Below are 576,716 nucleotides of genomic sequence, written 5' to 3'. Positions count from 1 at the left end.
AGCTGACAAAACATTAATCATTTTATCACTGAGTTGACCACTCAGTTCAATTTGTTTGATACAGTATAATTGCCTTATGTGTATGGTTATTGTATAATCTTAATTTAGCATAACACCTGCATTTGAATGAACAATGATCATTTACATAATGCTATTAAAAGAAAGACAATTAAACCCATTTCTCTGCAATATAGATTTGATACATTTCTAAATTATTCTGCTCGCAATGAATTTTACACAGCAAGTGTCAAACATAACTTAAAGTAGATGAGAATGTTATGATGTTTCTTTTATGTAGTATGTGATTGGTTACTTCAATTGGAACCAAGTGTAAAACCTTAGGCTACTTCTGTGATCACAGAATGAGGAAAAGACAGTTGGCCGATCAAACACATTTCTATCACAGAGCAAATGTAACTTGTCCTATCACGGACCACGTGACACCCATTTAATTTCTCTGTGGAGACCTCTGTACAAATACTCAACAATCCACAAAGAACTCTGTGGGGATTTACTCTGTCAGATAGGCCTAGAAATGTTATAAGTGCTTAAGAGCTTTACAGTTTAAGTTTACTTTGTACTCAGGGCAAATCTTTCATCAGATTCCCACCAATTTGGTCTGATAAAAACCATACTTTCCTTGTTGTTTCTAGATAAATTTCTAGAGATTCTGTCGGTTGTTATTGTGAGAACATTATCACAAATACCTAACTCCCTTTTGGTTGATGTGGCAAACCATGGTTGTGAAAGATCCTACGCTACTATGAAAGAATAGAACTCCAGGAACTCTTGCAACATCTATATTCAATAATGCCATCAAACTAGATTATATTTTTTTAACTTATTACTTAAAGGTTTTAGGTTCATTACTAAAGAGAAGGGAAGGGAGTGAACTTCCGTTACGGACATAGGTTTTGGCAATCCAATAATAATGAGACAAAAATAAATGGGCAGCTCAGGGAAGAGAAAAAGATAAAACAGTCAAGTCGCAGTCTCAAAAAGAGCATTAATCTGCATGCTGTTGATAAAAAATCTGATAATGATGAGAGTGATCCTGGAATGAGTAGCCCTGAGATTTACAATGTGAAAACTAACAATAGACAAGCATTATGACTTACACCAGAAGTGAATAGCAAATTAATTAAAATGAAATTGGACTTTGATTTGGCTGTTTTAATCATTACACAAAATAACTTGAGCAGCGTTTAAAAGATACTGAACTGAAGCCTACAAATATGCAAATAAGACCTAATGCTGGAGAAAGGATAAACTCCTGTGGGAATGACAACCAACATGCCACATTTGGCTTGTATGTGGTAAAGACAGGAGGGTAAGCATTATGGGAACACAATTGGCTGAGACAACGACAGCTTGATTGGAGAACCATTCACCACTTTCATGCCACATCCCCTGCAAAAGAGTCAACTGAAAGCAAATTAAGAAACGTACTGGATGATGCCACAGCAATGTTCAAGGATGGCACTGGAAAACACAAACATATCAAGAGTAAAATAATGCCAAAGGAAAATGCCACACCCAAGTTTTACAAAGCCTGTCTAGTTTCATATACCATCCGTGATGAAGTAGTCAGTGAGCTAGGTCATATGGAGGCTAATGAAATTCTTTCCAAAGTTGTGTGGAAACCATGGGCAATGCCAGTGGGTCCAGTAGCCAAGAATAATGGGTCTGTTAGGCTCTGTGGTGTTATTAAGGTAATCATCAACCCAGTAATACCCTCTGCCTATGATAGAGGATATCTTTGCAAACCTTTCTGGAGGGAAATATTTCAGCAAAGTGTTCTTAGCTGAGGCCTAACTACAGATGGAGATGAAAGAAGGGATATGGTCTAGGCGCAGGTCAGTGCAACCTAGGCAGAAAAATGGTTCAGCACAGCCAAGAAGGGCCAAAAGGACTGTTTTTGTGCTGTAATGTTCTATGGTCCCAAGAGTCCAAAGTGTTTATCACCATAAACACTCACTATAGTAGGCATCACTATATTATAATATCACTATAATAGGCTTACTTTTAGAGTAGCATCTGCACCTTCACTCTAGCAGAAAGCTATGAACAAGGTGCTGCAAGCCTGCCCAGGCACTCAGTGTTACCGGGATGATATTGCTGTTACCATCAAGGATGACAAGGAACATCTCCAGAATCTCAAGACAGTGTCAATATGATTAGAAGATTATGAATTTAGCCAAGCATCACTTACTGTGGTCATACCATTGATGTACAAGAATTACAGGAGTGAGCTGTGAAAATTTAAAGAGTGGTGGATGACCAAAGGCAAAGGACATGTCACAGTTGTGGTACTTTTTAGGATTCATCAATTACTATAACAGGTTCCTGCCAAACCTGGCTACTGTGCTCCATCCCTTGAATTCATTACTACAGATTGGGAAGAAATGACAATGAACAAAATAGTGTGAGGTGGCTTTCAAAAAGATAAAGGAAATGGTGACATCAGACACTGTACTCACACATTATGTTCCACATCGTCCAGTGAAGCTTGCCTGTGATGTCTCTCCTTATGGTATAGGTACAGTCATGTAGCCTATAAAGAGTATTGGAAGAGAACACCCCATAGTCTTTGCGTCGTATTCCCTTACTGCTGCAGAGAAAAAATTCACATAGATTGATAGAGAGGCCTTGAGTCTGTTTTGGGGTGTAAAACATTTCAGCCAGTACTTGTATAGGAGAGGGTTTACCGTCATAACTTATCATTAACTACTAGTGTCCATCTTCAATCCACAGAAGGGTGTTCCACTAACAACAGTAGCATGAATGCAGAGATGAGCTCAGTTTCTTAGAGGACGCAATTACACGATCAAAATCAAGAGGACATCTAACCATGGAGTACAAATGATGGATTGTCCCATTTATCTAGGAGAAGGAAATACCTAAAAAGTTTACAAAAGAACACTCCACTTGAAGTATTCTCCCTAATTCAACTCAAAAATCTCCTTATTATGGTAGAGATTATCCACAGGGAAACAGGAAAAGACTCCACTGTGTCAGAACTATATGGCAAATCAAAGTAGCTGGAATGTGCAGCAGAAATTCCAGTTCTCCCATTTTCCCAGCGCCAGAATGAGCCTGTTCTTGACAGATTCTCTTACGTGTGGATTGAGAGTTGTACCGTTGAAGCTGAAGGATAAAGTGTTGGAAGAACTACATGCTGGTCATCTAGGCTTGGTCAAAATGATAGCATTGCTCAAAGCTTTATCTGGTGGCCTGGGATAGATCACAGATCGAGCAGCTTGCTCCAGGTGTTCGGGGTGCCAACATGTTCAGAAGAAAGGAACGCCGAGCTGTCAGAACCACTTCCTGCAATTTCCAAATCAACTCCCAAAACCACCATGGGCAAGGACCCAGGATATGAGACTGTTTCACAGCCACAAGACTCACCTGTCAAACAGAGTGACCCCCTTTCTCAGGAAAGACGCTATCCCACAGAAGTAAGAAATCCTCCACAGCGATTAAATCTTTAGGCCTGAATAGGACAATTTAAAATTTACTGTGCTGTGGATGTCTGTATAGTAGTTGAATTATTATAGTAATATAAGTTAAGATGCATTCTATATTGAATTGGATTTTACAACAAAGTAGGGAGGAGTGCTGTGTATAAAATATTTCAGTAACATTTGAGTAATATAGTAAGTACATTGATTGACTAAGCATTCTTGCTCCTTTAAGTAATTAATTACAGGTTTTATGTAAAAGTAAGCGAATGGCATACGTCATCATGCCACCATGTTGGATGTGCACGCTTCACTTAAAGTAAGAAGAACGTTTACACACATCTCTTGGGCTCCCTTGTTTTGCTTTCATTTAGTTTTATGTTTTGGAGGTACAAAATATAACAGAGGGGAAAAAGCAGTTCCTGAAACATTGAGTGTGCATCTTCAGGCTCCAATACCTCCTCCTTGATGTTAGCAATGAGAAGATGTCATGTCCTGAGTGATAGGGGTCTTTAATGATGATGGCTACTTTTTTGAGGCTTTGCCTTTTATGGGGTTCCTGAATACTGGGGAGGTAAGTGCCCATGATGGAGCTGGCTGAGTTTATATCTTCCTGCAGATTTTTCTGATCCTGTGCCATGGCCCCTTCATACCGGATGGTGATGCAACCATTTAGAATGCTCTCCATGGTACATCTGTAGAAATTGACGAGTGTTCTTGGTGACATTCCAATTCTCCTCGAACTCCTGATGAAATATAGCTGCAGTCATGCCTCCTTTGTAATTGCATCAATATGTTGGGCCCAGGGTAGATCCTCCAAGATGGTGACTCACAGGAACTTGAAACTGCTCACCCTTTCCACTGCTGAATCCTCAATGTGGACTGGGCTGTGTTCCCTTGACTTCCCAAAAGCAAGGAGATTATGGCCCACCAATACAAAAGCAAAAAGATTATATCTAACTGTATAAAGCATTGATCAGACCTCAAATGAAGCACTGCTAATGGAAAAATGTGACAGCAATGGAGATGATGCAGAGGAGGTTCACCAGTTTGTCACCTAGGATGGAACATTTCAGTTCTGAGGAAGAAAATGAAGAAGCTATGTCTGTTTGCCCTGCACCATCTCTTTAAAGTACCTGTTTGTAATTTCACTTGGTGCCGGAATGAAATTAGTTAAAATCCAGGCAAATCCCTTTTAGGTAGTCCTGGTCTGGTCTCAGACTGAGCCTGTTGCCTGCTTCTGTCCTGGACCCAGCATCGAGGAGACCATGAGGACTTAGGTCCAATATAATCTGGAGCCTGGGGACAGGCTGACAGTTTTGGAACCATGACAGGAGATGGATTTGAATCCTTACTTTTAATCTTTCACTGCAGCTTCCACAGCATCTAACCAGGTCATCAAGTGAAATGAATAATGTTACCATCTTCTGTTCCATTTATAGAGTGGTGACCTGGATGAATGACAGGAAGATTGGCATTCTGTAGCATCTTTCATTCAATATAGGCACTTTCTTGTACAAGACAGGGTCATTGGTAATCCAAAATCTTGGCAAACACCTGCAGCTCATGTCTAGATACCAAACATTGCAGGTCCTATTTGATAGCGAAGAGAGGATGAATGAACGGAACACCGGTAAAACAGTTTGTCTGTTCCTGGATAGCGATGACCTTTTTGCATGATGTTGGACATGCACTCATTGAGGCAAATGTAATAACTTATTCTGGTTAGCAGGCCATTTTTAAGTATGCCTCCTGCTGCTCTCAATGTGCCCTCTATACTCCTCATTGAATCAAGGTTGAATGCTTGGTTTTATTGTGATGGCTGAATGAGCACTGAGGTTATGGTGTGTGTGGAGCATATTTCTGCTTTTGCTGATGGCCCAAGGCATCTCATGGATGCCCAGTTTTAAACTGTCACATCTATTCTACATAAAACGCTGATTTTGATGGATATTGTGCTGATAAAGTCATTTATATTGTGTGGGAGTTATTTGAATTAGTATCAACAAATCTCCTGGCAGGAACACAATGTTATTATTCAGATGATCATTTCTTTTATGAGGGAATCTTGTATGTGGACTGGGGAATGGTGAAATCTTGTTCTCAGTATGGCACGGAATAACAAGATGAAGAAGCAGGATTGAATGTAGTGCCACTGATTGCACATTGAAATTGAGGCGACTGCCCTGGGCAATATTATGCCAGTTGATAATGAATATAAAACTGCGGGGAAAAAAAACTATGTCCCTCAGGGAAGAAGGCCTTTCTACTCTTGACATTGAATATGACTGATTTTTAACTCTACCAAGCTATGCTGTGACATGAAATATTATTAGAATATCATCCAATACCTGTACATTGTCTAGAAAATTTAGCTTCGAAAGTGGATATTATCATTCATACTGCTGCCTGTACAGATCAACTTATGTGCATATTCTTTTGCTGTCTTGCTAAATCACACTAAAACTTAGTCTGTAAAGGAAAATTTGCCAGTGGGTTTTCAAGTGTCTGATAGCATTTTAGGAAAGATCTTTCTGAAAGAAATATTCTTATAGGCCTATAAAAAAGGAAAAATTAAGATGGTTATGGGAGACTTCAGTGTGCAGGTAGACTGGGGAAAATAGGTTGGCACTAGATTGCAAAACAATGAATTTCTAGAATGACTACAAGATGTCAATTTAGAGCAGCTTGTGGTTGAACACTAGAGAAAAAGCAATTCTGGATTTTTGCAATGAACCAGATTTGATTAGGGAGCTTAAGATAAAGGAACCTTTAGGAGGCAGTGACCATAATATGATAAAATTCACCCTAGTTTGAGAGGGAACCGCTGAAATCAGATGCATCGGTATTGTAGTTGAGGAAAGGTAATGAAGGTGGTATGAGAGAGGACCTGGTCAAAGTTGGTTGGAAGGGGAAACGAGCAAGGATAATGGTGGAGCAGCAATGGAAAAAGTTCCTAGGAGTAATTCAAAAGGTGCAGGAACAATCATCCCAAAGATGAAACATTCTAAATGGAGGATGAGACAACCATGGGTGACAAGGAATCTAATAAAAGAGAGCATCAAAGCAAAAGAAAGCTCATACAATATTGTAATTATTAGTGGGAAGCTAAAGGATTGGGAAGCACTTAAAAACCAGAAGAAGGCAATGAGAAAATGACGGAAAAGAAGAAATATGAAGGTAAGCATATCGAAAAGAAAGTACTTTTTCAGATACATAATGAATAAAAAAGAGGCAAGAGTGGATATCAGACTGCTGGAAAATGATTCTAGAGACGTAGCAATCGGGAACAAAGAAATGACAGATGAACTGAATAAATATTTTGCATCAGACTTCATCAGCTGTATGCCAGAAATACGTTTGTACATGAATGTCAGGGCATTAAAGTGAGTGTAGTCACTATTACTAAGGAGAAGATCCTTGGGAAGCTGGAAGGTCTGAAGGCAGATAAGTCACCTACCCCAGACTTCTGAAAGAGGTAGCTGAAAATCTTGAGAGGCTATTAGTCGTGAACTTTTAGAGTCATGCAGCATTCTAACAGCATCCTACCAATGAACCTCCCATTAGCCAAGTACACCTATGTAACCAATGAAACCTACCGACACATACATCTTTGAAATGTGAAAGGAAACCGGAGCACCCGGAGGAAACCCATACAATCCCTGGAAGAATGTACAAACTCCTTTCAGTCAATGGCAGGAATTGAACCTGGGTAGCCAATGCTGTGAAACCATTAAGTTAACTGCAACGTTACCATGCTATCTCAATCCATGCGCAGAACCCCTTCTCTTTTCCCTTTCTTGATTCTTGATCTTTCAAGAATCAGTACAGTCAGGAATGGTTCCAGATGACTGGAAAGTTACAAATATCACTCCACTCTTTAAGAAGAGTAGGAGGCCATTTAGCTTAATCTAAGTGGCTGGTAAAATTTTAGAGTAAGATTATTAAGCATGAGGTCTCAGGATAGTTGGAAGCACATGATACCATGGGCTCCTGCCTCATTTAGCAGCCTCATGTAAGGACATTTTCAAAGGCCTTTTGAAAATCCAATTAAACAACAATCACTGACTCTCCTTTGTCAATCCTGCTTGTTACTTCCTCGAGGAACTCCGAAGGAAATAAAAGGCAAAGTCAGTATTGTTTCCTTACTTGCCAAATCTGTTGCAATTCTTTGAGGAATTAACAAGCAGGATAGACAAAGGATTGTCAGTGGCTGTATATTAATTGGATTTTCAGAAGGCCTTTGACGATGTGTTGTACATGAAGCTGATAAACAAAATAAGAACCCATGGTATTACAGGAAAGATACTATTATGGACAGAAGATTGGCTGACTGGCAGAAGGCAAAGAGTGGGAATAAATGTAATCTTTTCTGTCTAGCTACTGGGGATGAAAGGCTCTGGGCCTGTATTTGCTGGAGTTTAGAAGATTGAGGAGGGATCTCACTGAAACCTACCGAATGCACTGGACAGCAATTTTTTTTCAAAGCTCTTTCTTCCACAGAAGTTATTCTTGGTTCTGATCGACCACTTGAACCTGAACGTAAATGTAATTTCAGACTACTTGTATAATGTAGGAATGTGGAGAAGCAAGAAATTAACTTTTATTGCTAGGGCTACAGGGCAGACTTTAAACTAGTAAGATGGGGGGGGGGCGGGAATCAATTTGAGGAAACTATGGGAGAGGAGGTTAGTTCACCAGTAGACCAAGTAAATAGACTGTGTGTGAGGGAGGAAAGGCAGGTGATGGAGAAGGGATGCGCTCAACCCAAAGATGAGGGGAGAAGAAAGAAAAGGATAATAAATTTGAATGCATTGTTAGGGATGAAAAGAGAGGAGGAGGTGGAGAGTATCTTAAATGTATCTATTTTAATGCTAGGAGCATTGTAAGAAAGGTGGATGAGAAAGCGTGGATTGCTACCTGGAATTATGATGTTGTAGCTATTAATGAAACATGGTTGCAGGAAGGGTGTGATTGGCAACTAAATATTCCTGGATTTAGTTGCTTCAGGTGCGATAGAGTAGGAGGGGCCAGAGGAGGAGGTGTTGCATTGCTTGTCTGAGAAAATCTTATGGCGGTGCTTTGGAAGGATAGATTAGAGAGCTCCTCTAGGGAGACTATTTGGGTGGAATTGAGGAATGGGAAAGGTGTAGTGACACTGATAGGAGTGTTTTATAGGCCACCTAATGGGGAGGGTGAGTTGGAAGAGCAAATGTGTAAGGAGATAGCAGATATTTGTAGTAAACACAAGGTGGTGATTGTGGGAGATATTAATTTTCCACACGTAGATTGTGGTGGATAATTGTTTTTCGGGATGGAGGCCAGTGACTAGCGGGGTGCCTCAGGGATCTGTTTTGGGCCCAATGTTGTTTGTAATATACATAAATGATCTAGATGATAGGGTGGTAAATTGGATTAGTAAGTATGCTGATGATACTAAGGTAGGAGGTGTTGTGGATAATGAGGTGGGTTTTCAAAGCTTACAGGGAGATTTATGTCGGTTAGAAGAATGGGCTGAACGTTGGCAGATGGAGTTTAATGCTGAGAAGTGTGAGGTTCTACATTTTGGCAGGAATAATCCAAATAGAACATGCAGGGTAAATGGTAGGGCATTGAGGAATGCAGTGGAACAGAGAGATCTAGGAATAACAGTGCATAGTTCCCTGAAGGTGGAGTCTCATGTAGATAGGGTGGTGAAGAAGGCTTTTGGGATGCTGGCCTTTATAAATCACAGCATTGAGTACAGAAGTTGGGATGTAATGTTAAAATTGTACAAGGCATTGGTAAGGCCAAATTTGGAATATTGTGTACAGTTCTGGTCACCGAATTATAGGAAAGATATCAATAAATTAGAGAGAGTGCAGAGACGATTTACTAGGATGTTACCTGGGTTTCAGCACTTAAGTTACAGAGAAAGGTTGAACAAGTTAGGTCTCTATTCATTGGAGCGTAGAAGGTTGAGGGGGGATTTGATCGAGGTATTTAAAATTTTGAGAGGTGATAGATAGAGTTGACGTGAATAGGCTGTTTCCATTGAGAGTAGGGAAGATTCGAATGAGAGGACATGATTTGAGAGTTAGGGGGCAGAAGTTTAAGGGAAACACGAGGGGGTATTTCTTTACTCAGAGAGTGATAGCTGTGTGGAATGAGCTTCCTGTAGAAGTAGTAGAGGCCAGTTCAGTTGTGTCATTTAAGGTAAAATTGGATAGGTATATGGACAGGAAAGGAGTGGAGCGTTATGGGCCGAGTGTGGGTAGGTGGGACTAGGTGAGATTAAGAGTTCGGCATGGACTAGGAGGGCCGAGATGGCCTGTTTCCGTGCTGTGATTGTTATATGGTTATATGTTATATGGAATATAATGTGTTTAAATATGTAACCGTGCTGATGCTTTGCAATAGTTCAACTAAGCTAACAATGTTTTGTTGATGGTTTTCGTTTGTGCTCAGTGTCAGAGGATTCTCATTTAAGTGTCCAATAATAATCAGCCAGCATTAACGGATTCCATCTGCCCTGATACTGTTTCTCCGTGACCGCAATGTCCTGGTGAAGCCTCTTACCATGCTGGTCATTGACAGCCTATGCCATGTGTGTAGAGCATGCGCTTCAACGTGGTCGCAAACCGTTATACATGTGAATGCAATGCATAGAATGACATGTGCACACTGCGTTTAGAGCCCTTCTAAAACCATGCAGCAACTGCTCTGCATAAGCATGCTCAGGCATACCTGGACAAGATAAAAAACATTTCAGCTTGCGTTATGGGCAACATTTTATTAACTTGATTATAAGTTGAAATAACAAAAATAGGCAATTTTAAAGAATAGTGCATACCAGGGAAATTTCGTGGCAATTTTCATGATCAGCAGCCCAAAATCCGTAAGATACACCCACTGGTATTCAAGAACAAAATCTTTGTTGTCCAGTGATATTGAAATGTGTGGCCTGGATAGAGTAGACATGGAGAGGGTGTTCCCAGCAGAGGAAGTGTCTAAGATCAGAGGGCACATCTGAGAGTAAAAGGACGTCCCTCTAGAACAGAGATGAGAAAGAATTCCTTTAGTCTGAAGGTGGTGAATCTGTGGAATTTGGCATCTTTAAAGTGGAGGTGATAAGTTCTTGATTCGTGAGATGTGAAATGTTGCTGGGAGAAAGCAGGAGAGTTGTGTTGAAAGTGAAAAATAAATCAGTTATGATTGAAGGGTGGAATAGAATAAATGGCCTATCTTTCTTCTACATCTTATGGTCTTATGGTCAATGAGTTCCTTTGGGTGATAACAGTGTTTTGATCCTGATACCATTAAGATAAATTTGATAGCCCAGTCAACACCAATTGGCTTCAATTTACGATCAAAGGTATACTGCAATGTGATATGATTTCAAATAGTAGCAACTGTACAAGTCAATTGATTAAAACCAAAAGATTGTCTCAGTGTGACTGCAAAATACTGAAAACTGGTTCAAGACTAGACAGCAAGAAAAGCAGGAAAAACAAATATAGAAAATGCATTTAGAAGTACAGAAATGATTTACATTAATGAGCTATGAAATGTTCCTTGTAACTGGAAGCTGGAGTGCTTAGTTTTCTGGCTGGCAATAAAAGTGATCCTGCTAACAGTTAACAGCTTCACAAATGTTATTGCACAGTAAAATGGCACTCAACATATCAAAATCCTTTGCAGGAATTATATTTATCTTACATAGCAAAGCAAAATTATATTTTATAAAATAACTGAGCACCCTTGAAATCTTAGGGACAAGATTTATGTTTTTATTTATTGCGATTTAGAAATTCTTCAGTGCATATAAAAAATATAGAAACCAGCTCCGGAGAAAGCACAGTGTGAGCTTCCACGACATGTAATGCTTTGTACAACAGGAGGTTACTTCTGAATGAAATATCAGGAACTGAGGAATCATCTTGCTCTGAAATACACATACAGAGAGAGGTTCCACTTGATCCTATAGGTTTATCAGCATATTTGCTGAAGATGACAAGACCTGTGTAAAAGTTGGTGTAATTCTAAATTCAAGGTACTTTCAGCTCAAGATGAGTCTCCTTGATCTTTTGCACATTCTTTAAAAAATCCATTGCATTAGATGTCAGCACCTCCCGTCATATTGACCATGCTCCCAGAATGAATTAATCATTATTGAAAGTAGCAATCAATTCCACTTATTTGCAGGCTTAATCTAAAAATATGTTGGAAGGACATGAATGAACAAGTTTTAAACTTTCTAATAAACTGTTTTAAACTCACTAATAAACCGTCTACTGAACTCAAGTCTAACCAAAAATGAGTTTGTATATTTCAATGTCACTTTGAGGATTTAAATTGATGTTTTCTCTTTGTAAGGCATTATTTTCAGTGGCAGGTCTTAGACCTCAAAAAAACACCTACAGAGAGGGTATGCTGAAGGTGCAGCGAAGGTAGTGAATACCCTCAAATATAGTCGTAATGGTATGTCAATCAATGAAATTTTAAAATTAAGTTAGAAGCACGGACATACTTCTCAATCAAATTTGTAGTCTTTTTAAAATGAAAAATAACATTGCAGAAACAACATGGGAAAATAATTCTGTCAAAATAATTCTGCTGTTATTTATTACTACTGGAAAGCAAGTCAGAACATAGAAGAGGTAAGAAAAGGTAACAGGATGTGGCACATTTATCTTGCACAATGTGTTCCATTGGCCACTTGCAGTTTAGTCTCCTTACACCTAAGCAGCTGTTTTGTGTAAAGACCTGTAATGAACAATATATGACTATTGGCGCAAATCACATGCCACAGCAACAGCCTTATTACCGGTGTTCTACAAGCTGTGCAATTATGTTGTACAAATCTCAAAACCTGCTGCTTAATGCACCAACTGGGAATTATTGGGATATTGAAGGGGGACAAAGTGTTTCTAGCTATTTTAGCACCACAGCTCTCTTGTAAGGCTGACACAAGTTCATTCCTGTCAATACCTGCTGCTAGTGGCTGGTGAAAGCACATTTTTCCTGACGATGTATTTCCTAATTAGCTGTGACACAAGTTTTTGAGGGCAGAAATGTTCAATAACTAATCTGCAGCAAGATTTGCTGAAAGCCAGTTCTGCACCAAATGGTGAATTCACTCTGAGTAACATATTGAACATAATTAGATCTTCAATTCTGAGTTGTTTTAGCCATTTCCACTTCATTTTCTACTGCATGCAGAGTTTAAATTTTGTTTTCTATTTTCAATGTGGCTCTTTCTTAAGGTAGCCTTAACAAGACTTTCACCATGGTGTTTTGGTTGCATTCTCTGTATTCAAGGTCATTGTTATATTGAAGCAGTAGAATGGTTCGCCTCTGTACTCTTCTTGCTGCTGTCATGGGAATTGCAAACTCGGGTACCAAAATTACAAGCTGCTTCTTGTGGTCGGTAGCTATTCTTAATTATTATCCCAGCAAATATTAAATGAATCTTATTGAATATTAAATCATCACTGTCTCACTCATCATCTGAACCAGGGTGTGTCATGCATCAGCAAAAGCAGCCCATGCCATTTTGTGAAATGGCTAAACATTTCTCAAAGTCAATTACAACAAAAACAACTCACTTCTATGGCTTTACTCATACATGCTGCAGACTATTCATTAATCATCCTTGATTGTTCAAGTTCATCTTACATTAATACTCAAAAATTTTGACAGGTGTACTGTGGAGAACATTCTCACTGGCTGCATCACTGTCTGGTACGGAGGCAGGCTGGGGCTACTTACAGGATCGGAGTACTGTAAGCTACCGAGGTTTGTAAACTTACTCAGCTGCATTCTGAGTATCCAGGACATCTTCAAGGAGTGATACCGCAAAAACGCGGTGTCCATCATTAAGGACATCCATCACCCAGGACATGCCCTGTTGTCGTTGTTACCATCAGGAAGGAGGTACAGAAGCATGAGCCCTCAATGATTCAGAAACAGCTTCTTGCCCTCTGCCATCCGATTTCTGAATGGGCATTGAAGCCATGAACACTACCTCACTACTTTTTTAATTTTCATTTTTATACAACTCATTTAATTTAACTATATATAAATATAAAAACTAAATATATATATATAATTTAACTATATGTATATTTATACATACTTCCTGTAATTCACAGGTTCTTTCTCTGTTATTATGCATTGCATTGTACTGTTGCCGTAAAGTCAACAATTTCCATGACATGGTGTTACTAAACTTGATTCCAATTCTGCTGCTGATGAAGAAGTGGAATCAGCGAAGTTTCAGAGTCAGGTTGAAATATTGCATATTACTGAAGCATCCTTAGAAATGAAAACCTGTGAAGTTTTTGAGTGTTTTGCTTTTTCCATGAATGGATGTCACTCATTTTCATCTTCTCGCCATTCTAAATAAAGCATTCTTTCTGCGCAAAGGCATTTTTGCTTTTGTTAAGCATGACACTGTGTTGATGAAGTCTTTGAAACATTTCCTCAAGTGTCTGTCTCCACAATGTCAACAGTAGTTAGAGTGTCATTTTTACTGCACAAGCATTGTGACACATTTTGCAGAATATCATCGAGTCGTTTGAAATATTTTAGGTGCTGACTCTAACCTACACAGTAGCTTGGTTTACAGATACAGACTGCTGGGAGTTCTGATTGTCAGGTAGTGTTGACATTCTTCAGCTGCATAAAGTTAGACGTAAGTTTTGAACAACTAGAATGCTGAAGGTACTTGCCATTGCTAACATTGTGGATACATCCTAAGATAAGATTAGGGGTTATTGCTTATCATATTAATATCACTTTAGTCCCTTCATGGAGCTGATTAGTTAATTGTTGGTGATTATGAAATGATTTGGTTGAAATATAGGTGGTTGGAATAATGAATTTGCTGATGGCATGAAAATTGATGGAGATGTGGATAGAATGAATAGTTGTCAAAGTATACAGCAGGGTGCGGGTGATGCACCATCAATAACTCACACTGAGACGTAAGGCGAGATATCGGCTTTTATTGACTGGAAGAAGGAACCAGGAGTGAGTGTCCATCATACTATGTCCTGGAGACTGAGGCCGAGCGTCAGGCCTCAGATCGCCTTTATACAGGGGCCTGTGGGAGGAGCCACAGGAGCAGTCAGCAGGGGACGTGTCCAGACAGGCACATAGTTCACCACAGCGGGACAGTTGGAAACCTGGGTGGGAGAAATGCAAAAGGACTTTCATCCAGACAAGTGTGAGGTGATACATTTTTGGAGTCAGATGGATGAGGAAAGGGGATATACCATACGGTGCAACAGGCTCAAGCACATACAGTATATATAGCTGGGGTGCCTATGCACAGCATTGTATTTGTCTGCGTGGAGGGGAGAGTGAATTTGTAAATCTGGCAATAGCAAATGATGCTGGGAATGGTGAGGGTGGAGAAGGTTTGCTGGGGTGGGGGGGGGGGGGGTTACGTAAGTGCAGACACTCCCTGCACGGGGACCCGAGGCAAGGTAATTTGTTTCCAAGCAATTGGCTTATTGATCATTACAGAATGTCTCTCTGGTGCTTCCTGCTTCCTCTCCTCTCCCTTCTCCTTTTACTAACCATGATTCCCTCTCCCTGCCCCTTTCTTCTCTCAGTTCACAATAGAAACCCATATCAGAATCAGGTTTATCATCACTCACAAATGTCATGATTTTTTTTTTGCAGCAGCAGTACAGTACAATACATAAAATTACTAAAGTACTGTGCAAAAGTTATATATATATGTATCTAAGACTTTTGCACAGTACTGCATACTGTACAGTAAATCAAAAGATCCATAAAAACATTGATATATTGATGGATCTTGGAGTGCAAGTCCATAGTTCCCTGAAAGCAGTAACATAATTGAATAGGGCAGTAATGAAGGCATATCACTGTCATATTTGTCTTTATCAGTTGAACATTAAGTTGTCAAGGCATGTTGCATCTATTGAACACCTCAGCTCAGAGTATTGTGTGCAGTTCCAGTCACCACACGAGGAAATGTGGAGAATTTGTAGAGGATGCAGAAGAGGCTCACTAGAGCATTGCCTGGATTGGAATGTTTTAGATTAAGGAGGGGATGGACAAACTTAGATTAATTTATTTGGAGTGCAGGAGACTGAGGGATGACCTGACACAAGTATACAAAATTATTGGAGGCATAAAGATGTTAGGTAGTCAGAATCTTTTTACCAGGGTGGAGAAAATGCCAAATACTAGCAGGCATAAATCAAGGTGAGTAAAAATCAAGGTGAATAACAATAGAGTAAAAACTAGTGGGAAGCTAGAGGCTTGTGAAGCTTTTAAAATACAACAGAAAGCAATTATAAAAAGCAGAAAGGAGAGAAAAGATGAAGGTGATCTAGTCAATGACATAAAAGAGGATATTGAACATTTGTTCATATATATGCCCAAAGGCTGCTTTATTAGGTACACCTGTACACCTGCTTGTTATTACAAATATTTAATCAACCAATCATGTGGCAGCAACTCAATGCGTAAAAGCATGCAGGCATGATTAAGAAGTTTAGTTGTTGTTCAGATCAAGCATCAGAATGAGGAAGACATATGATATAACTGATTTTGACCATGGAATGATTGTTGGTGCCAGATGGGGTGACTTGAGTATCTCAGAAACTGTTGATCTTCCTAAATTTTAACACACAACAGTCTCTGGAGCTTATAGGGAATGGTGCAATAAACAAAAAAATTCTGTGAGTGGCAGTTCTGTGGGCTCAAGTGTGGCTTTGTTAATGAGAGAGATCAGAGGAGAAGGGCCAGATTGGTTCAAGCTGTCAAGAAGGTGACAGTAACTCCAACAACCACATATTACAACAGTGGTATGCAGAAGAACATCTCTGAACATAAACAACATGTCAAACCTTGAAGTGGATGAGTTATACAGCAGAAGCCTACACTGGGTTCTACTCCTGTACTTAATAAAGTGGCCACAGAGTTTTTATCCTTAATGGTGGGTAGTCTGGTGCCAGTGAGGCATTGAGCAGTTTTAACTACCCATTGCAGAGACCTCCTTTTCACATTATATGTCAATGATTTGGGTGATGGAATTGATGGCTTTGTGGCCACATTTGCAGATGATATGAAGATAAGTGGAGGGGCAGGTAAGTGTTGAGGAAGCAGGATGTCTGCAGACTGACCTAGGCAGATTGGGAGAATGGGCAAAGAAGTGGCAGATGGAGTATAGTCTAGGTAAGCATATGGTCATGTGATTTGTTAGAAGAAATAAAGATGTAGACTATTTTCTAAATGGGGAGAAAATTCAAAAATCAGAGGTGCAAAGTGACTTGAAAGTGCTTTGTGCAGGAATTTCTAAAGGTTTACTTGCAGGTTGAATTAGTGGTAAGGAGAGCGAATGCAATGTGAGGATTCATTTCGAGAGGTCTAGAATATAAAAGCAAGAATGTAATGCTGAGGCTTTATAGGGCATTGGTCAGACCACATTTGGAATATTGTGAACAGTTTTGATGGCCCTGGGCCTGTACTTGCTGGAGTTCAGAAGAATAAGAAGGGACAATATTAAAACCTACCACACTTTGAAAGGCCTAGACAGAGTGGATATGGAATGGATGCTTCCAATAGCAGAAGAGTCTCTGAAAAGAAGAACATCCCTTTAGAACATAGATGGGGAGGAATTACTCTAGCCAGAGGGTGTTGAATCTGTGGGATTCATTGACAGAAGTTTGTGGACAGCAGGTCACTGGGTATCTTTAAAGCAGAGGTTGATAGGTTCTTGAATAGAAATCACTCGCATGTTACAGCAAGAGGGCAACAGAATGGGGCTGAGAAAGAAAATAAATCAGTCACAACTGAATGGCAGAGCAGGCTTGATGGGCGTAGTTCTGCTCCTATGTCTAATGAAAATGTTCAATGGAGATTTGTGATGTATTTTTTTATGTAAGGTGGGAGGTGCCTGGTATGTGCTGCCAGGGAGGTGGGAGAAGCACATATAGCATTCTAACCAGTTAAGAGGAATTTAGGCAGGAGCATGAACAGGCAGAGAATGGGGGGAGGGGGGTACGGACCATGGCAGACAGGTGGGATCCATTAAAATGACATCATTGTTGGTGTAGACACGACAGGCCAGAGGGCCTTTTCCTGTGATGTACTCTTCTCTGTCCACTTGTAGGTACCAACACAGCGGTAGAATAATTATCACCAGTCACACTGTTCCACTTTTACCAATACTCCATGCCGCAGATGCATAATTCACTTTCCTTCTCCCTGAGCTTTAAGTGCAAAGGACATTGGTTGCACTTATAGCAGATTTCTTAATCATTTACTTTATTGTGCAATTTGATGCTGGTTCTTCAGATCTTAAACATCTCATCACCTTGATCCAGATGTTCGCTTAAACATTCACACAGAATGTTTTATTTCCAATTAATAACTCCTTCAACTAGTCTCATCCTTACAGAGCTGGCCTGTTGAACACAATGAAACACGATCATCTTGCCTTTTGCCTGATATAGTGAAGTACTTATTTGAAAGTGGCACGCACGAAACACTGGAGGAAATGAACAAGTCAGGCAGCATCTACGGAGAGGGATGAAGAGCTGATGTTTTCGGCCAAGATTCATCGGCGCTTTATTCCTCTCCATAGATGCTGCCTGACCTGTTGAGTTCTTCCAGTTCTTTTGTGTGTATCATTCTGGATTTCCAGTGTCTGCAACATTTCTCATATTTGAATTGTCCTAACATCCTCAATCTCACGAAAGTTTATTCTCACATTTAATGTATCAATGACAAATGTTTCCTTTCTAATCTTTTGGCTACACTTGTCCCTCCTCATGATGGGACTTTCAATGGATATGTTAATATCCACATCATTATCTTGATTTTTAATATTTGAAATTACTGCATGTTATCACCACTAGCAACTAATTCTGCAATTTAAAATAATCCCCTGAATGTTCTTAAGGTCTACTTTTTGTGGTTTAGTTTTAATTGTTCCTCTTCCACTGGGACAGTGGTTGATTGCCTTTCTTAAAGACATGCTGTAGTCTGTTTAGACTGCTGTACAGTTGCTATGTGCCATTGCTCTCTACAGTTGAAATATCTTGCTGCTCTGGACTACTAATCTTGTGTTCAATGATCTCCTGTGCAAATGAAGAATTTCTCACCAGAACCAGTTTTACCACCATTTATATTCACAAATCAGGGATTCTATGTCAGTGCTTCCACTCTTGTTTTGCCATTGGCCTCTGCAATTTTTAGAGGCTATTTCTATAGATTTGACTGGCTTTCATATCTATTCCAACATTAAGTTTTGAGTGTTAAGCAAATTGGACTGGATGCGCTCATTTATTAGTCACACAGAAACTAAACCTGCAGCTTGCTCCAAAAGTACAGCATAATTGCAATACCATACCGTCAGAATAACAAATCAATCATGAACCATCTCATTTGACCTCTGCTTACAGGTTCTCCAATAATAATTTGCCACCATCTCTGAAAGTGGGTGAAACAACATTTTAGCTTCCCTACTATGTTAAGTGGAGTGTCCGTAAGTATCAGGCATTGTTTCTACCATCGAGCCCGCCCTGCCTCCCATTTCTGTAATATTACTCATATGAACAATATTATTTACATCTTTTTGATAGACAAATTGAAAGGCACCAGCAGCTTTCAACATAGAACAGGGAGTTGGCCTTCTCTTTAGATTCAGTTCAGATCAGCTGGAGTGAGTATTTGCAGGCATTCTTAACTTCCTACTTCAGACTGAGGTTTCCACCTGCTTTGAGAAGACAAGGATCATCTCAGTGCCCAAGAAATACAAGGCAGCTTGGCTTAATGGCTTCCTCCTGCTGGCTCTGACATCCACCATGATGAAGCGCTTCAAGAAGTTGGTCAGCGTAGGTGTTAACTTCAGCATCCTCCTGCAACTTGCCTATCATTGAAATAGGTCTGTGGAAGATGCCATCTCTGGCCCTACATTTATCGTAATTCGAAGCAAACTCATCTCCAAACATCTAGATCTGGAACTTAACATGCCCCTTTGCAAATGGATCCTTGACTTCCTGACCAACAGACCACAGTCAGAAAGGGTAGACAGCAACACCTGCACCATGACCATTCTCAGCTCCCTACTCTACTCCCAATATACTCTTGACTTTGTGTACAGATTCTGCTCTAACTCCATCTACAAGTTCTCAGATGATACCCCCACAGTGGACTGCATCTCAAATAACATTGAGTTGGAGTACAGAAAGAGGAAAGAGAGAACTGGTCATTGACTTCAAGAAAGGAGGCTTTGAACATGCCCCTGCATACATCAATAGTGTTGAGGATGAGAGGGTTGAGAACTCAAGTTCCCAGGAGTGAATAATTTGTATTGGTCCAACTATGTTGACACCACAGCCAAGAAATGTCACTAATGTCTCCACTTTCTCAGGAGGCTCAAGAAGTTTTATATGTCCCTTTTGACCCTGACTACTTTTACAATATGACATAGAAAGCTGACATCACAGTTTGGTGTGGCAACTACTCTACCCATGATTGCAAAAAACTGTAGAGAGTTATGGGCATGGCTCAGCACATTTCAGAAACAGGCCTCCCTTCCATGGACTCTGTCTACAGTTCTCACTGCCTTTGTAAAGAAGTCGGCATAATCAACGATCTTACCAACCCCAGACATTCTGACTTTCCCTAGCTCCCATCAAATAAAAGACACAAAACTCTGAAATCATGTACCGTTAAGCTCAAGGGCAGCTTCTATACCACTGTTAAAAGACTATTGTATGGTTTCCTAGTACAACCTTAACATTACAATTTACCTTTCTGTGACATTGAGCAACACACACAGTCCTGATTAAGGGTCTTAGCCCAATATATCAAATGGTTATTTTCCTCCATAGAACTGCCTGACCTGCCAAGTTACCCCAGCAATTTGTGTGTGTCCCACATTCCTCTGTTATGACCTTGCACCTTGTTATCTACCTGTATCTAACATCCTCTGTAAAGGTAATTCTTTATTCTGCACTCAGTTATTGCTCTACCTTGTAATATTTCAATGTGGTTTTGCAATGATTGATCTTTATGGACAGTAAAGCAAGAAACATTTCACACTGCGTCTCAGTATATGTGATGATAAGAAACCAATTTACCAGTAGAGTACAGGAACAGGCCTTTGGCCCATGATGCTGTGCTGAACTAATTAAGCTAATGATGCTTAATTAAGCATCCCTTTTGCCTGCACTTGGTCTATATTACTCCAATCTCTGTATGTTCACGTGCCTATTTAAGTACCTTTGCAGTGCATTTCTGGTACCACCACATTCTGTGTAAAAAAGACTTGCCCTGCACATGTCCTTGAGCTTGCCCCCCTTACCTTAAATGCACACTATCTACTATTAAGCATTTTGATCCTGAGGTGATGATACCGCTTATCTATCTATGCCTTTCATGATTTTATGAACTTCTATCAGGTCTACCCTCAGACCCCACTCTAGTTTGTCCAACATTTTCTCAAAGTACTTGTTCTCTCATCCATGCAACTACCTGGTAAACCTCTTCTGCACCCTCTCTGAAGCCTCCACATCCTCCCTACAGTGGAGTGACTAGAAATGATACAATTCTTCAGATGCAGCTGAAGCAGGGTTTTATAAAGCAGTAGCGTAACTTCCTAACTTTTGAACTCAATGCCTTGTTTAATATAATGCATGCCACATGCCTTCTTTATCACCCTGTCAACTTGTGAAATATTAGCAAACTTTGTCAACCAGACGTGTTGACTGGATGGTTGAACAGTGAAGATGAGCTCAAGCAGATTTATTTGTGGAGTTGTTCATTGGTTCCTTTGATCAATGGATTCTTTTTACTAAGAGTTCTGCAACCAGTCAGGGTATGGTGGAGTTGCATTCCAGTACATGCAGCCTGTATTCTGTCTTCTATCATGCATATTGAGCAGAGAATTAAGACCATAAGATCGTAAGACAATGAGATATAGGAGCAGAAGTAGGCTATTTGATCCATCGTGTCTGCTCCACCATTTAATCATGGACTAATCCAATTCTTCCAGTCATCCCCACTCCCCGGCCTTCTCCCCATACCCTTTGATGCCCTGGCTAATTGAAAACCTATCTATCTCTGCCTTAAATATACCCAATGACTTGACATCCACGGCCACTCATGACAATAAATTCTACGGACTTACCAACCTCTGGCTAAAGTAGTTTCTCCCCATCTCTGTTCTTAATGGATGTCCTTCAATCCTGCAGTCATGCCCTCTTGTCCTAGACTTTCCTACCACAGGAAATAACTTTGCCATATCTAATCTGTTCAGGCCTTTTAACATTCAGAGTGTTTCTATGAGATCCCTCCTCATTCTCCTGAACTCCAGGGAATACAGCCCAAGAGCTGCCAGACGTTCCTCATGCAGTAACCCTTTCATTCCTGGAATCTTTCTTGTGAATCTCCTCTGAACCCCCTCCAATGTCAGGAAATCCTTTCTAAAATAAGAAGCCCAAAACTGCACACAATACTCCAAGTGTGGTCTCATGAGTGCCTTATAGAGCCTCAACATCACATCCCTGCTCTTATATTCTAAACCTCTAGAAATGAATGCCAACATTGCATTCGCCTTCTTTACAATAGACTCAACCTTTAGATATCCTGTACAAAGACTCTCAAGCCCCTTTGCATCTCCACATTTTGAATTCTCTCCCTAACTAAATAATAGTCTGCCAGTTTATTTCTTCCACCAAAGTGCATGATCATACACTTTCCAACATTGTATTTCATTTGCCACTTCTTTGCCCATTCCCTTAAACTATCTAACAGGCTCTCTGTTTCCACAACACTACCCGCTCCTCCACCTATCCTTGTATCAGTAGCAAAGTTAGCTACAAATCCAGTAATCCCATAGTCCAAATCATTGACATACATCGTAAAAAGCAGTGGTCCCAACACCGTCCCCTGTGGAACTCCACTGGTAACCGCAGCCAGCCAGAATAGGATCCCTTTGTTCACACTTTCTGTTTTCTGCCAATCAGCCAATGATCCACCCTATCTAGTAACTCCCTTGTAATTCCATGGGCTCTTATTTTGCTAAGCAGCCTCATGTGCGGCACCTTGTCAAAGGCATTCTGAAAATCCAAGTACACTACATCCACTGCATCTCCTTTGTCTACCCTGCTTGTAATTTCCTCAAAAAATTGCAGTAAGATAGTCAGGGAGGGTTTTCCTTTCAGGAAACCATGCTGGCTTTGGCCTATCTTGTCATGTGCCTCCAGGTACTCTGTAATCTCATCCCTAACAATCGATTCCAACAACTTCCCAACCATTGATCTCAGGATAACAGGTTTATGGTTTCTTTTCTGCTGCCTTCTACCCTTCTTAAATAGTAGAGTAACATTTGCAATTTTCTAGTCATCCGGTACAATGCCAGAACCTATCGATTCTTGAAAAATCATGGTTAATGCCTCCGCAATTTCTCCAGCTACTTCCTTCAGAACCTAAGGGTGCATTCCATCAGATCCAGGAGATATATCCACCCTGGGATATTAAGATTTCTGAGCACCTTCTCAGTCGTAATTTTCACTGCACATACCTCACTTCTCTGACACTCTTGAATGTCCCGTATACTGCAGATGTCTTCCACTGCGAAGACTGATGCAAAATATGCATTCAGTTCCTCTTCCACCTCTGTATCTCTCATTACAATATCTCCAGCATCATTTTCTATTGGTCCTATATCTACCCTTGACTCTATTTTACCCTTTATATACTTAAAAAAAGCTTTTAGTATCTTCTTTGATATTAGTCACCAGCTTCCTTTCGTAATTCATCGTGACAATATCCCAGTTATAGAGCCAGGCTGTTCCAGAACAGTTATTACACAACCTGACAAATGTATACCTGCCCATAAGATGGAAAAACCCAATCCACTTAATACCTGCTTCCTAATTCTATTCACAGTTACCACCAAGCTGATAGTAATTGATTGTTGTTAACTTGCCAACAATCCATATCATGATGTTCAGTTTGTCTTTGGCCCAAGCTTCTCAAGGCCAAATAACATTAGTGTCTTCATTCAAACAATAATCATGACTAGCATTAGGTACCAGGATCAAATACAAACTGTATCAGGCCCAAGAGCTCAGGCTATTGTTCCTTAACTCATTTCTGAAGAGATGAATTCCAGAACTCAGGTGAAAGTAAATACCTTTGATAATGCATTGGATCATGCTAGCCGGTGGTTTTATGATCGCCAGTTGACGTCACTGCCATGAGTCAGCTTGATCTTAACTTCAGTGCATTACTATGTGAGTGTCAGCATTACACAGAAGGTTTGATGCTGGCCCACCACCTCTTTGCCCTGAAGTTAAGCAGCAAGGTAAGGGGCTGAGTGTTAGGCTGAGTTGTGACGCATGATACACTTAGTATCTGATTGTGAAGCATCAAACTAGTCATGATTATTATTTTAAACCCTTTCAAATGTAAATAAGTATATTTGATTATCGGAGTTAAAGCAGGTCAAAATTCAAAGTTCAAAGTAAATTTATTATCAAAGTACACACATGTCACCATATATAACCCTTAGATTCTCTTATGGGCATAACTCAACAAATCCATAACAGGATCAATGAAAGACCATACTAACTTGGGCATTCAACCAGTGTTCAAAAGAAAACAAGCAGGGCAAGTACAAAAGGAAAGAAATAATAATAATAATATTAATAAATAAATTGCAATAAATATCAAGAACATGAGACGGCAAGTCATTGTAAGTGAATCCTTAGGTTGTTGGAACATTTCAAAGATGTGGCAGGTGAAGTTATCTGAAGTTATCCCCTCTGATTCAAGGGCCTGGTTGAGGGGTAGTAACTGTTTCTGAACCTGGTGGTGTAAGTCCTGAGGCTTCTGTACTTCTTCCTGATGGCAGCAGTGAGAAGAGAACACGTCCTATGTGGTGGAGGACCCTGATAATGGATGCTGCTTTCCTGCGACAACACCATGTAGGTGCGCTCTATGCCAGGGAGGCATCATCCATGATGGGCTGAGACATATCCAGTACTTTTTGTAGAAGTTTCCATTCAAAAGCATTTGTGTTTCCATACCAGGCTGTGATGCAGCCAGTCAATATATTCTCGACCACACATCTATAGAAGTTTTTCAAAGTTTTAGATGTCATGCCTAAGCTTTGTAAACTCATAAGAACATAGAGGCACTGCCACGCTTTCTTCAGGATTGCACTTATTTGCTGGGCAGAGGACAGATCCTCCAAAATGATAACACCAAGGAATTTAAAGTTGCTGATCTTCAAATGAGGACTGGCTCATGGATCTCTGGTTTCCTCCTCCTGAAGTCAATAATCAGCTCTTTGTTCTTGCTGACATTGGGTAAGAGGTTGTTGTTGTGGCACCACTCAGCCCAGTTTTCTTTCTCCCTTCTACATGCTGATGCATTACGATCTCTAATTTGACCTAAAAGGCCTTTGACACATTCAAGGCTTCAAAAGGCTCTCTAGGTATTCTGCAATGGGACATTCAATAATGTCGCAAAAGCCCAGTTGTCACTTGTGATCATTCAGCATCATGTAAGACAATCATGGTAGTGAGATCTTGGGAGTCTCTAATCCTGAATGGCCAGAAAACATTAGCAAGGAGCTAATTCAAGACACGGACTAATTTAGACAAGACCCAACCCAAGATAGCATTTGCTTTCACAGCACCTGATAAAGCCGAACTCAATGAGAATTAGCAATGCCCTTATAGGTGAAGTCATACCATGCACAAAAGAAGATTCAATTCTACCTGAAAATTAAATGGTTCACAATAAAAGTTCCATGTCAAATAATATTCATTCCATGCAAGTACCATGGAATGGCCACCTCCAACAGAAAAGAATCTAACTACACTCCATATCAGGAGTGTGCTAGCATTTATTTTGAAAAATATGACTCCAACAACACATTATGAACTCAACAAGTTTCAGGATAAAGCAGTTACTTTGCTTCCAATTCCTCACCCCATTCACTCCCTGTAGTATCATGATACCACTGCCGCAGAGTACAAAATATATTGCAGTAATTTGCAAAATATTCCTTGACAGTGCCCCCCAAGCATGCAAACTTTTTCATCCTGATTGCTGCAGGTTGTGTTACCAACTGCAAGTACTCCTGCCAGAAACACAATAATCTGACTTGGAAATACATATTTTATTATTGTTGGAACTCCTTACCCCTACTCTCTAGTTCCCACCAGTAAGGGGGAATTTTGCTGCAAAGGGGACTGTAGCACCAGAGGCTGCACACCACTGTACTCTTAAGAGCAATCAAGAATTGACACCAGTTACTTGTCCTGCCAGTGAGACTCACAGTGAATAAAAAAGATGCCAGTGAATAAGAAAGTTGCTATATAATTAAGTCTGCCTCTGTACCATGGGCTTTTGCTGGTCTTTCCACTATCAATGTTCTACCTGTTTGATGATGTTCATGTTTGCTGACATGAAGTTCCAAACTCAAATGAAGATCTTAAGCCCCATCTGATATAGATAGAGAGATTATACTGTAGCTACTTAATCTTCAAAGACTCGTTTATCCTCCATGCACATTTAGCTGCCAATAGTCACTATTTGAGCTACCAAGGAGGAGGGATTTCCAACTAACAAAGTAGTTTAAACACATTTCATTTATTTTAGTGATAATATTTAAATCCAGACACATTTAAAGCTCTCAGAGGATTTCTATCTTATAAAAATCTTCACAGTTACAAACAGTTTGCGAAACACAAAGGATTTCCAAAACACAGGTACAATTCCTATAAACTAAAAAGACATACCCATGAGTGCAGACGAATCAGTCAACAGTTGCAGAAATCCAAGGCAGAGGAATGTAGTTCATCCCACGTTTCTCGATGTTCCTGGACTATTCTTAAAAAAGTCTGGACTGCTCCCTACGTTTATATTGTTATTTTGCCACTGTATGACATCACACATATGATATTTTTTTCCAGATACCTTTAAACACAAGTGGTCTAAAAGCTTGTGGAGACAGAATTCCCAGGTACACATGATTAATGATGAAACTGAATACCTAAGTACACAGCAAACCTTGCAACGATTAACATTTGATATACTAAGTGATAATATCAATCTTGCCTGCAAGCTTCTTTGAACTAAACAACTTAGACAGTGTTGTCTAGTTTGAAACAAGTCCAATTAAGTAACTCCATTGTCTTACACTACATCTCTTTATCAGTTACCCCAGGTGCTATAGGTCAGCAGTCTGCTTCATGGACAGTGCTGGTTTGCAAAACTGTCCTTTTAACTTCAAACTGACTATTGCTTGTCATTTACATTAAGAACTGAAGACTGGCTCCGGTTTACAACAAGAAGCTAAACAAGAATATTGGTCGGATGTTTACTTTACTCAAAAACAACACTTCAATCTCTGGAAGTGTCAGCTGCTAGTGTTTAGAAAGCTGAGCTTGGCAAAGAAAGAAAGGTCCCCCCCCAGCCCTGGATAGTGAACATCCATCACACCTGTTCCTGCTTCTAATATCGTGAAGGCTTCCTTCTTCTTCGAACGGAAGCACTGGGAGAAGGTGTACAAATACACCCACCTCTAAAGGCTTCAGTTTCAACTCTCCTTTTGCCACCTGCTTCTGAAGAAAGCTATTACTTCTTTGTTATAAAGTGCTGTTCAGCAACACGACGATTTATTACCTAACGAGTGCAGCATGAGAGAGGAACAGCATATTTGTAGAAGAATGGGATATAGTTGCTAAAGTTACGGGGAATGTAGTTTGCAAATGAATGAAGAAACATGCATTGACATGGTTGAATTCTAACCACTGCTGTTTTTGTGCATAAACAGAAAGTGACTTTTGTTTGAAAAGAACTCCTGCAGCAGTGAAGAAGAAGAATGTGGAATGGAATTAGGATAAAACCATCTGTACAGAACAGAATAAGATACTTCTTGTCTCAATTATATATATACACACTCACAAGTAATGCAGTTTTATTTCCAAAAATGAATTAAAACAGTATTACATGCATATATGGAGATGAGGAAAGTATCACATTGTTGCTGTTTTGATGAGGTCACAAAACCTCTCTTTGCACAAAACTCCAGGTCATAGAGTAACGATGCATAAACTGTCCATCTCATTACAGGATCGGTGCAGGGATGATCTGCTGCAGGGTGCTGAATCTGTGGAATTCATTGCCACGATGGCTGTGGAGGACAAGTCATTGGTAATGTTTATTGAATTGAATGGAATCGACTTTTTTTTCTTATGTCTTTCACCTACATGAGAAGTAAAAATCTTTATGTTATGTTTCTGTCTAAGTGTGCAATGTGTAATTTATAGTAATTTATAACAAATAGTATGTACAACAGGACGGTCAATATAACATAGAAAGACAGTTGTGTCAGCATGAATTAATCAGTCTGATGGCCTGGTGGAAGAAACTGTCCCGGAGCCTGTTGGTATGCTGTGGTATCATTTCCTGGATGGTAGCAGCTGGAACAGTTTGTGGTTGGGGTGACACAGGTCCCCAGTGATCCTTTGGGCCCATTATACACACTTGTCTTTGCAAATGTCCTGAATAGTGGGAAGTTCACATCTGCAGGTGTGCTGGGCTGTCCGCACCACTCTCTGCAGAATCCTGTGATTAAGGGAGGTATAGTTCCCATACTAGGCAGTGAGGATGCTCTCAATCATGCTCCTATAGAAAGGATCTGGGGGCCTGTACAAAACTTCTTCAACCGTCTGAGGTGAAAGAGGCGCTGTTGTGCCTTTTTCACCACACAGCTGGTACGTACAGATCAAGTGAGATTCTTCGTTATGTTAATGCTGATGAACTTAAAGCTGTTCACCTTCTCAACCCCAGATCCATTGATGTCAAAAGGGGCCGTAACCAGCTCCTTAGGTTTTTTGACATTGAAAGAGAGATCGTTTTCTTGACCCCACTGTGTCAAGATGATGACTTCTTCTTTGTAGGCTGCCTCATTATTATTTGAGAGTGGAGGTTGACAGGTGCTTGATTAGTAAGGACATCAAAGGTTACGGGGAGAAGGCAGAAGAATGGGGTTGAGAGGGATAATAAATCAGCCATGATGGAATGGCAGAGCAGATCTAGGAGGTTGAAAGGTCTAATTCTCTCCTATGTCTTATGATTTGGATCTCTGAGACATATTTAGTGATGAAACCTGCCTCAATTGCCATGTCTCCTTGACTCTATCAGCACCTTCATCATTATGTCATTGAAACATGCAGTTCTAAACAGTGATGGTCTGCTGCTCATCAAGAGGAGTATTAGCAGGATTCCCTCTTCCTAGATTACACTAGTCACACAGAAATTAGAATAAATCAAAATAGGAAAATATGTTTGCGATAATCCTGTGTTGAGTGATCAGCCAGAAATGCCTTTCTTAATGCAGTTTATTCTGTCTTGTTAGAAGAAATAAAATAAGCAAGTTATTTATTTTAAGCACTTAGTTCTAAGGCAGAAATCCCTTCCTTCGGATTAAATGACTGCCTACTGAAGATACCCAAATTTCTGGAAAACCATTAGTGTTTTGTCAATAGGGCTTAGGTGCCAAAATCAGCTGAGCTTTCTCAATGTCAGAATATTTACGTCACCCATCAAATGCTCAAGAAATACGAAATCTCGTCTCCACAAAGGAAATTTCGCACCATGCTTTTTAATTTATTAATTTTGTTTCCAAGCAACTTAAATTTCAAGTAATTGTATTAGGTGTATTTTGCTGATTATTATCACAATGTTGCATAAGCGTATCATTATATTGATGACTATTGATGCCTATTAATTCACTTAAACTCAGTGGCCACTTTATTAGGTACACCTGCTCATTAATGCAACTATCTAATCACCTAATCATGTGGCAGCAACTCAGTGCAGTCATGGAGACATGGTGAAGAGGTCCAGTTGTTGTTCAGACCAAACCTCAGAGTGGGGAATGTCGAAGTGACTTTGGCCATGGAATGATTGTTGGTGTTGATGGGGTGGTTTGAGTATTTCAGAAACTGCTAAACTCCTTGGATTTTTATGCACAATGGTATCTACAGTTTACAGTGATTGGTGCAAGTATCCAGTGAAAATGCCTTGTTAATGACAGAACTCGGGGGAGAATGGTCAAGTTGACAGAATCAGAATCAGTTTTATTATCATGACGTGAAACTTAGCAGCTAGCAGTTCAATGCAGTACATAATCTAGAAGAAAACAAATTAATAAATAAAATAAAAAAATAATAAATAAACAAGTAAATCAATTACAGTATATATATACTGAATAAATTAAAAATTGCAAGAGCAGAAATACTGTATATTAAAAAAAGTGAGGTAGTGTCCAAGGATTCAATGTCCGTTTAGGAATCGGATGGCAGAGGGGAAGAAGCTGATCCTGAATCACTGAGTGTGTGCCTTCAGGCTTCTGTATCCCCTACCTGATGGTAACAGTGAGAAAGGGGCAAGCCGTGGGTGCCTGGAGGTCCTTAATAATGGACGCTGCCTTTCTGAGACACCACTCCCTGAAGATGTCCTGGGTTCTTTGCAGGCTAGTACGCAAGATGGAGCTGACTAGATTTACAACCATCTGCAGCTTCTTTCAGTCCTGTGTCGTAGCCCCTCCATACCAGACAGTGATGCAGCCTGTTCGAATGCTCTCCACGGTACAATTTTTTGAGTGTATTTGTTGACATGCCAAATCTCTTCAAACTCCTAATGAAGTAGAGCTGCTGTCTTGCCTTCCTTACAACTACATCGATATGTTGGGGCCAGGAGGGCGATGGTATCTCAAATAGCCATGCATTACAACAGTGGTGTGCTGAAGAGCATCTTTGAGTGCACAACACATCGAATCTTGAAGTGGATGGGCTATAGCAGCAGCAGACCACGAACATACACTCAGCTGCCACTTTAATAGGTAGAGGAGATGCAAAATAAGGCGGCCTCTGAGTGTATATCTATCTTTAGCTTTAAAATTACTTTGCTGCAGCATTCAAAAGCACAGAGATTTAATTAAGGGCCAAGATACAGCAATGACTCCATGTGAAATTTTCACCAGCCCCCAGAGGCACAGAAACTGCTAAATTATCTCTCAGTCAGTAAAAGATAATCTCTGGAGCTAAAACCTCTCTACAGTGTAGTGTGTATCTTTGACACCTCTCACTTCCTTTGCAAGTCAAATAAGCAATGACGGGATTGTTGTGGTAGATCATGCAGTTAACCAAATGTAGGCGGTGTGAGGATTCTCAATCTAAGCTTTAATCGTTGCACAGAAGGAGACAAGCAACATACAGGATAAACCTTTGTAACTAAAAGATAAAAGTATTTAGTCCAATTTGTATTAGCAACTGCAACTTGGTCAACTCGCACTGCTAAAGACACCAGCCAAAATAATAATCAACATTCCCATTTATGTTGCAGCTTGCAGTTTTGAGGGCAGTGAAGTAAAAAACATCAATATTAAACGAAGTCGCACATAAACACATCAGAAGAATAGCTAATCTCATTATTACTGGAAATTGTAGTTTGTGTTATTTGAAGAAAAGCACTCCACAGTGGAGGAGGGGTTGCATTCAGAAACCTTTCTATGGGTGATTTTCCACTTGGGCAATGCAATCAGTTAATGGGATAAAAACCAGATCTATTCTGTGATACTTTGGAGTCCAGTCACAGTTCAGCGACTAAAATTTAGCACTAGCCTTTCACTCTAACTATGAGAAGCCCTGTTTACAAACCAATCGCAAGAGCCAGCTGCTGCCAGGACGAAGGGCCTCAGCTTGAAACCTTGACTGTTTATTCATTTCCATAGATGTTCCCTGACCTGCCGAGTCCCTCCAATGTTTTGTATGCGTTACTCTGGATTTCCATTATATGCTGAACCTCCTATGTTTGCTGACACTTACTGTTGTGCAGTGACGATGCAAAACAGTTCGTTGGGCTGTGCGGGCTGCTTTTTTCAGGGTTAGGTCTCTACCAGTTTTAGAGTCTGTAAGAGTAAGCCTGCAAATTGCAAGGAATTCCAGCAAATGTACAATATGGAGCAAGCTAATATCAAAACTCCATGTTAAAGCTTCCTTACATCCTTTCTTATCCAAATCCAGCAGAATTACACTCTGTTCTTTTCTGCCTAACTCCCCCTTAACTGGGAATGTTATTCTCTTCCTGCAGATGCACCCTGACCTATTGAAAATTTCCAGGATTTTCAATTTTTATTTTAGATTTCCAACATCTGCAGACCTTACGATTTTTTTTGTACACTATTTACTTCACTTATTCTCTGTGGCAGAGTTTCACATTTTCTCCAACCTCACTTTATTGAGAAATGACAAGGCATGTCAGTAGTAGTTGTTGGCTTTAGTACCCCCAGGTTTCCTGAAGGATTTTGTACGATATAAGTGGCAGACTGCAGGCTGGTCATAAGAGCAAAGAGCAAGAATAAAGACTGTTTAGATGACTCTCGACAAAGGTAGGGCAAATGGCAACTGTGGTGCAATGTGAATTTTTGTTCTTTTTCCTTTCCTTCGAGAGGCATGAACATTGTAGACTGATCAGCGTCTCTGGACAGTATTGCAGGCATTTTCAGGGTGATAGACTGAAATCCCTCTTTAAGGAGCTCAGAAGTTGCTTTCACTACTGCATGTAGTTCTGTCACTGATTGTAAGACCGGTTTGTTCTAATTGCTGGACGCCAGACTGGAATAGGGGCCAGGAGTTCAGGGGAGACCTGCTGTATATCAAAAGCCTGCATCTGGCCATTCTGGTGGCATGACTTTGGCATGTACCCCAGGTTGAGGGCATTGTGCAAACTGCCTGGTTATAAAACCTAGCGTTTTCTTTATGAGATACCAAACTATTTGAACATGAAGGGAATAATGTTATTTGTGGTTCTGGTATTGGTCAGGTTTCTTTCTGGAGACTCTACTGACGTATGTCTGCAGGTCATCATCACTTGCACCATAGACTTCTGGAAGGGTAAGACGAAGGAGTACATAGAGGGATCAGAAGTGGAGAGAGTGAGCAGTTTCAAGTTCCTGGGTGTCAAGATCTCTGAGGATCTAACCCGGTCTCAACACATCGATGCAGTTATGAAGAAGGCAAGATAGTGGCTATACATTATTAGGAATTTGAAGAGATTTGGTATGTCAACAAATACGCTCAAAAACTTCTATAGCTGTACCATGGAGAGCATTCTGACAGACTGCATCACTGTCTGGTATGGGGGGGGGGGGGGGGCGCTATTGCACAGGACCAAAAGAAGCCGCAGAGGGTTGTAAATTTAGTCAGCTCCATCTTGGATACTAGCCTACAAAATACCCAGGACATCTTCAAGGAGCGGTGCCTCAGAAAGTCAGCGTCTGTTATTAATGTCCTCCAGCACCCAGGACATGCCTTTTACTCATTGTTACCATCAGGAAGGAGGTAAAGAAGCCTGACGGTGCACACTCAGCGATTCAGGAACAGCTTCTTCCCCTCTGCCATCTGATTCCTAAATGGACACCACCTCACTTTTTAAAAAATATATATTATTTCTGTTTTTTGCACAATGTTTAATCTATTAAATATATTGATACTGTACAAAAGTATACTGAATAAGAATTACTTATTTATCATTATTAGTTTTTCTTCTATTTTACGTATTGCATTGAACTGCTACTGCTGAGTTAACAAATTTCACGTCACATGCCGGTGATAATAAACCTACTTCTGATTAAGCCTGCAGAGGTTGTCTCTACACAACCTGTTGCCCTCTCTCCAATGAGGAGGAAGTCATCCTCCCCTCTCTTTGCTTAGAGACTATCGTCCCCCTTCCTTGATTCAATAGAACACTGCGAGGTGGCTGATTTCAGAAATGAGCAGGAATAATTTCAGGAAGGAGGGGAAGAGTACAAGCAGGCCAGGTGAGAGAAAAGGTGGCTGGGTTTGGGAGGGGATATGATGTGTAAAGCTGAAAGATGATACGTGGAAGAGGTAGTGCCAGTCCCCACGGAGAATCTGGGATTCCAGTCCCTTTGCTTCTTCTTTGGCTGTACTTGAGATCATTCGATCATTGAAGATTTATCCTACTGACCAGATCCTTCTCCCCCCTCACCTCAGTTTCTTCGACTGATGTGGCCTGCTCATTGAAGTTTTCTCTCCTCCTCACTGCCATGCAGGATTCCTAGAGGGATAACTACTAAAAGCTCAATTTCTTTTTCAGAGAGGGCTCTTTTACCTTTTACTTTGGAAAACAAGTTAGTAGAGCTACTGCCCTACTATGCCAGAGACCCTGGTTCAATTCTGACCCCAGGTGCTGTCCGTGTGGAGTTCGCTTGTTCTTCCTCTGTCTCACATCCCAAACATGTGTAAGTTAGTAGGTTAATCGGCCACTGTAAATAGGGGTAATCAATGAGACTAAAAACAAGTTTAATGTAGGATTGGTTTAGATAAGTAGCTGGTGGTCATCATGAACTTGATGGGCCAGTTTTCTGTGTTATGTGACTCCTTGAGTTTTCTCCAAAGAAACAACCTCTGACCCCAGTCACATATCACTGAGGGTCTGTTTAAATGGAACAGACAGGGTCTTCTTCCTTTTATTAGGGTCAAGATTAGCTCTTTGTGCTTGCTGGATGGAAGTATCCCAGATTGATAGGGTTCAAATTGGTATTGCACGAAGAATGAGGTCAGCTATTCTGTGTTCTGCATACTTCCAACACACTCACATCATGTCACCCATTTCTGAGGGCACAATAATGGCTGTTGTTCATCAATCTCAAGCTAAACAGATGGGTGCTATTCAAAGTTTAGGGCAAAGAAATGGGAGGAAATGCATTTTAGGAAGAGGACTGAGGACAGGAAATGCCCACTTAGTCACCTAAAATTAGAAGTGCAAGGGTAGAGAACCTGATGGGCCTCAGGAACTGTCCTCACTGTACACAATGGCTGTAGTTTCACAAGTGCAAATCGCCAGAAGTAAGGGATAGTAATTTGATTAGATTTCTTGTGTAAGACAAAACTGACTATCAAATCTTCCATTTTTATATATCTGTCATTTTTGATATCTGTACAGCTCACATAAATAAGCAAAATAAAGGACAGGAGTTACATTCATGCATTACAAACAAAATCTAGGTTATGTTACAGGCAGCTTGGATCTTGAATAGGCCATTTTACCCTTTCAGCTGTAGTGTATGCAGTGCAGTCACAGATAACAATGATCTGTATTTTATATTGACATGTTATGGTCTGTTTTACGTTGACTCGTGATTTAGTACAGAGCCCATTATTTTTATACTGTCCAATGCTCTGAAGTAATGCCTTTGTGGAACAATATTATCAACTTTGAAGGGCTATTGTTCACTCTGCAACAGAACAAACCCAGGGATTCGTTTCAACTTCTATTTAAAAATCAATCATAATAACCTGAAGCAATGATCAACCTGAATAGCAAGTAGATTGTGGTGGTTTGTGAGAATGGAATTCTTCTGACCAAGATATCCACAGTCAAGTATAGTAGTGCATACTGATTGTGCACTCTTAGGGTAATATACAATTGCCTAGAAATTTGAGTTTACTATTTTTTGCTGTGCTTATAACCATTCCTTGTAGCTACTGCCCTGTCAAGTGATTAGGAGATGGAATGAAATTCCAATTAAGTAAAAAAAATGGTCAAGGTGTTGGTCAATGTCCCCTCTAATTTGTAATGACTAGTATGTGCAAAAATCTTGAGCTGTGCAATTTTTTGCCCAATGACAACAACATGTGCGCACTGAACAGTACAAATAAGCCAGTTGTAAAATCTACAGACAAATCATTGCAAACATCACGTTGTCAATACAGCCTGCATCAGAAACCAGAAATGTGATTGTGTATGATCATGAAACTAAATATGCCAACAAAGTAGAGGGTGACAACCTTTTGTGTGCAGTTTACATTCCTGTGTGTGCTAGTAGCAAGAGATGCGTGCACGCACACGTGCACATACACCTTAAAGGAAGTATTGATGGTATTAACCCTGAGGCTTTACCATCATGGATCCTTGATTTCAAATGACTTCAGAGATTGTTGCCATTTTTTCTTTGCCTGGTAACTGCTGAGAAGCTAGCTGCTGCCAGTAAAGGCAGGATTTTCTAGAGGCCACCCATTTTAATTCCACTTCCCATTCCCATTCCAATATGTCTATCCATGGCCTCCTCCACTGCCATGATGAGGCCACACTTAGGTTGGAGGAGCACCTTATATTCCATTTGGATAGCCTCTGACCTGATGGTATGAATGTCGATTTCTCAAACTTCCGGTAATGCCTCCTACACCACCCCCCCCATCATTTCCCATCTACTTGCTCATGTTTTCTCCTTGCCCACCCATCACTTCCCTCTGATGCTCCTCCCCTTCTTTTTCTTTCTTCCATGAACTTCAGTCTCTTTCACCAATCACCTTCCCAGCTCTTGCTTTATCCCTCCTCCTCCAAGTTTCATCTACCACCTGGTGTTTCTCTCTCCCCTGCCTCCACCTTTTAAATCTATTCTTCAGCTTTTATTTTTCCAGTCCTGCTGAAGGGTTTTGGCCCGAAACATCAACTGTATTTTTTTCTATAGATGTTGTCTTGCCTGCTGAGCTCTTCCAGCATTTTGTGTGGGTTGCTTGGATTTCCTGCATCTGCAGATTTTCTCCTGGTGGTGCTGGGAAGCAAGTTGGCTTTTACAGAATATTCTCAGTGGTAACCATGAAGTAACACAGTAGATAGCTGCCAGCAAGGGTGGGGTAAAAGGGAGAGGGTATACGTGCTGGCAGCCTCTCCAACATGATAATTTGGTCTTACCTACCTGAGAACATCCCAAAGTCACTGCAAGCCTTGGGCTGATCAAGGTCTGTTGATTGTGATGAGAGACACACAAGTGATTTACTTAAAAGATGCTGTGATCAGTGACTAACTAACATAACACTGGCATTGTAACATAACATAACATCTACAGTGGTGCCAGAATGTTTGTGAACACTGTAGTATTTTCTCTATTTCTGCATAAATATGACCTAAAATGTGATCAGATCTTCATGTAAGTCCTAAAACTAATTAAAGAGAACCTAATTAAATAAATAAAACAAAACACATTATACTTGTTCATTTATTTATTGAGGAAAATAGTCCAATATTACATGTATTTGCTGGAAACAATATGTGAGCTTCGGGGGTAATGCTTTCTACAAAAGTTATCTGGAGTCAGATGTTCCAATCAATGAGATGAGATTGGAGATATGGGTTGTAGAGGTGCCCTGCCTTATGAAAAAGACACACAAAGTCAGGATAATGACGGAGCCTGTCTTCTGAAGAAAGATCTCTTTATGCGCACTGTGCCTCAATCGGAACAACTTTCAGAGGACCTTAGAAGAACTGTAGAGATGCATGAAGCTGAAAAAGGCTACAAAAGCATTTCTAAAGACCTGTGTTCATCAGTCCACAGAAAGAGAAATTGTCTATAAATGAAAGCAATTCAGTACTGTTGCTACTCTCCCTAGGAGTAGGCATCCTGCAAAAATTATGCCAAGCACAATATGTAATTGAGGGAGGTGAAAAAGAAAACAAGGATAACAGCAAAAGATCTGCAGGTTTCTCTAGAACTTGCTAAAGTCTCTGTTCATGTGTTCACTATATGAAAAACACTGAACAAGAATGATGCTCATGAAAGGACACCATGGAGGAAACCACTGCTTTCCCAAAAAAACAGTGCTACATGTCTCAAGTTTGTAAAAGACCACCTGGATGTTCTACAATGCTTCTAGACAATGTATTGTGGACAGATAAGACAAAAGTTGAGCTTTTTGGCAGAAATGCACTTTGCTATGTTTGGTGGAAAAAGGGCACTGCACACCAACACTACAACCTCATCCTAACTATGAAGCATGGTGGAAGGAACATCATGGTTTGGGGCTGCTTTGCTGCCTCAGGGCCTGGAAAGCTTGCAATTGTTGAGGGAATAATGAATTCAAAATTGTATCAAGAAATTTTACATGAGAATGTCATTGTAGCAGTCCAAGACTTGAAGTTTAATAGAAGTTGGATAATGCAACAAGACAATGATCCAAAAGACAAGAGCAAATCATAACAGTATGGTTTAAAAAGAAGAAAATATGTAGTTTGGAATGGGTAGGTCAAAGTCCTGACAATCCTATAGAAATAATTGTGGAAGGACCTGAAGCAAGCAGTTCATGCAAGGAAGCCCACCAACAGTTGAAGCAGTTTTGTAAGGAGGAATGACCTAAAATTCCTCCAAGCCGATATACAGGACTTTTTTTTTTTTGAAAACTTTTTTTTATTGTGTTTTTAAATGATTACAGAGTAAAGTATGGAAAAAAATGTATATAACCCTTCCCCCCTCTCCTTAACCCCTCCCGCCTAACTTCCCTATAGAAAAAAAAAGAAAAAGAAAGAAAGAGTGCCTGGTTGTTGGAAGATCTCCACATGCTCCATGGAGTTCATAATAACTTTAGTATATATATTTATTTCTTTCCCCAAGTAACCAATTGTTTCATCTTCAGAGCACCCATATATTTAGTCCTGTCTTTTGTAAATAAGGACACCAAATTTTCAGTAATGTTTCATATTTATCTCTTAAATTATAAGTAATTTTTTCTAATGGAATACAGCCATAAATTTCTTTCTTCCCACAATCTATACGATATACAGGACTGATCCACAGTTATTGGAAATGTTTGGTTGACGTTATTGCTGTGCAAGAGGGTCACACCAGTTACTGAAAGCAAAGGTTCATATACTGTTTTCCAACAAATACCTGTAATATTCAAACATTTTTCTCAATAAATAAATTAACAAGTATAGTTGTTTTTATGTTATTTATTTAATTGGGTTTTCTTTATCTAATTTTAGGACTTATGTGAAGATCTGATCACATTTTAGGTCATATTTATGCAGAAACAGAGAAAATTCTACAGGGTTCACAAACTTTCTACCAACTTTATACATAAAACGTTGCTGTGGAAAAGCAGCATCCATCATCAAAGATCCTCATCACCCAGGCATGCTCTTCTCTCTTTTCTCGCTGCTGCCATTAGGTAGAAGTTACAGGTGCCTGAGGACTTGCACCACCAGATTCAAGAACAGTTACTACCCCTCAATCATCAGGTTCTTGAACAAAAGGGGATAACTACACTCATTTAGGGACTCTTTTATCTTTTTATTTCATGCTCATTATTTATTGCTATTTATTTATTATCTGCATTTACAGTTTATAGATCCTGTTTACAGCTACTGTTTCATATATTTGCTAAGTATGCCTGCAAAAAAGAATCTCAGGTTTGTATGTGGTTGTGGTGATATCATGTGCAATGATGTGCCAGTACATGATTGGACAGAGCACTGAGCATGTGCGGGTTTGCCAGAATCTTCCAGCATGTGGCTGGGTTAAGACGTGTTTGTTTATTACTGTAAATAAAAGTTCTCTAATTCTTCCAGAATATGATTCTTTACTGTTAACCCATGGTACCTTTAAACAGAAGTAACATAACATGGTGTCAGAAGTGGTTCTGGAAAAATAATATGGGAGAATTGAGAATTGAAGATAATTGAAAAAAATAAAAAAGTTCAAACTGTAAATGGTAAAATGGAAAGTTTACAACCCCCCCCCCCAGAATTTCAGCTGACTGACAATGTAGCCGAGTATTAGAGGATATTCAAACAACAGATTATCAGCAATCGATTATGAAGAAAAATCGGATAAAACCAAAGCTGCGCTTTTGCTCCATGTAATTGGGAATGACACAGTAGAGGTATATAATAATTTTGTCTTTGAAGATGGTGATAGTTTCAATCTAAAGTCGATAATGGGCAGATTTGAAGTATTTTGTATACCTCAGCGTAACTTAATGTATGAGTGATATAAATTCTTCACATGTGGGCAGAGAGCTGCTGATGCAATTGATCAGTATGCTACTGAGTTAAGAAAGCATAGTAGAACATGTGGGGTTGGAATGCTCACAGACTCACTCATTAAAGATAGGCCTGCTTGTGGCATTTGAGATAATGTTCTGACAGAAAGGATGTTGAGAGAGCAGGATTTAAATTTTGAAAAAGCTTTGGCACTTTGCAAATCTTCTGAGACCGTGATGTTGCAGGCTGAAGAGCTTTTTGTTGAAAACTGCAATGTAAACGTTGTAAAAAAGCATGAATACATCAAGAAATATAATAATATGTCAACGAAACTGACAGAGAGCAAGACGACATTGGAAAGAAAAAAGTCATGTGATGGCTGTGTGCAGGAACATCGTCCAAATCAGTGTCCCGCATACAGCAAAATTTGCAATGGCTGCAATAAGATTAATCATTTTTCATGCTGTAGTAAAAGTAGAAAGAAGGAAAATAAAATGAAACAGGTAAATGCTGTGCGTGAGGAATTTTATATAGATGAGCTTTGTAAAAATAAACAAAGTAAGAATGACTGGACTATTCCGTTGCAAGTGAATCAAAACAAAATTCTGTTTAAACTTGATACTAGAGTACAAGCAAATGTTCTTGCAGAATCTGAGTTTGATGCTTTAAAGCCAGGACCAAAGTTACATCAGACAAATATAAAAGTGACTGGGTATTCAGGTGCGGACATTCCAGTTAAAGAAACATGCGTGGCAAAAATATTGTGCATACGCTTTCATTTGTGGTTGTGCCAAAAATGTACAGTCAATTCTGGGTTTATCTGCCTGTGAAAGACATAATTTGGTGAAAAGAATTTTAGTCCTGGATGGTGACAGAGTCAGAATATAGTGACTTGATGAAAGGCTATGAAGACTTGTTTAAAGGGCTTGGTAGTCTTTCAGGAGAGAACTCCATTAAAATTGATAATACAGAGCAACCCGTAATACATCCATGCAGAAAAGTACCTTTTGCATTACGTCAGCAACTGAAAACAGAACTAGACAGAACGGAAAGGCTAGGACTCATAAAAAAAATTGATGAACCAACTGAATAGGTCAATTCGCTTGTCATTGTTGATAAGAAAAATGGAAAAATGAGGATCTGTTTAGATCCAAGAGACTTGAATCGGGCCATTAAAAGAGAGCAGTTCAAATTGCCCACTCGTGAAGAAATTATGTCACAGTTTGCTAATGCAGAGTATTTTAGTCAATTAGATGCATCCTCCGGATTCTGGCAACTCAAATTACATGAACTGAGTTCAAAATTGCGGACCTTTAACACCCCTTTTGCCAGATACTGTTTTCTTAAGCTTCCTTTAGGAATTGCATCAGCTCCTGAAGTGTACCATAAAACCATTCACATGTTGTACGAGCACATTGAGGGCGTAGATACATCCATGGATGATATTATTATTTGGGGATCGGCTAAACAGACTAGTGTTCGGCATTGTCTAGAAGGGCCAAGATGGCCTGTTTTCGTGCTGTAATGGTTATATGGTTATAAACAAGAGCATGATGCCAGGCTCAGACAAGACTTAGAGGCAACACGCAAGGCTAACCTGAAATTGAAGAAAAAATGTCAGCTAGGAGTGACTGAACCTACATTTGTGGGTGATATCATCAGCAAAGAGGATGTGCATCCTGATCCATTGACGGTTTCTGCTATTGAGAACATGCCAAGACCGCAATGTAAAAAGGATGTTGAGAGGTTTATGGGAATGGTTAACAATATGGAAAAATTTATACCCAATCGCTCAGAACAGCTTGCTCCATTGAGGCAACTAACAGAAAAGAGAAATGAATGGAGCTGGAACCATGAACAGGAGAAAGCATGGCAAAATCTCAAGAAAGTACTCATGTAATTTCAACCTATGTTGATATTTTATGATGCTAAGAGACCCATCAAAATCTCATATAATGCATCTTAAGTGGGCTTAGGGGCAGTATTACTCCAAAGACATGATCAGGAATGGGTACCAGTGGCATATGCATCTCATTCATTATCTGATCCAGAAACAAGATATGCCCAAATTGAAAAAGAATTGCTCAGTATTATGCTTGTGTAAGGGGTTTCTTCTTATGTTACTGTGTATGATAATCAAAATGGCTTCTTAGTTATGTTAAAAGTAAAAATGCTTCTTTGTTATCTTAACTGGTGAGACAGTGCTTTCTCTCACAGCTTGTTTGGGTTATAATTACTGATAACAAGAATTGTATTCATTTGTTAACCAATTGGGATAGATGTTATTCTTTCTTGTGGGTCTGTAAGCTAGAGTTGTGTGAGCTTTTGGGAAGTTGGAGGGGAGATCGCGAGGAAGGCAGACGGTGCTGGATGCGCTCTGGTCGACCACTGAGTTTGGTCCCAGGCGGCGGGTCAAGGAGGTTGGAGAAGATCGAATGGTGGACCGAAGACTTCGATGATTGAGCTCCAACGGCTGTGCACAAATTGACTGAAGTTTTGGCACCTTTTTTTGCTTTTCTTTCATATGTATTGTATCGCTATTAATTACCTAGTTCTAGTAAGATTTATAAAGTGCAATTTGTAAAATGTACATTGTGTGCTGGCTGATGATTGATGTTTGAGGCTGTATCAGGTGTCATTGCACAGCAACTGACGCAACCGTGAGACAAGTTTGGGCAGGGGACGGGCTCTCCCCTAGATGTGTGCGAGCCAATATAGATGAGCGTTACATTTGCTTGTGAGAGATTTCATCAGTTTGTGTCAGAGCAATCTATTGATGTTGAAACCGATCATGAGCCATTGATTGCATTGTTTAACAAACCTTTAAGTGACTGTCCTTTACTTACTCAGTGAATGATGATCAAATTGTAAAGGTATGCGTTAAATGTGTCATAGACACCTGGAAAATTCATGTACACGGCTGACACACTTTCCAGAGCTGTGGATCCAACAACAAAATACAATCACAGGAATGTTATTGATGTTCAGGTATTCATTGGTATGGTCATAGAAACTGTACCTGTTTCTCCCAAGAAGATGGAACTGCTGCGTCTTAAGACAGAGAAGGACAAAGTTCTTAATCAGGTAATACAAGTGGTGTTGGATGGATGGTCAGATATAGGCATGACTCAGTAGTACAAGATTATTGGAACCACAGATCAGAACTGTCTGTTGTGGATGGGATATTGTACAAAGGTAGTGGAATTGTTATACCTAAAAGTCTCCATAAAGAAATGTTTGATAAAATTCATGAAGGCCACTTAGACATTGATAAATGTAAGAGAAGAGCACGGGAAGTGATGGTTTGGCCCAGGATGAATCAAGAGATTGCAGAATTGGTGTCTTCTTGTCAAATATGCCTTAAATACCAACTTAGCAGCCCTAAGGAGCCACTGCATCCACATCTGAATCCTCATAGACCTTATCAGAAGGTAAGCATTGATCTTTTTATAACTAACAACAAAGACTATCTATTAATACCAGTTTACTACTCACTGTATCCTGAAGTGTGTTTTCTGGGCAGAACAACTGCAAAAAATGTAACTATATACATGAAGTCAGTTTTTTCAAGACATGGTGTACCTGATGCAGCTTTCACAGACAATGGTCCACAATTCAGTAGTGAATGAATGAAATATTTTGCTCGTGAATGAGGCTTTGTTCATACAATATCTAGTCTATTTTTCCCTCAGTCTAATAGATTAGTTGAGAAAACTGGTAGGAATTGTCAAGAAACTGATGCACAAAGCAAAAGATTGTGGAAGTGATTTTTATAAAGCCTTGTTAGCCTATTGTAGTAATCCACTTGAATGTGGATTTTCGCCTGCTCAGCTCTTGATGGGATGATGTTTGAGATCTAATCTGCCAATGGATGAGAGCCTTCTGAGAACAGAGGGAGATGAACAAGTGAAAAGATGGAAAGATGAACACAAAGCAAAGCAGAAAATATACTTTGACAGATGTTCTCGTCCATTCCCTGAACTGCATTAGGGAGATGAAGTGAGAATACAAGACAAAGTGAACATGGACACAGAAAGCTACCGTACTTGAAGAAGTACAACCCAGATCATACATGGTCCAAACAGAGGAGGGAGCAGTGGTGAGAAAAAATCACAAAGACCTCAAGAAAGAGCCAACTTCAGAGATTCAGTTAATCGATGTTGATGAGACAAAACATGCAAATAATAACAAGGAAACACAAGATCTGTATGTACCGCTTAGGAGGTCTACCTGTGTTCGTAAATCCACAGAGAGACTGATAGAGACTTGATGATTTATGTATTTGCTTTGTTTAATGTTGTTCACTGTTTTTCTTTTTAAGGAAAAGAAGATGTAGTGATATCTCATGCAACAATGTGCCAGTACATGATTGGACAGAGCACTGAGCATGCGTGGGATTACCAGAACGTTCCAGCACATGGCTGGGTTAAGACGTGTTTGTTTATTATTGCAAGTAAAAGTTCTCTAATTCTTCCAGAATTTGTTTCTTTACTGTTAACTCACGGTACATTTAATCAGAAGTAACGTAACAGTGGTGACAAGTATGTTCTCTGATAATAAATTTTACTTCAGTTTATTTTGCAAATAAATCAGAAGATGCTACATGCAGGACATAGAATTGACTGTCATGGTCCTTTAATTGTTGTCTCTTTCTCAATCTTTGCACGAGAATTAAAAAGTCATGGAATGCCCACAAAACTCCATTTTCCATTGGCAATAGAATAAAGCTGCCTGGTGACCAAAGACACAATTAGCTCCATGACTGGTGCCAAGCAGATGTCAGCTGAACTGAAAAGACCTGTGACCTGATGTGCCCAGAACAAATTCCTGACAAGCACTAACTTATCGGGAAATGTTCACTAAAAGTGCTTTAATATCCATAGAGAAACATATGCACGCGTTTTTTTAGACAATGCCAACTTGCTCTGTATCTGATGACATTTATATAGTTGGAAGCCTACAAGTCAACTGTATTTATTGAACACATGATTAAATCTGTCTGAAGCTTACATCAGCTGTTTGCAGAATTATCCACAGGAAGCAGTTGGTTGGTGAAGGAACTGGGCAACTTCTATCAGCTTTTAATGAACACTCAAGATTAGATTTCTACCAAATAAGTGCTTTGTTGCTGAACCATTTTGCATTACAATGGATCAGCAGCAAAGAAACAAAACTCTTAATGAAGGATCTAATGTTTAATTCTGCCTTGCAAATACAAGATGGGTTATATTATATGGCAGGTTGATACAGACAACACAGGATCCTGATGTACATAAAAGTAATGGCAAAAGTAGATATCATTGAAAGCATGATGGTTGGATTAATGATTGCTTTTGGACATCTTAACCTGAAGAATGATTTAAAAGTCATCATATAAAGCAAGAAGAGGTTCTCTAAATAATACAAGAGAGTAGAAACTTCCATTATCTGAAAGTAAAAAATATTTTACATCAAGACAGCAAAATTTAAAGATTATGCAGAAATAGTTATCAAGATTAATTAGCTTCTTGGAGATTCATGCTACTCTTTCAAAATTACTTTATCAGTATTGAGAATTTCCTTGAACTTCATTTGTAAATGGATAATTTCAACATAATTTCTCTATTGCATGCTACTTTGTGGGCGGCAGCTCTCCTGGAACACCATGGTGACTACCCAGCTGTCAGCTCTTTAAACTCAAATTTTCAGTAATGTAGAATTAATAATGTGCATAACGTCCATTTAGTCTCAATTTGTCAAAACCTCTGTCAAAATAGCAGATCGGGAAAGGTCATTGAGATCCATTAGCCATTAGTCCGTTGTTATTGGTGGGTATCTCTACACTTAATGAATGTTAATATGGGTTTCTCTGGATCTAAAATGCAAGAACAGCCAACTGCATGCCAAGCCACATTATACAACCATTCCAGCAAATGCTTTATGTCACAATTAATAATCACGATCACCAATTTGTTTTAAAAATTTGGATCCATTCACCGTGGTCGAAGATGAACAAATATATCAACAACCGATTCTCACACATATCAAAGAGACAGATCAGTGTTAAATTAAAAAGCTGTTGTTTGCACCTATCTTAAATTTGAAGAAATAATAGAAAATATTTTACATATTTATTATACATCCTTTATACATCATAGAAATTGCTTAGTTTTGCATAAAAGAAAATATTTGAAAGATAAAATATTATGTTTTCCATATTTTATTTTGCAGTGCTTGTCTACTCCTCTGAAGCTTTTGATGTCGTTGAGGTAGATTAGAGATATGGGAGCCCTCTATATGATGAAATATTTAAGGAAATAAAAGATTTATTCATCAAAAAGTCTTTGTAATTCTCTGGAGAAGGATAAGATTAGATGTGTGGTATTAGCCGGTCTGCCAATTGGCATGAGGTACATTAAGTACAGCCTCAGTATTTGAAGTTCCTTCATAATAAGTGTCTGGGCAGTAAATGGGTTTATGATGTAACAATGTAGAGTTTTAGGTGTGGATATATACATATTTTTTAAACAGTTTTCGAAGCAGGGAGGCTGCAAGGGCTAGGTCAGTCAAAGAGAATGGGTAAAGAAGTGACAAATGGAATACAGTGCAGGGAGGTGTATGGTCATGCACTTTGGTAGAAGGAATAAAAACAGACTATTTTCTAAACGGGGATGCTTCTGCAGCTGTTTGTGTGTAGGAGGGGGAGTGGGGGCTTTAGGTTTCTGATGTTGCTATCATTCATTCTTTGGTGCTTCTTGTTTCATGGATGTCTCTGTGAAAAGTAAAAATTTCAAGTTGTATACTGTATGCATTCTCTGATATTAAGTCGAACCATTTGAAATCCAAGGTGCAAAGGGACTTGGGAGTCCTTGTGCAGGATTCCCTAAAGATTAATTTGCAGGTTGAGTCAGTGGTGAGGAAAGCAAATTCATTTTGAGAGGACTAGAATATAGAAGCAAGGATGCAATACCGAGGTCTTATAAGGTAATGGTGAGGCCTCACTTGGGCTATTGTGAGCAGTTGGGCCCCTTATTTAAGAAAGGATGTGTTGACATTGGAGAGGGTTCAGAGGAGTTTCACAAGAACGATTACTGGAATAAAAGGCTTATTGTATGTGGAGCGATTGATGGCTCTGGGCTTTTACTCACTGGAATTTAGAAGAATGCAGGGGAATCTCATTGAAATCTATAAAATGTTGAAAGACCTAGACAGAGTGGATGTGCAGAGGATGTTTCCTAAGGTCTGAAAGTCTAGGACCAGCTGCCACAGCCTCAGAATAAAGGGACATCCATTTAGAACAGAGATTAGAATGAATTTCTTTAGCCAGAGGGTGGTTAATCTATGGAATTTGTTGCCATGGGTGGCTGTAGAGGCCAGGTTGTTGGGTGTATTTAAGGTGGAGTAGATAGGGCATGAAAGGCTACTGGAAGGGGACAGGAGAATGGGGTTGAGAGGGAGATCAATCAGCTGTGACAAATTGCCAGAGCATTCTATGGGCCGAATGGCTTAATTGTGCTTTTATGCCTTATGGTCTTATGGTCCAAGTTTTAGGATATAATTACTTTGATATTTGGCGTAAATGTGGTTGAATTTATGTGAAGTCACATAGCATAGGTGTAAGGTTAAGCGTACCCAACCAAAGGCTCTTTGGGCCTGCATAATTTTGAAGTCCAAATTCAATGGGCATTTCAGTTCATGCAGTTGTAATTCTTGCTAGCTGGTTTGTTCTGTTTGTATACTGTGCTCTGAGGGTCATTCAGGGTTTGTCTTAGGAATGATCTTTTCTCTATTTCCCAGACCAGGGTCTCAAAGTTGGACCACGCAGCACTATCCTTTCTGACTATGATTGGTGCCAATGTATATCTAGTTGTTATTGTAAATACATGTACTTATTCCTCATAAAACACGGATAACTTTGCAAACAGTTTAGCCTGTGCACATCTCGTGTGCACACTAGCACTTTATATCAAAGAATGAAGAGTCAGGACCTAGCAAGTGCATGCAGGTCTATCACAATCCCCTTAAACACGCAAGACTCATTTTCTGTTCACATGCCTATCTTTGCTTCTTTTGCCAATGACTGACACTTGGTGTAATTTACAGTGGACAGCTAACCTACCCACACATGTCTATGATGTGGGAGGAAAGCCCACTCTGTTACAGTAAGGAGTGAAACTCCACACAGTCCAAGCTGAGGTAGAAATGAAATTAGGTCGTAGGTTCTGGTGCTGTGAGGTAACATTGCTAACTGCTGTGTCGCTGTGCCACCTAGGGTAGTACATAGAATTGACAGTTGGTAACCTTATTCCTTGTAAAATTGTGATTTAGTTTGAGGCCTGCAAGACCAGGCTGTATCGGTCTATTCAGATCACAGCTACTCTGCACAGCTCTGATCACCACATTCCTGGAAGTAAATGATTGAACCCTGAAGGCTAAGAGCTGATTTACAAGATTGTTACCAGACTGAAGATTCTTTGTTGGAAGGAAAATTAAGGTCAGCCGGGGTAGGCGTTCTTTTAAACGTGTAAGACTGAGAGTAAGTTTAACAGAGCAGTTCTGTGTGGAGCCTTGCATAGTTTTACTTTACTGTTAGTTCCTCTAGTATGCCTACCTGTGTCTCCATTGTATGCAATCCTAATTGATGGACAATTTACAGTATCTCTGATGAAAGGGTCACATCTCTACCATTCAGGCAATTCTCTCTTCTGAGTGGAGGCACAGGAGCCTTATGTCCCACAGTGCAAGGTTCAGGAGCAGTTATTACCCCTTTCAACCATCAGACTCCTCAAACCAGTGTGGATAACTTCACTCACCTCTACAGTGAACGACTTCACAATCTATCGACTCACTTTCAAGGACTCTATAAAACATTTCTCGGCATCATTTATTATTTATTTATTATAATTATTATTACTTGTATTTATAATTGCACAGTTTATCTTCTTTTGAACATTGGTTGTTTGTCTGTCTTTGTGTGTAGTTTTTCTTTGTATCTACCATGAAAGCATGAAAGAAACAGTGACATATGAACATTGTAATAAATTTAAGTTGAACTTTGAACACACAGTCTTCTTTCAGATCTAAGTGGGAATTGGAAAATTGATTTAATGAATATTTGTGCACTTGCCTTAACATTGAGGATTTTTTGTATAATACCAGCTATCTCACTGCTCTGATAATGAAATTATCTTTTAGCTCTAATGGATAACAAGCTTCACTTCTGTGTTTCACTTCTTTTTCATAAGACAATGTTACTGAACTTCTGGTCATTTTATTTGGATATTTGTGTCCTTCATTGAATTGAAACAGTAAAATAATTCTCTGGTCCTGGTCAACAGTAGGCTTCACACTCAGAATGGGAAATAAATGCATGCAGTGAGTAACTAGTGAGGATGGTCTTCCCAGCAAAAAATAATGAAACTTTGTAATTCCGGCTAAAACAATCATAACCTCCTTAAGTATCTGAGGATAATTTTTTTCCCAATTTGGTGTGCGTGTGTGTGTGACATATTCACAACAGAAGTCTCAAGGTTATTATCTATGAACAGACAAACGACTGCATCAAAGGCATTGCTAGAAGCAAATTTTAAGCCATACAGTCGTTGGTGTTGTAATGTACCAAAAAGAACTCGATACTAAGCTTTTAATTGCACAATTGTATGCTTTTTTTTCCTGGATTTTAGCTGACCACCATGGTTTTGTGTAATTGTTGATGAACTGAATTCAACAAAGTGAGAAAATTGGTTGAAAGCTTGATACAAGATTGAATCACACTAAAAAAAAGACTGGATTCAGTAACCTTTTTATTCTTTTTTGCTCCTCTGATAGCTAAACTTTTGTGTTCACTGGCTGCAGCTAAATTTCATCTATTCACAGTCCTAAATAAATCACTTCATTCACCATTTACCTTCACTAAACTTGACAGTATGTTGATGAATCTGCTGAACATGTTCTCAAGAATGCAAATACTTTTTTTCTCCATGCCAGTGGCACTCAGAATGTTAAACTGCATGCAGAAACAATGACGAATCCACTTTAGCATCTTATGCATAGTTGCCTGGAATACTTCTGTGTTGAGTTTTCTCAATATGATAATGTGGTATATGGGTATAATCCCCTGTGAGCGTCAAATGTCAGGCACCTGACATAGACATAGGAACAGAATGAGGCCATTAAGCCCATCGAGTCTGCTCCTCCAATCCATCATGGCTGATCCCGGATCCCACTGAACCCCATACACCTGCCTTCGCACCATATCCTTTAATGCCCTGACCAATCAGGAAATGATCAACTTCCGCTTTAAGTATACCATGGACAGCCTCCACCACAGTCTGTGCACAGCATTCCATAGATTCACTACTCTCTTTCTAAAAAAATTCCTCCTTACCTCTGTTCTGAAAGGTCACCTCTCAATTTTGAAGCTGTGCCCTCTAATTCCGGATACCCCCACCATTGGAAATATCCTCTCCACATTCACTTTATCTAGTCCTTTCAACATTCAGTAGGTTTCAATGAGGTCTTCATCTTTCTTCAATTCCATTAACCTAGTATTGGAGTGAGGCAGACTGAAATTAGTGGAGAAATTTGTCTTGTCTATTTTCGATGCATAAATGTGGAGATGTAACCAGAAGATATCGTTGGTTATCTACTGCATGTCTCTATTAAAGTTCACTTTAAAATTTTGTATTCTTTTTAATGAAGAACCACATTGTATTCTTTTTTTTTTTAATAATTTTTTATTGCATTTTTAAATGATTACAAAGTATGAAAAGACAGGATTAAATATATAGATGCTTTTAAGATGAAACAATTGGTTATTAGGGGAAAGAAATAAATATACATATTAAAATTATTACGAACTCCATGGAGCATGTGGAGATCTTCCAACCATTGTATTCTTTTTTATGTGGTTGTGTCAATGTTCAAATCAGTATCTTGGTTATTATCGGTAATATTGAATTTGCAGTTTTTTGATTAATAATTTCACGTGACAGATATGTTGGCACAAATATGCTCTTCACACTTTCTTCAAAGTTACGTTAATTTCTTTTCTGTGAATCTCTGTTGCAACTACTTTCCTTCTGTTGGGATACTGCATGACAGCCATTCTTTACGCTTCTCTGTTTAGAGCTGTGTATAGAGGCTACATGACCTTGCTTTCAACAATTGAAACATCTTTCTGCTCTGAACGGATGCACTTATCTTAAGGGCTTCCCACTGCAATTGTAGTGCAGCTTTCTGTCAGAACCACTTTTCACTCCAATCATTCTCAAGAGATACACACTTGATGTCAGAGCTCACAGCATTGTTCCAACGATTGATTCATATGTCACATTTATGCTCAAATTCTGCACTGGCTTTAATTCTGTCACATTTTTACAGTCCATTTCTACAGGTGTAACTATAAACTGTTATCTTTGCCATGTCTAATAGATTGGACTGGATATGTTCATCAGTAAGTCTACTCACAAACTCATGTCACAGCCCATGATCCTAGAACGTACTGAAGCTGAAATACAGCACCAATTTTTTTTCCGGATGGTATCTTTTAGGATGATTGACTTCTCTTTTTCAAACTTATATTTCCCCACAATCTGTAAGATGATTAGTTTTAAATGGCATTGCAAATTTTTCTGTTCCTTTGCTAAATGGGACACCGATTGTCCCATTAGCTGCAAAAAATTTGCTAACATTGCATAAGTATCTAACCCTTTTTCTACTTAACTTCATTTTGAGCAGATTTCCTTTAGCTTCTGCTTCAATGATATCATCCGAATGCTTCCTACTCTATGGTGTGTGAATGGAAGAGTTCTTGTGCTTTATCATGGCTACTGAGAGTTTCATTGTCTCTTGTCTGACACTGGGTTGCCACTTTTTACAAGCAGTTATTTTGACTTATCTTTTCATCTCTTTTCAAACAACCTTATTGTTTATTCTCAAGCTCAAGTTTCATGTTTGGCATAACTCACTTACTCATGTGGCTCTTAGACTCACCCTACCAATGCTGTCATGTACTCAGTTAAGGTGCTCAGTTATTGCATTATTTCTACCTGTGACTGTGGATTCCTTGGTCTCTCATTCTTGTTCTCAGCGTAAAGCATGAATACTTGATGGGTACCTGATCTCTAACAAAGTCCATTACAAAGCCATACGCGTGAAACACGAGGAACTCATCAAGGTGTGTGTTGTATATTCAAAGGCTCTGCACAGAGTTTGCCGGGGATTTTCAACACATTTTATGACAGGCAGAACGTGGCTAATCTCATGAAACAATAATTAAAGGGATGAAAGTAATAATTATTCTTCAGAAATCAATATCATATATTACAAGGCAACAGGGAACAAATGATTGTAGTTTTAGTATTAAGTAATCCAGGCTTAAACTGCAACCAGCAGGGATCCTCTCTCCAGTATATAGAAATTGTGTGCAACTACTCATAAAGTTGCACTATCAACAGAAAGCATCCAGGAAATTTGCACAATGCTTCTGCTGCAATAGACTACTTTTTGTTATTAATATTTTTGATATAAATGGGAATGTGGATAATGGTGGGAGGTAAGGTGCAAAGGGGCTGTTTTGGAACAAGAACTACTGCCTATACACTGCGAGAAAGAGAGGAGATCCTTCTAATTAACAGAAAGATGTGGAGATAAGACTGGTCCTGAGTTCTGTTGTGAAATATTGGGAAGTCAATTCTGATCCTGCACAGGGCTTTTCATGGGGCCTGGAGCTCTCCCTTACCACCTGGATGGAGCTGGCTACCAGCTTCATGGTGGCAAGGATTTGCTCCAGATGCTATTCAAAACCCTGTGCACAACTGGAACTGGCATGTTTTTACTCCACCTTTCACATAAGCTCTCAGTGGTGGCCCAATGTGACAACCAGGTTACTTTGCATGCTCAATGGCCTTCCATTTGTAGGATACACAGGCAAGATCTTCTTGAGTTTAGTCTTTTTTTTAGTCTTCTGGAGAACAACTCAGAGGTCGATGCATTTGGACCATGCTTATCCCTTATTCTAACAAGTAGATTCTATATCTAATCTATTGTGTTATATTATGTGGAGTGTTAAGAGATGATGGTTGCAGCAGTTAGACTGAATGATTTGGCTTACTCAGCAATGTCCTGACACCAGGGCCTGGACAGGAGGGAATTCTTGGTTATCACAAAAGGGAAGGGGACAAGGCTAATGTGATGATGAAGACAGTGGGGAAAGAAGAGGGGCCTGACTATACCACCTATATCTTGCTGGTAAGCAGGGATTCTGGAATGAGGGGAAAGTAGGATGAAGGAAGGGTTATCTTCAGTGATCCTTGTGCCTACACTGGCCATAGTCCCTGTAATTATCACCAGCACTTTCTCTTCATGGCCACTGAGTCAATAGACATAGGCTTACCTTCTGCCAGGCTGCTGCTGCCACTAGCACTGATTGTGTTTCTCTTTCTCCTGCAAAAGAGAGGCAAGTGTGTCAGTGGTGCTTTGTATTGAATGTGTGTGATATGCTTGCCATGGTTGAATAAATAGAAGTGTGCATGTGATGCAGAATGTGCACTTGGAGCTTGGAGCATGTGTGAGGGTGAGCTGGTGCTTATGAGTATTAAACACGAATACTGACTGATAAGAATTGTGACTAGATGAATGACAGGAATGTATTGCTTCATGAGTGATGGTGATGTTGGGAGATGGCATTTACTCATGTCTTCACTGAAGCTGAGTGTACAGGTAGAATTATTAAATTATAGCTACAATTGTATCACATTCTGTCCACTGCACTCTGACATTGAACTCATCAGTAACCAGCTCCCTCTACTATTTCACCATTGGTCTGCACAACTTTGTGCATGACTTAACATCAAAAACTTCTAAGTTCAATGGACCAGGACCAGCTGAGAAAATGGGTGGAAAGATGGCAGATGGAATTTAATGTAGCCAAGGTTGAGATATTGTACTTTGGGTGGACAAACCAGCTTATGACTTACACAGCGAATGATTGGGCACTGAGATGTGGGTAGAATAAAGGGACCTGGAATACAGATCCATAGTTTCCTGAAAGTGGCATCAAAGGCAAATAGGCTCATAAAGAGAGCTTTTGGCACACTGGTGAATTAGAGCATTGAGTATAGGAGTAGGTATATTATATTGAAGTTGTATAAGATGCTGCTGAAGCAGAACTTGGAGTATTGTGTGTAGTTCCAGTGATCTACCTACAGGAAAGATATCAATAAGTTTAAAAGAGTGCTGAGAAAATTTACAAGGATGTTGCCAGGGCTTGAAGAACTGAGTTATAGGGAAAGGTTGAACAGTTTAGAACTTTATTCATTGAAGTGCAGTGAATGAGGGGTGATCTAATTGATGAATACAAAATTATTAGGGGTGTAGATACACTAAATGCATGTGGGCTTTCTCCCCCCAGGGTAGGTGAGACTGAAACTAGCGGTCATAGTTTTAGGGTGAAAGGTGAAATATTTAAGGGCAATTTGAGGGGGGAAGTAATTCATTCAGAGGGTGGCATGAGTGTTGAACGAGCTTCCAGCAGAAGTGGTAGATGCAAGTTCAATTGCTACATTTAAGAGAAGCTTAGGTAGGTACATGAGTGAGAGAGGTAAGGAGGGCTATAATCCAAGTGCAGGTAGATGAGTCAAGGCAGAAACCCTGGCTGGAAAGGACTAGATGGGCCAAAGGTTCTGTTTCTGAGCTGTAGTCCTTTATGGCTCTCCGATTCTACTCCAGAAACTTCTCAAGCTGTCTAAACAAGTTTCCAATTAATTCAGCCATGGATGCAATGGACAACCCAACACCAACCCGAAAATCCATAGCCTAAAGATGCAGAGACATAACCTGTATCTGTACTAGCTAGCTACTTAAGAAATTGAGTCACACTTTGTATTAATTAATCAGTGTGATTATCATGGGTGGGATGCTATGTTTTCCATAATGTGGCAGAGCACATAGTGAATCAGTAGGGTTTAATTATACACCGTGATCTATGTACATTTATCCAGGATAACCCAGGCAACATAACCCCTCAGAGTTTATTATTATGGTATATGAATGCAAGCGTCAATTAAAAGAACCATTTTATGTGTTCTGCAATGTTATGAAGCCATCAGTAGAAGAGGAGCAATTTTCCTTAAAAATTATTACTGCTATTCCTTTTTCTCAATTTCTCCATCTCTGCTGCAGCTTTTCTCAATTCCAGAACATCTGAGATGTCCTCCTTCTGTAAAAGGTAGGGATCTCTTCCTCTATCATTGATGCTGTCCTCACCCATAACTGCTCTATTCCCCGGACATCAATCATTTCCTCATCCTCCTGTTATCATATTAGGAATGGATAGAGCATTGGCTGATTGGCGGGATGCAAAGAGTGAGAACAAAGGTAGCCTTTTTTGATTGGCTGCTGGTGACTAGTAGTGTTCCATTGGGGTCAGCGTTGGGTCCAGTGTTTTACATTGTATGTCAGTGACTTGGGTGACGGAAGTGATGGCTTTCTGGCCAAATTTGCAGATAATAGGACAATAGGTGGAGCGGCAGGTAGTGCTGAGGAAGCAGGAAGGCTTTAGAAGGACTTAGAGAGATTAGGAGAATGGGCAAAGAAGTTGCAGATGGAATCCATTTGCTACCAGGTTCAGATATGGCCCAAGTGCAGAGTGAGAGACACTGAAGCAGATTGATAGTTCACAGACTTTAATACGAACAGTATTAAAGGGAAATAAAACAATAAACGCTAGGCCAAACAGCCATTAACTAAAGCTCTCAAAAAGGAAATGAAGCCTACACTGCGGCTGAAAAGAACAACTAAACATTAAACAAATACTGCTAATCTTCAGAGTCAGTTGACTTGAAAGTCCGATATCTCATAGAAGGCTAAATGCAAAGTGGCAGCGAAGTGTTGCTGTGCTCTGTCCAAGTCTCAACAAGCACTACAACGACAAGCATGGAATTAAATACTATCACGATTAGATAATAATTAGTGGTCACATGCAAATTCACAAGCGCAATTGCCCCATCTGCTGTGCTGCCATATCCGTGGTTGTGACAGGGCCTCCCTCTCTAGGCGCAGCCCCTGAGGCACCACAGACCCGTGTCCACTAGAAGTCCCAGGTCAGCGACTTGTCCAAAATGTCCTTCGTTGGGATCCAAGTACATTCTTCTGGGCCATACCCTTCCCAGTCCACAAGGTATTGGACCTTACCACGGACCCAGTGAGATGCCAGGAGGCGCCGCACAGTATAGACAAGGGAACCATCTACCAGTCAGGGAGGAGGGGGAGGTGAGGTGACTGGGGCCAGGGGAGAGGTAGTAACTGACTTGAGCACTGGGTGGATCTTCAGTGATGCTGGTAAAAGCACTCTATAGGACACCTTGTTTTTTTTTATTAATTTTTTATGTTTCTACAATGTGACAAAACAAAAAAAAACAGTAAAAAAAAAGAGGTTTAAACAGTGCAAAACAAATGTATCAAATATACAGTCATAACAATTAAGAAAAAGCACCCATAGTAGAATCGTAAAAAGTTAGTTACCACCCCACCCTCCCACTACCCAACTCCAAGCCAACCTTATGATATATAGAAAAGTTAATCAGAACTTTTATCACCACAGAGCTGTATTTATAAAAAGGTATATGGTCTACTGCCTGAGCTATTATATAGCTACATGTCAAAAAAACCTGTAAATCTTAAACGAAGCTGGAAGTAAGAGATTTAAATGCAAAAGAAAAAAGGAGGGATAGATCTTCCCCTGAAAGTCGAGAACCGGAAATTGGCACCACACTATGTGGGACCGTTTGTAGTGGAAAAGGCTGTCAACAAAGTGTGATCGAGACTTGCTGTTACCAGGTTCGGATATGGCCCAAGTGCGGAGTGAGAAACACTGAAGCAGGTCGATAGTTCACAGTCTTTAATATGAACAGTGTTAAAGGGGAAAATAAAATAATAAACGCTAGGCTAAACAGGGCCATTAACTAAAACTCTCAAAAAGAAATCAAAGCCTACACTGCGGCTGAAAAGACCATTTAAACTTTAAACGAATACTGCTAGTCTTCAGTCAGTTGACTTGAAAGTCCGATATCTCAGGGAAGGCTGAATGCAAAACGGAGGCAAAGTGTTGCTGTGCTCTGTTCAAGTCTCGACAAGCACTTTGACGACAAGCATGGAGTTAAATACTATTGGGATTAAATAATATTTAATGGTTGCTGTATCTACTGTGCTGCCAAATCCGTGGTTGTGACACCATTGTTGAGAGGTATATTCTCATGAATTTTGGTGGAGGAATTAAGAATAGATTATTTTCTAAAAGGGAAAATCATTCGAAAATCAGATGTGCAAAGGGACTTCGAAGGTCTTGTTCACAGTTCCCTAGAAGTTAATTTACAGGTTCAGTCATGGCGAGAAAGGCAAATGGAATGTTAGCATTCATTTTGAGAGGTCTCGGGTAAATAAATGAAGATGTAATGCTGAGGATTTATAAGGTACTAGTGAAGTCTCACTTGGAGTATTGTGAGCAGTTTTGGGCCCCTTAACTAAGAAAGGATGTGCTGTCATTGGAGAGGATTCAATGAAAGTTCATGAAAATTGTTGTGGGAATGAAAGGCTTATGATATGAGGAGCATTTGATGGCTCTGGGGCGCTGCTTGCTGGAATTTAGAAGAATGGACGGTGGTATCATTGAAGCTGATTGGATGTTAAAAGGCATAGATACAGTGGATGTGGAGAGGATGTTTCCAATAGTGGGGGAGTCTAGGATCAGAGGGCACAACCTCAGAATAAAGGGACGTCCATTTAGAATGGGGATTAGGAGGAACTTCTTTAGCCAGATAATGGTGAATCTGAGGAATTTGTTGCCACAGGTGGCTGCAGAAATTGTTCATTGTGACGTCGATAAAGTCAGAGCATGAAAGGTTACAGGGAGAAGGCAGGAAAATAGGGTTGAGAGAGAAATAGATCTGCAGTAATGATATGGTGGGCAGACTTGATGTGTTGAATAGTCAAATTCTGCTCCATAATGTCTTATGGTCTTATGGAATAAAGCTCTCTTTGTCTTTACCCACCATCCCATGAGCCTTTGCATCCAGCACACCATTCTCTGCAACTTTTGCTACCTTCAATGTGATCTTACCACTAAACACATCTTCCCCAATACCCCGTCAGGGGGTCTCGGCCCGGGACATAACCGGTGCTTCTTCCTGTGGATGCTGCCTGGCCTGCTGTGTTCCGCCAGCATTTTGTGTGTTTTGTTCCCCAATACCCCACTGTTTGCTTTCCACAGGGTTTGCTCTCTCCATGATTCCCTTATCCATATATTCACCCCCACCACTCTCCCTCCTGCCACATAGCCCTTCCAGTGGGCAAGTGCTTCACTTGCCTCTACAACTCCTCCCTCACCAACAATCAGGGGCCCAAGCAGTCCTTCCTGGTGAGGCAATACTTCACCTACAAGTCTGTCATGGACTGGACCCACACGTAGATTGGGGTCTGCTTCACTGTGCACTTTCACTACATCTGTCAGGTGTAGAGGTGCTACAACAGGTGCAATTTCCTGGTGGCCATCCATTTTAGTTCCATTTCCCATTTCCATCTCAACAGTTCAGTCCATGATCACCTCTACTGCCACAATGAGGGCACTCTCAGGTTGGAGGAGCAGCACCTTATATATCCCATAGGGGTAGCCTCCAATCTGACAACATGAATATTGATTTCTCTAACTTCCAATAATTTCTCTCTTTTTTCATTTCCTATTCTGGCTCCCCTCTTACTCCTTCCCTTCTCAGCTGTCGGTCACTTTCCTATGGTGGCCCTCCTCTTTACCATTCTCCCATGGTCCACTCTTTCTCCTATCAGATTCCTTCTTTTTCAGCTCTTTACCTTTCCCACCTATCACCTCCCAGCTTCTCACTTTAAGCCCCCAACTTCCGCCTCACCAATCACCTGCCAGCTTGTGCTTATTCTCCTCCCCAATCTTCTTATACTGGATTCTCCCCACTTCCTTTCCTGTGCAGTCCTGATGAAGGGTCTTGGCCCCAAGTTTATATTTTCTCCATAGATGCTGCCAAACCTGTTGAGTTCCTCCAGTATTTTGTGTTCTGTTCACTGCTGAATGTTTTTTGACTCACCTGGCTTCAAAAGTTCAGTGATAACTACATGTTTCTGGGTTGTGCTAGATGCAGTTTGGTTTTAAACCATTACACTCATTTGGAATTTGCCACAATCACCTATCACCTTTTTTGCCATGATCATCTATCACCTTCTAGCTGGTCCTCCTTCCCCTCACACCACCTATTTATTCTGATTTCTATCTCCTTCCTTTCCAGTCCTGAAGAAGAGTGTCGCCCAAAACATTGACTGTTTATTCATTTCTATAGATGCTGCCTGACCTGCTGAGTTTGTCCAGCATTTTGTCTGTGTTGTCAAAGAGTAAATGCAGCAGCCATTTAACCAATCAACCAGCAAGTCTTTGAGATGTGGTGGGAGATTGGATCACTAGGGAAAACACAAGCAATCACAATGAGTAGGTGGAGATTTCGTATACACAGCAACAGAAGTTGGGTTTGAACTCATGTCACGGGATATTTGCATAAGCAGCACACTGCTCTGTTACCAAGCCATCCATATCATCTTAACACTTAGTTACCTCAATGCTTTATTGAAGAAGTATTTTTTGGTCAAAATTAGCATAAACAGTGAGAAATTGATTTCTTTTTTCACCTTTTACAATTGTTGGCGAATATGCCCTGCAAATGCCCATCCTTTCTGCTAAAGTCAGAGAATACATTAAATTATATTTTTTAAAAATCGCTGAAGACACTTTGTTCATTTTTGGGCTCAGAATCTTTGAATTTCACAAAACTCACAGTATTTCTCCATTCTGGGTAGGGGGATACACCAGAGCATTTGCAATTCCTCTGATTAGTGGGTTCAAATCGTTGCACCAATTATTTTTTTGTTAGTACTCTGAGCATGGTGTTCTGGAATGTGAATATCTTTATGCAGCAGGTTCTTCCTTGATTTTATTCCCATGGGAACCATTTCTAGATATATTATAGCTTCAGTATGCGTAGTTTATTATAAAAATATTTAATAAGATTAATAATTATCACATAACATCAGTATAACTCTCTTACACTCACATACACAAACTTAATAATCTTTCTAATTTCCATTTAAGTCCATTACAGCTCATTTTGTAACTCAGAAGTCTGCCTTTTGAAACAGTGGATGTTAGAACTGAAAATTCAGATTGTGGAGAATACTGATTTTCATGAAATAAATTACACAAAGTAGCTGGATTGCTCTTGGTGAAGCTTTAATAATTGCTATTCTTTCAATGAAGACATCCATGTAGTAACGACGTGAAATGCAAATTCAGGCATTTTCTGCTCCTTCAAGTTTTCAAGCAGAAACGTTAGCTACTGTATTTTTATCTTTTGCTGAATCAGTCCATTATTGCAACCAGAATGGGCAACTCAGCCTAAGGATCTGTGAAAAATCCACAATACCTATTCCACAAAAGGCTTAATTCTGGTCAAATGATAATTGCCCTTTACTTGACTTTTCTTCCCCCTCCTAGTAACCTGGAGTGAAATAAACGCCTCCATATGAGGACTCTATCAATATGCCATTCTTTTGTGGAAAGAATGAAAAACATTTTTGAAAATTTGAAGTTCAAAGTTCAAAGTAAATCTATTATCAAAGTACATATTTTTATATGACAGCCTATATTATCTTGACATTCACTTTCTTGCAGGCATTCACAGTAGAAGAAAGAACTACAATGGTATCAATGAAAAATTGCACAAAAAGACACAAACAAAAGCCAAATGTAGAACAGTACAGCACAGGAACATGGAACACCACAGCACAGGAAAAACCGTTCAAACCATGATGTCTGTGGTGTCCATGATACCAACAGGAAGAATGTCCTCTGCCTGCATATGATCCAAGTGCCTCTATTCTCCTTACTGTCTCACCAAATGGAGGGAAATTCTTGACTGAAACAATCTGATTATTGTAAGAAGGAAGAAAAATTGAGTTCTTTAAACATCAGGGGTGATCCATCAATATCAGTAACTCAGCATTAAATGATTAAAATTCCACAGGTACAGGAGAATAGGTTGGGATAGACTCATCCTGCCACCTACAACAGGCAACTGCGTTCACCCCCTTGCTTGGGGCAGGTAGAAAGGTTGATTTCATTGCTCACTCGTGTGTAGGGTGATGAAGTCCAGAGAGCAAATTCCGCACACTCAAATCCCCCAGTCAGAAGACATGAAAGTTGTTATTGGATTTAAGTGTTTTCAAAAGTATAAAACATTCAGAGATATATACTGTATAAACTGATAAAATTCAAATAAGTAATAAAAAAAATCAAAAAAGAACAAAAAGCTACCAACACACACACATAGATATAATTGAAAACATATAAAAAAAAGAGGAAATAACAACCTTCCACATTTGCTTTCTAGTTTAGAATCTTTATTTATGATCAGTAGGCTCTCAGACTCTTGGCCAGATTTGACAGCTGTGAGAGAAGATTTCACAGATAATGCTGGTGAATGCCAGCAAGATTGGATCCCACTGCTTGTGTGTAAGTCTGGGTGTATTTCTGTTCAAAGAGCTGAATGCTGGTGGTTATGTTTGGAACCACCAGTTACACTGAGCAAAATTTGGCTGATTTGATATGTTGGTCTGCTCAATTTGAATCTGAAAGATTAATATCGTTGAAAAAAATGTTCCATATTGAATATGTAAAATATTGACTTTTCCAAACTTAAAATTAATACAATGAGGTGTTAATGTACTTAGCATTCTTATGTAAATAATGAACACAGATGCAGTAGAAAAATGCCAAAAGAACATTTGATGTACTGTGGTCTAATATATCCCTGTTCTCATGAGCTACATGGTTGTTAAGTAAGGATCTCATGCAATGTCAAAACTTGCTTTAAAATACATACTGTTTCAAATAAATAATGGGATCATTCAAGGTAATATCTTGTAACAATGGTAATGGGCAGTGGTTCTGTACAGAACATGGTAGATGTGATTTAAAAACAGAAATCCTGGGCCAAATGGCATATTTGGGGCAGAACCTGTTGAGTTCTGCAACCAGATCCAGTTACAGGTCCCAATCTCATTGGAGCACCCTAGCTTTATACTGGGGAACTGCCATCCAAGTCCAGTGCCAGACCAGAGCTGGGGCAGGAGCTGAGCCAACATTGATTTAAATTTGGAAGAAAGGTCAGTGGATTAGGAAGCAATGAGGAAAGCAAGCTACCTTTTTGGCTCAGTTGTATAATTATATGTTCCAATCAGTTTCAGTTGCTTCCTTTATTTCTCTCAAAAAATATAATTTAGTGCTTTAGATGTCTCTACAGAAAGTATCTCCCTGGTCATTAATACCAGAAAGCACCTCTGCCAATCCAGAAAGCCAATTGCTTTTGTCCAAGCTGGAGACCAACCACAATCTCTAACAGCAGGGTTGCTTGTCACTGTTTCTGACTGGCAACTGGATGTTAATCTTGGCAAGCAATTAAAGCTCCCTGGCTTCATCATATCATCATCACTGAGACATCATGGTTGTTCTGTCAGAAACCTCTAAGTAGGTGGTTAAGGTAGATCTGATAGCATGTTGGGAAGACCTGATTGAGGAGGTGTTTGAGCGTAGGAAGGCCAAATCCCAGGAGCTAGTAGAGCAATGGTGGAGACAGTGGTAGAGGGCATGATGTGAGCCTATAGAAGTTGGGGTCTAGTGGTTTTGCAGGCTGCTTGCTTTGCAGATCCTGCCCTGTCCTTGGTATTATGGGGGCTGCAGAGATAAGAGCCATCAGGAGCATCACAGAGGCTGCTGAGCGAGCCTCCAGATGGCTGTGGATCAAGAGGGGTGACCTGTGGACCAGTCCTGCTGGGACACAAGCCAGGGCCTGATCAACTCTGGCTGAGACACTTGGGTGGGGGTGTCTGATGTTGAAAGACCCAAAGCACCGGATGACCCCAAGTTACATCACTGATATCATGTCCCAGCACATCCTAGGATGTATCTCGGCATCATAAATGTCAGAGAGAGGCCTAGGTGTGCACGTACTATTGCTGGTGTTTCTAGGCAGGGCTAGCCTATTGTTTCAGTCTTTGGTAATTTAGTACCAATTATGTGGTGATTGAGCTTCCTCAAAGCACAGGTTAACAGTGTATGTTCTGGCAAGTACATATTTCTGACATCTCCCCCTTTCATATATAGGTTTTCTCATTAGTATAACCATCTGTGTGGAACTAGTCACTCTATTTATCCATTTTTAGCCAACCAAGTACATGGTGTAATTGTTGCCTTTCTTAGGATTTACAGTGTCATTCATCTTCTGAAAATTCTCATAATTATTCCTCGAAAGCAACGAACTAGAGCCTCGACAAATGGCGCAGTGCCAGGAGGGAGTAATGGCATAGAACAAAAAGATTTCACACTAATGTTGAGGAGCTCCCTGTCGACATTATTAGTCCCCAGAATTTGGAGACATTGAAAATTGTGGAGAAAGCATGTCATTAAGATTAAGGTAGGATTTATGCTTTACTATATCACTGGGTACATGCACCAGGAAAGTTTCTGCTGGATTGTAATTGTCAGGCATAATCACTAAGAGCATGTCGTATTTACACAGTGTCAATCACCAGGGATGTGTAGTTATCAAAATGCAGCGTTAGCACTTGCTCATAATCAACAAAAACACAGCAACATATGCAGTTTTTGTGCCATATCCAATCGCCACGTACGTGTATCAACAAAGTATTTGTTTTGTGTCTCAACCTTCAAGAATGGGAACCTATAAAAAAAAAGCAGCATTTGTGCTGCATCACAATCATTAGATACAGGTGCCAACAAAATGCAGTTTATATGCTATTTCACTATTTCTGGGTTCATGAACCAACAGGATACTGTACTTAATGCATTATGATCACCACCGGATATACGGAGTGACAACAGAACAGAAAAAAGCTGTAAGTATGTAGAAAATCATGCAACACCTGTGAAGAAATACAGAGAGTAAACAGCTCATATTTGCGATCATATGTCAAACAAAAGATCAACAAACTGAAATATTAACCCTGAGTCCCTCTCCATAGATGCTGTGTATTTCCACTGTTTTCTGTTCTTACTTCAGGTTTACAGCATTTACCACTTTTCAAATGTAATCCAGTGTTTCTGTGTAATCATTTACAAAGTACGGGTACTAAAAACATGCAATCCCTGGGCTACTGCACAATGACCAGGCACGCATCAAAACTATGCGCAACAAGCACCAGGCTATAGAAACAGTAAATGTTGGAAATACTCAACAGGTTAGGCAGCATCATTTGCAAGAGAAACAGAGGTTTGGTGCTGCAGGGGATGGGGAAAGGAGGGTGTGGTGAAACTTTCTTAATCCCAGCTAACCTGCTGGTTGAAGATCTGGATAGACGGAGAAAAACAGTACCGCAGGTTAGTTACCATAAGACCATATGACATAGGAGCACAATTAAGCCATTCAGCCCATTGAGTCTGTTCTGCCATTCCATCACAGCCTATTTATTATCCCACTTAACCCCATTCTTCTGCCTTCTCTCCATAATCTTTGACACCCTTACTAATCCAGAAGCTTTCAACTTTAGCTTCGAATATACCCAATGCCTTGGCCTCCACAGCCATCTATAGCAATGAATTCCATAGATTTCCCACCCTCCTAACCTCTGTTCTAAAGGGACATTCTCCTATTTTGAAGCTATGCTCTGTAGTCCTAGACTCCCCCACGTTAGGAAACACTCTCTCCACATCCACTCTATGCAGTCCTTTCAATATTCAATGGGTTTCAATTAGATACTCCCTCATTCTTTTAAACTCCAGTGAGTACAGGCCCAGAGTCATCAAATGCTCCTCAAATGATAGCCTTCCATTCTCATGAACCTCCTCTGAAACCTCTCCAATACCAGCACGTTCTTTCTTAGGATCCAAAACTGCTTACAGTTACCTTTTATGAGAACTAGAAAAAAACAGAAATCAAGCACACTTTCGTGGTGACGAAAAGAAACTGAATGATGTAGACAGTGTTGCTGGTGCTGCAGAGGATGGTGGAAGTTTCGTAATCACAGCTAACTTTCCAGCCGAAGATCTGGATAGAAGGAGGATAAAAGGACAATAGAGATTTAAAAAATGCTGGAATTGCAAGATAAAGGGAATTACACTTACTCTAAATGTGTTGTGAAAGAAAATGCTAGAAATCCTTAGAAAACCAGTAGCGTTTGTGGAAAGGGAGAAATCTAGTTAACAATACAGGTGGATAAACTTTCATTAAAACTGACCAATTCAAATCCACACTGTTGTTTATCTGAAATTATAGAGTTCATTGATACAACAGTTAAAATGTTTGGTACATATAGTATATGCACAACTGAGGTTGCTATGAATAAAAAGGCTACTTTGGTTAATGTGTCTATGAGATCCATCAGGAAGGGTGTCTGACAACAGACTCTGCAATGCGTCATTAATTGGTGTTTGAAATTTGCTTCTGTAAGTAGTGTGCTTGTACTTGTTCAGGAACAAACAAGTGGCTCTTAACATAGCACCTCACCCTCATCAATAATAGTTTTCCAGGGTGACACAGTAGCCCAGTGGTTAGCACAATGCTTTACATTACAGGTGACCCAGGTTCAATTCCTGCCGCCACAAACTGTAAGGAGTTTGTACTTTCTTCAGGTGACCACATGGGTTTCCCCTGGGTGCTTCGATTCCCACCTCAGTCCAAGGATGTACTGGTTGGTAGGTTAATCGGTATTTGTAAATTGTCCTCTGATTAGGCTAGCATTAAACTGGGGGTTGCCGGGCAGCGTGGCTCAAAGCAGCGCAAGGGCTGTATCTCCATAAAACAACAAAAATATCTATGGTGAAGTAATTGGGAAGAAAAATGAAGTCATAAGTGCAGGCGTGGGCAGATGTCTTATTACATAATGGTCTCCGGAAATGACTCAGGAGTTTTCTACTTTTGTTGCTTCCGTGAAGCATTGTAAAAAGGAGCTTTATCCACGTTGCACAAAGGGTCAATGTTGTGGTGCAGCATAATGAATACACAGTGTACATGCACACTTACATCTGGAGTATCAAACATTCAATACAGACAGAGTGGCTGTTAATACCCATTCATCTAAAATTATGGGTAAGGGAAAGTTAGTTTGTAGATCATAAAGAAGAAGAAAAGTACTGAGGGATAAGTGCCAAGAAGCACAGCTGGGCAGATTTGGCTCCTAGTACCTAACATTTATATTGGCTTTATGCGGTCAAATCATCCATGGTCTCCCATCAATTTCAAAATCAGTTTGCTATTACTCACTGCTTGAGCTAAAATGTGCTGCTATTTTAGATTCCAAATTCATGCCCATTGGATGCTTTGAAGTCTTTGTAAATATTCACACTACTCCATCAGGGATCTGTGATTCACCCTGGAAACACTTGTATTATGTGACACATTGAGTAGAATATTTTCTGTTATTTTTCGTTTGCATGATTTAAAAGGCTTTCTATTAATTTTTAGTTGAATTTACTTAAAACTTGATTTCTATGCTGTAATATACGCTCAGTGGCCTCTTGATTATCTCCTTTACCTAATAAAGTGGCCACTGAGTTCATGCTATTCTGCTGCTGTAGCCAATCCACTTTAAAGTATTCTGATTTGTGTGTTCAGAGGAAATCTTCTATGTACCATGTTGTAACACAAGCTTATTTGAGGTACTGTTACTTTCCAGTTGCTTTGAACCAGTCTGGCCATTCTCCTTGGACCTCTGTCATTAACAAGGCACTTTCATTCACAGAACTGGCAATTATTAGATATTTTTGGGGGTTTTATTTCGCACCATTCTCTGTAATGCTAGAGACTGTTGTGCTTGTAAATTCCAGGAGATCAGCAGATTCTGAGATACTCAAACCGCCCCATCTGGCACCAACTATCATTCCATGGCCAAAGTCACTTTGACCACTTTTCTTCTCCATTCTGATTTTGATCAGAACAACATATGAACGTCTTGACCAGGTCGGCATACTTATATGTGTTGAGTTGCTGCCACATGACAGGCCGATTAGGTATTTGCATTAACAAGCAGGTACAGGTATATCTACTAAAGTGGCTACTGCTTGTATTTCTGTATAGCTCCTTCTCTGTACTTAAAATGCTCTTACAAACAGGAATAAGCCAATTTTTAGCCTTTGCAATTGAACTGCAGCAGATTACCAAACTCAAATATCTCAACAAATATTTTAAAGCTTTTTTTTGAAAAATCAAGATACATGCCCATTTGTACAATTGCATTGCACATTTTACATCTGGCCATATGCAGATGAGACCGAGCGCAATCTTCTGACAAATCTCAAAACGAGTATAATTCTGTTTACAATTGTCTGCTGTACAACTGATTGCCAAAAACAGAGATTCTAAGGATCTGTATCTCCCTACATCCAGATTTGGTGAGCTTTCCATTGTAGTTTGTCGGTCAGGAAGTGAAATGTTCTGCGGAAGAAAACCCTAGGACTCCATTACAGATCTGTCTTGCTAAGACTACATTAATAATCCAGTCAAGATTGATTGCTTGTCACTAAAACCTGGAAATAATGCAAGCTTGCCTGTTTTAGTTACTGGGAGGTCTTCATTGATGCCGAGAATCTTCAAATCCTGTGCTTTATATTAAACAATAATTTTGACTGCCTTTTAGAAGTCAAATCTTCCCCATTAGTTTATGCACATGCATTAGTTACTCCACAATACAAAGTTTTATCTTGGTGGATTTGAAGGGCATAATTATTCTATTTCAAATGTAGACATGGATCAGAACAAGTATACCTGAATTACTCAGTCAAGTTACTTTATTTATTAATTGATTCTACCCACAATTCTAAAACATTTTAATTTTTAAGAGAAGCATCATATTAGGTTTAATAGTCTGTGGGTAATGGTAACCTAATTTGCCAAGTGGGAATCATCTGCCTTTTTTACACCCTGCACTTTCTATATTCTCGATTTATCTCAATGGAAGTAAACTGAGGTGCAGCTGTGAGTGAGGTTGCGGACAATTAGATCCCATCACTTTCCTACTAAACCAGATTAGGTTACAATCCTGCACCCTTATCTATTAATTGGTTTCAGTACATATAATGGATTAATTAATAAAATAAGTTACTGTATAATTTACAGTGTTAATGTGTTAAAGTATCTTGAGCTGAAAAAATGTAACTTAATGTTAAGCTTTAGAGCAAAAATAATTCAAATTTTTGGCAACTTAAGAGATTTTGGTTTTTAAATCTGCATATATATTTACTGCATCAGCTAATCTATTATTTTGTGAATAAAACTACCAGAGCAACACATCATGCTTGACAGTGTAGAAGTCAGCAGAATTTGTCATTAATACATTATGCCGCAATAAATCACTGTCCATTGTTATTAGGGATAACGTAGTTCACAATTTATTTGTTATGCCTTTTTTTGCGTATGTCAGTTGCAAAAATTCTTATACTCCTGATTCTTGTGCCAAATTTAACCCAAAGGAAAATAAGGGATGGTGAGTAAATGATCAGTTATCACAATACTTCCTTCTTTACTATTTTAATTCACACCATAAGCTGGAGTGAATTCGCTGTTGCTGAATTGTTAAGGTCTGAAGTGAATCAGAAGTTAAAGAAGTAGCAGTTCGTGATCACACCAATCACAAAGCATTCTGGGATAGCTGAGAACAGACAGAACCAAGGATGTAAATAGTCCAGGCTAGCTACTTTTCTCAAGATGTTTTTTATTCAAGAAGAGAGGAGGAGTGATCCTCTGCTGATAGAAGGAAGATATATGTCATCCCTGTTCCGGAATTCTCTTTCAAAGATTATGATCACTTTACATATCACTCAGCATCCTGTCCTTACAATGGACTATTGTCTTGGGTGCCCCAGCTGTCTAATTACTGAGGTCACTCTCAGGTTGAAGGACCAACATCTCATATTCTGTCTGTAAGTTTCCAACCTGCCAACACAAACATTGATTACTTTAACTTCCGGTAATTTCTCTCACCTCCCCCGCTCTGCTTTTCCTTTCCCCATTCTGGCTCCCCTCTTGTCCCTTTTCTTTTCCTCACCTGTCCATCAGCTCCCACTGGTGCCCCTCCTCTTTCCCTTTCTGCCATGGTTCACTCTCCTCTCCTATCAGATTCCTTCATTTTCAGCCCTTTACCTTTTCCACCTCCCACTTCCCAGGTTCTCATTTCATCTCTCCTCCTCCACCCACTCAGCTTTCCTCCTCACCTGGCCTCACCTATCACCTGCCAGTTTGTACTCCTTCTCCTTCCCCCCACCTTCTTATTCTGGCTTCTTCATCCTTCCTTTCTTGCCTTGATGAAAGGTCTCGGTCCAAAACATTGATGCCGTTTAACTTGCTGAGTTCCTCCGGTACTTTGTGTGTGTTACTCTGGATTTTCAGCATCTGCAGAATCCCTTGTGTCTAATTGCCTTCTTCTGTTGGTGTACTACGGCATTAAATCTGTGGGCTTTGGGAAGAGAAAGGATCCTCTGTCAGAAATGAAACTGAGTCTGTGATATCAAAGACCTAAGCTTTAGTTCAAGTGTCGACACAGACATAACACTCCCATTCCAGAACTTGCCTGTTGCCCTTGTGTTCCAGCAGATACTTAATAGAAAATTAAAGCACAGGTTGAGTATCAGTGTAATGACATAACTAAACTGGGAGATATTTACAGCAAAATGTACCCTAAGGGTAAAGACACTATTGAATAACTAATGCAGCACATTGTAATTTAATTAAACTTCTGTCTTAGCTAATTTATTTAGCATTAGGCTTGAATCAGCATAATCAGTCTCAGATGTTCCAGAGGATCAGTAAAGTAATTGCTATATCTAGAATTTGTTTGCTTAGAAAGGGCACACAGACCTACAATTCGTCCTTATATCATCAAACTGAAAAATCCAGATTACAGAGAAGGATACAAAGCCGTAGGAAAATTAAAAAATGCTTGAAAAAGAATACAGTGAAACCTTCATAAATGTGGAAGGCATGGCTTGAATTAAAAATCCTTAGACTCATTTAAAAATCCTTCCAGAGATGAAGATATTTGGGTTTATTTTGCTTATTTCCCCCACTAGAAAACTAGTGTAATAGTGGTTATTCTTACCCTTTAGCTAACGTATAGTGCAGGGGTCGGCAACGTTTACCACTGAAAGAGCCAATATGGACCCATTTCCCACAGAAAAGAAAGCACTGGGAGCCACAAAATGAAATAACACTGCATACAACCGGTTTTTTTTGCCTTTATGCTATGTATAAACAAACTATAATGTGTTGCATTTATGAAATTGATGAACTCCTGCAGAGAAAACGAAATTACATTTCTGCATGCAACAAAAACATTTTGAACTCCGAAAAAAAGACGTTGGGTTGAAGGTTACTCCATAGTTAGCCTACCTTGGATCGAAGAATTAAAAGAATGCGCGCACTGGCGGGTGTCAGGCATTGGCAGTTGTGATGTATATTAATAGCGATTAAAAAAACACGTTGTAGCGGTGTGCTACACGCAGCGCTAAAATAAAGACTGCAGTCAAAGGTAACTTTATTCGAACTAAACAGCCTTGCTTTAAAGCCTCCCTCAACCCGTCCCCGTGGGCGCGGATGCTCCAAAAGACACGTACTCACAAACCCCCGTAGTCTATCTCCCTTAGCCGGAACGCTGGCTAATTGTGAGCCGGTTCGGATGTGCCAGGAAACGGTGTCTCCACAAAGTTTTCAAATTGTACAAGATCACCATAATCTTCAAATTTCGAATTACATTTCAAAAGCTAACAAACCACGGGGAGCCGCATGTGGCTCCGGAGCCGCAGGTTGCTGACCTCTGGTATAGTGTAAGCAAATATTAAGAGGCAGCACTGTACACACCCAGTAGAGCTGCAGGGTGACGGGATTCAATGCCTTCCCTTTTTAGCAAGTCTGCACATTCTCCCACTGACTGTTTTCTCCCTGCATCCTTTAATTCCCCTGGACACTTCATTTACCTCCTTCATCCCAAAGTTGGTCAGTTAATTGACCACTATAAATTGCCCCGAGTACGTATGTTCATGGTAGAATCTGAGGGCAGTTAATGGGAACATGGGAAGAGTAGATAACCAGGAAGATTAGCAGGACAATGAGCTGGCTGAAGTGCTGTAAGGAAACCTGATATACTTATAATGTATGTACACATAGACTGTGTAGCTGAATAGAATGGATTAAACACACATTTTAGGAGTACTTCATGTCTCTTCCTGATCTATTACATTTGTGGCAAGTCAAGCTGTCACAATAAGAACTTCCACATAAGTTACATGGTGGTAGTGATCTGACGCCTTCATGAGGTCAGCTCGGAGAGAGGAGTCAACCACCGAGGTGGAGAATTGGAATCAGACATTGGGCTGGGAACTTCCTTCTATAAAGACAATCATGAATCAGTTCACTTCACTGGCATCATCATTGGTTTCCAGGTAGCATCACTATTTGTAATCATGCATGTTATAAAAAACACATAATTTAAATAGGCAATGGGCAAGAGCCTTTAAAAACGATTAATAACAGCAGTACTAAATGCCAACTGATCCGAATTGGAACTTGTTACCACCTAACCAGATTAGGCTTTTAGGTCTTGGCAACATGATATCAAATTGCTCTCCAAAACACTGATCAAATACGTAGTCAGTGGCCACTTTATTAGGTACACCTGTACACTTGCTAGTTAAGGCAACTATCTAATCAGCCAATCACGTGGCAGCAACTCAATGCATAAAGGCATACAGACGTGGTCAAGAAGCTCAGTTATTGTTCAAACCAAACATCAGAATGGGGAAGAAAAGTGATCAAAGTGATTTTGACTGTGGAGTGATTGTTGGTGCCATATGGGGTGGTTTAAGTATCACAGAAACCATTGATCTCCTGAGATTTTCATGCACAACAGCCTCTAGAATTTGTAGAGAATGGTGCAAGAAAACCCCAAAAACTCCAGTGAACAGTAGTTCTGTGGGCAAAAACACCTAGTTAATGAGAGAGGTAGGAGGAGCATGACCAGATTGATTCAAATTATCAAAAAAGAAACTGTAACTCAAATAACCACGTATTACAACAGTGGTGTGCAGAAGAGCATCTCTGAATGTATAATGTATTGGACCTCAAAATGGATGGGCTACAGCAAAATACCACACCGAGTTCCACTCCTGTACCTAATAAAGTGGCCACTGGGTGTATATAGGGCTGATGCTTGTTAAGGCATTTGACTGGGCTTCAGATGAAAATTCAGCTGTATCTTGTGGTACACAGGTATTAGCAGGAGGAAGTAAAAGCAGAAAGTACTGTATATTTAAACTGGAGGCTTGTCTCTGTTTGAAATCGAGCAGTTCACCTTTACCTTGCTTAAGCTTACAAACTGCCACTTTCATTATGCTTCTTAAACGAGCCATTGGGGCGGCAGAAAAGGATTAAATATGAAGCTGGCAGTTGTTCTCCAGAGGTCTCAGGAGGCCAATCTTCTGCCCTGTATGTGAGGGGCCTTGAAAAAACTTTGAGCAACTAACGTACACAAGTAAGGTCCTTGGGTGCTTAGATCCATTCCCAAAGTTATGCCTTGTTGTGCCTGTTTCACCTTCCAGCCTGTATTCCTTCCACATCACACCTTCATATTCTGGCTGCTTGCCCTTTCCAGTCTTGATGAAGGGTGGCAACTCAAAATGCCAACTATTTATTCAATCCCATAGAAGCTGCTTGACCTGCTGAGTTTGTGTGTGTGTAAACACTTTGGGCACTTAAACGTCCATGACCTTATCACATCCAGCCACATCAAGATGAAAAAATACTCCACATCCCCACCCCCTTTCTCTCACCCTTATTCCCTGGAATCCTCTCCCTAATATTCTCTGCTTCTCCAATATTATCCTTAAACCTACTTCTCTAGGGAAAAAAAAACTTCTCTATTATCACTTGTTTTTGCTTCATTATGCTGTATATAGAAACACAATATTTTTTTAATAAAAAGAATACAATTTAAAGCCAACTCATTGCTTTTAATAGCATGAGTACAAATTTGGGCAACATGTATCCAGTGTTTTTTGATTTCCCTAGCACACCTTGTTGTAACCTAGCAAGAGGGGGAAACTGAAGCCAAATAAATGGAAAGCAATCCTGATCAATGAGGTCTTCCTACAGGGCAACTAGCTCACGACCTCATAAAACTATTCCAAATGACAGGGCTTTTTGCATTAGTGGTGAACTGCATTCATTCTGGAATTCTGTTTGCTGGATCATTATACATTCATTTTAGGTTGCTAATGATGCTCCCACACATTCTCTGTCAGAATCAGCAGTGCTAGAAATCATATCAATTATTCTGTGTGCACTGTGAAGCTGGTGAGTTTGTGAAGTCATGGTTTACCAGGCCTATGCTCACTGACTTTCCCCCAAGGAAAGTTTTTGTGTCTCAGTTGAGTACATCAGCGCTCAGGGATCTGGCTCATGACTGGCTCATGAGTGCCTCTCTGTGTTTATTCACTCCTGGCATTTTCCTCGACAGGAGCTCCCATATCTCCAACCTCCACCAGCCAGCAAAACAAGGACTACAGTTGTATGTAAAGAATGTTTCCTTCTAATGTTCACTAGGACTTTCATTGACCCTTGGTCAAGACGTTGGAACCTGAAAACTGATGCCACTGTGTAACAGTTCTTGAGAACAGCATGAACTACACAAACTATTCAGTTGTAAAGCCTACTATCACCTTCTTCAACGCTAATAGGGATGAGAGAGAAATGCTAGGTTTGCCAATGATACCACCTTCCTGAGAATAATTCTCAAATTCAGAAAAATTCTATATAATTCTTCAGTGAAACTGTTGATTCTGATCTAGGGATCCATTCAATTGTATCGAAGATAAAAATGTCTGAGAAGCAGGTGTTAAATCAGGAATGTGAATAAATTCAATATATACCGGTAGTTTTGTCTTTCAATTGTCTTTTAACTATTTGAAGTCTTATGCTTGTAAAGAAACAGGGTCTGAAAGACAATGCACAAAATGCCTTTTCTGTTTCAAAATGGCATGTAGTGAATGAATACACATGGATGGGGAAAGACATTTTCTGTGTAGTTAGATTAAAAAAAACTTCAGAAACATTTCACCACTAAGTCAACAATAAGCAGGGTCAGTTACAATGGAAATTTCTTTAACTGTGCCTCCTCAAAGATAGCAACCTCAGACTGTGAACATAAAATACAGAAAATAGAACAGTACAGCACAATACAGGACCTTCTGCCCACGATGTTGTGCTGACCCTTTAACCTGCTCCAAGATCAATTTAACCCTTCCCTCCCACATAGCCCTCCATTTTTCTTTCATCCCTAATGTATCTGCCTCTATCATTACCCCTGGTAGTGCATTCATAACACCTACCACTGTAAAAAAAAACTACCTCTGATAATCCCCCTACAACAACATGGCCCTTTATATTAGCCCATGTATTCCTCCCTGGGAAATAGTCTCTGGCTGTTCACACTACCTCTTATCATCTGGTACACCTCAACAAATCATATCTTGTCCTCTTTTGCTCCAAAGAAAAAAGCCATAGCTCTTTCAGACTTTCTTCATAAAATGCGATCTCTAATCCAAGCAGCATCTTGGTAAATCTCCTCCTATCCTCTCTAAAATTTCTACATTTAACCTATAATGAGGTGAGCAGGACTGAACACAATACTCCAAGTGTGGGATAACCAGAATTTTATAGTGCAGCAACACTGCCTAGTAGCTTTGAACTCAATCCCATGACTAATGAAGATCAACACACCATACACCTTAAATATACTATCAACTTGTACTGCAACTTTGAGGGTTCTTTGCACATGAACTCCAAGATGCCTCTGTACTGCTAGATGGCTAAGAATCCTGCCATTAATTCTGCCTTCTAGTTTTCAACCTTCCAAAGTGAATTACTTCTCACTTTTCTAGATTGAACTCCATCTGCCACTTACCCACCGGTGCTTCTCCAGTGACCAGTGAGGTCGTAAAGATCACTGTCAAAGGCATAGCAATCTCTTCCCTATAGATCAAGCAAACCTACCCACAAGGATATGAGTACTCCGAGTTCAGGTGTAACCCAAACCTTTTGCACAGGTCATACCTTTCCCAGAAGAGTGCCCAGTAATCCACAAATCTGAATTCATTCTACCTTACCCTTACTGGTGCGTTGCGTAGGCAGCCCTCCAGAAACTGCCACCTTTGAGCTTTCTACCTAGCTCCCTATATTCTTCCTTTAGGACCTCTTTCCTTTCCCATCCATGTTGTTGGGATGAATTTGTAAATTAACTCTGGCTGTTCACTCTCCCCGTTTAGAATTCTGTGAACCTCATCTGAGACATCTCAGACACTGGAAAGCAACACAGCATCTGGGATTCTCTCACATCCACAAAATCTGCTGCCTCTTTTCCTAACTACTGAATCCCCTACCAACACTTATTGTCTGCCATGATGAAGTCCTGATGGAGGGTCTCGGCCCAAAATGTTGACCATACTCTTTTCCGTAGATACTGCCTGACCAGCTTGAGTTCCTCCAGCACTTTGTGTGTGTTGCCCCTATCAACACTGTTCTTCTCCTCCCTTCCCTTCTGAGTCACAGAGCCAGACTCAGTGCCAGAGACCTGGTCGTTCCAGTTGTCCACTGGTAGATCATCCTCCTCTTCAGTAGTATCCAAAGCGTTATACTGGTTAATGAGGGGAATGGATACAGGGGTACTCTGCACTACGTGCCTGTTCCTTTTCCCTCTCTTGACTGTCACCGAGCTACATGCTTCCTGTAACCTAGGTGCAACAAGTTGGCTGTACCTCCTATCTGTCACCCTCTCATTCTTCTGAATGAGCCAAAGGTCATCTAACTCCCATTCCAGCTTCAGCTACAGTTCCTTAACATGATCTGTAAGAAGCTACAGCCAGCTGTGCCACTCATAGATGTAGCAATCAGATCTCCCACATAGAGCACCTGAGCACAATATGGGTCCTTCTGTCCTAAATTTTATACTGACCTTTTAGCCAATTCTAATATCAATTTGACTTTTCCTTCCTATATAAGCCTCTATGCCTTTATCATCCATGTGCTTATCAAAGAGTATCTTAAATGTCACTAATGTATTCAGCTCTATCACTACCCCTGGCTGGACATTCCACACACCCATCATTCTCTGAGAAAGAACTTACCACTGACATCGCCCAGTACTGTCCTTTAAAATTATGCCCTTTTGTCTTAGCCATTTCCACCCTGGAAAGTTGTCTCTGGCTATCCACTTGAACTATGCCTCTTATCCTCTTATACATTTCTATCAAGTTACCTTGCTTCCTTCTCTTGTAGGAGGAGCATACCACTGACCTGGGATCTATTCTCACTCTTCTAGCTAGGCAGTAATGGACAACAAAAAAAAAATCTGGCAGAAACCTCAACCTAGCCTCCTTGCCAAAGCCTCAATTCCACACAGTAACTCTGATCCATTCCAACAATGGGTGCTCTGCATACACCTTACTTTTTTATTGACTATTAACCCATGTGATGTCAATCTTCACACAAAATGCCAATAGGTTCCACTTGCTTTCTAAATTTGACACTTAAGCTGTACAAAGGGCTATTTCTGCGAGCTCAGTCTCTGCACTTTGAGGTTTTCCACTTGATCCTGTTTTAGTTTTCTTGACTAAGCTGCAAATTTTATGTGTTAATGTCACCTTTAAATTTTGGGCTAATGGCCACTAGTGATTACATTGAGACCTGTGGAAGTTCATTGGCAGCTGGAAGAATTTACTTCTCAGATCAAATAGATTCAAATTAACATGGGTTCTTGACATGCACAGGCCTGGATCTCCACACAATTCAAGCCACAGAGCTGGATTTTATGATTTATGCTTCTGTCAATCACAAAAAGAAATTTACGAAATCTGCAATAATATTTGTTAAGATACTATAAGTTAAAACTCCACATTAAATTTCTTCTCTTTATCAGCAGAGAATTAATCCTGAAGCATGCAAGAAACTAATCTAGATTCTTTGTGCTAATGCCTTTGTGCCATAACCTCATCAAGGGCATTCTGAATCTCAGCATTGAGTGTTTGCTGGATTGTATTCAGAAACAGGATGCACAAATAGAGTTTAATCTTCAGTCAGTAACATTCATTGCTTCCTGGTTAAGAATTCAGGTTCCATAGAAAACTTTTTAAGAATTAGTCTCTCTTCTGATATCAAGCAGGACGTGAAAAGACTTCATATCTGGAACTGACTTGCCTCCGTAGAGATGCCTTGCAAACTAAGATATTTCTATTTTTGACTAAAAAGCTTGGCAAAAGAGTTTATGATGGATGTAGGGATGGAAGGGTTGGGAGAACACAAATTGCTTCAACATCTGCATATAATAGGATTTAGGATTTGTTTTCCTGTATTGAAAATAGTGGTAATCTGTTTGATCGGATTCATTACAGTGAACAAAATGAGGTTTTGTTTTAACTCTTAAAGCCTATTAATGTGGTATAGAACTGACCATAAGATACAGGAGAAGAAGCAGTCCATTTGAGTCTGCTCCACCATTCAGTCATGGGCTGTTCCAATTCTTCCAGTCATCCCCACTCCCCTGCCTTCACCCTATGCCCTTTGATGCCCTGGCTAATCAAGAACCTATTTATCTCTGACTTAAATGCACCCAATGACTTGGCCTCCCCAGCCACTCGTGGCAACAGAAGTTTATCACCCTCTGACTAAAGTAACTTCTCCACATCTCTGTTCTAAGTGGATGTCCTTCAATCCTGAATTCGTGCCCTCTGGTCCTAGACTCCTCTACCATAGGAAATAACACTGCTATATCTAAACTGTTCAGGCCTTTTAATATTCAGAATGTTTCTATGAAATCCCGCTCATTCTCCTGATCTTCAGGGAATACAGTTCAAGAGCTGCCAGATGTTCCTCATACAGTAACCCTTTCATTCCTGGAATCATTCTTGTGAATCTTCACTGAACCCTTTCCAATGTCAGTATATCCAAATAAACTGATTCCTAAGCTCTGGAACCTGGATCTTAGCACTCAGATCTGCAGCTGGATCTTCAACTTCCTCACAGACAGGACCCAGGCTGTAAAAATAGGGGACAAGCTCTCCTCTACAATCACTGTGAGCACCGGTGCCCCACAAGACTGTGTACTCAGCCCTCTGCTGTACTCACTGTACACCCATGATTGTGTAGCCAAGTTTCCATCAAACTCAATATGTAAGTTTGCTGATGACACCACAATTGTAGGCCGCATCTTGGGTAATGATGAGTCTGAGTACAGAGAGGAAATTAAGAACCTTGCGGCATGGTGTGAAGACAATAACCTATCCCTCAACGTCAACAAGATGAAGGAATTGGTTGTTGACTTCAGAAGGAGTAGCGGACCGCACGACCCCATCTACATTGGTGGTGTGCAGGTGGAACAGGTCAAAAGCTTTAAGTTCCTTGGGGTGAATGTCACAAATGACCTGACTTGGTCTAACCAAGCAGAGTCCACTGCCAAGAAGGCCCGCCAGCTCCTTTACTTCTTGAGAAAGCGGAAGAAATTTGGCCTGTCCCCTAAAACCCTCACTAATTTATATAGCTGCACTGTAGAAAGCATTCTTCTAGGGTGCATCACAACCTGGTATGGAAGTTGTCCTGTCCAAGACCGGAAGAAGCTGCAGAAGATCGTGAACCTAGCCCAGCACATCACACAAACCAATCTTCCATCCTTGGACTCACTTTACGCCACATGCTGTTGGTGCAGTGCTGCCAGGATAATCAAGGATAAGTCCCACCCAACCAACACACTTTTTTTTCCCATTTCCCTCCAGGAAAAGGTTCAGGAGCATGAAGATATGTATGACCAGATTTGGGAACAGCTTCTTTCCAACTGTGATAAGACTGCTGAACAGATCCTGACCTGGATCTGGGCCGTACCTTCCAAATATCCAGACCTGACTTGCACTACCGTACTTTCCCTTTTCTGTTTTCTAATTATGATTTATAATTTAAATTTTTATTATATTTACTTTGATTTGTACTTCAGGAAGCGCGAAGCGCAGAAACAAATATCACTGTGATGATTGTACGGTCTAGTATCAATTGTTTGGTGACAATAAAGTATTTGCATTTGTATTTGTCCTTTCTAAATTAAGGAGCCCAAAACTGCACACAATACTCCAAGAGTGGTCTCGCGAATGCCTTACAGAGCCTCAACATCACATTCCTGCTCTTATATTCAATACCTCCAGAAATTAATGCAAACATTACATTCACCTTCTTCACCACTGACTCAACCTGGAATTATTTTGACTGCCATTGTATCTAGTTTTGAAGAAATGTTTTTGTAATATAGAAACTTGCAATTCGTGAAACTATTTATTGAATAAAATGTATTTAAATATTATCTTTAGTGTTGAGATACCAGCTGTCAACCAGATCTTTTCTTCTGTTGGTCAGGATCAACCACGAATATTGCCGGCCATGGATGTCTATCTATGTGAATGTAAGCTGGTACACAAGCCAGGGCAGTACGATGTGCAGAGCAAGCTGTTGCGCAAGTAACAGGCTCCTCCTCTCTATGCAGCTGATAAATCTAAAGGAATGGCAGAGACCGATACAGTTTGTATTGCCTTGGGGACTTCCAGCTCTGGACTTCTCCTTGGGGTTTACTCCTGAAGCCTTCCCCATGAGTGGGTATAGCCACAAGGCAGCAGGAGTTTGAGATTAGAGTTTTCCTTCTCCTAGATGACGTGCCAACCCCAGCTGACGAGCCCCATCTTGCTGGTTTTAGGGTGCCAGTAACCTGCCTTTGCCCCTTTCTCTGTCAATAGAAGTGATTCCACCGGGCTTAGTAGCTAAGCCACATGTAGTCTTGGCTGTCGGAGTCCATTGGGAGCGGCATTTGATGGGTTGTTGAAGCTTATCCCTACTACCTCCTGGGCTGCGACAAACTTAAGGAACTACTGGATCTGTACGTACAACTCTTTACCACTTAAACAATGTAACCCTCGAGGACACCATCAAACATTTAACACCATCAAGGACTTCTTCAAAAGGCAATGGCTCAAGAAGGAAATATCTGTCATTACAGACCGTCTTATCCAGGATATACCCTCTTCTTATTATTACCATCAGGGAGGAGGAACAGGAGCCTGAAGACACATACTCAAAATTTTAGGAAAAGTTCCTTCCTCTTCTCCATCAGATTTCTGAACAGAATATGAACCCATGAACACTACCTCAGTTTTGCTCTCTTTTGTAACACTACAGATTTTTAAAATATTTCTTATTGTGACTTATAGCAATTTTTAATGTATTGCACTCTACTCCTGCAGAAGAAATTTCACAAAATATGTCAGTGATAATAAACCTGATACTGAACTGATCAAATAAATTCAACCAAAAGATTACATTTAAGCTATATTTGTGAGAATATGAAGCACTTAAAAATATAAAAGACTTGGAAAGAAACACCAAAACTGCATTGCTGAGCATTTTAATTGGCTTTTGAAGTTAAGGGCAAATGAAACTAATGACTAACGTTTGAGATGAGATGCTGGTTGGGGCTAATGACATTGTGATCTTATGCAAATTAACTTTGTTCTAAAAGTTATGTGAAAATGCTCGATTTTTAAACATTACTTGACTGTAATCTAATTTTAACAACGATAAATACTGGTACGTATGCAGTACTCTGCAAAAGTCTTAGGCACATACAGTATATATAGCTAGGGTGCCCAAGACCTTTGCATAGTACTATAGTAATTTTGTGTATTGCATTGTACTGTTGCAAAAAAAAAGACATATGTAAGTGATGTAAACCTGATTCTGATTTGGGTCTCTATTGTGGACTGAGAGTAGGAAGGGGGCAGGGAGAGGGGAATCATGGTTGGGAAAAGGGAAAGGGAAAGGGAAGGGAGTGGGAAGCACTAGAGAGACATTTTGTAATGATAGATAAACCAGTTGTTTGGAATCAAATTACCTTGCCTGGCGTCTCAGGGCTGGGTGTCTGCACCAACCTCCACCCCACCTCTCCGACACTCCTTTTCTATCACCTGATCCACACACATCCCGTGGCGCTCTACACTCGCCATTCCCAACATCATTTGCTCCCAGCTGGTTTACAAACTCGCTGTCTTCTCCATGTTGACAAGGACAGTACTGTGAAAAGTCTTTGGCATCCTAGCTATATATATATGTGCCTAAGACTTTTGCACGGTACTGAATATTTTATGAATATGCAATATCACAAGATACAAAATCTCAACATTTCACGACGGATTTTTAAACACTTTCACATTACTCTACTGATATATGGATTAAAGCATAACATGGAAAGTCTATTTTCACAGCAGTTTCAGTGAATTCTCTTCATGACAATTAACAGCAGCTAAAAATACATTTTTATCATCCTTATGTTTACTTTCGTGTGAAGAGTGGGGATTAAGCTTCAAACCTGTGGAAATGAGGAATGCTGCTGTTCATCATCTGCCTATGATATATTCCACCTTGTTTTTTTCAGCGTTCAGCATTAGTAACAGTTTCCATTCAGTCAGGATGTATAAAAGCAGTACATAATTAAAGGCTCTCAACAGATTCCCAAGAATGCCAGGTGGATACATGCTGATGCATATGCCAGCAGTTATCAGAAATAGAAAAAAAATGAGAAGGCAAGTCTAGAAGCTCCTTGAGAGGGGAAAAAACACATTAATATGTATTCAGCACACTTCCTCATTTAAGTTGTTCAAGATCAAATACACAATTCCTCCATCCTGTACAGTATTTACCAATACAAAGGAGGGGTTGAGAAAATCTAAAAAATCTAGCTGGAATGCCCCAAATTCCAGTTGTAACAGAGGTGTGCTTAAAGGCAGGCAATTAATCAGCTTTTAGAAGGGTATTGATCATTGACCTATTAAACTAGGCCTTTGAGTCTTGGAATTAACTAATATTTTTAAATCTGACCTGGCAGAGTACTACTTGATCCTGGGGGTGTTGTTTTCCATATATACATTGAATCCAGTTTATTTGCTTGACATGGATTTTGCAATTTGACGACCTCCTCAACTCTCCTAATGTATTCTCCAGCCTTTCTGGATTTGCTCCCTGCTGATTCCCTATCAACTCTTTCGATACTCCTTTCATAAAGTTCTGTTTTCACCTAGAGCACATTGATTCACACTTGCAGACTTCCTGACAAAGCCACTTCAATCCACCCCTTCCATCTTGACTTTTCCTCTGGGGTTGGCCTGACCACTGCCTTTCCCCATTCCAATTACTCCACCAATTACCATTCTATTTGTCTTACCCAAGGACTCTGGACCACTCTCTTCCATTTCTCAATATAAAACTGTGATATGATACTAAATATCCATGCAATTAATAGTTACATAACATCTTAATTTATTTAGACACAAACAATCTAAGAGAAATCTGTTCTTGCAGGGTTCTCAACATCAAAAAAAGCCTCCTGTGTTCCCTCCCTGACTCTTAGTAATACTAGCCCACTGCTTAATTTTTGTGCTAAATCAGGAATTTATCCAACTTCCCATTTTGAAGAGTCAAGATTCATTGCACTAATTAGCAGTGTCTTCCACAATTCAGCTATTCTAAGTGCAATGAACTTACTTCTCAATTAAGGAAGGTCTGGGGGAATTTTTCTTCAAATTATGGATTTACTTAGCAAGGAGAAATAGCAACTACAGGGAATTTTGATATTTTTATTAAAAACATCTCAAATTTCTTTGCATGCTGAATGCTTTTGGTGATGAGGATCACCCGCAGGGTGTTGCTACGGTAAATTAAGTTCAGCCTAAGATAAGAATTGCTCTGATGTCTCATACTCTGGTCAGCTATGCAACACACAGGAAATCCTGGGAATATTTTAGGATTTTGATGCTCCAGGCTAACCTTCAGGCAGGGTTGACCTTGTGCCTTCACAGTTTTTTGTACAGGTTTCCCAGGATGTGAGGAGATACACCACAGAGGCAGACATCAGAGACGTCACAGAGAAGTGGGAGAGGGAGTAACACAGGGTATAGGGAGTGTGAAGTTGGAAAGGGTGGAATCAGGAGATTTGTGAGAAAATTCTCCATCAGGTGGTAGGATCCTATAGGGATAAAATGAAGTGCTACAAACATTAGGGTGTCACGGCAGCATAGTGGTTAGCACAACACTTTACACTACCAGCAACCTGGGTTCAATTCCCATCATTTCCTGAAAGGAGTTTGTACGTTCTCTCTGTGACCTCCGGGTTTCCTCTGGGTGCTCTGGTTCCCTCCCATAGTCCAAAGATGCACCTGTTGGTAGATTAATTGGTCATTGTAAATTGTCCCCTGACAATTTTGTCAATTATAGGTGGGTTGCTGGGCTGTACAGCTTATTGGGCTGAGCTCTAAATAAATAAACAAATAAACCTATTCTTTCAGACATGCCTGTTAACAGTATCACCATCAACCTGAATCACCCACCAGGCACCTATACCACAAGTAACTTACCAATTACCTTTACACCTAGTGTGTCATCGAGATCTGGGAGAAAAACGGATCATCCAACATCAGTTCACCTGGTCAAAGGGAGAATCTGCCAACTCCCTACAGAAAGGGCCAGAGTCAGAATTAAACGTAGGCTTTTGGAGCTGTGGGATGACAGCACCACTGTTCCTTAGATATGCACAATTATTACATCTACATTATTGATATCTTCCATTAAATTTAAAACTTGGATCATATTCACTTTTAATCTGATTGCAATGAGCATATAATTAGCTTTATGACCGCTTCTCAGAACTCAGTGACCAAGCTCTCCTATGGGATTTGTGTATTAAATCTTTGCATGACAGATTTTTGTAAATAAGTGGTCATAATTTACATACAGAATGCAGAGCTTCAAGGAACCTTGCAGGATGTTTGTACCAACAGTTTTCTTCTCCAGATGCCTGTGGTTACTTGATTGCTGAGCTTATTCAGAGTGGAGATTGACAGAAATGGGATCAAGAAATGTCGATTTGGTAAGAATGTGGACAAGGTTCAGGATCCACAATAATCTCATCTTCTGGCACAGCGGAGTCTACAGTTCACTCCTGCTTCTATTTCCCATATGCTGTAATGTAATATTTTATGATTACACTTCACTGGAGAACGGCACGAAGCACAAGTGATAGTGCTTATTGGCAATCAAATGCATGTTTTTATCCCTTATCTCAGCCAGTGAATCTTATTCCAATGTTTCCATGACAATCTAAGCAGATACCAGAGATTGTGCCCATATTTTTCTTTTGACTGTTCAATGAAGCAGATTCCTTTAAAACTTGGTTTTGTTGCTAAATTTTGTTGATATATATTGCAATAGATAAATTGTACACAACAGAGAAGCACATGGACCTCTCTCAGAATCTGTTTGTTCACTTGTAATTTTCTTATTAACAACAAACAATGCCCATCTTAGGATCTTCTTCCAATCGGGACACTGCTGTGGAGGAGGTTCCAACTTGGTCTGCTTGGGTTTGACTTGGTACGATTCCTCAGTAAGTAGTAGTTGCCAACAGAATAGAAGAATCCCTCTTAAAAGCTTGCTTGGGAAAACGTGAGTTCAGTCAACCAAAAATGAACCAAGTCACTTCCTGTTATTGCCTTCCCCCACTCACGCTTCCCAAGACCATGATTTGTAGAACAGCAAATCACAGGCTCAGGCCCTTCAGCCCACCATGTTGTGCTGACTTACTCAGGAGTCTCTGAAAGCAAGTCGTCAATGGTAAGCTTAGTAACGACATGCATCGGGGGGTAGTCCCAGACAGAGGCAGTATTCCAGCCTTTCATTTCCTTCTATTGGTTAATTATCCAGTCAAATGCAAGAATGCACTTCCTCGACCATGGGAAGGAGCATTTAAACTCTGGTATTCATCAAAACAACTCGGAAAAGAGAAAATTGTTGTAATACATACAAATCAGTCAAAATTTTGATAATCTTCATAACATCCTCATTGGAAGGTTAATTACTCAAAGCTCATTTCAGTGAAGTATTGATAGAACGTTGCATTTTTGGCGATATTGCTATCAAAGGAAGACTTCCCCCTCTCTGTTTATAAAGATGTTGATCTCTTTCAAGGGATTGCATTGAGTTCTTTTGTATCCCTGGCCAACGTTTCTCCCCATACAAGTGGATTAATTTCAAGTTCAAGTTCAGTTTATTTTTTTATTCAACTGTACACATGTAGACCACCAAATGGAGCCATGTTTCTCTGGACCAAGGTCCGCAACACAGTACACATAACTCACACACTTATCACACAAAGTAATATTACCACAAATAAATTAACAAATAATAAGATCCATATATCATATGTTAAAAAGTATACAGGATACCACAACTGGCACTTCATATATGATGAGACCTGAGTTGTGGCAGGAAGTTCAGTAGTCTTACAGCCTGGGGGAAGAAGCTGTTTCCCATCCTAATGCTTTGTTACCTCCTTCCTGATAGTGGGGGGGAGGTGGGAGGGGGTCAAGGAGATTGTTGGCTGGGTGGGAAGGATCATAGACAATGCTATGTGGCAGCACGCCTGATAAATATCTCTGATAGAAGAAACCCTCTGATGGGTGGAAGAGAGATCCTCTCAGCAGTCCTCAAAATACTTTGTAGGGACTTGCGAGTCCTGTACCAGATGGTAATGGAACAGGTCAGAATTCTCTCCATTGTGATCCTGTAAAAATTGATTAAAATGGGTGGTGGTGGGGGGATGGGCACCTCAATAGCCTCAATCTCCTCAGGAAATGAAGGTACTACTGTGCTTTCTTGACCAAAGGGGTGATGTTGAGAGACCAGGTGAGATCGTCTGTCATGGCACTCTGAGAAACTTGATGCTCCTAACTCTCTCCATGGAGGAGCCGTGTATGTTCAGTGAAGAGTGGCCAGCCTATGACTTCCTAAAGTCCAGAATCAAGTCATTCTAAGCACAAGTTATGTGACACCACATTCTATTGATAGTATGTCCATTTTTCCTGAAACTAACAGCTTCCTTAAAATTACCAATGATACATATACAAACCTGCAAATTAGCAAAGCGTTGACTCAGCCCAGCTGTATGTCTGTATACTTTACCAATCCATATTAGATTGGACTGTGAAAGCACTCAAACCCAGTTCACAGAACATTAGAAGCAATCTGGAATTAGCATTATGTCAGCAAGATATCATGCACTTTGTTCAAATCATTCGAATATTTGAAATGATGATGGACCAGCAAATATATTACATTCCACAATATTATACTTAATATAAAGCTGAGATCCATCTTAGGTTGTGCTGGGACACATCATCAGTGATGTAACCTGGGGACATCGGGTGTTTCAACATCAGACACTCTCGCCCAGGTGACCCAACCCGGATTGATAAGGCCCTGGTTTGGGTCCCAGCAGCGTTGGTCCACAGGTTACCCCTCTTGATCCACAGCCATCAGGGGGCTCGCTCAGCAGCCTCTGTGATGGTCCTGATGGCTCATTTCTTGCAGCCCCCATAATGCCAAGGAGAGAGTAGTTTCTACGCAGCGAGAAATGTTGCAGTGTAGGGAACCGGAGAGTTAGTTCCAGCACCAGTTTATGACCACCCCATTCAGGGAATTATGAACTTTGGAGACACTAATCACGGCATGCCACCCTTTGACAAATATAAGCTGCAGATAATTTTAGGAGTCTGGTGACTACTGGACCGAATGCTGACTATTCCAATTGTTTAGAAGGACAGGATTCTGTTCATTGTTCATTATCCTAATAAAGTGTTGCATAACTGACCAGGTCTTCACAGTGAGGGTTAGCTGGTGGCCTTCAGCTTACTATAAACATGACAGAACAGTGTAAAACACAACAACCCATAGTAGACTCTTGAGATACAATCATAGATCAAGTGCACTACCACAATAGGCACTAAATGGAAATGTGTGGAGAAGATAGCACTGGAAGGAGTGTCATTCTGAGGCCAGCATGATGCAGATATAATTGACAGGTGCACAGGAATAATATTCCTTCTTTCTCTAAGCATATTCGTACACAGCTCTGGGAGACCAAGCTATGAGCTGGAGATTAAATAGAAATATTTCACCATCAGAAACAATAGAGGTTGAAAAATAATGGCTTGGTATAAGCAATTTTACCAAAATACCTGTCAAATATGACAAACAGTTCCCACTCATACTTCTTTAAAGATAAAGGGTCAGTATTAACACAATAAAGATAGCTAACAGAGAAATATTATTGACTTAGCATTGTTTCAGCTAATTGATCTCAATCTATTTTTGATAGATCAGCAAGGGAATTGAACAATCAATGTCCGTGACTCAGACAACAGGAAGGAGTTTATTAGTGTAGACAACTGAGATGACAAGATTGCTGTGTCACCCTGATTTTTTGACTTATTTTAAAAGAAGTTCAACAAGAATAATTTCTCCCGATGGGGTTCATAGGTGAACTCACCCAGTAACATTGTTTTGAATAAAATCAACAAATGGAAGGTAACAATAGTAATGGTTGCATTAGTAATTGTATTTATGCTGAAAAATGTCCTTAATTATAAAAGGTATTGCAAATATACTTTGGTAGCTCAGCTACTTTTACTAACTGAACAAAATATTATTTGCATCACTTTTTGCAGGATGTTAATTTCTTTACGAGAATATATAGATATTTTCATGAAGTTGGTGAACAGTTTTCATTAGAGGGCAAAGCATTGGCACCTGAGGTTATTGCTGTGATGACTGTGTACACCTGAGAACAATACATCACTTGGAGGTTGAAATATTTGGCTGATAGTGCTCACAGTCCAGCTGGGCGAAACAAACCTTAAGTATGATCAGAGTAAAGGATCCAGTCATTGCCTCTATAAGCTGAAGAAAGGATTTTTTGGTGCTTTCACCATCTGCATGTACTTGAATTAAATCTGGATTATGCATACTTTAGAAAATGCTCTAGTTTACATCGCTCCTACTTGCAACTTCGCTATGTCCAAATGTTAACTGTTTCAACTGACACTTCTCATGATTTGTGTGGGAAGGCATGCACAATGAGAAATAATGCATTATTTTTATAGATAAAGCACATGCATTAGTTTGTTGGTCAATGTTGATGATTTCCATTGAAATGAGCAGACCCACCAAATGTTAGGCAGGAGGTGTACAGATTCAGGTGGAAAAGAACTTTAAAAGAGGTTTATAATGGAAACAAACCCAATATTGTCCATTTTACTCCACTGTTCCGAGCTAAGCTTCTATGCTTACACTGTTAGCTATGTACCTTCATCTGATTTTTCTCTCCTTTCTCCTTTCAGGTTGTTATATATGTACATTAAGTTCTCTTTACAAAATATTAGAAATATCATAACACATACCATTATTTTATTTTGAATCATGTAAACATTATGCACCTACACCCACAAGTTGGAAAATATCTCACCTTACTAATTTGCTTTACTTACACCCTTAGTTCCTTCTTTCTCTTTCCTTAAAATACATATGTATGTGAAAAAAAATGCTAATGTTTATTCTCAGAATATGGTGATCTGAAGGTAGGTTCACCATTTATTGGCACTGTAATCGAGGAATTGTAATAGGAATCAAGCAATTGTTCCATTATAAATGAAAATAGATACAAACAGATTTACCTTTCTCTTCTGCTTGTTGAATAGTTGAGCCGAACTTTATGAGAATCTCCTGGAGACTGTAACTGCAACTACAGCCATCCAATGTAGTTATTTACATGGTTTGATAAATGTATCACTTTGGCTCATAAGAATGAGTTTGTCTGCTTGGTCTTCCTTGAATTAAGATATTTCTTGACCTCATGTAAGTGGGGCAAACAATGCTTTATAATTTAGCATAAAATGTCTTTTCTATTTTGAATTTGTCTACACTTGCGAGGGCTAGAGCCTAATTTTGAGATAAGGAAATTTCATACTAGGGGTATGCTATCCACTTAGATTCAGTGTAAAATTAGGTTTTGTATCCCATGCTATTCCAGTATGTCCAATGGGTCTGTGAGAAATAAATTCCTTTTTGTAAAATTCCAGTATGTAAGTTTTGACCAGTAAAGACAAATTAAAATTTCATTGCAATGTTAAAAAAAACATTCGCCAGAACTAATCGTATCCCTGCTGCCTTTTCAGCAGCTCTGTTGATTTCAGAGCTATTTCAATGTATACCTTTAATATTATATTTGTAATGCAATAAACACAAGGAACTGAAGTAGAATCATTAAACCTTTATATTCTGTCTTACAATGGGGATTATTTTGTTTGTGAAAAAGCATAAAATGCAAGATGGCAAATCATCAAGACCATTTTACATCTTTCCTATTGTCTTTAAAGAATATAGGTATCAGGAGAATTTCACTACCTCCAGTTTTGCATTATGATATAAAACCAAAATTAACCCTTCAAAACTTTTTCCCATGTAAAACACACCATGATATTTAATAGTGGCAATTACTTTAGTTTCAGTTGTGGAACACCTTTCCTTCCTCAGTCCATAAGCTCACTATTTAATTGTGCCTTGAGATAGAAGATTTTCTTGTTTCTTCTGAGACCTAAATTTTATTCTCCTTTGAGTTCAGGACCTGCTGTAGGCAATGTAAGTGTGAAATTTATGGAAGTAGCAGTCAATGTTTAGTTCTCTTTCATTTCACAAGTCCAGTTGACCCATGTGTTGGTGGACTTGGAGTGAAACTCCCAGATTTGACAAAATTCCTAATGCAAAAGGAGGCTTCTTGTGGACAGTTTTTCTAAGGAAGTCATTCTCACAGCACATATAAATATTGTGCTGAATGGATAAAAATACTGCCTCCACTTCTCCCCATTTCCCCATACCAATTGAGCTTCCACTCCTTCAGACCTCTTCCTTGTCTTCCTATTTCTATGCTTCAAAATCCTCAAATCTGCACAATTTTCTAATAAATTTCCTTTTGTATAAATGCATCTATTAGTTTTCCATCTCCCACATGAAAGCAGCTATTTACAAGACTTATCAGTTGGTGTAACTTAAAGATAACCCTTTCAATTGGATTTCATTTTATGAAGACGAGAGACACCACCAGCCACATTGTTCCTTCTCCACCCCTTTCCGCAACACTCCTGCATCTTCCATGTGAGCACCTCTAAAACTGTGTCGACAAGACTGATGTCGGGCTGCTGCTCTATTTGGCAAGCCATTCCTCCATCTTTAAAATACTGACTTGACCTGCCCTTTCTTTAGATTGACATTTTTCTTAGCTAGAATAGCTTCTGGGCTACTCTCTTACTTAGCCAGCTTGGAGTCACTCAACCACCCAAGCTCACACATCCTCAGAGGCCATGGATCCATTTCATTGATGTTAAGGTGGACTTGGTCCATCCACAATTACTATTGATAGGTTAATAGCTTGTTCATGTTCCTGTACCTCTCTCTCTCTAGTTCCCTTTCTATCTCCCTGCCATTCTGTAATGGTTTTGAAGTTCACCAATACTTGGAAAGGCTAGTTAAACATACTCAATGAATACTTGGTCAAGTTTTCTGCTGCCATTATGTTTCAGCTGGTGATGAGCCATGACAGTCATTCTACCCAGTGGGTGGTTAAAATGGATTCTCTGCACATCACAGAGCCTGACTTTGAGAGATCAACAAGAGTCTGAAAGCATTCACGCTGGCCAATCTGCTCCCAGCAGAAATCTTTGGGAAAAATATTGGTGAAGGGACAGAATGTCCATCATCACTGCATTAAGGTTCTTATTGCCCTCTTTCTCTTTTGCAATTAAAGCTCGAATCCCTCATTCAGTTCTATTTTTACTTATAGGTAGTGCCACAGGAATCAATCATGTTTTATCATGTTGTACTGATTTGTGTTATCACACAGCAAACATAAATCTCATCCTGGTCTTTTTATTGATGCGACTCCACCCACTGGCCACCAATTGAATGAGTGGAGGAATGAGCTGTATAAATTCTTCAGCATTACCTTCGTAACTCACCAGCGTGAGCTCAGATCAGCTCATGTCACATGGGCCTTTTTATTCAAATCCACAAATTATCAGGGCAGACTCACTGGAAGTGTTTGTGGAGAACTGGGTGATATTGTATTATATTATATATAGAAATGCATGCCTGCTCATGATGACATGCAAGATATGATTCCAATCAACAGGCCCACCTCAGACTCAATACTCACAGAGAATGGGGTCAAACAAGGCTGTGTCATTCTCTGACCCTCTTTCTTATCTTCCTTGTTGCCAAATTTCACTACTTCCCACAAGCTCCCAACTGTATTGGATACTCTACAGAACAAATGAGAAATTGTGCAATCTTGTCACCATAACCTCTTCATCCTAGGTCACCCAAATCTCAGATGGATCTACAGCATGCAGACAACCCTTGTGGTGTTGATCTACAATTTATTGTTGACTTGTTCACTGAAGAAATAAGAGAATGATCTGTATGCAATCTCAAGATCTCATACCCTGGCTCAAAGACCAAGGATTACAGGACAGTATCAAGTGACTGTGGAGTCCAAGTCATTGGGTATATTCAAAGCGGAGGCTGGTAGGTTCTTGATAAGTAAGGGTGTCAAGAGTTACAGAGAGACGTCAGGAGACTGGGGTTGAGAGGGATAATAAATCAGGCACGATGGAGTAGTGGTGCCAACTCGATGGGCTGAATGGCCTAATTCTGCTTCTTTGTCTTATGGTCTTTTAACAGATAACAACACTCTCAAATGCTTTGAAGATGGGGACTACTTAATAAAGACATGGCAATGATAAACCAACACTATCACTGGAAAATCCTTCAAATGTACTGGCAGGAACAATGAACTAAAAGACAGTATACTTCTAATAAGATACCCTTTAAATAGGATCATGAGTGGCATCAAACTTTTGAAATAGGCAATCTGTACCAAAGATCATTGCAATAAATTTACAAGAGGGCAGAGAAAGATAGAGATAAAACATTTTGTGGCATCTTCAAAATTGAAAATCCATAACATTCTTACCAATTCCTCGGAACCCTTGGCTTAAGTTGCATAACCAAGAAGCTCTCACTGGTTTTTTTCTATCTAATTCACTCTTGCATGGGGAATGAAGTAGAGTGTGGGTGCTTTACACTTAGTAAGACTGAAGAGTGTTTACTTTGTCCATCTAGTTACATGTGTAAATGGGGAAGACATAGAATGATATGATCCTAATGCAGGACAAAGAGGTTATTATTCTAGATGGCCAAAAATATCATCAAGGAGACTGTGGGCTTATATCTATGCTGTATAATACTATGATTGTAATTCTATTATCAAATAGATTTTGGTTTAAGATGGCACTGGTGAATCTCAGCAATGTCTGGCTTGAGGCTGATGAAACAAGGAAAATACCTAAATATTTTGTTAATCTTTTTCTGGCAAACAAACATTGCAGGTAATACCTGTAATTTCCCTTTGGACTTGGAGGCAATTTGATGTGGCAGAACAGATGAGGCGAGACTGAGGGCCCATCACCAAGCCAAGGAAGACACAAAGTTCGATCAACTTAAGTGCCAGGCAGAATCGGAAAGGTTGGGTATAAGACCAAATTGAGGCATTGGGTCCAGGCCCCAGAGAGTATTGAGGTGACTGAACCAGAGTTTGGATGACGATTTAAGTGCCTGGCCATACCAAGGCATTGGGTCCGGGCCTCAGAGCGTATTAAGGCAATTGTTCTCTATGTTTGGACAACGATTAAGGTCCCAGGCTAGACTGAAAAGATCAAGATGTTGGGGCCCGAGGTAAGGGAGGTAGAAACAGGATGATTTAGCAAATTAATTTGTGGTTGAGAAACTGGTGCCAGGGGCAGGGCTTCAGGTTTTTCAATCATTAGATTCCTTCTGAGGGAGGAATGACCTGTACAAAAGTGATGGGCTGCACCTGAACCTCAGGGGGACCAATATTCATGTGGGCAGATTTGTTAGAGCTGTTGGGGAGGGTTTAAACTAATTTGGCAGGGGGTTGAGAACTGAAATGAAGGGACTCAGGATAGGACAGTAAAAAAAGCAAAGATAGCATGCAGTCAGACTGTCAGGAAGAACAGAATCTGCAGCCAGCAGGGTGAGTACCTGTGCATTAGGGATGAAGAATCAAAAAGGGAAGCAAATGTGGTATTAAAAGTGTTATAGCTCAATGCATGGAGTATAAGAAATAAAGTGGATGATCTTGTTGCACTATTACAGATTGTCAGGTACAACGTTATGGCCACTACTGAAACGTGGCTGAAGGATGGTTGCAGTTGGGAGCTGAATATCCAAGGTTGCATATTGTATCGGAGGAATAGGAGAATTGGCAGTAAAAATGGCATCAAATCAGTAGAGAGATGTAGCATAGGATCACAAGAAGTTGAATCCTTGTGGGTTGAGTTAAGAAACTGCAAGGTTAAAAGGACCCTGATGGCTATTATATACAGGCCTCCCAACAGTAGCTGGGATGAGGACCACTGATTATAGGGCAATGTTATGACAGTCATGGATGATTTCAACATGCAGGTTGTTTGGGAAAATCAGGTTGGAAATGGATCTCAAGAGAGTGAGTTTGTTGAATAGTTATGAGATGTCTTTTAGAGCAGTTTGTCATTCAGTCTACTAGAGGATCAGCTTTACTGAATTGGGTGTTATGTAATAAATTGCAGGTGATTAGGGAGCTTAAGGCAGAAGAACCCTTAGGAGGCAGAGATCACAATATCATTGAATTCAACTTGAAATCTGATAGGCAGAAAGTAAAGTCTGACATAGCAGTATTTCCGTGGGGTAAAGGAAATTACAGTGGTATGAGAGAGGAGATGGCCAAAGTAAATTGGAAGGAGATGCTGGCAGGGATGACAGCAGAGCAGCAATGGTTTGAGTTTCTAGGAAAAATGAGGAAGGTGCAGGATAGATGTATTCCAAAAACAAAGAAATACTCAAATGACAAAGTTGTACAAATGTGGCAGAGAAGGGAAGTCAAAGCTAAGGTATAAGCAAAAGAGAGGGCATACAGCAAAGCAAAAATTAGTGGGAAGACAGGATTGGGAAGATTTTAAAACCCTACAATGAGCAACTAAAAGAATCAATAGGACGGAAATGATGAAATAAGAAAGCAAACTAGCAAACAATATCAAATTGGATCAGAAAAGCTATTTCAAGCATGTAAAATAATAAAAGAGAGATGAGAGTGGATATAGGACCAGTAGAGAATGAAACCAGAGAAATAATAACCGTGGCCAAGGAGATGGCAAATGAACTAAATGATATTTTGCATCAGTTTCACTGTGGAAGACACCAGCAGTGTGCCAGATGTTGAAGGGTGTGAGGGAAGAGAAATGAGTGCAGTTACAGTTACAAGGGAGAAGGTGCTCAAAAAGCTGAAAGACCTAAGAGTCACCTGGGCCAGATGAACTGCACCCTAGGATACTGAAAAGGTCGCAGTAGATATTGTGGATGCATTAGTAACGATACTTCAAAAATCATTGGACTCTGGCATGGTGCCAGAGGACTGGAAATTTGCAAATGTCACTCCACTGTTTAAGAAAGGAAGGAGGCAGCAGAATAGGAAATTATAGATCAGTTAGTCTGATCTCAGTGATTGGGAAGATTTTGGAGTCAATTGCTAAGGATGAAGTTATGGAGTACTTGGTAACATAGGGTAAGATTGGAAAAAGTCAGCAGAAAATCTTGCCTGATGAACCTGTTGGAATTCTTTGAGAAGATTACAAATATGATAGATAAAGGGGATGTAGTAGATGTTGTATATTTGGACTTTCAGAAAACCTTTGACAAGGAGCTACGCATGAGATTGCTTACCTAGTTAAGAGCCCATGGCATTACAGGAAAATTAGCATGGTTAGAGCATTGGCTGATTGGTAGGAGGCAGCGAGTTGGAATAAAAGGATCCTTTTCTGGTTGACTGCCAGTGACTAGTGGTGTTCTGCAGGGGTTGGTGTTGGGATCACTTCTTTTTATGCTGTATATCAATGATTTGGATGATGGAAAAAATGGTTATGTTGCCAAGTTTGTGGATAATATGAAGATTGGTGGAGAGGCAAGTTGTGATGAGGAAACAGAAAGGCTGCAGAAGGTCCTAGATGGATTAGGAGTGTGGGCAAGAAAGTGGCAAATAAAATACAATGTTGGAAAATGCATGGTCATGCACTTTGGTAGTAGAAATAAATGTGCAGACTATTTTCTAAACGGGGAGAAAATCCAAAAATCTGAGATGCAAAGGGACTTGGGAGTCCTTGTGCAGAACAACCTAAAGGTTAGCTTGCATGTGGTTAGTGAGGCAAATAGCATGTTAGCATTCATTTCAAGAGGTCTAGAATACAGGGGCAGGGATGTGTTGCTGAGGCTTTATAAGGCACTGGTGAGGCCCCACATTGAGTATTGTGAATGGTTTTGGGCTCCTCATCTAAGAAAAGATGTGCTGGCATTGGAGAGGGTTCAGAGGAGGTTCATAAGGATGATTCCAGGAATGAAAGGATTTTCTTATAAGGAATTTGGGGGGGGGGGATCGCATTGAAAAAGGCCTAAAGAGAGTAGATGTGGAAAGGATATTTCCCATTGTTGGAGAGTCTATGACAAGAGGGCACAGTCTCAGGATAGAGAGGCAACCATTTTAAACAGAGATGCAGCGAAATTTCTTTAACGGGAGGGTGGTGAATTTGTGGAATTTATTACCACAGGCAGCTTTAGAGGCCAGGTCGTTGGGAATATTTAAGGCAGAGCTAGATAAGTTCTTGAATGGACACCACGTCAAAGGTTATGGGAAGACGGTTGGAGAGTGGGGCTGAGGAGTGGTAAAAATAATCAGATATGATTGAACGGCAGAGCAGACTCCATGGGCCAAATGGGCGAGTTCGGCTCCTATGCCTGATGGTCTTATATCTTTAACATTAAGGTGATCCATTCAACTAATTTTATAAGTTGCTGCTTCATATCAGTAAATATCAAAGCAACTAACCTCTAAGCATATCTTTCCCTCCATCTCTGTCCACTGTCCATAGTGATCATTTGCTATGTGACTCACTTGTACACTTATCCTTCCCCACTGATGTCCCTCCTGGCACTCCTCCCTGCAAGTGTGGCAGATGCTACCTCTGCCCCCTCATCAGCATTCAGGGTCCAAAACAGTCCTTGCAGGTGAGGCAACACTTCACCTGCGGGTCTGTTGTGGTCACCTACTGCACCTGCTACTCCCGGTGCAGCCTCCTCTACGTCGGTGGGTCCTGACGCAGACTGAGGGGCTGCTTTGTTGAGTGGCTTTCCTCTGTTTGCTGCAGAAGGCAGAATCTCCCAGTGACAATCCATTTCAATTTGACCTCCCACTCCCATTTGGACAGGTCTTCCCATGGCCTACTCTATTGCTACAATGGGGTTACGTTCAGGTTGGAGGAGCAACATCTCTCATTTCACCTTGGAAGCTCTAATCTGATGGCATGAACTCAATTTCCCTAACTTCAGGTAATTTCTCTACCCCCCCCCCCCACTCCATCCTTCACTCTGTTTCTGTTCCCCATTCAAGATACCTTCTCACTGTTTCTCTTCTTCTCATCTTCCCAACACCTCCCTGTTTCTCCACCTCCTTCCCTTTCTCTCCTGGGCCAGTGTCCTTTTCCATTAAATTCCTTCTTCTTCAGCCCTTTACTTCTCCCAGCTCTCCACTCCCAGTTTCTTACTTCACCCCCTCTTCCACCCACCCACCTCCTCCTTCTCCTCCCCAAACTCGGTCTCACATATCATCTCACATACCAGTCTGTACTCTTTCTTCTAGCCCCAGCTTTTTATTCTGGCTTCTGCTTCCTTCCTTTCCAGTCTTAATGAAGGGTCTCAGCCCAAAACCATGACTGTTTATTTCCCTCCATAGATGCTGCCTGACTTGTCAAGTTCCTCCTGCGTTGTGTGTGTGCATTGCTCAATATTTCCAGCATCTGCAGAATCTCTTGCTTGACTGTATTCGGTCTCAGCCTTAGAGTGCTGTATCTCAAAAAATGAATAAATAATCCCGCTCCATTCAGGCAGTATGAATATCACAATTATTTTTGTTGAACTTGCAATCTAAGCTAAATATTATCAATTACTGCTTTACAGATTCTTGGTTTATGTCCAAAGTCCAACTTAACTTTTGCTTGGTATCATTGGAAAACTTGGAAGATGATGTGAAAATGGTATAGGCTCAGATTAAGTGAAGCTTGGAAGCAAAATAGCACATAATCCAGAGTCGAATAAAAACTTGCTAAAACTTTTAAGTACAAATGATTGGAATATGGATAGAGATATTTTGTGCTTGCTGACTTCAGCACAAAAATATTCATTTACTAAGAACATGAGGATATTAGAAATAGGAGCAGGAATAGTCATTCAGTTCCTTCTGCCTACTCCACCAGTAAATGAAATCACATCTGATTTTTTACCTTGACATTATATTTCTGTACTAACCATATATCTCTTGATTCCTTTAATATTACGAACGTACAGTATGGTGTGATAGAGCCTCCAAAGAGGATATGATTGGGGAATTCCAAGTATTCACTATCCTTTGGGTGAATGAAGTTTTTTTTCTCATCTCAGTTTTGAATAACATTTATTCTGAGAGAGTTGTCTTTGTTTCTAGACACCCCAGGCAGGGGGAAAACATCATCCCTGCAGTTACCCTTTAGAGACCCGTATGAATTCCGAATGCTTCAATGAGATCGTCTCTTTCCTTTTAAACTCCAGTACTCAGCGAGTCGGGAAAGTCTGCTTAATCTCTACTTGTGGTACCATCTCTCATGCACTAGTATCAGTCTGGTGAATCTTTGCTGCACTCCTATTGCATGAATATCCTTTCTTAGATAAGGAGATGAAAGATAGTGTAGTTCCACTGGAGTCTATGTAATTACAACAAGGAGTCTTTACCATTATATTCAAGTTCTCTTGCAAATAAATACTATCATGCCATTTGCCTTACTAATTGATTTCTCTTGCTGGTTAAAAATCACTCACCTTCTTCTGTTCCCTATTCTGGTATCTTACTTCTTTTTACCTGCTTATTACCTCCCCCTTCCCTTTCTCCTATGGTCCAATCTTCTCATACTAACAGATTCCTTTCTCTCCAGACCTTTATTTTTCCTACCCACCTGACTTCTATCATCTAGCTATCCTTCGTCCTCTCCCTCCACCTTTTTATTCTGGCGTCTTCCCCCTTCCTTTCCAGTTCTGAAGAAGGGTTTCGGCCCACAACGGTAACTGTTCATTCATTTCCATAGATGCTGCCTCTCCTGCTGTGTTTCTCCATCATTTTGTCTGTGTTTCTAATTACTTGCTGCATTTGAATATCAGCTTCATGGTGTGTGTACGAGGATACTAAGATCCCTCTGAACATCACCAGTTTTCAATCCCTCGCTTTTTGAGGCAAGTCCTGTCTTTCTGTTTTCCTGCCAAAGTTGAAGATCTCATTCATTTCCACTTCATGTCATATTTGGCATGTTTTTATCCATTCATTTAATCTGTCTACACCCCTTGAAACCTCTCTTCACAAACAGTTATGTAACCAATATGCAATAAAAATGCTTAGTGTTACATGGAATTAAATTTATAAAGTTTGGAGAATTCTGTTTTCATTTTTATAATAATTTGTTGACTTAAAACATTGCCAATTTAAAACAAAAATCAAAAGATGACAAATTAAATCAAAGCTTACATCAGTGAAGTGTTCAACACCATGCCCAAATTTTGCGACTGAACTAACTTCATTTCTGTGACATTCCTCACTGGACTAAAAATAAAACTTCTTTCTTCTTTCTGTTTTAGGACTTGCTGCCTATTTGCATTGTTGTCACTGCCTCATAAATTAAATATACTTTTACTTAAAAGACTATAACAAAAGATTTTTGAGTTCTGGCTGTGCTGACCAGACTTGGTAATGGCATGACTGAGCAGTGGCTGTGGTCCAAACATGTTCAGTTAAACTTCCATGAGGTCGCTGACCGAATAAATTATCTCACAGGGCATTAATCAGGTCACAGTCTGTTTCCAGCACCTGCTTAAATAGCTTATTAGATTTAATCATGATATTTAACTTTAATTTTGCATCATTTATCATAGAAAGTCAAAGTGATTCCGTCAGAGCAGTGGAGTATGAAAATAATGGGCTTTCTTTCACTTAATTCATTCTCCACTGCACATGTCAAATTTTGGTTCTTTCAACTTCACAAGCATTCAGTCAAAGAAAGCTACATATGGAAACAAGGGCAGATAATCCAATTCACATGAATCTCAAAGACTGGTTTCTGGTCTGAAAGTAGCAGCTAGTAATATTCTAGTGAAGTACAGTACATGTTTCTGTATCTTTGTTTCCTATATACATTTCAACCCACAAGTCAATATATAAAAGAGACTAGTTGTTTCTCTCTCTGTTGCAATTTTATGTGAGCATATAGCACTTCTTCAATGTTTGCAATTAATCTTCTGAGAATCAGAATAATATCCTATGAATAATCCAATTTTGATGGGCAAAGTTGATTAAAAGACATGTTCAAATCTTATGCTTGTAAATGTAAAATATTTATAGTTAATTTCCCTCAGGCAACATATACTTATGTACTTAGATTTCTCTCAAGGTTCTGGTATATTTACTGAAATTACATTAATTTACAAAGCTGATCACAACAAGGTAGTTTATAATATCACTAGTATTTATGGTATGGAGTGCAGTTTAAAAGCTAGTTGTGGAGTTCTGTCTGACACTAATAAATAACTGTACAGCAAAAACACCTAGATTGAAATCTTGAACTGCTAAAATTTACCTCAAGTTACTTCATGTTAAATTTAATTTTTTACAGTCTAACACATCAAGGTATGCACTGTTTATCAATACATGCATATGAATTTAGAATTCTGATACTAATGATATAATACTATAATACAACTGACAAAAGACAGAAATAGATTAAATGAAAACATTGTTGTTTATTTTCAGTAATTAGCTGCATTTTAAACTCCATTCCAGTAATCTGCACTCTTAGTCGCAAGACATAACATAGTTTTTTTTTCTGTTTTTACCTTGAAGTGAGCAATTAGGTGTGATGTGATTGGCTCTTCAGAATCTCCCAAATGCAGAAAGGATTCAGATGTAGTGCTCTCCTTAGCTTTAATACCATTCACTTTCACTGCAAGCAGCAGCTTATGGCACAGTCCGTTCCAAATAAATGCATCAACATCAACCACTTCATTATCAATTAATCATTTCCAGTGACCATTCAGTGATCCAGCAAAAGATAGCTATTAAAGTAGAACTCGGTTAAGCTGCAAAGCTTTCTGAGCTCACTGCAGCTCACATTTCCTCGACGGCTCCTGAGGTGGAATGCTTGTCACTTCATGAACAGCAAGCTAATAAAACCCTGGCACAGGAACCACGAGCATAGGCTCAGCTTCACATTATGCACTGGGAGGAGTTTTGTCAGGTGACAACAGTTATTCAAACACTGGTGTCTATGTGTGGGAACCTTATGGGAGATGTAGTTATTTTTAAGATGCTGATTGCTCATTGATACCCTGGTACTTTGTGTAGTCTTGTGTTTCTGAAAACGATTAATTTGTTAATGCCTTGGTAGTCAAGAATAGACTCCACAGAAACACTGTTTATTATTTTTCCTTCACCAGCATTTGAAAACCTGTACTAATTCCTTTAAAATCATCATTTGATATAAAAACTCTTATGAAATATGGGATGAATTTAACTGTAGAACTTGCAGAGTGGATTGATCTGGGGAGCTAATACTGGGAAAATTGACATTATGCATAATAGTACAGTGGTAAATTACCAGATTATATCCAGAGACCCATGCTGTTGATGTAGTGGAAAAGGTTCAAACCCCAACGCTGGGGAATCTAAATTCAGTTAATTAAGATTTTTGGAATAATCTACTGGGTTATCTTTAAGGCACATTTTATAGGAAGGGATTCCACTGGCCTTGCTTGGTCTAGCTTTTATATAATTTCAGGATCCACTGTTGCACTTGAATTTTAATTGCCCTCTGAATTGGCTCAGCAGTTCATAGGGCCAATTTTGGATAGGAAGTAAATGCTGGCCTTGCTTGTGATATCCACATACAATGAATGAAAATAAAATCTGGATTCATTTCTGAAGGCTTTCCGTTTTCACTTAAAGATCATGGCATGGGAGAAATGGTTTGTCATTTTTGACTTGTTTGTCACTCAGCAGGTAGGATAGCAACTTACTGGTTTCATTTGATCAATGGGTCCATAGGTTTTCTGAAAGTGCTGAAGCTATGTCAGTCCAAATATTTTGAGAAATGAGAGCAACAACTGCCTTTGTACTTTGGAGCGAGCTCCACCATTCTGTAAGAAGATGACTGATCTTTTAAATCAATTCCATTTTTCTCCATCATTTCCATTTCCTTGCGTTCCTTCAGTATCCACAAATCAATCAACCTTGACATGAATAATTAGCCTTGCAAATAATTCCAAAGATTCATACTCCCCTGAGTAAAGAAACTCTGCCTCATCACAGACCTTTTACTTAACACCTTTATTTTAAACAGAGATTTAGAATTCCCATTGAGAGAAAGCAACACCTCACTATCTAACCTGGCTAGATTCAAGATTTAATGCTCTGATGAGAACACTTCTCATTTTTGTAAACTTCATCATTCAGTCTCTTCTGATTGGTTAGTCCTACCCTTTCCTTGGCAAGTATGGGTTTCCTTGGACAAGGATACCACATCTGCACACTTTGCAATATGCTTTAGTTAAGCCCATTTATACTTACAGCAAGATCTGTTCACTGTTCTACTCCAGTTTCTTTGCACTAAGATTAACACGGTCTTTTCTTTTCCACATTCTTCTGTAGCTGCACGTTATTTTTCAGTGAGGTACTTACCAAGATATTCTCTGGATACCAACAATCTCTAGTTTCTCAGCAGCTCAGGCAGAATTTGTGGAGAGAGATGTGGGTTAAAATTCCAGATGAGTTTATGATTCATTCCAATGGCCCTTTATCAATAACCTGAAAATTTAATCCCATTGGTTTCACCACTGATGCTGTCTGATCTTCTGAGTCACTCTCATATATCTGGCTCTATTTCAGATTTGCAACACTGGTAGATTCAAATGTCACCACTTAAGCTTCACATCTATTTCCCCTTGTTTTCGCATTCATTCATCTTCCTCAAAAAGGCAACATTTTCTCTCAGCTTTTTTTTTCCAACAACAGGTTTAACTTTGCTCCCTTCTGACCCATTGTGGTCCATTCTAAAATCCAGGAATCTCTGATGAATTGTCTATATCTAAGGCCAAACACTTTTTTTTGGAATCACCTTATCTAAAGACAGCTGGAGGGTGCAGAACTCCCTCAGAATGGCACTGAAATGTTAACCTAGATTTCTGTGCTGTAGATGGGAAGTCAGCTTAAACCATGAGCCGCAGGTGAAATTGCTAGTAGCTGGACACAGCAGAGGTAATCGTGTTTTACCCTTGGTGATCTGCATCTTCTTGGAATGTAGACAAGCCACATGAAGATATAGTGGAATGTGATCATCCAATGAATGCAGTGCATTTAAATAATTAAGATATTTGTTTAGGAATGAAGTGGATGGGAATCCTGAATGGATACTTGAGTATGAATAAAAATGGGCTCAAACACAAGGTGTAGAGCTGGAGGGGAGGATTGCTTTTTCACAGTCAGGGAATCTAATAAACAGGCCTTCAGCCCACCATCTCCATGCCAGCCTCTTTGCCCGTTTACAGTAATCCTATTTGCCTACATCTTATCCTTCAGTTTCTTGCCTATTCCAGCGCCTGTCCAAATGTCTCTTAGATGTAATTATTGCATTTGGTTTCACAACTTCCTCTGTAAGCAAATTCTGAATGTCATCCATAGTGTGAAAGGAAGCGTTCTTGTTGAATTCCATTTAAAAATGACTTCCTCTAACATTAAATCCTTGCGCTCCTGGCTTTGATACCCCGACCACAGAAAAATAGCTTCTGATTATCCACCCTGTTTATGCCTTTATTTATATACTGTACTTCCAGTAAGCAACCCGTCAGCCTCATATTCCAGAGAAAAGGAATTCCACCTATCCAAAAAGTAATATTCCCCAATCCAGGCAAAGTCCTGGCTAGTCTCTCCTGCACTCTGCATCACAGCGTTACCCTTCCTATAACATAGCAAACTGAACTGTACTGTACAATACTTCAACTTCTCAACATTTATATTCTAATCTCAAACTATGAAGGCAAGGCTTTCTTCGCCTTCTTATCTAACTTCGTTCAGGCAACAATCCACAAATCGTGAGGTTCCCTGCTGTGGCATTAGCCTCCCTCACTATGCATAACATCAACTTTTATATCATTCACAAGGTATTGGTGTTTCAGGCCAAGACCCTTTATCAGGACATGTCACAGAGTCCTGATGAAGGGTCTCAGCCCAAAACATCAAATGGTTATTCCTCTCCATAGATGCTTCCTGGCCTGCTGAGTTTTCCCAGCTCTGTGTGTGTTGCTCATGATTTCCAGCATCTTCAGAATCTCTTGTGCTTAGGATAGAGGTTAGAATTCTGCTATCCTCTCCTTTCCTGCTATCAATTTAACCACAACTTTTCTGGTAATTGTCTGTCAGCAGCTTCCCGGCTGTATTTTTGCCACTGAATGCATTTTGTCTGCAACAATTTATGTTTCAATGGAGGAGAACAGTGGAACCGTTATGGAGAATTAAAGCTAATACTTTTAGATTTTTAAATTTGTTTTATTTTAAGTGTTTAGCAACTTTATCATGTATTCCCTATTTTAGTTAATTCGTGAAACTTCATTGAAAGCTTGACTAATTTTTAATAGTTTAAAATATTTTGAGTGCATCTGAATGTCAAAATCATTTAGAAAGAAGAACAATACAATCATAGTTTTGGCACCCAGCTGAGCTGGAATGCAAGGCTTACTGCTGTGTGGTAGAGACAGTGGAAACTTTGTAACCTCCCAGAAAAACTGGAGTTTTCGAATGACTTTGCTGTAGAGAAGAATCCCCAGATAGTCGATTGCATTTTATTGGTACTGACTCATATTTCACTATGTCAAAGGAACTTATAGTTTTATTAAAGAGGATTAGAACTCACAAGGCTGAGAACCTGAGGTATGGAAATGTTGAAAACTGATTTTTTGTTCCAAACTGCTTTTGGGGAATATCACTGTATCCAGAAGCAAAATTCTGTCACAAAACATGGGCTGTCATGTACCAAACAAAGTGTTATATTTAAATTTTAATTGTATTTGTATAACAGTTGAGCACTTTGCTACTTCAGTCTTCCAGCTGTGAAGCAATGGATGTAGGCATGGTCTGTCAGAAGCTTGAGGATCAATGTCCTTCCCAAGAGTGCAGGGCTGAGGGACATCTATGCGACTGGAGATGCTGCTTTCAATGTTTTCATGAATTCATCGAAACACAGCACAAAAATCCAAATGGAGTAATACTTTTTGTTTGCAAGACAGCATGCTTAAATGACTTGCATGTTGAGATTTTTAATCTATTGGTGGAGACTGATGATGTGACAATATTACATTACTACAAAGCGAGAAACTCAGCATGCCATCATACTGTTGGCTTTCAGTTCCAAGAATTAATTGGTGGCAAAATCCAAAATGTTTTTGCAGATCAAATGTTCTCTGCTGGAATGAACTATATCTGGATAATGAAGTTCTGCATTAACAAATTCTTCTGTTCAAGATGATTGTACTGAGAGAACGTCAACACCATTCTTCAAGAAGCACTACTCTTCTCCCATTCTCAAAAAGCAATGTTTATTACCTACTTCAGTAATTGACTCCCAGATCTCCTCGATGTTAAATCAACTATTGAACTGACTGATTTTGGATTTTAATTCCAAAAAGGTTGTATTTCTTTCTCAGACTTGCTAGGATTTGACACATGACTGCTGACTGCATTGGATCCAGCTCAGGTACACTTGGTGACTAAGTCTCCATCACAGAGTAGGAGATCTGCAACCTGACTACATATCTCTCGGATCTGAAAGGCCTGACTTTGTTGCTACCTTCTGTTTGTGGGAGCTCAACATGTTGGCGGGTTGAAAATGTAAATATGCTCTTACATTTGAAATTTTACTCTTTCTGATCAGTGTGATTGTGACTCAGATGCTCTGTTCAACTCTAAAGGTCAAATGTGGCAGAAGAAAGCTCAAATAGGGTCCCAATTTTCGCTTTATTAAGAGTTCTGCATGTGTAACTTGTGATAATTTGAAGTATTTCTATACTTCAGCATAAAATGTTTTCGATTAGTTTTGAAAACTTTTGTCTCTAGACAGGTTCATTAACTATCCTGACTGACCTCTCGGCTGCTTTGTTTGAAGCTGGATGATAAGGATGAAGATTCATAATTTTGCTTAACACCATTCCATGCATAAAGTTTGCAAAGATTGTTGTAACAAGAAATAAGCTCTTTTAGTAAACCATGGCGTATATCTACTGACCTCAACTCATCTATTGCTTATTCAGTAGCTGTATATGAATATGGTGACTCACAGCAATCCATTTTGAGTAATTACCAATTGGCAGCATTAAATTTGTACTCACTTTACCAAGTTGGTACTCCCTAATTCACAAAACAACTTCACAACATATGCTGGTGATATTAAACCTGACTTTAATTCTGATGTAATCTCTGGAAAGATCCAGTGGGACATTATCATGACTGCAAAGAAGGTCCTGGTGACTTGCTCCTGGAAATTTGGCAAATGCTCTATCTGTTTATGGGTGATCTGAAGTCGCTGTCAAAACAGGATTGGTAGCTGAAGCTTGTATATTTACCTTCTTTGTATGTTCCATATGAATTCTGTCCAAACTCTTACCAGAAGTTAGAGAAATTGATGTTCATACTATCAAGTTGGAGGCCATCCAGACAGAACATTGCTCCTCCAACCTGCGAGTGATCGCATCATGGCAGCAGAGGAGTGAGATGTCGAAATGGGAAAGGGCAGAAGAATTAAGATGGTTGGCCACTGGAAAATCTGGTTTGTGTTACTCCATACTTCCAACATCTACAAATTCTCATGTTCATCATCTACAACTTACTCTTTTGAATGACTGAGTAATCTCTATACGGCCTCACCATTTCACATAGCTCAGGCAAAGCCACACTTATTGTTACCTTTCGCCCATGTTGACTTTCACAAACTCTATTTAGTTCCTTTCCAACAATGCTTTGTAACATAAAGAACTGTTCTTGGTTTATAATGGACTGGTTTTGCACTTGGTCTGTTGTGAATGTGTGCAATGTACCCTAGTATAGCAGTGGAGTTGCTTTCTAAAAAGGTATCATGCATGACTTTGAAAGGTCAACAATGAGAATATTCTTTCATTTTAGCCTGTCCTCCATTAAACCTGGTTTCCTGCTATCCATTACATTGCACTTTGCACTCCATTTGTCCAGATATCTGTAAATCTTCCATAGATCTGGTTTCCAGTTTGATGGTATTTTCTATCGACAACATCCGGTTGAGCTCACTTGAACAGCAATGTGTGTGCGAATAGACTGACGGATAATCAACTCCTTTACTCAAAATAGGAAAAATAGCACATGCTACAAATCTGAAATTGAAACAAACAAAAATGCTGGAAATACTCCACAGGTCATAGAGAGAGAGAAAAAAAGAACTAACATTTTATTAGAACGGGGAAAGAGAAAATGAATGAGTTTTAAGTTGCAGAGGGTAGAGGAGGGATGGATAGAATAATAGAAATATCTCTAAGATGGTGAGGCCAGAAATAACATGGTGATAATCTGTTGATGAAACCTTTCGATTTATCCATCAATGAGGGAAGTTTGAGGGAGAATGTAAACAAGAAAAGGGGGACATTAAAGCTTTGGTATACAGGTGAGGGCAATTAGAAATGCCTAGATGATTAGCTAGTGACAATGGTAAGATAAACTGGATAACCTATTGCAGAGCTGACCTTGATTTGAAAGTCTTTTTACACCAGTACTGCTTATCGTACAATCACATTTCTTTTTGTATGAATTTCCAAGATATGGAACCCTCCTTATTAAGTTTCAAATTACCACTGAATGTGTTATTATGCTTGTTTCAGCTTTGGACCTGCTGGCCATTGAAAGGTGACTCTTCATTCAGCAGCTGATACATAAGTCAGTAATGGTCATTGCAGCGGTAACAACTGAGTGAACCAGCCTCAATGTTCTGCTTCAGACTCACTTTTGTAGTCTAGGGCTTTGTTCCTGCTTTCTAACTGTGAGCTGCATCTACAACAGTCACTTGTGGCAGATGAAATTTTCCAGAGTGCTTTGAATCTACTTCCATCGACACAGCACTTACATGTAAGCTTGAAATGTCATGTTTTGTGTCCTCAAAAGCTTTGACTGAACTTGTTAATCTACCAGACGGATCTCTCCATGAGGCACAAAGTGAAAGGCAACAAAATTTCAATGATTAATGCTTGATGGTATAAATTGTTTAATAAAATGAAGTACTCACTAATTGTCTCACTCTGCCTATGGCTCCTTTTCCCAAAATTATAACTTCTAGTCATTTATATCGGCATTGGATTAAAGTAATCTTCTAGTTTCCGCATTTTAAGCAAAGTATTTTTGCCATGCAAGATGCAAGAAGGCTTGTTTATATGCCACATGCTCCTGGGCCAACCTCAATCAGGAGAATTACTGCTTTATGCTTGCATATCCCATGGTTTGAGCTCCTACTGTGCAATATAACTTTCTCCTTCAGCATTCAGATTATTCTTCATTTTAAATGCACATAAACATAAACATTGAAAGGTTCTTGGGATCAGTCATTAATGCTAAATTATAATAGACCCGAAATAAAAGAATCTAGTGCTTTCCTGGCATATATACACATAAACTCTTCTTAGGCTTCCAGCCTATACCTGGGTTGGATGCTCAAGAAGAGTTTATTGGACCCTAAGAACCTTCCCATTGTAGTCAGCCATGGCAGCCATGTTGATACACTCCTTTAACAATCATCTTGCAGCTAAACATTGTGAGTAGGATAGTCCAAAGACAAATCAATAGCACTATCCCACCGTCACTGTGTCTTGTGGTGTTATGCACATGTGGAGGCTTTGGATAAATGAAACATCATGAGAGTGACTGAAGGAAAAAAAACAATGAAAAATCAGTTTAGGAATGACAATTTGGTATTACCCTAAAACTTTCCAAACAAAGTTCATCAGGGTCATTCAACAATCCAGAAGAAAACTAATATCCTTATCACCAATTTGTAATGTATTCACAAAGGTATGAAAACTCAGTCAATATTTCCATCAAGGTTCTTTATTTATTGAGGTATAATGCAGAATAGGCCTGACATACTCTTCTAGCTGCTCCACCCAACCACCCCTGATTTAACCCTAGCCTATTCATGGGCCAATTTACAATGACCAATTAACCTATCAACCAGCACCAGAGGAAATCCATGCAGTCACAAGGAGAACATACAAACTTCTTATAGACAGTGGCGGCAATTGAAACCGTCACTGGTACTGTAAAACATTTTGCTAACTGCTATGCTACTGTTCCGACTCTACGCTACCGTAATAGTTTATTGGTAATTGGAAGGCTTAATGACTCACGATTCAGTCCACATAAGCACTGAAAGGTTTTTAGGGTCAGTCATTCATGCTAAGTTATAGCTGAGCCTAAGATCCACACCAATGTAGCCAGCAACAGCAGCCATGTTGATACAGTCCTTTAGCAATCATGATGTAGCAAAACGTGGTGAGTGTGATGGTCCAAAGACAAATTAATACCACTGTCCCACTACCACCATGGCTTGCTGTGTTATGAACTCTTATCAGTACATGTGGAGGCCTGGACAAATGAGAATCACTGAAGGAAAGCATAGTTTAGGTACCACAATCGGTATCCTCTAAAACAATCCAAACGAAGATCATCAGGGTCATTAAGCTCTTGATGAAAGTGACCATTTCAGACTGTCTGTAAGAGTCTTCATTGCTGTAAACTAAAGCTCTGCCTATTCACCCTTATGGATGCAAAAGGAGCCATGACACCAATTTGAAGCAGAGCAGAGAAGTTTTTCCTGTGTAAGTCGAAAAGTGTACTGATATGTCCAGAAAGGAGAATGAATGGCTCAGTATGAGGGCAAAACATTATTGTCTCATTCTTTAGAGGAATGATAGCAACCATTGTTTCTTCAAGTTAACTTATATGGGGTCTTTGTGATGTTGTGTTGAACGCTGCTATATCTTGAAATAGCATCTTTTAATGTATGTCTTTAAATTAAAGCCATAAAGTTAAATATTGGCTAATAATAGTCTTGAAGGTCTTGGAACATTATCTTGGTGGGGGGGGGGGGTAGGAAGAGGGAAAAGAGTGTCTATACATCTCAATGTTTTGAAATATTGATTTCTCCAATCTATAATTAAAATGTGCTAAGTATAAAACATGACCGTTTCCATTAATTTTAACATATAAGGCCTTGAGTTTAAATAAGAGCAAAAAGAATTAACTCGGATAAAGACATTTTATGCAAGTTTATGCTAAAGACTAAATGTAATGCAGGAAGATTGGAATTATTGAATGGAAAGTGATTGTGTTTCATCTAGTTTGTTTTTTATTATCCAGGTAGTTGGGCAATAGAGCAGTAACGAGTTGACTAATCATAGCAATCAATCAATATCAATTAGACACAACAGACTTAGACACGAGGCAAAGAAAATCCCAGTGATAGAAAACTTTGGTAACCATACGTTCACAGTCACTGGTTTCCTCCCAAACATGCAGCATTTATCATATATGAAATCTCATATCGCTCTTATAGCTCCTGGAGTAGTTTAAACATGTTTCTGATGTCCTCTAATTTCTGTGTACCTGGGTTATAAACTCTTCAGTCAATCAACAGCTCGCAACTCAACAAATATGCAATGCAATAATTTATGTCCCTGTTTGCACTTGCTAAACCTTCACTGGAAAATCCTTTTATAGCATGTGAATATAAACATATTTATACATATTAATAAAATATTTAAATATTATATGTATAATCACCTCCTTAACAGAGGTGTAAAGTGTAAAATCCAGCAGCAGGTTGGAATAAGGGAGAATTTTGTGTGTGGTGTCTACTTCACGTACTCTGTGAGATTTCTTGAACTGCCACGCGTGTATTGATGGTCTACACCAAGTTAATATGTCCTGCTACCACTTTAGCAAGGGTTTATTTTCATGAGAACTATGAACTACTGGCTGCATGCAGATACAAATCAAACACAATAATGATAGGTCAACAGTGTTGGTAATTTGGATCCACAGCTGATGTTCTTTCATTTATTCTATAGGACAGAATACAAAAATAAGTTACATTAAAGACTATCAAAAGCACAATTTAAAAAAGTCATGAATTGTTCCCTGGTTCAATGGTGAATTATTACTTAAGTGATTAAAGAAAGCTTGTGCTGGGGGCAGAGGGCAGCTTGCAGGTGTCACCACACTTCCACCATCAGCATAACAAGCTGACAACTCTCTACACCTAACCCTAACTGGGAGAAAAGGGGAGCAGCCAGATGAGGTCCATGCACGTCTTCGGAAAAACATACAAGCTCCTTTCAGGTGGTGGTGGAAGTCAAACCTCAATCGACGTTTGCTGGTGTGAACCACTACGCTACTGTTACTGCTCTTTCTTCAGGTACTTACAGAAATCCCATACGTTTTGATTGCTGTTCCAGACATTAAAAAATCTATAGTGTACAGCAGTGCTCTGACAGATAGAATGAGTATTCTTCAATCTACCACATTCCCATTAAGTATAGGTTCCTAGACCTTGGTTTATGCCATATCCTACAATCAGATAGAACTCTTCCTTCCTCTGTACCAGGGGTTTCCCAATTTTTTTAATGTCGTGTACCGAATCCATTAAGCAAAGTGTCCATAGAGCATGGGCTGGGAACCCTTGCTCTATACAATGTTGATTGGAAGTATTCAACAGATCAGTCAAAACATCTGGAGAGAAACAGAATTAATGTTTCAGGTCAAAGTTATTTCATCAGAACTCAAGCGTCTTGAATGTTGCCAGCAGCAACCACACTGTGCCTCTCCTTTATATACTGGAGCCTAGCTTTGAATAATATTAAACTCTAATGACATTGGGTCCTGTGCAATGCACAGGCATGAATTAGGTGTGTAATTAGATTGTCCCAGGCATATCTCCCTGGTCTAAGTGTTTCATGGAGCTGAACTGAACTGTGTTGAATATTACTTGGTCTTCAGTCTTTCCTAACCTCAAACACAAGACTCTGTGCCCTGTACTGTTCAAGACCAAATAATAAGAATGGCAGCCTTGACTGGAATTTCTGGTGCACCCCCATTGGTGGGCAAAATAGATTACTAATGAAAATGAGAGAGGGCTTTGGGTGATGCTGTGTTAGTGGACTGATGAGGGAGAGAACTAGAGGTAATAAAGGGCTGGGAGCCGGTGAATTATTGGGTAAGTGAAAGGGCAGTGTTGAAGAATTTGATTGACATTCAGGTAAGTACCTGCTAATTACGGGGGAGTGTTGTGAACCAGAAACATAGTCCAGTGTTGGGTCAGGTTGAAGATTAGGTAAAATGCCAATTGAGACAAGGTTATGTAAATCAGACCCCCCACAGGGGAAATTACTAGCTGATAAGGGGGGTGGATTTTGGATGTCTGCTATAATTGGATGAACAATGATGAAAATACCGTATAGTTGCAGTTCTTGAGCCAATGAGATAAAAATCAGTAGGGGATGGGCATAGTACGTATAAACTGTGATGGGGGAAGAGCGAGAAATGTCAGTAGGGGAACTTAAAAATAAAGAAGCTTGGATCAGTACTTGGAGATATGATGTGGTGGCCATTACAGAGACTTGCATGGCTCAGGGACAAGAATGGTTACTTCAAATGCCAGGTTTTAGATGTTTTGGAAAGGGCAGGGAGGGAGGCAAACGAGGAGGGGCGTGGCACAGTTGATCAGATATAATGTCACAGCTGCAGAGAAGGTGGACATCATGGAGGCATTGTCTACAGAGTCTGTGGGTGGAGGTTAGGAACAGGAAGGGGTCAATAACTCTACTGGGTGGTCTTTCTGAGGGTGGTGCCTGAAATGAGGATGCTGTCCAAGTTGCATGCCATTTTGGACAATAACTCCCATCCTCTCCATAATGTACTGGTTAGACACAGGAGTATATTCAGCCTGTGACTCATTCCACTGAGATGCAACACTGAGTGACATAGGAAGTCTTTCCTGCCTGTGGTCATCAAACTTTACAACTCCTCCCTCAGAGTGTCAGACACCCTGAGCCAATAGGCTGGTCATGGACTTATTTCCACTTGGCATGATTAACTTGTTATTATTTAATTATTTATGGTTTTATATTGTTATATTTCTACACTATTCTTGGTGTGGTGTGGTTGTAACAAAACCCAATTTCCCTCGGGATCAATAAAGTATGTCTGTCTGTCTGTTTTTATAGGCTGCCCAATAGTAACAGGGATATCGAGGAGTAGATAGGGAAACAGATCCAGGAAAGGTGGAAAGGTGGAAAGAATTGTCGTGGTGGGAGATTTTAATTTCTCAAATATTGATTGGCATCTCCCTAGAGCAAGGGGTTTAGATGGGGTGGAGTTTGTTAGGTGTGTTCAGGAAGGTTTCTTGACACATTATGTAGATAAGCTTACAAGAGGAGAGACTGTACTTGATTTGGTATTGGGAACTGAACCTAGTCAGGTGTCAGATCTCTCAGTGGGAGAGCATTTTGGAGATAGTGATCATAATTCTATCTCCTTTACAATAGCATTGGAGAGAGATAGGAACAGATAAGTTAAAAAAAGCATTTAATTGGAGTAAGGGGAATTACGAGGCTATCAGGCAGGAACTTGGAAGCTTAAATTGGGAACAGATGTTCTCAGGGAAAGCTATGGAAGAAATGTGGCAAATGTTTAGGGGGTATTTGTGTGGAGTTCTGCATAGGTACGTTCCAATGAGACAGGGAAGTTATGGTCGGGTACAGGAACCATGGTGTACAAAGGTTGTAGTAAATCTAGTCAAGAAGAAAAGAAAAGCTTACAGAAGTTTCAGAGAGCTAGGTAATGTTAGAGATCTAGAAGATTATAATGCTAATAGGAAGGAGCTTAAGAAGGAAATTAGGAGAGCCAGAAGGGGCCATGAGAAGGCCTTGGTGGTCAGGATTAAGGAAAACCCCAAGGGATTCTACAAGTATGTGAAGAGCAAGAGGATAAGATGTGAAAGAATAGGACTTATCAAGTGTGACAGTGGGATATACATATGGAACTGGAGGAAATAGTAGAGGTACTTAATGAATACCTTACTTCAGTATTCACTAGGGAAAAGGATCTTGGTGCTTGTAGTGATGACTTGCAGCGGACTGAAAAACTTGAGCATGTAGATATTAAAAAAGAGGATGTGCAGGAGCTTTGGAAAGCATCAAGTTGGATAAGTGGCTGGGACTGGACGAGACATACCCCAGGCTACAGCAGGAGGCAAGGGAGGAGATTGCTGAGCCTCTGGCGATGATCGTTGCATCATCAATGGAGACGGGGAGAAGTTCCAGAGAATTGGAGGGTCGCAGATATTGTTCCCTTATTCAAGAAAGGGAATAGAGATAGTCCAGGAAATTACAGAGAAGTGAGTCTTACTTCAGTGGTTGATAAGCTGATGGAGAAGATCCTGAGAGGCAGGATTTATGAACATTTGGAGAGGCATAATATGATTATGAATAGTCAGCATGGCTTTGTCAAGGACAGGTTGTGCCTTACAAGTCTGACTGAATTTTTTGAGGATGTGACGAAACACATTGATGAAGGAAGAGCAGTAGATGTAATTGGCATTCATAGCAAAAGGATTTGAGTACAGGAGCAGGGAGGTTCTACTGTAGTTGTACAAGGCCTTGGTGAGACCGCACCTAGAATATTGTGTGCAGTTTTGGTCCCCTAATCTGAGGAAAGACATTCTTGCCATAGAGGGAGTACAGAGAAGGTTCACCAGATTGATTCCTGGGATAGTAGGACTTTCATATGAAGAAAGACTGGATTGACTTAGGCTTATACTCACTGGAATTTAGAAGATTGAGGGGGGATCTTATTGAAACATATAAAATTCTAAAGGGATTGGACAATCTAGATGCAGGAAGATTGTTTCTGATGTTGGGGAAGTCCAGAATGAGGGGTCACAGTTTAAGGATAAAGGGGAAGCCTTTTAGGACCGAGATGAGGAGAAACTTCTTCACACAGAGAGTGGTGAATCTGTGGAATTCTCTGTCACAGGAAACAGTTGAGGCCGGTTCATTGGTTATATTTAAGAGGCAGTTAGATATGGCACTTGTGGCTAAAGGGGTCAGGGGGTATGGAGAGAAAGCAGGTACAGGGTTCTGAGTTGGATGATCAGCCATGATCATACTGAATGGTGGTGCAGGCTTGAAGGGCCAAATGGCCTACTCCTGCACCTATTTTCTATGTTATGTATATGTATTTCAGCGAGGCATTTGATAAGGTACCCCATGCAAAGCTTATTGAGAAAGTAAGGAGGTATGGGATCGAAGGGGACATTGCTTTATGGATGCAGAATTGGCTTCCCCACACAAGGCAAAGTGTGGTTGTAGACGGGTCATATTCTGCATGGAGGTCGGTGCCTCAGGGATCTGTTCTGGGACCCTTACTCTTCGTGATTTTTATAAGTGACCTGGATGAGGAAGTGGAGGGATGGGTTAGTAAGTTTGCTGATGACACAAAGGTTGGAGGTGCTGTGGATAGTGTGGAGGGCTGTCAGAGGTTACAGTGGGATATTGATAGGATGCAAACTGGGCTGAGAAGTGGCATATGGAGTTCATCCCTGATAAATGTGAAGTTGTTATTTTGGTAGGTCAAATATGATGGCAGAATATAGTATTAATGGTAAGACTTTTGCTAGTGTGGAGGATCAGAGGGATCTTGGGGTCCGAGTCCGTAGGATGCTCATAGCAGCTGCGCAGGTTGACTCTGTGGTTAAGAAGGTGTATGGTGTATTGGCCTTTATCAATCGTGGAATTGAATTTAGGAGCCGAGAGGTAATATTGCAGCTATGTAGGACCCTGGTCAGATCCCACTTGGAGTACTGTGCTCAGTTCTGGTTGCCTCACTTCTATGTGGAAACCATAGAAAGGGTGCAGAGGAGATTTACAAGGATGTTGCCTGGATTGGGGAGCATGTCTTATGAAAACAGGTTGAGTGAACTAGGCCTTTTCTTCTTGGAGCGACGGAGGATGAGAGGTGACCTGATAGAGGTGCATGGATGATGAGAGGCATTGATCATGCGGATAGTCAGAGGCTTTTTTTTCCCAAAGCTGAAGTGGCTGCCACAAGAGGGCACAGGTTTAAAGTGCATGGGAGTAGATACAGAGGAGATGTCAGGGGTAAGTTTTTTTACTCAGAGTGGTGAGTGTGTGGAATGGGTTGCTGGCAACAGTGGTGGAGGCAGATACAATAGGGTCTTTTTAAGATACTTTTGGATAGGTACATGGAGCTTAGAAAATAAGAGGGCTATGAGTAAGCCTAGTAATTTTAAGGTAGGGACATGTTCGGCCCAGATTTGTGGGCTGAAGGGCCTGTATTGTGCTGTAGGTTTTCTATGTTTCTATGATTACTTTAGGGTAATATGGTGGTGTAGTTGTTAAAATATTATATTAGTAATCCAGAAACTTGGTCTAACAATCCCGAGTTCCGAGTTCAATTTCCATTATAGAAGTTCAAATACTTTAATTCAGTTAATAATCAGGTTTTGCACGAAAAAATTATTCAGTAGTAATGAAGATATAAAAGTACTAGGTATGTTAAATAAGAAAAAAAGTCTTTTTTTTCCACTGATGTCCTACAGAGCAAAATAAAAATCTGCTATCTTTATCCATTGTGATATGTATGTGAATCCAGGCTCCAGCTTTATTGTTGACTCTTAAAACTCTTTCTGAAATGGCCTTGCAAGACAGGAGCAACAGGGACTTGTAATAAATGCTGGCTCCAGCAGTGCTTCCCACATCCTGAGAAATACATTCAAGCGAAATCCTATTGGAGTCCAGTGGTGCAATTCAAAGACCGAGTTGCTCTGGGCATGTCCAAAATAAGGTAACATATTTTGATGTCTATCTGACACAGATATCACTTCAACTGCACAAAGAATTTGCAATTTTCAGTCACATAGCACCAAACTGAACAGTTCCATGCATTCTGTTGCACTATTAACATAGATATCCCAAGGTGTGTCGCAATACAATAAACTAATAAAATTTGACATTGGACAACATTGGGAGATTTTTGGACAGAGATTTGTAAGCATGGTTATAGCAATAGGGTTTAACAATGATGATCTTAATTTCTCTGTATGTCTTCTTCTGCACATATTCCATGTGCAGTAATTTCCCCAGAATTGTCAGTCAAACTTCATGTGCAGGATTAATAATACCATAAAAGGCTAAATTAAAAGAAAGGACTTTGTAACAGAATTAATACCAGAAATGCCCTTATATTAAATATGAACTGTGCTTCATATTGGCTGCAGTACTGCAATTCTATCTGACAGAACCAGACAATAGCCAACAAGTAGAGAAATAGTAATGAAGTAAATAAGAATAGATATTATATTTATATGTGAAGGTTCCAGGAGATGAAATAGTTACCAGTAATTAATATTCCAATATACCACATGGTGACACAATTACTCAGCTGAAAAACAACTACATGCTCATTGGATGTTAGAGCATTGAAAGATAAATAAAACTTACAATCCTTCATTTGCTATATAACTGTCCATTATGGAAGTAGCAAGTGGAATTTAAAGCATTTTAGAATGTATATCTTTATGTACTAATATTTTCTGAAAACATCAAATTGTTAGAGGAGTGGATACTTAAATTGGTAATCCATGAAATTTCTGCCCATTTCCACAAAGGTTTAGGCTAAGAAAGCTCTGCTTTATATAACATAAATGTGCATATGTGGTGTACATTTTTAATGTGAAGTAGATTTACCTATTAATTATTTAGAGTGGCTCCAGCTCTAAAGCCTCTTAGTCATTGTTTTTAACTTATGTAAGAAGGACAATAACATTAAGGTTGAGTAGGGATACTTTGGTGATACTGCCAAATGTAAGAATATCAGCAACTGGGATAGGCCATTCACCCCATGGAAGGCTACATTATTTAACTGGATCATGACCAAACTTTTGTTTACTTCCTTACTCCCAACTTTATCTCAAATATCATGATTCCTTAATCTCGTTTCATATTAACACTCCATTACTAAAACCACTTCTGTTACACAGTTTGATATTGTCCTTGTTTGGTGCCAGAATTCATCCACACCCTCAATATCTCTATCCTCAGGCACAACTCCATATCTTTCTGCCAAGTATCTTTCTCATTCAAGACCTTGCTGTCCATGTCCCTCGTCACGTAATCCTACACACCTATCATCCGTATGCTAATTCTCATCAATTGCTGGAGGAACAAGTCCTTGCTTTTAAACATCATACCCTACCAAAGATTCATCCCTCCTCCAGCTCAGTCGTTCAAAGTACATTTGTCAAAGTACATATATGTCACCATATACAATCCTGAGATTTGTCTTCTTGTGGGCATACTTATTAATATAATAGAAAAATAACCGTAACAGAATCAATGAAGGACTGCGCCAACTGGGGTGTTTAACCAGCGTGCAAAAGACAAGTTCTGCAGATACAAAAAGAAGGAAATAATAATAATGAATAAACAATAAATATTGAGAACATGAGATGAAGAGTCCTTGAAAGTGTGTCCATTTTTTGTGGGAATATTTCAATAATAGGGTAAGTGAAGTAATCCCCTTTGGTTCAAGAGCCTGATAGTTGAGGGGTAGTAACTGTTCCTGAACCTGGTGGAGTGAGTCTTGAGGCTTCTATACCTTCCTTCTGATGGCAGCAGTGAGTGGAGAGCATGACCTGGGTGGTGGGGGTATCCCTGATGATGGATGCTGCTTTTCTGTTACAGTATTTCTGTAGATGTGGTCAATGGTAGGTAAGGGTTTGCCTGTGACAGAATGAGTGTTTTCCACTATTTTTTGTAAGATTTTTCATTCAAGGGCATTGGTGTTTGCATACCAGGCTGTAATATAGCCAGAAAAGCTTTACTCTTCTAATTCATGCTTTTCAATTTGTCATGAATTTAATTTCCTTCTCATTGATGGTTGTAGTTTAAGAGGCCAAGACCTCAAGCTGAGGAATTCCCTCCCTCTCTCTCTCCTCTCTTTAAAGCCCACCTGTCTCGCCATCATTTAGTCATCTATCCTAATGTTTCTTTATGTGGCTCGGTGGAGGTTTTATTTGCTGTTGGTCCTGTGAAGCTCATTGGGTTGCCATGATCCTTTAATGACACTATAATAATAAAGATTGTTAACCACCCGCTGAATTGTACCTTTATATGTTAGAGCTGAAGGCTTTTATATTTGAATCAGAGGTTTCTCCTTTTGCTGGCAGCACTTATCTGGAATGGTCATGAAATATGAACTAATTTCCATTTAAAACCTTGCACCAACTTTAACACAATTCCGGTCAAAATTCTTAGAATCAGTCATCAAAGGAGTCTGAATAGCCTGGAGCAATGCAAATTTCTGTTGACATGTTGTAGAGAGAATGGAGATTTCAGTCTAAAATATTAGACAGCTTTTGCCTTGTTTTAGTTACTGAGTCAAAAGGTTTAGCTCCTCTGTAAGACATGAGCACATAATCTAGGTTGCAGTGCTTTGATGAGACATCAAACTGAGGTATCATATCCAAAATGTATTATTCCACATAGACGTTAAAGATCCAATGGTAATTTTCAAAGAACAGCAGTATGTTCTCACAACGTCCTAGTGATAGTTCTTTCCTCAGCCAACCACAATAGAAAGAAAAAAAATAGCTAATCATTCATCCAGCTGCTTGTGGAATGCTTCTGTTCAGATATTGGCTATTATGTTTAACATCAGTCACCTATAATCAATGAAGCACATTAAGACTTTCTGAGTAGAATAATAAAGTCATAAATGCAATATCTTTTATAATATAAATGCATTTCTTACTCCATTGTTTATTGACACCATTTTTCATTAAATTTTCTAGACAGATATAAATATATATTATACCTCTTCAGCAGCACAAATGGAAAGAAGATTATAAACACAAGAACAATGATTCTGTACTTATAATATTTGTTCATGATTTATATTACTGCTATCTTTTTTACACCACTAATATGTATTCCAGTACAGTATTAGGTTAATGTCCTAATACCACTAAAGTTTAGTAGCTATACGTTTAGTTCTGTTGTCTAATTTTAACTGATCCTGCTACTTCTGTGCAGTGTGTTACTAACTTATGGGGCTATAGGAGATGCAGGTTCATAATGATAAAAGGCATTAATTATCTGGTCGGAATTTAATATTGTTATAGTTGGCTTGCATCATCAGCTAATACCTTTACATCTCATCTAACTCCTTTTCAATGACTTTCGCCCCGCTACTCCCAATGCTCTTAGTCATTGGTGCAGTTGTAGCTCTTGGTGGCTCAATCTAGAATGGGAATAAACAGCACGACCAATATGCTCAGCACGAGAATCATTTCTTATAAACAGACTATTTTCTGAAGATGTTTTATTATTATATGGTGAACTCACCAACAGCCAAGGAGTGTGGAGTTTTGTTTTCTCTATAAAGCAGACTGCAGTAGAATTGTATCTGACCCAGCCACAATTTATTACTGCTTCTGGAACAAAACGGTTAAAAATGCAAATTTCTATCATCACATGAAACCAACATGGGAGATTTCCAGTGTGCTGCGTATAAAGAAATTGTAATGCTACTAATGAAGAGCAGGTTACAAGACAAATGAGTCTTTGCAAAAATAGTCCAGCGTACTTGCTGAATTCTCAAATTATACGAGTTTATCATTAGTCTGTTTATTCTTGCTGCAAGCACAAAGACAAAGAATCTATGAATGATATTGAATTACAGAGCTTCAATAGAAAAAGTTCTCACCAGTAAAACCATGTGACATTCAAAATCCATTCTGTACACCTCGCTATACAGGAAGTCCCCTGGCCCTCTGATATCTCTTCAGTTGTAGAATGGACTGTCAGACTCACCAGATAATGTGTCACATGAATTCCTCTTGCACAGAGTTAATTTAATAGCCCTCCTGAGCTAGTACAACTGACAGGAGGCAGGAAACGAAGAAGTAACTATGCAGCAGGGACTTACACAAAAAAAAGCCTGGCTGGCAGGGCAGTAACAACCAGAGAACCAGCGCTTCCTGTCAGAATATAAAAAGGCTGCCTTTTCCAAAGCACAGCCCAGAAAGTCTCAAACTGATCCTTATGCATTTTTTGAAGACTTCAAATGGATTTTTTGAGGATTATTCTTTGCCTGTCACTGCAAACCTGGCAGCTCCAAGACTTTTTTTTTGTAAAAATGATTTTCTCTTAATTCTAAGCAGATATAATTTGTAACATTAAAAGTAGAACAAATCTGCCCATCTTCTAGGCAGAATAGGAAATGATTACTCACTGTGTAAAAATTTCAGGCTGGGCTCTCCTTATCCCAGTAAATTATCCCAGGTGTTCAGCTTGAACCTGTTCAATATTTAATCAGCTCCTTAACGATCTAAAAATAGTGAAAAAAATTGGAACCAGTTGTGTATGAAAGCACTGGTGGAAACAAAAATAATTATTACTCTATGTAGGGCATAATACTATAAAATGCAAGCTGACTGGCCACGTCTAGAATATAAATACTTAAATAAGCTTCTTAACTCATGTGAAATCAATCATGGAAAATATAATGACTATTTTTAGATGTCACTGTGTTCTCATCTCTTTATTTATGTGGCTTTTTATTTATGTGATTAATTTTATTTGAATTATTCTAGTAAATAGTATGTGCAGATAGATAGCACAAAATTAACTGGCAAACTAGGAATTTCCATCAGGTGGAACAAATTGTAAACTTTTTGATTATCACAGAATGCTCAATCCAATTAAATATTGATGGCCAAATTAGACTTCTTCATGACTGAAATATATAATAAATGGTCAAATGCAATGTTTGATTTGTTTTCCTTGGTCTCCTTTTCAATGTTTGTTGACATTTCTGTGCCAGGATCAAGATATATAGTCATACTTCTCATATTTCTGCAGAGATTAAAGTTGTAAAATTTGATGTTAGTCTTGAAATGCTGAAGGTATGAAAGCTGCTATATAAATGCAACAACTTCTTATTTTCTAAAATACATTCGTTGTGGCAAGACCAGCTCTTGTCTGTTGGCTGCTCAGTAGATTTTTTTCAGGACTTTCTGAGCACTCAGCAAACGCTGCAACAAAGACAAAAGTAACATTAATCTGACAAACTTGATTGATTTTCTGTATTTCTTGAGAGCCACAGAGGGCAGAATTGGATCTTGTTTCACCTGCTTTCCAGGCTTGGAGAAGGGGTAATAAGGTTCTAATTTCACAGACAATTCCCTGGGGTCAGAATATCCTTGGCAATATTTAATTCCTCCTCCCCACCTCCCTCATCTCACAGAGCTCACCTGAGAGCTACTGCCAGTTCGTTGTTAGAAGCAGGCGGTGCCCCAGTTTCATGCTAATGAGGTTCAATGAGAGATCAAATCTCCCACTCCAACCCCCGCCACCAGTCCATTCAACGCCATCACAGCTAGCTCCGCTCTTGAGCCAAAGAAAATTCAGAGCCGTAGGTAGACATTCAAGCAGTCCATAAGACCATAAGACATAGAAGCAGAATTAGCCCAGTCGGCACATCGAGGTTGTTCCACAATGGGTGATTTATTACCACTCCCAACCTTATTCTCCTGTCTTCTCCTCATAATCTTTGATGCACCCTTCTAATCAAGAACCTCCACTTTAATTATACCCAAAAACGGCCTCCATGGCCGCCTGTTCTTGGACAAAGCTGTTCCTAGAGTGTTAGTGCCTGTCGCTATGGTTGCATGCTACTAGATTCTTTCATGCCCAAAAAAGAGATATACACCGTACACTAATTAGGAGTGGATCAACCTATATAACGGGTGATGAATGCCTTGCTCGCTCATTTGAACTCCTAGTTTATTTCCCCATGAAAACAGCACCATGCAATTGTTTACTGTGCTTTTACAGACCGGTCAATTTTGTTAAGAGGTGGATGATATTGATTAGGTGTATAAGGTTATATAGACGCACACCCCCAACCCCAGGAATAAGCACACTCCATTAACATGTAACTGTTCTGTGCTCACATGCATAGAATTAAATAAGCAGTCTCAGTAGCATTCCTTGACATGGCAAACCTATTTGAATGTATAAGAAGGCTGAGCAGACAACTCTTTGAGGAGCCAGGGTAAATGCATGGTTTAATGATTGCCTTTAGACATTTCTCTTGTGATTGTGAGATCCTGTTGGACAGTGATAATGTAAGATACCACAGGCCTGTTACCCTCGTTCGGTGGTGTGACAGGTGGTGGGAAAGCTGCATAGCCTTGGTTGTAGCAAGGACTAAGACTCAAGCCGCGGGCTTGCCTGCTGCTGCAGTACAGGAGAGGAGATGCCAGAGGGGGTGTAGTGTGTGTGTGTATGTGTGTGTGTGTGTGTGTGTGTGTGTGTGTGTGTGTGTGTGTGTGTGTGTGTGTGTGTGTGTGTGTGTGTGTGTGTGTGTGTGTGTGTATGTGTGAGACTATTTTTTGCTCACTATTTTGATTCATGTCTTTTGTCTGTTTTGCACCTTGGTTGAGTGATAATTAAAATTGAATTTGATTTGATTTGATTGACCTGAGTCATAGACCTTGATCCAGTCATGTAGTGGAGTGGAGTTGAGGAGTAACAATATGATAATGCGAAGCTCATATTCATAACTAGACACAAAGTTTCAAGTACTGGAAGAAATGGCTGAGCAATGTTTTGCTGGTTTTAGCTCCTGTTCACCTTTACTTTGCATTTAATGTGATTTATATCAACTTCATCAGCGCATTTTTTGCATTGCAAATACTCTTGAGCCAAGTCTGTTAAAATATATTGAGAATAATGAAGCCGACATTTGGCTTTCATGCGGCATTGGGTGCCAAATAGAAGAATAACTGGCAATATCCCTTTTGACCTTTCATTATTTGCACGGAGACCTTGGCTATGAGGACAGAGCAAACAGCGTGACAAAATTTGGCTAGATTGGAAAATCAGCTGTCAAAGAACAAAGCAATTGGCAGACATAAAGGTTAGAGGTATGGGCCAGAGTGAGGCTTTATTGCTTAACACTTCTAGGTTTAAATACATTCAGCTCAAGATGTAAACAGATAATGCAAAATGAGGGGAATTGAAGCTCTCAGGATTTGGTGTCTAGGGTAATTGGATCAACAGGATGAAAGGAATTGGAAATAAAACAAGGAAAACCAGCGGGGAGGTTGAATTTTAGTGGGTGATTCAATGATGTCTAATTCTGGGATCAAGGAATGGTGATGTTCAGCTCCTACCAAGTCCCAGACCAATGCAAATCCCTCTAAACTGGATCACAGCTTCATTCACACCACCATACCTGCCTTTTTTTGGAAGGGATTTTTAAATCAGTGGGCCCACAACCAGTAACGTTTTGGTTGGTTATTGGTAATTTGTTTATTATTGTTACATGCACTGAAATAGAGTGAAAAATTTAATTTTGCAGAGCATCCATACAGAACATTTCATCACAGCAATACACCGAGTTACTACAGAATGAAAAGAAACAAGAGAATGTGAAATATAGTGTTACTGTTTCAGAGAAAATGCAATGCAGGCAGAAAACAGGGAGCACTGTACTGCTGTCACAAAATTTAAAAAAAAATCACAAGATGTAAGTCAGTGATAATAAATATAACCCTGATTCTGATTCAGTAAGTTGTGAGGCTATAACATGGTAGATTTTGAGGTCAAGCATCCATCTTATCTGGCAAGGGGTCTGTTCAGTCATCTTATAACAATGGGAGAAGAGCTGTCCTTGAGCCTGGAGTATATGTTTCAGGTTTCTCTATCTTCTCTCCAAATGGGGTGTGGGAGAAGAGAGAACATTAGGAATGGTCAGGTCTTTGATTATGTTGGCTACTTTTCCAACATTGTGTGTGTGTGTTTCAGTGGAAAACCTGGAAGTTGTGAGTTTGTGGATGAAATGGAGAATGGTGAGGTTGTTGAGAAATGGCAACGGGAATAAGATAAACTTTACATTAGTCCAAAAATGGAAAGGGCTCTGTTGGAAGGAAAAAGATGATAAGGGGATGCAGAAAGAATTTAAGCTGGAGGCAGAAAGGGTTTTAAAGGAGAAGGAGCAGTGAGAAGGTGGGTTTGTTGAGAAAGATGCATCAGCAACATCATTTGTGTATGTCTAATTATCCCTGTACCTAAATGGTCAAAGTGTGTGTGCACTTTTGAACTGCTTTCTGTGTATGTGTCCACAAATGTTCAGTTCATGGTATCCAATTGCTTTCAATCCCTTGCCATTGGAACAAAATCCATCAAATCAGTTCCAAAAGAGAAAAGATGGGAAATATGAAATGACATGAGAGAAAAAAGTTCAAAAAGGAAAAGTTAGAAAAAATTTTAAAATCTAAAATGTACTTTGTTTCTGCTTTTCAGGTACTCAGGGAAATGGAATCATAAACTAGAGGGCATAATGCTTAAGTTGAGAGGAGAAAGATTTAAATGGGAATGAGGACATGCAGAGAGGGTTGGAACTTCTTCATACAGAGGGTGGTGCACATATGGATCAAGCTGCTTGAGAAAAGGGTTGAGGTAGATACAATAACAGCAGTTACAAAGCATTTAAACAGGCACATGGATAGAAGAGGTTCAGAGAGAAATGGGCCAGATGCAAGCAAAAGAAAATAGGCCAGATTCGCATCTTGGCATGGATGAGTTGGGCTGAGGGGCCTGTTTTATGCTGTATTACTCTATGACTCTACAATCACAGACAATTCACAACTTGAAGGGATGAAACTCTTTAGGTTCAGGAATGGTATGGCAGTGCAGTAGTTAGCACAATGTGATCACACCAGTAATCCGGGTTTAATTCCGCCACTGTCTGTGAGGTGTTTGTACATTCTGCCCGTGGCCTGCATGTTTCCTCCAGGTGCTCTGGTTTCTTCCCTCGTTCCGAAGATGTATGGCTAGTAGGTTAATTGGTCTCATGGGTATAATTGGGTGGTGTAGACTCTCTGGCCCAGATGGGCCTGTTACCATGCTGTATCTCAAAGTGTGAATTAATAAAACTCCACATTCTGAGTCAGAGTGAGGTAATTGATCACCATAAGCCTTCAGTTGCTAAAAGAGTAGTTACATTGTAAGTTACTATGAATTGCTTTAGTGAAGAGGTTAGTGATTGTTTATGCGCAAAGCTGGAACTTCATGAAAATCTCAGAGCAGGATAAGAATGAGATGCCACTTTATAAACCTAACAACAGAGAACAGCAAATGGACCACTAACCAGTAAAAGTCCAATAGCCCAATCCATAGGCTATTACATCCCCACCAAAACTGTTGCCCAATTTATACTTCAATAACAGAATGCATTGTTCCCTCTGTGTTGTGTTTTCTATAAAACCTGGCTAAGAGAAGCACCATTATATCAAAAATAATGAGGTGGCTGTGAAAGCAAAGAATATCAGAAGAGTACTTGAAATATTCTGCAATGCATGAGGAGATTTGCCCTGTGGACATCATCATTGGACTTCCTAAATTTGCAAACTGTCACTTCCAGGTCAGCATCTTTGAATAAACATTGGAAAATCCTTCAAATTGTGAAAAAAGCAGTGTTGATCACTTGTCTTGCTGCTGATAAGGAAAGGGTTGAAATTATTTACCATGATTAATGATGCATCATTCATCTGCCTTTCACCTTTCGGAATTGCAGATTAGCCAGTGTTGGTGGTGTCCCATGTGGCACTCTGGGACAAGCCAGAATAGGACATGTTATAATGAGTTTGACAGCTGCTGATTAAATAAACATTAAAGATGTTTTAGAAAAGTTTCAGATATGTGGAGCAATTTTAGGGCAGAGCCAGGATTTAGAGTATTGGTTACTGTGGTTAAAGGGATAGGGCCAAGGAACATGAAAACCCTAAATATACTTGTTGTACGAACTTTAGACAGATTGTGGACAGTGATGAGACAAGATGACCAGGAGAGTAATGGTGTGTAGAAACGACGTAGAAAAGTCCCTCAAATAAGGTCGCACACACAAAATACTGGATGAACTCAGCAGGCCAGGCAGCATCGATGGAAAAGAGTGAACAGTTGACATTTCTGCTGAGTCCCTTCATCAGGAGCAGGAAGAAAACAGAATTCCAGCATCTGCAGACTTCCTCGTGCATGTGCCTCAAATGGGGTCAGCAGGATTTCACTGCCCGGAGACTCCAATGTCCTTGTGAACCATTATTTCCTGTTCAGTATGTTTACTGGTTATTGAGGAATTACTGTTTAGTTTCCAGGGTCATCTTTGAGATGTTCAGCTTGCCTCTTTCCACTATTCACAACACGTTGTCTTTTGCACACTTCTCAGCTGGCAGAGAACAAGACCAGTTTTGTTTTCAAACTCCCTTTTACATGTTGCAGATCATGTACTGCAATATTTACATTTATATTTGTGAAGATGGTGCAGATTTAAGGAATAACAATTCTAGATTAGACTATGAATTAAGGACTTGGAAAAAAATTCCAGTTGTTTCATCTGCTGATTATTATCTGGAAGTGAATCAAGACGCTGTCGGTTTTCAATGGGGGGGGATGTGTGTGTGTGTGTGTGTGTGTGTGTGTGTGTGTGTGTGTGTGTGTGTGTGTGTGTGTGTGTGTGTGTGTGTGTGTGTGTGTGTGTGTGTGTGTGTGTGTGTGTGTGTGTGTGTGCAGGGGCAGACAGGAGTTCAGTTTGTGGCACAGCCTTGAAATTCGTATGAAGTAGAGAGGACAGGGTGGAATGGATGGTTGGTTATGGAGTCAGAGAATGAAAGATGACAACCACACAAATGAGGAGGAAACTAAACGCCTTGAACAAGCATAACTTCCTCTCCTTCTAATTAATAGTCTGATGTGGATGAATCAAGCCGTGACCTCATTCAGAGGTCACTTCAGACCTGGAAGCTCAAACACTGATTTTACAAAATTCAGTAGTTTGTAAGTATTTGCATAACATTGCTTGTCAATAAGTTAAAATTAATAGTGCAGCAAGGAAAGCATTTGAACTGCAGACCGAGCCTAGATGGAGAAGATTAATTAATTGTTCCTGTGACATTGAAAGCTAAAATAGGAAATGAAATGTTGAATTTCGAATGTGAAATTGCAACATTAGGAGTGACAGCCAAGGTTTAAATTAGACTTTTTTTCTTCTATGGTAGCAAGTTATATGAAACACAAGGTAAATTAAACTTACTGATTAGTTATGTCCCACTCCTTGGAATAGAATTCTGATGTAGGGATTATTAAAGTGTTAGCTTGCACAGAACTGACAGAAGGAATGATTGATTTCAAATTGAATTACATATGATGGGTGATGTAATTTACATTAAATACAAACAAAGTTAGCCTCTGATATTTTGCTGTTAGGTTTGTAAGGCAAGCTTTTCTTTTTTTTTGAAATCTGAGTATCACTGATGAAGCTAGCATTAATTGCTTATCCTTAATTGTCCTCAGTGGCAGGACACTAATTGAACTGCTTCAGTCCTTCAGCTGAAGGTACTTTCGCAGCGCTGTTGGTGAAGGAATTAAAACATTTTGATCCAGCAATGATGAATAAATAGGGTTATACTCCTGACTCTGGGTGGTTTGGGATTTAGAAGGAAAGCTGCAGGCAGTTGTGTTCCCATGTGCCTGTATCTCTTGCCCTTTTAGATGATAGAGGTGATAGTTGGGAGCTGCTGTCAGAGTAGCTTAGGTGAGTAGCTGCTGTATATTTTGTAACTGGGACACACCTCAGTTGCTGTGTGCTGGATCTGGAGACAATGAATGTTCAGGAAGGTGTATGCGGTAGTGATCGAACAGGTTCCTTTGACCTGGATGGTGTTGAACATCTTGAACGTTGCTGGAACCTCTCGCATTCAGGTTAGTGGCAAATATTTGACCACGTTTGAGATACCTGCCTTGTAGATGGTGGATGGATTTGGCTTGTCAGGTGGTGAGTCATTCAGTGTATATCCAGTCACAGACACCTCTCTTGCAGCTAAAATATATTTGTGGGTGGTCCTGGTCAACCTAGGATGTTGAAGATGAGGTAATGCTATTAAACGCCAATGGTATGTGGCTCGACACACTCACATGGGAGATGTCATTACCGGTACTTTTGCATATATGATATTACTTGCCAGTCATCAGAATGTAACTGAGTATTGTCTTATTTTTTTGGCATGCAGGCATAGAGTTGTGAATGCATAGAGGTATATGTTGTGCAATTGTCAGTGGACATCCTCACTTCTTCACGTCTGAGTAAAACAGTTGCAATCAGCATAATTGTAAATGAATATGAAGGCCATGAAAGGAGGCCCAGTGTTGAAATTGCAGAGTCAAAAACCTGGAAATTCATGGGACCCTTTAATTTAGACAGCTTTGCGTTTAGACACTCCCATTTTATCTGTATTTTGTATGCAAGATGTGTTTCTAGATCAGAAACATCCTCGCTGTCCTGCTCTACACAGAACAGAGCACATGCAACCATAATACCTCTGGTCCACCACTGTATAACCCCCACCATATCCAATACGTAGGAAGGGGGATTGAGAGGAAGGGTCTTGGCTGGAAACATCCACTATTTGTCCATTTCCGTAGATGCTGCCTGAGTTTCTCCAGCATTTTTGTGTATGTTGCCTAGGTGATTGAGGGTGACAGTGGTCCTCTGTACTGATAGGATTGTGGGAAGGACCACTATATGGCAAACAATAAAAGTTGCATTTCTGTTCATGGCTTCCAAATTCACTGGTTGTAGACTAGGAAACTCTGGAACACAGTGGTTTGAATGATTAAATCCCTAGTGTTCATTGCATTGTTCTCCAGTTCTCTCTGGTAAATGGAGAAACATTTGTGGACCTATTAGCTGTTAATTGGCAGAGAGAGAGAGGGAGAGAGAAAGGGAGAGAGAGAGAGAGAGAGAGAGAGAGAGAGAGAGAGAGAGAGAGAGAGAGAGAGAGAGAGAGAGAGAGAGAGAGAGAGAGAGAGAGAGAGAGAGAGAGAGAGAGAGAGAAAGTTTAATTTAGACAGCTTTGCAGTTAGAGACTCCCATTTTATCTGTATTTTGTATGCAAGATGTGTTTATCTACAGATCAGAACCTTCCTCACTGTTCTTGCCCCCGTTAACTATACGAGCATAATAATACTCTGTCCTCACATTAATAGAGGCCAACAGAATTTTAGTAGATTAGTTTTTAGCAATTCTTCTTAAATACAAAGTTGCCTACCAGAAGAATATTTTATCCCAGACTGTGATCCTGAAATCTGGGGAAGTTAAAAGGATACTGAAAAATGTATATTGGTTTGTGATATTTGAATAGCCTATGTCATTATGCCTGATGTGGGATGCACACAAAAGCTGCATTCCAATCTCACAATCAATGCTCAAAGTCCAAAGTAAATTTATTATCAAAGTACATATATGTCACCATATACACGCCCTGATTCATTTTCTTGTGGGCATACACAGTAATTCCAAGAAACACAATAGAATCAATGAAAAACAGCACCCAACAGGATGGACCAACAAACAGAGTGCAAAATATAACGAACTGTGCAATTACAAAAGAAATGATAATAATCTTTGCATTTGACTTGAGTTAAAAGAGAATCCATCAAAAGCTTCCTCACAGAAAGGTTAATGCGACCATGAATGCTGAGTCCCAGAAGAATACAATGCAAAGTCAAATAAAATTTCTGAAAGAGAACAATTTTAAGTGACATGGAAAATGGAGGGGAATTGGGATTAAAAAGGTAATATTGTCCAGGCTAACAAGATGTTGGAGTTGGCGCAGTGGGGCCTATGTCACTGTTTCTTGTGTCAAATGAAATAACCTGCAGCATGTAAACTGGAGGAAGATCTGTTTTATAATTTACTAGTCCTCCACTGAGTCTATAGTAAAGGGAAGTTAAGTACCGAATTCCAAGCTGTAGTCAGTGATGTACGCATTTTTACTGTCCATATATTCCTGGGTTGAGTGAAGAGCCAATGAAATGGCACCTGTGGTTGACTTGACGTTATGGTAGGCAAATTCTGATGCAGGAGTTGATGAGTTTCAGTCATGAACTGAACACCTTGTTAATGATAATTGGAATATTATTATGTAGGCAGATATGTACTTGATCCAATTATGAAAGAGGCTAGTGTTAGGGGAAGCTCGCATTTAGATCTAATGTACACCTCTTAAATCTGGTTGGGTAGTGGATGGCTGGTAAAGACTGGTGGATGGCAGCTGATTGTCTGCAACCCTCATTGATTGGATTTCACAATAAAAGAAAGACAAAAATGGTCACCCTAAGATGGTTGAAGGAACTTTAGTGGTTCAGATGAAGCAGAGAAGATGTCCTCCGCATAGTTGGACTGAAGAAGCCTTCCCGATCCATTGCCAAGCAGCAGTACAAGGAATTTGACTTCGAGGTCAGAGGAGTCTAGGACCCTGACTTGGTGCTGCAAGTTTAAAGGTTTAACAAACATAAAGGAAGCCAGTGGAGCCACTATTAAACCTGTCTGATTTATAATGACAGCTCAAAAGTAGCACATGGCCCAACCCTCACATAGCCTTGAATGGGCAATGTTTCCGTCATTGCAGTACAAGCCAAAGCCATAGACTAACTGAGGGAAGTAGTAGTACTCGTGCCTCCAGCACACAAGCTCACACTCTGCCTCATGGCTCAGAGTAGGGACATTTAGGCACTCGAACAATCCACGCTCTAGCACATTAATTCAGATTGCCGAGGGATTGGCTGAAGGGAATGACAGAGGCTATATGAAGCACAGATTGGCTGAGTAATGCCCTGATAGAGGTTTACTGCTAATGTTGTAAGGTGTTTCATATAATGCTCTCTCTGTTGAAGCAGTGCTTGGATCACTGGTGAAGATAAGGGATGTTCAGGAGTGTGAGCCATCCAATTAGGAGAGTGGAACAGGGAGAAGGCTCCAGAGAAGGCTGGGGGAGTGGTTTTGTGATTGACAGCAGTGGTGGGTCTTTGTTTTTGTTTGGGGGGAGATGAAGAGAGAAGACATTGGAGAGAACCGGGTAATAGGATTCGATCAGTGGGGAAATGTGATTCGATGGAGCCCAGGCACAGAGGTCTGCCAGACAATAGACAATAGGTGCAGGAGTAGGCCATTCAGCCCTTCTAGCCAGCACCGCCATTCACTGTGATCATGGCTGACCATACACAATCAGTACCCTGTTCCTGCCCTCTCCCCATATCCCTTGACCCCGCTATCTATATCTAATTCTCTCTTGAATGCATCCAGAGACTTGGCCTCCACTGCCTTCTGGGGCAGAGCATTCCACATATCCACCACTCTCTGGGTGAAAAAGTTTTTCCACATTTCAGTTCTAAATGGCCTACCCCTTATCCTTAAACAGTGGCCTCTAGTTCTGGACTCACCCATCTGTGGGAACATGCTTCCTGCCTCCAGCGTGTCCAATCACTTAATAAGCTTATATGTCTCAATCAGATCCCCTCTCATCCTTCTAAATTCCAGTGTATATAAGCCTAGTCACTCCAATCTTTCAACATATGACAGTCCCGCCATTTCGGGAATTAACCTTGTGAACCTAAGCTGCACTCCCTCAATAGCAATAATGTCCTTCCTCAAATTTGGAGACCAAAACTGCACACAATACTCCAGGTGGGGTCTCACCAGGGCCCTGTACAGCTGCAGAAGGACCTCTTTACTCCTATATTCAATTCCTCTTGTTATAAAGGCCAGCATGCCATTAGCTTTCTTCACTGTCTGCTGTACCTGCATGCTTGCTTTCATTGACTGATGTACAAGAACACCTAGATCTCGTTGTGTTTCCCCTTTTCCTAACTTGACTCCATTTAGATAGTAACCTGCTTTCCTGTTCTTGCCACCAAAGTGGATAACCTCACATTTATCCACATTAAACTGCATCTGCCATACATTTGCCCACTCACCCAAACTGTCCAAGTCACCCTGCATTCTCATAACATTTTCCTGACATTTCACACTGCCACCCAGCTTTGTGTCATCAGTAAATTTGCTAATGTTTCTTTTAATCCTTTCATCTAAATCATTAATGTATATTGTAAACAGCTGAGGTCCCAGCACCGAACCTTGCGGTACTCCACTGGTCACAGCCTGCCATTCCGAAAGGGACCCGTTAATCGCTACTCTTTGTTTCCTGTCAGCCAGCCAATTTTCAATCCATGTCAGTACTCTGCCCCCAATACCATGTGCCTTAATTTTGCACACTAATCTCCTATGTGGGACTTTATCAAAAGCTTTCTGGAAGTCCAGGTACACTACATCCACTGGCTTTCCCTTGTCCATTTTCATAGTTACATCCTCAAAAAAACGCCAGAAGACTAGTCAAGCATGATTTTCCCTTCATAAATCCAAGCTGGATAAGACTATCCAATAGTCCAATTGCGGTCTTAACTATTTTTTTGCTATTCACATACCTAAAGAAGCTTTTACTATCCTCCTTTATATTCTTGGCTAGTTTACCTTCGTACCTCATTTTTTCTTGGCGTATTGCCTTTTTTGTTATCTTCTGTTTCTCTTTAAAAGCTTCCCAGTCCTCTGGTTTCCTGCTCATCTTTGCTATGTTATACTTCTTCTCTTTTATTTTTATACTGCCCTTTACTTCCCTCATCAGCCACGGCCGCCTTTTACTCCTCTTAGGATCTTTCTTCCTCTTTGGAATGAACCAATCCTGCACCTTCTGCATTATTCCCAGAAATACCTGCCATTGTTGTTCCACTGTCTTCCCTGCTAGGGTATTGTTCCATTGAACTTTGGCCAGCTCCTCCCTCATAGCTCCACAATTCCCTTTGTTCAACTGTAATATTGACACATCTGATTTTCCCTTCTCCTTCTCAAATTGTAGGTTAAAACATATCATATTATGGCCACTATCTCTTAATGGTTCCTTTACCTCCAGGTCCCTGATCAAATCCGGTTCATTGCACAACACTAAATCTAGAATTGCCTTCTCCCTGGTAGGCTCCAGTACAAGCTGTTCTAAAAATCCATCTCAGAGGCACTCCACAAACTCCCTTTCTTGGGGTTCTAATTCTCCCAGTCTACCTGCATGTTGGAATCCCCCATGACAACTGTATCATTACCTTTGTGACATGCCAATTTTAATTCTTCATTCAACTTATACCCTACATCCAGACTGCTCTTGGGGGGCCTGTCGATAACTCCCATTAGGGTCTTTCTACCCTTGGAATTTCTCAGTTCTATCCATACTGACTCTACATCCCCTGATTCTATGTCCCACCTCGCAAGGGACTGAATATCATTCCTCACCAACAGAACCACCCCACCCCCTCTGCCAGTCAGTCTGTCTTTTCGATAAGATGTATATCCTTGAATATTCATTTCCCAGGCCCTGTCCACTTGAAGCCATCTCTCTGTTATTCCCACAACATCGTACTTGCCAATTTCCTACTGAGCCTCAAGCTCATCTACTTTATTCCTTATACTGTCAGGGATTGGTGAAGATGGCTTTTGGTGGATTTGAGCTCTAATCTGTGCATGTCTGACTGTTTAATTATAATGGGCCCTTTTATTTTCTTTCTTTCTTTTCTTTACTAACTCTGGTTAAGTTAATGTTCACAAGTACACTTCTTTATAATTGTATGCAGTGTGCGATCTGTTATTTCATACTGACTGGCTCTTGCTGTGTGAATCACAGAGCATTCGCACAAACTGGGCTCTGCATGGGTGAGACATCCCAACCCCACGGATTTGGCAGGACCAAAGTCATATACTCCCTATATGTATGAAGGCGGAGAAAGGTGAGTTCTCGCTGTGGAATCCAGCGGCCGTTAGCGAGGGGCTAACGAGCCGCATTTCCAGAGACACACGGTAAAAGGGGTTTCAGCTGTCTTGTTTCAGAGTGGCAGCAGTCATGACTGTCAATCTGTCGACGGCTCTGATGATGGCTGTCAGCCAGCCCAAGTATTGCCACTCATAGTGAATTGACACGGTTCAAAGTCAGACAGCTCAGCACCAAAGCTGGGCAAGTACGCTCTTCAGGCCGTCTGCAAATTCCTGCACTGTGCGTGACAAGCCTCCATCAACCATGCTACAACCTCTGCAGGAATTCTGTATTGGACCAGGACTGAACCGAAAATCCAAACTGATCCAAGACCCAAGTACCTCGTTGTATAACTGGATTCTTGATTTTCTCATTTGCAAACCTTAGTCAGTTTGGATTGGCAACAACATCTCTTCCACAATCCTCCAGTTATTCAAGGAGGTATTATGGCCAAAGCCTTGAATCTTATTGATTAATCTGATGGGATGATAAGTACTGAATTCTGAGCTGTAGTCAGTGATGTATGTATCTTCACTGCCCATATATTCCTGGGTTGAGTGAAGAGCCAATGAAATGGCAGCTGCTGTTGACCTGATGTTATGATTGGCAAATTGGAGCGTGCCCAAGTCACTCCTGAGGTGGCATGGTATGTGGCAGCTATGCAACACTATGACAATGGCAGTGATCACTGATCAGGGTTGGATTCTCACCGCTGCCTGTAAGGTGTTCTGATGTTCTCTCCATTTACCATGTCAGTTTTCTCCAGGCACTCTAGTTACCTCCCACATTCCAAAGATGTCCGCAATAAGTTGTGGACATGCTATGTTGGTGTTGGAAGCATGATGACACTTGCCCCGCACAATTCTCACTAACTTGATTTGAAGCAAACCACACATTTCACTGTACATTTCAATGCACATGTGACAAATAAAGCTTATTTCTCCTTACCATGCATGACTAGTTTTTTAGATTTTGATTGGATGTATAAATATTGGTTGGAATAATAATTTGTTTAGTTATTTTTTTTCGTCAATAATGGTAAGGCAGATTCTGAGACAATTCATAATGGAGCGAAAGCAAGATGACAACAGTAGTTTAGCAAACAATATTGGTTGATTTATTATCATGAACTTACAGGCCAAAGTCAGTGCTTGCCGGTCAAGGATTAGTTTTCATCTCTAACTGCTCCCTGAAAGGGAGCAAGGAATCTCTTTCCACGTGTGTTCAGTGTGATCGGTGAAGGCTCTCCTTCAATGCTATTACATAGGTAGCTGGTTTGTATAAAATATGAGCAACACACATGGGTCCAAATGAGAATGGAACATGCCCAAAAAGCAAAATTTCAGATTGTGATGTTTCCTTGCAAAAGCTTCCTTAGGTGGTAGAGTTTGGAGACTTCTCGGGTCCTTTCAAAAATGCCTTCCTGAATTCCAACAACGCAGCTTGTTAACACACAGGTCAGGAAGAGAGAGAACGTTTACGGTGCTGGTTAGTCAATCTATTGGGCTGTCTCTTCCTGGATGTGGTCTTCATGTTGTTGGGTTTATACTAATCAGTTGGAGGGAATGTATTCTGTCACTGACTTGTTTTACTTCTTATACATATTGGAAAGGCTTTGGTGAGTCAGAAGGTCCTTCAAATAATATTGCTTGCTGACCAGATTCAAATTTATACCCTAGTCACATAGAATCAAGCAGGTCCTTTGGCCTACTCATGTATCCATTTACACTATTCTCACATTAATCCAATTTTATTCCCCTGATATTCCATCAACTGCACCCCCTACCCCAGAATCTACTACTCAGATTTAATCTACAATTACTTACAGTGTCTTATTAACCTATCTTTACTCTGTGGGAGGACATTGAAAAACCCAAAAGAAACCCTTGCAGTATTACACAAAGTACACTGCAGATACTCATAAAAAAGCACTATTGTTCTACTTACAGTAATTTGTGATCTATGCAAAGTTAACCTGAAAAGTTATTGACTTGAAATCTTGACTAATTTTGTTTTCACTTTGAAGATTCCACCTGATCTATTAAGTATGTGCAGCATGATTTGGTTTTTGATTTAGGCTTATTTATTTACTTTTATTTGTTCAGAGATACAGCACAGATGCCCTCACCCGCATCTCCTCCATTTCCCGCACTTCAGCCCTCACTCCATCCTCCTGTCACCACAACAGGGACCATGCCCCCCTTCTCTTCACCTATCACCCCACCAGCCTCCAGATCCAGCATAGTATCCTCCGCAACTTCCGCCACCTTCAACAGGACCCCACCACTAAGCACATCTTTCCCTCTCTACCCCTCTCTGCTTTTCGCAGGGATCGTTCCCTCTGCGACTGCCTGGTCCACATGTCCCTCCCCACAGATCTCCCACCTGGCACTTATCCCTGCAAGCGTAAATGCTACACCTCCTCTCTTACCACTATTCAAGGCCCCAATTAGTCCTTCCAGGTAAGGCAACATTTCACTTGTGAGTCTGTTGGGGTAATCTATTGCATCCAGTGCTCCCGGTGCGGCCTTCTCTACATCAGCGAGACCTGACGCAGATTGGGGGACCGCTTTGTCGAGCACCTACGCTCCGTCCGCCACAACATACAGGATCTCCCGGTTGCCACTCACTTCAACTCTCCTTCACATTCCCATTTGGATATGTCCATACGTGGCCTCCTCTACTGCCATGATGAGGCCAAACTTCGGTTGAAGGAACAACATCTCATATACCGTCTGGGTAGTCTCCAGCCCCTGGTATGAACACCGAATTCTCCAACTTGCAGTAATTCCCTCCCTCTCCCTTCCCCCATCCCACCTTCACTCTGTCTCCTAGCTGCCTAACACCTCTCATGACTCTGCCTTCTTCTACTACTCATAGTGCTTTCCCCTTAGATTCCTTCTTCACCTCTCCTGCCTATCCCCTCCCTGCTTCCCCTCCCCCACTCCTTGATCTTTCCTTTGATTGGTTTCCCACCCTCCCCCCACCTTCTTTATAGGGCCCCTGCCCCTCCTTCTTTAGTCCTGATGAAGGGTCTCGACCTGAAACGTTGACTGCTCCTTTCAACGGATGCTGCCCGACCTGCTGAGTTCATCCAGCTTGTTTGTATCCATGCAGTATTAGAAAGACATGCATATGCCACCGGTCAGTACCAGAGCTCTAGAGAGCAGCTGAGTCACTGGAGTAAGGCAACAGCTCTCCTGTCTGTGTCATTGTGGTATCCAGAGGACATGTACTTGCTAAGACTTTATATGGATGGGCATTCTGGCCAGCAGACTTCATTTATGATACTCATAAAAAAGCACTATTGTTCTACTTACAGTAATTTGTGATCTATGTAAAGTTAACCTGAAAGGTTATTGACTTGAAATGTTGACTCATTTTGTTTTCACTTTGAAGATTCCACCTGATCTATTAAGTACGTGCAGCATGATTTAGTTTTTGATTTAGGCTTATTTAGTTACTTTTATTTATTCAGAGATACAGCACAGAACAAGCCCTTCCACCCAATAAACCGCACCACTCAACAATCCACTAGCCTAGTCACAGGACAATTTACACTGACCAATTAACCTACTAATTGGACAGTGAGGCGAAACTGGAGCACCTGGACGAAACCCATGCAGTTCATGAGGAGAACGTACAAATTCCTTACAGACAGTGTCGGAATTGAACTCCAAACTCCGTACGCAGAACTGTTTAAGCTGTAAAAGTGTTTCACAAACCGCTATGCCACCATGGCTTCTCTAAGGGAAGGGGAACGTACCGTAATGATGTGGGACTTCAGTCTGATGCTAACTGTTTCTCTGGCTTTTTTTAAATAAGAAGGCAATTCTGAAGTAACTGCAAGAGGGTTTTTTTTTTAATTTTGAAACAACTCATAATGATATTTGATTGTATTAAGTGATTTATAAAATCTCTCATGCAACTGGCATTTTTTTGGTGTTTTATAATGCAGTTTGATTTTACAAATGTTACAGATTCTTAGCATGCTTTGAGAAATAAGCTGAACCAACATGTGTTGATATATTAAATGAAACTATGAAGGCCACATATGCTTGTAAACTGAGACAGAGTACAGAAAGAAAACGTTTTGTAATTGAAGTTAAATACACAAGCAACACTATCTGTTTTGGGAATGTGAGGATGTGATGAGCTGGTAGTAAATAGAATAACCTGAAAAACAATGGATAGAGCTATAGGCACAGACTGTGCAAAAGTCTTAGGCAAATGTATAGCTCGGGTACCTATGAGTTTTGTGCAGTACTGTTTTTGTCAACGTGGAGTGGAGAGCGAATTTGTAAATCTGCTGGGAGCAAAGGATGTTGGGAGTGGCGAGGGTGGAGCATTGTCATGGGGGTGTGGGACAGGAGGCAGAGAAAGAGTGCCAGGGGTGGGGTGTGGCACCGGTGCAGACACACCAGACCTGAGACACCAAGCAAGGTAATTTCATTCCAAATAATTGGTTTATTGATCATTACAGAATGTCTTCTGGTGCTTCCTGCTCTCTCACCTCTCCCTTCTCCTTTTCGCAACTATGATTTCCCTTCCTGCTCTCAATCCACCAGAGACCCATATCAGAATCAGGTATGTCACTCACATATGTCATGAAATTTGTGGTGTCTTTTGCGGCACAGTAGTGCAATACATACACTTACTACAGTAGTATGTAAAAGTCTTAAGCACCAGAAAGTCACCAGATGTTGAAAATTCAAAGCAATATGTACAAAATACTGGAAGAAATCAGCAGATCAGGTGGCATCTAAGCAAATGAATAGATAGTCAATGTTTTGATGTTACTGCCTGATCCAGCTATATACAATATATAGTATTATATGCAATATGTATTATATATGTAAAGGCCTAAGATGTTTTACACAATACTGCAATATTCCAGAATACATGATATTCAGGAAAAAATAGGGCAGTGAGAATGAGGGTAGAGTGGCATTGCTAATTAAGGAAGCTATTACAGTGATAGAGAAGAATTCTTACGGAGGTCAAGTCTAGATAGTTTTTTTTTAATAACTATCAAGTTCCTTTTTGAATACCCAACACTGTAACCCCTGCTTTCAATTTAGGGTTCCCTAAATTGAAAGCAGGGTTTACAGTGCTGGATATTCAAAAGGGAACTTGACGGTTATAAAACAAAATCTGTGGAGTGATAAGGAAAGAGAGGGGACGGTGTGATCTTGAGTAGATCTGGCCTGGACTAGGTGGGCTGAATTACTCATTTCCACCATGTAGCCTTTTATAATTTTGTATTTTGTGTTGGTGTGACAAGCATGGTGCCTTGCTCTTGGGATTCAATGAGAAACTGATGCACATCTTCACTGTGTGAGCCCAGACTGAAGGAGAAAACCTAAGTAGGCAAGACATGAAGTGTGGACGTGGTTTTCTTTCCATCACCAAAGGAGCCAAGGAATACGGGCTAATGAAGGAAAAGCATGCAGGGTTTGCTATGCTGATGTTCCACACTGGAGATGGCTCAGCTGACTCATACTGTTGCCATTCTTGTGTTCTTATATTCTTATAAACTAGGGTACACCAACTTTCTCTGTGTATTTCAGTAACATTTGCGTGAGTGGAAAGAACATGAAGAATATCCTAAAATCGTACATCCTACAATTGTCAAATCAGCATTAAATTAACAAAGATATTCAATTTATTCAGTGGATTGTTCTCTTCAGAATCAAGGTTCTAAAACCATTTCTAATTGTGAATGAAAATCCCAACAGAGCTTTGCATGACCAATAAATTGTAAGCATTTTTAATTGTGATCAAGAGAAAATCTGCAGATGCTGGAATCTGCAGATGCAGATGCTTGTTTCTTCCATTTTCAACTTTTCCTTTACTTAGAAAATAATACTGTTTTGGCTGCAACAAATAATCTGGAATGTTTCCATGAGATTTCTCCTAACTTACTCTGATCCAGTGAGAACAGCCGTTGAATTGGTGTATTTGAACCATAAAATTCAGATGTTATTTCCATGATGAGACTGTTGTACTCGGCATGAGCTTCATGCCTAATGTGATCTGGAAAAAGGCTGAACTATATGATTTCAAAGAGGAGGTGATTTTGACTCCTAGATGTAACACCACCCTTAAAGTCTGTCAGAATACAGCAATGATGTCAACTTCAGACTGCAGTGCAAGGTCTTTAGATATTTCCGGGTAGTGTTAGGTAATTGTGTCCATAAGGGTGTATGACTGCTGATAGCTGGAAACACTCCATCTCCAACAGTACCCAATCCTATGGAATGTAGGCCTTCATCTTTCATCTTTTTCCACCTCAATAAAAGCTCAGTTCCCTGTATATTTGTTCAGTTTTGATTAATGCAATATATGTATTTTGAATTAATCTATCCAAATATACATATATACATTTTTACTGTAATAGATTTATTTATTTATTACTCTATTATCATGTTTGTATCGAACTGCTAACAAATTTAACGATAATAAACCTGATTCTGATTCAGTGTTTCAATTGTTTAATTTTCAAGAGTGACTTTGTGAAAGACCAGCAGAAAAATTTCCTTTACATTCTATTTTATCTGTGGAAGTATGCATGAAACCGGTGGGGTTCAGTAACATTTCATTATTATTAAATCGTGTTTGGAATCAAAGCATTCAATTTAAGGGTGCTTTGAATCCAATGGGAATCTGGGTAAACTGGAACTTACTTAAGTTTCCTTCCCTCATCTTGCCACTGCAACTATCAAGGTGATTGGAAAATAATCTTTGATTTCTGATACTCAGTAAATCAGTTTTGAAACCTCTCTATGGTTCTGATATTCTGTAACTAACAGAGCACCCACAACTGTAATGGTCAATGAGCTCTGGCTCCACAATTGCTTTGTACAGTATCTTCATCACCGGGCAAGTCTTTTTGGAAGCCTATCCGTAACAAAAGTACAGAGGTCCTGTGATTGGTTGTGAGTGGAGTATTCTAACCTGAGGTAAAAATCATTCATAAGGAATATAAATGCATTTGTCAGCATCTCTACTAAGCAAAGATTTTGATTTCTGGAATAGATAGTTGTGAATTTTTATGTTTTTGTAGGACCTGCTGTACCTGTTGAGAACTGCGGCCCAATTAATTTCTAAGCCTGGAGTGCTGTGTTCAGGCTTAGCTTCCCAGCATGCATCACAACAAAGCAATTAGAAGAGTGCAGGGGCATGTCAATCCAATAACTTCGCAGTTACCTGCTGTACTTCTTTAGTTGTCAGCATCTTATTAATGTAATTAAACTAACTGCTGAAAAATGAAAGTTTAATATTAAAATGGATTTACCATGGGAGGCTTTAAACCTTCTCCAACCATATGACCCCTTTTCCTAAATGTGTTTGTACCATTTTTTGTTTGTGTGATGCAAAAACAATACATGCTGAATAAAATTGTCACAATTGCTAGCATTACAGGAAACCTACAAGCATGGATAGAAGATTGACTGACTGGCAGGATAAGAGGCAAAGAGTGAGAATAAAGGGGGTCTTTTCTGTCCGGCTGCTGATGACTAGTGATGTTCTGCAGGGGTTGGTGTTGGGACTGATTTTTTTCACCTTACATATCAATGATTTGGATGACAGAATTGATGGTTTTGTGGCCAAATTTGTGGAAGATACAAAAATAGGTGGAGAGGCAAGTAGAATTGAGGTAGTGGGGAACCTGCAGTAGGACTCAAACAGATTAGGAGAATGTGTCAAGAAGTGGCAGATTGAATACATTGTCAGGAAATGTCTGGCCTTTGTTCAGGATTCCCCAAGGGTTAACATGCAGGTTGACTCAGTAATAAGGAAGGCAAAAGCAATGCTAGCTTTCATTTTGAGAAGAATATCATATAAAAACAAGGATATAATGAATGCTGAGACCTATAAGGCACAGTCAGACCCACTTGGAGTATTGAGAGCAGTTTTGGGCCCCTTATCTAAAGGCTAATGTGTGTGGAGCATTTGTTGTCTCTGGGCTTGTACTTGCTGGAGTATAGAAGAATGGCAGAGATCTCATTGAAACCTTTTGAGTATTGAAAGGCCTAGATAGAGTGGCCATGGTGAAGATGTTTCCTATAGTGGGTTATAGCAGGGGTTGACAGGTTCTTGATTAGTAGGGGTATCAAAGACGATGGGGAGAAAACATGAGGAAATCTGCAGATGCTGGAAATTCAAGCAACACACACAGAATGCTGGTGGAACACAGCAGGCCAGGCAGGATCTATAGGGAGAAGCACTGTCGACGTTACGGGCCGAGACGTCGACAGCGCTTCTCCCTATAGATCCTGCCTGGCCTGCTGCGTTCCACCAGCATTTTGTGTGTGTTGCTATGCGGAGAAGGTAGGAGAATGGGGTTGAGAGGAATAATAAATCACTCTGGTCTGCTCCCTCTGGTGGAGCAGACTCAATGGGCTGAATGGTTTAATTCTCCTCCTGTGTCTTAAGGCCTAACCCACTTTAGACACATTGCTAAAGAAAACACCAAATGAAAATGTTAAATAACAGTAATTTGACTGCTATCAATTCAATGAAGAGAAATATTTCACTAACAACACCAAATAAAGCTTTATTGTTTAACTTCAATTGTTTAAGTTCAACAACTTAAAAATCCTCTTGAATACGAAACTATGCAAATTTACGCAAAGCAAAGATACATTATATTTTAAAATGCCTTTCTTTCTTCTTTTCATTCTCTGTTCACTAATTAGCCTGGGCCAGAACTGTGAACCTTCTCACTCCCATGAATATCACATCCATTGGCTGGTTCCTGTAGGATGTATTTAAACATCCGAAGCCTCAGCACCAATTATGGGTGGCTCAATGGATCAAAGCTGAAAAATAATTCATTGAGAAAAGAAGTAAGACACCTGTCATTCAATAATTAAAGCAGGGGGAAGCACACAAGAGAGAGATTACAAGGCAACAATGTAATTTAAGTAATTTTAAGCCATAGAAATAATATTTGAGTGTTTTTATAATTGATAAGTGTTCAAAGCAGAAACCTTATAGTGACCTATGAGGGGATAAATAGTTTTGTACTGCCCACGTGTAGAATTAACAAGGACCGATGGACCCAAACGTTTTCTTTCCGTTCTATAGATCTCAATGTCAAAAATAATGAGAAAGAGCTTCTCAGTTAGTGGAATGGATTTTTCTACATCTTAACATCCCTCAGCAAACTACTATGGAGGCAGTTTATAAAGGGTGTTAGAGCAAAGCCAGTTGCTCAGACTTTCCACATCTCCTGGACATTGGACGCCATCTCTTTTCTAAACCACCCCTTCCCCCAAATCACCACCACAACCACCCAGTTATTCTGAGAGGTTGTTGATACCTCTTCATAACACTGGATCAGAAAAGCGATTTAATAATGTATATTAGGAGGCATTTTATGTCACGAAGGAGAAACGTCTGGCACGTGTTTTTGATATGCTACTTTTGACAGTTACCAAACTTTTCAAAAATTTACAAGCTTGGTGAAAGCCCTGCATTGTTTCTGTATGCAACTGTGTGGCACCAGACCCTCTCAGGTGCCAGACCCCAGCAATTGCTCCAATGCAGGAAGGGAGAGCATCTACTTTATTGAATGGGATATATCAGCTAACAAGTTTCAAGCCATGTAGATATATCCAGAAACCTGCCTGCATGCTTTGAAAATGCACCACTGAAAGATTTCCCATGTGTATAAGGATAAATTGACAGGGAGAAGAGACTGTCTCATTCATGTTGAAAAACCTTGCTCTTCTCACAAGATTTTATTCTTCACCAACAGTGGATGTCATTGTAGATGCTGAGAGCCAGTGGGTTCCATCCAATTGACATATGAGTATTCTGACTAAAATGTTACACAGTTGCTGCAACTTTATCAAATGATGAAGCTGGTCATTAAAAGATAAAAACATTTCGTTGTATCCTCATAAGTGGAGCTGAAACAGCAGGAGGGAAAGGGAAATTTATTACATAACTAAAGCAAAAGCAGAAAACCAACCAAGACGTTATTCCTGTACTCACTGTCGCGACTCAGAACAGAGTTGTGTGAGACTCACAAGGTGCAGTAGTTACTTAAAAAAATTATGGTGGCCATTTCGAAGTACATTGGATTATTGGTTAATCAGGGAAGCTGCTTATTTGGGACAAATCTTAAAGAGCAAAAACATATCAAGAAAATATCCAGGGTTCCCTTTGTTTATTTGGGACAATACACCGCTTAATTGTGGCGAGAGACTGTTGCCAAACTGTTTCTAGCTGATATCAATCGTGTGCACTTTGCATAGCTGTTACGCACAACACCATGCTTTCAGTGAAGGGTTTTTAAATAGCATCAGTTCCAAGTGTCTGTGTTCACTTTTTACCACTAATCATTGGCAAGAAATAAGCAGTAAGACAATTCAGAGCTGTTTTGCTCACTACAGTTTCAAGCATTCAGGCTTGGAGATGACAAGAATGGCCAGGAGTGAAAATGAAATGATTGCACTACTTCAACAACTTAGAAACTATGAACAATTTGAAGGTATCAACAATTACCTTGAACATTACAATGAAAGTGAAGATTTGGAGGATGAACTTATCAACAACATTGTATAAAGGCAATTCATTATCTCTACGAGGTGACTGCACTGATTATGTTTATTTACAGTCAAAAGAACGTGACATGGATAAATTTCTCCATTGATAAGTATTAGGAACTAATAAATAATTTTATCGTACTGCAGTAGTATTAGCAGCGTTCTAATTTGTTCAGTATTGCATTTAAATACATAGTTCATTACTCAGTTTGTTTTTCTTACCTTTTTAACTATTACCATGAAACTTTGGCTAACTGGAGCAGCCGTTTAATTGGGCCTCGATGAACTTGTCCCTGTGTGTCCTCATTAACTGGAATCCTCTGTATTTATGACTTCCATGATAATTATGTTGAAGCTTGGAATTATATGACCCTTTTATCTCTGACATGATCGAATTACATAAATTATTTTCTGTATCAATAATCTGGCCTGGTATATAGGGTAGGAACAAACAAAACATTTCACGCTCTTATTTATGAAAGATCATCCTCTTATCAAAGGACGACTGGAATGGAATGTTTACTGTTTGTGTTTAGCCATCTAATTAAATATGGAAGCATTAGAGGCTCACCTCACTGTAAGCTCCTCAGGCTAAATATTCAATTTGCTAATATATAATAAGTGTATTATGATAATACAGACAGCAACATCTCAAATTGTGTTTTTAAAAGTATACCAGAAATTGTAACACATCATTAACCAATAATCTTCACACATCTGTATATTTAACTCCAAGATGATATTGCAAACTAAGAAATTAACTTCATGGATGGAAAGTCAGAAGTAATGGATTGAAAATGAGAAAAGTTAACCTGTAGTTGGATTATGATATGTGCTTCTCAACCATTCCTTATTAAGAAGGAAGATAGAAAACAGGAAACACAATAAGCTGGAACAGGACATGCATCATCTGTAGGAATAGAAATAATTAATGTTTCAGGTCTGGGACCATTCATCTGACCATTCTAGTCATTGGATTTTGACTGTGTCTGATTCCTGTGTCTAGTCAAGGTACCTCTGAATATTCCTTCCTATCTCACTTCTACTTTGCTATCCCAGTGCACGTACTCCATGCTTGCTTTTTGATCTAGGAGTATTGCATCTGTACATTTCCATTGCTTCTATTCTCTGCAGCTGTCACTGAATTTGGCATTTAAACCGTGGTGCTAGAAACATTCTGAAGCAAGTCAGGTCACAGTTCAAGTTCAGAGTATTAGGTCCACGTCTAGCAGATTTGGATCAAGCCACATGTGTGACAAAAATAACTGCAGGGTTAGGAAACAGGAAGGAGGCGTCATAGTGAAATCATATCTGATGAAAGAGATCAGTTGAAGTAAGGACAGCAGATTTTATGATAAAGGATGTCAGAAGTATCAGAATCAAAATCAGGTTTCAGATCATTGGCATACATTGTGAAACTTGTTTTTCAGCAGCAGTACAGTGCAATATTTAAAAATACTATAAATTATAATGAAATATATACAGTATGTAAAACAGTTAAATATGTAGTACAAAACAGAGCAAAAATAGTGAAGTAGTGTTCATGGGTTGGTTCATTGTTTATTCAGAAATCTGATGGCAGAGGGGAAGAAGCTGTTCCTAAAATGTTGAGTGTTTGTCTTCAAGCTCCTGTACCTCCTCCTTGTTGGTAGTGATAATAAAAAAAATAATGAGAAAATTATCAAAAATACATAATAAAAGACCAATAACAGATTCAAGATAATAAGTGCAGAAAATGCCAAGAAAAACCAGAAACAATCCAACACATTACAGGCTCCTGCGGCAGTTTAACTCAATCTGATTACTTACACAGGCACAAACAAATGGCAAACATCACTCACCAAAATCTCGCTTTACCATACAAACACATAAATGACACCATACCTTGCTATAAATACAAGCCCAATTCAGTTTTAGAGTCAGAGTCTTACAAATAACACTACGGCCGATCCATTATTACAGATGAGGAAATCTATAATAAACATCTGGATATAATATTACAAGATAAGCAAGCAAGAACAACTTACTTAATAGATATAGACATTCCAAACACATAATGTACAGAAGTCAATAAATGAAACACACCAGAAGAATGCTGATTTAAAAGCAGAAATAGACAGGAACATGAACAGGATATACATTGTCCCAAGTAGTAATATCTACTACTAGTATCATCCTAAAGTCACCACACAATAGCATTAAACACTTAGTCCTACACAGCAGTATTTATGTAAATCTTCAGAAAGCCACAACATTAAACACCACTAGAATAGTTTGAAAGTTCCTAGCAATTGACAAATGAGCATGCTTGGCTATGCCCATACCTCAGGCTTTAACAGCATGAGTTGACAAAAAATATAATATTAGTGATGTCCTGGCTAATAGGGTCCATGATAATTGATGCTGCATTTTTGAAGGTGTTCTTGATGCTGAGCAGGCTAGTTCCCATGATGGAGCTGACTGATTTTGCAATCCTCTGTAGCTTTTTCTGATCTTGTGTAATGGTCTCTCCATACCAGACACTGATGCAACCATTTAGAACACTCTTCACAGTACATGTATAGAGATTTGTTAGAGTCTTTGGTGACAACCCAAATATTTAAGATCACTTAAATTAGTGACACAAAATCCTGAGGTTTCAAAGCAAAATAAATTGATTTAATTTTATCAGCTGCTTTACCTCATAAATGAGAGGTGATTGATAAGTTTGTGGCCTAAGGTAGAAGAAGTCAATTTTAGAAAACCTAACTCATTTATTTTTCAACATAGTCCCATCCTACATGTACACACTTAATCCAGCGGTCATGGAGCATACGGATCCCTTATTTGTAGAAGTGGTCCTCAGCAGGGGTGACTGATAAGTTCGTGGCCTAAGGTAGAAAGAGGTGAGTTATTAACTTCAAACTTTCTGCATAATCACTCAAAGAGCTGAACTGCATGTGCATGTAATAAGAGTGTCTTGGACCTCCAGGTGGTCCACAGCAAAGCTGATTGATAAGTTCATAGCCTAAGGGAGAAGGAGATGAGTTATACAGCTCTTGTTAAATGCACGTGCAGTTCAACTCTGAGTGAAAACACAGAAAGTTTGAAGTTAATGACTCCTCTCCTTTTACCTTGGGCCACAAACTTATCAATCATATCATCCTGTGGCCCACTTCTAGAGGTCCAAGACACCAACTCCTGCAAAGAAAGGATCTTTATGCTCCACAACTGCTGGACTAAGTATGTAAATTTAGGGAAATTAAATGTGCTAGGTTTAATAAAATTGACTCCTTCTACCTTAGGCCACGAGCTTATCAATTACCACTCATATACAACATGTTAATCGCCAAAACCTATCGACTTTACTAATTCCCAGTGATTTTAGGATCAAAATAACTGATTAATAAGGGGAATAATATCTAAAAACACTAACATTATGTCTAAAAATGTATTGCTTCTTTCAATTCTCTTCCACTTCTGTCATTTTTCTTCTGTTTTTCCTTGGATTCTCTGTGATTTTTCCCCTCTATTTACATCTTAATCTCATAAGATATCTATTTTTCCTTTTTTAAAAAAAATCTATTTTGGTCAATTAGCATTCATTTACTTCACTTCTCATTTCTTCACTCACAATCTTACATAGTCTGCACATTACTCTCCTCCAATCTCCAAACCTCTATTCATTGTCCTTCTATGATTTTGACTCCTTTTGCTATGCCAAATGCTCTTTGTTCAACCAATCATCAGATTAGGAAACACTCAGTTCCAAGAAATATTTCTTAGCTTGTCCTTTAGCTTCCAGAGCATATCCGATGTTTTCACTTTTACTTGCATGGATAACAGTTCAGTTCTTTCACATGCCAATCACGTCTCTATTAAGATTATCATTAATAGCTCTGTAGTATGATTTGTAGTCTTTTTTGATTGTGTTTTACAAAGGTGTACCTAAGCAATTTGCTCACAAATGTATTGAAAAACAGCAATCCATTTTCCCATAGCTTAGTGCTTCCACACAGTAAAAGGAAATTGAATTTATAATGGTTTACTTTAAATTCAATTTGAAATGTCGACATGTAACTTTCCCCAAAGATTTTAGTGCATTTTGAAAACGTTGATTGAACATGCAGTTATTTCCTTTCTGTTACTTTTTCTGTTGACACTTCTAAAAATTTGAAAATTTGTCTGTTACTGTTGTATGTACTAAGGCACAATGAAAAACTTGGTTTTGCAAGCTGTTCATACAGATTATCTCATCGCACCACTACATTGAGGTAGTACAAGTGAAAAGCAATAACAGAATGATGAATATAGTGTTGTTACAGTTACAGAGAAAGGGCAGTGCCGGCAGACAGTAAAATGCAAGACCACGACAACATAAAGTGTGAGGTTAAGAGACCACCTTATTGCATAAAAAGTTTGTTTAATAGTCTTATAACAAAAGGTTTGAAGCTTCCCTTGAGACTGGAGGTACATGCTTTCAGGCTTTTGTATCATCTACCTACTGGTAGGGGGAGAAGAGGGTGTGTCTGGGGTAGGAGGGGATTTTGATTATGTTGGCTGCTCTTCCAAGGCCACAGGCACTGTAGACAGTCTATGGAAGGGAGGCTGGTGTCCATAATGAGTTAAGCTGTGTCCACAAGTCTCTGCAGTTCCTTGCAGTCTCGTGCAGAGTAGATGCCACAGCAAGCCATGATGTATCCAGATAGGAACCTTTCTACGGTGCATCTATAAAAGTAGTGAGGGTGAGCAGGGACATGTTGAATTTCTTTAACTTCCCAAGGAAGTAGAAGCACCAGCACACTTTCTTGGCCATGGTGTTTATGTGGTTGGACCAGGGTAGGTTATTGGTGATATTTATTTCTAGGATCTTAAAGGACTCCACGATCTTGACCTCAGCACAATTGATGCAAAAAGTGTATGTACATTACCTTGCTTCCTGAAGTCAAAGACCAGCTTTTCTATTTTTCTGATATTAAGGGAAAGGTTGTTGCCATGACATCATGTGACTAGGCAGACTATTTCCTTCCTATACTCAACTCATTGGTATTGGCAAGTATGATGTTGTGGCCACCTCTGAAACTTGGCTAAAGGATGGCTGACATTGGGAGTTGAATGTCCAAGGAGACACAATGTATCAGAAAGATAGGTTAGTAGGCAGAGGGGGTGGTGTGGCCCTGTGTATAAGAAATAGTATTAAATAATTAGAAAGGGATGACATAGGATTGGAAGGTGTAGAGTCTCTATGGGTTGAGTTAAGAAATGGCAAGGGTAAAAGGACCCTAATGGCAGTTGTATACAGGCCTCCAAACAGCAGCCAGGATGTGGATTACAAATTACAGCAGGAGATAGAAAAGGCGTGTCAGAAAGGCAATGTCATGACAATCGTTGGGGATTTTAACATGAAAATGATTTGGGAAAACTAGGCCAGAACTGGACCTCATGAGTAGAATTTGTAGAATGTCTAAGGGGTGGCTTTTTAGAACATCTTGTTCTTGAGCCCACTAGGGGATCAGCTGTGCTGGATTGTGCAATGATCCAGAGGTGACAAGAGAGCTTAAGTTTAGGGAACAGTGATCACAATATGATCGAGTTCATTTTGAAATTTGAGAAGGAGAAACTAAATTCCTAGGTGTTGGTATTTCAGTAGAATAAAGGAAATTACAATGGCATGAGAGGAGAACTGGCCAAGGTTGACTGGGAAGGGACACTAGAAGGAAGGACAGCAATGGCTGGAGTTTCTGCGAAAAATGAGGGAAATGCAAGACAGATATGTTCCAAATAAGAAGAAATTTTTGAATGGAAGAAGGACATTAACATGGCTGACAAGTGAAATCAGAGCTAAAGTAAAAGCAAAAGAGAGGGCATACAAGGAAGCCAAAGCTATTGGGAAGATAGAGGATCAGGAAGCTTTTAAAAACTTGTAGAAAGAAACTAAGAAGGTCACTAGGAAGGAAAAGATGAATTATGAAAGGAAGCTGGTGACTAATATCAAAGAAGACACTAAAAGCTTTGTTAAGTATATAACCTCTCCTCCTCCACTCTCACCCAGAACACTGACTTGCCTCAAGGCTGTGTGCTGAGCCCTCTTCTGTACTCACTTTTCACCTATGACTGTGTTCCAGTACATGGTTCTAACTCCATAATCAAGTTTGCAAATGACACCACGGTGGTTGACCTGATCAAAGAGGATGACGAGACGGCCTACGGGGATGAGATCCAGCACCTGGCCGCATGGTGTGCCAACAACAACCTGGCCCTTAACACCCAGAAGACCAAGGAGATCATTGTGGACTTCAGGCATGCTAGGAGCTACACTCACATCCCCATCTACATCAACGGAGCTGTAGTGGAGCGTGTATCAAGCTTCAAGTTCCTTGGTGTCCACATTTCCGAGGATCTCACCTGGTCCCTGAACTCCTCCATCCTGATCAAAAAGATGCAACAGCGCCTTTATTTCCTGCGGAGCATCAAGTAAGCTCACCTCTGTCCCAGGATACTGACGGACTTTTACCTCTGTACCATTGACAGCATACTCACCAAATGCATCTCAGTGTGGTATGGCAATTGTCCCGTATCGGACTGCAAAGCACTCCAGCTGGTGGTGAAAACTGCCCAGCGGATTATCGGCACCCAATTGCCCACCATCGAGAACATCTATCATAAACGCTGCCTGGGCAGGGTGAAAAGCATTATCAAGGATGCATCTCACCCTAACCATGGACTTTTTACTCTCCTCCCATCCAGTAGGCGCTACAGGAGCCTCCGCTCCCGCACCAGCAGGCACAGGAAGAGCTTCCCTGAGGCTGTGACCCTGCTGAACCTCACATCACAGTGCTAAGCAGTATTGCACCCATATTAGAACATAGAACATAGAATAGTATAGCTCATTACAGGCCCTTTGGCCCACATTGTTGTGCTGACCCTCAAACCTTGCCTCACATATAACCCCCCACCTTAAATTCCTCCATATACCTGTCTAGTAGTCTCTTAAACTTCACTAGTGTATCTGCCTCCACCACTGACTCAAGCAGTGCATTCCACACACCAACCACTCTCTGAGTGAAAAACCTTCCTCTAATATCCCCCTTGAACTTCCCTCCCCTTACCTTAAAGCCATGTCCTCTTGTACTGAGCAGTGGTGCCCTGGGGAAGAGGCACTGGCTGTCCACTCTGTCTATTCCTCTTAATATCTTGTACACCTCTATCATGTCTCCTCTCATCCTCCTTCTCCCCAAAGAGAAAAGCCCTAGCTCCCTTAATCTCTGATCATAATCCATACTCTCCAAACCAGGCAGCATCCTGGTAAATCTCCTCTGTATCCTTTCCAATGCTTCCACATTCTTCCTATAGTGAGGTGACCAGAAATGGACACGGTATTCCAAGTGTGGCCTAACTAGAGTTCTATAGAGCTGCATCATTACATCGCGTCTCTTAAACTCTATCCCTTGACTTATGAAAGCTAACACCCCATAAGCTTTCTTAACTACCCTATCTACCTGTGAGGCAACTTTCAGAGATCTGTGGACATGTACCCCCAGTCTCTCTGCTCCTCCACACTACCAAGTTTCCTGCCATTTACTTTGTACTCTGCCTTGGAGTTTGTCCTTCCAAAGTGTACCACTTCACACTTCTCTGTGTTGAACTCCATCTGCCACTTCTCAGCCTACTTCCACATCCTATCAATGTCTCTCTGCAATCTTTGACAATCCTCTACACTATATACAACACCACCAACCTTTGTGGCGTCTGCAAACTTGTCAACCCACCCTTCTACCCCCATATCCAGGTCATTAATGGAAGTCACGAAAAGTAGAGGTCCCTTGTGGGACACCACTAGTCACCACCCTCCAATCTGAATGTACTCCCTCCACCATGACCCTCTCCCTTCTGCAGGCAAGCCAATTCTGAATCCACCTGGCCAACCTTCCCTGGATCTCATGCCTTCTGACTTTCTGAATAAGCCTACCATGTGGAACCTTGTCAAATGCCTTATTAAAATCCATGTAGATCACATCTACTGCACTACTCTCATCTATATACCTGGTCACCTCCTCAAAGAACTCTACCAGGCTTGTTAGGCATGATCTGCCCTTCACAAAGCCATGTTGACTGTCCCTGATCAGACCATGATTCTCTAAATGCCCATAGGTCCTATCTCTAAGAATCTTTTCCAACAGCTTTCCCACCACAGACGTAAGGTTCACTGGTCTATAATTACCCCGCCTATCCCTACTACCTTTTTTGAACAAGGGGACAACATTCACCACCCTCCAATCCTCCGGTACCATTCCTGTGGACAACGAGGACATAAAGATCCTAGCCAGAGGCTCAGCAATCTCCTCCCTCGCCCCGTGGAGCAGCCTGGGGAATATTCCGTCAGGCCCCGGGGACTTATCTGTCCTAATGTATTTTAACAACTCCAACAACTCCTCTCTCTTAATATCAACATGCTCCAGATTATCAACCTCACTCATATTGTCCTCACTGTCATCAAGTTTCCTCTCATTGGTGAATACTGAAGAGAAGTATTCATTGAGGACCTCACTCACTTCCACAGCCTCCAGGCACATCTTTCCACTTCTATCTCTAATCAGTCCTACCTTTACTCCTGTTAACCTTTTGTCCACATAATTGAAGAATGCCTTGGGGTTTTCCTTTACCCTACTTGCCAAGGCTTTCTCATGCCCCCTTCTTGCTCTTCTCAACCCCTTCTTAAGCTCCTTTCTTGCTACCTTATATTCCTCAATAGACCCATCTGATCCTTGCTTCATAAACCCCATGTATGCTGCCTTCTTCCACTTGACTAGATTTTCCACTTCACTTGTCATCCATGGTTCCTTAACCCTACCATTTTTTTAATCTTCCTCACCAGAAGAAATTTATCCCTAACATCCTGCAAGAGATCCTTAAACATCGACCACATGTCCATAGTACATTTCCCTGCGAAAACATCATCCCAATTCACACCCGCAAGTTCCAGCCTTATAGCCTCATAATTTGCCCTTCCCCAATTAAAAATTTTCCTGTCCTCTCTGATTCTATCCTTTTCCATGATAATGCTAAAGGCCAGGGAGCGGTGATCACTGTCCCCAGATGCTCACCCATTGACAGATCTGAGACCTGACCTGGTTCGTTACCTAATACTAGATCTAGTATGGCATTCCCCCTAGACGGCCTGTCAACATACTGTGACAGGAATCCATCCTGGACACACTTAACAATCTCCGCCCCATCTAAATCCTTGGAACCAAACAAGTGCCAATCAATATTGGGGAAGTTAAAGTCACCCATGATACCAACCTTGTTATTTTTGCATCTTTCCAAAATCTGCCTCCCAATCTGCTCCTTGGTATCTCTGCTGCTACCAGGGCGCCTATAGAATATCCTCAGTAGAGTAACTGCTCCCTTCCTGTTCCTGACTTCCTGTACTTTCTCAGTACTTATATATTTGTAAGCTGTAGCACTTACTTTTTGTTCACAATTATTTTGTAAATAACACTACTCTTTGCATTTCTGGTTAGATGCTAACTGCATTTCATTGGCTTTGTATCATTCGGCACAATGACAATAAAGTTGAATCTAAACTAATGGGTAAAAGAGGGTTGAGGGTAGATATAGGACCAATAGAAAATGACACTGGAGATTTTGTAATGAGAAGTGCACAGATGGCAGAGGAACTGAGTGTGTATTTTGCATCAGTCTTCACAGTGAAAGACGTCTGCAGTACAGTATACCAGACATTCAAGAGTGTCAGGGGAAGCGAAGTATGTGGAGTGAAAATTATGACTGAGAAGGTGCTCAGGAAGTTTAATGGTCTGGAGGTGGATAAATCTCCTAGACCTGATGGAATGCACCCTCAGGTTCAGAAGGAAGTAGCTGGAGAGACTGCAGAGGTATTAGCCATGCTCGTTTAAGAATCGATAGATTCTGGTATTATACCGAATACCTGGAAAATTGAAAATGTTACTCCACTATTTAAGAAGGGTGGGAGGCAGCAGAAAGGGAACTATAGACCTGTTAGTCTGACATCAGTGGTTGTGAAGTTGTTGAAATTGATTGTTAGGGGTGAGATTATGAAATACCTGGAGGCAAATGACAAGATAGGCCAAGGCCAGCATGGTTGACTGAAAGGAAAATCCTGCCTGACTAACCTACTGCAATTTTTTGAGGAAATTACAAGCAGTGTAGTCAAAGGAGATGCAGTAGATGTGATGTATTTGGATTTTCAGAAGGCCTTTGACAAGGTGCCACACATGAGGCTGCGTAGCAAGATAAAAGCCCATGGAATTACAAGGAAGTAACTTGTAACTAGCATGGGTGGAGCATTGGCTGCTCAGCAGAAAACAGAGATTGGGAATAAAGGGAGCCTATTCTGGCTGGCTGCCAGTTACCAGTGGAGTTCCACAGGGGTCGATGTTGGGACTGCTGTTTTTTACGATGTATGTCAATGATTTGGACTATGGGATTAATGGATTTGTGGCTAACTTTGCTGATGATACAAAGATAGGTGGAGGAGCGGGTAGTGTTGAGAAAACACAGAGCCTGCAGAGAGACTTAGATAGTTTAGGGGAATGGGCAAAGAAGTGGCAAATTAAATATAATGTTGGAAAGTATATGTTCATGCACTTTAACGGAAGAAAGAAACAGACAGACTGTTATTTAGATGGGGAGAGAATTCAAACTGCAGAGGTGCAAAGGGACTTGGGAGTCCTTGTGCAAGATACTCTAAAGGTTAACCTCCAGGTTGAGTCAGTGGTGAAGAATGCAATGTTGGTATTCATTTCTAGAGGTATAGAGTACAAGAGCAGAGGTGTGATGTTGAGGCTCTATAAGGCACTCGTGAGACCACATGGAGCATTTTGTGCAGTCTTGGGCTCCTTATTTTAGAAAGGATATGCTGACATTCTGATATACTGAAAGGGTAGTGTTGGCACGTGGCCTAGTGGGAAAGGAATCAGACTAGTAACCTGAAGGTCACTGGTTCGAGCCTCAGCTGAGGCAGCATGTTTGTATCCTTGAGCAAGGCACTTAACAACACATTGCTCTGTGACAACACCGGTGCCAAGCTGCTTGGGTCCTAGTGCTCTTCCCTTGGACAACATCGGTGGCATGGAGAGGGGAAGGCCTGCAGCTTGGGCAGCTGCCAGTCTCCCATACAGCCCTGCGCCCTGGAAACTCCAGGCGCAGATCCATGGTCTCTCGAGACCGACGGATGCCACCACCACCGACATTGGAGAGGATTTGGAGAAGATTCACGAGAATGACCTACTTCTGCTCCTATATCTTATGGTTTTATCTGAGCTTCAGCCCACAACAGTGGTGTCACCTGCAAACTTGCAGATAGTTTGAACAGAATTTAGCCACATAGCTGTGAGTGCAAAGTGGGAGTTGTGGGCTGAGGAGACAGTCTTGTGGAGTTCCAGTGTTGAGGATAACCGTGGCAGAGATACTGCTGCCATTCCTTCTTGACTGCATGACTGCAGTCTGCTGGTCAGGAAATCAAGGAGGTAGTTACAAAGAGACTTGGAGTTTGTAGATCAGTTTATTTGTAATTATGCAAGGCAAAGTGATGGTCAATTAATAGTAGCATGATATAGGTATCTTTATTATCCAGGTGTTCCAGAGGGAGTATAGAGTCAGGGAGATGATGTCTGCCATGGACTGCTTTCAGGAGCCCATGAACTACAGTTGGTCTTGGGTGCCTGGGAGGCTGGAGTTAGATATGTATCATGACCAGCTCTCGAAGCACTTAATGATGGTGGATGTCAGAACCTCTGAGAGGTAGTCATTAAGGCATTTTACCTTACTTTTCTTTGGTACCAGAATGATAGTGGTCACCTTAAAGCAAGTGGAACCACATTGGACTACCCAGATCATCTCTTGTTTCCAGTTTGAGAACACACAATCTCTTTGGTATACAGTCCTCTGTACCTTGGCATACACATCTAGGTTGGCCGCCGTGTCTTTGAATAGAGATCCGACTCAAACCAGTCATGTAGAAGATCACTTTTTTCCCCCAGACTAGGATTATACCACATTCTTAACTGGATACTCACGTTTCAGCTTCTGTAAGTACACAGGAGATGGAACATCGTCTGGTGGTCGGGTTTGCCGAAGTGTGGGGAGGGGATGGATTGGTATGTGTCTTTGAATGAGAAGGGTGTTTGGGCCCCTGGTGAGACAGGAAATGTGCTGGTGGCGCACACTTGAGTTGGTCTGATTGAAGTCACTGGCTATGATGAAGCAGACCTCAAGGTATCTCGTTTCAAGGGTGTTGGCCATGGACTATAGTTCATAGAGTGCAGGCTTCATGCCTACTTGAGGTGGGTCGTAGATTGCCTTCAGGATAGCAGAATTGAATTCCTGTGCTGGCTAGCATGGGCAGCACTTCACAATCAGCTATTGCATGTCAGGTGAGCAGGAACCCGCCAGGACTGTCACATCCAAGCACCCCGAGGAGCTGATTGGGAAGAAGACCCCTCCGCCTCTTACTTGGCACAAGAACATCATATGGTCCATTTGGTGGTTTGAGAAGCCTACAGGTAGAGCCAGATAAAGCAGGTGTAAATCACATTTCAGTGGGCAAAGCCCAATATACCGCAGTTGCAACTCTGGCAGAACTGATGGACAGACAGACAGTAAAAAATATGCCATCCTGGTGAAGCAGCAACAACAGAATGCATGAAATAGAGCTAAGCGATCTCACAACCAGCCCATCAGATGAAAGCTCTGCAGAGCTGCCACATTTAGTTGTGGTTGGTGGTGGACCATTAAACAGCTAACAGGAGGAAATATATAGCCAGATCCTCAAGTTGGTATTACTGGCCCAAACACCTTTGGCTACTTAATCAATGATCTTCCTTCCATTGTAATTTCAATAGCACAAATGTTCACTGATGATTGTATAAATTTCAATTTCAGTTTGTAAATCCTGAAAGAATGAACCTGCCCATGCCTAGATGTACCTAGATCTAAGCAACAATGTGGCGTGGACTGCTGAGTTGCAGGTAATAATAGCCCAGAAAAAAAGGTTAGGCAATGATGATCTGTAACAAAAGAGAGTTTAGCCTCTAACCCTTGACATTCAATGTCACGACCAGTGGGATAACTTCACTTAACTTCATTTGTATTGAAATGTTCCTATAATCAATGGACTCACTTTCAAGGACTCTTTATTCTCAAGTTTTCAATATTCACTGATTATTTATTTATTATTATTTCTTCTTTATGTATCTGAGCAATTTGTTGTTTTCTGCACTCTGGTTGAACGCCATAGTTGGGCTGCCTTTCATAGATTCAGTTATGGTGATAATACTATAGATTTACTGGGCATGCCCACAAGTAAATGAATCTCAGGGATGTATATGGTGATATATATGTACATTGACAATAAAATTCACTTTGATCTTTGAAGTCTCCAACCATTAATGTCATACAGTCACCACAGATCAAAAACATTACTGGACCAGCCGGAAAAAATATCAACCAAAAGAGTAGATTAGAGCGAGCATGTGACTCAGCACGTGACACTCCACAGCCTTTCCACCATCACAAGGTGCGACATGAACTGCAGGTTATCCCTAGACCAAATGTAACTCTTACTTGTCCTTCGTATGGACCAAGATTTTATGTGGCATCTCCGGATCCATAATAGTGGAATAATTTCATCATTGACTCTTTAGTCCCTCCAAGGCTTTTCTATCTGCAACATTAATATGTCAGATTTGAGACACAAGAGGCCAACATATTGCTTCTGGAGCACCACATAACACAAGGAAGGAACTCAATGGGTCTGGCAGCATCTTTGGAGGGAACAGACAGTTAATCTTTCAGGTCAAGACTTTTCAAATACACTGAAAGATAGAGTGGAGATAGCTAGTATAAAAAGGAGAGAAATGCCAGTCAACCTGAAATGTCAACTGTCCATTTTCCTCCATAGATGCTGCCTGATACATTGAGTTCACTAGAGTTTTGTTCATGTCAGACTTGAGCCTTACCTTCAATAGACAATGACAGTAGTATACTCCATGGAATAGACAAACAGAGGATACTCCATGGAACTACTTTAGGAATTATGTTGTAGTTCACTGACAACGCATACAAGGGCTACATGAAGCAAGCACTCTTGCACATTCACCAATCTGACAGGCAAGCTATTGCTTATGTGGTTGCCATGGTGAAGAATGGAAATCTGACCTATTTGACGCAGAAGGGCACTACAAATTAATTCACCTTGTTTGTGTCACCTGTGGTGCCCTAGAAAGGCTGTGACATGTAGAAAACAACCATCCCCACCAAAGCCGCAAGGGATGTTCAGAATGGCCTGCTGAAAGGCCACAGATGGTGCTGCAAAAGGCATCACACTTAGAAACTGACGTAAAAAGTCATCAACCAAATATAAATACCTAAATAAAGCCATGGATTTCAACAAACAGTACAAGAACAGCCTTCTTCATGACTGTTCTCTTCCAGGAAACGAGTACTCAGGAATATTGAATTTGACAGAAACAACCCTAAAGAGATTCAGGACCTACACTTAGGCATGTTCATTTGGCCCCAGAGAGAATTTTGGACAGTGGTCAATGACCCAAGAGATCATCATATGAAATGTCGTAGCCTTTTCTTATTTTTATAAACACAAAGCAGGCTTCTGTAAGTTAAATGTCTCCCTTCTCCAACGTTACACATCACAAGGGTGATGCTTACATTCGAAATGAGTTCTTTTTGGCACTGATTTCTTTGCAGATTAACGTTTTATTGATTTTCCTTCTTGCATAAACCCAGGAGCCTGAATGTATAAATCTTATTTCTGTCAAGTAGAAATATTGTCTAAATGTTTACAGATCATACGTAAATTTGAAGCTGCATCAGGACAAAATTAAAGGCCTGTATGTGCAGCTTTTTATTTAGAATGACATCATGCTAATAAAGTATGGCATTACCCAACAGGCAGTATCTGCTAAAAAAAACATTTCCACTTAATTTATGAGAGACTCTTGTCAGGTTTAAAAGTCAGAGAAGTTCAGTGTGTTCTCTGAATTTGCAAATCCAGCTACTGTTATATTGGAGCCTCACATCTGATCTTAGAGATAAGAGCATACCAGCCATCTGTAAACACGGTCTTTACATTTGCAGTATCTGTTTGCCATTTCAACACACCAATCTTTCCACATTAGCAATATCTTACAGCTTCCTTGATTTTATGGACTGGTCAACTGTTTGCACCGTATTAGTTCCTATTCAGTCGGTACATGCGCCTCTCTGAGCCAAGTGCAAGTTTTAGCATTTGAGGAACTGATCTCAGTGAAGATATGTGTCAAGTAAAGTTGCACTATTACTATACACTTTTCAGATCCTTTCTTACTGAAGCATTGTATTCTTTCAAGTATTATTGTATTTCAAGTAGGTTGGGTCCAAGTCATTTAATCAATCACATACAGCAACAACACACAGCACAGAAATAGACAATTATGCCCCATCTCATTCATGTTGACTATTATGTCTACCTATACTTGTCCTATTTGCCTGCAGATAGGAACATAGCTGTAGAAACTCTGTCTCCTTTTTGCCATCATTGCATTGAATCAAGATTTCATTCATTTATGACTTAATATCACTGGGGTAGACACAATGGGACAACAATGGAGCTGAACATGAGATAAACAAAATTAGCTTTGTATATATGGAAAGTGGTGTCAAGCTTCTGACTGGAATACTAATGGGCACCATAGAATTAAGAGCAGAATGAACTGACTGGGAATGTGGGGGCAGATATCATTGGAAGGAATGTACTGACTAAATGTAAAATAATGTCTTGGAGAATGCAGTGAAGAGGGAACAACAGAGTGTTCTGCAAGTTGCAGAGAGAACATAGAGGGCAGCATGTTAGTACAGTGGTTAGCACAACGCTTTACAGTAGAGGGGACCTGGGTTCAATTCCTGCCGCTGACTGAGCATTTTGAATGTTCTCCCCATGCCTGCATGGGTTTCCTCCAGGTGCTCTGATTTCCTCCCACAGTCCAAAGACATAGGTTAATTGACCATTGTAAATTTTTCTGGTGATTAGGATTAAATCGGGGAATTGCTGGGTGCCGCAGCTCGTAGGGCCAGAAGGGCCAATTCGGCGATATCTCAATAAGTAAATAAATAAACAGGTTCTGTGGATGCAGATGTACATATCATTGGTCTCTTCTGATCATGATGGAAGTTGGATATTTGAGGAGACACAACGAGGATGTTGTATCAAATTCATGGATTTCTAGAAGCAAGTTAAGCATTGTGATAAACAAGCTTGTTGAGACAGCATATTACTCTCTGTAACTTTCATCATCTACAATGGGATCCTACCACTGAGAACATCTTTCCCTCCCACCTTCTCCGATTTCCACAGAGATCACTTGCAATGTGATTTCCTTCTTCACCCATCCCTCCCAGTGATCTTCTATCTTCCACTTATCCATGCAAGTGTGACAAGTGCTTCACTTGCCCCTATACCATCTCCCTCATCACCATTCAGGACCCCAAACAGTCGTTCCGGGTGAGGCAACCCTTCACCTGTGACTCTGTCAGGGTCATCCACTGTATCCGATGCTCCCACTGTGCCCTCCTCTACATCAGAGAGATCTAACATAGATTGGGGGAACTGCAGCATTGAGCAGCATTGCAAAAGGTGGGATTTCCTGGCCAACCATTTTAATTCCTCTGCCTCTTCTCATTCCGTCATGTCGGTCCATTGCCTCCTCTACAGCCACAATGAGGCTGCCACTCAGGTTGGAGGAGCAACACCAAATCTTCCATCTGGCTAGCCTCCAACTTCATGGCATGAACATTGATTTCTCTAACTTCTCCCCTCTTCCTCCCCTCTCCCTTTTCCCATTCCCCATTCTAGCTCCACTCTTATTCCACTTCTCCTCACTTGCCCATCACCTCATCTGGTGTCCTTCTTCCATCCCTTTCTCCATGGTCCACTCTCCTTTCCGATCAGATTCCTCCTTCTTCAGATCCTACATCTTCCACCTCTAACCTTAGAGCTTCTTACTTCATCTCTCCTCTCCAGCCTACCACCTTCACTTTCAGCTAGTTTCACCTATCATCTGCCAACTGGTACTCCTTCTTTCCCCCCGCACCCCCCCACCTTCCTTTCCAGTCCAGATGAAGGGTCTCAGCTTGAACTGTAGATTATTTGTTCCTCTCCATAGATGCTGCCGACCTGTTGAGTTCTCTAGCACTTTGTATGTGTTGAGCTGGATTGCATCTGCAAATCTCTTGAGTTTAAAATTATTCAGGCAAAGGAAATGAATATTTTTAAAACAATTCCTGCAGAAAAGGAGAGAGAAAATCAGGACAACATACACATTTTTTTTATATACAAGCCTAACAGTTCCTACCAGGAGCACAAAATCCAGAGTACCGTTCAGATTATCCACAAGTAAAAAAGGAAGTCCTTTGTCAAAACTGGGGCCTCAATGAGATTTGTGCATAAAATACTGTCCCTGGTGCCCAGTGCCCGAGGCTAATAAACTGCATTTTTGTAACAGAAGTCCTGCTGCATAATGGGCACTCAACATCACAATATCAATCCAGATGAATAATATAAAAATGGACTAATGCATTTCCTGTAGTAGTATTCACTATAGAGTGGCTTTATCCACATTAAAAGAGTGCTTTCTACATAGATTAAAACTGAACATAATTAACATGAATAATAACAAGGTTTCAATCTGCAATGGTGCTTAAAGCATAAAATAGTCCAAAATAATAATGGGTAGAATTCATTGAATTACATTAGACATATTGGTCCCTTATTTCAAGTGTTTATTGATCTACTTACCCTGGTCTCTATGGCTTATGAAATCTTTAATTTACTGCCGTCAAAATGCAGCAAAATGAGCTTGCTCCACGATGTTCTCTAATTTACACAAAACTATTTTCTAAACCTAATGGGCCACTTACCTTCATAATGGAATATGTAGTCTGTGTACAGCAGTGATACATGGCCCATCTATTGGCTGAATCATTTTACCTTTCATAGGGTTCTCTTGGTTGTGTTAAAAATCAGTAATAACAATTACTATTAGTACAAGAGTGATTAAAGGAGATGAATATGCTTTGAAGAGTTTCCTTGCTCTATAAGTTTTCTTAAAGTACAAAAGCAGGAGTTTTGAAATTAAGCTCTGGGAACACATATTTAAAGCACTTGATTCAGACTTCATTCTCTACAATTTCAAGAGAGCTTGATGGTTTCCAAACAAGATAGACAGCAACATAGAGTGAGTATAAAAGAGGTACTATCCTCACAAGACAATTGAGAAAAGACTTATGAGGTTATTCGGCAAGGCAACTTGCTGTTTAGTCCACTGACCCATCGAAGACCTATTCACACAAATCATATTATGAATCCTGTTTCATATTCTTCCCACATTCGCATCAACTCTCCCTGGATTTTAACTCTTACCTACACACTAGGGACAATTTAAAATGACCAATTAACCCACCAACATGCATTTGTTTAGGGTGAAGGAGAAAACTGGAGCATTCAGAGGAAATTCACACAATTAATGTGCAAAAACCACAGAGAGAGGGCTGAAGTGGGTCACCAGAAGTTACGAGGCTGCAGTGCTATTACCTCTGTCACTGTGCTGCCAGATAGATTTGGCTATAATTTATTGATAGGTGAAATATTATTCAGGATTCTGTATACTACTGGACGAAGATGACACAGTATGCAAGACAAGCTTTTCAATGTATCTTGGTATATGTGACAATAATAACTCAATACCAATACCATCCTGGCAGAACCATGGCCAGGTAAGGATAAACAATATCATGGGAGCAATTTTGCTTGTGAGCAAGGCTTCTGAGAAATGCACCAATTGTTGACTTAGCCCTAAATTGCTTATATAGCAGTGTGATGGATATTCACTGTCCAGGGCACGGGGAGCCTTTTCTTCCCCCAAGCTCAGCATTCTAACACAGCTGCAGACTCTTCCAGAGGTCAAAGCATCATTTTCGACTAAGTTAAACTTCCATCCAATATTCCTTGCTCAGTTGCTTTTCATTAAAAAGAACCAGTCTTTAGTTCTTCACATTCAGTAAATTGTAATCAGTCTGAAGTTAAAAGGACAGCTTTGCAAACAAACTGTCTAATGAGCATATGCTGGATTACTAAGCAGGGCTGGCTACTCAAGATATGCAGTGTAAGAAAATGGGGTTATGTTATTTGGACCTGCATCAAACCAGATTACATCTGCTGAGTTATTTTATTTAGGAAGCTTGCAGACCAGACTGATGCTATCATTTATCACATTAAATTGCTGATCTATCAAAGTTGGGACATTTGTGTGCGGAGAGAGTCAGCCCTCACAGCATTAGTTTTGGGATCTGTCTAGGATCTCTGTCCCCATAAGTTTTTAGACCATACATTTAAATTTCCCAATAATGTTATCTGAAAGTATGTAGTCCCCAAGTAGCAAAAAAATACAGTATAAATGTAAGAGGATAGTCAGGCTTGTTAGGAATGGACAAGGAATGATAAGAAGAATGACAGAAAGAAGGGGTGACTAGAATCTAGTCCTCTGCCTTTGATTTCTGTGATGGATAACTCATTTGTTTGCAGCTCAGTGTATGTCTTTTTAACTTATAGGGATGGGAGAAAGAGATGGGGGAGATCTTAAATGGATTTTTTACATCTGTATTTACTTGGGAGATGGATACACAGTCTATAGAAGTGAAGCAAAACAGCAGTGAGTCCTGGACTGTATACAGAATACAGAGCAGGAGGTGTTTGCTGTCTTGAGGCAAATTAGTGTGGTTAAATCCATAGGGCCTGACAAGACGTTCCTTTGGACTTTGTGGGAGGGTAGCACACAAACTGACAGGGCCTAGCAGAGATATTTAATACATACTTAGGAAAGAGTGAGGTGCTGAAGGATTGGAGGATATTTAATGTTGTTCCGTTATTTTAAAAAGGCTCTAAAAATAAGCTGGAAAGTAATAGGCTGGTGAAAGTGACATCAGTGGGTGTATTATTGGAAGCTATTCTAACGGACTGGATATTATAACTATTTGGAAAGACAAGGACAGGTTAGGGATAGTAGCATGGCTTTGTGCATAATAGGCTGTGTCTAACCAACCTTGTAGAGTTTTTCAAAGAATTTGCCAGGAAGGAAGTTGAAGGCAATGCAGTGGATGTTGTCTACATGCACTTTAGCAAGGCCTTTGTGAAGGCTCCGTATAGGAAGTTAGTCAATAAGGTTCCATTGTTTGGCATTCAGGATGAGGTAGTAAATTGGATTAGATATTGGGTTCAAGGCAGAAGCCAGAGAGTAATAGCAAATGATTGCCTCTCCTGTTGGAGGCCTGTGACAACTGGTGTGTTGCAGTGATCAGTGCTGGGTCTGTTATTGTTGTCATCTATATCAAAAATCAGAAGCTCAAAGTTCAAAGTAAGATTTATTATCAGAGTACATACAACCCTGAGATTCTTTTTCCTACAGGCGTGCTTAACAAATCTATAGAACGGTGAATGTAAACAGGGTCATTGAACAAAAACCTGTGCAAATGAAAAATATAAATACATAGCAATAAATAATGAGTATGAAATAACAAGATAACAAGTCCTTAATGTGAGACCATCAGTTGTGAGAACACAAGTAATAGAATGAGTGTAGCAATCCCCTTTTGTTAAGAGCCTGATGGTTGAAGGGTAGTAACTATTCTTAAATCTGGTGGTGGGAATCCTGAAGCACTTGTACTTTCTACCTGATGGCAACAGCGAGCAAAGAGCATGGCCTGGGTGATGAGGATCTTTGATGATGGATGCTGCTTTTCTATTCCAATGTTTCATGTAGGTGTGCTCAATGGTTGGGAAGGGTGGACCCATGATGAAATGAGCCGAATCCAGAACGTTTTGTAAGGTTTTCCTGGATGATAGTGTAGTAAACAGGATCAGCAAATCTGAGGATGACACCAAGACTGGAGGCATAACCCCAAAAAATAATTGAAAGAAAAACATGGGAAAGCCCAGGAAAACGCGTCTTAGTTTTGTTTTTATTTCAGTGTGCATATGATGTGGTGGCATGATGAAGTATGCCATTCCATACTTCTACATATAATGTGCATTGCATTATGTAAATAACAGAGAATGCTTAATCAAATGATATATGTACAATATGACTCAAAAATCATTGAAATATTAAATACTTAAGACTCTTCTCCGCTTAGCTATAAACTCTAACTTAATATAGAATGCAACTCATCGCAGGCCACCAGAAAAAGTCTCGAGCCAATGCTTTCATTTTGACCATGCCTAGATGGCTGGCATGTCCAGTAGCTCCTCCAACACTTTAGCTCTGAGCTCGGATGGTACAACAACTCTCCATTCCCACATAAGGCAACCCCTGTCAAGGGCAAGTTAATCCTGGCACTGGTAATAATGGGGGAACTGCAGTTTCTGCTGCACATTCTAGCCATTTTAGGTAGTCATGTCGATCTGAGGCAGTGTAAGGTCAATTCATTCCATATACAGCAGCCAGTTATCTTTTGTGCAGTTGAATGTGTCTATCATTCTGATGTAGCCAGCCAGTTCAGCTTTTTTAATTATAAGATTAAAATCACCCAATACTCACTATTTTATCCATAATTTGTCCATTTTCTGTCTTTTTTCAACTCGACTGTCTCTGTCCCTTCCTAATGAACTGTGATTTTTTAAAACATCTTGCTGTGCTTCAACAGGTAGGTAGTTGTTTTGGATTTGTTTAAAATGACCTCGTTACCACTGTTAGGTTTTGTAACACAAAAATGAATCAAAAGGAAAACATGGGAGAGCCCAGGAGAATGTGACTTAATTTCATTTTTATTTTAGCAAGGCTCATGCAGATGACACAGTGCTGTGATGGTGTATGCCATTCATGTACTTTTATACACACCCACAATGCATTATTGAAACAACAGAGAATGCTTAATCAAAGAATATACTTACACTATATTACTCAAATATTACTGAAATACTAAGACTATCTAAGCTTGCAGCTGGATCTGGACCAGCTGGAAAAATGGGCTGAAAAGTGGCAGTTGGAGTATAATGCAGTCATGTGTGAGGTATTACACTTTGGGAAACGAAACCAGGGTAGGGCTCTGAAGAGTGCAGTAGTCATAGAGAACACAGAGTCATAATTTCTTGAAAGTGATATCACAAGTTGATGGGGCTGTAAAGAGAGCTTTTGGCACATTGGCCTTCATAAGTCAAGGTATTGAGTACAGGAGTTGGAATGTTATGTTGAAGTTGTATGACACGTTGGTGAAATCTAATTTGGAGTATTATGTGCAGTTTTGATCATCTAACTACAGTAAAGATATTAATAAGATTAAAAGCGTTCAGAAAAACTTAACAGCAATGTTACCAGGACTTGAGGAACTGAGTTATAAGGAAAGGTTGAACAGGTTAGGAGTTTATTCCCTTGAGCATAGGAGAATGAGGGGAGATTTGATAAAGGTATACAAAATTATGAAGGGCATTGATAGGGTAAATGCAAACAGCCTTTTTCTTCTGAGGTTGGGTGGGACTAGAACCAGATGTCATGGGTTAAAAGTGAAAGATGAACTGTTTAAGGAGAACATGAGTGGGAACTTCTTCACTCAGAGGGTGTGAGAGTGTGAAATGAGCTGCCAGCTCATGATATTCAGGTTTGATTTCAAAACTTTAGAGAAATTTGGATGTGTACATGAATTGTATAGGCAGGGAGGACTATAGTCCATGTACAGGTCAATGGGACTAGGCAGATTATTAGTTCAGCATGGACTAGATGGGCTGAAGGGTCTGTTTTTGCAGTAGTGTTTGATCTGTCTATGATTCTGTGACTTTACAAATCATACTTGTGATTTGGAAGTCATTTGGTTTCAGAAATAGTTTTGTAATTTGTAAACCTTTTATAAGATAGAAATCCTCTGATATCTAAATTCATTTTAAGAATTTTATCTAAATATATTTAAACTACCTTGTTAGCTGGAAATATAAGGAAGGGGGCCCACTGCTGAAATAATGGGTATTGGCAGCTGGAGAATAAAGACGGAAGTGATCTAGCCGTTGAAGAGTACATGGCTACAATATAACCTCCTTTCAGTGGGTATACCTGTTGCTATCTATATTGGAGAGGGCTTAATAAGCTGCGTTTGAGTTGAGAAATTTGCAGCCAGCAAATCCAATACCTTCACAGTGGATTCATGAAATTGCCTCTGTGTCACAAGTAGATCGTGCAGTTCTACGTCATTTAAAATGTGTCTGTTCTAATCTCACTTCATGAAACCTCTCAGCTCTATATTATAAACACTGTATCCTCCATACATTCCTCCTAAAAGCCATGTTCAAAAAGATTAATGTATCAAGCCATGAAGGTGCCTTTGATTGATCTTAAGTGGATAGATGGAAGCTGCTGTTATAAGTAAGGAGGAAGAAAGAGATATTGGGCAGTTATGTGACTATATTATGCCATCCTGCAAATGAAGAAGCTGAATGCTCAGTCTTCAGATATTGTAATCCTTGCTATGTTACTTCTGTTTAAATGTACTATGGGTTAACAATGAAGAATCATATTCTGGAAGAATTGAAGAACTTTTATTTACAGTAATAAACAAACATGTCTTAACCGAGGCACGTGCTGGAATATTTTAGCAATCCTGCGCATGCTCACAACCTACCTTTTAAGACCTTTTTAAGATCAATTTAACACTTCCCTTTTATATGACCTTCCATTTATCTATCATCCATGTGTCTATCTAAGAGTTTCTTTAATGCCCCTAATATATCTGCCTCTGCCATCAACCCTGACAGGGCATTCCATACACCACCATTCTCTGTGTATAGAATTTACCTCAGAAACATATATAATAAATGTACTTCCATCTTTGACATTCTTTCCTCCAATCACCCTCGTATCGTGTTCCCTTTGTACCACCCATTTCTGACCTGGAAAAAGACTCTGGCTATCCACTCTATCTAGGCCTCTTATCACCTTGTACACCTCTGTCAAGTCACCTTTCATTCTTCTTCATTCAACAGAGAAAAGCCTTAACTTGCTCAATCTCTATTCCGGTAGCATCCCTGGAAGACATGCCCTCCAGTCCAGCAGCATCCTGGTAAATCTCTTCTGCATCAAATCTGAAGCTTCCACATCCTTCCTATAATGAGGTGACCAGAACTGAACACAATATTCTAAATGTGATCCAACAGGGGGTATTATAGAGATGGAACATTAACTCGTGGTTCTTGAACTCAGTCCTCCGACTGATGAAGGCCAACACACCATACATCTTCTTAACAATCCTATCAACTTGCACGACAACTTTGAAGGATCTATAGATGTGGACTCCTCTGCTCTTTCTCACCGCTAAGAGTCTTGAATTAGCCCTGTATTCAAACTTCGAATTTGACCTTCCAAAGTGAATCACTTTAGACTTTATCATTTTGAGCTCCATTTTCCACTTCTTAGCCCAGCTCTACATCCTGTCAATGTCCCATTGCAAATGACACCAATTCCCACACATTTCACATTTTCACCAACCTTCATGTCATCTGCAAACTTACTAACGCACCCTTCCACTTCCTCTTCCAAGTCATTTATGAAGATCACAAGGAGCTGAGTACCCCCAGCACAGATTCCTGCAGAACATCACTGGTCACCGACCTCCAGGCAGAAGACCCTCTATCTACTGTGACCCTCTGCCTTCTATAGGCAAGCCAATGCTATATCCACACGGCCAAATTTCCCTGGATCTCATGCTCCCTTACTTTCTAAATGAGCCTACTAGGGGGAACCTTATCAAATGCCTTACTGAGATCCATTTACACCACATACACCACTCTACCTTCATTAATGTGCTCTGTCACATCTTCAAAGAATTCAATCAGGCTTGTGAGGCATGACCTGCCCCGTACAAAGCCATGCTGACTATCCCTAATCAGACTATGCTTCTTCATCTGCTTATAAGTCCTATCTCTAAGAATCCTAACCAATAATATGCTTGCCTCTGAAGTAAGACTCATTGGTCTACTCCTGCTCCCTTCCTGAAAAAAGGAACAACATCTGACATCCTCCAATCATCTGATACTATTCCTGAGGCCAAGAAGGATGCAAAGGTCATCACCAAGGGAAAAGCAATTCTTCCCTCACTTCTTGTAGTAACCTGGGCTATATCCTGTCTGGCCTGGTGGACTTACCTATCCTATTGTTTTCCAAAGGCTCTAGAACACGTAGATAAGCCAACAGAAGAGAGGCTGTACTTGATCTGGTATTGGGAAATGAATCTGGTCAGGTGTCAGATCTCTCGAGGGGGGGGGAGAGCATTTTGGAGGTAGTGACCACAACTCATTGTGCTGGAGAGGGATAGGAGCAGACAATTTGGGAAAACATTTAATTAGGGTAGGTGGAAATGTGATGCTATTAGGCAGGAACTTGGGAGCAGATGTTCTCAGGGAAATGCATGGCAGACAGGTGGCAAATGTTCAGAAAATGTTTGCATGGTGTCCTGCATAGGTGTGTTCCATTGAGCAGGGAAAGGATGGTAGAGTTAAAGAATCATGATGTACAAAATATGTAGAAAATCTAGTTAAGAAGAAAAGAAAAGCTTATGAAAGGTACAAGAAACTAGGTACTGTTAGAACTCTAGAAAATTACAAGGTTCCTAGGAAGGAGCTTAAGAATGGAATTAGGAGAGCAGAAGGGGCCATGAGAAGGCCTTGGTGAGCAGGATTAAGGAAAACCAAAGGCATTCTACAAGTATGTGAAGAGCAAGAGGATAAACCGTGTGAGAGTAGGACCAATCAGGTGTGATAGTGGAAATGAGTGCATGGAGTTGGAGGAGGTAGCGGAGGTACTTAATGAAAACTTTGCTTCAGTATTCGCTAGGGAAAAAGTCCTTGGCAATTGTGGGGATGAGTTATAGCAGACTGAAACACTTGAGTATGTAGACATCAAGAAAGAGGATGTGCTGGAGCTTTTGAAATGCATTAAGTTAGATAAGTCACCAGGACCTGATGAGATATACCACAGGCTACAGTGGGAAGTGAGGGAGAAGATTGCTAAGCTCTTGCAATGATTTTTGCATCATCAATATAAACGGGAGAAGTAATGGAGGATTAGGGGGTTGCAAATGTTGTTCCCTTGTTCAAGAAAGAGAGTAGAGATTACCCAGAAAATTATAGACCAGTGAGTCTGACTTCAGTGGTAAGCAAGTTGTTGAGGAAGATCCAGAGAAGCAGTATTTATGAGCATTTTGCCTAATGAGCCTGGTTGAATTCTTTGAGGATGTAAGAAAACACATTGATGAAGGTAGAGTAGTGGATGTGGTGTATAAAGATTTCAGTAAGGCATTTGATAAGGTTCCTTATGCAAGACTCCTTCAGAAAGTAAGGAGGCATGAGACCCAAGGAGACCTTGCTTTGTGGATCCAGATTTGGCTTGCCCACAGAAGGCAAAGCATGGTTGTAGATGGTTCATATTCTGCATGGAGGCCGTGACCAGTGGTGTTCCATAGGGATCTGTTCTGGGACCCCCTCCTCTTTGTAATTTTTATAAGTGACCCGGATGAAGAAGTAGAAGGGTGGGTTAGTAAGTTTGCTGATGACACAAAGGTTGGAGGTGTTGTGGTTAGTCTGGAGGGCTGTCAGAGGTTACAGTGGGACATCAACAGGATGCAAAACTGGGTTGAGAAGTGGCAGATGAACTTCAACCTGGATAAATGTAAAGGTCCAATTTGAAGAACAGAATATAACTTAAGGGGTAAGGCTCTTGGCAGTGTGAAGGATCTGAGAGATCTTGGGGTCTGTGTCGATAGGACACTCAAAGCTTCTGCGCAGGTTGACAGTGATGTTAAGAAGGCATATGGTGTGTTGGCCTTCATCAACTGTGGGATTGAGTTCAAGAGGTAGGAGAGAAAGCAGGTACAGGGTTCTGAGTTGCATGATCAGCCATGATCATACTGAATGACGGTGCAGGCTTGAAGGGCCGAAAGGCCTACACCTGCACCTATTTTCTATGTTTCTATGTTTCTAAGAGCCATGAGGTAATGTTACAGCTATATAAGACCCCGCTTGGAATACTGTGTTCAGTTCTGGTCATTTCACTACAGGAAGGATGTGGATACAATAGAGAGAGAGAGTGCAGAGGAGATTGACAAGGATGTTGCCTGGATTGGAGAGCATACCTTATGAGAATATGTTGAGTGAACTCGGCCTTTTCTCCTTGGAGTGACAGAGGATGAGAGGTGACCTGATAGAGGTCTATAAGATGATGAGAGGCATTGATCATGTGGATAGCCAGTGGCTTTTTCCCAGGACCAAAATGGCTAATGGGGGGGAGGGCATAATTTTAAGGTGCTTGGAAATAGGTACAGAGGAGATGTCAAGTGTAAGTTTTTCCACACAGAGTGGTGGGTGCATGGAATGCACTGCTAGCAGTGGTGGTGGTGGAAGTAGATATAATAGGGTCTTTTAAGAGCCTCTTAGATAAGTACACAGAGCTTAGAAAAATAAAGGGCTATGCACCAGGGTAGTTCTAGGCAGTTTCTAGAACAGGTTACATGGTCGACACAACATTGTGGGCTGAAGGGCCTGTAATGTGCTGTAAATTTCTGTGTTCTATGTTCACATCCTCTTTCTTACTATCAACATGTTCAAGCAGATCTGCCTGTTCTATGCAATCCTGACCATCACAAAGACCCTCACACTGGTGAATACTGGAGCAAAGTTTTCATTGAGGACTGCCCCTACTTCCTCTGACTCCAGGCACATTTTTCATCTATTATCCTGGATCAGTCTGACCCTCATTCTGAATGTCCTCCTGTTCACACATATGTAGAATGCTTTGGGATTTTCCTTAATCCTCTTTGTCAAGGCTTTCCCATGCCCCCTTTTAGCTCTCCTAATTCCATTACACAGCGGCACAATATATTGTTAATTCATGCATCGTTGTGTCGAAGTTTGCCTTTGTGATCACACTCTTGCCTATTCTTATGCCAAAACCTACATCGATGTTACCTAAGTACGGTTAAACCTATGGCATGCATACCTAAAATGGCACACACACAAATTTTATTGGCATGCAGCGTGCAGTACTGCCCCTTGATTTTTTAAACCCCAGCCATAATAACAGATACATAATGATTATCTTTATTGCCAAATGGAGCGGGGAATGTTTCTTTTTACAACTGGAGAGCAGTGAGAAGTTTTCATAGGAAACGTCTCGTGTGGCTTAATGCCATTTAGCCAGGTGAGAAAACATGTGATCCTCTCTGACCTGCTGTGCATTATCAGTATTCGTATTTAGAAATTGTTATTTCTCTGTTGCCGTTTTAAGATTCAAATTAATAATTTTTGAGTCTGTTTTCTAAAATGCTTCATTTATTTCAATTTGCACTGTTTTAATTTTATTTATAGTGAACAATGAATACATGTAATAAGTAATGGAACTCATCCCTTTTCCTGAAAATAGCTCATAATTATTGTTGCTAATTGATTAATTAATGATAATCTCTGCTCAAAATTACAATGGCATGACAGAGAAAATTTTAGAAGGTTCTCTCCAAATTGAGCACACACTCTCTAAAGGGTTTGTCATCCATGGCCTAAACCTTAAAAATATTGAATTGGATTCACCTTGAAGATAATTTTGGATGAAGGAACAAAAGAAAATAATCTTACTTCCAGTAAAGATCGTAAATAAAATAATATTGGGAAAAAAGATTTAAAATATTATAGCAGCAAAATACTTCTGAAGCACTTTACATTCTGACAATTAAAATCTATCATGATTTGTTGATCGATCTAATAACCTTTTCACTCATAGAGTTTAACCTCTTGTTTCAACTGGATCAAAAAAAGAAAACATTATCGCGAAAGTCTGTTGTATATTATAAAGGTCCCTGGGCTTACATACTTTTGCCAGATGAGGCTTTTACCAACTACTGCAATATGTTGCCTTGTGAATTATAGAAACATTGTCGATTCCCAGTTTCTCCCCTTTGCCAGGTGGAGTGCTGCACCTGGAGCATCCAGAAGTGCATTATTGCCCGTAAAATTCCACCTGGAAAGTTTAACTCCCTAGAGTTGAGAATGTTTAAAGTCAATAGCCTTTTATAATAGCATGTATATCTCGATTTCATTGTTTTTCTTCTACTGGGCCCCTCATTTCCATATTCCTGTAGCAGAGTGAAGGTAACTGTTTACTCCAAGGCCATTGTAAAACCGAAGCTCATTTATAATCAACACAGATCTAATGAATAATATATGCAGAATGATATTGCAATTTTGTGCTAGTGAAAGCAATTTAAGTAATTATTAATAATTATGAATGCTAAATAATTATTTTAAATAGCAATAGCTAAATTTTAGCTGATTTATCAATGTACTAAAAAGAAGTAAATATATAAAGAAACATGAGCCATATAATGATGTGAACTGGCAGCTAAGTAGTCGATGTTTTGAAAGCAGTTGATTAGAATGGGTCAGCTATTATTAGGTAGGGCAGTCTGAGCTCAGCCACTATTATCAAATGTCTGGAAATGCTGCAATGTATGTGGTTCAAGTAGGCTTTGGATTACCTCATTGTCTATATTTGCAATTAAATAATTCAAATTAATTCATATGATAACATATCCAAGAACAATAATAATTCTAATGCATTAAACATACAAGCACACCCGTACTGATTAGTGAGTTAAATTTGGTTGCTGTTAATTAATTTTCAGTTTCTCCCCGCTCTTAATTATTATTTAATTAAGACACCTGCTTTTCCAGGTACTTATAAGGACTCATTAAAATTGACCTCAGAGCTCGATGACAGAGATGAAAGCAGCAAAGACAGTAAGTCCTGCATTTGCTAAGCTTTGCTTCCTGTGCACTAGCAATTAAATAACTGTTACCTGCATAAAGCCTAACTCAAATATTTTACATAAATAAATAAATTGGATTAAATCTCCAAAGGAAGAAAAGTAAATTAATGCTTTACATTTGTTGAACAATCTTACGAAGAAAACTGTAATAGAAAATAGAGCCAATTTGAATTATGAATCTATATATTTTTATTTTAATAACAATGGGGAGTCACTGCAAGAATAAGTATAAAATTAATTTTTGAGTCTTAGCAGAACTGAATTTCATTCTATTTCAGGATGCTGTGAAGATTGAAGTTACTCTTATGTGAAATGTTACAAATTATCGGCATTTTGATAGTGATAAAGCAACGTAAGAGAAGCAATGAGCTAACAGCCAAAGTAACTTGCATGTGAATGAACCAGAAATTGGGTTACCCTAATTGTTGAATCTTTGAGAGGAAAATCTCTTTGAGAAAAATAACTAGCAAAGGGAGCAGTTGTATCAAAAATATTATTTTAGCTAGATCCGTATTCCATAATTGACCCTTGTATCTTGGACACCCTGAAGACAGAGGAAAGTATCAACAATTAGACCACACTTGCGGAGAAGAGAAGCATCACCAATCAAATGATTATTAAGAACTACTATAATAAAAGGTGGACTGAAAAGAAGCTTCCAAAGGAATATACATAGAACAATTGAACAAGGAAAGAAATTAAACACCGTGCAATGAGCGATATTGGAAGAATAAAAGGTAACAACTAAGCTCTGATTTTTAACGGAACATTAGCTGCCTCATCTCAGGAATTGCTACCTGTACAACTAGGTGGTCTGAAATCTATTGCAGGGGAACAAATGATACTCACTCAAATAACACGTGAAAATGCATATGCTAATGCGGGAATTATTTTTATAAGGCTGATCTAAAACACATTTTCACTTTTTAATGTAAAGTGAGAAACACCTACCAAAATTACTGGATACAGCCCAGTCAATCCACAGGCAAAGCCCCGACCACCATTGAGAACATCTACCTGGAGCGCTACCACAAGTAATCAGTATCCGTTATCAAGAACACCCATCATCCAGGCCATGTTCTCCCTTTTTGCTGCTGCCATCAGGAAGGAGGTACAGAGGCCTTGGGTCCCACATCACCAGGTTCAGGAACAGTTATTGCCCTTCAAACATCAAGAACCAGCATGGATATCTTCACTCATCTCAACTATGCACTGATCCCACAACTTATGAACTCAATTTCAAGGATTCTACAACTCATGTTCTCAGCATTGTTTATTTATGTACTTACATTTTGTTTTGTATTTGCACAGTTTGTCTTCCTTTGCACATTGATTCTATTGTATTTCTTTGTTCTACTGTAAATGCCTGCAAGACAATAAAGGTACTATATGGTGTCATGTATGAACTTTTATAATAAATCTACTTCAGACTTTGAAACTAGATTCATTCAAAGTTAATTATGATTTTGTGGCGACCCACTTCCCAGCGCATTCGAACCGGCTCACAAATCGGCACGCACCGGCATTGAGGCCAGTCCCAAAAAGGGCGCCAAGTCTGCCTCACCAGCAAGGGGAAAAGCCCGCGCGCGGGACGGGACTGTGAATACTCGCCCCCTACAGCATTCCCACCCGGGGAGGGCGGGATCAGGAAGGCTTTAAAGCGCGGCCGCTAAGTTCGAATAAATCTTTTTTTGCAACTGCAGCTCATCGACTCTGTATCGTTATTTCAGCACTGCTTGTAGCACACAGCTACAATTGGTGACCCCGACGGGCCAAACGATATTTGAGCCGAAGATGAACGACGCCGCATCTGTTCATGCAGTTTCGTTAAAACTGCCAAGCTTCTGGACGCTGCGACCTCATCTATGGTTCCAGCAAGCAGAAGCCCAATTCCACGTTTGGCAGATAACCTCGGAGGTCACACGTTACTACTACGTGGTGAGCTCCCTCGACCAGGACACAGCTGCCCGGGTTGAGGAGTTCATACAGTCTGCCCCAGTGGACGGCAAATACACTGAATTCAAAGCCCTGCTCATAAGGACTTTCAGACTCTCACGGTGTGAGCGAGCTGCCCGCTTACTGCACCTGGATGGTTTGGGAGACAGACCGCCATCGGCTTTGATGAATGAGATGCTGTCCCTGGCTGGAGGACACAAGCCCTGCCTCATGTTTGAGCAGGCGTTCCTGGAGCAGCTGCCCAAGGATATACGCCTGCTGCTGTCCGACACAGATTTCAGCGACCCCCGGAAGGTGGCAGCCCGGGCGGACTTGCTGTGGAACGCCAAGAAGGAGAGTGGAGCGACTGTCGCACAGATCACCAGGCCACGCTCCCAGCAGCAGAGACAACTAACCCCAGAGGGAGGGGTGGGGAGCCTGACGAACAATGGTGCTTCTACCACCAGCGGTGGGGCGCAGAAGCCCGCCGCTGTAGCCCGCCCTGCAAGTTCCCAGGAAATGCCAAGGCCAGCCGCCGCTGATGGCTACGGTGGCTGGCCATCGGGATAGCCTCCTGTATGTGTGGGACAAGCGGTCGGGACGCCGCTTTTTGGTCGACACCAGAGCCGAGATCAGCATCTTACCTCCGACGAGTTATGACACTCGCAACAGGGCACCGGGTCCCACCCTGAGGGCCCCGAACAGCAGCACAGTAAGGACCTATAGCACCCGTCAGGTGCAGCTACAGTTTGGCTCCAGCCGGTTCACGTGGGACTTCACACTGGCCGCCGTAGCCCAACCGCTCCTGGGCGCGGATTTTTTGTGGGCTCACAGCCTACCGGTCGACCTGCAAGGGAAGAGACTGGTCCACGCCGAGACCTTTCAAACTTTCTCCTTGGGTGAAGCCCAGTTGCCAGCCCCACACCTAGACTCCGTCACCCTGTCAGACAATAACTTCACCAGAGTCCTGGCGGATTTCCCATCGGTTCTGGCACCGCAGTTCACAGCGGCCATGCCCCGACATGGTGTATAGCACCACATCCCGACCCAGGGACCACCCCTCCATGCCCGTGCTCGGCGGCTTCCCCCGGACAAGTTCTGACTGGCGAAGGAGGAGTTCAAGAGGATGGAGGAATTGGGGATCATCCGGCGGTCCGACAGCCCATGGGCCTCCCCCCTGCGCATGGTGCCCAGAGCAACAGGGGGCTGGAGACCATGCGGCGACTACCGCAGGCTGAACGAGGCTACAACACCGGACTGCTACCCTTTGCTGCACATTCAGGATTTTGCAGCCAACCTGCACGGCGCATGGACCTTCTCCAAGGTGGACCTCGTCTGGGGATACCATCAAATCCCAATGCATCCAGACGACCCCAAAACGGCACTCATCACCCCTTTCGGCCTTTTCGAGTTCCTCCACATGCCGTTCGGACTAAAGAATGCCTCACAGACGTTCCAGCGGTTAATGGATGCGGTGGGACGCGACCTGGACTTCATTTTCATCTATTTGGATGACATCCTCATAGCCAGCAGCAGTCGTCAGGAGCATCTGTCCCATCTCCGTCAACTCTTCGCCCGACTGAGTGAATACGGCCTGACAATCAACCCGGACAAATGCCAGTTCGGGCTCGACACCATCGACTTCCTGGGCCACAGGATTACTAAAGACGGGGCAACCCCTCTGCCTGCTAAGGTAGACACAGTCCGCCATTTCCCCCGACCCAAAACAATCAAAGTCCTTCAGGAATTCGTGGGTATGGTGAATTTCTACCACCGCTTCCTCCCTTCAGCTGCCCGAATCATGTGCCCCATGTTCGCCCTGATGTCGGGTTCGGGCAAGGACATTACCTGGGACGAGGAGTCCGCCGCCGTTTTCATTCAAACGAAGGAAGCCTTGGCAAACGCCGCGATGCTAGTGCACCCCAGAATGGACGTCCCTACCGCCCTCACAGCGGACGCATCTAACACAGCAGTTGGTGGGGTGCTGGAACAACTCACCGAGGGTCGCTGGCAACCCCTGGCGTTTTTCAGCAAACACCTGCGACCACCCGAGCTCAAATACAGTGCTTTTGACCAGGAACTGCTGGTGCTATACCTGGCAATCCGGCATTTCAGGTATTTCTTGGAAGGTAGGCCCTTCACTGCATTCACGGACCACAAACCACTTACCTTTGCGTTCACGAAGGTGTCCGATCCCTGGTCGTCCCGCCAGCAGCAACATCTGTCCTACATCTCTGAATACACAATGGGTGTCCGACATGTCTTGGGAAAGGACAATGTCGTGGTGGACGCTCTCTCTCGCCCTAACATTCATGCCCTTTCCCAAGGGGTAGACTTTGAGGCACTGGCAGAGGTGCAGCAGGCAGACGAGGAGTTCCCTAGTTACAGAACTGCAGTCTCCGGTTTGCAGCTCCAGGACCTCCCCGTAGGCCCAGGTGAGAGGACCCTACTCTGTGACGTCGCCACCGGCCAGCCCCGCACCGTTGTCCCGGCAGCCTGGTGGCGGCGCGTTTTCGACTCCATTCATAACTCAGCGCACCCCTACATCAGGACAACCGTCCGGATGGTATCCAACAGGTTCGTTTGGCATGGACTCCGCAAGCAGGTCAGTGAATGGGCCAAAACGTGCAAGCACTGCCAGATGGCCAAGGTGCAGCGGCACACCAAAGCTCTGCTGCAGCAGTTCCACCCCACCCACCGGCGTTTCGACCACATTCATGTGGATATCCTGGGCCCCCTGCCAGTGTCGCGAGGAGCACGGCACCTCCTGACTATCGTGGACCAGTTCACAAGATGGCTAGAGGCGATCCCGCTCACCGACCCCACCTCCGAGTCTTGCGCCCGGGCACTGATTGCCACCTGGGTATCTCGCTTTGGTGTACCAGCCCACATTACCTCCGACAGAGGCGCCCAGTTCACCTCCAGCCTGTGGTCAGCTATGGCCAGCCTTCTGGGGACACAGCTGCACCACACATCTGCCTACCACCCACAGTCGAACGGACTAGTGGCGCATTTCCACCGTCACCTGAAGTCGGCTCTCATGGCCCGCTTCAAAGGGCCTAACTGGGTGGATGAGCTTCCCTGGGTCCTGCTCGGAATCCGCACGGCGCCCAAAGAAGATCTGCACACATCGTCGGCCGAGTTGGTGTACGGCGCACCCCTGGTCATCCCAGGGGAGTTCATACCAGCCCCACGGGGGCAAGAGAAAGAACCCGCAGCAGTCCTGGGCAGACGACGCGAGAGGCTCGGTAACCTGGCCCCCATACCCACTTCGCAGCATGGGCAGAACTCAACCTGCATACCCAAAGACCTGCTAAACTGTAAGTTTGTTTTTGTACGACAGGGCGGACATCGGGCACTGCTACAGCAGCCCTACGAGGGGCCGTTTACAGTGATCAGAAACAACGGGTCCACATTCGTGCTGGACATTGGGGGGGAGAGAGGAGGTTTTCACAGTGGACCGACTCAAACCGGCCCATGTGGACTTGGCGCAGCTGGTCAAGATTCTGGCACTGCGGTGCAGAGGCAGACCTCCCAAACAGAGTCCGGCCCGGACTGTGGACATTGGAGGGTGTATCGCTGGTTCTGGCGGGGGGGGGGTTATGTGGCGACCCACTTCCCAGCGCACTCGAACCGGCTCACAAATCGGCGCGCGCCGGCATTGAGGCCAGTCCCAAAAAGGGCACCAAGTCTGCTTCACCAGCAAGGGGAAAAGCCCTCGCGTGGGATGAGACTGTGAATGATTTAACTACAGCATTCCCACCCGGGGAGGGCGGGATCAGGAAGGCTTTAAAGCGAGTCCACGAAGTTCGAATAAATCTTTTTTTGCAACTGCAGTTCATCGACTCCGTATCGTTATTTCAGCGCTGCGTGTAGCACACCGCTACAATTTGTAAATAAAAGCTGGGTTATTGAAATATGTGGATTAATTGAATATGGTTTTGATGTTAGAATTTAAACAAAATGTTTGATCATAGTGATATATGTGATCCAATAACAATAACAGGCCCAAACTCATAACATCTTAAGTCTGCCCCATAAGAATGGAGGTGAATTTCCACCTGTTTGATTCCTGCTTTCCCCCTTGAATCTCATTTAATCAGGGACAGGAAGCAGTGAGTTGTAGTGACTTGTCTTTTGGCCTTGTGATGTATCTCCATAGCTTGATATTAGGGTGACTACTCTTACTGATGTGTAATTGCAACCTAGACTAGTCGGGGCATGGTAGCATAGTGGTTAGCACAGAGGTCGGCAACCTGCGGCTCCGGAGCCGCATGCGGCTCTTTGATCTCTGTGATGTGGCTCCCCGTGGTTTGTTAGTTTTTGAAATGTATTTCGAAATTTGAAGATTATGGTGATCTTGTACAATCTAAAAACTTTGTGGAGACCCCATTTCCTGGCACATCCGAACCGGCTCACAATTAGCCACCGTTCCGGCTAAGGGAGATAGCCTACGGGGGTTTGTGAGTACGTGTCTTTTGGAACATCCGCGCCCACGGGGACGGGTTGAGGGAGGCTTTAAAGCAAGGCTGCTTAGTTCGAATAAAGCTACCTTTGGCTGCAGTGTCTTTATTTTAGCGCTGCGTGTAGCACACCGCTACAACGTGTTTTTTATCGCTATTAATATACATCACCACTGCCAATGCCTGACACCCGCCAGTGCGCACTTTCTTTTAATTCTTCGATCCAAGGTAGGCTAACTATGGAGTAACCTTCAACCCAACGTCTTTTTTTCGGAGTTCAAAATGTTTTTGTTGCATGCAGAAATGTAATTTCCTTTTCTCTGCAGGAGTTCATCAATTTCATAAATGCAACTCATTATAATTTGTTTATACATAGCATAAAGGCAAAAAAACCAGTTGTATGCAGTGTTATTTCATTTTAAATATCAAACGGGTTTTGTGGCTCCCAGTGTTTTCTTTTCTGTGGGAAATGGGTCCATATTGGCTCTTTCAGTGGTAAACGTTGCCGACCCCTGGGTTAGCACAACGCTTTACAGTACAGGTGACCCGGGTTCAATTCCCACCACTGCCTGTGAGGAGTTTGTACGTTCTCAGCGTGATTGCGTGGGCTCCCTCCATGTGATCTGTCTTCCTCCCACAGTCCAAAGACGTGCAGGTTGGTAGGTCAATTGGTCATTGTAAATTGCCCCTTGATTAAGCTAAGGTTAACTTGGGGGTTGAAGGACTGAAAGGGCCTATTCCACACTATATGTCAATAAGTAAATTACTTTTAATATACAGAATATAATTTCATAATTTGACAATGATATGAAATCTCAAAAAGCAATAAGCAGCAAAACAGGGATATTGTAAGCCTGGCAATGTGCCAGACGATAGGAGCCAGGCGAGCTTTGCCACATGCAAGTGTGAAAATGGTCAGTTAGTGCATGCATGATAGACAAATGATTTAACTATCATTGTCAGCAATAAATTAAGTAGTTTCTGCTTGGCCCTATTATTCTTCGGTTTGTTGCAATGATTTTAGCCACAGAAAGTTGCCAATCAGAGAGCTCACCCTCTTCGGACACTACTCAGGACACTACACAATTAATTTTAATGGTTGAATCTGGTGGGCTGATTGTGCTATCTGTTCCAATGTGCTGATAGTATATAGCAATATATAAACGTACTTTTGAAGGGAAAATAAAAATTATTATAAAGTACATGATACAAATATAAAATGGGTCCGGGACCAGAGCGGGCTGAAAGTTAGTTACATTCCGCTCCTGAGTAGCTTGAGCCTATCATTTTGTACTGTTCTGCTGAACTCCCCATCTCTGATTGGACTAAACAATAGCTCCTGTGGGCGGGGTGGGTGGGGGGGCAGATTAGAGTTTCCTTCTGCTTCTCTATATGCCTTCTTCCTATATACATGCAGGATCTTCTGACTCCAGAGGCTTTGGAATCCTCTCAGCTTCTCATCATTTTGACCTCTATCCAACATTCAGGATTCCTGCTCCCTGGCTGTGTTCAGTCAGTATTTGCAGTAAGTACTGTCCTTCCTGGAAGCCACAGGTTTTGGCCACAATGCACCTCCACTTTAAGGCTTTCTCTAATCACTGCCAGTCAGCTCTAACTCCTACTAGCCATCCACCAAAGAGGGTCTTGTGAGTAAATATGTTCAGTGTTGCTGGACATTAAATGAGAGGAAAGCTAATTTTGTGCTTAACCTGCCTGGAGTCAAAAAGATGCTGGCTACTCACATATTGCTGTCCCTGTGTTTGTTTCTCAGTGCTATACAGTTTAGTCCCCTTGTTCTAATAATATTGCCTGGTTGCTTCCCCCTTCCTCTCTTTGGATGCCCAACCGTCTCCTGCTGACGATTCAATGCCATCCCTGACTGCCGTATTCAAGAATTCATTTAAGCCATTTATCTTTTTCATCATGGAGGCCATTATTTAAGAATTGGCTTTTAACACGCTGATTCTGGTGAGCCATAGGCTCTTGCTGCTTACTTCTAAATTAAGTATTGACGTGTATTTTGCAGGATCTCTGATATTGACTGGATATTAAGTAAAGGCATGTTCCGAAATGATGAGACACGACCTTGCCCCAAGTAATGCTGCCACATGAGTACGGCCAATGTAATTTATACTCATGAATGTTTTTAACAACTGGTAAAGCCACAGGCCCTAGGGTTTGACAACTATCAAAGCTTAATGACTTTGAATTCCCACAATGTTCCTAAGATTTGGAAATATTGTAGAACTATAAATAAACAATTAAACTATGAAAATGCTATCAATAATGCCAAAGTTGAAAACTATTAAAGTATTTAAAAGACAAATAATAATTGTTTGAAGCAAGCTCAAATAGTTAACAAAAGATTATAAATTATCTTATTTTTGCCCTTCATCCAAGCACCTGAACTTCTCTTTTTAAATGAATGTGTACGCTGTTCCCAGGCCAAGCCGAACCTAGAACAGGTTCAATACATACAGTACTGTGCAAAATTCTTGGGCACCCTTGATTTTGTTATATGATTTCTGATCGTAATGTCTCCACAGAGCCATGATCTCAATATCATTGAGGCTGCCTGGGATTACGTGGAGAGACAGAAGCAAGTGAGACAGCCAAAGTCTTCAGAAGAACTGTGGCTAGTTCTGCAAGATGTTCAGAACAACTGGAAAAACTTGCCAAGGGCTTTTCTTTAATTGTACAACACTGTGCTTAAGAGAATTATTGCAGTTTTAAAGGCAAAGGGTGGTCACACCAAATGTTGATTCAATTTAACTTTTTTACTGTTTACTGTTCTTCATAGTAACATTTTAAATATTTTTCATTTCATTATTTTTGAAAGCATCTTTGATGTACAGAGTTTTTTTTTACATCTGCCTAAGGCTTTTGCACAGTACTGTAGACCTCACTGTATCACTCGTGTTAGTAAGCTCATGCTTTGCCATTCTGTGCAGTTAAGAAGTTACCAATGGAACTTGGTCAGCACACTTGGGGCTTCCATGTTTATGTAGACTTTTCTAGATGTGTATGAGATGGGGAGGTGTTCTGAATTCCAGCGTTTCATTGCTGGAACTTGACAGCAAATTTCCAACTTTTGCTCTTTCTTAACTTCACTGGCCTAGGAATCTATCCTTGGTTGGTAGAACTTAACACATTAAGGTTGGCTTGTTGTATTCTGTTTCTGAAATCCACTCAAATTAAGTCAATGGAATGAATTCTGAAGGCAGAGTAATATGTACTGACATGACTCTGCAGCACAATGGTTTCATTCTAGGTTGTTGTAATGAACAAATGAAGAGAACCCAAGTACAGGACACAGGACGGAGACTGAGTTTGGATGTTTTACACGGGCATAAACGCTGAACAGCAAGCAGGAGGGATCTTGACATGGAGCCCTGATATGGAGCCTTGACATGAAGCTTTTGACTCAGAGACTTGACACGGGTCTTGACTCAGAGAAACAGAGTCTCATAGGTAACCCTTGAAACTGGAGCTAAACTTAAAATGAACAGTTCTAAGTGGTTGGGAAATGTAGTTTACTTACAGGAAAAAAGACCAACAAAGTGGCAACTAGTGGTTATGACGTAGAGGTTCTTATACTGAGTCTTTGATGGAAACCAAGTGTGCCATCATCAAAGAGAATTGGAAGCAATTAGGGAAATTAATGATCAGGACCATTCTTCCTCTTACTGTTCTGTTGTAGGGTAATATAATTGGTGGAAACATACATAATTCACGGCTACCAGCATTGAGTTGGGGTTCACTTTAAGAGGCTGTTCTGATCAGATGATGTAGTTACATAAAGTACTTTTACTGCTCTTTGTGTTCCATGTTTGGAGTACAGTAAATGAGTTATTATGGTTTTTCTTAAACATAAAATGCCTCCGCAGTTTTTATTTGCAAGAACCTACACGATAATCTATTCTCTATCAGATGACAATCAACATACTCCCTCACCTGGGTGTGCCTGCCATCTATCCCCAATCACGGGTCTTCACGGCAGCCAGTTCATTACCAGTACACCTTTGGCTGTGGAAGGAAACTTCAAGGGAAGAAGAGACAACTCAGCATAGACAACAGCTATGGTCAGCTTCAAACCTGGATCCTTCAAGCTCTGAGGCAGTGGCTGCTGTACTTCTGTGCTGCCCTCACCTGAAGTGAGAAATTTGCTCTTTCAATTATTCCACCAACACAAATTCCTCAAGATTATTATTTGATGAGAAAAATATGCTTTAACACTTTAATACTCATTTTCAGATACATTTAATCACCTTATGATTTATCAGCATTAATTTAAAGTGATGGGCCGTAGGTAAAATTCTATTTAAAATAATTATGAATTGTCTGTTGACAAAGCTGTTATAGTTTATCATTTGTCACTGTAAAATCATTTGAAACTTCACGAATTCAGTCTGTAAATTTCCCACTGATTTCTCTTTAGCTATTGTTGGGCTTGAAAGGAAAGGTCAGAAATTTGTTACGTTGAAAGTCCATAGAAATTCTATAAGACATTGAATTACATTGTGGAGCAGTAAATCACATCACCTTAGTGAACTGTCACTGGGTTGCCAATTTGGCTACTGATAAACTGCTCATATCTCAATGCTCTCAATCTTATGGTGGTGAAGGAACGTAACAATTCTTGCAATAATCAGACCGGCAGCACTGAGGGGAAGATAGAAATGCCAGGTAATGATAAATGGATATTAATCCCTTTACTGTGCCAATGCAGAGCTCTTGCTGGGCCCCACTTTTCTTCATCTTTCTCAGTGACATTGTATAATCAAATGTGTTTTTTTTTCTTGGTCACCACTTCCATAGAAGCCTGGATGTCTCTCCTGACTCTCAAAAGGATGTAGTCAGCTGCTGTGCTAGCTTGATGCTGCTTTTGACATTGCAATGAAGACCTACTTCAGTGTTCACAAATGACACTAAATTTGCAGAGTGCAAAAGACAATAGACAATGTATGTAGGAGTAGGCCATTTGGCCCTTCGAGCCAGCACCGCCATTCAATGTGATCATGGCTGATCATCCACAATCAGTACCCCGTTCCTGCCTTCTCCACATATCCCTTGACTCCGCTGCCTTTAGGAGCTCTATCTAACTCTTTCTTGAAAGCATCCACAGAATTGGCCTCCATTGCCTTCTGAGGCAGAGCATTCCATAGATGCACAACTGTCTGGGTGAAAAATTTTTCCTCAATTCCATTCTAAATGGCCTACCCGTTATTCTTAAACTGTGGCCCCTGGTTCTGGACTCCCCCAACATCAGGAACATGTTTCCTGCCTCTAGCGTGTCCAATCCTTTAACAATCTTATGTTTCAATCAGATCCCATCTCATCCTTCTAAATTCCAGTGTATACAAGCCCAGTTGTTCCAATCTTTTAACATATGACAGTCCAGCCATCCCGGGAATTAACCTTGTGAACCTATGCTGCACTCCCTCAATAGCAAGAATGTCCTTACTCAAATTTGGAGACCAAAACTGAACACAATACTCCAGGAGTGGTCTCACTAGGGCCCTGTACAACTGCAGAAGGACCTCTTTGCTCCTATACTCAACTCCCCTTGTTATGAAGGCCAACATGCCATTAGCTTTCTTCACTGCCTGCTATACCTGCATGCTTACTTTCAGTGACTGTCCCCTTTTCCTAACTTGACACGATTTGGATAGTAATCTGCCTTCCTGTTCTTGCCACCAAAGTGGACTACCTCACATTTATCCAGATTAAACTGCATCTGCCATGCATCTGCCCACTCACTTAACCTGTCCAAGTCACCCTGCATTCTCCTAACATCTTCCTCATATTTCACACTGCCATCCAGATTTGTGTCATCTGCAAATTTGCTTATGTTACTTTTAATCCCTTCATCTAAATCATTAATGTATATTGTAAATAGCTGTGATCCCAGCACCGAACCTTGCAGTACCCCACTGGTCACAGCCTGCCATTCCGAAAGGGACCCGTTAATCCCTACTCTTTGTTTCCTGTCTGCCAACCAATTTTCTATCCATGTTAGTACCCTACCCCCAATACCATGTGCTCTAATTTTGCCCACTAATCTCCTATGTGGGATCTTATCAAAGGCTTTCTGAAAGTCCAGGTACACTACATCCACTGGCTCTCCCTTGTCCATTTTCATAATTATATCCTCAAAAAATTCCAGAAGATTAATCAAGCATGATTTACCCTTCGTTAATCCATGCTGACTCAGACCAATCCTGTTACTGCTATCCAAATGTGCTGCTATTTCATTTTTTATCATTGGTCCCAGCATCTTCCCCACCACTCATGTCAGACTAACTGGTCTATAAAGTTCACTGCTAATGCACAACTGTCTCCATGCTTCAGCTCATTATAGAATGTAGAACAGTGCAGCATAGAAACAGTTCCTTCAGTCTATGGTGTCATGTTGTATTAATTCAGCTAATAAAGTCTAGTTACATTCAACCTTTCTGCTGCCTTACCCCTCCATTCTCTGCATATTTATGTGCATATCTAAGAGGCTCTTAAATGCCTCTATTGTATTATATAATACTATAATATTCTATTGTATAATACAAACCACTGCTGGTAACAATTCCAGCCCATGATCTTTTGCTTCTTCACATCAACAGCACTCTAAATTCAAGTGTTTCGGTGCCCATTGCTTGCATTATTGGCCTGATCCTTGTCTAACATTTTGTCATTTAAACTTGATTATATAATTCACACCATTTGTTCTTCCTGTGTATTCAACAGACTAAGGCTGTGAAATTTATTTTAAAGTTACCCACTGGTACTCTGTGTTGTTATTGCGTAGTTTCTCTATGAAAACCAAATTGCATTTTGCCCAACTGAGATAAGCAATTAATTAAATGAATGAATTCTGAACTTCAGGAAGGGAAGTCAAGGGAATGCACACCAGTCCTCATTGAGGGATCAGCAGTGGAAAGGGTGAGCCGTTTCAAGTTCCTGGGTGTTAACATCTCTGACGATCCATCCGAGGACTAATATATTGATGCAATTATGAAGAAAATACCCTGACAGCTATATTTCATTAGGAGTTTTAGTAGATTTGGTATGTCACCAACAACTCTTACAAATGTCTACAGATATACTGTGGAGACCATTCTGACTGGTGGCATCACTGTCTGGTCTGAAAGGAGCCATTGCACGGAATTGGAAAAATCTGCATAAGGTTGGAAGCTCTGCCAGCTCCACCTTGGGCACTAGCCTCCACAGCATCGAGGACACCTTCAGAAGGCATGCCTCAAAATATAACCATATAACAATTACAGCACGGAAACAGGCCATCTCAGCCCTTCTAGACCGTGCTGAACGCTTACTCTCACCTAGTCCCACCTACCTGCACTCAGTCCATCCTCCATTCCTTTCCTGTCCATATATCTATCCAATTTTTTTTTTAATGACAATATCGATCCTGCCTCTACCACTTCTACTGGAAGCTCATTCAACACAGCTACCACTCTCTGAGTAAAGAAGTTCCCCTTCATGTTATCCCTAAACTTTTGCCCTTAACTCTTAACTCATGTCCTCTTGTTTGAATCTCCATACTCTCAATGGAAAAAGCCTATCCACGTCAACTCTGTCTATCCCCTTCATAATTTTAAGTACCTCTATCAAGTCCCCCTCAAACTCCTATGCTCCAAAGAATAAAGACCAAATTTGTTCAACCTCTCTCTGTAACTTAGGTGCTGAAACCCAGGTAACAGTCTAGTAAATCTCCTCTGTACTCTCTCTATTTTGTTGACATCTTTCCTATAATTCAGTGAACAGAACTGTACACAATACTCCAAATTTGGCCTCACCAATGCCTTGTACAATTTTAACATTACATCCCAACTCCGATACTCAATGCCCTGATTTATAAAGGCCAGCATACCGAATGCAAAATGGTGCCTTCCATCGTTAAGGATCCCATCACCCAGGACGTGTTCTGTTTTTATTACTACCACCAGGAAAGAAGTGCAGGAGTCTAACAACACAGTCAGTGTTTTAGGAACAACTTCCACCTCTCTGCCATCAGAAAAATGAAGGGGCAATGAACTAACCATGAATACAACCTCACTAATTTTGCTCCCTTTTGCACTACTTGTTAAATTTTGTAAGTAAATATAAACTTATACTGTACAAATATATCTTATAGTAATTTATAATATTTTTATGTATTGCACTGTAATGCTGCTGCAAAACAACAAATTTCAATGATATATGTCTGGGATATTAAACCTGATTCTGATTCTGATTCTGAAGCCTTGAAATGAACTTACTGCTGCCTGCTTTTCACTAGTAATTAAATCATCAAGTCGTTCGGCATAGAAACAGGTACTCTGGCTCATCTCTATAATGCTGACCATTATACCCATTAACACAAATTCCACTTACATTTATTAATTTCAGATCTCACTGTGCCCTGCCCAGATGCCTCTTAAATGTTATCATTCCCACCTCCACCACCTCCTCTTCCAGCTCATTTCAGATACCAACTACTCTTTGTGTGAAAAGGTTACCCTTCAGTTTCTCTTTAAGCCTTGTCTATCTCACCTTAAACATACGTCTGGTAATTTTTGACATCCATATGAAGCAAACACTGGCTACCAACCCGAATAGCTCTTATGTTTTTGTATAAGTCTATCATTTCAATCTCTTTTGCTCCTGGCTATCTCTTCAGATAGCTGAAACCTTCTGATCCTTGTAAATCTTTTCAACACCTTCTCCAGCTCAGTTACATCTTTCCTATAATGTGTTGATCCAAACTGCACACAATACTCTGTGCAGCCTAACAAATCACTTGTGCAGTCAGAGGAAGGGAAATGTTATAAAGAGGGACTTTAATTATTGCAATTCAAATTGGTATATTAATAACATCAAGTGCAGAAAAGATAAAGATTCTCTAAAATGTTCCAGGATAATTTACTGGAATACTATGGTTCTGGTCCAATGAGGAAGGAAGTATTGTTGGATCTCATTTTGGTAGGAGGTGGTTCAAGTGTACCAAGCTTAGTCGGGTAAGATTCAAGGGAAATTGATCTTAAGATTTGGGTGGTGGGGTGGGGATATATCGCCATCAAAGGAGATGTAAGGCACTTCTTTCCTCCACTAGCCTGCAGGTCACCTTTGGACAAGATATAGTGCCTGATTAGAACCTCCCACACCACCTCCCCCCTCCCCGATTAGATCATGTGAAGCCAAGGCAGCAGGTGTTAGATGGTCATATGAGCATCAGGTGCACATCACAAGCCCTGGTGATGCGACCACTGATGCCAGGCAGACAATCGCTGAAGAGTATTGATAATGGCTGGGGTCATCCATCTTGTAAAGACACTGCCCAGAAGAAGGCAATGGCAAACCACTTCCGTAGAAAAATTTGCCAAGAACAATCATGGACATGGGAAAACCACAATCACCCATGTCATATGACATAGAACATAATGAACAAACGATCATAACATATTTTGAAGATCTATTTCAATGGTATAGTGTGGATTTGCCCAAAGTTAATTGCAATCGAAAGTTAACGTACAAAACTTTAACAGATACTTAGACTGTCTCTAAGCAAGAAATGGTTCAGGTATATTTGAGATACATTCCGGCAAAACAAAGGAAGAACAAAAATCCAGAGGCCTCTGGATGATGAAAACAACAGAGGAACGTAAAGCAAGATAAGGCTGCATTGTATATAGCCAAGAGAGGGAACTAATTACAAAAGATTCAGAAGGAAAATGAAACTAATAATGAGAGATAAGGAGAGTTTGTGAGAAAAGATAAGCTACTGACATCAATTAGAATCCTAAAGTGTTATACAGTCATTTAAGCAGTAAAAAGGTAGTACAAAGACTGGGGCCCATTACTGACAAGAATGGGAAATTGCTCATGGATGTAACTTTGATAAGGTAATAGTAGGTAATTTCTACTTGTCTTCATCAGCAGAGATGATGCTTCCAAAATAATAGAGAAGGAAGACATAGTTGAGAGAATGAATATGTTAAAAGTCAAATTATTACAAACATTTGCTGTACTTAAAGTAGGTAAAGCACCAGGAATGGATGGTATGCATGCTAGGATTACGAGGGAAGTGCAGCAGGAAATTCTGACAGCATCGACTGTAATTTATTTGTATATAAGGGTGGTGCTGAAAGACTGAAGAGGAATGCTGCTCCTTTGTTCAAAGAGGAATAGAGATAATACATGCCAGTCAGTTTAATCTCAGTGATGGGAAAACTTTTTGCACCATTGATCCAGGATAAGATTAAGAGTCACCTAGAAAAATATGAATTAATTCATGGGAACTAGCATAGCTCTGTGAGGACAAAGCAGCAGAATTTTTTGATGACATAACAAATACAATTTATTTATGTAATTCAGTAAGTGATATATAACAAAATTTGATGAAGTGCCACTCAACCAGCTTGGTAAGATTGAAACATATACCATAGACAAGAAGAGAAGACAGCACAGATACAAAGTTGGGAAGTAAAAGACAGCAGAGGATTGTTGAGAATACATGTTTTTCAAACTGGAGCAAGTTTTTCCTCGGTATTTGTTTTTCAAGCGATCATAATTTCTTTAAAAATATGTATACTTGGGAGTGCAATCCAGACTAGACAAAAGATGCAAGATTGCCAGTATTCTAGACTGTGAGGAAGACAGTGATAGATTACAGCTGGCTATTAACAGACTGGTAAATGCTATTTAATGCTGAGAAATATGAGGTGATGTTTTTGGTGAGGAAATGAGGAAAACTAGTGAAATGAACATTTCATTGAAAATGGCACGGCAGATTGAGAAAAAGGGGTTTATAATGTATACCCAATCCTGGGTTTTAACAATGGAATATAAAAACAGGGAAGTTATACTGAATAAAAACACAAAATGCTGGCAGAACTCAGCAGGCCAGACAGCATCTATGGGAGGAGGTAGTGACGACGTTTCAGGCCAAAACCCTTCATCAGGAGTGAAGTAACATGGGATGGTCAAGGGGGGATAAGAAGTGGGGGGAGGGATAAAGTAGAGAGCTGGGAAGTAATAGGTTGGAGGGAAATGGGCTAGGGGGAAAGTGGAGAATTATGGGAAAGGAGAAAGAAAGGTAGGGCTGGTGGGAGATTATAGTGAGGGGGAAAAAAAGAGAGAAAGAGAACCAGACTGAAATAATAGATAGGGATGGGGGTAAGGGGGGTGCAGGGGTATCAACGGAGGTCTGTGAGTTGGATGTTCATGCCGGCAGGTAGGAGGCATCCCAGGCAGGAGATAAGGTGTTGCTCCATCAACCTGCATGTGGCCTCATCTTGACGGTAGAGGAGGCCATGGACAGACATGTCGGAGTGGGAGTGGTCTGTGGAATTGAAGTGTGTGGCCACAGGGAGTTATACTGAACCTTTATAAAATCCTGGTCCAACTTCAACTAGCATACTTTGGAGTCATATAATCATAGAGCACCTCTGCAGATAAACAGGCCTTCAGCCTTCTGCCCTGTACTGGCCTGACTTCTGCCTAGTCACCCACCTTTATATGTCTCTCACTCGTGTATCTTTACAAACTTCATTTAAATGTTGCACAATTGAACCTGCATCTACCTCTTCTCTGGCAGCTTGTTCCATACTCACTCCACCCTTTGTTCAGTTTTGGTTCTCACATTATTAAGAAGATTGTAATGTCGTTAAATCTCCTTCAAAGAGAGATAACAGTTATAAGACTAAATTAGAGAGGCTGGAACTGATTTCATTGGAGGAGATAAGGTTGAGGAGAGACTTGATAGAAGTACATAAAATAATGAAGGATCTGAATAGATAGGATACTTAGAGCCTGTTCCCTAGGGCAAAGGAGCCAGAAAATAAGGAGGATCTATTAACGCAAAGTGTGATTGGAATCTGGAATTTGCCAGTGGGGTGGAAACAACTTCTGTTCTGGCCTTTAAAAGGGAAATGGTTAAAATATGGTGGAGGATAAGAAATAGCTGGTGGTCATAAGAGTTAATTTGGTAGAGTGTAGGCATGAACATGATGGGTCGAAATCTGCAACCACACACTGCTTCTGTTAACTAAGTGTATGTCTCAGGAAATTCACATGTCTTGCTTTGGTGTATGTCTTTAGGTATATACCATCCTACAGCTATTTCCAAATTGTTTGTTTCTTTTTCTGTTTACAAGGGAGTTGCATGAGTGATTGACATTAGTATTTAGCTTACCAAAAATAAGTGAAGCCCAATTTCTAAGCGAAAATATACTTGCTGATGTGCAATGTATCTTCTTTATCTCAAAATTTTCTTTTGTGATCCAAGAATGATTCTTTTCTGCTGTATTATCCTTTTTGCTTGCCTATCTCATAGTACTTCTTGCAAGTTTACAAAACTAGAAACCAATTATCAGTTGTGTCCTCACTTTATGATGCACCCATATATTGTGATATCATGATGCTCCTCTTAAAGTAATGAGCTTTCTCCTGTCATTATTGTCTTTATTTTGAAAGTGATGCTCTCTTACACTTACACTGTCAATTCAATTTCCGAGAGATCTGAAACTGGACGGCTTCTAAATTTCATACTTTAAGTTCCTTGATAGATAGCCAGCTAGAAGCTTTATAGGACCTCTTGAATGGTGATGTGTTAATCAAATGAGAAAGCTTTATCAGTCTCCCATGCTCTTCATATGTGCTAGTGATTATTGATGACTTCGCAAGAAGATTTCACGGTTGATTATATGACTCTTCCAGTATACCCAACAACATGAATCTAAGATTTAAAAAATATATTCTCTTGCTTCCTTCCCATACTTCATGTTTCAGCCCAATGTGCAGTGATTGTTTCGATGTATTACAAATTTAATAGTGGAAGGGAGACAGATCTCTTTCTCCTCAAATACTGAACTTAAATCACCAAAGACAGCAGCAGTTTGTTCAATTGCATATTTGAGCTTTCTCCAGTAATGGGATTTCCAGGGTGGCAAAGTAGGTTAGCAAGTTCCCACTGACCATAATCTTCTAAACCGTGTTGAGCCAAATTGCATTGTTTCTTATTTCAAAGTCTCCTAGACAAATTAGTTGGAGGAGGCAAAGTATAAACCAGATTTTCACAATTTACAGCTCAACGGCATGTGGCAGTATTTCCAAACACTAATTTTAAATTTTATTTCAAAACACAAATAGTATTCAAAGTTCTGTTTGCATCTGACCCTTATTAAAACAACGTAATTAAGGCCAGACATTGTAATTATTAAACACGAGGAAATCTGCAGATGCTGGAAATTCAAACAACACACACAAAATGCTGGTGGAATGCAGCAAGCCAGGCAGCATCTATAAGGAGAAGCACTGTCGACGTTTTGGGCCGAGACCCTTCGTCAGGCAATTGTAATTATTATGCAGTTATAGTGATGCCATTATCAACACCAGGATTGTGTTCCAACACTGAAACATAAAACAAGTGAGAATCAGAATCAAGATTAATATCATCAGCAGGTGTTGTGAAATTTGTTAACTTTTCAGCAGCAAAACGATGCAATACATGATAATATTGGAAAAAGAAAATGCAAATTACAGTAAGTATATATATATGTCATCAAAGAGTTAAATAAAATAAGTAGTGCAAAAACAGAAGCATACAAAAAGTAGTGAGGTAGTGTTCATGATTTCATATCAGATGGCAGATGGAAAAATTACTCTGTGTGTGGAAGGGGCATTAATATGTGGCATAGGCATGCTGAGTGTCAGATCATAATTCTTAGAATTAATATGGTGATGAACACTGGCTTCAGCCTTGCTTCAAATGGTGATCAAACTACCTTGCAAGAATAAAGAGACAATGTAGCAAAAATCCATCACTGAAGCCACCAAACATTCTGTTAGGGATGCAGCATGCAGAAAACAATTGGAGACGTAATGGTAAGTGAAATTTTCCAGGCCAATAAACCTTATTGATTGGGTATTGATGTATTAGAATAAATACCCTCTGCGACATCTCACTTTACAACTTCCTATTGTGGTCGCTCACATATCTCATTAGGAAACCAAGAAGAGTGAGCTGTAAGAGAATTTCCTCCCGTAGTCAGTGTAAGTGAAAGGTAAGGTCATAAGAGAAGCTCCAGGGCAGCAAAGAGCAAACACTGTTATCCAAGCACAAATCCAGGCTTCAAATATATCAGCCAAGATAACCTTCTTTATCTGCTTTTATCTACTTTAAATGCTGCTCATATGTATCGGGGAGTGGGGGTGGGGAGATGGTAAATTTCTTTTCTTTACAATTTATCTGCCAGGGAAGGCAATTTACCATCTTTATCCTGATCAGCCATAAGTACAGTTTGGTCAGCTGCTTCCTCAGATTAGGGAGGTATAATAAGACCATCACTTCAAAACAAGTATCATTATTATTATATGCCGATCATGGTCTCAGGGCAGTGTCTTTACAGGACAGGTGACGCCAGCCATTATCAATAATCTTCAGAGATGGTCTGCCTGGTATCAGTGGTCACATAACTGGGGTTTGTGTTACGCACCAGCTGCTTTTACAACCACCCAGCACCTGCTCCCATGGCTTTATGTGACCCTGATTTACGTGACCTTGCCCAATGGTGACCTGCAGGCTAGCGGAGAAAAAGAACACCTTTCACCTCCTTTGGCAGAGATGTATCTCCATCCCACCACCCAAGTATGTCACAGTCAAAAGGTGGTGTGTGCAGTGTAGAGAGACCGCAGAGTGTCAGGGTACAGGAATTAGAAGGGACTCATGATCTTGAATTGGTGGGGAATGGAGGATGATCATTTATGAATGTCGGATGCAGGTCAGGCTTGCAAGTGGAAGGGGCCGACGGAAGGGAGATTGGGTAGAGGGTAGATTTGTACCCCAAAAGAGAACTGCAGCAAGGAGAAGGACAAATTGCGATTAACCAAAGTGACAGAAATGTTGATGACATAACAAATACAATTTATGTACAAAATACAGTAGAAGTAATATGAAAAATTTTAATGAAGTACCACTTAACCAACTTGGTAGAATTGAAACACACAGCATAGTCGAGAAAAGAAGACAGCACAGATACAGTTGGGAAGTAACAGTCAACAGAGGATTATAGAGAATACTGGAGAAGAATTTTCCCTAGTGTTCGGTTTTCAAGCTATCGTAGTGTTTTTAAGAATATGTGTCATTGACATAATTGGGAATGCAATCCAAGTTCTTACTTTAGAGGTGCTGATACAAAACTATTTCTCGGTGCTAGTTGCCACGAGTGGAACAATCACAGGCTATGCACATGTGAGTGAATTTTGTGCAGACATTGCCCAAATGTATATTCTATGTACAGAATAACACTGAATTTATCCATATGCACACACCAACTACGAACAAGATTGTCAATATCATAGCAGCTGCAATTTTCTTTTCCATGAATTTACATTAAGTTGTGCACTCAATCAAACACTGTTACACAATAGCACTTCTGTGCAATAGCCTGTGTATTTTCTACTTAATACTCTTCTAAATTCTATTGCTATTAAACAATCATAGTTTAGGTTGTGGTTTGATATAAAGTCATTGATTTATAACTTGCTTTATGATACAGATTGACTCTGATGAGCTCCTAATCCACCAAAATACTTGTACCCAGTTACACTTTTGCAAGGTTTCAAAGCAAATGGCACATTTTATTAATATGTACATAATTAAGATTTGTGCCATTCTTTAAGCATTGCCAAAGATAAAATACAACAATGTATTTCAGATTATATCTTATTCTGATATACTGTGGAAAAGGGGATCACCCAGCAGAGTTCTTAAAATCAGTTGCACATATAACATTGTCAGCTCTAATATAATTCCAGGAATCTTCAGCACCCTAAGGTGCTGTCATTGCTCACCCTGCATCTCTTTGCTCATGGCACTTTTCCATGGCAACTAGATATGGAATGGACTCTTCATTACTGCCTGGGTTATACATAATTCTTAATCAAATATCCATTCTCCCACATTTCAATAACTAATCTTTGCTCAATAACTAATAATTACCCTAAAAAAAGGTAAGAAATATATACAATTGTTTTCACTGTCTCAATTACTTTTTTTCTCTGGTAGTTGGTAGCAGTACCCTGGGGATAAATATGCTTTTTAATTTATAATGATTCAAGGATAATTCTGAAGGACCAGCAACCCTGCATACAACTGGAGCATTTGTTACTCTTTAGTTTGACTGGGATTGATAAAGTGCCAAAAAAAGCCAAAATTATCAAAATGTAGTTATTCGTGAACTAATTCTACATTTTTGAATCTACCTTAGTTTCAAATCTTTTGATCTGGTGGATTAATTGCACCAGCTGCTCTCTTTTTACTGTTGCCAACAGGAAGAAATTATAGCAGCCTCAGAACCCATACCACCAGGTTCAGGAACAGTTATTACCACTCAGCTATCACATTCTTGAACCAGAGGGGATAAATTCACTCACCCATCACTTAAATAATCCCACAACCTTTGGGCTCACTTTCAAAGACTCTTCATCTCATGTTCTTGATATTAATTGCTTATTTATTTATGTATTTTGGATTTGCACAGATGTTGTCTTTTACACATTGATTGTTCATCTGTCCTGTTGGGTGCAGTCCTTCACCGACTCTATTGTGTTTCTTGGATTTACTGTGGATGCCTGCAAAAAATGTATCTCAGGTTTGAATGTGGTGACACATATGTAGTTTGATAATAAATTTACTTTGAGCTCTGAGCTACCGAAACAGTTTAAGGTTAGACTTCACTATAGACTCAGTGCAGGACTAGTAAATTATAAAACAGATGTTCCTCCGGTTTACATGCTGCAGGTTATTTCATTTGACAGAAGAAACAGTAACATAGGCCCCACTGCGCCAACACCAACATCTTGTTAGCCTGGACAATATGACCTTTTTAACCCCAGTTCCCCTCCTTTTTCCATGTCACTTAAAGCCATTCTCTTTTAGAAATTTTATTTGACTTCGCATTGTATTCTTCTAGGACTCAGCATTCATAGTCACACTAACCTTTCTGGTGAGGAATATTTTGATGGATTCACTTTTAACTCAATTCAAATGCAAAGATGATGTCCCCTTGTTCTGGACTTCTTGAGCGGAGGTTAGTGTCACTGTCATTTTCTTCATTTACTTGTACTGTCACCATCTTCGCTCCCCTAGGTCTGAGGGACATAGACTTGAATTGATATGAGGGAGGAAATTAATTTTCTAGAAAAATAAAGCCTACTGTGACTGTAATATACTGCTAGCCAGCACAAGGATAACATTAGAGATGCTTGCGTGCACCTTACTTACAACATAGTGCTGGCACGAAAGATTCAGAATCAGGTTTATTCAGCATATTTCATGATATTTGTTGTTTTAAAGCAACAATACTTTGCTATATATGATGGTAAAATACTATAAATTACAATAAGTATTTATATAAAAATTAAATTTTAAAAGCAGTGCAAAAAAGGGAGGAAAAAGTAGTGAGGTAGTGTTCATGGGTTCATTGGAAATCTGATGGCAGAGGGAAAAAGCTGTTCCTGAAACACTGAATGTGTGTCTTCAGACCTCTCTACCTCCTCCCTGATGGTAGTAATAAGAAGAGAGCATGTTCTGAGTGACGGTGGGGGTGTAGTTAATGATGGGTGCCACTTCTCTGGGGCTTGTCTTTTGAAGGTGTCCTTGATGCTGGGGAGACTAGTGCCCATGGTGGAGGTAATTGAATTAACAACTTTCAGCAGCTTTGTCCTGATTCTGTGCAGTGGCCCCCTCCATACCAGGACAGTAATGCAACCAGTTAGAGTGGTCTCCATGGTAGATCTGTATTTGTGAGTGTTACCGTGACATACTAACTCTCCTCAAACTTCTAATGAAATATAGCCACTGTTGTGCCTTCTTTGTAACTGCATCAATATGTTGGGACCAGGATAGATCTTCAGAGGTGTTGACACCCAGGAAGTTAAAACCGCTCATCCTTTCCACTGCTGACCCCTCTATGAGAACTGGAGTATGTCCCCTCAGCTTCCCTTTCCTGAAGTCCTTAATCAATTGCTTGGCCTCACTGATGTTGAGTGCAAGGCTGTTGTTGCAATACTATTCAATCTGCTGGTCCATCTAGCTCCTGTATGCCTCCTCATCACCCTCCGAAATTCTTCCAGCAAATTCACCAGCAAATTTATAGATGGCTTTCGAGCTGCATCTAGCTACAGAGTGGTGGGTATAGTGTGTAGAGCAGTGGGATAAGCATGTATCCTTGAGGTGCACCAGTGTTGATCATCAGCAAGGGAGGAGGAGATGCTATTTCCGATCTGCACATCAAGGAAGTTGAGGATCCAATTGCAGAGGAAGGGACAGAGGCCCAGAGTTTGGAGCTTACATATTGAGCCTAGGCCTCGAAAAGGGGCAGCCATCATTAAGGTCCCCCCCCCCCAACCCTTTCATGTAGGACATGCTCCCTTCTTATTACTACACCCTAAAGGAAAGATTCTCACTGTATAATGCTGTTCAGATGCATTAAATCACAATGCAGTACAATGTGAATTTTGATCTATTATTATTCACTTTTGACATGTTGTCACTGCCAGCAGTCAACGTTTGAGTATCATCTGCCACCATAGAAAATAGTGCAAAGATGGATTCCTACCTAGCTGCAGTATTGTGAAGATATTTCAAGTGTTTTAGGCTGTTGATCCAGAAACAGTTGGCAACATACTGTATTTGCAAGGGAGAATCATGTTTGACTTGGGTGCTGCCAGGTGTATGTTGTAATGATCCTTCTAGGCACAAGAAGTTGTGGCTTTGCTTCTTGTTTCAGACAAGCCCTGTCAAGTTACTGTCATCCATTCTGTGCTTGGTGTATTCTGGAGCCACAGTATTGATAGCAGTGGATGGTTTAGATGGCGTATGGCACTGCAAATAAAGCCCATTGTCAAATCAAGATCCTGTGTTACTTTGCATTCCAGTCATGAAACAGGATGGGGAGAGAAGCTTTTCAGTTGGTCCGGGTCAGTGGTCATGTTAATGTTGGGGGAGTGTGGTAATGTTAGCGCCACAGAATGCCAAAAGAAATACCCAGACTTACTTTATTCAGAGCTGCTCACTGAGAAATCCAATGTTATATTCGGGGGGGGGGGGGGGGTGGGGTTATATGGGAGGCAGGGTTTGAGGGTCGGCACAACATTGTGGGCCGAAGGGCCTGTATTGTGCTGTACTATTCTATGTCTATGTCTATATTTAATTTTGATGATGACAGTACTGCCATTGGCTGAATCAAAGGTGGTAATGAGTCAGCATATATGAAGGAAATTGGTGGAGTGGTGCCTCAAAAACAACCTCTCACTCAACATCAAAAAACCAAAGAGCTGACTATCAGATACAGGAGGAAGAAGCCAGGAGTCCATTAGCCAGTTCTTATTTGGGGATCGGAGGTGGAACAGGTCAGTAGCTTTAATTTCCTTGGAGTTATCATATCATCTGCACTGGGATCAGCATATAACTGCCATCAAAAAGAAGCGCCTCTACTTTCTTAGAAGTTTGTGTGTCACCCAAAACATTGAGAAACTTCTTCAGATGTACCCAAGAGTATCCTAACTGGTTCCGTCATAGCCTGGTATGAAAACACCAATGCACAGGATTGAAAAGACTACAGAAAGTGATGGTAACACCCCAGTCCATCACAGGCAAACTCATCCCCACCACTGAGCACATTTACATTGAGCACTGGCACAAGAAAGCAGCATGCACCATCATCCAAGGCATGATTCCTTCTCTTTACTACTCAGGCAGGACATGCAGAAATATTGGGCCCCACGCCACCAGGTTCAGTAACAGCTATTACCCTACAACCATCAGGCTCCTGTATTGGCAAGCATAACTTCACTCGCCAGAACTCTGAACTGATTTTACAATATACCGGTTCACCTTCAGGGACTCTCTACACCTCATGCTCTCAGTGTTATTTTTTTCCACAATTTATCTTCTTTTTCACTTTGTTTTTTTCAAATTTATTAATTTATGAGCCAGCATTTATTGCCCATCCCTAGTTGCCCCTGAAAAGGTGGTGACCGGCTGCCTTCTTGAAATGTTGCAGTCCCTGAGGTGTAGGTACACCCACAGTGCTGTTAGGGAGGGAATTCCGATTTTGACCCAGCGACAATGAAGGAACGGCGATATGTTTCCAAGTCAGGATGGTGAGTGACTTGGAGGAGGATTTCCAAGTGGTGGTGTTCCCAGGTATCTGCCGTTCTCATCCTACGAAATGTTAGTGGTCATGGGTCTGGATGTGCTACCTTAGGAACTTTGGTGTGTTGTTGCAGTGCATTTTGTAGATAGTACACACTGCTGCAACTGTTCAGCAATGGTGGAGGGATTGGATGCTTGTGGAAGGGGTACCAATCGAGTGAGCTGCCTTGTACTGGATGGTGTCAAGCTCCTTGAGTGTTGATGGAGCTGCACTCATCCAGACGAGTGGCGAGTATTCCATTACACTCCTGACCTGAGCCTTGTAGATGGCCGACAGGCTTTCGGGAGTCAGGAGGTGAGTTACCCGCTGCAGGATTCCTAGCCTTTGACCTGCTCTGGTAGCCATTGTGCTTATATGGCTAGACTAGCTCAGTTTCCTATAAATGGTAATTCACAGGATGTTGGTAGTTGGGGATTCAGTGATGGTGATGTCACTGAATGTCAATGGATGACGGTTAGAGCCTCGCTTGTTGGCTCTAATAATGTTACTTGCCACTTGTTAGCCCAATATTGTCCAGGTCCTGCTGCATTTGGGTATGAACTGCTTCACTATCTGAGGAGTCACAAATGGTGCAGAACATTGTACAGTCATCTGCGAACATCCCTACTTCTGATCTTATGACAGAAGGAAGGTCATTGATGAAGCAGCTGAAGATGGTTGTTGCCAGGACCCTTCCCTGAGGAAGTTCTGCAGGGATGTCCTGAGCATGAATTGATTGACTTCCTACCACCACAACCATCTTCCTTTTTGTCAGGTATGATTTCAACCAGCAGAGGGTTTTCTCCCTAATTCCCATTGACTCCATTTTAGCTAGGGCACCTTGATGCCATATTCAGTCAAATGCTGCCTTGATATCGAGGGCTATCACTCTCACCTCACTTCTGGTATTTAGCTCTTTGATCCATATTTGGACCAAGGAAGTGATGAGCTCAGGAGCTGAGTGGCCTTGACAGAACCCAACCTGAGCATCGGTAAGCAGGTTATCGCAGAGTAGGTGTTGCACGATAGCGTTGCTGATGATCCCTTCCATTACTTTACTGATGATTATCAGTAGGCTGATAATTTGCTGGGCTGGACTTGCCCTGTTTCTTGTGTACAAGACATGCCTGGGCAATTTTCTACATAGTCAGGTAGATGCTGGTCTTGTAGCTGTACTGGAACAGTTTGGCTAGTGTCGTGGCAAGGCCTGGAACACAGGTCTTCAGACCTATTGCCGGGATTTTACCTGGGCCCATAGCCTTCGCAGTATCCAGTGCTTTCAATGGTTTCTTGATATCATGTGGAGGGAATCGGATTGGCTGCATACTGACACCTGGGATGCTGGGGACTTCTGGAGGAGGCCGAGCTGAATCATCTACTCGACTCTTCAGACTGAAGGTTGTTGCAAATGCCTCAGCCTTATCTTTTGTACAGGTGTGCTGGGCTCCTCTATCATTGAGGATGTTTCTTAGTCTTTGTTTATGTATAGTTTTTGTGAATTATATTGTATTTTTTTCCTGTAAGTGCCTGAAGGAAAATGTATCTCAAGGTAGCATATGGTAACATGTACTGTATTTACTTCGATGATAAATTTTACTTTGAACTTTGAACTTGGAAATGTTGGTCAAGCTCGTGGCTGAAATTAAGGTGCAGCACACCTTCTGAACATGAAAAAATAATTTCAGCTCCCTGGAGGCCTGCTGTTATCTGCTATTAAGTTTTGCTGAAGGTAGCAATGCTAAATTTCTATTCATGCAAAGAACTTACTTGTAGTTCCAAAACAACACAAATCCTGTACGGTTGCCTCAATCCTATTTGTGTGTAGTGGTTCATTTCCTGTTCCTTTCAAAATTATGTAAAATTTACAAATCCATGCCTGTGTGTAATGTGCTACACACTATCCAGGGGCTACAGATGAATTGTGATCTTTCAAAAAGCAGTACAACGCTGACATCCTTTGTGATTCTCTACAACAAGCTAGAGGCAAAGAGGCTGAGGGCCACAGGGTCCTTCACTTACACGGACGGATGAGTTCAAGCATGGTCGGTGGGCTGGCCTCTCCACCAGTGAGAACATCTACACAAGGCTGAGCCTCAGGAAGGTAGCATCCATCATTAAAGATCTTCACCATCCAAGACAGGACCTCTTCAGAGAGGAGGTACAGAAGCCTAAAGACACACTTTCAACATTTCAGTAAGAGCTTCTTCCCCTCTGCGATCAGAATTCCATGAACACTACCTCACTACTTCGCTCTCCTTTTGCACTAATTATTTATATGTTTGTGTATTTCTTATTATAACCTTATGGAGAACCTGGGCCTCTGGTCATGTAAAGCCTTCTTCAGATGGACATAAGACCGGGGTTGAAAGAATCTTAGAAGAGAAAGTGTCCTAGCCAAAGCCTGCCTCCCTCCCCCACCCACCCAATTCTTTTTATCTTGCACTTGCAACTTGCCCTTCTCTCAGTCCTTTATTTAACTAAAACTCATATTTATACTTGAAGGGACTAACAGAACCAGTAGATGTTAGAAAGCAGGAGCATACTATGAAGTAACAAGGGTTTGCATATCCCCAGCAGTATTCAACCATTTCTGAATTCTGTCATTCAGTCGACAGCTTCCAAAACCTCTTTATAAAGACTATGGATCTTAACTGTTAAGGGTGCCAGGTGCTGGTCCTTTAATGCCATCCTATTTAACAAGCACAGGCTGAAAGAAATAATTAACTGAAATCCATAATTCATATTAGACCAGGCAGCTGTGATGAAAGGAAATACATTACTTTATAATCTATCCAAGTGCAGCAGTGAGGTTTAAATTTACAACAACATTTATTTTGCAAATACCTTTCTGGTATGCAACTAAATCTTGTACAAACTCAGCAATATTTAGGTTTCATAATGTTGGAATATACAGCACTATTTAAATTAATTAGGTCACCAACTGGATAAATTAGTAATTTTAGTTCCGTGCCAGCAATTCTTTAGTGCAATGTTAAACTTGATAGCATGTGCGGAGGACTGTGAAAGTGCTTTCTGCTTTAACTGCATATTCTACAGAGTGGTAATTAGGAGATAAAATTACCAACTTTTTCCTATATTTCTTTTGAAGAATAGTCTGAGAATGACCTCACCCTGTTGAAGCTCTTCCAGTGCCTGCTTGGGATCTAGTACATCTATCAGGTGATACATTTTTAAACTCTTCTCACCACCACACAACCCACTTCACACCTCTCCCTGCCGTTCCACCACCTGTTAGTCTGCTAATCCCTCACTATCTGCTGCAGTATATTAGTGATCAGCAATAAAGACAACATACTTATCAGATAGCCATTGCTAAACACTGCTGATGACCTGTACTTCTTTCTTTTATTAAAATTACCGACATGCCCATAATTATTTACATATAATGCTGTCTCTTTGCTTTGATCTGTGTCTGTAATAATAAGTGAAAAAACTGTGTGTCCTTTCATTATAAAATAGCACGGGCACAAATAAAGGTTAGCTCATATCAAAAAGGAAAGCAAGATCATAATATTCTGAGAAGTCACATACCTCCTCGCAGATATCAAATTTTTAACTGCTCTAAGTGCAGGATATATGATTCTTAAATCATTAAAGGCCGAGTGAACCCTTTATGTCAGCACTGATACATCTCAGAAGGTATATACACAGAATCCTACAGAAGCACATTATTTAATTACATTTGTTGTGGATTGGGTGTGCCACCAAATGTGTCAGATGCTGAATCTTACATCCTGCAGCCTCAGTTCAAAATCTCATTACTGCATTCTCTCAAGAGGAAGTTGAGAGCTTCACACTGAGCTATCACTACTCCCTCTCGTACTCTTTACATGATCCATTACTGCACTTCAGACCAGTGCCTAATTAATTATGAATTGCTGAAAATTTGGCCCGAGGCACAGGATGACCATAAAGATAGAGTTTGTAAGTAAAGTTCCAGATTTACTTACAAGTGATTAGCTTAAAAATATCATTTTAAATTGTAATTGTACTAGTTCTGCAATGGAAATGCTCTCTAGATTTGGTGTATGGTGTGCAATTAAAATATAAATTGTTGCTTGTGGGCTACATCCCTCACTTGGACACATTCTTCCCATGTTGTAGCTTAGGGCTTTCTTAATTTACTCTGGTTGTGGCAGCTGTTTGCACTGTCAAATTATTAAAGGTTGCCAACTTTAAAAATATAATTGCACATTTTGACTTTCCACCACAATGGGTAAATAATTTTATTTATTCTGCAGCTTCAGATAAAGGAAAAAATGCACATATACATAAAATTAAAAATTCAAAGCAGATAATAGATGGTTAAATGAACAAAACTGGCTGCATTCAATGTGCATGATGTTTAGTAGATTTATGGCTGTATGTATAATTCCGCATTGAATGTTAAAAATCTAATTAAGGTAGTATACATTAGTCTTACATTCTCAGACACAAAAGCAGCTTGTAAATATAACATTATTGTAGTATACATTTCAGAATTTTGGTTTGATGAGTGATATTGGAATCTTTTCATAATTACATAGAATGTATAAATTGTTTCTATCTACATTGACTTGGAAATGGACTCACCATTTCATTTTGACAAGATGTTTATTCAGTGCAACCCCCAAATGCAGGATATTTTTATCATTTTCCCTTTCATTTTTGTTTTACTCTTAAGTTGTATCAGTTGACCTTGATCCCACAATTAAAAAGACCATTACTGAAATATTTAACAAGTATTGCAGTTTTTACTGAAGTTCACTAAGCAGGTGAATTTTCATGTTGCTGACAATGTATATTAGCTATTGTAGCATGGAAACGTTCAATCATTACATTCGACAAAATTAACCCAAGGCTGATCATACCTAGGATGTGCTGTCATTGGACATGGTCCAGAAGAGGTTCCCAAGAATGAAAAGATTAATGAATGAGGAGCAGTTAGATAGCTCTGGGCCTGCACTTGCTGGAGTTTAGAAGAACGAGAGGGAATCCCACTTAATCCTATCAAAGATTGAATTGTCTAGATAGAGTGGATGTGGAGAGGATGCTTCCAATCATGGTGGAGTCTAGGACCAGAGGCCACAGCCTGAGAAATGAAGGATTTCTCTTTAGAAAAGAGATGAGGAGGAATTTCTTTAGCCAGAGGTTGGTGAATCTGTGGAATTCAGTGCCACAGACAACTGTGGTGGCTAAGTTGTTGGGTATTATTTAAAACTGAGGTTGATCAGTTCTTGATTAGTAAGGATGTCAAAGGTTACAGGGAGAAGGCTGGAGAATGGTGTTGAGAGGGATAATAAATCATCCAAGATGGAATAGCAGAGCAGATCTCATGGGCCAAATGGTTTAATTCTGCTCCTGCGTCTTTTTGTCTTCTTGTCTAATACCCAGCTCAGACCATCCCCATCATTGCTGATTTACTCTTAACTAGAGTAAATGGGTGACTTCAGAGCATAAATACTAGCCTGGCTGTCTTGTATATGTGAAGACTGAGCCTCAAAGCCACGATGTTGCCTAGCATTGTTGTATTTTTACTGATATTCTATATGGGTTTGTTGACTTGTATGCATTAAGCCTTGACGACCTGCGGGGGGGGGGGGGGGGTGGTGAGGTTGTTGGCAGTGGACTTCTATTACATGATTGTGATCTTGTGTGTGCTTACTGTGTGTGACTGTGGTAATGTGTCTTTGCACTTTGACCCTGTAGTAACACTGTCTCGTTTGGCTGTCTTCATGAATATTCATACATGATTAAATGGCAACTAATCTTGAAATAATTTGAATTCCTACAGACGGACATTTCTAGATCAGTCTGCTGAACTCACCATTGAATGTATAGTTTGTTGTTGGAAGACAGTTGTGTATCACTGTGAGTTACAGTGATGGAGGTGTTAATAAACCATTGCTTCTGAACAAATGAAAATGGGAAAATATGATGGGAATTCAGCCTTCCACCTTACCGATAGATACATCCTGTGATCTAGATTTTGAAGCTTTGTTCCTCTCTGTGCTTGTTTATTCCTTTGGTTTCTTTGGTTCTGCTTGTTTTTTTCCTGGTCATAATTGTAATCTCCTGAATGCTCCATATTTTCCTTGAATATCGATAGGAGGTAAAATTACATTCATTGACAATGAACTTTGTGCAATACAATTCTTCAGAACGGACTTCTCTCTTGAACAAAGAGACCCGTATTGAACAAATATGCATAAAATTAAGGAAAGTGTGCACTCAGTGGTCACTTTATTAGGTACAGGAGTGGAACAAGGTGTGGTCTTCTGCTTTTGTAGTCCGTCCACTTCAACAAGGTTCAATGTGTTGTGCATTCAGAAATGCTCTTCTGCACACCACTGTTGTAATGCATGGTTCTTTGAGTCACTGTCGCCTTCCTGTCATCTTGAAACTGTCTGGCCATTCTCCACCAATATCTCTCACTAACATAGTGTTTTCTCCCACAGAGGTATTGATCATTGGATGTTTTTTTTTGTTTTTTGCACCATTCTCTGTAAACTCTAGAGACTTTTGTGTAAGAAAGTCCCAGGGGATCAGCAGTTTCCGAGATACTCAAACCACCTCTTCTGGCACCAACAACATTCCACAGACTCGATCACATTTCAAAGGTTTCAAGGTTTCAAAGGTACATTTAGCGCCTGAGGCACTAAATGTGCTCCGGTCACTTGTCTGAGTGCTACAGGTACCATGTAACCCAGTACTACCTGTCGCACGGTCGGGTGGTCGGCGACTAACCCAGCTCCCCCACCGGGCTTGCCTGGAGAGGAGGGTGGCTAGACACCCTGCAGGACGAAAAACAAGACCTGTCAAAGGGTGGATGAACCCTCTCGGAGGGTCAACGGCCATCTAGCAAACACGTGCCGTGAAGCTTGGAAAGGGCATCCCTTGCATCGAATCTTGGTCTGGCCATTCACTGCCACAGAACTTCCCCCAGCCATCTGGGACCCCACCATGCCGCTGGATCCGGGAGGGGATATCGAGAAGGTGGGTCTGGACCTGTGCAACCCCCTACTCACCTAAAATCCATTCACACACACGCTGTTCATTTCTGAGGAGAGGGGTATATCAAACCCCACTAACTGACTGAAAGGAACCATCATCAGAAGAAGAAGAAGCAATATCAGAGAAATGTGTACAATATGAATTCTGAAATACTTTTTCTTCACAAACATCCATGAAAACAGAGAAGTGCCCCCAAAGAATGAACGACAGTTAAATGTTAGAACCCCAAAGCTCCCCCCACATGTAAGCAGCAGCAAAGCAATGATCCCCCCTCCCCCACCAGCAGATAAAAAGCATCGGCACCCGCCACCATGCACTCAAGCATGCAGCAAAGCATCAGCAAAGACACAGACTTGCAGTATCCCAAAGACTACTCGTTCACCCAGTATTTGACATACCGCAGGCTCTTTCTCTCCCTAATAAGGGAGAAAGGGGTGTCTCTGTTTCACAGCGAGAGGGGAGACATAAAAAACAACTCACTGATTTATGATAACAGTCCATTGCGACGCTTTTTCCAAGTTCTGCGCCCAAAGAACTTGGCTCATTGAGCACACAGCCAGAGAGCTTATGTCTCCCACAGCACACCAAGTTCCTGCAGAGAACTGACCAAACTCCTGCACAAGAGCCAGAACTCTGAAGGTGAGCTAATCTCTTGGGCTGCATCCTTGGAATATTGATTAATGGCCAGTCATGAAACCCTGAGAGTGGGTCCAATTCCCGCAAAGAACCAAAGTCACCGTGTAACTCCAGGTCAGGGTCTTCAAAAGAAAATAGAGAGATTAAAGATGGAAATAGAGTTGTTTCCAAAGATGAAAGCATTAGGCGCCAGAATTCCACAATTCTGATGTTTGGTCTGAACAACTACTGAACCTCTTGACCATGTCTACAGGTTTTTATGCATTGTGTTGGCTGATTAGATATCTACATTATGAATAGGTGTATGTAATAAAGTGGCCCATGTGTATACAGTATATCACACTCAAAATGTCAAGTGCAACTGCCCAAGCTGCATTTCTAATTAGAACAATATTCTAGTTTTCTGACCACTTCCTGTGATCTTTTAAATTCCCTTCTCTTCGTCCATTCCAAAGTTATGACTGTGGACTAGCAAGCAACTTTCAACATCCTCCAGATCCTTTGGATATATCATCCCCACTCTTCAGATCTTCTCTCTCCACCCTGGTTTTGGAGATTTTTCTCCATGATCTTCAATTTCTCCATTCACCTGATTCTCTGTCTTCACTCATCATTCCTGTCCTCTGATTGGCCCAGCTTCTGATCTCCTCACACTGGGATCCTACGGTAATCCTTTCTGACTTTGTTGTTCACTTGGCATCTTGCAATTTCCCTTGGATATGGCTCTTGATTTTCTGCCACTATGTCCTTCAGTCTCCCCTCACAACACACCTAATTTCTCAAACCATCCCATCGCTATACACTGCCAGATTCCAACCCCTCCATTTCAGCTTCTGAATTTCCCCGAGCTTCAGTCTCCATCTTCATTAACAATAGTTTTTTATCTCCTCCTCCGACACCAACTGCTTGACATTTCAATCCCTCCCTTAGATCTGGGGCTATCCATTAAGAAACTTATACTGTAACCAAGGAGAGCTGCTAATTATAAATTCAATCAAATTGCTCAGTTTTTTTCCCCAGAACAAATGATCCTGTATTTAAGAGAGAATATTGTGAAATATGACCTGGAACTTGACCAAACTTTGGAACAGCAAGTTGTGAGTTTTGTATCATCAAGACAAATGCATTCAATGTAGGCATTAAATAGGATACAGTCTACTCCTTTAGGCAGAAGTAAAAATCCTTCTTCACAACTCTATATTCTCACATATAATGGCAGACTTGGTACATATTCCATGCAACTGCCCTGTTAGCATTCATTTCAAGAGTTCTAGAATACAAGAGCAGGCATGTGATGCTGAGGCTTTATAAAGCACTTATATCCAGAGATACCAGCCACATGACAGATGCATTGCCACCTGGCTGGTCGGAGGACACACCACATGCCAATCAACATTTGGTCCCTCCCAACTAATCAATGCACACCTAAATTATTGGTCACCTTAATTGGATTATCGCACCCAGCCCCATGCTATAAAAGGTGAGACTTGTGCCTGGCTCGGTCTCTCTTACAGACCATCTCATTGAAGGTAAGTGCATTGATTTATGTTTGGGAAGGTCTATCGTTTGTCCTGGTAAGGGAGCAGCAGCTATCCAAGGTCAAGGGGGATAGCTGTTGTAGTGCTTTTCCCTTGTTCTTTGTTTGTGTAACCGTACCATGTCCCCACACCGCTTCCTGTGTATTGTAGTTGCTGGTGTTGACCCAACTTCCCCTTGTAAATAAATTCCTTATTATTAAAACTGCGTGTGTCCAGGCCTCTACTGTTGAGACTCAAAGAACCAGTTATTTTTCATCACAACAGCACTAGTGAGGCCTCACCTTGAGTATTGTGAAGTGTTTTGGGGCCCTCATCTTAGAAAGGATGTGCTGTCATTGGAGAGGGTCCAGAGGAGGTTCACAAGGATGATTCCAGGAATGGAAAGGTTATCATACAAGGAACATTTGATGGCTCTGGGTCTGTACTTGCTGGAATTCAGAAGGATGGGGGTAGGGGGAATCTCATTGAAACCTTTCGAATGTTGAAAGGCCTCGACCGAGTAGTAATGGAAAGGATGTTTCCCATGGTGGGAGAGTCTCGGACAAGAGGGCACAACCTCAGGATAAAGGGGTGCCCTTTCTAAACAGATGTGAAAATATTTCTTTCGCCAAAGGGCGGTGAATTTGTGGAATGTCTTGCCACATGCATCTGTGGAATCCAGATTGTTGGGTGTATTTAAGGCAGAGATTGATAGGTTCTTGATTGGACATGGCATCAAAGATTATGGGGAGAAGGCCAGGAACTGGGGTTGAGGAGGAGATTTAAAAAAAAAAGGATCAGCCATGATTGAATGGCACTCGATGGGCCGGATGGCCTAATTCTGCTCCTATGCCTTATCATCCTATGGTCTTGTATTCCCAAAACACTGAGTGTGTGTCTTCAGGCTCCTGTACCTGCTCCTTGATGGTAGCATTGAGAAGAGGGCATGTCCTGGTGATGGAGGCCTTAATGATGGATGCCACCTTTTTGAGCTATCTCCTTTTGAAGGTGTCCTGAGCGCAGGGGAGGCTAATGGCCACGATGGAGCTGACTGAGTCTACAACTTTTGCTGTTTTTTCCCACTCGTGTGCAGAGGCCCCTCTGTCCAAATTGGTGATTCAACCAGTCAGAATGCTCTCCACACTACGCCTAATAAATAGCCCATGGCTATCTACCACAGAAAATGTTCCAACAAAATAGGTGAGACCATAGGGCTGTAAGGTATAGGAGCAGATTTAGGCCACTTGGCCCCTTGAGTCTGCTCCATCATTTAATCATGGCTGACTTTTTTTGAACACCATTTCAACCACCTTATCAATCACAAACCTAACAACGTCTGAATATTTATTAAACACTACTCTTTGATTAAAGGTTGCACCAATCTTCCATTGAATGTTCGGTATATGGAACCATCAGGACTGGTAACATCATTTATCATTGCGTGTGTTCTCTTCACATTTTAATGTAGCCAAATATCACTTCCACAGCTGAAGACTAATCTGTTTTATTAAATTCCCTGTATAAATTCAGAATGTTGGGAAGGATAATTTGATTAGGACACTCACACAACAGGGTAAGCATTACATCTGGATGCCTGGCTCAACATTTATTAGTGGAGTCTGTGCAAAATTAAATTTATTGCATGAAGGAAATATGGGAATATTAAACTCCCTGCTGCAAGATGGAAGGGTTTGTTATATTGTTTACTTTGTCTTTAGCTTTTCTTTATTAAGAAAATGCAAAGTTAAAAATCGGTTATTGTCATTATTTAAAGAGATGGGTCACCCAAACCAACAGTTCAATATCCTTCCAGGAGGGTATAGCATTCCTAAAATAGCAACTCCTTTGTGCTATAATGATAACCTCGATTATGTTCCACTACAGAACTTAAACCCATTGTCTGTATATTTTATGCCTTCTAACTGTAGGTGAGGTCCTACGCAATAAACGATCTTGGAATTAGCAAGGTGGTCCTGTCTTGCCCTATTAAATCCAAAATATTCACTGTTGCCAAAAGCCCCTTTGGCACTACCATCTGTTTCATATGGCATCGTGCCATAGTCTCCGTAATCCACAGTAAGTCACATCCTTCAACATAAAACTTACAGGTTGCAATTCAAGGTAATTCAAAGCTATCCACAAAGGAACTAAACCTTCTTCCTCTACTGCTGAAATAAATGAAGGCAATTTAGTTGGAGTCCATCTTCTAGTCAATGGAGAATATTTCTTGCCAGCTGCATCACCTTGGCTGCAAGATAAAACACTGCATTCACATTTTAGGCAGATAAATATCATTTCCAAAGCTGTTGGGAGAACATGATTTTTAGAGGAATCAGACCAAATTGAAATTGACTAAACCAAAGAGAAGGCTTTTTCAAGATCAAAAGGATTTACAAAGCCTTAAATATTGTAAATAACAAAAAAGTGAATACAGTATCAGTTTCACAATGCATCAATATTAACTCAACAAGTCTTGCCATATGACCCCCCCATACAACTTTAGGACTTGTTATCTCACAATATAACTATATTTTTGTCATTAAGGAACAAAACAAGATAACGGATTGTAGCATAAATGTTTCAAAAAAAAGTCACCCCTACAATATTTTGTATGTGCCAGTTTAGATAGGAAGTGCATTAAAAGGAAGACAAATACAGGTAATTTTACAGCTATATTCTAGATAGATAGCGATAGTGTAAAAGGAGCAGAATATCGCAAGGAAACAATGATAGAATAATTGATTGTGGGAAAACTGGGACAAATGGAATCCAATCTGGAAAATTCCCCTTGAAGCAATAAAAGATAAATTGGAGATGCTAGATTCTAGGGAGGAAATATGGACGGAAAGTGATCTAAGTGCAAAAGTTACAAAAAGATTGCTTGGAAGTTATGACATTTCATTTAAAAGGCAAATACAGTAATAATCTGTCCCTCAAAATGGCTGGAATACAAATGGACAAAAGTGATTTACTGCTAAACAGGCCACTGATTTGGACCCAGTTTGAGTTCAATCAAGTTCAAGAGTATTGTCATTCAACTGTACCCATGTACACCACCAAATAAAACAACGCTCCTCCAGACCAGAGTGCACAACACAGTACCTATAACTCACACAAAACATAAATTAATATTTCTGCAAATAAATGAACAAATAATATAATATATATCAGAAAATGGACATTTAGCTTAAGTTGCATTTACAACACAAATCAAAAAGTAAACATTATAATGCAGCTGGTGTTTCATAAATGATGAAATTCGGGTGGTGTCAGGAAGTTCAGTAGTCTCACAGACTGGGGGAAGAAACTGCTTCCCATTTTTTAAAAACTTTTTTTATTGAGTTTTCAAATAATTACAGAAATAAAAGAAAATATATGAAAAAAATATATATATGCCCTTCCCCCCCTTAACCCCTCCCCCCAACATCCCTATAGAAAAAAAGAAGGAAAGAAAGAAAAAAAAGAAAGAATGCCTGGATATTGGAAGATCCCCACATGCTCCATGGAGTTCGTAATAACTTTAGTATATATATTTATTTCTTTCCCCCAAATAACCAATTATTTCATCTTCAGAGAACCTATATATTTAATCCTGTCTTTTGTAAATAAGGGCGCCAAATTTTCAAAAATGTTTCCTATTTATCTCCTAAATTATAAGTAATTTTTTCAAGTGGAATACAGCCATAAATTTCCTTCCAACGATCTATACTTAAGTATGTATCTGATTTCCAAGTAACTGCAATAACCTTTTTGGCTACTGCCAGTGCAATTTTTATAAATTCTTTCTGATATTTATTCAATTTGGGTTTTGGTTTTATCCTTTCAATATCGCCTAGTAAGAATAATATTGGATTATGTGGAAGTTGTGTTCCAATAATTTGTTCCAATAAAACTCTTAAATTTGTCCAAAAAGGTTGAATTTTAGACCAAGTAGACCAAGACCAAGTAGAATGTAAAAAAAGTACCGATTTCTTGGTTACATTGGAAACACTGATTGGATAAATTTGGGTTTCATTTATTTATTTTTTGTGTTGTAATATATAATTGATGTAAAAAAAATTATATTGCACTAATCTTAACTGGACATTTATTGTATTTGTCATTCTATCAAGACATAGTCTTGACCAATTTGTTTCTTCAATTTTAATATTCAAGTCACTTTCCCATTTTTGTCTTGACTTATGGACTCCTTGTTTAATTGCCTGTTTTTGGATCAAGTTATACATACAAGTTTTATACATTAAAAAAGAAATTTTTTAATCTTTCCTTTTTGAATTAAAGTTTCTATTTCATTAGATTTCGGCAATAACATTGTTTGACCTAATTTTTCTCTTAAATAAGCCCTTAGTTGGAAGTAACAAAAAAGAGTGTTGTTTGATACTTTATATTTATTTGATTGATCAGATGACATTAATATACCTCCAAAACGATCTCCTATATATCTAATCCCTTTTTGAAACCAATTATATAAAAGTTGATTCTCCATTGTAAAAGGAATATTTTGAATTAAAGATCTCTTTGCTAATAAAGATTTCTTTGTCTCATCATCAACATTTATCTTATTCCACAAGTCAATCAAATGTTTTAATATAGGAGATTCTTTAGTTTCCCATATCCATTTAGATTCCCATTTATATATAAAATCTAGTGTATTTTCTCCTATTTTATCTAGTTCTATTCTAATCCATGCCAGTCTATCTTTCTCAAAAAAAGATGCAATAAATTTAAGTTGATTTGCTTTATAATAGTTAAAATTTGGAAGTTGTAACCCTCCTAGATCAAATTTCCATGTCAATTTTTCCAACAATATTCTTGACATCTTACCTTTCCAAAGAAACTTCCTCACATATTTGTTTAACTCTTGAAAAAACTTCTGGGGTAGTTGTATTGGTAGTGATTGAAATAAGTATTGTAGTCTAGGGATTATATTCATTTTTATGGTATTTACCTACTAATGTTATTGGTAATACCATCCATTTATCAAGATCTTCTTGAATTTTTTTCAGTAGTGGTAAGTAATTTAATTTTTATAAGTTCTTTATATCATTATCAACTCTTATAACTAAATATTTTATACCATTTGCCGGCCATCTAAATTGAGTTATTAATCAACATTGACTATAATCTCCTTTATTAAGAGGTAAAATTTCACTTCTATCCCAATTTATTTTATAACCTGATATTTTCCCATATTCTTCTAATCTATAGGATAATTTACGCAACGAGTGCAATGGGTTTGTTAAATAAAGCAGAAAATCATCAGCAAATAAGTTAATCTTGTATTCTTCCTGATTAACTATGAAACCCTTAATATCTGGGTCCATTCTAATTAATTCAGATAATGGTTCTATCGCCAGCACGAATAAAGCAGGTGATAATGGACAACCTTGCCTAGTTGATCTTGTTAACTGAAATGGTGTTGAAATTTGACCATTTGTCACTACTTTAGCTTTGGGATTAGTATTTAAGGTTTTAATCCATTTTATCAAAGATACTCCTAATCCATATTTTTCCAATACCTTAGATAAAAAATCCCATTCCAATCTATCAAATGCTTTTTCTGCATCTAAAGTAACTGCCACACTCATTTCCTCCCTCTTTTGCGTCAAATGAATTATACTAAATAACCAAGTTACGTTATCTGCCGATTGTCTATTTTTAATAAATCCTGTTTGATCCATATGTACTAATTTTGTTAAGTACTTAGATAATCTGTTAGATAAGATTTTTGCATTATTTTATAATCTGTGTTTAATAAAGAAATAGGTCTATATGATGCTGGCTTTAAAAGATCTCTTTTTTTTTGGCAATACTATTAAAATAGCTTTCGAAAAACATTCTGGAAGTTTATGCGTTCTTTCCGCTTGATGTATTAACTCCATAAAAGGAGGAATTAATAAATCTTTAAACTTTTTATAAAATTCAGGCGGAAAACCATCTTCTCCTGGAGATTTATTACTTTGAAGTGATCCTAGGGCTTCTTCGACCTCTTTCAATGTAAAAGGCATATCTAATCCCTTCTGTTCTTCCGTATTTAATTTTGGAAGAGTTATTTGTGATAAAAACCTTTCTATCTTGACATTATCATTTTGTGATTCTGATTTATACAACTCAAAATAAAAATTCTTAAAAGTTTCATTAATTTCTAAAGGTTTGTAAGTAATTTTATTTACTTTTGTTCGAATTGCATTTATTGTTTTAGAAGTCTGGTCTGTTTTTAACTGCCATGCAAAGACCTTATGTGATCTTTCACCTAGTTCATAACATCTGTTTAGTTCTCATAATTGTTTTTTCTGTTTGATATGTCTGGAGTGTATTATATTGTAACTTATTAATAAGTTGTCTTCGTTTTTCTTCTGTCATATTTCTTTGAGATTCTTTTTCTAATTTTGTAATCTTTTTCCAATTGATCTATTTCTATCATGTATTCCTTAATTTTAGAAGTATAACTTATTATCTGACCTCTCAAATATGCCTTCATTGCTTCCCACAATATAAATTTATCATCAACTGAATGTGAATTTGTATCTAAAAAGAACTGAATCTGCTTTTTCATAAAATCACAAATATCTTGATGTTTTAGTAATATTGAATTAAATCTCCATCTATAAATTGATTCCTCTTTATCTGTCATTATCATTGTCATTATCAAAGGAGAATGATCTAACAATATTCTCGCTTTATATTCCACATTTTTCACTCTATCTTGAATATTCGTTGATAATAGGAAAAAAATCTATCCTTGAATATGTTTTATGTCTATTTGAATAAAATGAATAATCTTTCTTTTGGATTAATTCTTCTCCATATATCAATCAAATTTAAGTCTTCCATCAATGATAGAGTTAATCTTACTATTTTTCATTTTGTGACAACCTTTGTTGATCTAAAAATTGGATCTAGACAAAAGTTAAAATCTCCACCTATTAATATTTTGTCATGTGCGTCAGCCAAATTCAAAAAGACCTTGTATAAATTTTACATAATTTTCATTTGGTGCATAAATATTCATAAGTCCATAGTTCTGGAAAAAATTTGACAATGTATAATTACATATCTTCCCGCCGAATCAATTAATACCTTTTGTATTTTAATTGGTAAATTTCTATTAACCAAAATTGCAACTCGTCTCGCCTTTAAATTAAATGAAGCTGCAATAACATTTCCAACCCAGTCTCTTTTTAATTTCTGATGTTCTATGTCTGTTAAATGTGTTTCTTGTAAAAAAAAAAGCTATATCTGTTTTCATTTTTTTAATGTATGTTAAAATTCTTTTTACCGGTCCATTAAGCCCATTAACATTAAAACTTAAAAAATTCAGTAAATTAGTCATTATTTTTAATTGTTACTCCAATCTATAATAATACCTAATCTTTCAACTTTCATGGTATCTTGGGAAATCTTTTTAAAATTCTCCACGTTGCTATGTGTGTCCCCACCGATCATCCAGGCAGAAAGATGGAAGAAAAATAGAGTATAAAGAAAAAAACAAAATACCCCCCCTACTAATGTTGTAGAAAAAAAAGAACACAACATTATCCCCCTCTGTTGTACGGGTCATGGCGATCGCTATGATTACACACATGAATCCCGCAGTAACTGATCCAAAGCTCCCCAGCACCCCCACAACATAAAAATGTGTGTGCGTGTGTGTATATATATAAAGAAAAAAAACTAGTCTCAATTAATATTTCTGAAATTTTGCTTTTCTCCCCTGTATCATCCTTAAATGTCCATCACTTCCGTTCACTATCTCTATCTTCATCTTTAATCCATTACGCTTGGAAGTCTCTATGTGTAATTAGTGAATAAATGGAAGTTTTTGTGCGAACTCCTCCGCTTCTCGATAATCGGTAAAAAATCTTCTTTTTCCCTCCTCCAAAAAAATTATCAGTGTTGCTGGGTGACACATTATAAATTTATAACCCTTTTCCCATAAGACTTTTCTCGCTGGGTTAAATTCCTTCTTTCTCTTCAAAAGGTTATAACTTTTATCAGGATAAAAAAGAACTGCCTTCCCTGCTATCATCAATGGCTCGTTTCTCTTTTTGGCACATTGGGCAGCGGCCTTCAGGATCTTTTCTTTATCTTGGACTGCTTCCCATCTTAACAGTCCTTGCCTCAGTCCTGTGGTACCTCCTGTCTGATGGTAGGTGGAAAAAGAGATGGTGGGATGGATGGGAGAAATCCTTGACAATGCTAAGGACCCTGCATATGCAGCACTCAGATGGGTGGAAGAGTGAACCCAATAATCCTCTCAGCAGTCCTCGTAATAATTTTAGGATTTTACAGCCAGGTGCCTTTCAATTCTTGTACCAGACAATGATGCAGTTGGTCAGAACACTCTCAATCCTGGGTCCTTCATTTAAGGAAGAAGACCTTGAACTTGGAGGGGCGTAGTCAACACATATCTCAACTACTCAAAGGGCTCAGCTTTTTTTAGAACAAATTGAGTACAATAAACATTTTCTGGTTAATTACTGCATTATCTATGTTCAAGAAATGTATATTTATTGTACACAATCTGTTCTAGAAAATGTGGTTAGCAGAATGCTTTACAGTCCCAGCGATCCAGGTTCAATTGCCGCCACTTTTTTTAATAAATTTTTTTATTGAATTTTCAAGTGGTTGCAGAAGGAAAAAAAAATTATGAACCCTTCCCCTTAACCCCTCCCCCCTAACATATCCCTGTAGAAAGAGGGAAAAAAGAGAAAAAGAAGGAAAGAATGCCTGGATATCGGAAGATCCCCACATGCTCCATGGAGTTCTTAATAGCTTTAGTATGTATATCTATTTCTTTCCCCAAATAACCAATCATTTTATCTTCGGAGCACCTATATATTTAATCCTATCTTTTGTAAATAAGGGCGCCAAATTTTCAGAAATATTTCATATTTATCTCTTAAATTATAAGTAATTTTTTCAAGTGGAATGCAGCTAAAAGCTTTATCTATTTTCATTTTCTTAATGTATGTTAAAATTCTTTTTCTCTTAACCGGCCCATTAAGCCCATTAACATTAAGACTTTAAAAATTCAGTAAATTAGTCATTATTTTTAACAGGGTTACTCCAGTCTATAGTAATACTTAACTTTTCAACTTTCGTAGTACCTTGGGGAATCTTTTTAAAATTCTCCGTGTTGCTATGTGTCTCTTCCCCCCCCCCCCCCCAGATTATCCAGGCAAAGAAAGAAAGATTAAAGAAAAATAAATTATAAAGAAAAAAAAACAAAATACCCCCCCTACTAATGTTGTGAATAAAAAAACACATTGCCATGACCCGTACAATGGAGGGGGGTAATCATCATGATTACACACGTGAATCCTGTAGCAATTGATCCAAAGTTCCCCCAGCTCCCCCGTAACATAAAGTATATATGAGAAAAAAATATCACTACTCTCGATTAATATCTCAAATTTTTACCTTTCTCCCCCTGTATCATATAATTAAGAATATATTTAAATATTCTTCTGTCCTTAAGCATCCATCAACTCCATTCACTGTCCCTGTCTTCATCTTTAATCCATTTCATTTTTAAATCTTTGGCTGTGGTTAGCGAATATTTGGGAGTTCTTGTGCAAATTCTTCCACATCCCGATAATCAATAAAAGATCTTTTTCCATCATCCAAAAAAATTATCAGGGTTGCCGGGTGGTGCAATATAAATTTATAACCCTTTTCCCATAAAAGATTTTTCGCTGGGTTAAATTCTTTCTTTCTATTCAAAAGGTCATAACTTGTCTCAGGATAGAAAAGAACTGTTTTCCCTTCTATCATCAATGACCCATTTCTCTTTCTGGCACATTGGGCAGCCGCCTTCAGGATCTTTTCTTTACCTTGATATCTTAAGCATTTTATCAAGATTGATCATGGGTTTTGATCAACTTGAGGTCTTGATCTTAAGGCTCTGTGAGCCCTTTCAATTTCAATTAACTGGGTTCCTTCTTTCATTTCCAAAATTTCTGGAATCCATTTTTGAAGAAAAAATTATTGGATCCTCTCCCTCTATACCTTAAGTCCAACAATCTTAATATTATTTTGTGTGCTAAAATTTTCAAGTACATCCACTTTTTCCAACAACCGTTTTCTTTCTGATGTCCAGGCAGAAATATTATCTTTCATTTTATTCACTCTATCAATGGTATCTCCCATTGTTTCTTCCAAGTTTTTAATTTTCTTGTCCATTTTGTCCTGTCTTTTCATCATTTTATCAAACATAATCTTCATATTTTATCTTTTTTATTACTTTTAATGCTTTTAATTCATGCATTATTTGCACCAAAGATTTTTTGTCTCCAATATCACCTCCAACCACTTCCTGTTGCTCTTCTTTGTTTGTCTCTTCGTCGTCTTCTGATTTATCCAGAGAATCTGATTCCACCTCATTCACTTTCACTTTCAGTTCCGATCGTAGCAGGATTTGTAGTTTGGGTTGCTCGTGTTTGTGTATGTCCCTTCCTTCACGCTTGCGCAATTCCTGTTGCTCTTTTTTTTTGGAAACGGTTGATGTTGCCGCAGTTTCCTGTTTTGTATCACCGGAGGTAAAATGCACTTGAGCCCGAGGCACTTTCATAGCAGCCAGCCTTGATTCTTTTCCAACTTGTGTTGTCTTCAAAGTAGTAGTTTTCTTCTGCTTCTGTTTAGGAGACATATCTTAAGACAATTCTGAGTAGTTTATAAGTAATTTTAAAAAAGTATTTACTAACTTTTCTTCACTTAAACATTATTTTACTGTTTTTTTTAACGGGAGAGCTGGATTTCCACGTCTCGATCCTATGTCATCATGTGATGTCTCCCCAATTGTCACCACTGTTGTAAGGAGCTTGCATGTTCTTCCTGTGACCATTTGGGTTTCCTCCAGGTGCTCGGTTTCCTCCCACTGTCCAAAGATGTACCAGTCGGTAGTTCAATTGCTCATTCTCAGCTGTCCTGTGATTAAACTGGGATTAAACTGGTGGCATAGCCTGAAGGGCCAGAAGGGCCTCACTGTATCTCAGTAAATACGTAAGATTATCATCAAATTTATTAGACCTATTAGGTAAAACTACATTTTCTGGTGGAAAAGCCCAGACTAAGGACGTGTCATATTGAAGCTATTCTCAGGGTGATGTGGAATCTTATTTCTTCATGCAATCAGTACTTCAGATCAGAAAGTCTCTTCCTCAGAAGCATTGCTGTCTTAGTCAATGGAATATTTCAAATACTTAAAAATTTTGATTGCTCAGCCAGTATGGTGTAAGATCTGCTACAATTTTTAGTTTGAAAGAAATAATTCAGAGCAGAAGTTTACATTTTCAAATATCATAACATTCTAAGCCTGGAAAGCATTACATCATAGCAGTGACAATGTGTGATGTGTTTGTCCATCTGCAGTCTCCAGTGCACTGCAACCCTCGTTTGAATTGTTGGTTCACCTTCAAGTGATTCTTCTTCAAATCCCTGAGTAATGCAACATTTTCTCTGTTACCTGTCTTAGCACTTACCTGTCCACTGACAGGGTTGGCTGCCTAACTCTAGGTTACCTTATGGGGTCGGTGCATTTTTGCCATCTTGTGCAACGTCATGTCATTTGTTTTGGAAGGGCAGTAAGGGGCCTGTTTTGGTGTTGTCGTTGTTGCTGCTTGTGTTCTGCAAACATTGTGGGCATGCTATGTCGGCACCAGAATGTGTGGACACACTTGCTGGCTGCCTCTAGCACATCCTTAGGTTGTGTTGGTTGTTGATACAAATAACACTGTTTATTACATGTCTCAACGTATATGTGATGAATCAATTAATCTCTCTCCTTCTCTGTCTCTCTCACCCTCTGTCTCTCTCACACTGTCAGTCTCTGTCTTTCACACTCCCTCTGTCACACTCCCTCTTTCTTTCTCTCCCACACACACCTTCTTGCTCACACTCACACTCTCCGTCTCACACTCCAGGACTAAACAGCAATTGAGCTGCTGGACAATAAACATGTTAAATGCTCTCAGCTATTGTCTCAGCAAAGGTGGGTTGTTATGACTGGAATCTATGGTTTCAGACTTTAATACATTTAAACATTTATAAATAATATTTTTTGGCAAGAGGACTAAATATTTGCATCTGAAAGAGGTAGTTGCACTGAGCAGGTAAAGACACAACATCATGGAAACCAGCCTCTCCTCCATGGAATTTGTCTACACTTCTCACAGCCTCGGTACAACAGCCAACATAATCAAAGACCCCACCTACCCCAGACATTCTCTGTCCTTCTCCTCCCATCAGGGAAAAAAAACATAACTCTGAGTGCAGGTACCACAAGGCTTGATGTTTATAAGGTTAGTAAATAGCTCCCATGTATGATAAAACAAACTGTTTCACAATCTTCCCTGTTATGTCCTGACATCTTATTACCTGCCTCCAGTGCACTTTCTCTTTGTTAATAACAGCTTATGCTGCCTTTTGTTATTGTTTTCTCTTAATGCACTCTTCTGATGAAATGGTCAGTATGGATGGCATGCAAAATGAAGTTTTTCTCTGTTCTCCATGTGAAATATTAAACCAATTTACAATTCTCTTCCTCTGGCAGAATGTGGGACAGAGCATCCATTTCAGGAATGTACTTCCAGTGTGTGAGTGATACGGCCCGCCCAACCTAGCTAACTCTGTGTAACTGGGCCTCAATGCTGACCATGTGGATCTGCTGAGAAAAAAAATGTTGCTGGCTTATCCTTCCAGTAAATTTGGAGGATTCTGTGGAGGCATCATTGGCTGCTTCTTTCCTGTGTCTTGAAGTACTGACCCTGAACAATTACCTCAACACAATAAGAAGCAGACGAACCAGTCACAGTTATTATGTTGCTCACTCGATGGAAATATAGCCAAAAATTTGACAACACGCAGTTCAAAAACAGCAAAACCAGTAAACTCAGCAAAGCTACAACCGATCTCCTTTATATTGGTAAGACCACACCTTGGTGTTAAAATTCCTATCTACAAATGTCTACCCAAAAGGAATGTCACCCTGATGTGGTGAGAGTGAACACATCTTCAAAGGTTACAAGAGTGATGGTAATTCAAAGGTTACAATATATTTGAAATGTCAAATATTGTTCCAAATTGCAGTCTACCAGAAAACTGTATATATCAAATGTGGATGTATATTCTGTCAGTGATTATCTTAAATAGGGTCCACACTAATAGTATTAGTTCTCCTCAATGATAGACTGATAATCTGAATTTTATGTCTGCCTATATTTCAATGTTCCCTAAATCCCTCTAAATGAAATTGTCATGTTAGCTGGTGCTTTGATAGGCTGATATGCTGTCTCATTCTGCTGAGCTACATTAATCATTTCACATTGAGCTGTTTTTATGTTAACTCTGTCCTGTCTGAGACCAGTTCTTTAGTGCAAAATCTCCACACTAGTTGTTTTCCACATGTCCAACCACATTTACACAAACCATGCATATCATTGCACAAAAGCCACCCTTCGTTTTCATAGAAACATAGAAAACCTACAGCACGATACAGGCCCTTCAGCCCACAAAGCTGTGCCAAGCATGTCCTTAGAACTACCTAGGTTTACCCATAGCCCTCTATTTTTCTAAGCTCCATGTACCTATCCAGGAGTCTCTTAAAAGACCCTATCGTTTCCACCTCCATCACCGCTGCTGGCAGCCCATTCCATGCACTCACCACTCTGCGTTTATATATAAAAAAAACTTACCACTGACATCTCCTCTGTACCTACTTCCAGGCAATTTAAATCCATGCCCTCGAGTGCTAGCCACTTCAGCCCTGGGAAAAAGCCTCTGACCATTCAGACGATCAATGCCTCTCATTATCTTGTACACCTCTATCAGGTCACCTCTCATCCTCTGTTGCTCCAAGGAGAAAAGGCCAAGTTCACTTATTCTATTCTCATAAGGCATGCTCCCCAATCCAGGCAACTTCCTTGTAAATCTCCTCTGCACCCTTTCTATGGTTTCCACATTCTTCCTGTAGTGAGATGACCAGAATTGAGCACAATACTCCAAGTGGGGTCTGACCAGGGTCCTATATAGCTGCAACATTACCTCTGGGCTCTTAAACTCAATTCCACAGTTGATGAAGGCCAAAGCACTGTATGTCTTAAGCACAGAGTCAACCTGCATAGCAGCTTTGAGTGTCCTATGGATTCAGACCCCAATATCCTTCTGATCCTCCACACTGCCAAGAGTCTTACCATTTTTTAGTCTGCTGCAAGTCATCCTTGCAATCGCCAAGATCCATTTCCATAGTGAATACTGAAGCAAAGTATTCATTAAGTACCTCTGTTATCTCCTCGGGTTCCATATACACTTTTCTACTTTCCCTCTTGATTGGTCCTATTCTCTCATGTCCTACCCTCTTACTCTCTACATACTTGTAGAAATGTCTTGGATTTTTCCTTAATTCTGTCCACCAAGGCTTTCTCATGGCCCCTTCTGGCTCTCCTAATTTCATTCTTAAACCTTCCTGCTAGCCTTATCTTCTAGATCTCTATTATTACCTAGTTTTTTGAACCTTTCGTAAGCTCTTTTCTTCTTGACTAAATTTACTACAGCCTTTGTACACCACAGTTCCTGTACCCTACCATCCTTTCCCTGTCTCATTGGAACATACCTATGTAGAACTCCACGCAAATAACCCCTGAACATTTGCTACATTTCTTCTGTACATTTCCTCGAGAACATCTGTTCCCAATTTATGCTTCCAAGTTCCTGCCTGATAGCCTCGTATTTCCCCTTAACTCCAATTAAAAGTTTCCCTAACTTATCTGTTCCTACCCCTCTCCAATGCTATGGTAAAGGAGATAAAATTGTGATCACTATCTCCAAAATGCTCTCCCACTGACAGACCTGACCAGGCTAATTTCCCAATACCAGATCAAGTACAGCCTCTCCTCTTGTAGTCTTATCTACATGTTGTGTCAGGAAACCTTCCTGAACACACCTAACAAACTCCACCCCATCTAAACTCCTCGCTGTAGGGAGATGCCAATCAATATTTGAGAAATTAAAATCTCCCACCACAACAATCCTATTATTACTACACCTTTGCAGAATTTGTTTCCCTATCTGCTCCCCGATATCCCTGTTACTATTGGGTGGTCTATTAAAAACACCCAGTAGAGTTATTGACCCCTTCCTATTCTTAACTTACCCACAGAGACTCCTTGAACAATTCCTCCATGAATTCCTCCTTTTCTGCAGCTGTGACACTATCCCTGATCAACAGTGCCACGCCCCCACATCTTTTACCTCCCTCCCTGTCCTTTCTGAAACATCTAAAGCCTGGCACTTGAAGTGGCCATTCCTACCCCTGCACCATCCAAGTCTCTAATGGCCACAACATCATAGTTCCAAGTGCTGATCCACATTCCAAGTGCATCCGCTTTGTTCATAATACTCCTCGCATTAAAATAGATGCATCTCAAACCACCACTCTGAGCGCATACCTTCTCTATCACCTGCCTATCCTCCCTTTCTCACTGTCTCTAAGCTATTTGTGAGCCAACATTTCCAACTGATCTAACCAAAATGTGGGAGACTGGTAATCTTTACTGACCTTGTCTCATTGTTCCCTTATGTGTCAAGTGATAGTTATTGAGCCATTGAATCAAATAGGCTGGAGGCAGAGCAATTGCCCATCAAGTCTATGTCAACAATTGACATTTTAAAACTAATCCTACATTAATTGCATGCTATTCTTCACACTGTCCCAACAACTCTGCCTGGTATCTACCACTACGAACTCTTTGTAGTGGTCAGTTTTAAATTCCTTGGTGTTATTGTTTCAGAGGACCTGTCCTGGAACCAGCTCATAAGTGCAATTGTGAAGAAAGCATGGCTCTGCCTCCATTTCCCTAGGAGCTTATGGAGATTTAGCTTGATATCTAAATCTTTGACTGACTTCTATAGATGTGTAGTGGAGAGAATATTGACTGATTGCATAACAGCCTACTATGGAAACATCAACACCCTTGAATGGAAGATCCTGCAAAAAGTAATGGATTTGGCCCAGTCCACCACTCCCCGCCACTGAGCACATCTACATGAAACACTATTGCAGGAGATTAGCGTCCATCGTCAGGGACCCTGTACCACCCAGGACATGCTCTCTTCTCATTGCTGCCATCAGGAAGGAAGTATAGGAGCCTCGGGACTCTCTCCAGCAGGTTCAGGAACAGTTACTCCTCTACCATCGGACTCTTGAACCGAAGGGGACCAAACTTCACCTGCGCCATCATTGAAATGTTCCCACAAAGTATGGGCTCACTTTGAAGGACAATTCATCTCATGTTCTCAATATTTATTGCTTATTTATTATTATTTATTTCTTTCTGAATTTGCAGTTTATTGTTGTCTGCAACCTAGTTGAATGCCCAAGTTTGGCGGTCCTTCATTGATTCTTTTATGGTTATTTTTCTATAGATTTATTGAGTATCCCCTGAAAAAATGAATCTCAGGGTTATAAATGGTGAGTCATATATATACACACACTTTAATAATAAGAAACACACACAAAATGCTGGAGGAACTCAGCAGGCTAGGCAGCACCTATGGAAAAGAGTACAGTTAATGCTTTGGGCCGAGACCCTTCATCAGGACTGAGAAAAAAGACGAGGAGTCTGAGTTAGAAGGGGTAGGGGAGGAAGAATCACAAGGTGGTAGGTTGAAACCAGGATGGGGAGGGAGGGGTCAAATAAAGAGCTGGGAAGTTGATTTGTGAATCAGATACAAGATTGGAGAAGGGGCTGTCTGATAGGAGAGGATAGAAGGTCATGGAAGAGGGAGGAGCACCAGAGGGAGGTGATGGGTAGGTAAGGAGATAAGGTGAGAGAGGCAATGGGGAACGGTGAACGGGTGGGGGCTATTGCTGTAAGTTTGAGGAACAATGTTCATGCCATCAGATTGGAGGCTACCCAGATGGGATATAAGATGCTGCTTCTCCAACCTGAGTGTGGCCTCATCATGACAACAGAGGAGGCCATGGGTAAACATGTCAGAATGGAAATGGGTAGTAGGATTAAAATGAATGGCGACTGGGAGATCCCACTTTTCCTGGCGGATGAAACTTAGATACTCAGCAAAGTGGTCTCCCAATTGTAAATTTACTTTGAACTTTGAATTAATTTACCGATCTGCATGTAAATGGAATGTGAAGGGAAACTGGACTACTCAGATGAAACCCATGCAATTGAAGACAAAAAATGCAAATTTCATGCTGACATCCCTGAAGATCAACACTGAAACCTGGGTTATGAGGCATGGTGGTAGCCAATGGACAAAGACATATTGGCTCCGAGTTATGCAGTGCAGATTTGCATGGTGGTAAATTGCTCTGCCATCTTCGTTTCTTCCAGTTTCTTTGTTACTCAGCACGCTGACAGGATTTCTGCAGGACAATATTTGGTAGTATCCAATTCTTGGTGTTGTGTCGCTTTATCTTGTTGTAAATCATTCAGTTAATAAATCTTCACAATTTTCATCAACCAAAAGAAATAACTGTTGGAGAAACTTGGCATCTATGGATGTAGAGGGATGATCGATGACCCTGCTTCGGGACTTGAGAGTGTGGATGGAAAATAGCCAACATAAAGGGTGTAAGAGGAAGGGGCATGAGCCTGTATGTGGAACCAAGTGAAATGGGAGATAATGAGTATAGATAAGATGGAAGGAAAGGGTGAGAGGTGGAAAGAGTTTAATGTGCAATCAGTTAAGGGAAAGACAAAGGGCAGATAGAACCAGATGAGAGAGGGGAAAGTGAGGAGGGGACTCAGTTTTCAGGTATTTGCAGGACATGAGGAGTAAAAATTGGATTTTATTCTTAAAAACACATTTAAAAAATAATTTTAGGATTTAAATTTTTAAAAAACATTTTGTTCAGAATTAATTTAAAAACAAATGCAAAACAAAATTAACTACACCCTAATTTTTTGAAATAATTTGCATTAAATACTGTATATACTTTTACTGGAAAAAGCTGATCTTAACTTTTGTTTGGTCACTGCTGGTTTTGACCTCCTCAGCAAGTGACCTCTCGTATTCCATGTGCACGGATAGAATGGCAGCATCTTGACCTGTGTGAATCTCTTATAGTTTCATATAATCCTGCAGAATTATCAATTGCAGAGTCAGTTCTTTTGTTCTCTTGTTCCTGTTTCCATGGTAGGAAGCAGGATCATTACAATGCAAAAATCTATAAAATATGGGTAATTTTAAACCAGACTCACTAATTAGTGTAAAGATTATTTTAATTAATTGCTTTGTTGTCAATGCATGATCAGGTAATAATACTGAAAGCAATTTTTTAAAGTGGGTTATTTCTGTTTTACCATAACTATCAACAGACAGAAAACACATGATCATATGTTAATCAATTTTATATGGTATGTACTATAACTGAGCTGTAGTATTACCATGGTAAGCACACTGAAAAGGTGGAACTATGAATAATAAAATATATCGCCTGGATCTGTATTCCAGGAGATAAATACATTCAAGCTTGTTAATTGTATCACCAATTTGAGCTTGATTTGATTAAGATTGTAATTTAAACCTTGAAATTACACTCCAGTTTATCTCTCCTATCTGCATACAAAAAGATTTGAGCATATCAGTCAAAATCTTAAGGATTTATTGTGAGTATAAGCCATTTTACTAATTAAATAAGAATATTATAATTTACTGAATGTCATTCCAGCTCCGTGCTATTTTCCCGCTGTCAATACTGACTTAAGCTCCACTTTCAACCAAGTTTACTATCAATGACTTACAAAGAATTAAATATAGGGTATTCCTAATGCATGGCAATATGTTGATAAAATAATATCATGACTAGAATGGGAAATTACAAATTACAACTTCTGGTCAAGATGGTGCCTGTGTGCCGTGTTGACATCTTCTGGATAGATCATGAAATCATGAATCATGAGATCATGAATCACTTCCTTTATGTCTTTCACATTTGTTTTTCATCTTAAATATGATTCTGGAACTGTTGGATCCTATGGATTTGCAGTTTGTAGATCATTGGGGTGTTTCAGTGCTTTGCAGTCTCTGAGGGGATTCTGGGAGGCAGAGGTAGCATATAGGAATCTCATTGCGAGAAAGCTGTGAGCTGATGTTCAACTCCATTTTGCCAAATCTACCTTTTCATCACTGGGGGATTGTTCTGCTGCTGGAAAGAGGAGACTGTCTCTTTATCAGTGCTGAGAACACAGCTACAGAAAGGGAGAATGTTGCCCAGTTTTTCTGCATTTTGGATGTGGACTTGGACTGTGAACTTTTTTCAGTCTTATTTTTTTTTGTATTCTGTGTTTTTTGCCTGATCTTTTTTAGTGTGTGCTGGGGAGGGGGAATTAGGTGTCAATGTGCCTGTTCCATTTTTGTTTTATTTTGTGCAGGGAAGGGGGTTTGGGGGTTGATGATCACACTGCCATTCTTTTCATTTTTGGTTTTGAGGCTATCTGGAGAAGAAAAAGTTCAAAGTTGATATAGTTTGAACCTTTGAACTGTGATATGCACATTAATAAAATGTAAAGGGAGAGAGTAATTTATCCTTAGTTGCATGTACTAAACCTGGCATTGTAGCATATGAACCCCAAAACTTTATTCCATTTGCTACTGTCACAGCATGTGTGACAAAGAACAGATTTCCCTACTTTTCTTTTTAATATGACAAGCTGAATAAATCAACAGATCAGCTTTAAATGGCCTGAGTGTAACACGGTAGCAATAGTTAGTGACATCACAGTACCAGCAACCCTAGTTCAATTCCCACCATTGTCTCCTAGGGATTTGTATGTTCCTCCTGTGACCACGTGAGCTTCCTCCCACATTCCAAAGATATACAGGTTAGTAGGTTAGTTGGTCACATAGTGCGAGCTCATTCGGCAAGAAGGGCTGTGCTGTATCTCAAAATAAAAATAAGACAAATCTAAAAAGACTCAAAAAAAACATGCAAAGGTGGCTAGGATTTAGGGCCGCTGATGTTTCTGAAAGCCTTTGTGATGTGAAAGGAAATTTAATATATTTTGGCACTGTATTTTATATCAGCCAGTAATATTTGTTATCTATCTACCTGCATATATTCTGGTAAAACACCATCCAAGGGAGGATTCTAACTTCATTGGTGCTGAATGACCTTGTAATTAAAAGTTCAATGCTTTCAATGTTGAAGATGAAAAAAAATAATTGGTTACACAGAACAGATTCACAGAAATAACACAATATGCCCTAAGGAACTTGACAGAAAATTCCCTAAGGTAACTATAGCATTGAACAAAGACTTCCAAAGATCTGGCTTAAATTCATGGGTGTTTTAATGTTTAACATTATGAGGTTTACAGTCTTGTAATTGCTATTTTGTGTCAAATCAACAGTAAGTAAGATGATTGATTTAATGGCACAATTAGTTAGGATATATACATTATCTGATTAAAAATCTATCACAGCACAAAACTCCCCTACGACTGTCATTAGACTTATTCCAAAAATATTATCAAAAAGAAGTGGCTGAAATAATCCTGCATGATCTTAGGGTAAAGATACATTAATATGTCTGTCTAAAATGGCTTTGCATCAAAATTAAGTGTAATCCAGTACTGGCGTACATTTCTTCTTCATACCAGTACATTGTGACACAAGTATCACATTAAACAGGACAGATTCAGACCAGAAACACCAGCTTAAAGCTGGGTATCTATGAGGTAGGACATCAGTAGCAGCAGAACTGTATTTCATCACACTATACTATGTCATGGTTCAGCATATCCCTCACTCTATAATCATCTAGCTAGCGGATCATCATGGTTTAATGAAGAATGGGAGAGCATGCTAAGGGCAGCAGCGGGTACACATAAAAATTGATGACAGACAGGAGAAACTTCAACACAACACTACACCCATACTAAACAGCAAAAGCTGCTTATAGCAGACAAAGAGCTCCCCCAACTAATGAATGAAATTAAAGCTTTCCAGTTCTGCCACAACCAATCAATTAAACAATGGCAACCCAAGGTGGTGCCAACCCTCAGTGTGGCTGCAACACAACTCGTGAACGGAAGGCCAAGAGTTCAGTTAATGAATAATAGTTAAATGCTAAGAACAACAGAAATCAGCATTTAATTCCTATGTCCTATCAGGGGCACAATGGACTCCAAAAAGGGCCTGAACCACCACACATCCAGCTGTTGAGCTCAAAAATTCTACGTTCTCTGGCTAACTTACCAAATTAATTGAAGGCAAAGAATTTATGAAAATCATTAAACGTAAGGGAGTATTGCTTTCAGCAGAAATGAAGCTTTCCAATGTAGATCCAACTTCTGAAATGTTGGTTAATCGATTCTCACTTTTAAGAGATATGCACTTGTAGAACATATTGCAAGAGAAGCAGTCATAATTATAACTCGAAGCAAAGCTAATCATTCAATGGGAAAGAACTTGGAGGGACAGCAATTTCTGAGGGTAAAAGGAAAATTAAAGATTAAAAATCATGTTCAAGGCTTGTTGGGGCCAGTTAAATCTGGGAAAGGAGCCAAGTCTAGCAAGGGAAAAAGTGCTGAACTTAAATTCAGAACCAGAAGGTTGGCCAGGAAAAGAGAAGATGGTCTATTGATGTACTGTAGTTTATTACTCTTCTGATTTGTAATTGGAGGCCTGCGGTGTGTGAAATAAGGGTATCTTTATTACTTAATGTTCATTTGCTAAATAAGATAGTTTAAAAATTCATATCTGGTTTAATCTCACTGAAGTGTCTTTTTTATTCACCTACTAGAACTTAGGAAAGATGTCCTGGAAAGAGACAAACAATGATATTGTCTGAGTGGATTAAAACACAGGATGGGGGGGTGGGGGGGGGAAATGATCAACTGCTTCTTTTATTGCAAGGGGTGAAATGCAAGATGAATTCAAAGTGAATCTCCAATCCATAGTGCTTGGCTGCAGAAACTTGCACTCCTTTCCTTGGGATAGTTATCGGCATTGAGGGTGACCTAATTCCACTCCATTTCTGTTGGTGGTTGATGAGATCAACGTGAAGCCCACAAACTCTGGACAGGTGAGACAGGAAGTGCTGCTTGGGGCAGGTGCGTCGACTGGATTTTCTCCAGTCCCATTACTAATCTGAATGAGCCTTGTCCATTCTCAATAGTCATAGCCCAGGTGCTGCCATTTTTCAGTGGATATACTAAAGAAACTGTAAGAGCATCCTGAAATCCTTTCCTCTGTCTGTCTGGTAACCTCTTGTTCTGATGGAGCTTGGAATACAACATCTCATTTGGGAGTCAAAATGTGTGACCTGCTTATCAGAGACAATAAGTAACATTGGGCTTTAGTGCTAGGGATGTTGGCCTGTGAGAGGATAGTGATGATAATTCACTCAGCCTGATGATATCTCTGTGCTTTGAAGTGCTGGATGTAAGTAACCTAGATCTCGAAACACACAGGAGGACAGGGATCATTGCTACCCATTCAGCTTTGAAGTTTTGAAATTAAGTCTCTCTTCTTGTTAAGTGGCCAAAGGCTATTAATGGCACATTGAAGGTGATCATTAATTCACCTATATTTCTATGCACTAAGCACGTGGAGATTAATCTTTTGTGAATAAGACAGATCACGCTGCATAGTAGTGCATTGTACTCTGCAGATGTTAAATAAGGATCACATGTTTAAGACAGAGATGAGAAGAAATGTCTTAGACCATAAGACATAGTAACAGAATGAGGCCATTCTTCCCATGGAGTCTGCTCCGCCGTTCCATCATGGCTGATCCCGGATCCTACTCAACTCCAAATCACCCGGAAGACAACAAATCTTTTCAGTTCTCTGCCCAAGGCAGGAGTAAAGATGACTTCTGTTTTAAGATAGAGGTCAGAATCTTATTTAATATTACTGGTTGATATGATGTGAATGTTTTGTGGTAGTAGTAAAGTACAAAGACACATCATGTCCTATTCTAATGCATTTTATACTCTCCACATACCCATCAAATTCCCATCCATCCCCTTACTGGAGTTCATGACAATGCTCAGTTTCCTACTAAACTGCTTGCCTTCAGGATGTGGGAGAATGTATAGATGCCACACGAATGGAACCCAAAGTCAGCATTGAACCTCTGCCACTGGAGATGTGAGGTGACAACTCTACCAGCTGTACCAACTCTGCCACCTTTGTGGTGGAACCACAGCAATGAAGTGGAGTTCCATTGGACTTTCAAATGGAGTTGCATGTAACTGCAGGCATCCTGTGAGATCTGGGCAAGGTCAGAGTTATCACTGAGTACTCCTCAATATACAAACTAGAACCATTTGTGGATCCATAATTGGCTTGATGGTTGGCAGAAGAGATTGATGGTGAAAAGTTATCATTCAGGTTCCGGATCTGTGAGAAGCGGTGTGCCACGGGGATCAGTACTGTAGTTTACAGTTTTTATTTTCATGTATTGCATTGTACTGCTGTCACAAAAACAATAACTTTCACAACATACGATGGTGATATGAAACCCGATTCTGATTCTGTTATTCCTCCAGTTTGGAAGTGAATGCACAAAACATGGTTAAAACTTTTGCAATGACACTAAAATAGGTGGTATCGTAGACAATGAAGAAAATTATCGAAAATAACACAGGATCTTCATCAGCTAGTTAGGAAGAGCAAAAGGCATTCAATCCAGATACACTTTATGAGGTACACTTGCCCGTCATGTGGTAGTCACTTAATCAGAATCAGGTTTATTATCACTGGACAACACACAGAAAATGTTTCTTCAGGCTTCTGTATCTCCTACCTGATGGTAACAGTGAGAAAAGGGCATGCCCTGGGTTCTGGAGGTCTTTAATAATGGATGCTGCCTTTCTGAGACACCGCTCCCTAAAGATGTCTTGGGTACTTTCTAGGCTGGTGCCCAAGATGGAACTGACTAGATTTACAACCTTCTGCAGCTTCTTTCGGTCCTGTGCAGTAACTCCTCCACACCAGACAGTGATGCAGCCTGTCAGAGTGCTCTCCATGGTACAACTATAGAAGCTTTTGAGTGTATTTTTGATATGCCAAGTCACTTCAAACTTCTAATAAAGTATATCCGCTGTCTTGACTTCTATATGACTACATCAATATGTTGAGACCAGGTTAGATCCTCAGAGATCTTGACACCCAGGAACTTGAAACTGCTCACTCTCTCCACTTCTGATCCCTCTGTGGGTTGGTATGTGTTCCTTTGTCTTACCCTTCCTGAAGTCCACAATCAACTCTTTCGTCTTACTGATGTTGAGTGCCAGGTTGTTGCTGCGGCACCACTTCACTAGTTGGCATATCTCACTCCTTAATGCATAAAACATGCAGCTATCATCAAGAGGTTCATTTGCTGTTCAGACCAAACATCTGAATTAATGTGATCTAAATGACTGACCATGTTGGTGCCAGAGGGTGTGATTTGAGTATCTCAGAAATTGTTGATCTTCTAGGATTTTCACATACAAGTCCATAGCGTTTACAGAGAAGGGTGTGAAAAACAAAATAAAATCCAGTCAGTGGCAGTTCTGTGGGTGAGAATGCCTTGTTATTCAGAGAGGTCAGAGGAGAATGGCCAGACTGGTTCAGGCTGACAGGAAGGCAACAGAAACTTAGGTAAACTTATGTTACAACCATGGTGTGTAGAAGAGCATCTCTGAATGCACAACACATCAAACCTTGAAGTGGATAGTCTACAGCAGTAGAAGACCATAAAGACACTCAGCAGCCAGTTTATCAGGTTTAAACAACACCTAGTAAAATTGCCATTGAGTGCCAGTGTGAGATGTTGCATTATGGCTTATACAGAGAATGGTAGGGCCTGGGGCGTGTTGTAGAACAGAGCTGTTGTAAATAACTCCAGCACACTGATTTTTATTATGTTGCTAGTGAAAGAGCAGTTTTGGGAAAAGCACCATTTTCTACCAAACGGGTTTAACCCCTTTCTTACAATTCCTTCTTGTATAGTTTCTTCTTGTTCAGTAACCTTCCATGGCCTGTGCCAGACCACACAGAGGTCTGGCACAGACAGGCAAAAGCAGTGACAATAAAAAGACTCACACCTAGGTTCAATTCATTCAAGCAGTGATAGGTTCACTATAGATTTACTAGTGCTGTAGTAAGGTCATGCAGTTAATCATTAACCTTTTTGCAACTATGTTGTTCATATTTTTTCATGGTTGGGACCTCAGAGTACAAGTGCATATGTAGTTCCCTGATGTTGGATTTACAGTAGATAGGGTGACAAAAAAAAGCCATAAGGCATTAGGAGTAGAATTAGGCCATTCGGCCCATCAATTTGGCTCCGCCATTTCATCATGGCTGATCCATTTCCTCCTTAAGTCCATTTTGCTGCCTTCTCCCTGTATCCTTTTACACCTTGACTAATCAATAAACCATCAACTTGGCTTCTTCAGCTGCCTGTGGCAATGAATTCCACAGATTCACCACCCTCTGGTGAAAGGGATTCCGCCTCATCTCCATTCTAAATGGACGGCCTTCTATTCTGAGTCTGTGCCTTCTGGTTATTCCTCACAGTGGTGACACAAAGCATCCTCTCCTCATCTAGTAGGCCTTTCAACAGTCAATAGTTTCAATGAGATCCTGCCCCCTCCCCACATTCTTCTGAATTTCAGTAAGAAACTTGCATTTCTTCCCCATTCTGATGCTTGATCTAAACAACAACTGAACCCCATGACCATGTTGCGGATGACTGACATGCTGGCCTTCACTGCTCAGAGCTTTGAGTATTGGACTTGGGTCGTTATGTTGCAGTTTTATAGGATGTTGGTGAGGCTGTATCTGGAGAATTGTATATAGCTTGGATTATTCTATTTTAGGGAAGAAATTATTGAGCTGGAAAGAGTGTTATGAAGATTTGTGCAAATTTCACAGGGCTTGAGGACCTGAGTTATAGATTGAAGCTGAGTAGGACTGTATGTATTCCTTGCAGTGTAGGACACTAAGGGATCTCTATACAGAGGTGTATATAACCATAGATAGAGTGAACACAGTCTTCTTCCCAGGGTTGGGGAATCACAAACCAGAGGGCTTAGGTTTAAAGTGGGAGGGAATAGATTTAAAAGGGACCTGAGGGACAATGTCATGCAGAGGGTGGTGCATTTATGGAAGAAGCTCCAATGAAGTGGTCGAGGCAGCTATAATAACAACTTTCAAAAGACACGTGGACAGGTCCATAGATATAAAAAAGATATAGATCAACATAGGGCAAATGGGAATAGCTGAGATGGGCATCTTAGTCAGCATGGATGATTTGGGGCAAATGGCCTGTTTTAATAAGAATTCTGTCTTATTCTACGACTCTATGATACCTACAGTACAAGGTGTACAGTAAATTTTATTATCAAAGTATGTATATTTCACCACATATAACCCTGAGATTCATTTTCATGTGGGCTTACTCAATAAATCTATAGAGTAATAACTATAACAGAATCTTTGAAAGACTACCCATTCAACCAGAGTGTAGAAGACAACCATCTGTTTAAATACAAGAAGAAGAAACAATAATATAAGTAAATAAGCAATAAATATTGATCTCTGCAATGACGTTTTCTTGAAAGTGAGTTGATTGTTTGTGGGAACATTTCAATGATAGGGCAAATAAAGTTGAATGAAATTATCCCCTTTGGTTCAAGAGCTGGATGGTTGAAGGTTAGTAACTGTTCCTGAACCTGGTGATGCAAGTCCTGAGGCTCTTGTATCTTCTTCCTGATGGCAGCAGTGAGAAGACAGCATGTCCTGGGGTGCTGGGGCCCCTGATGACAGATGCTGCTTTCCTGCAACAGTGTTTCACATAGATGTGCTCAGCGGTAGGTAATACTTCACCCGTGATGGATCCATTACTTTTCGTTGGATTTTCTGTTCAAGAGCATTGGTGTTTCCATACCAGACTGTGTTGCAGTCAGTCAATATCCTCTACACTTCACACCTATAAAAGTTTTTCAAAGCCTTAGATGTCATGCTGAATCTCTGTAAACTCCCAAGGGAGAATAGGCGATGCCCTACTTTCTTCATAATTGCATTTATGTGGTGGGGCCCAGGACAGGTCCTCCAAAATACTAACACCTAGGAATTTAAAGATATTAATCCTCTCCACCTCTTCCAATGAGGTCTGGCTCATAGATCTCTTGTTTCCTTCTCCTGTTGTCAGCTCCTTGGTCTTGCTGACATTGAGTGAGAGGTTGTTGTTATGACACCGCTCAGCCATATTTTTAATCTCTCTCCTATATGCTGATTTATCACCACCTTTGATCTGGCCTATGACAGTGGTGTCAACAGCAAACTTAAATATGACATTAGAGTTGTGTTTAGCCTCACAGTCATAAGTGTAAAGTGAGTAGAGCAAGGGACTAAACACAGAGCTTTGTAGTGCTTCTGTGATGATGCAGATCATGAAGGAGATGTTGTTAGGGTCTGCAAGTGAAGAATCTGAGGATCCAATTGCACAAGGAGGTACTAAGGCCAAAGTCTTGGAACTTATTGATCAGATTTAAGGGGAGAATGGTATTGAATGCTGAGCTGTAATTGATAAAGAGCATTCTGATGTACACACCTTTACTGTCCAGATGTTCCAGGATTGAATGAAGAGCCAATGAGATAACATTTGCTGTAGACCTATTGCTCTGGTAGGGAAATTGGAGCAGAACTAAGTCACCTCTCAGGCAAGAGTTGACATGTTTCATGACCAACCTCTCAAAACAATTTGTCACTGTGGATGTAAGTGCTACTGGGTAGTCATTGAGGCAGGTTACCATGCTTTTTCTGGTTACCAGTATAATTGAAGCCTGCTTGATGCAGGTGGGTACCGTACACTGCCAAAACAAGAGGTTAAAGATCTCAGTGAACACATCAGCGCAGGTCTTTAGCTTGTGACCAGGTACCCCATCTGGGCAGGATGCTTTCTGTAAGTTCACCCTCCTGAAGGTAGCTTGCACGTTGGCTTGAGATTCTGAAATTACAGCATCATCGAGGGAAACTGGGAGTTTATGTTGGTTGCTCCATGTCTTCACAGTAAAAGCAAAGGCACTGAACTCAACTGGAAGTGAAGCTCAGCTGTCTCCCAGGTTGGTTGATTTAATTTTATGAGGTGAAAGTATTCAAACCCTGCCACAACTGTCGAACATCCTTTGTTGACTCAAGTTTGGCCCATGATTTGACTTCACCCTTCAGATGGTTTTCCAGGATCTACCTGGACCTCTTGTAACATTCTTAGTCACCAGGCTTGAATGCCTCTGATTTGACTCCCAGCAGATTTTGTATCTCATGGTTCATCCAAGGCTTCTGATTCTGGAAGGCTGCATGATTTTGTGGGGACTCACTCATCTACAGTTGCTTTAATAAAGTCCATTGCAACCATGGTGTCTTCATTCAGATCCCTAGATGAGAGCTTGAACATGGACCCAATCCATTGACCTGAAGGAATCCCTCATCAGTTCTTCTGCATCCTGCAACTACCTCCTTACTGACCTAGTCTCATTAGCCTCTGCCTGTGTGCAGGTAGGAGAAGGACAGCCAAGTGATCCGTGTCACTGAAATGTCTGGGGATGGAACAGTAGGCATTTGTCATCTTAGTATACCAGTGGTCTAGCACGTTGGGACCCCTGGTGCTACAGGTTATATACTGATAGTAATTGGACAACAAGCCTGGTTGAAGTCTCCAACTATGATTTGAAATGTGTTGGGATGGACTATCTTTTGTTTGGAAATGGCATCATGCAGTATTGCAAGCACTTGATTATAGTTGGACGCTGGTGGTATGTAATCTGTGGTTAGGATTATGGAGAACTCCCTAGGTAAACAGAGTAGATGGCATTTGACCGGTAGGTGTTAAAGTTGTGGAAACATGAGTTTAACAGAACAGTCACATCAAAGCACTGGGAGTTTATCATAAAACACACACCTCCTTTTGCCTTTTCCGAGTCAGCAATTTGGTCCATTCTATAAATCGAGAAACCTTTGGGTCCAATCACTGTTACTGGTGCACCGCGAGAGAGCCATGTTTCAATAAAGCATGTGATAGAACAGGCTCTCATTTCTCTCTGATACTGCAGTCTTGCTCTCAGGTCCTCAATTTTGTTCTCCAATGACTGCAAGTTTGCCAACAAGATGCTGGGTAGAGGAGGCCTCGTCCTTCTGTATTTCAACCTGGTTTGTAGCACACACCCTTCCCCCACACCCTCCTTCCTTGCTTTCAGCCTTGGTAATGAACTTTAATCCTCTTAAAATGCCATGCCTGCCTCGTTAGCCAAATCCTTCAGTTGATCTTGAAATAGGAAGATAATGGAGTTGATGTAAAAGTCCATTGCTTAGAGGGAAGTTACATGCTGCAGATTGCTGTGGGATTAATTCAAAAGGGGATATATTTAAAAGAATATTTGTAACAACTGTCTGCAGTTCACTGGCGCCATTTTAAATCTCAGATGAGGTGTTTAAGATACAACTAGAAACTGGATGACTACTAGCAGTGAAAAATGAGAATAGATTGAATAACAGTGATTTATGAATATTTCAGTCACCGATAAGGGATACCAGGAAAACTTTAATAGAAACAAATAAAAAGAAAACATCTCAAAGAAAAACAACTGTCAGATTGAAGTGATTGCATCCGAAAGGGCCACAAAGAATGCAGAAAGTAAAACAAGTTTGACAAAGCCTACTGAGAGAAAGAATGGACTGAGGAGAATGTAGAACGAAATCAAAAGCAGGAGCAGAAGGCCGAAGAGGGAATTAGAAAGAAATAGAAAAGCAAAAGCTGAATGCAACATTGTCACACTGCCATTATAGTAGGAGCTGAATCAGGGATGTAGGGAAGCCCAAAGGATTCCAATAAGGACAGAACTAAGAACAGCTTATTTCCCAAATTGATATGAAACCTTTATGAAGTATTCATTGAGCAAAACTACAATGAACTCTTCAGAAGAAAATAATGAAGGCTTACAAACTATAGTTAGAGTATAAATAGCTGAAGATAAAAAGGAAAATATTCTGGGAATACTCAGTGTTAGGCATTCAGGAGTTTTGGAAGTATATGGATACAGCAGGCTTTCAGTCAAAACAGAAGCAATCTTCATGGGAAAAAAACTTCCTAAAGTAAATTGCACGCAGGAATCAGCTTGAAATTAAAAGTCAGCCTTGTAAATAAACACTTCTGTATTTTGAGTGCAAGTTACTCTAGAGATGTGGTTTGCAAAAAGACCACAAGGTGTTTCTGCATGTATCAGCCAAGCAGAAAAACATTAGAATATTAACTGTCCTACGTCAAACTGAGTATCAACACAGGCTAAGTTACACTGAATGATTCTGACTGAGATCAAGGAAGCTTTCAGACCAGCCTTATTTTGTCACTTAACACATCAAACATGATCATAGGCATATTTGCTCTATTGAAGAGAAAATAAATTATGAAGATGATGGGGATTCTTAAGCAAAGCACACAAAATGCTGGAGAAACTCAGCAGGTAAGGCGGCATCTATGGAGAGAAATAAACAGTTGAAGTTTCATGCTGAAGCCCTTCATCAGGATTGAGAAGGAAGGAGGCAGAGGTCAGAAAAAGAAGTTAGGCATTCAGCCTGAAACATTGATTGCTCAGCATAGATGCTGACTGACATGTTAAGTTCCTCCAACATTTTACGTGGTTTTCTCTATTAATTAATGTACCAATAGATTGCACCTTCACCACTCTAATTTTGGATCTCTATCTTCAGTAGCTTTTATACCATCAATGTGAATGACTTTGTCCCAGCCACAGTGCTTGAACATTCAAAGGTGACTTGCCAGTTACAGTGTCCCCTCTTCCGTATAAGGATCCCTGTGGAACCATTTGTCAGACTTAAAATGTTGACATAAGCATTATTATGGTAGCTACTGGAATTATATTCAATTGCCGGCTTTTATATTTGTTCTTAAGAGTACAACAACTTGAAGTACTTCAAATCTGAGGAAATTGTACTCAAAGAGAATATCAGGTTTAAGTCAAGTTCAGGTTTATTGTCTTAAGCATACATACCCAGAGTGAACGTGCTTTGAAAATTAGCTTTTATAAACAGCAGCAGCACACTACATTACAACCATAAGTTAATATAAACTTAGATTAACATAAATTATATATTACTCGCACCTACTTACAAAAATGTATAAAATCTTTATAACTACCAGCTTCATTATCTCTAGTGACTCACTTCATAATCACAACACTCAGTATTTCAACCCACTGTGGAGCCCCACTATACAAAGTGTGTAGAACAGTGAATTACATTTCTGGGTAGGTTTAAGTAGTTGAAAAACTCTTGTTAAAACTCTCACGATCATCACATATAAACAGCTTAGTGACCAGATCCAGGCGAGAAGACAACAGAAATATCCACGTTGTGGTTTAACCTCAGTGTCAATAAATTGAAATACAAGAACAGTTTAGAGAAACCTTGGGCTCTCTGGCCTGCAAAGATGTCTGATAAGCAATCTCATAAAATATATAAAATTTCAAACATAGATAAGTTATATCTGCAGTACAGCTTCAGGACATGCCTTAACTTTAGAACAAAGATTAATAGATTAAATGGGTTTGGAGGAATTTACTTACCCCATTGTGATTTTCACTTGAAGTGTCAAAGGAGTTGAAAGTCTGAGATCTATTCAAGACATACAGTGGGAAGAAAGTTTTATTTTATTTGCCTCTTGAATATCTTTCTTCACTGTAAGAACATCTTTTAATGATGGATTGGCTAGCTGAGCTGATCAATGAATTGGAGCAAGTAAACCTGTAAAGGAGGCTGGAGGTCTTGGGGGGGCATGGGGTTGGGGAAGAGTTGCAATGAGGATTGGGGCGAGCCTGTTTGTGTTGAAAATCTTCTCATGACAAGTTGATTTTAGAAAAACTGAAGTTTTCCCACAACTTGATTGTAGCAAATGTTCATCCCAGCCATCTGGACTTGCTATTGAGGAGAAATGTGTAATCTGTATTTACTTGTATTGAGACTTGTGCACTTGTAGCGTGTTTCTGCAAATTTCTAGCTTGTCTTGTGCCAAATGAGACTGCAAAATACTGAAATAATGTTTTGGAATGTTCTGCCTCTGTTCATTCTCAAGTTCACAAGTTATTTTCTTTAAAATATCATCAATTATTTTTTATATGTCTGCATCAAGGAGCTAACTCTCATATTCATCTTAATGGCCTCTGGCTGGCCAATGTTTATGAGACTCTGGAAAGGAAGATACTGGAGATGCACCAGTTACATTTGGACAGGTTGGAACAGAGTCTCATGTGGCAGAGTAGGAGAACTGTGGAGCAGCTTTTCAGGAAGACAAAACACTCAGAAATGGAAAATGGATTATTGTCATTGGGAATTATTATTATTATTATTATTATTATTAGAACAGGAGAACATGTGTGGTTTTACTAAAAATGATTGACCTTTGGTTCCATTGTATTCACATCCTGTGAATGAACTAGACCATCAGCAACCCTAAGTGTTACATTTGATCCCAGGGTTAACTTCAGACCGCAGATCCATGTTATCATAAAGGTGTTCACATTCTACCACCATATCATTATCCAACTCCAGCACCACTTCAGGTCAGCCACTGTTGTAATCCTTAACCGTGCCCTCTGATCACTGACAGGTCTCAGTCCATCTGTTCCCACCAAACCTAGGGTCATCTAAGTCCCTGAGGGTCTCTCACACCCATTATGAGTTTGCTGACTTGCATTCACTCCTGCTTAAACAAATGGTGAATTAAAAAATTTTGAACCTTGCTTTTCAAATATTTGCATTATTAGTGATTCTTGATGTCAGTGTGAAGTTCTTCAGCCCATTATTGTCCAAAGTATCCATTCCCTCTGTGGTTGACCTTATAATCAACCACAGATTGAGTCTTTGCATTCTGGCTGTTTTGTCTTCAGCTGCCAAAAATCTACATTCTGGGATTCTCTCCCTAAAGCTCTCCACCATTCTACCTCCCTTTCTCTGTGAAGACAGTCATCTATCTTTTTGGTACTAATGTTACTTTTTAATACTTTATGTTTTTAATATTAATTTAGTTTGTCATTTTGTGGGTAACTATATTGTTTGTTAACAACCACCTAGTATACTTGGAAGCATTTTCCTATATAAAGGTAAGATGTAAATGAAGATTTCTTGGATGCTTTATGCTGCCTGATAGGTCTGGATGATTGTTACAAATGACTGCATTATCCAAAATAATTAGCTTGCATCATCTACAAGGACAAAATATGACTATACAAAAATGTCATCTATAAATATTCCAATGACACCACTGCTGTTGGCAGAATCTTCGAGGGCGACGAGGAGGTGTACAGGAGTGGGATAGATTGGTTTGTTCAGTGATGTAACAACATTTGTAAGACCAAGGAATTGTTTGTGGACTTCAGGAAGTTGTGAGAACACACACCCGTTCTCCCAAGAGGTGAACAGTGTAAAGTCTAAGCTGTTTGAACTTCAATGAACCCATGGATACTACCTTGAGGTTCCTCTTTTGCACAATTCATTATGTTTGTAATGAATGATATGTCTTGCAGTATACAGCTGCTGCAAAACCATAAATTTCATAAGATACTGTATGTAGGTGTTAATAAATTTGATTCTGAATTATAGGTTAGCCCTGGGTTACAATAGGGTTCAGTGCCTGTGAACTGTTCGTTACCCCATTCATACATGGATCCATGGACCAATTTCCCTTACGGTAGAAGATGTCTGTAGCCCTGGAGCAGCCAAAACATTCACACCACCTGTCTCCCAAATGCTCAGTCATATGTTGGGTGTTCATAAGCTAGAGAGGACCTGTATATTTGTAAAATGCATTTTTTATTCCAACCTGTCCTTTCATCAGTGACATTTTACCCATTTTCTGTGACAGATCTAGGGATAAACTTCCCATTGCTACGTCTCTGGTGCCCGGAATTCTGATGCATCCTATGTCTAACACATTCAGTATTTCTCAGAATTACCTTTGGATCCTTTCGAGTCATTTATCTCAGCAAGAGAAGTTACTACATGGAATAGGTTGCAATTTACCACTTAATTGTGAGTGAGAGTGCTCTTACTGAAATGCTGCATATGTTTAGTAGTTATTAAGACCTTGTCCAAAATAAATAGCTTTGAAATTAAAAAATCTCTATTGTAAAAGACCATAAGACATAGGAACAGAATTAGGGCATCCAGCCCATTGAGACTGCTTCACGAAATCATCATGGCTGATCCTGGATCCCACTCGAATCCCTATACCTGCCATCTCGCCATATCCGTTGAGGCCTTGTCTGATCAGGAAACCATCAACTTCCACCTTAAGTATACTCATGGACTTGGCCCCCACTGCAGTCTGAGGCAGAGCATTCCACAGACTCACTACTATCTGGAGTTCCCCACCAACACATTCCAAAAATGTGAATGCAGCTTAATCGGCTACTTTATATCATTCTGAGTGCGTGGATGCAAATATGGGGAGAATAAAATTGATTAGGGTAGGATTAGTGCAAGTGTCTGTCTGATTCTCAGTGTGACACAGTACTGTACCTCTCTGTGACTATACAACACTATATTTCTATGACTCTAAATTCTTTGCCTTCTGTTCTTCTGTGGTGAACCTATTACTTTATTGGTTGTGGGCCAGCTAATTTGAAAATTCACCCCAAAGGGAAATAGCAGGTGAGGCCAAGCAGTTGTGAATGAAGCTGTGGTCCAGAAGTTGGAGGGACCTGCATGGGTTTGGTGCTGCATAGGGTCTGGGTGGAGAGTTGGCCGAGTTAGGCATTAGGGCTGAGAGTTATGGTTTGGAGTTGAGAAATTTTATGGATTGAGACATGTTGGTACATGGGGAATCATGAAGTGAGGTTTGGTGGGTTAATTGACGGACTCAACCTGAGGTAGGGAAATTGTGGACAGAGTGGAATTAAACCTCAGAGACTGGCCAGTGGCTGTGATTTGGAGTCTTAGGGCACAGACAGGGGAAGGAGTAAGCTGGCGAAAGATTATAGGTGAAAGAATAAATTAAAGGGAGCTTACTTGGTACAGTTCCCAGAGCTGGACTGAGGACCTACTCATGGCCTTTAAGTTGTGCCGTTGAAGAAATAGCTGTGCTATTAAGTGCCTTTTCTCCTCAAGGTTTCTAACTGAACGGTGAATGCCGTCACTAGGTCTGCTGTATGCGATAAGGAAAATGCACCTTCAGCTGGAGCGTGATTTACGACCAGAATTACCTGATGAATTTCCACAGTGCAAGGATTCATCCCAGAAATGACCGACAGTGGAGAAAAATCAAAAAATATATGTGTTAGCAAGGGAAGTGAAAGCACTGAGCATCTGAAGTGCTCGGGCACTTTAAGGTCCTATCCTTAGTGTCTTACATCTGTTCCAAAAAATTATCTATCTTAACAGAATATATTAAAACTAAGCCTAAAGGAATTCATAAAAGTAAATAACAGATTTTGGGAGCTGAAATAGATACACCCTATAATCAACTGTAGGGATTACATTGTTCATGTAAGCCAGCCTCATTACAACCACCACAGGCAGTGTGTCCACTTGATGCAGAGTGCTCATTTACATGCTGACTGTGTACACTCAGCAATAACCACACTGTTTATTGGTTTATTGCCTCAACAGGGGTCCAATTTCATGGTTGGATAGCGCCACTTAAATGCTTGCCTACACTACTTAAAGCTGGCTTGCACTTTCTAATCGTGGAGACACATTGAGGCTGCAGCTGATGTTGGCAAGTGCCCTGGGTCTGATTCTGAGCTGACAGACATACCCAAATCTTTAAAAATATATTCAGTTTTCAGGATCTGTGCATCACCAGACAAACCGAACACAAATTGCCCATCGTTAATTAAAACTGAACTAAGAAACATGCCCAGCTTTTCAAGTTGTCATTGCAGTGGAGAGAGGAGTATCTGCAGATCTTTGATGCTGAAATGGAAATTTTGGAATGGACGGAGAATAATGAAGGATGCCTGGAATGGTTTCCAGGATAACATGTTTTGTCTTATTGATTAGATCTATGCTCTAAAGTTGAGAAAGATGAGAGGCACTCCTATAGGACTTGACCAAGTAGATACACTGGATGATGCTTTGTTGGTAGAATCAAGATCACTATCTAAAAGTTAATGGTTGAGAACTCAGGACTGAGTTGAGAAGAAATTTCCTTGCCCAGGGAAGGGTGAGTTGTTGAAATTGCTCCCTAATGAAGGCAGTAGAGATTCAGATACTGAGTTTATTCAAGACAGAGATTGATAGGTTTTGGATATTAAGGGAATCTAGGGATATGCTGTTAGAGCAGAAAAGAGCAATGAGGTAAAAGATTGGCTATGATCTCACTGAACTGTGGAAATAGCTGAACGGTATAGCTCAGGTTCATTTTCATATGTCCCTAGGCCTACTGATTTGAACCTTGGTGCTCCAAGTATAATACAATTCCCTGGCCCTAACACCTGAGCCTCTAAGGCCTTGAGTACCTGACCCCATGGGCACCCTAAACCTTTATATTACATTTGACTGAACCCTAATCATCCAACCTTCAAGCCCCAGTCTTTTGACCAAAGTCTCCATCATCATCCTAGGCCCCAGTCACCCTCAAGCCTTGATCACACAAACCAGGGATAATTTGATCCAACATCAGACTGAACTCCCATCTTCTAAGAAACCATACACCATTTCCTCATTACTGACCAGTATTTGAACATCTTCCTCCCTATGACCTCTGGCCTCTCAGCCAACTCAGACCTTAAACCCAGTCCTAGTAAAATGGTGCCATTAAGTGGCCACTCTTTGCATGCAGCTTTGATGGGAATCATCAAATATTCCCATTTTGGGCTACTACAGCTAAAATCCACAGTCACAGCTATAGGTACTTCAATAAGCAGCATCATTTTAAGATGTTTTAAAAAATCTATCAATATTCAGAATCAAAGAGCCTTAGATGGCAGACTCGGATTGTGGGTACAGTTCCCCTTTCAGAAAACAGAAGCGGGGACACCATGCTGGTCTAAAGGTATGATCGAAATACAGAGGCCTTCCACTCCCAAATCTCTTAGTGGATAATGTACAGTCTCCAGAAAATAATATTGAACACTTCAGAGTAAGATTCCTATACCAACAGTACATCAGAGACTGCTGTGTATTCTGCTTTACAGAAACATGGCTCACACCCGCAAGTTTGGAAGCAGCTCTGCAGTCTGGTGGCTTCACCATTCTCCATGAAGTCAGGACAGGTCAGTCTTTTGAAGGCCGAAGAGGTGAAGTGTGTTTTATGAATAACTCATGATGATGCAGCAGAGATTCTGTCTCAGTCCTGCTCAGCTAGAACACCTAGAGGTCAAATGTTGTCCATTTTATCTGCCAAGGAATTTTTCCGCCATCATCCTGGTAGCAGTGTACATTCCACCTCAGGCTAAAGTCAGGCAGGCACTGGAGGAGCTGAGCAATGTAACAGCAGGCACAAAACTGCACACTCTGATGCCTTCCCTCTCGTTGTGTGAGATTTCAACCAAGACAGCTTGAAGAGGTCTCCAAACACCTACCACCAACTTATCTCCTGTGGAATCAGAGGAGTTAACTAATTTGACCACTGTCATATGACCATCAAGAATGCTACTGTGCCATTCTACACCTACACTTTGGAAAGTCTGATCACCTGGCTGCACTTCTACACCCAGCATTTAGGCAGAGACTGAAGACTGCAGCACCAGTCGTGAGGACCAATTAAGTGTAGTCAAGGGGAGTGCTTACAGGACTGCTTTGATCCAGTGGACTGGACAATATCCAGGAATTCATCTTTGAGTCTGAATGAACATGATGCAATTACCACCGACTTCAAGGTCTGTGAGGAAGAGTGTGTGCTGTCGAGAACAACCAGACATACCGAAACCAAGTGCCATGGATGAACCAAAAGATTCTATGCCTGCTGAGGGCTCAACCTTTGGCATTTAACACTGGTGATCCAGAACTATACAAGAAGTCCAGGTACTACTTACAGCTATTTTAAAGGCGAGAAAACAATTCCGATTGCGCTTAGAGATGGAAATGGATGCACATCAGGTCTGGCAGGATTTGCAAGCCATTACTTTCTACAAAGTGAAACCTAAAATTTTGAATGGTTGTGGTACTTCACTCCCAGATGAGATCAATGACTTTTATGCACACTTTGAAAGATAGAATAAAACTACACCTGAGTGAATCCTTGAAGTATCTGGTGACCTTATGATCTCCATCTCTGAGGTTAACAACAGAATGTCTTTCCGGATGGCGAACCCTTGCAAAGTGTCAAGCTCTGATGCTGCACCTGGTAGGGCTCTGAAGACCTGTGCCAATCGACAGGTGGAAGTGTCCAAGAACATCTTCAAACTCTCACTGCTGCAGTGTGAGATTCACACTGAGATTCAAAAGGGCAACAATCATATCAGTGCCCATTCCTACTCAATTCAAGAAAGGGGTACAGAAGCCTGAAGACACACACTCAACATTTCAAGAATATTTTCTTCCCCTTCTCCATCAGATTCCTGAATGGACAATGAAGCCATGAATGCTACCTCACTATTTTCCCTCTCTTTTTGCACTACTTATTTTATATTTCTTATTGTAATTTATCATTTTTGTTACTAGGTATTGCAATGTACTGCTTCAAAACAACTTCCATGACATGTGCCAGAGATAGTAAACCTAATTCAGGTCTCAGATTTTTTATGTGACACAGTGCCTAATGGATCAATTTATTCACCATATGTATTGACATGTATAAGGAAATGTCTGTGGTTTGTTGATCAGGACTACAACATTCAACAAAAAAAGTAACAATTACAAAGTATATTGAGACCCTCTGTTGCTTGGAGCCAACCATGGATATTGCATACTAGCTGTCTGTATGATATGCAGGGCACTACCACATGAAGAGCAGAGAACAAAGATTTAAGAATTATATAAAATACAAAGTTAGAATTTAAAGTACGTATATGGAATAAAATGCATGTAAGTATACAAACACCGGCATGTACTTACAATGTAAAAACATTATAAAAAGTGGTTTGAAATGTTTACAGTGCAGTGATGGATGATATAGATAGAGGGGATGGGGGTAACTAGAATGGTTGATTGGATTAAGTGCATGGGTGAAGAAAATGGAATGAAGATTTTTGTTTCATTCACCCTATAGTGCTCTGCAGAAGGGAGCTTTTGGAAAAGGCGGATTGCAGGACTGCAGCATGGGTTGTGTCCGCAATGATTTCCGTGCCCATTTCTTTGCCTTGCACACATACAAGTCTTACAATGACAGTAGACTACACCCAATGACCTTTTCATCTGAAGACTGTAGCCAGTGACCTTTCCTGCTGAAGGTTACTCAAACATGGTCAACACAAAGGCATCTGAGTCTTTGAGACTCAAACAGCTACTGTTAAGCTAAGTCACAGAGATGAAATGGCACAACTGATTAACTCTACAGTGAATTTCAGAGTTGATAAATCCAGAAAATAATGGCTTAAATAATATATAAATAACAGGGCAACAATTCACAGCTAAAAGCAAAGTTGTTCAGAAATTCAAATTCTGAAACAGCAGCTGCACTTGTTCAGAATGTTCAGTAGGCCAGGCAGCTTGTGTGGAACAAGAAACAGGGCATTCTGTTCTGACTCCTCATCAGAACTGGAAGAAAATTTGGAGATTAAAGAACTGTTAAACTGCAGTGAAAAGAGAGGTGGAGAGAACAAAGGAAAGTGTGTGTTAAACTAGAAACAAGAATGATCGAATGACACAAGTGATACCAGTCTGAGGTACCCACTTGCTTCAAGCAGGCTTCAGTTATACCGGTACCCATGAAGGAAGTGGCAATCTACCTTAATAACGATCATCCAGTAGTACTTATATCCACTATGATGAAGTGCTTTGAGAGGTTCAAAATTCAAAGCAAATTTATTATCAAATTAGATATATGTCACCATGTACAACTCTGAGGTTCATTTTGTTGTGTGTGTACTCAGTAAGTACAATAATCATAATAGAATCAATGAAAGACCAGAGGTGGGTGATGAAACTTCTTCCTGAGGAGTGAATCGGATCCACACCATTTTGTCATCATCACAACAGGTCAAAAGTAGATGATATTTCATTGGTTTTCCCTCATACCCTGAACATCTGGACAGTGAAGAATCATACATCAGGATGCTATATTCTCAATACTATTATCCCTTTAAAACCAAGGCTAGCCCCGATACCTCCCTGTGCAACTAGACCCTCAATTTCCTCACTTGCAGACCTCAGTCAGTTTTGATTGGCAACAACATCTCCTCCACAATCACCATCAGCACAGGTGCACCATAAGTCTGAGTACTTAGCCCTGAGATCTATCACTTTATTCTGTGAGGTTAAGTATACCTCCAACGCCATATTTAAGTTTGGTGATGACACCACTGTTGTAGGCTGCATCAAAGCTAGTGATCAGTCAGCATACAGGAGAGAGATTGAAAATGTGGCTGAATGGTACAACAGCAACCTCTCATTCAGTGTCAGCAAAACCAAAGAGCTGATTGTTGACTACAGGAGGAGAAAACCCATGAGCCAACTCTCTCCAGGGGATCAGAGGATTAGTTACTTTAAATTCTTCTATATCTGCACTCTGAGTTCTCTCTAGTCTGCAACACTCCCTAGGGTCCTATAGTGATGAAGGCTAGTGAATAATAAAATCCTTGCTTTGGAGATTATGATAAGGAGGAGACAGATGCCATGTGAAACAAGGAATGTTAGTTAGTTACTACCTAGTACACCATGGGCATTAGGGCATCAGTGAAGGTCTTCCATCTCTGTCTGTCCTTGTCTGTCTTCTCTATTGCACCACAAATGTGGTTCAGCATCCTCATTTCTGCCTCTACAGTATGGCATCAAGTTGTCTTTGGTCTCCTGCGTTTCCTCTGTCCTTCAGGGGTCCAGTGAAGTGCTGTCTTGATGATGGAGTTGGCCTCACTTCTCATCATGTGGCCAATCCATCTCCAACATTTCCTCATGATGATTGTGGCCATGTCCTCTTGGTGACATTGAAGGAGTAGGGCATGTTTGGAGATCTTCCTTGGCCAGAAAATATGGAGGATCTTCCGGAGGCTCATGACGTGGAATGACGACAGTTCCGCAAAGTCGTTCCCTGTCATGCACCAGGGTTATGACTCATGCAACAGTGTGGACAGAACACAGCTCTGGTACAGCTTCACCTTGGTGTGGATGCTGTACTTCATTGATCCCCATATGCTGCACATTGATCTGAAGTCACTTCTGGCTTTGCTGAGTCTGCACTGGATGTCATCCTTGGTCCCACCATGTTACAGAATGATGCTGCCTATGTAAGTGAATCTGTCATTGTAAGTTGACACTATATGCCTTGACAGGAGGTGGAAACTCTACACTGAGGACAAAGCTCTCAGTCTTTCTCTGGTGACTCTGAGGTCAAACCTGTCCACCAGAGGTACACAGTTGCTGAGTTTTCCGTTGCATGTGCAGGTATCTATGTGATAGTAATCTGAGGTTCTCCACTAAGTCAGGGCTTCTAAAGTAGAGAATAGAATCCACCTAATGCCTCTCTGCTTATGTTTTGTTGTTTATCTCAAAACCCAGTCAATCACTAGGTTAAACAATATCGTCAACATCTCATTGCCATGCCTGACTCCTGTCTTGACTTCAAAGCTCAAACTGCAGTCCCCAACTGCGCAGGAGAATTTAGGATGGAAACTCTGGATAAGCTGGACAACTGTGGAAGAGGTCCTTTGTGATCTGGGAATTCACCAGATCTTCTCCCTATAGATGCTATCAAAAGTATTTTCAAAGTACACAAAATTCACATACTATTGTCTCTGCCACTCTGTGTACTGTTCTATCAAGTGTGAAGATCTGGTTGATACAGACACTGCTTCTCCTGAAGCCAGCTTGCTCTTTTTTCAAGCACACATTGACAGCATCTGTAATCCATTGGACAAATGAATTTCGTGAGAATCTTGCTGGGCACTGACAGAAGTGTGATGCCAGGCCAATTGTTGTAAGCACTTAGCAATCCTTTCTTACGGATCCTAACAGTAACTCCCTTTGGCAATCTCAGGTACTTGTCCCAATTCCCAGATTATAGCAAAGGAAAGAGGAGGTAAGCATTGAATAATTGGAAAATGGAGGATACAATCCTGCAATATTTGAAGCTGTTGAATTTGGTTTTAAGAGCAGAAAGTTGTTATATCCGTTCAGGCATTGCTCCTCAAAGTTATATTAAATGTGATTGGATGCCAAAGTTCAGGTGGATTTGAAGATCAAGTTCTCATTGTGGACTGGATGCCAACACCTAATTAGTATTTGTTCTCCTTAATGTAAAGGAGGCCATATTTTGAGTTTAGGATGCAACACACTAGTGTGGAAGAAGTAAAAGTTGTATATTTTTTCAGTTTCAATCTAACATGTTTTTTTCACAATTATCAAATGATAAGTCATGAGCTTTACTTTATACAGTATATGACAGATCATTAGCCCACCCACAACTTGTTTTGAATTATTATCTGTTATAAGGGTAACTTTTGGTTAACATACATTTGCTTTTAAGGCCAATATCTGTCAGAAAAAGTCATAAAATAAGTGGGTGTTGATGTTGAACTATTCTTTTACCCACCCTTTTCTTTTCTGTGGGAACTAGAGGTAACCAGGAGTGACAGACTGTTACATTAACATTAGATTTCTAGGCAATCCAGAGCAATGAGACTGTCAGTCATTCTCACTAAAGTCTTAGCCACCAGTAAATTAACTCACATCAATTTATACACATTCATTTTGGTTAGAGAGCTTATTAACACTGGTAATTTGAATGAGGAATGACATGCCATAATAAAGTTGTAAAAATCCTGTAAGTTTCATAACGTGAGGCAAAAATAACTGTCTAAATATCAGTTCTTGAAATTGAATACAATACGCACATAATGAAGTCTATTTGTACATATGGTATATCAAGGCAACAGCAGGAGGCCTGATAAAAGAATTTATACAGTTGTGACAGCACAGGAGGCGCTCATTGGGCCCATCCAGTTTTAGTGGCTTCCTGTGGATAATCTGTCCTCTCCCACTTCCCAGCTCCTTCTGTCTGGCTCTGCAACAGTCCCTTGCTGAAATCAGTGACTAAACCTGCTGTCACCACACTCTGAGGGAGCCAATCCAGATCACAATGCCTCAGTGCTTGAAAATATTTTCCTCGCAACAGCAAGACATTTCAGGCCAGCATCCACTGATTCTTTGCCCTACTATTGATGTGAACAGATTTCTCTTTCTTTTTACCGTCTGAACCCTCATGGTTTTTAATATCTTGATGAAATCACATGAAAAGCTTTGCTCTGAAGCATGCAATCTCAGCTTTTACAAACTTAACAATACTAAAGCTGCATTCCACTAAATATTTCCTACCTCATCAATTTATTTTATTTAGTGGTCACCGGGCTTGCCTGCCCAATTGCACTATTGTGACTAATAATGACTAACTAACCCACTAACCTATACGTCTTTGGAATGTGGGAGGAAACTAGAGTACCCAGAGGAAACCCACATGGGCACGGGCGGAACGTAGAGACAGCAGCAGGAATTGATATTGACTTGCTGGTCTTATCGGAGTGTTACACTATCGTACCACCTCAACACCACCTCTAGGGGCGTCACATCCTTCTATTTGTGTATTGAACAGAATTAAATACAATACTCTGTTTCATTAAGATTCAGCATAATCTCTCCAGGTGTTCCTGACCCCTTGCTTAATGGCATTGGTCCATGGCATAAAAACAGTTGGCAACCCCTGCTATATGTTTTCTGTTCAATATTAGAACTGTACTTCATTTTGAATTCAATAGAATTGCTGATAGCACTGACTGTATTCCAAAGGTACAGGAGGTAGGCCTCTCAAACTCTTGTCTCTGCTCTGCCAATTAATAGATCTTTGATTGCCAGCTCTATGTACCGATTTATTCTTTCATTCCTTACACAATATTTTTATTAATTTACCTATAAGAATACAGAGTACAAGAAGAAAAAATATCAATACATTATGCTAATTTGCATATAATGACTCCTTACCCTATATTCATACAGATTGATTAATTTGTAACATTGAAATATAGTAATTTTATTATATTAAAAAATCTAACCCACTACCAAGATCGAAGCTGATTAGTAACGAAAAAAAGAAAAAAAAATATTAGTCATCATCTGTGCTTTAACAGCAAATCAAAGGTTTTGAAAATAATTCAGAAAAGGTCCCCACAACGTTTGAAAGTCTTGATCAGATTCAGAAATTGAACATCAAATCTTCTCTAAATTTAAACATGACATCACATCACGTAACCGTTGGACATGAGTAGGAGGGGTCGCATCTTTCCATTGAAGCAAGAGCATCCTTCTGGCCATGAGAGAAATAAAAGCCAAAATGTGCAAGTCAGATCACTCCAAAATCATATCCTTTCCTCCACCAATACCAAGTAAAGCGGTCAAAGGATTAGGCTTAAAGTTTAAGTTGAAAAGTATTGAGAAAGTTTGAAATACTTCTTTCCAATATTTTCCAAGATTCGGACATGTCCAAAACATATGAATGAGTGAAGCTTCTCCATTATTACATTTATCACAGTACGGAGATATATCTAAATAAAAATGAGATAATTTATCTTTGGTCATCTGGGCCCTATGGACCACTTTAAATTGTAGGAGAGAGTGGTGGGCACATAATGATGAAGTGGTAACCAATTTAAAAAAAATGATTCCAAGTTTCCTCAGAAACTGAAGTCTATAAAACTTGTTCCCAAAAATTATTAATTTTATCTAAAAGAACATTTCTCATTCCCAACAGCATATTATAAATATTAGATATAGATCCATTATAAAAATCTTTCAATAGGACCAACAAGCATAGCTGTTTGTTGAGTGTATTTCAGATCTCAGCAGGGCTTTAGAATTGAAAAATACCCATGAATTTCATTTCATAACAACTCAGCCATAATTTAAAAATCATGTCCCCATGTTCTGGATTCCGTAAACTTTCTTTGCATTGAACTTTACAAAACACTGGTTAAATTACACAGAGTATTGTGTTTAGATCAGGTCACCACACTATAAGACCATAAGATAAAGGAGCAGAATTAGGCTATTTGGCCCGTCAAGTGTGCGCTGGCTGATCCATTTTTCCTCTCAGCCCCGATCTCCTGCCTTCTTCCATATCCCTTCATGCCCTGACCAATCAAGAATCTGTCACCCTCTGCCTTCAATATACATACTGACTTGACCTCCACAGCTGTCTGTGGCAACAAATTCCACAGATTCACCATTCTCAGGCTGAAGAAGTTCGTCCTCAACTCCATTCTAAAAGGATGCTCCTCAATTCTGAGGCTGTGTGCTCTGGTCTGAGACTCTCCCACCATAGGATACATTCTCTCCACATCCAATCTATCAAGATGTTTCACCATTTGATAGGTTTGAATTAGGTCTCCCCTCAGTCATACCAGATACTACTCATACAAAAGGAAGTATGTGGCTGTGCTGGAAAGAGTTGTTCTCTCTGGAGTAAATGAGACTGAGGGATTACCTAATAAAATAATAAGGGATAGTTGGAATGTTTTTCCCATGGCAGGGTGATCAAAATCAAGAGAACATAGTTGGCTGGATGGCAGGAAGTAGATTAGAAGGGGATTTGAGGGAGACTTTTTTTATTTAGAGTATGGCTGGTATCTGGAGCTTACAGTCAGGGAGAGTCAGAAGCAATCATTATGTCTAAGAGACATTCAGACAGACACTTAAATAGACAAAGCATTGTCAGATACAAATATATACCAGGCAAATGGGAGTAGTGCAGAAGAGCAAAAAGATCAGCACTGAGGCAGTTGATCAACAGACCTTCTTACATGCAGTAAAACTCCATGAGCCCCACAAATCCTTAATCATGTGTAAAAACAGACAGCTCTTGGGACAGGTAGGTTATTAGTAAGAGCAAAGATTGAAGCTAGTCCGCAGAATTGAAGGAAAGGGCTGAAAGTAGCTGGAATGCTGTTCAGAAAAAAAAACATGTAGGAATCTACAAGGAATTCTAAAAAGAAAGGTATAGCAATATCACAAAGCTGTTTCATTTCTCCCTGACTAGAATTTGTGAAGTCTTTAATAACAATGAAATGCCTGCCTGCTAATCTCTACATCCTGTGGTTAATTGAAATCAGGAAAGTAATAGAAGAATTCTAAACAACATAGTTAGGACCCTGATTGGTTCAGACATTAAGGCTGCCTATCTAAATCAAAGCCTTCTAAACAACAAAATGGACCATTCTGGCAGTAGGTGAATTTTGATCTCCTGCAATCTTTTTAATGCCAAGATGAAAATTTTAAAAATCAGTGCAATGTATTTCATTATGTGAAATAACTTAAGAAGGGTTATTTCTTTTTGTATTTGATCTTTTGGTCCTGTATAATTTCCAATCAGACACCAATGCATTAACTTTATTTAAATCAGGGAAGAACAAAGATGTTGTGTCTGAAATTGAAAGGAATTGTGTTCAAACATATACTTTTAATATTTGTATAGAACATTTTAATTATTTACTTTAAAATAATGCCTGAAGATTTTTGGCTGTGACTTTCGATGATGGACTGGTCGGGGCTTCAGGATCACTTGAACAGAGTGTACTGGTTGAAAAATGATAGTACATAAACAAACAACATAAATAACATCTGCATAGCTTTAAGTGAATAAAGCATGGTCCTCTTTTCCAAATTGTGAGTTATGTCTATAGATTATGTGATAGTTCCACTGTAAGTGCAATGGAGGACCAGGAGAAGTTTGATAATTGCCATTCGCCAACTGCTTAAGGTCTGAAGTGTGGTTGAAATCTCTGATGCTTGTACTCAGAAGCAAGTGCTGTCATTGAGTTATAAAAACATAAGAAACAGAAGTAAGAGTAGGGGAATCTGATTATTTACCTTCTTGCTTTTCCCTGATTGCCCTACAGTGCAAGATATGGTTTATTTATCTCTTATTTAAATATATCCAATAACTCTGCCTCCATAGTGAAGACCTGTGCTAATCACCTGACTGGAGTGGAGTGTTCACTGAGATCTTTAACCTCTCGATTGAGCAGTCTGAGGAACCTACCTGCTTCAAGCCCACTTCAATCATATCGGTGCCCAAGAAAAATGTGGTAATATGCCTCAATGACTATCGACCAGTATTGATGAAGTGCTTTGAGAGGTTTACATGGAACATATCAACTCCTGCCTGAGGAATGACCAAGATCCACTCCAATATGCCTAGTGTCACAACAGGTCAACAGCAAATGCCACTTTATTGAATCTCTACTCAGCTCAGGAACATCTTCTCAGTGAAGATAAGTACATCAGGATGCTTTTCATTGACTACAGTTCAGCATTTAACACTATCATCCCCTCAAAGCTGATAATTAGGCTCCAAGACCTATGCCTCTATACCTCCTAGATCCTTGATTTGCTCAGTTGCAGAGCCCAGAAAGTAAGGATTGGCAACATTTCCCCCACAATCACTATCAGCACAAGGCAGTGTGCTTTGCCTCCTGTTCCACTCGCTTTGTACTTATGACTGTGAGGCCAAATACAACTCCAATGGCATATTAAAGTTTGCTGACAACAATACTGTTGTTGGCCAAAACAGGATGGTAACGAATAGGTAAATAGGAAGGAGATTGAAAATCCACACAACAAACTCTCACTTAACACCAGCAAAAAAGACTATAGGAGGCTATTGACTATAGGAGGAAATCTGTGGTCCATCAGCCATTGTTCATTAGAGGACAGGTGAAGATAGTCAGTAACTTTGTTCCTGGATGTTATCCTATCAGAGGATCCATCCTGGGACAAGCACATAAAATGCAATTTCAAAGAAAACACAGCAGCTCCTCTACTTTCTTAGAAGTTTGCACATGTTATCTAAAACTGATGCATAGTGGAGCATATCTTGCCTGGTTGTATCACAATCTGGTACGGAAACACCAGGGCCCAAGAATGGAAAAGTGATGAATGCAGGAAAAGTTCTCCACACCATTGAGCACAGCTACAAAGAGCACTGCCTCAAAAAAGCAGTGTCAACCATCAAGAACCCCCACCATCCAGGCCATGCTTTCTTCTCGCTGCTAACATCAGGAGGTAAAGGAACCTTAGGTCCCATACCACCAGGTTCAGGAACAATAATCTACAATCATCAGAATACTGAACCAGCATGGACATCTTTACTCACAACACTGATCTGGTCATTGAACACAAATTTTGGCCTCACTTTCAAGGGCCCTACAACTTATATTTTCAATTTTATTTGTCTCTCTTTCTTATTATTACTTGTTTCTTTTTCTATTTGCATAATTTGTCAATTTTTGTGTAATTTTCCGTTGATACCATTGTATTTCTTTGTTCTGCTGTGAATGCCTGCAAGAAAATAAATCTCAGGGTAGTAGTTGATGATGCACTTTGATAATAAACTAACTTTGAAATATAATTTTTTCAAAAGCAATGTTCACTCACTCAACCCAGTTATCTGAATTTTCTTCCAAGGGCCAGTGTACAACTACTTTGACTAGGAAAAAGCTAATGGAGCAAAAAGACAACTTATAGGTATGCTTTTAGAAATAAAAGTAAAAATAATAATTATCTGTATTACCCATGCCATTTGTTTGGTAGATAACATGATGAAGGTGGCAGATGGGATATTGGCCTTCATTGGTCAGGCATTGACTAGAGCTCAGCTTTATAAAATATTAGTTACAACTCAGCTGGTCACCATGGAAGGACATGATAGCACTGGAGGTGGTGCAGTGGATGTTGCCTAGAATGGACCAGTTATGAAGAGAGAGTAGCTGTGTCTGTTTTCCCTGGAGCAAAAGGGGTTAAGAGGGGGGCATGAGTGACATACTGTAATCTTGACAGATTTGGAAAAGATAGATAAGAAATATTTCTCCATATCAGAGGCCAGTGGACACAGATTTGCGATCATGGATAAGAGATTTAGAGATTTCTGAAGGGCAAGTTTTTCTTCTCAGAGTGTATCTAGAATACAGTGTCTGAAAGTGTATAATCATGCACTTTGATAGAAGGGATAATGACATAGACTGTTTCCTAAACGGGAAGAAAATTTAAAAATCTGAGGCGCAATGGGACTTGAGCTGGTAGTGAGGACGGCAAGTACAATGTTAGCATTCATTTTGAAAGGACTAGAATATAAATCAAGAATGCAATGTTGAGGCTCTATAAGACACTGGTGAGGCTGCACTTGGAGTATTGTGAGGAGATTAGCGCACCTTATCTAAGAAATAACGTGCTGACATTAGAGAGGGTTCAAAGGAAGTTCACAAAAATTATTCTGGGAATGAATGGCTTATCATATGAGAAGTATGATGGACCTCGGCCTGTACTTGTTGGAATTTAGAAGAATAAGGGGGTGGGGTATCTCATTGAAACCTACTGAATGTTGGAAGGCCTAGATAGTTTGGAAGTGAAGAGGTGGTTTGCTATAGTAAGTGAGTCTAGAACCAGAGGGCACAGCCTCAGAATAGAGGGATGTCCATTTAGAACGAAGATGAGGAGGAATTTCTTTAGCTAGAGGGTGGTGAGTCTGTGGAATTTGTTACCACAGGCAGCTGTGGAGGCTAGGTCACTAGGTGTACTTAAAGCAGAGGCTGAAAGGTTACAGGGAGAAGGCAGGAGAATGAGCTTGAGAGGGAAATTGATCACATGATGAAATGGCGGAGCATTTTCAATGGGCCAAGTGGTCTAAATCTGCTCCCTATATCTTATGGTCTTATAGTCTCCATTTAAAATGAGCAATCCCAACAGGGGAAGCATCTTCCCAGCATCTACCCTTTTAAAGCCATGGATAATCTCATGTTTCAATAAAATCATGCTCTGCTATTTGCACTAGGTAAATTTGCTCTCTGTATAAATAGCCATTCAATTTTTATTGCCAATGGGACATTCATAAGAACAAGACAAACTTAAGTGCAATTTAATGTTAGAAGCAGTATGCAGATGTAGTATTTTTATAAATAATACTTTATTAATTTTGAATTTAGAAGCTTATTCACATTGTGTTTCTAAGGGCTTTAGTTTCAAAGGACTTAAGTAACTAATATGTTTGTGTGTTGTATATACCTTGTAGACTTATACAAAGTCTAATCGAATGCTAAACCATTCTGTCACTTTTTAAAATGAGATTTTGATCACTTAATTTGAAGATATTCAAATTATATTAATGAATCATAACAACTTTCAGATTTTTATTCTTAATTTAACTCAGGAACTTTCCTAGGATTTTTATGGCTCAGGACCAATGTTGTTTGTTTGCTCTTTTTAAAATTCTACCTGATGGATATGGTTTTTACTCCTCTCAATATATTGTTATCAGTCTTAATTTATGTCCTGTTCCTTTTCAATATGTTATCTCTGATATTTTTTATCCTTCAGTTTTTGCCATTGTCAGATTTTCAGACCCCATTTAGAATGAAAGCTGGGGTGTCTAGAACTGGAATTCAGTTTCCAAATAAGTGGTCAGCCATTCAAACAGTTAAGGAGTAATTTCTTCACTCAGAAGGCAGTGAATCTTTGGAACTCTTCATCTGAAAGAGATTAATACATTCTTGGATGTGCAGAGAATCAAGAGAAGTGGAGTCTGCACAGAAAAATATCTGCTGAGGTTAAAAAGAAGTCAGCTATGTTTCTGTTCAGTGGTGGAGCTGGCACAAAGTGGGAGCAAATGGCTTAGCCCTGCTTCCGTGGCCAACATTCGTACTTTCTGATGAACTCGTTGCACCACCAGACACATGATCCCTGATACGGAAAGCAGACGGCTGGATAAGCCGAGCAGATCACGCCGGAACTGTGCAAGCCGAAGTTGTAAGTCAGTGCTTTGGATCAAGACCCAGAGGTGCAACTTGACCCACTGAGTCATTTTAGTGCTCTGTTTTACTTTTATTTTAGATTCCATTTTCTTTTGGTGCTATACACATTAGATATACTTCTTCAGGTTTTGTCATTTTCTTGCCGCCCCGTTCCTTGTTATCTCCCCAGCTTGCTGGCTCGTGACTCCCAATGGATCCATTCATGTAAACATTCCAGCTGTGATAAGTTTGCTGCCTCAGTGGCATCTAAATGTCTGAGCCAAGCCCTCTTTCCACAGTCTCTCATCTTTGTGGCATTGTCAAACTCGCCTTTTCTGAAATTTTGTGTGAATGGCATTTGGCCAGATCGGTTTTGGAAGAGCAGGAAGAAAATGACACCTTGTCAAAGCTGCTTCTATTTGAAGCTAAGCAGACAAATCCAGTCTCGTTATCTATCGGCAAAATATAATTGCAAATAGAAGCCTGGGACTTCAAGAGCCAGTTATTTCAAATTTATAATCTGGTTTATAGCAATTTATAATCCAGACAGCCATCACATGAGCACAGATGAAATAACAAGAGAGCATCCCTGATTGTAATCAAACTATGCTATCATATAGTAAAATATATCAGTCTACCTCCATAGCATTAACAGCACTAATTTGACACTTCATTACCATTGTTTGATAAAGCTTAATGCTGTGATTCTGAAGTATGGCAAATTCAGTGAGTTCTTCACTTGACCCAAAAGGCCTACAACTGTAGCTGAATGCAAAGCAGGAAAATGGTTTATCTTGCACTAGTCCTGTCAGCTCACACATTAATGAGCATCAGAAAGATGCTACATTAACTGTAGCTATAAATTAGGCACGCAAGTGGAATCCTTCATAACAAGGACACAGCCATAGCACAGCACTGCTGAACAAAATAAGAAATGTCCACAGGATTGCAAAGAAGTACGTTGCTAATTAGAGGATTTGCTTCTTGAATTCTCGGTGATTATACTAACTGTTCTGACAGCTCAAAGTTCAATCTGTGGTGCCTTCGGATCACTTAGCAGATCTTCATACAGCTCTGATACAAATATAAATTATGACCAACCAAACCACCTCATTTCAATCAATTCCTGTTAAAGAATTCTAATCTAATTATAAGGATATTGAATGCAGAGCATGCCAAATGGACTGATAACACATCATAATTAAGGCAATGTATAAGAAAGCTGGCCAGATTTCACGTAGGCTGGATTCCATCGCTAAACTGTAGGTCAAGAACTGTGCTGGGGTGCAGTGGCAGATCTGCCAGGAGAATCTGGCGGAAGTCTTGGGCACACACAAATTTGGGATTTATTTTAACTTGGATAGCTGAATGTCAGCAATGCAATTTGATGGAGTCTGGCATTTTGTAGCAAGTCATTCATCAGTTGATGACTGACCAGCTGCTCGAACTTGTATCTGGCATCCGAGCATCAGGAAAATATGATAAAACCACTAACGTTGTTCGCTTCATAATCACTGCTTTTCAACTATTCTTGCTGCAATAAATAAATAGTGCAAATGTAATCTATTATTGATAGATAGAAATGTTATTTTCCATGTTTAGAAATGTTACCCTTGATGTGTTTTTTGTTTTACATTATATTAACATTTTATAATTGAAAAAGGAAAGTATGCCAAGGATGACTTTACACCACATGCAATATTCCAATTCTATCTTAGAGCATTCAACCAAAAGGCCCCGGGGGTGGGGGTGGTTTTGAAGAAAACAAACTGTTAGGTGAGCATTTTACACCTGTTCTATTTTTCTTGTCAATCAGTCCAAATTTATTTCAGAACTGTTTTATGGAAAGCACCTGAAACACACAGGAAGATACAGAATTCATTGCTCAGCTTCAGCACTGGGAAAAAAAACCTGATCAATCACAAGAACATATTGGGTAGAAGGGCAGGGTGTGGCAAGAACATTCAACTGAGAATTTAAATAGGAACAGCTTTAGGAGAAATTATTCCAAGATATGAAGAGAAACAAGGGTAAGGAAGGGGATGAATCAACAATCAAGCTCTGGAACTAAAGAGGATAACTCCACTCATCTACTGAGATGTCTCACAACCAATGATCTCACTTTAAGAACTCTTAAAGATAGATACTTTATTGATCCCAAAGGAAATTAGTGTCACAGTAGCATTACAAATGCACAAATATACAAATATTAAAAGAGAAGTAATAAAGAATAAAACAAAATTCATGTTCATGTTTTTATTGCTAGTTATTTACATCTGCATTTGCAGTTTGTCATCTTCTATGCTCTACTTGATCTTTCATTGATCCTGTTATAGATACTGTTCTATAGATTTGCTGAGTATGCCCACAGGAAAATGAATCTCAGGTTGTATATGGTGACATGTATGTACTCTGATAATAACATTTACTTTGAATTTTGGAAGGGGAAAGCAATGAATAGGAGATGAGGGAGAGGAGAGAAGGTAACGGGTGGCAGTAAGATGGCAGTAAATAAAAAGAGGGGAGGGTGTAAGGAAGGAGAAAGGAAAGCAGAGGATAAATGTTTACCACAAGAGAAATGAATGGAGTTGGGAGGCAGAGTATGCAGTGGTGGGAAGAGGATCAGTTTGATAAATCAAAATGAAATATCTGTTAAGAAAGGGTAACAGGAAGGACAAAACAGTAGATGCTGAAGTGGGAGGGTCATCCATACAATAAATAATAGAGAAAACAGATGTTAATGAAGGGAAGAGTAAGGAGATTGAAGATACAAATTTTGCTTTGAACAAAAGGAAAAAAATTGGAGGTGGAATGAGAAGGCATGGGAGAAGGAATGCATTTCCTGTGGGTGGCCAAAAAATAAACAGCAGGGGTTTGCTGAACAAATTATGCCAGAAGTGACACAGGAATTGGCTATTTGATCCTAGTGCTTGCTCTACCATTCTGCAAAGTTATGGCCGATCTTCCTCAAGGTCACCTTCTGCATTAACATCATATCATTTGAGATCCAAAAATATTTCATCCTTTCTTTGAATATACTTACATAAATTTCTTCACATCTCAGTATTAATTCCAATTCTGATCTACACTAGTAGATATCCTACTAGTGGCACTGCTTGGTTCTATAATCATTCATTTTCTAGTCCCACGTCCAACTCATTAGAGAGTCATCTATATTACTTCCCACACCGCAGTCAGACCCAATGTGTTGATGTGATGATGGTGCACTCCCATCTCTCCAGACATTTTGGTTTTGTTGACAGGTCTGGCTTTGTATACGACAGCCATAATTCATGGTTAAGTTGATAATTGATGTCTGGTTGATGTCCTTGGAGCCTGGCATTTAAGTACTGAAATTACCTTCCTCAAAAAGGGGTAGGTGTACCTAACATTTCTGCAAACCGTCACTCAAACGTGCCAGCCGGTTTGCAGGGTTGACAAATGCAGCAGGTAACCCGGTTTTAAGAGTGCAGTAGATATGCTTCCATACAGAACTTTAAGGGTTAAGATTTCCCCCGTATTCTAATATTTTATGGCTCCAGAAATACATTACAACTTTATTCGTAAATTTCCTTTAGGTCTTGACACTTTTTATAGAGCCATAACAAAAGGGTGATTTCACTGGCACTCCAGGGCAACTTTCACAAAGAAGTTTCACTTAAATATACAGCAGTCAGGAGCAGAACTACAGACTGAGCTCCAGGCCATTAGCAAAAGCCACAGACCTGAGGAAAATAACAAAATAATTGATGAAATTTTATTGCTGACTGACTGATGTCATTGGCCCTTGACATTCAAATGTTGATGAAGGTTTCCCTTGTCAGCCTTGTGTTGCCAAAAACCTGGCAGCCAAAACAGTGACAGGTTCACCAAATGCTTTCCTTAATATTCAGCTGGCTCGCAGACCTCCAAAGAAACTGTATAATCCTTACACGTACGTACAAAATGTTCTCTCAATACATCCTCCTGTACTGCTCACCTCTCCAAAACAGGCAGCCATACACCGGCCATCAGGCAGCACAGCATGCAGAGAAGATATAAGTTTGTAAGTGTTATCGCACTGAAATCTTAGCTGCATTTCACACATCAAATCATGCCAGTGTAGATTATCTGTATGATTCTTGTTCAGCAAAGCAAAGTGGAATGCAAGATGGCCAAATAGCTGCTATCAATTATCCTCTTCAGTCTGAGAATTGTAGCACTACAGTGACAGTGAATATAGGCAGTCACTTCATGATGCTGTTTGTATTGAACCTGAAAGAGAAAATACTGCCCTTGCGAACATTGCATCACACATATGGCTGTTACATCAATGGTCAGCATACTCTTTATTTAATAGCTTCACTCTCTTCTAAACCAAAATATTAAATTTCTCGTTTCAATAGATTTAGCCTGAGAAATCTTAGTTATTTATTTATTGAGCTACATCATGGAATAGACCCTCCTGGCCCTTCGAGCTATGCTGCCCAGCAACCCCAGCCTAATCACAGGACAATTTACAATGACCAAGTAACCTACCAACCAGTATGTCTGGAATGTGGGAGGAAACCAGAGCAGCCGGAGGAAACCCACATGGTCATGGGCAGGGCATAGAAACTCCTTATGGACAGCGGCAGTGGGAATTGAACCTGGGTGGTTAGTCTGGTGCTAACCACTAGACTACTGTGCCGCACTTTAACAGCGCGTCCTTACCACTGGACGTACAACTGGCAAACTGGTATCAGTTTTAGCAGTGGGAGAGAAGATACAACAGAAAAGGATGAGATATGCTGGAGAAGCTTCAATCATTGAGAGAGGCCAAATCATGTAACTCATTCTGTTCATCTGATGATGTTGCTTCTCTAAGATAGCGAAGCCAGAACTTTAAATTGCATCATAAACTGACTGAATGCACATCTTAAATTTAAATAGAAATGACAAACATTGGAACACTGGACTTCTTTTCATTTAACCTTCAATTCACCTATCTACCTTAATCTCTGCAGCAAGTACTTCTTTTTCAGATATGTGCATTAATATTTACACTCTGCTTCTTAACCCATCCCTGTACAGTTTCGTAAGCCGTCCTAATGCTCGTTCCAGAGAAAACCTGGGGTGAGAGACATTAGAGCTGCTGGCTCTTGGCCTCCCTCAACTGCACAGTCAATCAAGATACCTCCATGCATTCAGTTTACGTCACTTGTGCATCTGTGACTTAAATTTCAGCTCTGCAGTCGTTTGTGCTGTCAGTGCCAAATGCCCTAAGATCTGGAACTTATTCCTTAAATCTTTACAAATCTAGATCTTTATTTCCCCAATAAAATTGCTTTGAAATCTCTTAGTGGATTTTTTTTCCCCAGTAGAATCTCCAGTACCTTCTTCACATCACTTGATGTCAATTGTTGCTTGATAATGCTACTTTGAAGCCCATGAGAAGTTTAACCATGTTACTGGCATTACACAACTATAAGCTTTTTCTGACTTATCTACCCACCTTTTCCTTCTCAGTCTTTGGGGACAGAAAAAGCCACAGGACCTTTTCACATCTCAGACTTAGGATCCATATCAAGTGACAGAAGCTTAAATGGAGAAGAGATATTTAAGAAGAGTTGAATAGTTTTATCGGTCTGTTTTGCCCAGCCATAATGTTCTTGTTTATTGATGATGGAGTGGGAATTGCAGACTAATGCATGAAACATGGTTGGCTTTTTTTCTAAGTAATATTTATTGCAACTACAAATTATTTCTTGCTCTAAATATTTACAGGGCAATTTTAACATTTTTATGATGGAAAGAGTGGCGTCACTAGATAGGTGACGAGTTAGAAAACTTATTGTTAGTCATAAGATATCATTTTCCAATTATCTCGGGAGAAAAGCTAAATCTAATTTATCTCATTTCAAAATGTTAGACCATAAGACATAGGAGTAGAATTTGGCCATTTGGCCCAACGAGTCTGCTCCACCATTCAACCATGGTTGATCCTTTTTTTCTCCTCCTCAGCCCCACTCCCTGGCCTTCGCTGATAACCTTTGATACTGTGTCCGTTCAAGAACCTATCAAGCTCAGCCTTAAATATACCCAATGACCTGTCCTCCACAGCTGCCTGTGGTAATAATTTCCACAAATTCACCACCTTCTGCCTAAAGAAGTTTCTCCACATCTCTGTTTTAAGTGGATGTCCCTCTATCCTGAGGCTGTGCCCTCTTGTCCTAGTCTCCCCCACCATGGGAAACATCCTTTCCACATCAACTCTGTTTAGGCCTTTCAACATTCAGAAGGTTTCAATGAGAACCTCACTCATCCTTCTAAATTCCAACGAGTACAGACCCAGAGCTATCAAACGTTCCTCATATGATAACCCTTTCATTCCCAGAATCATCCTTGTGAACCTCCTCTGGACCCTCTCCAAAGCTAGCACATCTTTTCTTAGATGAAAAACCCAAAACTGTTCGCAATAGTCAAGGTGAGGACTCCCCAGTGCCTTATAAAGCCTCAGCATCACATCCCTGTTCTTGTATTCTGGACCTCCTGAAATGAATGCTAACACTGCAATTATCTTCCTCACTACTGATTCTACCTGCAAGTTAATCATCAGGAAGTTCTGCACAAGACTCCCAGGTCCCTTTGCATCTCAGATTTTTGGATTTTCTTCCCATTTAGAAAATATTTATTTCACATTTATTTCTACTACCAAAGTGCATGATATACAGCATAAAAAGATGTGGTCCTAACGCAGACACCTGCAGAAAACTACTAGTCACTGGCAAACAACCAGAAAGGATCCTTTTATTCCCACTTGCTGCCAATCAGTCAATATTCTAACCATGCCAGTAACTTTCGTATAATACAATGGGCTGTTAACTTGGTAAGGAGCCTCATGCCTTGTCAAAGGCCTTCTGAAAGTCCAATATTACAACATCCACTGAATCCTCTTTATCTATCCTACATGTAATCTCCTCAAAGAATTCCAATAGGTTTGTCAGGCAAGATTTTCCCTTAAGGGAACTATGCTGATTTAGTCCTATCCTGTCATGTGTCACCAAGTACTCCATTACCTCATCCTTAACAATTCACTTCAACATCTTTCCAACCATTGAAGTCAGGCTAACAGGTCTATAATTTCCTTTCTACTGCCTTTCTCCTTCTTGAAGAGTGGATTTCCAATGATTACAATCAGATTGTTATATTCTTGTTTCATGATGTGCATCCCACAGTGAAAAAATGTTTGAAGTGAAGGCACATTCAAAGATTGGTGTTACTTTAGATCAGTATTTTAGTTTTGTTGCTGAATTGAAGAAGCACTCTGCATTTAACATCCCCGTGTACCTAAAAGTGTTTTCTATTCAACTGTTTTGAAAATACATTTAACCTAGCAGGAAATAAAGATTGAACAGAAGTGCAATGCTCACCTAATGATTTGTGTTGTTTTTTCAAAAATCATTTTCAACCCTATGGTTTTTGTTTGGAAAACCTAAAGATGTGGCTGGACTACTGTAGGTAGCTATTATTGTAATGGTGTTCATTATTGTGATTGACTTTTTAAAGTTGAGCTATTCCTTTATTTTAATAATAATAGCTTGAAACTGGTATTTACAGAATGTCCAACATTTATCATGATTTCAAATTTTCCTCCTGCCCAGATGTCTTTGCAGTTCTTACAGATACTGGAATCATCTGCTGGTCAATCATCTCTATTGATGGGTAACTTGCAGTGAACTGTCAGAAACCCCCATGTAATTTTTTATCATTGTCTAGCTTATGTCATTCTCCTGGTCAATACTTGAACAATGCTGTAGATCTTGTTTACTGTAATGTTCAACATTCTTCTTAAAGTAAAAGATCACAAAAATTAAATTGCAGGCATTGTTCTTGTTTTTGTGTTATACATATCATTTAACCAAAAAATGAATGCTGCATCATGAACACAATTTTTCAACGCTAATGCATATAGATTTTCAAAAAAAAGCCTGAATTTTCCCTTTTCATTTTCATTCAAAAGAAAGCTTTTTTTGCTATATCTTGGAACCCCTCCATGGAAGTTCTTACCACAAGCTATGTGCTTGTGTGGGGTTTCTTTCACACTGCATTTATCATTCCCTTCAACAACAGGAGTACATTTCAGATCTAAGCTTCTCAGTCTAATTAGAGCTCCATAGATTTTGTCATTTATTTAGATGATTTGCACAAAATGTTGCCGATTAACATATGCCAAATAGGGAGGTAAATGTCTATTCGGCTTAATGATTGGAATCCTGTGTCAATGCCATTAGTTCATGCCAGATAAGTGAGATGAAGAAAATCAAGCCCTATGTACTTTAAACAACATGCATAGATGATTTCTTACAAGCCGTCCCGTCATTTTCAGCACTAGGAAGTGGTAAATGAGAACGAATAGTAATGAGATTCTTATTCCAAGCATGTGATTTCCTGCTGTGTCAAACCATTGGCTTTGAGATCAAAGTAGCAAAAGTAGTTTTAAACAGAAACTGCCAGAATCTTTGCACTTTTATAGGAATGTTGCTTTCAGTAGCAACACCATGCACTCTGCCTGCCTAGCAAGTCAATCATCAGCAAAGGTCATACTGAAGCAGTTCATTACTTTTGGATTTCTTTTCTCTCTGGCTTAATTTAGCAATTATGTTGAGAGAAATTTGATCAAGATAAGTTCCATTCAAGCAAGCAATTTAAAGGGGTTCTGATCCCTTCAGATCAATACATTGACTGTTGACTTAAAACCCCTGTTTGCCAGAGCTCTTAGAAGAGCATGTGTGATCATTGAAGGAAGATGAACAGTAATATTATGGTGGATTATACTATCATATAATTCATTCAATGTCAAAGTTTTGATGTTCTGATCAATACAATTGTGTCCAAAGTTAGGTAAAACATACACAGGACCCCAGTTCTTATCTAATCGGTACTACTTAGAACTAAAAAGAATGCAGAGATTACTTAATACTGAACAGATTTTCTTTTCAGGTAGCCATATTGGACTCAGTGATTTTTGTGAGCTATAAATATCCATAAGAGATGCAAAATGGCATTCTGTTTTGTGTGATTTGCCCAGATATCTCTTAGAGATACTCTTTATGTTGCTGATATCGCTCTCTCAAAAACTGACAAGAACAATACCTCCAACATTACTTGCAAGAGCTCCAATTTCTTATGGTCTGTTATGAACATCAAACTGACTATGAAGATGAATGTTAACATATCTGCTTCCTTAATATCATTCCCTTGTAACATCATTAAAGACCCAGCTCATCCTGAACATCTCTATTCAATCTCCTGCCATCTGGTAGGAAATACAGAAACATCTTAGCCAAGACAGTAAGACTGAAAACCAGTTTCTTCCTGAGGGCTGTTGGTACCTAAATAATGCTACACTCTGGCTTGTTATGGACTATCAAAGTCCATAATATATGTTGTATATAAATATTGGAATTTTTTAAAATAGTGAGCCGTTCCATATGCATTGTAAATATTTGTTTTGTATGGACTGGAGTAGCAATCTCCTTGTCTTGAGCAAGGACAGTAAAGTTCTATTCTATTCTATTCTATTATTAAGATTGTGACTGGATATTTTGATATATTCTGTAGTTTAACACCATTTTTGCATAGGATAATTCATCAAGGCTCTATGTTCGAAGAGATGAAACTATAAATTTATTCTTTCCAGCTGAAGACTGTCGGGGAAAGAAAGTATCTCCTTTACTGAGGTTTTTGACTTCTGCATGAGGCACATGTCGATCGATTGCATGCACATTGCTTTGGGAGTGCCATGCCTCATCACCTCTCTGTACTGGTATAGGAAGTGATTCTACCCCCTCACTGTCAGCTGATGTGGGATTATAGACTGTGTCTCGTTCATCTCAGTGCTGGGCATCCTGGATGAAGTCACAATGCCATATTCTGCAAGATGCTACTGTGCAGCTGGCATTTGAACAAGTAAACAAAGTAAACTGTATCTCTGTAAGGGCAAGGGTGACTAAATGGCTGACGAGTCCACTCCACAGAAAATGCAGAGCAGCATGAAAGTCAAGATGCCATCGAGATCTGACGCAGCAGAAATGTAGATGGCCAAAGTGGTGCATGCACAGCCTCATACAGCCTAGCAGAATTTGACAAAGTGGATGTCAAGGCCTATAGTGACCTGCATCTGGTTATGTAACCACTCCATAATGGGGGATAGCCTGATTCATGTGAGTGATGGAGAAATGGGAATATGAAGAAAAATGGAAAGGGAGAAGCCAATCTATACAACCCCATTTTGGTAAGGGTGTCCAACTCTTCTGAGTTCACGACTGATAAATACTACTCAAACTGTCCCAGCGTCTTGTCACTCACCATCACAGCACCAATATGGCCATAATTTAAAAATTAATGCCACTACAAAATAAGTATTGTAGATATATAAATTAAACCATTTGTATTATGTGCGAAGATCAGCATAATCTTCCTGCACTATCACCGCATTGATAGAAATGGGTATTTAAAGTTGTATTCATTGGCATCAGAGAGCATTGGCAACAGCATTGTTCTCCTTCTGGCTCCCAATTACATATACATTCAATGACCACTTTTATTAGCTGCCTCCTGTACCTAATAAATTGGCAACTGAGTGTATATTTATGGTCTCCTGCTACAGTTACCCATCCACTTCAAGACTCAATGAGTTGTGCATTCAAAGCTGCTCTTCTGTGCACTACTGTTGTAGTAAACAGCTATTTGAGTTACTGGCGTCTTTCTGTCACCGTGAACCAGTCTGGGCATCATCCTCTGACCTCTCTCACTAATGGGGAGGTTTCAAACACAATACTGCTGCACACGGGATACATGTTTTTGTTTTTTTTTGCCCCATTCTCTAGAAACTTTAGAAGCTGTTGTGTGTGAAAATCCCTGGGGATCAGCAGTTTCTAAGATATCAAACCACCCTGTCTGGCACCAACAATCATTCCACAGTAAATGTCACAGAATTATAGAATATGACAGAACATAAACAGACCCAGCTAGTCTATATCAAACTATTCTTCATCCTGCACCCAGGCCATAGCTCTCCATACCCCTACCATCCATGTACTTGGCAAATTTTTCATGTCCCACAACCACCACTTCTGATGCTAGCTTGTTCCACACATTCACTACCCGCTGAGTGAACAAGTTCCCCGGAAACATTTCACCTTTCACCCTTAACCTATGATCTCTAGTACCCAATCTCAGTGGAAAAAGCCTGCTTGCATTTCCCCTATCTATACCTCTTATAAGTTTATATATCTTTATCAAATCTCCTCTCATTCCCCTGTGCACTAGGAAGTAAAGTCCTAACCTATTCGAACTTTCCTTATAACTCAGGTTAAAGTGCTAAAGTGCTCATCACTTAGATCACATTTGTTCCCCATTCTGATGATTGGTTTGAACACCTGAACCTCTTGATCATGTCTGCATGCTTTTATGCATTGAGTAGCTGCCACGTGATTAGCTGAGAAGATATTTGCATTAATGAGCAAGTGTTCAAGTGCACCTAAAGAAGTGGCCACTGGTTGTCTGCTGGAAAGCCTCACAACCCCTTATTCTTACTAGGAATCACTTCTCCTTTCCATTCCCCCTATGAGTGTTGCCATAGAGTATCTAGAAACACTGGCAGGCAGTCTCTCTTATGCTTCATTGTTTCCCAAATCAGATTCACGTGTAGGGTGCCCAAAAGCATCTGCTCGAGCGAAAACGCATCTCCCTTTTAAGAGATGCAGGCTGGCTTTAAGTGATGCCAGCCATTCATGATATTGCTCCCCTTGCCGATGCATCCAGCCAATCAGGAGCACGGTTTGTGTTGGCTGGATGCTGAGCTCATAATGAGCAGGCAGCGCAAGGTTGTCAGGTTGCCTCCAATCCTATTAGCGTCATGATCCCACAACTGTCTTCAATAGCTATTGAAATTTTCCCCTGAATAACTTAGAAATTATGGCATTCCTTCAACAGCGTACTGATGATCAAAAAAGATTAGCTTTTAGAAAACCTTAAGCACTGTTCAAAGAATCTACAATAAATGAAGAATGCATTCGACTATTTTATTGATGAATTAGATAAGCTAATTAAAAATGTTATACGCCACATGTTCGTGAATATAAAAGTAAAGTACAAACTGCTCCTTATCCAAATAATACAGGTTTGTCGCTCTCGATCATAAAAATAAATGATAATTAATTCTCATTAAAGAACAATATTATAATGGAAACGTGTCTTAGAAGGCACCCTGTTAATGATACTGCACTGTATGAGGCCTCTTCCAAATTGTCATCATTGTCTGTGCTATGAAGTATTACTTTGAATACTTGCTTTGCTTAGCTCAAAAAAAATTACAAAATTGATTTATAAAAGATTGCAATAGATGGAAAGCACTTTGCTGCACAAATTTGTTTGGTATGCAGCAGAGGTGCTTCTGGAGGAAATTGTCCCTGAAGTGCATCTGTCTGGAAAGTCTTCAGTGCTTCACCCCCAGGTAGGGCCCATCTCCGCACTCGCAACTGTGAATTATTATTCAGGAGTAATTTTTCTTTTTTGAAATAATGGTGTGTGTTATCTCTGTTGGAACTTCCGTCTGAGTTTGAGTTTTTCCATTTCTTCCATTTGTAAACATACTTTAGTGAATTTTCTATTCAAAGCATTTCAACTTCAGTTTGAAGAAAGTGACTCCAAAAACAATTCATTCCACCCAGATTGATTGTGGAGGTAAAATAATTTAAAAACAATGGGGAATATACCTTAACCATATCTGATAGTCCTTAACTTGGTGGTTTGGAATAATCCTGTTGCACAGAAATTTAATTTCAATGTGATGTGCTTATTTAAGCAAAGTGTTGTCCTAGACTATGAAATGTCAGTAAGTTTGCCCACAGCAAACAACGTAACACACAAGACAGCAGTAGCAAATATACAAATGTTGTATTTTGGATGTAACTGTGTAGGAGCGGTGTGGTTCTGCCCACTAGCTCCCATGATTGTTAGAGGAGCCCTTATCAAGTTATCCACAACCAATTTCTGGAGTACTTTGAAGCTACAAAAGAGATTCCTCTGCTCGCAATATTTCAGGTGCATTTCACTCTATAGCTGTACATAGGACTGGTATTATAAATTGCAATCTTTGGCAGAATATTATAAAAGTGTAAGTTTTTAAGAATGCAGAAGTGGGAAGGTGCACTGCAGTTTTGTTGTAAGGATTGCAAAGTGTTCCCCCATCTACACCCCATAATGGAGCTATATGCCCTTTCTAAAGATTAGCTTTAATTATCATATGTAAATCAAAACATGCAGTGAAATGCATTGTTTGTATCAAAACAGATCAGTGAGGATCATGCTGGGCAGCCAGCAAGTGTCATGAAAATTTCATGAAAATTAATCTTAAGGATTGGCTTAACAGTAAACGGTTATAATGAGGCTCATCAAACATGCTGTGGGTTGTAATAATATAAAATTCTACTAATTTTAACTACTTTAAATACATTAGAGAGAAGTCATCTCTCTGACACAGCAGTGTCAAGGAAACAACCTCTCCCTCAATGTTATAAAAACAAAGGAGCTGGTTGTGGATTACAAGAGAAATGGAGATGAGCTAACCCCTATTGACATCAATGGAATGGGGTTGAGAGGGTAAACAGCTTCAAGTCCCTCAGCATCCACATCACTGAGCACCTCACGTGGTCTGTACACACCAGCTGTGTGGTGAAAAAGGCACAACAGCACCGCTTTCACCTCAGACGGTTGAGGAAGTTTGGTATGGGCCCCAAAATCCTAAGAACTTTCTACAGGGGCACAATTGAGAGCATCCTGACTACCTGCATCACTGCCTTGTATGGGAACTGTACGTCCCTTATTCACAGGACTCTGCAGAGAGTGGTGCGGACAGCCCAGCGTATCTGTAGTTGTGAATTTTCCATGATTCAGAACATTTACAGGGACAGGTGTGTAACAAGTGCCCGAAGGATCATTGGGGACCTGAGCCATCCCAACCACAATCTATTCCAGCTGCTACCATCCGGTACTGCAGCATAAAAGCCAAGACCAACAGTCTCTGAGACAGCTTCTTCCACCAGGCCATCCAAGAAGTGCTTGGACTAATTTTCATGACATCTTCTCACTCAAAATGCCCATGATTTGTTTAAATATACAGAGCTTTTCTTCCTGCATAAGTAGGACCTGAATTGCATTATTCTGTGTAATTAATAGGATGGTTCACATTCATAATTGTCCCAGTTGCACCAGGTAGGAATCTAAAAAGAGAAAGCAAGGTCCTTTAGATTTCTTGGGTATTTTTGGAGGTTTCTGAAATATGCAAGTCAGCAGATATTTAATGAAACTTCGATATCTGACCTGTTTCATTGGCTCCATTCAGTAGTCATGCCTCCTGGAACACAATGTCCCAGGTAGTTTCCATTTAGTTGCCTCACTAAAGCTTAAATGGGAGCTAACTCTGAATATGACTTGACATCTCAGGAGGCTAGTGGCTCACAACCAACCGCTTGCCCATTCTGGGCTATAGTTAAGTCTTGCCACCTCTTCATCCCCTCCACCCATCTCCACCAGTTCAACCACAAATTGATTTGTGTTTATGGTTCTTATCCAGCAAAACTACAATGAATGTTCAATAATATCCCTAATCTCAAAATACTCCAGTTGAAACACATGAAGGAAAACCAAGCTGTGGAAAACAAAAGGCATTCAACAATGACATGAAAATTTGTCCATCTAATGTTGAACTACATTGTGAGTGGGCTCTGTTAATAATGCCTAGAGAGTTAACTTACTGAGCACTATTATCTGTAGCCTTGGTACATTGCACCATACTTCCTCAATTAGTTCCATTAACTACAGTGGAATGAGTTTGCAGGCCCGAGTAATGTGCTGATGTTAGTTTGTGTGTATTTAGTGCTAGCAATTTGGAGTGAAACTTCTAAACACAAATTAAAAGAGGCTTAATTAGTCTGAGCTAACAAACAATCTGAGCACCATTATCTTCCAGGACAACCTGAACATTTGTGGCGTCTTCTGTGTCAGAACAAGAAAGTGAGAGCAGTAGATTGACTAGTATGTCAATAGTACTGAAATCAAATACCCCTAGCGGCGGGATGTGTCAGAGTGTGCTGTTTGTTTATCTACTGGTACCATCTGCTGTATCAGCAAATGGAAGATGTAGCTCACGGGCACATCAAAAGTACCAAAGACAACAAAAATAAGAAGGTGATTATGCATAATTAATTCCTATGAGACAAGCAGTAAAACTCCAGTTATTGAATGAGCTTAGGTAATTTACTTAAATGCTGAGCTATGTTGGTGGTGACAGAATCGGGGACACAAATGTGGCGACATGTTATGCAATGGGCAGCATAAAACCGAGCCTGTATAATAGCTACAAAACCTGTATTGTGTCTGTGACAGACATGGATATATAGATATAATTGACGTATTTTGTAAACACTAATAGCCATTAGCTATTTCCTCATGTCAAAAGCTGATATGATGAATTAGTTCTGGCATCTCTTCCTTTATTGCTGGAAATCTGTTGTTACAGATACTTCAGTTAGAAATATAAGTATTTTACCATCAGATACAAGTTTCTACAACAAAAGACATCATTCACAGAACAAAAATGAGGCAAATTTGTGCAATACTTCTGAGCTTTTGAATATCTCCCCTTTTTGGCAAAGTCTTAATTTTCATGAAAAATAGTTTGAAATTTAATTAGCATGGCTGCATTATGGAATTTCTAGTCCTATCAGGGCCAGCAGCTGTTGGGCAAGAATGATGTGCAGCATTAATCATGCGTAGTATTATGTCAATGAGAATAATTTCTCCTTCTCAGTGTTTAACTGCCTGGGCGCCGGTCCACGACCTTCATCAGGTTCTGCTCAAAATGATGACGTTTGTGACAGAGCATTATTAGAAGTAGGCTACTCAGCCCCTCCAGCCAGTTCCGTCATTCTTTTAGATCATGTGCTTCAACTCCATTATGTTGCCTCTGATCCATAACTGTGCATAATAAAAAAGTCTGTTGATCTAAGTTATTCATCAATATTTATTTTTGAACTAATTTAATTTCAGACACTGTTGATGAGGAAATGGATATTTATGAAATAGATCTGAATATATCACAGCAACCAGTTGCAACCCCAGGTTTAATGTTCAATTGGCGGTCAGACAGGGATAATCTGATTGTATACTACTTGGCATGATGAGAAGTTTAAAAAATAATATTTTTTCCATCAAGTTGGATTTTAAATTCTGAAGAGTCAGAATTCTGATAAGATTTAATATATTTATTAAAATTCAATGTGTTGTTAATTCAGGGAGGATCTTCATTTGGTTATGATGTATCAAAAGGAAAAGTTTAGAGCCGTGTTGCAGGAGGATTTCCTCTGAGAATTTTCAAGACACAGGGAGGTTAGAAGGAGCAAAAGATGCTGTCTTGAAAATTCTCAGAGGAAATCCTCCTGTAACATGGATCTAAACTTTTCCTTTTAATACATCATGACCAAATAAAGATCCTCCCTGAATTAACAACACATTGAATTTTAATAAATATATTAAACCTTATCAGAATTCTGACTCTTCAGAATTTAAAATCCAACTTGGTAGAAAAAAAGATTATTCTTTAAACTTGTTAAAATCTTTTAAACTTCTCATCTATATGTAGATGAAATGCATATATCAACTTAATTTCAGAAGAGCCAGCTGAATCATTACAGCAAGTAGTGGGGTGGTTGGGTTAAAGATCTGAGACAAGCCAGCAGTGTTGCTTCTTGTTTGCAGTCTATCAGGAAATAACAGATGTTCATAGGCATCTTAAGCACCTACCATCAGAAAACTTCATTTTACTTTTCTTTCAGGAACTGAATAGGATTTAAAATATTTCAAATAACTCTTCTTCAGAACTTTACTGTGGGGAAATGTCCTTGTCTCTTCTGAGCTAGGAATGATTGTGTAATTATCGACCGAGTGTCAAATTCCAAGATAGCTCCTGAACACAGACTATGGACTGAAATTCATTCCAGGGCTCTCCTATCATAAAACCTGCAAGGATATGAGAAAAATATCTAAGGATGTCCAATTAGGACCTGGATGCATTTCATGGAATTGATATGGAGTCTCTGCTTGCTCTAAGCAAGGCCAAAAATATAGTGGTCAAGCGTTAGATTTTCTGGGCAATGACAATGGAATACCAAAAACAAACATATCATTCAGGTGGACTCTGTTTGCAGTCCAGACTGACAACCTTGGATGTTATAAGTATTAAAAAACATTTTTCTTACCTGAGAAAGAATGGCCATGAGGTATTTTGTAGCATTTTTTGTCAGAGGTTTTAGACTTGGTCTATTGTGTAACAGGTTTCTGCCTCCTTAGGTGGTTAGTCTTCATGATGGGTATGGGTGCCTGCCTGGTGAATTAAGTTCAGTGGTTTCACCACAATCCTGCAAACAACTTTATGGGCAGTGCCGTAATGTGAGTATTATTAAAAGTAAGTTAATGCTAATCGGGAAGCCGTTGGTAGCCAGAGGTGGGATCTGAGGGTTGGCGGGGTCTTCACTTCTGCTCTTTTTACTCCCAGTATGCATTGTATATAGTTCCCCCACCCATGCCGGACGAGGTACCTGGAAGCCTCTGTATTGTAAATATCATTTCCCGTCCCCCGATAAAGATGCTCTTTTGGCCATCAAGTTGTCGAGTGGTCTTTTTGTAAAGTAGAAGTTACCACAGGTGGCATCACTGGGGGAATGCAACTTCTGAGCATTCACTGTAAGATGGGTGGGGCTTTGAGTCTTAACTCAAGGAGTTTTGAAAACTGACGGTCTTTCCTTCTAAAAACACTAGCCCCTTCTCTCAGTTCCCCTGTCTCCACTACATCTGCTCTCAGGATGAGGCTTCTCATTCCAGAACAAAGGAGATGTCCTCCATTTTCAAAGGAAGGGGCTTCCCTTCCTCCACTATCAGCACTGCCCTCAACTGCACCTTTCCATTTCATACATGTCTGCTCTTACCCCATCCTCCCGCCACCCTACCAGGGAAAGGCTTCTTCTTGTCCTCACTTCCCACCCCATCAACCTCTGTGCCCAATTCATAATCCTCCAGAACCTCTGCCATCTCCAATAGGATCCCACCACCAAGCACATCTTTCCTACCTCCCAACTTTTTGTTTTCCATGGGGATCACTCCCTACACAACTCCCTTGTCCATTTGTCCCTCCCCACTAATCTCCCTCCTGGCACCCTTGTGAGTGGAACAAGTGCTACACCTGCCCCTACAACTCCTCCCTCACTACAATTCATGGCACCAAACATTCCTTCCAGGTGGGATGACACTTCACCTGTGCGTCTGTTGGGGTCATATATTGTGTCCGGTGCTCCCGGTGTGGCCTCCTGTATATCGGTGTATCAGTGAGACCCAACGTAGATTGGGAGACTGCTTCCATCAGCTAGAAAAGCAATCTTCCAATGGCCGCCCGTTTTAATTCCACTTCCCCTTCCCTTTCAATATGACAGTCCATGGATCCTCTACTGTCGAGATGAGGCCACACTCAGGTTGGAGGAACAACACCTTATATTCCGTCTGGGTAGCCTCCAATCTCGAACTTCTGGTAATCCCCTCCCCTTACCATTCCCCATACCATTTTTCCTCTCTCACCTCATCTCCCTGCCTGCCCATTGCCTTCATCTAGTGCTCCTCCCCACTTTTCTTTCTTCCGTTGCCTTCAGTCTTCTATTAGATTTCCCCTTCTCCAACCCAGTGTCTCTTTCATCAATTAACTTCCCAACTCTTCACTTCATCCCTCCTCCTCCCAGTTTCACCTATCATCTTGTAGTTCCTCTTTCTCCTCAACCACTCTACTCCTCATCTTCCTTTTCTCCAGACCTGCCTGAAACTTCAACTGTACATTTTTCCATGGATGCTGCCTGACTGCTGAGTTCTTCCAGCATTTTGTGTGAGCTGCTTGGATTTCCAGCATCTACAGATCTTCTCTTGTTTGTAACAGTCTTTCTTTGTTGTTATCAACTGAATGCAATAACGAATATCATGGGGCATCAGAGCAGAATTTATTCACTCTTAAATTTACCATGAATTTTAAAAGAGAGAAGAAAATATGGGGATGTTTTGGATAACTTTTCCATTCAGCTATAGAGAGCAACACTCTTTAATTAAAATTCAGAATTATCATTATTTTACTTGACTGTTCCTAGTTCTGTGCAACTACATCAGTGGTTAAGTAACATTCAAATTTTGAATGCTATGAATATTGTTTGGTTTTAATACCCTATTATTCAAAGTGCACCAGTCCTAGTGAAACTAAAGTTGGCAGGTAATTTGAGCCAGCAATTGAAAAGCTTTAAAGGAAAGTGGGAAAATGACAAGATTGCATCAGGTTTCATTAAGCAGTCAAAAGATGTCAGAACCTCTCCAGTAATTACCTGTATGGCAGAGAAGCACTGAAATTACTTAATGGATTCTGGTTTCAAGCCAATAAGTGTAAAAGATTGTTTGAAGTAAGAAAGTTTTGTGGTTATAACCCTAGTAAAACCTCTAAACAATTCTGCCAAGCTCTAGTAAATGGTAAAAGCTGTATAAAATAGCACCATAGAAGGATGGAATTGCACCCAGCCTGGGTTAAGGAACAGCATTTACATAGAATAGCTGACCTCTGAAAATGGAGGGTTCATTAAAACACACTAAGTAACTTGGCAGTCAAGTACTCGGAACATCTTCAAAGAAGCCGGAAGGTACATGGTTTCCTTAAGTTAATTTCAGCCACGCTACAGTCCCATCCCAGTTAAGTGTTGCTAGTTTTAAAATACATCTACTTCCAAAAAGCACTGGTCCACAGTTTGGTACACTGTGCCAGAATTAGTTGGTTCTTATGCTGACTATGCAGTTATGCCTGTGCTATGTTGGGGGCCATTGCTGTTGGAGTTGCCAAAATAAACCTTGCTGGAGATAAGAATGCCTAAACTTCCAGGTCTTCCCTACGCAGCTTATTTTCGTGAGTTGGAAACCATCACGAGCAAATGAGGGACATGCGAGGAGTATCTGTACTTTCTATAAGTGAGGCATTAGATCTATGACAGAAGAATGCCTGACCACGTGTACACTAAACAATAAAGCCATTATGCCATAGCAAAAATTAAGCAATTCTACAGCCAATGGGTCTTTATGTAGCTTTACATGCAGTGGTGTGATAGAGCAAATAACTGCAGAGGCCGGCACATGAGTAAAAGAAACAAACTTTCATTCAGGATTGCCAAGTGCATGGGATTCTCCTTAAGATATTTACTGTTACAGAAACTTGCTTCAGCAAATTAAATTGGTTCCACATGATGGTAGAGATGATGAAAGCTGTAGTTTTGATAAAGTCCACAGCTCACAGAAACATCCTGGCTGTTGTGTTGAAGACATATTCTATGTGTGGTGAACTACATATACCTGTCTGGACACGCCCCCCCCTTGCTGACTGCTCCTGTGGCTCCTCCCACTGACCATGGCTCCTCCCACAGACCCCGGTATAAAGGCGATTGGAGACAGCCCTGGCCTCAGTCTCCAGGATGTAGTGTGGTGGTCATTTGCTGCTTGTTCTTTCTTCCAGCCAATAAAAGCCAATATTTCGGCTCACGTCTCCGAGAGTTATTGATGGTGCATTACTATGAAACTGGTTGCTTCTCCAACTAAGCTGCTTCAGTCCAGCTGCAACAGCCTCCTCCAAAGAGTAAGAGCTCTTAAATTATATCTAGTCTATAAAAACAGGATAAATACTTCAATGAGACAGAGTTAACTTTTCTATTTCCATAGCTGCAGCCTGACCTGCTGAGTGTTTTCATCATTTTCTGGTTTTGCCTCAGATTTCCAGTACCTGCAGATTTTGTTTTAGTTTTGGATTAAGTGTTTACTTGGTTTTGAATCTAAGACTTGCTGAGACTGGGAAAGATATATAAATGTGGGCCTTACCAAATCCAGTCCAATCAGTTCTCTGTCGGCCTATTCTTAATCATCAACGAAGAGATGGAAGACATCATTGACTACTCAACCACGTTCATTTGGGTTTTTCCAAGACGTCTCAGCTTCAAGTTACAACACAGTCATGAGTAAAAGAGATAATAGTACCTTGAGGCGGTATTTAATGGATTGTAGCATCTGGTAAAATTGAAGTCAATTGAGGTAAAATTCTCCATTGATGGGAGTCATACTTAGCACAAATGAAGATGATTATGATTTTTGGAGGCCAGTCAGCCAGCTGAGAATATTATTGCAAGATTTTGTTTGGGTCTGTCTTAATCCACTGCATTGATGACCTGTGTCTTGTTAAAGCAATTTTTTGGTTTAGGACATATGCATTTAGCAACTGACTTTGGCTACCAGACTACACATCTGAATATGCATTGTGGATTTAATTTGGAGTGCAGCTCTGAACAATGGGTGCCTAAAAGCCATAAATCCCAGACCAGACAATGCTGATTAAAATTCATTTGGTTGTCTGTGGGATGGATGCGAATGGGGAGATGTGAAGATTGTGTGTAGTTTCAAAGAATGCACTGCCCATGCAGTTGTCCTTTGATGTTTGGCAAGTAAAATATCAACCCCCATGCTGGGCCAGCCAGACTTTTCCACCAAAAGCATCTCTATATTATGCCTGCTGCACCTTTGTCAAATAAAGAAGCTGCTTTGTATTTACCAGTACTTTTCTCTAGTGATGTTATTCACGCAACAATCATCTAACGTCATGAGTTTGATGGAATACTGTCCACCGGCCTGGAGAAGTACAATTTCCGCTGTGGATGAGAAGCACAGCACAACCTAGGACAAAGCAGCCTGTGTGATTTTGACCACATCAACCTCACTCCCTGCATCAGCTAGTACAGACAACTGCAGTGTGTATCCATATGGTCAATAGCTCATCAGTCATGGGGAGAACGGGCAAGTTCAGATGAACAACACCTCATTTCAGGATCAAAGCCAAGTTATTGGAGGTAAGAGGCAACAACTCTACCTGGGCATGTAGAACTTGCTGCCCTAAAATGTCTACTGTAGCAGCTCAGAGTGGCTTTGACAACATTTAAACTCTTAGCACCCAGAATGTAGATACAGTACACGTGACAAACAAAAGATGGAAGTTCTTTTCCAAGTCACATGCCGTTGATACAGGGTTAACATATCTGAAGTTGCTGTTGGAGTAATTTCACTACACGACAGCAATGTTTCGAGAAGGTAGTTACACCAAAATAAAAAAACGGCTCAAAGGTTATCAGAATGAGACAAAAAGTGCTGTCTGCCAGCAACACTCACTTTCAATGATCATGTTAAAATACTGCATTTTCTTCAGTGAAGTGCTGAGGGACCATGCAGATCTGGCTATTCTGGTGCTAGACAGCTGAGGACAGCTTTTGATTTGAAGTTGAATGTGAAAGCATTGCTTTTCTGTGTGAACTGTGCAGGATGGGAAAGCTGACCTGAAATGTCTGGTGCAGTATGTGATTTTCATACCAATAATCCTGCCATGCAGACTGATGTCTATAATTCTGCAAAGCCTGTTTAGATCATTGTTCAGGAAAAATTGAATCTCATTTTCCTCATCAGGCAAACCTGCAGTTCTTTAGACTAAAACATGTTTTCATTGCAAAGTATTTTGTCATCAACTGAAGAATATGCAGGGGGCTGCTTGCACATTCTGAAGTTTGCTGCTCCTGACCACAATATCCCAAAACGAGGTAATCAGACAGTTTGCCACCAAAAGCCTTGTTACCACACGTATTTCTGTGTTAGTCTTAAGAGATGTGCTGCTTGAACTAGAGCTGCAGGGTATGCATACCAAGGAAGGGCAGTTGTGATCCATGGCCCTGAAAGGAGAAGTCTCATGAGTATCTGCAGATCTTATTCCCAGAAAAGTACAAGGAGACATATTCCCATTTTCAGCTTTCCAAAAGACAACATCTCCAGAGGCTGTCTTTTTCTAAGTCAGTGGTGACAGAGCTCTGTACATTATTGCATCTGTGCTCATAGAGGTCATCACTGTCACCCTGAATTTTTTTAGCCTCCAGGTCATTCTGACCTTCAGCAACTGATCTGCACAATAATGCGCACATCTGCTCGCAGGAAGTGTTCAACTTTTCCTTCAGCAGAGATCAGCAAGTCTCGTGGAATAGCAGGTATTACAGATATCGTCAAAGTACGGAGCAGGCGGGGGAGGGGAATGTTGGACTGCACCAATGCAACAACTTGGCACTCCTTCAGAACTTAATGTCCTTCATGAATTGTAAAAGCCATCACCAACACGTCACCAAGCTTGGTGTTGACTATGAAAAAAAAATTCTCATGGTAAGTGCTATGCACCCAGAGAGTTTGCTCTTTGATTCTTAGATACAACATTTTAGGACTGTTGTTTTTTTTTTGTAGGAGAAAGCCATTTTTTTCCATCCTTTGCTTCGAAAACAGATTTATGTCCAGTGAGACACTGAACTTCCTGGAGCCATAGGGAGAATATCATCATACCCATTACCTGCACTATTCCAAGGCCCCTGAAGTGTTCACCAAATAAATATTTAAAAATTGCTTTAGCATGCTTCAAAACATTAAAACAACATTGTCTGTCATGTGTGCCACTTGATCTTCAACTTTAAGTTTCAAAGAACAGCATTGATGGGTTTTCATGTGTAACTATGGTGCTGTGTAATTTTGCTGTGGGAAATTCCAAAGCCTGCAGTGGCTGGAAATTGAAATTAAAAAAAAAAACAAAAAATTCTAAGCAAGTCAGGCAGCATTTTTGGAAAGGGGCAGAAATAATGCTTTACATCAAATTCCCCCTGTCAACACTGGGAAAGAGAGAACAAAAAAAAGATTATTTTAAGTTGGAGGGAGGGTGATGAAGATGAAGAAACAAAGGGAATGCCTGTGACAAGGTGAACCAAGGGTTGCCTTGCAGATAAATTGTAGTCATTAGGTTATGATCAGGGAATCAGGGGATACTACTTCTCCTTATAAACCTCTGTGCTTCCTTGATGAAATTTGCGGTGATGAATAGCTATTTAGCCAAGATGGCTCTCCAAGGCTGGTAATCTTGATGTGAGTTGGCACCAATAAGTATTGCGGCTTGCCTAAATTCATTCATTCCTTATCAGTGTGCATGAAATTTTACATACATGGAAAGCTTATGCAGCTACACTAGGATAACATTCCAAAGCTTCAAGTCAAGTCAAGTCAAGTCACTTTAGTGTCATTTCGACCATAACTGCTGGTACTGTAAACAGTAAAAACAAGACAAAGTTTTTCAGGACCATGGTGTTACATGAACAATATAAAAACCACACTGAACTACATAAACCAACACAAAAACTACATAAACCACACAAAAACTACACTAGACTACAGACCTACCCACAACTGCATAAAGTAACATAGAACAGTGTTACAATGTTAAAACAGAACATCACAACAAATAATGAACAAGGCAATAGGCACAGCAGAGGGCAGTAGGTTGGTAGTCCAATGGCTTGGGGGAAAATCTGTTACATAAGTAAACAGCTGAATGGTGGTGTCCAGGATTCCATCCATTTCTGTACTCCCACCGAGTATTTCGTTGCCACAGATGTAGTCCAATTTAATGTCAGTTTGAGAGCAGAATGTACGGGAGAGCCGGCCGGCTAGGAGTTGCTATTTTCCTGGCACGGACTCCTGCCTGCTCGCCTCGCTTCCACTTCCTCACACACCGCTTACACCGTCCCCACCTCGGGCCACTGGCATCAGGCGACTCCGAGGACTGCAGGCCCGATTCCCTCAGCAAGCCGAGGTCGCGTAATCTAACCAGCAGATTTTCATGAAGGTTTGTTTTTGGGCGATCTCTGTTTTGTAGCAGTATCTGGCGATGGTAGTTAGTTGCTCTGTTATCCATTGCCCTAAACCCTAATTGTGCCTTAAAATTAAATTTAAAAACTAAATTAAAGTAGCACCAGATCTGAAAGGGCGCTGCTGCTGTATGCTGTGCTGCCTTCGTCTAATGGACAGGATCAGAAATCAAATATGGAGTGAAATCCAGATATGTGCCCAAGTGCTATTATTTATATGTCTAAAATTGAAACTGAGCTATAAACATGTTCTAGCTTCAGCTGGGGTAACTCACTGGAAAAACCCAATCTTCCAGATAGTTTCAAGATAATGACCTGAAATCTCTGGGCTGTGAAGAGTTAAGGTGCACCATAACTTGCTCCTCTATGTACTTAGCTCATTCGACAAGACTTGGGGGAATTAAACTCTAGCAGTATGAGGGCTGTGCTGAGATTGCATGCATACCTACCCAGAAATTCATCACAGATCTGCAGCAATAAACACAGCGGATGATGTTGCCAGAAAAGTAACATTCTATTGAAATCAATGGAATGAATATTGGAGGTAGAGTGAAATGAACTGATGCAACACTTAGTACAACCATCTGGGGTGAATATTCAATACAGCATTTTTTATCACCTGAGATTAATAACCCAACTAACACTGGTATTACCGAAGTCCTGGATGGGCTAAAATATGTATACCTTTGTGGTTTGGTGTGTTGAATCAACACTGGTCAGAAGAAGTTTACATTTTACTACCACAGTAATTTTGCCCAAGAGGGACTGTTTATTAAAAGTAACATTAGAGTTAACATTTTCCTGCATTTAAATTAATGGCAGCGAAAGTCCTGCTTAGGAAAGACATTTCTTCAGTTTAACAGGGAATAGAGGTATGACTTCAGAGGCTAATAGCAAGAAAAGAAAGAGGAAATTAGTTTGCTGTTGTCTACATTCTTAATGAGCCTTCGCATAGATACTGAGAAATGGAGAAAACTATTAAACTGCTCCGTATTTTATACAGATAGACTTCTGATTGGATTATTTTCCAATTAGGTAATGTACATTAATTGTAACTAATTTTATCCCAAATAACTGCTATGTGAATACAAAGATATTTATGCATTCTATATATGCACTACCACCCTAAAATCTACCACTCTACAAAAAACTGTTCTCTCATTTACCAGAACCTAGCTGCATGTGTAATTCTGTGATTCTATGACTTATGCTGCCTGATTTTACCCAACTGTTAAAAGTTAATGTTCTTGTCTTGGATATGGTACTCATTTCTTTAAATAATTGGACTATTCTATGCTTAGGGCTATACTTCAATCATCGAACATAGAAATGCAACATTCTTACTGTCTTGTGATTTGAAATTAATGTAAGTTCTTTGGTATGTGACCCCTATCTTGATCTGTGATCAAGACAGCATTTAATAAGGTGTGGTTTGATGGGAAATGTTAAGCTTATTACGTAATGTAGATATACAATATAATCAATACAACCTGTCTTTGGATAATAATCCAAAAGGAAAGAATGGTATTTTTTTACTTGACTTGAGGTTTCTAACTAACCCCCATCACCTCAGTTCTCCTGCTGCTCTCCTACCACAGTTTGATGTTCTGAGCTTTGTAATAAAAAACTTTTCCATGCAAATTTCAGCTTCAAAGACCAGCACCTAATGAATGATTCTGTCCGAGTTTTACATCTAGATATTCACAGCCAGAAGAAAGTGCTTATGTAGCCAATTTCTGCCATGTGTAGTGAAATAAAGAGCTCCCAATGTGATGGGCGTATGTTTAGCAATTATCAATTACTGTCACAAGATAATGAGTTGACTTTGTTACTTGATGTTGGCAGCTATTATCATTTTTATCATGTTTCATCAATTTTACTTTGAAATAAGTCTGAACAAAACTTGATCTAAAAACTCAAGGCATAAATATTACTTAGAGGTTTTCCCAATCTTTTTCTATAAGACAGGATAAACAATCATAAACTTGACACTTAAGCAATTTTTAATATAACAAAATGAATTAGTCTTTCTATTTTATTAAAGCAAACTTAAAAAAAATAATTTAATAAAAGACTATTCAGACTGTACACAAAATAATTTCCAATCCATGGTATAAATTTCTTAATGTGCAGCAAATAATCCTAAACATTTCCACTGCGGATATTAGTCCTTTGTTAATTTTAACATGTGCCTAATTGGTAGCTACTTTGACACTGACACACTTTTATATGTTAAATGGAAGCCAAGGTCTCTTAATATATAATTTCAAAAGTTCCAGTTTTAATTTGGTAAAGCTTTTAAGCTAGTGTAGTAAAATGTGAAGGAAATTATTCATGCAAGAAAAATCATCTAACTAACAGAAATAAAACTGCAATTGTCAATAATACTTCTATAGATGTGTAGTGAAGAGTGTATTGACTGGCTGCATCATAACCCTGGTGGTCCTACAACGAGTAATGGATTTCATCCATTATGTCACAGGTAAAACCTTCCCAACCATTGAGTACATCTACATGGAAGCACTTTCATAGAAGGGCAGAGTCCATAATTAGGGATCCCCACCATGCAGGTCATGCTCTCTTCTCACTACTGCCCAAAGTACCTCAGGACTCACACAATTGAAATGTTCCCAGACCAATGGACCCACTTTCAAGTACTTTTCATATCATGTTCTCATTTTTTATTGCTATTTATTTATGTTTGCATTTACACAGTTTGTTGCCTTCTGCACTTTGGTTCAACACCATAGCTGGTTGATCTTTCATTGATCTTGTTATATTTACTATTCTATAGATTTGTTGAGTATGCCCACAAAAATGAAACTCATGGATGACATACATATACTTTGATAATAAAGTTTACTTTGAACTTTAATAAAGCAGAGTATTGACCTAATGTTTTAACTCACACTTTAAGCACAGCTGGACTACAATTATTTTGAATATATTGAATAAAGAAGCTAAGTCATCTTTACGCCAAGTTCTTATGTTGAAATAATATGGAATAATTGTCCGTATACTGGTCTCAGGAAATGTGGTCTGTTTTCTTCTCAATGAAAGCAGATATTGATGATAGAGTTCACTATCACCTTCAATGCACCAACATGGGTTTTGTCCAACTGATGGAAAGTGAGCTTGGAGATCACAATTTCATACCCAACACAAGGCTCATGGTCAATTAGAGCAACTTCATATGCACTTCTGAGACATGGATTACCCTCAGCCTGCATCTGAAAATGCCAGATGGATCACACTAATGTCTCTGCAAAACCTTCCAACATTCCCTCCACATTAACCATTTCCAATAGGAATTTGCATTCCAACAACAGGATACAAAAGCAGATACTTTATTCTGAGCTCGGTCACAGAAAGCGATTAAAAATTGGACAGAGGCAAAGATTAAAGGGCATTCTTAAATCCTCTTTAAAAACATAGTGTTAACACAGGGTCCCTGATACATGACTACTCAATGTGGAGAAGCAACTGAGATAGAAAGGAGACAGTAGCCCTGTGTCAATGGTATTTAGGAAGCAGTGCACCAGCTCTCCAACTACCCATCCATTTCTTCTTTCAAGCTCCTCCTGTCCACCCAGAGCAATGTGGCAGAATCTTTTTGTCATATCTAGCCTCATTAATGACTTCAGCATCCATAAAATTGGATTCAAGTCCAATGGATTGGTTAAGAGACAAAAAAAAGGTGTGGGGTGAGAGAGAGAGAGAGTAAGAGAGAGCGAAATATGTGAGAGAAAAAAATATGCAAGATAGAAAGAGGACCTATACTTATGTATTTCTTGATTCTTGTCATATTAATGCCTTATTTCAAAAGCACAAACATGAATTGATGGAACCATAACCTCTCTATGATGGGAAGGATTTCATTGGTTCATTAGTCCTGTTGACACAAGACACTACATTTCTGATATCATGGTTAATAATTGAAGAAAATCACATGGTTGAACATTTCAAGAAAACCACCATTACACCCAGAGATATGGCATCCATGACAATGAAAGGTGCAACTTTGAGTTGTGTAGAATAAATGAACTAGGAAAGAAAAAGAATTTGTAATGAAAGAATTGGGGCAAAGAAAAATATTTTACTTAAAAGATTAAGAGTGTTATGACTGATTCTATTCACCTCTGAAAAAAAACACCAATCCTCCTTGTGGCAACTAACTGCAGAATACAGATAACAGAGATTCCTATGCTTCAACCAAGTTAAAGCAACACATCTAGCAGCACGTACAAACAAGCTGCAGGAACTCAGCAGGTTGGGCAGCATCCGTGGTGGAAACGAGCGTCAACGTTTCGGGCCGAAACCCTTCGTCAGGACTGAAGGAGGAGGGGGCAGGGGCCCAAAAAAGAAGATGGGAGAGGGTGGAAGGTGCCAGGTGAAAAACCAATCAGAGGAAAGATCAAGGGGTGGGGGAGGAGAAGCAGGGAGGGGATAGGCTGGAGAGGTGAAGAAGGAATGTAAGGGGAAAGCACTATATGTAGTAGAAGAGGACAGAATAATGAGAGAGATGATAGGCAGCTGGAAGAGGAGGCAGAGTGAAAGTGGGATGGGGAAAGGGAGAGGGAGGGAATTACCCGAAGTTGGAGAATTCAATGTTTATACCAAGGGGCTGGAGACAACCCAGATGGTATATGAGGAGTTGCTCCTCCAACCTGAGTATGGCCACATCATAGCAGTAGAGGAGGCCATGTATGGACTTATCCAAATGGGAATGTGAAGCAGAGTTGAAGTGGGTGGAAACCACGTATTGATTTGACCCCAGCATCTGCAATGTACTTTGTATTCACATCTAGCAGCATGAGCTCACTTAACAGGTGGGAGTAATTATTAAGGGGTGGTCTCTTCCAATGTTCAAGGTTGTCCCAAAACAGAAACAGAACTGCTGAAGAGTCCTGCGATTAATAAAGCAATGCAAGTTCATCATAATTGTGTGATAGACATTTGCTTCTGTCTCATGTTTGCTAAGCTTGATTTCTAAATAGCAGCTGCCATTTGAAAGGTCACAAACAGTTGTAAATATACTTTCAACTATATTGCTTTGTTTAACTCTGTTTGTAAGTGGAAGTCAGTTTTCAGTTCTTAAAATGTAAATAAAAATCACTCTTTTATAGAATAGCCTTTCAATAGGCTTTGTAGCTTGAAGATCCTCTGTCTGTGTAGAGTCACTGCTCCTGCTTTATTATTGCTCAAGAGTAGAGTAGAAGACAACGGGTCTTTCTAAAGACTTTCGGATATCCAGTCACCCTACTGCAATATTTACATCTAATCACGTTCATTCCTGTGAGTTCAGTCTTTGAGACTGACGTGCGAGCAGCCTTCAGGAGAATGAACCCATGAAAAACATTTGACCCAGATGAGGTACCTGGCCAAGGACTAAAGACCTGTGATGACCAACTGGCCAGAGCATTCATTGAGATCTTCAACCTTGCTGTTTAAGGTAGTGCTGCTGAAATCCAGCGACTACCTACTGGTGGTTAACAAAACAAAGTGTACAACATTATTAAAAATACTTTTTCTGTAATAATTTATGGTAAATTATCACAGCAAATAATGAAGAGGCAAGTGAAGGTGAGGCTGAGTTGAGGGTTGAACAGAGCAGGGTGCAAAGCGAAGTCAGGGTAAGATTGAAGCATATCGGAGGCTAAGTATCAATGCAAAAGGGCCCAGGTCTTAGATTGAGGAACAGCCCGATGTTTGGCTGATATAAACACTGGGCCATATGGATTGAAAAGGCAGGGTGTCTGGACCAGAGGCAGGGTGTCTGGACCAGAGGCAAGGGTCAGTCTGGTTCTACTTGCTGCTCTGTATTATTGGCTCTGTGCTGCACAGAGGCTGTGGCCTGCTCTTACTTCTCTGGGCTTCATGTCTGTGGGCTCTGTGACATTTACTTGTCTCTGCATTGAACTAAAGCTAAGGCTATGTCCATACTAGACCAGACAATTTTGAAAACGCCGGTTTCGCGTAAAAACGATAGGCGTCCACACTATGCGTTTTTAAAAATATCTCTATCCACATTGAAATAACGATTTCGGCGAATCTCCTCCCCCTGCACCATGTGCAAGATACATCTACCGAAAACAAGCAACATGTTTGGTGTCGAATCTCTCCGTAAAAGTGCACGATTGTGTAGTTACAGACTAGAAAAACTTAAAACAATGGACGGCTGTTGGCTTTTGCACAGGAGAACTTAAAAGTAAAAAGAAAACAAATACTGGAACGTATGGAGGCAACCGACAGGGAGTTCACGGACAAATTGACTGGGCTGACGACAAACATTGAAAAACTGATGAACTCTGTTGCATTAATAAAGCACCTTGTTAAATGTTTAAAACATGTCTGCATCAGTGTTATCTTGTATTTCCATACAATGTCACATTAGTATGTTACACATCTATTGTCAGAGAAGTACTTGCATAAATAGGTAAACAACCTTCTTAGAGCCAGGACAGAAAACAGGATAAAGTGAGTATACTTATTTATTCAGTGAGTTATGGGTCAAAGTATTTGGTGAGTACATTTCTAACTCTTCTGGCACCAGTCTTGTTGCCGTCTGTTCTGAAATTGTTAGGTTGCGTTCAAGAAAACAATGAAATAGCGCGCTGCCGTCTGACAATGTTTTCAGAATTCTCCGGTTACCCCACCCACATTGATCCGGCCAATCCGGCAGTTTTCAAAAATACACACTTTGGAGAGCGTTTCTGAAAAGCCCCGGTTTTGGGGGACGAAAACGCTGTTTTAGTGTGGACGAAGGGTAAAAATGAAGAGAAAAGGCTTCAGTTATGGATTTATCTGGTGTAGTGTGGACGTAGCTTAAGACTGCTGACTCACTTTCTTTCTAAATGCTAATTGCTTACTTTTATTGTTTGGGTGATTTGTTGTTTTTCTCTCTGCACATTGAGTGTTTGACAGTCTCCTTTATTTATGGGTTTCTTTGTTTTGTGGCTGCCTGAGAGATGGATCTCAAGGTTGTATTATATATACCTACTTTGATAATGAAGGTACTTTGAACATTAAACTTTGAACTCTGAATATCTCGCTTTGGCAGTCTGAGGTACCCAAATGCTTCAAACAGGCTTTAGTTACACCGATGCCTAAGAGGAATGTGATTACCTACCTCAAGGATTATCATCCAGGAGCACTTACATCTATAGTGATGAAGTGTTTTTGAGAGGTTGGTGATGAAACATATCAACTCCTGCCTGTGAAGTGACCTGTCTGTGCTCCAATTTCCCTACCGGAGCAAAAGGTTCATCACAGATGCCATCTCGCTGGCGCTTCACTCAACCCTGTAATATCTGGACAGCAAAGATACATACATCAGGATGCTCATTATTGGCTACAGCTCAGCATTCAATACCAACATCCCCTCAAAATTATTCAATAAGCTTCAAGACCTTGGGCTCAATACCTCCTTGCGCAATTAGGATCCTTGATTTCCTTACTTGCAGACCTCAGTCACTTTGGATTGTCAACAAAACCTCCCCCATGATCTTCATCGACATGGGTGAACCATAAGGCTGTGTACTTCACCTCCTGCTCTACTTGCTTTAAACTTATGACTGTGTTGGGTAAGCATTTCTCCAAAACCATATTCAAGTTTGCTGTTGACACCTCTGTTGTGAGCCAGATCAAAGGTGGTGGTGAATCAGTTTTTAGGAGGGAGATTGAACACCTGGCTGAATGGTGCCACAACAACAACCTCGCACTCAGTGTCAGCAAGATCAAGGAGCTGATTATTGTCTTCAGGAGGTTAAAGCCAGAGGTTCATGAGCCAGTCCTCATTGGAGCATCAGAGGTGGAGAGGGTCAGCAACTTGAAATTCCTCAGTGTTATTATTTTGGAAGACCTGTCCTGGACCCAGCACGTAAGTGTAATCACCAAGAAATTACAATAGTGCCTTTACTTCCTTAGGAGTTTAGATACATGCTATCTAAAACGTTGGAAAACATCTACATATGTGTAGAGTATATTGTCTGACTGCATCACAGCCTGGTATGGAAACATCAATGCCCTTGAATGGAAAATCCTACAAAAATTAGTGGATATGGGCTAGTCCATCACAAATAAAGCCCTCCCCACCATTGAGTACATCTACACAAAGCATTGTAGCAGGAAAGCAGCATCTACCATCAGGGACTCCCTCTACTCAGGTCATGCTCTTCTCTTGCTGCTGTCTTCAGGAAGAAGGTTTAGGAACCTCAGGACTCACACCAGCAGGTTCAGGAACAGTTACTACGCCTTAACCGTCAGGCTCGTGAATCAAAGGGGATAACCTCACTCAGCTTCACTTACCCCATCATTGAAATGTTCCCATAACCTACAGACTCACTTTCAGGAACTCTTCATCTTGTGTTCTTGATAGCTATTTCTTCTTTTATTATTATTTTTATTATTTCTTTTGTTTGCACAGTGTGTTGTCTTTTGCACACTAGTTGACCACCCAAGTTGGTGTGGTCTTTCATTGATTCTTTTATAGTTATTAATCTATTATGGACTTAATGAGTATGCCCACAAGAAAATGAATCTCAGAGTTCTATATGGTGACATATATGTACTTTGTTAATAAATTACTTTGAACTTTGAACTTTAAATTTCACTTATTCATAAATTTTTGCTTCCACCATTAGTTCGCTTCTGACATTAGCCCAAATCTTTACTCGAATCTGTCAATAACTACACAAATTAACTGACATAATTGAGAGCTGTTGCTACATTACCATCCTGTCACAATTAGCATCAGCTCTTGAACACTTAGAACTTATTACACCAGTGGATTAAAATTGTCTCCGATGTGTTTAGCTTACTGATGAAGTTTGATGATATTGAAGTCACACTTAAGCAACATTAACTGTACAGACAATTTTACTTTAAAGAATATTGAATTTCATGCTCATTAGATTAGCAAGGCTCTGGGGAACTACTTTCTTTCTCCCTTGTGTAAATGCTTGGCCTGCAGTGCTCAGGTTAAATGAATTGCTATGATGAAATTCTCCTTTTGTAAACTTTCACAAGATCTGAAGGTCATTAATCTAATTCTAGATTACCTTGTGGCATTTGCAAAATCTGAAAAACTTTTTTCTATTTGCATGTTTTAAATATAAATGTTATAGTTCAAATTTTAAGATGATTCTTACACTTATTTTAAATTAATTCCAGAGTAGTTATTTCTATATACCTTAGAGAGAGGCTAAAAATAGTGAAAGGGGGTAAAGATAACCCAAAAAATTATAATCCACTGAGTCTGACTTCAGTATTGGGCAAGTTGTTAGAGAAGATCCTGAGAGGTAGGATTTATGAGCATTTGGAGAGGCATAATCTGATTAGGGATAGTCAGGCATGGCTTTCTCAAGAGCAGGTCATGCCTTATGAGCCTGGTTGAATTCTTTGAGGATGTAGCAAAACACATTGATGAAGGTAGAGCATTGGATGTGGTGTATATAGATTTCATTAAGGCATTGGATAAGGTTCCCCATGCAAGGCCCCTTCAGAAAGTAAGGAGGCATGCAATCCAAGGAGACCTTGCTTTGTGGATCCAGAATTGGCTTGCCCTCAGAAGGCAAAGGGTGGTTGTAGATGGTTCACATTCTGCATAGAGGTTAGTGACCGGTGGTGTTCTGCAGGGATCTGTTCTGGGACCTCTCCTCTTTGTGATTGTTATAAATGACCTGGAAGAAGAAGTAGAAATTTGGGTCAGTAAGTTTGCTGATGACACAAAGATTGGGGGTGTGGTAGACAGTCTGGAGGGCTGACTGGAGTTACAGTGGGATAGTGATAGGATGCAGACCTGAGCTGAGAAGTGGCAGATGGACATCAACCCAGATAAGTGTGAAGTGGTTCATTTTGGTAGGTCAAATTTGAAGACAGAATATAATATTAATGGTAAGACTGTTGGCAGTGTGGAGGATCTGGGAGATCTTGTGGTCCATTTCAAAGCTGCTGTGTAGGTTGACAATGTTATTAAGAAGGCATACGGTGTGTTGGCATTCATCAACCGTGGGATTGAGTTCAAGAGCTATGAGGTTATGTTACAGCTTTATAAAACCCTGGTCAGACCCCAGTCAGATCCACTTGGAGTACTGTGCTCAGTTCTGGTCATCTCACTACAGGAAGAATGTGGGTACTATAGAGAGAGTGCAGAGGAGATTTACAAGGATGTTGCCTAAATTGGAGAGTGTACCTTATGAGAATAGGTTGAGGGAACTTGGCCTTTTCTCCTTGGAGCGATGGAGGATGAGAGGTGTATGGATAACCAAAGGCTTTTTCCCAGGGCTGAAATGGCTAACATGAGGGAGCATAGTTTTAAGGTGCTTGGAAACAGGTACTGAGGGGATGTCAGGGGCATGTTTTTCACACAGAATGTGGTGGGTGCGTGGAATGCACTGCTGGTGGTAGTGGTGGAAGTGGATACAATAGGGTCTTTTAAGAGACTTTTGTACAGGTACATGGAGATTAGAAAAAAGAGGGCTAAGCGCTAGGGAAATTCTAGGCAGTCTCTAGAGTAGGTTACATGTTCGGCACAACATTGTGGACCGAAGGACCTTCAATGAGCTGCAGATTTCTATGTTCACATATAGATGTGGTAGTAAGACATGTGAAATTTCCCTTTGCAGACGATCTATTGATACTGTCTGTCTGAACAATTGTCAGGTACGAACATTTTTTGGGTACCTGAACATGATATACCTAGTTGCACTTGAAACCATGGTATGTGTGCCACATGGATTGACTCAAGAGATAGTTTTGAGAGGTGAGGAGATAACTTGATTAATGCTGAACTGTTAGATTATTATTCACCACATCATATGAGAAATGTACAACTCTACAAGAAAATTCAAAATTCAACAATTCAAAAGTGCATCCTCAATGGTGACTGAACATATATCAATCTCCTACATAAAAAGTATGCCCTCTTTTCAGACTAAACACATTTATACAGTTGGCAAATGTCAGAAGCAAAATCAATAAAGTGTGCGTAATTTGAAGTTTAAACATAATTCAGTCCAACCTGATATCTGGCAAGAAAATCTGCACAACAAAAATAGTTTAGCAATTGCTTCTAATGGAAATGAACTAAAATGGAGGTTCCAATGTGCAGGATCAAAAGAACCTGCAGAGGGCAATAGACTCAGCCTGCTCCATCACATGCAGAACCCTCTCCACTATTGAAGGTATCTTCAAGAGATGGTGCCTCAAGAAGAAGGTATCTATCATTGAGGACCATTGCCTACCAGGACATGCTCGAGCCTGAAGACTCACTTTCAATGTTTAAGAACAGCTTTTTCCCCTCCACCATCAGATTTCTGTAGGGTCAATGAATCCATGAACACTACCAAGCTATTTCTCTTCTGTTTTATTTATGTATTTATTAGTTATAATCTGTAGTCATTTTTTCAAGTCTTGAAATCTACTGCTGCCAGAAAACAACAAAATTCAGGATGCATGTCAGCGATAATAAACCTGATTCTGAAACACCTTGCATTTGGTCAGTGTGGCCTCTGTAAAATCATTTCTTACCTGACTCAATTTCCTTGTCATTTGTTGAAGAATTGCTTACTTACTAGATGAACTTATTAAAGGTAATTATATACATTTTAAAGAAGTCTCTCAGTCCATCTAATCTGGGTTAATGTTTATATTCCCACATGCATCTCCTCTCATTCCATTAATTCATCCTAATCTTTGGTGAATCCTTCCGTTTCCCATTTTGTGCTTGTCAAAAATTCTTCTGTGTGCTTTCAAATGCTTTGGTAAGTGCTCCATTGGTAGCAAGTTCAATAATCCAAAACCAGTCATAACTATAAGTAATTACTGTATATTCTATTTTTACCGTGGGTTTGGAGCTCCCACAAGTAGAAGAACTCAACATCTGCCATATCTAATCCATTCATAATTATGAAGTTCATGTCTAATAATTCATGTCTAAGTCTTTTCTAGAAAAAGATGTTCATTCTTCCCTTTTTTTCCTGCATTTTCTGTTGTACCTCTATCTTTTTTAAGATGGAATCTAGAATGCTGCAGAGTGTTCTGTGTCATCAACATACATTTGTACATAAGTTAATGTTATTAGTTTTTGTCACAGTTCTTTTAGAAAGGACAATAGTATTTGGTTATTAAACAGTGGAAGAATCACATTGCCTGATTAATGACCCATCCATCTCCAAATCAAGTACCTTTTGCCCCATTCATGGAGAAATATGCAGAACCAAATTAGCATCATTGTCATGTCAGAACCCACAAAACTGGAATGAAAGCAAGTTGTCTTCATACCTAAGGGATTGCTTAAGTTAATTCTTAATGTTTCTTTTTTGGTAAATTCAAATTTCACACTAGTGCTCTTTTCAACCATGATACTGTCCCTTTCAACCTATTTTTCCCAATCTGCCCTTTTTTAGCTTTAACCTTCATTTCCACATAATTTGCTCTTTCTCAGTCTATTGCTTATTACTTTTAGTTCTGTTATGCTATTTTCAGTCCTAATCCTGAAATTTATTAAAAAACTTCTAACAGCCTTAGCGTTGAGTCCAAAGGTACTTCATGCATTTATCCCAGCTTTCTTTCTTTATTCCTTTAACAAGCATTTAATGCTTCTATAACTTACTTCCAAATTGTTTCTAATCAGCTTCGAAATTTTGAACATTTTCACTGATCTTTTGAAATAATACTTTTCTCACGAAACTTCTTGTTACAGTTTTTTTCCAGGGGCCATTAGATTTTCATTGCCCCTTTAATAATCTACTTCCTCTTTAATTCCAAGTTCATTAAATAAAATCTTTTCTTTCTGAAGCTTTATTTATTGCTACTTATTAACTTAGTATTTTACAGATATTCTTTGAACAACTTTGTGCTAGCAGACTTCACTCTGTTATTTCTTACTTCTGAGACACTAAGAGATCATAATTTGCTAGACTGAACAAAGATAACTTGTTTTAAATTATTATTCAGTTTTCTCTCAGGATGATTGTCTTTCTCTCTGTAGCAGCATTTTTTCATGTCACATTCTTTAACAAGGCTATGCTTTCATGTTATAAAGTATATTATCTGAGAGTTTTATTCCATGGTACTCTATAATAAATACCAAAAAAATGCAGCATAGTAATTTTAATGATTTTCTCTTTGACATTTTTTTCTCTTCTGTTGTTCCTTTCTGTGCCTTGTGGAGCATTAGTCAGCAGCCTCGCCATTTCTTTAGCATTTCTATCTGTTTTTTTTACGAGGTTGAGTTGCTAGATCAACACTCAACCCAACATGGACGGAAAGCGCATAGGGAGCTGGCCGGATTTGAACCCAGGACCAGTCGCCTTGAAGTCCTGTGTAGAACCCATTACACCACTGACCAACTATATTTTTTTGAAAAAGCAGAAATTGGATAGTTTCCTCTTTAGGCCATTTTAACTGTCCATTTGTTACTATTGTATTGAAGAAACTTCTTTTTGTTCTGTTTACTAACTCTAGCTACTTACACTTTTAGATTTTTCTGTAATATTCTATCTCCTGCAGCAGCTTAGGCAAAGTTAAATGTTCTTCTTGTATTTCAGCTGTCTGGGAGCTTTCTTGCAAAAATCCCCCAACTGGAGATGAATCATGGGTTGTCATTATTGACAAAGATGATTGTCATCATCATTATTGTTATCACCTCAACTGTTAACCAGCACTTATTGCGTAGCTTCAAAAATTCTTTAATTCTGAGACATCCCACACAGACTGAATGGAGTCCAGTCCCTTGGTTTTTTTTTGTATGATTAACACAATTTTTTTGGGGGGTGGGGCTGGTATTTCTAGCATTGACTTCCTGGGAGGTATTCATGGCACTCGTAGAATAAAAATAGAAAATACTGGAAACAGTTCACTGCTCAGGCAACTTTTGTGAGAAGTAGAGACAGTGTTCATGTTTCAGATGAGAGGGTACCTGATTTTATTTTAGATTTCCAGAATCGGCACTCTTGTAATGCTCTCTTCACTGAAACCTGTGGAAGTACACCTCCTTGTAGCATTTCCTGAAAACTTACCAGGGGTTTTGCCTGGTAAATCTGCGGCAGTTTTTGATTAACAGCCCTCGTCAATAACTCAGTTTCTTTTTCCGCAGGAGCTTCTGGACCTGGTGAGTGTTTCCAGCATTTTCTGATTCCATTTCTGCACAATTTAACCTGGTAAGGAAACAGTGAGCCCACTGGTTTAAATGGTGATGGAGGAAAACAGCTGGGAAAGAGCAAGGGATTTTGGAGTTTTTTTTATTTTTAATTTATTGAGATACAGTGTGGAATAGGGCATTCTGGCTCTTCAAACCCCTGATTTAAACCTAACCTAAACAGAGAACAATTTACAAGGACTTATTCGCCCACCAGCCACTGCAACTTTGTACTGTGAATGGAGTCAAGTTGGGAAGTACAATGAGATCCAGGTGTCCTTGTTCATCAGTCACTGAAAGTAAGCATGCAGGTACAGCAGGCAGTGAAGAAAGCATGTTGGCCTTCATAACAAGGGGAGTTGAGTATAGGAGCAAAGAGGTCCTTCTGCAGTTGTACAGGGCCCTAGTGAGACCACACCTGGAGTACTGTGTTCAGTTTTGGTCTCCAAATTTGAGGAAGGACATTCTTGCTATTGAGGGAGTGCAGTGTAGGTTCACGAGGTTGATTCCCGGGATGGCAAGACTGTCATATGCTGAAAGATTGGAGCTACTGGGCTTGTATACACTGGAATTTAGAAGGATGAGAGGGGATCTGATTGAAACGTATAAGATTATTAAGGGATTGGATGCCCTAGAAGCAAGAAACATGTTCTCGATGTTGGGGGAGTCCAGAACCAGAGGCCACAGTTTAAGAATAAGGGGTAGGCCATTTAGAACAGAGTTGTGGAAAATCTTTTTCACCCAGAGAGTTGTGGATCTATGGAATGCTCTGCCTCAGAAGGCAGTGGAGACCAATTCTCTGGATGCTTTCAAGAAAGAGTTAGATAGAGCTCTTAAAGATAGCAGAGTCAAGGGATATGGGGAGAAGGCAAGAATGGGTTACTGATTGTGGATGATCAGCCATGATCACATTGAATGGCGGTGCTGGCTCGAAGGGCTGAATGGCCTACTTCTGCACCTATTCTCTTTTGTCTATTGTATATTGCGGGAGGAGACTGGAGTACACAGAGGAAACCAACATGGTCACAGGGGGAACCTACAAACTCCTTACAGGCAGCAGCGGGAATTGAACCCTGGTAACTGGTATGGTAAAGCTTTGTGTTAACCACTATACTACCGTGCCACCCAACAGTAGTGCAGTGATTAGGCGTTAATTTATCTATTTTTAAAATTGAACTACATTTATTAAATGTATTTAATAGTTTAAAGGAGTTCTTCAGTTTTCAAAGAGGTTTAGTATTTTTGAATGTTTTTGAATGTCAGAAGCATTCTAAATCAATGTTTTTGACAGCTACTTCCCCTAAATGGCCCATGAACACGTGAACACTTCATTGTCATTCACACAAAATGCTGGAGGAGATCAGCAGGCCAGGCTTTTGGGCTGAAATGTCGACTGTACTTTTTTCATTAGATGCTACCAAAATGTCGACTGTACTCTTTTCTTTAGAAGCGACACAAGGCCCTGCTATTGGGCTTTAGGAATGCAAGTTGACCATGGAGGATTTACAAAAGTAAGGGATCTACAGTATATGGTTCAGAACTTGATGTAGATTAGTGACAAGTGCAGTCGGCTCACCACTGGGAGCTGTTTCTGACTAATGCTCCAGGCTAGGCTACATATTATTCTGGAAAAATAAAGAAGGGAATCAATTTTGATCATAGAAACTATTATAGGACCAAAGAGAGGTTATATAATTGAGGGGATTAAACAAAGGACTGTTTGATGATGTAAAAATTGTAAAAATGGAGCAAAATAAAAGAGCAGAATTGCAGCATAATTATATGATGGAACAGTGGGGTGGTTTAAAGTCCAAAGCAAAAGATATTCAAATAAGTGACATAACTGAAGTTCTTACTGAATATTTTAACTGTCTTCACTGAGAAATAAAGAATGAGACGCTTTCCTTTATGTGGCCCCCATCACATTCCTTGCAGAACTCAGAAAGCACTTTACAGCAAAGTAAGGATATTTTTGAAGTACAGTTATTGTTGCAGTGTTGAAAAGCCAGCCGGCAATTGGTCCACAGGAGTTTCCCGAAAACAGCAATGTGTTAATGAATAAATCATCATCGCAAAGCGAAATTAAGCATTGTGTTTCCTAGCAGTCGGTGTTGGTAGCACGAGTCTTGTTCATGTGTTGGGTTTTGACAGCATGGTGTCACTTCAAAGTCTGGAGATGGAAATACTGTACAACAAACAATGTGGAGCATAGTAACAAACATCAGGAAGGCATGGATTTTTGAAATAAGGAGATGCACAAAAGAGTCTACCATGCAGAAAAGTGTATTATTATACAAAGAATATGAAAATAGTGCTCTTTTCCCTTCCACTGCTAAACTGGAAGATCTTCATGAAAGATGAAGGCACTTAACAAACTGGATACAAATTTTTGTTATACTTATTTTATAAGACCATAAGACATAAGAGCAGAATTTGGCCATTCAGCCCATCAAGTCTGTTCCACAATTCCATTATGGCTGGTTTGTTATCCCTCTTAACCACATTCTCTTGCCTTCCCCTGTAACCGTTGATGCCCTTACTAATCACGAGACTATCAACCTCTGCTTTAAATAAACCCAATGACTTGGCCTCCGCAGACATCTGTGGCAATGAATTCCATAGATTCACCACCCTCTGAAATCCCTCCTCATCGCAATTGTAAAGGAATGTCCTTCTATTCTGAAACAGGTCCTAGACTCCCCCAAAACAGGAGGCATCCTCTCCACATCGAATCTACCTAGGCTTTCCAATATTCAATAAGCTTCAATAAGATTCCCCTTCATTCTTCTAAACTCCAACGAGTACAGGCCCAGAGTCATAAAACTCTCCTCATCCATTAACCCTTTCATTCTTGGAATCATTCTCATGAACCTGTTCTGAACCCTCTCTAATGCCAGTACATCCTTTTTTTAGATAAAGCACCCAAAAGTGCTCATAATACTTGAAGTGTGGTTAGTAAGTCCTTATAAAGCCTCAGCATTACATTCTTGCATTTATATTCTAGTCCTCTCAAAATGAATGCTATCATTGCATTTGCCTTCCTCAATACCGATTCAACCTGCAAGTTAACCTTCAGGGAATTATGCACGAGGACTCCCACGTCCGCTTGCAATTCTGATTTTTGAATTTTCTCCCAATTTAGAAAATAGTCACTGTCTTTATTCCTTCTACCAAAGTGCATGACCATTCACTTCCCTGCCCTATATTCCATCTGCCACTTCTTTGCCCATTCTCCTAATCTGTCTAAATCCTTCTGCAGATTCCCTTCTTCCTTAACATTACATGCCCCTGCACCTATCTTCGTATCATCTGCATTTTGGCCACAAAGCCATCAATTCATCAATCCAAATCATTGACATACAACATGAAAAGAAAAGGTCCCAAAACTGACCCCTACAGAACACTACTAGTCACAGGCATCTAGGAAGAAAAGCCCCCTTTATTCTGGCTCTTGGCCTACTGCCAGTCGGCCAATCTTCTATCCATGCTAGTATCTTTCTTGTAATACCATGAGCTCTCTCCTTGCTTAACAGTCTCTTGTGTGGTATCTTGTTAAAGGTCTTCTGAAAATCTAAGTAAACAGCATCCATGGACTCTACTTTGTTTACTCTAACTATTATTTCCTCAAAAGATTCCAACAGATTTGTCAGACAAGATTTCCTCTTAAGGCAACCATGCTGACTTTGGCCTATTTTATCACGTGCCCTTAAGTCCCTTGAAACCTCATCCTTAATAATGGACTCCAACGTCTTTCAAACCATTTAAGTTAGGTTATCTGGCCTATAATCTCCTGTTTTTTTGCCTGCTTTCCTTCTTAAAGAGTGGAGTGACATTTGCGATTTTTCCAGTCCTTTGGAATAAACCTAAAAGTCACAGCACTTTGTGGAGTGTGTAGTACATCCCTGAACCTGATCGAGCAAGGTAATGCTTGTGATTCTTAGCTTTATTAACAAGGGCCTAAATACAAAACAAAGGAACTCTGTAAAGATTGGATTATTGTGTTCAAGTCAACACATCACAAGGAAATCTGTAAAGGCCTCAGAGAGGATGCAGAAGCGATTTATTGGAATGTTATGATGAACAAAGGATTTCAGTAATATAGGGAGGCTGAAGGCCCTGGAGCTTCCCTCCTTAGAACAGACTAAGTTAAAGGGGGTTTGTAGAGTTTCTCATAATTTTCAAAAGTTTTGATAGACTAAATAGGAGAAAGTATTTTGGATAATAGGATCAGTACCAAGGTCAATGTCTGAAGAATCAGTGGCACTATAAATTTTTTTTGGCACCTTGAACCATTGTAAACTGGAATTCACTATACAAGTAGTGGTGGAGCAGATTCCATGGCAACTTTGGAAAAGATATGGGATATACACTGAAGAAAAAAATAATACAGAATTCCAGGGAAATTCTAATTAGTTAGTGCCAATGATCACTGTTGCTGTCTGTAAGGATTTTGTATGTTCTTCCCATGACTGTGTGGGTTCCCTCCAGGTGCTTTGATTTCCTACCACGTTCTAAAGATAGACGGTCTGAGTTAGGGTTAGTAAGTTGTGGGCATGCTATGTTGGCGCCTGAAGAATGGTGTCACTTGCGGGCAACCCCAGCACAATCCTCAATAATTTGATTTGTCGCAAAGCAACACACTTCACTGCGGGTTTCAAAGTTTGCTTGTACACATAAATGCTGGTCAGGTGAAGCTAATTTTTCTTTTTACTTAGCACACACCATTTGTATCCAAGTGCATCATCCACTCATCACTTCCTAGGTCCTTGTACTTGGCCATGTTATTCCATGTCATAGGCCTGGTCGTTCACTATGACTTCTTACTAAAAAAAGATTACTTTGTCCCTTACCGCTGATCTCACACCAATTAAACAAGATAAAACATCACCAAAGTGACAATAATATATAATTGCCAGCAAAAGACAGAATACAAATTATTAAATGCATTAGTGCTATATCTTAAAATGGTATGATTTTGAACTCAGAATGAGAATTGAACTGAAAACTGACATTGCCACTTAAAGCTGATACTTTTAGCTGCCTGTGCACTGGATTGATTCTGATGCAAATTAGGGAATAGTGATGGGGATGGCACGAGTACTTATTGCTGTCATTGTGATGCCCCTTCAGAGATATATTTGTAAGTGCACTGCAATAAAATTTTAAAAATAGAAGTGTGGGGAAAACGAAAAACAGAAAACTGAAAAGTAAGGAACTGAATTAATTTTCCTGTACATACTTGCATAAGCTCAAAAAGTAGTTGGCCTAGAAATTATATAGCTTAACACAGCATTTTGTGCTAAATGCAGGTGGTTACTCACTGTGCCACGAACTTTACTTCTGCTTTCCGACTAATAAGCTCACATGCAAATGAAGCAAAAGATGAGCTGCAGCCTCCCGGAGCCAGAGATCTAAGTCAATCCTGTCTGCGTGGAGTCAGCCTGTGATCGCGTGGGTTTCTTTCGAGTTCTCCGTTTTCTCCCCCCAATTTCTCAAAAGACATGCTTGTTGGTAGGTTAATTGGCCAAAGTAAATTTCCTACAATATTCTGGCAAGTGATAGAATCTGTAGGGAACTTATGTTTTTTTAAAAATTGTGGTTAATGAAGAATTACTGTAAAGTGGGTGTTGGTGGTCAGCACTGCCTGTTTCCATAAGACCTTGATTTTGTTGCCAAGTTTGCAGAAGATACGAAGATTGGTGGAAGGCCAGGTAGTATTGAGGAAACAGGAAGGCTGAAGAAGGACTTAGACAGAGTGGGAGAATGGGCATGAAAGTGGCAAATGTAAGACAATGTTGGAAAATGCATGGTAATGCACTTTGGTAGAAGAAATAAATGGGCAGAAAATCCAAAAATCTGAGATGCAGAGGGTCCTTGTGCAGAACAACCTAAAGATTAACTTACAGGCTGAGTTGCTGGTGAGGAAGGCAAATGTAATGCTAGCATTCCTTTTGAGAGGTCTAGAATACAAGAGCAGGGATGTGATACTGAGGCCTCACCTTGAGTATTGTGAACAGTTCTGGGCTCCTCACGTAAGAAAAGATGTGCTGGCATTGGAGAGGGTTCAGAAGAAGTTCATAAGGATGATAATGGGAATGAAAGTGTTATCATACAAGAAAGATTCAATAGCTGGAATTTAGAAGGATGAGGAGGGAACCAAATGTTGAAAGGCCCAGACGTGGTAGATGTGGAAAGGATGTTTCCCATGGTAGGGAAGTCTATGAAAAGAGGGTATTGCCTCAGGATAGAGGGGTATCTATTTATAGAGATGCGGAGAACATTCCTTAGCCAGAGGGTGAACTTGAGGAATTTATTACCACATGCGGCTGTGGAAGCCAAGTCGTTGGGAGTATTTAAGGCAAAGATTGATAGGTTCTAGATTGGATATGGCATCAAAGGTTATGGAGAGAAGGTTGGGGAGTGCGGCTGAGGAGGGAAAAAAAGGATCAGCATGATTGAATGGTGGAGCAGAATCGATGGGCCAAATGGTCCTACTCTGCTTCTATGACTTGTGGTCTTATGAACTTATGACATAGAGGCCATTGGGTATGGCTGTGATGTAGATCAATATGCAACTCACTGTACAAATTTGATCTGTGACAAGAAGATTTGCTTCATGTGATATCAAGAAATGGCTGAGATCACTCATTCACTATTTACAAAGATGTGTGTAAAAAGGGCCTGAAGGATCATTGGGGACCTGAGTCACCCCAACCACAAACTGCTCCAGCTGCTACCATCCGGAAAACACCACAGCATAAAAGCCAGGACCAACAGGCTCCGGGACAGTTTCTTCCACCAGGCCAACAGACTGATTAATTCATTCTGACACAACTGTATTTCTATGTTATATTGACTGTCCTGTTGTACATACTATTTATTATAAATTGCACATTTAGACGGAGATTTAACGTAAAAATTTTTACTCCTCGTGTGCATGAAGGATGTAAGTAATAAAATCAATTTGATTCAATTGAATACATAGTAGTTTATGAGGTCAGATAACATTCCAGCTATGGCACTGAAGAGCTCTTTAGTAAAACTAACTGTATCTCCAGCCAAACTATTCAAATATAGTTACATCATTGTTATCTGGCATATAATAAGAAAAAAATTGCCCAATTATGTCCTATTCACAAAAAGTGGAACAAATCCAACCTAGTCAATCTACTCAAATAGCAACCTAGTCAATCTATTCTCAGTTATCAGCCAAGTGGTGGAAGGTGTTATTGATAGTATGATCAAATTGTTACCAGTGACCATTTGGGTACAAATTGTACCCAACACAAACTCTGCCAAACATGGACCAAAACATTGAATCCCAATGGTGACATGGCAGTGACTACATGATAGGAGTGTGTGACCAGTCTACATTGGAGAATCAGTTGTGGAGAGTGTTAGCAGCTTTAAATTACTGGACATTAACATATCGGTTGACCTGTCCTGGGCCTATCACATAGGTGCAATCATAAGGAAAGCATGTCAATGTCTTCCTTAGGTTAAGGAGGTTCAGCTTGTCACTGAACACCTTAACAAATGTCTGCATATGTCCTGTTGAGAGTATCCTGGCTGTTTATTTCATGGCCTGGTAGGCAATTCCAATGCAATGAAACATAGGAAGCAGTAGTGAATAGTGGAATCTGCCAAATACCTCAGAGACACACCCATCCTCACACTTGTGGGTATCTACAGGAGGTGCTGTTCAAGAAAGCAACGTCTATCATCAAAGCAACACACACAAAGTTCTAAAGGATCTCAGCAAGTCAGGCAGCATCTACAGGAAGCGAATAAACAATCGACATTTTGGGCCAAGACCCTTCTTCAGGACTGAAAGGAAAGGGGAAGTTGCCAGAATAAAATAGTAAGAGGAGGAGAAGGGGGATAATTAGAAGGTAATAGGTGAAGCCAGATGGGTAGGAAGGGTAAAGGGCTGGAGAGGAAGGAATCTGATAGGAGAGGAAAGTGTATCATAAGAGAATGGAAAGGAGGAGGGGACCTGGGGTGGTAGGGGTGTGATAGACAGGTGAGAGGAGGTAAGAGGCCAAAGTGGGGAATAGAAGAAGAGGGAAGGGGAAGGGAGTTTTTTTTACTGGGAAGAGGAATCAGTATTCATGCCATTCACGCCATCAGATGGAATATAAGTTGTTGCTCCTCCAACCTGAAGGTGGCTTCATCATGGCAGAAAAGGAGGCTATGGACTGACATGTCAGAACTGTAATGGGAATTGGAATTAAAATGTTTGGCCGCTGGGAAATTCCACTTTTGGCAGATGGAACAGAAGTGCTTGATGAAGCAGTACCCCAATTTACAATGGGTCTCACCAATGTAGATGAGGCCACATTGGGAGCACTGGACACAATAGATGACCCCAGAGGATTCGCAGGTAAAGTGTTGCCTCACCTAGAAGGAGTGCCTGGGGCCCTGAATGAAGGTGAAGGAGGAAATGAATAAGCAGGTGTAGCCCTTTGGTCAGTTGCCGGGGAGAGATGAATGGACAAGTGAATCATTGAGGGAGTGATCCCTACAGAAAGTGGAGAGTGGGGTGGGGTAGGTAAAGTTAGGTTTAGTGGTAGGATCCCTTTAAAGATGGCAGAAGTTATGGAGAATAATGGGTTGGATGTGAAGGCTCATAATGTGGTAGATAAGGACAAGAGGAACTCTATCACTGTTGAAGTGGCAGGAAGATGAGGTGAGTGTGGATGTTCTGGAAATGGAGGAGATGCGGGTGAGGGCAGCATCAATAGTGGAGGAAGAAGGGGGGCATTTTTGATACCCTGGGAAGGAAAGCTGTATCCTAGGAACAGATGAAGGAACTGAAAAAAAGAGATAGCATTTTTGCAAGAGTGGGAAGATAACTGTGAAAATTAGTAGGTTTATAAAAGATATTAGTCAGTTGCTTGTCTCTAAAGATGGAGTTGGGGAGATCGAGAAAGATCCCCATCATCTGGGCCATGCTATAGTTCTGTAGCTACCAATCGGCAGGAGATGCAGAAGCTTGAAGTTCTACACCACCAGGTTCAAGAACCCTAATCACTGTAATTTAGCATGAACTATGATCACTTTGCACTAAAATGGACCTGCTTTTATTTTGGTTCCAATAATGTTTTTTTTCTTATAAAAATATAATCTAATTTATGTTTTTTCTTGTGAACGCTGCTTATATGATGCTAAGTAGTATCTGTGATGCTGCTGCAGGTAAGTTCTTCTTTGCACCTGTGCAGACATGTACGTGTGCTTGTGACAATAGACTTGACTTGACTTGACCAAGTATTGGTCAAGGAGCTCTAATAAAAGTGAAGTGATTCGATGTCAAGAGGAAAATAATCCAATTGGTGATGACATGGGTGCGAAAATCAAGAGCAAGGGGACATAGGTGCAAAATAATGGACAAATCATTTAAAATTAAGTTGCATAGAAATTTATTTTGTGGTAAAAGTAGTGAATTCCTCTTTGGTGTTGTAGGTAGGAGCTTTCGATATATTTAAGATGGTGAAAGATAAGTTGGACAGGCAAGGATTTTATTTCTTGGAGCATGGGAGACTGAGGAATGACCTTAAAGAGGGTGTATAAAATCTCAAGGACCATAGATAGGATAACACATATGTTTTTCCCCATGGAAGGGAAATTAAAAAAGATCAAGGGGCACAAGTATACAGTGAGGCGTGAAAGGGTTAGCAAGGACCTGAGGGGCAGCCTCTTCATGCACAGCGTGGTGCCTTTTTGTGGAATGAGTCAATGAAGTAGCTGAGACTGATACAATAACAGCATTCAAAAGGTATTTGCATAAGCATGGTTAGCAGGGATTGAGAGAGATATGGGCCAAATGCAGGTAAACAAGATATCTGGTGGTCAATATTGTTTAGGGCAAAAGGGCCTATTCCATGATTCTATAAATATTTAATAGATCAGGAAATTGCGGGTAATGGGGCACTGACAGAAGAGTTGATGCCAATGTAAGTCAACAGTAAACAGTTTGAATGGTTGGACAATCTTGATGTGCGGCATGAACTACACCTGCTCCGGTGCTCCCGTATTCATGTGTCCAACTCAGCCACAGAACAGCAGCACAGTGGTCATCAAGGTGGTGTCCTCAACTCAACTTTCTCCAGTTCAGAGTCTGCATGCAGGCAAGACAAGACAACATTCAGTTTTGGGCTGGGATGTACCAAGCAATGATCGCCTCCAACAAGAAAGATTACTTAAGATTAGTGACGCTGTAAATGTTGAGTCCTCCACCAAGTGCATCAGGAACACAACTGGACAAAGATAACGAGGAGGGCAGAAACCAGTTATCCTGCCATGAGCAGTTTACTTCTTGTCATCACAAAGACTTTCTACCAACGACAAGGCACAAATACAATGTTTGATCAGTATTCTTCACTTGCCTAAATGAGTGCAGCTCCATTAATACTCGAGAAACTTGACACCATTGGGAACAAAGCAATCTGTCTGACTGACACCTCATTAGCCAGCCTAAGTATTCATTCCCTTGACCACCACTGCACCGTGATCTCAGGGCATACAAACTACAAAATGCACTTACTCAGTTTGCCTACTCTGACAGATCTTTCCAAAGCTACAGCTTTGCCATCATGACATGAGAGCGTAATGTTCTGCACCTTCCAGATGAAATAGCATTTATACCATATATAAACTGTCATTGGTTTCAAGTCCTAGAACTCCCTGTTCAACAGCATTACAGGAGAATGACCACAGTGATTCAAGAAGGCAGCTGCCCACTTCCCATCATGGATGGGCAATCCAGGCTAGCCATTGGTTCAATGACCACATGCTCAGATCCCAGAAGGTAAGTAAAAATAAATTCACCATAATCCTCTTAATGTGAAAAACGGTCATTTAGACTGGACATAGGGGAATCAAATGCCAAACAATCCCGATCTCTCTTTCTTTAAACTAATGTAATAGAAGATAGAGAGCTGCTACTGAGGACTTTTAATACCCATTCTTCATAATATTCCCCCGTGATGGAGAAAAATTCATTTGCATCTACATCCACATTGCCTCAAAATGTTACCTGCAGCAGTTTTAAATATTTCTCAACCATTCCAGCTCCCAATGATGTTTCTGCTTAAAGTTTTAATATATCCAGTTGCTTTATAATTGGAAACCACATTGATATTTCCAGTCCTGATGAAGGGTTGCGACCCAAAATATTGGCTGTTTATTTCCCTCTCTTTACGCTATCTGACTTGCTGAGTTCTGCCAATAATTTGTGTGTGTTGGTATAACTTTACCTTGAGAAGCGGTTAGCTTAACGCTACTACAGCGCTAAAGACCAAGGTTCAGCTCCATTTCTGTCTGTAAAGAGCTTGTATGTTCTCCCATTGATCGTATGGGTTTACTCTGAGTGCTCTGGTTTCCATTCACATCCCAAAGAAGTATGGATTAGTAGGTTAATAGGTTAATTGGTCACAGGGGTGCAATTGGGAAGAGCTGGCTCATTGAGCAGGAAGGGCCCATTACCATGTTGGATCTCTAAATAAGTAAATAAATAAATGCTATAAGCACATTTTCTTGATAGAGCTTAATTATAAAGGTCTTCTAAATAGTACTAAATATTCCAGTCCCAAAAGTTACATTATCTTTCTCATTGTAGCAATCCTGAGCAATTAAAACACACTTTCAGAGGTGCTGTTCAGATGACAGCAATGAAATGTTATTGCTCAGTGCTCTCTGATTAGATTCACTCCAAAAGTATTGTGTGCACTATAATGGACTGCTGCTTGATGAGGCACACAGCCAGAAGGGAGATAGGTTCACTGAACCTGACCCCTTCACCGTTGGCTTGGCTGAGCACAAGAGATGTTATATAACATATATTGAGGAGATTTCAGCATCTCAGCCGAATAATGAAAGGTGTTGAATGTGGACCTTCTATTGAATAGCTGATGAACCTATTAACTCTTACAGCCATCACAGCCAGTGTGATAATATACCTGCTGCTATATGTGTGGACCTCCAGCAGAGATTTTGCAATACTTTAGGGAAAGAGTCTTCCTACTGTCAAAGCCTGGAATCAATACATGCAATTGTACAAACGTATAATCCAGCTTAAAGGTTTCTTGGTCTTTATTGCCCTGTGCAAATACAACAGAGCTGGAGAAAAGGGGCAATAATTCTTTTCAAAATTAAAATCAATATAATTACTCCGAGCAGGTCATGGTGGTGAAAGTTACTGTAGCTTTGTTATTGTCAAGGAAAATTTGTCCTGAGAACGATGGCTCAATGCTGCCTGACCTGCTGGGTTCCTCCAGCATTTTGTATGTGTTACTCCAGATTTCTAGCGTCTGCAGTATACTTGTGGTTTAAAACAAACTGAGCAAAGAAGGCTGTCTTCCTTCCTTGAAGGACTCAATGAACCTAGATGACCTTTCTCACAGATGGTTCCCATCACTGAATCTAGCATTAATTTCATATTAATTTGTTTACTTGAATTTAAATTTGCTATCGCATGATTTGAACATGTCCTAAATCGACGAGTTAGAAAATTAGTTATTAACTTCACTGTAACATTACCTTGAATTTGTCAGTCAGCCTTCTGTAATGAAGAGGAATCTGTCGACATCATGTTACTGAAGGCTGTACAGAATGGCGGAATCTCTACAGAACAGCAAAAGATAGCAGTTGCTATAGGAATGGTTGTTAAAACATCATCAGAATACAAAGTGAATTAAATCATCTTGTCCTTTCGTCAATTAAGGAAATAAACCTTTGACCGCAATCTTCGTATTCTTTTTAAAAGTTTGAAGTTTAAAGTAAATTTATTATCAAAGTATGCATCACTCAGCCTTTATGTGTCACATTGTATGGCATGGTTGATAATGGTCATTCCATGACCAAGATTGTTCTTGGGAAATTTTCTACAGAAGTGGTTTGCCATTGCATTCTTTTGGGCACTCTTTACAAGACAGGTGACCCCAGCCATTATCAAAATTCTTCAGAGATTGTCTGCCTAGTTTCAGTGGTCACATGACCAGTACTTGTGATATGTGCCAGTCAATCATATGACCATCCACCACTTAAATCCCATTGCTTCAGGTGATCCTGTCTCGGGAATAAGCAGGTGTTATACTTTGTCCAGGGGTGACCTAAAGGCTAGCAGAGGGAAGGAGAGCCTTACAACTCCTTCAGTAGAGACATATCTCCACACTCCCACCCACAAGATACGTATACATCACATTAAACAACTCTATGATGCATGCATTCACAGTAAAGCAAGAAAATACCATAGAACATATGAAAAACTGCACACAAACAAAGACTGACAAACAACCAATGTGCAAAAGAAGACAAATTGGGCAAATACAAAAAAATCAAATAAATAAATTATTCTGACAACATGTGTTGTTAGGTCCTTGAAAATGAGTCCATAGGTTGTGGAATCAGTTCAGTATTGAGGTAAGTGAAGTTATTCACACTGGTTCAGGAAGCCAATGGTCAAAGGGTATTCACTGTTCCTGAACCTAGTGGTATGGGAACTAGGGTTCCTGTACCTGCTTCTCCATAGCAACAGTGAGAAGAAAGCATAGCCTTGATGGTGGGTCCTAGACAATGGCAGTGTTTTTTGGCTGTGGCTTTGGTGTGAGAGTGTGGCAATGTTTATATCCCATTCAAAAAAACATAACATGGATAAACCCCAACCCCAGGCCAATCGTATTAAATACGAAAACATCCAGAGGCCATAATTTCAAGTAAAATCGTTATAGTAGGGCCTGGGGTCAATAAATGAGAAGCAAGACAGAATTGTTAAAAGCAATCCAACAAATGTTTTTGAGTTCTTCAATAATAAAGACAAAGATGAAGCCAATATAGTAGATAATCTGTATTCACCCTTTTGAAATAATGTTGAAGAAGTTCCATATAATGAAGATTGGAAACAATGAAGCTTGCAAGGATAAAAGAGCAATAGCAGTGTCAATGCAAAACTGGCCGAAAGAGAGGAAGTAAAGGATGTTGGTTTTCAGACAAAGAGATGTACGCCTCTGGGTCAATATTATAGCCATTGATTTTTTTTGATACACAGTAATAGCCTGATATTGGGTAGACAGTGAGAAAGTATTTTAGTATCGTCCTTCATCAGATAAAATGTGCATGATGTATGATAGACTGCATTGTGTTCAATCCGTTAGAAGCAACTGGGATGGTGGGGCAAGTTGCTGTTTTCATTTAATTAAATGATCTACTTACAGACTCTCATCACTATCCTCTTTCTTTGAAACTATTAAAAGAACACTCATATTAAATAGAACTTGAACAATTTATGGGAATTGTAGAGTGAAGTGTCAAAAATTAGTTCTGACCCACTTTGCCCAGTAGATTTATTAGCATCCTGAATCTAAAAGAGGTTTTATAGTGCAATTCAAATTTGGACTCCTACACTAATCCAAATAAATTACTAATTGCCAACAGTGACTAAAAATTTTACTGTAACGTTTGACAGATTCTTGGAGACTACTTGATGAAAATCACCAGTGAAATCCTGTAGTAACATTCACAAAGAAATTGAGCAAATAAGAGGCAAAGATGAGATAATACTGTGTATAGATTCTGAAAATGGGAATTAGTAAATAACTAATTATCAGTCAGGATAATCATGTTTTTACAATAGATTAGTGGTTAATGTAGCTCAGCTGTGTTTTCCTTCTCATTTTATCCCTAAGCCACAAGAGACAAAAATTGTCTATGCAGAGTAAAAGGACTGGAACAAGAAATAAAAACAGAAAGACATTGAGGATGAGGGAAAGAGAAAGGGAGAATGAGGCTGCTGTGATTTCTTCAGCCTCATTTGGATGTTGGCTGAATTCCTTTTCAAGAAGAAATGTTGGATCGAATTGCACAACCCATCTTTAATATGCTAGTAAAATGTCTCAAAGTACCCTTCCATTTATTTCTAGCTGTTGAGTGGAATTTATACATTGGGACTTTCTATTAAAAAGATTTAAAGTGCTAATAGGCTGTGCAGCAGTTCCATAAATATTCATTTGTGAAGACTTTGGTAGTTTAAAGTAATGAATAGTTTTCTTTTAATTAGACTTATTTTTGGACAATTTCAACGCTATTGTAGCTGTTTCTGCCATAGGATGGAAGCCAGTGAATTGTTCATACTTCATTTATGAAATGGGGAGATATCTTTGTTCCATCTTACAATTTGCTAAATGGGAGAAGTCACATTTGAACCTGCCCAGTTGATAGTCAATCTAAGTACGCCTTGGGGAAAAGAGCAACGTGACAGGCCTTTTGAATCCAGCAGTGATTAACAGAATTGCCAATAGATTATTTTATATGATTTTTCAGTAGCTGCCATTTTCTAAGTGAAATTAATTTTACCCTTGCGGCACAGCTGGAATGAGGGAACATTGGACAGGCACTAGAATAATCAATGCAACGCAAAGAGCCTCACACCCAAGTTATATAAATGACTGGAAAGTTAAAATGCAGACCAACAGTATCCAATTTCTGATACTGCCAGTGAAATAATGTTATATGGAGCAAGTTACAAACATGCAGCGAAATACAGACAATCTGTAATACAGAACATAGAACAGTACAGCTCAGGAACAGGCCTTTTGGCCCGCAACATTGTGCCAAACCAATGAAATGAATAATCAAATGGCTAACCGAATACATTTCTTCTGTCTGCACAAAGTCCCCACACTTCCATTTTCTTCTCATTCATGTTCCTCTCTAAACGGCTCTTAAAATTCCCAAATGCTTCTGCCTCTACCACATATTCACAGCATGATACAGCAACTACTTGTATATAACAGTACGAAAGAGCAGAGGATTTTGGACCCAGCTCATCACATTACAAAAAATAGAGCTGAAAATAGCACACAAAATGCTGGAGGAACTCAGCAGGTCAGGCAGCATCTATGGAAATGAATAAACAGTCGATGTTTCAGCCCTAGACCCTCCATTAGGACTGGAAAGGAAAGGGGAATTTCCATAAGAAGTTGGGAGGGGTGGGGGGAGGGAACAGAAGGACTGCAAGTTAGAAGGTGATAGGTCAAGCCAGGGGTGTGGGGAGGAGGGACGAGTTAAGAAGCTGGGAAGTATAGGGCTAGAGAAGTAAGACTCTGACAGGAGAGGAGAGTGGACCATGGGAGAAAGGGAAGGAGGAGGGTCACCAGGGCGAGATCATAGACAGGTGAGGAGAAGAGGAACTAGGCTAGAGTGGGGAATTGAAGAAGAGGGAAGAGGGAACAGGGAAGAATTACTATAATTCTGGAGAAATTGATGTTCATGCCATCGGGTTGGAGGCCACCTAGACGGAATATGAGGAGTTGCTCCTCACTGTGACTGAAGAGGAGACCATGGACTGACATATTGGAATGGGAATGGGAATTGGAAGTGAAAAAGCCTGTTTTTTGTGGACGGAGCAGAGGTGCTCGACAAAGCAGTTCCCGAATCTAAGTTGGTTCTCACCAATGCAGGGGAGGCTGCATCCTTCCCCTTTCTCCTATGGTCTACTCTCCTCTCCTATCAGATTCTTCCTTCACCAGTCCTTTACCTTTTCCACCTATCACCTCCCAGCTTCTTAATTCATCTCCCTTCCCCAAACACCAGGCTTTACCTATTACCTTCTAAGTGGTACACCTTCCACTCTCCCCCCCCCCCCCCCCCCCCACCGCCCCACCATCTTATTCTGGTATCTTCTTTTCCAGTCCTGATGAAGAGTCTCGGCCTGAAACGTCAATTGTTTATTCATTCCCATAGGTGCTGCATAACAAAGCTGAGTTCCTCCGGTATTTTGTGTGGATTGCTCCGGACTTCCAGCATCTGCAGGATTTATTGTGTTTACAGAAAGCAGCCTCCACTCCACGGGCACTGCTGTACTTCTCACTGTCTCAGTAAAGCAGCCAGCATGATCAAAAATCCCAACTAACTCAGGGATTCTCTCTTCTTCCCTCTTCGGTAGGGTAGGAGATACAAAAGTCTGAAAGCACATACCACAGGCTCAAGGACAATATCTATCCTGCTGTAATAAGACTGTTAAGTGGTTTCCTAGTACAATAAGATGGACTCTTAAACTCACAGTCTACCTTGTTATGATTTTGCCTTTATGGTCTACCTGCACTGTAGTTTCTCTGTAGATGTTCCACTTCGTTTGGCATCCTGTTTTATCTAATATTACCTCAGTGCACCATGTAATTAATTGATCTTTATTTCTGGTATGCAAAACAAGCTTTTGGTACATTTAACAATGATAAAACAATTCCAATTACAGTATATGATGCTATGTGCCTGCAAAGCAGTTACTAAACATTTTTCTTGCACTTGTGCATATGACAACAAACTTGACTTTGACTTTGATTACATTACACTTAGAACTTTTAATCATTTTTAACTGCTATGAAATAATTTTCAATGCAGCCAAATAATTAGTTTTTAGGTAACAAATACTGCAAAAATATACTGTACATCTCAATATTATTACTTGCTCTTACAAATGTAGATAATTTTAAAACTCAAAACTTTTCATACCCTCTTCCAAGAGAGAAGGAGGTTATTCAGTCCATCGAGTTTATGCTGGCTCTTGGGATATTCAGATCAACCCCATTCCTCTGCTTACTTATCTGTAACCTATTCCCTCTCACAGGTCCATCAACTCCTGCCCGAGTCCCTGTCCACATTCAATATCACAGACAATTTACAGAAGCATGTGTGTGAGATTTGGGAGGAAGTTGGAGCACCTGGCATAGCCTACATGGTTACACTGAGAAAATGCGAACAGTACAAAGACATAACCCGGGGTCAGAATCCAATCTAGTTACTGGAGATGTATATCAGCAGCAATAATTGCTGTGTCACTGCACTAGCCCAAATGGTACTAAGTTAAGAAAGTTCTGCTGTTTTGATGAATTTGAAGCACTGAAATCTGTTCAATCTATAAAGCAAATAACTTGTATATCAATGTAAGTGCATCAATATAATTATATTTAATAAAAAATCACAAGGAAATATAACAATACAGAAAAAGGGTAAGTTGCAGATATATTATTTTTTGCATCAGTTTTTCAGATTCTTACCTTAACAAAATTGTACATGCTTGTTATTTTGGCTACAATGCCCGACAGAGATGCTTGATGTATCTATTCCAGTAAAATTTATAGAAACTGTGACCATGTATTTAAAATTGATTGGAGCTTTACTGCAAGCTGTTAGTTTTATAATTTCTTACATTATAGTATCAAGAAAAATAGTTTAAACCGAGTTATGAGAAGCTTATTAAGGATTCGCAGAATTCTACATATAACGGCACATTATGTAATTTCCAAAACTGTTATGGTATCTGATATGTAATCACAGAGAAAAAAAATCAAAAAAAAGCAACATAGTGAATGCAATAAATCATGTTTTTAAGAAAGTTGGCCAAAGGAAATGTGGAATTCACCCTTCCAAAAGGCCATGGATGCTGGGTCATTATTCTTTACATCTGAGATCCAGAGTTTTCTTTGATAAGCAAATCAACAAATAAAAATCAATCACCCTCTTTGTTTACTATGATCCTAAGTCTCCATTACTTGGTGGCTGAGTAGCTCTCTACAAAGTAGTTTCATTTACAATTTATGTCTGTCATATCCTGCTGCTAGACTGGAGAGCACGGTTTAGACACTCAAGGTTGACAATTATTGTTGTATTAGCTTTTTATAAACCAATGGCTTTGAAATCAAATTATACAAAGTAAGATAATTTTCCTCTGCCAAAATTGTATTGAGTGAGTTTTATTGAAAAGGCTCTTCCTACTTCTGGAGATTAAGCATTTCTTTCCTGTGGTTCAAGGTATTCCAAGCCCAAGTGAGCAAAGATTTCTTCCTCAGTGTTAGCTTTAAGAAATACCTGCTGTAAAAGAGAAACAAAAATATTTAATCAATGACATCCATGTTGTATTAACAATTCAAGTCATGCTTTATTTAATACTAGTCACACAAAAATCAGATCATGTTAATACATAGTTTTGCCGAGAAACACATCACGTTAGTAGTGGTAAATGTTCTATTTAGTTGTACCAGCGCATTGCAGTCTGCTTCTGAAATTCATTACAATGCTTTCAATGAAATGAATTTCAGAGGCAAAATATAATGTGTTGACACTGCTAAATACCGTGACTAATACTATTGACCCAAGTTGAAATTCCAGGCATGTGTCTGATAATTCATGTTAATGACTTACATAAGACTTTATGTGAAAACAACCATGATCTGCTTTAGTACGGAAAATGGTGACTTGTGAGTCCAGACCTTTTATATTTTACCTTGTCCACTAGAAGCACATTTGTAAATTCACAATGGGCCCACAAATTTTGATGTTTGGAGTCATCCCTGAAAACTTCCTATACGCCGGTTTGGCATTGAAGTTTCTTATCACAATTGCAGACTTGCAAAATTACCCTATTGTGTTTATATATGTGAAACATCCAAAACTGTTTAATAGTTTAGATAAGAGAGTGAAGAGCCAAACATATCAGTGCAAACAACAGGCAACATCCTATTACCAATCATGTAATCCATCAACACCCACTTGCTTGTGTTATAATAGCACTGACATGAATTCAGCAAAATGACTCCTGTCATCATTCCTGATATTTATTCTACACAAAATATGAATCATCTCTGAATATCACCCTGCCACACACACAAAAAGATACAATCTGGTTACAGAAAATAACTAGTTCTATGTGGTTAAAAACTGTGGAATTATATGTAATTATTAAAGTACAGTACTGCAGGATTTTGATTCCTCTACACCATCTGTTATGTTGTCAAAACCTCCATTTCAATATTGCAGTGGTCATCTAACCAATAAATCATTGCATATAAAGTACAATGTTATTATGATTGGCAATGCTGCAAGCTCTTGAATCAAAACAAAATCTGATCTTGAAATTGCTTCAAGATGAGAAATTTGCAAAATGACTTTGGGCAGCTTGTCTCAATTAGAAACTTGAATACAAGCTTGTATAACAAAATATGGCTTAAGTAAAATTTAAAGGAAAGGAGCTTGATAAATATAATTGTTCTTTTGATCATGAAGGCAAACTCTGATAATAGTTTTGCCTTCTTTATAATTGAGTAACCAAACTAAAGTTGCAGCCTACATTAATGTCCAGTTCCTTCAATTTGGAAACAAGATTTCTATTCTCATTCACATTCAGGGATTTTTAGGATATCTGTCATTCATAAACTGATTGTTCTTGTTGTAAACCAAAGAGTCCTTAATATTAATTTTCTTTTCAAGCGCTGTGTATTTCAAACCCTTGTTATTTTATTTCAGATTCCAAGATTTTTACTTTGAGGTTTAATCTTACATGATTGCATTGACAATGCATGTAAACTTTGAGTCAAAAATTAAATTCTGATATGTGTAGCAAGGTGGTTATATTACTGTGATGGATGGTCATCAGAGGCCCAGATTAACAAACTTGATATAGCAGATGGGAAATTGGAAGTTGTTTTATATAAAGATAACCTTAATAAGATTCTAGTCTCAGTAATGGCTGACTATGAAACTACAGGCATGTTGTTAAACCCACCTGGCTTCTATCAACCTCAACCCACTGCAATTTGCCCGCTGCCAAAGTACCTCTACAGAAGATGATATCTCCCTGACCCTACATTCATTTCTGAAGCATCTGGACAGTAAAGGGACTGAAGTCATATTACTGTTTATTGATTACAGTGCTACCTTCAATATAACTCCAAGCAAACTCATCACTAAACTCTGGATTCTAAGAGTCAATGCCTCCCTCTGCCACTGGATTCTTGACTTCTAACCAACTGACAACAATCAGTAAGGACAGGCAACAACATAACACTTCAATTTTTCTAAATGTTGTTGCTCCACAAGGTTGTATCCTCAGCCATTTGATCTATAGTCATGATTGTGTGGCCAGGTTTCTGCTCTAACTCCATTTACGAGTTTGTAGATGATACCACCTTAGTGGGCTGTATCTCAAATAGCGATGAGTCAGAGTACAGGAAGTAGATAGAGATCTTAGTAACATGATTTTCTGACAGCAACCTTTCCTCAATGTCAGCAAAACAAAAGAGCTGGTCACTGGCTCAGAAAGAGGAGCAGTACACTTGCTCTTGTCTACATCAATGGCATTGAGGTTGAGGGGGTTGAGCGCTTCACTTCCCAGGAGTCAACATTACCAATAGCCGGCACTGGTCCAACCACATAGATGCCACAGCTCACCAACACCTCTGCTTCCTCAGGGGGCTAGAGAACTTTGGTGTGTCCATGTCAGCCCTTACGAATTTTTATCACTGTACCATAGAGGGCAACCTGCCTGATTGCATAATAGCTTGCTATAGAAACTCCTCTGCCTATTATCACAAGAGGCTGCAGAGAGCTGTGGACGCAGCTTAGCACATCGTAGAAACCAACCTCCCCTCCATGGACTCTGTCTATATTTCACACTGCCTCAGCAAAGCAGCCAACCTAATTTAAGACCCACATTGGACCTTCTGTCTTTACCCCTCTTCCATTGAGCAGAAGATAGAGAAGACTGAAAACTGTACCACCAAGTCGAGAGCAGCTTTTAACCTGATGTGATAAGACTACTAATGATTCCCTAGTATGGTAAGATGGACTCCTAACCTCACAATATACCTCATTAAGATCTTGTACCTTATTGTTTACCCTGCACTGCACTTTTTCCATAGCTGTTTCACTTTATTCTGCAATGTTATTGTTTCATTTTGTTCAACTTCAATGCATTGAGTAATGATTTGATCAGTATGAACATTATGCAAGGCAGGTACTTCACTGTATCCTGGTACATGTGACAAGAATAAACTGATTGCAATTTCAATTGTCATGCACCTGTTTTGACTCATAAACGACAGTAAAGAGTCTTTTGCAGTAAGTCCAAAAAAAACATCTAATTTCGAAATTAGAACAAGGCACCAATCTTGAAGACATGGAAACCTGTAGGGAGGCTAATCATTGCAAACAGTAAACTGGCAAGCTGGGCAGACAAGTGGCAGATGAAATGTAATACAGAGGAACAAGGTATAATCTTTTTGCAGAAAGGGCAGGAAAAGGTAATACAGGCTAAACAGCATTTTACTAAAAAGATGCAAGAATGTAAGGTCCCAGGTGTTTATTTCATAAAGCATTGCAAGTGGAATGACATGTTATGAAATAAGTTAACAAAACATTAAGGATCTTGGAAAGTCCTGGAGCCGCTTCTCTCCCATGTGCTTCTTTTCTCCAAGTGTCAGTTTGAGTCCCAATAAACATACAGCTGCTTTTCTTTAACTGCTCATGGTAGAAACCCCATGCTGTGATGAGTACCTTGTCAACAGCTGAACAAGCATTGGCCATGCATAGCAGTGCTATAGACAACAGGAAACATAAACTATAGTACATCTGAAACAAGAGGGGCAACTTCATTCTATATCATAATCCTTCTATCCTTTTCCATCTCAAAATGTTCATCTGTTCCATTGTTGAATGAACATCAGGAAATTCCTAGTTGGTTATGTTAATTGCCTCAACAGGTCAAATACATTTTTCTCTGAAATTTCAAATAGAGTTGTAGAGTGATATTGTATAGAAACAAACCATTGAGCCTGTCGAGATTTTTCCCACCATCAAGCACCCATTTATACCAATGAAAACTGAAACGTCTGAACATCCCCCCAAACCTTTCTAAATTCACCCACACACTAGGGACAAGTTATAATAACTGATTTAATTCCAAACCATTTTAAAAAAAAAATCAATGCGAGTTTACAAACAAAAAATCTGCTAAATTTGATCTCAATCTCTGCCTTCATTGCCATGAAATAATTAAAGCATAAACACAAGAGAGTCTGCAGATGCTGGAACTCTAAAGCAACTCAGACAAAATACTGGAGGAACTTAGCAGGTCAGGCTGCATCTCTGGAAATTAATAAACAGTTTATGTTTTAGGCTGAGACCCTTCTTCAGGACTGATAAGGAAGGGAGAAGATGCCAGAATAAAATGGTGGGGGAAGGGGAAGGAGGCTAGCTAGATGGTAATAGGTGAAACCAGATGGGAGAGGACGGTCAAGGGCTGGAGAAGAAGGAATATGATAGGAGAAAAGATTGGCCATTGGAGAAAGAGAGGGAGGAAGGGATCAAGGGGGAAGTGATAGGCAAGTGAGAAAAGGTAAAAGTTCAGAGTTAATTAAACTCTGTGCTGGAGATATGCAGAAGAATCCCTTTGCAGAAAGGTTGTTGAAGATGACCATGAGGAGAGGTGCGATTCTGTATAACAGTATGGGTGAATGGACAGGTGGAAATGTGAGAACGTGCACAGACAGTTGTTATCCCTGTTGAGTAACTTGGAGGAGGGATGTTTTGCTAAATTACAGTTTAGAAGGCAGATTGGGAGAGATGGGTCTTTATAATCATTTATAACTTGATGTTATATACATAGATCAGGTTATAAATGAATGTGCCACTGAACTTAGCTTTTCCATGCATCTGGTGTTAAATCACAAAATGACGAATGTGTTCCTACTGCTCAATCCACTGCTGAGCTCCAACCACCATTGTTTTTATTTCATGACCTCCTTCATCCATCAGTAGGGAAAAGGCACCACACACAAGTCACATTATTTACTCGTTATGGATCAACGTACCCACCGTAACTTTCATATAAGTACACGTAAGAATAAAATATTTAACTCACACTAACTGCATTTCGTCTCATACTTTGTCTTCCTACTCTGTAGGCAAGGACAGGTGGGCAGTTTGCCAGATTTCTGGCACCAATTAACTGGTTAACAGGTAGTGCAAGAGCAACACTAGAGGTGATTCACCTTCTAATTTCCCCCCGATCCCTTGGGGAAGATCTTTGCTTGTGCTTGGAACTTGCCAGATGGCAGTGCAGAATCCAGAATTTACCAAATAATGAATTACAGAGCAAGACTGCATTTCAACATTACATGAGAAAGCACACTGATAGTCAATGTATCTTGCCACTATTGCTATTTAAATGGAATATTTTCCTTAAGTACGAGTAAGTAATATGCTCTATGCTATTCTATTGCATTTGGACTTAATTCCAAAAGTCAACAAGACCTTAATGATTTGCTAATGTGTCACACATAGATTATGAGTTCGTCCTTACTGTGGAATAATTCTATAGTTTCCCAAGCAGTACAATGTTTTAAAATTGCTGAATGTATTGAACTACAGATTTATCACTAATAATGAGCAAAGTCAACTCATATTCCGTATGTTGTCCTGATCTAAAAGAGATCCATGAAGTTTATATGGAACCCTGTTTTATTCTCTACACTGATGCATATAATTCTTTTATAGCACCGCTTCCTCAGAGTATACTGATGAAAAACAAAAGACTTAATGAAAGAAAGCTGCAGGAGTTTTAATTCTTCTATGAAGGGAGATAATGAAAGATCGTCTTTCTTTCTCACTAGGGAAAAACTTCTTCATTCTTCCAGTTTGGTGCAGCAAGAATCTAAAAATATATAGCAAAAAAAAACAGGGATGGAGGTATCCATTAGCATTGTCTAGCATGTTGAAAAGCATCAATCTATAATGAAAAATCGATAAATTTGCGAATAATGCAACTGTTGTTGGGAGAATATCAGATAGTGATCAAGAGGCATACCAGAGTGAAATAGATCTGCCAGTTAAGTGGTGTTGCAACAACAACCTTGCACTCAACATCAGTAAGACCATGTAATTGATTCTTCAGGAACTTCAGGAAGAGGAAGTCAAGGGAACTCACACCAGTCCTCATCGAGTGGTCAGCCATGGAAAGGGTGAGCAGTTTCAAGTTGCTTGGTGTCAACATGAAGATCTGAAGATCTATCCTGGGCACAACATATCAAATCAATTACAAAGAAGGCACAACTGCTGCTATACTTCATTAGGAGTTTAAGGAGATTTGGAACGTCGCAAAGACTATCACATTTCTGCAGATATACCATGGAGAGTATTCTGACTGGTTGCATCACTTTCTGGTATGTCCTGCACAGGACTGGAACAAACTGCCGAGCGTTGCAAACTCAGCCAGCTCCAATGTGAGCACTAGCCTTCCCAGCATTGAGGGCACTTTCAAAAGGCAGTGCTTCAAAAAGTCAGCATCCATCATTAAGGACCCCATCACTCAGGACGTGCTCTTGTCTTATTACTACCATCCGACAGGAGGCTGGAGCCTGAGGACACACAGTCAATGTTTCAAGGACTGCTTCTTTGCCTCCACCATCAGACAATGAACCAACCCATGAGCACCACCTCACTACTTTTGCTCCCTTTTTGCACCACCTATTTAATTTATTTTTTAATATATTTATTATTGTAATTTTATAGTTTTTTACATATAGTACTGTAGAGTTGCCACAAAACAATTAATTACATGACATGTCAATGCTATGAAACCTGGTTCTAATTCTGAAGTATATCTACCAATGGCTCTTAAGCCAGCCTAAAACTTAGTATATTATTTCTTTGTTTCCTGGTAAATTAGCATAGGTAGAGAATCTCCATGTATGCAATTTAATGGACTTTGTATCATGAGCACCTGATTCAACAAATTGGCTGGGTGAATACAGTGTGACAAAGCTATTATATTTTAGCAGTGCCTTTTAGATATGTGGGCTGCAAAGGCCCTCACGGAGGAGGTTATCCCACTGACAGTAAAATAACTAAGATGTGGCTGGAAGTTTCTCATAAAGTCAGCAACAGGAGCTTAGTAAGCCACTTTGTTGATTCAATACTGGGTGAGCTTTAATGGATTAGACACAGCAAGAAAGGCAAAAGCATTGACACATTCACCTACATTCTGATGTGTGTAACACTCTGACTAAAGCCTGCAAACCTGATCTCAGCTGAATGGGACCCATCTAAACTGACAGATGCTGCTTAGACTGCACCAGGCCGATTCTTCATACATTAGCACACAATTTACAGTTTTTTGTTTAGAGCCTGGTTTCTCAATCCCACTCTGGAATGATTTGAGCAGTTTGGGTAGCAAAGTAAATCAAAATCCTTCAATTGAGATCAGAGTTAGATGGATGTGGTTGGTTCAAACCTAGAATGAGTTTTAATTTTATGCTTGAAGTGTCTGTCCTCTTGTCCCAACCCACTCAATCTATCCCCCTAAGTCCCAGTCTAGGATCTCACTGCTCACTCTAGCTTGCAGAAACATGCACAATTGTTTCTGTCTATACACATGCTCTTATTCTCATCTGTTTGCCTGCCACAACCACTCAGCTACATCTTGAATTTAATCCTAAAACTCTGCCTCATAACCTCAATGGACATTCTACCTTTGGACTTGACACATTACAGCTTTCAGGGCTTAACACTGAAGGCAATGATTTCAGGTAATCAGTCATTCTAACTTCTATCTCAAATGTTTCAGGTTTCTCTTATTCTCCTTTTCTGGTCATTAAGATTTCATTCATCCTATACTACGTACACCACTTCCAGATTTACAGGACCTTTACCATCCTTCTTCATACATTATTTCCAGGTTATCCCCTAACACAACACTTCCCTTTTGCTCTTATTGCTCCTCCCTACTTCCTCTACAACTTAAAACCTGTTTCATTACTGATTTTCACTGACTTTTCAAGTCATTAACACAGAAAGTAACATATTTCCAAAGATGCAACTAATCCTGCTGAGTATTCCCAGCATTTTTTTCTATTTTCATGTCATATTACCAATAGCTGTGATATTTAGCCTTCGGGTTAATGAGTCCAACCCGGGTATCCTAGCCAATGCACTGCTGTTGGTGCATTGATCATATCACTTTTCTCTCCCTCGTCCTCGGAATTGCTCGAAGAGGCTCTGTGCTCTTTTCCTGTTATTCCTGCAAGTCTAACCCCTGTACATTGTCGTCTGGCAAAAGACGGCCCCTAACCTGCTGCTTACTGGACCATGGAGAGAGAGCAGTGGTGGGTAGGTCGGTGCTGAAGGATGAAAACGTCGTGCCAGATATACATATATATATAGAGAGAGAGGGAGAGACACACACACACACACACATATATATACACTATACATACACTTCTTACTGTAATTCACAGTTTTTATTATTATGTATTACAATGTACTGCAGCTGCACAACAACAAATTTCATGACATAAACCGGTGATACTAAACCTCATTCTGATTCTGAGGAGAAGTTCTATCAACTGGTCTATATCCTACTGAACCCTTTGATAAACTTACTCAAAATCCACAACTCTGTCTACTTTTGTGTCATCTGTAAACTTACTAATCAGCTCACCGATATTTTTCACAAATATCAACACTGTCTCAACACTGATCTCCAGTCAGAATAATACCTGTCCACTCTTATCTTCTGTCTTCTAAGGCCAAGCCAATTTGAAACCAGTCACAAAGTCGCATTTGCCTTAATCCTGCATCAGCCTTCCATGAAGAATCTTGTCTGTGTATACATCTATTGGCCTACATCAATCAGCTACTCTCACCTCCTCAAAAAATTCAATCAGATTTACAAGCCATGACCTCCCCCATACTGATTATCCCAAATAAGTCTACACGTTACCAGTCACAAGTATTTATTATCCCTAAGAATCTTATTCAAATAATTTCCCTACCACTGATTTAAGACTCGATAACCTATAAGTTCCTGGTCTGTCTCCATTGCTCTTCTTAAAAAGTGGAACAACATTGGCTATTATCCAGTTCTCTGTGATTTAGCCTATGACTAAAGAGGATACAAAGATCCCTGTCAAAGTGATCTCCTCTCATGTCTCTTTCAATAGTCTGGGATAGATCCCGTCAAGCCCTAATGCTCTTCAATAATCTAACGTCTCTGCCTTTTCAATAACAACATGGCCTAGAGCAGGGGTCAGCAACCTTTACCACTGAAAGAGCCATTTGGACCCGTTTCCCACAGAAAAGAAAACACTGGGAGCCGCAAAACCCGTTTGACATTTAAAATGAAATAACACTGCATACAACATTTTTTTTAGCTTTTATGCTATCTATAAACAAACTATAATGTGTTGCATTTATGAAATCGATGAACTCCTGCAGAGAAAACGAAATTACATTTCTGCATGCAACAAAAACATTTTGAACTCCGAAAAAAAGACGTTGGGTTGAAGGTTACTTTTAAGTAAAATACTCAATGTCTATTTGAGTCCTTCTTGTATTTATGAAAAACGCTGAACTTAAATTTTCCGCCAGCAGCAAACCAAAAATAACGTCAGCCAGCTGTCAACCTGAAAAATAAAAGGACTATTTCACTGAACAATGAAAAAATATGAATATACATAAAATAATAGGCAATTAAAATATTTATCATACTTGGTTAATGGGATTTCTGCTCCTGGACCTCAGCGCACAGCATCTGCACATCAGGGCTGTATGACGTCACCTTCATCTTTACACAGGATCGCAAGCCGTCATCTGTGAGGCGTGCGCGATGTTTGTTTTTAATAAAGTTCATGTTGGAGAACACCTGCTCACATACATATGTGGATCCAAAGATCGACAGGACTCCAAGCGCATACTTTTTAATGTTTACATAAATGTCGGGGATAGCATTCCATGTTTCGAACACAAGTTTGTCTGGTTTTGGAAGGTTTTCAATATCACTCCATTTGTGATTCTGAGCAAGAATGGCCTTCTGACGGGCAACATCTTCAAGGTCTGCTGTCAAGTGTCTAAACTTGGACACCCATATGTCTTTGTCGGCTATGTCGGCCAGTTCCATCTCAAGATCAGGTTGACTCACACCTGCCAATGCAGTCGTATTCAGTAAGGATGGATCGATGCTTAGGGGAGTGACCGGGAAGGATAATGAGTGTTTTCCCTCTCTGAACTCACAGAAGCGTTTCCCAAATGATGTTTGCATTGCGATGATTGCAGAATGTAAATACTCTGAACTAATCATGTCATGACCTTGTTTGAACTCTCTCAAATTGGGGAAGTAAGACAATGTGCCTTTCTGTAAATCTCTGGCAAGCACTGTCAACTTGCGCTCGAATGCCAAAACATCCTCCAACATGTGTAGGGCTGTACGTCCTTTCCCCTGAAGAGCTGTGTTCAGCATGTTCAGGTGCGCTGTCATGTCTACCATGAAGTGTAGCTTTTCCAGCCACTCTGGCTGTTCCAGCTCAGGAAAGGTGAGCCCTTTGCTGCCCAGGAAAGTTTTCACTTCTTCCAGACACGTGACAAAGCGTTTCAGCACCTCCCCTCTGGACAGCCACCGGACTTTGTTGTGCAGCAGGAGATCAGAATATGCGCTTTCCAGCTCGTCCAGTAACAAACGGAATTGACGGTGATTTAAAATTTTTGCCATTATTTTATTGACAATCTGAATGACAACATCCATTACTTCTGTGCATTCCGGAGGAAATGTTTGAGTGCACAGTGCCTCTTGGTGCAAGATGCAGTGAAAAGTCAGCAGCTTTCTGTCCAGCGACTTCTGCAGTAAAACCACAAATTTTCCAAAGCCACAGGGAGCCGCAGCACAGAGATGAAAGAGGCGCATGCGGCTTCGGAGCTGCGGGTTGCCAACCCCCGGCCTAGAGTATCAGCAAACCTCTCCCTGATCTCACTCTCCTCCATGAACTGCTCCTTGTGAATACCAATGGAAAATATTCACTGAGTACCTCACCCACTTCCGTAGGCTCCAGACATTAACTCCCTCCTTTGTCCATTAATGGCCCTAATCTTTGATTGGTTACCCTTATGTTTTTAATGCAGGTATAAAAATGCTTTAGGAATCTCTTTAATGCCACTTGGCGGCAGCATGATAGCATAATGATTAGCATAATGCCTTTGCAGCACCAGCGACACAGGTTCAATTCCTGACGCAGTCTGTAAGGAGTTTGCATACACTCCCCATGGCTACGAAGGTTTCCTCAGGTGCTTCAGTTTCTTTCCACATTCCAAAGACGTAACAGGTTAGTAGAGTAGTTGGTCACATGTAGTGTAATTTGGCAGGACAAGTTCATTGGGCTGGAATTGGTTGTTACTGTAATAGGTAGGGGGGGCTGGAGTGCAGCAAATATTGTGTCGTTCAAGAAAGAAAATAGGGATAATCCAGGTAATTCTGATCACGTGAGCCTCTTGTCAGTGGTAGGGAAGCTACAGGGGAGGATACCGAGGGCATTTATGCACATTTAGGGAGGCATTGCCTGCTTAGGTACAATCAGCATGGCCTTGTGCAAGGCAAGTCATGCCTTACAAAGTTGATCAGACTTTTAGGCTTGATGAATTAAAGGCCATCCCATGCTGTACACATATTGCCTGACTTAGAGGAACTTTTCTTCTGCCTGTAGGCTTCAAAAGAGCAATATTTCACTGCTGCTCTTTTGTCTGCTGTGGATCTGTGAGACTGGGAGTGATTCCTGTGTCTCATACACTTGCTTGGTGGTTTTGCTGCTGCTAACATTGTTGGTCATCTTGGTTTTCATCTGATATCATGCCACATCAGAGTTCTATGCAAAATAATGCCAGAACGCTTGATTTGATATATCAGAGTACTATTGCAAAGATTATTAATACAATTCTCCAGAATTGCAAAATTATCAAATAACTTCAAGAAATGCGAACAAATCCTTTCAATGGATGTATGGATGCATGCCTTCTTAATAGCTGCAGTTTTCACACGTTGCTGCACAGGTGAATTTTAGGAAAACTTCAACAGACCAAGAACCTACCCCGTAAATTGCAAAACCATGATAATTTTCTTCATAGTTGACCAATTAACCTATTAAAGTTGACATCCGCCCTCTCCCAATTGGTTACATGAAAGCAACCCAATTTGCTACAGTTAACTGTGGAGGTCAGCAATTTGGGATCAGCTTTCTGATGTTGTCAATTTCATGGATATTAACCCTTCTCAAAGTCTCCCAAACTTCTAAACATTAAAATTCAGCCCATTATCCTTCAATCAATCTTAAAAAATGCAGCAAGGTCTCTCTTCCTGTCACTTTGCTCCAACATTTAGTCATACCAGCTTCTCAAAGTCATAATCTCTTCACTCAGAGCTAGAGATAATTATATTTGTAGCTTGAAACATTATCATTTTCTCTGCTTAGCAAAAAAGAGCTGAAAATCTGATCCACAGTTTTCATGTGCATCCTGTTTGTCAAATTGTCATTTATGATCAATAACTTTAATAAGAAAGGAGAAAGTATCAGTTGACACTTTGCCAATAAATACATTAGCATTTTTCTACACTTCGTTGTAATCACTTACTGAAGTCACCAATCTGTTACACTGTAGGCTTATAGGGCTACAATCCATGAGAAATGGTTCTTTAACCTTCCATTTCATTGTCAATATTTTGTAATAATTTCCCCATAACAGACATTGTCTAACACCATTTCAAAGGTGCTAGATTTCCCAAAAGGTTTGAAGGTAATTACCTACAATTCCTGAATGTAATTTTTCTTTCCTGTTGACATTAATCACTTACTACTTTAGAGTTTTAATTTTGCACTGGACAAAGAAACAAACAATGTTGTTTACTCTGTGTATGTGATAGGTGGCCTTGCATATGGATATATGTCATTGTCTACCTCAAATACTTTGAAAATGTCATCTTTAAACTCAGCTTCATAACGTGCAGTCAGAAGGATTTTTTTTAAAATTTCAGCAATAGAATGAGGTATGCAATGAAGATACTAACCTCACATGGCAGAATATCTTCATATGGTAATTGATGTCAAAACTCTACAAACATTTGTCCTCAAACACTTTAGAATTAAAATCCAATGTCTGAGTCTGTTATAGGGTAAACCCCTTGGGAGATGTCAATTTCAATGGGTTAAATGGTCAAGTTGATACATCAGCTCAACCACATCACGGACATAGACACTGATCCACTGACACAAAACTAATAATGACTTGGACTCACATCAGTTGCAGTTTGCCAGGTGTCATACTGTATTCCTAACATCTGCTGGGAAACTGAGGAAGGGGACAAATATCTGTCTATCCGTTCACTCTGTCAAGACTATAAACAGAAAAGCATTAAAATTACTGCAAACAAGAGAAATTCTGCCAATGCTGGCAATCCGGAGCAACACTCACAAATACTGGAGGAACTCTGCAGTTCAGGCAGCATCTATGGAAATGAATATGCAGTCAGCATTTTGGGCCAAGGCCCTTCGGGACTCAAATTATCATGAATAATGAACACAGCCCTGTACAATTTCTAAAATAAAGGACAATAGATTGTGCACTGGGTGCCTGTGAAGTTTGCTGCCAGTATTGTTTACTCCCTAAATTACCCTTCTCTCAGCATTTCCAAAATCTGAACTGTCTTACTTTTCACCAGCTACGTTCATTTTTCAAATTTACTTCTATGTTTGTCACTGACTGAAAGGCTTACATCTCCTTACGTTTTATTAATTATTTTCTCTATATTTCTGTGTTCTGCAGTACTTAAAATATTTCATTACTGAAGGAGTGTTTTGAACGTTTGTCAAGTTTATTCACTCTGATTATATCTAGAGTAATGAGGAAAAAAGTACAGAGAGTATCCAACTCCCCATGAATCCATGGAAGTCATAACTGCTTCCTTAAGAGACCAGAAGGAAATCGCAGAAGGGCAACATTTCTGTAGATATTTTTGGCCTGCCTTATATTATGATTTTCATGACCTGCTATTTCATAGCTCCAGTAACCATGGTTCAAGCCTGACCTCAGGTGTCATTTGTATGGAGTTGGCATGTACTCCTATAATCTGAATCTCAAGATAAATTTCAAGGTTGTAGGTAGTATACAGTACATTGGTTAATAATAAATATACTTGGAACTTTTGAACTTTGGTGTTGTTTTCTTCCTGGTACTCCAGTTCAATCTACGACCTAGAGATGTGCACATTTGTAAGTTAACCAGCCATTATAAACTGCCTTCACTGAAAGGCAGAAGCTCGGGGCAGTTGATGGGAATGCGGGGAGAATAAAATGGAATAAGCATAAAATTAGAGTCTAATGATTAGTATCATACAAATCATGTCCTAATGGAAGATGCTTGCATGAGGCCTCATTATAATAGCTCAGAAAGCTATAGTCAAGTTTATTGTCATTTAATAATACTGTCAAATGAGATAATATTTCCCTGATTCAGGGTGTAAAGCTCAGTAGTATACAGTACATAACACACATATAACACACAGTAACTAGAAAAGTAAGGATGAAATCTACAGATGAATTACACACAAATGTGTAGTTGTAAAGTGTGAATTTGTAAAGTGCTTAACTTAAATATTGTCAGGTATAGAACAGATTAACTGGTGACACCTTGAATGCGATGCGGCAGGGTCAAGTCAAAGTGCTGGTATTACCAAAATATATGTACTTTATGGAACTTTGAGATTCATCTTCTCACAGGTAGCTACTAAATAAAGAAACCTAACAGAACGCATTAAAACAAAAGACCATCATACATCCAATGTACAGAGACAAAAAAAATGTGCGAACAACAGCATTCAGAACTTGAAAGTGAGTCCACACTGTGATAATCGCAGGCCACAGCCACAGTTCGGTGCAGAGATGAGTAAACCTCGCGGAGTAATGAGCTGAAGTTCAGTGCAGAGTTGAGGAGAACTCATGGGGCAGAGATTAGAAGCCTCTCCTCTGGCTCCGACACCCTGACCTTTTCAATCTGACCTGGGAGTTCAGAAGCCTAATGGCCTGAGGGAAGAAACTGTTTCCCACACTGAATGCTCTTGTTTTTATGCATTGGAGTCTCCTACCTGATAGTAGAAAGACAAAGAGGATTCAGGATGGATGGATGGGATCCTTCATAATCTGTGTATGTGGCGTTCCTGATAAATGTCCCTGATGGATGGTAAGGAAACCCCAATGATCCTCTCTGTCATTCTCACAGTCCTTTGTCAGGACTTCTGGTCCAATGCTCGGCTACTCCCTTATCAGATGGAGATGTAGCTTCTCATAACACTCTCAATGCTGCTCTTGTAAAATTCAGTTAAGATGGTGGGGGGTGTCACACTTGCCTCTATCTCCTTAGGAAGTGGAGGCTCTGCTGTGCCTTCTTATTTAGTGAGGCAACTTTGGGGGACCAGGTGAGGTGTGATGTGAACTCCCAGGAATCTGATGCACTTAACTCTCTCTCCGGAGGAGACATGTATTCACAGAGGGGGAAGGTTCATCTGCACCTTCCTGAAGTCCACAATGATTTCCTTGGTCTTCTCCACGTTCAGACATAGGCTGTTCTCAGATCAGTCTGCCAGCCGTTCCACTTCCTCTCTGTACTCCGACTCATCTTTGTTGTTGATGGCGCCAACCGCTGTTGCCTCATCTGCAAACTTGATGACGCAGATTGAGCTGAAACCTGTGACTCAATCATGCGTCAGCAGTGTGAACAGTCACAGGCTGAGCACACAGCCTTGGGGAGCACCAGTGCTCAGCATGACAAGACTAAAGATGTCGCTGCCCACAAGGTCTGACTGTGGCCTTTCCGTTAAGAAGCTCAAATTCCAGTTATAGATGGAGGTGTTAACACTCAGTGAGAACAGTTTCCCCACTATTTTCTGGGGTATGATGGTGTTAACCACTGAACTGAAGCCTATAAATAGCAGCCTGGCTATGAGACCCCATTTTCCAGATGGGAAGAGAGAGAGGGTGGTGAAAGTGGTTTGCAGAATTACAGAAGCAGGAAATTGGAATCACGGTGTCATTCTACAAACAGACAGCATGTGCTCCAAAGGAGATCACCCAATTTGTGATTTTTTTCTCTATTTGTGAACACCAGATGCAGTAATCAAGACTGGAAGAAATTCAAATCATTTGCTGATTCACTTAAAAAGGCAGCTTGTCTCCCTGCATGTTAGGAATGGATGAGGTGAAAAGACAACTACTTCATTTCCTGCAGCTGCATAGGAAAATGCCCCAAGATGGCCTGTGAGGTTGGCAAAGGCATGGTTGAGGGCTGAAATCATTCTCTCCAACAGTGACAAGCAGTTATCAGGTTTTCTAGCTGTATAAAGAAAGTGGACGTCAAAGATATTCCCCCCCCCCAACTGGTGTTCAGTCCACTGAGCTTCTTCAGTAGATGCTTTTTGCTCCAGGTTCCAGCACTTGCCAGATCTTGTGTCTCTGTGATGCCAAAGATGTTGCCACATAGTTAAGAGAATACATCTGCCAAACACAAGTTATGTGCCTCACATGGATAGGATATGACTGGAGGTGATGATAACTACAGGGGTTCTGGCTCAGGGATTTTGAAGGCACAGTTAGATACTTTCCAACTAGTTACACTGTCTTACAGTGATGTTGTGTTGATTTTGCTTGAGTTAGCTGTGGTTCACTTATCCTTCTCGTCGCTACAACACCAGTGGCCACTAAAGAAGTTCGGCATGAACCCCCAAATCTTCAAGAACTTCTACAGGGGCACCATCGAGAGCATCCTGACTGACTGTATCACTGCCTGGTATGGGAACTGCACCAACCTCGATCGCTGGGCACTGCAGAGAGTGGTACAGACAGCCCAGCACACCTGTGGATGTGAACTTCCCTCCATTGAGGGCATTTACGGCAGCAAGTGTGTAAAGAAGGCCTAGAAGATCATTGGGGACACCAGTCACCCCAACCGTAAACTGTTTCAGCTGCTTCCATCTGGCAAACAGTAACACAGCATTAAGGCCAGGACCAACAGTCTATAGGACAGCTTCTTTCTACAAGCCATAAGACTTATAAATTCATATATCTGTAGACTGTGACGGAGTCATAACGCAAAGATTTTTACTCCCTCACATTGTGGGATGGATGCAACTTTTAAATAAATTCAAATTCAAATTTAAATTTAAATTCAAATTCTATAGATTTGAGTAATTCTATTCTGATGCTACACTGTGTTACCAGAATTAGCTGTATATACATAACAGTGAGGAGTCACATTCTTGAAGCATTAGCAACTGTCTGGTGAGTATCATCAGAAAAGGAGAATTAGGATTTAGTTTCAGAGCTGATCTAGGAACCATTTCCAAGTGTGTGATTTGGAGAGGATCTTATAGGTGCAACAATTCCAGAGCTTGCTACCTCTGTCCATTTTAGTGTTTTGGGTTGTGAGAATGAGAGATGTTGAAAAAGGCTTGATATGAAGTGCAAAGTATTTTAAAAATGGGACACACAATGCGAGTGAAGCCCAAAGTCCAAGTGGAAGACCAGATCATAGCCTACAGATGGATTGCAAGTTCAGAAGTCTAGGCTCAATGGCTGAAGCCTTAATGGCTGCAAGTCCACAGGGAAAGTCAAAGTCCCAATGTCTGCAAATGGAAGTCCACTCAAGGCTAGAGACCAAAGACAGCTTCTCCAGGGGTTTTGCGTGGGTGGGAGAGGGAGGAATGGGGCTTGCTTTGCTGTGTTGCTTGGTGTGTTCTTTTTGTTGTTTTCTGTGTTGTTCTGCTCAACACTGTGGGTACGCAATGTCGACGGCAGGATGTATGGCTGCCCCCGATACATCCTTGGGTGTACCACACACAAATGCTGGGGGAACTCAGCAGGCCAGGCAGCATCGATGGGAAAAAGTAAACAGTCGATGCTTTGGGCTGAGATCCTTCATTAGTCCCGATGAAGGGTCTCATCCTGAAACTTCGACCGTTTATTCTTTTCCATTGATACCGCCTAGCCTACTGAGTTACTCCAGCATTTGTATGTGTTGATTTGAATCTCCTGCATCATCAGACCTTCTTGTGTTTGACATCTGTGGGAATACTGATAATTAACACAAATGACATATTTTATTGTATGTTTTGATGTATATGTGATAAAGAAATCTGATGCAAATTTGAATTAATGAATTGAATTGACTTTATTACTTGCATCATTCATGTACATGAGAAGTAAAAATCTTCATATTACATCTCTGTTTAAATGTCCAATGTGCAATTTATAGTAATTTATAATAAATAGCATGTACAACAGTCAACCGAACATAGAAATATAATTGTATCAGCATGAATTAATCAGTCTGATGTCCTGGTGGAAGAAGCTGTCCCGGAGCCTGTTGGCCCTGGCGTTTATGCTGTGGTATCGTTTCCCAGATGGTAGCAGTTGGAACAGTTTGTGGTTGGGGTGATTTGAGTCCCCAAATATCCTTCGAGCCCTTCTTACACACTTGTCTTTGTAAAAGTCCTGAATAGTGGGAAGTTCACATCTACAGATGCACTGGGCTGTCCGCACCACTCTCTGCAGAGTCCTGTGATCCAGGGAAGTACAGTTCCCATACCAGGCAGTGATGCAGCCAGTCAGGATGCTCTCAATTGTGCCCCTGTAGATCGTTCCTAGGATTTAAGGGCCCACACCAAACTTCCTCAACCGTCTGAGGTGAGAGAGGCACTGTTGTGCCTTTTTCACCACACAGTCAGTTTGTACAGACCACGTGAGATCCTCAGTGACATGTATGCCGAGGAACTTAAATGTTTAGCAATGGGTAGGCATGCCAATCAAACAGTCAGTTTGTTCTGAATCATATTGAGCATTACTTAGGTTGCATTAATCCACGTAAGTGGAAATATTCCATCTCTCAGCTGGTTTGTGTCTTGTCGATGATGGAAGGACTTTGGGAAAATGTGGAGAGAGTCCCTCTTGGAAGCTGCTGATTTGGCCGCAGTGTTAATGTGGTTTTCAGGTCAAGTGAATCATCCTGCATGTTAATGACAAGAAACTTAATGATGGACATGCCATTGAACTTCATGGTCAGGTAGATAGACTCCCTCTGTACTAAGTGATGCAGAGGTATCATTTTGAGAAACATTCCAAGTACAGGTGCTCAAAATATTTGTGTTTGTATTTGGGGCCATCTTTTCTCAATTTGAAGATTTAGTGAAAATTTTGAGGTCAAGTCCCTGAGGTGACTTCAAATTCTTCATGTGAGTTATCAACATAACAATGAAGGCTGGATAAAATGAAGAACTGGAGAAGACATGAGTTCTTAAAGGAATACTGTTTATTTCACAGGGGGACTAGAGTGGTTTTATCAGTTAACTTGAGGAAGAATCTTTTCTTGTGTAAATGCTTGCATATCTTGGAGAAAATGTGAGGTAAAGGTAGTGGTGAAGGCTTCCTTCCTTTCTAACAAATTCTGGAGAGGTGTTGACGGAGCAGATGCAGCAGAGGAACTGAAGGTAACTCTCATGTCAAGACAGGCCCTAAGCATAGGCAGAATGCTGAATAACTACAGAGTTAGAAAGCCTTTCAAATCTCAATAGACCCCAAAGCACTTGAAGTTGATGCATTTCTGAGGTGTATTCGCTGTTATACGTTAGGAAAATAAAAAATAAATTTATTAAGTAGCATCAGAAAGTGCCAACATAAATGTTCACAATTCTGCATAAGATGCCAAATATTCAGCTCTGGAAAACAGTAAACAGTCAAAGATATGCAGTTTCCAGCTCCTCAGAGAGATAATATGCAGGGATTATCCTTGACCTTTTTTTAAATATTCCTCTCACAAAAGCTGATGGACAGAAATCCAGTGGGGCACACAAAGTCCTGCCCTGAATAAGTATTACTAGCACAGCAGTATTGAAGCTTATTTTTAATGTCCTGTTACAATTGCTGGAAGCAGATTGGGCAAAATGGGTGTTTGATGCTTTTTGCTGTTTGGCACAAAAACAGAGAGAGGGGATCGGTAAAAGAGATGGATTGACCGCACTGTTTAATTCTGGTGAAATAGCTGTCATATGGGGTTGAAAATGGGTGAAGATCAATGCAGTGAGCTGCCACTTCTATTAAATGTTTTTACTTACTCAAACATCACACCTGACAAACAACACTGGTAGCACAAAGCTTTACAATAGTGACGACCTGGGTTCTATTCCCACTGCTCCCTTTAAGGAGCTTATGCGTTCTCCCCGTCACTGCATAGGTTTCCTCCGGGTGCTCCGGTCTCCTCCCACAGTGCAATGATGTGCCGGTTGGTAGGTTAATTGGTCATTGTAAACTGTCCTGTGATTAGTCTAGGATTAATTCAGGAGATTGCTGAGCGACTTGGCACAAAGGGCCGGAAGGGCCTAGTCCACAGTGTATCTCAATAAATACATAAATAAATAAACATTCAGCATTCCTGAATTGTTGCCAGAATTCAGATTGATCCAGATGAAAAAATGTCTCTTGTGGATTCCCCACCTATTTTATACCCAATCCCAGTGATGGATACTTATGAGTATTTCCACATAAATGGAATAGAATGCACTTGTAATGCTACTGAGACACTGTAATTTCCTTTGGGATCAGTATAGTCTTTATCTATCTACCTTAGATAAATACATGTTTCTTCAGTCGGGACCAGTTAAATTTTACCTTGGTCTTCATCTGTGGTAGAATTGTGAAATGAAATTCCCTGGACTTTTAATCCTCTCCTGTTGATTAGAACATCTGGAAAATATCCCAAATTTAATGATTTTTATGGATGGCCATATCCCTAATACCCCAGCCATAATGCTGCACTAGTACACAAAATCTGGGCAACCACTTGCCAAGTCTTGGAACTTGGCCCAAGAATATCTTTTTGATATCTCTCCCCATATGTTACACATGAAGGACAATTCTATGCATTGGTAATCAGTGTTTCCATGCTTTGATTCTATGATTCTGGTGCAGGTCAGGATCAAGCAAGTGCTCCTTTTCCCATCATGGGGTAGTCTGTGCCTCAGGGTGATTTTTGCTGTGTTTTGGAACATTGGAGATTCTGATATCAATGAGTTCCTTCTGCAAACAAGCAAGAAATTCAGGTACTTGGTATTTTTGGGTCCTCATCCCTCTACTAAATACATTTTTACTATCTTTCTGGTACGATATTAGAAATTTATTCTACTTTCAGATTTGCAAAGTTATATTAAGAAAAAAATAAATACGAGATTCACAGAACTGCATTGTTGCTTTCAGACACATTAAAACAAGTACCACATTAAACCTTAGTTTCTTTATGTGCATGAAATACATCCAATGATAGGTCCAAGGAACTTCCTGACATGACTTTTCCATTTATATAGCATCATGGACATGTACCTGCTCTGATATTAATTATACACATTTAACTTGTTCTTGTGCACTGTGAAATCTAGTGTAGAGTTACTTTTACTATGACCTTCTGATTCACACCAGAAATGAAGTCAAATTTACACTCCCAGGTCATGAAAATATGTAACAAAGTATGATTGATACTCCAGGTTTTGATTTCCAAGGTGTTTCTCCTGGGTTATAGCATTCTAAAATTTAATTATTTTACATTATATATATCTGAACATTTATGTGATATAGTTCATAAATTCAAATATCATTTTTAAATATGGATATGGAATCTAGGTTCCAAATCAATACTTAAGCATTTAACTTCTTGATGCAAAGCTGGCTCCTACATGTTCATATGTACTGGTGTGACTAAAATAATTTTTGATATTTCAATTACTAATTTACAGTGCCATTCCCAGTACACAGCAGCAAGCTCTGTTAGTGCATATATGTTATTTTTTATTCCTTTAAATGGTATGTAATCTTGTTAAATTTTAATGGATAGATTTTCATTCCTAGTGCCAAGGTAGAGTCAGATACTGGGTTGAACAGGAATTGGTACAGAAATTACTTAAGGAGATAAAGAAAATTCAGTCCACTAACATTCCTTGAAGGGTATTTAACGGATTAGTGGGAATAATATTATTTTCAGGCTGTACATAGCATAATAAATACCTGATAAAATCCATAAAAATGTGTAAACTGTTTTTGAGCAACTGATGGAATCATGGAGCAAATTTTTTAAAGAATCTGTTAAAACAGAGGTCCTGCGATGTGAGGACACCCCCGACTACTCTTGAGTAAGTGGTTGTCAGCCTCCTTCCTTAAAGCTACTGCAGACTTTCTCTAAAAGTCCTCACACAGTGCATTCAGTTCCAAGATTTAGGTGAAGGGACAACAATTTACTTCCAAGTAAGAATGGCATGCAGGTTGGAGGGAACCTGCTGTGATGAAAGACCTTGATGAGGATGGTTTGGACCCAAAATCTAGGGTATCCAAAGCAAGGTTCGAGACACGATATTAAACTGGATCAGAGTAGAAATCGAACACTAGATGATATCACTAATAGGCTTACGATTAAGCACTGAACCTATGTTTAGGTGCTCCTTAAATACTCAATTGTTGGCACCCAAAATGTGATTATCAATTAACGGGAATGTCTTTAAGGAGGCCATACCAGCTATCCGTACTCTGGAGAGTTAGAGTGTTTAAATCTCACAAGCTGGCATAGTTGGGAGCATCTTGTAACAGGACCCATTCCCCTACGGCTGACTCCTGATGGCCCTGGTCATGGATAAGTGTTGCATTCAGGACGTGTGCTGGTCCAAAAGTCTTTTCACTGTGAAGACCTGTTACTCATTCATAAACATGGGTGGTGGTGGGGCCGATGATAGTGGGGCTAAGGGGCTGGCGCAGACGGATTTTAATTTAGAGATGTGGAAGGTGGGGTGATCATCTCCAGGGTACTTTCTCATTCTTGGTTGGTCCATTTGGTCTGGCCATTGGACTGTGACTGAAAACCCAGAGGAAAGGCTAGCTGTTCCCTCTATCAGTTTACAGAAAGCCCTCCAGATATGTGATGAGAATTGTGGACCATGATCCGAGACAATGTCCACCAGGAATCAGTGGATCCTGAAGACCGGGTCCAGGACAAACTTGGCCGTCTCTGCAGTGGAAGGTAGCTTCTCCAAGGCAATGAACTTGCCGACTTTCATAACTGATCATCAACCACCATGATGACCAATTTTCCCTTGGATGGGAGGAGACCCGTGACAAAGTCCATGGAGGTGTGTGCCCAAGGTCTCTTGGAACGGGTTGGAGGTAGAGGAGCCCTTGAGATCGGGTATGGTGCTCCTTGTTCTGGGCGCACACCTTGCATGCTTCGCATGTACTGCCAAAACTCTTTCATTATTCCAGGCCACCAACACCTCCTCTTAATAAATTCAAGTGTCCTGGCAATCCCAAGGTATGTGGTCATTCTTGACGATTACTTCCATTGAAGTACCTGGGACCAGATGGAACTCGGGACAAACAGCCAACCTGGAGGACCATTGTCAGGAATCTCCCCTGTGCTTGGATTTGCTGAACAAGAACAACAATTCTCCAACGAATTGGGGCAAAATGGTGGTAGGCTACTCCTCTTGATCTGGTTCATCACACTGACAGGACAAGGCATCTGGCTTGTGATTCTTAGACCCCATATGACAGGTCAGGATGAATTTAAACCAGTTAAAAAAAGACCACATGGCCTGCTTGGAATTTAGCTTCTTGGCCTCCTGAATATAGGCCAGGTTCTTATGGTCCATCCAAACAATTAAATGGTTCTTGGCCCCCTCCAGCAAGTGTCACCATTCTTCCAAAGCTAACTTAATCACAAGAAACTCCTGATTCCCGATGTCATAGTTCCTCTCTGCTGGGTTAGCCGTCTGGAGAGGAATGAACAGGGGTGCAGTTTGCTGTGTGAAGGTGATCGTTGACATAAGATGGCACCAATGTCTGAAGAACCCACCCTCACAATGAAGAGAAGGTCCAAGTTAGGAGAAACCAAGATGGGAGCTGTAGTAATGTTTAAACTCTGCAAAAACAGCCTTTGCTTCAATAATCCAGGAAAAAGGGCCCATGGATTTTTTAGTTAGGACCATCAGAAAAGCTGCCACCAAGCAAACCCCAGGAATCATTGGACCTGTTTGATACTGTTTGGTGGTGGCCAGTCTCTGACTACCTGGGTCTTGATAGGATCCATCTCGAGATTACCATTAAAGATGATGAAACCCAAAAATGAAACAGTGGTCACATGAAACTCAGACTTCTCCAACTTGACATAAAGTTCATGCTTTAGTAGCCTCTTTAAAATGTCCCTAATGGGAGTAGTATGCTCCTCCATGGAATTCAAGAAGATAAGAATATCATCCAAGTAGACAAAGGCATAATTATGGATAGTGTCCCAGAGCATGTCGTTTATAAAGGCTTGGAAAATGGCTGGGGTGTTTGCAAGGTCAAAGGCCATAAACTGGTACTCATAGTGCCCTGTCGGTGTATTGAATGCGATCTTTCACTCATCACCCTCCCTGATATGGACCAGATTGTAGGCAGTCCGGAGGTCTAATTTTGTGAATACCCTTGCCCCTTGGAGCATCTTGAAAGCAGTAATCATAAGAGGAAGGGAATAGCAATTCTTGGTCATTATGCATTTTAATCCCCTGAAATTAATGCAAGGCCACAACCTCCCATCTCTCTTTTGTACAGAGAAGAAGCCTGCTCCAGCGAGTGAGGTAGAGAGCTGAATGGAGCCCTCGGCAAGAGCTTCTGTTCTAAACCCCTCCATGACGCTTCTCTCTGAGAACATGAACAAATGACCCCGCGGAGGACAAGTACCGGACTGTAGGTTCGCTATGATGGAAGTATCAAAGCCTTTTCCTTGCTGAAAACCTCCTCTAAGATCTTGTAAACAGAGAGGATTTCCTTACTGCTTTGTTCACCATAGGATCACAGGTTTGAGTGATACTATCCTCTCCAAATCTTCCTTTGAAGATGTCCTCCCAAGACTTTTTTGGTGACAGGGTGATTCAACGGACTTCAGAGTCCTCTCTCTGAACTCACAAAGTTCAGCTGTGGAAACAGTGGCCAAATCAGAGTCTGACTTCCTGTGTCCACAGGCAACAGCATCGAGACATTACAGATGGTTCTTGCATCCCTGGGAATAGACTTCAAGGATCTGCATAACGGAGTCTTTCTTTTCCTTAAGTCCTGGCTGCTGGTTCCCTTCAGCTTAGCAGCAAGTCTTTCAGACTTCTTGGGCATCTCTTTGGTCTTCTCCTGACCTAGAAATTAGGTTTTGAGGGATTCCGGCTAGACTGAGTTGGGACTTGCACTGTCCTGTTGGCCAGAACCAGTTTGTTCACTCTTGAGGACTGGACTAGGTGTCCAGGAGATCTCAGGTTCCCCCACACTGATACCCACCCCCTTAGAGGTTGCTGGTCATGAAAGAATCTGGGTGTTGGACATAAACAAAGGACCAATCCAAGCAATGATTCTCCCCTCTCCTCAGTCCACTGATATGTTACGCTGGGACAGCCAAGGGTAAGTCGAGGGTCAGGGGTATGAGTGGAGAGTCAATAATGTAGAAATTAATGTCTTCCACATGATCCTCTCTCCTCATCTGCAATTCCACAGCCTGTTGCTGGATCTGCCTGGAACATAGCAGTCGGCCATCCAAGACAGTTACCAGCAAGGACTAGCTCAACTCTCACATGGCATGTCAAACTAAGAGGTGTTTCTAAATCCAGGAAAATACCCGCTGCCCCCGAATACACAGAAGCCTTCAAGTGCCTCAAGTTCTTACTCCAGGTGAACTCCAACTCCAGCATAAAACCAAAATCCATGGGATTGGGAGTGGTGCTGCTACCATCAGAGTCCTCATGGCACTGGATCCTCTTAGCAGTTCCCCAGGTAGCTGCAGCTTCAGACCTTCGGCTCACAGGTGACCTGCTTCCCTGCAGCAAAAGCAGTAACCTTGACTCCGAAACTGGGACATCTCATTAGTGGAGAGCCTAGTGCATGGGTTCGACTTGATCTTGAGCGAGCAATGGGCTGGTTGGGGAGTGGAACTGCAGTACGTAGGGACCAGTCTTGGACTGGCTCTCTTCGAGCTCCTGAAGTGGTCCTACTTTTGCTCAGCCAGACTATTAATGGATGGACTGGTCAATCAGAACCTCTAAGTCCTCTGCTGGCTCTCCCAAGGCGAGGGCATCCTTTCGTTCATGCTAGAGTCCGTGGTGGTATATCATGGCCGATTCCTTCCAATCTCAACCATTCTCCTGGGCCAAGGTTCAGAATTTGAATGTGTAGTTGGCTGCTGACTGTCTCTCCTGTCAAATCATCAGCAGTCCGAGGCTCAGCTGGCTCTGGCGGGGTGATGAAACAACTTCCTCATGGCTACCCTATTTTCCACCAAATCTTAGCAACTCTCTGACCTATGTTCCCAATGCGCACTGACCTGGGCCAGGGCTCTTCCAGTCAGAAGAGAGATGATGAAGGCCTCATTTCAGTGCTCTGAAGGGAACCAGATACTAATCAGCATTGGACAAGGAAGCCATGGATGGAAACTGGCTCACCATCGAATCTCTCTGGGGTTGTAAGATAGGCAGGCTCTGCAGAGTGACCAACTGCCTCACCTGAGTGACCTTGGCTGCATGCCCGCAATGGTTGGCCAACAGTAACCTGGAGGTCACATATTTCCAGGCTCTGTCTGGAAATTTTCTCACTGTGTTTCATAAGAGCTTCTGGTAAATGTAACACCTCACCACCATAATCCCTGCCCCCAACTACACCCTTTTCGCCTCCCACCTCCTCCACCAGCATATTGATGAAATGGGATCTTTACAAATGTAATGCTATTGACCGTCAAGAGTAGCTCTCTCATTGAACATAGTCATGCCACAACACTGGTAACCTGAATCTTACATAACACATATTTGCTCATGAATGTGTCATGTCTTGCTACATGCTCATTTAGGAATTGAGAATGGAAATGAACATTGTACAATCACCACTTCTGGCCTTATCATGGAATGAATCTCATTGGTAAAGTAGCTGAAGATGATTGGGACTAGGTCACTGCCCTAGGGAGCCCCTGTCGTATTGGAGCTGTGATAATTGACCCCGATCAACCACAATTAATTCATCTTTCTGGAAGGCATGACCCTTTCCACTTGGTACTAATTGACTTCAGATTTGTCAGGTCTCGTTGGTATCACACTAGGACAATCGCTGCTTTGATATCAAGGATAGTCACTTACTCCTCATCTTTTGAATTCAGTTCTTTGGTATATGCATGGTTTGGATTCAAGTAGCCTTGGCCAAACCTAATCAAGCACAGTAAGCATAAGTACAGCTCATCAACGAATCTGAGTGAAAACTTTCCACTTATACAGCTACCTAGAAATTCATCCTCAATCACTAGCATTAAATATATGAGAGAATTGTGGCTACGCATTCTGCTCCGTGGCTGGAATTCAGTTCCATCGAAGTTAACGTCAATAGTGTATTATATGCTGCCATGTGATCTCCTCTGGAGATACATTTCTAGACAGCAAAATCTAAACCTTCAAGTGTAAATTAGAATATTAACTGGAATGGCATCAGATTTCCCAGCCTACAACGAAACAATGATTTTTACTGAAGATTATGAAGTAGTTTTTAATAAATAAATCATTATTTTTAAAGTCTTAGACATAGAAATTTATTCAGTCTGAGTGAGGCATTGAAGGGTCATCGTTCAAAACACCAATCAATACTTCAGTTGCAGAACAACCTGAATAATATTCAACAGCATTAGCAAATATCAAATCATGCCTTATACATGTTCCTTTGCATACTGTACTATTGCATTGAGTGTAAAGGACGGAATCAGGCAAATATGAACCTGAATCTCAGGGGTCATGGGTTGGGAGGGCTGGCAGTTCAAAGGCTAAGACCTAAGGCAGGGCTTCAATAAAAGCAGGAAGAATGGAACAGGGGCTCAGTTATGGAGAGTTGAAGAAATTATCGTCACTTGGATGCTGGGGAGCATGTTAAGGGTTTTTTCAGTCAAAGATTGAGTCAGGTGTTTTATTGGGTCCTGGATCAAGGTTCAGGGCTCAGTTAGGGATCAGAATCCTATTCATGGGTTGAGTCAGAGATCAGGTTGGGATTTCAGTCACAGGTCTTGTTCTGTGTCATATTAAGGCCTTCAAGTTTGGGGCTAGAGTCAGGGACAATCAGAGATTTGGCTGGGCAGAAATAGGGGAGCTAGAGATGGTGCAAGTCAGCAAGTTCCAGTTTCAGACCAAGGAATGGGCTGGGAGATGGGGATGTGATCAGTACCATCAGGAGGCCCAAAAGGAGAGGAGCTATCAAAAGAACTAATTCGAAACTGGGGGCTGCTCATGAAGCACCATTTATAAAAATGGCTGTTCAACATACAAACACACACTGCAACTATCTAACTTATGCCCAAGCAGTGCACATCATGTTGCTGGATAATTGGAGCTAGAATTTTCACACCAATCACTTTATAAGTAATGTATGCAAGTTATGTAACATGTGCACAATATAACCATGCATGTTAATGGTAGAAAATACAGTCATAGAAATCTACATGTTATATATTAGTATATCTACTTAATGGTGACTGGAATTAAAGGGGTAACTCTTTCCAAATTGCTCAAGAATACAATAATTTTCTTAAGCAATATTAAACAAATCCTAAAATCACTGCATCTCCCCCGTCAGCCTGCTTTGTCTTCCCAACAAAGCTTTCATTTCTCATAAGTAGATATGAGGTAACACTGATATTTCTATACACTAAAGGCTTTAAAACAGTAATCCAATATTATAGAAGTTCAATCTAGACAATGGCAATAAAATGTTGCACCATTTCCAACTGTTTTACTTTACAAGAGATATTCCATATTAGTCGCTGTTTGTCCTCCATAAGCCGTATCAATAGAAATGTAAAAGTCAAAGTAAAGCACTTTGCAGCTAATTAATCTGATGTTGATTAAAGCTAGAAAAATTCTATGTTAATTAGCCATCACATATTTGTTCCCTTTCTCATCACGAGATATTACACCAATCATGTATATATTCCCTAGCCATTAGAACCCTCTGCCTCGCAAATACTTTCTCTCTACCTCCCAAAATATGGAATGATTTGGAGCCTTGTAATGTAGCACATGGTCGCCCCCGAATTATAATAAAATGCTTCAACATTAGATGAAAACAGATAGGAAGGTTGAGCAGGTGAGACCTACTATATACTTGAGGTATATTGCAGCTGGTGTAATGGATGACAAGGAATACTGTGCTCCTGATGATTTTTTGCTTTAAGATATACTAGATTAAATTTAGTTTATCTGTACTACAGAGATTGTCAGTTCCTGCAAATATGCTGTTTATAAAGTGGAAAAAATGCTGCAAATGGAATTTGCATTGGATGCTGTTTCAGGCAATTATGGTAATTCCTAAACCAGACATGGGGCTAATGTGGTGCCTAGCTGATTTTTTAGCCATTAGACTAGTACAGATACAAGACTTGCCCCCGCCTGCTTTTCAGAGGACATGGCACTGGGCCAGCATTCCCAGTTAAAACATCATGGTTTCCATTGTAAGTACCATTGTCTATCCTCATCAAGCCAGCCTGATCCTCAGTAATGAGGCCTAGTGTGCAACATAGCCTTCAACCTTGTAAATACACTCAGGAAGAGGGAGGATTGGAATAAGCACATCCACAAAACAGATGGATAAAACCTCGGCAGCAGAAACCTGCACTTTGCAAAGTTTTGCTCTAGTCATGGTTGGTTAAAAATTATTAGGGGCACTGAGCAAGATCTGGAGAGAGGTTTACTGCATGTATGGCTTGAGTGCAGAACTAGAAGGAGCCAGTGTATAACACAGCATTCCAGTTCAGCATAGGCTTAATGGAAGCATGGACAACGTAAAACACAATCTTGAGTCAGAGAGGATAAGATACCCGTTTCTAAAATCTGACTAACTTTGAAAGTGCTGTTTTTGAACATCAGCTAAAAAGGTTGTAGAACAGATTCACAAGGTCTTTAAGACAAGTCTCTGCCTGAAACATCAACCGTTTAGTTATTTCCATAGATGCTGCCTGACTTGCCGAGTTCCTCCAGAATTGTGTGTGTATTGCTCTGCAATTCCAGCATCTGCAGACTTTCTTGTGTTTAAGGTTTACAAGGATGCTGCCAGGACTGGAGAGATTGAGTTAGAAGGAGAAATTGGATAAGGTGAGATGATTTTCCTGAGGCAAAGTAGGCAAAGAGGTGACCTTATAGAGGTTTATAAAATTATGAGAGGCATTGCTAAGATGGATTACCCTTACTCCCAGGGTAAGGGAGTCTGTAACAAGAGGACACAAGCTTATAAACTCTGGAGAGAAAGGTTTGGAAGGGATTTGTGGGGCAGAAAGGTCATATGGATATATAGAATGAGAGGAGACTGTAGATACAGATACAATTACAATATTGAAAAGATATTTAGATAGATACATGGATGGGTATGGTCTAGGGGGACATGGACCAAGCACAGGAAATTGGTATTAAGTGTAGATCAGTAATTTGCTCAGTGTGGATGAGTTAGGCTAAAGGGCCTGTTTCCATTCTGTAAATTTCTATTCTTTCATTTTCTTAGTAAAATTGCTGATCACACTGCTCTTCTCTAAAAGTTCAAACATCTCCAGCCACTTAATATCAGTGAAATGGATTGCTTTCCTTACTGCCTAGTTTCAATAGTAATCCCATTGTCATCTACAGCTGGGTCTGCTGCAAGTTCATGCACACACAGCTATTTCTAACAAAAGTAAAATCTAGGACAGCAGGGATGGTAATTCAAAATATCTGAAGCCCATTGTCCCTTATACCAATTCCTTAAAAGATCTCTTTGAAATTACAGTTAGTGCCAACTAGAGACCTATGGTCTACAGTACTGCACCCAAAATTATTTAGTAAATATCTGTGCCCACCAATAATGCTCCCACTTTGTAAAAATACAGAACTATACCTATCAATATAGTAAATCATCATTATGTAATGATAGACCTGCATGCACCTTTACTGTACGTATGTTACAGTGATAATTCTATTGCCACCATGATATCCAGTAGACATGGAACTGAATTTGGACAAATCCCCAGTATAGGACTGGCCTAATGTGATCCCTGAGTCTCTGGTAATCTCTCTATAGACCCCATCTGGACTCAGGGACCAGATATAAGAACATATGGAAGCAGCAATAGGCCAGATGTGTCTCAAGCTTTCTTTATCATCCAGTAAGGTTTCATCTGATCTGATCTTGGCCCTTCACCACTTCCTCGTCTATTTCCAATAACCTTAACTTTCACATAAACCACCAATCTGTCCACCATGGACTTCAAAATCAAAGTCCAAGTACATATATGTCACCATATACTTACTACCTTGAGATTCATTTTCTTGCAGGCATTTACAGAAAAATAAATACAATAGAGTTGATGAAAAACTATACATAAATAAAGACTGACAAAAAACCAATGTGCAAAAGAACACAAATTATGAAAATTAAAAAAAATCAAGTCCTTGAAAGGGAGTTTGTAGGTTGTAGAATCAATTCAGAGATGTTGTGAATGAACTGACTCTGCAGTTTAGGAGCCTGAAGATTGCACAGTATTAACTGTTCCTGAAATTAGTATGTTGGGACCTAAAGCTTCTGTACATCCTGCCCAGTGGTAGAGGTGGGATGAGATCATGGCCAGGGTGGGGGAGGACATTGATGATGGTTTCTGGCTTTCTTGTGGTGCATTCCATGTAAATGTGCTCAGTGGAGGGGACAATTTTGGCTGTGATGGACAGGGCTGTGTCCATCACTTTTGGTTGGCTTTTCCATTCCAGGCCATTGGTGTTTCCATACCAGGCTGTGTTAAAGTCAGTCTGTCTGCTCTTCACTGTGCAGCTGTAGAAGTTTGTCAAAGTTTATAGATAACCTGATGAATCTACAGTTACTTTGAATAAAGTAGAGGTGCTATTGTGCCTTCTTTGTGATGGCACTCATGTTCTGCTCCCAGGACATATCGTCTGATATGATGACACCAAGGAATTCAAAGTTACCGACCTATCCATTTTCTCTTAATGAAAATGGGCTCATAGACTTCTTTTTCTTGTTTCTTCTTCCTGTAGTCAACAATCAGCTCTTTGGTTTTGTTGGCATTAAGTGAGAGGTAGGTGCTGCGGCACCCTCAACCAGACTTTCAATCTTCCTCCTATACGCTGATATATCACTGCCTGTGATTTGGCCAACAAGAGTGGTGTCATCAGCCATGGCATTGGAGCTGAACTTAGCCTGACATTTTTAAGCATAAAGTGTGTAGTGTAGGGGGCTAAGCATGCTTTGAAACATCCCTGCTTTGAAATCTCTACTTTGAAACTTCATTCCCTTTCCAATAGACTCCAACATTCCACTGGACTTCCTAATTGTCAGACCTGCAGACCTAGTCTAGTTGGGCCAGGTCTAGTCTTGGTCTCTAGATCCACAGTCCACTTAACAGTGATTAACCTGGCACCCATGCCTAGCATCATATGACCTGGATGAACTGAAGCCAAGTTCTACTTCCAGTCAGCAATATCCACAGCCATAGTTCTTATCGGTCTCCTTCTGACAGTGTTATGTTATCACTAGGGAGAGGGGACAATCCTGTGGGTTCTAGTGTTGGCCCCACAGGCTCAGTTGCTTTTACAGGAAAATGATGATTTTGAGAGATATATGACTCAGAACAAATTTCTTTTTCTCAATCAAGTCTTGGTTGTAAGACAATGTGGCTCAGCTCCTATGGCTGCTCTGCCAACTTCCCAGAAGGCCCTTGTTTCATGATGCACATTAATCACTTCTGATTTTATAAACTTGACAGCTTCAGCATAGAAATCCAATTTTACACTACAGTGTCATCAATGAATCACTTTTCCCATGCTGAGTTTAAAAAACATGTTACGTGGGGACCATTTTGTAAATTGGTTGTTTTCCTGGGTTAATGATTTGTTAAGGACTGTATCTCTCCTGCAATTCATGCCTAATCAACAAACTAAAAATCTGCATGTGACATGTTTAATTTCTCATTACCATTTGCAATAAATAGTCCAATTAAGAGGTGCCTTGGGCAAAATAAAAGTTTGCTCATGAGAAACATGAACTTGCTTTTTTTTCTTCAATATGAAAGATGCTACTGACAATGCTGTCCTGTCATGCAGGAAATGAGAATTTACAATGAAGGTAAAGATATTCCACTACGTATATCAAGATCCCATAATTTAATATTGATATAAAATGGACAATGGCAAACACATTTTTGTAATATTGTAAAATATAATAAATTCTTCTGCACCAAGTTACAATTTCATAATAAATCATAGATTACATTCATAGGATTATGTGTCTCTCTGAAATGTCATTATTGCAGCATGTAATTTTAATGCCAAGTAATAGCAGAAGCATTATCCATTAAATCAATGTCCTAAGGCACTAAACCTAACGTACAAGCACATACAAGTGAAGCTAAAGATTGTATAATAAAATTATTGATAATACTTCCAAACACAAATTTCTTAAATCACCTCCTTCGTAGGGTTCTGAGACTTTTATCAGGTGTGAGTGATATCTGACAAACACTATTTATTATCAAAGAACATACATGTCACATTATACAACCCGGAGAATCCTTGTTGTTGTGGGCATACTCAATAAATCCATAGAATAATAGCCATAATAAAATCAGTGAAAGATGGCAGCAACTCGGGCATTCAACCGTTGTGCAAAAGACAACAAACTTTGCAAATGCAGAAAGAAAGAAATAATAAATATTATCAAGAACATGAGATGAATTGTCCTTGAAAGTGAGTCCATAGGTTGCGGGCAGACTTCAAGCGGGGCAAGTGAAATTGAGTGAAGTTATCCCCTTTGGTTTAAGAGCCTGATGGCTCAGTGGTAATAACTGCTCCTGAACCTGGCGCTGAGAGTCCTGGGGCTCCTGACCCTTCTTCCAGATGGCAGCAATGAGAAGAGAGCACGTCCTGGGCGGTGAGGGTCCCTGATGATGGATGCTGCTTTCCTGCGACAACGTTTCATGTAGATGTTCTCATTGGTGAGGAGGGCTTCTCCCGTGAGGGACAGTACTGTTGCCATTACTTTTTGTAAGATCTTCTGCTCAATAGCATTAGTGCTTCCATACCAGGCTGCGATGCAGCCAATTAATATACTCTCCCCTACACATCTATGGGGTACCTCGGGTGAAGGGGCTTGTCACATTGATTCTGAGGCAACTTACTTACCTGCAGTCCCCACCAGACACTCAACTCTCACCTGTGGTTCCAAATGGCTGTTTTCATGCAACAGCGACCACACTTCAGCACACTGCTTCGACTTTCAGGCTAAAGCAGGTGACGATATCTGCCAGCTTCATACCCCAGTGAGATAGGGGCATGCCTGTCCTAGCTTGCGAAATCAGCTCCAGGGGATTGGGTGGACGAGCTCTACAGTGAGATCCAAAGGCCAGGAAAGTGGTACTGCAAATCTCTGTGGAGAGCTTCAGCCGTGACAAGGCACAGAAGACTTCATGATCATCCATGAAGTCTCCAGTTTGTGACTCTTGTTCGTACTGCTGGACCTGGACTTCTGGGATCGAGAGAGTGGAACTGCTCCAGTGCATTGGATTTTCCACTTTAAAAACTCTCTTGCACAGGCTTCCTGTGGTCATCAGATATGGTGAACAACCACCACACATCTTTAGAAGTTTATGAAAGTTTTAGATGTCATGCCTAATCTTTGCAAACTCCTGAGGAAGTAGAGGTTCTGGCGCGCTTTCTTCATAATTGAACTTGTGTGTGGGACCCAGGACAGGTCCTCTGAAATAATAACACCAAAGAATTTAAAGTTGCTAATCCTCTCCAGCGCTGAACCTCCGATGAGGACTGGCTTATGGACCTCTGGTTTTCTTCTCCTTAAGTCAATTATCAGCTCCTTGGTCTTGCTGATATTGGATAAGAGGTTGTTGTTGTGGCACCACTCAGCCAGATTTTCAGTCTCCTTACTATATGCTGATACATCACCACTTTTGTTCAGCTTATGACAGCGGTGTCACCAGCAAACTTGAATATGGCATTGGAGCTGTGCTTGGCCTCATAGTCACAAGTGTGAAGCAAGTAGAGCAGGGGGTTAAGCACGCAGCCTTGTGGTGCACCGAGACTGATGCAGATTATGGAGAAAATGCTCTTGCCAATCAGTACCAGAATCTAATCCAATTACACAAGGAGGTGTTGAGGCCAAGGTCTTGGAGCTTTTTGATTAGTTTTCAGGGGATGATGTTATTGATTGCTGAGCTGTATTTGATAAAAAGCATCCAAATACATGCATCTTTGCTGTCCATATGTTCTAAGGTTGAGTGAAGAGCCATTGAAATGGCCAGTTGCTCAGGTAGGCAAATTGGAGTGGATCCAAGTCGCTTCTCACCTACCTCTAACACTTCATCACTGTGGATATAAATACTACTGGACCATAGTCATTGAGGAAGGTCACCACATTCTCCATAGACACTGGTATAACTGAAGCCTGCTTGAAGCAAGCAGGTACCACAGACTGCCAAAGCAAAAGGTTAAAGATCTCAGTGAACACTCCAGCCAGGTGATCAGCACAGGTCTCTAGTACTTGGCCAGGTAGCCCATCTGGGCTGGACGCTTTTCCTGTAGGCTGCTTGCATGTTGGTCACAGACACTGAAATCACAGCATCATCAGGGGCTGTGGGAGTTTGTGATTTTTACGGTCAAAATGAGCATAGAAGGCATTGAGCTCTTTTGGAAGTGAAGCCCTGCTATTACCTATGGTGACAGTGGACACTAACTTGACTTAACTTTATAAGATGTGATGGTATTTAAGCCCTGGCCCAATGGTTGAATATCCTTTGTTGATTCAAGTTTAGTCCGGAATTGCTATGATGCCTTTGAGATGACTTTCTGGAGGTCATACCTGGACCTCCTGTAATGTTTTAGGTCACAAGACTTGAATGCCTCTGATGTGGACCTCAGCAGACAGTGGATCTCATGATTCATCCATGTTCTTGTGGGGACACATTTATCTACAAATGTTTTAATAAAGTCCATGGCAACCATGATGTATGTATTCAGATCTACAAACTAGTTCTTGAATATGGCGCAGCCCACTGACTCAAAGCAATCTTGTAGCCACTCCTCTGCCTCCTGTGATTACCTCTTTGTTCTAATCTATGGAGCATTGCTCTTTAGCCTCTACCTGTATGCAGGTAGGAGAAGGACAGCCAAGTGATCTGATTTGCTGAAATGTGGTCTGGGCATGGAATGGTAGGCAGGCCTTCTCTCAGTATAACAGTGGTCTAGTATGTTGGGACCTCTGGTACTACAGGTTATATGCTGATGGTAATTGGGCAGGGTTTTCTTCAAACAAGCCTGGTTGAAGTCCCCGACTATGATTTGTAATGCATTGTGATGGACTGTTTTTAGTTTAGAGATGGCATCGTGCAGTACCTCATGCGCTTGATTATAGTCAGCCGCTGGCTGTGTGTAAACTGCAGTCAGGATTATGGAGGTGAACTCCTTGGTTAATAGAATGCATGACATTCAATTGTTAGGTGTTCAAGGTCAAGGTTTACATCTGGTGTCAAAGTTATCACAAATATTTCTCAGTTTATTGAGTGCATCTTATGCACATATAGTATGTTTGTGGCAACAGCAGTTGCATATACTACATTAAAGTTTGATCATATCTTCTGTAAATTGATATTTTTGACCTACTTTAAGAGTATTTAATGAGACATGCTGAGGATCCTTAATAATGAGTCCACTTTTACTGCAAGACATAATTTTGTTGCAAACATTGGAGCACACAGTGGCATTCTGATGATGTCAGAACCACGGTTTCGGCTACACAGCAGATATGGCAATTGTGCTTGTGAGTATGCACGTGTCAGCTAATTATTATTTCATCGCAACAGTATTTAACTCCATTCTTTCCATTGTAATGCTTGTTGAGACTTGAACCCACCACAGCAATGCTTCGCTGCCTGTTTGCATTTGTCCTTGCCTGAGAAATTGGACTGTCGAGTCAACCGAATCGGAAGTTTTATATTTAGTTATTCCTTTCAGCTGCAGTGTTGGCTTCGTTTACCATTTCAGAGTTTTAGTTAATGGCCCTGTTTGGCCTAGCACTTATTGTCTTCTTTTCCCTTTAACACTGTTTGCATTAAAGTCTGTGAACTATTGACCCACATCAGTGTCTCTTGCTCCACACTTGGGCCATATCTGAACCTAGAGACAATGACGGTCTCTGAGTCAATGCTTGTTCAGGTTCAGCAATGGATAAATGTTGTCTTCCTCATTTACCTCTTACTTTCTTACTTGAGAGTACGGTGACCTTTTCTAAAGTCCTGCTGGGGACAGGACAGAAAGGGGAGTGGCAGGGAGGTATAGTCTCATCCAGGAAGCCTGGAATTAATGAAGCTCTACAAAGCGTTCACCAAAGGAGAATAGAATCTTTACGGTTAGACCACAATGAGCATGTGCTAAAGTAAAGGTCTGAGGATTACAGATTAGGAATAGCTGTATCTGCCATAAACTCACAGCTGCAGCAGGTGACCCTGACAGCCATGTCTGGAAGGAAGGAGTTACTGACTGTCAGAAGTACCACCTCGTCTGCAGTAGGGTTGGTGATCTCACAGGTTTCAATTCCAAAAGGAGATTGATAATTTTGACAAACTAATTTTCTTGGTATAATGGAAAGCTAGAAGCTAGAGTGCCAAATCAGACACAAGAAAATCTACAGTTGCTGGAATTCCAAGTAACATACACAAAGCCTCAAGATTCAGGGGAGTAGATTTAGGATGGAGTTGAGGAGGAACTGCTTTTCCCTGAGGGTGGTGAATCTGTGGAATTCTCTGCCCAATGAAGCAGTGGAGGCTACCTTAGTAAATTAATTAAGGCAAGGTTGGATAGATTTTTGCATAGTTGGGGAATTAAGAGTTACGGGGAAAAGACAGGTAGGTGGAGACGTGTCCATGACCTTATCAAATGGCGAAGCAGGCTCAACAGACCAGATTGTTGCTATGAACGGGCCAAACCCAAACACAGGACACCGGCACGGAGATTGAGTTAGGATGCAGACGCGGGCGTGAGCGTTGAACGGCAAACAGGAAGGAGTACAGGAAAGCAGGAGGCAGGTAGAACTTACCTTGACATGGACCGTAGAAAGGCAAGTAGCAGACAAAACTTTTCTTAGCACGGAGAGACGGAGTTACACAGGTAAACCTCGGTACTGGAGTAAACTTAGAATCCTTATCTTCACACGGAGAGACGGAGTTACACAGGTAAACCTCGGTACTGGAGTTGAAATTAGAAAACTTATCTTGACTTGGAGAGACTGAGTTGCACGGGTAAATCTCGGTACTGAAGCAAAACTTAGAAAACACAATCCTAAACGGCTGGGAAACATTAATTACCACACTGGCAAGACCAGCGATCTGGCAATTAGTGGATGCAAAACCTAGTTTTTTATACTGCACTTATACCTGGGTTCTTATACCAGGTGTGCCGCCATCAAAGAGAATAAGGAGAAAATGGGGAATTAACGGTCGGGACCCTGACACAGATGGCCTACTCCTGCTCCTAGTTCTTATATTTTTGTGTTTAAAATGCTGGAGGAACTCAGTAAGCCAGGCAGCATCTATGGAAAAAGTAAGCAGTTGACATTTCAGGCTGAGACCCTTCATCAGGACAAATGATTTCGGAAGTACCTCAAATGTGAGTAGCATGAAAAATGTGTGTGAAAATGTTAGAACTGGCTAGATGTCCATTGGTGCTTATTCTTTTGCTGGTGACAGTGTACCTATTGAGAGGTGTGTCAACATACTGCCTCGACAATTTGTGTAAAGGTGTAAACTTTCTATCCAGGTACTGATCTTATCTCAAAAATGCTATGGTAACCAAGGTTGCAACCCCACCTCCCCCCAACCCATTCCAAAGGGATGACATTCCTCCTCTTCTGGCCAAGACCTTCTGAACCACAGATAGAAAGACTGTTAAGTATCCATATTTTACTAACACCGCCTGAGGTGTGAAATACTCCGTCAGTCAGTTCACTCCACACCTGCCGTGGAACTAGCGCGTGGGGTCAGCATGTGATACGCTCCTGAAATATGCTTCTATTCAGAGCTCGTATGTGGAAGATGCAAGGCTTTAGCTCCGTGAATGAACCATGGATTAGATGATTTGCCAGTTAGATTCAGCAATAGGTACGTCTTACTATCGCAGCTGCCATTTAACACTTACTTTTTCAATCCTTCACCCCAAATAATTCGCAACATTAAAAATAGTATTAAAAATAGTCAGTGATAGACAATGTAGCTAATTTATCACACTCAACCTATTCCATGTTATCTCTTGTACTGATACACTTTTCTGGTGCAATTGAAAAGAATGAAGCTTTTAATTTAATGGGTTTTCTGTATTATTTCTGACCCTACTGACAACTAATGCACAATGCAAAATTTGTTTAAAAGGAGTAATATTATGCATAATGACTGTATTAGATACAATTATAATGTTTAATTTTGTGACATTTTACATAATTGCACAGGAAGTCTAACGTTCTAGAGAATGAATTGTTAAGTTTGAAATGGTAGGGTTTTTTTGCATTTATCTTATAGAGAGGAAAAAGTGAAATTGAAAGAAATCAGTATTAAATAAAACGATGAAATTTCTGGTGCGTTAAGTACAATCAACACCACTAAGTGCCACTGTTAGCAAGAATCAATCCATCCAAATTAGTTTAGAAGCATTGAGCAGACCATTTTACAAGTGGCCCCCAGCAGTCTGTGTTCGATTTTATTCCCAAGCAAGGGAAAGGGAGAATAGTAGTTTCCTTTACTTATCTATGGTCTTCCCGTAAGACCAAATCCATTGTGAAAGGTAAGCCTCATTGGCATTTGCTTGCCAAGCAGGCGGCCATTAAGAGATGCGAAAGGTTCAAGGTCATTCCGCAGCTTCAAGCTGGAGTCATTTTTGAAGAGATGCAAATGCAGCCCTTCAGTACAGGACTCATTTCTGAAAGTAGAGGTCCACTCGTCCAGGTGCTCAGTTCAAACTAGTTCTTAAGGAGTGCATGACTTGTCTTTTTGTTCAGTCTCATTTTAAAGAATGGTACCACAGGTTTTAAGAATGATGCCAGTTGCCATGGAAGAAGTATAACCAGAAAACTCATCATAGAGATTCTGAGCTAGATGTTCTAAAATAAGTGTAAATGAGTGTAATAGTTTAATATTTTATTTATATCACTGCACTGATAAAAGACTTCAGCTCACAGAGAGTCCAGATACTTACATTCCATCCATAGAGAAGGCAAGATCCACACAAAGCGTTGTTACAAACAAGATTACAGCTCTTATAGATCAGTTCATCTGCTTTGTCAGGCTCTGCAAGTCCTGTGCTGAACTGATGCATTTACATTTGACTGATTTTTCACTGGAGGTGATGCAGAATAGATCTGCAAGGATGTTACCAATACTAGAAAGATGTAGTGATGAGGAATGACTAAATAAAATTGAGTTATTTTCTTTGAAGTATAGATGGTTAATTAAATTATATAATTTTATGAGGGCTCTGAATGAAGTAAATATAAAGGGACTATACTATACCCAAGGGACCTATAGATTTGAAATTATTGGTAGAAGGATTAGGAGAGTGTTAACGGAATACATTTAACCTTGATGATGGTAGGCATCTGAAGTTCACTGCCTGGAAGGCTGGTAGAGCCAATAAATAGAATCACATTTCAAAAGTGCTTTGATTTATAATTGAAGATCTTTGACCTGTCAGGCTAAAGGCCTAGGGAAGGAAGGTGAGATGGGCTTGAGTAGCTCCTTTGTGACCAACGCAGACACAATGGGACAAATGGGATCTAAATTTTTCTACACGTCCATGGTCTTTCTTTTACATTTCAAGAGAACACTTGATTATGCTAGGAAGAGACATAACAGATTCATACATTCATTGCTCAAGTTCAGAATGTCTTATTGCTTTAGCAGTGCACATTTATTCCTTTTTAGCAAGATAAAAATAAGTTTTCTAGCTTTCTGAAATTGGAGGTGGTGAGTGTGTGGGGGGACATAACTTTTCAAGAAAATACGTCAAACTTAACGATCATTAGCCAGGAACATAAAAGTAACAATATTTGGATCTACAAAACAAATGACAATTGATTTGTTGGGAAAATAAGGAATTTAGAACTCTTGCCTGATAGACAAGACGTTCCTGCCAAAAATGGAACCAAAATTCTGAGAGGTGAGTACAAACTAAGGTTAATATTTCATATGGGAACTGGGGAATGTAATTCAGATCTTATGTTATTATAAATATAAATGTTACATGAGGGGTAAAGTTGACAAATGATAAGAATAACTTGAAGGATCAAAAAGGATATAATTGAAATCCATAGCTCACAATTACTGAAAGCAAAATATTTATGATTTATTTGCCATGGAACAATTTTTTTTCAAACAATTTGGATCTACTGTATGTGGGTAGAGCAGTGCATTCTACCCAGTGTTTCAAAGGCCTATTAAGGAGAGAGATGCTGGTGCTGAATATTGAAACAAGTCCCAATGTCCACATCACATTTTGGATCCATTTGCAAAGGAAAGACATTGACCAAAGTTACAGTACAAAAACTGACCAAAGTTCTTTGGATTTACCTCTTGGCTATGCAATTTCTCAGTGTTAATTTAAATTCACTCAGCCACACACAGGAACTGATTATGTGTTAATATGCAGCACCTGCAAAACAGTCTTATTATAGAAACACTGCATTAGCTTCAGCCATTATATAAGACCCGGACGACACTTAGGCCAGATTACTTGATGCACAATTATTAAAACCCAAAATGATTACACTAATCAGTTCTCATCCCCTACAGAATGAAATTAAATAAAGAGTAGTATTAAGTAAACAATAGAAAGAGAGAAAATCTGGATTCAGATAAATCGATAAAAATAGAGAACAGTAAGGCATAGATTACAGAGTGTGCACAAAGTGCAAAATACAATGGAAATACAAATACTTGGTACCAAGCTGGTACCGATGATGTAAAAAGGAGTGAGAATGAGTGCTTGCAAAGTGGATGTCACAATAAGAACAAAGGGCAGTGATCTAAGCATTACTCCCATTGTCACATTCCTGTAGTAGTTTGATGTGATTATAAACGAGTGACAAAGAAGTACGGAATATATTCTGCAAAACCTCCACAGAGTTGTGGCACTTCATATATATTGAACCTCATTAAAGGCATGCGAGAGCAGCAAATACCATGGGGAGGTTATTTCACTAGTATATTCATGAAAAGAACAAAAAGCAAAAGGGAGTCGAAAGGAAAGAAAAATGTATAATATGTTTAGTAACGGAAGAACGAAAATATCTGTAAGTGCTAAAGCACATACGAGAAGCAATTAAAACAAATAAGATTACCAAACACTGGTGTCAGGTTTAATTGGATATACAAATGCACAAATTATTCATGATAAAACTGTGCTGTTAGGAGCATTAAAATCTAAAGTGGAATGGTATAAATGGAGACTTAAATTCAGAAAGAACCAGGAATGTATACCTAATTATATTCGGGGGGGGGGGGAAAGAGAATTGAATTGTAGTATCTGTAAAGATTCTAATGAAGCTATAGAATCTGAATATCTAGAAATTACCTTAAGATACATCCCATTTGCAAAGAATTTATGAACAGGTGGAAAAATAGTACAATTCTGAATGCGCATTATTAATTAGCAAACGGTAGAGGAAAACTATGAAGATTTTTTAAGCAACCCAAAATGATGGCACAGAGCCAATGCAATTTCAGTCCTAAAGCTGGATTGAGGAGTATTAAGCAATATTCATATAAGTAGATAGAATATGGCCCAATTTAACTGGGCAAAACCATTTGAAAATGGGACAAAAGATTAATAGATAGTTATACATGAACTGAATATCTTACTATGCCTTGAACCAAACCTTGTGAGATAATCACTTTAATGGCATTGTATCAAACCAAATTAACAATTTCCACTGAAACTACGCTGCCCACAAGAACTGTATTATCCTCAAAGAGCAACAATATTTTTCAGTGTGACCTCCATCCCGTATATTGGGCTCCTTAAAGATCTGTTCTTATTGTGGGTGATCCATCATAGAAAAAAACAAATTAGATGCAAGAGATAGAAAATTGTATAATGTGGGGAAATTGAAAGACTCGGATTATTTCTACCATTGCAAATAAGGTTATGAACTGTTTTAATCAATGTTTTAAAATTATGAAGGTTCTTGAGAATATAAATAGGGAAATTATTTCCCCTGATTAGGGAATTAGAGATGAGAGACCTTCAATTTAAAATTATTACTCAGACAGCAGGGAGAGAGGTTAGGTGAAATGCCCTGATGCAGCAAAGATTTCTCTGCTGAAGGTCATGACTAAGGAAGAAAGAGCTAATCCTTTCAATAGAAAAGAAGTTAAACAAACAAAACAGAAAGATGGAGATGGGAGAGGTGTTGTAGTATTCAAAACAAATCCATTGAGCTAAAAGGATTCTTTCAAAGCACCGAATTTCCTTGACGGTGGGGTAGACAGCCAAGGAGGTCAATTGCAAACCTTTTGAAACTAAGCTGGGTTTTCCCATTTTATCTTTACCACCACCAAAACGCTAAAAGCCTCAGTCAAAACAAACCATAGCTTTCATACTACAATAAAAAGATTGTCATAGAATCAATTTTAGTTTCAAGTGTGTGGGGAAACATATACAAAATGCTGGATGAACTCAGCAGTTTAGGAAGCATCTATGGAAACAAATAAAGAGTTGACATTTTGGCCCAAGACTCTTCCTCAGGACTGGAATGTGTGGGAATAAAGTAGCAGTGGACAGGAGAAAACTGTACCAGAACCTGTAGTTCCCATGGGAACAAGCTCTAAAATGTGTTGTGTGGGGATACTCACCTATGTATCTTCTTGCCACTGGGGCATTACTGCTTTTAAGGAGATTGTGGAACTGTCTTTCTGAGCAGCTACAATTCTTCTAGTGGAAGGCCTCCCAGATAGCCCTGTATCAATGAAGAACTGTTAATTATATACCTGTGCCTGAATTTCACAGGGGAGCTTGCAAACAGCTGTTTCATGGGGATTGATATCAGCTGCATTTTCCCACAATTTCCATGTGCTGTTGCATCACAGCGTTCTTTTCTTTGCCAAGCACATTGCTCAAATAATCTCAAACACAGGTAATTGTGTATCACATCACGAGTGAACTTTCAATTCCTGCGCTTGTCCAGCTTGAAGTGAAACACATAGAATTCGAGGCCCTATGGGCCCAAAATGAACCAATACTTTTTGGAATCAATGTAGATGAAGTGATTAGGAATTACTCCCTGCTTGGTAATGAACAGTAATCTCTGTGACAGGATACTGTACTTTCCCTTTGAAATTCATTCCATGGGCTTTGACTATATAGTATGCTTAGTGTTAGAGAAGACTCCAAGCAAAGCTTTTGCATGTCATAATTACAGGCTAATATATGGAGAACTTAAGATCACAAACCTCCCCAACAGGATATACCACAAATTGTATTTTTGTAGAAAAATTGTTTTGACCTTCAAAATCAACTGTGGCATGTTATCAGCTCACTTTGATTCAATTTTACCAAACCAACAGTGCATGTTAGCCTTAATCTTGAAAGAAAGACTTCTCTTCCCCAAGAGAATGCGATTGAAATTTCTACTTTCCAGATAACTTTCCCGCAACATCATAGAATCTGCCAAGTTAACTGTTACATTTGGAACTGTTTGGGCTGCTTGAAATCACTTAAACCTGCAATTTAAAAAAAATCATCAAGGAAAAACTGTCAGCTCCTTCTTTGTGCTTTCTTAACCGTAGATGAAAGGAGTGCATTTTAAAGCACTCTTGAAGATGAATTACACATTTTTAGAGCACTGTCCTAGAAATTCAGTTGTGTATTTAAACATAACCCATAAAAGAATGCTGAGCAGGTAGCTCACATGAGTTACCTTGAGGGTCCATGAAGGCTCTTTTGAGGTGTTACTCCCTAAGAAAACTTACAAGGTTGGAGATGTCGACAAAAAATTCTTCGCTGAAGCTATTTTAATAGCAATCTCATAGAAATGACTGATATGGGAATGAATGAATAGTTATACATCCACGGTATGCATAGTTGTTAAAGGTGCATGCACATTTTCTAAACCTCTTCAAAGTTCAAATTTCAAAGTAAAATTTATTATCAAAGTGCGCATATATTACCATAAACAACCTTGACATTCATTTTCTTGCAGGTTGTGATTACAGCAGTATCTCATTGTGTGTGTGTGTGTGTGTGTGTGTGTGTGTGTGTGTGTGTGTGTGTGTGTGTGTGTGTGTGTGTGTGTGTGTGTGTGTGTGTGTGTGTGTGTGTGTGTGTGTGTGTGTGTGTGTGTGTGCAAACGCACATTTCCCAATGGTTGGTGTGCTCCAATTGGCTCAAGCTGTTGGTTACTCACAAATGGTTACATTTATAGAGCATCTAATAGCAGTTCCATTATCTTGACCATTAAAATGTGAAACTGTCACATTCTTTCTGCAAGATATTGATCTCACAATTCAGAACCTTTAAGTTATGACTTAGAGTCTCATTATAGCTTACAGGAAAATAAGGGCCAACCCTTGCAACAGATCAGCACGACATGACTTGAATGGTTTTCATTCTTCCATAAATGTACTAAGCTCTGCATCCATTAGCCTCAGTTTTTCAATCATCAGCATATTTATATCAGCATTGCTGAGTATCTCTTTACTTATAGCAGCACTTTAACATAATTCATTGACAAATACAGCCTGTGATCTCTGCCAGAATAGCGAGCATGGGTCACTCGTGGGTAGGGTAAAGGTGGCCAGACATGTGGTTCACCTCCCCATGGAAAATATGGCTGCCATAGCAATGATGCCACAGATGAGACTTCTTCAGTGAGCTGCCACTAGAACCATGCAGGTAAGGTTTATATGCACAGTCTAGTAGTACATCTAACTGAACATAAGTGTGTTTTCCAGTAAGAAGGCAGCATGCTAGACTGCAGCAGCCATTCTGGGTCCAAATAAAAGATGCAAAACATGTGTTTTTTGTGATGGCATGACCCTGTTGGATATTGGTAATACTAAATACTACAAGTTTGGTTCATTGGTTCATTGGTTCATTGGCAACCGATGGGAAAGGAGCTACATGGCTTTGGTTGTGGCATAGAGCAGGGTCTCATGTTGCCATGTCACCTGTTACTGCCATCCATGGAAGGAGATACTAGAGGCAATGTGAGAAAGAGCAGACGTATGGCTGGGGTGCTGGATTGGACACTTGGCTCCAGGAGGCTGGCTCTCCGATCGATGCTGTTCACTCCCTGGAAGACAAGCTGGATTGCATTCATCTGCGGCAGACCCACTGTAAGATAAGAAACTGCTGGGTGTTTATTCTTGCAGAAACATGGCTCCAGAACAACACCCCATCACCATCAATTTTCAGATCATACTGATGAGGAACTAATACGAACATCATTTTGTGACTGTATGTGCTGTTTTTGACTGCATGTTCTGTGTTTTGCACCTTAGCCCAGAGAAATGCTGTTCTGTTTAGCTGTATCCAAGCATATAGCAGAAGAACAATTAAACTTGAACTTAATAAGCATACCAGTTTAGCATACTAATAAAAGTGAACTCCAATACCTAGGCCTTACAATTTTCAGACAATGGGTTTTAGATTAATTGCATTATTATTTTCTGGTGTCTACCTGTCAACTTAATAAATTGACAGATTGGTTTAGAAGATTACTGTTAGGGCATCACTAGTGGTCTCACTTCTTTCAAAATGCTGAACTAAAACAGTCTAGTTCTGTGGATATACTGCTCTTTCGTGTCATAATTTTGGTTGTTAACTTATTTTTTGATCAGACTCTACCTTTGATTCAATATTATTTTCCTTGAGATTTCCGGCATGTTATCCTAGATCTTTGCCATGATTAAAAATGTTAATTTGACATAATTTTTTATGATATTGTATTAATCAAACTGCAATAAATCATCAGGCTTAAGTGCACTGAGAAATTTGAGTAGTTCTAATGGACTCTTTTATAGGTCCATTTCAATACATTTTGGGTTTCTTAAGGTACTGTTAAAAGAAATTCAAGTGAAGAAATCTCAGATTGGTAGAGTGTTTCCATCCATATCATTAACTGTGTGTAAAACAATAACAATAAATTTTGTCTATGTCTTATCACTGTGACAGTTCAAACTGCCTAGTTAGGGAAATAGTAATCAGTCATATTTTTCCATACCTCATTGCTCTTCAGTCATCTTTTCTATAAGTAGCTTAAAATTGAATTTCTTCTGCAGGTAATGAGGTAATGTGATTTTAATGTAGGTATCACAGATATCAGGTCGTCAGCACAATTACCTCTTTGCATGACCAGAGCTCTTAAAGGGTCAGTTTCCAATGGGTTTAACTATTGTCTAGCTTCTTGGTAAATATAATTGGCACCATATATTTCCATCAGTTCGGAGAAACATTATCTGTGAGTGGTGTAGCTGAGGTTGGGTCCACTGCTAAGCAAGAAGAAGGTAGAAACCCCATAGATTTCAAATAAATCAGAACCATTGTGTTCTGCTCCAGGCTTGGCTTTACTGACAGACTCCAGACAATGGCTCAAGATTGAAGGAATCTTTTTACTTATGTTAAAGCACTCCTTCTCAGGCAAAGAAAGAATTCAACTTTTTGAGACTTTTCTAGTTTTCTAAGCACATAACTATACTGGAATATTGCAGCAATGATCTCATTTGTGCACTACCCATTGGATTCTGTGCAGTATTCCTGTAAAACGTGCTTCTCTAATCATGGGTTGCATATAGCATAAACATCCAGTTAGATTTCACAAAAAAAATTGCGAAACTGTGGAAAAATGTGTATGAAAAGTGAGTTATCAGAGCTTAAAGCTCTCTCTCATGGCAGCTACAATACAGCTACTGTAAAGACTAAACACAGGTAATTCTATAGATGCTGGAAATGTAAAGCAACATACAGTCCTGTGGAAGGGTCTCGGCCCAAAATATTGATGGTTTATTCATTTCCATGGATGCTGCCTGACCTGCTGAGTTCCTCCAGAATTTTGTGTCTGTTTGCTACAATAATGATTCCCATAGGAATTAGGGATAAAAGGGAGATTGGATACAGTGATTTCCTGTGCATCTCAAGTCAGTCACTTTTTATTGTTATTTTGACCATAAACTGCTGGTACAGTACACAATAAAAACAAAACAACGTTCCTCCTGGACCATGGTGCTACATGAAACAACACAAAACTACACTAGACTGCAGACCTACACAGGCCTACATAAAGTGCACAAAACAGTGCAGGGCAGTATAATAATTAATTAATTAAAAATAAACAAAACAATAGGCACAGTAGAGGACAAATTTCAATATAATAATAAATGATGTAGATGTCAGTCTAGACTCTGGGTATTGAGGAGTCCAATGGCTTGGGGGAAGAAACTGTTTCACGGTCTGGTTGTGAGAGCCCAAATGCTTCGGTACCTTTTGCCAGATTGCTGGATGGAGAAGAGTTTGTGTGAGGGGTGTGTGGGGTCCTTCACAATACTGTTAGTTTTGTGGGTACAGTGTGTGTTGTAAATGTCTGTAATGGCAGGAAGAGAGATTCCAATGATCTTCTCAGCTGACTTCACTATCCGCTGCAGAGTCTTGAGTTTCGAGTCGGTGCAATTCCCAAACCAGGCAATGATGCAGCTACTCAGGATGCTTTTGATACATCCTCTGTAGAATGTGGTGGGCGGTACCTTCGCAGAAAGTTGAGACGCTGCTGGGATTTCTTGGCTATGGAGCTGGTGTTGAGGGCAGGTGAGATCCTCTGCCAGGTGAACTCAAAGAAATTTAGTGCTCTTAATGATCTTAATGGAGGAGCCGTCGATGTTCAATGGAGAGTGGTCACTCCGTGCTCTCCTGAAGTCAACAACCATCTCTTTTACTTTGTTCACATTCAGAGACAGGTTGCATCTGCATGTTCCTGATGGGTTGGTGTGTTCCATTCGTCTCAAACTGCTGAGAGGAGTAGGCTGAATAAGCCTGCCACACATAAATGGTTAAAATAAAAAGACTGTAGCCAGTGAAGGGGGCACCACCGCTGCCTGTTCCATAATCCTGATCATTAAAAACTGAAGCTGGCCAATTCCTTAAGCAGGATATCTTGAATTATAATCTCACTACTGATCACTAGACCGTGCTTCCTTAGTTCTGCTTTTTAATGGCAGAAGTCATAAGCCACAGCTCAAAAGCTTTAACTTATGCCACTGATGTAAGGAAGATCAGCTGTGATGCCCACTGGTGTTTGACCAGTGCCCAATGAACAGCAGCTGTGTTAAGATGAATACTGTACAAAAAGTACCCAGACCAGATTCACACTGAGGACAATATCACCCAGAAATCATTGTCAGTGTGGTCCAAGTTGGGCAAAATGACTTTTATGTGGGATTTGCTCACGAAAAGCATGAATCAACTGTCATGTACAAAGTAGTCTGCCCTATCACTTACTGAAATACTGTATACACACACTAAAGTGATTGTTCCTCAGAGTTAAAAAAAAATGCATGGAATATAAAATCACTTCACCACAAGAGCCTCAAGACTCGCACCACCAGGTTGAAGAACAGTTACTACTCCTCAACCTTTAGCAAAAGAGGATAACTGCATTCATTTATTGAGATGGTCCCACAACCAATGATCTCACTTTAAGGACTCTCTATCTTATTATTTATTGCTATTTATTTATTCATATTTGTACAATTCATTGTCTTCTGCACTCCGGTTGATCTTTCACTGAACCTGTTACAGTTACTATTCAAAGAATCCCAAGGTTGTATCTGGTGGCAGATATGTACTCTGATGATAACATTTACTTTGAACTTTGATTATATTTCTAGCCCAAGCATGTGTTTAGTGATTTAGTGATGATTGAGTAAGTAGCCACTACCTTTGTAGTATTCTGATAAATGTCGGATTGCAACTTTTACCCAAACTGCAACTGAAGCGGCTACGTTTGTGTATTGCTGAGACATTAACAACAAAGTGAGCAGCATGTTGGACATGGTTGGGCTGAAGCTGCACTACAGCAGCCATCCAGTATACAAGTTCCTCAATGGGTTTTAACCTTAAGAAGCTGCCGTGTTAACTTAAATAATCTAGCAAAGTATTAAAGTGTGTTTGCTAATCTTTTTTATTATAACCATGAGTAAAGTCAGTTATTTTCAATTACTGGCTTAGAAATACTGTAACACTATTTCCCTACTACATCCATTTCCTTATTTAGACAGGGTCGGCTATTTTTCAGTGCTTTCATCAAAATGTCTTCTTTCATCTCATTTCCCAGTATGGCAGGAATCTCCTTGGTGCAGTCCATCATTAATTAGATGAATCATGCAAAAGAGTGCCCAGCACTTTAGTGGAAGAGACTAATGTCTCCCACTTACAGCAATCATTATGAAATTAGTTGAGGAAGATTGAACTGCCGTCTCCTCAGTAACAAATGAGTGTATACTAAATTTGATACACTCCTCAGAGGTGGCAATGCATCAGGCGTGAAGGAGGAGGAGGCTACACTCAATACTGTGCACAGTCTCTTTACAACTTGAGAATAGAAATGGAGAGGATGGCACACTTTACGGAATCTATCAAAAACAACCATGCACAAGGGAAATATCTCACACTCCATGCCCACAAAATGCTGCCAGTCAATCTGCTCTCCCCATACTACTTGCCTGTATCAAACCTTCACACAGCTTTACAGCTGTCACTGTATCTCATCTATATTTATATCTCAGCAGGGCATACTTTTCAAAATGCAACATATAACCTATAGTTGAAAGCTGCTTCTGAGCATTTCAAATATGAAATAATTGCAATGAAATTGACGTGAATAATGTGCCATTCCTCCCCAATCCCAAATTACCTAAAGGTTGGACATTTGACTGTGTATGTATTCTGTCAGTTTACTATAGAATAGAGGTAAAAATATTAATCAAATCATTCCCCAATGCTCAGGCTTAATGCTATCTCACATCATTACCCCCATATACACATATACATCACTCAAACCTCACAGAGCTTCCTTAAATAATTTGTTTAGATTAGTTAGATCAGCATGTGTTAGATTTCTAATGCATAAAAAGCATTATTGAAAAATATTTGATAAGCTCTGTAGAACCTGATAATTTGAAGGAGAAACAAATCTACAGGTATTTTTTACATGCAGCATTGCACTTTCAGCTCCGTTGGGAAGGTTTAGGGAACCAGCTGTCTTACATTTGTGCTATTTACTTAATTGTAGGCTTGGAATGGCAGCTTGTTAACACCACCAGTGACCCGGAGCAAGGCAGAGCCACGAAACATTAATATCCTCCTCATCAAGGGTTGCCAGAACAGTTACAAGAAAAGCACCACAGCTGAGATAAATTGCATTGATGTGGGGAAAGCAAGAGGGCGGGAATCTGCTGGCTACCAAGTGAGCCATCCATAATGCAGAAGATGAAGGAGATTGGTGCTTCCTAATTGCTGATCTAGCACTTTGCTAAAACAATCCAGACTCATCCCCCGATTCCATCCATTCCCTATAGCAATATGTCTTCCCATTTCTCAAGCAATTCAATTCCTTGACTATCAACTCTATCCCTCTTCTACCAGGATGTTAGACTACAGGACTATCTGCACCTCTTCATCATTCTTGCTTCTGGACTTGACTAAAGTGCAATTGACATGCGAGCAGTATGAGCATCTACTGCAGCTCCAGGGTTTCAGAAACTTTTTTAATTAGAAGATGACACATTGGCCATCAGATGTAAGTGATGTAATGGAGTTTCCCACCACAAGCTCTGCATAAGGAGGGGGAGTCTGCTGGGAGAAGAGGGTGGAGCATGGGTTAAGAGGAAGGAGGAGGGGTACTGGAGGAAATTAATAATTTCTCCCCCCTTTACCTCTTCTTTTCCCCATTTCCCATTCTGGCTCCCTTCTTATCACTTCTCTTTTCCTTGCCTATCACCAAAAGGTTAACTTGCAAGTTGAGTTGGTGGTAAGTAAGGGAAAAGCAACGTTAGCTTTCAATTTGAGAGGACTAGAATACAAAAGCAAGGAGGTAATGCTGAGGCTTTATAAGGCATCGGTCAGACCACACTTGCAGTATGGTAAGCAGTTTTGGAACCCCCTTTCTAAGAAATCAAATGCTTATATTGGAGAAAGTCCAGAGGAAGTTCACGAGAATGATACCAGGAATGAAAGGGTTAACACATGGAGAGTGTTTGATAGCTCTGGGCCTGTACTTGATAAAGTTTAGAAGAATGAGTGAGGATCTCATTGAAACCTATTAAATATTGGAAGGCCTAGATAGAGCGGATGTGGAGAAGTTGTTTCCTTTGGGGGGGGGGGGTCTAGGACCAGAGGACACAGTCTCAGAATAGGGGGACATCCACTTTAGAACAAAAATTAGGAAAGTTCCTTTAGCCAGAGGGTGGTTAGTGTATGGAATTCACTGCCACAGAGAGCTATGCAGGCCAAGTCATTGGGTATATTGAAGGCAGATGTTGAATGGTTCTTGATTAATCAGGGTGCCAAAGGATATGAGCAGGAGGCAGGAGAATGGAGTTGAGAAGGTAAATAAATCAGTCATTTTGGAATGGCAGTGCAGACTCGATGGGCTGAATGGTCTAATGCTGCTACTATGCCTTTTGGTCTTATAAAGACCCATAAATCTTTGCTGCTGGACTTCTCCATTTTGCTTGTCACAGCATGTATGTTTTCAAACTGACCTCATGAATTTCAGAATGCAAATCCATTAACTTATTTTCTGAAGGAGAACTTATATGACTTCATCTTGTTGTGAGTTACTACCTTGTCTAGGTGGCAAGCCACTCATGCAAATAAGTCATTACATGAAAACCCCACCTCTAATCTGACCTATTCCTGTCTCTCAACTCAGCCCCCTAATTGCTACCAGTGTAACTAGTCCTTCAACAACATGCGTTCTCTCTTTTAAGGAACTGGGTATTTAGACTGCACTCAAGATTGAAGATTGTTTATTGTCATTCTGCAGTGTACAGGAGAACAGGATGATTATTACTTTGGGTCCTTTGCAGAAGTAAACAAACACAATGCACATAAAGAACACAATAAGAAAAACAAAGAAAAAACAATACATATAAATATAAAAGCAACTGTCTAAAACACAATGTACAAGTAACTGAGTATGACTGTATATACATTAAATTAGCTGTCTTACATTAGCTTATAGACTGATTGTATGTACGTATAAGATATAATTGGACCAACAACATAATTGGAGTCGGAGGTGGATAAAAGCAAGTGGAATTGGATTAAATGAACAGAGGCATAGGCCAAATCTGAGTGGCTTATGTCAATGAGACTTATCGCCTTGGGTGAAAAGTGAAACAAACACATACTGTTGCCCACAAACTGACACCCTAACCATTAAATTATGCAGCTTCTGAGCTGGTAGCTGTAAGGTCTCAAACTGGGTCACTCTGGTTCTTCATTTATCCTACATCTTCACTCTCCTACCTGCCGTCTTCCCTCCTCAAAGTAGTTTGCAGATCGTCTCTGTCAGATTGAAAATGGCACCAGGACAGTTATCACGAGGGAGGAGAATAAATTATTAAGCAGATATGTATACTATCCACATACAGTATTGTAAATCAGCAGATATAGTGAGGTAGCAAATGAAGTACAGCTTATGAATTACTTTCATCTGTTGATTCACTCCTATTGCTGGCTCCGATCTCAACAGTAGTCATTCTAGACTGAGCAGGAGTGATTTCTGCTTTAAGCTTGCCTGTCCTCCTATTGTCCCACTACCGATGTTCGCGCGCTAGAGTGGACAAACTGTCTCGGTATGTGTTTCATAATGTACTTGGGTTACTCCCTGTCAACGTTGAGGATTTGTGCATGCAGATGCAGGTGTGTGGCTTGCGACAGATGCAAATGTGTAAAGGTGAGGTGAACCTGTGACTGTTAGATAGTTACCCATTATTGTAGAAGCTGTTGGTAGTTGTCAAGTAGGGATGTGGGCAGTGTGTAAGACTGCTATTTTTATATGGTAGGATATTTCACTTAATAATGCATTCACTGGCTTTCACTAGACCTTTACTCCTTGCTGAATTGCTTCCAAGCTGACCTTTGGCAATGACTGTCTTGGCTGTCTCCTTCCTCTGTCATTTGAAAGTATGTCAGGAGACCATCTGTCCCCTGTGGATACAGTACATCATTCCTTCTTTCTGCTAAGATCTCTCGTGCTATGTCAGTAAATCTAGTCTTTCCCTCTCTCCTGTCTTATGCCACTCACATATAATATAGCTCCCAGGTAAGATTGAGTTCCCGAATGCCTGCTTCTCCTTTAAGATCAACATTAACCGTGCAAGTTAGTTAGTGCTAACCACTCAAAGTATTCACACAGTCACTCAGAACTGTGTCAGCTCCAGCAACATGCATAATCGTGTAATTTTATCAGGCAACAAGAAGCCAACAAGATGGTGGGTCAAACATGCAATCTGATCCTTGTATTTGATACTGGTGGGTCTCCATTCCTATACAGACAAGATGCTACATCTGAAGTCATTAGAAGAAGCATTAATAATATCAATTTCTTCTTTAATCCTAGGTCTATGAATTGTTTGTTAACAATCTCTTAGCTTCTATTGATTAACATATGACGTTCTTGTCAATCTAACTTTCCAAATTACTTTAATCCTTGAGCAACAATTTTTGTATAAGCGTAAAATTCCCATCTCCCTTGCTTGATCTTCTCAGTTTGAGATTAATTTTGGAAGTTACATAATACATGCCTCTTCTCTCTTTCTTAATCTCCACTTGAGATTAAATTTGGTAGGTACTTAATACAATTATATCTAATCAGGCAATATCTGTAAATTGCTGGTCTTCGAAAATATTCTGGCTATATCTCCACATGAATAAATTTATTTCAAGCATGCAGAAGTTATTTGGGGAAAACCTGCTGTTCAGCACACAAGATGATTTAAGCCTGATTACATCATCAAAAGCAAACCTTTCAGAGCCTTGTCCTTGATGGGCAAATACACACATATCTTTAAGCAAACATTGTAACCATCACTCAGATTAGATTTGCAGCTAGTGAATTTTTCCATCTTTAATTAAAAATGGCAACAACCTGAGACATGCAAGCTGCCTACATAAAGGCTAGTCCTCGCTTATGTGCCCTGTGATAGATAAAAGTCATTTTGAACAATGAAAATTTTATCCAAGGATTTACACCCTGAACCAAAAATGCACAATCTATTTGAGTAATTGTTAAATTATCTCCAACAAATAACAGAAAGCTTCTATTTTTCAAAATGCTTTCAAATATTATCTACATATAATTATACTCTCAATGGTATATTTATACACCAATAAATATACACTCTATCAGTTACCTTCTGTATCTAATAAGGAGCCAACAGTATATTTGTTTGTGGTCTTCTGCTGTAGCCCACCCACTTATATGTTTGACATGTTATATGTTCAGAGATGCTTTTCTGCACACCAGTGTTCTAATGTTTGGTTATTTGAGTTACTATGGTTCAAGCAGAATGCAAATCTGGCCATTCTCCTCTGATGTCTCTCATTAAGAAAGCAATCTCCCCATAGAACTGAAGCTTACCGGATTTTTTTTATTTTTATTTTTGCACCATTCTCTGTAAACTCTAGAGACCGTCCTGCATGAAAGTTCCAGTAGATCAGCATTTCCTGAGATACTCAAACCACCTGGTCTGGCACCAGCATTCATTACACGGTCAAAGTCACTTTGATCACATTCTTCCCCATTCTGATGTTTAGTCTGAACAACAACGGACCCTCTTGAGCAGGTCTGCACAATTTTAGGTGTTGAGTTGCTGCCACATGATTGGCTGATTAGATATTTGCAATAACAAGCAGTTGCACAGTTGGACCAAATAAATCACCACTGGGTAGATATCTAAGCATTTAAATACATATATGGTGCAATTCAGTTAACTGGGACATATTGGGGCCAGTATATTTTGGCTCAATGAAGCAACTGCCCTAATTAGATGAACTTTCATGCATGTAGTTAAAGGGAAACAAAGACAAGCTACTGTTTAACTGAGTAACAACTTATGTATTTAATTGAAATACAGAATGGATTAGAATTATACCAGTACCCCTACAGTACTATAAAACTGAGAATTAGTTATTGACAGAGGTATTCATCTGTTGTGTTCTTTTGTTCATCGGTTTTGTTCATTTATTGACTATAAATGAACAAAGTATAGACACCTAGTACAGATAATGGACTGCCTTCATACAATGCTTTAGACAATTGCATCATCCAAGTCTTCAAAGCCATTGTAAAAATCAAAATGATTGTCAATACCTTCATAATTCCTAACTTGAATTATTGAAATCATTTCATTTTCACTCCAAACCTGAATACTTGAAACCACGGTGAGCAGAGTGGTTCCAGATTTTCTTACTGCTTACTTCTTGCCAACTGTCAGTGACAAATATCATTGCTTTTTGAACACAACTGAATCACTCTATGCACAGTGCAGTGTCTAATGGCCATGCAAATGCATGAAAGGTATGCGAGTTAGAAGCTCTTTGGTCTTCTTCCCCATAGCTCAATTGGGGCAGAAGACTGTGGTTGAACTATTTTCTCAATTTAGTTTTTGTTCTTTAAGAGTGTTCCCAAATAAATGGCTGTCTCAATTAACTGATGGCCCAATTAACTGGAATCCACTATGGATACATTTCAGATTTACACTTTGTACATATCCGTCAAGCTCAAAATATCCCCAGGGTGTGGGAAAAAAATCACTAGAATGTTTGTGTATGGTCAATGTTGAAAATGAATTCGGCTAAAGCCATAAACTTTGTGTGTAGGGATTGAGGAAGAGGGGTTATTGGTGGGGAAGATACTGTCTGATGGAGGGTAGTTCTGCTGAATAACCGATAGTGGCTGTGCTGGGATCCTATTGATCTTGTATCTTACAGCTTGCCTCTTAACAAGTGTAATGTTGTGAGCCACTCTGCGTTTTAAATTGTTTGCAATATGTTAAAATGCACAGGAAGATAAAAAGATAGCAGGAAATAGATATTACTAATAGAAAAAATGGAAAATCTTATATCTTGAAATAGTGAGAAAGTAAAAGCTATAGCTGTTCAGAGGGGCATATGTCCTTTTGCGTATAAATTATTCAAATTTACTGTACAGACAAGTAGTTAGGTGAACTATATATTAGTTTTTATTACAAAAGGATTTAAGAGTATAGATCTCACAGTTGACATTGTGCCTGGAATATAGACCTAGTCTCACTACCTAAACAACAATGTGAACCTTGATTCTGATTCTGATATACTTGGGACAGAGGGAGTGCAATGAAGCTTCACAAGATTGATTGTTATCGTGAGAGATTAAGAAGGCTGAGCCAATACTGCCTTGAATTCAGAAGAATGAGAAGTGATTGCATTGAAACAAAATTCTTATTGGGCTTGACCTGGTAGGTGCTGGGAAGATATTTCCTTGGCTTCAACTGCCTAAAGACAAGGGTCATGGTCTCAAATTAAGTGATTGGTCATTTAGGATTGAGATGAAATCTGAAGTCCAAGAGCAACAAAGAATGAAAACTCCAGGTGAGAGAGGGTAACTTCAGAGTAGATGTGAGGGGCATGTTTTTTTTTTAAACACAGAGATTGATGGGTACCTGGAATGTGCCAGCTGGAGTAGAGACAGATACAATAGGGACTTTAACAGACCATGGAATGAATAATAGGTGCAGGAATGTGAGGAAAATAGAAGGATATAGACATTGCGTAGGCGGAGCAGATTAGGTAGGTTGGCCATTTGATTGGAAAGACACAACAGTGTGGGCCGAAGAGCCTGATATATATTCTATGTTCCAGTGGCCCAAAGGAAGATGACTGTGACTGTTGGAGAACATCATTGTAGTAGTTTCCTGGGCATGATCATGGAGAGCTGCTTTAAACAAGGCCCATACAATAGTCAAGTGTAGTCTGAGGAATGTTAGATAACACACCACAGAAATGCCAAGCAATGATTATTTCCAGCAAGATAGAGTCCAACCTCACCTCCCCTTTACAGTCATTGGAATCACCACATTTCCCAATCCCAACATCCAGGGGTAAACTATGAATAGAAACTCCACTGGACCAATGAAAAGAATACATTGTCTATAAAAACAGAGTCCTGTAGTGGATGCTTCATCTTCCGGTACCCTAAAAACCTTCTCGGTATTTACAAGGTACAAGTCAGGATTGCAGTGGAACCCTTTCCATTAAGCTTGATGAGAGCAGCTCTAACATGTCTCAAGAAGCCTGATGACATTCTGAACAAAATGGTCCCCTTGATTGCAATTCTGAACATAACAATGAGTATCAGAATTTGAAATCTTTGTGAAAGAAATATTCCAACATATTCAGGTTTTCTTAACAAGGAATATCTATTAGGTTAAGAAGTTTGGTCTGGCAAAACTCCTGGCAAATGAGAAACATTTTAAGGAGATCAAGGCAATTGGCAAGGACACTTGCATGATGCTGCAGACATGAATAGAATCATTCAGCCTTGGAGAAATACTGCAGAACAATAGATTTACAACATAATCCAAATATTTAAAAAGAGATTAAATCAGACCTCAGGAATACTGTCCGAGAGCTATATTCACAACTAGAAGCCAAAGAAGACTTTACATACAACACAACAGAGTGGCAAGAACTCAATAATGAAGAGTTATCACATTGACAAAAATGATTTGAATGTATCATGCATAAAAAGTGATAATTCATTAGGTTATCTAGGCTTCCAGAAAACAGGTACAGGAGGTAACTAATAAAGTGGCTACTGACTGGCTGCTCATGGATTTTCTGCTCATATAGCCCATCCACTTGAAGGTTTAATGCACTGCGCATTCAGAGATGTTCTTCTGCACACTGTTGGTTATTTGAGTTACTGTCACCTTCCTGTCAGCATGAACCACTCTGGCCATTCCCCTCTGATCTCTCATTAACTAGGCATTTTCTCCCACAGAACTGCCACTGCCACTTTCAAACCATTTTTTGTAAACTCTAAAGATTGTAGTGCATTAAAATCCCAGGAGATCGGCGGTTCCTGAGATACTCAAACCACCCCATCTGGCACCAACAATTATTCCATGATCAAAGTCATTTAGAACATATATCTTCTCCATTCTGATGTCAGGTCCAAAAAACAACTAAATGGCTTAACCACGTTTGCATGCTTTTCATGAACTTTTCACTCATCCAGGCTCATATCCCCACATGCTTCAAATCAGGTAACATCATCACTCTACCAAAGAATTCTACCCCTTCAGATCGAAACAACTACCACCCAGAGGCACTGACACCAGTCAACATGAAGTGCTTTGAATAGCTGATAATGGCACATATCAAAATCTCAATTCCTGCCACAATGGACATTCTCCAATATGCTTACCGATGGAACTGCTCTACGTCAGATGGCATAGCATCTGTCATGTACCAGGCCCTGACAATCATAGAAAACAAGGACACTTATATCAAAATGTTGTTTCTGGATTTCAGTTCAGTATTCAATGCTATTGTCCCACAGACCATTGTGAGCAAATTCCTACTCTTTGGCCTAAATACAGCACTAAGCAGACTTCAGTCAGAATGCATACCGGCTCCTTCCTCCTGTCATCCTCAACATGCCTGTAAGCTCAGCCCATTGCAGTACACTCTGCTCACACACGACTGCATAATCAGCCACCTGAGCAATCACCTTGTCAAATTCGCTGAGCACACAACAGTGGTGGGACCCGTCACCAACAACAGCGAGGTGGCCTACAGTGAGGAGGTCTGGTACCAGGCAAATAACCTCCTCTTTAATTTCGACAAGACAAAGGGGATGGTTATCAATTTCAGGAGAGCCCCACCCTATAATGCCAGCAGCACACCAGTGGAAACTGCAAGCAGTTTCCAAACTCCTTGGAGTACATGCCACACATAACCACTCATAGTCCCAAAACACATCCGCAATAGTGATGAAAGCTCACCAACGGCTCTACTTCCTGAGGGGATTGGGGGAGGGAGCACATACTCACATCATTCTACAGATGTGGAGTAGAGAGCATCCTGACAAGTTGCATCATTTGTTGGTACGGAAACTGCACCGTGGTTGACAAGAAGGCTCTACAATTATAGTCAAAACTGCCCAATGCATCATTGGCACCAGCCTACATGCCATCAGAACGTATATACAGAAAGGTGCCTGAAAAGGACCAGTAGCATCATGAAGGATCGCATACACCCTGTTCACGTATTGTTCTTTCTGCTCCTATTAGGGAAGAGGCTAGGTAGCATCCACGCCAGGACCACCAGGCTCAAAAACAGTTACTCTCCCCAAGCAGCAAGTCTGATCAACCCCTCCACCTACTAACTCTACCACTATTTTATTTCCTGTCAGTCACCTCATTTACAGCCAAGTGTCACTTTATGGACAAACAATCAATCTTTGTATACAAGCTATCTTTATATATATATATATATATATATATATTCTGTAATTAATGATGATTTTGTGGGAATTTTGCACTGCATTGGGTCCAGAGTAACAATTACTTTGTTCTCTTTTATACTTATGGACAGGAAATGATATTAAATAATCTTGAATCTCAATTCTTTAATATATTGGGTAGTTGTGACATGATTGGCTGGTCAGATATTTGCATTAAAAAGCAGATGTACAGGCATAAAGTGACAAACCTGTGTATTTCCTGTGAAGCCCAATCTGAGACTTGGGCGTTGTAGGTCTGTCCTATTGACGCAAGTGAACAAAACCAAATTCAGGAGTACAGAGAGGGTGGAAGATGAAGTTAACATTTTGCAGAATAATTCAGATCTTTTTGCAATTGGAAAACAAAAGCAAATGGAAATTCATCATCGATTTTGTAGCTAAGTATTGCACGTTGGAAAAGCATGAGCAATCTTCAAAAACTCAATAAAATTATCACACTGTGGTTTGAAACAGTAGATTAATTAATGTCAACATGTAACATACTAATTAAAGGAATAAACATTTTTGTACACACAACTAGATGATTATAATATTCTGAAAAATGGGAACTGTATTTTTGAAAAATACTAATTGATGAATATAAAGAATGTACCAAGCAGGAAGTCAATAGTGTTCAAGGAAAACCTGACCCATTTGCCATAAGGTCCTGCTTTCCCACCCACACATCATTGTGAGTGGTGCCTGGTATTTATCTGGGTACTGCTGAACTACCAACACAAGCCAATCCTTTTTAGGTCTTTAACCTTTACATTGACCCTACCCATAGTGGCAGATTCACTGTAAGATAGTCACCAAGCACCCTAACTGAGGGTAACAAGGGGAACAGGGAAGGGTATGAACAACATAGTGTAAAAAATGCGCCACACTAGTGCCTCTCTTCCTCCCAATCCTGTAATTGTACACAAATAGTTAACTTCATCACTCAGTAGTCACGTGATTCATTGTCACTGAATTTTTCCATTTACTTTAGGCTCCAAATAATTGGATGTTGGCTGTCAAGGAAAAAACTAAATTGTCATACAACTGGAAGAGTTCATTAGGATCCAATACAATTCTCATTAGAAAACGCTTCACTATTTTATAGGTCTTGAGTACATTCCGAGTTCACTTAATAGCACCTCTGGGGGCACAGCGGGAGCATTCTGTGAGTTGCTTGGACTGTCAACCATCCTATTATTCTTCTAATGTTAAGTGTCCATCACTGAAAGAATCTGTGGGCCTGATAAATGGGTACAAGAAGACAGTAGCATTACTCTGTTTAAAGCTACCTGTAACTTTACTGAATGCAATACAGGTGAGTTGTCAAATCACTTTTTAAATTATGTACAATTATAATTCCAATAGACAATTTCAAACAAGGCTGGAGGCAACATCGGATGCACGGCAACTCTGGCAGGGTTTGCAAGACTTGCTACAAAGTGAAACCCAATAGCATGAATGGCAGCCATGCTTCACTACCAAATGAACTCAATGCCTTCTATGCCCACTTTGAAAGGGAGAATACAACTACAGCTATGAAGATCTCTGCTGCACCTGATGACCCTGTGAATCCTGTCTCAGAGGCTGATGTTAGGCTGTCTTTAAAGAGAGTGAACCCTCACAAGGCGGAATGTCCCAGTGGAGTACTTGGTAAGGTTCTGAAAATCTGTGCCAGCCAACTGGCGGCGGTATTCAAGGACATTTTCAAACTCTCACTGCTACAGGTGGAAGTTCCCATTTGCTTCAAATAGGCAACAGTGCCTAAGAAGGAGAATGTGAGCTGCCTTAATGACTACTGCCTGGTGGCACTCACATCAACAGTGATGCAATGCTTTGAGAGGTTGGTCATGTCTAGACTGAACTCCTGCCTCAACAAGGACCTAGATGCACTGCAATTTGCCTGTCACCACAATAGGTCAACAGCAGATGCAATGTCAATGGTTCTCCACACAGCTTTAGACCACCTGAACAACACAAACACCTATGTCAGGATGCTGTTCATTGACTATAGCTTAGCATTTAATATCAACATTCTCACAACCCTGATTGAGAAGTTGCAGAACCTGGGCCTCTGTAACTCCCTCTGCAATTTGATCCTCGACTTCCTAACCGGAAGGCCACAATTTTTGCGGATTTGTGATAACATATCCTCCTAGCTGATGAACAATACTGCCTCACCTCACAAGTATGTGCTTAGCTTACTGCTCTACTCTTTAAATACACGATTGTGTAGCTAGGCATGGCTCAAATCTGCTGATGATACAACCATTTTTGGTAGAATCTCAGGTGGTGATGAGAGGGCATATAGGAGTGAGATATGCCAACTAGTGGAGTGGTGCCGCAGCAACAACCTGGCATTCAGCACTAGTAAGATGAAAGAACTCATTACAGACTTTAGGAAGGGTAAGACGAAGATACACATACCAATCCTCATAGATGGATCAGAAGTGGAGAGAATGAGCAGCTTCAGTTCCTGGGTGTCAAGATCCCTAAGGATCTAACTTGGTTCCAACATATCAATGTTGTTATAAAGAAGGGAAGACAGTGCCTATCCTTTATTAGGAGTTTGAAGAGATTTGGCATGTCAACAAATACACTCTAAAACTTCTATAGATATACCGAGCAGAGCTTTCTGACAGGCTGCATCACTGTCTGGTATGGAGGGGCTACTGCACAGGACTGAAAGAAGCTGTAGAGGGTTGTAAATCTAGTCAGCTCCATCTTGGGTACTAGCCTACAAAGTACCCAGGACATCTTCAGGGAGTGGTGTCTCAGAACGGAGCATCCATTATTAAGGACCTGCAGCATCCAGGGCATGCCCTTCTCTCACTGTTACCATCAGGCAGGAGGTACAGAAAGCTGAAGACACACACTCCGCACTACAGGAACAGATTCTTCCCCTCTGCCGTCCGATTCCTAAATGGACGTTGAATCTTTGGACACTACCTCACTCTTTTAAAGTTACAGTATTTCTGTTTTTGCACGTTTTTTAAAATCTATTCAATATACGTAATTGATTTACTTGTTTACTTATTATTATTATTTCTTATTTATTACTATTTTTTTCATTCTGCTAGATTATGTATTGCATTGAACTGCTACCGTTAAGTTAACAAATTTCACGTCACATGGTGGTGATAATAAATCTGATTCTGATTCAGAATCTCCTTAAAACATATCGATACAATCATAAAATATCATCCACTGTACTTCATCTTACCTTCCTTTTATCATATAGACCATGGTTGTCCAGTAACATGTTTTTCTCGCGGTTGGCATATCTTCTTAAGTCACGTTCAAATTGCTATGCGAAAGACAAAATAAAGAGTTACATTAACCTTTCACTTGGCAGAAAGTAGCTTTTCAGATTATTGAAAAATCTCACTGCTGGTTCCAGCAGCAATTTATTGATCGACTTACCAACTTGTTAACCAGCTTGATAGAATGTGACAAAACATGAGTGTCTATGATATGAAATATGGATACAGATATCTGGTGCATTCAGTGCTACTAATCAGGAATAAACTTATAGCCAAGTGTCTTTACAGAAATATCCCCCATGTAAACCATTTACTTTGCGGGTGGATCTGTCATTTTTGTTCCATTCTGATGTGTATCATCCCAGTGTATCTATAAAAAGCCAAAATTGATTTGCCAGCAACTTTTTCACAAAATGCCCTTTGAATATATCAATACTGCTACCTTGATGATAATAACTGTTGTATATTCATCACTTGACCCATATCATTTGGAGTTGGATCACCATCACACAATTAATTATTGTAAACCAGCATGTAAAATATTCTTCAAAGTGAAGTGTAGTAATTATTGTTACACACAGAAAGCCCTGGAGGCCTCAGTTGGAAAGCTCCTGAAAACTGGTACAGAGAGTTCAATGCATGATTAACCCTTTGTTTCCCTTGCACTATTTTCTTGCTGCCTGTCCAATTGCAGTTAATATTTACCATGCTGTTAAATGCCTGTGTGCCATGGCCAGGGACCTGCAGTTTTGAGTGATCTGTTAGCCTGAGACACTTAAAAGCTCAAATGTAGAAGTGGGGCAGCAGTAAGTAATAAAAGCGACTGCAGAAATCATTGTAAATAGAAAGGCAAACAGAATGGGAGTTTTTCAGGTGGCACTTTGGAACCTTAGTGGAAGGAACCAAGAGCGCCCCCCCCCCCCAAACATAATCTCTACAAAATGCAGTAAGTAGAGATAGCTGTGAGCACCGTTACCAGAAGTCAGATCCTGGGGATCCAGATGCAGCATTATAAAGAGCTTAATGACCTCAAACATCTTGACATGGGCTTCAGATGCCACATCCTATTTGCTACATAGTGGCCTTCAATACTGTTCACCGTTCCACAAGGTCAGCTGATCCGATCCCAGCAGAAGGCAATCAAGAACAAAGGTAAAGGTTCAACAGGACTTGTTACAAGTCACACGCAGTGACAGATGAGCTAAGGCAGAGTGAAGCAGTTCTTGAAGGCAACTCAATACCTTTCTAGGCAACCAAAGTTGGACAATAATTGCTGGCCTTGCCCACAATGTCTATGCTTCATGTTTGTACATGACTAGGAGCCCTGGGCCGCGATATCAGTGGGTACACAGTGTCATCCAGTCACCCAACCATCTTTTAGTTGCAGCAGCTTCAGCAAGTTGGTGCCTCCAGTTTGCTGTGGGGTGAGTTCATCATGATTGCTTCTGGGCTACTGGGTGAAGCCCAGTGTGACCTGCTGCCTGTGTTTTTCAGCCAGACTGTGAAGGTTCCTCTTGATAGTGGAACAATTCAGAGTTCAAGGGCATCCACAAAGAGAACCATGGGCAATCATTATGAACCTGTACTGGAGGGGGGCCTATATATAAGATGATGAGAGGCACTGATTGTGTGGATAGCCTGAGACTTTTTCCCAGGGCTGAAGTGGCTAACATGAGAGGGCATAGTTCAAAGGTGCTTGGAAGTAGGTACGAGGGGGTCCTCAGAGGTAAGTTTTTCACACAGAGAGTGGTGGGTGTATTGAATGCACTGCCAGTGAAAGTGGTAGAGGCAGATGCTATAGGGGTTTTTAAGAGGCTCTTAGATAGGTACATGGAGCTTAAAAAAATAGAGGGCTATGCGATAGGGAAATTCTAGTAAACACAAAGTACACTGCAGATGCTGGGGTCAAATCAACACGTACAAACAAGCTGGAGGAACTCAGCAGGTCAGGCAGCATCCGTGGAAACGAGCAGTCAACGTTTTGGGCTGAGACCCTTCGTCAGGATGAAGGTTGACTGCTCATTTCCACGGATGCTGCCTGACCTGCTGAGTTCCTCCAGCTTGTTTGTAAGGGAAATTCTAGGCAGTTTCTAAAGTAGGCTACATGCACGGCACAACATTGTGGGCCTAATGTGCTGTAGATTTCTAATCCTTGCCGAGCCACAGCTGCACTACATGCAATACACACTGATTTGAGAGGATGAAATGTGAAACATAGGATGTTCTTCCATACACATATCTATGAGTATATGACTCATCGAACTCAAAGATAACCACTATCCCACAATTATTGGACTCCTGAACAGACCTCTCATACACTAAAAGGTGGACTAAGGCTCTCCCAAACTACCTCATTGTGTTCCTTGCATTTGATTTGTCTACCTATACACTGCATTTTTCCTGTAACTGAAATAAGACATTTTTCATTCTGTTTTATCCGCTTACTCGTCAACTACCCCACTGCCCAATGTAATGTAAGCTACAAGATGAAAGGAGCTTGTGATAAGTTTGTGACTACTGCCTCCTTGATAGATACTAGTAGTAAGGTCATTGCCTCACACTGAAATTGTAATCATGGCTGCAGCAGATGGGGGATTTATTAAGTGTACATGTCTTATTCTTTGATCCTTAATGGTTCAGACAGAGAGTTTCTCACTGAACACCTTGCGCAGATATGGGCTGCTGAAAGATCTTTCCTCCTCTTCCACCATCTTTAGCAGTTTATCTTCCACTCTGTGCCCTTTAACCCGTCTTTCAGTAATGCTGTTATCCAAGGAGAACAGTCACATCTGGGACAATTTGAGCTGTGCAGAAGCCATATAGACAGAACAGCAATAACCATCTTGCCACTTCCAGCAGCAGTTCATATTCTTAAAACTACATAAGCAACGTAGCATTACTATTACATCCAGCTGTGGTGAACTATGTGCCTGTCGGGACACGCCCCTGCTGACTGCTCCTGTGGCTCCTCCCACAGGCCCCTGTATAAAGGAGACCTGCGGCCTGAAGATCGGCCTCAGTCTCCAGGACCTTGTATGACAGACACTCACTCCTGGTTCCTTCTTCCAGTCAATAAAAGCCGATATCTCGCCTACGTCTCAGTGTGAGTTATTGATGGTGCATCAATTTTATTGACTGGAAGTTTTAAAACATGGAACCCGTTTTGCGTCCGGACCGGTTGGATTTGGACCCTCAAGACCCTGACGCAGCTCTCGCTTTTGAACACTGGCTTGCATGCTTCCAATCGTACTTGGCGGAGCTTCGTGCGACTGAACCCGCCGTTATGCACAGAATCCTACTCTCAAGGGTCTCCTCCAAAGTTTACTCCTTTATCCGGGACCTGCCGACCTACGAAGGGGCACTGGACGCCCTCAAACGACAGTAGCTGCGGCCGGTGAACACCGTCTACGCAAGACATCGCTTAGCTACCCGGCAACAGCGGCCTGGCGAATCGTGCGCTGAGTTTCTCCGAGCACTACAGACGCTCGTCCGAGCTTGTGACTGCAAGACGCTCACGGCAGAACAGCATGCGGAGCTGCTGGTGCGAGACGCCTTTGTGACGGGACTGAGGTCAGTGTACATGCGCCAGCGGCTGCTGGAGAACTCGGATCTTACCTTAAGCTCGGCGATAGAGAAGGCCAACGCTCTAGAAGCTGCGCGGCATAACGCCGACGCTGTCCAGTCGCGCGATTCCCCGCCGGTTTCGTGGACGCCTCAGACCCCGCCACCACCGGCTCCCGGGAGCGAATTCGCCAACGCCGCCGCCAGTCGCCATTCCACGAGCTCCCCGACCCAGACCACGGCTGTGGCCCGTAAGAAACTCGTGCTTTGTTATTTCTGTGGCCAAAAGAAACATCCTCGACAACGCTGTCCAGCGCGAGAAGCGACCTGCTCCAGCTGCGGAAAGCGGGGCCACTTCGCCAAGGTCTGTAAGTCTCAACCTCGAGCGGAGTGCAGCGCTGCGGGTGAAACGTGGGGGCCGCCATCTTGCATGCCGGGATGTGGGCGGCCATCTTTGTCGACGTCAGCACGCCCCGCCCCCGATCCTCGGATGCTGACCGGGTACCCCGGATGTGAGCGGCCATCTTTGTCGGCGTCAGCATGCCCCGCCCCTGACCCTCCGATGCTGACCGGGTACCCCGACGGCGATCCAACTCTGGCCACTGTGACTCTCGACCAAAGCGCCCCACACCAGCTTGCAAGATCCATGATGGACATCCAGGTGGAGGGGCATTGGACTGGATGCCTGTTTGACACGGGCAGCACTGGGAGTTTTATTCACCCGGACACAGTGCAACGCTGCGGACTTGCAACGCGGCCGGTCAGTCGGAGATTCCATTTGGCCTCTGGGTCGCAGTCCGCAGACATCCGGGCGGGTTGTGTAGCGACTTTGGTGGTGCAAGGCACAGTATATCGGGACTTTGAACTGCTGGTCATGCCTAATCTGTGTGCACCTGTGCTATTGGGGCTGGACTTCCAGAGCCATCTCGAAAGTGTGACTATGGTATACGACGGGCCCCTCCCACCACTCACTGTCAAGAATCCTCAGTTTTGTGGGACTTCTTCACATACCCCGCTACTGACCACACACACACACGGACACACACATCCCATCCAGAACCAGGCCAACAGCTGCGCTACCGACACTTGCAGCCTCTCCACTCTCAAGATCCCTCCCCCACCGCTGTTCGCCAACCTGACCCCCGACTGTAAACCTGTGGCAACCAAAAGCAGGAGGTACAGCGCGGGGGACCGGGCCTTCATTCAGTCGGAGGTGCAGCGGCTGCTCAGGGAGGGGATCATTGAGCCGAGCACAAGCCCTTGGAGGGCCCAGGTGGTTGTTGTTCGGACTGGGCAGAAAAATAGGATGGTGGTGGACTATAGTCAAACCATCAATAGGTTTACGCAGCTTGACGCATACCCCCTACCCCGCATCGCGGATATGGTCAACCAGATTGCTCAGTATAAGGTGTACTCGACAATAGATCTGAAATCCGCTTATCACCAGCTCCCCATCTGCCCAGAGGACCGCCCCTACACCGCCTTCGAGGCGGGCGGCCGGCTCTATCACTTCCTGCGCGTCCCTTTCGGTGTCACGAATGGTGTCTCTGTCTTCCAGAGGGAAATGGACCGGATGGTGGACCAGTACCAACTGCAGGCCACATTTCCCTATCTGGATAACATCACCATCTGTGGTCATGACAGGCCAGATCACGACGCCAACCTCCAACGGTTTCTCCAAGTGGCCGCAGCTCTGAACCTTACTTATAACAGGGACAAGTGTGTTTTTGGTACCACCCGCCTTGCTATACTTGGGTATGTCGTGGAAAACGGGGTTATTGGGCCTGATCCCGAACGTATGCGCCCCCTGTTAGAGCTCCCTCTTCCCACCACTCTCAAGGCCCTCAGACGGTGCCTGGGGTTTTTTTCCTATTACGCCCAATGGGTCCCCCATTACGCAGACAAGGCTCGCCCCCTGGTCAAGTCTACCTCGTTTCCCCTCTCTGCTGAGGCCTGCGCGGTCTTCAACTGCATTAAAGCGGACATTGCCAAAGCTACGATGCATGCAGTGGACGAGACCGCTCCCTTCCAAGTGGAGTGTGATGCCTCCGATTTCGCTCTGGCTGCTACCCTTAATCAGGAAGGCAGACCAGTAGCATTCTTTTCTCGCACCCTCCAAGGCTCTGAAATTCGGCACTCCGCGGTGGAGAAAGAAGCCCAGGCCATAGTGGAGGCTGTTAGGCACTGGAGGCACTATCTTGCTGGCAAAAGATTCACTGTGCTGACCGACCAGCGCTCGGGTGCGTTCCTGTTCAGCAACCAACAGCGGGGCAAGATCAAAAATGATAAGCTTTTGCGGTGGAGGATAGAACTCTCCACCTACACCTATGATATCCTGTACCGGCCTGGCAGACTCAATGAGCCCCCTGATGCCCTATCCCGGGGAACATGTGCTAGCACACAGCTCGACCAGCTGTACGCCCTTCATGCACAACTTTGCCATCCGGGGGTCACCCGATTTTACCATTTTGTGAAAGCTCGGAACCTGCCGTACTCCCTGGAGGACATCAGGACGATGACCAGGGACTGCCAAATTTGTGCCGAGTGCAAACCGCACTTCTACTGTCCTGACACGGCACAACTTGTCAAGGCCACCCGCCCTTTTGAACGCCTGAGTGTTGACTTTAAGGGCCCCCTTCCCTCCACTGACCGCAATGTCTATTTTCTCAGTGTTATTGACGAGTTCTCACGGTTCCCCTTTGCCATCCCCTGCCCCGACACCACTGCCACGTCCGTCATAAAAGCCCTGCGCCAGCTCTTCACTCTGTTCGGGTATCCCTGCTATATCCACAGTGATAGAGGGTCCTCCTTTATGAGTGAGGAGCTGCGCCAGTACTTGCTAGCTAGGGGCATTGCTACCAGTCGGACCACGAGTTATAATCCCCGGGGTAATGGCCAGGTAGAGCGGGAGAATGCCACAGTGCGGAAGGCCACACTTTTAGCCCTCAAGTCCAAAGGGTTGCCGGTCTCTCGATGGCAGGAGGTCCTCCCTGAGGCACTGCACTCTATCCGCTCTCTGTTATGTACGTCCACCAATGCCACCCCTCACGAACGCCTATTCTCTTTTCCCAGGAAGTCTGTCACTGGGACCACCCTACCAGTTTGGCTGACGTCCCCGGGGCCAGTGCTGCTCCGGAAACATGTGAGGAGCAATAAATACTCCCCGCTGGTGGAGAGGGTTCACCTTCTCCATGCGAACCCCCAGTATGCTTACGTGGTCTTACCTGATGGGCGGGAGGACACGGTCTCCATCCGCGACCTGGCACCCGCAGGTGCAGCAGACCACTACCCTGAAGGCTCTCCGGTAACTGTGAACCCTGCACCAGAGGTGACACCGTACTCACCAGGCCCTACACAGACTCCTCACGACACTTGTATACCGGGCGTTTCGTACGCATTTATACCAGGCGCCTCGCACATGCATGAGGGATCACCGGCGCCTAGTGGGCAAGAACACGCGCAACCCCCATCCCCTGTGCAATCGCCAATGTTGCCGGCACCTATGCGGTCACAGCCGGTGCTACGTAGATCGCAGCGACAGATTCGACCGCCTGATCGGCTTGACTTGTAAGAACCTTCGCTACATGAGGACTTTTTCAAACGAAGGGGGGGGTGAATGTGGTGAACTATGTGCCTGTCGGGACACGCCCCTGCTGACTGCTCCTGTGGCTCCTCCCACAGGCCCCTGTATAAAGGAGACCTGCGGCCTGAAGATCGGCCTCAGTCTCCAGGACCTTGTATGATAGACACTCACTCCTGGTTCCTTCTTCCAGTCAATAAAAGCCGATATCTCGCCTACATCTCAGTGTGAGTTATTGATGGTGCATCACCAGCAGAGATCAGAAATTATTTGTAAGAACTGATGAATCTTTTAACAAGTAATGTTCGCGTGCCTTCAGCAATGCAAGAGGGTATTAGCCAGTCTATTGTAAAATGGCAACACTGACATTGCATCTGTAATTAGTTTTATGGTCTCGTTATGCTGAGCATGAACCACCAGACTAAGAACAACTTCTATCCCATTGTCCAACGGGATCCCACTACCAAGCACATCTTTCCCTCCCCACTCTCTCTGCTTTCTGCAGGGATCACTCCCTATGTGACTCCCTTGTCCACTTGTCCCTCCCATCCCTTCCCACCGATCTCCCTCCTGGCACTTATCCTTGTAAGCGGAACAAATGCTACACCTGTCCTTACACTTCCTCCCTCACCACCATTCAGGGCCCCAGACAGTCCTTCCAGGTGAGGCGACACTTCACCTGTGAGTCGGCTGGTGTGGTATACTGCGTCCGGTGCTCCCGGTGTGGCCTTTTATATATTGGTGAGACCCGGCACAGACTGGGAGACTGTTTCGCTGAACACCTACGCTCAGTCTGTCAGAGAAAGCAGGATCTCCCAGTGGCCACACATTGTAATTCCATGTCCCATTCCCATTCTGATATGTCTATCATGGCCTCCTCTACTGTCAAGGTGAAGCCACACTCAGGTTGGAGGAACAACACCTTATATACTGGCTGGGTAGCCACCAACCTGATGTCATGAACATTGACTTCTCTAACTTCCATTAATGCCCCTCCTCCCCTTCTTACCCGATCCCTGAGATATTTGTTTGTTTTTTTTCTCTCTCTCTGCCCATCACTCTGCCCGTTCTCTGTCTCCCTCTGGTGCTCCCCCCTACCCCTTTCTTTCTCCTGAGGCCTCCTGTCCCATGATCCTTTCCCTTCTCCAGCTCTGTATCACTTTCACCAATCACCTTTCTGGCTCCCAGCTTCATCCCACCCCCTCCGGTCTTCTCCTATCATTTCGCATTTCCCCCTCCCCCCACTATTTTCAAATCTCTTAGTATCTTTCCTTTCAGTTAGTCCTGATGAAGGGTCTCGGCCCAAAACATCGACAGTGCTTCTCCTTATAGATGCTGCCTGGCCTGCTGTGTTCTACCAGCATTTTGTGTTGTGTTTGAATTTCCAGCATCTGCAGATTTCCTCGTGTTTGCTCTATACCATTGTTATCAGATCCTTGAACAGAATTCTCATGAAATAGAAGGTAAACTCTTGATCTCTCAGTCTACCTCATCGTGGCCATTTGTCAACCTGCACTGCATTTTCTCTGTACTTGCAACACTATATTCTCCATTTTGGTTTCTTTATCTACCTTGATGCAATTATGAATGGCATAATCTGACTGGATGGCACATAGATCAAAAGCTGTATCTTATTTAATGTGATAATACTAAACCAACAGTGATATGTTGCATCAAATAAGAGAAGCTGAAACAACCTGCTACTCTTGTCACTGTGGACACCATTTTAGAACAGAAACAACATCTGTAGCAACCAACATGTTATATATGACCGTCTGGGTAGCTTCCAGCCTGGTGGTGTGAACATTGAATTCTCCAGTTTCTGGTAATTCCCTCCCCCTCCCCCCATCCTAGGTCCCTCTCTGCCCCTCTCCCCTTTCAACTTTCTGCTCATTTATTTCTACAGTTCTTTCATGCTTATCCCCTCCCCCCTTTATCCTTCCTCTGATTGGTTCTCCACCTGGTGCCTCTAGTCCTTCCCCCTCCCCTATCTCTATTACTGGGCTTCGGCCCTCTCTTCTCCCCCCCCCCCCCCATTCCTGATGAAGGGTCTCGGCCCGAAACGTTGGCTACTCTTTTCTCACAGATGCTGCCTGACCTGCTGAGTTCTTCCAGCGTCGTGTACATATTCTTCGATCCACAGCATCTGCAGTTGTATTTTTGTGTGATGTAATATATGACCCTATTTGCACTACTGCTCTTCCATATTGAGGGCTGTTATACTTGAAAAGGGGAAGTACAACAAGATCTAGGTGTTTATCAGTCACTGAAAGTAAGCATGCAGGTACAGCAGGCAGTGAAGAGAGCATGTTGGCCTTCATAACAAGGGGAGTTGAGTATAGGAACAAAGAGGTCCTTCTGCAGTTGTACAGAGCCCTAGTGAGACCACACCTGGAGTATTGTGTTCAGTTTTGGTCTCCAAATTTGAGGAAAGACATTCTTGCTATTGAGGGAGTTCAGCGTAGGTTCACGAGGTTGATTCCCAGGATGGCGGGAATGTCATATGTTGAAAGATTGGAGCGACTGGGCTTGTATACACTGGAATTTAGAAGGATGAGAGGGGATCTGATTGAAACGTATAAGATTATTAAGGGATTGGATGCCCTAGAAGCAAGAAACATGTTCTCGATGTTGGGGGAGTCCAGAACCAGAGGCCACAGTTTAAGAATAAGGGGTAGGTCATTTAGAACAGAGTTGAGGAAAAACTTCTTCACCCCTTATGGATCTATGGAATGCTCTGCCTCAGAAGGCAGTGGAGGCCAATTCTCTGGATGCTTTCAAGAAAGAGTTAGATAGAGCTCTTAAAGGTAGTGGAGTCAAGGGATATGGAGAAAAGGCAGGAACGGGGTACTGATTGTAGATGATCAGCCATGATCACATTGAATGGCGGTGCTAGCTCAAAGGGCCAAATGGCCTACTCCTGCACCAATTGTCTATTGAAAACATAACTAAAATAACTGGGTTACTATTTCCACTGACTAGTACAGATGCATTACTCAGTGCGGGGGTGGGGGTGGTGTGGGTGGAGATTCATCTCTACCAAAGGAGGAGAAAGGCTTTTATTCCCTCTACTAGCCTGCACCCCCACTCCCAATCAGGGTCACATGAAGCCATGAGAGAAGGTGGTGGATGGTTGTATAAAAAGCTGGTGCATATCACATACGACCACTGACGCCAGGCAGACAACCTCTGAAGAGTATTGATAATGGTTGGGGTCACTGCCCAGAAGAAGGCAATGGCAAACCACTTCTGCAGAAAATAAAACTTGCCAAAAGCAATCATGGTCGTGGAAAGACGACGATCATCTGTGTCTTACGACACGGCACATTGCGAACGAATGAATACAGATGCGAAACATATCAGTCAAAAATCTTTAAGGATTTTTTGGGAGATTTTCTCCAATGCATTCCCTATGAACTCAGCTGAAGCATTCCAATCCCCAGAACCAATGCAACTGTATTGATGAATTTTTGGATTAAATTCTTGGATCAATCAGAAAGTGTACGTTTCAGAAGCTCTGCAGCAATTATAAGTTCAAACTGCAGCAGATGCCACAGATAAGGTAGCACAACAACAGTGTGGAACAAAACACAACTGGAACAAGAACAGATGTCTCATTAAATCAACTCTAGCGCTTACTCGATAAACAAAGTCTTTGGGAAATTTTGGCTCATCTGCCAAAGGACAAGTGACAGATTTCACATATGCAAAGAAATGCTCCAATAACCCTACTTCAAAAAATGGTAATTAACTCTGCAGTTTAACTTTAGATAATAACAGCAACAATCTTGAATGAGTGAGAGTTCATAGATACAGGAAACAGTATATGAAGCTGCGTGGCAGTGATTATATACGACCTTTCGCACTCTTGCCAAATGTCAAAGTTATTTTGTGCCTCCTATTAACGTGCAGATTTTGCTTAAGTGCCAGCAAGTTCATGTGGTATTGCTATAGTTACAAATTATAGAAAAGTGATTTGACCTTATTTCTTTATTTTAGTAGATGTGGATGGAAGAGAGATATACTGTACCTTCAGTAAATCACTGTGACTTCTGACCGTAGTGAGTCAAATTTTCCATCACTTGAGGGGTAGTTAGCTAACCACAGGCTAGTTTTAATCACCTTTATTACACGTTGCTTAAGTTTCCTTTGTGTAGATGTGGTTAGCAGTCAAAGATAATCAATGTAGTTTACAAGGTGGAATCGAATGAGCAATATCACAGCTGGCTGTGATTACTGATTTAGCTCTCGCAGAGCTGAAAAGAACCTTGTCTAATTCTTCAATGAGTTATCTTCCCTTTGATTTGCTTTCAGATGGAATTAACTACTCACTAAAGGTGGCTCGTGATTCATGTTTGGATTCCATTAAACAGGGGAATTTGTCAAAAGTATGAAAGGGGACCATAAGACATAGGAGCAGAATTAGGCAATTCAGCCCATCATCTCTGTCAGCAGTTCACAGAAGCTTTGGCTAGGTACAACTGAAATATGGAAAAGGTTCATCGTACTGTAGCTCTATGCCTCCTGATTGGTGACAATGATGAGTGGCCATTGTAAATAGAGATGCTGCAAGAACCTTTACTTGCTGGATTTTAGAAGAATGAGGGAGGATCTCATTGAAATCTATTGAATATCGAAAGGCCTAGACAGAGTGGGTGTGCCAATTATGATGCTTCCAACAGTGGGGGAGTTTAGGACCAGAAGGCACAGCCTCAGAGTAGAGGGACATCCATTTAGAACAGAGATGAGGAAAAATTCCTTTAGCCTGAGGGTGCTGAATCTGTCCATCTAGTCTATGTTTGTCTAGTCCAGGGGTCGGCAACGTTTACCACTAAAAGAGCCAATATGGACCCATTTCCCACAGAAAAGAAAACACTGGGAGCCACAAAATTAAATAACACTGCATACAACGGTTTTTTTTGCCTTTATGCTATGTATAAACAAACTATAATGTGTTGCATTTTTGAAATTGATGAACTCCTGCAGAGAAAACGAAATTACATTTCTGCATGCAACAAAAACATTTTGAACTCCGAAAAAAAGACGTTGGGTTGAAGGTTACTACATAGGTAGCCTACCTTGGATCGAAGAATTAAAAGAAAGCGCGCACTGGCGGGTGTCAGGCATTGGCAGTGGTGATGTATATTAATAGCGATAAAAAACACGTTGTAGCGGTGTAGCGCTACAAGCAGCGCTAAAATAAAGACTGCAGTCAAAGGTAACTTTATTCGAACTAAACAGCCTTGCTTTAAAGCCTCCCTCAACCCGTCCCCATGGGCGCGGATGCTCCAAAAGACACGTACTCACAAACCCCCGTAGGCTATCTCCCTTAGTCGGAACGGTGGCTAATTGTGAGCCGGTTCGGATGTGCCGGGAAACGGTGTCTCCGCAAAGTTTTCATATTGTACAAGATCACCATAATCTTCAAATTTCGAATTACATTTCAAAAGCTAACAAACCACGGGGAGCCGCATCACAGAGATCAAAGAGCCGCATGTGGCTCTGGAGCCGCAGGTTGCCGACCTCTGGTCTAGTCCTATTCACTTGCACCCAGACAGTATGCATTTATACCCCTTTTATAAATATATTCATTCAAATTCTCTTAAATGTTTCCACTGAGTCATTTGTTCCAGACTGTCATTGGGTAAATTTAAAGTGGAGGTTGATAGGTTTTTGTTTAGTAAGGGTGTTAAAAGATATATGAAGAAGGCAGGAAAATGAAGTTGAGAGGGATAATAAGTCAGCCATGATGAAACAGTGGAGCAGATTCAATTGGTAAAATAGCTGAATTCTGCTCCTTTGAATTGTGTTCTTATGGTCTGATGTCTGACTTTCTGACAATACCACAGGCTAATATTATATTTCTACTCATACCTTATGATCACAGAGTTACGCCTGTGATCCTTAAAAGTAAATCAAAAAAAGGGTGTTTTGTATGCTTTGTGCATTATTGACAATGGTTACACAAGGAGTTAATATACAGTTGCATGTTGCCTAAATTACTCCGACATGTTATTCTGAAAACAGACAATCTCCCTTGCTCACCCAGCCAAGCTAAAGTCTGCATAATTAGCCATCTACAGCTGCCTCTCCCTACTGTCACAGAAGTTCCGTTGACACTACAGTGCTACCTGAAATGAAACATGGAAATTTAACATTAAAATAAGCTGTACTTCAACACCAAGCTTTCAAAGACATTATTCCACTATTTCACACCTACAGTATGTCTAATACATTCACCTTAATTTCTGACATCAGTTTGCATTCGATTATACAGGAATTTCTGGTTGGACTATTCTTTGAGAACTTTAATGATAACACGTAGAAAATCAGTGAAATAAAGATAAAACTTAGCTGTTTTAATTTAGACACCACTCCCCTTTGCTGTACTCGGTAAATCATTGCCCTGGTTCTCCGCCAACCCCCTCTGAGGACACGAACCCTGCAGATTCAGGCAGCTAAGCACAATTGCAATACACAAAACGCTGAAGGAACTCAGCAGGTCAGTCAGTACAGTGCACTTGGTGCTGAATTCACAGTTCCATTAGAGTTAATTGCTTTTTTTAGGTCACGCTGCAAGTATGTGTTGGCCTCATTCCTTTCTCCCAAATTATTATAATTAAGCAGATTGGTCCAGTGTTATTATGCCTTTAGCAGCACCACTTTTCACTGGCTGAATACCCATTTACAAAGGGCAGTGGCTGTCCCCAACATGATTGTTTGCTGAACAATATTACGCCAAGATTCATTGCCTGATTTTGTAGAATTTAGGTTCTTTCTACCATTTATTCTAAAGTGAACCTTGTGTTTCAGAGCTAAATGAGGTTTTCTTTCCTGCCTGTTGTTAATTTCTGTGGTCAACAGTAATTTATTTTGCCCACCTATGAAGAGCAGAATTGTTACCATAGGTTGATACTTACTACTTCAGGCTCAGTACTTTTAGGTTTAAGTACTTGGCTTCCCATTAGAAATTGACTGAGGGAAAATGTGAGAAACATGAGTATGAAGAAGAAAACTGTTCAACCTATCAATTCTACATTGCCTTTAGAACATTCCTAATGCTGTAATCCAATTGCCTCATTCTTTCCCAGTAGCACTGCAGATTATTCTTTTTAAAATATATTTTACGATACTAATTCTGTTTTCATCAGTTGCAGGTCATAACTACTTTCTAAATAAGCACATATAGTATTTCCTCACATTCTCCCTGTACCATTGTCCACAATTGTAAACCTATATGCTAGTTCTGCCAATTATACATTGTCTCTTTCTGAGGTCTCCCTAATTGGAGGTGCCAGGCTTTAGAAAATTTAATTCATTTCACATGATATCCAAAAAAAAATGTACTCCGTATTGATGAATGCTTAGGTCCATTAAAATGCCCAGTTACACTGTTGGGGGAAGGAGAGCCAAGGGCCCTCTGCTACAAAACTCATTGTCATACAAAGCACACTGACCTGGGGTTGACAACCTGTAAATGGGGAAATCATTGGGCTGAGATGATGAGGGTGGTTGAGTCGTTGAGCTGGGATTGGACTATGGGAATCTCAGAGTAGGATGCTGTTAGCCAAGTCAGGTGGTTGGGCAGTTGTGGGTATGCGTGTGGGTGTTGGTAGATAGGGGTTTTGTGCTGGTTATGGTGGGAGCGAAGAGAGGGCAGAGTAGTATGAGGACATGGTTATGTGAGGGTGTTCAGTCTGAGAGGCTGAGTGATGTGACTGATAGATCATTGTTTGTGTTGGAATCTGGTTGGCCAGGAGATGGGGAAGGTGTGAGCTAAGGGGTTTACATGGGAGGAAATGTCAAGCAAGTAAATGCTTACCGATGGGGTCCAAATCGACCTCCATGGCCACACTCAAGCAGGTGATAACTCTACAAATGGTACTTTGCACAACATTGGATGCTCCTTTATATAACTGAGCTCATCTGTACAATATTACTCCAAACACACACAGATTTGTTAGGAAGAGCACTTCATCATGCAGTTCAGTCTCCAATTATCCTTCAGTTTTATTTTTTTCTGAATCATATAGTGCACAAAAGTACATTGTTACACGGTCTAATTTCCAGGTATATTGCCACTGCAGTGGCAAATCCAGGCTGCAGTGATGAAGACCAGTGCTTCAAATCTAGTTGTACCAAAAGCAAAGGCGTGTAGTGGTGTGGAAAATTGCCCAAGCATGTCCTAGCCACAGAGCAAATTTGATCTGGCAAACTATACACCCCATCCGTGAATTCTCATTCACCAGCAAATTGACAGTAGGGATTGTTGACAGTGTTATCGAGTAGCACTTACTCATTAATATCCTACTCACTGATTTCATATTGGATTACACCAGGAATACATGGGTCCAGATCTCATAATAGCTTTCATCTAAAGCTGGACGAAAGAACAGCATTCCAGATGTGAGGTGAAGCTGACTGCCCTCAATATCAAGGCGGCTCTTGACAGAAAATAAAAATCTAGGGATTTATAAACCTGCTACAACCTACTCCAGACTTTCTGATGAAGTCACATCCAACCCTATACTTTCCTTCATTCAGAAAGTTCTCATTACAGTGTGGTAAAATGACATAATACTTCTGAAAAATACTATATTTAAATTACAGTTCAGGTTGGAAATGCGACCACACTTAAGCACAATTCTATTGCCTGAAACTTGAATAGAGCCGTTAACCTGTAATCTAAATTTTTAAAATAATATGCAAGAGACTATTAATATCACACCATTAAACATTAGAGCATAGACTATACAGCACAGTGCAGGAAAAGGCCTTTCAACACATGACATACTGACCACGACTGGCAAATGAAACTAATCCCATCTGCCTGCACATTGTCAATGATGCTCCATTTCTCATGTATTCCGGTAACTACCTAAATTCCTCCCAAGTGTTGCTCTTGTATGTTTTCGCCACTTCCCCTAGCAGCATGTTACAGATATGTTATATTCCGTGTAAAAGAACTTGCTTTGCAAATCTCCTTTTAACTTTTCTCCTTAAAGCCATGCCCTCCAATATTTGACATTTCTACCCTAAAAAAAGACTCAAACTACCCTGTCTACTTCTCATAGTTTTACATACCCTTATTAAATTTATTTGGTTATTATGCATTTATCTGTACTTTTACTTTTTTGCCATTTATTGAAAAAAACAGATTAAAATTGTTTCCAAACTGTTTTATGACTTTGCTACCGCAGCAGCGTCTTTCAAGCTAGTTCTTGCTTGTTTGATGTCTATGATTTTAGTTGATCCTCAATGGCTGAGGTCATCAAAAATCTTCAGAATGTTTCTGACATTTTGAAGAATGCTTCTGGCATCAGTTTTTTTTTAATTTTAAAATGGATCACAGTTGTCCTTCAGTATGGTTTTCCGATCTCAGAAGCTGATAAGCAAGCAGCAGAGAGCAGGATTTTGAAGCAATTACGACACTGAATCTTCACTCTATCTGCATTATATAATGAGACACTTCAATATAATATGATGAGTTTCTCTGTGCATTCTAAGCAAGCATGGAAGATGAGGAGCTAGTTAAAATATAAATTTAACAAGACAGACTGCAATGGTCATTCTAAGTGGCAGCAAAGAAGTAGATTAACTTTTAAATAAACTATAGTTTTATTAAGTATGTGATAAATGTTGCCTTTTCATGCTCAGCATTTATCCTATTGGTAATGCAGAATATATCATTAGAAGGGAAACCAGAATTTGTCTATTTTTCTCATTCAACAAATGTATGTCATTACTACGATCACAGTGAATAATTTGTAAATACATTCATATTTTATATGTTCTTGTTTTGTTTTGTACTTTCTGTGCCAACATCCTCTCCACTAACAAGAAGCAAGCTGTATTTTAATAAATAACTTCTTATCTTTTATGGGTTATGGCTGGGATAGGCTGAAAGATGGATTACAGAAGTGCATACCATGTCATCACTCAAGGACTACAAGTCCCTAAGCAATCAAAGACCTGAACATGTCTGTACTTCATCCCTTGACCATCTGTTATGCTGTATATTATGCACCTTCTCCTTTGATGCCTTTGTAAAAGTGAGCCAAAAATAGGGTGTCAAGGTGAACTGACTGGACAATCTGTGTACCTGGCAAATCTCCCAACTTTTTGTAGTAATCTTCTCTTCCTGAAGCAGTTATGTACCTTAAAACAAAAGGACACAAACTGACATATTTGTTCAGTTGTTGGCAGCAACTCAACCTAAATGGCCACTGAGACATTCTCTAAATGTCTCACAGATTCTCAAATCATTGTGCAACACTATATTTAACTTGCAGAGTTTGTAATGCAGTTTCAAACAACGTCTATGCTTTGGCTAAGTGACAGAGTTAAGCACACAGGAAAACAAAAAGAAATACAAAAGTTCGAAGAAATGTTTATAAAGGGGATGCAACATGGACACAGACATAATCAATATAAAACCAATGGAGACAAGGAAAAAGTGGAATCAAAATTAGGTTTATTGTCACTGTCTTACAAGACATAACATTTGTTGTTTTGCTGCAGCAGTGCAATGCAAAGACATCAAGTTTACTATAAATTACAAAACAAATAAATAGGGCCAAAAATGAATAATGAATTAATGTTCATAGGTTCATAGACCATTCAGAATAATGATGATGTAGGGGAAGAAGCTGTTCCTGAATTGTTGAGTGTGAGTCTTCAGACTTCTGTACCTCCTCTTTATCAGTATTAACAAGAAGGGGGCATGTCCCAGATGGTAAGGTTTCTTAACGTCAGATACTGCTTTCCTGAGGTAACACCTCTTGAAAATGTCCTCAGTGGTTGGAGGGTTAAGTCCCTGATGGAGCTAGCTCAATGTAGAACCCTCTGCAGCCTCTTGTAATCCTGTCAACTAGAGTCCCCATACACATGTGATATATAAAAATCAGAGAACTCTGCACTGTACTTTTGTAGAAATTTGTAAGAGTTGATGTATCAAGTCTTCCAAACCACCAAACAAAGTGGAGCCACTGGAGTGCCTTCTTCATAATTGCATCAAGGTATTGGGTCCAGGACAGACCTTTGGAGATGTTGACACCCAAGAAAGCTGCTGACCCTTTTCCACTGCTGACCTATAAATGAGAACTGGTGCTTGTTCTCCTGCCCTCCCCTTCCCGAAGTCTACAATCAATTCTTTGGATTTGCTAATGCTGAGAGTGATGTAGTTGTTATGACTGGCCTCAACCAGCTCATAAATCTCACTGCTGTACATCTTCTCATTGCCGCTGATAAAATCTCAGAAGACAATGAGGAGACTTGTAGGAGGTGTACAGAAGGCCAAAGAATTTACATACGGCATTTGAGCTGTACTTAGCCACACAGTGTCATGAGTGTGGAAAGAGTAGAGCAGGTATCATTGAGGTGCCTTTATGTTGAAGCTTAGTTTGGAGAAGGTTCCAAAGGAAGTCATAGCCGAAGGGTGGTAGCGGGGACAAGCTCCCACTGCTAAACAAAAGCTCTTCCTGGCGTGCGTCTCAAACAGCCTCTGACAACCAAATCCAATCCCTAGCCTTCATGTGAGGCATGGTTCTTATGCCCAGTGGAGCTGTTCTCACTTAAGCCACTGGCACCTTAAAACCAGTTTCTCCGGGCAGATGGGGCTCGTAACCATGGATGGTAGCTCATCTAGGAGAGGGAAAACTCTGATTTCAAACCTCTGCTGCATTGCGGCTATACCCGCTCACGGGAAAGGCTTTGGGAGTGAACCCCGAGGAAAAGTCCGGAGTCGGAGTCCCGAAGGTGGCTGACTGCTGAACCCAACACCAGCACGGCAACTCCTGTGATGCTGCTGGCACAAAACCGTATCAACTTTCATCGTTCCTTTGGACCCATCATCAGCCTGGAGAGGAGGGTCCAACAGACGGATCTCCATACCAACTCTGCCCTGGAGAAGCCACTCCCAGTGACTACCAGAGGCGCAGTACCCATGGTCGACTGTGACCAACAGAGGCCACGCACACAGTTTGGAAAAACAAACAAATCTAAAAAAGAGAATCAAGCCCATGATTGCAAAAACAAAGAAAGAGAGAATCACAAAAGGAATTATAGATATGCAGCAGCGGAAAACACCACACAGAAGGGCTAAGGCACCAGATAGCTTGGATCCCATTGACTGCATTTTCCTCTCAAAGGAATATACTATTTTAGGCTCGAAATGTATCACTGAAGCTTAATCCTCACTGAATCACACTGCAGGAACTCCCCACATAAGATTCAAGAAGGCAGCTTATCACCAAGTTTCAAAAGACCATTGAGGTTGGGCACTGTCATCCTCAGAGTGAATTAAAAAAAGCAGGCAATTAATGAACACAAAGAAAAATTGCAATGATAATGCCTAGGAAAATATACAGAGATAAAGAATTGGCAAGCAAAACAGGTAAAGTAGCTAAGATGTAATATGATTTTACTCATTATTATTTCGTAAGCTGTTGTTTCCCTTCAGGATTCCTCCCATTTGAATTCTTCAAATACTAAACATAGCGCTCACCAAGACTATAAGAAAATTCAGAGTCTCCCAAGTGCCTTCTGGCAAACTCTACCAGATATTTTATGAGAGTTTTTTCAACAGTGGCTTTCTCTTTGCCACCCTCCCATAAAGCTGCGACTGGTGAAACACCCGGGCAACAGTTGTTGTATGTGCAGTATCTCCCATCTCAGCCACTGAAGCTTGTAACACCCTCAGAATTGTCAGAAGTCTCTTGGTGGCCTCCCTCTCTAGGCCCCTTCTTACACAGTCACTCAGTTGTTTAGGATGGTCTGCTCTAGGCAGATTTACATCTGTGCTACATTCTTTCCATTTCTTGATGATTGACTTAACTGAACTCCAAGGGATATTCAGTGACTTGGAAATTTTCTTGTATCCATCTCCTTACTTGTGCTTTTCAATAACCTTTTTTGCAGAGTTGCTTGGAGTGTTCTTTTGACTTCATGGTGTAGTTTTTGCCAGGATACTGTCTCACCAGCAGTTGAACCTTCCAGATTCAGGTGTATTCATACTACAATCAGTTGAAATACCTTGGCTGCACATGGTGATCTCCACTCAACTAATTATGAGACCCCTAAAACCAATTGACTGCACCAATGATGATTTGGTCTGTCATATTAAAAGGGGGGGGGGGGTGTTGAATACTTATGCAATCAGTTTTTCTGTGTTTTATATTTGTAATTAATTTAGATCACTTTGTAGAGATCTGTTTTCACGTTGACACGAAAGAGTCTTTTGCTGTTGATCCATGCCAAAAAAGCCAAATTAAATCCACTGTGATTCGATGTTGTAAAATAATAAAATATGAAATCTTCCGGGGGAGGGGGTGAATACTTTTTATAGACACTGAGTGTAATTTTATCTTGACCTCAAGCTACTTTGGCTTTCCTACTAGACAGAAACCAGATTTCAATTGAATTTATGCAGCTTTGCAGATTATCTAAGACTCCCCTTTCTTATGCAAAGAGGCCGAGTTCCAATATTATGGATTCTCTGGTCCCCAAATCTCAACTTTCCCACAGAAGAAGCAGAAGGGACCCTCCTCATCATGTTCTAATGTGGACAAGCAGCATTCTGCTGTTTATTGCTTTCCACCTCCTTTGGGGTTGGAATAAACAGGCAGCATTGAAATGAGGCTGACTGGATATCAATTACCTAAAGCCTTTCTCATTCTATCCCACTGTCTCTGTGAGCATGTGCCCTTTATCTCCTAGAAACTGCAGCAATAGTAAAGTTATTACTATTCCTCTGTATAATAATTGAATAACTCTTGAATATCTAAAAGGACAAGCAATATTTGGAATATCCAATTATTGATTTAAACTGGCAAAAGCACACAATGAGAAGGTGGCAATAATCAATAGATCCCCAATGAAGTCACGAAATACTGCAGATGCTGGAATTTGGATCAAAAAATAAATCAAATTGCTGGAGGAACTCAGCACTTTGAGCAGCGTCTGGAGAGACAGAGAGATAGTCAAAGTTTTAGATTAAGACCCTGTATCAGGATGTCCGATGCCAGAGATTCCAAAGAGCAATGGATAATGTAGAATTGCAACATCGTCTGCATCCACTGTAATGCAGATTATATTGACATATTCTTTGGAAAGTTAACCAAAAAGTTATAAAATTAGATTCCTGTCTTCTTTCTGTATAATTTAAAATAGTTAATGTAATAATTATTAAAAATTGTGACAGCCAGCTATGTCTTTGGGATGTCTGCTCAAGATTTATTTAATTCTTTGGCCAAAGTACTATGTAGGTGTAGATTAGACGTGGCTGGCTGCATTTCAATTATTTGTATCAAATTATTCAATGTGACTGTCTGTCCTAAATAGATTTTCACTGCTGTTTCAATCCATATTTAGCTGGCCAAAATAAGGTTTATGTTGAATTGATTTGCCTATATATTGCCTTTTACAGAATCACAGAATAGTTATACCGCAGAAGGCCATTCAGCCCCTTGGTTCTGTACTTTCAGTATCTAGGAGTTGAGCAACTGATTCCACTTCCCACCATCTTTCCATATCCCTGCAACTTCTTTCAGGTACTTAAGCATGTTCCTTTTTAATGTTATAATTGAAACTACCTCCAATGCTACCATTATAAATTTACTCCAAATGCTTCACCCACTCTGCACATAAATTTTTCTTCACGGCATTTTTAGTTTTTTTTGCCAAACTCTTTTACTCTTATGCTTCATTGTATTTAATCAGTAGGAACAGTTCCTCCTTATCCACTCTCTTTGTAAATTCCATGATTATAAATCTGAAATGCTCACAATATTCTCTGTTCCATTTCTACGGTCTATCTATATAACTGAAGACCCTTATTACAGGAGTCATTTGGTAAATCTCTTCTGCACCCTTTCGGAAGCCTTCTCACCATTCAGAAAGCATAATGCCCATAAGTGGACACAAAGCTCCAGTAAGGCCAAGCCAGAGTTTTATAAAGTCTTGTTGTGACCTTTTTGATCTTCTACCTTATGAGTCACATAAAGCCCAGAAACCCGCCCTTTCACTTTCAACAAACTGTGCACACATACCCCCAGAACTCTCTGTTCTTCTACATACTTCACCATTTTGTCCTCCAGTGTATAACTACTGCTGCTAAGTTAAACAATTTCACGTCACATTTCGGTGATAATAAACCTGATTCTGATCCTTCCCATCCGACCACAAACATTTCATTTTGCTTAACGTTAAATGTCAGCAATCAGTTATCTGTGCATTACATCAGCTGTTTATATCTATCTCCTCATTGAAATGTGTCATTACCCTCATTAACCTCCAAGTTTTGATTCATCTGCAAGTTGTCTCTGTACATCCATCGAAAGCATTGAATGTTACAAATACCGTACTGACTTCAGGAATACAACACTGTACTCTACACTCTAACCTTAAGTGCTTATGGAAACTGGTGATCAGACAAGGAAACAGACACACACACAGAGGCTTTCTGACCTTAAGACTTAGTTTTGTTTCCCCTTATTATTATTACTTTTTTCTATGCATACTGATTCAAACTCAGTCTAAATTTAATGACAATCCCACAATGTGGCTAGTTATCAAATACCTTTTGGCACTCCAAACATACCACATCAACTTTAAGTTTGCCATTATCACTCTGTTGTTGTTGATGTTAGTTCTCTCTGCACCTTGTGGAGCATTGTGGGTGGCAAGCTTGCTGTTTCTTTAGCATTTGTGTGTTTTTATGAGGCTGAATTGCTAGCTCAGCCCAGCTCAGATGGAAAGCTTGCAAGGAGCTGACCAGATCTCAGCCTAGGACCACTCACCTTGAAGTCCAGTGCAGATGCCACTATGCCATTGGCCAGCTAACCTCTCTATTACATCATCAAAATTGTTAACACCTTAGCTGGACATGGACTGCCTTTAAAAAGATATTCACCTTGCCTTTCACCATTCAGTGTACCCTAAACCAAGTTGCTAATCCTGACTCTGATTTTTCTTTCTGGAAGTTTATTCACCACAAGTTTAAACTAACTGGTCTCTGTTCCATCCTGCAAAGAATCAGAAAATCTGCTTCGTTGCCTAGAGTTCGGGGTGGAAGTTAGCTGGAAAGAAGTAAACCTTGAGACGAGATATGTTGTCTGAGCCATTAATGGACTTATTGAGTGCGATGTGAGCTTACTTGGGTACTGTTGGTTAAAGAGAGATACATATCCATTTCATTGCTTAAAGCTTTATAATACAACTCAACAAGAATTTTACATACCCTTGATCCAGTCCATCCTAAGAGTGCAAAGGCATACTGCTGAGCAGGCACAACAACCAGATCCACACGGATAGCCTTCCAGCCTTTAATCATAGTCTTGTTTTCATGTTCTGTTCCCTTATCATTTAGCCTCACTGCAGACCTGGAGGCCACACTGAGCTCTCTCTTGTCCAAAAGTCTTTCCTCTAATTTTAGAATCAGAAAGCATTTTTGGAAATGATCCATGGCGTCATATTTTCTGCTGGGTAGTTTTCTCTTTTCCATTGTGGCCTCCACAAAATCACAGAACAGAAGCACACCCTGAGACAGAAGGAAATTACCTTTAAATGAATTATTGACAGAAATATAAAGCAGTTATTCAAAGATAAAATTGCCAAATTTATAAAACAGCATATCATAAATATAAAGAAAATGATATCTGCCTATGACCTTCAGTTCAACATTTTTATAGCTACTGCCAAGCTAGTGAAATTCAATTTTTCTCTTTCATGCTTCTGACAGCTCATGTTATTTGCAAAATAGTTTAAAAAAAAGAAATGGCTTTGTAAGGACACTCCATGTGACAAATCTCATCTTCCACATAGGAGGCCAGAGCTGCCATATCAGGCCACCCTAATTGCTAATGCTAAACCTTTTCAAGATGTTATTTCCTATGACAAGGTTACAATGCAAAAAGTCAACCTGTGCTGCCTTCACTTTATCATTGGTTTCCAGGCCTCCAGAGGACTGTCAGTGTCTACACAGCTTGTAAAAGGCATTGTTTTTACGGCTCTGCAGTAGTACAAAGTACACAGTAGTCAGACTTCTGAACAAATGCTTATACATCTTAAATAAATGCTATTAGTTTCCCTTAATTTTTCATGACCTATTAAAATGTTGATTATATTATGGAGTATGTGAGATTTTGAGAGGACGATACTATGATGAACAGTCAATTCTCTACAATTAAATGGAAATCATTTTTCAGTAATGCTCCAGGATTAATATGGAAATCATTAATGGTTTGCGTATGGAGACTAAACTTGGAGAAGGGATTGAAATAGATTAAATTTGAGTTTCCTTTCTCTCGGAGTTCTGGAAAGCACTTTAGGATTTTTTTTCACATCATAATGCCATATAAATGAAATATTATAATTCTTGATAGATCTTATTGAAGCCCTAACCCAGGCAAAAAATGATGTGTCAGATGTATTCCTTGTGCAGTGCAAACTCAATGAACGGTGATCATCAACCATTTCTCCAGTTAATATTTCAGTTGTGAATAACTGTCATTAAGTATATCTAAGGCTGAGGTGGATTTTTCTGTACTGAAGGATCAAGGTTTATGGGAACAAAGCCACAAAGTGAGTTGAAGCCAAAGATCAGTTCAGCCATAATTGAAAGTATGATGGTGCAGACTTGAATGGTCATGTGGCCTTTTTTACTCCTGATTTTTGTGTTCTTGGGCTCTTAAAGCACCTTGACAGGCTGAGTGAGACAACAGTGAGGGGGCAATGGAAAGTGAAGTGTATAAAACAAAAATGGTTAAAAACATATAGATAATGAATGTTTGGGGCTTTTTATGATGATAATAATGAATTACAGGCGGGTGGGGCTCATCAGTCTTGGACGGCAGCCCGCCTAGGAGGAGGACAACTCTGATTCTCAAACTCCGCTGCCTTGCAGCCATACCCACCCTTGGGAAAGGTTTTGGGAGTAAACCCCGAGGAAGAAATCCAGAGCTGGGGTTTACAACTTCACTCTGGCAACCTCTGCAACGACACCGGTGTCAAGCTGTATCGGCGCTTGCCCTTCCCTTGGACTACATCAGTGACATGGAGAGGGGGAACCCGCTGTCTGGGCAACAGCTGGGTCTTCAGACCTTCCTGCCCAGGCGTACGGCCCCCAGAGGCACAAACCCATGATCCCCTGAGATCAATGGCTGCCTACTACTACCAGGTCTTTTTTCTCATGACCTAAGGCTCTGAATTTAATCTCATCAGTCCACCATTCAATAGATCAGAGTGATCTGTTGAAAGTGCATGATGTTAGCCCAACTGTCCTGTTCCTTCCAGACTCTCATCTGCTCCCAGCTATATTCAGGTGGCTAATGAACCCATAAAAAATCAAACTGTGCCTTGCAAATGAAAAAATAGAAATCCACTGATATCAACAGAAGGGAAATAAAGAGAGGATTACAAAATCTGCCAGCAATGTATCTGCTAAGTAGTTACAGTAGATTAATCAGCTGTATAATCTGACGGTACTGTGCACATATATATAGCCAGGGTGACTAAGACACAGCACGGTATTTGTCAACGTGGAGCGGAGGGCGAGTTTGTAAATCTGGCAGGAGCAAAGGATGTCGGGAATGGCAAGGTTGGAGCACTGTGGGAGGGGTATGGGACAGGCAGTAAGGTCATTTGACTCCAAACAAATGGTTTATTGCTTATCAAGTACCTGTATAGCTTTGCTTTAAAATTATTTGGAGACTCTGTTCACCCAATCACTGTGGACGACAATTCCAAAGACTCCCAACACCCTGAGAGGAAAAAATTCACTTGACTCCTAACTCTGAGTGATTACTGTATACAGAAAGTTTGAAGTTAATAACTCATCTCCTTCTACCTTAAGCCACAAACTTATCAATGACCCCTGATGAGTTACTAACTTCAAACTTTCTGCACAATCACTCAGAGTTGAACTGCATGTGCATGTAACGAGAGCTGTATAACTCATCTCCTTAGGCCACAAACTTATCAATCACCCCTGCTGTGGACACTTTCTGGAGGTCCAAGATCTGTATGCTCCATGACTGCTGGACTAAGTGCATAAATGTAGGAGAGGACTATGTTGAAAAATAAATGAGCTACGTTTTCTAAAATTGACCCCTTCTACCTTAGGCCACGAACTTATCAATCACCCCTCGTATATTGACTCAATTTGATATCTGTATCAGTGACAACAATTATATACAGAATTGTGCAAAAGTCTTAGGCACATATATATAGCTAGGGTACCTAAGACTTCTGCACGGTACTGTATTTGTCAGTGTGGAGTGGAGAGCCAGTTTGTAAATCTGGCGGGAGAAAAGGATGTTGGGAATGGCGAGGGTGGAGTGTGGGACAGTTGGAAGAAAAGGAGTGCTGGGGCGAGGAGAGGTGCAGGTGCAGATGTACCCAGCCCTGAGACACCAGGCAAGGGCATTGATTCTAAACAACTGAGCTATTGATCATTACAGAATGGTTCTCAAGTGAAAATCAAATTGGAGAAAAAAAATCTCTGCAGCTCATTAAGATCAGCTGAAAAGAAAGCTGATAAAATGCTACCTACCTAAAGGAGTAAGTCACTTCTTCCCTTATTTTTATTGTTTCATTGGGGTCCATGTGGCATTGTAAAAATGTTTTCACGTGGTTATTCTGAGCATCTGGTTCCCTTCCTTCTGATTTTTACCCCAGTTATCTGTCCTCATAGTGGACAAGGCAGATGCTACTTCACCTTTTGGGTGAGACCAAAAGGTCAAGAGGCTTAGAGTCACAGAATCATTGAGTTGTACAGCACCAAAACAGACCATTTAGTTTCACTTGCCCATACAAATCAAGTTGCCTGACTAAGTTCTTATTTGCTTCATTTGGGCCATATCCCTCTGAACTTTTCCTTACCATGTACAGTACCTGTCCAAGTATCTATTAAGTGAGGTAATTGTAGCCATGCCTACCACTCTCTCTGGTGGCCTGTTTCATATAGCCACGTGAAGCAGGTACAATTACAATGTTTAAAGACATTTAAACAAGGACTTCGATAGGAAAGTTGGAGAAGGGTTTAGCCCAAACACAGGCAAGTGGGACTAGTTCTCATAGGCATCATGGTTGAATGCATGAATTAGGCTGAAGAGCCTGTTTCTGCACTGTATTGCTCTTTGAGTCTAAAATTCTAAATGATTTAAACATAGAAACATAGAAAACCTACAGTGCAATACAGGCCCTTCAGCCCACAATGCTGTGCCAAACATGTACTTACTTTAGAAATTACCTCGGGTTACCCATAGCCCTCTATTTTTCTAAGTTCCATGTACCTATCCAGGAGTCTCTTGAAAGACCCTATTGTATCTGCCTCCATCACCGTCACTGACAGCTCATTCCACACACTCATCACACTGCATAAAAACTTACCCCTGACATCTCTTCTGCACCTACTTCCAAGCACCTTAAAACTGTGCCCTCTCATGTTAGCCATTTCAGCCCTGGGATAAAGCCTCTGACTATCCACATAATTTGTATCTATTCCTCCTGCACCATTACAGAGGCTAGTTCAGTTCCAGCTAATTCAGTTTGTTCCATGTGATATCAAGAGAGAACTGGATATGATGAAGGCCACGGGACCAGGAAGTATCCTAGCTCTGATATGGAGGACCTGTGCTCCAGAGCTAGATGAACTTCTAGCCAAGACGATCTAGTTTAGCTAAAGCACAGACAACATGGAAAATTGCCCAGATGTATCTCATTCACAAAAAGCAGAACAAATCCAATGTAGCTGATCTCCAACCAAATAGTCAAGCCACAATCATCAGCAAAATGATGTGACATGATAATCAAGTGATTACCAGTTCCCTGATAACCCACTTACCAACAACCAGGACCCTTCATCTCATTGTTGGCTCAAACAAGAACCAAATAGCTTGATTCTGAAAGTGAAGTGAGAGTGTTTCTCTTGATATTAAGGCAGCAGTTGATAATGAGTGGCTTCAAGGATTCTGGTAAAAATAAAGGCAATGGGGTTCAAAGGCAAAGCTCCCATGGTCTTCCTAAGCCCATCACCTTAATAGGCCATATGCTGCTGACAGCAGCTCGCCATAGTCCTCTGTCCTGGACCAGTCTTTCAAGTAGCCCATCTTTGAAGGTCCATCCTCCAGGGATGAGGTCTTTGAGGCTTCTGCTGGAATTCTGTAGCTCTGGGTTCCCACAGATAGGACTGCTAGCCCCATCCCCAACCCTCTTTCTTTCACAGCCAGGTGTGGGACTGTCCAAGGCAGAAACCCCCCCCCACCCTCCCCGTACTTGTAGTAATTTATCACATAAAGAAAGATGTTGTGGTTGTTTTATATTAATTAACCTAGCCATAGCGCAGGACCCTGGATCCACAATCATCAGAGAGTTCATCGTAAGGCCAGAAGTGGACATTTTACTAATGGTTGTGTAATGTTCAATTCTATTCATGGCTCCTCAGTAAAGGAAGTAGCTCATGGAAGATGTAGACAATATCCAGGAATGAGCTGATAAGTGGCAAGTAACATCTGAAACAAAAATGTCAAGCAGTAACCATGTCTATCAAAACTCTTAATATCCAATGTTATTACTATTATGGTCCCCACACCATAATATCCTATTGACCAAGAACTCAGCAGAGTTTCTCAACATAATGTCATGGCTCCAATAACAGATCACCAGGCCTTTCTACCATCCACAAAGTGAAAGAGAAAAATAATACTTCCCACTTGTCTGGGAGAGTGCAGCAAAGGAAATTTCCAAGAAGCCCAAAGCCAGCCCAATTAAAGTTGATGATTGTTACAGCATCAATATCTCTAAACAACCTTCCAAAACCAATGTATAGTAATTATTGTGTGTACCACCTGAAAAATATACATTCTGCAGTTACTCGCCTGTGGTACTTTGACAAACCTAATAATTCTCGTACCAAGAACAAGAAGTGCAGAGCTACATGCAAGTGTTACCGCTTGTGGTTTCTTTCGAAGTCTCATAGCATCCTAATTTAGAAATACGCTGCTAGTCCTTCATTGTTACTGGATCAAACTGCTCAATCTCTCTACCACAAGGACTGTGGGAGAACCTTCACCAGAAGGACTGCAGCAGCTGAAGGGGGTAGCTCAGTACCATATTCGCAAGGACAATTTGGAATGGCAACTCAATGTTCAAATCGCTATCCCAAAAATACTCATGTGCTGTTTACCTGACGGTCCAGTTTATTGACTGTTTTCTGGAGGAGACCTTCATCATCCCCTTCCTCAGGGCAGCTGATTATAAAATCCACATCATGTCCAACATCTTTGCCTCTGTAACAACAAAAGGATCAGAGCTTAGAGCCTTGAAGCTATGAGTAATGTTGCTATATAATTTTTGTATAAATAATTCGAGATGTACAATCAAACACTCTTAAATAATTAAGAATCATTATGCTAATCCACCTTTGTTGAAGTTTCTGTTTAGTTAGATAAACATTATTTTGACATGGTAGTGTGATGGTTAATGCAATGTTTTACGGTGCCAGAGGCCTGGGTTCAATTCCCACTGTTGTCTGTGAAGAGTTTGTACGTTCTCCCCATGACCATGTGGGCTTCCTCCAGTGCTCTGACTTCTTCCCACAGACATATCAGTTGGTAGGTTAATCGGTCCTGGTAAATCATTCTGTGATTTGACTAGGGTTAAATCGGGGGATTGCTAGGTGGTGAGTCTCAAAGGGCCAGTGTTCCATGCTGTATTTCAATGAATAAACAGCATGACTTATGAACACAAGAGATTCTGCAGGTTCTGGATATCCAGTCCATTCCTGATGAGGGGTCTCAGCCCAAACCATCCTCTCCACAGATGCTGCCTGACTTGCTGAGATCCTCCAGCCTTTTGTGTGTGTTGCTCTACACAATTATGGTTGCAGAACCCAGAGAGAGAAAGAAGAATTCATTGATACAAGGGTCCTGTCCTGCCCTAATGCAAACCAAATAATCAAAACCATGGCTGTGCTTGCGATTTAACTATTCAGATATTTTGTTTTAAGACTATAGGTACATAAAAAGGGAAGTTAAATACCGCAGCGCTACAGCCTGAAGCCATGTTTTCTATTGCATATATAATAAATGGAGTAACATTGACTTCACAGCCCAGAAGAATAAACAACAAGAAATTGTAAAATTGTGTTAAATCATTTCATGTGAGATGGTAATTTATCAGTGAAACAGTGAAAAATTATGAACCATAACCAAATGCTTTAAAAAATGGGAAGATCCAGTCTTTCATCCAAACTGAATACAGTCTAGACTTGCTACTGACGTGGGAGGAGTAATATTACTTGTCATAAATCTGATTTTGATATCTCTTAAAAGCATCAGCAATATCAGCAATATACTAAAGATTAACAAGCTGTGCTGTCTGCTTATCTGTAAGCTATGTCACAAAACGGCAATGATTAAATAACAGAGTGCTGTGCAATTCAATGCCTCTGACTACTTGACAATGATTAAGAAAGCATTGTCAAGAGAGAAACAAAATCAATAATGTTGATCCAACTCTTTCTCTATTTTCCAAATTTTTGAAATTAAACAAATGTATTTGGACTAGTGAATGAATGGCAGCTGGGTGCACCAATCTATCACTATTTGGAGTCTTATTTTTCTAGTTGATAAGCTTAGAACTGCTTTCATTGAAATACACAGTTAGTAATACAGAATGTTCACAAAACAGAAACACAACTTTTGTTCCAATAGATCTATGCTTATGTTTATGCTTCATCAAACTTTCTTTCTTCTTTATCTAACCCCATCAACATAACCTTCAATTCTCCCTCATGTTTACCTGGCTCCCTTTCAATGTATTAAAATCATTTGCTACAATGTCTCTAAGTGTATCCCCAGTGTAGTCCTTAAATTCTTGATAGATTTTGACAAACACTCTGTGCCTACCCCATCCCACCGCTGCACCAATCCCGCTCAAAATCTGTCACCTTTGACACCCTCAGGACCTCTGTGGCCTCCCATTGCAAGTTTATTTCCATGGGCCAAGTAGTTTTGAGACCAGTAGCATTACAGAATTATATATAGCCAGTGTGCCTAAGACTTTTGCACATTTCTGTATTGTATGAGTTCTTATGTCACCATTGAGCACAGAGTAGGTTTGTAAATCTGGCAGGAAGTAAAGGATGTTGGACTGGCAAGGGTGGAGCATCGTGAGACAGATGTGGGGCAATGGCAGGGAAGCAGTTCCAGGATCAGGAGGTGGTGCAGGGGGCAGATATACCAGGCAAGGTCATCTGATTCCAAACAATTGGCTTGTTGATCATCACAACAAGCTCTAGTGCTTCCTGTTCCCTCCCCTCTCCCTGCCCCCTTCCCACTCTCAGCTCACAATAGAAACCCACATCAGAAACGGGTTTATTGTCAGTCACATATGTAATGAAATTAGACTTTTTTTGTGGCAGCAATACAGTTCAATGCATAAAATTACTGCAGTACTGTGCAAAAATCTTACTCTAGCTTTATATATGTACCTAAGACTTTTGCACAGAACTGTATATTAACATAGAATGGAAAACACTGGAATTACAATTTGCTTTAGGTTGTGGTTGTAGCCAGAAGACTGAGGTATTGTGCTATATGCATGCACTTTCCTGGACTCGCTTTGCAATTACTGCATTCTCGGCTTTGCTGTTTGATTGTAAATACATTGGAAGGCAGGAACATAACTTATGTTGTCATGCAAGCCACTGCAATTCCCTCCAGTTAAATAGTCAGCAATTGTCTGAAATAACCTCATTTAGAATGCCCTGGCATGCAAAATGAGTTTTCAGATCAGCTGTGGCTTCTGCACGTATTTAAAAATAACCAGCCAATCTGACTATTTGAGTTTAGAGTATCAGTAACAATAAGTAAGGCAGTGGGAGAACTCCACAACTTGGCCTTGTTCTCTTCAATAATCACCTGAGAGGTAAATACAGAATGTCCAGCTAGGTTCTGCAAGTAATGCTCTCCCTGGAGCCCTGAACAAATGCTGTGTAACTTTTCTCCCCAGATATTTATGGTGCAGCTCCATTGAGAGGGTGTTTTTTGCATGGAAAGCTACACAGACCATCTTCTGCATGGAGACTTCAGGAATGTTGCCATTCACCTCTTGAACTGCTCTGGACACACATACAGGATCTTGGGACATAACAGTGCTGTGGTCTGAAGGAAAGCATGGGATAAAACCAGCATTGCTAATAACAGTACTGACCCAATTATGAAAATATCTAGTGTTGATCTACTACAGAAAATATGGAAAGATCCTAACATGTTAAGGACACTGTGGCTATTTCAAAGACAGTTCCATTGGAAATAATTGGTACTCCTACCCATTCATTTGAATAAAGACAGCACTTGAAATTTTACCAAGATTTGTTTTCTTATAGGTCTATTATATTTCATCTAATCTTTTAGTGGACAAAAAAATGGGCAGAGTTAGTGAAACAGCAAACTGATGTATTTACTTGAAAGTGTTATGAATGTGAAACAACTCTGAGGGGCCGAAGAGTACAAAGTCGCCCCCTCCTTTTTGAGAATCGCAAGATTGCTGTTAATTCGGGTCTGGGACCCAGGAAATAAGAGAGAGACACGCAGAATCCACAAGGGTTGGAATGTGTCCTGGCCTCAGCGGAACGGAACCACTGATAACAGCCATTGTCTCTTGGAGACGGAATTGTGTATTGAGTATTGTACTATTCATTGAAACCCCTCAGGGGACAACCAGAGTGGTCTGGTTGAGGGATTGCATCATCCCAACCTGACTGACATCTGAGACCCTGTGAGTAAGGATAAAAGAGGGTCTGGGGAACAACCCCTTTAGACGCACCAGGAGAAATGCTAGAAATCCCGTGACAGCGTTTCATAGCGAAAGCCGGTGGGGGCTCGTGTGCGTCCTCCCTTGCCTGGGGTGGCGGGCTCACCATGGAAGAATGGTTTAGCTAAAGGAGAGGTCACAATTGAACAGCCACGGCAATGACCCGTAGCTGTAACTGTTTTTTTTTCTCTCTCTCTCTCTCTCTCTCTCTCTCTCTCTCTCTCTCTCTCTCTCTCTCTCTATCTCTCTCTCTCTCTATCTCTCTATCTCTCTATCTCTCTCTCTCTCTATCTCTCTCTCTCTCTATCTCTCTCTCTCTCTCTCTCTCTCTCTCTCTCTCTCTCTCTCTCTCTCTCTCCAGCCTGCGTGAACTTTATATTTCCATCGGACAATACATTATCCCCTAGACAACGATAGAGCTTATTTCTTATTGATTATTATTATACCCGCACTTTTAGATTTAGTATTGATAATGTATATTATCTGTATATTTGCATTGATATTATTTTTGTGTATTTCTACTAATAAATACTGTTAAAAATAGTATCATCGGACTTCAACGGACCTCTCTATCTTTGCTGGTAAGTGACCCAGTTACGGAGTTCGTAATAAAAGCCAAATTTGTTGAGCTAAAAGACATTTTCTTTTACCATAAATAGTAATTTCTTATATTAAAGAATATAAATAATAACCAGCTGTATGCAGAAAACAGGGAGTTTTATTTGGTGATATGGAGAATTTGCTATATATCAATAGGTTTCCAGCTGGTGGGGTGGAGATACATATATACTGAAGGAGGTGTAAGGCAATCCTTCCCTCCGTCAACTCGCAGGTCACCCTTGGGCCAGGTGTAACACCTGCTTAGCCCCCTGATCAGGGTCACGTGAAGCCATTGGAGCACGGGGTGAATGTTCATAGATGCAGCTGGTGCATATCACAAATTATGCAACCACTGACGCCAGGAAGACAATCCCTGAAGAGTATTGATAATGGCTGGGATCACCCATCTTGTAAAGACACTGCCCAGAAGAAGGCAATAGCAAATCACTTGTGCAGAAAAATCTGCCCAGAGCAATCATGGTCATGGAAAGACCAGATCACCCACATCATATGACATGGCACATAATGAATGAACAATATGTACCAACACAAAATTGAAAAACTGCATTATTACGGCCAATTAATTAGCAAAATTACTACTCAAACAATGCAAATCATATAGCACAAAACAGTCTTACAAGCTTGTCAGTCACCAATTATCTTATTAGACATAGCCATGGAAAGTAGTTATTTGGCAAATGGAGGAAAAGATTCAAGGATGTGTTAAAGGATACAACAAGATATGGATCAGTTGGAAACATGGGCGGAGAAATGGCAGACTGAGTTCATCCAGACAAGTGTGAGATGTTGAATTCTGGGAGTGAAATGTAAGGGGAAAGTATACAGTAAATGACAGGACCCTGAAGAGCAGTGGTGTACAGAGCATACACCACTACTGAGAGTAATAGTGTAGAGAGGGATCAAGTTGTGCAAGTCCATGAAACTGGCAACACAAGTGAAAGGCTGGGAAAGAAGCCATACTTGCTTGACAACTCAGCAGACTTACTTGACTCACGGTATTGACAAGTCACGTTGCAGCTGTAATAATGCAGTTCTACTTGACTCATTAGGAGAGAGATTAGCCATGATGTTGCCTGGATTAGAGAGTATTAGCTACAAGGAGAGATTGGGCAATCTTGGATTGCCTGTTTTCTCTGGAGTGTCAAAAACTGAGGGACAACCTGACAGAGGTATTTAAAATTAGGAGACGGATAGATTAAATCCGTAATCAGGCTCTTTTCACCAGGTGGTAATGTCAAATGTTAAGAGGCATAGATTTAAGGGGAGGGGGAAAAGTTTAAAAGAGAAGTATGGGCAAGATGTTTTAAATAAAAAGAAGGGTAGGTACCTGGAACATGATGCCAGGGGAGGCAATGGAAGCACATATGAAAACAACATTTAAGAGGCATATATAGAGTGACATGAATGGGCAGGGGATAAAAGAATATGGGCCATGGCCATGTACATGGTATTAGTTTAAATTAGCATCATGATTGGCACAGACCAGGGTCTCTTCCTGTGCTGTATTGTTCTATATTCTATAATATGCACACAGCTTCCTTGATGAAATGCGTAATTTCCACTGCTCCTCTGTACCACGACCACTCAAAGTGGGATGATACTAAGGACCTTGAGGTCGTGCGTTGGGAGCACGCCAGAAACAGCTCCATAGCAGTGGAGCGAGTGCACCATCTCACAAACTGCCTTGGCAACTCACCCCATTAAACACTAGGTACCCATTTGTGAAACAGTCTGCATTCCCTACACTGGCCACCTCTGAACCCAGAAAATCAGTAAGTCACCCTTGATCCAAAGGGACCTCCTACAAGAGAGAAGACAGACCACAAGAACATTTTGTGATAAATCTTACAACTGGGGGTAGAAGTAAAGATAGCACCAATGGGTATCTTCTCCCAGCCCATCAGCTAAATAGTTAAATTTTTCCTCCTCAAATGTCTTTATTTTCCTTTTCAAGGTGGCTGGGGCCCTGTCGGAGTCTGTGATCTACAGCGGTTCTCATACTGCGGTTCTGCAAGGTGGTGTGTTCCCATTCTTGGAGCTCACCAATTGGCTGCATTTTGAAATCTTCAGGTGTGTTCTGAAGTCAAGCGCCTTTGAGGTGCAGCCTTGTGCGGACCTGTGGACACAAATTCTCCTCGGTATCCTGAATTGTAGCATTGCGGGCAGCAGGTACATCATGACAGTGAGAGCAGCTGCCGGAGGCCTCTGCTCTCAGGTGATCGCTATTTTTTCTTTCTCTCTCGCGCTCTCTCTCTCTATGGTGAGTGAGAGGTGAGAGCTTGCTGCCAATTCTCAAGTTGGGGAACTTGAAGTAAAAAGTGACGCTTCAGACAGTGACAGTAACGTCAAAACAGCAACTGCTTGTCTCCCCTCTCGCTGTGGAAGGAGTGATATCTGTCTCTCCTTGTTAGTGGGAGAGAAAGCCTGAGGTATGTCAAATTGTTGGAATGAACAGCTTTTGATGTACCACGGTCTCTCTTTGGGGACTTGCTTTTGCTTGCCTGGTCGGTGGTGAGAATGCTGATGCTTTCTGCTAGAATAAGTGGGAGAAGGGGAGGGGGATGGCTGATGCTGATAACTGCTGTTTGTCTGTGAGGAGGCAGGGGGCTTTGGGGTTATTTTGTTTTTTTTCTAGTATTCATTCTTTGGGGTTTTTGTGCTTTGAGGATGTCTGTGGTGAGTAAGAATATTAGGTTGCATATTGTATATATTCTCTGATATTAAATGGAAGCATTGAACCATTGAACAAAAAGCAGCATCAACAATATTTTGAGCTACAAGTACATAGCGAACATTAACCCTCATCCACAGATAATGTAAACAAAATCAATTAACTGAAATGATTTTTTATAATTCTGCAGGCTCTTACAAAAGTTATCTATAATTGCAAGATAAACCCAATAATAACAAGCTTCAAATTTGCATGCACTATAATTTCCTGCTCTGTGTCTCTCTGCTTATGGTCTCTATTATAAAGATAATTTACAATCGAGTCACTCGTTATGCTTCCTTCAGCAAAGAGGCAAAAATTACAATATTTATATTCAATGTATTTTTGATTCTTTTTCCATATTTTTGCCTGCTTTCCAAAAAGCTATCATTCTTTGTTCATCTCTTTTTCAGGATATTAAAGATCCAAGTGAGTCCACTTAGTTTGAATTAAAGCAAGCAAGGTCGCCAAAATAAAATCCCAAAGGAGCACCCAGTTGGTTTAAATCTCTGACATTTGGAAGGTGGATATTGCTTATACTTAAAAATTATCTGCAAAGATTCATTTCATTTGTAGAAGTTACAGGTCTTTTATTAGAGAGTTACTTAAAAGATTGTCTACAGTAAATATCTAATTGTATTTAATTAACTAAACAGCCCTTTTTCTTGTGCTTGTTCATCTGTGTAAAATAAACTATTTTATATTCAATTCTATATTATGTTTAACGGCTAAAGTAGGATCCTGTGAAGGCATGGAATTCCATACTAAAAGCAATTATCAGGCAGTGTTTGTTGCCAGCATGCCAGAAACATCACTCCTAGCTTAACGAAATCTCAAGGCAAGTTTAGATAATCTTACGTACATGTAAAGGGAATTGCAGCACTCATGAGAGCTGATTAAACTATGGAAAAGGAGACAGCTATGCATCTTGCAAGGAAAAAGAAACAATTTTTGATTAACACTGCTTGCCTGTAGATTCTGATGCCATTCTCTGGGGTGTAGAATATGGCAAGAATCTAAGTTAAGCCAATCACTTGCATTCTGAAACTTTTCCTCATTGCAGTGAATCAATGAAGACCATGGGAACTTTTACTGGAAAATCTGTCTATTCCTTCTCTCTTACACATCTCATTAAACTTCACTCTCTCCTGCAGATAAAGACTAAATACTGCAATCCTGGAGGTGCAGCCTAAGAGACCCCTGTGCTCTGATGCTCTTGGTTAAGCTGTAAAAGACATAGTTACAAGAGACTATAAACATGAGAAAGTCTGCGGATGCTGGAAAGCCAAAGCAAGACATAAAAGTGAATAAACAGTCGACATTTCAGGCTGAGACCTTACTTCAGGACTGGAAAGGAAAGGGGAAGATGCCAGAGTAGAAAGTTGAGGTGAGGGGAAGGAGGATTAGCTAGAAAGAGAAAGGTGAAGCCAGGTGGGTAGGAAAGATAAAGAGCTGGAGAGAAATGAATCTGAGAGGAGAAGAAAGTGAAATATAAGAGAAAGGGAAGAAGATGGGGACCTAGACACAGATGAGGATAGACAGATGAAAAGAAGTAAGAGCCTAGAGTGGGGAATAGAAGAAGGAGAGAGGGGGAGGGAATCATTTTTTTTACCAGAAGGACAAATTGATATTCATGCCATCCGTTTGGAGGCTACCCAGGTAGAATATAAGGTGTTACTCCTCCACTCTCATCTTAGCACAAGAGGAGGCCATGGACCAATTTCTTGGAATGGGAATGGGTATCAGATTAAAATGTTTGGCCTCCAGCAAGTTCTGCTTCTGGTGAATGGAACAGAGGTGCTCAAAGAAATGGTCCCCCAGTCTAGGATGGGTCTCAACAATGTAGATGAGGCCACAGTCGGGGGCACCGGACACAATCGATAACCCCAGCAAACTTGCAGGTGAAGTATTGCCTCACCTGGAAGGGCAGTTTGGGGCCCTGAATGATGGTGAGGGAGGAGGTGTAGCACTTTGGCAGCTCTCAGGGATAGGCGCTAGGAGGGAGATTAATAGGGAAAGGTAAATGGACAAGGGTATCTTTGCAGAAAGTCGGGGGAGGGGGAGGTACTCTGGAGATGGTAGAAGTTGTGGAGGATGATGTGTTGGATGTGGAATCTCCTCCAGTGGTAGGTAAGGGGAAAAGGAACTCTATCGTTGTCAAGGCAGTGGGAAGATGGAGTGAGCACGGATGTTCGGGAAATGGAGGAGATGCAGGTGGGGGCGGCATTAATGGTGAGGGAAGGGAAACCCTGGTCTTTGAAGAAGGACATCTTGGAAAGGAAATCTGCATCCTGGGAACAGATATGGTGGAGACGAAGGAATTGAAAAAAGGGAATATTTTCAGGAGACAGAGAGGGAAGAAGTATAGTCAACCCTGTGAATTAGTAGGTATATAAAAGACGTTAGTCAACAGTTTACCTCCAGGGATGGAGACAAGTTGGAGGCAAAGTTGAAGAATTTGACAAGCTATGCATGCATGCAGGAAGCAGCACCAATGCAGTTGTCAATGTAGTGGAGGAAGAGTTGGGGAGCATTACTGGGGACAGCTTGATACAAAGACTGTTCTACATAACCAACAAAAAGGTGGGCATAACAGGGGCCCATGGCTACATGTCGAGTCTGGAGAAAGTGGGAAGAGCCAAAGGAAAAATCATTGAGGGTGAGGACCAGTTCTGCCAGATGGAGGAGGGTGGTGCTGGTGGTGGGTAAATGGCTGGTTCTTTTATACAGAAAGCAGCAGTTATCATTAAGGCCTTCTTGATGGGGGATAGAAGTGTATAAGGACTGGACATCCTGGTGAAAAATGAGGTGGTCAGGGCCAGGGAACTGAAACTTAATGAGGAGATCGAGATCATGAGAAGAGATATGGATGTAGGTGGGAAGGAACTGAACCAAGGGGGATAGTTTGGAGTCGAGGTATGAGGACACGAGTTCAGTTGGGCAGTAGCAGGCAGAGGGATAGAGCTACCCAGACAGTTATGTTTGTAGATCTTGGGTGGAAAGTAGAAGCGAGTAGCGCAGGGTAAGGGAACAAAGACTTTAGTGGCAATGGATGGGAATTCTCCAGAGTTGATCATGTTAGTGATGGTGGCAGATAGTTTTTTGATGGTTGGAGTGGGGAGCTCTTCAAGGGAGAGTTGCTGCCTGGCCTCAGCAAGGTAGAGGTCAGTCCACCACAGTACAACTGTACTCCCTTTGACTGTGGGCTTGTTGGCTAGGTTGGGATTTGTGTGGAGAGAGCAGGGGGCAGTGCATTCAGAAGGGGTAATTGGTTCGAGGAGGAGAGAAAAGTGTTGAAGTCGAGATGGCTGATGTCTCATTAGCAATTCGATATGAGAAAATCCAGAGCGGGCAGAGAATCAGAGCGCGGTGTCCAAGAAGAGGAGGAGAATTGGAGATGGAAGAAAGGGTCATCAGTGTGGGGTGTGGATTTCTTGCCAAAAGAAGAGGGCTCGGAGATGGGGGCGACAGGAGAAGAGATCGGAGTCGTGGCAGACATGGAACTCACTGAGGTGCAGGTGAAGGAGACAAAGGTAAGGCCCTTCCTGAGGACAAAACACTCCACCTCAAAGGAGGGAAGCTCAGAGGGCATGCTGAAGACACGGCAAGGATTAGAGCTGAGATCAGAAAAAGAAGAGTTACAGGTAATTCAGAATTGATGCTAAGATACACGCTAGGATGCACTGGGACATATCATCAGTGAGGTAACCTGGGGTCATCAGGAGTTCTGGGTCTTTCAGCATCAGACACTCTCACTCAGGTGACCCGGCCTGGGTAGATCAGGCCCTGGCTTGTGTCTCAGCAACACTGATGCACAGTCTTGCCTTTTGATCCATGGTCATCTGGAAGGTCACTCAGCAGCCCCTGTGAGGGTCCTGATGGTTTTTTTCTTTGCAGTCCCCATCATCCCAAGGAGAGAATAGGTTCTGCACATGAGCAGCCAGGAAAACCTCTACAACCCTCCTCACATTGTGTTCTCCACTCGTGTCTCCAACACTGCTTTACCAGCAAATAGTATTTGGGATATCCAAAGTAGCTGGAGGAGCTTAGGACAGCACTCGTATACCTTGGTGGGTATTCAGCTGGAACCAGCGGCAGAACTAGCTCTGGCTGCTCTGACTACTTCCTCAAACTGCAACCCCTTGGCCCAGTGGCTTGCTGAAGGCCCATTAACTCAGCAGTGTTCTGCTACTCTGCTTGGAATGCGAATTTCTGGTGCTTTAAGACTCTGGGCACTGTGGGGTGATTCTGCTCCTCCTGGATCTCACCAGGATTAAACCCTCTGCACTACGCTGCTCTCTCCTGCCCTCGGCATTTCATCCTGTCTTTTGGGCCAGGGATGTTCTTGCAGACCTTGCTGCAAATGCATCTCTCTCTCTTAACCAGTGGTCCATTTGCAAGGGTTGACATTCTTAAGTCTGTCCTGGTGGGGCGCTCATCTTCCCCCACTCTCTGGATCCCCTTGGGGCATGTCTCCATCTGTAGCTTGTGGGGTATCTTCTCAGAAGATTCAAGATGGTTTGCTAGCCCTTCCTGCCCCAGTTGCTTCTTTCTGAGCTGTCAACTGTCTCTCCAGTCATCACCAACCTGTTCTTGGTTGTCACCGCAGACCATTGCTGTATGTCGCTGGCTGAGCAGAGCTTATGATGTTCAGATACATCCTAGGATGTGCTGGGACACATCATCAGTGATGTAACCTGGGAATTGAGGAATCATCAGCTAATTGATCTTTTGCCTTTCAAAAATAGTCATTGCCAATGGTATAACTAGTGCCTATGGATAGAGTTCAAGGAAAGAGTTGCCACATTACTCTTGGAGTTACAGAATGAAATTCACCTCCAAGCTGACCCTCAGTTGGTGCCTGGAAGAGTTTATAAGGAAATCTTAGGACCTGAAGGTACCAGATTGCGTTGTGGAGTTTCATTTGTATTTTTTATTAAATACCAATGAAATTACTATTTGACTTCAACCCACCATTTGATGGGATCACAAGGACCTTTGGAATGGCATCATCTTTAGTGAACTGGAGTTAGAAAGTTTGAAGTTCATGCATGGATTGTTTTGATACGGCTGGAAAACAAGAGAGATGTGATGGAACTTCTTTATGCATATCACAGTAATCAGAAGCAAATATTCTATTAGCAATCACTCTGCAAACGCTTCTAGCGACCGCTGTGAAGGAATCCAGTAGATGGCGATCCATGTGATGCTCCACTCCATTTGCCTCACGTGCCACAGCATAACAGCCGCCTCTTCCATCCATCCCATGCCCAAACCTCCTGAAGGGCTAGTTTTCATAAGTAGCAACAATCACAAAAGAAGGTACTCCAGGCAATGAATCATTGTCTTCACTCCATGAATGAAGCTCCTGATCACAGTTTTAATGGATGCATTGAAGTTGCAGCACTGCTCTGTTGGTGAATACAGCAATATGAGCTGAGGGTGTAAGAACCATAGCTCACCCCACAGAAGCAACCCTGATTTCAGACTCGGAAACTGGAGTTTCGTGTGCCATTTATTGCAACAGTGCCTTGCAGTTTGACACTGTCAGCCTTGATATAGATCTGCACATGAAGGAAACAGGAAGATAAAAAGTGGAAAAAAATAAAAGGGGGACGTACTATCAAGAGGTAAGAGATTTCAGAGCTCTGAGGTGTGGAGGAATCTGCATGCATCAATGCAGGTCTCACAAAATGCTAATATACTGGCATAGGAAGTGATGCACCATCAATAACTCACACTGAGACGTAAGGCGAGATATCGGCTTTTATTGACTGGAAGAAGGAACCAGGAGTGAGTGTCCATCATACCATGTCCTGGAGACTGAGGCCGAGCGTCAGGCCTCAGATCGCCTTTATACAGGGGCCTGTGGGAGGAGCCACAGGAGCAGTCAGCAGGGGGCGTGTCCAGACAGGCACATAGTTCACCACATTCACCCCCCCTTTGTTTGAAAGAGTCCCATGTGGCAAAGTTTCTTACAAGTCAAGTCTATCAGGTGGTCGAATCTGTCGCTGCGATCTACGTAGCACCGGCTGTGATCGCATGGATGCCGGCAACATTGGTGATTGCACAGGGGACGGAGGTTGCGCTTGTTCCTGCCCACTAGGCGCCGGTGATCCCTCACGCATGTGCGAGGCACCTGGTATAAATGCGTACGAAACGCCCGGTATACAAGTGTCGTGAGGAGTCTGTGTAGGGCCTGGTGAGTACGGTGTCACCTCTGGTGCAGGGTTCATAGATACTGGAGAGCCTTCTGGGTAGTGGTCTGCTGCACCTGCGGGTGCCAGGTCGCGGATGGAGACCGTGTCCTCCCACCCATCAGGTAAGACCACGTAAGCATACTGGGGGTTCGCATGTAGAAGGTGAACCCTCTCTACCAGCGGGGAGTATTTATTGCTCCTCACATGTTTCCGGAGCAGCACTGGCCCCGGGGACGTCAGCCAAACTGGTAGGGTGGTCCCAGTGACAGACTTCCTGGGAAAAGAGAATAGGCGTTCGTGAGGGGTGGCATTGGTGGATGTACATAACAGAGAGCGGATAGAGTGCAGTGCCTCAGGGAGGACCTCCTGCCATCGAGAGACCGGCAACCCTTTTGACTTAAGGGCTAAAAGTGTGGCCTTCCACACTGTGGCATTCTCCCGCTCCACCTGGCCATTACCCCGGGGATTATAACCCGTGGTCCGACTGGTAGCAATGCCCCTAGCTAGCAAGTACTGGCGCAGCTCCTCACTCATAAAGGAGGACCCTCTATCACTGTGGATATAGCAGGGATACCCGAACAGAGTGAAGAGCTGGCGCAGGGCTTTTATGACGGACGTGGCAGTGGTGTCGGGGCAGGGGATGGCAAAGGGGAACCGTGAGTACTCGTCAATAACACTGAGAAAATAGACATTGCGGTCAGTGGAGGGAAGGGGGCCCTTAAAGTCAACACTCAGTCGTTCAAAAGGGCGGGTGGCCTTGACAAGTTGTGCCGTGTCAGGACGGTAGAAGTGCGGTTTGCACTCAGCGCAAATTTGGCAGTCCCTGGTCATCATCCTGATATCCTCCAGGGAGTATGGCAGGTTCCGAGCTTTCACAAAATGGTAAAATCGGGTGACCCTCGGATGGCAAAGTTGTGCATGAAGGGTGTACAGCTGGTCGAGCTGTGTGCTAGCACATGTTCCCCGGGATAGGGCATCAGGGGGCTCATTGAGTCTGCCAGGCCGGTACAGGATATCATAGGTGTAGGTGGAGAGTTCTATTCTCCACCACAAAATCTTATCATTTTTGATTTTGCCCCGCTGTTGGTTGCTGAACAGGAATGCAACCGAGCGCTGGTCGGTCAGCAAGGTGAACCTTTTGCTGGTGAGATAGTGCCTCCAGTGCCTAACAGCCTCCACTATGGCCTGGGCTTCTTTCTCCACCGCGGAGTGCCGAATTTCGGAGCCTTGGAGGGTGCGAGAAAAGAATGCTACTGGTCTGCCTTCCTGATTGAGGGTAGCAGCCAGAGCAAAATCGGAGGCATCACACTCCACTTGGAAGGGAGCGGTCTCGTCCACGGCATGCATCGTAGCTTTGGCAATATCCTCTTTAATGCAGCTGAAGGCCGCGCGGGCCTCAGCAGAGAGGGGAAACGAGGTAGACGACCAGGGGGCGTGCCTTGTCTGCGTAATGGGGGACCCATTGGGCGTAATAGGAAAAAAACCCAGGCACCATCTGAGGGCCTTGAGAGTGGTGGGAAGAGGGAGTTCTAACAGGGGGCGCATACGTTCGGGATCAGGGCCAATAACCCCGTTTTCCACGACATACCCAAGTATAGCAAGGCGGGTGGTTCCAAACACACACTTGTCCCTGTTATAAGTAAGGTTCAGAGCTGCGGCCACTTGGAGAAATCGTTGGAGGTTGGCGTCATGATCTGGCCTGTCGTGACCACAGATGGTGATGTTATCCAGATAGGGAAATGTGGCCTGCAGTTGGTACTGGTCCACCATCCGGTCCATTTCCCTCTGGAAGACAGAGACACCATTCGTGACACCGAAAGGGACGCGCAGGAAGTGATAGAGCCTGCCGCCCGCCTTGAAGGCGGTGTAGGGGCGGTCCTCTGGGCAGATGGGGAGCTGGTGATAAGCGGATTTCAGATCTATTGTCGAGTACACCTTGTACTGAGCAATCTGGTTGACCATATCCATGATGCGGGGTAGGGGGTACGCGTCAAGCTGCGTAAACCTATTGATGGTTTGACTATAGTCCACCACCATCTATTTTTCTGCCCAGTCCAAACAACAACCACCTGGGCCCTCCAAGGGCTTGAGCTTGGCTCAATGATCCCCTCCCTGAGCAGCCACTGCACCTCCGACTGAATGAAGGCCCTGTCCCCCGCACTGTACCTCCTGCTTTTAGTTGCCACAGGCTTACAGTCAGGGGTCAGGTTGCCGAACAGCGGTGGGGGAGGGACCTTGAGAGTGGAGAGGCTGCAAGTGGTGTCAATAGCGCAGCTGTCGGCCTAGTTCTGGATGGGATGTGTGTGCCCGTGTGTGTGTGTGGTCAGTAGCGGGGAATGTGAAGAAGTCCCACAAAACTGAGGATTCCAGACAGTGAGTGGTGGGAGGGGCCCGTCATATACCATAGTCACACTTTCGAGATGGCCCCAATAGCACAGGTGCGCACAGATTAGGCATGACCAGTAGATCAAAGTTCCGATATTCTGTGCCTTGCACCACCAAAGTCGCTACACAACCCGCCCGGATGTCTGTGGACTGCGACCCAGAAGCCAAATGGAACCTCCGACTTACCGGCCGCGTTGCGAGACCGCAGCGTTGCACCGTGTCCGGGTGGATAAAACTCCCAGTGCTGCCCGTGTCAAACAGGCATCCAGTCCAATGCCCCTCCACCTGGATGTCCATCATGGACCTTGCAAGCTGGTGTGGGGCGCTTTGGTCGAGAGTTACAGTGGCCAGAGACCCGGTGAGCATCGGAGGGCCGGGGGCGGGGCGTGCTGACGTCAACAAAGATGGCCGCCCACATCCGGGCATGCAAGATGGCGGCCCCCACGTTTCACCTGCAGCACTGCACTCCGCTCGAGGTTGAGACTTACAGACCTTGACAAAGTGGCCCCACTTTCCGCAACTGGAGCAGGTCGCTTCTCGCGCTGGACAGCGTTGTCGAGAGTGTTTTTTATGGCCGCAGAAATAACAAAGCATGGGCTTCTGATGGGCCACAGCCGTGGTCAGGGTCGGGGAGCTCGTGGAATCGCGACTGGCGGCGGCGTTGGCGAATTCGCTCCCGGGAGCCGGCGGTGGCGGGGTCGGAGGAGTCCACTGAACCAGCGGGGAATCGTGCAACTGGACAGCGTCAGCATTATGCAAAGCAGCTTCTAGAGCGTTGGCCGTCTCCATCGCCGAGCTTAAGGTAAGGTCTGCATTTTCCAGCAGTCGCTGGCGCATGTACACTGACCTCAGTCCCGTCACAAAGGCGTCTCGCATCAGCAGCTCCGCATGTTGTTCTGCCATGAGCGTCTTGCAGTCAGAAGGTCGGACGAGTGTCTGTAGTGCTCGGAGAAACTCAGCGCACGATTCGCCAGGCCGCTGTTGCCGGGTAGCTAAACGATGTCTTGCGTAGACGGTGTTCTTTTGAGAGCGTAGACGGTGTTCTTTTGAGAGCGTCCAGTGCCCCATCGTAGGTCGGCAGGTCCCGGATAATGGAGTAAACTTTGGGGGTGACCCTCGAGAGTAGGATTCTGTGCATAACGGCGGGTTCAGTTGCACGAACCTCCTCCAAGTACGATTGGAAGCATGCAAGAGAGTGTTCAAAAGCGAGAGCTGCGTCAGGGTCTTGAGGGTCCAAATCCAACCTTTCCGGACGCAAAACGGTTTCCATGTTTTAAAACTTCCAGTCAATAAAATTGATGCACCATCAATAACTCACACTGAGACGTAAGGCGAGATATCGGCTTTTATTGACTGGAAGAAGGAACCAGGAGTGAGTGTCCATCATACCATGTCCTGGAGACTGAGGCCGAGCGTCAGGCCTCAGATCGCCTTTATACAGGGGCCTGTGGGAGGAGCCACAGGAGCAGTCAGCAGGGAGCGTGTCCAGACAGGCACATAGTTCACCACAGGAAGTAACTGGGAAATCTAACAGAATGTGATAATTTACTGCCAGGAAGTCAAAGATAAAAGCAGCGAGTTTATGCTTCAGTTATAAATGCCGCTGGTGAGGCCACATCTAGAGTATTGTGTGCAGTACTGGTCTCTGATAAAAATTGTCAAGAGTAAACTAGCAGCAATTTGAGATCTAATGACTGAAATTAGGGCATAATCAGGGAGAAAGGAGCGTTAAAGGGGAACAGCCCAATAGGAACCATGACAGTATTTGAATATTTATAAGTATAAGAGTGAAATATTACCATAAGTGGACAGTAATGCAGGAATATGATTATAATCAAATATGCTATGATCTTAATGAATAATAGGGCCGACTAGAGGAAATGAATGGCCTACTCCTGCTCCTGATTCTTATATTCATATGCCCAGGTTCACCAAACTTTATGGTGACATGTGTTACTTGGAAGCATTGTTCTTTAGACAGTTGCAAGCAGTATTAATAAAGTTAGTGCAACATTTCCTATCCCAGCATCCAATACTGTGGATTCCGGTTAATTGGGGCAGCCACTTATTTGGGGCATCTCTTAAAGAACAAGCATTTTTTGTGTATTTTTCTGCTTTCAATTATTTGGGACACCATGACTCTTAGTTGGGGAAGGAGACTGTGGCCAAACTAGTGTCATTTGCGCACACTTGTGTGGCCAGACTGTTAGACGCTATTGTGAACAGCTTTTGAATAGCATCAGTTGTGTGTGTTTGTGCTCAAAAAGCAGCGATTTTTGTCACTGATAGTTGGCAAGAAATAAGCAGCAAGACAATTCAGAACCGCTTTGTTCACTGTGGTTTCAAGCGTTCAGGCATGGAGATGCCAGAAACGGCCAGGAGTGAAAACGAAACGTTTTCACTACAGTACTTCATTTATAGGTGTAGACATTCATCTTGAAATTGACAATGAAAATAAAAATTTGGAGGATGCAGACATTGAAAGCAGTGTATGAAGGCAGTCCATTATCTGCACTAGGTGTCTGCGCTGATTTTGTTCATTGTGTGCACTGGATGAATTCCTCTGTCAATAACTATTAGGAACTAATGTGTAGTGTTATTGTACCATGGTGCTATAAGCATTGTTATAATTTATTCTACATTTTAGTTAAGTAGTTAATTTCTTACTCAGTCTGTCATTTTTATGCCTTTCTAACTACTTGGCTAATTGCGACAATTGCTTAATTGGGCCAAAATATACTGGTTGCGATATGTTTCAACTAACCCGAATCCACTGCATTTAATGCATATTGGCTCCCGCTGTTCAAGTTTTATTAACACAAAAACTATACGTTACTCAGATAATTCTCCATTTATAAGTTTGAATTTCAGTCCAGAAGTTGAGAGATTACATTGTCTGTTCTTGTAAATTCTGTTGGCCAAAGTGTTGCTCTGATTGGTTTGTCTAACAACTCACAAAGGTGTTGATTTAGGTTTACTCATAAGATGGTGAATGAATGTGCAGCAAACTCAACTGCAGAAACCACATAACCAAATTAAAAGAGTTTTCACACCTCTTGTGCTTCTCAACAATTCACTCAAGTTTGGTGTAACATGTAAAAAAAATTCCTGAGAACATTTATTCTCTCTTCCTCTGAAATGCAAGAGCATGTCTGAAAGCTCAAATGTAAAAATGCTGTAAACACTCATTTCCAGTCCTGAAAAATAATCAGCCAGTGACATAGATAAATGCATGAAGGCGTTCCAGCTTAGAGTAATTCAAAGAATTATTTGTCAATCTTGTATAAATTCAAAGAAAACAATGGAGATAAAATTTAGAAGAAATGCTGAAGAGGAAACACATTTTCTCATTTTTTTTGTATTGGCAATGAAAATAGAATCTGAATTAAGATGCAAAATATAATAAACAGATCTTAAAGGAAGTTACAGAATTAAAATCAACACACACAATGCCGGAGGAACTCTATGGAAATGAGTAAGTAGTCAATGCTTCAGGCACTGAAAAGGAAAGGGGAAGATGCCAGAATAAAATGTGGCGGCAGGGGAAGGAAGGCAGCTAAAAGATCATAGGTGAAGCCAGGTGGGTTGTAAAGATAAAGGGTTGGAGAAGAAGGCATCCAAATGGAGGGAGGAGTGGATTATAGGAGAAAGAGAAGGAGGAGAGTAGTCAGGGGGAGGTGATAGGCAGTTGAGAGGAAGTAAGAGGGAAATAGAAGAGGTGATGGGGACAGAATAATTTTCTTTTACCGGAAGGAGAAATTTTTCATGCTATCTGTTTGGAGGCTACCTAGGAAGAATATAAGGTTTTGCTCCTTCACCCTGAGGGTGTGCTTGTCTTGGCACAAGAGGAGGCCATGGACTGACATGTCAGAATGGGCATGGGTATCAGAATTAAAATGTTTGGGTACTGGGAAGTTCTGCTTTTGGTGGATGGAGTGGAGGTGCTCATCGAAGCAGCCGCTCAATTTACGACGGGTCTCACCAACGGAGAGAAGGGAGCATTGGGAGCACCGGACACAAAGTACAACTCCAGCTGTTTTGCAGGCAAAGTGTTGCCTCATCTGGCAGGACTGTTTGGTGGTCTCAATGAAGGTTGTGGGGTGCGGGAGGTGAATGTCAGGCGTAGCAGATGGGCCACTTTCAGGGCTAAGTACAAGAGGGCAGTTTAGTGGGGAGGAATGAATGGACAAGGTCACCAGTGTAGAGGAGGCCGCATTGAGAACACTGAACACAATAAACAACCCCAGCCTAGTCACGCATAGAGTGTTGCCTCACCTCCAAGGACCATCTTGGGCCCCGAATGGAGGTGGAGAAGGAGGGGAATGGGCAGGTGTAGCACTTAACAACACACACAAAATGCTGGAACTCAGCACACCAAGTAGCATCTAAGGAAGAAAGTAAACAGTTGACGCTTGTGGCCAAGACCCTTCATCAGGACTGGAAAAAAAGATGAGAAGTTAGAGCAAGAAGTTAGGAGGAGGGGAAGAAAATGTACAAGGTGGTAAGTGATAGGTGAAACTGGGAGAGGGGGAGGAGTGAAGTAAAGAGTTCATAGGTGAAAGAGACAAAGAATTGGAGAAGGGGAATCTGATAGGACTGAGTAGAAGACCATGGAAGAAAGGGAAGAGGGTGGAGCACCAATTAGAGGTGACAGGCAGATAAAGAGATAAGGTGAGAGAGGAAAATAGGAATGGGAATTGTGAAAGGTGGGGAGGGGGATGCGACAATTACCAGAAGTTCAAGAAATTGATGTTCATGCAATCAGTTTGGAGGCTATCCAGGTGGAATATAAGGTGTTGCTCCTCCAACCTGAGTGTGGCCTCATTGTGGCAGTAGAGGAGGTCATGGACTGACATGCCAGAATGGGAATAGAAAGTAGAATTAAAATGGGTGGCCTCCAGGAGATCCCGCTTTTTCTGGCAGATGGAGTGTAGGTGCTCAGTGAAGCAGTCTTCAAATCTACGTTGGGTCTCACAAATATACAGGAGGTCACACCACGAGCAGCAGATAGAGTAGATGACCCCAAAAGCCTCACTGGTGAAGGGTTGCCTCACCATAAGACCATAAGATATAGGAGCAGAATTAGGCCATTTCGCCCATTAAGTCTGCTCCACCATTTCATCATGGCTGATCCAATTTTCCTCTCAGCCCCAGTCTCCTGCCTTCTCACCATAACCCTTAATGCCCAGACTAATCAAGAGTCTAACAATCCTTTGCCTTGTTTGGGACCCTGACTAGTAGTGAGGAAGGAAGTGTAGGGGTAGGCATGGCACTTGTTCCACTTGCAAGGATGTAACAGGAGGGAGACCAGTGGGGAGGCATGAATAGACAAGGGAGGCACATTGGGAGTGATCCCTGTAGGAAGCTGAAAGTGGGAAAGATGTGATTGGTGGTGGGATTCCATTGGACATGGTAGAAGTTACGGAGGATTATGAGCTAGACACTGAGGCTACTGGGGTGGTAAGTGAGAATAAGAGGAGCCCTATCCTTGCTGGGGTGGCGGAAGGACAGGATGAGGGCAGTGTTGATGGTGGAGGAAGGAAAGCCCCTCTCTTTGAAGCAGGAAGACATCTCATTAATTCTGGAGTGAAAAGCCTCATCCTGAGAGCAGGTGCAGAGGAGTGAGAAGAACTGAGAGAAAAAGATGGCGTTTTTACCAAGGTGTAATGTTTAGGCCCCTTGCAGCAATAAGTACCGGGGGTAGTAGATTAATGGGGAGGGACAAATGGAAAAGGGACACCAATTTAAAGGATGCTGCATCAGCAGCACCCAACACAATAGACAACCCTAGCCATACACAGCTGAAGTGTTGCCTCACCTGGAAAGATACACATATGTCTTATTTCTGGAATATTAAGTAAATCTAATGCAATTTCTCTAAGTCTTCCTGTAGTTCCAGCAACTTACAAGATAAAATAGTTATTGGTGACCATTACCTACCACTACACCTAATGCATCAGGGAAAATGAAAAGAGCAGGGAGATTAACAACATAAAAATGATCATGTTATCCAAACCCAACATCTTGACCAGTGTGCAGCTCTGTCAAAAAAGTGAGCTCACATTGCTGTCAGTATTTATCTCCTGCCATTTATGTCAGAATGTCAAACATCCACTTTGACACTTTTAGGCTGCACCTATTAAAACCTTCCTCACCTGAATAGAATCCTATCCCTTCATATTAAATGTTTTTTTTTATTAAATGTTAGTCTTTAGTGCATTTAGCCACTTAAAGTAGATGCAATGTGTGTGGTGCCTAAAATGATATGTCAACCTATTAATCTTGTGGCAGGAGGGGTGCATTGATGGAGTAACACAGCTTGTGGCACATTGGGTGGCAACCTTATCATTCCTTTAGCATTTCTTTCTCTGTCTTTTCATGAGGCTGAGTTGCTAGCTCGACACTCAACCCAGCACATATGGAAAGTGTGCAAGGTGCCAGCTGGATTTGAACCCGGGATCACTCGCCTCGAAGTCCAGCGCAGATGCTACTACACCATTGGCCAGTGTAACTCACCCTTTGAGCAGGAATACATACACAGTTCTGGGGCTTGCATGTCATCACCATTCTGTTTTTATTTCTGCTAACCTCAATTTTTCATACATCTGGAAAGGTAACCATGGACAGGATGAAAGAACTAATAAAAACACAGATGTGTCATGAATTTTATCCAGGTGGTTTTTGAACTCCAAAAGATCTTGGAAAAGTTTTCTTGGACTTGAGTTCCAGGAACAATGCATTGCTTGCTTTGGCTTTATTTAATTCTCAAAGTTCAGGTTCAAGTCTACATGTTATTTTGTGCCTTAGACTGCAAGTAACAATTAAACTAACAATCTGGACCTGAGATTTGTTCCTTCAATGCATCACACATGCTGAGGTAATTTTCTACAATTCTGGCTGGAGCCTAGTGCTATAGTGCTGGTCCAGTCATAGAACAGCTTGGCTATAATCTAGTTCTGGAATACAAGTCTGCAGAAAAGCAGTTGGGATATCATCTGGTCCCATATCATTTTCTGCAACCAGTCTTCTCAACTGTTCCTTTATATTACATAAAATGAATTCATTTGGCTGAGGTCTGACTGGTGAGATGGCTGAAACCACAGGAGAAAAAAAAATCCCTGCCAATCCTCTCTTCTATTATTTCTGTTGTTATTTTTGATAATAATGTAAATAATAGAAGGTTGGAAGGGAAGGGGGAAGAGTAAAGAAAAAAATAAAAACTCTGCTTCTTAAAGGGATAACTACAAATGTGTTATATGATGCAGAGGAACAATGTTTCATTATGTAAATAACAGGGATTGCAGTCTCTGGCAGGAAAAGATTGAGTAATTATTCGTATTGTGTTAGATAAGTGGTAGCATAGATGTATTACAGGACATGTGTTCTTAGGTTAAAGGTTATATTACTGGATCTGTGCTCTAATTGAATTAAAGGGCTATGAGGTAGGGAAATTCTAGGCAGTTTCTAGAGTAGGTTACGTGGTTGGCACAACATTGTGGGCCGAATGGCCTGCAATGTGCTGTAGATTTCTATGTTCTGTGTTCTTTGAAAGTCCAGAGAAAAAGTAGAATACCCTTTTGAATTACAGATGTGAGGCTGAATCCTTGCATTGAAACTGGGCAATATAAATTCAAGTTACTAAGCAAACCAACAATTGCAACCTTGAATCTGTTGGATTATCGTTAAAAAATGTACTTTCAAGAAGGAAGTCTGCTGCCCTTATGCAGTCTGGCCTGCACGTGACTCTGGACCAGTGTCAATGTGCCTGGCTCCTGACCTCTTTCTCACATCAAGTTATTTGAGTAGCCATAATAAATACCAGTGACATCTACATCCTGGGAACTAGCTTAGATGAAAGACATGGCAAAAAGACTTTCATTTGCATATGACATCAGAACAACCCATGAAATGTTTTTTTATGTGTGGGCACCGCTGTAGTGTTGGGAACGGGACAGCCAATTCTCAAAAGAAGGGATGTGATAATACCAAGATAATCTGTAACACAGGTGTTGATTACGGAATAGATATGAAGTTCCGATTCTTTCAAATCAGCAGTGCACAATATTTCTACATTGTGATAGTTAAGGGATATTTATTTGCATGTATAACAGCAGTAGACAAAATTTATATCATATTCAGGCTGCTGTGAGTCTACAGCAAGCTTTCCGACCCATTCTAAGTCTGCTTTGGAAATGCTGAATAAATTTAATAAAGCAATATTTTGATGATGTAATGAAATCATATTTACGGTATATTGCATGAAGCAGAAGAGGACATTTGGTATGCAAGAGGTTAACACAATACATAAAACAACAAAATTTATTTTCTAGTGCTTACTGCCCTTTCCAAACTGAATTTATTGCAGTAGAACACAACTCATCTATAGTGTAGATTAATGACCTTGTTTACTGCCTTCCAAAGCACTATCAAAAGATTATTCAATTGAAAATCCAGAGGCAGAGTAGAAGTCATCGTAAAACAGATGTGTCTGGAAATATCTGCAGCAAAATGGACAGTTCACAACTATTTGTAACACAAACTATAGCACCTTTAATTCAGGAAGAAGAGAAGAGTTCATCCACCACTAGAGCACAAGGTTAAAAGATAACTTTCTTTGTTTACAGGCTTTCAGCACATGATCTTGAAACATCACAAACTACTTCAGCTGGAATTAATTAAATTTGAAATGAATTTGAAATGAATCTTCATATTAACACACACACAAAATGCTGGATGAACAGGTCAGGCAGCATCTATGTAGAGGAATAAAGAATCAACATTTCTGGCCAAGACCCTTCATCATGACCTGAAACACTGCTGTCTTCCTCCAGCATTTTGTGAGTGGTGCTCTGGATTTCCAGCTTAAATGCAGAATCTCTTGTGTTTATGATCTTCACTCTTTATACTTTTTATCACATTGCTTGATATAGAAAAGCAAACCCTACACATTTTCAATCAGGATAAAGTGATTATTACTATTCCCAAATCAAGGAGACCGGGTCGGTGGGTGCGTGGAGGTGTGGGGAAGGGCTGGATCTCTCCTAGCTCAGCCGAAGGAGAGAAACTCTGACAAACCCATGTGGAACAGGATCATCAATCCACAGGACCTGCTTAACCTTGCAACTAATTTAATTCAATGCAAAATAGTTCAGCAGGATAAGTACTCACAGGGAGGTGATTCACTTGCCAATTAAGCAGAAGATAACTGGCATTTTTTTTATTTTGCTCTCCTGTTGGATTATTTATATACATGTGTATATTTATCGTAATTTTTAGTTCTATTATTATGTATCGCAATGTACAGCTGTTGCAAAACAACAAATTTCATGACACAATTCAGTGATATTAAACCTGACTCTGATTCTAGTTCTGAAATGATCCAAAGTTAGTGCTTCAAAAGCCAGATGACCTGTTGTCACTCCAGTATCGATTTCTAATCTGTGCTGACAAGATTGTGCCAGGGCAAATCATTTTCTAACTTTGCTGAACCAGGAAACAAAGTAACCAGCACACTCAGTAGCAATTTGTACTTGATATTTTCTTTTGTCTTTTTCCTACTTGCCCATTGATCTTTTATGGGAACTTGAAATATTTCTATACACCCAGTAATTGAGTAAAGCTGCTTTATATTTATTTCAAAAGACCGACTAATTTCCTTTGATGGGTGCTTTACAGTGCCAATTATCACCAATCGGGATTCGATACCTACCGCTGTCTGTAAGAAGTTTGTATGCTTTCCCCATGACCATGCGGGTTTCCTCTGGGTGAGCTGGTTTCTTCCAACATTCCAAAGGCATACAATTAGGGTTAGAGAGTTGTGGATATGCTATGTTGGTGCCAGAAATGTGGTGACACTTGCTGCTGTCTCAGCATATTCCATTTCACATACATTTCACTGTATGTTTGGTGTAAAAAATGCACAAATACAAAGGCAAAACAACTAATAGTATAAATAATTAATACTGAGAACATGAGTTGTACAGTCCTTGAAAGTGAGTCCATAGGTTGTGGAATCAGTTCCGTGTTAAGGTAGATGAACTTATCCATGCTGGTTCAGGAGCCTGATAATTGAAGGGTAATAACTGTTCCTGGACCCCATAGTGTGGGAACAGAGGATCCAATATCTCTTCCCTGATGTTAGTTCAAAGTTCAAAGTAAATTTATTATTCAAATATATTACTTATATTTCACCATATACTAACCTGAGATTAATTTTCTTGCACGCATTCACAGTAGGACAAAGAAATACAATATAGCTCCTTCCTGATTCCGTGAACAATGTGCTTTTGATGAAGACCACGGCCAACTGGAACTTTGCTGCTTAGAGTGAACACAATGTAGAACTAAACTGGCTTTCATATTTACTTGTCTAAAAATGGAACAAAGGCTAATACTAAAACAATTGCCTACCAGTACTAGGGCTCTCATGTTGAAAAAGTGTCCATTGCCATGCTGAATAATTTTTTCGCACTTGGGACCTGGGCTCCATTCTAACACACAAACTCAAGCAATAAAATTCTCCTTTTTCTGACAACTGTGAGGTCCCTAAGTGAAGCCACTTTGAAAAGCCTGCATTCATTTCTTAACAGGCCTGAATTTACTGCAAAATCTGCTTGTATTTCAGGACTAATTGGCTGTCTACTTCAGAAAGCATGTAAAGATTCCTGGCATGGGAAATGGGAATGTAAATTCTCAACTTTACCTTGATAAGCAGAAAATTCACCCAAAAAGCAAAGCCTAGAGAAAATCTAAAGAAAAGTGATGACTGAAAACTTGCTTCTGATGTGATTTCAACCTCACTGCACAGTGGTCAGGCCATGATATAACAGGTACAATATGCCATTAGATGTCAGATCCTATTTGACCTGGGCAAAGCAGTTATACTCCTGGAGTAGGTTGAATGTTGTTGCAAGCTGCACAAGTATGGCCTAAGGGAGAAACTTTAAGCAGACAACGCAATGGCTTTGTGGGAAAGGACTGCAGACTAAGGTCCCATCTCCACTAGATACTGAACGGTTAGGTCCTGTGTAAAAGCCCTACAAAGCCAAACTGTATATTGTTCAAGCGGCTGTTTGAATGGTATTTGTGCTTAGTACATTGTGTTAGGACATATTTTGGACTGGCAGGGGTGTATAGCAAAATATTAACTTCAGCAACCAATCTTTAGACCTGAACATGGACTGTATATTACATTTAAAATGCAGCCCCAGACAATAGTTTCCTAGAGCTGTGAAGAGCAGTTAATTAGAAAATCAGTCAATGATAACATTTATTTTAGGCACCTGGATTGTGGGTGTGAAGAAGGAGGCGTGGAAGTTATATGTAATTCAAAGGAAGCACTGTAGATACATTGTAAATATAGAATTATCCTTTGATCTTTTGCATATGAAATATCATGTAATATTGGGTCAAACTGGCCTCTTCCTCCGAAAAGGTCTCATTTTGTCAAATAAAAGATTACTTCATATCTACCAGCTGTATTCTCCTATGACTTTGTTCACACTATGTCACATAGAATGTATTAACAATGACACTGCAAATGTATTGACTTAACAAAACTAGGAACAGATAGTTGGACAACAATGTGTATATAATGAAAGGCAAGTACTGTTTTGTACTTCTTGTATGTATTTTCAATAAAATAAAGTTAACCTTTGAAATTTAAAATAAATCTTAGAGTGAGTAATCCGCTCTGCTTAATTTATGGCACATGGACTCACTTCTATTGCACTGTCCAGTTCCCCTGAATATTTGGGAATCCCCTTGGATATTTTAAAAAATGTCCAAGTAAATTAGAATATGCAGAGTACAACTGCTCTTGCCACATTCTAAATGCATAGTGAAATAACTAGAGGTTAGAATATATTGTATATTAATAGAATCAAGAAATTACTCTTTTCTTTGACCAACTGTATGAGGCTTGTTTGGCTGGATGCCAGTTTTAGTGAGGAATTATATGGATAGTACCACTATTACAAACAGAAACTAGTCTTCAATGAAGGACAAAGGGTAGATGAACTAATCCAGGCCCTTGTCTGCAGAGAGAGCCATCACTCAGTACAGTGGTAAATACAGGATATACCGCATTCCCAGCAAAGATGCCTGAAAATGCAGAGGCATTTCTACTTATTGTGAATATTTAATTCTATGGATCTATTTGCCCATTCTGCAGTTGAAACTGTAACTAATCATTCGGTGTTAAGTTTGTGCTTAATAGTTTACAATATACTATACTTGGGATGGCAGCCTCTGATTGCGCCTCCTTCTCACTTCTATATATATACTAGCTTTTGCTCCCTATACTCTCAGCCCTGATGCTCTCGAGATGAGGACCAGAATTTTGCTACTTGACCTGCTGAGTTCTAACAGCAGCTTGATTGTTTTTTGTTCCATAAGATTCTATCAAGAAATTCTTTGCCCTGCTGAATTTATACCATTTATATCTACAGCTCCAGTCTCTATATTTGCAATGTAGTTGGAGAGGCTGGAATAAACAAGATGCAAGTGTTTCAGCAGTCCTCCACATCTCTTTCTGATTCATCATGTTCCTGCTATGACATACAGTTAGAAAAGAACCTGCAAGTGCATTAGCACATCAACTGCAAGGAAGAAGTGACCAGGGTTTGAAAAGAGATCAAAAAGACATTTTAAGTCAAGCCTGATGACTGTTGCATTGTTGACCACAAAGACAGTTTTAGACACTGCAGCATAGTGAAACATGGTAATGACTAATCTTGAGTACCAGCAAGGGTGGAGAAACCAAAGCACAGGTGCGAAAACATTACACAAGAAGAGAGGCTTGGGAAGATCATACGGTCTGGGACTATATTTGTGAACAAAAATAAAACTCCATGTCTACTTTTGTTTCCTTATGCTTCTGCAATACACACAGTTAGATTAAAAACAGAAAGATCGGGTTTTCAAGATGGTGACACAGTGAAAGGTCTGCTTTGCTGAGCTCTGCACGGCAACGCTGATAATTTCACATATAAACCTATCTGTTTCAACCTTTTATTAAAATGCCCAATTGCTGGATTTAATAACATGAACATTGATGAGTATTTCTTTGAGCTGCTTCAACACCAAGCCATCAAAAAGTACTAAAAAGCCGGCCAAGATGGATTGCTGAGAGCGCTCGCCCGAAGCTGAGGAGCTCGCTGCTGCTAGCTCTGCTAACACGTTGGACCCTGCTTTTCGTCAAGTAATTCAGGAATTTATGGAGAACATATCCAAAATGATGGACAAGAAGCTGGCTCCACTCTCTCTAGTACTCCAAAACCACGCATTGGAGCTTAAAAATCTTGATACAAGAATGACCGAGGCCAAGGGCCAAGTTTCCGCGGTAGGGACAGTAGCTGCTCAAGCCCAAAGCCTGTCTGACGATATCGATGATCTTGAGAACAGAGGCAGGAGGAAGAACATACGGATCATCAGTCTACCTGAAGGTAAAGTAGGCAGCCAGCTGGCGAAGTTTTTTGAGGGATGGCTGCCTAATTTCCTTGATTTGGAAACCAAGGCTGGACGCATTAAAGTGGAAACAGCTCACTGTATGCTGGCGCCAAAACTGGGCCCAGGCCAATGCCCTCGACCCGTCCTCGTGCGGTTCCATAATTTCAGCAATAAGCAAAGAGTGATGGAGGCTTCGAGATGCTACGGGACTAATGCCCAGGCTTTATTATATGAGGGATCCAGGCTTATGTTTTTTCAAGATTTTTCAGCAGCTGTTATTCAGAAGCGCAAGGAATTCAACCAGGTAAAGAAGCGGCTGAGAGAATCCGGAATCCAGTACTTTATGTTATACCCAGCGGCACTGAAAATCACCTATAACGGGACCACCAAGATAATTGATTCTCCTGGCAAAGCTAAAACTTTTGTGGACACGTTGGGCTAAAAATGTATACCGTATATTGTGTAGCCCCGGTTAGGGATGATAACATGCTCGATGGTCAGTTTATTTTACCTTTTCACTACTCGATGGTAAGATATCTTATAGGATGGGTAACATGTTTATTTTGATTAATCCAGTTTCATCATTTGTTTAAATTAGCGGTGCTGCTCCAGCCTGAAGGAGTTTAAACATGACGGTAACAAATTAGTGGATTGATAAATTATGCCATTTTCATTTTTGACTATGTTAAATGCCATATTGGCAGTGGGGCAGAATATGGGGTGCTAGAAGGTTCAGATATCCCCTTTAAGTGTGGGGTAAGTCCTCTTGTTCAGCGCTGTTGGCGCTTTGTTCTTTTTTTGTGTGTTTTGTTAAATTTACTTATTGCTGCTCAGCTGATCTTAAGTCAGGTTTCTTCTCCTCCAGAGTCACATGATTGTTATAAAGGGTTATGACCAGTAATATATTAAAATTGTGCACTTGGAACATTAAGGGGAGTCATTCACCAATCAAGAGAAAGAAAATCCTACTAAACCTGAAAAAGGAAAGGTTTGGATATAGCATTATTGCAGGAGACACATTTAAATGATAAAGAACATCTAAGACTGCAAATCTAAGAGTAGATTTGATCAAGTCTGTTTCTCATCTTTTAATACCAGGAGTAGTGGGGGTGGCCATTTTAATTAGGAAGAGCTTACCTTTTACGTTATTACACTGCATTAAGGATAAGTATGGGAGATTTGTGATTGTTAAGGCTTCAATATCTGGAGAGGAATATGGTATTTCCCAATGTTTACTGCCCTCCAGCTCATCCTTTTAAATTCCTAATAGATGCTTTTTCCAAACTTACAAGCTTTTCAATACAAAACATTATTGTAGGTGGGGATTTTAATTGTCTCATTGATGGACAGAGTGCCTAGTGGTCCTCCATTGCTCTCCTCACAGTCCAAACAAATCATGGGCTTATGTGGAGAACTAGGACTTGTGGATATCTGAAAGTTGTTACATCCCTCAGACAAAGACTTCACATTTTTTTCTAATCCACACAGATGTTACACCAGAATAGACATTTTTTCTAACCCCCAAACCACTCCTAGATTTAGTTGTATCCTACACAATTGGAAATATCGTTATTTCTGATCATGCAGCAGTATATTTAAATATTAAGCCCAAAGATAATTCAGCACGATCTAGACTTTGGAGGCTGAATCCTTTTATTCTAAAAGATAATAAATTAATAGACTACTTTCAAATTCAAAACGTTCCTATTAATTCCAAATCAGCTAGTAGTCCATCGATGCTCTGGGAAACCACTAAGGCCTATGCAAGGGGATTAATTATCTCCTACTCTGCTAGTAAGAAGTGGCAAGCTGCGGAACAGCCGCGCCTAGTGGAAGCAAGCCTTGCGGCAGCTGTAAAGGATTATATTAATAAGCCTTCTGCAGCCAAGTTACAGAATATCACAGCCCTACACTGTACACTAAACTCTTTATTTACACAAGCAGCCAAAAGAAAATTGACAGTTTGAACATGGTGAAAAACCAGGTAGGTATTTGGCTTATTTAGCTAGAAAGAAAAATGCCTCTCAGACTATTGTTTCAATTAGGGATGGGACAGGAGCCCTCACTAGTAATTCTAAAATGAGTAATGTTGTGTTTAAGAATTTTTATTCTAAACTGTATCAATATGAGCAATGCAATGGTGGACAATCTAGGATGGAGTCCTTTTTCAGGAATTTAGATCTCCTAGGCATCTCTTCTGAACAAGAGTCTCTCCTCAATGCTCTGTTATCTATACATGAGATACAGGAAGCTGTGAGACAGCTCCAAAGTGAGAAGGCCCCTGGTCCTGATGGACTCACTAGTAAAGTCTATAAAGAGTTCACAGGGTTATTATCAGTACCTATGCTAAACATGTTCAGTCATGCATTTAATTATGGTCTCCTCCCACCATCATTGAGAGAAGTTAATATCTCCCTAATTCTTAAGAAAGAGCCCTGAATATTGTGCCTCCCTCAGACCTATTTCATTGTTAAATGTTGACTTTAAAATCTTATCTAAAACCTTGGCATTGTGATTAGTAACTGTGTTACCTTTTATCATAAAAGAGGATCAAACAGGTTTTGTAAAAGGCCGTAGATCATCTAACAATATCAGAAGATTACTTAATGTGATTCAGGCATGTCAGCAACAGGCAGTGGACGACTTGCTCGTTTCCTTAGATGCAGAAAAGGCCTTTGATCGTGTCAAATAGCCATATCTTTTATTCACTTTAGAACAATTTGGTTTGGGCAATAATTTTATTAAGTGGGTGAAGGTTCTTTATAATGACCCTTTGGCTGCGATTCTCACTAATGGTATTAGGTCAGATAATTTTAGTATTCTGAGGGGCAGCCGGCAGGACCGCCGTTTAGAACCACTACTTTTCACACTAGTGATCGAGGCATTGGCTGAGGCTATTCGACAAGACCCCAAAATATCTGCTCCAGACATAGGATTAAAGTCACATAAAATTACATTGTATGTGGATGATGTTCTAATTTTCTTATCAAACCCTTATAAAATCAACTTTACTAAATCAGTGGCTATGCCTCTGGGGAATCTGCAGCAGATACCCAACACTCAGGGTGTTTCCCCCTTTAAATGGTCGCAGACAGGTCTTGTTTACTTTGGCATATTTATCACACCTATGTTTGGTCAATTGTTCAAAGTCATCTTTACACAGTTATTTGACAAAATCAAACAGGATCTTGAGCAATAGAGCACTCTTCCCATTTCTTGGCTTGGCTGAATATCCTTCCTCAAAATGAACATTCTTCCTCATCTGCTCTACCCAATATGAATGATTCCAGTCATTTTTACCCAACACATACTTAAAAAAATAAATAGCTGGTTTGTTTCTTTCATCTGGAACAAAAAAAAGACCCTGTAATAAAATGTCTAAGTTACAGCTTCCCAGTAGTCTAGGGCATCTGGATTTTCCAGACATCAAAAAATATCAATTAAGGTCCTTTTTATCTTATGTGGTTGACTGGGTTTGCAGGGACTCCTCCTCAATTTGGTTAGACATTGAAGCTTCACAAGCAAAATGCCCTCTTATTAATTTGCTTTTCCTCAATAAGAGGAAACTAGTTTAAGGAATATTGTCGCAGTCCAATAACAATTAATACAGTCAAGCTTGGAGGGCGGTGCAACAAATTGAGGGCAACACAGCGAAAATATCACCTTTCACGCCAATAACCGGCAGTCCAGATTTTCAGCCTGGCATAATGGATTCTGGATTTAAACTTTGGATTTCTAAAGATATTTTCCATCCAGGAAATTTGTTTGAGGAAGGAACGATGATGTCTTTTAGTCAAGTAGTACAGAAATTTAACATACCCAACAAGGATCATTTCCGTTTCTTTCAGATAAGAGATTATATACAGAAAAAAACATTATTGTTAACTGATTTCTATAGTTCTGACATAGAAAAGTGGGTGTTTTATTCTAAGGGTAAAGTCTCCATTAGTACTTTTTACAGCATCCTGAGGGAATGTTCTTGTGGAGAGGCTGAGTAGCTAGGAAGGGTCTGGGAGGAAGAGCTGGGAGGAGAAATTACAGCTGAAACATGGGAAGACATCTGTGATAACGCAAAGAAAATTTCAGTTTGTAATAGAACTAAAGTATTGCCACTCAAAATTCTGCATAGGGCCCATCTGACTCCAGATCGTCTCTTGGAATTTAAGATGGGGGTTTCTCCAATGTGTTCTAAATGTAAACTAAATACTGGAACTTCCACCCACTGTCCCAAACTTCAGGCACACTGGAGTGATATTTTGGGTGAAATGGAAAAGATTCTGAAGATGGAGCTTGAAATGGTGAGCCAGTGTCTTTTCTCTTAGGCTTACCCAGCAGTCTTATTATTAACGTACATCAGAAAAATGCTTTTTAACATCCTGACTTTTTGTGCAAGGAAGAAGATGGATATCCGATAAGGCCCCTGGACTTTTTGGTTGGGGTAAATTAATAATGGAATACATTCTTTTGGACTTTTTGACATGTCTGGTACACTCAAAAACAAATAGTTTTCATAAAACATGGCAACCTTTTCTGCAGTATGTAGATGTAAACTTGTCTGCTATACTAATAAGGGTTTTTGTATAGGATGTTGTGGTGATGTGTATATTTTGATGGAAGTGTTCTGATAGCTGATATCTGTGAGGGGAAGAAATGTAAATGTATCTGGAATTTGAAAGTTTTGTTAAGCTGAACAAAAAAATAAATAAAAATTTAAAAAACAGAAAGACATCTTGCACTAAAAAAGGATCTTGGTGCTTTCCCGATCCTGATGAACATAGAAGAACTTGTCATCGAAATGTCATTTAAAATTGATACCTGTGCCTGGCTGGAAGCCTGAGAAGAGTTCATTCATCCGTACATTGTGCTGTTTAATGTTTGACACCAAATGTTATATTTTTTGATGAATACTGAAATTTGAAATCTGGTTGCATAACCACAGTTTCCAGACCATTGTAATAGAGGTACAAACAGAAAATGTGCTAAGGATCTAAGATTAAGATGCAAACTGCACTTTTAGTTTGTTTGTAATAATAATGTGTATGAAATATCAGAATCAGGTTTAATATCTGTGGTGAACTACATATACCTGTCTGGACATGCCCCCTGCTGACAGACCCCTGTATTAAGGCGATCAAGGCCTGAGCCTGGCCTCTCAGTCTTCAGGATGTAGTATGGTGGTCACCCACTGCTTGTTCCTTCTTCCAGTCAATAAAAGCCGATATCTCGCCTTTACGTCTCAGAGAGAGTTATTGATGGTGCATCAATATCATTGACATATGATGTGAAATTTACTGTTTTGAAGCAGCAGTAAATAAAAATACAAGTTCTAAAAATAAATACTGCAAAAGATGAGTAATGAGGTAGTATTCATGAGTGTATGATCCTTTCAGAAATCTGATGGCAGAAGGGAGAACAAGGTTCTTAAAAGTTTGAGTGTGGTTCTTCAGGCTCCTGTATCTTCTCCTTGATGGTAGTAATGAGAAGAGGGCATGACCCTGATGGTGAGGGTCTTTAAGGCTGCGTTCTTGAAGCACAGCCTCTTGAAGATGCCTTTGATGATGGGGAGGATTGCGCAGTGACAGCGCTAGCTGAGTCTACAGCCCTCTGCAGCATTGGGCTATTCAACCCGAGCAGTACTTATCTAAAATTATGACTGGCTGTAATAGCTGCAAGATATGGTTCAACTAAGTACTGAGCAAAGGGGGTTGAATACTTTTGAACTGTTAATACTTCAGTTTTTGTATTTTCAGTTTTTCATGCTTTATAATTTTCCTGCTTTTTGGGCTCTACTGTGAAAAAAGGAGCATGTATTTCACAAATAAAAAAAAAATCTCAATTAAATTTATCAAAATCTCTAGTTATAATATGTGAACAATGGGTTGGGGGCCAAATACTTTTACTAAGCACTGTATTCATCAATCTTTTGCTAAAGAAGTTCCTTCTAAATGTGTTGGTTAATTCTTTTGGCAATTTGCTGGTAAAAAATTGTCTCAAATTTTGCTCTTCCTCACAACTGAAAGCAACCTCACTCCTTCTCTTTGCGGAAGTCTTTCACAGTGTTAAAGAGCTTCACTTGATCACTTTTCAACCATTTTTTTCCCCCCAAGAAACAGGACCGAGCCACCTCATCCTTTCAAAATAGGGACAATAGCACAGCTATTTTATCATCATATATAATCATTTTATCATCCCTTCCTTTTTTTTTTTACATAATATGACAACCTGCACTACAGATGTCACATCGAGTGTGGACTAAACGCGAATAGTATTACTTTACTGTTTCACAATTCCGTCCATCTAGGATTGAATCCCAGAGCTCGGCTTGCTTTTGTTACTTATGTATTAACTCAATCATAACTTGTAGTAATTCTTGTTGCACTCAGAAATCATTTAGTTTCTCAATGTAATGTTTAACATTTTTATAATGAACTTCCTTATTTATTTTGCAAATTGTCACGTCTTCCATGTTTCTGTTAATGTTCATTTGCCATAAGACCATAAGACATAGGAGCAGAATTAGACCATCTAGCCCATCAAGTCTGCTCTGCCATTCAATCATGGCTGATCCTATTTTCCCTCTCCTCAACCCCAGTTCCTGGCCTTCTCCCCATAACCTTTGATGCCACGTTCAATCAAGAACCTATCAAACTCTTCCTTCAATACACCAAATGCCCTGACCTCCACAGCTGTATGTGGCAACAAATTCCACAAATTGACCACCCTTTGGCGAAAGAAATTTCTCTGCCTCTCTGTTTTGGCAGGGCGTCCCTCAATCCTGAGGCTGGGCCCTCTTGTCCTAGACTCTCCCACCATGGGAAACATCCTTTCCACATCTACTCTGTCTAGGCCTTTCAACATTCAAAAGGTTTCAATGAGATTTCCACATCCTTCTTAATTCCAGCAAGTACAGACCCAGAGCCATCAAACATTCCTCATGTGATAACTCTTTCATTCCTGGAATCATCCTCATGAACCTCCTCTGGACCCTCTCCAATGCTAGCACATCTTTTCTAAGATGAGGAGCCCAAAACTCTTCACAGTACTCAAGGTGAGGTCTCACCAGTGCCTTATAAAGCCTCAGCATCACATCCTACTCTTGTATTCTAGACCTCTTGAAACGAATGCCAACATGGCATCTTCTTTCCTCACCACCGACTCAACCTGCAAGTTAACCTTTAGGGTGTTCCGCACAAGAACTCCCAAGTCCCAATTTCCCAGTTAGTTATATAGCCATTCTTCAAGACCATTAACGTTACTTGTACTAAAGTTATTTGGCAGCCTGTTGTAGTGGTTAGAATTTATATGACTTGTATTTTTGGTTGTTCGCAAAAGGTATAAGAAGTGAAATGCTTACTTAAGATTGAGTAGGTTTACCATTGAAATCATACATTCCATGGTTACTGATTTTGATATTGTCCTTCCCTTCCTTCAACAGCACTGGCGCCAGCAAGACCTTGTGATTGCAAGCAAAATACAATGTGCTACAATCATCCTGAGACACTTGAAGGACTATACAGTGGGTTGCTGATTATTGAAAAGAACCATTACTGCAGTCCTTGCATAATCATTAAGATTTTAAAACATCATCCTCTCTGCTAGAATATAAAGAAAATCAGTCATGAGAGAAGAAATTTTTTAAAGCATATTAAAATTCATCTCTCTGGTACACCAACTCTACTGTCACAGCAACTACCTTGGTGAACCAGCAGCTTTTGAGTTAATGATCATTTGCACCACTTAGGTTAGGATCGGGGCAGCAAGCAGAAGTCCCGTTTCACCCTGGTGTTAGAGGAGCAGAAAAATGTGGACGTTAAACAGCAAAGCCAGTAGCTGAGAGCAAGCCACTGGGAAAGAATAAAATGACAGATCAATCTGTATGAGAAGTAGGTCACTTAAAGTTGAAGAGGAAAATGAAAACTTCTGAAACTAGAAATCTGCTGCTCTGAAGTAAACAACGTTATGCAGTTGAAAATTTGGTTAACCCAAAGGACAATTATTTTGTGCACATTTAATAACTGCAGGAAAAATGGTCTCCTCATGAATTGGTGAGATTTTCATTCCTGATAAGGTTTTGTTTCCAGAATAACACGCGTCTAGATCTTGTCCAACATGAAAAGTTTATCTGCAGTGAGATTTTCAACCATATTGGTCAGAAAAATGACAGGGCTTATTCCCACATAGAACAGCTGTATTTTTTTAACTAAACACATTTCCCCGTGCCATCACTCATATTGTATTCTTTGTCGTTATTGAGATCTGTGAATAAATGGTATGTCTTTAAATACAACTTCACACTCTGCGTGACCGCCTTGCCCTTGGAGGCCATGGTCACTGTCTCCATTTATTATTTGCATCAGGATCAGATGTTTGCCACATCTTAATGTTTAACACTCACTGCTGCATTCATGCAATCCACACTTGGATTTGAAGAAAAGGAGACTTTATCTACTCTTCCTTCATGACATGGTAGGTAGAGTGGACATGAGCATCTACCTGCGTTATATACTTCCAAGCAGTAGGATTATTGGTTACATACCTCTAGCTTCTGCACCATTGAGGACACCTTCAGAAGGTGGTATCCATTACTAAGGGCCCACACCATCCAGGACATGTCTTCTCATTACTACCATCAGGAAGAAGATACAGGAGTCTGAAGACACACACTCAATGTTTTAGGAACAACTTCTTCCTCTGCGCCATCAGATTTCTTAACAAAACATGCACCCATGAACATTTCCTCACCTTATTTGCTCTTTTTGCACTACTTATTTATTATTGTACTTTATTGTATTTTTTATGTGTTGCACTGCACTGCTGCTACAAAACAACAAATTTCACAACATACAGCATGTCAGTAATAATAAACCTGACCCTGATTCTGACTCTGCTGCCAGGAGTAGCTGGCTAGGGCCCAGCAGGCTTTACCCAATACCCCTACAAATCTCTCTGAGTGCAGCATCCTCCCACCCTCATGCTTCACGACAACATTGACGCACACCCCTGCAGCAGAAAGTGAGCTGCCTGTATTCCAGTATGTCCCTTTATGAGCTGGCCCCAGAAATCTCGCCTGCTGTGTGAAACGCTGAGCACTGTGACAAGGCCAGTTTCAGCATGTTGTTCCACGGTGAAGCCAACTCCATTCTGTATTGTGGACCTCACAGATAAAACTATCATTCTTTATCTTAGTTTAACAAACAGCAATGCTATTTCAATGTCCTGAAAAATGCAGAGAACCATTTCTCGGATACTACACTGCAGGCACCACATTAAAGGGTGTACCATATACCCCGATTTAGAAATCCCACTGTGGGGGGGGGGGGGGAGTGTGCTCTGAGCTTGTGAAGTATGTAAATGCCCAAAAACGGACTGGTTGCATCACAGCCTGGTATGGAAACATCAATGCCCGTGAACAAAAAAATCCTTCAAAAACTAGTGGATACAGCCCAGCCCATCACAGGAAAAGCCCTCCCCGCCACTGAGCACATTTACAAGCAGCACTGCCACAAGAAAGCAGCATGCATCATCGAGGACCCTCACCATCCAGACTACCCTCCCTTCTTGCCGCTGCCTTCTGGAAAGAGGTACAGGAGCCTTAGGTCCCACACCATAAACCAACCTGGTAATTTCACTCAGCTTTACACTGAACTGATTCCACAACCTATAACTCTGTTTCAAAGACTCTACAACTCATGCTCTCAGCATTATTTACTTACTATTTAGTTATTCTTTTTGAATTTGCTTAGTTTATCTTCCTTTGCACACAGGTTGCATGTCAATTTTTGTATCTATCTAGGCTTTCATTGATTCTATTGTATTTCTTTGTTCCGCTGTGAATGCCCACATGAAAACGAATTTCAGGGCAGTATATGGTGACATAACCACACTTTGATAATAATTTAATGTTGAATTTGATTTTCAACTATGAAACGTTGTGTCAGCAGAAGGCTCACAATGAATTCACACTAACAGTCTGTCCTTGCTTTACCAGTATGCCCATCATTTTTTTGGTTTCTTATTCCTTCTCTTGGTCTGCCTGGTGTAGTCAACTGAACAAAGTGGAGAAAACATTCATTAAACATACATTACACTTCAACATATTCTGTCATCAGGTTAGAAGTCAAAAGAAATTGCTCCATAACTCACAACCATAGACTGTGAAATCAGCAAAGAGGTTTCAGCCAAAAATAGATGACAAGTAAAATTGGAATCCACTTATTTGTTAGAAGGAAAGACTCGTCTTAGTTAAATTAAACCCTCAAACGATTTAACAGGAGACACATGTACCTCTTGAAAACGCTGTTAGCAGAGCCAGTTACATAGTGGACTCAACTCTCAGCTTTGCTGTCTGTGACCGACGTTGTAAACAGAACGGAAGTGATTAAAAAGAATGAATATCACTCTCCTGCAAGGTCAGAGCTGTACTACTGAATAGGGTACTGAGCAGAAAATAAAAGAGATAAAGTACGGGAAATATATTCAAAACTCACACATATGTTTTCGGGGACAGTTCAGAGATTTTAAAAAATTGAGGAAGAAATATCCAAATATAACCAATAAAAAAGACAGAGAGTTCTACTAATATTAAGTACATGATTACTTGCCAGGATTGATCCTACTTGCTTTAGTTTAATCTCAGTTATATCCTGGCTTGTCTGGTATACTGCTAAGTACATTGAGCTCAGTGGAAACCTATTTTTTTGCACCTGTCAAACTTGTGCATGATGTTATTGGAGCCAGTGGGCACAGGGCCATGGATGAAGTGGAAGGCATGTAGATGGTTGTTGATAAGAAATGACAGGAACATTAAAAGGAATTGTTATGTACAATAATATATGTGGAATAGCTCATCAAAGAGACTATGAATTAACATCAGCCAAGTGATAGGTGGTACTGCCACAGCTATGAATACGGGATGGAATCCACTTTTGCCGGAGTGTTAGTTGTTCAAAGAACATTTATTATCAAAGTACATAGACTGTATATCACTATATACAACCCTGAGGTTCATTTTCTTGCAGAGTTCCACAGTAAACACAAAAAAAATAGAATCAATAAAAGACCACACCTTACAAGATGGACAATCAATGTGCTAACGACAACAAACTGCAAATACAAAAACAAAAAAAGGAAATAAATAAATAAACAAACAAACAAACAACAAATATCAAGAATATGAGATGAAGTGTCCTTAAAATGAGACCCTAGTTTGTAGGAACAGATCTGTGATGGGGTGAGTGAAGTTAGCCCCTCTAGTTCAATAACTTAGTAGTTGAGGGGTAATAACTGCTCCTAAATCTGGTGGAGTGGGTCTTGAGGCTCCTGTACTTTCTTCCTGATGGCTGCAGCAAGAAGAGAGCATGACCTCGATGGTGGGGATCCCTGATATTGGATGCTGCTTTCTCGCAAGAGCATTCCATGTAGATATAGTAGGGAATGCTTTGCCTGTGATGGACTGGGCCATAGCCACTACCCACCCCTTTAAATTGTGGTAGAGGTTGCAGCAGTTCCTCCCCTTGTCGTATGGGGGTTGGGTAAGATTCCAAAGCTAGCTGAAAAATTCCTCCACAATCCTGAGCTGCTCATATAATTCAAGCCGTCAGGAGGAAAAAGTAAACAATCCACGAGATAATCGATCATAAACCCGCTTCTTTCTATAGGAACAAGAGATGCAGTGAAGTGGATTCTACTGGGTCTCATCAGGTTTCTCGTTGGCCATCAGAATGGCACAGCACCACTTTGACCTTTCAGCTAGCGCTCAGCTGGGAAAAGTACAACTGAACAGCCCTCATTGGCACAGCACTCACACTCTGGCAGAACAAAGACAAATCCGTATGGCAAAGGATTTACCTCAACATATGAAGGCAATGGAGAAAAATCCCAACCAGATGTTGGAAAAGACTGGTTGATAACCTTCAGTAGTCTGTTGCCTGCTGCATATAATTGCTCCTCAGAGGAACAGAATAACTGAAGTGGATAAATATGCCAATGAAAAATTGCAAAAGCCAATTAATAGTAATGGAACCAGAGGAAAATAAGCCCCAATGTTTTCCAATGCCATTCACCTATATCCTACCAGCAGCAATGATATGTATTTACATTAAAGTATTCTGTTGACTCATAGGGATACTTGGGTGAGAAAAGAGACCACAGTGGCCAATCCTAACCCATTCAATGGAGTAGAAAATTTAGTTAATAGCTTCTTAATCTGTAAGCAAGTCCACTGAGAATGAACATAGTTAAACACATGAGGCATGAAGAGCTTAAACAAAGTCATGCTGTTTGTTCAAAGGCTCTTAGTAGGCCATCTTTGTAACCTACTGCAAATAGTGATGAAGCCCAGAAAGGATAATAGCAATCTTTAAAAGGATGGCATTCTTTAAGTAGCAATCATCGATCACAACCGATAGAACATGTACTACATTGCTTTAATTTCTTTTCCTAAAAAAGAGAAACAAACTGATATAACAATTTTATAAATTTTGCAAGTTTAACTGATTCATTGGTTTCTGTGACCTTTGTGATCTTTAGCCACAGAATTAGTGTTGAAGTCATTGATTCACTGGATATATTGAAATATGATTCATCTGTCCTGACAATATTATTGTGCAGGATTCTTTAGAGGTTAATTTGCAGCCTGAGAATTGGTGAGGAAGGCAAATACGATGTTAGCATTCATTTCAAGACAACTAGAATATAGAAGCAAAAATTTTATGTTGAGATTGCATAAGGCACTGGTGAGGCCTCACTTGGGAGTATTGTGAGCAGTTTTGGGTGCCTTCAATTAGAAAGGATGTGCTGGCACTGGAGAAGGCTCAAATGTGGTTCATGAAAATTATTCCAGGATTGAATAGCTTATCATATGAAGAGCATCTGATGGCTCTGGGCCTGTATTCACTGGAATTCAGAAGAATGAGGGGTGTCCTGATTGAAACCTTTCAAATAGTGAAAGACCTTGATAGAGTGGATAATGAGAGGATGTTTCCTGTGGTGGGAGAGTCTAAGGCCAGAGGACACAGCCTCACCAGTGCATACAACTGACGCTAGTTAGAAACCTGTTCAGCATAAGTCTCTTGTCCCAAATAAATGACGGAAATCCCAGCTGTCTTCTGGATTATTTTTGTTCTTTAAGAATGGTCTAAAATAAGACGCTGCCCAATTAACTGATGGCCCAATTAACCAGAATCCACTGTTCATTTTACCATTCCATTTCCGACCTTGTAGCAGTGGCAGCCTGTTGAAATTATCTACCATTATATTTGACAGCCTTGGTTTCCACAACTTATATCTAATGGCACCATTCTAGATTTTTATAGTAGTGTCATCAGTCATGTTGCTGTATACAGTACTGTGCTGAAGTCTCTGGCACACATATATAGCTAGGGTGTACTGTGGTAATTTATGTATTGCACTGTACTGCTGCCTCAAAAAAAACAAATTTTATGACATATGTGAGTGATGATAACCTTGAATCAGATATAGGTGTCTATTGTGGTCTGAGAGTGGAGAAAGGGGCAAGGAGAGCGGAATCATGATTGCAAAAAGAGGCGTGGAGAGGGGAGAGAACAGAGCATCAGAGAGAGATTCTGTATTGATCAGTAAACCAAAGGTTTGGAATCAAATGACCTTGCCTGGTCTCGCAGGCCTGGTTGTATTTGCACCAACACCACACCCTGCCCCTGGCTCTCCTTCTCTGCCTACTGTCGCTCACCCCTCCCGCGGTGCACCACCCTCACCATTCTTTGCTCCTGCCAGAATTACAAACTCACTCTCTGCTGAGTACAGTACTTTGAAAAAGTCTTAGGCACCCTAGCTATGTATATGTGCCTTAGTCTTTTACACAGTACTGTAGATTATAAATTTTACTCTAATTTGAAATCCCTGCTTTACTTTATCATTACCGTGACTTGGATGTTACAACGAATGGATGACTGAATTGTTCATTCATCTCAGTGTTGTGAGAACTGTGGTTTAGTACGATCATTGTTTTCCTTCCATTGAGGCATTGCTTAACTGTCTCTGTTTAGGCGTGATTTGCTTTGTTTAGCTTTGCATAGAGTGTCTGTATGCCCCTACTTCAGACAATTAAAACTTTTGGCAGCTCTGACCAATACAATTCTGCGGATTGATTCCACTGCAAACATTGCAAAGCTTCCAGCCAGAAAACTGCTTTTCATGCCACTCGCACCCAGACCCAGTCATCGGCTTCTGTCACCATTCCTATAACCATATAACAATCACAGCACGGAAACTGGCCATCTTGGCCCTCCTAGTCCATGCCGAACCCTTAATCTCACCTAGTCCCACCTACCCGCACTCAGCCCATAACCCTCCACTCCTTTACTGTCCATATACCTATCCAATTTTACCTTAAATGACACAACTAAACTGGCCTCTACTACTTCTACAGGAAGCTCATTCCACACAGCTATCACTCTTTGAGTAAAGAAATACCCCCTCGTGTTTCCCTTAAACTTCTGCCCCCTAACTCTCAAATCATGTCCTCTAGTTTGAATCTCCCCTACTCTCAATGGAAACAGCCTGTTCACGTCAACTCTATCTATCCCTCTCAAAATTTTAAATACCTCGATCAAATCCCCCCTCAACCTTCTACGCTCCAATGAATAGAGACCTAACTTGTTCAACCTTTCTCTGTAACTTAAGTGCTGAAACCCAGGCAACATCCTAGTAAATCGTCTCTGCACTCTCTCTAATTTATTGATATCTTTCCTATAATTCGGTGACCAGAACTGCACACAATATTCCAAATTTGGCCTTACCAATGCCTTGTACAACTTTAGCATTACATCCCAACTTCTGTACTCAATGCTTTGATTTATAAAGGCCAGCGTTCCAAAAGCCCTCTTCACCACCCTATCTACATGAGACTCCACTTCCAGGGAACTATGCACAGTTATTCCTAGATCTCTCTGTTCCTCTGCATTCCTCAATGCCCTACCATTTACTCTGTATGTTCTATTTGGATTATTCCTGCCAAAATGTAGAACCTCACACTTCTCAGCATTAAACTCCATCTGCCAACGTTCAGCCCATTCTTCTAACCGGCATAAATCTCCCTGCAAGCTTTGAAAATCCACCTCATTATCCACAACACCTCCTACCTTAGTATCATCAGCATACTTACTAATCCAATTTACCACCCCATCATCCAGATCATTTATGTATATTACAAACAACATTGGGCCCAAAACAGATCCCTGAGGCACCCCACTAGTCACCGGCCTCCATCCCGATAAACAATTATCCACCACTACTCTCTGGCATCTCCCATCTAGCCACTGTTGAATCCATTTTATTACTCCAGCATTAATACCTAACGACTGAACCTTCTTAACTAACCTTCCATGTGGAACTTTGTCAAAGGCTTTGCTGAAGTCCATATAGACTACATCCACTGCCTTACCCTCGTCAACAATCCTCGTAACTTCTTCAAAAAATTCAATAAGGTTTGTCAAACATGACCTTCCACGCACAAATCCATGCTGGCTACTTCTAATCAGATCCCGTCTATCCAGATAATTATAAATACTATCTCTAAGAATACTTTCCATTAATTTACCCACCACTGATGTCAAACTGACAGGTCTATAATTGCTAGGCTTCCTTCTAGAATCCTTTTTAAACAATGGAACCACATGAGCAATACGTCAATCCTCCGGCACAATCCCCGTTTCTAATGACATACTAAAGATCTCCGTCAGAGCTCCTGCTATTTCTACACAAACTTCCCTCAAGGTCCTGGGGAATATCCTGTCAGGACCCGGAGATTTATCCACTTTTAAATTTCTTAAAAGCGCCAGTACCTCCACCTCTTTAATTGTCATAGGTTCCATAACTTCCTTACTTGTTTCCCACACCTTAGACAATTCAATATCCTTCTCCTTAGTGAATACCGAAGAGAAGAAATCATTCAAAATCTCTCCCATCTCCTTCGGTTCCACACATAGCTGACCACTCTGATTCTCTAAGGGGCCAATTTTATCCCTCACTATCCTCTTGCTTTTAATATAACTGTAGAAACCTTTTGGATTTACTTTCACCTTATTTGCCAAACCAACCTCGTATCTTCTTTTAGCTTTTCTAATCTCTTTCTTAAGATTCCTTTTACATTCTTTATATTCCTCGAGCAATTCCTTTACTCCATGCTGCCTACATCTAGTGTAGACATCCCTCTTTTTCTGAACTAAATTTCTAATATCCCTTGAAAACCATGGTGCTCTCAAACCTTTAACCTTTCCTTTCAACCTAACAGGAACATAAAGATTCTGTACCCTCATAATTTCATCCTTAAATGACCTCCATTTCTCTATTACATCCTTCCCATAAAACAACTTGACCCAATCCACTCTCTCTAAATCCCTTCGCATCCCCTCAAAGTTAGCCTTTCTCCAATCAAAAATCTCAACTCTAGGTCCAGTCCTGTCCTTCTCCATAATTATATTGAAGCTAATGCTATTGTGATCACTGGACCCGAAGTGCTCCCCAACACATACATTTGTCAGCTGACCTATCGCATTCCCTAACAGGAGATCCAACACTGCCCCATCTCTAGTCGGTACTTCTATGTATTGTTGCAAAAAACTATCCTGTACACATTTCACAAACTCTAAACCATCCAGCCCTTTTACAGAATGAGCTTCCCAGTCTATGTGTGGAAAATTAAAATCTCCCACAATCACCACCTTGTGTTTACTACAAATATCTGCTATCTCCTTACACATTTGCTCTTCCAGCTCACACGCCCCTTTCGGTGGCCTATAATACACTCCTATCAGTGTTACTGCACCTTTCCCATTCTTCAATTCCACCCAAATGGCCTCCCTAGAGGAGCTCTCTAATCTATCCTTCCAAAGCACCGCCATAAGATTTTCTCGGACAAGCAATGCAACACCTCCTCCTCTGGCCCCTCCTACTCTATCACACCTGAAGCAACTAAATCCAGGAATATTTAGTTGCCAATCACACCCTTCCTGCAACCATGTTTCACTAATAGCTACAACATCATAATTCCAGGTATCAATCCACGCTTTAAGCTCATCCACCTTTCTTACAATGCTCCTAGCATTAAAATAGATACATTTAAGATACTCTCCATCTCCTCCTCTCTTTCCATCCCTAACAATGCATTCAAATTTATTATCCTTTTCTTTCTTCTCCCCTACATCTTCGGGCTGAGCGCATCCCTTCTCCATCACCTGCCTTTCCTCCCTCACACACTGTATATTTACTTGCTCCACTGGTGAACTAACCTCCTCTCCCATAGTCTCCTCAAATAGTCTCCCGCCGCCCCCATCTTACTAGTTTAAAGTCCGCCCTGTAGCCCTAGCAAACCTCCCCGCTAGGATATTGGTCCCCCCAGGATTCAAGTGTAACCCGTCCTTCTTGAACAGGTCACTCCTGCCCCAGAAGAGGTCCCAATGATCCAGAAACTTGAATTGCTGCCCCCTGCTCCAATCCCACAGCCACGCATTCATCCTCCACCTAATTCTATTCCTACTCTCACTGTCGCGTGGCACAGGCAGTAATCCCGAGATTACTACCTTTGTGGTCCTTCTTCCTAACTGCCTTCCTAACTCCCTATACTCACGTTTCAGGACCTCTTCCCCTTTACTTCCTATGTCATTGGTACCTACATGTACCACGACCTCTGGCTCTTCACCCTCCCACTTCAGGATATCTTGGACGCGATCAGAAACGTCCCGAACCCTGGCACCAGGGAGGCAAATTACCATCCGGGACTCCCGGTCACCTCCACAGAAACGCCTGTCTGAGCCCCTGACTATTGAGTCCCCTATTACTATGGACCTCTTTCTTCTAACCCTACCCTTCTGAGCTACAGGGCCATCCTTTGTGCCGGAGGCTCGGCCACTGTCACTCCCACCAGGTAGGCTGTCCCCCCAAACAGTACTCAAACATGAGTACTTATTGTCAAGGGGTACAGCCACTGGGGTACTCTCTAGTACCTGCCTCTTCCCCTTCCTGACCGTGACCCACCTATCTGCCTCCCTTGGCCCCGGAGTGACCACCTGCCTGTAACTCCTCTCTATCACCTCCTCACTCTCCCTGACCAGGCGAAGGTCATCAAGCTGCAGCTCCAGTTCCCTAACTCGGTCCCTCAGGAGCTGCAGTTCGGCGCACCTGGCGCAGATGTGGACGTCCGGGAGGCTCGGAGACTCCAGGATCTCCCACATCCGACACCGAGAACAACAAGCTGCCCTCACACTCATACCTCCCAAATAACTGAAAATATAAGAACTAAAAGATAAGCCTACTGTGCCCTCTTCCGCCTAAGCCCTCTGAGCCCAAACCCTACACTCTGCGCCCGGCTCACTCCGCTGCCCGCAAACGAAGCTGCCCGCTTCTTAAGGCGGCGTTCTTTATATATCTTCCCTCCTTCCCGGGCCTCCTTCACGCGCCTGCGCAGTCCCGCCTCTCAGAACTCCGATCTGAGAAGCAATTGGACAATTTGAAAATGGCCGCCGCCGCACTTCCTCTCAAGCCTCGCTGTCCTCTTCCAAAAGAGATCTTTGATCTGCACATAACATTTTCATTAAAGTTCTGTACCAACCAAAATTCATTTGTATTTGATGCCACATATACAAGGGGTGATTGATAAGTTCATGGCCTAAGGTAGAAGCAGTCAGTTTTAGAAAACCTAGCACATTTATTTTTCAACATAGTCCCCTCCTACATGTACCCACTTAGTCCAGTGGTCATGGAGCATACGGATCCCTTCTTTGTAGAAGTCGGCGTCTTGGACCTCCAGAAGTGGTCCACAGCATGGGGTGCTTGATAAGTTTGTGGCCTAAGGTAGAAGGAGATGACTTATATAGTTCTTGTGACATGCATATGCAGTTCAACTCTTTGAGTGATTATGCAGAAAGTTTGAAGTTAATAACTCATCTCCTTCTACCTTAGGACACAAACTTATCAATCACCCCTCGTACATAGAACGTAGAAGAGTAGAGCACAGGAACACACACTTTGGCCCGCAACGTTGTGCCAAACCAGCTAGGAAGCAAACCAAAAACCCAAACACTAATCCCTCCTACCTACACAACGTCCATATCCCTCTATCTTCCTTACATCCATGTGCCTATCCAAATGTCTCTTAAAATGTATTTGCCTCTGCCATCATAGTAGGCAGCGAATTACAGACATCCACCACTCTCTCAGTTGAAACTTGCCCCTCATACAGATATAGTTAACTTGCATGCCCAGCCGAATGTTAAATCTCGGGTGTTCAGCAACTTGGACTAAATGGACGACCCTACGGAGGCTAGTGCCCATGATGGATCTGACCGAGTTCACAAATTTCTGCAGCCTTTTCTGATCCTGCACAGTGGTGCCTCCATACCTGAAAGTGATGCCTCAGAAAGACGGCATCCATCATTAAGGACCCCCAGGATGTGCCCTCTTCTCAGCCCTGCCATCAAAGAGGAGAACTGGAGCCGGAAGGCACACACACAACATTTCAGAAACAGCTGGACAGCTTCTTCCTCTCTGCCATCAGATTTCTGAATAGACAATCAGATTTCCATTTACCTGTACCTGGCTGGAAGCCAAGAAGAGTTTATTCGAACCAATGTACATTGCCTCACTAATTTTTTTTCTCTTTTGCTCTCTTTTTGCATAACTTATTTAAATTTTATATATATATATATTTATTGTCATTTATAGTTTTTTCTTATTATTATGTATTGCAATGTACTGTGGCTAAAATACAACAAATTTCATGACATATGCCAATGATATTAAATCTGATTCTGAATCACAGCTAAATGTTTTATCCATACTCAGTTTTTCATGCATTGCCTTTGTGCTTAACTTGGCTGCAGACTGTACCTCAGACTTGTTGTCATGATCAATCATGAACTTCACAAATTCACCATATCACGGTTACAGTACTTGAAGTCCTCAGTAATTTTTAATAGCTTAGATTCCTTGTGATCCTGCTCATCAGTGTAAAATATGTGTGCACATTGAGTTTTTGATCTCCATCAATGTCCTTTGCAGAATGTATACATTTTTGAAAATGAAACATTCATCCATTCTTAGATTTGCTGAACTCCTTTGCTGTTTCTGGAGTCTCTGACTTCTCCTTGGCAGCTGCTGGGGCTGGCCATAAACGGATGCATGTTGAGATAAAAGATAGTTATTGTCTCTGAACAGTTCTGCAGTCCAGAAAGGAATTAGTCACTTGACATAATCCATAATTCTTAAAGAGGTGACAACTTTGACATGAAAGTCAAGGATCACACCAATATTATATACAATATCATTATTGTGTTCTGAATTACTACCCAAAGTGGGCAGAAATAAGGAAAATAATTTTCTTTGAAGGAAATCTGAGCCTGCAGCATGGTCATAAGTTGTATTGTTAAATGCTCTGGTGAAGAGGGCATAAGGAATCATCTGGGTTTGAACTATATTTAATAATGTATTAGCTTTCCAAATCAGGTTATGGTTCAATTTTCCACACAAACTTATTTGTAAAATCAGAAATATAAAACCTTTCATGTATCCCATAAGTTTTCTGTTTGGCTCACATAATGGAATAGAGTGGGCTAATATTTAGATTGTATAATACTTTTCTCATCATAATAGGACTGAAATGCTGATGTTAAGTGCAGACATATGGTGACTCTGTACAAATCACATTAAATTTATCCTGGCAGAAACAGGTGAGCACCATCAATAATGGTCCGTATTTCACCAGTTATTAAGCAGTGGTTCTGAAGCTGACTGCCAGCAAACACCCTGAACCTGTCACTGAATCCAAGGGAGATCCAAAACTGAGGTGTTAGACTCACAGTCTTTCAACCTAACATTAGGCATGGCTGCATACCTTGAATGCCATTCATTTGAATGGTGTCGGTAACCTTCACAAAAATTGTAGCATAAGTGGCTTGTTACATTTTTAATTTAAAGTAATATTTTAATTAATTTATGTCCGATAAATATACTTTAAGTAAGTTTATTAATTTTTTCTATGTCTTAATATACTTTCTCATATATTACAATAACCTAATACAATGACTCTGAACTCCAGAATAAATAAGTAAACTCTATTTCTCTCCTTAGATGTTCCCTGACCTGTTGAGTATCTCCAACACCTTCTGTTTTATTTTAAATTATTATTTACTACAAGTGTGAACAACTGCTTGCGTGCCCAAAAGAAGGCAGTTCCAAATGGATGGAAAGGGCGTATTCTCAGTATGTTGGTTATTACGTTATGGCAATGCGGTGGTGTTTAGTTACCATTACATTTTCTTTGTAACCTGTGTTAAAGACAAGTACTCCTTTCATACACAAGGTAATTTGTGCTTTCAAAACCCTTAAGTCAATATTTAGAAACTGATAGAGCCTTGACCAGCACCCAATCTGGACAGCGGAAGTTCGGAGAGAAGGGGACTTCAGTCAGGTCCACTGCCTAAGGATAAAAGGCAGGAGCGGGTCATAGCAGCATAATAGAGATTCGACCAGTGGTCAATCGACATTTGGAATTGATGAGTAAGAGCAAATTAAAGGAAGGCAGGGAAAGCATAGTGTGAGTGGACATAGTCAGAGTGGTGATCTTAAGGCTTTAGCTCTTCAAGGCTTCAGAGAAGAGAAGCTTCACTCAGAGAAACCAAAGGAAAGGAAAGCTCTTTTTTGTTCTCTTTATATCTGCTCAGCTAGGACAGTAGGGATGACAAGCAAGCTAGTTAAGTGCTCCTCTTGTGGGATATAGGAAAGTAGGGAGACCTCCAGTGTCCCTGACGATTACAACTGCGAGAAGTGCATCCAGCTGCAGCTTCTAACAAACTGCGTTAAGCAGTTGGAGCTGGAACTGGATGAACTCTGGGTCATTCAGGAGACTGAAAGGGTGATAGATAGGATACATAGAGAGGTATTTACATACAAGGTGACAGTCAGGAAGGGGAAAGGGGTTAAGGAGTATAGAGTACCCCTGAGGCCATTCTCCTTAACAACAGGTATATCTCCTTGGATATGTAGGGGGTAGGTTCAAGTTCCTAACAGAGGAAAGTCACAGTGAGAAAGTCTCTGGCACTGAGTCTGCCTCTGTGACTCAAAAAGGAAGGGGAGAGAAGAGGCACACTGTGGTACTAGGGGAACAGATAGGAGGTTCTGTGGGCAAGACCAAGATCTCCAGATGGTCTGTTGCCTCCAAGGTGCCAAGGTCCACAACAACTCAGACTGAGTCGTCAGCATTCTTAAGTGGAAGGGTGAACAGCCAGATGTCGAGGTCCATATATGTAAAAATGACATGGGTAGAACACGTGATGAGGTTCTACATAGGGAGTTCAGGGAGTTTAGTGCTAAGTTAAAGGGCAGGACATCCAGGGTTATGATCTTAGGACTGCTACCCATGCTAGTGAGGCTAGCACTAAGAAGATTATACATTTTAATATTTGGCTAAGGAGTTGTTGTAGGAGGAAGGGCATAAAACTTTTGGATCATTGGGCTCTCTTCCAGGGAAGGTGGGACCTGTACAGAAGGGATGGTTTGCACCTGAACTGGAGGGGGACTAACATCCTAGAGCAAAGGTTTGTTAATGCTGCATGGCGGGGTTTAAACTAGAGCTGCAGGGAGATGGGATCCAGAGTGCCAGACAGTTACTGGAGAGATTGTGGAGACAGATGTTGGTAAGACCTCACAGAGAGTGAGGAATCAAAAGGTTGAGCATGGAGGGAGTAGTGTTCTGATCTGCCTATATTTCAATGCAAGAAGTATCATTGGATAGTGCTGAAGATGAGGCAGCTGGTTTATAAACAGAGGCGATGTGTAATGAGGCGAGGCTGCTGATGGGGCAAAATTGCAGTTAGCAGGATGACTTGCAAAGCAGATGGATACAGAACTGAAGGTGTTGTATTTGAAGGTGCGTAATATACGGAATAAGGTAGATGAGCTTGCAGCACAGTTGCAGTCTGACAGGTATGATGTCATAGGCATCACTGAATCACGGCTGAAAGAAGATTACAGTTGGAAGCTTAATGTCCAAGGACACACACAGTATCAAAAGGATAGGCAGGGAAGCAGAGAGTAGAAATGAAATCAAATCATTAGAAAGATGTAACATAGATTCGGAAGTTATTGAATCATTGTGGATAGAGGTAAGGAATTGGAAGGGTAAAAAGACCCTTATGGGAGTTGTATACAGACCCCCAAATAGTAGTAAGGAAATGGCCGACAAATTACAATGGGAGATAGAAAATGCATGCCAAAGGGATACTGTTATAGTAGTCCTGGGGGAATTCAATATGCAGACAGACTGGAAAAATCTAGTTGGTGCTGGATTACAGGAGGGGATTTTCTAGAATGCCTATGAGATGCTTTTTACGGCAGCTCTGATTGAGCCCACTAGAGGGTCAGCTATTCTGGTTTGGGTTTTGTGCAATGAATCAGAATTGATTAAAAAGTTTAAGTAAAAGAACCCTAAAGGGAAAGTGATCATAATCAGATTGAATTCACCCTCAATTTTGAGAAGGAGATGCTAAAGTCAGATGTATCAGTATTACAGTGGAGTAAAGGGAATAACAGAGACATGAGAGAGGACTTGGCCAGAATTGATTGGAAAAGAACACCGGCAAGGATGATGGTGTACACGCCAGGGTGGCTGAAGAGATCGTGGAGATATTAGTTATGATCTTTCAAGAATCACTAGATTCTGGAATGGTTCCAGATGACTGGAAGGTTGCAAATGTCACTCCAAGAAGGGAGAAAGGCAGAAGAAAGGACACTATAGGCCAGTTAGTCTGACCTCTGGTTGGGAAGATGTTGGAGTCAATCATTAATGATGAGGTCTCAGGGTACTTGGAGGCACATGATAAAATAGGCCATGGTCAGCATGGTTTCCTCAAGGGATAATCTTGCCTGACAAATTTGTTGGAATTCTTTGAAGAAGTAACAAGGAGGATAGACAATGGAGAATTGGTTGATGTTGCATACCTGGACTTTCAAAAAGCCTTTGACAAGGTGCCACACCTTGTGCTTACACCTTGAGGCAGCTTAACAAGCTAGGAGCCCATGGTATTACAGGGAAGATTCTAACATGGATAAAACAGTGACTGACTGGCAGGAGACAGAAAGTGGGAATAAAGGAAGCTTTTTCTAACTGGCTGCCAGTGATTAGTGGTGTTCAACTGAGGTCTGTGTTGGGATCAATTCTTCCTACGTTATATGAAAAATGATTTGAATAATGGAATGAACAGCTTTGTTGCAAAGTTTGCAGACGACATGAAGGTAGGTGTTTGTCAAGTAGTTTGATGAAGTAGAGAGTTTACAGATGGACTTAGATTAGAAGAATGGGAAAGAAATGGCAGAGGGAATACAGTGTCAGGAAATGTATGGTCATGCACTTTGGTAGAAAAAATAAAAGGGTTAACTAAGGGTTAACTATTTTCTAGATGGAGAAAAAATTAAAAAAAACTGAGGTGCAAAGGGACTTGGGAGTCCTTTTACAGGATTCTCTAAAGGTTAATTTGCAGGTTGAGTCTGTAGTAAGTAAGGCAAATGCAATGTTAGCATTCATTTTGACTGTACTTTTTTCTGTAGACACTGCCCGGCCTGCTGAGTTCCTCCAGCATTTTGTGTGTGTTTCGCAGATTTCCAGCATCTGCAGATTTTCTCTTGTTTGTGATGGAATGTTGAGACTTTACAAAGCACTGGTGAGGCCTCACTTGGTGTATAGTGAGCAGTTTGGGCCCTTTATCTTAGAAAGGTTGTGCTGAAACGGGAGGGGGTTCTAAGGAGATTCACAAAAAATGCTTACAGGATTGAATGACTCGTCATATGAAGAACTTCTGATGGCACTGGGTCTGTATTCACTGGAATTCAGAGAATGAGGGGTGACCTAATTGAAACCTATCGAATGGTGAAAGGCCTTGATAGAGTGGATATAGAGATGATGTTTCATATGGTGGGAGAGTCTAAAACCAGAGGATACAGCCTCAGAATAGAGGGACTTGCTTTTAGAATTGAGATAAGGAGGAATTTTTTTAGCCAGAGTGTGGTGAGTTTGTGGAATTCTTTGCCACAGGCAGCTGTGAAGGCCAAGTCTTTATGTATGTTTCAGGTAGTCGTTGATACATTCTTGATTGGTCAGGGTATGAAGGGATATGGGAAGAAGACAGGATATTGGGGCTGAGAGGAAAATTGGATCAGCAAAGATTAAATGCCGGAGCAGACTCACTGGGCCAAATGGGCTAATTCTGTTCCTATGTCTTATGATCTTATGGTCTTATGATATAATTATTTCTTTAGAAAATTATCCGCAATCTGCACAGGATGAAACACAAACTAAACCAAGTATTTTCTCCAAATTGCACAGCATCTGCTGCCAAACTCTGCAATATCACCAATATTATTGGCTCTTCTTCATTTGTTACTGATTGCAGCATTTTACTCCAGATTTATGTCATTACTTGACATATATTCCCAATTGCTTTAAAGGGATTCAAACTCATGTCTACAGATGAATTGTCCAGACCTCTGGATGCTAGTCCTGTAATGCTAAAATTATACTACCACATCCAGTGGGAAGTAAACGTGCAACAATAGGAAGATACAAATTTAATTACCCATAATCAAAATTGTTAATGAGGCCCTGCATATCTTCTAACTTCATGGAAAATCAGGGTAAATTTATATTGTAACACAATCAAAATACTGGAGTAACTCAGCAGGTCAGGTAGCATCTATGGAAAGGAATAAACAGTCAACATTTTAGGCTGAGACCCTTCATCAAGACTGAATTCAAAGGAGGAAAAAGCCAGAATAAGAAGGTTGGGGGAGGAGTGGAAGGAGTATAAGCTAGAAGGTGATAGGCAACGTTCCCAATAACTTGTAGTGACCAGTGTACCCAAAAATCTTGTGCTGTGCTATTTTTTGCCCAGTGATGAGCATACTGAATTTTTAAGTGGAAGTAAACTTCAAGCTATTCTAAGGATAATAAACTACCAAGTCCAGTTTGTTGTTTGTTGTTTAAAAGAATTAAAATAACACTCATTTATGAGTCTCCAGCAACTTTGCATCTTGGCAATACATGCAGGTAACACCAGTTTCCGTACTGTACATGAATATATTGTGTACTGCACTTCCTGAACTCATGAGCTTTCGGTGTTTGCAATTTCATCGTTTCATTCGGCCATTCCACTTTAAATGAACTATCAGTTCGTTTGCACTTCATGCTCTTTGCTTCTTTGAAATTCAACATGGTGAAATCAAAAATTTCTTCTATAAATACAGCATAGATAAGCCAGTAATAAAACCTGCAGACAAATCATCACAAAGTCTATGTTACCAACACCATCAGCATCAGAAGCTGGGAAAGAAAATGAGATTGGGTACGATCGTGAAATATACTTAGCATACCAACGAGGTAGAGGGGAGACAACCTCTTGTGCGCAGTTTAAATTCCTCTCTGTGCTAGCAGCAGGAGACGTACAGACTTTAGAGGGAACATTGGTGATAGGGGACCCAGGTGGGTGGGCAAGGGTGGATGATATGAGAAGCTGAGAGGTGATAATGTGATAGCTAAAGGGCTAAAGAAGGAGGAATCTGTTAGGAGAGGAGAGTGGTCCATAGGAGAAGGGGAAGGAGGAGGGGCACCAGGGGGATGTGATAGGTAAGGACAAGTGAAGAGGTAAGAGGAGAGCCAGAGTGGGGAATAGAAAAGAGAGAAGGGAAGGGGGAAAATGACTGAAATGTAAATTCCTGCTGATCTGTGCTCCACAAACATGATTTCATGTATCTATGGTGCTGTATTAAATGTTTTACGCTCATCAAAAGAACCACTGGTATTGCTTAATTTTTCAGCTCCATAGTTCTGAGGTAGTTCATTAATCTAGTTTGTTAGTTGCTTCTGTTTTAGCTTCCTCAAATAGTTCTGTGTGTTTCACGTCACTGATGGCCATATACATCACACTGCAGTAGATTGTACATAAACTTTCAGAGCACTGTACTTGTAATATAATTCACACTAATTAAAAAGTTTGTGCAATGGCAGATGGATTAGTTAGATAACACATGAATGGAAGAACTTCCATCTGCTACAGCAGACACCTTTACATAAGGAAATGAACTTGTTATCATTCGTGCATTGACCATTATCTTACATAAAATGAAAAGCTCTCTCTTCTCTTACTCATAACTTCTGTGGTCATGAGTGAATTTGTAATACATCACTTGCAGTACCAGAAATTTCTGTTAACAAGCCTCATGTGAAGAAACACAAAACTAAATATAGTAATGAGCTAACACCAAGGAAAGTTAAGCCTGAGAAGCGCTGGCACAGAACTAATAAATGGGACAAAATCAAATTAAAATAAACAGCAATGTAGGAGTGGCATAGCAGAAAGCCAAGTAATGAGCAGAAATTTGATTAGGCAAATGGAGCCCATGGACATACCTTCCTCTGATGCATCGTTGCTTACAATTGTAAAAATCAAAATGTAATGCATTGTATTTTACTTTCGGTTGTCACATTTTTGTGTCAGCTTTATAAATTATTAACTTGTTAAGAAGCACCACAGTGAATTCAACAAACTGTTTGCACATTCAGGACCCTGGCCTTAGGCTCCGACTATTGGCTTCTAAGTAGTTCAGAATACATCCAAACAGTGATTTAATCCTCCTTGCTGCCTGAAACTTCTACAAGACTAAGATTTACGCAAAATCAAAACAATCATCAATTCACAATAGCGTGATTACATTCATCAAAGGTACTACAGTTTCTTTCTTATTTAAAAGCCTCACCCTCTCCAAAAATCTGGGAAATGTAAATAATGATGCTTAATTTTTGAAGGGTTGTAAACAGAAAATGGAGTGAATTCCAAAAGAGTCTACAGGAAAAGGAAGAAACACCCAACTTCCCTTGTTTTACTCAGGGCCGTGAGCGGAATTTGAGATTTTCCATAGACAGGTTTGCAGCATACCTAAACATTTCTGGAAAGTTGCATTTCTGTTAGCTATATCAAGAAAAGCAAAGGGTCAAATTTCATGCCCGAGCTGAGCTATTAAATGTCCTGCTTAAGTGGAAATAAAAGCTTTGCGAGTCTGTATAACAGAGAAGACAAGAAAGGAAAAAAAAATTATCCTAATTTACTGTGTTGTGTCACCTTTATTTAGTGCTCTCTAAATGTTAAGCAATTAAAGAAAAGGAGATTTGTGTCACGTAAGAGAGTGAAAGAAGGTTAGATGGCACGGGGTGAAAGAGAAGCATGTGAGAGAGTATAATGTCTTTTTCTGCATGTAATGATATTTCATTAACTAAGAAAAACACAAGCTAACATCTGAGGTCAACTAATTACCTTACTTATGTTTTATTGGAAGTAAAGGTCTATGCTAATTCACTATAACTGCAAGGCAAATATTTTAATTTCTAAGACTAGGAAGCCACAAATTGAAATGCAGACAATTAATATTTCTCCTCATTCTAATTGTTAACATTCACTTTGGAAGGCTAACAACATCACTGAAGGAGGGAAATGGAATTGTTAGAGTGCAATGGAGCTGGGGGTGGGGAGTAGGTGTAGGAGGAAAACAGGATGAAGATGAGTGGGCCTGTCTTTTAATAAGAAGGTGGTTGCTTACGATGGCTGTCTGAAATCAGCTAATCACTTGTATTAGTTAATGGTTCAACTGTTCAATTTAATATCAGAGAATGTATCCAGTTTACAAGCGGAAATCCTTACTCTTCGCAGGCATCCCAAAAAAAACCCCAAAGAATGAATGACAGAAAAATGTTGGAACAAACATTAGAAGCCCCTCCCTTCCCAGTACAAGCAACAGCAAAAGTATCAGCCCTCCCCTCCCCCTCCCCCCACTCACTTCTGCAAAAGCATCAGCCCTCCCACCACCCATAATGCAAAAGCAAGCCCCCCCTCCAGAAACCATGATCTAAAATGCATCAAAAATTACTGTCCATCCTTACACTTCGACATCTCAACATGCTCCCTCTCTCACGAGCAAGAGACGGCGAGAGAGAGAGATGTCACTTTGGCCACAGCGAGAGGGGAGGCCGACAGCACGCTGATTCGATTTTACAGTTTGCAGTGTTGCTAACTTGAATTCAGCAAACTCTCTGTAACCTTCGAGATAGAGAGAGAGAGAGAGAGAGAGAGAGAGAGAGAGAGAGAGAGAGAGAGAGAGAGAGTGCAGAGGCTTCCAAAAGCCTCTCCCACTGTCATGTGAAATGACAAGTTGAGGATCACCAAACTTTATATGGGCTCCATTAAGATAGCAACAGGCGACATTAATGTCTTACAATTTAAAATGCACTATTGAAACAGGGAGGTCACAAAGGATCCATGCACCAAGAGAACTATTCACCTTTCCTCCATTCAGGATGAGTGAGTAAGAATTTCATCTGCATGCCAACCTCCCTCTGCTGAACTCTAGCTCACTGCTTTGCATGCTCACCATCATTTATCACTGACAATCATGTACAGCAGATATGCCACCATGGGCATATAGTCACCATAGTTACCATCAAGCACTGATATCCTGGCACCAGTTACAACTCTTTCTTTTTACTGTGACAATCCACTGTATTAACTTTATTTGTCAAAGGCCTCTGAATTTAATGCAGTTCTTTGGGCAAAAGAAACCTTGTCCCAACAGCTTTGCCCATTGCCCATGAAACAAATTAGGGTTAAGCGCCACATAAAGCCTGAGATTGAGAGTGCTGCGAAGAATATTGTAAACAAAAATCTCTTTTGCCACCTGTATTAAACCAGAGGACTTTGACTATGGTCAGTCGTTCACCTGCCCCAGAATACTCTCAAACACTTCCTGTTAAAAAATGAATGACACAGATAACTCAAAGCTGATATATGCTGATAATTGAACTACATAAGAATCTATTGATGTTGAAATATCAAAGACCATCCCTTTGTCTTCACAGATGTTGCCTGGCCCACTGAATTTCTCCACAATTTGTCTTTTGATCTTTCTTTCTGTGACTGACATACACATACAGGGTATCTATAAAAATTTCAACACAAACCTACTGTATTGATCTAATTAGTTGTGACTACTGTCCGTACCACCCTGTGTTTGAGCATTCCATTTAGTAACTCACCAGGTAGTGCCTATTGCCATGCAAGTACCTCTGTGTTGTGTGTCTGCAATTTCTTAAAGCATGATGAAACACACACAAAGTGCTGGAGGAAGTCAGCATGCCCTTCATAGATGCTGCCTGACCTGCTGAGTTCCTCCAGCATTTTGTGTGTGTTGCTCAAGATTTTCAACATCTGCAGAATCACTTGTGCTTAAGATAATAGACCAAATAGGTGGTTTGAATCTTCAGGGCATTAGTTACCATCTTTGACAGGAGAAATAAATGCATAAACAAAGGTACTCGAAAATAATGAAGTTGAAACCAGGGCTACAGAATGTCCTCTCGATTCTTTATTTTCAAAAGGCACGGAGTAGAGAAACAGGTAATACCTATTCACAATTCATCATTTGTTAAAGCAACATCAGAAGAAAGTCTGGTAAACTGCGGCTTGTGGAATGGACGTGAAAGTGAGGCAGAGACAGAACACAAAGTAGCACCAAACAAAATTAGAAATTCAGCACCAACCAGCAGAAAAGGGCTTTGGAAATGATTATGTCAAAAATGTTCAATTAATATTTGCAAGAAAGGATTGCTTTCACATGTGACAACACAGTACAGCTGACAGTGGTGGCACAATGGTTGGTACCGCTGTCAAACAGGTTCACAGCTCCATGTTCCATGCTGACCTTGACTGCTGTCTATGCAAAGATTGCACATTCTCCCTGTGACCACATGGGTTTCTGCCCACTGACTACTAGTTCCTTACCATATGTGCGCTACATTATTGACTCCACACCTAATTATTAAGTGTCACCTGTTCTACTTACCAAGGGAGTTCTCCATGTTCCTGACCATCGTCTAGAGGCTGATGTTAGGCAAGTTGTAGGTATTGAGTGCTGTGATTGGCAAACAAGAAACAGCTTATCTCCATGCCTTTCAAAACATTGTCAGGGATTTCAATCAGGCTTGTTTGAAGAAATCTCTGCCCAGTTATCATCAACATACCACCAGTAGCACAATGGGTCCCAACACACTCAACCACTGTTATACTATGATTAGGAATGTCTACCTCTCCATCTCTAGACCACATTTCAGGAAACCTGACCATCTGGCTGCATACAGGCAGAGGCTAAAGAGCAAGACTCTGGATACAAAGACAACAAAGGGGTGGATGAAGGAGGCAGAGGAGTGACTACAGTATTGCTCTGAGTCGGTGGACTGGGTTGTGTTCACAGAGTCATCAGAGGATCTGAATGAATACACCACGGTCATCACGGACTTTATAAAAATAGTCGGAGACTAGTGTGCCCCCACAAAATCATTCAGTCTTCCCCAGTTAAAGGCCCCAGATGAACCAAGATATCCACAATCTACTGAGGGCCAGATCAGTGGCATTCAGGTCTGGTGACCAAGTAAAATACAAAAGGTATAGGTACGACCTCCAGAAAGCTAGCTCTGCAAAGTGACAACTCTGCACCAAATATAATCACTGAAGGATGCTCAATAGCTGTGGAGGGCTTGAATGTTATCACCTCCTACATAGTGAAACCAAGCAACATCGGTGACGATCTTTTCATTCCCAAATGAATCCAGTGCCTTTTATGCTTGCTTTGACTGTTAAAATGTGGAGGCACCTTCACAAACTTACTGAGTCCTGATTTCAGTCTCCATAGTTGATGCCCATTAGAAAGGTAAACCCACAGAAAGCATCTGGCCCAGAAAGTGCAGCTGACTGAGTACTAAAGACCTGTAATGATCAACTAGCTGGAGTGTTCACTGAAATCTTAAACCTCTTGATTTGGCAGTCTTAAAGTACCCAACTGCTTCAAACAGGATTCAAATATACCAATGCCTAAGAAGAGCATGGTAATCTGCCTCAATGACTATCATCCATTAACACTTACGTCCATTGTAAGTAAGTGTTTTGAGAGGTTGGTGATGAAACATATCAACTTCTGCCTGAAAACTTCAATCTGCTCCAATTTGCCTACCGGTAGCAACAGATCCACAGCGGATGGCTTTCTCTCAACAATGGAACACCTGGACAACAAAGAACCATTCATCAGGATGCCTACAGCTCAGCACTCAATGCAATCATCCCCTCAAAACTAATCAATAAGCTTCAAGACCTTGGCCTCAACACCATCTTGTGCAACTGGATCCTCAATTTCCTCAATTGCAGACCCCAGTCAGATCATATTTGCAACAACATCTCCTCCAGAATCTTCATCAGCACATCACCAGCACACGTGCACCACAAGGTTGTGTGCTTAGCTCCCAGCTCTACTCATTTTATCCTTATGTCTGTGAAGCTAAGCACAGCTTCAATGTCATATTTAAGTTTGCTGATGACACCATTGTCATAGACCGAATCAAAGTTGGTGACGATTCAGGAGGAAGATTGAAAATTTAGCCGGGTGGTGCCATTACAACAACTTCTCACTCAATGTCAGCAAGATTAATGAGCTGATTATTGATTACAGGAGAGAGAAGTCAGAGGTCCATGAGCCATCTTTGTCTTTTGGAAAGCCTCCTCACTCCAAATATAAACCTGTTATAATGATATAGCCCTTAATGAGTATTAATGGTGAGAAACAGTTTGGGCTCTTCTTCTATCTTCATCTGCAGGAATGACTGAAGCAGCCGAGCCACTGTCCAATTCTATTTTAATTAATTTGCTGTTCACTTCTGATGCAAGTCTTATTGATTGCCTCCTGTTCATTTTTGCATTTTAAATCTCAAGGCTACCATTCCTGTGTCACTCTTATCATTATCAGATTTTTCATGAACAGCATGCAGATTAGTTTCTTTTATGAAAATGTAACTTTTTACTTTTTTCTCTTCCCTGTGATTTCCATTTATTTTTGTCTGCCCAACATTCTCTTTGTATGTGTCTTTTCTTGCATTTTCTAGCAGTTTTGCTTTTAAACCTGCATTGGCCTGGTGTATATGAGGCCCTGCCACATGCTAACATAATTTGTTCAGCCAGGCACGTTTCTATTTAAACATTGAAATTTTGTTCATGCTCACTTTCATTCCTGACTGCAAACTGCTCTTTTAAGTGTGAGTTGTGCTTCAGTTCGGAGTCATTTCTAAATCATTTCTTGTAAGATTCCACAAACTAAATGATCACTCAGAGCATCATTAAGCCCATTACTGAATTGACAATGCTCAAATAATTTCTTCATTTCAGCTACATAAGATGAAATGGACTCTCATTCACTTTGATTCCACTTATGAAACTTAAATCATTCTGCAATCAACAATGCTTTCGATTCTAAATGTTCCTGCATTACATTTTATCAGCAAAGCTCATTTCAGCTGGTTTGGTTGGAGCAGTTAAGCATCTAAGCAAGCTTTTGCTTCTAACTGTATGTTTTTCATTGGCTATTTCATTTGCTTCAAAATACTGCTCAGGTTGTTTAGTATAAAACATTTAATTATCTGTTGTGCAATCAGATGAATTTATCTTTCTGATGTAGCCAGCCACTTCTGCTTGTTTTTATTTATTAATATTATCACCTAGTACTCACTGTTTATGAACCCATACTCATTGCTTGTTAAATTTGGCCATTTTCTGCCTTTTTTAAAAACTTGGACATCGCTCTCCACTTCAGAAGAAAAGTGTGTTGCAATTCAACAGGTAGATAGCTATCTCAGGTTTAGTTTTAGACTTAACTGTTTCCATTGTTCTTTTTGTAACTGCAGAAACTAATTGAAAGAAGAAACACTGAAGAGGGGATGTTTTGCCTATTTTGTTTTACTTTAGAGAGGTGCACACATATGATGCAGTGGCGAAATGACATATGCCATTCATGTACTTCTTACATATAACCCATAATGAATTATGTAAACACAGAATGCTTAATCAAACAATATATTTACAATGTTACTCAAATATTACTGAATTATTAAATACACTACAATACGTATTCAATGGTAATTCAGCACTAGTCCCAGTAAAGTGAAGGGAAATCCTAAAGGCTTGCAACGCTGGAGGAGAGTGTCCTCTCCTTGAGGCTACGAGAGTTTCAGAAGCCATGTTAGGACAGTGGAGGAATACAATTATCTATAGAACCTTTATTCATTCATCTTTCCTTTGTATCAATACTTGTGCTGTTTATGTGTACTTGCGTCTGTGTTGGGCTCACTTCCTCAGCATTACTATTGCCCCTTTTACTGTTTCTATCATTGCACTTTCATGAAATTTACTTACTTATTGAGATACAGTGCAAATAGGCCCTACTGGCCCTTTGAGCTGCACTGTCCAGCAGTCCCCTGATTTAACCCTAACCTAATCACTGGACAATTTACGATGAGCAATTATCCTACCAACAGGTATGTTTTGGATTGTGGGAGAATACCATAATCCATAATCCATAATACCATAACGTGAGAACATCATGGGGAGAACATTAAAGCTCCTTACAGGCAGTGGTGGGAATTGAACCCAGGTCATCTGTACTGTAAAGCGTTGTACTAACCACTACACTACTGTGCCACCATCTATATAAGAGCCACAGCAGGAGAGTATGCATGAGAAGACTGTTATGGGTGCTTCTGTAACAGCTTGGTGCATTTCCTAAATGCAAAAAATTAAAAGGGCTCCTCAGAACTTCGGAAGAACTTCATGCAGTTTGGAAGCAGTACAAAACTCAATGGCAGGAGCATTAACATTTCCACAGGCAGAGCAGGGCTCTACTTTTGTTGAGACAAAGGCATCGGTCATCCAAATCCTACCTCAGCAAGATCATAGGCTGCTTCAATCAGAGCTAAGCTAGCTATCACCCAAGAGATGATTCTGAGAACTAGAAGCATACTGTTCTCATCAGGGTGAAGACAGTGGCCAAGCTGGAGTAGATCCTCTGTGTTGGTTCAGAAGCTCTGATGGAAGTTCAGAAACCTGGGTCGAGGGTGGTATACTGCCTGAGCTGTCCCTGCTAGAATTCACCTTACACTGCAAAGCTTTTAAGTGCACTCTTCCCTCAGGACATTGGCATCTCAGCTCCTAGTGACACCCACAGTCAATTCCTCCAGGTTCAGAATCAGATTTCAAAACGAAAATTGAGTTTAGTATCACTGTCTCGGATAAGAGGGACTTTGTTGTTCTATGGCAGTAGTGCAATGCAAAGACAAAACTTACTACACAATACCACATAAATAATTAGTACAAACTAAAAGGAATAACGAGGCAGCATTCGTGAGTTCATATACTATTCCTAAATCTGATGGTGGAGGGGAAGAAGCTGTTTCTGAATCATTGAGTGTGGATCTTCAGGTTCCTATGTCTCCTTCCCGATGGTAGTAACAAGAAGAGGGCATGCCACGGATGGTGAGGACCCTCAATGATGCCTACCACTTTCCTGAGGCTCCGCCTCATAAGAAGTCCTCAGTGATGGGATAGGTTTTGCACATGATGGGAGCTGGCTGAGAGCTGAGTCTACAAATCTCTGAAGCCTTTTGCAGTCCCGTGCTTTGGAGCCTCCATATCAAGCTATGATTCAGTGTGACATGCGAAGAGGACATTAGGAGAATACAGGGAGACTTGGATAGGCTGAGTGAGTGGGCAGATACTTGGCAGATGTCATTCAATGTGAATAAATGTGAAGTTATCCACTTTGGAAGCTGGAACAAGAGGGCAGAGTATTGTGTGAACGGTGTCGAGTTAGGTAAGGGAGAAATGCAAAGAGACCTAGGAGTCCTAGTTCACCAGTCAATGAGCAAGTGCAACAGGCAGTGAAGAGGGCAAATGGAATGTTGGCCTTTGTTACAAGGGGAATTGAATACAAGAGCAAGGATGTTCTTTTGCATTTGTACAGGGCCCTGGTGAGACCACACCTGGAATATTGTGTACAGTTTTGGTCTCCAGGTTTAAGGAAGGACATTCTGGCAATTGAGGAAGTGCAGCGTAGATTCACTAGGTTGATTCCTGGGATGGCAGGGCTGTCTTACACAGAGAGATTGGAGAGATTGGGCTTGTACACGCTGGAATTGAGGAGATTGAGAGGGGATCTGATTGAAACGTTTAAGATAATTAAAGGATTTGATGGGATTGAGACAGGAAATATGTTCCAGATGTTGGGAGAGTCCAGTACCAGAGGGCATGGATTGAGAATAAGAGGTCAGTTATTTAAAACAGAGTTGAGGAAGAGCTTCTTCTCCCAGAGAGTTGTGGAGGTGTGGAATGCACTGCCTCGGAAGACGGTGGAGGCCAATTCTCTGGATGCTTTCAAGAAGGAGCTGGATAGATATCTGATGGATAGGGGAATCAAGGGATATGGGGACAAGGCAGGGACAGGGTATTGATAGTGAATGATCAGCCATGATCTCAGAATGGCGGTGCAGACTGGAGGGGCCGAATGGTCTACTTCTGCACCTATTGTCTATTGTCTATTGTCTATAACCCGTAAGAATGTACCCTCCTGTAAATCTACAGAAATTTGCTGGAGCCTTTGGTGACATTCCAAACTTCTTCAAACTCCTAATGAAGTGGAGCAACTGATACACCTTTTTCATGTTTGCATCAATGTATTTGGCCCATGACAGATCCTCAGAGGTGTAGACACTCAGGAATTAAAGCAGCTGAGCCTTTCCACAGCTGACACTGTAAGGAGATTAGTGTGTGTTCTCACTACCAAAGTCCACAGTCAATTCCTTGGTTTTGCTGAGAGTTGTTGTTGTGGCACCACTCAACCAGACAATCTATCTCAAACTCTCTGTCCCTCTGCCTACCAGCCAGCCCATTCAATTCCTGAGCTGTAGTTCGAATGAAAGGGAGCTGCCTTTCACTAGCTTGACTACAATTGATAACTCGCTGACCCCTTTTGTGCCAGTGGCCTTTATTCTTTCAGAGGTAGAATTCTTCACACCACCAGGGGGAAGCAGAGCCTTCCGTGGGACTAGAAACTTCAAACCAGTCTTTTTTTTAGAAGTCTGATCAGGCAACAATGGCATAGAGATCGAGGCATGAAGGCCACCAAGAAGTCACCCAAAGAGTTGAAGCAACCAGAAAGGCAGGATAATGTACACACTGTCATTATACCAAAGCACATATCTTGAGAATTGACATTGAAGTTCACTTTAAAAATAGATAAAAAGATAGATACTTTATTGATTCCGAAAGAAATTACAGTGTCACAGTTGCATTATAAGTGCAAAGGGTAAATATTAGAAGAGAAGTAGAAATAATGAAAAATAAATTACCTCAAGCAGTCTAACAGGAGGGGGTCATCACTTCTCCGGCTATAGGTTGTCTCATTATAGAGGCTAATGGCTGAGGGTAAAAGTGACCTCATATAGTGCTCTTTGGAGCAAAACAGTTGTCTTTGTCTATAACTAAAAGTGCTCCTCTGTGGCATGCAGAAAGTGAGAAACATTGTCCTGAATTGCCAGGACTCTTCATGGGGTCCTTTGTTCTGCCAGCCTCTAGTGTGTCCAGTTTGAATCCTATAACTGAGCCAGGCTTTCTAATCAGTTTATTGAGCCTGTTGGCATCACCGTGTTGATGCCAATGCCCCAGCACACCACCACATAGAAGATTGTACTGGTGATTGAACTGATGACAACAGACTGGTAGAACATGTGAAGGAGAGGCCTGCCTATTCCAAAGCACCTCAGTCTCCTCAGGAAGTAAAGGTTACTCTGGCCCTTTTTGTACACAACTTCTGTGTTGGTGCTCCACTCAAGCCTTTCATCCAGGTGCACCCCCAGTAACTTGTAGGTCCTTGCCACATCCACATTCTCACCATCGATAGAAGCAGGGAGTAGTGCAGGCTCAGCCTTCCTAAAGTCCATCACCATCTCCTTTGGCTTACTGGTGTTCAGCAGGAGATGATTCAGCTTGCACCATTTGACAAAGTCCTCTACCGGGGCCCTGTATTCATCCTCCCATCCTCTCGTTATACACTCAACTATTGCTGAGTCACCAGAGAATTTTTCCAGATAACATGACACAGTGTGGTATCTAAAGTCCGAGGTATACAGGGTAAACAGGAAGGCAGCCAATACAGTCCCTCGTGGGGCCCCAGTGCTGCTTATAGCCATGTCTGATACACAGCTCTGAAGCAGCACAAACTGTGGTCTGCCAGTCAGGTAATCCATTATCCAGGAAACAATGGAAGTGCCAAGCTGCATTGAACAGAGCCTTTTCGCCAGCAATGAGACACTTGAGAAATCAAAAAAAACATGATCCTCACAGTGCTGCTTATCCAAATTGGAGTAGGCTCTGTTCAGCAGGTAGAAGACAGCATCGTCGACTCCAAAGTGCTCTTGGTAAACAAACTGCAGGGGATCAAGGGCTGATCTGACCAAGGGTGGGAGGTGAGCTAGGACCGGCAGCTTCTCTAGGCTGAAATGCAGGCAAAAACACTGTAGGTGGATCTTTACTACAGCTAAAATGTTTCAGTGGAATGGGCCAGAATCTTTATTTGTTCCACTTCAAGACTTTTAACATGTGATAGTTCCAACATAGCCCAATTCTACTCAATGTCTTGCATTTGGAAGGGTGAAGGCATGACATCAGTGAAGATTGAAAGATTTGGAAATATTATCATTATTCTTTATTCTTGTAATGTTTCTGGCCACTGTTTCTCTGTACAAATTAATGATTGTTTGTTAATGCTTAATGTGGCAATATTAATTTGACAAGATCAAGGATTAGCATGAAGTTCCATTCCTTTACCTTGCTGATCCCACAGATAGTAGATTCATCTCAACTTAGGACATCAACATAGTAGGCTATCCAGAGCATATGGTGATGTAGCAGAAAGAATCATTGGCTCAGATCTTTCTAGGTTTGAGCCTTACAAAGATAGGTAATGGTGAGGAAAATACTCCCAGATCAGTAATGGTGCTTTTAATCACTCAGCTTTTCTGTAATAATGAGGACACTTAATTCTATTGAATGATTCTTCTGGGTTCCTGAGAAATCATCGGAATGTTGCTGATGAAGCTACCTATATTATACATTTCATTAGCTTAGGTACTTTAAGGCAGAAAACCATTTTTAAATTAAGAAAGTTATTCTGTTTCATGGCTTAATTAGGCTGGAAAGGCTCCTGAAGAGCACTCTTGTACTTCAGGAACAGCTGGTCTATTCTTTGCAACCTTGCAGCAGAATTGCGTGTGGGTGCTTGGTATTGGTCTCAGAAGCAAAGCAAGGTGAAGTGCAAAGTAGGAATCATCCAGTGACCAGCTGAACATCAGTAAAGGTGATGTGTGGGGGTATTGTTTCCTCATTTATTATCTCCCTGCTGGAAATGGGTTATCTTTTGAGAATTACCGTCAAGTAATTCTATTCAGTGAATACATCCCAAGGGGGTATCTGTTGTGTACATAATATTTCAGTAATATTTGAGTAAAATTGTAAATATATTGTACTGTTAAGCATTCTTTGTTTGTTTACATAATGCATTATGGGTTATATGTAAAAGTAAGTGAGTGGCATACATCATCATGCCACCATATCATATGTGCGCACCTCACTAAAGAAAAAAGAAGCGCATACATTCTTTTGATTATTTTCTGGAGTTACAAAACATGACATAGAACATAGAATAGTACAGCTTGGTACAGGCCCTTAAACTCTGCCTCCCATATAAACCCCCACCTTAAATTCCTCCATATACCTGTCTAGTAGTCTCTTAAACTTCACTAGTGTGTCTGCCTCCACTACTGACTCAGGCAGTGCATTCCACACAGCAACCACTCTCTAAGTAAAAAACCTTCCTCTAATATCCCCCTTGAACTTTCCCCCCCTTACCTTAAAGCCATGTCCTCTTGTATTGAGCAGTGGTACCCTGGGGAAGAGGCGCTGGCTGTCCACTCTATCTATCCCTCTTAATATCTTGTATACCTCTATCATGTCTCCTCTCATCCTCCTTCTCTCCAAAGAGTAAAACCTTAGCTCCCTTAATCTCTGATCATAATGCATACTCTCAAAACCAGGCAGCATCCTGGTAAATCTCCTCTGTACCCTTTCCAATGCTACCACATCCTTCCTATAGTGAGGTGACCAGAACTGGACACAGTACTCCAAGTGTGGCCTAACCAGAGTTTTATAGAGCTGCATCACTACCCCGCGACCCTTAACAGTCATGACAAGTAAGTTTGAAAATGAACCTGTTGAAGCACTGCACATTTTTTTCCTCTTTGCAAGGGAAGAAAGATTGTCAAGTTTAAAAAAGGCAGAAAATGGATGAAATTCCCAAGTTCATAAACAGTGAGTACTAGGTGATAATAATAATAAATAAAATATAAAGCTGAAGTGGCTAGCTACATCGGAAAGATAGATATGCTCTACTACACAACAGATAACTAGATCAAAGCAATTAAAAATGGATACAATGAAGTCCTTACTGATAGTCTGCTATAATAAAGATAATTTCCGAATAAGAAGTTGTTTGTGAGATATTCTTTGGTAAAACAGAATATGCAAGCTTATGAATAAGGCAATCTGTGTGACCAGAAGCCTAGCAACTTGCTGATCAGACTAAACTGGTTTGAACTGGTCTGATGCAGGTTGGACAAAGAAAGAGGTACAAGAAGTGTGATTAAATGATGCAGCCTTGGACCAGAGCTAATGAAAAGGTGATACATTAGCTAGATAGGCTAGAGCCAACTAAATATTAAAAAATAGTTTGAACTGAATGAGAGACTTTGGATACAAAGCAGTGTCGACTCTGGAGGCTAACAACTGCGAGAAGTCCCCCTTGCCAGGAGCAGAGAAAAGAAGGATCAATGGGAGTTCCCCTGTTTCAGAATTACAAGTTGGAGTGGTGGCCCTAATGAGTATTGGTACAAAGCAAATGAGAGCATTCGTGACTTAAATTGTTGGTCCTGGGTCAAAATATTTTAATGCTGATGTTTGTATACAGACAATAAAGTGCAAGCTTTGAACTATAAACACAAGATATTCTGTAGATGCTGGAAATCTTGAGCAACACACTTAAAATGCAAAAGTTCCTCCTACATTCTGTATGTGTTGATCAAGCGTTGAATTAATTAAGATTGGTGTAGCGAATTGCCTAGCTTAGGTCAGTTTGCTATAGGTCAATATGTCTGCATTTTTTAATAATTTATACCCTAAAGCATTGAAATTCAATAGCGCTATTTCATCCAATTTCTGGGCAATTAGCTGACCACTTTCATATTATTGTTTGTAGGAAATTGCAGTGGAAATTAGTTCCCAGTTTCCAACATTACATCAATACTCCCTTGGGTCTTCAAGAGGTTATGAAGGCACTATATAATGCAAGATTTACTTTCTCTAATATATTTGTTGAAATTCTACAGCTAAGACTAACTGGGGTGAAATCCCTGTAGAAAGCCTTCTCAGACTCTCAAGAAAGAAGGATGAATCCATTAGAAAATTTCCTTAATTTTTTTTTAAGAGGAAGGTGACAATAGTGAGGAAGGGCAATAGGATCAGCAGATAGCATAGATCCCCAAAGTTGCCAGAAAGACAACACTGACAACAGTTCATGAGCTACCATCGATCTAAATAAGATACATGATCATTATCACAGGTCATAAATAATGTTTAAATCAGCCTAATAAAGACACAAGAGATTCTGCAGATGCTGGAAATCTGGAACAACATGCACAAAACACTGGAGGAACTCAGCAAGTCAGGCAGCATCTAGGGAAAGAAATGAACAGTCAATATTGCGAGACAAGACTCTTAAGCAGTACTGAAAGAAAAACAGGTAGAAGCCTGAATAAAATGGTGGGGGTATAGCACTAGCAGGAATTGGTAGATAATAGGTGCATCCAGGTGAGGGGGAGAAGGAGGTAATGTGGGGGAGGGGGGAAAGGGATGGAGGCCTTTTTCTTGTTCTTTTCCAGTATTCTTCTCTAATTCACCTGACTTCACTACAGTTCATCATTATTTTCCCTCTGTCCCTGAGTCTTTAATTCACAACTGTTACAGAAGCAGGTTGCAGAAATTTTTCTATCTCAGAGTTCCCATAGCTCTCACTGGATTCACAGTTGCACCATCAGTACATACTTCCAAGTCATGAGACAAATTACATGTGAGTTGAAAGTTACAGGGAAAAAATTGTGTTTACAGCACAAGGTTCCTTGCCACAGCAAGATTTCATCCATTGTTTGACTATCATGATACTCATTGACCAAACTCTCAACATTCACCAGCACACAGCTCTTCTCTGTGGACAGCACATTTATATTTAGAAGTCATCTCACTATTCTCTTCTTGCAGATATAACATCCTGGCTCACATTTTCACTGCTATGCTGTAGGTATTTCGATTTAGCAGTTCTGTAAGGGTAGTCTGTTATGCCTTCAGCCTGTTTGGGTTATTGTTGAAGATAAGGGATGCTGAGGAATGTGTGTCATCCAATTAGGAAGGGTGGTCTTGGGTTTTTTTTTGATCGGCGGAGATGAAGTGAGAAGATGCTGGAGAGAACCAGTCCTACAATTTGACCTAGTGGAGGACCATAATTCGATGGAGTCAGGTGCCAAGATCGACTGAGGATCGGTGAATATGAATTTTGATAAGAGTTATAATGGGCCCTTTTTCTTTACTTCTTTCTTTTCTTTACAAGCCCTTTAGTTAAGATTCATAAATATAATTCTTTTAATCGTATGCAGTGTGCTATCTGTTGTTTCTTGGCACTGAGTTGTAACAGGGTAGCAAATTACACAGCATCCACACAAACCGGGGTTTGGGCTGGGAGAGCCCTCACAATCTCACGGGTTTGGCAGGACCAGAGTGCGTATTCCCCACACCTACACAGCCAAGGAAACCAGCGGCGTTTCACAGACATGCCATCACTTTGCTGCGAATCAATCGGCACATCCTGCTATTTCTCTGAAGCATTACATGCAAACACATCTGTATCAAACAATTACAGAAAATATAAAAAATACTCCGCCTATCAGGCAGAGAGAAGAATATTAAGGTTCAGGATATTGACTTCTAATTGTAGCATGCTTTCAAATTGTTCCCTGACAAATGTGACAACTCAGTGCTGAAAATTGAGGTTTAATCTTATTTTCCCATTTATTCTTGGTGCTTAGTTGATGGCAATAGATTGCAACCAGTGTTGTTTGACAGGACTCCTAGGGACATGGGGCAGAAGTTTCCTGACAAGTTCCTGACCCTGTTTCCTGACAGGGTGACAGTCAATTTCACCTTGACTGGATGATTAGAAGGAAACCAACTTACTTCCCTTAAAATAAAATGGAAACAAGGTCAACGTGCATAAATGTGGGGAAAAGACACAAGAACTTCAGCCTGAAAGGGCAATTCCATTCCTCCCACAGATACTGCTCAACCTGTTGAGTTCCTCCAGCAGACTGTTCATTGTTCCAGATTCCAGCATTTGTAGTCTCGTATTCCACCCCCCCCCCCATCACCCCAAGGCAATACATTTGTTCTGAGTTTCTTTATGCATCCTTGACCAGTGACTGAAGAAATATTTGAAAAGGAAGATAGAGAATATTATGCAGTTTCGCACGTTTTTGCATTGGAGTGCTACTTAATCAGCCCTAGCTGGCATGGATTATCCCTTTGATTAGGTTAGGGCCTAGTGGCCTAAAAATAAGATTAAGAATGTTTTTCTCCACAACTGTTCTGTCTGAAACCAGAAGGAATAACTTTAAAATGAGGAGTTGGGGATTTTGAGGGAATCAGAACGATTTTTTTTACTTCCAGAGTGTGCTTGCAATCAAGGATGCACTGCATTTGTTGGGTAGTAAAGGCAGGTAGGTACTATTAAAACATTTATCAGCATCTGGATGAGCAATGAATTGGCAAGGTTAGCAGGCTATGGAGAAAGTGCTACCAAACTGGTACAGAATTGATAGGCATACAAAGATATGTTGAGCTGAAGGGTCTGTATGACTTTACAACTGACCACCAGCCTTACGTACGTATTGAAGACCCCCAAATTGCTTTAGATATAATTGCTTTTCACAATTTCAGTTGCTTTCCCCAGTGTTGGCTTACCAATAAGGAGCATCTATTGGAAATATTTTAACATTTATAAACACTTATTTAGAGCCAGCTTAGAAAATTCCACATGGGGTCAAACTACAGGCAGTTGCAACCATGTGATATGAGAGAGAAAAAAAAACAGAAAAATAAACCTCTAGACTGAAGGTCAGGTTCCGAGTTAGTCCTTGCTTTATATTATGTATCACCTTTATCATTTCCAAGCCTGTAAAATTATCAAGTTACTTCCTTGTTTAAGACATTCTGTTCTCCAACAGTTCCAAAGTACAGTACAGTTTCAGTAAATATTTTATCAACAGCTTCCCTTCAACATATTAACAATTCTTTCAGCATATTATGTTCTTCGAAAAGGCACTTGCATCTTAATAGAATCTTTTCATATCAATTTTTTATTCCATTCTGTGGAAGTTCATTTTGATTTACTAAAGGTCAAATGGTTTCATTTCTGGTCAGTAAGTCATTTAATTTTCATAAACCCAACTAATTTCCAATTGAATACGTGAATTTGCTCTCAGCATTAATTCAAATGCAAAGATCTATCAACATTTAAATAGTTTGCATAATTGCCCTGCATTTACTTTCCAAATTCCTTCAGTAATCATTTAGCTTGCTAGCCTACTAGTTTCATCATTTGTTAAGCTAAACATTTCTTCTTCTTTTGTAGTATGGAACAACACTATTTTCTATTAAATATCAAGATTTTAATATTCCATTAACAATATTTAAGCATCCATTCTTAAGGATTTTTTTCTTCCCTTATTAACTAGAAATCTTCTTTCAGCTCAGACCCTAGGATTATAAACTGTCAAACCTCTGTATGATATCTCTCAAACTGGACTGACCTTCTTCTCTTATGGACCAATAGCCTGGCTTCAGATTTTAACCACTTTCCTTGCAGCAACATTAAGTTCACAACTGCTGCATATGAGAGATTTGTGGCTTCAAGCTTAAATTCCACTGACTTTCCTACTATAACATCACACTGCCACGAGGTATTTTAAGACCTCGTTAAGAGCTTTCACAATATGCAATTCAGGAATTTTTCTCCTGCAGCAGGCACATTTTTATAGCAAAAGTGGAAATGTAGTTTACAGCCCTGCTTACATATGTGTCAGCAAAGAATAACATATTCCCCATTGTCTCTTTCACAGAAACCGAAAGATACCAATTACTTTGAGATTTTTTTTTGATGCCAATGTCCATGAAGCTATGCTGTGTGATGTGGCTCATGCCTTTTGTATACTCTGATAACAAGTTACCTTCTTTAATTCAATTTTTGCTGTCATACATCTCTTGACTAAATGTTGACTTTTTTAATGGAAGAACAGAAAACTCTGACTTAGTTTAAGATTGATATCCTTGTACATTAAATGTCAGGAGATCAACAATTTTAACATATGATATTTTATCTTGGATTCTATTAATCAATCTTGTCACAAAATGTCTGGGTTACATTTAATGGTGTCAAAAGTTTCCCTCTGTAATTATTCACTTTAGGTAGATGGGTGAAATTCATTTTAGTATCCTGCAAAAATCTGCTGATTAAAGCATTTCTAACAATCAGTGATCTATGAAAGCCTACTTAAAATCTACCCAAACTGCTCAGAGTTTTGTGAGCACAAACATGCTGGACAGTAGCTAAGGTATTTGGAATGCAGGCTTTCCAGCATTTTCAAGATGCTCTTCATTTTTGTGTACCAATGTACCATCTTTCTGCTGTACATCCTTGTACTCCAAATTGACTAAAAATATTTTTATATAACAAATACCAAATTCTGGACAGGTCAGGCAGCATTTGTGGAGAGGGATAAACATTCAACATTTCAGGCAGGGACCCTTCATCAGGACTGGAAAGGAAGGGGGAAGAAGCCAGAATAAGAAGGTGGGGAATGGGAAGGGGTACAAGCTGGTAGGTGATAGGTAGAGCCAGGAGAGGGGGAAGGTGGGTGGATGGGGGAAGGGGAGAAGTGAGAACTGAGAGATGAAAGGAGGAAGAGTTAAAAGGGATGAAGGAGAAGGAATGTTTTATGACTATTACTGTAAGCTTCAAATCAGAGGTAAATTATTACTGATGACAGAAGTATGAAAAGAAAACAGAAACTGGGAGAAATAACCAGCAGCACAGCTTCTAGTTTTAATAAAATGTGATGAACCTGAAACATTTTTTCCATCTCTTCAGGTTCTGCCTATTGTGCTAAATCTTTTCCAAAACTTTCTATTTTTGATTAAATAATTTTATTGAGACTTTGTATAAGAGAGGGATGTAAATTGCTCATTTTTAAAGCTTATCCCTCATTAAGGTTGCACATTGTGATAGTTCATCTGCTTTCACAAATGTAGAAACTGTTGTGATCATTTGTCAGTTATGACTGAAGCCAAGCAATTTCAGAAAAATCTAATTGGTAAAACAACCTCATAACAACCTCTTGCTCAGATATGATGGATTTTCGATCTCCCACTGAAAGGATCCCTTTGCATTCTTTGCATTCTAATGGAAAGTTGTTATCCACACTTGACAATCCAAGAAGTAATTTTTGTTTCCATGATGACCTATAGAGACATTCTAACCAACAGTTTTGAAACTAAAATTGCTTTGGAATAACAATTAATCAATACACCTGTTATTCTAAGTTCATTTCTGTTGGTAACACAATACTTGGAAAATTATTTTTCAAGTTCCATACATCTAGGGTACTTAGCATGAATAATACAGAGGTCCAGAATTGTAATGGCTAATGTCTATTAAGAATATCATTCAAGCGAACCAACTCATTTGACAATAAAAAGGAGCCAGACGGGTAGATCGGTATTTCATGTATTTGATATCTTCTGAAAAATAAAATCATGTGTATACCAGAAAAAAAGGAAAAACAGTTACTTCTCATTTTACTGCTGGGTCTAATATGCTAATTACTGAGATTTCGTTTTAACGATTAGGAAAACTCATCATCCATACGTTCCTCCTTTAAGTTACTTGGATTCTGACAAAATGCACTGCTTGAAATCTTGTCTTTCCTTCCCAAATTGCTGAATATTTTTCAAGCATTTTGTTCAGCATTCTGACCTGCCTGGGAGCAGACACTGAAAAATTTCCATCAGCACAACCTAATGTTTCCAAGTCACTTCATTTTTTATTTATTTTACTATCGCAAGGAAGGTAGGCCTACATCTTTACTTTCTTCAGAGGTTAGGAAGGTTTGAATTGACACCGGAGATTCTAACAAGCTTCTATAAGGGTACTTGTGAAACTATTCTGACTGGTTATATCATCAAATGTTCAGGAAAGTAAGAAGCTACAGTGGATCATCGACTCAGCCACAATACATCAGGGCACATCCCTCACCACCATTGAATCTGGGTCTCTGTGGCTGCTGAGATTCCAAGAGTGCATTCTTGTGGCCCACCCAATCTTGGGATCTGGTACCTGGGGTGCACCCAATTCTAGGACTTGGACCTTGGAGCCAACAAGAGGCATTGCCTTTAGACAGCAACACCCATCATCAAAGATGGTCAATGCCATCTTCTCACAGCTACCATTGATCAGAAGGTACAGAAGCCTGAAGTACCACATCACCAGATTCAAGAACAGCTGCTTCCATTCAACCATACAGTCTGGCACAACCCTGATCACTACCTCAGTTTAGCAACACCGCAACCACTTTGCATTAAAATGGTCTTCGTTTTGTTTTGCTCTAATTATGTTTTTTCTTGATTATTATAATATTATAATTTAAGTTTAATTTGTTTTTCTTGTGAATTGCTGTTTGTCAGACACAAATATTAAATAAAGGAAGTCTAGATGGTATCATTCATTGTATTATAACATTCAAAAATACCTTAGAAGTTATATATTTTTGAAACTTATTCACTGCGATAATGCCAGCCTAGATCCTGTACCTGCTTCTTTTTGAACCACAGCTTTCTTGAATCTGGGTCTCTGTGGTTGCTGAGATTCCAAGAGTGCATTCTTGTGGCCCACCCAATCTTGGGATCTGGTACCTGGGGTGCACCCAATTCTAGGACTTGGACCTTGGAGCCAACTCAATGTTGGGTCTTGGTCTATGAGCCCCAACTAATACTGGCACTGTGTTTCCACTAATGCTGGAAGTGTATTGCTATCAGTCCCCACCTAATGCCAGCGCCGGGTCCCCTGGGGGCTAGCCTACATTGGGATTGAGTCCCTTGGCCCCACACAGCGCCATGCTTGAGTTAATGGAGCCAGCCAAATCAGGTTCCTGTTCCCAGGGCAGGTTCAAGGTCTACCTCTGTCCTCAGAATCCACTGACTGGCACGGCTCTGCCATTGCGTTACACAGGGTCAGAACAGAATCGGTTTATAATGCTTGACATATGTCATGAAATTTATTATTCTGTGGCAACAGTACAGTGCAAAACATATCGAAGTTACTCAAAGTTACAATAATAAATAAATAAATAGTGCAAAAGAGATATTGTTCATGGACCGTTCATAAATCTGATGGCAGAGGGGAGAAAATGTTCCAAGACAATCACTGCATATCACAGGAGTTCAGTACTGGTGGGCCCAGAACTGTCACTAAATTACATTGGCATACAGAATAGATCAGTAGAGGACTGTAACTATGTAATGTTGGGATGTTGTGTAGGTGTCCACAGCTCTATTAATGCATGATATTGAGGTATGGTACTTTTGGGAATGTCTGCTATTGTTGAGCAGCAGGGTACAATAATGCTAAGCATAAGTTTATTGCTGATACTAACTGGCACTTCCCTTAACAAGACCTATCAAGTCCTACTCACAGAAGCCATACCTATCTTCTGCTCCTGATTACTGGAGAACAATGGAGCAGCCTGATTAATAATTGATAACATGATGCCAGTACAGCAATGACCCCCAAATCAAATTTCCATGCCAGATTTCCTATAAACTGCCTGTGAAACTCACCCCTAGTCAGGAGCACATCATCTGAATGGAATTAAATCTAGAGAGTAATACAATTATATTGCAGGTACGGGCAGCCAGTTATGATTGATTTATTGGTATCTGAGTCTTCCTTTGCAGCATCAATATAATAAAGGCAGGAAGCTGCTGTGTATAATATGTTTTCTACATAGTTCTGAAATACGAGTCAAACTATAAGAAATAACTGCTGACAGCTTCCTGGAGAGTTTGAACTTCTGTCTGAAGCATTAGTGATGACTTAAAGAATGTTTCCTTGTCTCTGATTATGGGAACTTCTACGACAGTTGACAAACTTGAATCATTTTGCGTGCGTGTGTGTGCGTGCTCGTGTTTTCATGCAAGAGGTGCATCAGCAGAGCTACACTTTCCAATCCTCTCTTCTAGAACTACACACTCCAAAGGTTCAATCACATCAGCACCACATGAACAACCAAAAAAAAGGTAACTCTCAGAACAAATAATTACTTCTCAATTTTCTTTCCTTCTAGAGTAAACAATAAAAAATAGAATGGAATGGTATTTACTAGGTATTGCACTAATGCTGGGCAAGAGGTGAATGTGTATGATGTGAACTGATAGTAATTGCACACAATAGAAAATAAATAAGTCAATTATTGGTCCAGACATGCAAGTGAGTGGATCGTGACCTGATCATTCACACAGACTGTGAATGGAAAACAGTCTCCATTTACTGTTTGCAACGTTGTGACCTCATTAAACTTCTGTGGCGCTCTTTGAAGTGCTAAAATTTGCACTGGTTGCCTAGGCAACACATCTCTATAATTTCTGAACCAGCTTCCAATGGGTCTTGCTGTTCTCAGATCCAGTAGTAACCCGGGTGCCATAGGAAACTCTGCCATTGATTCCTGCTCCCCGAAGCTTCACACAGTCTGTTCCTCCTGTAAGTTTCAAGAATTCCCATACGAGTTCACTCCTTTGTTCAGTTCCAGCAGTTTCGGCACTTAATTTCCCTCTTGAATTACAACCATTTCTTGCTGAAACCTTGAAGCGTGACAGCACACTCACTCTTTCCGCTGGCTGACCACGGATTGGGGATTGCACGTTACAAAATACTGAGGAGGAAGCACCGTTGAGCATATATGCATGTGTGTTTCTATGTGTTAGAGAAAAAATAGAGGGATAGATCAAGGGAACTACATTTTTTAGCCTCTTCTTTCTGAGTTACACACAGTTGCTTCAAGGGAAGCTCAGGTTAAATGCGTCAGGCTGAGTACCAGGTACATCCTGGCTTCTCAAGTATCACCACTGCTGCACATTCTGGGTCAGCGTCTCCACCCTGATCTGGCTTTGATTTTAGGTCTTTGAAGCACAATAATGAGAATCCTGTAAGGATATTCCCTAAGGTGTTCCTGATGAGCTCAGACATCCAAGGCACTGCTCCAAAATGCCACTGGCATGAACAATAATGATCCTGCTAATTCCATTGGCCTTTTTATACCTGCTGCCTTTCTCTGCCTTCAGCTTCTACTGGGCCTCATTATCCAGCATTGCCCACTTTATACGGATCCAACTATCGGATATTTCTGCATTAAATTGTCAACAGCAAAACTGCCCACATACATTTTGAAAGCAGAGTCAACAACCTGTTATTGTCAAAGGGAATTATTCTCATGAATTTTTTAAGGATATTTTCATTCAGTCTGGGGAGATTTTTTTTTGCCATATGCTCAGCTCCTAAAGCAGCTGAAACTGAAAACTTTGCAGAAACAGAATGATAAATTGCCGAGGATTGGTAAAATTGCACAACTTTTTTAAACCCGTTCAGAAAGTTGCTACTTCACAGTCAGGTGTATGTCTTAAAGAATCTGTGATGGGAATGGTGTTGTAAATATACATCAGCAAATCTGCTCTTCATGCAAACCTGTATCTCATGTTATTTTACCAAAATAGTGATGGCAATAAGTAACTGAACTATAATTCCTAAAATATTGACTGAACTAAAATCAAACTATTGCTCAATTGTTTTTATTGGGTAAGGTTGGATTCTTTCTGGAATGCAGTCCCATTATTCCTTCACATTTAAGTCCTTTTAGTTTGAGCTTTGGAGAGAAAAGATTTGGGGTAAGAAGGGAGGAGGAGGGAAGTCTAGGTCTGTAAGCCATAAGAAGGAAGATGAAATTGGAATTTAAAGCAATACCATATATTCCACCAGCTTTATTGTTTTTTGTAATATTAAAAATGTCACTAGCAAATGTCCTGTGATTGCTCTGGTGAATAGTTAGGTGCTGCTGATCTGCTCACTTCCCAAAAGGATGAGGCTACTTAACTTGATGCTGCTTGTTCACAACCACTTTCACTAAAGTGTCATTCTAGGCAGAACTACCAATGAATCCAGCTATTATTTTATCTGTTTCAATTTACTTACTATGACATGAATGAAGCTGTACTGCCCACTGGGTCCATGCTCACTTCCAGCAGAAAAATTAAATCAGTTCCATTCCTCCTCTCTACTGTATTTCCCTTTAGCCCTGCAATGTATTCTGCCTCACACCTCCAGCAACTCTCCTTTGTTCCTGACCTGCACTAATAGTTAATCTATAATAACAAATTAACCTACCAGCACATCTTCGGGACGCGGGGGGGGAATCGGATCTTCCAGGGTAAGCCAAACACAGTCACAGGGAGAAGAGGGAAGTCCAGTGCAATCATGATCAAACATAGCTCTCTGAAGCTATGAAACAGGAATACCAACTGCTCTGTCACCATTTCATTGTTAGATGTAAGTTAAGGTGAAATGATGCATTATCGATGATTAATAGTGAAATATTCAATAAACCATACTAATAACAATGTTGGTCAGTATATGCAATATCACTGTTGGATGCTGGACAAATGGTGGTGTTGACATAAATCTGCTAAATAATTTATAGCATTATAAAGTAGAAATATGATCCAATATCCAAGTGTTGCATTATTTACGTTGAAGCAGTCTGCTTATATTTGCAATCTTGACAAACTTGGCACACTAAAAATATGTGAACCCCCTAAAATGTCCAGATATGTTCAAAAGTAAAGAGAATAATTTAATGTTTGAAGCTTTATGAACTTAAATATTGATTTTAAATCAGCAAGAGGTTTATGCTATTAAAATCTGAATATAGTTTCCAATTACACAGTATAAAGTGTAAAATAGTTTTACACTGTAAATTGTACAATAATAATTACATTTTACAACAAGGTTGGAAATAATCTAGTTGTGTCTATGACTAGTATTTTTTAAATTATATGAACTGGCATTCTTGCTCATATATAAAAGACTGAAAGGCGTCACACCTTACTTCAAAAGACCTTACATCCAAAGGAAGTGCAGGAAAAATGTTTGGATTTGACCCAAAATCACAGGTAATTAATGGATATTACCAGGGCTCAGGGAACTTCAGAGCAAGCTCCAGGTCACTAAAGGCGGAACAGCTCACCACCTGGAACAGCCCGAGACATGTGCACCTGTTCCCCTGTGCCTAGTTCAGCTGTGCCCATGAACTGCATGCCCCGAGAGCCAATGAGGTTCCCAACTATTACTAAAGGTGAAAAGCAGCAATCTGGTGAAGTAAAAACCCAGCATGGCACACGGTTATTCATTTCAAAAATATGAACTAATTACAATGAATAAAATAGTTAAAACACATGAAAAGTGAGAAAATCCATCAAAATTTCGAGCTAACACTGATATACCAGCAAGTACACGAGCAACGCCAACCTTTCAAATTGGACAGACATTCAGCTTTGTGTTCTTTCTTTACTCAAATGACTGTCTGCAACGGGAAATAGCATTTAGAACAGAAAAACATACTGAAATTATATTTTGGAGCAGGTTAGAATTTCTCTAATTTACTCACCTTCTAAATCCTCCTGTCAAAGTCACCTGGGCAACAGAAGTGCATTCACGGGTAATGTCTTGAATCATTTGGCCCACAGCTTCTGCCTCTGTCTTACTTACAGCCTGTATGATATCTTCATAGTACAAGAACCCTAAGAAGTAAATAGCTTGGTTAAGCACTTTGACACATTGCTAAAGTTTGGCAGTTAAACCACGTTTAAGACAGATACCAATCTTTATGTTTTACAGCTAAAGTAGCTTATCATTCCAGAAATAGACCTACTTGAAGTAAAAGGCAGATAGAATAATATAGTACTGAGTTAGAATTCAGGAAGGAACCCAGGAATTTTTCATTACTCCTGCAAATTTAGAAATTTTTAGCCCAATCACTAGTGAGATCAGCATAGTAAAGTAGTCCACGAGGAAGAGAGAATCTGAGATGTTTCTCTTGGCCACGTGGAAAAATCCATGTTTCAAGCCTACCCTGGTAATCCTCCCCGACTATTTCTGAACTACAGTGACAACTGTATTAGTGCTGCATCTTGGACCCATGCTGAGCTTGTCAATTTTATCAGCAACTTTTACCCTGTCCATAAATTCATTTGGTCCATTCCAGATACCTCTCTCCCCACTTTCTCAACCTCTTTCTCTCCATCTCTGGAAACAAACTGTCTACTGACATCTTTTCTAACCCTAATGACTCCCATGGCTATCTTGACTATACCTCTTTCCATCCTGTCTTCTGTAAAAATGCCATTCACTTTTCTCAGTTCCTTTGCTCTGCCACATCTGGTCCCAGGATGAGACTTCCCTTTCCAGGACATCAGAGATGTTCTTCTTCAAAGAACGGGGTTTCCCTTCCTCCACCATTGATGCTGCCATCACTTACATCTCCACTATTTCCCAAACAACTGCCCTCAACCCATCTTCTCACCACCTTAACAGGGATAGAATTTCTTTTGTCCTCAGCTATCACCCCCATGAGCCTTCACATCCAGCACTTCATTCATTGCAACTTCCGCCATCTTTATAGGGACCCTACCACCAAGCACATCTTTACCTCCCTTGTACTCTCTGTTCTCTGCCTTGTCCATTTGTCTCTCCCCACTAATCTTCCTCCTGGGAAATAACCCTGTGAGTGGAAGAAGTGTTACATCTGCCCATTCGCCTCCTCCTTCACCTCCAAACAAGGTGCCAAAAAGTCCTTCCACGTGAGGTGACACTTCACCTGCAAATTTATCGGGTTGTCTATTGTATCCAGTGCTCCTGATGTGATCTGGTCTAATTTGGTGAGACCCAATATAGATTGGGGGACTGTTGTGATGGAAATGAGAAAGATTCTTTGGGTCTCAAAGGCAAGAGCTCTGGACACACAGTTTTAATAATAAGGAGTTTATTTACAAGCGGAGAAAAAGGTTGGGAACAACACAAGTGGCTACGGTATTCGTACAAACACATTTAGAATAGAGGAGCGTGAGAAAGGTCGGGTCTGCTGTACAATACACGGGAAAACGGTGTGGGGACGGTGTACAGGTACACATACAAGCAAGGGAAAAGTAACTACAATACTTGCCCCCCTTGACTATGGGCCGGCACAGCTCTTTGCTAAAGGGACAACAATAAACACTCCCACAACCCTGTTCAATGCACACCTTACCACGTGTCTTCAGCACTGTTCTAAAGTCTTCAGCTTGGAGTTAAGCAGGGTGGTCCCTCGAGGATGGCAAAAGAGAGCAAGCCAAGCACATGTAGAACCTTTTATAGGTCAGGGGGCCAACGGCTTGGTGCTAGACAGGTTAATCCAATTAAGGTGGCCAATGGTTAAGTGTGCATTGATTAGTTGGGTGGGGTGAAATGTTAACTTTCAGGTGGTGTGACTCCGACCAGGTGAGGGCAGTGCTGTCACATGACAGGCACGGCTCTCTGGTTACAGGGACCACTTTGTCGAGCACCATCGTTCCATCCGCAAAAAGTAGGATTTCCCAGTGGGCAATTGATTTTTATTTCCAGTCCCCATTTCAATGCTGACACGTTGGTCCACAGCCTCCTCTACAATCATGATGAGGTTGGAGGAGCAACACCTCATATTCCATCTGATAGTATGGAATTCCAATTTGATAGTATGAACTTCAATTGCTTCAATTTACAGTAATTTATTACCCTCCCCCTTCCCTCCTTTTCATTTGTTTAAGATGGCACTGGTAACGGGCGACTCTGTCCATGCCCTCCCGAGCAAACTGCCCTCTACACTATCCTGTACTGAGAAACCCTTCTAAATCTCCAATTTGCTACATCTAGCAAGATCAACAACACCCTGGTGAAGTTACTGACCCAGCTGGAGATCATCGACGCGCCAGAATTGCTTCAACTCCAGACCGTACCTGGACCCAATCGTCAAGGCCTGGTCCAAGGTCCACGATGTTCCCAGAGACCCGCGGCCTGCTACAGTGTCGGAATGCCTGGAGACATGACCCATTCCAACCAGCACCTCTCCGAAGCAAACGAGCACACAGAAGTGATGTCGGAGACCTCAAGATACCCCAGACGCTTACCCGGAGTGACCACCATAGAGCTTCGTTGGTGGCTATCCACAGCTGCCGGAAGTGAGGCCTCCGCCGCCGACCTTGGAAATTGAGCCCAGGGCTCGGCTGGAGCGAATGCCTCCACAACCATAACACAGTTCATGGACTTGTTTCAGCCGGCAGCCCGGCCCTCCGGGATTAAGTGTTGGCTTCGGGGCCTGACCCAATTGACAGCCTGGGCCCCCATCACTTGGCCCCGATCGATCAGTGAGGAAGATGTTAGAAGAGCCTTCCTGAAGATAAATCCAAGGAAGGCGACAGGCCCAGATGGTGTCCCGGGACGGGTTCTCTGGGCCTGTGCAAGCGAGCTAGCTGGAGTGTTTGCTGACATCTTCAATTGCTCCCTGCTTCAGTCTAAGATCCCCTCGTGTTTTAAGAAGGGAACGATAATCCCAGTGCCGAAGAAAAGCAAGGTGGCATGCCTGAATGACTACCGTCATATGGCTGTAACATCAATTGCTATGAAGTGCTTCGAGCGATTGGTTATGGCACACATCAACCATAGCCTATCGGTCAACCTCGACGCTTTGCAATTCGCCTACTGGAGCAACAGGTCAATGGCAGATGCCATCTCTCCGGCACTATATTCCTCCTTAGAATAGCTGGAGAATAAAGATGCATATGTAAGGCTCCTTTTCATCGACTACAGCTCTGCCTTTAATACAATAATTCCAAATAAACTGATTCCTAAGCTCCGGAACCTGGGTCTTAGCACTCAGATCTGCAGCTGGATCTTCAACTTCCTCACAGACAGGACCCAGGCTGTAAAGATCGGGGACAAGCTCTCCTCTACAATCACACTGAGCACCAGTGCCCCACAAGGCTGTGTACTCAGCCCCCTGCTGTACTCACTGTATACCAATGATTGTGTAGCCAAGTTTCCATCAAACTCAATATATAAGTTTGCTGATGACAGCACAATTGTAGGCCGCATCTTGGGTAATAATGAGTCTAAGTACAGAGAGGAAATTAAGAACCTGGTGGCATGGTGTGAAGACAATAACCTATCCCTCAACGTCAGCAAGACAAAGAAACTGGTTGTTGTGATCAGAAGGAGTAGCGGACCGCACAACCCCATCTACATCGGTGGTGCGCAGGTGGAACAGGTCAAAAGCTTTAGGTTCCTCAGGGTGAATATCACAAATGACCTGACTTGGTCTAATCAAGCAGAGTCCACTGCCAAGAAGGCCCACCAGCGCCTTTACTTCCTGAGAAAGCTGAAGAAATTTGGCCTGTCCCCTAAAACCCTCACTAATTTTTATAGGTGCACCGTAGAAAGCATTCTTCTAGGGTGCACACAACCTGGTATGGAAGTTGTCCTGTCCAAGACTGGAAGAAGCTGCAGAAGATCATGAACCTAGCTCAGCACATCACATAAACCAATCTTCTATCCTTGGACTCACTTTACACCACACACTGTCGGAGCAGTGCTGCCAGGATAATCAAGGATAAGTCCCACCCAGCCAGCACACTTTTTGTCCCACTTCCCTCCGGGAGAAGGTTCAGGAGCATGAAGATTCATACCACCAGATTTGGGACCAGCTTCTTTCCAACTGTGGTAAGACTGCTGAACAGATCCTGACCCGGATCTGGGCCGTACCTTCCAAATATCCAGACCTGACTTGCACTACCTTATTTTCCCTTTTCTATTTTCTAATTATGACTTATAATTTAAATTTTTATTATATTTACTTCGATTGTACTTCAGGGAGCACGAAGCGCAGAAACAAATATCACTGTGATGATTGTATGCTCTAGTATCAATTGTTTGGTGACAATAAAGTATTTGTATTTGTATTTCTCCACTCTGGTCTCTTACCCATTCTCCTTACCTGCCTATCACCTACCCATGTTGCTCTCCTCCTTCCCTTTCACCCATGGCCTACTCTCCCCTCCTATCACATTCCTTCTTCTCCAGCCCTTTACCTTTTCCACCTGTCATTTCTTAGCTTTTTGCTTGATGCACCATCAATAACTCACACTGAAACATAAGGCGAGATATCGGCTTTTATTGACTGGAAGAAGGAACCAGGAGTGAGTGTCCATCATACTATGTCCTGGAGACTGAGGCCGAGCGTCAGGCCTCAGATCCCCTTTATACAGGGGCCTGTGGGAGGAGCTACAGGAGCAGCCAGCAGGGGGCGTGTCCAGACAGGCACAGAGTTCACCACATTACTTCATCGTCCTTTCCCACCCATCTGGCGACACCTATTATCTTCTAGCTGGTACTCCTACCCCTGCCTCCACCTTCTTTTTCTGACTTCTTTCCCCTTCCTTTCCAGTCCTGATGAAGGGACTCTTCCTGAAACATCACTGTTTATTCTCCTCCGTAGATGCTGCCTGACCTGCTGAATCCATCCAGCGTTTTGTGTGTACTAATCTGAGATAGTTCCATTTCAGCAAACCATACCTGTAAGTTAGTCTCTCCAGCTTGTTTTCAAGCTTTAGAGCAGCATTGGTTGCAGGCAATGCAATCTGGCCTGCAGGAAAATGATAGTGTTGTTTCATGCATCAGGTAATGGGATCAAGGCCAAAAAGCAACCAATATTATTTATGGCCCAGTAACTTTGTACCTCAGCCACAAGGTTTAAACTAAAGAATGTTATTGATCCAGTCTCCAGGCACATATAAATTTGCAATAATTGTTTTAACACCCCTTACAATCAAAGTCCCTAGAAATCCTTGAACTATAGGTTGAGTTAATCACAGTTTAATCAGATTGATCAGGCAGTTTGACATCAGATCCCACCTGGTAATCTGAGGTTGCATAAGAGTTTCCTGCTTCATTTCCAGTCTGAAGCTGGGAAGCAGTATGAGCCCACACTACTGCCACCCACAACTTCCCATGACCACTGAAACATATTAAGGGCAGCACACTGGGGCAGCAGGAAACTTAGTGCCCTCACAACTCCTGCGACCTGGGTTTGACCTTGATTTCTGGCGCTGTCTGTGTAGAGTCTAGATGCTCTCTCTCTCTGGTCATGTAGATCCTTCCTAAAGTCATTTTGATTGGTAGCTTGGAGACACAAGAGAAAGCAGATGACAGGATGTGCAGCGACAAAATAAATAATGGAAGAACTCAGCAAGTCAGGCAAAGACATTTATCAGGATGAAGGCTCCTGACTTTGCCGACTGTCCATTTCCCTTCACTTATCCTGCCTGACCCATTGAGTTCTTCCAGCATGTGTAGATTAGTAGATCGATCTGTTACTATAAATTACCCTTCTTATCGGTGAGTGGTAAGCGAGGAAGGGTGTTATTGATGGATGTGGGAGCCATGTATCTATTCATCGTACTGTATTTGTGTTGCTTATCCTTGCTCTGGGTTAAGGTAATTGGTCAAGATGGTTTCACACGTGGGTTTGGGTGGCAGTAGAAATAAATGAGTTTAGTCACCTATATTCATAGAGTAAGGAGTGCATATTTTTTGCTGACTGCTCGTTTTGGTTTAATTTGATCCAATTACATTCATTTTGCTCGTTTTTGTTTCACATGAGTTACGGAGGAGTTGAATGATTTTATTATTGATTTTTAATAATGGATGAAACATACTTTTCTACTTGGAATTCAGTTAGTTGGAAGCATGTCATACTTCCTCAATCTCGTGACTTTTCGTTTCTTTTCAACTAGTCACTACAATGGGCAGGAAAGTGAAGGACAGGTTATAAGGAATGGGCTCGGTGGAGTTGCTCTGAGAGCTAGCACATACTTGATGGGCTGAATTGCTTCATTCTCTGTTGAGGGGAAATACTTGAAAAATATGTGCAGGTGGCTATAGCACGTTTCTGATTGAAGCGCTATTCCAAGATCTAAGATATTTGCAAATTCTTGATTCCAAAAACTGGTGCTCAAATCCCCAAATCACATCTGAGGTAACTGAAATGGAGTGTAAGATCATAAGATCTCTCAAAGGAATCTGTAAATGCCCTCTCCAATCAACTCAAATAAATATAACAGAACACAATCTGGGGTATTTGATCTTTGATCTCTGGGTGTTCTGACACTCCAACAGTCACTTGAGAACTAGGCTACATGCAACTCAACTCTGACTACCACAACTCTGCCAGTCAACAGATATATGGAGGAATTTAAGGTGGGGGATATATGGGAGGCAGGGTTTAAGGGTCGGCAAACATTGTGCACCAAAAGGCCTGTACTGTGCTGTACTATGTTCTATGTTCTTACACTGAGTCAACCTAATGATTCAAGTTGTGGTAACTTGGGAACAAAGCCAAGGTCAATTCCAAAGCATATGGAAGTGAGCCATATTACTGCACTTCCCGTATTGATATCATTGTTCTGGGATTTCCCAAGGTGCCAACACTTGTGCAATGTGCAAGATAGTAAAAGATATCATGTGAGGTGGAATGTAAATCTCAAAGTGCTGCAGATTCTGGAAGTAAAATAAAATCTACAAATACTCAGAAATTTCGCTAAAGTCTGTGGAAAGTGAAACAGAGTCACTGACGTTTGTTGCAGGTGAATGACTTTCCATCAGAAGTGGGTAAAATTAGGTATCAGACATGGTTATTGGTACAGAGAAGGGTCTGCAAATGGAAAGAACAAAGGGGATCTGGAGAACAGGGGATACTGAAGAACACTGATGGTGGTGGTGCCAGTCACTCCTCCCGCTAACCTGCGAGGGTGCATGGCTGCACAGTAACTGAAATGCTCCCACGCACATAGCCTTGCTGCTACTCAGCTGGAATGTTCTTTTATACTGTAGAATGTTTTATTCAAGTGCCACACAGTCTTCAGGTCATGTAAAAATTTCCTGCTCAGAGCAATTGTTGGTCCACGCAGCTGTTAAAAAAAATTAGGGGGAATGTTGGTGGCAGCTGAGAGATGTGGGTGAGTGTATATAAAGCACAACTGAGCTGTATTCCGGAGGTGTAAATAGAAGATCAGTGAGATAGAGCAGAGACAAGAAGAAAAATGCTGGGACGGTGAGGTACAAATTACTGCTGTGGCTGGAAATATGACATAAAGAAAAATGCTAGAAATACTCAACAGGCCAAGCAGTATCTGCAGTAAGAGAGAAATAAAAACAGTTTAAAATTACCAGTGAGCCTTTGAGGACTCTTTGTCAGAATGGGAAAGGCTGTTTAGTTTGGGCAGAATGGCCTAATTAAAGGCCTAATTCATAACAGAGCCTAACAGCAAGACCATGGATAATAAAGAAAAAAAAGAGAATGTTTTTCATGGGTCAGGACAAAGAGGAAAAGGGCATGGAACCCTGATGGCTCGATGGCTACTCGGACCATGTCACAACCAGGGTTCATCTTTTGAAATAATTATTTTTTTCAGTTAGCATGTGGATTGTATTTTCTTGGTGTAACCTTATTGGTATGCAATGTTCCTTCGTTTGTTTATCTTTTATGTCTAATTATTTATCTTCTTGTGTTGCAGGTGTCTCATTTGGTATCATGGGGTTTGTTTTGTATTTATAACTGCTATTCAATGTGGGGTAATTAATTAGCATGGGGATTTTCAATGTCTTGCATTGTAGTTGTTGTCTTTGGGGGTTATTGCTTCGTCTAGACACCAGGGCTGTCTTATTGGTCTTGAATTCCTACATGACCGAGTGTGTATTTCAGGGCAGCAAGCCAAGCCCTCTTTGTTCGGTCATTGTGGATTCCTGCCTGATGAAACTCTGACCGAGTTCTTCTGTCCATCGTGAGTGATTCCAATTCATCAAGGTTCTGTACGTTTTGCCTGATTTCTTGTTAGTTCTGTGGATAATTTTTACAAAATTTTTACAATCATTGTTTTGTTTGAATTGCTGAAGTCTCTGTGATTCCTGAACTTGAGTTCACTGATAACCCTGACAGAATGCTTGAGTTGTCAGCCATTTTTGCTCTTTTAAGCCTCTAAACCAGGGGCTCCCGACCTTTTTTATGTCATGGACCAATACACTGCTCTAAACCAAGAAATCAGTTGGTTTCCTTCCCTTAGTTAATGTCTTCAATTTTCTGTTGGTTGTTCTCTGCCTCTCTGCTATGACCAAAATCACTTAGTCTCTTCAAATCCCATTATCCATCACACTTTGTTTAGAAGAATCAGTGTATCATGAATTTTGATGAGAAAAAAATTTAACCTATCACATACTCTGACTTGGATCATTGAAAGGTAACATCTTTGAAGGTGCTGGTAATAGCTATTTTTTTCTTTTTATCTTTAATATTATTCCTTGTTATAATGATGCGCTAACAGACAACCTATTGAAACATTATCAACTATTGATATTTCAACCCTTCAGTTTTTATTCGGTGAGCATCTGACAATTAAAGGTCATTGCTAATTTAAGGATTACTATTACGTTATAGCCTTTTTGGGTATTTTGGAGATCTTTCTATGAATGTTCATTAGGATGCTCCTTATCGACTACAACTTAGCATTCAATACTATGATCCTCTCAAAACTAATCAATAAGCTTCAAGGCCTTGATCTCAATACCCATTGTGCAATTGAATCCTCAATTTCTTCACTTGCAGACCCTAGTAATTTTGGATTGGCAACAACAACTGCTCCACAATGTCCATCAGCACAGGTGCTCCACAAGTCTGAGTGCTTAGACCCTGCTCTACTTGCCTTATACATATGACTGTGAGGCTAAGCACAGCTCCAATGCTATACTTAAGTTTGCTGATGACACCACTGTCACTGGCCAAATCAGGGATGGTGACAATCAGCATTTTGGGAGAAGATAGTGCCACATTCAGGTTGAATAGTGCCACATTAACCTCATATCACTCAATGTCAGCAAGACCACGGAAATGGTTATTGACTTCAGGAGGAGGAAACCAGAGGTCCATCTGCCAGTCTTCATTGAGGGATCAGAGGGGGAGAGGATCAGCAACTTCAAACTCCTCAATGTTATTCTCAGACTTCAGTCAAGATAGCAGCAATGAACAGCAATTCCTTTGGTGATATCTTCCAGATAGCATACCTTCAAATATTTCACTTTCTCTACATCTTCTACTTTTTTTTTGTATTGATTGTGTTACGGAAACTGCTGGAGCCTGTGAAGTGAAGTTTGGAATTTGATTGACAGGATGAGACAGAAGCATAGGTGCTGACAAGCAGGATTCCGAACACCAAGATTACCTCACCCTCAGTGAGGGTCATAACAGGGTCATATCATAGTCATAACAGGGCTGCTTTTTGTACACTTTCATGTCAGTTATTTTATATCTATTGATGCCAAAGTCTATGTGAAAGTCTTCGGAGATGAAGAACAGAAAATATATTAAGATTCTTGCCATAATCCCCATTAGTGTCAACTTCTACTTTGCAATGGGTGGATGGGAAAGAAGTAAGATATTGGCTGAGGTCCCATCAGCATTCATAGGGAAGAGTGACTAAAGATGTTCTCAGCTAGGGACAAAAAGGAAGCCAGATTTTAGCAGGATCAGGAAGAGTAGTTAAAGCCAACCTGCCACTCACATCCAACAAATCTCAGTACACAAATACAAACAACAATCTATTTGAGCTCACCTTACCATGGCTTCATACTGTTAAAGGGTCTCCATAGGGGAGCAAGGAAGAAACAAAGAGAGAATGAAAATAATCATTGATAATGCATGGTTTTGACCAATAAGTTAATATAGTACAAAATATCTGGACACTTCACTGTTCCAAATATTACCTGCCCTCTGCATTTTGGTAAACGCCAGATCTTTGGTTGCTTTTACTTCTTCTAAAGTCCGAAACCCTAGTCCATACCACTTGTCAGCTGTCTTCACTCCCACTCCAAAGACACTGGTGAACAGCTGCAGTAAGATAATATTTATTAACTAGAGATATTCACTGTATCTGGGTCCAAAGCTGCATCACATACAGTATACTGTTATCATTCTTATGTTATATTAATGAATGAATAAAAATGTCACAGAGAACTGAAGTCTAAAGAATAAATGCACAAACCTTCTCAACAGGCTTATATGAACTGAAAAATTATTAATATCCTCATGTTAGCGTACTTTCTAGTATTATACAAAATTTAATTTCAAAAATTCTACAGTTTATGTATTAATCAATCATCTTATATTAATTAGAATGACAATAAATATTAATTGATAACCTCAATATAATTTAGGTTGTGATGCCCACATCACAAACTGGTCAAGAATATCACAAACTGGGGCTTCATAACTCCCATGATTGGTAAGAGATGTAAAGAGAGATATAATATTTTCTTCAAATCACATTCCCACTTCCCACTGCTGTGGTCTGCAGCTCCCAGCAGCTCCAAAAGGACATCAATCATAACTGTGCCCAAGAAGTGCACGGTGAGCTTCCTCAGTGACTACTGTCCAGCAACCCTCACATTTATCATAATGACGAGCTTCAAGAGGTTGCTGATGGCTAGAATTAACTCCTGCCTTAGCAAGCATCGAGACCTGTTGCAACTTGCTACCACGATAACAGGTCTACAAGACTCACAAGCTCAATGGCTCTCCACTCTACTTCGGAGTACTTGGGCAACAGCAATCCTAAGTCAAGCTGCTTATCAGTTACAACTCAGCATTCAACACCGTCATCCTTCCATCACCAAGCTTCTAAACCTAAGCCTCTTTACTTCCCACTGCAATGGGATCCTCAGCTTCCTCATTAGAAGACCACAGTCAGTGATAGTATCTCCTCCTCATCAACAGACAATACAGGCACATCTCAAGGATGTATACTTAACACACTGCTCTACCCTCTCTATACTTATGTCTATGTGGCCACAGACAGCTCAAATGCTATTTATAAATTTGTATTGAAACCATTGTCAGTAAAATCTCAGAAGGTAAAAGCAGGTGTGCAGAGGTGTGATAGAATGGCCGGCAGAGCGGTATCGTAACAAAAACTTCACCCTCAACATTAGCAAGACCAAAGAATTGATTGTGGACTTCAGGAAGGGGAAGTTGGGAGTACACACACCAGTCTCATTGAGAGGGTTAGGTGAACAGGGTGAGCAGATTTAAGTCCTTGGCTGTCAACATCTCCAAAGGTCTATTCTGGCCCAATACATTGATACAATCATGAAAAAGGCACATGAGTAGCTCTACTTTATTAGGAGATTAAGATTTGGTTTGTCAGTAAAGACTTTAGCAAATTTCTAGATGCACAGTGGAGGCATTCTGACTGTTTGTATCACAGCCTGGTATGAAAGCTACTAAGTACAAGATCGAAAGAGGTTGTCTCTTCACACAGAGAGTGGTGAATCTGTGGACTTCTCTGCCGCAGGAAACAGTTGAGGCCGATTCATTGGCTATATTTAAGAGGAAGTTAGATATGGCCCTTGTGGCTAAAGGGATCAGGGGGTATGGAGAGAAAGCAGGTACAGGGTTCTGAGTTGGATGATCAGCCAAGATCATACTGAATAGCGGTGCAGGCTCAAAGGGCTGAATGGCCTACTCCTGCACCTATTTTCTATGTTTCTATGTTTCTATGTAAACTCAGCCAGCTCCATCATGGACACAATCCTCCCCACCATCAAGGAGAGCTTCAAGTGGCAGTGCCTCAAGGTGGTGGAGCCCACTGCTATGGATCCCCAACACCTGCAAGATGGCCTCTTCTCATTACCACCATTGGGTAGGAGGCATAGCAACCAGAAGACCCACACTCAATGATTCAGGAACAGCTTCGGTTTTCTGAAAAATCCATGAACACTACCTTATTAATCATTGATTTATTTACTTTGTTAGTTATAGTAATTTTAAGTCTTTCAATTGCGCCGTTGGCATATAACAAAAAAATGTCATATAAGATGGTGATTATAAATCTGATTCTGATTCTAGATGTGCAGAAAACTGAAACCGGAAACATTGAAGGTATATTTCAACCAAAGGATGGGGCTGGCATATGGAGTTGAAGAGTGGTTGGAAACAGTGGCAACAGCTTGACTCTCCATTGCCTACAACACCCATTATATAGCACCACTCACTTACACACCCATTCATTATATACTTTCCCTGACTGCACGCCAACACCCTCTACATATTCGACATCCAGTGAAGCATTCTCTATGTTACACACTTAAGCTGATACTCCGTTCTATTGATACCTCCAAAAGGCTATTGCATGTTATTTACCTTCCTTGCTTTGTACTTCTCATCCTGCAACAGATTATTGACCTTAGAGGAAAAGCCCTCTTCCAGAATTTCCTGTGTGAAAGCATGAAGTAAATGTTAATAACAGAAAGCCATAAAATTGTGCTGGTAATTCTAAATAGAACAAGAGCCATATAGCAGAGAAATAGGCTCTTTGACACACCTTGTCGATGCAGTTTATCCAGTACCCGCCTTTACTAATCCTATTAAATCTGCACTTGATCTGTAGCCTTTTGTGCCTTGGAAATTCAAGTGATCATCTAGCTACTTAGACATTGTGAGGGTCTCTGCCTCTGGCAGCATATCTCTAGTGTGAAGGATGGGGATTTGGGGTAATTCGTGTCAGGAGAGCCATGTGGACTCACAGGGGAAGAATTTGACAACTGCTTTTCTTTTTTTTTTGCAGAGCACTGTGTAAAGGGCAAGTATAAATGTGATATATTACAAAGTTAAGTAATATGTTAGTGTTCAGGCTGGGCTAAACATGAGTGCTACTCAAGCTAAGTTACTTACTGCCCATTACGCCACTGGCATTTAGGGCAGCAATGAAGTTCCTCTATGTCTAGCTTCCTTCATCGTGCCAGTAGCTTCCTCTTGGTTTACACTTCTGTCAGCCATGTAAGTCCCAGGTGGACACTCAGGAATACCGTCACACTCAGAAGGGTTCTTCACTGCTGTTTCCATAACAGTTTTATTTAACTAGTCAGGGTTGTTAGCCATGAAGCTGGAGGAACAGTGGACCGCTCTTAGTGTGGCCTCTACTCTTTGACCTGTTTGGCACGGGTGACTCTAACAAGAGCCAAAGCATAACAAACTTTACAACATATACTTGAGATATTAAATGTGATTCTGATTCTGATTCAGTTAAAGCTCTGAATCTGGCCAGCATAGCTCTCTGAGTCATTAAGGCACGCAAGCCTCCAAACCACGACAAGGTTGTGGTTCTCATCAAACTAAAGGTCTGTGAAAACATTAATTTGACTATTTATGCTCAGCACTTTACTCAGATTTGTAGGGAAAATTATATCTTAAAAAATGAAAAAAAATTAAGATGCAGACTTTTCCAATTTATGTGGTTGTGTTGAAGAAATATAGAATATTCAATCACTGTTATAGCAGAGAGATCAAAGGTTTATAGGTTCAAAGGTACATTTTATTGTCAAAGTGTGCATGTATAATACAACTTGATGAATATTATTGACTTGTAATACTCTTTACAACATTCTGTACCTCAATTATGGTTCTTGTCTGTTCTCCAAAACAGGGCAGTTCCTCCAGGTCATTCATTCCACTTATTGTATAAGGAAGTGATTTTAGTACTGATGTTGCTCTTGAATAGGTCACATAGGAGCCATAAGTTTCATTGAACTCACAGTTTTCTGCCAAAAGATCCAATGCATCCTGCAAAACAAATAATAATACTAGAAAACTCTCAACGCAATATTGTAACATCTTCAGACATGATATGAGGTAACTTACTTTGACCAATACCATTATTCTGAAATTAGCTGATTTTTAATTTCTGTAATAATCCAATAAAATCTATTGAATAAATTTTGTTCCAGTAATAAGTGTGCATGTGTCAGAAGAAGAATTAAAAGCTTTAATGCTTTTCAAGAATCCAATCACAGGTAAAGATACAAAATGTTAGTGCATTCATATTTTTAATAAACATTTAAAATATATAGTTAGGACAGCTTTTCTTTACGAATTTCTAACCTAATAAATTTTGTCACTATACTTTATCACCAATAATATCTTAAGTCTTAAATCTCTATTCTTATTAGTCCGATTTTCCAGACAATAAGATTTTTGGTCATTAACACTGCAATAAACATTTATACCAATTAACTGTAGTTGAACTTACATAGCCGTTTAAAATCACTTATTAAATAATTTGTAAGTTACATAGTGATCCAATCAGGAAGTTTTCTAAATCCAATCTTCCATTGAAAAGTCTTAATCACATTGAGCATGTATTATTAACAACAGCAAATATAATTTGCTTCTTTTGTGCCTTTAATTAAAAGATCTTGAGGGACTTAAATGGAGTTTTATCTAATGAAGTCATGTAAGAGAGTATTTAAACAGTTAATCATGAAAGTTAACCTTAAACCATTTTAAAAGGGGAAAAAAAGAGCTAGTAAGGGTTTTATAAGGCAATAAAACATAGAATTAGAATTAGGCCATTCAATGCATCAATTCTGCTCTGCCATTCAAACATATCTGATTTATTTTCCCCTCTCAACCCTATTCTCCATCCTTCTCCCCATAATCATTAATGTCATTCTTAATTAAATAACTATGAAACTCCAGTTTAAATAACATAATGATTTGGCATCCACAGCTGTCTGTGGCAACGAATTCCATGGATTCACCATCCTCTGGCTGAAGGCATTCCTGTTCATCTTTGTTATAAATGGAGAAGCTACTCTCAGGTTGTGTCTTCTGGTCTTCGACTCTCCCACTATAGGAAGCATCTATTTCATGTCCCCTCTGTCTAGGCCTTTCAATATTCAGCAGTTTTAATCTCAGTAGAGAGCTGTAGGAGTTAATAGGGACGGTGCCTTGCCCCAGTCATTGTCAGCTGCTTTGCCATTCCAATATCAACATGTTGAAAGAGGGTTGCCTGTTGATGGTTGCATGGTGAGCAGTTCCATTCTAGCTTCTGAATCTATGCCTACATTCAGCAATGACTGAACAGCACTTACATCAGGAATGATGAGTGGCAAAGTAATCTTAGCAACAACACCCATGTCCAAAAAGTGAATTGAAGAAAAGAGTTCAGAGTAAAATACTGTGCAGGTAATATGAAGATGATCTCCCACTGCACCAAGCATAAGCGTAAATAACTCTGGACTATGTCGTTTTTCCCAACATAGTCCAGGAGCCAATTTCCCACTGGAAGACTGGCTCCCAACACTTCAACATGGTGCATCCAGATACCGAGCACAGCTATACCCAGCATTGATGGCCAGCTGCTGTAAAAAGATGGGCTTTGACATTCAATGAAGCCTTGATCTCAAGACTTGTTTTCAAGTCCTCACTGAAATCTTTTGGAAATCTTTGAGGAAATAACAAGCAGGATACACAAAGGAGATGTTGTTCTCTTGGATTACCCAGAAGGCCTTTGACAAGGTGTCACACAGGAGGCTGTTTAACATGATTAAGAGCCCATGGTATTATAGGAAAGACACTGGCATGAATTGGCTGACTGGCAGGAGGCAAAGAGTGGGAATAAAGTGGGCCTTTCTGGTTGGCTGCCAGTGGCCTGAGCTGTTCTGTAGGGTCAGTGTGGGGACTACTTCTAATCACATTATATGTCAATTATTTGGATGATGGAAGTGATAGCTTTGTGGACAGGTTTGCAGATGATACCAAGATAGGTGGAAAGGCAGGTGGTGTTGAGGAGGCTGAAGTCTGCAGAGGGATATAGCACTGATTCTTGAGAATTTGGATAAAACAGGTTTTAATTTTGAAAAGAAAAAATTTTAAATGATAAGAAATCTAAACATAAATGTTTATAGAACAAGGTCTCAGCAATCAAGCAATATTTTGGTGCAACCTTCTGATTTTGTAATTTTTTCATAAAATACGTGTTTTTCCTGTCATTAATTAGTTTTTGTCAACACAGTCAGACACAATAAAAAGCTAATTATTCCTATTTATTTAGTCTTATATAGACTTAGAGCTTTTAAATCATTGTGTCTACACCATAGGTACTCATATATGCTGTTAAATATTGAATATTCAATTTTGTTCATTTTTTATACTATTTCACATGTATTCCTTCAAAAACTCTTACATTATACAACTTCTATCATTAGCATTAAATATACAAATAAACAATTTTGGACATAAAACACATTTTTAATTTTAAAGAGACAATTACTTTAATAAAGCAACTGTTTTGGAGGAACAGACAGTAAGCATATTAATTTAAAACAAAGTAAGTTCCATTTGACGGTGGTGACTGAGACCTGACGGTGGTTGCAGTGCCTAATTACAACAAACAACTCGAACCTTTACACCACTCAAGTTAATGCTTCCTTGCTTAACAACTTTATTTAACAATTTGGTACAACAAGTAACAATTTGTCATGTACATTTTATCCTTCTGTAAATATTAACAACAACGGTAAACAGCAAAATAAAAGCTACAGTACAACTGCAATGTTTAAGCATAAATATCAGAAAGCACACCAGGAACTGAAAAAAAATTTCCATCCATTTCTGGGCTCGAAAACCTTCAGTCAGCTTTATCAGGAAGTAGACGATTAATATGCTCCTCCTCTATGAAGTCCATGACTTCAGCAGACAGGTGGTAGATCTCCCGCATCCTGCTTGCACAACCCAGTGATGATAGCAATAGACAATAGACAACAGGTGTAGAAGTAGACCATTCGGCCCATCAGTCTGACCAGAATATCTTCAACTGGTACGAAGCACATATCCTTTCCACCTGGTTTTGGATGGGAGCTCGTGTTGGACCCATGAGGATGGAAAAACTCCTTCTGAACATCTTGATGATGAGCATCCACAGTGACAGTCTTTGCTAATCACCAATTTTGGTCATAAATGACTGCAAGCCAATCTCCACAATTAATGACACCAACAGATATATCTGTCGTGGTCTTGTCAGGACCACGCTGGGGTTCCTGCTCTATTTCCTCCATCAGCTTTCTCTCACGCTCTCTTGACTCTTGCTGTCTACATTTCCATGCCTTTCTCTTACTCTTCTTTTCCCTTTCATTCAAATCACTGATAGTTTTTATCTTCCCATCCTCTACTCTCTTCTTCCATCTTTGCTTTTCCTTTCTCAGGTATTCATCCTTTAACTCTGGTTCACGATATATTTTCTCTCTCCGCTTTTTTTTGGTATTCCCTGTTTCTTCTCCTTCGCTCCTCCACTAATAGCTGCTGCCTAGCCATAACCTCCTTAAATACGTAAAAGGAAGGTCAGAATTCAATGGAATTACTATGAAATTGTGCAAAATTGCTATGAAATTACTTATGTTTAATTTGGTGAAATTTTATAAAATGATTATGAAACAGTGCAACTAAATTCATTTATGGTTTTAGTCATTGGGGAATCATATAGTAAGGAAATATTGTAGGCTCTGTGGAAGAAGTAAGGGGGAAATTATGTATATTATAAATAAAGAGGTTAATGAAACATTACACACCACAGTACTATTTATTGTGATCATAAATTATATTCAAGCCTCCATTGAGGATCATATGGATGTTTTTGTCAACACCATCAAACTATGTGTCATCACAGTCAGACAGAAAACCTGACAGTGTTGACGTCTGACAGTGGTGACAAAAACACACTTTTTTACATGACATCCATGAGTTTTATACAGGAGCCACCTTGTTTTCCCTCTGTTGCTAGCTGCCTCTGTCCTCTATTTAAAATGCATAAATTTATGTCATAATTTAAAATAATTCTTTCTATACAAAAGAGACAGTGTTGACACGTCATGGTTGTGACAGTAGCAACATTAGATTAGATTAGATTAGATTAGATTAGATTAAATTCAACTTTATTGTCATTGTGCCAAGTACAGATACAAAGCCAATGAAATGCAATTATCATCTAACCAGAAGCGCAAAAGAATAGTGTTATTTACAACATAACTGTGAATAAAAATTAAGTGCTACAGCATAATATGTAAAAATTACATCAATAAATATGTAAACATTATTGAAAAAATAGCAGACTTACAGGAGCTTGTTTGACCCTGTTGCATTTAGCAGATGTGGAGGGTGGAAAGGGGGTCCTCAGGAATATACTTGACCATGTGGTTGCCTAATTTTATTGTTTTTTTATAAGTACCTGACAGTGTTGACAAAAACTTTGGACATATTTTGAGCAATGACAAAATAAGAGTAAATATTGTTGAAAATTCACTGCTTTTAGTTTTAAAGGGGTTTTTCACTCTACTCTTTCATCTGGCATATATATTATACATTTTAAATGATTTTTTCACACTTTTTTTTACCAAATTGAAATGATAATCTCTTGTCTGAGGACAACTGATTTTGTGGGTACTGGGCTATCATATAATCATATAGTTTATAAAATTAAAAACAAACATATGAAAAAATGTAGCATTTGTACAAAAGACCCTCAAATGATAAACCCAGCACTTTTCTTAGTGGGACATGTTTTCATCGAAGTCTCAAGAATCAGTGACAGACGAATTGGAAAAATGAGCAAAAAAATAACAGATGGAATATTATGTAGGAAAGTATACAGTTGTGGACTTCAGTAAAAGGAATAAAGACATAGTCTATTTTATAACTCCGGAGAAAATTTAAAAATCAGAGGTGCAGAGAGACTTAAGAGTCCTTGTGCAGAATTTCTTGAAGGTTAACATGCAGGTTGAGTCAATGGCAAGAAAGACAAATGTAATGTTAGTATCCATTTCAAGAGGACTAGAATACAAAAGCAAGAATTTAATGCTGAGGCTTTATAAGGCTTATTCCACACTTGGAATATTGTGAACAGTTTTGAGCCCCTTATCCAAGAAAAGATGTGCTGTCACTGGACAGGGTCCAGAAAAGTGCACAAGAATGATTCCAGGAATGAAAGGTTTAATGTATGAGATGTGTTTGTGGCTCTGGGCCTGTAAATGCTGGAGTTTAGAAGAATGAGAATGGATTTCATTGAAACCTATTAGACGTTGGAAGGCCTAACTAGAGTGGATGTGGAGAGGATGTTTCCTAGTGGGTGACTGCAACCCAGTCATTTTTTTGGCAATTTGTTGTCAAGTTCAAGAGAGTGTTTAATCTTCCATTACGGGGTCAGGAAGACAATGATGAGGGATCATTGTCTCATTGCCCACTGATTCCTCGACCTACACCAAGGAAGAGGGACAGTGAGGGACTATGCAGTTAAATTCTGCAAGCTTGCGGTGGAGATGAGGAGGAATGAAAGATCCCATTGTTTTCCAGCGGGCACTGAGCACAGCTTCGGTTTGAGATTGCAGTACAAGAGGAGTAGGACAGTCTGTATGACCTGACTAATTTGGCCACTTGAATTGAAAACCAGACAACTGAGAGGTGCCGAGAAAGATTGCCCTGAGCTACCTACTCCTTAGATTACCATTTTTCTGTATCCTCTCCCACAACACACAGTCCACATACGAGTCTATATAGGTAGGGTACATATACCTATCTCAGATCGGAGCAGAAGAACAGATTCCTGCCTCTTCTGTGGTGGTCCATGATACTTCTAGACTTCATGTCCAATACACCCAGTAAAAGAGGATACAGGAAGGGGAGAGCATTTACTGACCCCAGGGCAGCTGGGAACATCATGGATATCTCTCAAACACAGAAATGGAAAGTTATAACTCAGCAATTGAGGCCTGGATGGTCAGCCTCTCAGTACCAACTTTCTATGGAACCCCTCCATCTTTGCTATAAGACAACCTTAGAAAACATCTCTCCTGTCTGGTTAATTTGCCTGAACTACCACTGGTGCTTGACCTTCCCTGGTTATCTCAGCACAACCCATGGATTGATTGGTCCCTAAATGCATGCCAAGAGTGGGAACGAGAATGCCTGTCTACCCATCTGGGTACAGCTCTAGCCCTTACCTGCGATCCCCTCCTGTTTAAACTGCCAGTATGAATCTGTCTGGCATTTTGACTGAATATGTTAACCTCCTAGAGGTCTTCAGTAAAAAGAAGGTCATCTCTCTGCCTCCTCACCAGCCTTATGACTGTGCCATTGACCTCTTACTGGGTACTAGTCCTCCCCAGGGCTGACACTTTTCTCTCTCTTGTCCTGAAGACATAGCCATGGAAGAGTACATAAAGGAGGCATTGGCCTTAGAGTTTATATATCTATCAACATCATCAGCAGGGGTGGGCTTATTTTCTGTAAGCAGGAGGGATGACAAGCTCTATCCTGATTATTGACCCCTCAACAACATCAGACTAAAGAACTGCTGCTCTCTTCCCCTGCTTGCTTCTGTGTTCAAACATCTCCAGCGAGCAACCATACTTTCCAGCACTTTGTGTGTGTTGACCATATTTTCCAAGATGGATCTGTGCAATACTTAAAACTGATGCGTATCCAGGTGGGGGACATGTGGAAGACAGCCTTCATCACCTCCATTGGTGACAGTGAGTATCTCATGATGTTTATTTGATCTGGTCAGCAATCCGGCTGTTGGTCATGCCCTGGTCAACGATATGCTCAGGGACATATTGAATCAGTTTGCTTTCGTGTATTGAGATGACATTCTGATCTATTCCTGTTCTCGCCAGGAGGGTTCTCACCATGTCCAGAGGGTTCTTAGATGGCTACTTGAGAATAATATTTATGCCAAGCCAGAGGAGTGGGAGCTCCACAAGGAACAGGTGTTGTTTCGAGAGTTACGTGCTCACACATTTCAGTGTTCAAAAGGACCCGTGAAAGTTCAGACAGTGACAGAGTGGCCCAAACCATCTATAGACAAAGAGATGAGGCTTCTTGGGGTTTTCAAAATTTATCTCCACTTCATCGGAAACTTCAGTTCCATCGCAGCCCCCAATAAATGCACTCACGAAGAAGACCTCTGCAGGACAAATGAAGCAGATCAAGCATCCTTGGAACTGAAGTGACGCTTCACCAATGCTCCGATGCTGCATCACCCAGACCCATCCCATCCATTCGTCATCAAGGTGGATGCATCAGGCATTGCATTGGAGCTGTGTTCTCCCAGTGCTCTTCTGCGGATAACTGGATGCACCTCTGTGCCTTCCTTTCCTCTCACTTGACTGCTGCTGAGTGTAACCACAATGTTGAGATCAAAAAAACTTCTGGTTGTCAAGGAGACCCTGGCAGCTCTGGCTGGAGGGGGCAGAGCACCCCGTTTTGGTTTGGATAGATCACAAGAACCTTTCCTATATTTAGGGCACCAAGAGACTCAACTCCTGTCAGCCTGTTGAGCTGTCTTCTTCATCCAGTTTAATTTCACCTTCACCTACCATCGCAGAAACAAGAATACCAAGGCCAATGCTCTCTCTCCCAGCAGTTCCACATGTCTAAGGACAATGCACATTCAGAGCCCACCCTTCCATGCTCATGCATTGGGGCTTTGGGGAATAGAGGCAGACATAAGGGCCTCCAGGATCCAGGCCTAGGTGGGGAACCACCCAACTAGCTATTTGTCTCTGCAGCTATGTACCTCAGAGTGTTGGAATAGGCTCACTCCTCCCATCGGATTAGACATTCAGATTTTAGATCTTCCAGTTTAAGATGGTGCTGGTGGAACGCAGCGACGACTTGCTGGTGGCAAACAAAACTACTACCTACATTATTAATCACATTTTTTCTCAAGCACAATCACTTGCAAACAATACCCTGGGACTTCCCTTTCAGATTTGAACTTTTGAACTGCCTGTAGGACCTGGCATCTTTGTGATGAGAACAGAAGTCTCGAAAGTGCAGGATGATTGTGCATGCCGAGCCAATTTGAGGCAGCAGAGCCTGGTCCCAAGGACCCACTGTTTGGCCAATTTAAGTGCTGGACCAGATTGAAAATATTTGGGTGTTGGGGTGAGAGGTAAGGATGGGCCAGTGATCAGCTCATTGCTCACGAGGTTTACTCATCTCTGCACTGAACTAAGGCTGGGGCGTGCAATTAATAGTCTCCTAGACCAGCTACAATGATGACTGGCTTCATGATTGTGGACTCACTTTGATGAATTTCAGTTCTGAATGTTATTTGGTTACTTTTATTGTTTGCATGATTTGTTCTTTTTTCTGCACATTTGGTGTTTGAGGGACTTCCTTTTTTAAAATGTGTTGTTTTGGGTTTCTTTGTTTTGTGCTGCCTGCAAAGGTCGGATTTCAAAGTTGTTTATCGGTATATATTGATAATAAATGCACTTTGAACTTTGTAATTTGTACATCCAGGAATGCTACAGGCCCTAGAATGTATCAAGAGGCAATATTGGTGGCCATTGATGTCTCAGGACATCTACAACTTCATCTCTGCATGTCCCACTTGTGCCCAGAACAAGACGTCACATCAGCACCCTGCAGGTCTGCTCTATCTGATGCAAGTGTCTCCTACCCCTGATCCCAGCTCTCAGTGGATTATATCACTGGTCCACACCCCCCCCCAATGGAAATACTACCACTCTGGTGGTTATGGACCAATTCTTCAAGGCTACCACTTCATTCTTCTCTTCCTAAGTTGGTAGGCCTCATGCAACAAGGGACTATTTGAGGTGGAGAAGGCTATCAACAAGGTTTCATATAGGTTATGCCTACCATTGTCAATGAAGATTCCAGTGTTCCATGTTTCCCAGCCCAAGCTGGTGACTACCTCCCCCCTGACTCCAGGCATACCCATCTTCGCCTTCTCACCGCTTAGCGGATGGGTCCCTGATTTATTCTGTGTACCGCCTCCTAGCTGTAGGGCAGGGTCCAGAATCTCATGGAATGGGATGGGAATGGTCTTCAGATTCCTGGTTTCTCATCCAGGACTTCTGTGCCTCAGGAGCCGCGCCTAAGGAGGTTGTTCTTGTCACAACCACGGAATCTGTCACGGATTGCGTGCTCTCACCAGCTGGCTGTGGAATGATTTTGGCAATCACACTCATCAGTATGCACGTTCCAGCCAATTAGTGTTTCACCGTGGTGGTATCTAACTCCCTGTTGTTCCAGTTTTGTCGAGACTTGACCAAACGCACAGCAATGTCAACACTCCCTGCTTACTGTTGTCCTGGTTCTAGGTGAAGAAGACTGGTCTTCAAACTGACGATGTTAAGGAGCACAGTATTTGTTTAGTATTAAGCTACTACTGCCAAGTTGCTGTATCAGTTTTAGCTTCAGTTTGAAAGTTAATGATTAATGGCCCTGTTGGCCAAGTGTTTATTGTTTTTTTCTCCTTTATTTCTTCACAGTTCCTGTTAAAAGTCAGTGAATTGTTGATCAACTTCTATCTCTCTCTCCCTCCTCTCTCACCCCCCCACCCCCTGGGCCATAGCAAACTAGCAAACATTCTTGTCAAGGATACTGATCAACAAACCACAGAATGCCATAAATAAAGCCAAATATCCACCTTGCATGTAGTTGGGCAAGGCAAAGGCTTCCTGAATTACCTAATGTCTTTGGTGCTTTGACCTCTCTATAGGTAAGCAAAACATTGCAGCCTGGTACCTGGGACATCCTTGCTCAACGTTTTCTCCAGTCTGGAGCTAGTGAAAGGCAGTGAAAACAGCAAGCTTTTGGTATGGGGGGAGTAAAACCCATCTGGGTTGGTGGGAATGTTAGGAGTGTCAAAAGGGACTGAAGATGCAATGAGAAAGGAAAACGCTTCGTTCAGAGCCCTCATTGAGCATTACCCCTGCAACCACAGGCATCTCATGGCCTCCCTGCACTTTGTTGGCAATGAGTCTCTGACCAATTTGGCTGAAAAACTGCCAAAGTTATTTGACAGCCATTTGGTGTTTGTAGCATTTAGGTCTATGGCAAGAACATACATGCATGTATTAAATTTTAAGACAATAGATAAGAATAAGTATGTACCTTGTAGGAGAATATGTAATTAAAGCAAGACAAATTACAAGAGTATTAGGCAATTGCTAGAAGAGTTAATTGGTAACAGCTATTTTTGGGCAAGTCCTCATTTGACATGTGGAGGGTACTTAAAGACCAACTGCACAGAGTGCAGAACAAGTATGTTCCAGTCAGTAGGAAAGACAGGGATGGCAGGTTAAGAGAATGCTGGGAGGGGTGATGAATTTACTCTAGAAGAAAAATGAAGTGTATATAAGGTTTAAGAAGCTAAAATCAAATGGGGCAGATTATAAAGAAATTAGAAAAGAACTCAAGAAGGGAATTTGTAGAGCTGGGAGTGGCAATGAAAAGTCCTTACTAAATAGGATTAAAGACAATCCCAAGGCAACCTATACATATATTAAGAACAAGAGAATAACTAGGGAGTGGGTTGAACCACTCGAGAACAAAGGAGCCCTCATGGATAAAGGAAGAAACATATGCTTGGAGGTGGAGGATGTGAGGGAGGACATGGGAAGTATGAGTCATGGCTGAAGTAAACGCACAGCTGGTACCTAAGCATCTAAAGATACACATACTATTGTAAAGGCAGACAGGTGGGCAGAGGGGGTGCAGTGGCTCTGTTAGTAAAAATTAAATTAATACCTCAGCAAGAAGCAGCATAGGATCAAAGGATATAGAATCTTTGTGGGTAGTGTTAAGAAACTGCAAGGGTAGAAAAACCCTAATGGGTGGTACATACAGGCCTCAATAGTGGCCAGGATGTGGATAACAAACTACAAATTGACATTTTAAAAAAAGCAACTATGAAAGAAATGTTGCACTGGTCATAGGCTCTTCAAGATGTAGGTACCCTGGGAAAATCGGATAAGCAAAGGAACATCCCAAGGGAATAAATTTGTAGAATGCCTACGAGGTGATCATGCCCAGTAGGGAAAAGGGTTCTGGATTTGGTGCTGTGGAATGAATGATAGATGATTAGAGAGCTTAAAGTAAAGGAACCCTTAGAAGGCAGTGACATTATATGATAGAATTCACTGTGCAGTTTGAGAGGGAGAAGCTAACATCAGATGTATTGGTATTACAGTTGAATAAAGGTAACTACAGGGGCATGAGATGGGAACAGACTAAAATTGATTGGAAGTGAAATCCAAACAGGAAAAACAGCAGAGCAGCAATGGCTGGTGTCTCCAGGAATAATGCAGAAAAAAATGGGATAATTTCAACCCAAATAAGAAGCATTCTAAAGGGAGAATGAGGGAATTGTGGCTGACAAGATAAGTCAAAGACAGCATAAAAGCAAAAGAGAGGGCATGTAATGTTGCAAAAACAGGCAAAAAGCTGGGGATTGGGAAACTTTTAAAAACCAACAGAAGTAACTGAAAAAACAATAAGGATTAATGGATGAAAAAATGAAATAAAAAGGTACACAAATAATATAAAAAAAGATAACGTAAGTTTTTTTCCAGATATATACAGAGCAAACGATTGGCAAGAGTGAACATTGGACCCCTGGAAATGACACTGGAGAAATAGTAATAGGGAACAGAGATACGGCAGATGGACTTAATAAACATTTTGTGTGATTCTTTGCTGTGGAAGACACCAACAACATGCCAGAAAATCAAAGAGTCAGGGGGCAGAGTGAGTGTTGTCACTATTATTCGGGGGGGTGGGGAAGGATGGCCATGAAGGCAATGTCACTGGGTAAGCATAAAGTGGAGTTTGATAGGTTCTTGATTAAGGATGACAAAAGTTATGAGGAGAACGCAGGAGAATGGAATTGCAAGAGAATAATAAATCAGTCATGATTGAATACTTTATGGCCTTGGGTTAGTACTTAGCAAGGAGAGAGACAATAGTGAGGTCAGTGTGGAGTGTGTTAATACAAACACAAGAAAATTTGCAGATGCTGGAAATCCAAAGCAACAAACAACATGCTGGAGGAACTCAGCAGGCCAGGTAGCATCTACCAAGACCCTCTATCAGGACTGAACTGGAAGAGGAGAAGCCAAAACCTGACTTCACCTCTTCCTTTCCAGCTCTGATGAAGGATCTCAGCCTGAAATATCGACTGTTTATTCTTTTCCATGGATGCTGCCTGGCCTGTTGTGTCCCTCCAGCATTTGGTGTGGATTGTGCTAATATGCTTTGGCATTTCGAGATAAAGAAAGAGGTAAAAAGTGGTTGGGTCTCTAAAGGAATATTAAGTCCTCAGGGCCCAATGGGATATAGCTTAAATTACTGAGAGAGGCAAGAGATGTTCAAAGGTTCATTTATTATCAAAGTATACGACTCTGAAATTCTTCTTCTCCGGATAGCAACAAAACCAAGAAAGAAAAGAATGGCAGTGAATGGAGAGATAGGGATGAGAATTTAGTTTGGCTAGGAATTTGTCAGTTTACTTAGTTCAGTACAACACTGCAGAGCAAAGGGCCTTTCTTATGCTGCACAGTCCTATGGCTCATGTCCATGTTACTTGCACATTAGATATTCTATGACACCAGGAACTCTTACCATGGGTAAAAACATTAACCTAAAGTCAAGCAACATTCTCTTCTTCACTGAACAATGGAGGACATGAAGGGGTTAACTAATCATCCCCTGTGCCAAATTCCAATTATGCCATGTCAAGCTGCCAACATTTGGATAGTTGTGTTAAGTTCTGGATCAGGTGCAGTGAAGTTTTATTTTTACCAGCCTTCATTAAATGACAACAAAGCATTCATCATTAAATTCAAAATGTAAGGCATTTTGCAATATAAATCAGAACTTATTATTATGCTATCTGCAAAATTTGGCACCACTCACATGTTTTTCTAGCATTGCAGGTGCCAATTTAGTTCCAATATGGTGACTGATTAGCATGGCATGAATCTCGCAGCTGCTATATTGCTGAGGGCATTAGCTTGTGCACAGCTAGCGGCTGCCAAAAATATGTAAACAGATCATGCCAAGGAACTCAAGCTCCAGTTAACAAAATAAAGACCCGCATTTTTATCGCACATTTCTAAATGTCCCAAGGCTTCTTACACTTTGAAAATGTAGTCTGCATCGGACACACGACGGCTAGTCTACTCACAGGAAACAGTAATACAGTAATGGCCATGGGATGTCGACTGAGAGGAAACGTTGGCCAAGTGACTGGAAATAACTCCTCAGGTCTTTAGCTGACTGCCATGAAATATGTTATATATCAATCCCGCCCTAAGAGGCAGACAGGTTGATAGCTGATGGAGATAGTGTCAATGTCTGTAATGGAATGTCAGCTTAGTTTGTTGTGCTTGACAGAGCATCACAAAAGCTTCTCTGACAAACTCAGATTTATTTATCACATGTACATCGAAACAACCAACACAGCTATGGAGGTGCTGGGGGCAACCCGCAAGAGTGTACTGGGTTATATAGGAGAAGATCAGAGGTGACGTGCAAACTCCTCACAGACAGTAGCCAGGTACCTGAAGTCAGGATTGAACCTGAGTTGGGGGAAATCTGTACTTTCCAGATTATCACAGTGGAGCAAGTGTTCATTACCACCCCCACTCGTACCCACATGCGCCCACACCTTCCCCTACCACTGAAATCAACATCTATAACCAAAGGTGCAACCTCAATGCAGAGAAGAGAACGTTGCTGGTGTTTGTTAAGGTGACAGTGACAATGATTTTTTAAGTGCCTTATTAGGCTGAAGCTAAAGATCTTTGCAACAGGTTCTCTTTTTGAGCACCTGAAACACCGAAGTGTGGAAGGCTACAGACCATATGCTGGTAAGATCGTATTTGATGATCTGCATGGGCATGGTGAGAAGGAACTGCTTGTGTGCTGAGTGATTCCATGAATCTCCACTACACAAAGTGTCTGTATCCGTGCTGGTGGGTGTGACCAATAGATTAAAAAAGGAGCTGCTTTCTTGTTTCCTAGCCAGGTGGAAATTGTTGGGTATCAGGGGAAAAAAAGGATAGAAAGGTATAATAATCACGAAGGGAAATGGAGAGTGATGTGGTAGCTAAGAGGTTATTCCAATGTCATTCAGTTAGCCAGTCCCACACAGAAGAAGTTCACACAAGGAACTAGCGTGGTTTTCGGTAAGGTTCAGTTGAATATCCCGCAGGGCTGGCATCCATGTGTCTCTGCGCTATCCCTCAATATCCAACACAACAGAGCGTACTTCCACCATTTGCATTTTATAACTCAGAACAATCAGGAGGTAGAAGTGGGATGTGAGAAGCATTCGACGTCAGCATGTCATTGCCAGTTTGAACCACCGGCTCTGTCATGGCTGCTCCAACAGCAACCAGCCCACTTTCCTCCTGGCTGCTGAGCTTATGGACACAGTTTTGTCTGCTGCCAGTATGCTGTTACTGGCATGGATTTTGCGACACCGTTTCCTCCAGGGGAAGGGAAGGGTGTAAATGTGTCTGTTTGTGTGACAGGTGCGATGCCTGAAAAGCAAGGGATGAGTGTAGACTGTGAATTGTGGATGTGATTGTTGGAGCAATGTGCGTTGGAGATGTGATCTTCTGCAGGCTGTATGACGTTAAGTAGGAATCCTGATTGATAGAGATCATTGTTAAGTGGCTGATAGAGATATATATCATGGAGCTGAGTGTGAGCACCCTGGTGTATTTGTTAGGGATTTTCTAATGTATTCACTGACCTTGACCACATGCCAGGATATTATTTTATACTCCCAGCTTTGCATTCAGGCCCCAAGTGCTTTGCTCCTTCCATTACCCTCCTTAATCACTTCCTCCCAGTGCCTCACTTAGAGCCTGGCATCAGAAAACCTGCCCCTATGATCCCTGCTGTAATACGGCTTAACGCTAAGTTTGTAAAGCTGTGGAATGATTTCCTGAAGTGTTGGACGCAGTAGGCACTTCCCATTCAGAGGCAAAGCTGCACCGTACCATTCTGGTTCGGCCATTGCTAGTAAATCCTGAAAGTCCCATGAGCAGATGTTCATTTACTAAACAAACTGGCTATTACAATGATGATAATGAGACATGCAAGCACATTTTAAACTGTGAATCCCTATAGAGTTCCTCGTGCATGGAGCTTCGACAATGATATTCCAGATGTGTTTGAAGGTTGACATCTCCCCCATTCTATGTTTCCTCCACCAAGACATACGAAACAACGTCAGAAAACCTTGGAGTTTCATCTCTCCCATCTTGTTCCATTCTTGAATATGTCAAAATTAATTCCAGTATATCTAACGGCAATTAGCATAGTCACAATCCATTTTTCTCTTAAATTTTAAGTGGTCTTTGTCAATCTAAAGCCTGGGTGCCTTAGTCAATCAATACCTGATGAATAGTGTAACCAGTGCTGGCTACATGCAGTAACTACAAGTGAGCAGGAAGCAAACTTGGCATGTTTCCACGCTGAAATCAATGCACATGGATTAATTGTGCATCATGATTCCTGGGGCTGTTTTTGCAACTCTCCAGTGAGTCCTCATTGTAATTTAAATCTGAATTTCAGCCAAGCATATGAATTCAAGAACATTTCTGCTCCAGTGAAATTTGCATCAAACGTTCCGTATTTGTTCCTGATTTAATCAGCATTACTGCTTTACATCTCTCTGGTTCTGTGCAATCATTTTGTGACATTTATCTCTAATTCTTCAGGCAAAAACTGCTCAAATGCCAATATGTTATATTCTTCATATTTAAAATGTAATTCAGTCACTCTAGAAATGTTTTTAAAAATAAGTTTTTAATCAATCAATAAGTAATGGATATGGCTTGGTCCAAATAACTCCACCATGGACCGTCTGTAGCGCAGCTGTGAAAAAGAGTAGGGTTGGACATGGGGCTAGCAACCCTATCCCATAAAAACCTGGAGCAACAGAAACACCAACGAAAGTTCCAAAGACCTCATCCCTGTGAGAGGAAGGATCTTCGAAGATATGCTACACCTGAGGACAACTTGGAAGACTGGCTCAGAACAGAGGATTCTGCTGAGCTGCTGTCAGCAGTCTATGCCCCGTAGGGTTGATGGGCTTAAATAAGTTGGTCTAAGTAGTCCTGACTGAGTTCGTATTTTAAAAGGTGCAAAGAAAGATTTAATGGTGATGTTCGTATGTCGATCACTGTATGATATAATCTTAGAAACTGAGCCTAACTGGGTTAAAATAAATAATGGCATTCCCTTCCTTCAGCCAAATTAAGAATTATTTTCCTGCTGTAGTTACAAAAGCTTACATTGCTTCTTTATTTCTTCTGATAAAACTAAAAGGGATCTTATTTTACAAAAAAGCATGCAATTTTTGTGGAGCATTGCTGATAGAATGTGTTACAGGCAAACCATGGCAAATTCTAGTCCTCCCAGAGGTATGCTACTTTTCTAAGCATAATGTGAACACTCTGCCATTCTGCTTATTTCTACAATAACTTTTCCAAAATTGTTAACACCTGACATGAAGAGCAAGATTAGACTAAAAACAGTAAGGTAATTCTGATCTAACAGCAGGTGCAGACTATTAAGAAGACATTTATTTTTCAATCCAGCCCAATTGCCATAAAATCCACCCAGCTGGGGCTCTGAATTTTAGAAGCCACAACTCTAAATGAAACCACTCACTCAAAAATAGTTCTGAAGCATAAAAACTCGGCGGTAGATTTCCTTGTCTCAAGAGTACCTATTCTTTCCTCATATTGGTGTTTTCCTACAACAAAACATACACTGTACATATTAAAATGGCTGTGCATGTTAAATAGGCAAACATGAATAATGTCTATGGTCCCTATCAGGTGAGAGGCTGCTCTTTGAGAGTATATTATGAATCAATTCTCAGTGGCAATAGGTCACCTTAACCTTCAATCCTTCACCTTGGCAAACAACTACCCAGCACTTTAATTTTAACCAATGAAATTTCTAATAACTCTTATAGAGTAAATGTTTTTAATATAATGCTTTGGTCTGGACATTTCTACTTCATGGGGCTTTAATTTCTTACATTTGTTTTCAGCCTATATGTACAAAAATAGTCTACACCATTTGAAAATGATATGACTTCTTTTCTGATAATGAAGGAATCTTATTCACAATTGAGAGATTCAGTCATGGTGTCTAACTTTATCCAATAGCAGGCAATCAAGGATATGCTGTCAATTCCATAACTGTTGTCCAGAATTGAAATCAGTGCTACATCAGAGGAAGTATCATTGGACAGCAGAGGTCAAAGTAAGATTAAGACAAATATACTGTGAAATCCTTTGGGCTAGGGAGAATGACAACACCCCTATACTGTCCTAACTAGAAAACAATAACGAACAACTGATGATCTATTTTTAATGAATGATATTTATTAGCCAAGACACTGAGAACAACCCTTTTGTTTTCAAAATAATGCTCTGGAATCTTTTACACCCAATTAAGACAAGGATAAAATGTATTTTCACCAATGCCGTACTATGAGAATGATTTAATGATCATAAAGTCAAAGAGCACTACACAACAGAAACAGCCCTTTGTCCCATCTAGTCCAATACAGCCTGGTCTTCTTCCTAGTCACATCTCACCACATCAACAAATCTCTTCTCTCTTACTTGTTTTTTTCAGCTTCCTCTTAAAAGCATCTGTACCTCTAGGCTATTTTCTTTAGTAATGAGTTCCACGTTTTAACCATGCCCTTGCGGAAATAATTTCCCTTGAATACTATATAATATTTAGCTTTAACTCTTTAACATCTAAGTTCAGAGCATAATGTGCAAAAAACCAGGAGCAAAATGGACTAGACGTAATTTGGCATACATAATAGCTGATCATCCTTCCAACTCTCTCTGAGTGTACCATGCTCCCTGAACTCAACCCCAACTATGCAAATAATAGAAGCACACCGCTGAAGGACTGAGGGATTACCTTAAGCTGCAAGAAATGACAACCACCACTCTGTGAGGAGTTGCTGACACTGATGTTGGCTCTGCAATTTTCTTTTAGTTCTTACAATTAGAAGCTCAGGGTGGGGCTGGAGGAATGGGAGTTAAGAAAAGCTAGATATTTACATTTATGTATGTACCCTGTATTTAAACAGTTTTTAATCAGTCTTTGAATTATAGTGAAGAATAAGATATATTGTAGCACAACAAAACATGTGGGAATATCTGTTATTTGATGCTTTGCACCACACCTTCAGTTTCAACTTATTTCATGGAAATTAATGGGGAGGGGTTTGTAATCTATATTTCATAGAGTCATAGAGCACTACAGCACAGAAACAGGTTCTTCGGCCCATCTATTTGGTGTCAGCCTCATCTACTTCCTGTCCCATCTACGTGCACAATGACCATAGCCCTCCATTACCCTCTCATCCATATACCTATCCAAACTTCTCTTAAATGTTACAATTGAACTCATATCTACCACTTCTGCTGGCAGCTCACTCCCCAATGGCACCACCATCTGTGTGAAGTTGCTCCTCCTCAAATTCCCCTTAAATATCTCTCATTTCATCTTTTGCCTATGGCCTCTAGTTCTAGTCTCACTCAACCTGAGGGGGAAAAGTCTGCATGCGTTCACCCTATCTATACACCACAGAACTTTGTTTACCTCTGAAAGATCTCCCCTCACTTATCTTAAATGCTTTTCCAACTAGGTACCAGGATGATAAGAAGGCTGAGGCTTTTGTTAAGGAGGAAGGTTGCCCCAGAACAGCCTGCAGCTGTGGTTCACACAGACTCTCTGCTGCTTGCGATGAGATTGGAGGGGAGGTGTACTGAGGGTGGTAAGGATAAAGGGTAATTATGGTTGGACAACAGTCAGCTGGGAAACCACTGAGATGGGAGATAGTGTTGGTGATGAGGAGGGAGACTAGAAAGAGTATCTGCCTTTGTCGTTTAAGGGACAATGATCACAAGATTTAATGATGACAGTGACCATTGACCAAGTAGTCAATCGGGAGATCAATCGCTATAAAGGACATTGGTTATGGAGGTACAGTGACCCAGTGATCCTGCAGGGTGTCTGTGGACAGAGATTTCTGTAACTGTACGGGTGACTAATTAAGGGGTACCAGTGATCACTGGGGCAGAGAAGGGATGGGCAACTGGTGAATTATAGCACCCCCCTGATCAATACAAGGCAATGATCAGAGGGAAGGGGTCAATAATCTCATGAGGATGAGGGTTAGAATGTGTAAGAGGACCATGATTTTGGCAAGGTTTCAGTTGCAGTGACGACATAAGAAATGGGCTTGCCTGGGAATAGTCAGGGGTACACGCCTTCTGCAGGCCCATGAGTACCTTTTCCATCTACTGTATGTGTCCTTACCTCCCTTTCGCTCCCAGCTGTACCACAGCAAAGCTGGAGGACTGAAAAATGCCCTAAGTATGCAACGTTATTGAAACATCTTAATAACCAACTTGTCTCCTGAGAACCTGTTGGCTGCCCAAGGCCTGTGCCACATCCATTAACAATAACATGATAGACCAAACTGTGGCTGTTCACCACCCCTCTCTCCTATTCTAACCTCACTCCCTCTGAACGCACTGCCCTCCACTCTCTCCGCACTAACCCCAACCTCACCATCAAACCTGCAGACAAAGGTGGTGCTGTAGTAGTTGGCAGACGGACCTCTAACTCACTGAGGCCAAACGGCAGCTCTCCGACACCACCTCGTACTTACCCCTGCCACAGGACTCCACCAAAAAAATATCAATCCACTGTCTCCTGCACCATCTCCACCCTCATCAACTCCGGACACCTTCCTCCTTCAGCCAAGAAACTCAAAATTCCCACACCCCGCTCAGCTCGGTTTTACCTCCTCCCCAAGATCCACAAGCCTGACTGTCCCGGCAGACCCATAGTTTCAGCCTGCTCCTGCCCCACCAAACTTGTGCCTGCCTACCTGGACTCCATTTTATCCCCCATAGTTCAGATTCTACACACCTACATCCAGGATATATCCCATGCCCTTCACCTCTTCAATAACTTCCAATTCCCCGGCCCCGACCGCTTCATTTCTACCATGGATGTTCAATCCTTATACACCTCTATCCACATCAAGAAGGCCTCAAAGCCCTCCGCTACTTTTTGGATAACAGACCCCACCAGTTCCCCAGCACCACCACACTCCTCCGGCTGGCGGAGCTTGTTCTAACTCTCAATAACTTCTCCTTTGGTTCTTCCCACTTTCTCCAGATCGAGGGCGTAGCCATGGGCACTGGCATGGGCCCCAGCTATGCCTGCCTCTTTGTGGGTTATGTGGAACAGTCTATGCTCCAAATCTATACTGGCACCACTCCCCAACTTTTCCTCCGCTACATTAATGACTACATTGGTGCTGCTTCCTGCGCCCATGCTGAGCTCGTCAATTTCATCAACTTTGCTTCTAACTTTCACCCAGCCCTTAAATTCTCTTGGTCCATCTGGGACACTTCTCTCCCCTTTCTTGATCTCTTGGTCTCCATCTCTGAAGACAGACTATCCACTGACATCTTCTACAAACCCACTGACTCCCATAACTACCTTGACGATACTTCTTCCCACCCTGCCCAATGCAAGAATGCCATTCCCTATTCCCAGTTCCTCTGTCTCCACCGCATCTGCTCCCAGGATGAGGCTTTCTGTTCTAGGACATCTCAAATGTCCTCTTTCTTTCAGGATCATGATTTCCCTTCTGGCATCATCAAAGATGCCCTCACCCGCATCTCCTCCACTTCCTGCACTTCAGCTCTTAACCCATCCTCCCGTCACCACAACAGGGACAGGGTTCCGCTTGTCCTCACCTACCACCCCACCAGCCTCCGGATCCAACACATTATCCTCCGCAACTTACGCCACCTTCAACAGGACCCCTCCACCAAGCACGTCTTTCCCTCCCTACCCCTCTCAGCTTTTCGCAGGGATCATTCCCTCCGCAACCACCTGGTCCACACATCCCTCCCCACAGAACTCCCACCTGGCACTTATCCCTGCAAGCACAAATGCTACACCTGTCCCCACACCTCCCCCCTTACCACCATTCTGGGCCCCAGACAGTCCTTCCATCAGGCAACACTTCACCTGCGAGTCTGCTGGAGTCGACTATTGCATCCGGTGCTCCCGGTGCGGCCTCCTCTACATCGGCGAGACCTGACGCAGATTGGGGGACCGCTTCGTCGAGCACCTCTGCTCTGTCCGTCACAATAGACAGGACCTCCTGGTTGCCACCCACTTCAACTCTGCCTCTCATTCCCATCTAGATATGTCCATACATGGCCTCCTCTACTGCCATGATGAGGCCAAACTCAGGTTGGAGGAGCAACACCTCATCTACTGTCTGGGTAACCTCCAGCCTGGTGGTATGAACATTGAATTCTCCAATTTCCAGTATTTCCCTCCCCCTCCCCCATCCCAGGTCCCTCTCTGCCTCTCTCCCCTTTCAACTTTCTGCTTCTTTATCTCTACAGTTCTTTCATGCTTATCCCCTCCCCCTCCCCCTTTATCTTTCCTCTGATTGGTTCTCCACCTGGCAGCTCTAGGCCCTACCCCCTCCCCTATCTCTATTACTGGGCTTCGGCCCTCTCTTCCCCCCCATTCCTGATGAGGGGTCTCGGCCCGAAACGTTGGCTACTCTTTACACACGGATGCTGCCTGACCTGCTGAGTTCTTCCAGCGTTGTGTACATATTCTTTGATCCACAGCATCTGCAGTTGTATTTTTGTGGCTGTTATCATATCTGGTTGGTGAGCCAAAGACAGTCAATATGGATTGTGTTAGAACACATACTTTAGCCTACCATCAGACTAAATATAATTGTCCAGTGCATGTGATGGAGTCATAGAGATATAGAGAGAAACTGGTCGAGGAGGCTGTCCTGATCATTGCTGAAAGAGCCATTGCTGAGCCATCAGCAGGGTTGAAATCATTGATGATGAGTCTCACAGCGTGCCTAACCCTTCTTTCCTTTCATAAAACTTGCTTCAAGCTTCAGGTAACAAAAAAAAACCTCGTGCAGCAGCCAAAACACTCCCCGAATACATCAGAAATAGAGCAGATGGAATAGCACTCAAAATGTGCAGAATCACAAACCAAAAGGAATAAAGCAGTAAATAGGCAATAAATAATTTATGGTGTCTCCAGACAGAACTGGAAGGGTTTCTTTGTGCTTTTGAAAGCATATTCGCCTCTAAGTGATAAAAGACCAGCAAGATCCAAATGACTGTGCTTGCTTCAAATCAGTGTGATTAATGTTATAATCTGACTAACCCACACTAGGCAAACCATTTCACACACTCCCCACTGGAAGTATGGTAGAAGTGATTACTGCACTTTCTTATAGACCATGTCCTTTGTTTACAGCAATGACTCCCTCCAACCTACAGTGTAGCATTATAATGATGCTAAATGGATCAACGCTACCAAAACAAATGACATGTAATTTTGATGGCTGCAGAGATCACAGTTCAAATTTTAACATAAATTTATTATCAAAGTATACATATGTCACCATGAAACCTGAGATTCCATAAGACCATAGGACGTAAGAGCAGAAATAGGCCATTTGGCCCTTTGAGTCTGCTCTGCAATTCAGACATGGCTGATTCTATTTTCCCCTACTCAGCACTGCTCCCCAGCCTTCACACTGTAAACTTTGATGCCAAGTCCAATCAAGAACCAATCAAGCTCTGCCTTAAATACACCCAACGAACTGGCCTCCACAGCTGCCTGAGGTAATAAATTCCACAAATTCACCACCGTCAAGCTTAAAAAATATCTCCTCGTCTCTGTTTTATATGGATCCCCCTCTATCCTGAGGCTGTGCCAAGACTTCCCCACCACGGGAAACATCCTTTTCACATCTACTCTGTCAAGGCCTTTCAATATTCAAAAGGTTTCAATGAGGTCCCTGCTCATCCTTCTAAATTCCAGTGAGCAGAGACCCAGAGGAATCCATTTTCCCTCATATGATAACCCTTTCATTCCCAGAATCATCCCAGCACATTTTTTCTCAGATGGGGAACACGATATTCAAGGTGAGGCCTCAGCATCACGTCCCCGCTCTTGTATTTTAGACTTCTTGAAATGAATGCTAACATTACATTTGCTTTCCTCCCCACTGACTCTACCTGTAAGTTAACCTTCAGGGTGTTCTGCATAAGGACTGCCAAGTGCGATTGCATCTCAGATTTTTAGACTTTCTCACTGTTTAGAAAATAGTCTGCACATTTATTTCTATTACTAAAGTGCACAAACATTTGTTTTCCAACATCGTATCTCATTTGCCAGTCTCTTGCCGATTCTCCTAATCTAAGTCCTACCTGTTTCCTCAACACTACCTGCCCCTCCACCAATCTTCATATCATCTGCAAACTTGGCAACAAAGCCATCTATTCCATCATCTAAATCATTTATATACAGCATAAAAAGAAGTGGTCCCAACCCCAACCCCTGCAGAAAACCACTAGTCACTGGCTGCCAACCAGAAAAGGATCATTTTATTCCCACTCACTGCCTCCTACCAATCAGCCAATGCTCTAGCTATGCCAGTGACCTTCCTGTAATGCTATGGGCTCTTAACTTGGTAAGCAGCCCCTTGTGTGGCACCTTGTCAAAGGACTTCTGTAAGTCCAAATATACAACATCCACTGCATCCCCTTTGAACATAGAACATAGAAAAGTACAGCGCAGTACAGGCTGTGCTGATCCTTAAACCCTGCCTCCCATATATCCCCCCACCTTAAATTCCTCCATATACCTGTCTGGTAGTCTCTTAAATTTCACTAGGGTAACTGCCTCCACCACTGACTCAGGCAGCGCATTCCATGTACCAACCACTCTCTGAGTAAAAAAACCTTCCTCTAATATCCCCCTTGAACTTCCCACCCCTTACCTTAAACCCATGTCCTCTCGTACTGAGCAGTGGTGCCCTGGGGAAGAGGTGCTGGCTGTTCACTCTACCTATTCCTCTTAATATTTTGTATACCTCTATCATGTCTCCTCTCATCCTCCTTCTCTCCAAAGAGTAAAGCCCTAGCTCCCTTAATCTCTGATCATAATGCGTGCTCTCTAAACCAGGCAGCATCCTGGTAAATCTCCTCTGTACCCTTTCCAAGGCTTCCACATCTGTCTATCTATCTGTGAGTAATTTCCTCAAAAGGAGATTCATTTCCTCGCAGGCGCTCACAGTACATTTAAATAAACAAAAAAAAAATAATAATAGTAAACAATCAAACAACCAACCAAACAAATTATACCTTGACACACCTTCTACACATGGACAATCTGAAATTATACACTCCTTCAGCAGCAGAGAAAAAACAATTAATTCAAGTACAGAACTACTTTCTAAAGATATAAATATGAACTTTGGACTAGCAAAGTGCAGAACATTAAACATGAAGAAAGCTGAAATAGAGTTAGTAGAATATAAGGCAGAGCAACAGGACACAATATAACCAATGGATGAATTGTCAATGAAACATGTCAATGATTTGGACTACAGTATTAATTGATTTGTGGCTAAATTTACCAATGATACAAAGATAGGTGGAGGAGTGGGTAGTGTTGAGGAAACAGAGAGCCTGCAGAAAGACTTAGATAGTTTAGGGGAATGGGCAAAGAAGTGGCAAATGAAATACAATTTTGGAAAATGTATTGTCATGCACTTTGGTGGAAGAAATAAACAGGCAGACTATTAGTTAGATGGGGAGAGAATTCAAAATGCAGAGATGCAAAGGGACTTGGGTGTCCTTGTGCAAGATATGCTAAAGGTTAACCTCCAGGTTGAGTCGGTTGTGAAGGTAGCGAATGCAATGTTGGCATTCATTTCTAGAGGTATAGAATATAAGAGCAGGGATGTGATGTTGAGGCTCTATAAGGCACTTGTGAGATCACACTTGGAGTATTGTGTGTAGTTTTAGGCTTCTTAATTTAGATAGGATGTACTGACATTGGGGAGGGTTCAGAGAAGATTCACAAGAATGATTCCAGGAATGAAAGGGTTACCGTATGAGGAATAGGCAGCTCTTGAGCTATATTCCCTGGAGTTCAGGAGAATGAGGGGGGATCTCATAGAAACATTCCAAATGTTAAAAGGCCTGAACAGATTAGATAAGGCAAAGATATTTCCCATGGTAGGGGATTCTAGGACAAGAGGGCACGACTTCAGGTTTGAAGAGTGTCCTTCTAGAATTGAGGTGTAGAGAAATTACTTTAGTCAGAGGGTGGAAAATCTGTGGAATTTGTTGCCTCAAGTGGCTGTAGAAGCCAAGTCATTGGGTGTATTTAAGGCAGAGATAGATGGGTTCTCGATTAGCCAGGGCATCAAAGGGTATGAGGTGAAGGCAGGGGAGTGGGGATGACTGGAAAAATTGGATCAGCCCAGAATTGAATGGCAGAGCAGACTTGATTGGCCAAATGGCCTACTTCTGTTCCTATATCTTATGGTCTTATATAAGTATCTGGAATATCAACAAGTAAAGAAAATAGACCATAGTGTGATAAAGGGAAAACTTCCAACAGAATTTACTTGAAGGCTTAAGAAAATCTGCCAAACCGAGCTCTATAGTAAAAATATAACAAGGGCAATAAACACTTTTGCCATACCCATATTAACATATTCTTCTGGCATATTTTCTTGATCTGAAACCAATTTGGAAAATTTGCAAAGAAAATTAAGAACTGAAATGTCAAATTTTAGAAAACACAATGTACACATTCGAATGCCCTTAGATTAATACTACCCAGGACAGAAGAAAGAAGGGGAATAACAGACATTACAAAGAATTAAACAAAAGTCCGATAAAACTTCTAAGGGTATATTTTCATCAATGAAAACAGGATTCAGCACTCCACGTGAGTACATGCAATTCTGATAAGAAGGACACATCACTAATCTTAACCTAGAAAAGTGAAGAAATTTCACTATAGAAGAAAAAGTCAACCAGTGGAAGAGCAGGACCCTCCATGGAAGACAAACCATGATCTGAGCAGACAAGGTCTTGACAAGGAAGTGTCGAATGCTTCGCTCAGAATTGGAGACGTCTTCCCAGAAACAGAGGTTAACACAAAAATATTGAAAATACATAATAAGAGACCAACAAATTCAAGATGATAGATGCAGAAGACGCCAAGAGAAAGCAGAAACAATCCAACACATTACAGGATCCTGCAGCAGTTTAACTCAATCTGATTACTTATTCAGGTACAATTAAGAGGCAAACATCATTCAGCAAAATCTTGCTTTAAAATATGAACTCATAAAAGTCACCATATCTTACTATAAATACAAGCCTGATCCAGTTTCAGAGTCAGAGTCCCACAAATAATGTTACGACTAATCCATTATTACAGATACGACAATTCATAATAGCTATCCGGATATAATATTACCAGATAAATAAGCAAGAACAACTTACATAATATATATAGCCATTCCAAACACACACAACTTACTGAAACTATTAAGTGACAAACACAGAAATACACTGAATTAAAAGAGGAATTTGAAAGATGATAGAACATGAACATTGCCCCAATAGTAATATTTAAAACTGGTATCTTCCCAAAGTCACTACACAAAAGTATTAAATAATCAGGCCTACACAGCAATATGTATGTAAATCTCCAGAAAGCCACAATACTAAACGTCACCAGAATAGCCCGAAAGTTCCTAGCAATTGAGGAATGAGTGTTCTTGGCAATGCCGATACCTCAGGTTTAACCAGCTTGAGCTAAGAAACAATAAAAATACTAGAATAATAATAAATAAGTAATATACAACATGAACATGTGATGAAGAGTCCTTGAAAATGAGTTCATAGGTTGAGGGAGCAGTTCAGTGTTGAGGTAAGTGAGACTGAGTGAGATTATCCCCTGGTTCAAGAGCCAGCTGATTAAGGAATAATAACTGATCCTGAACCTGGCGGTGAGGGTCCTGAGGCTCCTGTACCTCCTTCCTAATGGCAGCAGTGAGAAGACAGCATGGTGTGGATGGTGAAAATCCTTAATGATGAATGCTGATTGCTTGCAACAGCACCCCCGGTAGTTGCGCTCAATGGTAGGATCAGTGTTGTCCGTGATGGGCAGGTCTGTATTCACTACTTTTTGTAGGCTTTTCTATCAAGGGCGTCGGTGGTTCCATATCAGGCCATGATGCAACCAATCAATATACTCTCCACCACACATGCACAGAAGTTTGTCAAAGTTTGAGATGACATGCAGAATCTTCGCAAACTCTTGAGAAAATAGCACTGCCTTGTTTTCTTTGTAATTACACTTATGTGCCATACCCAGGAGAGATCCACTGAAATGACTACACTAAGGAATTAAAAATTGCTGACTCTTTTCAATTCTGATCCTCTGATATGAGGACTGGCTCAAGGACCTCTCGTTTCCTCCTTCTGTATCCAATAATTAGCTCCGTTGTCTTGCTGACATTAAATGAAAGGTTGTTGCTGTGGCACCATTCAGCCATATTTTCAATCTCCTTCCTAAATGCTGATTCACCATTGCCTCTGATTTGGCCAATGACAGTAGTGCCATCAGCAAAGTAAAATATGGCATTGGAGTTGTGCTTAGCCTCACAGTCATAAGTATAAAACAAGTAGTACAGGGGTATGTACACAGCCTTGAAGTTCACCTGTGCTGAGGAAATGTTGTGAAAGAGATGTTGTTGCCAATCCAAACTGACTGGGGGGCTGCAAATAAGGAAATAAAGGATCCAGTTGCATAAAGAGATACCAAGGCCTAGGTCTTTGAGCTTATTGATTAGTTTTGAGGAGATTTTAGAATTAAATACTGAGCTGTTGTCAATGAAGAGCATACTGATATATGTACCTTCTCTATCCAAATGTTCCAGTTGATTGAAGAGCCAATAAAATGGTATCATCTGTTGACCTGTTGCTCCGGTAGGCAAACAGGAATGGATCCAAGCTGCTTCTCAGTCAGGTGATGATATGTTTCATCACCAACCTCTCAATCTACTTCATCACAGTGGCTGTAAGTGCTACTGGACAATAGTCATTGAAGCAGGTTGCCCCTTTCTTCCTAGGTACTAGTATAATTGAAGCCTGTCTGAAGCAGGTCATACTTCAGACTGTGGAAGTGAGAGGTTAAAGAACACTCCAGCCACATGATCTGCACAGTCTTCAGTAATTAGCCAGGTATTCCATGGGCTGGATGCTTTCACCCTCCTAAAAGATGCTCTTCCATCAGCCTCAGAGATTGAAATCCTCTAGGGGTGTTGAAGTTTGTGAAGGTACCTCTATGCCTTGATGGTCACCATGAGAATAAAAGGCACTGAGCTCATCTGAGAGTGAAGTCTTGTTGTCACCTACTGTATGTTGCTTGGTTTCACTTTGTAGGAGGTGATAGCATTCAAGCCCTAGCAAAGCTGTCAAGTATCCTTTCAGTGATTCTAGTTTTGTCCAGAATTCGCACTTAGCATGTGAGTTACCTTTCTGGAAGATTGGGGCCAGACGGTGGTAAATCTTTGGAATGTTCATGTACTAACTAGTAATATCCTTTTGAGATGTGTTGGGAAGTCAGTAGTCACTGTATTCCCAGAGAAATCGTACCTACTGAACTTATTTACCACTTGTCTGCCAAGTAGGAAACAAAGAATGTTAAATATAAAGTTATAATGCTAAAAATAAAGCAAAACACTTCTTGACATGCTTTACCGTGAATATCTTGTTTTTATTGTCAAGTGTTGATTTCCTCTGACACGCAAACTGAGAGACAGTTGTCACCGGTGAAGCTGGCGATGGACCTGATTGAAGCAAGCAAGTCTTCTGCACCTAAGAAAAGAAATGCAACCAAATTAAATAATAGTTTTCAGTTTCTCATTGGACCCACTGAATTATGAATTGTATGATGTTGGCAACAAGTAATTGCAGACTTCACAGTAGTCATTAGCTAGGTTAATGAATTCATTAACTCTGCTAATGAAAGCTATGAAATCTGCATGTTGCTTGCAACATTGTTCAAGAATTAAAGATCCTCTGTAATATAGAAAACAATATGATGCGAACAAAAGTAGCATGAAAGAACTGAGAGAAGGGAATAGTATTTTTACTGGAGACGGGGTGGGAAGTATTATAGTCCAGATAGCCATGGGAATCAAAAAGTTTACAAAAGATGTTAGTCAAAAATTTGTCTCCAGAGATGGAGACAAAGAGATCAATAAAGGGGAGAGAGGTGTCAGAAATGGACCAAGTGAATTTAAGGGCAGGATGGAAGTTGGAGACAAAACTGATGAAAATTGACATGCTCAGCATGGGTGAATGAGGCAGCAGCACCAATGCAGTCATCAATGCAGCTGAGGAAGAGATGGGGAGAGTTATATGCAGCCAATGAAAAGGCAGGCATTGCTGTGGACCATTCTGTTGAAGTTTAAGATAATGGATAAATCACAGCCGAAGAATAGAACTTGCATTTTAAAAACAAGTTGTTTCCTTTTAGCCTTTCCCCGTAACAGATGTCACACTGTATAAAACCAGGCAGAGATCCCCTAAGATCAGGATTGCTTCTCCCAGGTTATATTATGTGGGCTTTTCATCTTAGAAGTGACCACAAAATAAAACAGCTTTGGCATGGAACCTGGAATCTAGCAGAGCTTGGCTCAACACTAACGTCCATCCCAAGATACATAGAACAGTACTATATTACACTGGACAGACCATTTGGCCCATGATGCCTTGACAATCTTGATATCAAATAATACTAGATGTCCTCCATATACTTCTGTCCATCTAAAAGCCTCTTGAAGTCCACCAAGGTGCCTGCTTCCTCTACTACTGCTGGTAACCCAAACCAGGCCCCATGTGCTCAGGAATTTGGCATTTCTACGTTGTGAGAAAGATTCTGACTGTCTACCCTATCTATACCCCTCATAACTTTAAAAGCCTCTTTCATGCCTCCCATCAGCCTCAAACACTATACAGAGAACAATCCAAGTATGTCCAATCTTTTCTTATAACTCAGTCCTTCTAAACCAGTCAGTATCCTGCTAAACCACTTCTGCACCTTTTGCACATCCTTCCTATGATGGGGAGAACAGAAAAGCACCCAGGAGTTCTTCTCCAGGAGCAGTCTAACTAGATTTTAATATAATAGCATGTCACAACAATCTTACCAATGAAAGCAAGCATTCCACACACCTTCCTTACCACCTTATAATCTTATTCAGTCACTTTCAGGGAAGTGGGGTCCTGTATCCCAAGATCCATCTGTACCTCAGCATTATTCAGGGCCATAAGAACATAAGAAATAAGAGCAGGAGTAGGCCATCTGGCCCATTGAGCCTGCCCTGCCATTCAATAAGATCATGGCTGATCTGTCCATAAACTCAGCTCCATCTACCTGCCTTTTCCACATAACCCTTAATTCCCCTACTATGTAAAATTCCAGCTAACTGTATCTTAAATATATTTAGTGAAGAAGCCTTGACTGCTTCCCTGGGCAGAGAATTCCACAGATTCACCACTCTCTGAGAAAAACAGTTCCTCCTCATCTCCGTCCTAAATCTTCTCCGCTGAATCTTGAGGCAATGTCCCCTGGTTCTAGTCTCACCTACCAATGGAAACAACTTTCCTACTTCTATCTTATCTATCCCTTTCAAAATTTTGTATGTTTCTATAAGATCCCCATTAACTATAACTTTCCATTAACCACCCATTAGTCCAACCATTAACTATATATTTTCTATTTTTATTTGTTTCCAAAGTTGCAATGTTCTTCATACCCGGAACATAGTTGTGGGATTTGAGGGACTGAGCTGGTCTTCCAGGTATATTAGAGCCAGAGTTAACGAACATTTGGATTAGGGTATTTGTGAACACTGACAAAAATTCATGGAGTCTAGGAAAAATCCAAGGTAAAGAATCCCAGAGTGAAGCAGGACTGAAAAAACAATTTGGAAGCATTTGGGATTTAAATGAAATATTTTAGCATTGTTGGGACTTGGTGGGATAATGCTCCTAAACTGGGAGAAGATTGAACAGAACATCATAAACATAATAGATTCTGTTGATGCTGGAACAGATATCCGTTTGAATATTGAACAGATTTCCCTTTAAGGGGTAGTAATTAGCCAAGTTATATTCTTCTATATTGCCCAACATGGGATTATTTGGAAATATAATCCAAAGAAGCCCTTGTCTACACACTACACTACAGCATTAGCTCAGGAGAAACCCTTGCCCTGGCTTCAGCACACAGACAAGACAGTTCCTAACATAATTTGAGAGTTTGAAATAGATGAGAAGATGAAAATATAGGTTTTGTCATCATCTCAAGTACTTTGCATCTTAGATTGTAAAGCTCTTGAGTTTTATAAGGGTATGAAATGAACTATGTAAGTACAGTTGTTCATCTTAGGAAATCTCTTAATTGTCAGGAAGCATCTTGCTGTTTGGCATTACTGTATCACACAAAGAATTATCAATTTATGTTTATGGAGATGTTCAATCATAAAAGCAAATGTGCTTCAGCAAATTAAGTTCAACAAGTATGTTTTATGTCTCCATGTTTATTATGACATAGAAGAAAGCCATTTAACCCATCAAGCTGGTGCTGGTTCTCCAACCAATCATTTCAATTCCCTTCCCTCATTTATTTCTCTCTAGCCCATTCTCTCTCTCATAACCAGTGAACTGCCCCCGATCCTTCAACCATGCACCAGCACTAGAGGTAATTTACAAGCAAATTAGCCAAAAAGCATATCACTGGGGATGCGGGAAGGATTTTATATTACTTAATTCAAAGCAATGATAGTTCTGGGAATGTAATTGGCTCTTTTCAGTAATACTTAAGTAGTCCATCCTGAGAGTTTACCTGAGAAATTAATACAATTCAATCTGTTATTCAGCTTCCAAATCATGTAAGCCTGTAAAAGAAAGAGGATGAATCTTGGCAGTTCAGCTTTCTATTTTTAAAAAAAGACTTCACTATGAATTATAAAAGGATACCAATACCATCGGGGTAACATCTTGAATGTCAATCAATATCAGCATGAACTAGGATGGTACTAACTGAATTAAATAGCAATCAACACCTCCATCAGGTTTTGCATTTCCAATTAATCTTTGACAAGGTATAAACAGATAGCTGGTTGGCCTGCCAAACAAAGCACTTGGCCTGAATCCGACAGACACCAAATAACTCTGACATCACACATAAATAAAAGTACACTCAACTGAAACAGTTCAAAGTTATAGATTTTTGTAACAAACATTGTCAGAAAAGAAAATCATTGGAGACTAAACCCAACAACTCAAGAACACAGTTCCAAGAATCTCAATTTTTGATGGTCCCTTGCCCATTCAAAGCAAAGCAGAGAGCGTATCAGTATTGTGGTGCCCGCCTAAATCATGTCAATCCTTCATCAAGTTGTTTATCAGGTATGGTATCATCAGGGCATGGGTCAATATCATTACATACCATACTTCTTAAAGTTTGGCTACAGCGATTAAAGAATCAGTAACTGTGATTGCTGGAGTTTCTATCACAATTGGCAATAGAACTCAGTGCAACAAGCAACAACAGCCAATCAATGGAGATACGACGAAATCAGTTCTTGGTAGATATGCATCAGAAATCTTGTGGAAAATTTGACATACATGTGACAAAATTAAACCTGTTTGCCAATAAGATAGTGTGAGCCGACAGTTGTGGAAGTCAATGTCAGGAGGTTAGCCCCAGTGACCTAATGCAATAGCAATAAGAAATTCAATTATCTCAAAGGAGAGGTCAAAGTCATTGAATAAATATTAATTAGCATGTCTTGCAATCTCAACCAGAGTTTGGCCACTGATCAAATTACTATGCTCTTTTCACTTGCCAAAAGACCCAAAGTCAAAACTCAAATGCAGGGTGCTTCAGGTCCCCTCCCAATTCATTTAGCACTGCTGCAGATCTCACATTTACAGCATCCCCTTCTTCCACCTTCACCTCTTACTCAGCTTTCTCGTCCTTCTTCTTTTCCTCCTCTACCTTGTGCTCAAGCTCTTCAGCTCCTCAATGACAAGATCCACCTCCTCATGCAGGCCAGCTTACAGCGTGCATCAAAGATCAGGTAGCCCTTCCAGATGATCACTGCAGGGCTTCTTCAGTACAGTCAAAGCAGTGAAATATCAGCATTATACCGTTCTCATCTAGAAGGTAATATGTAGGACTATGGATTTTGTCAATACAAACTGCTCATCCCCGGCTATGTCATGTGTCAGATCTAGCAAACACATTGTCATCAGATAGTTCCTAAGGCCATTACATTGCAATGTTAGAGGTGATACAAATGACACAGTTATCACAGCATACTGTCAATGAATGAAGGCATTCATGGGTGGTAAAAGGACAGCAAGTATTAATCTACATGAAGTGATGGCTAAGAATATATACCGATGAACATGCAGTGTATATTGTTGATATTTCCAATGTCAGCCTAGAAAAAGCTAGATGCATAAAAGTTCATAAGCTAGTCAGCTTTCCTGCTACTGACACTGCTCTCCACGATCTGCCAAAAGGTTTGAGTTGCAGTGGAGGTGAGGTTTCAGGACAACCTCCATGACAAACCTCAATCATTGATGAAATTCAAAAAGGGGAATAGATCCTGGAGATACACATTATCCTGTTGAAATTTCTCTCTTTTTCCTGCTTCTTCCAGTGATACATCCTGCGCCGATTGGCTTCTATTCATTCACACAACCACGCTCAACTTCAAGAGGAAGAGTCATTGTTACAGTTATATGAGGCAGCAACTAAGAGCAACCAAACTCTATAGAAGTCTTGCAGCTAGCAGACACTTCAGTGCATACCTACAGACTTTGAAAACTGGTAGAAACTCTGGAAAGCATCAATATTACGTATATTTCTAATGATCACTTCAACTCGTCTTTGTGAGTGGGTTTTGGGGGAGCAACAGTTGTCAATCACGCTGCTTCACAATATTCTGCCGAATCCATTTAAAATATGTCAAATCTGCATTTCAATTGTTGGTCCTGTTAAAAAATTGGTACCTGTCATGCTTCATATCCAATATGAATCCACATACTGCAGTTGTCATTTCAGAATCTAAAGAGGGACACTGGAGTGGTTAATTATTTCTCCAATTACCTTTATCAAAATTGCAAGTGTAAACATATATAGATTGAAGGTTACTGGAGATCCAACAACATAATTTCATTTAAATACAAATAGACGATTTCACACACAGAAATGCCACAGAAAACCCCCTTCTCCATTAATATATAAGAATCCATTTTGATGTTTGCTAAAATTCATAAAGAAAGAGAAATTTAGAAACAGGAACTGAACACATCATCAATAATTCTCAATTAGACCGTCAGAAATCTTATTCAAAGTTATAAGTAAAAATAAAACAGCAGGTAATTACAAAAAATAAAATGAACTATCATGGAACAGCAATTATGAGTCACATCACAAAGAAAATGTGAATTTATAATTTGGAAATTGCTCACTAAATGAATTTTCACATCTTTGCCAGCTGGTAATGCATATTGGTGCTTAGACTAGGACTCTTTGTCCAAAGACCCATCACTGGAGATGATACTTCCCAAGTATGTAAAGCTGTTTACTTTTGTCAGCTGGGTGTCGTCAACAATGACTTTTTGGTTCTATGGGGTTAGTGTCTGGCACGGGCTGGTGAAGTACTTCAGTCTTGTCCAGGCTGATAGTCAGGCCAAAGGGTGTAGCAGCATCTGAGAATTTGTTCAACATCAACTGTAGATCATAGTCTTTGTGTGTCAAAGAGGGTTTCTTGAATGACTGTATAGAGGCACTTTGTTCGTGTATTCAAGTGGCAAAGGTCAAAGAGAGGGCCGTCTAATTGGTACCTGATGTACACTCCTTCCTTCAGGCCTTGGAAAACACATGACAACATGAAAATACTTGGGAAGCATCATCTCCATCTTCTTTGTCTTTGGACAAAGAAATGGACTCCAGGATCAGCAAGGCCAGCCAGGCTCTGTGGAGGCTGCATACCAGAGTACTCAATCAACACAACATCCACAAAGCTGGAAGTCTACAGAGCTGTGGCCATCCTTTCTCTCCTATGTGGATGTGAGACCTGACTTTGTACCGACGACACATGAAGCAACTGGAGAAATTTCACATGCACATTTTCCGCTCAACTCTTGGCATTCATTGGCAAGACCGTGTCTCCAACCTGGAGGTCTCGGATCGTGCGGAGTCCACCAGCATTGAGCCCTTGATCATCAGAGCCCAGATGCGGTGGGTGGGTCACGTCATCAGAGTGGACAACCATTGTATGCCTCGCCAGCTGCTCTATGGTGAACTGGAGACCGGAAGGAGACCTTAAGGTCATCCACACAAGCACTATAAAGAGGCTGTGAAGGAAACCCTACACTACTGTGACATTCAGCCAAGGGAACTAGAAGCTGTGGCTTCAAATAGAACCCGCTGGTGAGCCCTGTGCCATGGAGCCTACACCAGTTTTGAAGACAGGTGCTGCCAAAAACTGATGGAAAACCGTGAGCGGCGTCACAGAACAGCAGCCACAATTATTATAGCAACAGACTTCCAGTGCCCCCATTGTGCTGGACTCTGTGCTTCCAGACTGGAACTGCAGAACCACCTCCGTGTCCACAGATGACCTGCACAGCAGCGTGTCTTCTGAAAAATCCAAAGGACTACCACAACACTAGGACTCTTTCCATTTATTATTCAGCCAGAAACCCTTTCATCAATTTTGGCTTGTTTGAGTTAAGGACTCGAAACACAATGCTTTATTGTCTACTGTGTTCTTCAGTTCTTCATTATGTTCAAACTATGGTATTGAGATTTGTGGCACCAGATGGTTTGTGCAGTGAGCTAGATTAGATCTGATAGAAGTTGTCTATATTTTTGGCATGAAGGCAGGCAACCACTTGCATGAAGATATCAGCTTACTGATTTTGAGCAAGCCTTAAAAAAGAAAGTTACCAGCTACTCTTCACATTTGAGGAATATGCATATTTCAGAATGGCAGAAGGGCACAGGGTGACACTTTCAAATCAGCTATTGTTGGTATAAAATAATGTGAAAACTACACAATTTAGAAATGTTTTTGTCAATTTGTTTGGCATATTCAGGCCCTTGCAGATTACGGAGTTAGATTTATTATCTCTGTATGATATAGAACACAGAACATAGAAATGATCAAGATTTCTGGCAGCAGTGCATTCTGGGACAAATTCCTGTGAAACTTCCTGTGTTATCCATCCCTAAAGACAGAGCGTTGTTATTTGTGTTATTTCCCTGCCTCAGCTGGAAACAATGCAGGAGTCAGAAGGTATGGTATGGGCTAGCCCATCTGTTCCTTTTTTCCCTCACCTAGATGGTTAATAGAGAGAGGGTAAATGAACACTGGGCCAGTAGGGAAGGATACTCCTGATCCTCTCTCCCTCTGACCTCCTAACCCCACCCCACCCTGTTTCTTTCCCTTTCTTTCCTGTCCTCCACACATTCTATCTGTCCACCACCCACACACTGGAACCCTTCCCTCTACTGTTCATTGACACATAGTAATAACACAATGATGTAATATTGAATGCTTTAAGTGCTCCTTATTATTTAGTAGCCTCAATGGTGTAGTACAACTAAATTTATGCAGGTTTAATACTCCATAATTTTCACTTGTGCTTGAGACATTCTGACATTTAATGCCAAGTAATTTTGGAAACAGTGCCACCAAATATTTCATTGTCTCTCAAAAATCAGGTAAGTAATTTGAAATTTCACCTATTAGGATAAGTAGTATTATTTCCTCAGTAGTCTATTCTTGAAGCAGGAGGTTAACAAGGCATTTAAGAGCTAGAATGAAATGCTGCTGATTTTCCTTCCAGCCATTCAGTTAGGTTGAATTCTGGTGTACTGCTAGCTGGATCTCTTCTGCTAGTACAGGATTAGCTTTGCCAACATGTGTAAGCTTGGGCCCTTTATACCTGCTACGGGAAATAGAGGGTAGAATGTTGGAGAGGCTGAAAGTTGGGCATTCTTTGGGAGAACCAGATACTTTTCAGCATAAGATCCGTTGTCACGTGCAACCGCGTAACTGATGAGTGTGCTTTTTCCCAATGCTCTTCATGTCCTTCATTTTCAGTAGGGCTTGGCTCTGTTCAGTGAGGTACTAAGCAAAGGGTTAATGAGCATCCTGAGAGCAAACTCAAAGGTGTATGTCATTCACACCAATTGAAATGTCTGCGCTTGCACTAATCCCATGTCCCCTGCTGCCAAGAAACTAATATTTCAAAGGCATAGAACAGAGTAAAGTATATATAAAGGCTTTGAAAATCTATCAGTCTACCTTACAGATAAAGATTTAGATAACTTTAATTAGACAGAACCTTTCCAACATAACCTTATTATTTCAATATCAGAGAGCTGTTCTGTAGTCTCCCAGACTAATGCTGTGAAATCAATAATTACAGATGAAGAAAAACAGCAGCTTTATTCCAATACAAAGTAAATCTCAAAATCAATATACTTGAAGCTGTTGTATAATTTACTAGTTTTTAAGCAGCAAGATATCAGTGGGAAAAGAGGAGAGAAAAATTATTACCAAGCCTTGTAAAACAGTTATCTCAGCAAGGTGATTTCACAGCAGAGCTTGCTCAGAGCTGCATAATGAATATACTGTACAAGCAAGGATTCCTAACTAATTGTTGGTTTTCTAGGGGCAATGTTAATACCGTTACATGTCAATTATCTTAACTCTATAGATGTTATAGCCAAATCAGAAACAAGGCTAAGAAAAGGGTAGGATTGGCAGCTCAGTATTCCAGGATACAGATGCTGCAGGCATTAGAGAGGTACAGGTAGGGGGTTGTTGGTAGTTTGATAAGGGAGGACATAACAGCAGTACATTTGAGGGATCTCCCAACAAAGCCATGTGTGTAGAACTTAGAGTCACTGTGATGTGGCTGTTTATAGAGCTCCCACCAACACCCCCCCCCCTCCCGCCCCCAGTAGTCAGCGGGAACTTGAAGAGCAGGTGTATAGAGAAAATGTTGATAGTTGTAAAAATGATAAAGTTGTATTGCTGGAAATCTTAACTTCCCTGGTATTGACTGGGCCACCTTGAGTGAAAGAGGTCTGGACAAAGTGAAATGTGTGTAATAAGCCCAGAAAAGTTTCATGAATTGATATATAGAGGGCCCTTCTTGGGAGGGTGCGATTCTGAACTTTCTCTGAAGGAACCAGGCAGAGCAGATAACTGAAGTGGCATTCAGGGAGCACTTTGGCTCTGGCAACCATAACTCTATTAGTTTTAAGATGGTGGTGTAAAAGGGTAGGACAGGTCAGAGGTCATGGTAATAAACTGGAGAAAGATAATGCTGACAGAATTAAGCAGGATCTTGCACAGGTTTATTGGGTGAGCCTGTTCGAAGGAAAGGAATGAATAGCAAGTGGGAGGCTTTGATAAAGTTGATATGAAGAATCCAGGAGCAGCATGCTTCTGTTCAGAAAACTTAGCTGACCAGAGATATTAAGGCACAGGAGATCAGAGATGAGTGAATCCCTCAATAACTATAAAAAGATTTTAATACTCTTAAGGAGAAAATCAGGAGGACAAAGAGAGGAGCTGAGGAGGATCTGGCAGACAAAGTTAAGAAAAGTCTCAAGAAGTTCTAAAGCTCTATTCAGAATAAAAGGGTGGCCAGGGAGGGTGGGGTGCATGGGTCCCCTTAGAGGTTGGAAGGGCTGCCTATGTCTTCACCTGCAAAAAATGGGTGGTATTTTTAATGAATAATTCTGAAGAGGAAATCAAGGATGCTCAAGAGGTAGAGGAAATAAGTGGAGAACATTCCAATTACCAGAGAGGAGTTATAAGCAACCGTACAGTGAATTAAGATGGATAAATCCAAGACCTGAATCAATGCATCGTTGGATTTTGTGTGAGACTACAGGAGAAATTCTGGAGGCCCTTGCAGAGATATTTGCTGCATTGTTAGCCACTGGTGAAGTTCCCAAAGATTGAAAGGTGTCTAAAGTTGATGCATTATTTAACAAGCTCCCTTAAGAAGGGAAGTACAGTCTGGTCAGCCTGACATTTGTACTGAAGGAAAGTCTGAGGGACAAGATATATTTGCTATTGGATAGACAAAGTCTGATTAGCATGGCTTTGTAGGTGGAAAGTCATGCTTGACCAACCTTTAATAGTGTTTTGAAGAGTTACTCAGATCTCAGGAGAAACAAGGTTGGCGTATAAGAACAGGTCGCTGACTCTGCTGAGGCTCTCCAGGATACTTCCAGTTGTTTTGTCCCAAGTGCCCAGGAGTCCCATCAGTAAGAATGGGAATACTGACGGGCCTGTTCTCCCTGCAAGCATCTTTCCTTAATTAAGTAATTCTCCAGGCCTCACTGTTGTGGGGTCCCACACCCATGAGTTCTGTATTTATTGACTCCAGGGCAGCCAGCAACCTCATGGATATCTCTCAAACTCAACAATTGAGAGAGAATATTGATAACAAGGATCTGAATGATCGGCCTCTGTGCACCAACAAGATCACCTTTCCACAGTGCCCCTCCAACCTGTGCTAGAAGGCAACCATAGTGAACAGTTCTCCTTTGAACTTGTTGATTCAACTGAACTGCTGCTGATTCTTGGCCTTTCCCAGCTCTTTCGACACAACCCATGGATTGATTGCTCCCTAAAGACACTCCAGGAGTGAGGACTGGCATGTTCAGAGCCCTGAAGAAGGATCTCGATGGTTTACTCTTTTCCACTGATGCTGCCTGGCCTGCAAAGTTCCTCCAGCATTTTCTGTCTGTTGCTTGGATTTCCAGCATCTGCAAACTTTCTCATGTTTGTGCCCATCTACTCTCTGGGTGTAGCTTAAACCCCTGTCAGCATATCCCCTCCTGAAACAACAACTAGTGAGGACCTGTCTGCTGTTCTAGCTGAATATGCTGACTTTCTTGAGATTCTCGGTAAGAAGAGGGCCACTTCCCTGCTTCCACATCGGCCATACAACTGCACCATTGACCTCATACCTAGTTCTAGTCCTCCTTGGGGCCAGCTCTTTTCTCTCCCTCATTCTAAAATGGTGGCCACTGGAAAATACATCAAAGTGGCATTGGGTTTAGGATTTATCTATATATCCACCTCACTAGCAGGGGTGGGCTTCTTTTTTTGTGAACTCTGTCCCTGCATTGATTATCGTCCACTTAACAACATTACAATGAAGGACCAATACCCTCTTCCCCTGTTTGCCTCTGCATTTGAACATATCCAGGGAGCAACTATATTCTCCAAGAAAGATCTACGCAATGCTAACAACCTGGTTCGCATCCTAGAAGGGGATGAGTGGAAGACAGTATTCAACAGCTCCACTGGTCACTATGAATACCTCATGGTGACATTTGGACTGGCCAACACCCCTGCTGTTACTCAGGCCCTGGTCAGTGATGTGCTCCACGATATGCTGAATCAGTTTGTTTTTGCGTATTTGGATGACATTCTTATCTACTTCCATTCCTGCCGGGAACACATCCAACATGTCAAAGGGATCTCAAATGATTCCTCAAGGACAACTTTACACCATCCCAGAGAAGTACAAGTTCAACAAAGAAAAGGTGTCCTTGGGCTACATCCTCACCCCTTCCAGTGCTCAAATGAACCCATGTCGAGTTCAGGCAGTCACAGAGCAGCCCAGACCATCTGCTGTCAAATAGGTAAGGCCCTTCATAGGGTTTGCAAACTTCTATCACCCCTTCAGGAACTTCCCATAAATGCACTCACCAAAAAGACCTCTGCCAGTTTCCAATGGATAAGTGAAGCAGGTTAAGAATTCTCAGAGCCAAAGCAATGCTTCACCACTGTCCCAGTGCTGCAGCATCTAGATTATCCCATCCATTCATCATCTAGGTTGACACTCCTGATGTCAGCATTGGTGCTGTACTCTCTCAGTGGACTTTAGAAAATCCGCTGCACCCTTGTGCTTTACTTTCTTGTCGCATGACTAGGATATCGCGAACTAAGAATTTCTGGCTGCAAAGGAGGCCTTGGAGTGTCACAGCCGTGGACGCAGCCACAGAATATGGGCGCTCTCACAGAGTTGCTTTGTAATTATATTTAACCCTATTCCTTCTATTCAGTCTTGTCAAGTTTTGACCAAAGTACAATGACAACAATTCTCCCTGCTTAACTTACTCCAAGCCAAGACTCCAAAACACCGTCCAAGCCAAGGCTCCGAGCCCCAGTCCAAGCCAAGGCTCCAAACCCCAGTCCAAGCCAAGACTCCAAACCCCAGTCCAAGCCAAGACTCCAAACCCCCGTCCGAGCCAAGGCTCCAAACCCCAGTCCAAGCCAAGGCTCCAAGCCCCAGTCCAAGCCAAGGCTCCAAACCCCAGTCCGAGCCAAGACTCCAAACCCCCGTCCGAGCCAAGGCTCCAAGCCCCAGTCCAAGCCAAGGCTCCAAACCCCAGTCCAAGCCAAGACTCCAAACCCCAGTCCAAGCCAAGGCCCCGAGCCCCAGTCCAAGCCAAGCCTCCAAACCCCAGTCCAAGCCAAGACTCCAAACCCCAGTCCAAGCCAAGACTCCAAACACCAGTCCAAGCCAAGGCTCCAAACCCCAGTCCAAGCCAAGGCTCCAAACTACAGTCCAAGCCAAGGCTCCAAACCCCAGTCCAAGCCAAGGCTCCAAACCCCAGTCCAAGCCAAGGCTCCAAGCCCCAGTCCAAGCCAAGGCTCCAAACCCCAGTCCGAGCCAAGACTCCAAACCCCCGTCCGAGCCAAGGCTCCAAACCCCAGTCCAAGCCAAGGCTCCAAGCCCCAGTCCAAGCCAAGGCTCCAAACCCCAGTCCAAGCCAAAACTCCAAACCCCAGTCCAAGCCAAGGCCCGAGCCCCAGTCCAAGCCAAGACTCCAAACCCCAGTACAAGCCAAGGCTCCAAACCCCAGTCCAAGCCAAGGCCCGAGCCCCAGTCCAAGCCAAGACTCCAAACCCCAGTCCAAGCCAAGGCTCCAAACCCCAGTCCAAGCCAAGACTCCAAATCCCCGTCCGAGCCAAGGCTCCAAACCCCAGTCCAAGCCAAGACTCCAAACCCCAGTCCAAGCCAAGGCTCCAAACCCCCGTCCGAGCCAAGGCTGCAAACCCCCGTCCGAGCCAAGGCTCCAAACCCCAGTCCAAGCCAAGGCTCCAAACCCCAGTCCAAGCCAAGACTCCAAACCCCAGTCCAAGCCAAGGCCCCGAGATCCAGTCCAAGCCAAGGCTCCAAACCCCAGTCCAAGCCAAGGCTCCAAGCCCCAGTCCAAGCCAAGACTCCAAACCCCCGTCCGAGCCAAGGCTCCAAACCCCAGTACAAGCCAAGGCTCCAAACCCCAGTCCAAGCCAAGGCTCCAAACCCCAGCCCAAGCCAAGGCTCTGAGCCCCAGTCCAAGCCAAGGCTCCAAACCCCAGTCCAAGCCAAGGCTCCAAACCCCAGTCCAAGCCAAGACTCCAAACCCCCGTCCGAGCCAAGGCTCCAAACCCCAGTCCAAGCCAAGACTCCAAACCCCAGTCCAAGCCAAGACTCCAAACCCCCATCCGAGCCAAGGCTCCAAACCCCAGTCCAAGCCAAGGCTCCAAGCCCCAGTCCGAGCCAAGGCTCCAAACCCCAGTCCGAGCCAAGACTCCAAACCCCCGTCCAAGCCAAGGCTCCAAACCCCAGTCCGAGCCAAGGCTCCAAGCCCCAGTCCAAGCCAAGGCTCCAAACCCCAGTCCAAGCCAAGGCTCCAAGCCCCAGTCCAAGCCAAGGCTCCAAACCCCAGTCCAAGCCAAGGCTCCAAACCCCTGTCCAAACCAAGACTCCAAACCCTCGTCCGAGCCAGGGCTCCAAACCCCAGTCCAAGCCAAGGCTCCAAACCCCAGTCCAAGCCAAGGCTCCAAGCCCCAGTCCAAGCCAAGACTCCAAACCCCAGTCCAAGCCAAGACTCCAAACCCCAGTCCAAGCCAAGGCTCCAAGCCCCAGTCCAAGCCAAGGCTCCAAGCCCCAGTCCAAGCCAAGGCTCCAAACCCCTGTCCAAGCCAAGACTCCAAACCCCAGTCCAAGTCAAGGCTCCAAACCCCAGTCCAAGCCAAGGCTCCAAACCTCAGTCCAAGCCAAGGCTCCAAACCACAGTCCAAGCCAAGACTCCAAACCCCAATCAAAGCCAAGGCTCCAAACCTCAGTCCAAGCCAAGGCTCCAAACCACAGTCCAAGCCAAGACTCCAAACCCCAGTCAAAGCCAAGGCTCCAAACCCCAGTCCAAGCCAAGGCTCCAAACCCCAGTCAAAGCCAAGGCTCCAAACCCCAGTCCAAGCCAAGGCTCCAAACCACAGTCCAAGCCAAGGCTCCAAGCCTGAGTCCAAGCCAAGACTCCAAACCCCAGTCAAAGCCAAGGCTCCAAACCCCAGTCCAAGCCAAGGCTCCAAACCACAGTCCAAGCCAAGGCTCCAAGCCTGAGTCCAGTTCCGAGTCCAGTTCCAAGTCACAAGTCCCTTGTCCAGTTCCCAGTTCCAAGTCCCATGTTCAGTTCCAAGTCCCGTGTCCAGTTCCAAGATCTGAAAGGCAGATCTTTTTTGCAGAAAGGATGCCCTCACTGCAATCTACCATTTGGTGTAGCCACACGAAAGCCATGCTACCACTAAAAGTGTGAGCACCATCATCGTGATGCTGTTGTCCGGTGAACTCAGACAGAACCTTGCAACTTACCCTCACCAGAATCAAAGCTTCCAATGTGATGGCACATTCCTCCCCCTCCACATCTGCACTTTCCCCCAAGTAGCTGAAGATTAGGGAGGAGGAGAAGGAGAAACAGGAAGGACAGAGGTGTCTCCAATAACCCCTTCTTTCCACGTATAACTTATCTCTTCATTATCCCTGTACCCACAGGCCTGAGTCATCATTTGTCACCAGTCCACACTTTCTCCTCATACTGTCACTAACCATACTCCATCTAAAATCTGCCCCAAAATAAATATTTCAAACTAAATTTATGAATTAATTTGTCTCTGACTTGATGGAAATCAACTAGACTTCCTTGAGGTTAGATCCTGCTCCCTGTGTCCCTTTGTTATGGTGTTCTTAGTGCAGGGGACAGTAAGTTCACTGAAAGAGGCAATACGAGAAAGGTTTCTGCAGCCCCTGAAAACTTTGAACAGTGCTCTCTATTTTCTTCCCTGTGCAACCTTTGAGACAGGCTCCAAGTCACTCAAAATTTTTACCTAAAAATTTATTTTCTCATTCCATTTGCATTCTCATTTATTACTGCTTTAAGTTGAGCAGCAACGGAGGGATAAGCATCAAATAATGATTTTCAGTCAACATCCAAAACCTCCTTGTGACATACAACTATGCTCCACTATTCTGTCAGTAATTACTTTTTGTAGTTCCTTACTGCAAAAATCATGAATATCAAAACCTGACTTCTTCCCTTTCTGTTTCAGTCCTGATGAAGGGCCTTGGCCCAAAATGTCAACTGTTGATTCCTCTCCATAGAAGCTGCCTGACCAACTGAGCTCCTCCAACATTTTGTGGGTGTTGTTCAGCATGTACACCTTCTAATTTCATGCCTGCACTAAAGAGGAAAACCTTTTTGATTACTGGCCATTCACCCTTATAGGTTTCCCTAGTGCCTGTCTTTCATGCAGTCCTGTTGGTCAAACTACCCTTAAGTTCTGCTCTCCAGTGGGAGACATTGGCTCCATTATAATGAAGGAGATTACAGATGGTTGTAAGGAGCAACCTCAGACAGTGCTGGGTTAATTAGCTAAACCTTTAGTGGCACCATTCCAAGGATGGAAGTAGCCTGGGCTAAATGCCTAATGTGCAATTGCAAGGCCACAGTGGAGGGATGTTAAATACTGTTTTACCAAGAGGAGAAAAGACCCTTCAGAGAACTATTAACAATCCCCTGGACTTCATAGCCTGCTGTAAGATGTATTACGCAAGTGCTGTCAGTGTCTTAAAGCTCCCAGAATTATTGAGTCCATGCTCACGATGACAGAATTCTGAGAAAGCAGAGGTTGCTCCTCCACTGATGGGAAGTTTTTGTCTTTGCTAGAGTACCTCTGTATTGGACATTGCACTGTGGACAGTTCGGCAAGCTACTGGTTGTTTCCATGCTGGAAAGATAGGCTCAAGGCTCCAGACTTCATGCTCCTGTAAGCTGTGGGATGAATTTCCTGTAGGTATCTCATACAGGCTTTCAACAAGCCTTCCAGGTGTATGCATGTCTTCCTTCATTTTCAAACCACCATTTTGCCGTCCATACACCTCTTTCACCTCAGATGGTTGAAAAAGTTTGACATGAGCCCCCAAATCCTAAGGACTTTCTATAGGGGCACAATTGAGAGCATCCAGACTGGTGTATCACTGCCTGTTATGGGAACTGTACTTCCCTCAATCGCAGGACTCTGCAGAGAGTGGTGCGGACAGTCCAGCGCATCTGTAGATGTGAACGTCCCACTATTCAGGACATTTACAGAGACAGGTGCATAAAAAGGGCCCAAAGGATCATTGGGGATCCAGGTCACCCCAACCACAAACTGGTCCAGCTGCTACCATGCAGGAAACTGTACCACATCATGAAGGCCAGGACCAACAGGCTCTGGGACAGCTTCTTCTACTGGGCCATCAGACTGATTAATTCACACTGATAGAAATGTATTTCTATGCTATATTGACTGTCCTGCTGTACATGCTATTTATTACAAATTATTATAAATTGCACATTGAACATTCAGATGGAGATGTAACGTAAAGATTTTTACTCCTCGTGGATGTGAAGGATGGAAGAAATAAAGTCAATTCAATTTGATTCAAGGTTGAATGTTCCAGAGCAGAACTAATGTGCAATGCCATCCACATGAGAAACAGGGAAGTCATGAAATTACATGGGCTTTACACATGCAAATATGGAAAAGGCTACAATTAGCATCTCCAAATCACAGGTGAGAATGCACAGAAACATTGGACAAGCAGCACACCAGTGTGGGCTCCCTACTGAGCACCAGCTCATGAGCCAGTGGATTTCTGGCTGAGTTTTCCATGAGTCATTAATGATTTGATCGTCATGGATTTAAAATAATTGGCAAAAGAATCAAAGGAATCGTGGGGAACATCTTTTTAATGCAAATTTAATAATGGCTTTCAAAACAAAGTTAAATATAAGTTTAAAAGAGAAAATCAGCAGAAAGGCAGAGAAAGAGCAGGAGAATGGGGCTAATTGGATTGCAGTTAAGGAGAACCAATACAGACTCAAGTGATTAAATATCTTCTTCTGCAGGTACTATTACATGACAGATTATGTACTATTATAAGCACTGCAGTTTATATTTCAGAAACATTTTGATGAATTTTATATTGAATTTTCTTGCACAAAATAGATCCAGTCTTTCTGTAACAGTTTTTGGCTTTATATGCTTCCCTTTCCACAGTGCCATCATATGGTTATATTTATTGATAGCACATCATTTGCTTCACAGATGCTTTAAATGTATTTTATAAAATGTTATGCTTGTCCAAAATAACATCAATGCCCATAAATGAATAAAGAAACTGATGCACTTAGACTCCAATGTGGGTTACCCTATTGTCTGTTGAAAAATCGAAAATTGAGGTTTCATTATGAAAGTTTCTGTTATTGGAATTTCTCTTAAGAATCTTTTAGTTAAGAAAGAATGACAAATTACAATCCTATAAAGGGAATTTAATGAACATAAAATAGACTCGCAAAGGAGTCACAAAGTAAAGCTTAATCTTGTTAATAGTCTCAAGAGAATGGATTAGATTTGTTGTAAGAAGTGAATCAATGGTGCTGGTGGTTGGTTACACCTGCATTTACCAAAATGCCCAATGATTTCAATTTTCTTGGGTGCCTTGGCAACACGCTCAGTCAAATGTTGCCATCATATGACGAGCTATCATTTTCACCGCACACCCATAATCCAGCTCTTTGGTTCATATCTGGTCCAGGGTCTGGAACCAAGGCATCCTGATAAAATCCCAGCTGGATGTTGCTTACAGGCAAGTGGTAATCTTTAATGTCACCAAAACCTTCTATCACTAAGTTAGAAGGGGTGCAGAAGAAAAGTAACAGTAATGTTATCAGGATTGGAGGGTTTGAGTTATAAGGAGGGATTGGACAGAATAGGTATTTTATTTCCCTGGAGAAAAGGAGACGGAGAAATGAGATGACAGAGATTTATAAAAATATGAGCAGCAGTGATAGGGAAGATAGCTAGAGCCTCTTTCCTATGGTAGAGGTATCAAAAAGTAGAGAGTATGTTTAAGATAAGATGTACAAGGTTTCAGACCATAGTTATAAGATCATAAGACTTAAAGACATATTTTTTTTATTTGTCACATGTACGTTGAAACAACAAAACATACAGTGAAATGCGTTGCTTGCATTCGGATGTGCTGGGTGCAGTCTGCAAGTGTCACCTGTTTCCAATGCCAGCATAGCATGTCACCTGTTTCCAATGCCAGCATAGCATGCCCACAAATTACTAACCATAACCTGTACATCTTTGGAATGTAGGAGGAAACCAGAGCACCCAGAGGAAACCCACGTTGTCATGGGAGAAAATAGAAGCTCCTTAAAAACAGCAGCTGGAGTTCAACCCCAATATTACAGCTAACACTCTTCAAGCCTATAGGGCCAGAACTAGGCCATTCTGCCCGTTGATAACCTGAGGGGTCAACTGTTCACACAAATAGTAGTTGATATTTTGAATGGCCTGCTAGAGGTAGTGGTGATACAGGAATGATATTTAAGAGGAACCTGGACAAGTACTTGAATGAATAAAGCAGGATATGAAATCAAATGATTAGTATACAGTAGATAACCATGATGGTTGGCCTAAGTGCGGCTGTGGGTTTCTTCACAGCATGGTTCTATCACCATGACAATGACAAAATTTGGGCAAGTTCAATATTTACAATCTACAAATAAAGAAAGAGGGCAACATATCATATAATCTGTAAACAAATGTCAGATCAGTGACAGGGCAATAACCAAAATTAAGCAAGTGATTTCCATCTCAGCTTTGTTAAGAAAGTGTGAAATAGCAAATACCCTGAATGTAAACTTGCACTGAATCAGGAATCATTCCTTAAGACAGTTGTTAGGTAAATATCAATGCTGGTATCATCAAATGATTAATTGTGGAACTATGTTTAAAAGACACGGTTGGAAGGAAAGGAAATTCTCAGAAGAGGGCAGGATCTTCCATACAAATAAACATACTTCATAAACTGAAGCATCAGTATATCATTTGTCTAACCCTTGCAATATAATATCAATGCTTGATCTAGTGCAATATTATTTTCATATTCTGTTTATTGCTATCAGCTTCTTTGGAATTCTTCCAACAGTATGAAGATTGAAGAGTTTTTAATTTTAAAATAATTAGTAATTTTCCAGCAATTATTTTAATTGAACTGGGGTAGAAGATAATATAAAAATGATTGGATGAGTAAACAGTATGTCATAACCAAGCAAGGCAACAGACCAAAGGGTAGAAAGTAGATCTAGAATAGATAGAAACATATTGAATAGTGCGAACAACACGTTTGTTTTGCCTTTTCCATAAATTACCAAAATTCTATTCCATTAAACATGCAATAAAATGCCAATTTATTTAAATTAGGGCAGTGCAACAAGTATTTGAAAGATGTAAAACATTTATCTTTACTCTTCTATATTTCAGAGTGCATGATCGCATCATAACAAAACAAAGCATTATAATATATATCAATTATAAAAGGGGCATTACATTTACCTGCAGTCTGTGGCGTTCCTCAATGTCTACAGGTTTACCAGCACCCATGCTCTCTGTAAACCATGAGATATTAAGTAAATTTAGCTTGCTGGCATCTGACATCTTCTGGGTTTGAATCCAGTCCCAAATCTCATTCCAGGAGTTATTCTCAGTTACAATATGTGTAACTGAATCACTACAGAAAGAAAATGGAAACTGTTAGAACATTTTTTTTATTTTTGTGATCTACAATGAGTGGCATTTCAATGTCTGTAAGAGTTCTTGAGGTTACTAACATTACTGAATTAAAGTTACTGAAGCATCAGAAACAACCATTAAGGTACCCGTCCAACAGCCTGCACTCTGCACACAAGTCATGATTATAATTAAGATGAGGCTCTGTTATGTTCGAACTGGAAGAAATTATTTTGTAATGTTGCAGCTTATTGCACAGTAAAGATCCACATTTTGTGGCTGGTGTTTAAAAAAAATACTCAGATGGTTCATAATTAACCTGAGGAAAGGCTGAATAATGGCAGGACAAGAAACCAGATAAGTGTTCTTGCACATTAAGCAGAACAGTGCGGTACCTTAACTCAACTTTAGTCACCCAAACACTATCAGGAAGGAAACAGAATTGGATGTTTATTTTCAGTCTTTACTTGTCTGTATATAGCCCAAATTACGATGGCTCTGCAGGCTAAAGTGACTTTCTATTTACAGGACCACATTAGCTAACCTCTTTGCACATTTTGTCAGAAAGAAATAAAAGTGTTTGTTGGTATTTCTCTATTTGATTTCCTTTTCTTCGGCCTTACATATGCTTTTTCACATATGCAAACTTGTCATACTGAAACTCTCTTTTCCTTTCACAATTTCCTTTTGTGCTCTTTATCTCTCCTGAACATAGACAGCACACCTTCATCGTTCTCACCTCCACATAAGTGTGCTTCAGGTTTTGTATTGTAACTTTATTCTGAACTTCTGTAAACGAGATTTTAGAACAAGTTCAGGGCTACACCACAGATCACCAAGGACCACAGCAAAATTGATTTTATAAGGAAATTTTGTGAAGATAAATCATAAACAAATGTCACATGTCCAAGAAAAAGTTAACTGGATAATAATATTTATCTGATATTTACAAAGTAGATAGAATTGCTTCATATTACATAGAAACATGAAAGGTAAACATCTCAGACATTAACGTAGCAGTATTTCTCCCCCAGCCAGGTTTTAAACAGAGAATGGCAGGTGCCACTCCAGTGCTATATTGCGTAAGTAATTTCATCATATTAACATAGAAGTTTTGATTTGAAATCTTAACATAAACTCTGGCATAGGAAATAAATACTATCAGATTTATTAAATGTACTGATTTGTTGGAAACATACTTTCAAGTCCTTCTTTTATTCATTTACCAGATACAGCCAAAGCTGACAGGAGTCATGTTTATTTTTAATTCCTACTTGCCCTTGAAAAGGTGATGGGGAACCATCTGCTTGAACAGCTATATTCTTTGAAATGGGAGATTGAGGATCTAGACCTACAACAATAAAGGAATGGCAAGCTGTTTCCAAAATAGAATAGTGTGTGATTTGGAGAGAAACTTCCAGGTGACAGTATTCCCTTGTGCCTGCTTTCTTGTCCTTCTTGATGACAGAGATCACCAATTTGTAAAGTGCTGTCAGAGTAGCTTGTGCAAATAATGGCGCACATCTTTGGGATGCAGAACTATGAGGAGTATAGACAGAGTAAATGCAAGCAGGCTTTTTCAACTGAGGTTGGGTGAGATAACAACTAGAAGTCAAGGGTTAAGGGTGAAAGGTGAAATGTTTAAGAGGAACATAAGGGGAAGCAGCTTCACTCAGAGGCTGGTGAGGGTGTGGAACACAAACGGAAATGGTGCATGCAAGTTCGATTTCAAAATTTAAGAGAAGTTTGGTTAAGTACGTGGATGGGAGGGCTATGGTCTAGGTGTGCGTTGCTGGGACTAGGCAGAATAATAGTTCAGTATGGACTAGATGGTCTGAATGGTCTATTTCTGTGCTGTAGTGCTCTGTGACTCTATGAATCTAGATAATTGTGCTACATTCATTATGCACCAGTCTGTAAGGACTGACAGGTTTTCCAAACTCCCATCTTAATGCCAAAACAGAAAAAATCAACAAAGGCCTAATGTAGAGCATGCATATGCAGAAAAAAACTATTGGGTGGGGGGGGTGCACTGCCTCCTACTTCTAGAAATCTTTTGCAATTGTACAGTTTAAGCTCTAGGCTTTAGTCCTTCCTGTATCTTCACCTGCTCGGTTATTATTTATGAAACAAATATCTAAAAATTATTTCCCATCATCTTATTAGTACATAAATAGAAATACAGGCATGCAAAATACATCTAATGCTGAGATAATATCTCCAATCCACAGTGACAGCAGGGATCTCTGCTAGCTACAGGACCATGAAGTTTAGAAGTTCACAGCACAGAAGGAAGCCATTTGACACATTATGTTTGTGCCAGCTCGTTGCTGGAGCAAACCATGCAAAAGAAAATGATAAAGTGCAGCATGGTTCTGATTTCTTTATATGCACATCTGGCAGGCAAGGCTCCCTGTTGATAGCAAAGTCTTGAGAAATATGTCCTTCTATATCATCATTTAAAAATAGAAATTATTCATCTCTATAATTAAAGTCTTCAGTCCAGTACATTGCTCTGGTTTCACAGCTTTCCAAGGCAGCACATCTGAAACATAGTAGGAATGGCATAATTTTGAAGAATATATGAAGCCTACCTTGGTTCTGTTATATATCAGTATTATCTGACTAATGTTATGAATATATTGTTTAATTCAGCATTTTTGTTGTTTGCATAATGCTTTGTAAAAGGCATACATCATCACGCCACCAGATGATAATTGTGCACCTCACTTAAAGAACTAAGTTAGACTCACATTCCCAGTTCCCTTGTGTTATTTTCCATTAGTTTTTATGCTTGGGAGTTACAAAAAATAATAGTGGTGACAAGAAGGTTTTAAATGAACCCGAGATGACTACCTGCCTGTTGAAGCACGGAGGATGTTTTCTTCACAAATGGAAAGACAATTACATTTTTAAAAAGGCAGAAAACAGAACAATTCCCAGGTTCATAAACAGTGAGTACCAGCTGTTACAGCTACAGTGTGTAATCATAAAAAAAGAGAAAAAATGGCTGACAACATCAGAAAGATTAGAACCACAGAACACTACAGCACAGTACAGGCCCTTCAGCCCTCCATGTTGTGCTGACCCATATAATCCTTTAAAAAAAGTACTAAACCCATATTACCCCATAATCCTCCATTTTTCTTTCATCCATGTGCCTGTCCAAGAGGCTCTTAAATACCCCTAATATTTTAGCCTCCAGCACCATCCCTGGCAAGTCATTCCAGGCACTCATAACCCCTCTGTGTAAAAAAACGTATCCCTGATGTCTCCCCTAAACTTCCCTCCCTTAATTATATACATATGCCCTCTTGGTGTTTGCTATTGGTGCCCTGGGAAACAGGTACTGACTATCCACCCTTTCTATGCCTCTCATCATCTTGTAGACCTCTCTCAAGTCCCCTCTCATTCTTCTATGCCCCAAAGAGAAAAGTCCCAGCTCTGCTAACCTTGCTTCATATGACTTGTTCTCCAAACCAGGCAACATCCTGGTAAATCTCCTCTGCACCCTCTCCATAGCTTCCACATCTTTCCTATAATGAAGTGACCAGAACTGAACACAATACTCTAAGTGCGGTCTCACCAGAGATTTGTAGAGTTGCAACATGACCTCTCTACTCATGAACTCAATCCCCCTGTTAATGAAGCCTAGCATCCCATAGGCCTTCTTAACTACCCTATCAACCTGTGCAGCGACCTTGAGGGATGTATGGATTTGAACCCCAAGGTCCCTTTGTACATCCACACTCTTAAGTAACTGACCATTAATCCTGTACTCAGTCTTCTGGTTTGTCCTTCCAAAATGCATCACCTCACACTTGTCTGGATTGAACTCCATCTGCCATTTTTCTGCCCAACTCTGCAGCCTGTCTATATCCTCTTGTAACCTTCAACAACCTACAGCTCCATCCACAATTTCTCCAATCTTCGTGTCATCCGCAAACTTACTCACCCATCCTTCCGCCTCTACATCCAGGTCATTTATAAAAATCACAAATAGCAGGGGTCCCAGGACAGATCCCTGTGGCACTCCAATAGTCCCTGACCTCCAGGCAGAATACTTTCCTTCCACATCTACCCTCTGCTTTCTTCCTTTAAGCCAATTTTTAATCCAAACAGCCAAGGTTCCACTTATCCCATGCCTCATGATTTTCTGGATGAGTCCCTCATGAGGGACCTTGTCAAATGCTTTGCTAAAGTCCATGTAGACCACATCCACTGCCCAACCCTCATCAATTCCATCAATCAGATTGACATATCTGATTATACAACAGATAACTGGAATATATATACAAAATGAATTGAGCTGTACTTTAAAGCAAATGGAATAGCCAATGAGAAGCAAGTACTGGTTTTGCTGATTGCATTGGATTTAAAGGAATACAATTTGCTGAGGAGTTTAACTGCTCCAACCAAACCAACCAATATGAGCTTTGCTGATATTGTGAAAGTAATGCAGGAACATTTAAAACTTAAACCATTGTTGATTGCAGAGTATTTTACGTTCCATAAGTGGAATCGAAAGGAAGGGGCATCCATTTCAGCGTATATGGCTGAATTGAAGGGATTATCTTAATGATGCACTGGAAGATCACTTAGTTTGCGGAACATTACAAGAAAGCATTCAAATACAGATCCTAACAGAAGAGCAACTACATTTCGAAGAGCAGTTGAAATTGCTGTATCGATGGAAACTGCAAACAGAGACGTTATTGAGTTTCAGTGAGAAAAGAAAGTGAGTATGATCAAAATTGCAACATCTAAACAGAAACCCGCCTGGCCAAACAAGTTGTATAACTATTGTGGCAGGAGCTCATATACAATACACCAGAGCAATGCAGATTTAAAGTTGAAACTTGTAGAAAATGCAACAGGTAGGACACATACAAAGACTATATTGGGCAGACAGAAATAAACGGACTGCACAGAGAAGAAGATAAGCTAAAATTTAATTTGTTGTTTCAAGAAGAGCACTAATCTGCATACTGTTGATGAAAAATCTGATAATGATGAGAATGACTCAGGACTGAGTAGCCTTAAGATTTACAAAGTGAACACTAACAATAGAAAAGCAATATGGCATACACCAGAAGTGAATGGCAAATTAAATAAAATGGATTTGGTCACTGGTTCAGCTGATTTAGTCATTCCACAAACTGAATTTGAATGGCATTTCAAAGATATTAAACTGCAGCTTGCAGTTATCCAATTAGAACTTACACTGGAGAAAATATAACTCCTGTGGGATTGACACTTGTAACAGTGAAATGCAACAACTGTAACAGGTTCCTGCCAAGCCTGCTTACTGTGCTCCACCCCTTGAACTCACTACTACGGATTGGGAAGAAATGGCAATGGGCAGAGCAATGTGAGGTGGCTTTCCAAAAGACAAAGGCAATGGTGACATCAGACACTGGACTCACACATTGTGATCCACATGGTCCAGTAAAGCTTGGCCACTGGCTCAGCTGTTTCAGACATTCTATAACATGAGTTTGAATGACATGAGTTTCAAAGATACTAAACTGAAGCATGCAGATGTCCAAATAAGAGCTTACTATACGAGACAAAAAATAACTCCTGTGTTAATGATATTTGTAACAGTGAAATACAACAACCAACAAACCATATTGGGCTTGTATGTGGTAAAAACCAGGAGGCCAGCATTGCAGATGTGTGATTGGCTGGGACAACCGCAACTGATTAGAGATCCATCCGCAATTTTGTATGCCACATCCCCTGCAGTAAAGCCAACTGAAAGCAAGTTAAGAAAGATACTGGATGATGCCACAGCAGTGTTCAAGAATGCCATTGGAAAACTCCAACATATCAAAGGTAAGATAGTGTTATATGAAGATGCCACACACAAGTTTTACAAAGCCTGTCTGGTTCCTGAAACCATCCTTGATAAGGTAACCAGTCAGCTAGATCACATGAGGCTGAAGGAACTCTTTCCAGGGGAGTGGAGGCCATGGGCAATGCCAGTGTTCCCAGGAGCCAAGAAGATTTGGTCAATCAGGATCTGTGGTTATTTTAAGGCCACCATCAACCCAGGATACAGAATATCTTTGCAAACATTTCTAGAAACACTTCAGCAAAATGGACTTGGTTGAGGCCTACCTACAGGTGGAGATGGAAGAAGAGTCCAAAGTGTTTCTCACCATAAACACTTACCAAGGGCCGTACTGCTATAAAAGGCTTTTTTTTTTGGAATAGCACCTGCACCTCGGTAGAAAGGTATGGACTAGGAGCTGCAAGGCTGCCTGGGCACTCAGTGTTACCTGGATGACACCATTGATACTGTTGTGGATAATAAGGAATTTCTCCAAAATCTTAAGGCAGCACTGAAGATATTAGAAGATGATAGGCTTAGAGCATGACGCAACAAATGTGAATTCTTTAAACTAAGCATCGCTTACTGTGGTCACACCATCAACGCACAAGGATTATACAAGTGTGCTGAGAAAATTAAAGTTGTGGTGGATCCCCCAAGGCCAAAGATTGTGTCCCAGCTGTGGCCCTTTTTAGGATTCATCAATGACTACCAAACCTGGCTACTGTGCTCCACCCCTTGAATTCATTACTGTAAGGCGAAGGAAAGACATCAGATACCATATTCACATATTATGATCCACATCATCCAGTGAAGTTTGCCTGAGATGCCTCACATCGAGGTATAGGTACACTCATCTCACATGTTATGAGTGGTGGAAGTGAACACCCCATAGCCTTTGCATCACATTCCCTTATCACTGCAGAGAAAAATTATGCACAGATTGATAGAAAGGCCTTGAGTCTGGTTTGGGGTGTAAAACATTTTAATCCGTTCTTGTAAAGGAGAGAGTTTTCCCTCATTACTGATCATCAACCACTAGTGTCCATTTTCAATCCACAAAAGAATGTTCCACTAACGACAGCAGCTCAAATATAGAGAAGGGATCTATTTTGCAGAGGTCACAATTACAAGGTTGAATTCGAGGATGACTAATTATGGAAATGTGGATAGATTGTCCTATTTACCTTTGGGAAAGGAAATACCCAAAAAACTTACTAAAGAGGACACTCTTCTTGATGTATTCTCCCCAATGCAAATTGGAAGTCACACTATTATGGCAGTGATGATCCAAAGGGAAACCAGAAAAAATACCCACACTGTCTCAGGTACACATGGCCATTCAAAATAGCTGTAATGTACAGCAGAAACTCCTGTTTTCCTGTTTTTACCAGCACAAGGATGAACTTGCCCGTGATGGAAATTGCCAATGTGGGGACAGAGAGGCGTTGTACCATCCAAGCTAAGGTGTTGGAGGAGCCACACGTCAGTCATCTAGACATGGTTAAAATGAAAGCTTTGTCTGGTGGCCTGGGATAGATCAGCAGATCAAGCAGCTTGCCATGCAGTGTTCAAGACGCCAACACATCCAAAAGATACCAAGAGCAGCACCTCTCCATCTCTGGGAATGACCTGCATCGCCCTGGCAGAGGATTTATGTAGATTTGCTGGACCATTCATGGGCACAAACTCTTTAGTAGTGGATCCAACTAAAAGTGGCCAGAAGAGTTCCCAATAGCCTCCACGACAGCCTCGCATGCTACTGATGTGTGGAGAATCGTCTTCTCAAGGACTGGTGTTCAGGAACCCATAATAAGTGACAATGGACCACAGTTTGTTGCAGCACAGTTTCAGTCATTTCTCAAAATGAATGGAATAAGACATATTACATTTGCACCGTACCGTCCAGCTACAAACAGCTCGGTGGAAAGGATGTCCAGAGTGTAAAGCAATGTCAGCAGAGCACGTTACACTGACTCTGAATCAGAAACTCACCAAATTCCTCCTGGTAAATTACAATGCAGCACTCTGCACAACCAACACCTCACCAGCTATGCTGTTCCCAGGCATCCCTTGCATTCATGCTTGGATCTCCTCAAACACAAACTCAGAAGGAATATACAGGAGAAACAGCTTAGACAAATTGAAAGCTCCTCAAACAAGGAGGTTTGATTTTTTCACTCCTGGGCAAGCAGTCCTGGGGAGGGACTACACAGGTGATCAAACATGGGTACTCATAAAGATTAAGGACAGAACTGCGTCTGTATCATTTGGAGACAACGTACCAATCAGTTGACGAAAGCACAGTCAATTGTTAGAGAAGAAAGATGGCTACTGCTGTCACAACCACTGCCTATAGTCCCAGAGTCAACTCCTACAACCAACAGATGCTGCAAAATCTGAAATTGTTTCACAGCCATGAGTTTCACCTACCAAGCGGAGTGAAGCCCTTGTCAGGGAAGATGTTATCCCACAAGAATAAGAAAGCCTCCACAGCAATTAAATATTTAGTCCTGAATGGGACATCTTAAAATTTACAATGCTGTGGATGTCTATATAGTACTTGGATTATACAGTCTGCTGTATATATAGTGTATATATAAAAGTTGAGATGCATCTATGTTGAGTTGGACTTATAGCTAAGCAGGGAGGAGGATTGTGTATTTAATATATCAGTAATATTGAGTAATATTGTAAATATGTTGTTTGATTGAGCATTTTTTGATGTTTACATAATGCATTGTGAGTTATCTGTGAAAGTACATAATTGGCATACATTATCACACCTCCGTATGATACATGCATACCTTGCTTAAAGTAAATATGTAGTGCACAAGTTTATCTCTTGCTATGTTGCCCAAGACATTTGCACAACACTGTATTTCTTGGACATTTTGCCTACAGTGTTCCAAATTGTTTCCATATTTTATTCTCTCCATAGAAATGTCTTATCTTCTAAGCTTGAGAACTAACCTTCTGTGCTTCCCATATCACTATTTACTTAGTTAGGTTCCATTCTTCATCTTGTCAGTGGCAGAGAGTTTTTGTGTGTAAAACAAATTAACATGTTGGGAACTGATGAAATCTTAGTAAAGAGATTACATAATACCAAGTGTATTTCTCTGAAAGAGGGAGAAGACAGTAAAGGAAATGGGCCAAAGATGAGTGTATGGATTAATATCACTCCTCAGCTACTCGTTTGCTCTCATTGAACAGTGGAAAGAAGAATTATATTCTCATAGACTTACAGATTTTCCAGCATCCTCGGTGTTGAAAATGGGAGCAATGCTATCGTGTTAGTAATAGGAGGCCAGTTTCTTGAAAATGAACTACCAAGTAAGCACCATCTCGGGGATTGGCCAATGTACATTTTAGAGTCCAATCTAGAGAACAATGTCCTGATATGGTACATGATAGGTTTCGACGATGGGATGCCATTTGTTTCAGCACACTGATGGGCAACAGCGTATGCTATCAGACATTTCAGATATTGGCTTTCAGGTCCCAACCACCTGAAGATCTCAAGGCTCATGTATCAGTAAACAGGATTTCCATTGTACTGAGAACTGGCACACTGATTCTGAGCATGGAAGAGTTCTACTATCAAAGCAGCTACAGGCCACCATATCTCATGCTTACAAAAGCATGTAAGGTGAGGACAAGTTATACATAAATAATTTCATGGATATAACTGTTCAGGTTATCCTCATTAATACAAGATAATTGGGCTAGAGAAGTTAGAGCAAAGAGAATGGGGGAAGGCAGAGAAAAACACACTTAATGGTCTACATTGAAAAAAAGCATCTTATCCAAGGGTTGTTACCTGCTTTATTTCATGAAGTAACCTCTACACCTTACTAGATCAACAAGAAAATAAAACACTTAGTCCAGTACAGGTTCAAGTCTCAAAGCATCAACAATACCTCTTCCCACCTCCACCCCCCTAACAAATGCTGCTTAACCAGCTAAGTTCCTTCAGCATCTACTATCTCTTGATGACCACATTGAAAATCACCTCAACCTGACTTCAGATATTGTGGTAGTTATTAGCAATCATGCATTTTAAAAAACATAGTTGCAGCTTCTGTTCCATGTGCCATTTCTAAGAATATCTTTGATTGAAAGACTATGTGTGCAACCAAGATTCCACCTATTCTTAGCCTGATTAAGAGTTGAAAGCTTTACGCTACCCGGAGACAGAATTAAAATTGCATTCTGCCACATACCATAGAATACTTATTCATGTTGACTTGAAGTCAATACTGAGTGAAATATAATCAAGCACATAATAATAAGTTCAAATATTCTTACCTTGTCAGCTTTCATTTAGTCTTAGATCTCCTGTAGTGCCTCCAGACATACCACAGGATTGATTCACATTGCACAGAACAATGACAATTCCACAGAGGATAACATTAACTGACACAGAGCTGGTTTAGACCACACACCAACTCCTATATTCACACCTCAGTGGACAATTTGTTGAGTTCCTGAGGTGACCCTCCCTAATTAGACCTTGTCTTTTGAAATGCAGGAAGATTCTATCTCTCAAAAACCCCTCACTATACATGTTTGCATTGGGGAATCAGTGGAGTCCATTTTGATCATGAGTGTGATGATGCAAATAGCCAAGAAATGACAGAGTTTTATCTTTGGGATACAGTGCTGAATAGGCCCTTCCACTCCTTTAAGCTGGTTCACCCAGCAACCCTAGCCTAACCACGGGACAATTTGCAATGATCATTTAACCTACCAACCCATATGTCTTTGGACCGTGGGAAGAAACTGGAACACCTGGAGGAAACCCACATGGTTATGGGGAGAACATACAAAGTCCTTACAGACAGCAGCAGGAATTGAACCTATGGTCACTAGTACTGTAAAGCATTGTGCCAACCATTATGTTATCGCACATGCAATGGATGCATGTCTATATTGTGTATCAAATACAACAATGATTGCTGCATGCGTGGTTTCATCAAAAAATTGTACACTCTAAATGTGAGCTTGGGTTGCTGTGCTTCCAACTTTGGAGGCCCAGGACATTGAAGGTCGTGGAAACAGGAAGGACACTCAAGATTCTTGAAGAACTCACCAGGTCAAACAGCATCTGTGGAAGGAAATAGACATTCAACTTATCAATTCCAGACCCATACTCAGGATGCAGATGAACAGTTTCAACCCAAAATGTTGAATGTCCATTTTCTTCCATGAACGCTGCATGATCTTCTGAGTTCCTCCAGCTCCTTGTGTACTGCTCCAGATTCCAGTCCTGACTGTTTCACACTCCAGTGATGTGGAGTGGTGCCCATTAGCTTTTGGCATGCATGGAATTTGGGCTGGTCATGAAAGGAATGAAAAGAACAACAGCCAAGTCAGCAATCAGAATTGCGAGGAAGTGAACCTTCCAATTGAGTACATAAGGCATTGATTCATGGCAGTCTGATGTTTGAACCACGGCCAATCAGCGATCTAAGAGATTGGCACAAGCAAAAAGAATAAGGCAAGGGCAAACAGAGCAGCTGATGTTGGAGTGGACAGGGTCAAAGTGGTTATTTGAGGCTTCAGCAAGGAAAGGCTTGAGTGAGAGAAGACAAAAAAGCTCTAGGTTGATTTTTTTTCCTTCTTTATATTTGCAGCGTTAGAGCAGCAGAGATGGTCAGGGAGATGTTCCTCTTGCGGGTTGTAGGAAGGCAGGACAACTTCAACTGCAAGAAGTGCATCCAGTTGCAGCTTCTTACACTCTGCATTAAAGAAATAGAGCTAGTACTGGAAGAACTCCAGACAATTTGGGAGGCTGAGGGAATGATAGATAGGACATACAGGGAGTTAATTACACCCAACGTGCAGGACGCAGAAGACTGTCAGCAAAGGGAAATGAGGGGAACAGCCAGTGCATCATACCCCAGTGGCATCCCCTCAGATACCTTTGGGGATGGTAACCGAGCAGAGGAAAGTCACTGTGGTCGGACCTCTGGCACTGAGTCTAACTCTGTGACTCAGGATGGAATGGAGGAGAAAAGGTGACCTGTAGTGATAGGGAATTCATTAATTACAGAAACAGAAAAGGGGCTCCGTGGACAAGAACGAGGTTCTTGGATGGTATGTTGCCTCCCAGGTGCCAGGGTCCGGGACATCTTGGATCGAGTCCCCAGCATTCTTAGAATGAGCAGTCAGATGTCGTGGTCCATGTAGGTACCAATGACAGAGGTAGGAAGATTGAAAAGATTCTGCAAAGTGAGCTCCAGGAGCAGAGTGCTAAGTGAAAGGATGGGGTTGCTCCTGTGCCACATGCAAGTGAGACCAGAAATAGGAAGATCATACAGTTTAACACATGGCTAAGGAGTTGGTGTAGGAGAGACCACATTAGATTTTTGGATCACTGAGCTCTCTTCCAGGGAAGGTGGGACCTGTACAAAAGAGACAGTCTGCACCTGAACTGGAGCGAGACTAATATCACAGCCGGAAGGTTTACTAGTGCTGCACAGGGTGATTTAGAGTTGCAGGAGCATGGGAATCAGAGTGACAGAGCAGATGATGGAAGGGTTGTGGAGACAGATGTTGTTCAGAGCTCAGACAAAGTCAGGAATCAAAAGGTTGAGTATAGTGCGACTGATGTTCTGAGCTGTGCATATTTCAATGCAAGAAGTATTGCAGGAATGGCAGCTGAGGTCAGGGTATGGATCAGCACCTGGATTAATTATACTGTAGCAATTAGTGAGACTTGGTTGCAGGAGGGACAGGACTGGCAGCTCAGAATTCCAGGGTTCTGCTGTCTTAGATGAGACAGAGTGGGAGGGATTAAAGGGGGGGGTGGGGTAACATTACCATTTAAGGAAAATGTCATGGACAGCGCTCAAGGACAGACTGAAGAACTCATCTAGTGAGGCTTTATGCGTGTAAATGAGGAATAAGAAAGGGCTGATCATGTTAATGGGGCTATATTGTAAACCACCTAACCGTCCACATGTCAGTACCTCCAGTTGAACTTTGTCTTTTTGTGTGTTTTCCCCCTAGCCATCAGTCTGTGGTTTGTATTGCCATGTGCTCGTTTGTTTTCACGTCCCATGTGCTCCTGTCCCCTCTCCTGCTCTACTCCGGCCCCTGTATTACTGAGTACTCTGCCTCTCACCTGTTTCTCATTATTACCTGTTTTGCTGCCACTTCTGTCTCATTGTGCTCCACTTATCACCTGCCTCTCCATTTATTGCTCAGTGTATTTCAGTCCTGTGCTTTCACCTATCTTTTGCCAGACTGTACTGGTAAGTATTTCCTAAGCCTTTTTAAACAGTTGTATCTGAACTCTATCTGTCTGAATATTGACTCTGCCTGGTTCCTGATTCTGGTTTTTGGATTTCTCTGGAATTTTTGATATATGCCTGAACTTTGACATTGACTTTGTTGTCCCTCTTGATTTGCTACTCAGTAAATGTCACAGTGCACATAGTACTTGGTCTGTGATTGGGCCTCTGCTTCAGTGCCCTGACACCACAATATTAAGAGGATCAAATCTGTACAGAGGTCACAGACTGTTGCAAGAAACATAAGGTTGTTATAACAAGTGATATTAATTTTCCATGTATTGACTGGGACTCCCATACTGTAAAAGGATGAGATGATATAGAGGTTTTCAAACATGTTCAGGAAAGTTTCCATAGAACCATAGAACATTACAGCACAGTACAGGTCCTTCAGCCCTCCATGTTGTGCTGGCCCATTTAATCCTTTTTTCAAAGAAAAAGTACTAAACCCACACTACCCCATAATCCTCTATTTTTCTTTCATTCGTGTGCCTGTCCACGAGGCTCACTTGTTTCCTCAGCCATGATTCCCTTTTCCTACAATTTTTTTCCTTGCCTCAGTGGGACAAATCTATCCTGAACCCAGCTCAAGTGGTCCCTAAACTTCTCCCACATTACTTCTTTGCTTTTGCCTTTGACTGTATTGTTTCCTTAATCAATACATAGAAGTCCCAATGATAGTGTGCAAAACTTGATCAGCTCTTAGGGAATGAGACCGGGCATGTGACAGATGTTTGTGTAGGGAATGCTTTGCATCTCGTGATGATAATTTCATCAGTTTCAAAGTACATATATTAAAGGATAGGTCTGGTCTGCAGGTTGAGATCCTAAATTGGAGAAAGGCCAATTTTGATGGTATCAGAAATGATCTGGCCAGTGTTCAAGTTGAGTCAGTAGTGAGGAAGGCAAATGTAATGTTAGCATTCAAGAGGCATAGAATATAAAAGCAAGGGTATAATGTTGAGGTTTTATAAAGGACCGGTGAGGATTGGTGTATTGTGAGCAGTTTTGTGCCACTTATTAAAGAAAGGATGTGCTGACACTGGAGAGATTTTGAAGGAGGTTCATGAAAATACTTCCAGGATTGAACAGCTTGTCATATGAAGAGCATTTAATGGCTCTAGGCCTGTTTTCACTGGAATTCAGAAGAATGAGGGCTAACCCAATTGAAATCTATCAAATGTTGAAAGGCCTCGATAGAGTAGATGTGGTGTGGTGAACTACATATACTTGTCTGGACACCCCCCCCCCCCCCCCCCCTGCTGACTGCTCCTGTGGCTCCTCCCACAGACCCCTGTATAAAGGCGATTGGAGGCACTGCTCCTCCCTCAGTCTCCAGGATGTTGTGTGATGGTCTCTTGCTGCTGACGGTGCTTTCTTCCAGCTAATAAAAGCCTATCTCGACTCGCGTCTCCGAGAGTTATTGATGGTGCATCATGTGGTTAGGATGTTTCCCATGGTGGGAGAGCCTAGGACCAGAGGGCACATTCTCAGAATAGAGGGGTATCCTTTTTAGATGGAGATGAGGGGGTATTTCTTTCACCAGAGAGTGGTGATTTGTGGAATTTGTCTCCAAAGGTGGCTGTGGAGGACAATCCTTTGTGTGTACTTTAAGCAGAGGTTGATAAGTTCTTCATTGGTCAGGCAATGAAGGGATCAGGGAGAAGGTAAGAGATTTGGGGCTGAGGGGGGGGGGGAAATGGATCAGACACGATGAAATTGCACAGCAGTCTCGATGGGCCAAATCTGCTCTTATATTTTATGGTCTAACTGCGATATTAGTCCCACCATGCTCAACCTTTTGATTCCTGACTTTGTCTCGGATCTTAACAACATCTTTCTTCACAATCACTTCACTAACTGTTCTAGCACTGGTTCCCATTCCTCTGCATCTGTAGCTTACAGCACTAGCAAACCATCTACTAGGATATTAGTCCCCCTCCATTTCAGGTGCAAAATGTCTCTTCAATAGAGGTCCCCACTGGAAGAGAGCCCAATGATCCAAGAATCTAAAGCCATCCCTCCTATACCAACTCCATAATTGCATGTTAAGCTATATGATCTTCCTAATTCTGACCTCGCTAGCGCATGGGACAGGTAGCAATATTGAGATCACAATCCTGGAGGTGCTGTCCTTTAATTTAGCACCTAACTCCTTGAACTCACTTTGCAGAACCACGTTACTCTTCCTCCCTATATCATTGATACCAACGTAGACCACGACCTGTTCCCTAAAAGCCTCACTAATTTTTATAGGTGCACCATAGATAGCATTCTTCTAGGGTGTACCACAACCTGGTATGGAAGTTGTCCTGTCCAAGACTGGACGAAGCTGCAGAAGATCGTGAACATAGCCCAGCACATCACATAAACCAATCTTCCATCCTAGGACTCACTTTACACCCCACGCTGTTGGAGCAGTGCTGCCAGAATAATCAAGGACACGACCCACCCAGCCAACACTCTTTTTGTTCCTCTTCCCTCCAGAAGTAGGTTCAGGAGCATGAAGACTCGTACGACCAGATTTGGGAACAGCTTCTTTCCAACTGTGATAAGACTGCTGAACGGATCTTGACCCGGATCTGGGCCGTACCTTCCAAATATCTGGACCTGACTTGCACTACCTTACTTTCCCAAGTGCAGAATCAAATATCGCCAGGATGATTGTATGCTCTAGTATCAATTGTTTGGTGACAATAAAGTAAAGACCTCTGGCTACTCTCCCTCCCACTTAATGCTGAGGACTCAATCCAATGTCCCAGGCCCTGGCATCTGGGAGGCAACATACCATTTGCAAATCTCCCTATCATCCACAGAACCTCCTTTCTGTTCCTTAACTAATGAATCCCCTGTCACCACAGCTTATCCTTTCTGCTCGCTTTCCTTCAGTGTCCACAGAGTCGGACTTAGATCTGTCTAAGCTGTGATCTTCCTACTTTTTTCCTACTGCTAGGATATCTCCCCCCACCCCCCACCCAACAGTATCCAGTGCGTCTTCCTTTGAATTAGTTTCATGTTTTGAAGTTACAAAACCACAGGGGTACTCAGCACTGGCTGTTTCACCCCATTCACGCTCCTGACTGTCACCAAGTTTATTGTGTCCTGCACCTTGGGTGTAACTTCCCTTCTATGTGTCCTATCTATCACCCCTTCAGCCTCCTGAATGAACTGTTCATCCAGTTCCTGCTCCAACTACTTAACGCGGTGTGTGAGAAGATGCAGCTGGATGTACTTCTTGCAAACAAAGTCGTCTAGGACACTGGAGGTCGCCATGTCTTCCTGCATCTCACAAAAGGATCATTCAATTATCCTGCCTGGTATCCCTACTGCTCTAACTGTGCAATTATAAAGAAGGAAATAATAAACAAACTGAAAAGGAATTCTATTTACAGCTTTTCATCTTCTCTCACTCAAGCCTCTCCTCACTGAATTTGCAAAACGTAACACCATACCAGTTTTTTAGGGAAATGGCCATGGGATACTCAGCCCTGACAGTTTAACCCCATTCACCCTCCTAATCAGGATTTGCTCTTGCAAATGAGTCCCCATCTCTGATTGACCATTGTTCAAACACCAAAACTCCGCAAAGCACTGCTTCTTCAATGCACACTCGCCAACCTGTACGAGTCACCTCTTCTCTTACTCCCAGTTTCTGATTGGCAGTGATTCAAATATTGAGACTCCTGTGAAGCACTGCTTTTTTAATGCACACAGACCCAACATCTGTGAGTCACCTCTTCTTTCACTCCTGATCTCTGTTGTTCAAATGCCCAGGGGCAGCTGGTTACTGGGCCTGGTATTTCTCCAGTGACTGCTGGTACTGGGCCTGGTCTTCCTCCAGTGGCTGCTGGTACTGGGTTTGGTATTCCTCCATTGGCTGCTTGTACTGAGCCTGACATCCCTCTCACAGCTGCTGGTGCATGCCAAGCTGTTGCTGCCTCTGCTGGTACTGGGCCTGGTCTTCCTCCAGCTCCCAAAATCCATCAATATCAAAAATGTACAAAACTTTGCTATACAAGATTCTTACTCTCTTTTTTTGCAATTTGACCAAACTGGGCAAATTTATCACCCTAATTCTGAGAATCCTGTTATTTAGATAGACTGTTAAACTTAGTTCTCACCAAAGCAGACACAGTCTGCTCCATCAATAATACTTTTACAACTGAGGCACACTTCAAATAAATTGTGTCATTTTAATAAATTGAAAAATTACAATATTTACACCCTTTCTTATTCTCATTCTCATACATGAATATTTAAATGATTTTGATTTTAAGTTTAGATTACCTCGATTAACAGATGGTAAAATTTGCAGCAAAAAAATAATTATTTCGGTTTGAAATAATACTTCATGTGTAAAATTACAGTTTGAAAAGTCATAGTTTGTCTTCCTGTGGTTTTATTTGGAGGAAAAATAATTTACAATAATTAAGCCCCTATCTTCCTGTCACATACACCCTAGGTATACCACTGGGGATTTTGACATCTGGCTTGTTCCCATCATTTCTTTGTTATGCTCATGTTTGTGGTTATATTTGGCACAAAGTACAGAATTGTGGCACAACTCTAAACTGCACAGAAGTAAACACAAAGAGATGTTGGATAACTGCACGTGTGTCTATCCTGCAATGGAAGCATGCCAGCTAAATTATCATCACATTAACTGATCTACTGGTTACGCTGGTGGGGTTTGGCAATGATTATGCTTTTTGTTACTTTATACAAAAGCTAGTTAATCAAATAAATCTGGTATTTTTTTGTATAAGAATTCACTCATTTTATAGTAATTCCATCTAAATAAATCTTCAGGAAAAGTTCCAGTTCAATTTTAATTTCCAGTCATCAGCACATCTTTGAAAAATAGATACTAGTCTAATTCATGGCTTCATAAACTGTAAGAACAAGACATGAATGATAAATTAAAAGCAGAAAATGTAAGAAATGTCAGATGGCCAGACAACAGTTGTTAAAAGAGAAAAAAGAGCCAAATTAAACACCCTTCATCAGATTTAAATATCTTTTGTAAAAACACAAGGTAAGTTTCTACTTACAGTAATAGTGTCCTTTGGTCATTAAGAATTGATATCAACATAAATATGATGAACAAATTATTTAAATGCCCTTGGAACATAAAAATGGTCATTTGGTCTTTTTAGTATATTGCTGAGACACAGAACAATCTAGCAAACGCTTAGCAACCACACACAAAATGCGTAGGGAACTCAGCGGGTCAGGCAGCATTATGGAAATGAATAAGCAGTCGATGTTTCAGGCCGAGACCTTTCTTCAGAACTGAAGCACATGCAAATCCATGTGATCACAGGGAAAGCATGCTAACTCCACAAAAACAGCACCACAGACCAGGATCAGCTCTGGCTCACTGCGTCTGTTAGGTAGTAGAACAACATCAAGCACCACTACACCACCCACAATATACCTGTCTATTCCAGAACTTGAAAAAAATGACATAAAATGCTATTATCCAGGGATAATTTTCTTCCTATAACACGCACAAAGGACCATTCCCCAAAATCACTATTTTTTGAATATATCAAATAGCTTGCAAATAATCAGAAATTATGCGCTACCTCAATATGTGCATTTGTTTAGATTAATACTTCAAGATTAAAAGTTGCAAGATTTTGAAATTCAACTGACCGATATATTTTTCTCTTGTGTGAGTGCCTCCTCCCTGATAACTGAAAATGAGCAGGAGAAGAAATTGGCAGGTGTATTTGTTCACCAGCTGAACCTGGAAATGGCGTACCTCATGATATCAGCAACTCTGAATCCTTTCTTACGTGCTAAATCCATCAAGAACATTCTTCTGCTTGATCCCATTTTCCTTTCCACAATAAATAAGAGCAGATCTTGAAATTTCACTTCATATTTACTGTGTAAGCTGCAGTGTTCACCACCTTTCTGCTTTTTTCTCTTAGGCATGATTCCCATACCTCCCAGTTTTTCAGCTGAGCTCATTTTGTCCTAATTACTGTGATGTAAATGTTGCTCTCTCTGCTGTACAACAAACCTCTGACACCTGCACCCTCTCTCTACACTTTTTATGCCCTTACACCCATCAATGATGTCAGTAAAGTCACCTCCCATCATTTTCTAAACAAGTACTTTAAAGAAGAGATTCACTGAATCCCTAAACTAGCAGTAGAGAAGTATTGATTATCCCTTTGAGGAGTGCAAAACTCCATTGCATTTGAAAAACAACACAGTACTTTTTAATTGCATGGTCATTATTCAAAATTTTTTTCATATTGTACAGTTCTACAATCCTGAGTCAGACGCCTTTTTTTTGAAGTTTCAGAACTAGCAATCTTAACAAAAGAATGCAAAAATATTGTGATGCTCTGGAGGGGTGGGGGGAAAGGGCATGGTTGACAGCCTGCCCTTGTATTTCTAATGACAAGTACTGTTTACTGTTCTTGTGTTAAAATGCTTTTGTGGGAATATGGTGGGAAGTTCAAGTTCATTTATTGCTACTATTTAGCTTGTTATTCGCTTGTGTATTTGCGGGTCATCCTAACTGTAACTGGGCTGTGTTATGGTCATCTCCCCGGTCTGTATGAGACCGTAGTTGAGTTTATGAGCTTCTTTGTCTGCTATTAAGGACCAAAGGCTTGCCACATTGGTGTCAAGGAGTGGGATCCAAAATTAACATCGAGACATAAGAGCCATGATATCAGACAGAGCACCTTAAGACCCGGGGAACAAGTCAAGGGGCCGAGCTTTATGCCTCTCCAGGCCACACTTATGAAGTCAGGACCCAGAGGGAGGACATGGGAACTGACCACTGTGCCTTCCTGGGGAGCATACCCAGGCTCCCCAACCCGGGGGACACAGCAGAGCGCATCACCCACCTCCATTACAACCCACACCGGGGAAACCAAGACGCTGTAGGTCCATGGGAGGATGGGCACCATGGCAGATGCCGCTGGAGCAACAGGAAGACCGAATGGCATCGACTATTAGCGCCACAAGTTCCAGCCCTGAAGTGCCCCGGATACAACAGTACCCACCACCCAGAGCCTTACCTGCCATGCCAAACTTGCGGCATGGCACAGCAGGTGAAGCTCCACCGAGACGGCGATGCCCCTTGTCCTGTCACTGGAGGGGGATGCCCTGTAGGACCTCCTCGGCCTAACGCCAGCAAAGCAGAATGACTGCAGGGGGCTCCTAGTGGCACTGGAGCAGTGCTTCGAGCCGAGGCCATCGACGGAAGCAATAAGGGAAGAAGACGGCACTGAGTGGGAGAAAGTTTGGGAGCGCTCGCAGCAGGTCTCTGCCACTGTGCTCGGTATGACTACTTCCCAGTTCCCTCCCATGGCCCAGGAAGAGATTGCCCTCCAAGCC

At 40.8% G+C, this 576,716-nt stretch overlaps 1 protein-coding gene across 1 annotated transcript; it reads right to left on the bottom strand.

The window, feature by feature from the left end:
* Nucleotides 1-317,416: 317,416 nt before the first annotated feature.
* On the bottom strand, nucleotides 317,417-575,330 carry dntt (deoxynucleotidyltransferase, terminal). The gene is made up of 11 exons (XM_059947612.1): nucleotides 575,119-575,330; nucleotides 556,041-556,215; nucleotides 535,954-536,070; nucleotides 507,047-507,217; nucleotides 505,799-505,870; nucleotides 503,365-503,488; nucleotides 493,154-493,286; nucleotides 411,299-411,401; nucleotides 405,353-405,652; nucleotides 381,935-382,018; nucleotides 317,417-318,310 (listed from the first exon to the last, which is right to left on the bottom strand). Exons 1-11 carry the CDS (start codon nucleotides 575,328-575,330, stop codon nucleotides 318,224-318,226), a joined length of 1,578 nt encoding a protein of 525 aa, XP_059803595.1. The 3' UTR covers nucleotides 317,417-318,223.
* Between the last annotated feature and the right edge of the window lie 1,386 nt (nucleotides 575,331-576,716).

The sequence above is a fragment of the Hypanus sabinus genome, chromosome 22 (genome assembly GCF_030144855.1).
Source record: "Hypanus sabinus isolate sHypSab1 chromosome 22, sHypSab1.hap1, whole genome shotgun sequence".
In the NCBI taxonomy this organism is placed as follows: domain Eukaryota; kingdom Metazoa; phylum Chordata; class Chondrichthyes; order Myliobatiformes; family Dasyatidae; genus Hypanus; species Hypanus sabinus.
Note: the sequence above shows the minus strand (reverse complement) of the source record. Positions and strands in the feature narration are given on the sequence as shown.

What these genes read in the sequence shown, in the direction of transcription:
- dntt (XM_059947612.1), bottom strand. Translation starts at nt 575,330, where the DNA reads ATGAGCTCAGCTGAAAAACTGGGAGGTATGGGAATCATGCCTAAGAGA. An exon ending in AGGAACGCCACAGACTGCAG is followed by an intron (nt 536,071 to 556,040) that starts GTAAATGTAATG and finishes TTCTTTTCTTAG; the next exon opens with GTGCAGAAGACTTGCTTGCT. An exon ending in AGAAGTACAAAGCAAGGAAG is followed by an intron (nt 503,489 to 505,798) that starts GTAAATAACATG and finishes ATCTTACTGCAG; the next exon opens with CTGTTCACCAGTGTCTTTGG.